This window comes from Eptesicus fuscus, chromosome 14 (genome assembly GCF_027574615.1).
Source record: "Eptesicus fuscus isolate TK198812 chromosome 14, DD_ASM_mEF_20220401, whole genome shotgun sequence".
NCBI lineage: Eukaryota > Metazoa > Chordata > Mammalia > Chiroptera > Vespertilionidae > Eptesicus > Eptesicus fuscus.
In genome coordinates this window covers 3,545,950-4,122,665 of record NC_072486.1, presented here as the reverse complement: position 1 = coordinate 4,122,665, position 576,716 = coordinate 3,545,950, and the positions used below count along the sequence as shown (strand labels likewise).

Genomic DNA, 576,716 nt, shown 5'->3' with positions numbered 1-576,716 from the left:
TGCCTGAAGCCCGCATAGTTTAGATGCTTTTCTTGCCTGGATTAATGCTTGTCCCTCTTGTGCTGCTTTTGCAGCCCTCATTACAGGATTTCATATTTCTTTATTCTCTATACCTGCAGAATGGTATACACAGAAAACAGCCTGAAGGCAGGGACTCGGGATGTGAGAGAATATATGAGTCTGACTGTCTCTTACACTGCATTCCTAGCTTCTAGGACACCATCTGAAACATAGGAAGCAATTTTAAAGGATTCTTGAATAAGTGAGTAACACCAGCTGTCTCTGTGACTTTCCCCGATTTCTACATCATTTGAGACTGGCATCTATTGATAATATATTGACAACTGATCATGCAGGTGTGGTACATTGACAAGTTAGTCAATGTCTGCTTTCTATTCTTGGTATGCAGCTTCAATAAGTGCTCAATAAGCATTTTTTCTCAATAAATATTTTTAAATGAATATGCAGTTATAATTAAGAAGACATTGAATAAGATAGTAAATCTTCACATTTTTTCTTTAAAAATATATACTTTTCTGTCAGGTAGATCTCTCTGCCTATAATATATGAACTTTCTAGAGCCTCAAAATCCTAACAGTTTTTAAATATCTTCTGACTCATTGAAGATGAAAGTGATTATTTTATTGTAATTTTCCAGGGGATTCATTTCTACCATGTATGGCGTGGCATCAGCACAGTTTCTCCATTCCAGCTGAGACCATTGAGTTATTTTCTCTATATTTCCTATCGGTTTATAACCATCCAAAAAGCAACCAGGGAATTTTATACCACAAGAGTTAAGAGTTCATAAAACAATAAACATAAAAACAATCAATGAATCTTAAAAATGAGCCTCTTGAAAATTCTTTCACAAAAGCTCTGAGAGATACCTCCAGGTACATGCAGGCACAGCTGTTAGAAAGTTCTAGTTTTCCTTGGGCATGAATTAAGCTTCAACGGCTTTAGTTCATGTGATTGAGTCAGATATGACTAAAGAGATTTGTTTTTAATTTCATATATTTTCATGACCCTGGATTAATACTATAAGTATCTAGCTTATAGGGTGGAATAAAATAATGTCCTCGATGTGGAATCACCAAGGACTTCAACAGTGGACCTATTTTTGGCATTTCTTTCCAACGACACATAACTATTTGAATGATGAAAGTACCTCCAGGTCCAGAGTCCTTTCAGTGTTCTTAGGATGGGTTACCGCTATGCTGCCACGGTAAGAGGATCAGTCAGTCTCCACCCCCAGAAGAGTAAATCCCCCTAAAAAATGATCGGGGAATAATAGGACAGGCCTTCATTGAGCTCCAGGCTCTGACTCCAATTTACTTTGAGATGATGCCTCCATTCTCTCATGCACACATTGAAGGTTAATGTTTAGCTTGGGACCTGCGTCACTTAAGACGTCAGTAGGTCATGTCTCTCTTGAGGAGAAAAGGTAGGCACCATTATATTGAATGACCTTTGTCAGCACATCAAGATCCCAAAGTTGGAAGGCTGACCATGCTTCCCAAGCAAAGGGCATGACTGAGTGGAGTTGAAAGTCCATTGGCTCTAGAACAATCCTACAGCCAAAGGCCACCACATTAGAGCCCGTTTACATGGTCGCTAGCTTGAAAATGGACCTACAAGTCCTGGATGTTACTTCGAGAGATACAGTTAAATTATCAGAACCATCAGAAGGTGAACAGAGCCTGAGATTCTATGTCAGGATTACGAAAAAGCAATCTATAAATAGCAATCAGAGAATAGGTTAGATCACCCCCAAAGCTCCTTCTAACTTAATGCCCTAGGCCAGCCCAAGTACCCAGGACACGTTCCGAAGACTCTCCACATTTACACAGAAGGCAGGCATGAGATAGACTCAACTCTGTGGCTTCAAACAAGTCCTTTACTGTCTCAGAGACTCAAAAGCAAAGTGGGACTCAGTACAGTGGAGCTCTTAATATGTATTTCACAGGGTCTGATTGCATAATGAGCACCCCATGAGTGGTAGCCTTCATTATTACTATACACTTAGCTCAGTATTGCTTGAAATACTTCAGTTATTCTCAAAACCTCTTGAATAACTAGGGGTACTTATTATCTGCTTAGTACATAAATTGTGGAGTAATCATTTCCACTAAATTTCTTGTAACCTTTGCCATTTATACGGATATGAGTTCTTTGAACAAATAAGCAAATGCTCAAAGTAACTACAGAAGGAATACCATAATCCACATCTAACCAGAGTAAACAGACATGGAGATATAAAAAGATGCGAAATAAAAATCCATTTATTTACTTTAAACTATGTATTGAAATCTGTCTATGCAAAGTGTGGCTGTTCATGTGTGAGGAGGAGAGAGGGTGCCCCCTCTGGGAGTCTGTGGTCCAGTGAGAAAGATCAGACATTGCTGAGCTAAGTGGACTAATACAAAACTTAAGAACACCATTTCTTTTCATTTTTAATGTCACAGACCCCCTTCTGCAATATGACTAAAGTCAACTGTGGAACAAGTTATAGTTTGTTTCAAGCATTTTGCTATTTAAAAGGAAAATTCTAGCAGAAGTGACCAAGTTTTTAAAGAAGAATTATGGCAAATTTGGTAAAAAGGAACCAGGGCGGAGAGTCTGAATCATGTACTACAGTCAGGCAGAATGCATAATTTTTTGGTTGAAGAGCCTTAAACAAATAACTTATATTTATTAGCTTTCAGCTCTCTCATTTTTAAAATATAAAAAATAATGAGAACACCTGGGCTTAAGGAGATCTGTAAAGTAAAGGCAGAGCGAGAACACCCTGGTAATGTAGATATTAACATACGAGGAGATGAAGGTTTAAGTACCCTCTAAGAGGTTACACAAGGGTTGAATCATGCCGAGGTCCATGAACTGTTACTACCGTTTCCATCTTGGAGATAAACAGGAAAGGCAGTGTTTGCACTTGTACTTGGCTCTCTTCACAGTTTGTTATAGCAGCTACCATCCGACCCTGGGCACAGTGTCTGCACAGAGGTTTGATCTTCACTGTGTTTATGAAGGACCAGGTCCGCTTGTTTAACATGCAGATTTGGGGATGCCCTTAACCGCCCATGTTGATTCACTGTATCTGGTGATGGACCCCGGAATCTGCGTTTTCACAGCCACTTCCCAGGCGATTCCATTGCAGGTGGCCCGTAGATCACATTTTGAGAAACATCCATCTCTAATCACGTGGCGGATTTCCACAGAAAAGCAAGACATCATTCCGTTTTATTAGAACTTATATCCACAGGGTCTCGGTCCATCAGGATACCTAGTTAAATATGGTGCATTTAGCGAAATGACCTAAATGTTTGATCTAATTCAATTGATACTTATTTGATCTGAGCCTCCAAAAAAAGAAAGTAAGACCATCACTGATCAAAGAGTATTATAATTCATACATGTTCACCTATGTTTGATATCCTTAGGGGAAATCTATTAGACTTATTTAGTATAGCCAAAAGAAACAGTGATATCTCTGCATTAGGTTAAAAAAAAAAAAGTCTGTAAATTTAATTATATGAAAAAAAAAAAGACAAAATAAAGAATTTTAAGACCATGAGATAATCTTTCCTCAAATCTTTGGAAAATCCTTTCTTTAGAAATCATAGAGGAAGATGTTCAATTGATGCTTTCATAAATCTTCTATTCTGTCTTCTCATTAAATTGACTTCAGCTGTAAATTGATCCGTTTAGCATATCCAGCCACCAACTTTATACCCGCAGGCACCTCTCACCCTCTGTCTCACCCAGAACTGATCATAAATCAATGGGCCCAAGTGATTCATGGCTTCCTTTGGGTGACTGAGCTCCTTATCGTCCCGATTGGTCTAAACATCAGAGGGCCGCGCCTTTTCTGTTTGCTTGTTTTTAATGCTGCAATGACAAAATATTTATGATATTCTTGTAACATGTAAGAAGAATATTCAGTTCAAAGGCAAAATAAGAGGCCAGACCAGGAGCTGTTCTCTTTGGATCAAAGGTTTTGAATCTCTGAGGTGTCGCCTCTGCCTTGGTGTCAGGAAACCGGGCATTTTGTTCATAAAACCTGGTTAGTGTCACTTGCACTTTGCGGGGTTTGTCGTGATCGATGCCCAGTGTGATGATGGGGATGCTGCGCTCAAAGTGCATTTCAAGGTCAGGTATAAAGTTTTTTTGGAGAAGAAAACTAGCGGTGTGTACCCATGTACCTCCGAGGTCTCAGAGACTCCTCGTTAGCAAGGAGCTCAAAGACCTCCTGCTTTCATCGGTCACCTGGTGATGGGCCGCTGGTCTGCTCGGCTGCTGCTGTTAAACATTCAAACACATTGGAGGCTTCGGATTGTACTTAGCAAAGCATACGGCTGAACCTTACATTTATTTTAAGAGGACCTGTATGTATTTTAGGAAAAATCTGAAAAAGAAGATTAATTTTTCCCCATATCAATATGTCAAGTACATCTCACCTCATTGCTAATGCTGCTTAGAGGGAGTGCACTGTCTGTACATGTGCAGAATTTATTAAGAATCATAGCAATATTGATTTAAATACAGTTAACCCAAATACAAGTAGAAATAGTTCACAATCAGTGAACAGTTAGTAGTACTAGGCACTGTGATCGGTGCTTTAGATTCAGTCTTTACAACGATGTGAGAAGAGAAGGATTGTGGCCAGGTCTTACAGGTGAGATGCAGAGTTGAGGGAATGCGCAGCAACTTGCCCAATTCAGTATGACCAGTCAGTGGCAGAGCAGGGCTCTCACTTTGTTTGCTTTATCTGGATGGCCATGATCTTCCTCACTGAGCCATTTGCTCCTTTTATTCATACTGTTTCCAGGTAACGCAACTGAGGAAAATCACAGCATTCCCAGTACTTACCCTCGCCCACTCCCTCCATCCATCCCAGCATTATGGGGTATCATAGTTATGTCACGGAAGGAGAATGGGCTTGGAAATTGGATAAGATATCCTATTCTTTGTGTAACTTTGGAGAAGACATTTACCTTTTGCAGTTCAATTCTCTCCCTCTGTGAAATGGGTATAAAATGATCTACCTCAATAGCAGACATCTGTATTGCCTTCCTCTTCCTTCAATCTGGAATGGACGAATGATGGGGGTAGGGTAGCTATGCCAAAGTAGGAGAAAGCTTATTTCCCCACCACTATATTACATGACCCATCCCCAGTCTTAAATAGCTGCCTTAGAATGATCTGGCTGAAACAGTTGAACCCGAGACATTACAATCCATTACAAAGACAGATTAATGGTAGTAATGAAGCAAAAGAAGATTCTGTGATTCTGGTTATTCAGCTATTAATTTAAGTCACTTCTTTTATTCCTGGGTATTAATTCTGTAGAAATATAATCTCCCAATCCAACCAATACCCTACATTGCTAATCCTCAGAATTTTCAAGACTTGAATATTGAACGTATTTTACCGGGAGGACTCATGGCTTAAGAAAACTTGATTGAGTATTAACAATACTAGAGGCCCGGTGCATGAATTCATGCATGGGTGGGGTCCAGCCGGCCCGCCCCGATGGCAGCCCGTTGGGCTGAGCTGGCCCCGCCCCTGATCGTGGTGTTAGGAGCCGATCAGGGGCCAGGCCAGCCAGGGGCAGGGGGCCAATCAAGGCCTGGATCAGGCCTGTTGGCTGCCGCAGTGCGTGTCATAGCCACCAGTCATTTCGGTCGTTCTGGACTTTCCAGTCATTCCAGTCACTGGGCTTTTATATATATAGATGGTTTACTACATCTTTAATTCAAAGAACATAAATATATTTTTAGTATAATCAAAGCATTAATCACCGAATTTATTCAATTATTTTGAATAGGTTAAGGAGGTTGGTCCTATCACTTCTTCATTGCACAATCTAATGGTGGGTTAACACACTATATATATACTTCTGACTTGACTTTATTCTTTTACTTTTGGTGCCAGAGTATTTCACTTTTGGAATTTTTCTTTTCTCAAATTACATGTTCGTTCCTTTGTTTATACTTAATCAATCATTAAACTGAGCTTCCCCTTACTTTTCTTTAAGAGAGAAGTAATCTTGTTTGCGTGCTATTCGTTTTACTTTCACCTAGCCTTTTAAAGATCAGCACATTTGTCATGTTTACAGTTGAATGCCAAGACCAGCTGTGAGTTAGGGAGAGATAGTGGATTCTGTAGCTTAGACAACATGGCCACTCAATGCCATTCCAGAGAGTGCTCCCGATTTGAGGGCACTGAGGGCAGTAGGTGCGGGGGGGGAAGGGGGGTGAGGGAGGATATTAATAGGAGCTCTGGATTGGGTTTGAGGTGATCTAGATCTCAGAGCTTCTCCCAATTGCCCCCCCTCCCCATGGGTTCCTGTCATATATTATTTATGGTTGCTCTTAAATTTTCAATATGCATCTTTCTGGATTGAAAGGGCACAAGCAAATACCAGAATAATGGTCTCTTTGTTATTTTTCTCTAACTTCCTCACTCCCCCTCAACCAGTCGTAATAGCCTGTCTACTGATGCTAACACTTCCTACTTTAGCATTAACAGTAAATTTAATTAACATATTGTTTACCCCCTATTCTGTTTCCTTAATAAGCATCTCAAATTACTGGACTCAAACCACCCTTGCATCACCCAATCACAACACATCCCCCAAAGAGGAGTCTTCAATTATCATTGCCTTTAGTCTTCGAGCCATTTTAAAAAACCCTGCATCCCAATGATATAAAAATGAACTGGCATGAATTGCTGGGAGTAAACTCAGCCTGCTCATTCCTCATTCATTTATGTCATTCTGTGTCCATTCATGTCCTTATACTGTCGTTTTAATTCTCTTATTCAGTTGCTTTGCTCACATTCAGAAAATATCATTTATAGAAATTCCCACTCGTAGCAAATTCTTGATTATTTATAGGTTGGCAAGTAAATATTGAAAAGAACCACGCATTCCCTTTATATTCTTAGATTGCTTTTAGTCATATCTGTGCTCACTTTTAATGAAGTTGAAGAGCGACAGGTAAAAGACGAGGGCCGTCAGTCCTTGAAGATAAAACTATGCCATTCATCTGTATGCCCCACAGAGGTATGAATGGCAACGACCAAATTCTTTCCTTCAACCACAGTGGACTGGGAGCTCCCGTGGCATGCAGAGTGCTATGCACACAGGACCCACAGTGCCTGGCACATGTTGGCTGATTGGCTCCTTCTATATATGTCTCTCCTTCTCTTTCTCTCAATTCATGTATTATTCACATAAACATAGTTTTATTTTTTTTAATTTTCTTCATTAATGTATAATTTTTCATTGAAATATAATTGACATATGTTGTATAAGTATGTCAATGATATCAAACACATTAATTTGATACATTTACATATTTGCATTATGATTAGCACTATAGCCTTAGCTAACTTTTATCACATCGCATAATTATCATTTCTTTTTTAAAAAACATATTTTATTGATTTTTTACAGAGAGGAAGGGAGAGAGATAGTTAGAAACATTGATGAGAGAGAAACATCGATCAGCTGCCTCCTGTACACCCCCTACTGGGGATGTGCCCACAACCAAGGTACATGCCCTTGACGAGAATCAAACCTGGGACCCTTGAGTCCGTAGGCCGACGCTCTATCCACTGAGCTAAACCAGTTTCGGCTATCATTTCTTAATTGTAAACTTTATATAGATGAAATTTATCATATTGTTTTTATGGATGAATTATATGGTAGATGAAGTAATTCTCAATTAAGCTATTTTATTTTATAATATATTTTTATTGATTTCAGAGAGGAAGGGAGGGGAGAGAGAGAGAGAGAGAAACAGTGATGAGAGAGAATCATTGATCAGCTGCCTCCTGCACACCCCGCTACTGGGGATGGAGCCAGTCTGATTGGGAATCAAACCATGATCTCCTGGTTCATAGGTCGGTGCTCAATCCTGAGCAACACCGACTGGACAAGCTAGTTTTCTTTAAGGACCTCATGCAGAGGGGGTAACAAGTGCAAAGGCCCTGTGGCAGGAACATGCTTGGTGTGACTGAGGAGCAGCAAGCAGCTCTCTGTAGCCTGAATGGTGAACACAGCAGAGAAAGTAGTGGAGACGGGGTTGGAAAGGTAGGCGGGGCAGGACTTAGCGGGTCCTGTAGCCCATGAAAGGAGTTTAGATTTTGTTATAAACGTAGAGAGCCACCAGAGGTTCTGGACGTAGCAGTAGCCTGATCTGATGGGTTTTATTAAAAAAAAAAAAAAGGAATCACTCTGTGGCCAGTGGGGAGAGTGCTGCGGATGGAACCAAGGAGAACAGTCCGGAGGCTCTGGCAGGGGTCTGGGTGGGACATGCCTGTGGATGGGACCAAACTGAACCTGGGATGGTTCTGAGAAGCGGCTGGACTTGGGATGTATTGTGAAGCCAGAACTTAGAATTACTGGCCGGACCGGATGTTTGATGTGAGGGAGAGGAAAGTGTTCAGGGAGCCATGTGCTGGCTAGATCTGTGTGCTCACTCAGGTGTGCGTTCCACTTCCCAAGAAAGGAAAAGCTGACTGCACGATTTTCATTTGTTTTAAAGGAACAAGATTTTATTTTGAAGAGAAAACAAAGTGGTCTTTTTGTGTCTGTAAACTCTTTTATCGTTTATTGCTTGGAAGCACATATTTAAATAAACTCAGAGACTGTTTTAACATTGTTGATGTAGGAAATAAATTACCCTTGAAGCTCAAGCATAGAGTGTATCCCATGCCTGGTAATGATTAAGAGAGAGTGCGGGAATGCACACTTCCCTGGGACAGCTGCGTTCGATGATGCTGGGGGAAATGTTTGTGGCTGACTGTATCTCATTTATTTCTCCCTTCATTTTTAGGTAGCTGTTTACGTTTTTTTAAGCTTATTTATTTAACTTATTTTTTTAAATCCTCACTCAAAGATATATATTTTTTAATTTTTAGAGAGAGGAAGGGAGAGAAAGAGAGAGAGGAAAAGGGACAGAACGAGAGAGGGAGAGGGAGAGGGAGAGAGAAAAAAGGAGAGAGAAAGGGAGAAACATCAATCTGTTGCTTCCAGTGTGCACCCCAACTGGGGTCAAACCCACAACCTGGGCATGTGCCCTGACCAGAAACCGAATCCGCAACCCTCCTGTGCACAGGATGCTCCCGCCACCTGAGCCACACCCGCTGTGCTAGATAACTGTTTGAGTTTTAGAAGAAATTTCCTGTTAAATATTTTTGTAGCCATTTTTACCGTTCCACATGGCTTCTTCTTACATCTTCCATTATTTATATATTAAAGCGGATTCTATAAATCTCTGTCCTGTTTAAATTAAACCTTTGCTCCCTTTATGTAATCATTTTATGGTTGGCCTCTTTGTAGCAATAAATTCATTTCTAAATAGCAATTTTTTAAAGTACAATTTACATTTGGAAAAAGTGTCAACAACATTTAGACTTCATACTTTACGCGGCCATTTATTTATATGCACATTGCACCTGCCAGTAGAGTTGCGAAACCAGAGGAATGTGAATAGTGAGCCAGCCTCTAAGTGCGCCAGTGCAGTTGACGGCGACAGCCACCGTGAGCTCCGCTGTAAGCCGGTGCATTGGTATTGCCATTAGGGCACTGAATTGCATAATTATGCTGTTGTCGTTGAGTGGCGACCTACAAGGCAGGTGCCCGTGATTATTGCCCAAGCCTGCTAGCAAGGTAAGCGGAAGCCTTAACTATCCCACATAAAGCAGCCACTCATTTCAGTGCTGTCGGTTTGCGTGCATTTCAGAGAATTCCTTTATATTTAACCCAAATTTCGGCTTCACGTTTCTACTTGGCCTGTGCCCCCGGAGAGGGTGGCCAGGCAGCGTTCCCAGCAGGCCCCCTTTCTGGTTTCAATGATAGCAAAGAGTTTTCTAATTCCCAGAAGCGGGTGACATTATTGACTAGAATTCTCATCCACAAAGGACTTTGAAACTCCAGTGATGTGGCCCGTGTTCCTTCTCGCGGGGAGGGTATAACCCTGGCAATCCATCACCGCGTGGCTGACGCTAATGGTCCTGCCCACACGTCACCCGCCCGGGGCTCCTTTCTCCAGCTCTATTTTTTTTTTTTTTTTTATTTACCCCTTGTCGGGAACACTCGCTCAGCCTGGGGAGAGTGTGGTGGTGGGTTGTGACTTCCCGGGTGCTGAAGCGAGAGCTGCAAGTGGACCGCTCTTGTTCCAGGGACAAACAGCTGCGGCCTGCTCCGTGGCCCTCAAAGCATGCTGACCGGAGCTAGATGTCTGATGGCTGAGGCCATCGGCCAGGGAAGGCAGATGCTGGGGACGTGGAGGCGAATACTAAAGAACGGGGAGAAAAACCCCAGGCAAGGGGGAGTGCATGCGGAAAAAGGGGGCCCTTGCTCTTTCCTGTTTAGGGACACACTGTGCCTGCCCCCTGCATGCCAGGGGCTGCAGATCAAAGGTCATAAACACGAGGACCGCTGACCAGCTGCCTGACTCCAGCCGGGCTCCGTGTCTGCTCCACAGTCGGAGCAGCATTTCCTGTTGCTGCGTTACTACACTCAACCTGATGCTCCTCGGCTTGGGGAGCTTGCAATGTCTTGATGGCATTCCATAGTGATCACACGACTGGAATCAGCAATCCGGGGTCTACACCGATCAGTTCATCTCAGTGAAGTGCAGCTCTGACTAATCCGTGGAGGCATCTAGCCCTACCCCAACGTGGGCTACACTCATGCTCTGCTCTCTCAACTTACCATCATTACATTATCTGCTTAGAGGTCAGACTACTGCGGCATGCATCCTTACGTAGGTGCTGTAAATGCCTAGCGGTTGAATGTGAATATAAAAAACAGTACATCTTCCAGCCGCTTTATTCTGTTAATAAGAAACTAATGGAAACGGTCCTGTTAGTGCTTCTCAATTGTTTAACCTTACGCGACATGCATGAGTTTATCTGTCCAGCCATGTGCGCTTTTATCGATGCCGGAGGAGTGCTGGGAATAGGTCTCAGAGTCTCTCTTATTATTATCTGCATTCTTGTTTGCATCCAGTGAGTGAGTCAGGAGGTCAGGGAACTGGGATTTGGACCTTTGAAATAGAGATGGTAGGTGATGTCACTGAAAGTTGACTATCTTTAGAGCATTTTTACCAGGAGTCAATTCTACCTCTTTCAAACCACTTTCTTTGCTCATCCATGAGAAGCAGCTCTTCATCGATTAAAGATTTATCATGAGATGCAGCAGTTCCGTCCCTCCTTCAGGCCCCACTTCCACCACGTCTGCAATCACTCCCCCCACTGAGGTCCTGACCCCTCAAAGTCACGCCTGTGCTTTACCAGCAAGCTATTTCCAAGAAAATGTGAGGGGAAATATAAAACACAAGGAAGACATTTCCATCTGACCAATAGCAGGTTCAAATAGAAGGAAAGAGGGAGGGAGGGAGGGGAATACCTACAAAAAAATTATTCTCTGCTAATGAGCACCAGGTATGACTAGAGGGATTTACCAAAGTAAAAGTTCAGATTGCAAGGATAAAAATAAAATGGCCCCCATCTATACTAATAAAAGCCTAGGTGGTCCTTGCACATGACATCGTCACAAGATGGCTGCCACAAAGATGGCCACCACAAGATGGCCACGCACACAGCAGAGGCAGGGCCCAGTGGCTGCTCCACGCAGTGAGGCCTGGGGTCCCACGGCTCTGCACAGCGCAAAGGAGGCCGGTCCTGGTGTCTCCGCCACCTCATGTGGAGGAGGTGGGTCCCAGCAGAGGAGGCAGGTCACGGCAGGGGAGGGCAGTTGTGGGTGATCAGGCCGGCAGAGGAGGGCAGTTGGGGGTGACCAGGGTGGCAGGCAGAAGCAGTTAGGGGCAATCAGGCAGGCATGCAGGCAGGCAAGCAGTTACTGACAGTCAGACATCCCCCAAGGGGTCCCAGATTGGTGAGGGTGCAGGCCAGGCTGAGGGACACCCTCCCATGCACGAATTTCGTGCACCGGGCCTCTAGTCCTAAAAGCCAGGTGCCGTCACGACCTAAACAACTGGACAGATGACCAAACACAGGCTAGGGAGCTGAGGGAGTGGGAGCTATGGGCCTGGCCACCCATGGCATGGCGGCAGGAGGGAGCTGTGGGGTATGGTCAGCCAGGGCGTGGTGGAACTCTGGGTCTAATGTGATTGGGGGTGTGGCTGACCTTCAAACTGGACCGTGACAGGAGGGAGGAGGAAGCCCCATTCCTCGCAGAATCGGCCGTTGCTCAGCTTGCTGTCAGCGGCATGCCAGCCAGGAATCCCATTCACCTGCACCCCAGACCCTCCCTGGGCAGGGCAGTTGGGGGCGATCGGACTGGCAGGGGAATGGTTAGGGGGCAATCAGGCTGGCAGGCAGAAGCAGTTAGGAGCAATCAGGCAGGTAGGCAGGTGAGTGGTTAGGAGCCAGCAGTCCCGGATTGTGAGAGAGATGTCTGACTGCTAGTTTAGGCCTGATCCCACGGGGCTTGGGCCTAAACCAGCAGAAATCTTTTGAGCATGGAATGAAATTCAGGCAGTTGGACATCCCCTGAGGGGTCCCAGATTAGAGTGGATGCAGGCTGGGCTGAGGGACACCCCCTCCCCCCCAGTGCATGAATTTTGTGCACCAGGCCTCTAGTACTGTAATAAAAGTGTTGACTGGAATGTAGTTATCTCCAGGCTCGGTTGGGGAAGGATCCATTTCTGAGCTCATGTGGTTATTGTTAAGATTCCATTCTTGCTGGGCTATTGGACTGTGGACCTCAGTTCCTTATTGGCTCTTGGCCAGGAGCTTTCCTAAGTTTCTTGCCAAGCAAACAGCAGCTTACCTCCACAAACTATGTGAGCTGGTAAGACAATAGGTTCTAACAAGACAAAGGAGATAATATTTTATAACCTGACCATGAAGTAGCATCACAACCTGTGAGGAACTAAATCTATAGCTATGTTCTACTGGTTACAAGCATGTCACTAAGTTCAGCTCATAGTCAAAAGCAGCAGATTGCAGAAGGGCATAAGTATCCAAAGGTGGGGATTGTTGCTGGAGATCGTAGTAGTCTGCCTATCACATAGGACGTAATTCTTGTTTTAGCAATTCATTGTATCAGGTACGGGAGTCACCGCTTTTGTGTGTGTTAATTCGATGGCACAAGGAACTCAAAGTGACCAGGTGGCATTCTCAGATTTTAGTTTAATGGAACCATCGTTTTATCTCTTTGTGGAATCATTATTTCCCTGGAAACTAAAATCTCTAACCAGCAGAAATCTTTTGAGCATGGAATGAAATTCAGCCAGCTTAAATACCTATTTCAGTAAGAATTGCTGCTCCTTTCATGAAAGAAGTGTAATTAACCTGCTGTCATACAGCTGTCTGGTTAGCCTGTGGAATACTGTTATACTCGGGGCTCACAGTTTGTCTCTACTGTTGGCAGGTCAGGCACTCGGCATTGATAGAGCGTGATCAACCTTGTTAAGTGGACACCCATGTGTCTATTCCAACCCTTCATTTTAGAACGTGGAACATGACCACAAGATGACTTGCGGCACCCACTGTAGAAGGGTGAGTAGGCATCTGCATTAATCACTGGCTCTCATAAGCAACCCTGATTTTTTGAAAAGTGTATCACTGTGCTATTTTGTGTCCCCAAGAATGTCTGGTAGCTCAGTGCTAGTGTCTTGTAATCCCTAAGGTGTGGGATTATTTCTTTCCCTGGAACACAAATACCCTGGGAAGTGGCTGCAAGGTCTTTTGGAAAATGCCAAATGGGTAATTTACAATAGACATGTTTGGCAGTGTAGCAATGTCCTTCCTCAAGGGGGATCAAGCCTCTTCTTCCTTTAAGGTGGTGCTCTAAGTCTGTAGACCACTCGAGTCGAGGAATTGGGCAAGGACCTCACCTCTATTGTAGCCATGCAAGTCAGGCCTCTAGTCACCGGTCCCAAAGGTTTCACTTGTACAAATCAAGTAACCTTGATATTAGTGATAGGGATATAATCATTTAGCCACAAAGATCTCTTACCTGTCAAACTATGTGACTACTACTCCATCCCTGCTACCCATTATGGTAACCATTCGCACCTTAACCCTGGCAATTAAGCGCCAGCAGCAATTAATTACATCACGTGGTTCCTGTCACGTCAATACCCCGTGATCCTTGTTGTTTTCTGGGAGTCTGTTCCACTCAAAACCTCTCCCACTGTCATTCTGGACATGCAAACAATAGACATTAAAGCATCTTGCAAGGTTGCTTGTTTGTCTGGAAGGCTGCAGCTAGAGGACCCGAGAAACACTCATTAATCATCTCATTCTGAAACACTGGTGTGAGTGAAAAATCGTGCAGATGTTCGTGAAGTTATGCATGTGAAACCTTAAAAGTGGGAGCTCATGAAGAGCTCTGAAGAAGCGCCACCGTGAATGAAGTCATCACTTCTGATTCCCAGGGCCTCCTAAGAATAAAGGCGTCTGTATGCCTTCCAAGTAATTTATGAGGTCCTGTCCTTGGCAAACTCCCACTTGAAACCATACAGGAAGAGGAGTCTATGCAACGTTTCCCGGATTTGAATGGAAACAGTGACACTTGTGTCACATTGTCAACAGACAATCCCAAGCAGCCTCTTTCTTTCCCATCCCTGACATGGCTTTTCAGCCGCCAAAACCTTTAAAAGTCTAGGCATCCTTAGAAACACTCCACAGTGGAGTGTTGAATTCAACCACCATTTTTTGAGTGCTCTGTATCAGACATTGTACTAATACACTGACCAGATTATTGTGATCTCTGAATGCATAATAATATGGCCACTCAGTGTATATCCTATATAATAAAAGGCTAATATGCAAATTGTCACCTCGACCAGGCATTCAATCAGCAGGCAGGCCAGCCAATCGCCCATGTCCCCTCCCCCTGGCCAGGCTGGCCGGACCCCACCCACCCACGAATTCATGCACGGGGCCTCTAATATATATACACATTGAGTGGCCAGATTATTATGCTTTCAGAGATCATAATAATCTGGCTACTCAGTGTATATGGGAATGCAAAGATGAATAAGTCCTATTTTTCCAAGATCTGATAGACTAGAAGGGGGAAAATATGGCAACAAAAAGCATTGTTTATTTGAAGGATACTTTGATAATGGTATAATTCAAGGTAAGAGTGAGGAATCATGAATTTTTTTTGTGAGTGAGCAAGGTAAAGGTTATTCTAAGAAAAAAAGGGCAGGATGTGAAAAGGCATTCCTTCAAAAAAGAGGAAGCATTTAGAAGGAATTCAAGGGGATTTGCATGGCTGGGAATGAGGATTTCAGAGAGACAAAGGAGAGATTAAGTTGGAAAAGCAGGCAGAGGCAATGTCAGGAGGAACATATATACAAGAGGTTTCACTGTCTTCTGTGGAAAACTGAAACCCATAAAGAGCCTTAAGCCCTGGAGACTTGGTTTATATAAAAATCACTCCTAGCCCCAGCTGGTTTGGCTCAATGGCTAGAGCGTCGGCCTATGGATTGAAGGTTTCCAGGTTTGATCCCAGTCAAGGGCACATGCCCGGGTTGAGGACTCAGTCCCCAGTGTGGGGTGTGCAGGAGGCAGCCGATCCATAATTCTCTCTCATCATTCATGTTTCTATCTCTCTCTCCCTCTCCCTTCCTCTCTGAAATCAAGAAAAAAATATATATTTTTAAAATCACTCCTAGAGCAATATAGTGGAGGAAATGGAATGGGACAAGGCCAGAGGTAGAAAGGTGCAAGTATGTTAGAGGCAATTGCCATAGTCTAGGTGCAAATCCCATAAATGCTGTGGTAATTGAAGGGGAGGAAGTGATTTCAAAAGGAGGTTCCACTTAATTTAGTGATTGATGGATGGGATCTGAAGATGTGGAGGAAGGGAGGGTCTACCTTAACCTTCCAGGTTCCGGCTTGGTTGACCAGACAAACAGGTAAAGGCCACTAGCTAAATTAGAAATTCAAACTAGTGTGTTCTATGTAAGAACTAAACTCTGGAGAAATATCTCGATCCATTTTATTACTTTGAAATAGAACTGTTTGTAAAATTATGAAATGTACAAAAATGTTCCTTATCTCCATGTTACATAAAAAGAACAGACTTTAACGATGTCAAAGTAAGAAATGTAATATATGTGCAAATTTAGATGTTCAACATGACCTTTCATGTCTGTCAATTAGAAACCCTTTTAAATAGTATGCTGAGAATGTCAGAAAATGTAGGCAAAGGTGTAAGAAATATGGAATGTAATCTGAGCCATTCCACTTTACACAAGTCAAAGCATATTATATTCTCTCTCAATCTTTCTCTCATTCTCATTCGTTCTCTCTCTTCTTCAATTTGTAAATTTTGAGCTCACAGTCTAGATCTTCATCATACAGTTTTCTTGCCACAATAACTCATATATTTCTGCTTATAAGTATACTGAGTGGATAAAATAATCACTTAATTAACAAATTAATCAAATGAAGATAACTGCACTATCTTAAAATTATTACCTTAAAATAATAATTACAGCAATAGATTAGGGTCAGGAGACCTGGGTCGTAGATTCAGTTCTGTTACTTCGGCAGGTGACCTAATTCTCTTTTAGCTTCAGTTCCATTGTCTGAATGATTGATTACTTCCACTGTAGCATTTACATGACTATATTTTAATGTGTTTACATATAGGATAAGGGTAAGGGACAGGGTAAACAATGTCTCCTAATCATTTTTGTATTCCTGACAATTAATCTGCTGTAGGCAGTTAGACAGACATGAGCAGAGCCACGTACAGAAGGTCAGCAGGTTGGAAAGCTTCAGGTGCCTAGCAGTGGACAATCAATTGCCCCCAGGGTGACCTTTCCACCCCTAGCATATCGCTGGTCTTGAGGTTAGGACGCCCTGACCTTTCCTTCGTAGAGATAACATCTAGGCCTCAGTTGTATTCAGCTCCAGGCCCAGATAAGCAACAAAACCAGCCAAGGCTGATGTCAGGTCAGCTGTATTGAATAATGACCCCTGCCCCGGTGCCTGCCCATCAATCAGTGGAGACCACAGCCCTGCAAGGACACACCTGGGAAACTGCTGAATATTCTATTGAGGTCTTTCCCTAAAACCTCCATCCTTAAAACCCTCAGGACGGAGGACCCAGTGTGCTCTCTCCCTCCAGGAAGCACGTTCTTGCCTTCCCTTCGCTCTCCATTTCCTTTTTCCTTCCCCCTTCCACTCCCCAGGCTCGGTACTGTTACCATCAGCTTCCTCACTCCCAAGCTCCGAGGGCCCTTCCTTTACCTCTCGAACGTGTTTGCTACGCCCATTTCTCCTAGGAATTACCTTTCCGACCTCTGTCATTCACCCAAGAAAGGTTCTCTGGCAGTTTGGGGCTTGCTCTGAAGTCTTTCCCAGCCAGAACCCAAGTCCCAAGGTTGCTGAACCCAGGTTTGGTCTGACCCCTCTGGTCAGACACCTGGTGCCCTTCCCGCCACCTCACAACAAACCCAGTGCCAAGCATATGGCAGATGCTGAATGAATAATAATTGGAAGATTAAATATTTGCTTAATTTTCTGGAGTGTGAAGGAAAGTTCAGGTCTGGAAAATGGGGTCAAAACAATCCCTAGACCGAAAACGGAGTTTTAAAAGAGCAATCATAAATCAGCGGTAAAGGGAGGGGCAGTTTGGAACACCCCAACGCCAGTAGAGCAAGCCAGCGCAGGACGAAAGGCAACACGAGGCTGAATCCTGAGCAAGCATGATGTGCATGTGGCCTGATTTAGATGTTCAACCAATTGTGAGAAGTGCTGGGTTTGAAAATGCAGCGTGAGACGTACCTGATTGGCGGTTCATTGCTTCTGGGTCATTCCCACGTGGTTGATGCTGGAAGTGGTGGTGATGGTTGCCGGAAGCTAATTCCAGCTTGTCAGCAGGGCTGAATCATCTGGAATGGCTGAGGGCATTTCCCCAAACCTGAAAAGGATGCATGAATGATTGCCTGTTGCCAGACAGCTGAGGGCATTTCAATCGACATGTTATTGCCTCCTGCTGGCCAAACACCTGAATAACCGTAGGCAGTTTCTCCCAAACCAACAATGCCTCTGTATACTAAACCTTAAGCCTTTGATGTGTATATCTACCTTGCCTTAGGACAATTTGTGTGAATAAAGAGCAAGGGGTCAGGAGATTCAGGAGAACTTGGTTTCTTTAGCTAAGTTTTCTCTGACTCCCCAAAATGCCTACCAAAATTATGTTTCGTCTCTGGATTCTTTAATAATTTACACGCAGTGCCTTCTCCAGATTCCTGAACCCTCTAGATGCTGGATTAAGACCCCTGGCAATGGTGTTAGTAAGTGTTGGGTAGTTAATGAATTGGATTAGGTTGTTTTTCTTTTAAAAAAATTTAATAGGAGGATTTTTATTGACTTATTTATTTTTTTATTTTTATTTTTTAAATATATTTTATTGATTTTTTACAGAGAGGCAGGGAGAGAGATAGAGAGTTAGAAACATCAATGAGAGAGAAACATCGATCAGCTGCCTCCTGCACAGCCCCCTACTGGGGATGTGCCCGCAACCAAGATACATGCCCTTGACCGGAATCGAACCTGGAACCTTTCAGTCCAAAGGCCGACGCTCTATCCACTGAGCCAAACCGGTTTCGGCGACTTATTTATTTTTTAATCTTTATTCTTGAGAGTATTACAGATGCTCCCCCCCCCCCGCCTTTTTTTGCCCCATTGTCCCCCTCCACTCAGTTCCCCCCACACCCCAGGCCGTCACCAGCCTACTGTCTGTGTCCATGGGGATTGCATATGTGCACATAAGTTCTTTTCCAATCCTGGACTCTTCAAAATCAGAACAGGCCTGTGATTAAAAGTCTGCCCAGGCTTCTACCAATGCTTCTCAGAGCAGGTCCTCAGAAGGGGGCCTGGCAGAGGCGTGAGGATCTCCCCAGCTCTGTTGGCTGAGTCCTGAGCCCGGGCAGACGAGAGGGGAAGACAGATGGGAACTCTTTTCTAATTTGCATAAAGGTGCATATGTCCTGGCCCTGATGGTACAAAAAGTACATCCAGAGAGCAGTAACAAACCGCCGGGGTGAATCCTGACTGCACGCAGTATTCCAGGTTTCTCTAAATAATGTTTTTGTTATTTACCATCTGGCAAGCTCCACAGACTAATGACGGAGAGGATAATGAGTTGTTTCCAGTAACTTCATGCATAGCCCCTACGTTGTAATTTAGCACTGAATACATTTCTTGAAGGATCCACAGAGAAATGAGAAATCATAGGTATGCATCGACCTGCTACCATGGGATATTACTCCTTGATCTTTGCAAGAAAACTTCCCCTAATTTCCATACCTTAGAGACATAATGAATAAGTGACTGATTAAAGTATTTTGTAATGAATTTATACACTTCCTGAAAAATTAGCTGGGTTAACATGTTAGATGCCGTGGAATAAGTGATGTTTTAGAGACTTTGGGGAGGGGGGTTAATTTTAAACATTGTTCTCTTGGGTTTCTCATCTGTATCTAGTTTTCTCTGTCTTCTATTTTGATTTAAAAAATAAGATGTGTTGAACCAGGCAGATAAATCAGCTTATATACATTGGCTCTCAAATGTGTAAGCCCCTTGTGATTCGGTGGTGAGTGAGATGGTAACGATGCTCTAAAACGTGTTTGTTGCATTTCTGCTCCTACTTAAAGCGGGGAGTACTTGACCCGGGAAAATCCTGCGCCACGTGGTCTACTTGGTCTGCTTCCCACTTCCTGCGGAGCGCTCTCTCTCCTGTGTCTCCTGCTTGAACTTTCCATGAGCAGAGTGGGAAGAGACGGGGTCCCTTGTTTCATGTCTGACTGCATCGTGGGACAGCTGTAATTCCCAGAAACGTACCCTGGTTTTGAACTGAAAGCCTGCCTTATTGAGGATCTGTATTCCGAAAAAAATTTGAAGCAACACTCTGAAAAAACACACACACACAAACAAATTATCATTGTCCTAGGTGAAAACAATTCTAACGGGAGTTTTGTTTCTTCCAAATATTAGTTCCAGGTCTGTCGACCCTTCGGAGCACCATCTAATTTCCTGGAAATCCACTCTTGTTTCTCTCCCTCTTGCCATTTATGTTTTGCAAAGAGCCCCTTAGAAGACTGCCCGTGTGTGAGTTCCAGCCCCACCCCTTCCCAGCTGTTGCCTCAGTTATGTAACCTTGTCCCTCAGTTTACTTATTACACGTAAAGCGTGAGTATATCTCACCGATATTTATAGAGCACCTCCCATGGACCACACAGTCTCCTAGGCGGTTGAGAAACATCAGTGAAAAAAGACAAAGTGCTTTGCTTTCATGAAAATTATGTTCAGTCTTATGATGGTTCCTGGCACAGAGGACATGCTAAATGATATCATTTATGTGTTTATATGTCTGTGTCTATTTGTGTATGAATAGTCTGACGACCACCTTAGTCAGAATATATCAGACACACTCTCACTGGTACTGAATACATCCGGGTCATCACCTTCTTGAAACGGGATGAGTGATTCTCTTAAAGGGGCACACAGTTGCTTTAGGGGCTTGGTTAGCTGTGAGGGCTGAGGTTCGCTGTGTGGTTTGTAGTGACACTGGGTGCTGTGATGTGTAAATGTGAAACCTCCTCGGTGTGCAGAGCACAGCACTAGGGAGAGGCCGAGGCCTGCTCGGTGAGGGTCCCTGTGGGGCGGTGTCCTGACTTGGCCTCTCCTCGCTGTGAGCTCTGCCCTCTATCCTGCCCGCTGCCCCAGCCCCGCTGAAGCCAATGTGCACCTGCTCTTCAGCTGGGCGTTCAAATCTCAGCAACCTGACAAGCTCGATGAAGCTGCCGTTGGTAGCTTAAGCATAGCCACGACGAGGGGATTTACACCACAGAAATTGGCCAACCCTGCACATCGACACGTGTTTGTGTTTTAGCCAGCTCACCAGCACACGGCGCCAACCCACAGATGACTCTGGGCTGACACATGTTCAACTCTACTTTCCATCTAGGATACTTGCATTTTAAGACAGGATATATTTTTTTAAGACGAAACAATTTTCAAAGCCGATAAAGAAACAAGCTATGCCGGTGAGAGAGCATTCTCCAAAACTTTCCTGAGGACGGGAATCATTTTTTTGTCGCTGATGTATCTCAGCCTCACAGAAGAAGAAGATGGTGTGGTACATGGAAGGTGTTCATACATGTTTGTGGAACAGATGGATGATTTACTAGCAATGACTCAACTGAAGCACCACGCGGATCAATCACTGAGGTCCTGCCGCCAGGAGGGGGTGCAGCTGGAATTCAGACATGGGGCAGGCTTTAAGTTTGCTTGTTTTGTTCTGCTTATCAAAACCCAAGGAGTTATTTTCCCTCTTGCAGCCATCGTAGGAGGGCCAGCGATCAAAATGAAGTTCAATCCCTTTGTGACTTCTGACCGGAGCAAGAACCGTAAAAGGCATTTCAATGCACCTTCCCACATTCGAAGGAAGATTATGTCTTCTCCTCTTTCCAAAGAGCTGAGACAGAAGTACAATGTTTGGTCCATGCCCATCCGAAAGGATGATGAAGTTCAGGTTGTTCGAGGACATTACAAAGGGCAGCAAATTGGCAAAGTAGTCCAGGTTTACAGGAAGAAATATGTCATCTACATTGAATGAGTGCAACGGGAGAAAGCTAACGGTACAACTGTTCATGTGGGCATTCACCCCAGCAAGGTGGTTATCACTAGACTAAAGCTGGACAAAGACCGCAAAAAGATCCTTGAACGTAAAGCCAAATCTCGCCAAGTAGGAAAGGAAAAGGGAAAATACAAGGAAGAAACAACTGAGAAGATGCAGGAATAAAGTAATCTTATATACAACTTTCATTAAAAACTTAAAATGAAAAAAAAAAAAAACCCAAGGAGTTAAAACAGCGGGCCTGTGATTTGTTCCCACTCCATCCAGGGTGACACTCTGGGGACAAGAAAAGAAGGCAGGTGACCCCATGCAATCTCCTGCCAAGGAGAACTTAGAACCTGCGAGGAACAGTGTTCCCCAGGGGAGAGCTAGCTACTTACTATTCCCAGGCGCGCCTCCAGGCAGGGCCGCCTCTCAGGCATGTGAAGCCTGGGAAACGTTTGCTGGGGATGGGGGTCTGGGGGCCTGTGTCTTTAAATAACTCAATTAATCATGTATTGCACAGGCAATGAAAACATGGGTATAGTGATAGGCTGCTGCCCGTTCAGAGGAGAGGACAGAGAATGGCTCTTAAGTATTTGTTTCCTGATCCGACTACACGGCGATTCTTCGTGGCGTCCAGGCAGCAGCTCTTTTTGTTCAGGTCCAAGAGCCACGCTCTTCGTGCTCTTTCTCCTCAAAAGGTCCCTTCCAGGCTGATTCTGTGCTTCCCACGCCAGACAGAGGCAGCGCTAGCAGTGTTACCGCCTCGTAGATCTTCACACCTTATTTGTGCGGAAGGGGCTTTGTGTAATGGTCTTTTTTATAGTCATTGCTTTAAAGTGTGTGCATGTTTATCCTCTTAGAATAGTAATGAAGGTTTTGGCTTTGATCCCTTCTAAATCAGGTGTCTTTATTTATTCAAAGGCAAAGGCACTTCCCCGCCCCTTTCCAGTGGGCGGGTGATTTGCATTTACATTTTAAATGTTGCTCTGGAAACGGGCAATTAGTTATCAACCAGGCCTGCCACTGTCACTTAGTGGAGAAGAAACACTGATAGTGAGTTGCTTCTTTTGTAAATTTGAGATAAGCTGTCCTCCCAAAGACAGCAAGATAAGAGGAATCGATGTACATTGTCATTTTGACGGGCTGTACCCTCCTGCTCCTTCTCACATCTGTGCACGGAGAGAAGACCATCCCTGTTTGCAGGGAAGGTGATGGAGAGAGGGAGTCTTGGGAAGGCCTGGTGGACTTGGAATCACCCTGTTCTAATGAGTGCCCTTGTCCTACAGGGGGCGCCCTGCTGACAGCTGACCCTGCCCCTGCAGTGTGAAGTCCTTGCTAACCACCTGACTGTACTTCTCAGACCCATCTGTCCTCGAGGATCCCACATGATTTCTCAGTCCAGTAAGGTACTGTGAGCGACTCTCACACGTGTGTTTTCGGGACCTGACTCCTACTTGAAAGCGACTGTTCTGTGGAGGTAGGAACACCCAGGACAGTTCATTTGCTCCCAGATGATTTGGGGAAAGGGCTGGTTCATGCTAGAAGCTGAGAGAGATGATTTTTACTTCCGATATTGAATACTTTAAGAAACGACTCGGGAATAGTAAGACAATAAATACCACCTAATTAACTACAAAAATATATCCAGAATGACCTCTGCATTGACCACTACCTCTGAAGCCCAGCTTATGGTCCAGGCCTCATGAAAGAGCTGTTACCCCGCCTCCCTTTTTATTGGAAAAGTGCGCTAACTCTGAGACTGACCGAGAACCAGGCATCACTCTCATTCCTATTTTCTTAACTCTCAACTCCCTTCTCCCCTTCCGTGTCAGGAAATACCGAGTATTTTCTACTCATCCCGACATTAAACAAATGCAGATATATTTTCACAGACTTAATCTTCAGAACCAATGTGTGAGGACCATAGAACTCACTGTTTTAGTCTTACGTCTGATGTTTTTATTCTTAAAGAAAAGTTAATTTTAATAGTTAGCAATTAAAAGCAATAAAAGCAGTACTATAATTGAAAAATGTAATTGTAAGAGAATTTAGGTAAGTCACCAATAGTATTTACATATGTAAAATAAAGGGCAGGATAGAGAGGAATTATTAGAATAATTGAGGAATTTAAAAAATTACATAATTATTTGAATGTTTTCCTAGTAAAACAGACATGTTGGTATTTTTAACTTGCAAAATACCCTCCATTTTCCACTCGAAAGTCTGCATGCAATAATATGTGATAAGATGAACTACGTGAGAGTGCCTTGCCCAGGGTCTGGAGTTTAGCAAATGCTAAATAAATGTCGATACAAGAATTCTGGCCTCTGGCTTCTGCTGGTTTGGCTAGAGATGAAATCCTAAAAATGTATGATGTGTTTGCTGCCTGATGTTTCTTTTATTCTTACTCATATGGTGCTATCGGGCAAAAATGACAAGGGTACTGAAATTCTGCGATTGTTTGCATGGCTGTTGTGGTTTATAAATAGCATGGGTTGCTGCATCATTGGCGGACCTCTGGCCTCCATGCCAGCCCTGGGTACTGCCTCTGTAGGTGGAGCTCGTCGTAATCCATTTTGCTTCCCAGGCCTGCAGGGCTGTGTTAGCGAAGTCATGGCCCGTGGAGTGTGAAGTTGTTCGGAGTCTGATGTAAGGCTAGAGAAACCCACGCCAAAGAGATTCACAAGAGCACCGAAGCTATTTTTATTATTCCACATTATTCCCTTCTCACCTGCGTTAATTCTGTTCAAGAATTAATAAAGAGGTAGCCAAGAATCAGTTTCCATAGTATTTTAGAAAATGACTAAAAGTGGTGAATTTATTGTTTATTTATTACTTCCACCAACAAACCCCACGGGATGGGTTTCAATAAGGATGCGCTTTGTGCCAAAATTTAATCCTTTAAACTACACACTTATTAAAAAGTTAAAAAGCAGCCCAAGAAAGAAACGCTCTGATTTTTCTATTTTGTTGAGATTATGCATATAAATTGATGATGGTTTCCTGGACCAGGGTTTTATTTGGCTTTAATTTTTGATAGTATAAAGAGAGAAAACAGCTCTTCCTAAATTATTTATCTTATTGTTTAACGAGAGTGAGTGCTGCTCCATGCGATGGCTCCTGAAAATCCATTAGTCTATTGTGAAATATATAATTATAGACTATTAGGAAAATAAGAAATTTTTATGACACATATGCATTTGACAGCCTGCAATTAGTTTAGACTCTCTAATTAACATATGTTTTGCTTAATGGTGAGTGATTACAGATTATCATTTAATTATGGATAATTTCAAATTCTCATCTGTCTGTTTTTTTGTGAATCTTAGCATAAAAAATTAGCATTTGTCAAGAGCAAGAAGAGTGTTTTTTCTGTTTTGTTTTCATCCAGTACCAAGAATTATTATGAAAATAGAGGTAATAAAATAGCTTTCCTTTGAGTAAATTGCTGAATATTTTTTACTATATATGTCCTGCTATCATATTTATGAACGCTGCTGTTTTTTTATGAGTTATTCATGAGTAATTTTTCACATAAAGAGATAATCAATAGCACAGAGAGCTACAGAAGCTGTTGTGGGTTGCATTAATTGAATACCATTTTTCTCCTGAGTAGTCATTCTGGACACTGGGATTTCATCAATCTACCCTAATTAGAAGAATATATTTGTATAATCAGGTTAGAGAACAAACTATACTTTTTAATGTACCTGACCATCTTTGAATAGTTCATATATATGAGTTCATCATCAAACATTTTATATATCTATATATAGAGATACACACACATATATATGTATATATATAAAATGTTTGATGAACTCATAAAAGTTTTTCTATGTGGGGTTTTGCTACATCTCATGGATAAATTTCTGTGTTTAGAAAAAGCAGGCATTCATCGGAAAAGCACAAAGCATAAGAATCCATTTCTTCCTCTACATACAAAGGAAACTGCCATCAAAGTACAAAGTAGAAGCTTTGAAATGCTCCTGATTGTTCTTTCTCTAAATCCAGCTGAGTGGGATTAATGAAATAATATTTCCAAAATCAGAATCTTTATTGAGGTTTATAAGCAAGAGAAAGATTTCTAGTAATTCCTTGCAGCAGCATCTTTCTCGGTATTCACGGTTTAATCTGCATTTTTGACACAATGCATTGCTTTAAAAAAAAACACAAATCCACACATTACAAAGTATCAGTAGGTATAAGTAGGACTGTAATTAAGTTTGGGCTGTGTAGATGTTTACTGAAAGTAACCGATGCCCTAAAGCAGATGTAAAAAGGGGGGTGGATGTAGAATGATCTGCTGTGGCTATACCCTATATAATAAAACCCTAATATGCAAATCAACCGGACAGCAGAACAACCGGTCACTATGACACACACTGACCACGAGGGAGCAGACAATCAATGCAGGAACTGCCCCCTGGTGGTGAGTGTGCTCCCACAGGGGGAGCGCCACTGAGCCAGAAGCTGGGCTCACGGCTGGCGAGCACAGCGGCGGTGGCGGGAGCCTCTCCTGCCTCTGCTGCAGGAGGGCAGTAAGGAGCAAGTGTTCCTGGACTGCAAGAGGGATATCCAACTGGGCCTAAGCCGGCATTCAGACATCCCCTGAGGGGTCCTGGACTGCGAGAGGGCACAGGCCGGACTGAGGGACGCCCCCCCCCCCCCAAGTGCACGAAATTTCTGGGCCTCTAGTTTGAAATAAAAGTGGCCTGATAAGTGTCTGCTTCTCCATCTGTTTTGATGAAATCCTAGCTGGCTAGATGAGTGGCATGTACTGAGTACCTTATTGTGGTAGGCGGGATAATGGCCCCAGAGACGTCCGCGGGCCGATCCTTCGAACCTGTGAATGTGCTACTCTGTGGGCTCAGGAGATGTGACGAAGCTTAGGTAGTTTGAGATGAGGAGCTTATCCTGGATTTTCATGGTGGGCCCAATGGAACCACGAGGGTCTTTATAAACGGAAGAGGGAGACAGAGTCAGAGGGAAATGTGACTGGGAAAGAACGGCCGAGAGACACGTGGTTGGCTTGGAAGATGCCGAGGAGCGAGAGAATGGGATTGGTTTCTAGATGCAGGAAAATAGCTTCACCCCCAGAAGCTCCAAAAAGGAAGGCAGCCCTGCCAACACCCTGATTTTCACACACTCGAGGTGCAGGTCTTGTGGCTTGTCTGTCTTCACTCAAATCTTCCTCCTCAGAGCTTGGGCTGCAATACGCAAGGTTCCTGCAGACCAGAAGCCAGGAGGATGAAGGGCGCCTCTGTTGCTTCTCTTCTCTCGGAGATCGCGGTGTTCCGTGTAAAAGCAGTGCTTCCAGATCATTCCCCAGAGTCCTGGTTGTCCGCAGGGGCTGGGCAAAACCAAACTGCTTATGTCGCTGTGATAGAAGCTTAGTCTGAAAGTGACATCAGTGCTGTATCTGAAGGAGGCGCCTTCAAAATGTGCCTGGCAATTAAGAGAGAAGAGAAAAAGAACATCATTTTATGTTTGCGTCTCTCCAAGCGCAGACGGTTTAGTAGACTAGGCATGTAGGTGAGAATGCTTCTCAGAAACGGTCTTTTGGTTTGCGTTTATAAGAGGAAGCGCTCTGAGCAGAAACAAAAGGTGAGATGGCCACTCTGGCGTTCTGCAAATTCGGGGGAGACTGACCCTCAGATTCCTGGATTGTGTCCGAGGAGCCAGCTCCTTCGTGATCTGACTTAATTCCCTGACCAGTTGAATGTGGTTTGTTTCAACGTTTCCATCACTGCTGTCAAGTTTCATCGTGTCCGCTGGGCTGTCTGCTCACATTGTGATGCTCTTTGAACTTCTCTTTATACTTTGAATCCCACGGAGTTATTATTTCTGGGGACTGGGGGGCGAGATCAATAAAATCACTGAGAAATGTAGAATATTGCTTTTTCTGTAGACCATTCCCTCCAGGGACAGCAGAATCAATCAAAATTTCTTAAAACCCTCCCCACCGTTATCTACAAACAGAAGGTGCTGAGTCGGAATAAATCTTGGGATAATGTAACTGGAACACTCTGTGATGCTGGCCTCTGCACCTTTGTCTGGAGACCTATCTTTCTCTGCCTCTTTGCCCATTTTCATTACTATTTGGGTCCAGCTGGGGCCCTCCTTCACTTGCTAGGTTTTTCCTGACCACTTCAGTGTCCACTGACCTCTGAATTCTTAAACCATTTCATGACTCGCGTGTAGTTGATCACATATTAATCCATTACATATTTTACAAATTATTTAATGTAATGCCGTGTTCTTACTCTTATCTTCACGTGTATAAAGGTAATCACAGTTCACTTGTTTGCTCGTTCATGATGGTAGTCATTAATGAGGTCTCTGATCTGTGCAGGCACTGTGCTAGGACATGGTGGACATTGGGGGAGTAAACAGATACGGTCAGTCCTCACGCATGCAGGTTGGAGCAGCAGGAGAAATACGCATCATGTAAAATAGATGCAAATGTGTAATGATAATCTGGTAAGTTCCTTGATAGCAAGGAACTTCTCTATAAACGAGTGTTGGATGAGGTCCAGTTAACTTTGAGTGGTCAGGAGCAGCTCTCCACAAAGGCTATGAAGAGTGAAACGTAGCTAGCTAGGCAAAGAGGGCAGGGAAGAACGTTCAAGGCATGAGACGCAACGTGGGATAAAACGTGGGCTGGGAAGGAACCTGAAAAAAGAAGCGAGTGGAAGGCAGGTGGCGGCCAAGCACAGCTGGCGTGAGTGAGGGGAGGGTTTGGGAAGGGAAGGCAGAGGTCAGACCTGTGAGACCTTGTAGCCACATTATGGAGTTAATTGTATCCTCGTATCTACAGAGGTTGCTTAATCACTGTGTTCTGAATGAAAATGAGCCCAGGAGGCAGAATATTACTTTAAAAAGGGGGTGGGGGGAAGAAAGCTCAATCCGCAAGAGCAAAAGGCAAAGGAAAGGATGCCATACCATCGTAGTTTTCAGACTTCCGCGTTAATCAGAATAATCTGTATGCCTTTTTAAAATGCGTATTTCTGGCCCTCAACTTGAGATCAGGTTGCATTTTCTGCATTTTTGTGACTACTCAAGTGAATCCTTCCGATGTGGGTAGATGTGACTTCATTCGGTGAAATATAGGTCTAAACAATTAATTTTTCCTTAAAAAAAAACACCCAACTACGGTAGAAATATTTTTACGGTAGAAATAAAGCTGAGTGACTACAAGAGGAATAAGTAGAAATACAGACAGCTCAGTGGATTAAAGGATTTGTTGTGGAATGGAATATGGATTAAGTCCTGACATATTAAAAATTCTGCTATTAAACTCTAAGTTACAAAAGTCCCAACTTGATTTCTCAGCATCAAGGAGTGGGTGGTAATATGTGTTCCTTTGAAGACAGTAACTGTGCCTGATAGAACGTCTCATCCTGCATAATAATTGTGACAGAGCTGGCGATTTGTTTGTAATGAGTGCATGGAGAAGCATGAATGTTTTCCTGGTACCTCTTATCTTGCTCTATTTTCTCCCCAGCTCACTTATTGCTTTCGCTTCACAGCTTGGGGAAGAGCAAGGTTCTGATACTTCTAATAACTGATGTATTACCTCTTGGGATAATTTTAATAATGTATGGAAGACAGCAATGATTAACCCAAAGCAAACAATCTTCAATCTATACCGTCCTAACACATCATAAATGCTTCTATCATATACACATATAAAAAATAATCATAATCCTATATAATAAAAGGCTAATATGCAAAATGACCAAATGGTGGAATGACCGGTCACTATGATGTGCACTGACCACCAGGAGGCAGGCACTCAAGGAAGGAGCCGGGCTCATGGCTGGCAAGCTCAGCGGTGGTGGCAGGAGCCTCTTCCCGCCTCTGCCACAGCACTAAGGATGTCCGACTGCCAGCTTAGGCCCGCTCCCCGAGGGGTCAGTCGAACATCCCCCCAAAGGATCCCGGACTGCGAGAGGGTACAGGCTGGGCTGAGGGACCCCCTCCCCCCACCCTGAGTGCATGAATTTCGTGCACTGGGCCTCTAATATAGTATAACGTGCTATTTCTTTCTAATTGGGCTGTGAGCATCTGGAGGGCAGGGACTCCACCTTACTTAACCTTCTTTTAGCTGGTGCTGAAAATTTTATGTTGAATTGGGATGAATTATAATGATGACGTAGTAAATATTTTGGCACCTGGATTAGGACAGTTTTTGAGATCAAAAAGCCTTTCACTGTTTCTCAGTTCTTACATTTACACTCTTTTTCCTCCTCCCAAGTTGCAGAGGGATCTGAGGAAACAGAAGCTGCCCACACAAGCACTCAGAGCGGGAAGGGCCATGCTCCCCAGCTCTAGGGTTAGGATTTGCGTCAGCAACAGGGTTCGATCCCAGGTGCTGGGATACCACATTTGAGTGACCTTGAGACGCATTTACTGTAACAGGTGAACTCAGAATAAAGATATGTTGATTTCTTGACAACTTGGGTCCAACAGTCATTGGACAAAGCAGTATTAGATGGAGATAACTTCCTTAGTTAGTGGATTGAAGGGCTAGTGGAAGTTCAGGGGTTATTCTCAAAACAGAGCTGGATGGTTCAAGGCACAATATGAGGAATGGATTGGGAGCTGGATCCTCTGAATCCAGAGGTGGAACCTGGTGCTGAGGGTGATGAAAATACAGTGGTGCCCAATTTATCCCTCAGGCAGGCGTCGCTTGGCCAGTGGAGATTGTTCCCATGTAAGCCGTGGGGGACAGAAGCTCGCTCAGGTGAGAACAGCTTGGTAGCAGGCAGGACGTAGAGATGGCTTGTGTCAGGACCTCAGGTTTAGAAGGGGCTGGAGAACTAGGAACGAGGCAAATTGCGGTTGAAATTATGCCAAATCAGTGTCCAGCAAAAGACTTCTGTTTAATCTTGCTTCCCTGGTATAATGATATGTGGACAGCCACCGAATGTCCATTAACAATTCACCTAAACTGCACTCAATTTGATTCTGCTATAAGGCTGACCTCCCCCATTCCGGAGCAAGCAGGAGGAGGTAGAAGCGGCATTAATCTGCTTGGTTAAGAAATGCATTGCCTTGAGAAGCCTAGTATTATTTTACAGGAAAGCTCTCTATCTCTATCTCTATCTCTATCTCTATCTCTATCTCTATCTCTATCTCTATCTCTATCTCTATCTCTATCTATCTCTATCTCTATCTCTATCTCTATCTCTATCTCTATCTCTATGCCCCTAAACTTATTCATGAAGAGCATTTCTGGTTTCTCTTTAAGAACATCTTCAACGGACGATTTTGTGTCCGCCGGTGCCCAGCTCTTCGTCAGCTTCTTTCTAAATTTAATTTTCCTGTTTCCTTTCCTTGCTCCACTGAGCCCTTCCTTAATTATCAGATTACCGTGTTCAGCATGATTCCTGGAATTGTTCGTTTTGTCAACCAGAAAGAAAACAGACCTCTGATATATGTTAGACTGTGCCTTCTCATTTAATGATCCTCCAATTAGTGTCCCAGCCAATCTCAGGGGCCACGTCTACAATAACCAGTGAGCCAACTTCCCCTCTTTCCTGTTCCCTGCTCTCTCTTCCACAACCAGCTTCGTCCATAAACTGACCAGCAGGATTTGGGCGAAACCCTGTCCTACACTATCCCGTGACTCTCAGATCATTGTGCTTAGCTCTCTATTTCGCTGTGTGTACCCCCATCTCTTTTTGTGTAGAACTCAGTGTGTGCACGTCCTGGTCTTGGCCCCTGGGAATGGCAATGCTTCATTTCATTCATTAGAGAAGTGGGTGTTACGTGCTGCTGTGCCCGGCAAAGTCCTTGGGTGGCTTTGCGGATGAGCCACCTGGAGAGCCACAGAGCGCCTGCGGCCAGAGGGCCTGCCTTTAACACAGGGCACTGCTGTTGTCATTTTGACAATCCATTAACTTTATCTTTGAACTTATATTTTGTAAGTGAAATTGGATGGGAAAATGGAGCATCCCTGTGATGTATGCCCATCTCTCTGGCCACCTCATTTGCATATAGTGTGGGCGATGCCCCATGAGCACAGGATTCTAGCATAGGCACAAGCCTGGAGGTTCAGCAAGACAAAAAGTGGGTACCAGGTAGGCATGCTACATCTGCAGCTGAGAAAGTGGGTGAGCTGACAGCCCGGGGTGCCATGCTTTCCATTTGAACCAACTTTGCTTCCAACTGAAAGGGGGACAACAGTAAGAAGTACAGACAACTGTGAACCAACAGAAAACGTACACGTTCGTCTCTGCCCCCAGGTCCTGGCAGAGAGCTCCCAAGACCCTTGAACTTTCCTAAGGGATAAGAACACTAGGAGCATCTTTGGTTCTAATACTTGGTCTTCGATCCCAGTTCCTGACACAGAGTTCCAAAGTCCCCTGCAGTTTCCTGGGTGACAAGAGTATCTTTTGTCCTGAGGGGTGTCTCTTGGGGGGCTTCCAGATAGCATCATGGAGGGGCTGGTCCCTGAAAGACCCTTCCGTGATGAGAAGCTTGGAATGTCCAGCTCCGTCCCCCGGCCTCTAGGAGCGGAGAGCGGCGGGAGGCTGGCTTCGTGGTCCATGGTGCCCGTGTTTGCAGGTGCCATCGGAGTCCCGAGAGTGGGGTTTGGAGAGCGCCCACATTCACCCGTCCCCAGGGACAGAGTCCCACATTCACCTGTCCCCGGGGACAGAGTCCCACATTCACCTGTCCCCGGGGGCAGAGTCCCACGCTCACCCGTCCCCAGGGACAGAGTCCCATGCTCACCTGTCCCCGGGGACAGAGTCCCACGCTCACCTGTCCCCGGGGGCAGAGTCCCACGCTCACCTGTCCCCGGGGGCAGAGTCCCACGCTCACCTGTCCCCGGGGGCAGAGTCCCACGCTCACCTGTCCCCGGGGGCAGAGTCCCACACTCCCCTGTCCACGGGGACAGAGTTCCTTTGTTTGGGACCCTTTAAGACTTTGTCCTAAGCATCTTTTTCATCTGAACGTTCATCTGTATACTTCATCATATTTTTAAAAAATAATAAACCAGTAAGCATTAAGTGTTTCCATGAGTTCTATGAGCCATTCTAGCAAATTATCAAACCCATAGGGGGTCATGGGGTTATATACCAGTTTATAACCAACCAGTCACAAGCGCAGGTGACAACCTGGGGCTCTCCACTGGCATCTGAAGTGGAGGTGGGGGGCCGTCTGGTGAGACTGAACCCTAACCTGAACGTTCTCTGAGAGCATCAGAATTGAGTTACGTTCCGGGACATCAGCTGGTATTGGAGAATTATTGGCATGGGGACACCAGTGTGAGCAGTGCCCTGCGTGAGAGGTGAAGGAGCGGTTTTCTGTCCAATGACCAAGGAATCATGCCATGTCCTTCCTACTTGTGTCACCTCCTTGTGTTAGCCAACCACGTGCCCAAAGGATGCCCTGGAAGGAAAGGGCAACAGGGAGAGTGTAGATCCTTCCCTTCTCGCCCCTTTACCCACCGGGGAGCTCCCAGTGGGCAGTGCTGGCGGGCTGTGTGCGTATCAGGTAATGAAATAAAAAGATTGAGTTAGTTTGTGCAGCATTCCTACTGCTCTGCTAGGAACAAGAGGTAAGCACGCACACGCTACAACTGTGAATTGTCTAATTTTGTGGATTCTGCAATTGAGATAAATGCAATCATATTTGCATTTAAAACAGGCATGTACAGTGCAAACAGGAATGGTAAAACCCATGCAAATAATGAACAATTTAATTTCTTCTTTACTTAGAATGACTTCCAGTAGCAAATTTAAAACTAGCATGAGGGATCAGGAGAAAGACGAGGCGGGAGGGAGAAAGTTGGCTTTAGCCCCTTCAGTGGCACATGGTTCTCCCTTTGTGCAGAGGGAGTCCCGAGTTTTCATTTCGCTCTGTGCCCTGCAAACCTTTCAGCCCGTCCGGCAGAACATTCTCAGGCTCACTGCTGTTGTTTCTCTCTTTATCATGGATCCCCCAAAAGTGTCTGTGGCTCCAGGGAGAGGCAGAGCAGAAGGCTTCTCTGTATAACACCCCCCCCCCCCCCTCCATGTAACTTCTATACACTGACTCCTCTGGTCCATGGTCATTGCATCTTTCATCTTCCAGAGATGGAGACTCACTGGAGGAGGCCTGTTGCATGAGTTGCTTTTTCCTTCCTTCCTTCCTTTCCCCTCTCTGTCTCTCTCTCTCATATATGTCTATGATATCCATTGGATTAAGCAATGACCAATCTGGAACTTCCTGCAGTTTTAAGAGTTAGATGACAATACAGTGAACTTAATCAATTGTGTGGTGACTGAGGATTTTAAATGACCCAAACTAGACTAGAATCAGTCAATCTGATATCTGTGAACAGAAACAGCATTAATCATTAGAAGATTAATCATTGAGGTGTTAGCATAACCCAGTAAAGCAGGAGAATTCAGATTAAGAACTTTTGTCATTTAAAGTCTCACCCCATTATCCTTTCCATGGAAGTGCCCTCAGGCTTCGGAATTAATTGTGTGTGGTTTAAGAAGATTGAAGATGGAAGGGATACACTGAGCAGAGAGCAAACTTGGCCTTGGCTATCTCAGTTTAATTAATCCCTTTATTCAGTTCACTCAGCACCTGGATCAAAAAAGTAAAATCATCTTCTGTGGAGTTGAGAAACAACTGAGTTATCAGCAATGAAGGACGTAAAGCAGAATTCCTACAAGCAGAGCTGAATGGGAAGACCTTCTAGACAAGGTTTAAAGTGACCGCCTCTTCTTCAGGTTCCCTGGGCCGGCCCTTCACCCCGGGGTGTGTGGGCATAACGTTTTCTCCCTTAGACTTACAGCGTAGGCTGGCCTTCTGAAAACCACCAGCGTCACTGAGCGTTTCCTTCTTTAACTCTGTGGGAACGTAGAAACCCTCTGGAGACCCCTGGAAAGTGTTTTTCCCCTAGCAACCCTTTTATTGTATATTGTAAACCAGGCGTCCTCAAACTACAGCCCGCGGGCCACATGCGGGTGTTTTTGCCGTTTTGTTTTTTTACTTCAAAATAAGATCTGTGCAGTGTGCATAGGAATTTGTTCATAGTTTTTTTTAAACTATAGTCCGGCCCTCCAACGGTCTGAGGGACAGTGAACTGGCCCCCTGTTTAAAAAGTTTGAGGACCCACTTGAGCCTGCATTCATTCCCTTACTCTAAGAATATTTATTGACCACCTACTATGTGCCCATCATCGTAGATGAGCAAAACCTATAGCCCGTTTCCTCTTAGAGCTCATTCTCTGGGGGAGAAACAGACAGTAATCAATCATATGATCCAAGTGAAAGGTGCTGGAAACGCCTCTAACAGCCACGGGGCGTCGGGGCTCCCTAAGGCGGGAAGATGAGTAGGTGTGTGCCCTGAGAAGGGGCAGGGGGAGGAAGGGCCTTTCAGAAAGGGAACCGCCCTGGCGAAGGCTGGGAGGGAAGGAAGGAAGACAGCCAGTACTAAGTGTGTGTGACCTGGTCAGACGCACATTGACCAAGGGTCACCCTGGGGACAGTGAGTGAGATAGATGGGGCCTAGATCCGGAAGCTCTGAGCGTCTTGGGGTTGGTGGTGAGGTCCCTGCTGTGAATGAGCCCCAGAGGTGACACAGATTGAAAAGGTGGTTCAGGCTGTCGAATAACGTACTGTATTATTTACAGGGGATTAGGTTCAGAACATGAACATAGAAATGCAAAGAAATTTAAACAACTGCAACCTTCAAGGCCGTGGGACAGACCACATTCACAGGGAAATAACTTCGCAGTCTGGTGCAGAAAGACAAACACAGCAGCTTCTCAATGTGCCACTCAGGGGCCCGTGTGTCAGACCAGGACGGGGGTGAGGAGGTTGGGAGACACCCTGTCCTAGGGACCACAGACACAGTGGCCAACAAGGATGGCGTCTCTGCCTTCAGGGAGCTCTGAGCTTAGGTGCAGGCACGTGATCCGGTCCCTACAGTGCAGTGTGACACGTCCCAGACAAGGGAGCAGGCGGGCCCAGGCCGAAGGACTCCCAGGCAGAGCACCCCCGTGGGGGCCGCGGGCCAGGTGTCACGGAGGGCAGTGTGCTGACTCTGAGCGCCGGGAGAGCCTGGGCCTTCTCCAGGTGAATGTGAGTGGAAAGCAAAGGAGGCAGAAAGACGAGAGCAGCAGGGGGTATGGGACGCTAAGGCCCCCTCAGCACCGCAGGGCAGCATGTCCCATCGCTGGGCTGGAGTGTGTAAGAAGAGGGAGGATGGCCAGGAGCACATGCACTTCCCAAGACTCGTCACCCCCGGGAGTACAGCAGGGAGCACTCTGCCCGGATGGAGCTGAGGTTCTCTTGTGGGGACAGCCTGTAGGCACGCAGGTGAACGCGCTTTCAGGTAGAGATCAAGCTTTGAAAAGGAAAGCTGTGTGGAAGAAGCGACTGGAGGCGACGTTTTAGATGCTGTGGGAGGCATTCCTGTGGAGGCGACAGGTAGATGGAGGCCGGGATGAAGTGAGGTGAAGAGTCAGGCCACCATCTGGATTAGGATCTGTTCCCGGTAGAGGGAACAGCAAGGGTGAAAGCTCAGAGGCAGGAACAGGCTTGCCATGTTTGCAGCAGAGCAAGAAGAGTGGGAAGAGGAAGGAGAAGACATGAGCATAAAAAGAGTTGGGACCCCACTGTGCAGGTCCCATCTCTGCTCCCCCTACTCCCCCATCCCCCCGCCGTGTTTGTGGGGCCAAGATGGGGAAGTTGATTTCATTCCATGCTGGAAGAGAACACACCCAGCTCTGAGTTTCCCTGAGTGCACCATTGGAAACATCTGAGATGAGAAATGTTCTTTAAAAAATAGTTTTATTATAAAATAGATTCTGAAATGCAGCCCGCCCTGCTCCCCTGTGGTGGATTCACCGTGTCTCAGCAGGGGGTTCTCCCAGGAAAACCCCAGACAGGACGCATGTGCAGATTGCTTCTTTCAAGGAGTGAGCCAAGGAAAAGGGGAGGACCTGGGGAAGGGAAGAAGGGGTGTTAAGCTTACTGTGTGTTATTGAGTTCAGAGTCAAAAACTGATACCGAGACTCTACAAGACCCCATTCGGCTACTAATGATTGGTTACTGTAGTCAAGTCATTCTTGACTTCAGGCATCTGTTTCCTTATTTAAACTCACAGCCCTCAGAATGACACTGGATTGTTTTTATTCATTTGATGTCTCATCTTCTGCACTTGGGCAGTGTTTTTTAAAGACTTAAGTGAAGGCTGTTTAACCTAATTGAGGTTTAGCTTTTTAGACTTGGGGAGGTGGGGAGTCCATTTGGTATTTGGGTCTTTCTTTTGATACTGCATGGAGTGTTATCCCTCTTGATTACACGTGAAAATCTTATCAAATACTTCCTATTTAAGATATTGATAAACATAGAACATAGAGGTTCTTTCATATTTGGGCCCTGGGGGAGAAATCTAGGTGATGGAGAATATTGCATTTCCCAATTCTGTGCACTGTGGTTAAGCACATATGAAATGAAAACAGGCAGACATCAATGTCTGCTGGGGAAACCAAAGGGCCTAAATACCAAGACAAAGCATAAAAATATATATTTTTTTTAATTCTCAAAACAAATGAGTAGTACGAATCCACAGGAGAGCAATTAGTGTGTTTTTATGAATGACCATCTGTGAGTAACAGTGGCAGACACTAAAATACTATCTAATAGTTTGAAATCTAAGAAAGCTTTTTCATTTTATATTTTCTATTAGTAAGCTTTAAAACAAAACAAAGTTTAGGAGAGTTTAAATATTATCCAGAGCTGAATACCTGCCAAACAGCCGACTCTTCCTTTAAATGTGGTTAAACTCCCTGTGAAGTGGTAGCATGCTACCCTTGACCTCCGTTTCAATGGAAGGAAGGGTTTCATTATACCCTTTTTTGACGCCTGCTGTAATTAATGCGTGCAAGTCAAAAGAACTGATTTACACTACCTGGGCTTCATAAAGAAGAGGAACTAAGTAATCATGAAATAAAAGCTTTATCTAAATACACAGTAAGACGCTCAGCAATGCTCACTCCGAGTGAATTCCTCAAAGGGAGGCATTCAGCCAGCGTTCCAGTGCCAAGCCAATGCCCTGGCAGAACGCGATGTTGTGTTTTCTATCATCAGGAGACTTCGCTGCAAAGAGCTCAATAAAACGGGAAGTGTTTGAATGAAGGCCCGGTGAAAAGAAATGCAGAAATGCAACTTCTGTTTTATAGGGACCATCTTCAAACACCCCCACACGCTTTAAAGGCATTTCAGTACCTCTGGCTTTATTTTAGAGTCTTCTCTCAACCTCACGCATAAGCATCAGGAGAAAGACTGGTTGAGCGTGTTCATTTTATGTCATCTTCTTGGGATGCTATCTAAAGCAGGTTTGTTTTATTCCCCCTCTCCCCCTGAAAATCAGTTTGTGACACCATCAATCAAGTACACTTAAAAATTCTAAAACTCTCCAGATCTCACCTCCTCCTGTATTTTAGGAATAGACCAACATCTGCCAAAGAACACCCTGAATATAAAGAAGATAAAGAAATATGGGTTGTGATTATTCAGTGAAGACAGAATGTGTAGGTTTTAAGGAAAGTCCAACAGTATTTAGTGAGCAAGTCACCATATGTAATTTCCCTTCATCTGTCTTCTGAGAACTGATAAGTCTGTAGCAATTTCAAATTCCTCCCCTTTTATTTCTGCCATCCTCATCTGGTAATCTGTGAAGGAGTCTTAAATTAGTTTTCTCTCTGAGATGATAATCTCATGTGGAATTTTCAGAAAACTTCACATTGGAAGTGCATGTGAGTTAATCCACACAGGTTGCTATGCTTGCTGCTGGGGATGATTCACACCTGATGGGAACATGATCCCCCTCTCACAGAGTGTACAGACATCATCAGGAAGTGAGAAAGAGAAGCAATTAAGCTAAAGATAAACCAGGATGCGCTAGACCCGAGGTCAGCAAACTGCGGCTCACGAGCCACAAGTGGCTCTTTGGCCCCTTGTGTGTGGCTCTTCCACAAAATACCACGGCCTGGGTGAGTCTATTTTGAAGAAGTGGCATTAGAAGTTCAAGTTTAAAAAATTTGGCTCTCAAAAGAAATTTCAATCGTTGTACTGTTGATATTTGGCTCTGCTGACTAATGAGTTTGCCGACCACTGCGCTAGACAATATAGCAGGAACATCTTGTCATTGGGAGTGAGTTGTGAGGAAGGAGGTGAATCTGAGAAGCCGCAGAAGGGAAGGGCATCTGAGCAGGTCTGAAAAGATGTGGGTGGGAAAGGCCAGCGCCAGGAGAGTCATCTGAGCAGAGGCAGAGAGAGTGGACAGCGTGCACTGGCTCCAGACAATGAAGAGGAAGCTGCATTGTCCCAGGTGCAGGATGTTGAGGGGCAGCGGTGGGAAACACAACTGGAGACACTGGCCCGGTCACATGTCAGGTGACTTGGAAGGAGAGGATGACGATGTCACCGCAGGGACAGTCCGTACAGGTTGTTCCTCAGAGGCGTGGCAGGAGCAAAGCTAGGTTCTAGGAAGGTTCCCCCGGAACCTGGAGGAGGGGGTTAATGAAGGCCAAAACTATGGCCCGGAGAACAATTAGGAAGTGAATGGAGTCACTTCAGGTGACAGCAATGAGAACGTGAGGCTGGGACAATGATGATGTAGGTAATACAATATGCATCTATTGATATTCGTGTCCTTTTACAGGCCTTACAACCAATCCTACTCTAGAAAGGGATTGAGAACCCTGAGACGGTGTGTGTGTGTATGTCTCTGTGTGTGTATATATATGTATTTTTTTATCCTAGAGGATAAACATTTTTAAAGATTTAAAATTTTTTAGATGTCTTCCTGACTCTCCTATAGATAATTTTAAAAGATCTCATTTTCCAATAGGCTATTTATATCAGAAATAGGCCAGTGTGTCTTTAAGTATTCAATACATAAATATCATAGCTCTTGATGAAAACGTAGACCTTTACAAAAAAAGTCCCATTTTTGTTCTCTCCTAGGACTGATGGTAGTATTTGAGGTGTATCTCCCAGGACTAATCATAGTATTTGAGGTATATCTCCCAGGACTGATCATAGTATTTGAGGTGTATCTCCCAGGACTGATGATAGTATTTGAGGTATATCTCCTAGGACTGATGATAGTATTTGAGGTGTATCTCCTAGGACTGATCATAGTATTTGAGGTGTATCTCCCAGGACTGATCATAGTATTTGAGGTGTATCTCCTAGGACTGATCATAGTATTTGAGGTGTATCTCCCAGGACTGATCATAGTATTTGAGGTGTATCTCCTAGGACTGATCATAGTATTTGAGGTGTATCTCCCAGGACTGATCATAGTATTTGAGGTGTATCTCCCAGGACTGATCATAGTATTTGAGGTGTATCTCCCAGGACTGATCATAGTATTTGAGGTGTATCTCCTAGGACTGCTCATAGTATTTGAGGTGTATCTCCCGGGACTGATCATAGTATTTGAGGTGTATCTCCTAGGACTGCTCATAGTATTTGAGGTGTATCTCCCGGGACTGATCATAGTATGTGAGGTGTATCTCCTAGGACTGATCATAGTATTTGAGGTATGTCTCCTAGGACTGATGGTATTATTTGAGGTGTATTTCCTAGGACTGATTGTAGTATTTGAAGTGTATTTTACACAGTACCACTCAGTGAAAATCATATGCTATTGGGAGTCCAAGAGCAGCAATTCAGTGACATTGATTGATTTGGTACAGGTTACGATGAAGAAACTCTTTCACCCAACTCAGTTGTTCTGTTAATGCTAATTTAAATGCTGATACTTACATTGTTCACAATTTAAACATGAGTGAAACGCCCCACAGTTTCATTATATAACCCAACTTTTTATTAAGGATAATAAAAGATGACTCATGCCATACGTTCTTCATTTAAATATTTGTTATGTGGATAGTCATTGAACTAAATCTATTTCTGCTGTTATAAAGTGGTAGAATCCTCAATCCTCAGAAGTTTCAATTAAAAAACTGTAAGTGGACTGTTAAGCTTTGGCTCAAGGGCACAATAACCCTCATATCAAATTAATTTAATCATCAACATAAGCTAATGGAAAATTAAATCTGATGTCTGATATGCTGTAATTCCTGCCTTAATATATCTCATGACTAAAGATTTTTTTAAGATGGTTACTTTTATATAATAAAATGTCATACTAGATACAAAAACTCTTGCTCTCTTTTGTAACTATTATTTTGGGACAGAAATGATCTCATTTCTCCTCTAATTTTTTTTTTTACTATGTCTAAAAGTAATTCTTTCTCAAATGAATAATTTGTTTTCATAGAGATACATAAGAACAAAAATAATCCAACAATTGGAAATTTAAGAAATGGATTCAAATTGTACTTTACAGTTTGCACAATATTTTTTCTTGTCACAACAACTCTACTGAACTGAACAGTGTCCTTCCCTGTCTCCTGAGTACCTGTGAATGAGACATTTGGAAATAGGGTCTTTGCAGATGTCATCACATGAAGATTAGTTCACGCTGGGTTAGAGTGAGCCCTAAATCCACTAGGGTTGGCATCTTTACAAGAAAGGGGGAACCTGACTATGGAGACAGACAGGAATAATGCCATGTGTTGGTGGAGGCAGAGACTGGAATGGCATGTAATTGCAAGACCAAGGATTGTCTGCAACCACCGGAAGTTGGGGAGAGGCAAGGGCAAATTCTCCCCTGGAACTTCAGAGAGGGCACGGGCCTGCTGACACCTTGCTTTGGGATTTCTGGGCTTCGGAACTGTGAGGGGACACATTTGTGTTCTCAGTTTGTGGTCCTTTGTAATGGCAGCTCGAGAAACCAGTACATCTCGGAAGCAGTGAATTTCACCCCAATGGGTTGATGGAGCATCTGTGGTTGCGAAGAGAACCTGGTACTGCCTGGCCCACGAGAGAGCTTTACTTTTAGTCTTTCCCACCGTTTCCTTTCAGAGCCTGAGTTCTCCTTACTTCAGCTGCCTGTGGATAGCACAGACTGTTCCCAGCAGGAGTTCCAGCCCCGTCCCCTGCTCTGTAGGGAGGACTCATGTGCTAGGTGAGATGTTAAGCAAGATTAACTTCTAAGCCTTTTCCAATTTCTGAGGTTCTAGAAAGACTCCCCGGGTCACACAGAACTCTAGAATACTACTAGGTTTTAGAGCCCCTACTGAAACCTGGGACTCTGGACCGAAACACACAGGCCGCATCCACATGGAACATACAGTGCGGAGGTGGCACTTCCCAAGAGCTGCTGGGTCATTCAGTTCATCTCGCCCCTGACCACGCCGCCCTGCTCCCAGAGGCACCGCAAGGGATTCTGGGCTACATTTCCATTTGGCTTAATGGCTTTGAAGTCATCAGTCTCTAACTAGAAATCCTCGGGTATTTAAATTCTTCTCTATTATGTAAGGAACCAGTATAAAACTTCTAATATCTGTGTAATGTGAAAAGTACAACTGCACTGGGCCAGATTCTAATTTTGGATTTGCCATAGCTGAGCGAGGGATGTCATGTCCTTACTTCGATAGCCGAATCTGCACAATAAGAGAGAAAGATCGTTCCTTACTCAGCAGACATTCACTGAGCTCACACATGTGCAGGTGCCAGGCCTGAGCCCCTCAGGGTACAAGGTGTAGAATAGAGAAGAGAAAACATGTAGATAAGTGCACAGCGACTTCCGTATCTGTGTTGTTTTGTGAGTATCATTTCCTGTCCTGACATTCTGCAATGTTTGCTAATATATGAGAAAAGCATTTCCTAAACTATGGTCCATGTTGTATTATTTCACCAGGACCATTTCAAAAAGACCTTTCTCTCCATTTATATTTCATTTCCGTAGATATTTAGATAAGAGAAGGCAGACCCTAATTCACTGACAAAGGAAGAAAACTGGTCAGTGGGACAACCAACGTTTTCAAGCTAGCACTCAAGGAAATATTTATCCAGTCCATGTATGCCTGTAGCATATTTCAAGTTGGATTTCTATCAAACGGCACGATTCTCAGACCAAAATAAAAAGAAAGAAGACTTTTTAATCATATCTATAGACTTAAGTTAGTTTACAAAATGAAAGGAGAACCTATAAGAGTTTGAGTTAATACTTCAGATTAAACTGGGCCAGATTCAGGGAGTGTGAATACTGTTTAGATGACTTCATTCCTCATAGTTTCAAGATTCCTGGCATACGAAGAGGTCGAATTCGGGGGGCTTTATGGAACTGCAGAATACTATCTGAACCAGAAATGAACACTAAGAACATATCATCTAGTTTCAGTCCCCTGATAAAATGTCTGGAGTCCAGAGTGGACTAGAGACTTGCTCATAGAAAAGTCAAGAATGGTCACAGAGAACACTGGGCGTGTCCGTGTGTATCAGGTTGAACATAAGCATCTATTTTCTGTCCATCAGCATCGTGAGAGGAATAAGGTTTTATTTTAATACTACTTTTCACACATGCCTGCATTTACCTATTGAGTGTTATATTTTTTGGTATAAAATTCATACTCTTTTATAACTTTTCCCAGCATAACAATACCACTTTTTTTTTATTCTCCAGTCGTTCTATTCAGTTGTCTCAATTACATAGTTCATGCTTCTAGTATATCTATATCTGTAATCTCAAACATGACATCTGCATTTCTCTAGCATGTTGCAAGCATATTAACCCTTTGCACTCGCTTGCTTTTTGCTCGATTCCTTTATTCTAATGCTAACCGTGTCGAGTCACACTCGACATCCGAGTGCAAAAGGTTAATAGGGCATGGGCTATGCAGTTAAACATGGGATATCTCAGATGAGAGGTTAATTTTCCTCATGCTTCTCCCAGCAGCAGTTACTACAGATGCCCAGTAGATACTTGGGAAATGTCATTCACAGATGCTACTTAAAACTTTATTTCTCCCAAAATAATGAGTTTGTCAAGAGCCAAGTAAGATACACTGCACCAATAAGTAATATACACTGCACCATTTACAAAAATGCTAACGCACTAAAAGTAACGTGGGAGGTAAGCATTTCCAGAAATGCCCCCTCTGTGCGTCAGGCAGTGGTTCAACAGCAAATACGATCCTGCCCACACCTTTACATTAATGCTCGTTGGAATCTCTATCAGGGAAAAGTCAGGTGTACAGTTTGAAAAAGCATGATCAACTCTATACCATTGTCATGTTAAAAAGGAATGTGCATTGTGTGTTGAAAAGTAATGCTCGTCTATTGGTTTCATAAGGGAAGTCACGGACAGTAAATCTTTTTGGTTTGGTAGGGATTCATAGGAAAGACTGACTTTCAACCAAGGGGGAGTGGGGCGACCTCCTAAATTGTGTATCTGAGTCTCTAAGAGTAAATGAGATGTTTTTGCTTCTTCAAAGCAAGCAGAGAAGATGGTTGAGAACCCTGCTTCTCAATGAGCACTTCCGGAGCATCAGTTAGAAAGAAAATCTGAGATGCAGTGCCCGAGTCTCTTGAATCAGCAGTGCTGTGAGCTCTCTCCTTTTCACATCCTGGTTTTGACACTACACATGTCATCTGAACAGCAGAGCGAGATTAAATCAAGATACGTTTCTCTCTCCTTTCTGTCTTTCCTTTTGCATAGAAACAACTATTGTGTATATTTCATCACTGCTTGTTGACTCTCTTCTTGCCCCACATTCTTTTCTGGCAGTTTCCCCTGCTGTAGATATGATGAAATATCACAAGAAAAATGCTGGAGATGGTTTTCTTGCCTTTTAATGGAAAAATAATCAGAAATCATACAAGAAAGTCTATCTTTTCAAGTTGGTTTGCCCTACGTGACAGACACAAAAGATTCAGGATGGCTCAAGAGCTGGTGCAATAGCTAACTGTACATTTTCCAGTCTAAGGCAACTGTGAATAAATCTAGGTTGGCATCAGCTGCAACATACTTCATAACCCAATAGCCATAATTCACATCCAGATAAAGATCTGACTATGAAAAATAGTACTCAGTGACAGGTATTAGTTGGATATGCTCAAAAGATTATTTTGTCTAAGGGTGTGTGTGTGTGTGTGTGTGTGTGTGTGTGTGTGTGTGTCTCCTGTTAAGATGGCGTATTGCCAATGAAACAAAACAATTTGGCTGAATTTTTAATTTGTCTTTCTTTGGAGTTCCCCCAAAGAACTGACTGAAACATTATAATTGTAGCTAGTCATTTCACGACTGAAATTCACATATTAAAGACAAACCAGTCAAATTGCCCTGGATCCAGAATTGCCAACTAACTTCCCAAGTTTAATATGCTAGTAAATGAAGACTATTAATTCTTTAAAAACAGTCTTCAAAATAATTACTAAATCATGTGATCATACTTAGATTGTCCAAACCAGGTGGGAAATCATTATCAAACTAGCCTTTACATTTATGTCTATAAAATGAGATAATATATTTTTTAATCATTGTGGATTATAGATTTTACACCAGTAAGAAGACATCAATAATAAAATATCTTTTCCATGCTAAATTTTTCTAGTTTAAAAGGAGAGTATAACATTGACCCTAATCACCTTGCTTATATATGGATTAGAATATAAAACGGATGGACTATTGGAATATGTCAAGCTTTGATTATAATTCACATTTTCACCCTCTCGTTCTGAGTGTCAGGCAGGTCCTTAAACTTTGTCCTGCTTGGCTCTCCTGTCCTGCCAAGGAGGCTTAATAACAACCCCCGCCCGCCGGCCGCAGTGTTATTTCCTGTCTTCCTGGGACACCTGACACCAAGCAGGTCCCTAGCGATGTCTGAGGAACATTGCACACACATGTGTGAGGTAAAGGAGGAAGGCAGTATGCAAATCGCGTCTCTCTAAGCATTTGCATCTTATTGCTTGATGTATTTCAAGTAAATTGAAGATTTCAGATCAATTCCCGTTAAGTACTTCAGTATAAATATCTGTTAACTCGAATTCATAATTTTTAATAGTCTCACTAAGCTAAAATCTACATACATGAAAAAACACCTCAGTGAATACTTGCTGATTTTTGACAAGGGACACGGCTGGGTAACCCAAACTCCTTTCAAAATATACAACCTGCCACCCCCTCACAAAGCCCTCCCATGTTCTTTCCCATCAGCCCCCTCTGCCACATCCCCGAGGCCACATCTGGTTAGTTCCCACCACAGACTGGTTCAGTGGTTCCAGACCGTCTTACACATGGGAACACAAATCCTCAGTTGTATAAGGACGCTGTCACTCGGCGTGTTTTGAGATTTATTTATGTGACATTATCAATATTTTGTTCTCTATTATTGCCGAGCAGGATTTCTTGACGTGAATATTCCAGTTTGTTTACCCACCTTCCTTTGCAAGGAGCCCTGGCCGTGTCCAGTGCCAGGCTGTCAGAGGACCCTGCCGTGAACATCCCTGGGCACGTTCCTTGGTGGGCAGAGGTTGTAATTTCTCTTGGGAAAATATCCAGGAGTGGGATTTGCTAGATCATAGAATGTATGTTTAATTTTATTAAAAACTCCAGACCTGCTCTCTCCACAGTACTTACTCCATTTGGCATTCCCCCTGGGAACATAGCGCTCCGGGCGGCCCAGGTCTGCGTCTGGCCTCGGCAGCCCTTTGGCTGTACGGGCTGTGCTCATGCCTGGCTGTGCTGTTCACTCGCAGTTCCATCATGACCTGTGATGTTCAGTATCTTTTCAGGAGCCCATGGGCTATTTGTATAGTCTTTGGGGAAATATCTGTTCAAGTCTTTTGGCCACTTCGTATGGAGTTATTTATATTGTTTAGTGAATTGTGGGAATTCAAGCTAAACAACAAACATTTAAAGGGAGAGACGTTTGATGTTGTATTTCTCACTGAAACTAGCACAGGCTTTTGCACATAGTAGGTGTTCAACATATTTGCTACTTACAGTTAATTGTAAATCTATGCCCCTTACACAGTAGGCGTGGCCTGGGGCTTGGGACTTTGAGAAGTTCTTCCTGTCAGTACTGTGTCTGCCACTTACCACCCTCTGCTCTCCACAGAGTAAGGAATTGCATGGGCTTGCTCTCCCTGGGCTGATAGAACCCTTTTGTTTTCACTTTCGTTTATCACTTCTGTTGAGGAGAGCTCGGGGAGAGAAGCAGGTTTCCTGCTGGAGCGCACTGTGCCCGGGGCTGTCATCTCAGCTGCTGAAACCTGGCGGGAGAGCTCTGTGTGTGAGTCCGCTCCCACAGCCTGGGGGGCCTGGCGGGTGAGGAATCACAGAGAAGCCTGGGGGCCCTATGGGAAGGGGTGACAGGACGAAAAGGCCTTGTTCTAAATGGGATCTGTGCATGGGCGGGGTTTCGTGACCGCTGCACTAAGCAGTGTCCCACGAGGGCGGGCACACTGCAGGGCCAGGGGTGGGGCCATAACAAACATGCGGGCATGGATGCTCATTCAGAGGTGGTGGCCTTTGAGCTAGCTTTGCCTGAGGACCAGGTGTGACATGGTGTTGGCCACACTGGTGACAGCGAGCCCGGGGCAGACCAGGCTGGCACAGAGGGCTGGCACTTAGTTACTGGGCTGGGCCCCGCTCTGCCACCGGCTGGCTCATTGGTCGGGGGAGTCACCGACTCCTTCTGAGCCTCAGTTCCTGGGGACGGGGATGGCGGTCGTGCTGGCCTGGGAACAGTGCGTGGGAAGGACTGAGAGGTTCAGGTGAGGACCGAGGTACGGAAACCACACTGTGCCTGGAGCAGCTGTCGTTGTCTTGACCTCAGCACCGACATGCCGTTGTTCATGGAGGAACACTCAAACCTGTGAAGAATGGCCGGGAAGCAGGATCTCAATGTACTGAGACAGTGCTCCGGAGAATGGCGGGTTTTCACCTTGTTTTATACTTTACCATCAAAGGAGGAGACGCAAGTGGGTCACATGAAATCCATTGGTGATAGATTAGGGAGGCGGGAGAAGGCAAAGCAGGGAAACCTCTGGGATTGGATAAAAAGTACAGTGATGGACACACGCTTCTTTTACTCAGGTGGGGGCAGGGCAGTTAACAGTCAGCAGTGAGCTCAGTGACAGTGAGGGGATCTGCGGCAGAGCAGTGCCTGTGCCCCGAGGGGTCCGTTAAAAGGAAAAAGACTTTGACGTCCCACCATTCGTTATCATAGATGCAGAAAGACAACAGGCTCAGCGAAGGGAAAGACTGACCTTTGTCAGGGAAGATACCGGCCTAGGGCATGACTACCCACCATAACTGCTTTTTAATGAAAAGGTTTTGCCCTGGCTGGTGTGGCTCAGTGGATAGAGCATCAGCCTGCAGACTGAAGGGTCCCAGGTTTGATTCTGGTCAAGGGCACATGCCTGGGTTGCGGGCTCAATCCCCAGTAGGGGGCGTGCAGGAGGCAGCTGATCAATGATTCTCTCTCTTCATTGATGTTTCTCTCTCTCCCTTTCCCTTCCTCTCTAAAATCAATAAAAAAAAAATAAAATAAATAAATGATTTTAATTTCAGACCATCCTGTGTGGTTACTTTGGTCTGTGAGTTTGCAAGGCCACCACACAGGCCTCCCCTGAGCCAGTCAGGTGAGCACGTGGCCCCTTCTCGTCCAGAACCATCTCAGGGCGGATGTGAGCACCGAGGCTCTCCCAGCAATGCAGGCAGGGCGACCACACACTTGAACCTCCTTCACTTGCCCTTAGAGAGAGATACACTGGTTCACGGAAGCCCTTCTTCCTTCTCTGGTACCCAAATCAGTTGCCATGGCCACACTTTCCCCCTCTCTTCCTCATGGCAATTTTCATTCCTCCACCTCCTCTGTCTGCCTTCCTTTTGACAAACTCAGCACTGGGAGAGCGGCACCTCTGGCCATCGGCTTGCTTTGTCAGCATTCTCCTCCCTCAGGGTCATCAGCGGGGAGTGAAAGTGTGCCTTATCAGGCCCATGCAGAGGCCACTGTCACCCTGCCCTGCTCAGGGCCCAGGGACACCCTCCACAGCCAGGAATGACTGCGGTTTGCTTGTGCCCAGAGATGAGAGAACGTGGGACAAGCACTTTGAGTGACCGAGAGGCAGGGAGATGGCGCTGGTCCAGGGGCCTCCCCTCCTGTGGCTCTCAGAGCTGGGCTTCTGAGCTGTGACGTTGCTGAGCCCAGTTCTTGTGGGTGTCTTTCCTTGAATGCTAAGGGGTTAAAACTGCACCAGCAGGTCTGCTTTTGGTTTGGCTGTTCATGAGGGCCAGCAGCCTGGACCTGCAGGTCAGAGGTCAGCAGGATTGTGTCCCTGCTGCCGCCTCAAGGGTGTGAGTGGAGAGGGAGAGGGAGGGATGTGGTGGTTGTCTGTTCATGGCTCTTCCCCACCCTGGGGTCAGTACTGGGCTGTACCCAAAACAATTTCCTTTCTGATTCATCTAGATTCACAAAGGGACTGTTTAATCCAAAGCAAAACTCTTTTAATAATCCAACTGAAAGGGATTGTGGCCATTAAAAGGGGAGGTTAATTCAACACATTTCTGCAAATTCGCAAAACTGCTAGTGCTGGTGAAATTGTGTTTTCTTTTTTTATATCTTCTAAAAATAATATGAGAATTTTTTTTCCCCAACATCTAATTATGTTCCATAGGATTGGGAGCAAGAACTCTGCTGTTTCATTTAGTGACCCAGAATTTGCTGTTATTGCGTAAGAGTGACTAAAAGAAAGAGATGTAATATCAAATGAAGAAGAAAAGAGTAAATTACATGTTAATTTAGCACTGTGCTTTAAAAAATGATTTTAGAAAGAAGAGAGAGAGTGAAACATTATCAATGTTTTGTTTTTCTACTTATTTAAGCATTCAGTGGTTGCTTCTTGAATGTGCCCTGACCTGGGATTGAACCCACAACCTTGGTGAACCAGGATGATGCTCTAACCAACTGAGCTAGATGGCCCACATTAGCACTCTAGTTTTCCCAGATTACTCTATTTTCTTGGACTATTTTTTTTTTTTTTCCTGAGTGAAATTCAGAAACACACTCTCAGAGTGGTTGGTCATTTTCCATTATTAGTTACATCATAAGTTCTTATCTCCTTTGCATTTTTAACGTAGTAACAAAAAATTTGCTTATTCACCTAGTAGATAGTCAAATTCTCACTGATTGATGAATGGCCCCAGTTGAGTTTTTAAAAGAAAAGTTTGTAACCAACCCAACCAGCTCTGAACTGAAAAGCAAACGATGGTGTGACCTTGTAAAGTGGCCTTGATGTTGCGTGTGTGAAAATTCTCCTTGGAGTTACATAATAAATTGCCAATCATTTGTTCTATTACGTACATTTGACAGAGCGACCTTGTCTTGTGTACATTGTCGGAGCTGGTGACTGAAATGTCTAGAAATAGATGAGATACTGAGACCCTAATTTAATTGAAAAGGGGGCCATCGCACCAGAATGACAGCTCAGCCCGGCTGTGGTGGCTCAGTGGATTGAGAGTCATCCCATGGACCAAGAGGTCCTGGGTTCGATTCCCGGTCAGGAATGAGAATCATTGATTGGGTGCAGGCTTGATCCCCAGTAGAGGCATGTAGGAGGAGGCAGCCAATCAATAATTCTCTCTCATCATTGATGTTTCTCTCTCTCTCTCCCTCTCCCTTCCGCTCTGAAATAAATAAAAATATATTTTTAAAAACATGATGGCTCAGCTGGCACTCTTCGATGGGCTCCTCACCTGCACCTGTGATAGTCACTGAGCCCTGGTGAGGGTGGTATTAAGTTAGATTTACAGGACCCAGAAAAAAAGCATGGCATTTGTTAAAGAAAGGGCATGAGTGTGGGAGATATGCAGGTAGCCGTAATGAATGGTCCTCTCCATCAGCCCCAGCCCCCATCCTCAGCTCCGGCTGACGGCTGCGTGGAGTGTCCCATTGGATGCTCCTCCCCACAGAGCGGGAGAGCTCATGTGGGTGCAGCTTCCTTAGCACTTGTGATTCTGACGTTTTCATTTTGGCAGTCAGTGCGCTTTCTTTATTGTTTTCTTTGCATTCCCCTCATTGCTAGTGACATGTAGCATCTTATAAGTTTATTGGTTCCTTGGTCTTCTCTTCTGTGAATTGTGGCTTCATCCACTTTCCCCATTGATTTGACCTTTTCTTATTGAATTCTAGTTCATTGATATTCTGATATCGCCAAGTGTTCTTGCAGCCTTTAAAATGCCTTCTAACTTTGTTTCTGGAGTGGGGGTGTGTGTGAATTTTTAAGTTTGGGTGTTGTCAACTTCAGCCTTTTTCCTTAACTGGTTATGCTGTTTCCTGTTGCAGAAATTCTTTACTATATCAAGGTCATAGAGAGAGTCTTCTGCAATCTCTTCTGATAATTTCAAGAACTTTTTATTCTTTGGTTGTTTTTTTTTGTTTTGTTTTGTTTTGTTTTGTTTATTTTCATTTTGGTCTTCACAATATCTGGATCTCATGTGAAAGTATCTATAATAATAAAAGCGTAATATGCTAATTAGATCAGAGAGCCAAATGACCTTCCAGATGCCATTCTGGATTTCCTTCTGTTTGAAGCTGCAGCAGCAGGGGCTGAGGCAGAGGCAGTTAGGGGTAATCAGGCAGGCATGCAGAGTGGTTAGGAGCAATCAGGCAGTCAGGCGAGTGGTTAGAGTTAATGAGGCAGGCAGGCGAGTGGTTAGGGGCGATCAGGCAGGCAGGTAGAGTGGTTAGGGGTGGTTAGGCAGGTGAGCAGTTAGGGGCATCAGGCAGGCAGAGTGGTTAGGGACAATCAGGCAGGCAGGCAGAGTGGTTAGGGGCGATCAGGCAGGCAGGCAGGTGAGTGGTTAGGAGCCAGCAGTTCCAGATTGTGAGAGAGTGCAGGTTGGGCTGAGGGACACCCCCCTCCCCGTGCACGAATTTTGTGCACCAGGACTCTAGTAGTTTTAGATAAAGATCATTTTTTTTTTCCTTATGGAAAACCCATTTACAAATGCTATTTACTAAATATCTAACATTTCTCTATAATATTTAGTTCCAGTTCTATTATATTTTCTGGGTTTCTATATATTTTGGGGTTTATTTTGATATTTATTATTATTTTATTCTAAATAAGTAATTTCTATAGCTTTAATTTATATTATTCCTCAACCTATGTACTATTTTGTAGTGTGACTTTTAGTTACATGCGTATTTTTAAATTGCTCTGATATTGACTATTTCTACTTTAATTGTCATGTGATAATAGGATATGGTCTGTACAGTTGTAGTTTTGGGGGATTTGTTGAGACTTTCTTTCAAAAGTGAGTGGTCAGCTTTTGAAAAATTTTCTTGTGCATTGAAAATTAGTTGAGTGTGCTATTGGAAACATACCTAATAGTTACTGTGTGGTAATGTGTGTCGTTCAAATGCTCTACAGCCAAATTAGCGTTACAGTGTTCAATCCATCAGTTTCTAAAAGGAAACTTACAATTTCTGCTTGGATGGTGGGTCACTGAGTCACTCCACGTGCTGCCATCAGTTTCTGCCTTCTGTGTATTGCGCAGTGATATTAGCTGCATAGAAATCAGGTTTTTTGTGTCTTCTTTGCATACAGAGTGGGACAAAAACAGGTTTACAGTTGTGAGCACCTGAAACAGTTCATGATTGTATTATTGTTTATTACTGTGTTGTTTTCCATACAAACACTGTCAGCCTGCTTTTGCCCCACCCTGTATAGTTCACCTCATGGTTATACATCGTGTGCTTCTCTTCAGGGATTTTTGTCGTTTTGTTTTCCTTTGCAAGTTGTCTGGACACAAAGTCAGTCCTACCCAGGGGTTCCCACTCCCCTCCATCTGGCCTCCTGGTTGCACATTTCTGACCTGTGAGTGTTCCCTTCTTGGCTTCCGGTCTTGGTGAATTACTTTAGTGGGGAATTCCAGTTTCTTGTGCTCGATTCTTTTTTAATCCTTGGCCCTCATGGATCATAAGCTTTTTAGTGTATCCTTAGTCCGCTGGTGGAATCTGTCCCACCATGTGTGTTTTTTTAATGATTTCAGAGAGGAAGGGAGAAGGAGAAATAGAAACATCAATGATGAGAGAGAATCATTGATTGGCTGCCTCCTGCACACCACACACTGGGAATCAAGCCTGCAACCCAGGCATGTGCCTGACCAGGAATTGAACTGTGACCTCCTGGTTCATAGGTCGACACTCAACCACTGGACCACCATGGCCCGGCCCTCTTTCAAATTGTGTCTCTTGGCCCCATGTTGCCAGAGCACCAGGCACCAAGCCCCGAGTACTGAGCACTGATCATCAAGCACCGGGCATGATCTGACTGTCAGCACGGGGTCTCCCTTCCCACAGCCCCCTCATCGTTAGGGCTGTATTTCCTGGAGCAGCTTGTAAACCATGTATCGCAGCCTCTGCTCTCCACGCTGAGTGCCCTGGTGTTTCTCAAGGAGCTCTTTTCAGTTTAAGTTCAGTATTTTAAATGTGGTTTCACTACATTTCACCTTGACTTTCTAGGTGTGTCCCAGAGGAGATGATGACTTCAAGTGAGTTAACTCTGCTCAATTCTCCACTTACACAGAAATACAAAGGACTATGCCTTTAGCCTTTGATTTTAACAGATAGCAGATGGCATACTTTTCTCATTCAACCATTAATGATTCTCCTGGTCCTAAGATAATATAAAATATGTTATATATATATATATTTATATATATATATTAATAGTAGATAAAATATTAATGCAAACATTTGATATTTGAATATTAACATTTAAACATTAATAATAAAATATTTTATTTACTTTATTGTAATAGATATGTCAATTTTTCCAAAATCTCTATGCTTTTTGCTTTTCTTCTGTAAAGTGTACATCCCCTTCAACAACATTTGATATTGTCGGTTTTTCTGTGTCTTCTCAGTACTGGAGAGCATTGCAATTTTTAATTTGGGGCAGCCTTATAAGTGGACGATGGCTATAATTGGCATCTCCCTGGCTACCTGAGGGGTTGGACATCATCTCATAGAAATCATTTTGATTTCTTCTTCTGTGATTTAGCTATTTGTATCCTTTGACCCTTCATCATTTTTTTTAAATCATTTTTTGTGGGTGATATTGAGGATGTTCTATAGCTTTTCTTTGACTAAATCTGAATTTCTTCTTTAAGCAGTTGTTTCCAACAAGCTATTCAGATATACAATTTTTGTCAAATAGATTTGTTGAGTCTAAGGCTTTAAATATATACATGTATACATGAGTGTTGTTAAGGGTCTTTTTTGGTCAGATAGCTAATTGTGTTGGCATCATTCACTTCTTTGTTGTTGTTTTTTTAATCATTCATCCTATATAATAAAAGGCTAATATGCAAATCGACCAGACAGCAGAACGACTGGTCGCTATGATACGCACTGACCACCAGGGGACAGATTTTCAATGCAGGAGCTGCCCCCTGGTGGTCAGTGCACTCCCACAGCGGGAGCACCACTCAGCCAGAAGTCGGGCTCACGGCTGGTGAGCACAGAGGCGGTGGTGGGAGCCTCTCCCACCTCCACTGTAGTGGGACATCCCCCAAGGGCTCCTGGACTGCAAGAGGGCACAGGCTGAGCTGAGGATCCTGCCCCCCCTCTCTCTGCCCCCTGAGTGTACTGGACCTCTAGTTTCTTATAAATGGGAAAGCTGCCTTTGACTAACAATACTTGGTGTTATCAAAGCATTGTTTCCCTTGAGCAGAGTTCATTTGTCATCCTTTCCCCCCCTGTACCCCTACCTCTTTTCCATCACAGAAGTCTGGACTTCAATCATACTCTTCTCTCATCTTAGACTCAGGCCCCAAACCCCAGGTCACTCAGGGTTCCCTAACTTAGACCCTCCACTTCACTAGAGCAGTGGTTCTCAACTAACACACATCAGAATCATCCAAAACTCGTCAACACAGCCATGGCTGGGCTCCACACCCAGAGTGTCTCATGGAGCAGTCTTGCCCTAGCGTCAAAGAATTAGAGTTTCTAGCAAATTCTCAATGGTGTGATGCTGATGTTGTGGGGACCCCACTTTGAGAACCATTCACTTGGAAACATGGCCCTGACCTCCCGAGTCACCTAGAGCAGTGGTCGGCAAACCGCGGCTCACGAGCCACATGCGGCTCTTTGGCCCCTTGAGTGTGGCTCTTCCACAAAATACCACGGCCTGGGCGAGTCTATTTTGAAGAAGTGGCATTAGAAGAAGTTTAAGTTTAAAAAATTCGGCTCTCAAAAGAAATTTCAATCAATTGTACTGTTGATATTTGGCTCTGTTGACTAATGAGTTTGCCGACCACTGGCTTAGAGGGCTGTTAAATGATTTGGATGCCTCAGTCCTACCCCAGGTCAATGGCATTAGCTCCTCCTCTGCAGTATGGGTTCTGGGCTTCATACTGCAGACAGCCCATCAGCTCCTTTTAGATGTGAGGGTGGGAGCGGCCTGACCATCTCAGCTTCATGGAAGATGGTTTTCTAGGTAGTACTCTGGGACAGCATTGCATGTTTCACTCCGGGTCTTCGTAGCTATTGCTTCTATGAGCAGTTCCTTAGCAGCTTCATGTGGAGGAACAGCTCATATCTTGGTCGGTCTTGCACCTGCCGTGGAATGTATAGGGCTTGCTCTGGTCTCGGCAATCAATGTGAGTCCTACTCTTTATAGCTGAGACTTGGAGGAAAACGATAATTTAAACAATAATCCAGCTGCCTGAGTAGGTGCCGTTATCACTGACTCTTTACAGAGAGGTAAATGGAGTCTCCAAGGAAGTAATATGCTCAGGACCTCACAGGCGGTATCATCCTGAGACTCAGGTCCATGCCCGGGCGGATGGCTCTGGGCGGTACTCTGAATCGTCCTGGGAAACCTGCCTCCCTGCTGGGTGAACTGGCAGATGAGCTGCCTCGCGCGTGGGTATACTAGTAAATTTACTGACTGGGTAGCAGACAGACAAGCTATAACACCACCCCCTTGGTTCTAAGCAGGGGGGTCCCCCTGGGTGGGGTCACTAAATGGGGCCAGAAAGAGACATGTGTGCTCAACATCAGCACAGATGGACTGAAGACACAGATAAGTCCTCCATGATTGCCCAGGCATGTCTCAGCATTTCTGTTCTGACGGCAATCCTCTCTAGAGTCTTAGCATAATCACACAGTTACACTTCTTACAGTGTGTTCATCACGTGGTGGTTTGCTGGGAGAGAACAGAGTTAAACCTGTGCTGTGCTGTGCAGTGCTGTGCTGTGTGGAGCGCCTCACCTTGAATGGGAGGCCAGGTTTCTAGTGGAACTCTGCAACAGCTAGCGGAGTGACCTTGAGATAAATACCTGTAACTTACTGCACCTGATTCTTTTTTTCTTCTGAAAAATTAGTCATTTGAAATAGGTGATTTAAAAAATTACTTCTAATCCTAACATTATAAAACAAAATGACATAGTTCCAGGTAGGACAAGTGAAATCTTGTAGCAACAACGAGCTGTTCCCACATCGTTATTCTCCGCTTATTTATGTCTCATTATAGTGATTTATTGTGATCGTGCAATAATTTCTCAGCTTCCCAAAGAACAATCTGTATACCTGTTTTTTTGTTGTTGTTGTTGTTTTTTGTAAAAACATTAGAACAGAAATCATTCCCAAACTAAAATAGGAGCAAGAAGGAGAGAGAGAGAGAGAATCTCTGATCTGGAGATGCTGTTCGTCAAACAGAAGAGAAAAGGAATAGTCCCCCTCACTGTCTTTCGATGTTACTGGAATGTAGTAATGCATACACAAAGCGTTTTGTGGTGCAGCTACAATTGCTCTATCTGTGTCATATATTACCAGGTCGCTGCTATTACCAGACGCATGGTTATAAAGCTCTCTTGTTTCCAGGGAGATGAACTAATGGTGACATGCTGAGGTCTCCAGGGGCAGGCAGCGTTTCTTTGTGTTTAAAATACTTTGCAAGAGATTCCCCATCCAGAGAGCACGTCTGAGCATATTCACCTGTGAATAGATCCACCTTGTAAATACAAACTTCATTATCCATTATATATTTTCATTATACCATCTATACTAATAATAGAGAAATATGCAAATTATCCATTACAGCATCATGTCACGACTGGATCAGTAGGCTGCATCCCCGCCCTCTGCTCAGGAAGCTGCAAGGCCTGGGGTAGGAGAGGATACGATAGGAGGGGATAAGAAAGGAGAGGGAGAGGAAGGAGGCCTGCATGCAGACAGGCCGAGAGGAGAAACAGAAATACAGAAAGGGAACAAGGGAAAACGCAGGAATGGAAAAGGGAAGGAAACGCGGGGCTGCACGTGGGAGGGGGTGGCAACTGAGGGGGGGAAGCAGGTGCGCCCTGCGAGGAAGAGGGCGGTGGCCCTTGGCATGGGCTGTTGGCGGGGAGGCGCCCACGGGTCTGGGACAGAGTGGTGGAGGGTCCGAGGCCTTCTGGGAGGAGGCGCTCCTGCTTCGTGGTGACAGCAGCAGCGCCTGGGCTGTATGGGCCTCGGCCACCCTTGCTGGGCCGGGCGTCCCGGGCAGGGAATGGGAACAGGATGGCGGCAGGGAGGCCGGGGAAGTGGGGGTGGTGAACACCTGGCTGGGGCTGAGCCCTGGGCTGGGGGTTAATGCCCCCCCAAATGGAAGCTTTAAGAAGGGAGGGAGGGAAGGAAGAACTTTATAAAGGAGTCAGTAGAGAGCAGAGTTAAAGAAGGAAAGAGGATGTATGAGTGAACTGTAGGAGCTATAATGAAAATCAAGTATAGTTGTGTACTGGGGACAGATTTTAAAAGTAGGAGTCAGAAAAGAAAAAAGATAAATGATAGTGAATAATTAGGCAGGTAGATAGGTAGATATTAAAACAGTGGAAGTAAGTAGAGAAGAATGTATGGGAAAGGTAGGATGAGAGAGAAAGAGGGAGGGAAGAAAAGTTTTAAAGGGGAGCCAGTAGAGTTTAAAAGGAGAATGGGAAGAAGGAAGAAATGGGGGAGGGAGCAAAGCAGGACCGAGGGAGGAAGTGAAGAAAAAATTAAGGTGGGAAGGGAGGAAAAGGGGAGGGAGGGAAGGGGTAAAGATAAAGGAAAGAAGGAATGTGGGGAGGGAGGGAGGGTGGGAGAAAGATGGGAAGAAGGATGATGGAAAAGAAGTAGGAAATAAGGAGGAAAGAAAAGTTTATAAATGATGAGTCAGTAGGAAAAAGTGTTACATAAAGGAGAGAGAAAAATTGTGTGAGAGGGAGAAGCCTATAAGGAAGTCAAATACAATTGTGTGTGAAGGGGATAAGATTAAAAAAAAAAGTTAATGGGGGCAACCAGGCCAGCAGGGGAGGGCAGTTAGCGGTGACCAGGCCAGCAGGGGAGGGAAGTTAGGGGTGACCAGGCTGGCAGGGGAGGGCAGTTAGGGGTGACCAGGCCAGCAGGGGAGGGAAGTTAGGGGTGACCAGGCCAGCAGGGGAGGGCAGTTAGGGGTGACCAGGCCAGCAGCGGAGGGCAGTTAGGGGCAACCAGGCCAGCAGGGGAGGGCAGTTAGGGGTGACCAGGCCAGCAGGGGAGGGAAGTTAGGGGTGACCAGGCTGGCAGGGGAGGGAAGTTAGGGGGATCAGGCAGGCAGGCAGGTGAACGGTTAGGAGCCAGAGGTCCCGGATTGTGAGAGGGATGTCCAACTGCCAGTTTAGGCCCGATCCTGCGAATTTCATGCACTGGGCCTCTAGTAGATATGTAATTTCCGTAATGGCTGAGCAGCTAAGGAACTTAGAGAACAATTTCAAATGCAACCGTCTCATTCTCTTTCCGAGATACACACGCGCTCAGGTAATTATGTCATGTACACTGACTTCTAACGACAGTGATTTTTTAGAAGAATTCTGCATACGTGTTTCCTGTCATGTGAAGAGCAGGGAATACATTTTGTACAATGGCAAGGGATTTTCCTCTTGAAAGTTAGGTGCTCATTTTAAAAGCCTTTTCTTTAAGGATGACCGGACACGGTAAGCAGTTTGGGGGTTATCTAGGAATTAAAACTGAGCATCACAGTAGTTAATAATCATTCCCGTTGAGTCCTCGTCGGTATTTTGGTGGTTGAAACCGTGTCTGCACCTGTGACTTCGATATTCAGTTTCATTCAACAACATTTTACAGACAAGGCCAGGCTGTCCTTCCTCGGTTGGGTCCCTGGTAACTAGACTGTGAGGCAGATGTGTATGTGCAACACATTTGTGCCCTCCGGAGCCACACCCACGAGGGACTCAGAGAGCCGGACGGGCCGAAGGAGACACTGGGCCTGGGAGCTGGCGGGGCCCTTCAGAATTGCAGATGGAGACCAGGGCCCCGTGGGGACCAGTCATTGGGTGTGGGCTGCCCCTGGGGGGAGGTGCAGACCCCGCGAGGCAGCTCCCTCTGCAGGAGGGGACTCCAAGCGAAGAGGGGTGTTTGTTTGGGATGAAGTGCTAATGCTCTGAACCAGGCATGCGGAGGAGAGCCGGCACCTCACAATGTGCTCAGCAAACCCTGGCCGCCAGTGAGGCAGCCTGAGTGTGCCCGTGGGGAGCGTCCAGTTAGCAGCCGCGCTTACGAATGAAAACGTCCTCTAAGACCCGTGTACACGGAATAGACACAGGAACTCAGCGGCTAAGTCGTCAAGTCTGTTTGATTCGAGATGTTTCTTGTAATGGGACGACTAAGAGTAAACACGCAGCCTGGCAGGGAGCATGTGGATGGGAATGATATGAATTTCCGCGGATCTCTCTACCTGTCTCTGCGGAGGGCACCGCACACTCTCTGCACCCGTGAGGGTGAGGAAGGGCTCTCTGGCGGTTTGTTTGACCTGCTGTTAAGTCTGACGAACGGAGCGGATGTGCATCTCTCCAGTCTCCAGCCCCGTCTCCCCAGTCCGTCCCACCCACACTCTGGGGCAGAACCCCCGTCTCGTGGCTGGATTCCTGCAGCAGCCTCTGACCAGTCCCCGAACCTCGCTCCTCACGGAGTCCGGTTTCTGCGCGTCAGCCTGGGTCACACTATGGGAAGGGAAGTAGGATGAACTGACCCTCTGCTTATGAGCCTGTCCCGGTTTCCGTCCCACTCAGAAGAGTCCTTAGCGTGGCCTCCAGGGCCCTACGTGACCCGACCACAGGCGCTGCCCGGCCACTGCCTGCTGTGCTTCATGCCCATGGGCTCTTCTTGCCTCGACTTCCTGCTCACGCTGTGCCTCAGGGCCTTTGCACTGGCTGCGTCCTCGGTCTGGAGCCTTCGCCAGACGCCTGCACAGCTTGCTACCCCGCTTCCTCCAGCTACTGACGCAAACGGGATTTCCGCAGGACTCTTCCTGATCATCCTACTAAAAGTTCAAGGCTTTTCCCACCCCAGCGTGCCTGGCTCTCTTCTTTCTCTCAGCGCTTGTCAATATTCAGCGAGGCACTTATTTTACTCATTTTCCTTTTTAAAAAATATGTTTTTTATTGATTTCAGAGAGAGGAAGGGAGAGGGAGAGAGAAACATCAATGATGAGAGAGAATCATCGATCAGCTGCCTCCTGCACGCCCCACACTGGGGATCCAGCCCTGACTAGGAACTGAGCCATGACCTCCTGGTTCATGGGTCAACGCTCAACTACCGAGCCACACCAGGCAGGCTTCCTCATTTTTCTTGCTTATTATCTCTCTCTCCTGCTGGAATAGACATGCCAGGGGGGACTCAGAGGTTTGTCTTTCTCACTGTTCCTCGCTGGAGTGCGGAAACGAATGCTGGTGTGTGACAGACAGTTCCCAAATGTTTGCTAGATGGCAGTGTGCCTAGAGGATGCTTTTACACCGCCGTCCCTGGTGTCATGTTGCTCAAGGTCTAACTGACGCCGGCAGGAAGAAGAAAGGCATGTCTGCGGGGCCTGCGTCTCCCGCTTCCTCCAGATAGGAAGGGTTTCAGAATAGTAACAGGCCTTCTTTAATTAGTGTTAGCTATGCTCTGGGCCTTCCCACATGAGTTGGATGGCATTCTTTTTAAAAAATATATGTATTTATTGATTTTAGAGAGAGAGGAAGGGAGAGGGAGCGAGAGAGAGAAACATTGATCGGTTGCCTCATGTACACACCCTGACTGGGGACTGAACCTACAACCTGGGCATGTGCCCCGGACTGGGAATCGAACCGGCAACCTTTCAGTGCGCAGATGATGCTCAGCCCACTGAGCCCCGGGGCAGGGCTGCCAGGCTCTCCCTCCGGAAGGAGAGGCGGCTCTGCATTCACGTGGGCTCGGCGTGCCCAACCGTGACCCCCGAGCTAACACGCTGCCCGTGGTGTCGAGAAGAAGGACCACACAAATGTCACAGTGACTACTGAGCGCCTGCATCTTTTGTGTTCTTGACCATCCCCTGATCCCGTGTAAGAGAGGATAAGAGGCTCTACGGTCAGGTTAACAGAGATTCAGTCCAGGCCAAACCCAAGTCGGCCGTGTGGGAACCGCTCTCGGAACTCGGTAGCCAGCGCACGCTTGGATGTCATGTGCAGCGTGAGTGTGGCCAGCGCTCCCACGGACGGTGTTGGGGGGGTTGCTTGAGCGTGTTCACTTGATGTCGACCTTTCATGTTGGCGGGAAAAGTTGCTTGTGGGTAACACCACGGGGCGTCCAGTGCAAAGCATGCCTCCGACGTGCGGCAGCCGTCAGTTGTGTAGACGCCGTAGGCTCTGCTGCCGATGTCAGCTCTTCCCCATCCTGCTTCTAGGACCAGCACAGCCCCAGGAAGGTTATGTCTGCCTCCTGGCAGGTCCCCTGGAGGACAAAGAGCATGGCCACGGCCGAGGGAGGTGCACGGGGGCTCTCCCTGTCCCGTGGTGTCCTTACCCGTGACCATCCGCGTCACAGCCCCCGCAGGCCTCCTGCCAGGGAGGCAGCTGTCGGGGCACCGCAGGCCTTGACCAGCCTGCGGCCTCGCACGGCAGCATCACTCTGGATGCTGTCCTACAGCCAACCAACACCGCGTGGCCGGTCTGTGCCGACGGCAGAACAGCGCGGGGCCATTGGGATGCAGGTGGGGCAGGTGGCCGAGCCCGCCGCCGTGGCTGAGTGCCCGGGGCAGAGTCGTGGTTTGTACCCTGTCCGGTCTTCTTTGACTGCAGAAATGTGACGTTTGGGGTCTCGGCAGAGATTGGATTTGGATAAGCGCAGAGGCCAGCTCAGTATTCAGATGCCCCCAAGTATTCAGTCGCATGAGAAGGCCAATAATAAGCAAGCTGTTTGGTTTTAAAGCAACGAAAGGAAATCATCCAAAGGCTCTCTGGCTTTATTAGGAGTGGGAGTTTAGTGCCCTGGGGTGGCACTGAGCTGGTGCACTGTCTGTGAGCTCGCCCTGGTCGGTGGGCGCTGCTGTGGCCTCCTCATAGCCTGTGGGCGGAGGGCGGTCCGCGCCCGAGGGGGTGGCCACATGCCCGGGCACCGGCTCCTCCAGGCCCCTAAGCCTCAGCGCCCTGCGGGCAGCCCTCGGCCAGCCAGAAGCCCAGAGGTCTGTGCTCTGTCCGGCCCTCCGAGGTGCCACCCGCTCCATGTGGGACGCCAGCCAGTCCCCAGGTGAGTGAATGGACACATCCGAGTGGGGTCCAGGCTCTCTGACCGCGCCTGGCTCGCGCGTCACCATCGGCCTGTGCTGTTTCCTGCCGTAGACCGAACCCCCTCACCAGCTCCCTAAAGCCTTCACCCCGAGCTTGGTCCACAGGGGACGGCGCCTGTACTTCCCACAGCGCACTGGGTGCCACTCCCGCTCCAGTGCTGGTCTGTGCGCCACGGGCGGGCTGGCTAAGGGGCCGTTCCTACCTTCCCCTCGGCGCCCGTCCTCTAAGCGCGCCGTGTGTGCTCAGGCCGCCACTGTTTCCAGCCGGGAGAGCCCAGGAGCACATCCGCAGCCACGTCTGTGATGGCACTGCCTAGGCCAGTTCATGTAGACGCAGCAAAGTGACAAAAGTGGGGCCATGCGCCCCGCATTCGGAGATCCACTTTGCTAGGTGTCCGGAGTGGCGGCCACGGAAGCTCCCGGCACGCAGACGCCACCGCCCCTGGACAGCATCAGGCTGGAGCGGGCTGCGGGGCTCAGGCCGGGCAGGCTGGGGAGCCACACTCCCCGCGGCCATTCCAGCCACCAGGTCAGAGGCCTCAGGGAGACAGGCAGTGCGGCGCTGAGAACAGCCAGCAGCAGTGCAGGGACCTAGAAAGGCATCGGGGGAGCGGCCGGGCCTGACCAGACCCACCCCCCCCCCGCCCCCCGGGCAGGCCTGCCAGGCAGCTGTGGTCCAGCTTCTCTGTGAGCCTCCCCCTGCCCCTTCCCGCTGCTGCAGAGCCAGCAGGAACCATGTTTCCGGAGGCTTGGGGAGACCTAGGAGATGCACACACGTCTCGTCTCACTGATGCTTTGAGGAGGTGGTTAGCAGCCGGCCGGCAGGCGCGCTCTGAGCCTCCTGGGAGCCCCGCCGCCCGAGCGCTCAGTCCAGTGACTGTCCTAGGGGACGCTCCCCAGTTCCGTGATGGAGAAGATGGACAGCAGTGCAGCTGGCGGCTTGAGCATCGCTTACATGTGACGCTGGCACAGGCTGCCCACCACTCCGCCTGTTAGCACACGGTGAAGAGCAGTGATGTCATGCTAGCTTTTTACATGAGGGGACGCACACGGATGCATCCGCGTTTCCCAGCACAACAGACACCTGCTCAGCAGTGAGGGATGTGGGGAGAGAGGAGGCAGGTGGCGGGGTGGGCAGAGACAGGGAGGAAACCATTCATGTACTCAGTCAGTGTTTACCTGGAGTCGACAAAGGTTGGTGCCGGTACAAAAGCCTAAACAAAATCAACCTGAGCCCTGCTTATCTATCTAGGGAAGGAGAGAGACCATGAAGAAGTGGAAATAGTCCAGCCGGCGTGGCTCGGTGGTTAAGCATCAACCCATGAACCAGGAGGCCACAGTTTGATTCCAGGTCAGGGCACATGCCCACGTTGCGGGCTCAATCCTCAGTGGGGGACGTGCAGGAGGCAGCTGATCAATGATGCTCTCTCATCACTGATGTTTCTATCTCTCTCTCACTCTCCCTTCCTCTCTGAAACCAATACAAATATTTTTTTTAAATAAAAATAAATAAAAAGGGACGTAGATTGGTGATTCCGCTAAAACACATGTTTGTTTTAAATCATGTAATGTAAAGGTAGCTTGCAAGCGCCTTTGAGCTGAGCCCACCGTATTTGAAGGTTTCATCAATTCTGGGATGCCATTTGGAAAAGAGAGGTCTCTGAGATCAGGATTGTTTTGTCATTGAGGACGGTGGTTTGGCATTGTGTCTTGTTTGTTTTTTTCCCAAACAGCATGAGACATTCCCAGGTTTTAAGTGTATAACATTTCTGTCCATGTGTTATTTTTAATGGATCCAACGAGAGCTTCCTTCAAAGAAATGTTCAGGCTCACACAGAGCGGGACCCCGAGGCTGGGCAAGTCGGGGTCCCTGACCGTGGGGCAGAGGCCGGGGCGTGATGAGAAGTCGGTGCCAAGCATTTTCGTATAAATCAATGCCCATCGGCTGGGGAAGCGGATGGAGGAGGCTGACAGCCACGATGGAGTGGAGCCTCTGACCACGAGCTTGTTACTCATTTCCTGTTACAAATTATTCAGCAAGGAGTCTGTTTTCAAAGCGCTTATGGGAATTAGGCGGCCGAATCCCCTGGGATGTTTTGAAATTCCACCCGCAAGGGTTTAACGCTTTCGCAGCAGCGCTGCAGTGATGGCCTGGCTGGCTGCAACCCACGTTTCAGCTTGTAGCCATGTTGTCTCTTGTATAGAACAGCTGCCCATGGCCTACTTATGCGGCAGCTCCCTGGTCCTATTGATGTAAATCTTACTGATTTCAGAGAGGAAGGGAGAGAGAGATAAATATCAATGATGAGAGAGAATCACTGATTGGCTGCCTCCTGCACGCCCCCTCCTGGGGACCAAGCCTGCAATCTGTGCATGTGCCCTGACTGGGAACCATAACCTCTGGGTTCAGAGGTCAATGCTTAACCACCGAGCCACGCGGTCGGGCTATTGATGTAAATCTTGTTCCTTTGCTAGACCCACAGAGAGCACAGCTGCCCTGAGTTCGCATGCGGTGTTCTAGAACGGTGGCCCGGAGCTTCCCTCCAGGCACCTCACCCAGGAACTCACTCTTGCCCACCAGCGGAGTCGCTGCAGCTGGCAGACCCATCTGGCTTATAGCATCACAGACAGAGGATGCATTTCGGACAAATGGACCATGTGATCCGGGCGGCAATGAACTAGAGTGGCAACCCAGAGCCGGCCATCTGCAGGGGCTCTGTGAGATGCTGCCTTCTACCTTCAAACAGCCTCACAGAACCCGCTCTCCAGGCTCGGTTCCCTTGCAGCTTTCTCAGTTTTGGAAGCGAGTATATAAGCTTCCATGCCCACATTTCTCCTTAGAGTTACATTACTAGCGACTGCGCTAAAATGAATGTTTCTCAGGGAGAATTATCTTTAGGTTCCTAGGTCCTCCCTCTTCCATACAACCTTCCACGCAGTCAAATGTTTCTGACATCCTTGGGTCGGCCATGGGGGCTCTCCTGGACTCTTACCTGAAGGGACTTGCTCTGTAGTGAGGTTTGTGAGAAAGGAAGCAAAGATATACAGGAAAAGGGACTTGTGCTTTTCACAGTGTCTGTATTTGAAGGGTGTTGTGGGAGTTGATGCAGAGAGTGTAAATAAAGTGCCTAGCACCGCACCTAAGTCCCGCTTTCAACTGACGGGAGCTCTCATGCCTGCGACATCACCGCCTTGTGTTGTGGGAAGATCACAACCCCCGTGCCATGATAAGTAAAGTTTCCTTTTAAGCACACAGCAATGTGAAAGTGCTGTTGATACATAACAACCAGTAAATTAAAAATTGCAAAGCAAAAATAATAATTTCAGCAACACATATCTAAGTGAGAAGCACGGAAGCCTTTTGGGAATTGAAAGAGAGGAATCTTTAATAAAAGAGAGATGAAACGTTCCCCAAGAATGGGTAGTAAGGGGCAGAATTTCATATTAACAATGAAGTAGGCCACTGTGGATTGTTAGTGAATTCGTATCACAATCCGTCACGTTGAGTTGCTGGTGTCTAGTTTTGCCTAGTTTCTGGATGACTTACTGTTTATCACATCATGGCTCTTTAAAGAAACCTGCAGTTGGTTAAAAAATGTCTCCATCTGGCTTCGTCGTTGGAGCCCCATTTAGTGCCAAGCCACGGACAGGATAAAGAAGTGTTTGCTGACTTCCCTGGAAATGATGAAGCGGGCGTTAGAGGAGAAGCGATAGCCACCAGGAAGACTTTTAAAACTTGCATCAAGTGCCAGCAGGAGGGAGATTTGTCCAAGAACTTTGGAAAAACTTTGGGGGACTCTGCTCAGTCGATCCTATGACCCAGCAATTCCATTCTTAGGTCCGTGTCCAACATCAATGCATACACAGGTGCTCGGAGAGACCTAAGTAAGAATATCCTTAGAGTCACTGTAACTAATAAAAAGCTGGAAACGATCTAAATGTCCATTACCAGTAGAATAGATAAGCTAACAGTGATGGATTTATACAGTAAAGAACCACAGAGCAATGGCGACATGCCCACTACAGCAATGCACAGCTGCCTGAGTGATTTTACAAACACCACATGGAGCAAAAGAATGGGGATTGAGCCTGACCGGGTGGCTCAGTGGTTCAGCATCGACCTGTGAACCAGGAGGTCACGGTTCGATTCCTGGTCAGGGCACAGGCCCTGGTTGCAGGCTCAATCCCCAGTGTGGGGCATGCAGGAGGCAGCTGACCCATGGTTTTCTCTCATCATTGATGTTTCTATCTCTCTCTCCCTCTCCTTTCCTCTCTGCAATCAACCTATATATATAAAAGCCTAAGCAACCATTATGACCCGTCAACTGAACGACCAGTGGACCAGTTGCTATGACGATGCACTGACCACCAGGGGGCAGACACTTAACGCAGGAGCTGCCCCTGGTGATCAGTGTGCTCCCACAGCCAACCTCCTGCGGTCCCTCTCCCTGGCCAGCCAGCCCCAATCGACCTGATCATCCCCAGTCACCAACCAGGCCGAAGGACCCCACCCGGGCACAAATTCGTGCATCCGGCCTCCGCGAAACACTGGTGGTCCATGAGGTCCTAAAGTTTGGCGACCGCTGCTCTAGTATAGATATAGAAGAGAAGGGCAATCTGCTTTGCTCAAAGTGCACTGCTTAAAATGTCAATCTCCCCTAAACACACCCTCCAGGATGACCCAAAAAAGTAGCCATCACAACCCTCTACATTGGACTATAAAGAGTCTAGAGTGTGTTTGCGGCATTCATTTCTAACTCCTGCGCACTAAAGCACTGGTTCTGTATTTGGATGGATCGGCCTAAAACGATGTGTTCCTCACGTCCCTAGTTTTCTCATCCATATTTTGCTTCATCTTTCTCCCTCTTTGGTGAGCATTGAAACTTCACTCCCTACTCATTGCAAAGGGTACGTGTACACTTAGGAGGTTCACACGTTATTTATAGTCTTCACCCATTATTTATCTTTGAACTCCCCTGGCAGTCCCTGCTCCTGTGACTGTGGCACCGTGCCGCGACATGCCAGGCTGAGGGACGTGCTTGAGCGTGTTCTCTCCGCCTCTGCTGTGCTCATGCCAGGGATGAGCCGTTTCAGCCTGTGCGGCCTCCGGGTGCAGACAGTGGCTCCTCCAAGGTGCCCTGTGACCCCACTGCCGCCCCCCTCTCTTCCCTCCCTCCCACACTGTCCCGGGCCCAGGGATTTGGTTCTCCTGTGGGGACCTCCATTGTGGTTGGCAGCCATGCCAACCTGAACTCATTTCCTCTACGGCAGTGGTCGGCAAACTCATTAGTCAACAGAGCCAAATATCAACAGGACAACGATTGAAATTTCTTTGGAGAGCCAAATTTTTTAAACTTAAACTTCTTCTAACACCACTCCTTCAAAATAGACTCGCCCAGGCCGTGGTATTTTATGGAAGAGCCACACTCAAGGGGCCAAAGAGCTGCATGTGGCTCGCGAGCCGCAGTTTGCCGACCACGGTTCTAACTCATTGCAGAAACCAGTGAGGTGTGTGTGTGTGTGTGTGTGTGTGTGTGTGTGTGTGTGTGTGTGTTTTAATGACAGTACTAGCTATGGAACTACTGGTGACATTTTTGACTGAACTGTTACTGTTTTTAATTGGCCAGATACAATCCCGCCCTTCTCTCTGTAAGTCAGGGTGCTGTTACGTGCCCTCAGAGCAGGCTTGACCCACTTTGAAACGTCACCTGTCTCTCAATGCTAGTAACGCTAGCTTTACTGCAAACAATTGTAGAGCAAATGATGTGATAAAGAAATGTGTCATTGTCAATCATATTCTGTAACATCTTGTTTACTTTTCTCCCTCTCTTCAAAATACTGATTTTTTTCTTTTCTAGTTGGGTTCACTAGATTTGCACCAAGAGAGAAAAAAAAAGATGTGTCCAGCGTTGGTAGTAAGGGATGAAAATCAAAATGCAATGGGGTTGTATTCTTTGGGGAGCTAGAGGTAGGAAGGAACCACAGCCACGGTTGCTATTTGCACAACTTCTTCCTGGACGTAAAGGCACAGGCACCGGCCCCTCTCCCTCCTCCCACCCATCTCATTCCACACAAGCGGCCTCCGCATCTCACACACACGGGGGTGAAAAGCCTTTCTAAGGAACATTTCCTTTGGACCAAAGGGAACAGATGGGGCCTAGAGAAGAGGGTCATGTGAAGGTGGAGGCAGAGATTGCATCATAAGCCAAGGGTCCCAGGAGCCACCTGAAGCTGGGAGACGTCGGGCGAGTCTCCCCCGGAGCCTCCAGCAGGAATGTGACCCCCTGACACCTCAATGTCTCACGCCGGGTCCCCAAAGCCACGAGAGCATTCATTTACATGGTTTTAGACACCCAAGTCTGTGGCAATTTGTTATAGCGGCTCTGAGAAACTAATACATCTATGACAGTATGTCCTCACTTAGTGTTATTTATAGACTAGAGACCCAGTGCACAACATTCGTACACTCAGGGGCGGAGGGGTTCCCCTCAGCCTGGCCTGCACCCTCTCATAGTTTGGGACCCCTGGAGGGATGTCCACCTTCCAGCTTAGGCTCGCTCCCCGGCAGGCGGACATTCCCCCAAGGGGTCCTTAGTGCTGCCGTGAACCCAGCTTCTGGCTGAGTGACGCTCCCCCGTGGGAGCACACTGACCACCAGGGGGCAGCTCCTGCTTTGAGCGTCTGTCCCCTGGTGGTCAGTGCATGTCATAGCGACTGGTCGTTCTGCCATTCGGTCAATTTGCATATTAGGGTTATATTATGTAGGATTCTGTGACTTTAAGCAAAACGATGTATTACAAAACCAATTTTACCACAGGCTCATTGGTATAAACAGGAGTTAAGTTCCCATGCATCTATGAACATCATCACGGAACGACGGTGAAAGAAATGGCTCATTCGAGGACTTGCTGTTCTCTTCCTGATTCTGCCAACGCAAACGGTAGGGTCTCTGTCCCCCCAGCTCAGGCTCCGGGCACCTCACACCCAGTCCCACGGATGCCCAGGGCAGCCTCGACTGCGCTAAGGGAATTCGCTCACGCCCCTCTCCCGTGAGCTGCACCTGTGAGCGCCCTGCACAGCATTAGAAAGCGTAGCAAAGCCTCCCAGGCATCCGCATCTCATCGTCCTGGCAATAGCTAATTATAAGTCATTGTGTCTCAAAGACTTAGAAAATTACCGTCCTGACAATAAATAAAAGGCCACAGGTTCTCGCACATCTCCTCTCGGACTCGACTTGTCAGTCATTCTTTACAAGTGAGAATGAAATATTACTCACACGCTGCCAATTGCAAAACCTCTTGAACTCTGGAAGGGCAGGGAGGAAAGAGTGAGAGAAAGGACCGGGAATAAGGGAGAAGGGTAGTGAATCGTGGCACTAAATTGTATGGGTGTAGCTACATTCTCTCTTTTTTAAAAATAATATACTCTTAAGGTCATGCATGAATACCCCTTTAACTATTAGAGTAAAGGTTATGGAAAAACTAAGTACTTAATAACAATTTATCTTCTGGATTCCATCATGTATCATATGCACATAATAATTATAGCAACAATAATGATTCCCACTCATATTTAACTTCACAGTTTACAAAGGTTTGTTAGTAAATTATGTATTTAAAGTGTCTACAGAAATGGATTTTTACAACAACTCTGTATGGTACACAGAGAAAGTGGTTATTATCCCATTTTACAGACAAGGAAACTGAGACTCAGGCTGCCCAAGTTCATAGAGCACACATCAGAACATTGACCAGAACCCAGGCCTCCTCCTCCCAGCCAGTGATCTTTAGTTTCTTCCTGCCGACTGTGGGGAAAAATGACTAAACTATATGGATCTAATCAAAGTATACGAGTAGGTGTATATATTTTTATCTATTCCTGTAGAAGGATTTGGAATTTTACACATAAGAAAAACAATTTGCAAACCTCTTTGCTTCATGGCTTGTTTCTCTGAACATCTGCTTTTTGGTACTTTTTGGCTTGATAGTGAAATCGAATGCAGGGTGGAGATACGTCATATTTAAATGTATTTGTTTCACTGTGAAAATATGGCATGCTACTACAAATAGATGTGGTTTTAGAAGAAAATGCTCATGTTGTATTGGACATAAGGTGGTGAGTTTTTTTTATGATAGGAGAGGATTAAGTAGGTTGTGGTTTTTTATGTTATCTAGGGCCTATGGGTGGAATGAGGTTGACCCAAAAGGGCAATTCATTATCGCTGGAAGGCCGAGGAAACTTCTAGGAAATAATTTTAAAATATTTATACACTAAATTCCCCTAAATCCCTAAGAATGAAGAATGATTCATGATTCGGTGCAATGAAAGACCAATGTGTTTTATGCCAGTAATTTGGCAGGTTTACTAGAATAGGATGAATATGGATACATTTTGAGGGAGGATTCAAAAAAGTCCTTTAAATTTAATGATGCATTAAGGAACTAATCATTTAGCTGAATTGATACCTGGAAAATAATCTCCATCCCATAGAAATTTGCTTCAAATGCAGACTATTTCCCAGCAAATGGCTAAAAATGTAATAGATTAAGCCTACCAGAGTCAAGTCTGTTTTCCCCTTCTGCTTGTGATGATGGTACAGTAACATTTCCAGAATAGCAGCTATTCCGAATATCCGCGGCCCTGGAGAGCTGAGGACACTTGTCTGCAGGCCACGTACACTCCGGCCGGGGGACCTGCTCAGTCCTGCGGGAATGCCCTCTCATCTCCATGTGTAAATGCACATGAGGGCAAATGCACCGCCTCCAGCACTGGGTGTGGAAACTGAAAATATCGACTGGAGAGTTAAGAAATCCAAACACTGACATCATATGGAACTCGACATCCGTGATGCCGCGGAAGGGGTTTCTGAGATGGCTCGCTGAGCAGACATGTCACGTGATGGTGGGGGGACCTGCTGAGGATCTCAGAGGGGCCAGGACTGTGAGACCATGGAGTGCAGAGGTGTGAGAGGCACCCTAGGACTGAGGTGGGGGCACCCTAGGACTGAGGTGAGGGCACCCTAGGAATGAGGTGGGGGCACCCTAGGACTGAGGTGGGGGCACCCTAGGACTGAGGTGGCGGCACCCTAGGACTGAGGTGGGGGCACCCTAGGACTGAGGTGGGGGCACCCTAGGAATGAGGTGGGGGCACCCTAGGACTGAGGTGGGGGCACCCTAGGAATGAGGTGTGAGAGGCACCCTAGGAATGAGGTGGGGGCACCCTAGGACTGAGGTGGGGGGGTACCCTAGGAATGAGATGAGGACACCCTCTGAATGCCTGGAGATCGCCAGGATAGGAAATGATCTTTCATCTTATTAATCCCAGTCGGGGCTTCCTGTGCCGTCCATGAGAAAAGACGTGTGACATGTGTGGTGAACCGTGTGCCTGTGGAGTAAGTCACAGTCATCAATGTCCGTCCCCCCAGTGAAACCTCGGCCGCTGGCAAAGGGAAACAGGCCGTGGTGATCGTGTGTTTTCCCAGGCTGCCGTGGGCCATCGGAGCTGGTTTGATAGCCATTGCGTGGCTGGCCTTTGCCAAGGAGGCGACATTTCTGAACCAAAGCCACCTGTGGCCCTGCTTCATTGTCGCTTCTGTTTGAACACAGTCGCCCCCACCCTTATCCGTGGCTTCGGTCTCCAGCAGTCAACCGTGGTCTGAAAATAGCAAGTGGAAAGTTCCAGGAACAATTCCTGTGCTGGGACTTGCACGCTGCTCCGAGCAGGGTGGGGAGCGCTCGTCGTCCCGCTCACCCCTTTGTCCAGTGTGTCCACGCGGGGGGCACTCCCGCCCCTCAGTCACTTGGTAGGCACGGAGGTGGGCAGATCCGCTGCCCTGGGATTGCAGGTCTCATTATGACCTAATAATGGCATCAAACTCGAGAGCAGCGATGCCGGCAGTGCAGACATGCCAGTGAGGAGCCGTCAAGTGCTTCCGTGAAGTGAAAAGGGAAGTGTGGGTGGGAAGAACAAGTACATTCCGGTTCCGTGCTATCTGCAGTTTCGGGCACCCACTGGGGGTCTTGATCCATCCCCCCTGAGGATAAGGGGGGCCTGCTGTAACCCGGTAGAAGAGGTAAGAGCCCTGTTGAAACCGTCTAGACCAGGGGATTCCAAGACATGTAGACATTCCTCTGACTCGTCTGCCCCGGACCACCAGCAGCCGAGGCACGGGCTGCGTGGCCACGTCCTGCCGTTGGCCACTGGCTTAACTTCCGACACAGTGCCTGGTCCGTTCACCTTGTTGGAGGCCGTGGACCCTGCCGAGAGCCTGCTGCTTCTCTCCGTGTCCCTCCAGGCAGTGCTTCTCCCCCCCATCCCCGTGAGAGTGCACCCCACACAGCGCCCGGGCAGCAGGCGCAGTGGCGGGGCTGCGGCCCTGGTGGAAGTGTGTTTGGTAGGAAAAATAACAGCTGCTCAGTACAGGTCCCGGATAGATCTGTCCGGGGGCAGAGGTCTTAACGGGGCGGGGATACTGGAAGGTGCTGGCTGTTCAAGGCCCTGGGAAGACTGGACCTCCCCCGGCCCACCCCGTGCTTCCCACGCTCCTCTCACCTCAACACGTGCTGATGCAGATGAAGAAGTGACGCACGCATCTACCCTGTGTACTCCGGTCAAGACAGTTCCCCCCTCCCCCACAGCCCCGCAGACCCGGCCACCCCTGAGGAAACGCCAGCATTGACCTCACAGTGCCCTAAGTCTGGATTTCTGTCAGTCACACAAGAAGTCCAAGACACCCAAGTCATGTCATTGCACCGAGGCGCCTTCCCAGGCAGGTTGGAGTATTCTGTCATTAGCCTCCGCTCCCCACCCTCCTCAGCCCCCAAACCCCTCTTCTTCGCCCTCTGGGATACACAGTCAGCCATGAGGAATGAGGTGCATTATACCCTTCGTGCTTAAGCTCTTCTCACACTGTCTCCTCCAAATCGTTCTCGAACTGAAATCTGGCTCTCCCCGGAGGACACTTACAGAGTCTTCCCAAGTAGAAGTGGTTATTTAAAACTAAATATAAAGCTTATTTGAGTATAAATACACTTTCTGAGATTGTCACCACCTCTTGTCACTTTGACATTATCTTCAGCTCTGTGCACCTGCAAATTGCCTAACAGAAGATACACATACCCACACGCACACGCTCTCCCCACCTCCTCCACACATACCCACACACGTATTATTTCCCTCTGCTCACGTCTCCCCTTCCAAATATATAAAGGAGCGAACAATAGGATGCTTCACAGTCCGTAGGTGCTCATTATCTAAGTGGTGTGCAGTGCGGCGAATTCTTCACTCCTTTCCTGCACGTGGCACGGGGGGAGAGTAATGCGGGCTCTTAGCTGCTTGAAGTGCTCCCTTAACCCACGGGAGCGTCATTCGTCTTGGTGGCAGCTAGGCAAGGAGCAAAGAACAATTTGTCTCCTTTTTGACTCATATTTCCACTTACATGTGGAGAGATAAAAAGCCAGAGACAGCTTGTACTAATTAGAAGGAGAAAATTTAAGGGAATATTGCTCTTGGCAGTGTTCAACATACCAAGGGCAAACGCGAGCATCCTGTAACCCTTTGCTTCTTGGTGGAGTCGGGCCCTGGGCGGGGGCACTTGGTGGAGGCATCTTTTGGGTCCTACAGCATGGAGTCAAGAGGCTGTATGTTCATGAATGGTCACTGGGAAGCCATAACATCCTGATTGTTCATTAAACGTCGTTATTAAGACTATCAGTCGCAGCCTGCAAGGTTAACACACCTGGGTCTGTTGCTCCCTTGAGGTGCCAGTTAGTTACTCTGTTGCATAAAAATTGGCTTGGACAACGAGCTTCCAGGCCTGACTCCTCCCTCCATCCCCAGCCCCTGATCCATCATGGAACTTCTCAATGTCATGACTTTTTGGACTGAGATGTGGCTCATTTGCTTGGGATGAACATGACCAATTACCTGTTTTCTTGCCTTCCCCAAAAACTACAGCTTTTTTGTCCACTCATCTCCTGATGGGCACCTGGACTGCTTCCAAGTCTTGGCTATTGTAAATAACACTGCAATAAGCATAGGGGTGCATATGTTCTTTCAAATCAGTGTTTTGGGTTTCTTCGGATATATTTCCAGAAGTGGAATCGCTGGGTCAAACAGAAGTTCCATTGTTAATTTTTTGAACTGTTCTCCACAGTGGCTGCATGAGTCTGCATTCCCACCAGCAGTGCACGAGGGTTCCTTTTCTCCACATTCTCACCAACACTTGTTGTTTGTTGATTTATTGATTATAGCCATTCTGACAGGTGTGAGGTGATATCCATTATGGTTTTAATTTGCATCTCTGACAGTTAGGGACGTTGAGCATCTTTTCATTTATCTATTAGCTATAGTCTCTATTCAGGTCCTTTGCCCATTTTTTAAATTGAACTATTTGTGTGTGTTGTTTTTTTTTGTGTGTTTTTTTATGTTGAGTTGCATAAGTTCTGTATAAACTTTGGATATTAACACCTTATCAGATGTATTTTTAAAATATATTTTATTGATTTTTTACAGAGAGAGGAAGGGAGAGGGATAGAGAGTTAGAAACATCGATGAGAGAGAAACATCAATCAGCTGCCTCATGCACACTCCCCACTGGGGATGTGACCGCAACCAAGGTACATGCCCTTGACCGGAATCGAACCTGGGACCCTTCAGTCCGCAGGCCGATGCTCTATCCACTGAGCCAAACCAGTTAGGGCCTTATCAGGTGTATTATTGGTGAATATGTTCTCCCATTCAGTAGCTTGTCTTTTCATTTTGTTGATGGTTTCCTTTGCTGTGCAAAATCTTTTTGGTTTGATATAGTCCCATTTGTTTGTTTCCCTTGCTCAAAGATTCATGTCTGAAAAGATACTGTTATGGGAAAAAAGATTTTACTCCCTATGCTTTCTGTTAGAAGTTTTATGGTTTAGAATCTAATGTTTAGGCCTTTAACCCATTTTGAGTTTATTTTTGTGTGTGGTGTAGGAAAGTGGTCTAGTTTAGTTTTTGTTGTTGTTGTTGTTGTTGTTTTTTGCATGTTTCTGTCCAATTTTCCCAACACATCTATTGAATAGATTGTCTTTACCCCATTGTATGTTCTTGCCTCATTTGTCAAATAGTAATGGACCATGAAGGTGTGGGTTTATTTCTGGGCTCTTTATTCTGTCCCATTGATCTATATGTCTGTTTTTATGCCAATGTTACGCTGTTTTGATTCCTATGGCTTTTTAGTATAGGTTGACTTCAGGTAGAAGGATTCCTCTGTGTTCTTCTTTATGAATGTTCCTGTGGCCGCTCCAGGTCTTCTGTGGTTCCATGTAACTTTTTGGAATACTTGTTCTAGTTCCATGAAATGCACCCTTGGTGTCTTGGTAGGCACTGCACTGAATCTATAGATTGCTCTGGGCAGTGTGGGATTTTAATGATGCTAATTCTCCCAGCTCGTGAACACGATATACGCTTAGAAAAGCACCTTTTGGGAATGCCAGGCTCGAGCTTTTCATGCTATGTGTAGAAGACAATTCACTGCACCTTCTTGGATCAGTTTTGCTACCTCGGTTACTTTGTGAGAGATAATTGACATTGTTTGTGCTGGGACCACTGTATGTGATGGATTAGTTCCAGAGGTTAAACTGGTTAGCTTCATATCAATCACAGAATTTCATGAGCAACCAGATTCAAATTCTATACAAAACACAAGAGATTTCCAGGAATACAGCCAGACTGAACTTTACTAAAAGAGCAAATGTATTATCTCTTTTCAGAAATCTCCAATTTTCCAAATTAATGAAAAATATGACAATCCTGTAGACTATTAGTAAAACCATTAGATATGGTCAGCATGTGTTATAATTGAAAATTTTCAGGATATGACTGTCACTAAATATTGTACTTTTGTATCAAAGCATTTGAACCTTAACATAAATATATTTAAAGCCACATTTAAAAATTAATCAAGAGTATATTTTTTCCTATAAACATTATGAATTAGTTCAAAAGGAGGCATTAAGACACACTTTAGTTATGTGCAAAGGAGTACATGGTGGGGATATATTCTAAAGGCAATTTCTTCTTGTCATCTTGAAGATTAATGAAATACTAATGGAAATAGTATTGTGCATAAAACGCTGAAAGGCAGACAGCACATCCATAGAAGTAAATACGTTTTAAGGAACCTTAAAACTTTTACGACTCGTGTTTTCCTTTGTGATCTTTTATCTAGTTGTTTATCTTCTTACATTGCATACTCTCCAATCTTTTAGTCCTCCACGTTTAGAGATCATTTAAAGACCTCGTCTCTATGACCTTCAAAACGTTAGCCATTCCCTCTCACCTAAGTGCTTTCATGTCTTGCAGCTTCTCCACACGGATCTGATGTGCTGGGCTTGCCTGGCATGGTCCTTCTGACTGAGAGGTGCCGGGGCTGAAGCATACCATCTGCCATCCATAAAAGTACAGTATTTAGTGATAGTCATATCTTGCTAGTGAAGGGAGAGGAATGACTTGAGTCTGAGCCAATGTCAACACAAGATCAAAATGCAATTGCAAAGCATAATGTGTCGCCCTAAAGTGTCCAAACAACATAGAGAGCGTAGTTTACTCATCAACAGTCCCATTATTTCAAATGGATCAATAGTACTTAACTCATTAGTAAAATTCTTACTGTGCTTCTTTTGTACTTCCATTTTGGCCACAAAACTTGAGAACATCTCACTATTCTTTTTTTCTGCAAAACTATTTACACTCAGACATCTTGGGCCTTGATGCCTCTGAATGTATCTTCAGCCGCCAACCATATTGCTCTGTCTAACCGAACCACATCACTTTAAAGATGGTCTTTACTTTCACACATCTTCTTACAGAATTTTTCAGCTGATCTCTCCTGCTCCTTTTTAAGGTTAAACATCTTTTCTTCCCTCCTTTCTCTTCCTCCCTCCCTCATTTTCCTCTCTCTCTCTTCTTTTCCTTCCTTCCTTCTTTCCTTCCTTCCTTCCTTCCTTCCTTCCTTCCTTCCTTCCTTCCTTCTTTTCTTCCTTTCCTCATGTCCCACCTCTTTCTCTCTCTCTCTCTCTCTCTCTCTCTCTCTCTCTCTCTGTCCCTCCTTTCTTTCCCTTAGCTCAGTGGTTGGCAAACCGAAGCTCGCCAGCCACAGGCAGCTCACGAGTTTGCCGCTCTATTGACTAATGAGTTTGCCGACCACTGCCTTAGCTCATCTGCATCCAGTTCATCCATCCTACGTTAGGGCTTTTTACATTAGGTGTTTTCTTCAAAACTGAATTCTCATTTACAGCATTCTTAAAACCACATACATGGGCTATCATTCCTGTGTTCAGTAAACTAGAGATAGGCAGCATAATTCTCTCCAAATTACCGGCTGTGTAATTTAGTCCATGGTGGCTAAATGATGCTAAACACTGATAGGGTTCATTTACTGAAAATTCCTTCCCTGGGAAATGATTGATTTGCCTAATTGTATCAAACAGTCACTCTGGTGAGTTGCCCATTCTCGGAGTCATGTCTATTTTAGTCATCTCGGTTCTTATTAACAGAGCAGCCATGTTATATTGGTCTATATAAGTGTGGACTTTATAAAAGTTATTTTTATAATAGCGATTAACCAGAGGAGATTTGGTAAAAGTGTACACAGTTCAGATATAGTATGTGTATACTCTGCAGATCTAATGTACAGCATGGTCACTACAGTTAATATACTGTGCTGTGAAGTTAGAGTCGCTGGGAGTGGATCTTAGGGGTTCTCTGCACACAGACACACCTGTGCCAGGCGATGAATGTGTTCACTGGCTTCATCGCGGTAGTCGTGTTGCAGTGTAGAGGAATAGCAAAGCTAATGTTGTACACGTTAAGTATGTACAGTTTTTATTTGCCAATTAACCCAATAAAGTTGGGGGAAATTCTACCAAACATCCAAGAAGCAGATCTTGTGGCTGTGCATAGAGAAGTGTGCTCAAGGGGACGGGGTAAAACATAGGATAACCCCGGATCAGGAGGCCATTGTTGAGGTGGGCATTTGTTACTCAGCAGCAGTAAAGCTGGAGTGAGCATTTGGGTAATTTGACCAAGGGCATCGAGAGAGAGAACATTCTAGAGAGTGTAGATAATTACACACAGACACACAGTGTGGACATCAGGAAAGCACAGTGGACAAAGGGTGAGTTGTCAGTTGCTAGGAATAAGTTCAGCCTCGTTCTGGACTGACCAATCAGAATGGCAGGGTTTCCCTCAGGATCAGACAGTCACAGAGACAGAATTAGCTCCAGTGACTTGGCTGTGGTCACAAGGATGAGAATGTAGACACCTCTTTAACTTGCTGGCCCCCAGATTCCTCGCATGGAATGCACACTGAATAGGAGGCGCAATCACCGGTTGACTCTAGAGATGAGAGGATTAATACTTTGTCTAAGCCACACAGCCATAGAGACGCTACTGAAGGGATATATTAGCATTTGCATTTTTATTTGGATGACTTTAATGGCCTGGAGTCTCTTGAGATCACACGTGAATATTTATCCCGCTCTTCAGAGACTGAAAGTGTCTCTATGGCCGTGTGGCTTAGACAAAGTGGCTCTGCACCGAAACTGTGACCACGCCATGTCTTTTATGTGGACAGAAGTAGAGAATGGGTGAATCATTTAGATGAAGATGATGTACAGAATCCCATTAACAGCATTGTACATCCATTAACTAGGAAACGGGGGCATGGCTGCATTCTGGGTTCATCTTGGGACAACGGGTTCAAGTCCAGGCTTCCTGTAGACACTGTGCAAACTACGTTTCTGAAGTCCGGGGTCATCCCTGTCGAACCCAAATAGAAATAACTGCTCTACCTGCCTCTCAGTAGGCTGTGTGGTTTACTTGGAAACCATAGAATTATATATTGATAGGACTTTTCCCTAAATTTAGAGTAAAATCACATTCGTGAGGGCCAACTACATGTCAGGATTTGCCCAATGTAGGCAAAGTTGCCATTACATTACAGATGAGGAAAGTAACGGAGAGAAATTTACCTAAAATCATGTTGGTAATGACTATTACTGGAATGAGAAAAGAAGTCATTTGATACGATGTCCTAGTCCCCTTCTCTTAAACCAAGAACAAATATTCACAGTGTGACTGCACTTCACTCTACTAGAAGTCGGTGTCCTCTGGGAAGGGGAGGGCACCTTAGAATGGCGTGGTTCCTGCTCTGAGCCACAGAAATCGACCCCTTTTCACCTGTTTTCATTCTGTCCTCTTAAAAAATTTTTAAAATCAGGAGTCCTTAGATTAACACAAAGGAGTGAATGAACAAGTGAATGAAGGCCCTCCTTTTTGGCTATGTGAATTCACAGAGTTATCTGCGAGCTAGCCGGTGTGCAGCTCCCATAGGGAAGGGTGGATAGACTCTCCTGTGCTTACTTTCTACAACCTCCGGAAAATACCAAACAGAGGTTAGGATTGTTGGTTGGTGTTCAGTGTTGTCTCCAAGGAAACTCCTTCCTCTCTCTCTCTCTCTCTCTCTCTCTCTCTCTCTCTCTCTCTCCCTCTCTTTTTCTGGAGCCTGAGAATTACTGTGTAGGAGTGATCCTGTGGAGGGACCTGTCAAATTGTGTTAAATATTCATTTGCTCATTTTAACATCTGGATAAAGACTGTTTTACACTTTGGAAGATACGTATCCAAAAGAAATCTGAATTGACTTGATGAACTATCTTTCTCCCAAGAAGAAAGATAAATAAACTGGGACCATATATTTTTCTCATATTGCAAACCGATAAAAAAATGCCATAAAGGGAAATCAAAGTAGTAATGGATCGGTAGAACTGCTGAGATCGTTGTAATATTTTTTCAAATACTTTAGCATAGCCATATTGATTTTCGATACATATGTATGCAGAAAGGCACAGGTGTTTACAATCTTGGTATAGTTTGTAATGAATTTTAAAGGCGTTACAAACAGCAGCAGCAACCCATGAATGATTAGCATTTCAAACCCAAGGTGGATGGAAAGTATGATGAAACAGCAAATTATACTTTTTAATAAGTGCATTGTTCTGCTGAGATGATTGTGTTCACCGACAGCCAATTCTGCAGTGATGAATTATTGTGTAAAAGCTTTTTCCCTATGATCTTTTTGCTAGGCAGTTAACAACTGCTCAGCTAACTTTTGTGTATGCATTTATCAATCTTTGCTTTAGTAAAATTCACACCAGGTTAGCTAATGAATGTTTTTGACAGTATATGTGCCCTTTCCAACTTCATTTTTATTGAAATTCTCAAAAGCAACATGATTTTTCCCAGCCATGAAGAGGTGGGCATAATTTGAGAACATGGCAAGGTTGGGGCATAATCTGGGTTTATACCTATTGCCCTTTTCAACCGGAAGCACTGACCACTTTCTACACCTCCACTGTTACCTTGTCTTCAAACAGTGGGGCATATGTCAGGGCCCCTCAAACTGTGATCGTCCCAAGGCCAAATTTCTATCTTATTTGGCACCTCTTTTATATTTAGGCCTTTAAAAAATCAAGGAAAATTCTTCTATTTCTATCTATTTTTTGACCCCTAGGTCAGTGGTCGGCAAACCGCGGCTCGCGAGCCACATGCGGCTCTTTGGCCCCTTGAGTGTGGCTCTTCCACAAAATACCACGTGCGGGCGCGCACGTACAGTGTGATTGAAACTTCGTGGCCCATGCGCAGACGTCGGTTTTCAGCTCTCAAAAGAAATTTCAATCGTTGTCCTGTTGATATTTGGCCCTGTTGACTAAAAGCTTCCGTTTGAAACTCATCAGAAGTAAAAAGGAAAGGCTTGCCCCATGCCCATGTTCCCTTTATTTTTCTCACACCTGCACTTCGGAAGCGAGGTTTACCAGCTGGCTGTTAAAATATTAACACGGAGCAAGAGGTTCCTTCTTTGATCTCCTATTAGAAACAGCTGGCGTTATCACCCCCGCGTCTCCCGGGCTAATGAGGGAGGGAGGCCGAGAGGGAACCCGGCCCGGCCACTCTCACTGCCTAGCAAAGTGGCTCCTCGCCCTCCGAGTCCTTGGCGTTTCGCTGCTCCTGGCCTGGTGTCACGGGGTGATGTTTCCAGTGACCGCCGGCATGGCTACAGGAGGCCCGGGTGCATTTTACGTTTATTTAGGGTTGTTGTTTTTTTTTTGTCTTATTTTTTTAATTGTAATTTTTTAGATTTAATTTTATTTTCCCATCCCCATTTATCCCCTCCATGCCCTCTTCTCCTTCACCCTCCGCCCTCCCCTGCCATCACTACACTGTTGTCCATGGCCATGAGTTCTCTCTTTTCTCTATTTTGCTCAATCCCTTCACCACCAGCAGCACACACACACATACACACACACACACACACACACACACACGAACTGTCCTCCTGCTCTCTACCTATGAGTCTGTCTCTGTTTTGCTTGGTAGTTCAGTGTGTTCCTTGAATTCTACATATGAGTGAAATCATGGGGTCCTTGTCTTTCCCTGACTAGCTTATGCTAGCATTTGAAAAACAAAACAGGACCTATAGACTCTGTAAATTAAACATTTTGAAGCCACCTAGCGTATCAGCAGACACTAGATGGATATGTGATTGCACTGGATGGGACCCACTCCTGACAGAAGAGAAAAGAATAATGAGAAGAGGTTTAGAGTTGTCATGTGTTGGGCTGCGTGACACAGGTCACCTGGTCCGGCGCTCACGAAACCTTGCTGGATGGTGGCCTCATCTCCAAAAGGTAGGCCTCGAGGCTCGGAGAAGGGAACCGGCTCACTGGCACCCAGCTGCTGAGGGACAGGCGGAGACTCACACCAAGATGGGTCTGCATCCTGAATCTGTGTTTTTAATCACCAAGCTCTCATTCGGAGCCAGGGCAGTCTAGATAGAAATTACGTCTGATTTATATGTTATGACAACAGACAGCACGAAGCTCTCTCTGGCACGCAGCCCTTCCTCTTTGGCAGGCACCTAAGGTCGTTTTGGGAAGTAAGTGGTGTGTAAATTTCAGATAAAATGTTTAAATGCCTCTGCTCACCTCCCAGACTCTGTAAGTGCATTCTGTGTTTTCAGAGCAGCGAGTGCCACTGGCCCAGGACGGACGAGCTGCCTGTCCTTGAGGGCCTCCGTCCGGGGGCAGATGACGGCACCTGGAGAAATCAGTCCCAGGGCGGGACACACCGGGGCCGCCATCTGCCTGTGGTTGGAACCACGGGTTACGGGTGATTTAGGGAATGGCAGGAGTGGAATGTGCGGCTGACGGTGGTTCAGGCACAGTTAAGCCCAGCCTGGTCGTGTTTGGAAGCAATCTGGGATGAGCTGCTCAAAATGAAAAAGACCATCTTTGCGGCACATGAAGAGCCGAGGAAACAAACAAAACACGCAGAAACTCTCTGAGGCGCCTTCCTTTAGCCGAGAAGTGGCTGTTTGCTTCTTCAGGAAAGGCTTGGTTTTCCACCAGGTCCAGCTGTTTCGGGGAGTACAGACGAGGCAGGTGTGGGGACGCTGCGCCCGGAATTAAGCTAACTCAGTAACGAAGATTCCCGATGAGAAGTCTCTGTCGAAAGCAAACGCCTCCCAGAGTCTCCGTGGAAGCAGCGAGCACAGCTGTGACATCACAAAGGCTTTTCTGAGGGCGATGCTGGCGGAGAGTTGAGGGTACTGGGGCCCTTTCTTAGGGTCCTTGCTGTTGCATCAGCGCTCGGCCACAGAATTCCACGAGCACCCAGTTCTGTTTTCCTGCTCGCCCTGTTCCTTCGGGCCTCGGGTTTGCAGAATGAGAAATTGAACATGACAAGCCTGCACTCGGTGGAGCTGAGTGGAAGCAGAGGCCGCGGGTTCTCAGAAGCGCATCCTTTGTCTGTCTCCGGTCGGGGCCTGGGACTGTCGTGGACGTGACCTGCAGCCGCTTCTCCGGGCAGCAGTTTGGCGTAGGCATTTGTTCCAACCGTGTGGGTGAAGCCCAGGGCACGTTAAAGGGTGACTTTGCGATATAGGACTCAGGGACTTTGAAAACTACTGACCTTTCACAGAGAATGTTCCTGATTCACAACTTTAAAAAAGTTTTTATATTTCCACCCCCGTTTACATTCAGTAGTATTTTGTATTAATTTAGGTGTACAGCATAATGGTTAGACACCATTACTTTTGACAGCAAATTAAAAGATGCATTTTTGTATTGGATTACTCCGGAAGGCATTAATAAGGCCAAATATATGTCAATAATAAAAAGTCAGATCCACAGAAGGATACTGCATAAGAAAATAATATTGTAAAAATTTTAAGTGTTAAAAAAATGTAGACTTGGCCATGAATGGACTGGCTGACCTTGTAAAGTAGTGAGCTTCCTGTCACTAGAAACGCCCTCATGGAGATTGGACAAATCTCAGTCAGAAATATCACAGCAGTGGCACCTTCAGTGTTTGGGGTGTTGAATGAGATAAACGAAAAGTTATTTTCTAGAATAATCATCATCATTTCTTGAAGGTTAACCAGGTGTCAGACACGCCACTGAATTTTTACACTCATTTTCTACATAAGAGATAAATATTTTTATCCTTAGTATGTAGATGAGGATATAAATATTTCATCTTTCAAGAATCTAAATATTTCACATGCTTAGTATGATTCATATTAACTTGCCTTATTTAAAAAAAAAAGTAAAAAGGAGGGAAAATAAATCAAAGAGAAATTAGGAAGGAACCAAGATGGCGACATAGGTATAGGCCTGTACTTGCTGCCTCCCACAACCACATTAAAAAATAATCCAAAACTATGAAGATAGTGTAAGGAGCCTCTGGGACAACTTCAAGTGTACCAACATCCGAATTATGGGGGTGCCAGAAGAAGAGAGAGAGCAAGATATTGAAAACCTATTTGAAGAAATAATGTCAGAAAACTTCCCCTACCTGGTGAAAGAAATAGACTTACAAGTCTAGGAAGCACAGAGAATCCCAAATAAGAGGAATCCAAAGAGGACCACATCAAGACACTTCATAATTAAAATGCCAAAGGCAAAAGACAAAGAGAGAATCTTAAAAGCAGCAAGAGGAAAACAGCTAGTTACCTACAAGGGAGTACCCAAACGACTGTCAGCTGATTTCTCAACAGAAACTATGCAGGCTAGAAGGGAGTGGCAAGAAATATTCAAAGTGATCAACAGCAAGAACCTACAACCAAGGTTACTCTACCCAGCAAAGCTATCATTCAGAATTGAAGGTCAGACAAAGAGCTTCACAGACAAGAAAAATCTAAAGGAGTTCATCACCACCAACCCAGTATAATATGAAATGCTGAAGGGTATTCTTTAAGAGAGGAAGAAGAAGAAAAAGATAAAGATAAAAAATTATGAACAACAAAGTGACAACAAATACATATCTATCAACAATTGTATCTAAAAATCAAATGAATAAAAAATCTGATGAACAGAATAAACTGGTGAATGGAATAGAATCAGGGGCATGGAAATGGAACAGACTGATGATTCTCTGAGGGAAGGGGGTGTGGGGGGTGCAGGAAGAGATTAGACAAAGATCTTATATGCATGTATGCATTACCTATGGACAAAGACAATAGGGTGGCGAGGGCCTGGGGTGGGGTGGGAACTGGGTGGAGGGGAGCTATGGCGGGGGGAGATAAAGAGGGACATCTGTAATAATCTCAACAATAAAGATAAAAAAAGAGAAATTAGGCAATGACTTTAAATATTCTCATTTCAAAAATGAGAATAAACATTGTTGAGAGAATTGAATTTAGTATTTTGTGGTAGCTCTTTTAAAAATATCCCCCAAGCCATTCTTATGATTTTCTATTCCAATAAAGTTGCCCTGGCCTATAGTCTTTGCTCAGACCTTCATTCCTTGTTATGAGGGTCCTTAGATTCCTACATGCTCATTAGAATAATTGACATTCCTTCTTTCTTAGACTCTGCCCTTGCCCTTGGTTATTTAAAGTTTACCTGCTCACCTCTGTACTGTGTGCAGGCCAATATGTGACACTTAAGGACTCTGTTAACCTCAAAAAAAAAAAATTGAGCCATAACATTGGCTTTGAATAAAAATGATCATCGATGTTGAGGTTATGCCTGAGGACTATCATTGATTTTACTAGTTTGTCCAGAGAATGTGAAGTGTATAAACGGTCCGGGAACTTCCTGGGGTATGTAAATATTGTGTCACATTTGCATCAGTTTTGATCCTGAACATCAATATGTATGACCAAAAGGGAGCTATATGGCATTGGAATTTTTCCTAGATCGTCTGTATCTAGCCCACAGATGTATTAAATTCACTGCATCATTTGGTGTGACGCAGTTACATTACTTATTCATATTAACGAAAATGGAAGAGACAACTTGGTAATTGATATGTTAAAGTGAGAAGCCTTCACGTTCAGGATTCTGAAAGTTACTTGCCCATCATCATTCAAAAAATCTAGTATCCACCTAGGATACTGCAGCTGGGTGGCGGTACTGATGCCCATCAGCAATACCACGTGCACACCCATGTTCGCCAGCCTCCTTGGTTAGAGGAGCCCACGTGTCTGGCTCCAGTCAGTGGCTTAGCAGGGAAATGCTGTTGTCACTCGGGGCTGAGGCAGTGAAATGCCTGTTTATGTTTTGCGCCCGCCATCCCCTGGCACAGGGGTCACGACACGTCCTCTAGTCCCACTCGCTTCAGACGTGTTAAAATGCCGATTCCGACTTGGGTCTGGGGTGGGGCCTGAGCCTTCTCTTTCCTAACCAAGTGCCTGATGGTATCAGTGATGCCGAGCTCAGTCCACGCTGTGAGCAGCAGGACTCAATGCAATGCCTTCCGGATGACAGGCCCTTTCCCGGCGTGGCCCCTGCTTGACCCCGGGGAGTGGAGTCTGACATTGGCCGGGGAGTGCGAGTGAGAAATGAGGGCGTATTGGGCAAGTAGGCGGTCAAGGGCAGGTTCTTTATTCGGAAACCGACTTTTGTGAGTTATAAGCCAATTATAGATACCCAAATAGAATATTAGAAATTTTTGATATTTCCCTATTTAAAAACATATGTCCCCTTGATGGTTTCCGCATCATTAACATTCCAATGGCTATAGTTCCATGTCAAGACGCCAGGCCAGGGAATGAGCAGCAACAGTGGAGGAAGCGCCCAGTTCTGGCCCAAGGAGATGGAGACGGGGCTGAGCGGGTCGGAACGCTCTCCAGTTCCTGCCAGAGCGACGGCAGATAAGACCCCACAGAACTGTTGTGCATCTTTAAAATGTGTGTGACTTTTGTGTCCTGCTTTGTAATATAGTTATGGTATCAATGCACATTTTAGATGTCAACAGACAGTTTAAATCGCCTCCAGATAAAACCGTCACCCCGAAAGTATGCGGTTTTCTGCTGCGCTGTTCCTGCCAGAACCTATAGGTGAGTTCCCGTTTCAGAAACACACCACTGGGATCAAGAACAGTCATTTCACATGAAATTCATGCTTCATAGTTATTTGCTCGATACTTTTTTTTATATATATAAAAAAAGAGTCTATTTCTTTGCTCCTTCCTTAAGGCCTACATCGCCTGGCTTTCTCTTCCCTTCCACGGGCCTTAGGGAATCTGTGGCAAGAACGTTCTTGTCTAGTTCCCATTGGTAACCGTGAACTTCATGGCTTTGTTGCTAATCAGGCCCCAAACCACGAGGCCAGCCGGCCGCGTCGCGATGCCCTCTGGACGCTGCCCAGGTTGCTTCTTCCTTCCTGGCAGCATCCTCACACGGAGCGAATGCAGCAGTACAGAGTGCAAATCACACCGGAGGTGTGGGATCCCGGGGCTTACGTTCAGTAAGAAGAGGGCTCTTTAACCTGGATCCTAAATCTAACTCCTCATCTATGCTAAAGGGAATAACTTCAGTCCAGCACAGGGCTCCCTCTCGGAGCCTTTGGGTTTCTCTCTCCATTCAGCCCACCCCCCTACCTGCCTCGCTCTCTGTGCCAAAACAAGAAAAAAATCATTTTACCTTTTTTCAAATCTGTTCTTTTGTCTGGCTTAATAGAAGACACTTGGATTCTCAGGTATATTTCTGCTTTCAACCTATTGCAATATCGTATGTTGTGTCGCCTCAGGAAAACTCCATTTGTCCTCACAGAGAACAAAGAGTGAAAACGTCAAGCCATGTATTACTGTTCTTATGGAAATAGACTGGAACTTGCAGACCCCTTAAAGGGTCTTGGGGGTCCATCAGGTTCCCTGGACCATCCTTTGAGAACTGCTGGAGAGTATTTAAAACAGCGCCTGTCACAGGGTACATGCAATTGTAAGAATTAGCTATTAGTGTTGCCTTTATTTCTAAATATTTTACCTTCCATCAGTTTCCATTTTCAGAGCCCCCTGCCTGTACCCATTCTCATATTTCCTTTGCCTCCTGGTGTCTCTGTTTTAGCTTCTTTCCTCAGCTCTTCTTTTCAGAATTGGAGATTTTCTTCTGAGCTATTCTCAGTGGGACATTGGTTTCCCTCTGAGCACCACATCCTTCATTTCCCCACGCTTACAAGTGTGTGTAGGAGGCCCTGGACTTCAGGCTCACCCACGGTGCCCAGACAGGCCTATCTCACACCCGGTCTTCTAACGAGGGGAGGAAACCCTGACTTACCCAGAAGTGGGTCTGGATAAGTCACCAAATGAAAGAACCGGAGAACATATTAGGAGCTAACGGACCCATATGGAGACCCCCCTGAATCGGACCCTTATGATGACAAGTACTTGGCCCCAGGTTGATAAACTTCCTCTATAGTCTGATACAGGGTCCGGCGTGGAGGAGGGGAATGGCAAAAAGGGAAAGTAGGCTAGACGAAATGGAAATGCTAATTAATTATTCATGACCTAGGATTGGGCAAAGATTTCTCAGTCATGACACTAAAGGCATGATCTATAAAATTTAAAAAATAAATTAGACTTTATAAAGGTGTTTTTTTAAAAAAAAAAAAAAAAAAACACCAAACTATTGTTCTATAAAAGATCCTATTAAGAAGAGGAAAAGAAAAAAGAATGAAAATTTCCACAGGAACTAGGAGAAAATATTTGCAAAACACACATCAGGCGAATTGTTGGCATACAGAATACATAGCAAGCTCTATAAACTCAATATTAATAAAACAAACAATCCATTTAGAACAAATAATTGAACAGACACATCACTAAAGGAGCTATATGAATGACAAATAAACATATGAAAAGATGTTCAACATTGCTTGCCTTTAGAGGAATGAAAATTAAAATCACTATCTCTACACACCTATCTGAATGGCTAAGATAAAAAATACTGATAGTATTAAGTGCTGATAATGATGCAGAAAAACCGTATGTATGTCTCATATACTGCTGGTGAGAATGCAGAGCCACTCTGGAAGAGCGTTTTTTAAAAAGTTAAACATACACTCGACATACAACATAGCACTTTCCTCCATCCCTCCCTTCCTCATTCCCTTCCTCACTTTTCCTTTCTCTCCTCTCCTCTCTTCTCCTTTCCTTTGTGATCAAGATTCATCCATTGGTTTTGGTTATTATGTCTTGGGCAAAGAATGATTAAGCAACTCTAACACATACTTAAGTTACTTTAAATAGTCACCTATTTAACATGTATCAGACAGTTGGAGGCTTCAATTATCAGAATTATTTACTCATGGGAATAAGTCAAAAAGACAAGGTTCAGAATCAGCAAAAAATTCAATGGCTTCAGCTCCATTTCTCTGTGGTCCTTTGGTATTATTCTAAGGCTTTACCACCACACACCACGGTGCTGAGAGGAAGAGAAAGAGTTGATCCAATAAACCCCCAGACCAGTGAGAAAACGTCCTTTCTAGAAGAACCCTGGAAACCTCTCCTTGGGTCTCAATGTTCTGGGATGAGTCTCATTTCCATTTCTCAACCAAAGCTTGTGTACAGGAAAACTCCAATTTACAGTCTTAAAGACTCTGTCAAGGCCCATGAGATGATCCTGACTGCCTTAGATTAATCAGAGTTACCTATGTGCTGGGGTCAACCCCCCACGCTCACAGTCACAGATGGTGGGCCGGGTTGAAACAGACGCAGAGAAGAAAACCAGTGTCAGCTGTATGACAGACTTCTTTTCTTGTGCACATTTTTTTTCTGCAGAAAGGAAAGCGAAGATGACAAAAATACTGATGCTTGTCCTTCAAGCTGACATAATATTAGTTCTACTAAAAGACAACATTTGCTTATGTCAGGCCAAGAAAAGACACATTAGACAATGAATGCGAGGCTTTCCCCCATTCGAGGACTCTGTAGAATCTACACTATTCGTGAAGGTAGCACTTAATGATTTTGACCATTGAGATGTTATCTTTAGGGTAATATATAGAACATAATTTTCTGCAGTAAGTGCAATTTTCTGGCTGAGATATCCATCTAGAATCATTATCAAATGATGATTTTGAAAAAGATTGCTTGGTAATAATAAGGCTCATGGCCAATTCATTGGTTTCTCTTTTCCTCAAGCCATAATAAATGTGCTTAGAAACATTTATACCTGGGGCCAAATTTGGCCTGGATTTTAGTTCCGGTGTAAAGGTTGACGAAAAGCTTTTACACTTTCTCTCCCCTCGGCTGAATTTATTTAGTGACCCAGGCATCCCCTGCCTTGTGATTCAATGTCAAGACCTAGATTTCCCACCGGGTAAGGTAACAAATCATACAAAAGCAGACTTGCGACAGCCAGCTGGGCGAACAAACCTGTCTTCCCTTGCAGTACCTTCCAGAAGATTAACTACCTGCCGCAGCTCTTCAGTCTGTCTGTGCTCCCCTGGATTTTGGCTAGTTTGAGGCTTTTAATTTCTGTATGTCACGGTGCCTGGAGTTTGGTGACAAAAGCCCCGCTCCCTGAAGTTCCTTGCAATACTTGTGCTCACACACAGACACCATAAACCGAGTGAGACTCCCAGCAGAAATCTCCGTGGGCTTGGGGTTGCTGCAAGGGAATCGGGGAAATGAAATGGGATCTTTCTCCTGGCGACCGTCAACAACGTCAGCATCTTCAGCATGGCCACCTCAGCTCCCCATTACCCTGGGTTCCTCACGTCATCTCCTGGTGGCCTCCTTCCCACTTGGTCGTTAACGTCTTCAGTCACTCTCTCAACTCTAAAAAGAAGGACCAGAAACCTGGTGAATAACATTATTTACGAATTCCAGTGTGATCTTCTGTGTTAGTGATCCATTCTGCCAATATTTATTGAGCACTTCTATGTGCAAGGCTCTGGGTGAGGGTTTTAAAAGATACACAAACGAGACATGAAACTTCAAAGAGCTTAGTGAGGGGTGGTTTATTTCAGACTTACAAATAAGAGGCATGCCCTGCAGGTGTGGCTCAGTGATTGAGTGTTGTCCCATGAACAAGAGATGTTCCCAAGAGATGTTCCATTCCCAGTCAGGGCACATTCCTGGGTTGCTGGCTCAATCCCCAATAGGAGGCAGTCAATCAATGTTTCTCTTCATGGATGCTTTTATCTATCCCTCTCCCTTCCTCTCTCTCTAAAATTTAAAAAAAAAAAAAGTCATGAGAAAGGAGTAAAGCACTGTGGGCCCTCAGAGGAGTGAGAGTGAGCCTGTAAATGGGAGATGATGGTATGGAAATTGATCCTATGGGGTCTGGGGTTGGTGTGGGCAGATGAGTTCTTGACCCCAAATATTTTTTTTATCTACCGTTTGATGCTTCTTGTATATTGTGCCACACAGTTATCACTCTTTAACTACAGGTTGGATCTGTACTGAACTGCTCATTAACACTTACATCGTTTCATCCTCAGGGCATACAACCAGGTAAGTGTGTTTAAGCCCGCTTTTCTATTCCTCTCTGGCTGCAAATAAAGAAAGCTTGGAATTGAGCTGCTCCAAGGTTATCCTCGGCTTTGGGAATATCTTCAGCAGGGTGGCTGCTTCCTCCTTTGTGCTCGCATAGCATTCTAGGTGTTTCTCTGTTACAGAGAGCAAAGTGCGTTACTGTCATTACTTCCTCATTAGACGGTGAGTCCTTAAAAGCAGGGACTGAAAAATGGTAGGCACTCAACAAATGTGTGTTAAATGTATGAATCCATGAGCCTAACCCACAGCTGGTTACTGGAATCATGACCTAGAACTTCATGGTAGAGAGATAAAAGGAACAGTGTCTTTCAGCAGCTCCTGGCCGATGGTGGAGAACCAACTAGGAGGGGCTTGCATTTGTGGACGAGTCAAGGGGAGAGTCTGAGCGTTCATGTTGAGTCAGCTGTCTGGTTGGTTCAGCCTTACCTTCCAGAGCAGTTATTGTCGCGAGGTTACTTTTGCTGCTTCTCCGTATTAACCCAGGACTGGGACGTATGCCTGAATTTATTGAGGCTTTTAATATTCTGTATGTCACAGTCCCAGTATATTCTGTATGCCTGGTCCCAGTATTAACACAGGACTGGGACATATGCCTGGTCCCAGAATTGTTTAACCCAGGACTGGGAAGTATGCCTGGTCCCAGTATTAACACAGGACTGGGACGTATGCCTGGTCCCTGTATTGCCTACGCAGGAACAGGGAATTAATGATATAGGAGAAGAGGGTTCATTGCTAGAGACATTTCCTTGACTAGGCGAGAGGACTTGGATCTAGTACACAGTGGACATTAGAGAATTCCTGCATATACACTTTTTTCAATTAATTTGTACTCCAGTCTGGATATAGGTTTACATTTACCTTCTCAGTCATGAATTCCATTTTCTGAAATGAAAACGTGCATTTTAATGGGTTTAAGCATAAGGACAAGCAGGAAGCTAAGTATATGGATACAAGTGCAGATAGGTTGTTATATATGACAGTGGCAGGCAGATGAAGTCTTCTTATTCCTTACATATTCTCGTTGGATGGGAGGCAGCACCATTAGTTGAGGGTGAGCATTGAGAGAAGGCTTGTGGGAGGAGAAAGGAGGAATCAGCCTTCCAGGAGGGTGAATTGGATCAATATCGTGGGAGAATAAAGGTGTGCTGTGGTTTTGAATCTCGACAGCGTTCTGATCTATGACATCTCTCCAGAGAGTAAAACTCTGTATGAAGAATGCAGAAACTGCCCTGGCCAGTTTTGCTCAGTGGAGAGAGCATTGGCCTGCAGACTGAAGGGTCCTGGGTTCGATTCCAGTCAAGGGCACGTACCTCAGTTGCAGGTCCCCCGGCCCTGATCGGGGTGCGTGTAGGAGGCAACCAATCGGTGCGTCTCACTCACATTGATGTTTCTCTTTGTCTCTCCCTCTCCCTTCCCACTCTCTCTAAAAATCCATGGAAAAAATACCCTCGGGTGAGGATTTAAAAAAGAAAAAATGCAGAAACCAGCTGCAACAATCTGAGAAAATTGGAGTTGAATTTTGTTCTCACAGAAAGGAGTGAAGCTGGAATGATCTGAGGGAAAAATATGTATGTTTGGGGCACCCCTTCTCCTCTTCGACCTTGGAGAAGTAATGTTTCACCAAAAATAGAGGATCTACATTTGGTGAGAAGACTAGAAACTAAGAGACCTGTGTTGGCCAATGTCAATGGCACCCCCCACTGTCAGCCCTCGGACTCTCTGTTTGGGGTGAACTCTCCTGTCGGGGTCCTTCGGTTCTGTCTGTTCTTCCAGCTCTCTAGTGGGTGGATTTTGATTTTTGCTGCTGGGGATTGGATATCACCCTCTTGTAAGGCTCTTAATAGGACTGAAGACTTGCCAATCTCATTTTCAAAGGCTTGTAAGGCAATGGCAAAGTTACCACCACTCCAACATAAATATCAATAAACTCAAATTATTGTGAAAACCCCAATGAATCTGTTATCATGTAAACTATTAAACATGAACTCTGCTCCTCCTGAGTTTCATGTACAGTTGTGAGTACATGAAACATAGAGTCAATAACACTATTGTAATTATCATAACCTGCATGTATTTTTCCATACAAATAACTGTACACCTACCTTTGCTCACTCCTATATTTTCCCAGGTGACTTTTATACCCTTCCAAGTCAAAGTCCGCATTCTGTAGTCTTCCTGATTGTATATAAAAACGTTCATCATGGTGTCGTGCATCTTTGAAGTTCAAAATTTGAGTAATCAGTTGCTGTTGAGACTGAAATCAGCCTATAAGGTTTGTTTTCAAGTTTGGCAAACAGAGACCTTAACCTCTTAAAGTCAGACATGATAGTCGTGGGCCAAAGCAAGCTGACCCAAAGACATCCTGTAAGCTGTACTGGGATGCGTCTCCTCCGAAACCTCTACGTTAATTAACTTACGTAACGAGGGTGGACTTGGTGGTGCTAACAGACTTCCACACGTCAGTGACATTACTCAGTAGACATTTGTTTCCTGCTCACTTGCTAGTCCTGAGAGGATGTTCAAGTTGTGTTGGCTATTTTTCAGGTGGCCATTCGGGGACCCATACATTTTCCATGGCGTGCTGCCCTTAGGGCTTTATCAGCATGAACATCCCACCGGAGACCTAAAGAGAACCTAGAGGTGCCCAGGAGAAGTTTCATGTGCCAAGCACATTCATCACTTTCAGTCATAACCTGAGTCGGCAAGAACTCAAACATGGCCATAGCTAACAGCAAAGGAACCTGGAAAATATAACTTAGAGGTATTTCTAGGAAAAAGAGAAGAATAGTTTTGTTGAAGACTCTCCCATACGAATAAAGGAAAGAGTGATTATGACAAGATAAAGACATTTGTGAAGATTTTGTTTTCAGAAGTTGGTGTTAAGACTGATTCTCAAGGTATTTCTGACTCTGAAGATATACATTTTTAAGGCAGGTTTATTCTCATGTATTTAAGGGGGAAACTGGTAGTGGAGGAGGGCAACTCTTGATGTTTGTGGCTTGACTCAGTTATGCTTGGATTTAGCAGAAAAGAGAGAATTCACAGGGTATCAAGGAATTAGGACCCAAATTGGAGACATGGTATCTGCAATTTTTTTTTATAATTAATGTATGATTGACATATTATAGTAGTTTAAAGTGTACAACATAATTGTATATATTGTGGAATGATCACCATAATCAGTCTAATTAATGTTCATCACCATAAACAGTTACAATTTTTCTTGTGATGAGACCTTTTAACATCTGCTCTCTGAAGCAATTTTCAAGTATGCAACACAGTATTAACTATAGTCACTATGTGTACATATCATCCCCATGACTTATTTATTTCCTTCATATCCCCTACCTCTGCCTCTGCCTCTCACAGCTGCCAATCTGTTCTCTGTATCTTTCAGCTCATTTTTGTTAGATACCATATATTAGTGAGATCATATAGTATTTGTCTTTCTCTTTCTGACTTATTTCACATTTCATAATTCCCTTAAGGTCCATCCATGTTGTTGAAAATGGCAATATTTCCTTGTATGGCTGAATAATATACATATCTATAGATCATATTTTCTTTATCCATCCATCTTTTAATGGACATAGTTTATACCCATGTCTTGGCTATGGCAAATAATGCTGCAACAGACATGGGGCTGCATGTATCTTTTTGAGTTAGTGTTTTCATTTTCTTAAGATAGATACCCAGAGGTGGAATTACTGGGTCATATGGTAGTTCTATTTTTAATTTTGTGGCGAGCCCCTGTACTGTTTCCGTAGAGGCTAAACCAATTTACATTCCCACCAACAGTGCACAGAGGTTCCCTTTCTTCACATCCTCGACAACGCTTATTATTCCTTGTCCTTTTTATAACAGCCGTTCTGACAGGTGTGAAGTGAACTCTCTGGTCTTGATTTGCATGACTGATGATTAGTGATGTTGAGCGCCTTTTTCATGTATCTGTTGGCCATCGGTATTATTGTTTTTTTGAGGGAAATCTACTCAGATTCTCAGCCTGTTTTTATAATTGACTGACTTGCTTACTTATTTTTGTATTGAGTTGTATGAGTCGTTGATACATTTTGGATATTAAACCCTTATCAGATATCTGATTTGAAAATGTTTTCCCATCAGCACATTGCCTTTTCATTTCATTGATGGCTCCTCTGCAGGGCAGAACCCTTTTAGTTTGACGTTGTCCCACGTTTGTATGCTTGCTCTTGTTGCCTTTGCTTTTGGTATCGAATCCAAAAAATCATGACCAAGAAAATGTCAAGAAGCTTACCTCATAAGTTTTCTTCTAGGAGTTTTATGGTTTCTGGTCTTACCTTCAAGTCTCTAATCCATTCTGAGTTCATTTGTGAGTATGGTGTCAGAGAGAGGTCCAGTTCCATTCTTTTGCTTGTGGCTGCCCCATTTTCCCAGCAGTGTTTATGGGAGAGACAGTCCTTTCCCCATTGTATGTTCTTGTCTCCATTGTTGTAAACTAACTGGCCACGTAAGTGTGGGATTACTTCTGGGCTCTCTGTTCTGTCTCATTGACCTCTGTGCCAAAGGTCACTAGCACACTGTTTTAAATATGATAGATGTATGATGTAGTTTAAAATCAGGGAGTACAATATCTCCAGCTTTGTTCTTCTTTCAGAAGATTGCTTTTGGCTAATTGGGGTCTTTTGTGGATTCATACAAATTTTAGGATTCTTTGCTCTACTCTGTAAATGAATATGTTAAAAAATTAGTTTATTTACATAGACACATTTGTGTAATTAAAATTAAGTATGTACGAAGTTTAATTCCACAGAAAGATTTTCTATATATACTAGAGGCCCGGTGCATGAAATTTGTGCATGGGGGTGGGGTGGGGAGGGGGAGGCTCCCCTCAGCCCAGCCTTCACCCTCTCCAATCTGGGACCCCTCGAGGGATGTCCTACCAGAATCGGGCCTAAATGGGCAGTCGAACATTCCTCTCACAATCCAGGACTGCTGGCTCCCAACTGCTCACCTGCCTGCCTTCCTGATTGCCCCTAACCGCTTCTGCCTGCCAGCCTGATCACCTCATAACCACTCCCCTGCCAGCCCGGTCACCCCTAACTGCCCTCCCCTACTGGCCTGGTCACCCCTAACTGCCCTCCCCTGCCAGCCTCATCACCCCTAACTGCTCTCTCCTGCAGGCCTGGTCCCCCCACCAACTGCCCTCCCCTGCAGGCCTGGTGCCCCCCAGCTGCTCTCCCCTGCAGGCCTGGGTCCCCCCCAACTGCCCTTCCCTGCCAGCCTGGTCACCCCTAACTGCCCTCCCCTGTAGGCTTGATCGCCCCAACTGCCCTCCCTTGCAGGCCTGCATCCCCCACAACTGCTCTCCCCTGCAGGCCTGCATCACCTCCAACTTCCCTCCCCTGCAGGCCTGGTCACCCCCAACTTCCCTCTCCTGCAGGCCTGGTTCCCCCCAACTGCTCTGCCCTGCAGGTCTGGGTCCCCCCCAACCGCCCTTTCCTGAAGGCCCGGTTGCCCCCAACTTCCCTCTTTTGCCGGCTTGGTAACCCCTAAATGCCCTCCCCTGCAGGCTTGATCGCCCCCAACTGCTTTCCCTTGCAGGCCTAGCTGTCCCCAACTGCCCTCCCCTGATGGCCATCTTGTGGTGGCCATCTTGTGTCCACATGGGGGCAGCCATCTTTGACCACATGGGGGCAGCCATCTTGTGTGTTGGAGTGACAGTCAATTTACATATTACTCTCTTATTAGATAGGATTGCTATAATTTTAAATCTATACTGAAAGGTCTAGTAAATGCGTGCATTCACCAGTCACCTTAAGTAAATATGCAAAGCTGGGGTGTGGCTCAGAGCATGTGGGAACATCAGCCAGTGCGAGTTAAAACTGCTGCAGAAAGTCATGCCATGCAGCAGCAAGACCAAGCACCTAGAGCGATGCCTGTGATCCCGTGCTAATCATTCCCCAAACACTGTTTACAAGTAGTGACTCTTGGATTTAAATATGTAGATGATAGTTGTAGATGTGTAATATTTATGTCAGTGAAATTACCACCATGTTTTCCCCAACCTATGGCCTATTCGCTAAAGCTTATTAAAACTAACAGTGAATTAATAACAAAAAAATAATCTGTTGACTTAATTATAAGCAAATCTTGGTTAAAATCACTTTAAAATTAACATATGACATATGGACTTGAAATTTTGTCCATTAAATCCAAAAGTCAAAAAAATGGAGGGTTTACTATATTATCTTTTAAACCTTTTACTTTTGATTTTGACCAATGTTAATACGTAAGTACTCACTGATGTTTGGTAAACAAGTTACTGTGATGACAATGAATTGTTATTAGCAACATATGCCCTTAACATGCATGTTTTTTTCTGTTGAGCCTCTGTTCTTGCATCCACATTGGAAAGATGGCTGGTCCTTGTTTGGGATTCTATTGCTGATGAAACAGGAAAGAGAGACCAGGCATTCAGAGGAGATGGAGTCAAGAGGCTTAGCTTCCATCCGCGTGAGCCTTCAATCCATAGGAGGGAAGAGGAAGAAACGCTTCATAAATACAGACTTGCATGCTGGCCATTTGCCTCCTTATCTACACAATTACAGACTCGCTTGTGCTAATACTATAACACTTAGCAGTTGGTGGTCAGCCTTATAGACATGAACACTGGAAAATCACTGGGGTGAAAAAAAATCTGACATGGTTGATCTGGAGGGATTGTTTTTCTTCCATTTCACTGGGAATGTTTTACGAAATAGTGACCAAATACTGATAAATGGGTTCCCTCATCCATGTGAACAGTCATGGGGTCACTCAGGAGTTTTCAAGTAAAAAGGGCCAATGAGAAAGGTTTGATTGTATGAAACCTTGTATGACATATTGATAGAATCAGTCCCCTCCAAGAGAGAAGACAGTCCTCCTTCGTGGACGTACAGATTAAATGACAAGCAAAGCAGTACCTGAGCAATGAGTGCTTTATTTTTACATTACAGTGTACAGCCTGTCCCACCTGGCAGTTCCTGCATGGTAGAAGCTGTCAATCACAATGTAATTCCTATCAGTATATGTATAATAGGTTTCTTCTGTTCCAGCTAAACAGCAAGTGACATCACTCAAGCCATTGCATTCACCTAGGTTCATTTGCACATTCTTCCAGCAGCAAGCACCGAAATCAAAACTCAGCAACCAACAGGATACGGATGCAGGGCAAAATCTCAAATATACTCCTGCAGACAAATGAGAATACAACTTCCATATTCCCAAAGGTCAGCGTACTTTTTTGGCATAAAACAACAGGGTATTACAATTGACCACACAATCAGGTGCCACTTAATACCATTTAATATTTTTAAACTCTCTAATCATCTTAGCACTAGAGGGTCTCCCGCAGGGCATCACTGTGTGGCGGCCCCCCATCCTGCGCTGGTGGCCCTGGGTGGCCTCCCCGTGCCTCCAGGGCAGGCAGTGGGACATCCGGGTCACAGGTCTTCGCTCTGCACCGGCAGGCGCTCCGGAGGGAGCACGGACTGCAGCCTCTGCCAGCGCCCCGGGGGCCACAGGATGTGCGTCGCATGAGCATGCAGAAGCCCCAGGGAAACCTGCATCGGGGACACAGAGAAGCAGAAAGAAATGACTTGGTCAGGGTCACCGTTCACATCTTGAAAATAGCCCTGGATCCCGCGCGGCTGCTCCAGGGACCGAGGAGGAGGAGGAGGAGGCGCAGAAAGCGCTGCCCTGGCCCTTTCCGGGGCCTGACAACATGGAAAAGGCTCCCCTCCGCCCCGCCATTGGGAGCAGGTGCTCACATGGTCTTCACTCTGCACGTGGGGAGCCTGAGTTCAGGGAGAAGCAAGAGCTGGTCTACAGTCACCCAGCTCCCAGGGTGGGCGCCGGTGCAGGGCCCGCTGTGCGCCCCCGGCCTGCAGCCCGCCCTCCTCAGCCCCGCGCATAGACCCCAAGGATAAAGCTGGGCGACCTGCTCAGAATATTCTACGGAGTTCTCAGGTTTTCAGAGAGACATGGGAACACATATATTTTGCCAAAAACATTGCCCCACCTACTGGGCGAGCAGCAAGAGTTAGATGTGAGGCAAGGTGGGAGGCCTCCTGGGAATACTGAGCAACACCACAGCCATGACCCGGAGAAAGGCAGCAAACCACAGGAGAGCCGGCCAGGTGGGAGGGGAAGCGATGGAAAGGAATCAAGTAGAGCCCGGCCGGTGTAGCTCAGTGGTTGAGTGTGGACCAGTGAACCAGGAGGTCATGGTTGGATTCCAGGTCAGGGCACATGCCCGGGTTGCCACTAGGGGGCATACAGGAGGCAGCCGATCCATGATTCTCTCTCACCATTGATATTTCCATTTCTCGCCCTCTCCCTTCCTCTCTGAAACCAATAAAAAAAATATTTTAAAAAAGTATAAAGACCCTGGTAGATGGCAAAGAACCCCCATCCGCACAGATGGACCAGAATGGAAGGGGAGGGAGCTTTTCTCGGAGGACTTAAGGCTGAGAGCTGAGAAGGAAGGAGCCCTTAAAGCAAGCATGTCAGACTCCCCTTCGGCGGATAAACGAGGCATGCTGGTGAGTGACATGCGTGTCTTAAAGGGCTCACTAGGGACACATGTGTGGTGTGGAGGAGAGCGTGGCACACCTGATTAAAGGGCCTCGGACGGGGCCTTCTACAGGTCTGCAGCAGGGCCTGCCATGCTATGGCTGCGATCAGCTATTCTAATGATCTTTAGAAGCTTATAAAACACTCATGTTTAAGCACTTATTTACTGAGCACCAGTTATAAAGCAGAGAGGACACGTCTATATTATTTTCAAATGTTTTTTTCCTATACATTTGAGCTCCATGGAGATTAACAAACATCATTTCCTTCATTGAAGTTACTTTATTGACTAGCATATTCATTCGAAAAATCACATCGCCCAGAGACTCTGGAAAGAGCTGAATGTCAGGGGAGAGACTCCAAAATGATAACCAGAAACGCCTTTTCTTTTTTAAAGAAAGCTTCACAACAACTTGGAATACAGACAGAATAAACCCCAAGGGGACCAAGAAGCCCATGGGCCCAGCAGAGAAAGTTTTCTTCGACTTGTCGCGCTGAAAATCAGACCTATGTGAAACTTGAAACGTGGCACAGAAAGTAGCTCTCTTCACCAAAATCACCAGTTACTTCCGTGTGGCTGCATTCCTTTCTCGGAGGTGTGTGCTATGTGTGTTTGTACACATACACTTTTTTCTCAGCCCAGTGGAAGTTGTTGGCTTCATGGTGAATTTACCTTTCAACATGTATCTCCTAAGAAATAAGGCTTTCCCTACATGAATACCATGTATTACATGCAAGATATTTAATATTGATGTGATATTGCTTAATATAGCCCTTGTTCAAATTTTTCCTATTGCCCCAATGTCTTCTAAGGATATTTTAGTTTTTAAATTCTTAATCAAGGATCACTGATTGTATCATCATTTTGCTTCAGTTTACATTTAGGTCATTTTGATCAGGAGCCCAGCTACCTTTTGTAATTAGTAATTAATCAGTAGGATTTTTTCCAATTATAGCTGACATATTAGTTTCAGGTGTATAACCTAGTGACGAGATATGTATATAACTTACAAAATGATCACCCTGCTAAGTCTAGTAGCCATCTGACATCATACATGGTTATTACAATATTATTGACTATATTTCCTATGCTGTATTTTACAGCCCCATCACTGTTTTTATAACTGGCAATTTGTAGTTCTTAATCCCCTTCACCTAGTCCCCAAAACTCCCTCCATCTGGTAACCATCAGTCTATTTTTTCATTTATTTTTTTAAGTTTCCACATATAAGTGAAATCATATGGTACTTAACTTTTTCTGTCTGATTTATTTCACTTAGCATTATATTCTCTAAGCCCATCCATGTTTTTACAAATGGCAAGGTTTCATTCTTTCTTATGGCTGAGTAATATACCATTGTATATATGTACACTTCTTTACCCATCTATTTGTCTGTTGATGTTGCTTCCTTATCTTGGCTTGGTTTGCTTTCCTATTTTATCTTTCTGATAGTTCATTATTGGCATATAAAAATGCAACTGGTTTCTGCATACTAATAATTGTAAATAATGCTGCAGATCACAGGAGTGCATATATATATGTTCTTGTTGACTTCAGAAAGAAAGGAAGAGGGAGAGAGAGATAGAAACATCAATGATGAGAATCATTGATTGGCTGCCTCCTGCGTGCCTGCCCCCTTCTGGGGATCGAGCCCACAACCCAGGCATGTGCCCGGACAGGAATCAAATTGTGACCTTGTGGTTCATAGGTTGATGCTCAACCACTGAGCCACACTGGCTTGGTGATATATTATCCTTTTTCATATGTTACTAGAGGCCCAGTGCATGAAATTCATGCACGGGTAGGGTTCCTAGGCCTGGCTGGCAATCAAGGCCGATTGGAACCTTCTGGCTGCCGGCCAGAGCCTTCCTTCATTTTGTGCCACCCCCTGTAGGTCAGCACACATCACAGCGAGTGATTGAACTCCCGGTTGAACTCCCAAGGGGACACTTGGCATATTAGCCTTCTATATATCTAGACTAGAGGCCCAGTGCATGAAATTTGTGCACCGGAGAGGGTCCCTTCAGCCCAGCCTGCACCCTCTCCAATCCAGGAATTCCTTGGAGGGGATCGGGCCTAAACCGGAGGTCAGACATCCCTCTCACAATCGGGACTGCTGGCTCCTAACTACTCACCTGCCTGCCTGACTGATAGCCTCTAACTGCCCCCCCTGCCAGCCTCATCACCCCTAACTGCCCCCCCATGCCAGCCTGGTCGCCCCCAACTGCCCCCTTCTGCTGGCCTGGTCACCCCTCACTTCCCCCCCTGCTGGCCTGGTTGCCCCCAACTGCCCCCCACTGCTGGCCTGGTCACCCCCAACTGCCCCCCACCCACGCAGCCTGCTCTTCAGTCGTTTGGTCGTCCCTCACTAACCCCCCTGCTGGCCTGGTTGCCCCACACAGCCTGCTGTTCAGTCATTTGGTCGTCCCTCACTAACCTCCCTGCCAGCCTGGTCGCCCCACACAGCCTGCTGTTCAGTCATCCATCTTGTTTTTCGGTCATGACGGCCCCTGGCTTTTTATATATTAGGATTGGATTCAGTTTGCTAATATTTTCATAAGGGTTTTTGTGTCTATGTTTTATAGGAATACTGACTTGTACTTTTCTTTCCTTGTGATGTCCTTGTCTAGATTTGATATCAAGTAATTCTTGCCTTTTCATATGAGTTAAATGTGCCTCCACCTCCTCCTTTCCATGTAGTGTTGTATTTAAAAATAACATCCAAGCCCAGAATTCAGTCGAGTTTACCAGCATAATTCCTGCCTCACTTCCCCACACATCCATCCCCCAGAGATGATTCCTTTCACTTATGTGTTTCAAAACCTCAGTGTGTAGCTCATTCATATTTTAAAATAGATCAATATACAAAATCAGTTTGCCTTGTAGAAATGATTTAGTGGAAGTATGAGCTATAAGAAGCAATAGGGAGCAAAAAAGTTCAAAATATTATAAAAACAACATTGCATTGAGAAAATAAAAACAAAACATAAGTCTTTGTGTGGTGAACACTACTGCTCATATAATGATAAGGTTTCAAAATAAAACTTGTACTGTATTGGAAATTGTATTGAATTGTAACAGAATTATAAATTCTAATTGTAATTCTAAATTATATAGAAAAGGATAGTTTTCTAATTCTTCCTTAACCCTAAAAATGTGTTTTTCCCTAGAAAGGTTTTAAGAGTAACTCCCTTAATTCTTAATATTCTCAATTGGTTTTAAAATTTATAAAGAAAAGAGTCAAATTAACTATATTAGCTAAATATGTATAGTGGGAAAATCACCAATTTAATGTGTTAATAACAACCTTCACATCGCTGAATAAGAAAAATCAAGCTTAAGATACTTCAGGTTGAATAATTATTACCCTTAGAAATATCACTCCTTCCTACAATTTCCAAGTTTTTCTTACAATATCATCACACCTATTAAACAATGCAATTTTTCAATGCAATGTGTAAGTGTAAGCTATTCTCAGTAATATTTATAGTTATCTTGTCCTAACTGCTTAGAGACTCTACCCTAACCAACCTGATAGGTGGGGGTTTCAGCACCACGGAGAGTTACCACTGCAACAGTGTTCCCTCAAACTGTTCCTACCTGAACTCAGGTTCCATAGTCATTAGACTATGAACTTTGACCCAGTTTGTCCAGTTTTTGTGTTGTAAATGTCAATGTCTATTCGGTTAATTTCTTTTTACTTGGATTCACTAGACTAAGAACAAATTGCCTTTTTCAAGGAAAAGATAAGAAAGGAAGACTATCAGGAAGAGTAAACTCGGAAGTCTCTTGGGGAAAAAATGAAGTACTGGTGAGACTCATCTTTAGGTTAATTAACCAGTTTGGAAGGTTATTGAGATTCTTCCCTCAGCCTGTTTGTCTAACACTGTTCCTCTGCCCTGCATTTCACACTTGGCTACTTACCACTGTTTACCCCAATTCCACAGCAAATGCCAAATCTGAGAAAACTTTCCAGTAAAGCATTTGCTTAGTAGATCAGATCTAATGTCTTCCTTTTGGAAAAAAAAAAAAAGTTACCTTATTTTGTAATCTAATGATAAGTCAGTAGTCATTTTTACATACTATCAGCTCATTACTACTGTTCCCATCAGAAATAGCCATAGAGAACTAAAGGAGATTGACTCACACACACACTTTCTGCTCCTCAGTAGCAGGAAGCACGAGGGATTCCCAGTAGAAACTAGTTTTAAAAAAACTGTAAACGTCTCCATCCCTGCTTGTCCCTCACCAAATATAATCAAGAGTTGGCTAAACACCTCCAACACCTATCAAACATTATTTTCAACAGTTGGTTGGGTTGAAGGAATGAGAGTCAAAAGGCTTCTCATAGGGTGTCAGGTGAATGGAAAGTAAATGGCTGGTAATGCCTTAGACTGAGAAAAATAACGATGGTGCTAGTTCCTGAAATTGGAAACCAAGAATAAGAAGCATTTATAAAGAAACAGGGAATGGACGGTCACAACAGATATCTGGGAAGAAGAGAGACTTGAGAGTCATAAGAACGTGAGGAATACAAGCTGAAGATTTGGGTTAGTCTGTCCAAGAGACCACTTGGAATGGAAAAGAAGGCAGAGGAGGGGATCCTACTGGCCGGCAACACAACACCAACATTTGAAAGATGAGGAGGTATCTTAGTAGACAAGAACGACTCCGTCTAAAATACAAAATATGCAGCGCGTAAGCTCTCAAAGGGCAGGCACTGTATGTATCCACAGCACCTATGGCACGACCTGGGACACAGAAGGTAAACGTTTGGGGAGTGAATGAATAAAACAGCCAAGGAGCCATGCTCTGAAAGCTAAATGCACAGAGCGTTTCAAGGGGGACGGCAGTTACGGCAGTATTGAAATGGGACGCTTGGATTTGGCGATTCCAAAGTCATTAAAAACCCTTATCAAGTTCAAGTTGCGGAGAGTGTGGGTGGTAGAACCCAAGTGGGAATGTCCTGAGGAGCAAATGACTAAGATATCGAACACGGATTTCTCTTTCAAAAAGACCAGCTGAGAAGAGCAGGAATTATTAGTAGATAAACACAGAGGAGGAAGCATTACTGAGCACTCCCAGGTTCCTGGTGAAAGGTGGTGGTTTCTATACCTCTTACCTCTATGAATAGGTAAGAAGAGAGCAAACACGGGAATGCTTCTCGGTGTGTAAGTAGGAAGTTTGAGGGCACTTCCTCCAATTTCTCTGCCTAAGTAGCAAAGTAACTACTGAGCATACTTAGCAACAAAGCCACCTTTTTTAAAGAAGGGTTAGGGTTAAAGTAGGAATTGTGAAGGTATTTGGGGCAAACCCTGGCCCCAGGCAGGGAATTTAACAGGGATCGCTGGGAAGAGCTGCCACCGTCCAATGAAGAGGAGATGTTGGGTGTGCCAATCTGCTTCCGTGGCTGGGTTTTCTCCAGTGGCATTCAGCAGTCCTGGTCTAGAAACAAGGTGAATGGCAGGTTTAACCCAAGGCTGGAGGTTGGCAGGGAAGTATGAGAGAATGGATGGAAGTTAGACTGCGTGGAGGGAGGAGGTGGTCATAGCTGAGATTTAAAAGGAAGGGGTGGGAGTAATTCAAGAGTGTGTAGGCCTGGGGGAATGAGAGGGAGGGAGTGTGGGAGCCTCAAGGCTAAGAGATTATGGTCCTGAATCCTCTCCATCCAGTGCAAGACAAGGGTCCAGAGTAAAAGTCTGACTGACCTGGATGTGGTCCCATAGAGACATCCGTCAGCTCAGGGGCTTCCATGGAAAAGCTGGAAGCAGCAGGAGGATGGGAGCAAGCGCCAGGTGTTCATACCTTGAGTTGGAATGTTGAAAATGCTACTACTTGTTGGGCACGCTGTAGGAATGAGGCCGCCTGAAGCTGTAGGCGACTAGATGGAGGGGTGGCCTAGTGCTTGGCAGGCCTTCCAGATACACCTGTCACCCATCCAGTCTACTCACTGCCTGAGCCCCAGAACACAAGGATTGGGGCAGGGGGGTGGGGGGGAGTCTGCCTCAGGAACCAGCGAGGACAAAGCCCGGGAAACCAAATGACTACGACGACAAGGCTCAGCAAGTCAGAGCTGAGAGGTTCAAGACGAAGGTGACAGCTCCGCGTCCCACACACAGGACTGGGTCTGAGAGGAGGAAGGAGGCGGCTGGGCTGGTTGCACACTGGCCTGCGTGCCTCTGACTCAGACCTGGGGTTCCATGGATGAGGCCACAGAATGCGCACACGTGCAGGTGACATCCAGAGCACATGCTTACGGCACGAGGTATCTGAAGGCAATAAAAAAATAAGGTTTTCTTCCACTAATTTATCGACTCATAACACACAACCAAGTGTCACAGGCGACGAACCAGGAATTTTGTTTTTAAATAGCTCATATCAAAGCTGTCAAGTTTTTACAAATGAAGTCACAGTGCTCTGAAAAAAAAAAAAAAATCCAGCTTCTGCCCTAACCAAAAAGTCCAGTTTGGCTCGGTGGATAGAGCGTCGCCCTGCGGACTGAAGGGTCCCAGGTTCAATTCTGGTCAAAGGGCACATGCCCAGGTTGCAGGCTCGATCTCCAGTAGGGGGCGTGCAGAAGGCAGCCAATCAATGATTCTCTCTCATCATTGATGTTTCTCTCTCTCTCTTCTCTCTCTCCCTTTCCCTTCCTATCTGAAATCAATAAAAATATCTATTTTTTAAAAATCCAGCTTCTCAAAATGCATCCTAACAGTTTTCTGCTCTGCAGTTGTACACACTAACAGGGTGGGGGGGTGCTTTTAAGTCGGGGATGTTCATGAGCATAACTTTTTTGCGTGTCAGTAAAACGGAAGGTGCTTTCTTCTGCTCGAACATCTCTGAAGGAATGATGAAAGCAGCAGGACCTCATTTGCATTGTCTAACGACCTTGGTGGGTGATGGTCTCGGAAAACAAACAGCTTTCCGTGAGAAGGAGCCGCCAGTTTGGCCAGATTACAGTAACGAGCGTCCATGGCGGGCTCCGGGCTCAGAAACACCGCGCTCTTCTCCGCACTGTAAATCACTCCCGCTCTCCTACGGCGCTCCTGCACTTCCAGCCAAAATAGCCAGTAAATCAAACCGGAGGTGAAGGCTTTTTGGCTTAAACCTATTCAATATGTTCTAGCCTCTGACAGCTGGGGAACTCCAGAGTTATTTTACATCTCAGGGTTGGAACTCTCAAAGTCACAATCTCAGATGACCGGACGCTCGCCAACTAAAATGCTGGAAACCTCATCGTGTCTGGGAAACGGGCTGCGAGGGGCCTGAGCCGACGATCAGCATCGGTGCCCGGGAAACTCACCGGACAGGCCGCGTGAGGAGCCCAGAGCAAGACACAGGGCCACAGTTTTCAGGGTTCCTCAAACTGGAGTGAAGGCGTGGCTGTTAAGGAAAGGACACAACAGAGACGTGTTCTGTTTTATTCTAGAAAGGCAGCGAAGGAGAGAGGCAGAGCCCCAGCTGGGTCTGGCAATTCTTCCAACAAAACATCTCTGTAGAGTCGCCGCTCTTGTTCGAGGCGGTGGTAACAGGACGAGATGAAAGGGGCCTGAAGGGATGAGCTGGAGCAGAAACATAAACAAGTAGCCAGCCGGCGGCTGGCCCCCACGGCGGACACTGTCACCACTGCTTGCGATTCTCTAAGTAAGAACGGCCGTGGCAGTATCATCTTACAATCACTTAAGGCCCCGGGATGATTCACTCACATGCACTAAAGCGATGTAAATTGTGCAAAATAAGATGTAATCTGGTTTCTGCTTTACTCCTAATGGCTGAGAATATGACAGCGGCCGCAGCCAGAGCACGGGGCGGGGCCAGGCCCTTCCTTCCTTACGTGAGCCGACTTGTAGTCGCTGCCCTGCAACTGCTGGAAACTCAGTATTTACGCTGAATATTAATGAAATCTTTTTTCTTTTTTTAAAAAAATTTGTATTGATTTCAGAGAGGAAGGGAGAAGGAGAGAGAGAGAGATAGAAACATCAATGACGAGAGAGAATCATGGATCGGCTGCCTCCTGCACGCCCCACACTGGGGATCGAGCTGGCAACCCGGGCATGTGCCTGGACCAGGAATTGAACCTGGGACCCCTCAGTCCACAGGCTGATGCTCCATCCACTGAGCCAAACCGGCCAGGGCTATGAAATCTTGTAAGTGCATTCTTCCTGGTTATGACTGCTTCTTCAAAATCGCCAAGAAATGTTTTTGGATGGCTGCCACCCTGTTTTTCCAGAATAGGTGAGATTCCAACGTGAATTTCACTCACAGGTTCCTAGAAACACAGACTTCTCCCCTGTGGGTCTGGGTTGGTGACAACTGTAGGACCAAGTGTTACTTTGGGGGAGCCCAACCCCCCCCCCCCTCTTGCTCTCAGCTGCCCGGCCCCATCAAGACTGAGACACAATATGTAAAAAACTGTTTGTTACACAAAATCAGCTGCAGGGAGACTTCTCCTGCTTCCCTCCAATGGGAGCACGGCCCTCCACCCTTCCTGTGTCCTGTGACATCGCTGAGAACAGTGCAGGGTGCTGGTCAGACACGCGGATTTGGGCATCAGACAGACTCCCACACAGACACCCCGCAGACAAGCTGACAGGGACAGGCACCCCCTCTCTGTGAGGATAAGCTTAGAAACATTTCACCTCCCCGAGTCTCAGGCTGTTCCGGTGGCTAATATCAGGAAAAGAGGATTTCTGGTAAATGCAAATTCTGGCTAAAAACCAGGTGTCATCGGTTACGATCGGAAATGTGTTCTCCCCCAATTCCTATGTTGAGGTGCTGACCCGGGGCCTCAGCCTGGGGCTGGATTAGGTCATAGCGTCTTTCGAGAGGCAACTGCATTGAAGGGACGCCCTTTGGGGGCCCTGCTCCAATCTGACTGCGCCCCTGTAAGAGGAGGCGATCAGGCCGGCCCAGCGACAGGGGGCTGCCCTTGCAGGGGGACCCCATGTGGGAAAGAACAAGAGACAGGCACCTGCACCCCAGGAGAAGCTGGGGCGGAAACCCCCTGCCGGCACCTGGACCTCCTCCAGCACCAGGAGCAGCACGCCCTGCGGTTCTGGCCGCCCCGGCGGAACTTGGTGCTGGCCCCTCCAGCAGCCAACACACCGTCTGTGCTGACCCGCCAGCAAAGGACCAGAAGAGGCCCCACAGCCCCACAACCCGCCCAGAGCCATCTGACGGTTTAGGGAACGGCTCAGGCGCCAGGGATGCCTGAGGCATCCGTCTGAACACCAGTCCTCCCTTTGCAGCAGAGAGTGGAGATCCTCGCTCTTGGCGAGTTCTGGGCAGCGATGAATCCCACAAGTATCGACCGCGTTGTGACCACGTGGGAAAGCTTGTGCTCACTGGTGGGGACTGTATGTGGGGCAGCGGATAAGGACAAGTGAGAAGGCATTTCAGACACCCTACAATCCAGGGAGGGAGGGAGGGAAGGAGGGAGAGAGAGAGAGAGAGAGAAGAGGAGGAGGAGGGAGGAAGGAGGGAGAGGGAGAGAGAGGAGAGAGAGAGAGGTCTACAACCACGAGATAAGGAGAAATTAAAGTGCCATAATAAAGGGGTGGCCTGGGCGTGGGAGCACAGCCGTGGCGCATGGGTTTTAACGGGGTGCACTGATGCAGACTTAGGGACACATTGGAGCCGGCACGGGAAAGATGAAGAGGATTTCAGTAGGCGAGAGAGAACCGAGCATTCCAGGATAAAGACAGGACACAAATGCTTAGGGGACTTGGGAAACAGGGGCAAGGGAACGAAGACGAGGAAGCAGAAGACGGAGAGGCTGGGGCAGCGGGGGTTTGAGCAGTGGGGTGTGGGGGGGCTAATAACAAGCAGAATGAGCAGTGGGGTAAGGGTGGGGGGGTGGCTAATAACAAGCAGAATGAGCAGTGGGGTAAGGGTGGGGGGGTGGCTAATAACAAGCAGAATGAGCAGTGGGCGCAGCAGCAGGAGCGGCATTAGCCACAGTGGAACGAGGTAGCAGCTCTGGCTCCGCAGCGCCCACTGTGCGCCAGGCGCGCCGGCAGCCTCAGCTGGCGACCTGGCTGGATCTCAGGAGCCGCGCTGGAAGAGGTGCACCTGCTGTTTCACCCCAGGAGCCAGGAGCGTGAAGGCTAAGAAGGTGCTGGAAGTCTCACAGGTAGTACGTGGTAGCGTGAGGATTCAAGCAGACCTCACTGACTCCTAACCATGTCCCTAACTCACGTGGCTGTCTTCCCTTTGACACGAGAACCAAGGAACCAAGCAGCCCCTCATCTCCACACCGTGGGACCCACTATTCTCCTGCACACAGGTGCTGTACATGGTGATCAACGAGAAAACGCATCCCCACGTCTGTCTCCAGAGTAAATGGTAAGAGTTTAAAAGGCAAACTTACATACACGTCATTGCTCCGGGCAGGGGAGGGCCTCAGCGACCAGGGGACAGACCCTGACGCAGCCAGGCTCTCCCAGGGCTCCCAGCTGGGGCGGTTTAGTTAGGAGTCCTCGGAGGATGGGGAGAGTGCGGTGCAGAGAAGTGTGTGGGCAAAGCCCGTTCGGAAGGGAAAAGCTCTCCTGCCCTGGCTCGCTGCTCAGGCCGCGCAGACCTGGATCGGCACAGCCTGGGCAGGGGAAACGCTCAGGCTGGGAGCCGGCAAGGGCGGCTCAGCTCTTCCTTAAAAGGGAGAGTCCCTTGTACCCAGGATGTTGCTGCAGTGCACTCGCTGGAACTTGCCTAACTACTATACGCTCAAAAATGCATTTAAAACATCTATATATTGTTATTGATTTCAGAGAGGAGGGGAGAGGGAGAGAGAGCTAGACACATCAATGATGAGAGAGAATCATGGATTGGCTGCCTCCTGCACGCCCCCTACTGGGGAATGAGCTTGCAACCCGGGCATGTGCCCTGACTAGGAATCGAACTGTGACCTCTTGGTTCATAGGTCGACGCTCAACCATTGAGCCATGCCAGCTGGGCGAAAATACACTTCTTTATAAGCGATAAAAAATAATGAGATGGCCCAGGCACCACAGCCTGGAACACTGGGCCACAGACGGGATGTCATGTCGGACTGCATAATGGGCGGGCTCTCAGGGTCGCCAACAGGGGTGAGCTATGCTTGTGTGGGAACAGCCCCTCCTGGCAAGGAAGACCGCGGAAGTCACTCCAGCTAATGGATGCGCTCCAGGCGATGAGATGCCATGCAGGACCCAAGTCCTTGATCCTAAGCTGGGAGGCGCCTGCCACTGGGCACGCCTGCTCACAAGCAAATGCAAATCCACGCGCGTGGGGGTGTCTGGTTTACACTGTGAGACCAGCATTTTCCCTGGCCAAAGGGAATAAGAGGCAACTGGCAGTGACTCATTCTGTGGGGTTAACTTTTTTTCCCTCTTAATGAAATTTTGCTGATTAGCAGTGGAGCAGTTCTCAAAAGTGACTGATGAAGAAAAGGAAACAGTCCCTATGTCTGGCGATAGGTTTAATAAAACTCTTTCTGTAAAAAAAAAAAAAAAAGAAAAAAAGAAAATCCCCAATTAGTATATTAAGAGACACTAATTGGAACCCTCATTGTATAGCCTCTGGTGATGGCCATGGAGATGAATGAAGGACAAAACAGAGGTGATTAGAGAGGTACTACGTAATGCTCAGCCATAATCTCCAGTGGTTCTCACCCCTCAGAACAGCTATTATGGGACAGAAAAAACAAGGGCTTTAAGGGGGAAATACTGCTTATGAAACATTTAGCAGAAACATTTGCAAATGTTTAGTAGAAAGAGCTTATGCTTAGTTTATATGGATTATAAATACTTACTAAAGGATTTATGTTAAATTTGGAGACCTTTGCCCTGGCCAGTTTGGCTCGGTGGTCGGAGCACCAGCCCGCAGACTGAAGGGTCTTGGGTTTAACTCACAGTCAAGGCCATGAACCTGGGTTGCAGGTTCAATCCCTGGCCCAGGTTGGAGTGCGTGCTGGAGGCAACAAATACATGTGTCTCACATGAAAGTTTCCCACTCTCTCCACCCCTCTCCCCTTTTCCTTCTTTCCATTCTCTCTAAAAATCAATGGAAAAATGTCCTCAGGTGAGGATTAACAACAACAACAACAAGATTTTGAGATCTTTGCCTAATATCTTTCCTAGTTATTTTCTATTCTTTATGTAATTCTTCTTACCAACACCTCCTTAAAATATTTAGAACACTTATGACATCTGAACTGATTTGTGACTGTCAAAATTTAATTCCATGTTTAAGGCATAAACATATTTTGAGATTTTACAGATTTTGAATGGTAACTGTTTGGTCTGAATTTTCAGTGTAGTTTTCCATCTGAAATAGAAATAATCGACTTAGGAATTCACACACATACTAGTACACGCATACACCTTTCTCCGTCTTCCACACACACGCACACACATTCCTACTAGGTTACGCAGGTAGAAGCCTGAAAGGAAGCCAAATGGTAGTGTTGTGCAGGCAGTTATATTAGTGATGATGTCTACTCTTCTTTAGTTTTCTGTATTTTCCAAAATCCCCAGCACCGATACATGTTCCATTTACATAATCACAACTCAATGATATTGCAAATCTGTCTCATTGAATGTTTTCTTGACAGAAAAATAGAAGTAGGTAGATTCTCAAAGTTAATAAACATTGAGAAGAGATCTATAGGTACACAGTGCAAGGCAATGGAGAGACACGTGGTCCCTGGATCGGAGGAAAGAGAGTCTGGAGAACATTCGGATAGTCAGTTTACTTCATGTGACAGGGAACATCTAAATTATAATTCAGGTAGTAATTATGCACACTGTAGCAACAATGCATTATCAAATAATGCACTGGAATCTAATATGCAGCCATCATATCTATATTACTTAGAGACAACGTTCAGTGCTAAGTTAAAGTTAAACAAAATTAGGTAAGCTGTGTACTCAACGGTTATATTAAACAACTGCCTCAAGTTCAACTTCATACCAGAGCACTTACAGCCGACTGCACTCCCAGCAAGTAATGGTTTTACTTCAAAAAGCTGCCAAGATCAAGCTATAATAGCACAGATATGTCCCCAATAGAAACTTCCCAATAGATAGGCACTACAAGGGTCACCTGGGTTAACTTTCCGAGGGCAAATTCCATCTGAAGTGATATTGCTAAAAATCCCTGTGGCCTAAAGAACTTTCTCAAAAAACATGTACAAAGGGAGTGCGCAGGTATAGATTCCCTATGCCGATCTGGGCCTTAGGAACACATCAGTGCACGCAGTACTTAAGAACCAACTGGAAGATGCTTTTGTCAATACAAAGCCAGGCCACTGCATTAGAGGAAAACTCGGGCTGTTTATTTCACTTCCATAGCGGGATCGTTCAAGGGCAAGTTCTAAAAAAATGATTCCCTGGAGCGCTGGGGCCCCTGAGAAAAACAAGAAAACCAGATGACTTTGAGAAAAGTCTGAATATCTACTGGGATATTTTTGGATTATGTTGCAAATAGAGGCAAAGAGTACATTTTAAATTATATATAAACTAGAAGCCTGGTGCACAAAATTATATATATACTAGAAGCCCGGGTTCCTCAGCCCGGCCTGCACCCTCTCACAATCCGGGACCACTGGCTCCTAACTGCTCACCTGCCTGCCGACCTGATCACCCCTAACTGCCCTCCCCTATTGGCCTGATCGCCCCTAACCATCTCTGCCTTGGCCCCCACCACTGTGGCTTTGTCTGGAAAGAAGGCAGGATGACCGGAATATGTCTGGTCGACACGGTCTAATTAGCATATTACCCTTTTATTAGTATACTAGAGGCCCAATGCATGAAATTCATGCAAGAGTAGGCCTCCCTTCCCCCAGCTTCTGGCACCGGCTTCCCTCTGGCACCTGGGACCCTGGCTTCCCTCCAGCTGCCAGCAGGCACCCGGGACCCGGGCTTCCCTCGCAGCCCTGGCTTTGTCCAGAAGGTTGTCTGGAAGGTTGTCCGGAAGGATGTCCAGTCTAATTAGCATATTATGCTTTTATCATATATATATATATATATATATATATATATATATATATATATATACATACACACACACACACACACACACACACACACACACACACCCCTAAACGACGAATGATTGGTTGACCAGTTGCTAGGACGTGCCCTGACCACCAGGGGACAGACGCTCAATGCACAGGATTGGGCTCCCTCCTGTCTGGATCGGGCCTACAGGGATCAGGCAGAAACCAGCTATCCGACATCTCCTGAGGGGTCCCGGATTGCTAGAGGGTGCAGGCCAGGTCTAGGGACCCCACCAGTGCACAGATCTGTGCACCAGGCATATATATATGCTAATTAGACCAGACGTCCTTCTGGATGTTTTTCCAGATGACCTTCTGGACAAAGCCGGGGCTGCGAGGGCCGAGGCAAGCCACCACAGCTGCGAGGGCCAAGCCCCTTGCACGAATTTTGTGCATCAAGCCTCTAATATATATATATATATATATATATATATATATGGCATTTATCTTTATATATTTTTCACTAAATGTCCTTCCTTCCTATTTTACAAGAGAAAGGAACATAAACACGAAGATCTGGAGTCCCTTCCCATGGATGTGGGGGAAAAATGGAGGCCCAGCTATCTTGACTTCCTGTGACAGAGTTTCGGGGTGCCATCCAAGCTTCCCAGGAGACTGGTCCTGAGTTTTTTTTTTTACCAAATCTGCTGCATAGGATGAAACCACCATCACATATATTTCCATATCATGGAACTTCTTCTACTTAGCATCTTTCCAACCTTCTCTCCAAGCTTACACATCCCCGTCCAATAATGATCTCTTGAACCCTGTAGGCCCGATCCAGACAGGAGGGAGCCCAATCCTTAAAAATGGGATCCAAGGGTAAAAGATATCGCCATTCAATTCATAGCGCCCAAGTAGAAAGGTAATGTAATGGCTTTTCAGTTCTTTTTCTATATCTATTTTTTAAATAACCATATTCCAGTTAATGTAATGAGGGAATGTTGGTGCCACTCTGAGATAATATCTTATTTTGGAGATGACCAGGTTTAGCTCAATTGCCTTTGTTCAGAAAGTTCAGATTTAATAACCGGTAGATGTGGAGTTTCTATCTATGAGTCGCATTTTGTAGAAATCTGCCAGCTTTCCTCAGCAGCTGTCTCCAGCCAAAGGCACACCTATTCTGGATTAAATGTCAGTCTCCTCTTTGTTCTGCCTTTGGATGGGCACAGAAATAGTCCATAGAGAAGTGAAAAGTTATTTTGGGGGTCTAGTGACATTAACTTGGATTTTCAATTTTAGAAATTCTACTTAGGATTTTTTTTAAGTGTAAACATCTGCTTACTGCTTAGTAGAAAGCTAATAATATTCAAGCTCATAAAATAATATGTTCTAAAAACTAATATGCAGAAGGAAATTTTCATGGTACCATCATATATTGCAATAAGAGCCTTTTGCTGGTCATTGAGAGACTCGGCTTCACTTCACGGTTTAATCACCCTACATATTCCTGCTTATTGCCCTATATATTCCTCCAACAAGAATATTATCTTTTTAATGTGCGTCTCAGAAAACTGTGGATACATGCTACTCTTCAGCAGCAGTGCCAAATTTTAATCTCATCATTGGGCTCTGACATGGCATCCAACCCTCCCAGGACTTAGTTTGCCTTTGATTATGGAATTTAGTACCTACTGGCAATTGTAGTGCCTGGAAAGTGAATAAGTTATCTACGTGAGTCTTCACAGGCATCGGATCTCTCTGATGCTCTAGAGTTCAGATAGACAACAGAATGCGAGGCACTGGTAGACACCCACGTCCACACAGCAACAGCCCCGGGGAGGTCCTTTCACGGTGCATTATTCCTATTTCGTAGCTCCTCAAATTCTCCTCCAGATGAAAGATACTTGCGCGTTGTATCGTAACACTCTCTGTAATTAGGTTTCATTTCTGAGAAGTCTTATCTTTTACATAAACAGCACATATTTAATCTTCTAGCTGCCATTACTGCCACAAGAATCTTGCATGTTAAGCTTGACGGCAGATTCTAAATACACCCTGTCCGTCCTCGGAGACGCAGCTCAAATACCACCACCACTGGCGGGCGTTGCTGGGCCCCCCAGGGGAGAAGGTCTCCTTCCGGGTCCCCATCCACTCTGTTCCTACCTGTGCTATGCTCAGCCCGCCTTGCAATGATCTGTTGACATTTCTGTCTCATCCACCTTATCTTCTTCCCCCGAGGCCCCAGTGACTGGCGCAGAATAGGCATGAGATAAATATTTGCTGAACGAATGAATTTAAATGTGTCTAAATTTCAGAAGGGAGGCTCATCAGATAAAGTGTCCTGACAGACAAGGAAAGACCTGGAGTGAGGTGGGTACACTAGCAGGTTTCTGTAAGTGTCCCTGAGAAGAGCAGGCTGCAGTGCATGTGCTGATTAATTCTGAATATTTTATAAGAAGAACCTTGTTTTTTTTTTGTTTGTTTGTTCATTTCTGTGTGTTGTTAATCCTCACCAGAGAATATTTTTTCCATTGATTTTTTTTTTTTAAGAGAGAGTGGAAGGGAGGGAGGGAGAGAAAGAAACATCGATGTGAGAGAGACACATCGATTGGTTACCTCCCACATGTGCCCTCTCCCCACCCACCCTGGGGCCGGGGATCGAACCTGCAACCCAGATATGTGCCCTTGACTGGGAATCAACCCCTCGACCCCTTGGTGCACAAGCCGACGCTCTAACCACTGAGAAACCGGCCGGGAAGTACCAGTTTCCAAGGACTGCTTTGGTAAACAGTCCTTTTCTTGACGAGGCTTCTTAATTTTAGGCATAGACTTCTGCGCTGCTCCTGCCCTGGTCACAGGTGTAACAGACGGAGGGATTTGCTGGTCTCCTTAAGGAAGGATACAAAGGCCCGTGCCCAACGTTTATTTTGGGGGAATATAGACAGCAATGACCTCGTGCAGCCACAGCGGCTCCAATACTCCCAAAGCAGAGAGCATATAAGTGAACGGAGTTTACGTTGTGTGAATTTGCAGCACCGAACCTCCTGGCATAGAGTCGCTTATCCCCGTTAGGTCCCCTGGTTCCCAGCCCCGCTCCTCTCCTTCCCCTGCTGTGAGGGCTCTGTCTTCAGTTCTCTCTTAAGCTTTCCAAAGGCAATCTGCTTCCGCACTTTCTAAGGAAAAAGGAAACGCAGCTTCCTCCCCACAAGAGCAGTTAACCTTCACTTTTCGTATGAAATAAGTGCAGACATCTGTGCTTTGTCATCAAAAAGGAAAACGGCTTCATTTCCCTAATTATTATCTGCTTCTCGGCCTCGGGTTAAGGATTCACTTGCCTTTGTACCACCTTGAAAATCCAGTCTCCCTTCCCCACGTCCAGGCCCGAGAAGAATCAGCGCCTCCTGTTCGCTTGGTCTGCATCTGCCTCAGAGACCGCGTCTACGCCCGGTGTCGGACCACCCTCCGCAGTACGTTTAAATCGGAAACCCTTTCCAATAAAGGAGATCCGAGTCCCATCTGTCTCCGGGAAGCGGTAAGAAGTCAGCCACGTGAACATGTTGCAGAGCCCCACAGGGTGTGGAAGCGGCTGTGCTTCCATTCCCAGCTGCCTCTGCAGGTAAATGCACTGCAGGTCGGCAGCGAAGGGCTCACCCCAACCACGAGGACGTCGGCTCTCAGCCATCGCTCTCTGCTTTCAGCCTCTAAAACAGAGGTTGTGTTGTCCCCGAACTCCCAGAGGGCAACTACCCCACCGGGAGGGAAAGGCGCCTCGAAGCGCCGGACCACTGAGAAAGGGAGAGAAAAACGTCCTGGATTTTTTTCCTCCCAACACCCCACAAAATTGGACTTTTTGGTATGTTTATCTGAAAATCTCACTGGCACTTCAATGCCTGGGAAGTCACGAGTGCGCTGGCTGCTGCACTGGCTCTGAGCAGACACTCATTCCTCATGACATGTGTGGGCCACCACAGAGACCATCGCCATCGGCACTCATGAGCATCACGTGGAGCCCAGAGCGAACCAGGGCCCACCAAGTCCCAGGGGCCAGGCCACAGTCCGAGCAGATTTCTAAGTGACGCACGTGGGCCTTCTGGTGTGGAGGAAAAGGGAGAGCCAGCATGGCAGGCCACCAGGGCGAGGACACTTGGTGACCTGAGACCATCTGCCAACAGGTCAGGGACAAGGGGTTGGTTGTGTGAGAGCAACTCTCTCCCTGGACAGCTGAGTCCAAGGCAGTCCAGCACTCAGCCCACCAAACTGTAGCCTCCTGGCCCCTGCAAACACCTCTACATGATGGTACCCCAGATGGGCCTGCTCAGCGGATTCCTGTCTGGAATGCTAGCCCTCCACCTGAGGAACCATGGGCTGGTCAATAGAGATCGTGACATCTTGAGAATGAAGGCAGTAAAAACAAACAAATAGCAGTGATTCCTCTTGACCTACCTCACAGCAGCCCTGCTGATTAAATAGAGAAAAAAGCTTTCAAATAATGAGTGACATCATTGCCATGACAGAAAACTCCTGAGCACATCACCTAGACCATGATTTATTATGAAGGTAGAATTAGGCCCACCTATACTGGTTGTGTGAAATCAGGAACAATATACTAAAGTCCTTCCTAACTATCATCAAAATTCAACATATTCTACAGGAATATCCATGATGCCATATGCATCCATCAAGTCGATTTCACATTTGTACACAAACAGGTATCCATATTCATCCGATGCTAACGCTAGGCTGGGAACTCATGACGTGAACATGGCAAATCCAATGGAACCAGTACAGCTACCTTATGAGGTAAGTAGGATTCTGCATCCAATTTTACAGATGAGGAGCCCGAGCCTTAAAGAGTCAAAATAAACAACTAGCTGTGAATTGGAAGCCACGCTGACTATAAGTCACAACCTGATGATTTCTCTCACTTATGACTCACCCACTGTCATAAAGACAACTGCCAGGTTTATGCAGCATCTCTCCAGGCTTCTGTGTGTGCCAGAGCTGAGGGCTGACAACACAGCCCTCCTGGCCAGCACGGGGTCTGTCCCCCATCCCCCTGAGCGCACTGTCCAGACCCAGGTCCTGTGGGCGGAGAATGCTTTCAATTCTTTCTCCTTTACCTTCCACTGAATCATGCAACTACGTGAGGCATCTAAAAATATTTCATTGCGACTCATTTTGTTAGCCTCCTAATGTATTTCTAAATTTTATTCCTCCTAAAAGTTGTAAAAAATAACTACATAATTTTTAATCAGAAAAAAAGATTTCTTGTGAGCATACTACTTTTTTTCAGCATTACTATGCTTCAGAGTGCTATAGCATGTACAAAATCCTTGAGCTATATAGAGCACAGGTAAACTCTAAATCGGTGTAATTGTGGGTCCTTAAAAACTACAAATCCTGCTCCCTCAATCCATGCAGGAAAAGCAGGTGCATTTTGTGGGAGCAGCTTCACGGACCGGAGTACAGGTTTGGGTACCACACAGACCTTCCTGTAATGAGCGCATCACTGGCCTCAACATCAACTACAGACCTGCCCTGGAGCCAAGGTCACCTTCATCCTGGTGCCAAGGTCTCCTTCATGGCTTCATCCTCCAATTCCTCTTTGCTTCAGAATCCCGTGTTTATCCTTCACTCTCTGAAATCCTTCTCGGCCTCCACACAAGCACCCGATCCTGCTATTTTTCCTGTAAGTAGCTTTGTCAGGTAGGGCTCAGGTCAGGCCGTGTTGGTGGAGGTGGACTAGAGAAGTCTCCTGGCAGTCTCTAAGGAAACCTTATCTGCGGAATTGAGTTAATGTCCACTTGGATTCTGGACATAAGCCCAGAAGCTAGTGGACAGCAGGGTTTTTTAGAAGTAATACAATTCCCCAAAACAGAAAGCAACAATAAACTAAAATAAAAGGCAATGTTTGCAGAGCAAGGGCAACCATAAAAATGTATTGTAATCCACCCTGTATTTAATTTTGAAAACATTTTCCCATCTCTATTAAGCAGGGCTTTTTGAAGTTTAATTTTCATCACTCTCTCTTCCTGGAACACTGTGCGTGCTCAGACCCTCTTTGAGCTGGGGCACGGCTCCATGGTAACGGAGACTCAAACATCAGCACGGGCTGGAACTCTCCCCGTGTCATCCCAGCTCAGAAAAGCAGGAGAGGGGCTGGGAAAACCCCACCCAGGGGCCCCTCCTTCCTTGGGGTGACATCCTGAGGGAGAAATCCCACCCCCATGAGGGAGTTGGGAGGGAAAAGGGAAACGAGTCAAGTGGCAGCTCAGGCTTACAATGCTAAGGAGCTGGTTCTGGGATTTCAAGGTTTGAAATGAATCCTTTATTTTAGCTCCCTGCAGAGATGAAAAATGCACTTCTTATTCATCAGTGCAGCAAAGAACTCTCTACCGCTAAGCCACATTTTCCAGCTCATACGGAAATAGGCTCATTCATGCCCTCACTCAAAATTCACTGGGTGCCCACAGCTTGTAAGCAAAGCCCGTGGTAGGCAGTGTGCGAGGCTGTGGGATTTATATAGCAGATCTCTGTGAAAAGTACTGTACAGTATATCCAGACAGTGGAGTAGTATTCAATGCGAAGGAAGAAATGAGCTCTCAAGGCATGAAAGGCATGGAGACACCTTGGATGCATATGACTACGGGCGAGAAGCCCATCTGAAAGTCTACCTATTGCACGATTCCAACTAGATGAGCTCCTGGAAAAGGCAAAACCATGGAGACAATAAAGCTCAGTGGTTACTGGGGCAGGAGGCAGAGTGCATAGGTGCATAGGCAAAGCACAGAGAATTTTTAGGGCAGTGAAAATGCTCCGTAGGATATTATAATGATGGACATGTGCATTACACATTTGTCCAAACCCATACCATGTACAGTATCAAGAGTGAACCCTGATTTAAAATATGGAATTTGGGTGGCTGTGGTGCCAATGGTGTTAATGTAGGTTCATCCCTGTTTTAAAAACATACACACACACCACACACACACACACACACACACACACAGAGACACTATTCGGGTTAGTGATGTTGGTAATGGGGGAGACTATTCATGTGTGAGGGCAGGGAGTATATGGGAAATCTCTGAACCTCCATCTCAATTTTGTTGTAAAACTAAAACTGCTTTAAAGAATAGTCTTTCAAAAAATGTGTATATACTAATAATGAATTATCAGAAAGAGAAACTAAGAAAACAATTCCATTTACAATTATGACAAAATAAAATAAGGTACCTAGGAATAAATTTAATCAAGCAGTAAAAGACCTATACTCAGAAAATTATAAGACACTGAAGAAAGAAGTTGAGAAAGATACAAATAAGTTGGAGCATATACCATGTTCGTTGATGGGAATAATTAACATTAAAATGTCCATACTACCCAAAGCAATCTATAGATTTAATGCAATTGCTATCAAGATACCAATGGTGTATTTCCAAAAACTAGAACAAATATTCCAAAATTTTATATGGAGCCACCAAAAAAAAAACACCTCAAATAGCCTCAGCAATCTTGAGAAAGAAGAACAAAGTTGGAGGTATCACACTACCTGATATCAAACTATACTATACAAGGTCATAGTAATCAAAACAGCATGGTACTGGAATAAAAACAGGCATATAGATCAATGGAGCAGAATAGAGAGCCCAGAAGTAAACCCATGTCTTTATGGTTAAATAATAGTAGACAAAGGAGGCAAGAACATAGAATGGAGTAAAGATAGGCCATTCAGTAAATGGTGTTTGGAAAATTGTACAGATATGTGCAAAAATAAAAATAAAACTAGACCACCTCCTTACACCTTACAAAAGAATAAATGCAAAATGCATGAAGTACTTAAAGACCGGGAACCATAAAAATCCTGGAAGAAAACATAGGCAGTAAAATCAGAAACATTTCTTATAGCATTTTTTTTTTAGATTTTTACTCTTTCTATGGTTGATTTGCACATCTGGAAATAGTTTTCATGATATTATTGAATACTAGAACTTATTGCAACTATGTTGGACTTATCTAGAAATAGAAAAAATTAAACATTTCCAAATAATATAGAGATGACTCAAATGAATTAATTGGTGAAACCCAAGCTAAAGATGGGCTATTTCAACTACTTTCTACTTCTTAATAAACTTACATTTGACTCCACCTCTTAAGGGGGTATTAATGTGTCAAATAGTAGTGAAACAATATAAATGTTATATAACATTAAAAAATAAAAATAAAGAGAATAGGTTTATCATTTCTTATTTGGGGATAGAATTTCATAGTGGGGGTGGGAATGGAATCACATTTTTATTTCTTAATCCCTTTTTAACTCTATATTCTCTCATGAAAACTGAGCATTTACATGTATTCTAAATCTATTTCTTCAATAAATAGACTCTCAGATCCAGAGAACATGCTAACACCTGGCCTCCTTTATCATGTATGTGCTGATGACTCTCAGGTACAGAGAACATGCTAACACCGGCCTCCTTTATCACCTATGTGCTGATGGCTCTCAGTTACAGAGAACATGCTAACACCAGCCTCCTTTACCATCTATGTGCTGATGACTCTCAGTTACAGAGAACATGCTAACACCGGCCTCCTTTATCATCTATGTGCTGATGGCTCTCAGGTACAGAGAACATGCTAACACTGGCCTCCTTTATCATGTATGTGCTGATGACTCTCAGTTACAGAGAACATGCTAACACCAGCCTCCTTTACCATCTATGTGCTGATGGCTCTCAGATGCAGAGAACATGCTAACACCAGCCTCCTTTACCATCTATGTGCTGATGGCTCTCAGATGCAGAGAACATGCTAACATCTGGCTTTCCCACCGCCTTTAAAGACGACAGAGTCATCACTAATTTGAGATTCTGATGGACGAGGAGAGGTGGTCATGGGAACGTTCGGCGATAAGCACTCAGAGGGGAGGGCATGGCCTTGGGGTTCCCGGGGTTCCTGAAGGAAGTCTTCTGGCAGTTTTCATGCTTAATTGGGCCGTGGGTCCTGTCTGCTGAGCGGGGGAAGAAGGTCCTGCTGGTTTGGCATTTAGCAGGACTTGATTAATGACTACCTGGGACCATTAATTTGAGAGTCCTTACGATGCTATCAGCATTTCCTGTCTTTCTTGTGCTAATATTTATTTTTGTAAGATGCACAACTGGCCTTTTCGTCTGTCCTAGAGCTTATTTCTTCTACGAAGCCATGTTGTTGATGAGTCAGGGACACTTGTCTAAATATAACCTCGCCTCCGCAGCAGCGGGTCACCTGGGATGGCAGAGGTTGAAAGGTTGACCAGACACACAAGCAGACCGAACCAGGAAGAGGCTCCCGCATCTGCTGCTTGCCTAGAGCACTCCAGACACAAACCAACCCGCCAACGCAGGGCAGTGCGCTCCGAGCACCCTGGACAGCGCCTGTCTCTCTGGGTCCTATAGCAGTTTCCTAAGCGCCTTGATGCCGGGGTCCAAGCTCTGCCTGCTTTTTCACTTTCTCTGCACATATTTCTAAAGTGCAACTGGATTCCCCACTCTCTTCTGCTATTTTCCTAAAGTGTTTTCTTGATTGCTGGTGCTCCTTCCCTGTTTTTGTAAACCTGCTGGACTGTGTTGCTCTTTCCTGGTTGCATCTTGCATTTCGTGCCCAGCCTCTTAAGCTCATGAACGTCCACGTTCTCTTTAGCGCTATTTTCTTTCTTTTATAAAATATATATATATAAATATATATATATATATATATTTATTGATTTTTGACAGAGAGGAAGGGCGAGGGATAGAGAGTTAGAAACATCGATAAGAGAGAAACATCGATCAACTGCCTCCTGCACGCCCCCTACTGGGGATGTGCCCGCAACCAAGGTACATGCCCTTGACCGGCATCGAACCTGGGACCCTTCAGTCCGCAGGCCGACGCTCTATCCACTGAGCCACACCGGCCAGGGCTTTAGCGCCCTTTTCCCTTCACGCAGCATCACAGGGAAGCCTTCCTGCACGGAGAGCCCTCGCCGCTCCAGCCCGCCCTCCGTTTGCTTAGACGCTTGTAAGTTAGCGTGCGGCCCATCCCTAATTACTCCGGGATTGACTGTCCAATTGATAGATGACCAAGGCCTTCTCTTTCCTCCCCGCACTGTCCGTCTTTCAGCCGCAGCATTTTCATATCTCTGCTGGATAATGCGCGGAGGTGACGAGAGGGAGAGAAAGGCACATTAATCAATTTTGATCATTTGGAGCAGCTTCCATAAAAAGATCTGATAGAAGACAAGGTTGAAATTATTGGCTCAATTGAGATTTATAAACTGTCCGTGGATGTCATTATCTGTGCTATTTCTGGTCACCATTTAGCAAGGATAATTGGAAAGAAAACAAGCAGACAAGGTGGGGGAAAAATGAGACAATTTAATTTTTAAAAATTAGAGATGTATGAAAAATAAGGAGAGAGAGAGAGCTGGGAGCGAGAGAGAAGTGAGACCACAAAATGGCTCAACTAAAGGCCGAGCGGGGGCTGCCCGGATTGGAAACAGTTGCTCTGTGTCTCCTGCTGGGGAAACAGCAAGTTGACAGACAGACAGACACGCACCGGGCTGATACGTAGCACGCCACGGACTGGAACCAACACGCTGACTTCCTGAACTGGTCCTTTTAAAAATGATCTTTTTAAAATTTTCCTAAAAATATGTTTTTATTGATTTTTAGGGAGAGAGGAAGGGAGAGGGAGAGATAGAAACACCAATGATGAGAATCCTCGATAGGCTGCCTCCTGCACAACCCCTACTGGGGATCGAGCCTGCAACCCCAGGCATGTGCTCTGACCCAGGGTCACATGAGCAACCTCTTGGTACATGAGACAATGCTCAACCCCCTGAGCCACACCGGCCGGGCTAACATCTTCTCCGTTCAAGTAGATACAGGCCACTGAAGAGGCCACGTTCCCAACGGGCTCAGACAAACAGACCCACACCCACACCCCGAGGGCACCGAGTTGGTGCTTTTCAAATCTCAGAAGGACCGAGGGAGTCCGTCTTTCTTCAGGAACTCTACAAGAAAACACTGAGGATCTGAGAAGCCCCGGGCGCTTCAGTGAGCAGCCGCTGTGTGGCGTGAAGGACTCGGGGGAGGCGGGTCCCACCCTGACGCCTGTGGGATGCTGCCCGGGTGCAGGGTCCCGCTGCCTGGTGCAGCCCTCTGCCCGCCACGTGGCCCGCGACGGAAGGGCGCTCGCTCATTAATGAGTAGACAAGCATTTCTATGCCTATATGAAGGGTGTAGGAGACAGTGGCCTGGGTGTATAGTGAGTGGAATGCATTTCCCTCGTGCACTTTTCTGAATCCGTGAACATGAACGAGGAAGCACCCTCCCGCCACCGCCGGTCCAGCTTCTTCATCGACAGCCCGGTCCCTATGTCATCTCGCACCGCCCTGCCCCGTCGGATGTTTCGATGGGTTTGGTGGCGGTAGATGTTTCTAGAGTTATTTTGGTATCTGCATACGGCAAGTGCCCCCTTTGAGCTGCCCTGCGTCTTCACGGGGTGGCCCTGAAGGTCGTACTACATGCCTATCGGGTGACAGTCACATCGGGGGGCAGAAGAGGTTACCCCGAAGGCGCTGTGCTCCCGGTGGGCACAGCGCTCCTGGCTTATCCGACCTCTAAGCGGCAGCCCACTTTAGTGTTCACACGGCCCCTCATGTGGGGACGCAGCTACTTCCTCAAACTCTGGGCTTGGCTGTCCAGTTGATAGATCACCCCGGTCTCCTCCTGCGGGAAGATCCCTCTGGCAGACTCCTCTGGATTCTCCTGTGGTGGAGTCCTCCCTCATTTCATACCCTGCCTACCAGCCCAGTCTCACCCCTGCCACTGCCCCTCCCCCAGGCTACCGGCTCTATCTTCCATTCCCACGGTGGTTTGAAATTAACGAGTCAACTAATTCCTGGCAAAGTGTTGGGCGATTAAAAAATCTAGAAGTCTTACCTTCAGTCTCACCTGCATGCAAATGAGACTTTCCTGTACCTAAACTCAGGTGTATAAACGTCATTTAGAGAAGACACCAATCCCACCCCACCCACCGATCCCTCACAGCCCAGGGTCACAGCACCCCCTGGCCCTGAGTCCCTGCTTCTCTCCTGACTTGCATTCTCTGTCCCCTCAGCTTGGAAGCTGCAGGAGACAGTGGCGCCATAGCGTGGGCTTATTACCTGTGAACGCAGCCTTTTCACTGGGAGACTACCATGCTCCCAGGGAGGCCTTTCTGTGCATGTGCCCCTGGTTAACCTTGCAAAATGCACGGATCATTATTGATGGTGATGTTATAAGAGCTCATGGATCTCGGAAGAGGCTTGTCGTTGCCTACGCCGGGTTTGACAGGAATACAGGCCAAACCGAAAAGTATGTGCCTTCTCCGCAGCAATGCACTTGACCTTGTGCAGTGAGAATCGTCCACTTATTAAATTAGCAGCTGAAGAAGTGTGCCCTGTGTTCCCCAACATTGTAGGACATCCATATCCACCCTGCCGAGGGAGAATTCTCAGCACCATGTCACGTGTTTCATTCGCATATGTAAATCGCAGCTCTGCACATTATTAGTATTTTTCAGATCATTTTAAAATGAATTAAATGCATTGTTTTCCCCACACTCTCAAATTCAAAAATGACATCAAGTGAATTACTGAATTTTAATTTTCCCTGAAGGTATTATTAATTATCGATAATATCAAATATTGACTCAATACTATCATTTCTATGATAAAGACATTTTATAATTTATTCTAAGAAAACTATGCACCGAATATATTCCTAAGATGAACTAGGAACTATATTCGTTTCCCACATTTGAATATAACTTAGGCAAGATGTAAATGGAACTTATCTGACAATACGTTATGCGTTGTCAAAAATCTTCATCCAAAATAAAACAGACCCACATAAAATATTAACAATAGCCTGCACCTGAGATGAAACTTTAAAGAGATAATTATAAGGGAAGCCAGCCTACCTAATTATACTTATTTTAATAACAAAAAGCTCATATAAAGTTTCATTATAATTATATACCTAAGGAGATCTGCTATCTAGACCTTCAACTTCTTTGAAAAATTAATAGGCAATAGAAATCAAATTCTCTTTTCTAATAAAGGAGAATAATCACTTTATTCACTTAATTTACGGCCTCACCCTTTGAATATGAAGTGGGAAGAGACTGGCCTGTTATCCCAGTTTCTTCCTAACCTCGTTGTGGGTGGAGGAGGGAGACACGGTCAGCCCTGCGGGCTCCAGGCCTGGGGCATGAGCCAGTCGTGGGCAGTGAAGGTCTCAGCCACCTTCCACCTGGCCTCACTCTGACTCCTCAGCCATCCCCAGCCTTCCAACCCCACCTGCACAGAAAGGAGCGTCTGAGACTTCCACGGACGTAGAGTTTATGACTGAAAACATATCTTAAGCCCAGGGTAGACAGGGTACACTTCCAATCCTCAAGAAGATCGTAGTTTCAAAGGCAGACCACACCCATGACCACTTTCAGTTGGGACTCACAGCTGGGGTGAAGGGGGATCAAACAGGGTCAGAGTGGAACCTGCCATGTGATTCCCGCAGTTTCAGGAGGCTTTGCCTTCGCATTTTCAGTTTGACAGCCGCCTTTTCTGACAATATGTTGTTTGCTGAAATGTGTTGTGTACTGGGGAAGGGGGACTCAGTGGAAAGTCACCTGTAGGAACTACACAACTTAAAACTTAATTGAAAGCTTAATTTTTTTTACACTGTTTGAAGGTCTTTAAGGCAATCTGACACAGTATTCTTTCTAAGACATATCTGCACGTATTCTGTCCCTTCAAGTAAGAAAAAACTGTGTAAGCAAGTGTTGTTTACATCTGTATAAACACAAAAGGTAAGCTAACAATCGGTGCTCACTATGCTCTAGGCCAGGGGTGGGGAACCTTTTTTCTGCCAAGGGCCATTTGGATATTTATAATATTATTTGCGGGCCATACAAAATTATCAACTTACAAATGAGCCTGCTATATTTGGTGTTTGGTCAAACATTTAATTAACTCACCCTAATGCCTTGGCAGGGCCCGACCAAATGATTTCCCAGGCCTTATAGGGCCCTCGGGCCGGACGTTACCACCCCTGCCCTAGGCGTGCAGGTAGAATCCCCTGGGAACCTGTCTTACCAGGACAGCACTGACTGGATCCTCTAGAAATGCTTGGTTCAGAGTTGCACTAAATCTTCCAGCTACATACAGAACTATCACCTGCCTTGGATTAAAAAAAAAAGGGGGGGGGTAGGTGGTATGTATTTGCAGGAGTGTGGGCGTCCCTGCCTCCTTGAGAATAAGGAGGTTCAAAGGACAGGAATACAGAAAGAACAGAAAATAAAGCTTCTGAAAGGACCCCACCCAGAATATAATTCAATGACTGAATTTCAGTGTGTTGGTTCAAGTCAATAATTTTTAATACTGATTACATGTTGGAATGATAGTTTGGAAGTACTGGGCCACGTAAAACATAAAAATAAATGTCATGCCCTTTAACATTATAACGAGGCTAATAGAAACTTAACTAATCTGTGAGGCTCCTGTTCGATTTCACGCAGACAGCACTACTACAGAGCGTGAACCAGTACCACCTCCCCCCGCCGCCTCTCCTGCCGTGCCCTTGCTTTCTCTTAGATTCTGATGTTCATTTCGCTCCTTCCCTCCACAAGGTCTTGGGAGGCTTTCTGCCTGGACTGTATTCTTTTTCTTCTTTTTTCTAGTTAACTCCAACCTATTCTTCATAGGCATTTGCCCCTCAAATGGGTCTCTCTCTCTCTCTCTCTCTCTCCCTCTCTCTCTCTCTCTCTCTCACATACACACACACACACACACACACACACACACACACACACACACACACACTTTCACTCATACACACACATACACACACACATTTCTCAGAATATATGTCATTTCTTCTATTAGTAAGCACTATGAAGAAGAGGTTAATACTGCTTTTATGTGATGACTTGGTCTTAAATACCTGCTGAATAAATGACCTAATACCAGAAACAAAGTGGTCATATCAGAAACAGTAAACCTACAAAACACTTGTCCATGTACCAAACAGAGTCCATTGCTAATCCAAATAAACTTTACATAACTTTCTGCACTGGAATATATCTATTTTCTACCTACTCCCACAGTGATACCCTGGAAGTGTAAAGCTAGTTACATATCTATAGGGTGTCCCAAAAAAAATGTATACACATTTTGGATAATTACAAGGGCAGTGTTTTTTAAAATACATTTCATTTTCAAAATGTAGTAGAATCTATAGACATTGTATGAATACATTTTTGGGGGACTTTGTGTGTGTATGTGTGTGTATGTGTGTGTATGTGTGTGTGTCTGTGTGTGTGTGTATACACACATATATATACACATACATACATACATATATATGCATACATACATACATATATATATATATACATACACACACACATACTAGATGCCCAGTGCACACATTCGTGCACCAGTGGGGTCCCCTGACCTGGCCTGCAAGATCGGGCCAAAACCAGCTCTCCAACATCCCCTGAGGGGCCCTGGATTGTGAGAGGGCACAGACCAGGCTGAGGGACCCCACTGGTGCACGATCGGAGCCGGGAGGGACGTGGGAGGTTGGCCAGCCATGGAGGGACCACAGGAGGGCTCCAGGGCACGTCCAGCCTGTCTGGCTCAGTCCCGATCGGCCGGAACCCAACAGCAAGCTAACCTACCAGTCGGAGTGTCTGCCCCTTGGTGGTCAGTTCACACAGTGAGCAGCCTTAGCATATCATTAGCATATTACACTTTGATAGGTTGAACAGATGACTGGGTGACAAGACACTTAGCATATTATGCTTTAATTATATAGGATACATATATACATACACACACACATACACACATATGCATATGTATTTGTATGTATGCTTGTGCTACTGCTACTTTTCATATTTTCTTGCTAAAATCTAATCATGGGGATAAAAACCTGCTTTTGGCATGGTGATAGGAGCTGCATTACTTATGAAGATACTGGAGTAAACACTGTTCTCTTTGTGGCCAGAGGAAAGAGCTCAGAGAATGCTGCTTGATTCTTTAGAACGTCTGTAAACATTCCTAAGTGGAAAGCACACAATTCCCCAACATTTTAACAAATTATTTGTTTTTCTTTGCTTGGGTAAAATTTGAGTAACCTCCCTCTACATTCCTTTTTAATGTGAACCATTACTTAACCTTGTCGTTTACTACCAAATATACATGTAGGCTGTAAGGCATTAAGTTCTCCAGACAGCTTCCCCCTGTACTGCTAGACACATAATTAGACATAGCATCCATGTCTGCCACCCCCACTAGAGTAGGCTTCTCGAGGTTCACCTGGGGTCACCAATCACAGGCATGCATATTGGTCAACACCAAGTACTCATTGCAAACCACACAGGCTTCATTCTATTGTGAAGCTCTTTTAACTCATCCATAGTCACTCTGTCCTTAGGATAAGCAAAAGCCTTTAATAATAGAAAATACAGGCAGTCCTCGGGTTACGTCGGACTCAATGTATGTCGTTTCGCGGTTACGTCACCATCTCCCATTTATTTCTAAAAAAAAAGTTCCGTCATTTCGACGTATGTACATGTGTGCTTTATGTTTTTTATTATTTATTTACCACAAGTAAAGGTGAGGAATTGTTATCTTTCTTTTAATTTTTTTCATTGTTTCACTTCATTACTGCTGGGTATGTGTCCATGTGAGTGACGTAGGTGCTTATGTAGGTGGGTTCCGACTCACAGCGAAAATCGCGTTACATCGCCGTAGGAGCGGATCTCCGACGTAACCCGAGGACCTACTGTACTGCAATAAACCTTTTTTACTCTGACCTAGGATAACACTTGCTCCACATAATTTCCAATTGTGCTGATATTTCTCTCTCTTTTTTTTAGATGTTTATGTCTAGTTTTTCTAAGATACTTCAGGTTCCTTGAACAAGATAGGCTATGGAGTGTTTCACATTCTCCACAAGGCAGCCTGGGCCTTGCCACAGAATTCCTTTTGTAGGTAACAAAATGATGAATTCACAGAAAGAATATTTAGTACAAATATTGTCATATTTTTGGATATTACCTACAAATATGTTTTTTTTAACTAACATTAGTTTTTTATATTTGCTCAAAAGTTCCAAGGTTAAAACAGCACCTTTCTAAAAATACTTATTTTAATTTAATATACCTAGAGTTACTTCTTTAATAATCTAGATCAAATATAATACACGGTTACTTGAATCTATATATACATATATATATCTTCCGATAAAAAGCATCCAATGGATTTTTCAGTTGCCCTCTGATATCTGAAGACATTTCAATGGTAGCAAAACAGTATAATTTGCAGAGTGTGATGCCTCTGGAAACATATGAGGGCTCAGATGGGACCTGTTCTATCCTTTCACAGCGAAGATGCTGTAACTAGGAAGGGCGTAAGCTGGGCTCCAGTTTGGTGGCATTGCTATCACTTCACAGGAAAATGGAGAAAAGGGAAGAGTCTGTTTCGGGGTGGGGGGGGGGTGCGCCTGCTGTAGAAGGTTGATTGGCACCCACACGGGCCCCTCCATGCTGTTCTACCAAAGGCCTCTTCTAGATGAAAGCTAAACTTACCACCAAGTCTAACCCGCAGATGACACCTGCGTGTGCTTGTGTTGCCATATGCAAACAGAAATAAAGGTCCCCCAATCGGTGGGCAGCTAATGAGACTCCCTGCGGGGATACCTGAGCACCGAGCACTGTTTTCCTGACAACTGGGACGTGATGTATCTAATTCTCAAGGACACCACCTGCTCCCACCTCCGGTGCAATGAGGAAGCTGCCAAAGGGCACGCTGGGAATTAACACGCACACTTCCTTTTAATCGGGCATTTCTCCTTAACACGGACAGCCAAGAACACAGTGTCATGAAAAATAACGCAGCCCTGTAAGTCGATATTGAATCTGGAGAGCTCGTCAAATAAAAGGAACTTTGGATATATAGCATCATATCCCACCTCGATAGCATTCTTCTCTTGCCGTGAGATTGCTTTCTTACTCTAAAGCAGGGGCGGGAGGGGAAGATGTGTAAGAAAATACAGTATTATTTGACATGACGAATCAATAAGATGGGACTTATAAGAGAGGGCAGCGGAGTGGATGTTTTTGTTTGTGGTAGTCGGCATGATAACGATGCTGTGAGCCTTCAGCGCGTCTTTCTCTGAGGCTTGGAAAGTGCTTCCCTGACATTAATTCATAACGTTTCAGTACACCCCAGGGAAGTATCAGCGTGTTATCATGTAAGCTTTCCTAACAGGTAAGAGGAATTAGCATATGCAAATCTTGCACGAATTCCTTATAGCTTTTGTCTCTTGATTTTAGTCCTCTCTGTGAGCAACTGAGCTATTCACTGAGAACCCTAGAGGGTGGGGAGGGTGTGGCCACTTGTTTTACACCTACCTGTCATCCAGGGAGTTCATCAAACGTAGATCCGCTTAGGAAGTCGTCATGTTGCTAAGGATGAATACAGCACCAGGCAGTAGGAGACACACTAAATTATTTTCCCTTTAAGTATCACTTTTTTTCCCAGAAGCCCCCAAATGTTGCCCTAATTAAAAAGTGATGTACAAGTCAAGTTTGAATCGCTTATGCTTGAAAAATAATATTGAAAAGCTCTAAGCCAAACAATAAAATAAAATAAAATAAAATAAAGAAAAAGAAAAGAAAGGCTCTGAGCCGAACCGAAAAGGTCCATCTAGGATTATGCACTCTTCTATTCAGTCGTTCACTCACAATGTTTTTCTAAATACCCCCTTGTGTGCCACTGTCTTAGAGAAATAGCCCTGACAGCTCTGGGCACAGATGGCCTGACTGGGCATCGTGAAGATGGACAGACTTGGCATCTGGTGGCAAGCCATCTGAAAACTCCACAGACTCAGACTCCTGCCCACAGAAACGTCCACCTTCAGAACACTTAGAGGGACCTCGGGAAGAAACATCACCCTAAAACCCCCAAATGAAACCACTCACACAAAGAATTAAGGACTTACATGTCTTCCTCCCGACATACACACAAAAGAAAACACGTTTGTAGGGCAGCTGCTGACCAGGGCTCAAGAGAAATGTCAACTATTGAAACATGGGAAGACGTATGGCTCAGTAGGGAGCAGCCCTTAAAACGGGCTACACCAGCTTGGTGCTCCCAGGCAGACAAAGCAGCTTCCCGAAGGCTCTTCTCCGGAAGTCAACGGCTCTTTCAGCACATGTGCCCACTCAGTTTCCTTCACATATTGTGAAAGTGAATTTTCCTCCTCTCTCCTCCAGAAGTAGAAGTGAAAACTCTTACTGTACTATCTTTAGTGATAATTATTCTGATATACGTAACAGAATACACATGTATACAATTATTCTAATATATATAGATATCTATGCCTATCTCTCTCTTTCTATTGATCTCTTTAACTCTATGCCTCTATCTATATCTATATCCATCCTTTAGACTTTTTCCTACCTTTTTTTGAGGTTTTTGGTGGCCAAGAATGAAAAATTATTTTTGTCTCCTAGTCTGGAACCAACTGAGAGATAGACAAAGAAGAAGATCAAAATGTCAGCTTTATTACTGATAAAGCTGATCAAAGAATGTGGCTTATCTGTGTAACCACAGTGAGCCCTCTAATACCTTCTAATGCCCCTTGATTGGACGAGTGACAACAACATTGGCCGCCTGCCTGCCACCTCTCAGGGGAGCTGGGCCTGAAAGCCGAGTAGAGGAGCCGAGAAGTTCTGTGGCAGGGAGGAGCCCCAGGAGTGATCTGGGCACAATCATTTCCTTCTGGTGATCTTTTTTTTCTTTTTTTTTCCTTTTTTTTTCTTCTTTATTTAAAATATATATATATATATTTATATATATATATAAATATATATATATATTTGTTTAGTGAATGATTATTTCCATTTTATCACTATTTTTTTAAATTGATTTCAGAGAGAGGAAGAAGGGAGAGGGAGGGAGAGATAGAACCATCAATAATGACAGAGAATCATCGACTGGCTGCCTCCTGTAAAGCCCACACTAGGAGTCACACACTGACCTCCTGGTTCATGGGGCGACGCTCAACCACTGAGCAACACCTGCCGGGCTGGTGACCTTTTTCTTAACATAAATAAACCGGAATAAACGTAGAGGACTCGGTGGCGACCACCACCCGTCTCCAACGCCAGTGGCCCCCCTTCGATGCTTCTGGCAGCAGCTGGGGAGCAGTCAGTTCCAGGTGGAGGTCTTTGCAAAGGCTCTCTCAGGATCCAGCATCCGGTGTTTGTCCATTGGACGCTTTCCACGTGTTTCCTACAGCGTGGACTTAAGAAATAAAGGTCTAGACTGGAGGACGTTAAAACCAGCTTTTAAAGGGGGACTTCTTTACTTGGGGCAGTTGATAAGGGCAGAATGCCAAGGACATAGAGCGAGGAGGAGGCTCCAAGATGAACTTGAGTTTCCAGCTAGAATTCGAAGTGGAAGGGGATTGCGGAATGTGAAAACAACTCCGCTCTTCAATTATTTCCATTGTGAACCCTCTGCAACTGTGAAGGAGTAGGCCAGGGGCTAGTCACATCCAAAAGAGTCCCATTCTGGCTGTGAATGGAAAACACCCAGGCCCTGTACACAGGCATGGTAGAGAGCAACTCCCAGTGCTGGCACAGGGACTGTCAAGGCCCGAAACCCTGGGAGAGAGACACGGGCTGGGTGGCATGCCCGCCGACCAGCTGGATCACTGCCTTGTCCCCTGGTGCTCACGGCTGCGTGGGATACAGGGCAGCCAGCCCATCGCTTTAGGATCCTCTTACTTGGCAGGGATGTCTCATTCTATATGGCAGCCAGGATCAGCAAATCTCCGGTGTTTCCATTAAGTCCACGGTGCCCCTGCACCTTACAATATAGATTCTTTGCTGTGCTAGTGGTGAAGTAAAGTAAAAGCAAATTTGAAATAACTCCAAGTCAATGATCTTGCCCATCTTTGAATCTAGGTAAGACTCCTTGGTCTAGCCAAGCATAGATGGAAAGTGTAAGTATGATGATTTAGAATTAAAATTAAGAGATGCTTACATTACTAAAAAATTATCTTCTGAATTTTCATGAAAATTCAGGAAGACTTGCGGTTAACTCGGTCATATGATTAAAGTAGAAATTCCTTTTAAATGTAGAAACAATTTGTGTCTGTGGCTTGGAAGATATAACACCACATTATTTAAATTATATTTTTTTCTACATTGGGCTATAGGTTCACTTCAAATTAATATCTTACAGCATCATTTTGTAATATTATTTATCAATGCACTATAAAATATTTAGATTTTTGAAGAGCTTATTATCTTTGGATACTATAAGCATCCAACAATTGAAAAATGTACAATAAAATTTTAAGATATGGCCTCCTATTCAGAATATTATTAGCATGTTCTTTGTTATGGGCCATAACAACCACTAACTATGCAGAGTTTCTTTATTCAGTAGGTATTTATGGAACACCTGCTTCCTTCACAGCACAGCACTAAGAACCACGAGAAGAAAACCAAAACACAAAGTCCGTCCCTGAGGGCCTTGTACAGAGAATGAAGTGCGAGGATGCGTAAGGAAGGCTGGTGGAGAAATGACGGGGTGCCAGGGGCACACTGCTGAGTCCTGGGCTGCAGCACAGTGCGCGGTTCTGGGCAAGTTATCTGCTCAAGGACAACGAAAAGGATGTCCTTGCCCTCAGGGAGTTCCCAGTCCAGAAAGATAGACCCAAATGCATATTACTAGTAAAGTGAATATTAGCATATTCATTGGTCAATACCACACGATGTTATAGAAATACGCACAGAATATTAGCATAATTACAGGGAAGATGGCAAGGTCAGCTCCAGAGGCGAATTGCATCTTCTGAGCTGTGGACTGACTGAGGGCCAGGCCTACCGCACACAGCACACAGTGGGAGGCCCAAGCAGCCGTCCGGGCTGTGACAGGGGCATTTGGCTGCCTTTTGCCAACAGAACCGAAGGCAGTCCCTTTGCAGCTGTGGGGCAGATGGTTTTCTTTACACCAGCCCACTGAATACCAAACGGAAACTGCAAAAGGTTTGAAAACATAACAGACAAACAGCTGAGTGCTAGCTTAAATGCTCGTTGCATCTATCAGAGACGAGCATTCAGATCTCGGGTGTTTATGTGATAGCTGAAAAGAAAAACAGCGACGTGAGAGCTGAGTGAAATGAGTTTAAAATTGTACCTCAGTATGGCTCTGTGCGGTTTTCTCCAGTAACAATATACTAATCACATCTAACAACCTCAATTATGGGTGTCATCACTCATAATCCTCTCCGTTATCCGAAGTTTAGGTTCCCGTGAACATACGCAGAATGGGGGAGGCTGAAGTCACCTCGCCCTAAAGGAGTTACTTGAAAAGCACAGACACGTCTGTCAGCCTTCCTGCCTCCTCCTGGGCGTGGCCACCAAACACACGGTCTTCTTTTTTAATAAAAATGCACAGTGAAGCTCAGGGGCCCTTTCCACCTCACAGCGTTCCTCCTACGATGGCGGGAAGATCAGACTTACAGAGAAGGCTGGTTAGTGGGTAGGACAAGAGCATACCCCTCCCAATGACTGGGGTTGGCCTGTTCATATCCTAGCACAGGCGTCCTCAAACTACGGCCTGCGGGCCACGTGCGGGTGTTTTTGCCGTTTTGTTTTTTTACTTCAAAATAAGATATGTGCAGTGTGCAGAGGAATTTGTTCATAGTTTTTTTTAAACTATAGTCCGGCCCTCCAACGGTCTGAGGGACAGTGAACTGGCCCCCTGTCTAAAAAGTTTGAGGACCCCGCGCAGGTAATAAGGGCACATGAAGTCCCCTGGAAACACTAAGATGACCACGTTCAGAACAAGTCAGGTGACATGAGCGGATGCTTCACACTCTTACGGGCACTGTGATGTCAGGAGTAACAAACACCGTCACGCACATAAACCCACACACATACCGCTTCCTAAGTACTTGGAAAGGCCCCCAAATGGCACTCTTAGTTTCCGATTGTGGACAGAATTAAGAGTAGATCATGGCTAGTACTTAGGCATGGTTTTCCTTCACTAACTTGTTCTGCGTCAGCTGCTCTCTGGGTTTTTTAAATAAACCAGCCTTTTTACTTAGCGGGAGGACAAAGGTCACAGGCTGGTGCTAGTACCACCAGGTCAGGCTAGCCTGGGGCCTGACCCCATGACTGTGTCAAGATTGGGAGTTTGGGGTTCAGATCTCACCTGACTCACAGGAGACGGGGGCTGCCGAGGATGAAAGCAGCACCCAAGGAAGTAAGTGAAGATTGAGTCCCAGAGGCCCTGGCTCCTCTTGGCTCATGTATAAAACATGGACACCGGCTGTGAAATATGGACCTTTTCAAAGCCCTGAACAGCATATGTCCACCCAACTGGTCAGCGCAGAGAACGTTTCCGTGTGAACCACAGCGACTAGCCTGTCTTCAAGCATCAGCTCCCGAGATCAGCAACCCTGCCTCCTCGATACCCCCCACACCAAGAATTACACTCACACACACACACTGTGCTGTTGGCGGGTCATTACTGAAAATCGATATCCACCCTTCCTTTCTTCGCGCGTATTGAAAAGTGAATTAACGGTAATGATTTGCCTCAAGTCCTCTGTTTACTAGAGTCTCGGTTCCGTGGGGCAGGGACCACATCTGTTTTGTTCTGTAGAATATTCCTGGCCCACGGCCCTGTGCTCGGCGTAGCCAATGGCATTCTGTTCAATGTACCTACAAAGCGATGCGTTGGAGGAGGGAAAAGAAGAGAGGAGGCCAGGGACAGAAAGAAGGAAGGGAAGGCTGGAGGAGAAAGAAAGAGCCTGAAGAAAAGGAAATACTCATTTCAAAATCGTGACATTAATCTGTAAGAGTATCGCATGAAGACGAGGCCTTTTCTTCCAGGCAACTAAGAAGAGGACACAGTTCAAAAAGAAGGAGGTTAGAGTGGCTCCATTTTGTTTTTTCTTCCCTTCCTACCCCCAATTTTATAGATAGTGATGTTTCCTTACCCATCTCTCCTTTCGGAAAAAGGCAAGTCAGGCAAATGGCAAGTTTATTTTTAGTATGTCAACACATGCGTGTCCTCGCATCGCTGGCCTTTTCAAGTGGCATCGCCTTTTCCTCACGCAGGCTGGTTTGCTTAATAAACCCTCCTGGAAGTTAAAGCATCCGGAAACCGAGTAAGAATGATGAGCCATCCCCTGGACTAAAGTGCGTTTCCCTTATGTTAACACTGTCCTCTCTTTGCAGGATTAAGCACGTGGAGGAAAAAGTCATACAAATCAAAAGACATTGAATGAGAAGCGGTGCCTGAAGAGTTTTCCTAACTTTCTCAACCGTCTTACTTTTGCACTTTATTCACTAACTGATTCTCATTTTTGAGCAAACAGTGAGATCAAACTATTTTTCCTTTTTGATTGGGCCATTTTAGCAGAAAAACTTTTTTCAGAATTACTTCGGGTCTGTATTGAATGTACTAATTCTTAATTGTTGGTAGATTTTGGATTATTTAAAAACATCGAGTTAAAACATTTTAGAAGCTAAGTGGAGGTGGGGGCGGGGTGGGGGGTGGGGGGGCGCGGTGGCAATGGGAGGCGGACGTGTCCCTGCAGGTAACTGTAGATAAGGAAGCTGACGATTTTCATTCTGCGATTTTCATTCTGCGAGGAAAGATCAAACGCTTCAAGTGAATACCCCCATATTTCCTCATTTCCATATAGACGCTGCCCTCGGCCAATGTGATATGTATTAAGTCTTTACAGAAGTACATTTTATCGCTTTTTATGAGCTTAAGATAAAAAGAACACAAAATTAAACCCAAAGGAAAGTCATTTAAGCGGGCTGCTTCCTCAGATAAAATACTTTCATCCAAACTAACTTCCTGGGCAGAAAAATGTTTCCCATACTTAATTCAGAATATGAATTATATTTATGCTTGTGAGCATAGATTAGCTAAAAGCTTCAATCCCCAATGCAACTTTTTATTTTACTTTTCATGCCCTTGGCCAAACCCAAGGCACCAAGATCACCAAGGAACAAAAGCAGACACAACAGCTTAGATATTCACTCTGAACTTCTTACACCACCTAGGATGAGGGGTTCTTTATTCCTGTTTTTCAGTAAGGCGGGCCCTAATGATTTTACTAAATAAAATGTCCCACTGCACTAACTGAGTACAGTAATACCTATTTCCCCGCCTTCTCAGCATCACTGTTTTAAACATTTGTGAATATGGTTTTAAGTGATGAAATGTTCTTTCACTGTTTTTATTTGCATGTAATTAATAAGAATTAAGATTAAACAAGTTTTCAGGGGTTTAAAAAAATGTCCCACTGCAAAAATGTCTTTTATAGCTAAAGGAACTCAGAAGAGCAAGAATGGTAACGTAAATTAAAAGGAAGAAGACAATCCAACTCCCAATTCAATAATTACAAACTGTATCTTCCAAGCAAAACTACAGCTATTCATTCCCATAATGGGCTTAAATTAAGACTGCATGTCTAGCTTTTCTTCATTTCTCTATACCATCTAACTAATATGCAACATACTCGTTTTGTTTTGTTTTGCTTCCTTTGCCACTCTTTATCCTAGTTTGTTGTTGTTTTTAGGGTCTGAGGATCCAGCCAGTGTCTGTTTCTGGCAATGCTCACCATGTTTTATTTGGCACCCCTTACTATGGGCAGACGGCAGGAATTGGTGCTCATTTTTATCATTTCGACCTAACTCCTAAAGTAGACGACACAAATCTAATAAGAATCCAAATCTACTTATCTTCAGGGTATAATACAGAATCCATGTATTTGTCCTGGTCTTTGATGAGCATCATCTATATTTATGAAATGCTCTGGGCTCTGCAGGTAAAAACATTTCCAATGAAACTCACGTGTCATGAAATGCTGCCCTGTGACGCCATCGGTGTGCAAATGCGCGAGAGGTCAATGACTATAGCCTGAGGCCCAGCATTTTAAGTTTACAAACTTACAAAACAAGAAAATCTCTTAAAGTATGAGTCTAATTTACCTAATAAGCCAGAAAATAGCATAAAATTGAAATTACATCCAGGAATAGCTTCTGGTATCTAGGTGTTTTGTTTCCCATTGAATATTGAGCAGTGTGAAAACTACTCCTGAGTAGCTATTAAATGTTATCTGAACATATATGTATAATATGAATATGTTATTTATTTGTTATCTAATACACACATACCCATAATAGTTCATGCTCACCTTGAAGTAACATACATACCGAGAAACTTCTGTCCGTTGGCAAATCATTAATAAAACACACTTCCCACTCTTGGGTGTGTTAAGACATACTAAGTATCCTATATAATAAAACCCTAATATGCAAATCGACCAAATGGTGGAACGACCGGCAGAACAACCAGTCGCTATGACACGCACTGACCACCAAGGGGCAGACCACCAGGGCTGCCTCCTGCATTGAGCGTCTGCCCCCTAAGAAGGAGGTGACCGGCGGCAGCTATCAAGGGGCGGGGCCAACCCCACAGACAGACATCCCCCTGGGGTCCTGGATTGTGAGAAGGCACAGGTCGGGCTGAGGGACCGCCCTGCCTCCTCCCCCCAACCCCGCATGCATAAATTTCATGCACCAGGTCTCTAGTCAACTATAATTGTTGTTTTCGCTTCACCTGCTCACACAGGCACAAGGCCTGGCTTTCCCAGAGTGGTGACCAGTGTCCAAGCTGATCGGTGCCAGAGGCTCAGTCTTGCTTTTCGCCAGGTGTGCGCGCTGGAGTCTCTTAACAACTCTGGGCTCCCGGCTCCTCGCCCATAAAACGGCTGCGATGATCTCCAGCATCCCCCGCCGCACTAAAACCCTGCATTTTGATGACGGCGATTATGCTGCTCCTGCCTCTGATGACGGCAGTAAAAATACCCATTACACACCGAGGCCCTAATTACGGGCCAGCGCTGTCCTGGATGCTTTATACGCCCTCGCTTAATCTCCCAACAACCTGTGTGGTGAGCTGGCTGATGATGCCTATTTCAGAAACGAGGCTCCATATCCTGCCCAGGGCCCCGAGATAAACGGCTGATAGTCACACGCGGGCAGCTGGGCGCAGAGGCCCCCGACGCCGCTGCTCCACAGTAAGTGAGCCGGCTCCACAGTGTCGCCCAGCAGAGCCCATGTCAGTGACGTTTCCTAGTGTTCCATTTCTGCTGACAGGACTCTAATCTGTCTCTAGTCGCCGTAGCTGGCACTCTTTGCTTGCATCTGCAGCGTCTTAAAGGGATTTCAGTGCGGGGAGAGGACTGGGTGGAAAAGGCGAAGGGATGAGCAGTACAAATGGGTGGCTGCAGAATAGCCCCCGAGATGTGGGTTACAGCACGGGGAGTGAGTCAATACCGTCCAGGTAACTATGGGGTCGGAGGACCACTCTGTAAAGTACACGATTTCCCAGCCACTTTGCTGCACGCCTGAAACTAATCCAGGATGCTACCGAGTGTAAACTGTAATTGAAAAATAAATTTTTAAAAATGTGATTCTCAAAGCAACCCTGTGAAGGCTATCGAGTAGCTGTTTCTCCTTTCGATTTCATTTATGAGAAAATTGAGAGCCAAGACCCAGACATTTATGCAACTTCCTGATGACAAAGTGACGCTCCGCTCAGTACCTTCTAGAACAAGAAGAGATGAAATGCCGTCACAAGGCCAGTGCTCAGAGCCGGGTCAGACCCGAGGCGCCTGGCTTCAGTTCTGCTTACACGTTCAGTGCTCTCCAATCTGCTCTCCCACCGAGCTCTCTCCTGTCTAAGGTCCTGACAAATCAGACTTAAGAGGATGAAATAGAAGTTTATCATTTTCTCCCAAACCCACCTTTTCTCCTAAATTCCTCCTTCTGATTAATGATGCCCACAATTACTAACCTACACCAGAAATCTAGAAGTCTCTTCTGCCTTTCCCTCCATCAATCCCACATCCACACTCAATCCTATGAAGTCTAGCTTCAAGATATTGCTCTGACTTATTTATCTCACTCCGATTGCTGTTGCTAAAACTCTTGAATTGTCTGCGGGACCATTAACTCGCCATCTCCATGTCAACGCCTCTGCACCCAAGGCTACAGCCTCACCAAACCACTCAGGATTCCTCATCCTTCCGCACAAGTCCATGGTTCTGTGCATGGAAATCCCCCTGCCTGCCATTCTTCTCCTGTTAGAAACACCCCATTATTCCACACAAGTCTTCTTCTAAGACCTTTTTCCTTACCTTCCCCATCTCCCAGTGAATCACTCTCATCCATGCTTGTATCGTAGTACCTTTTGTAGGGTAGTTTCAGGGTAAGAAAAATATTCCACTGGGTGGAACTTCATTTTAGGCTTTGTGCTTTGAATATGTTGTCTTTAATCCATGAAAAAAAACCATGAAATGAAAAATATAATTCCCATTTTACAGAGAAAGTTCCTAAAGCATAGAAGGTGAGACAGCCATCTAATGCAGAAGTGAGAAAAGTCAGGTTTAAAATTTATTGTTCTCCAAAACCCCAGGCTCCCCCGTTTTACTAGAGACCTTTCTCAATGATTTGTTTACACTTTATCTGCTCCATTGGCCACTGACACTCCCCCTCCTGCACGCCCCCTATTGGGGATCAAGCCCCCAACCTGGGCATGTGCCCTGACTGGAAATCGAACTGGTGACCTTGTGGTGCACAGGACCACACCCAAGCAACTGAGCCACACCAGCCAGGGTGGCCACTGAACTCATAAGAAGTACATCTTATTCAACACCGAGGCCTCAGCACCTAGCATATCGTCTAACACTCAACAAATATGTGGCGAATACATGAATGAGCCCAAATATTGTTTGACTCACTAACTAAAGTTCTGTTGTGATTAACTGCCATTTAAATGGAAATGTGAGTTTCATGACCATGACTGATGGGGAAAGAAGATTTGAACAATGTTTATGAGTTTTTAATGTAATTTTTTATTGAGTGTGTGTATTCTAATTCATTAATAAGAGACATAAAGAATAATGCTGGTATGCTTTATCTCCCAACATTATTCAAATTGGCTTTTTTTCTTTCAATAAGATGGTTGGGATAAGTTATCACATTCTGTTGGTCCAGAAAGATCCATCCATTTTTCACACAATGACCCAAGCCCTGTTTTATAGAAATACATTTGCATATACGATCTGTGTGTAAACATATTGAAATCATTTTTTGACTTTTCAAAAAGCAGGACTGGCAATCACAAGGTGATTTTTGAAGAATACAATAAAATCTGCAATGTTCTTTATTTTAAGAAGGAAAACTGTGGCATTCATTTCTTGGCCTAAACCAGCAATTTTCAACTTTTTCATCTCATGCACACATAAACCAATTACTAAAATTCTGTGGTGCACCAAGAAATATATTTTTTGCCAACCTGACAAAAAAAATAGGTGTAATTTTGATTCATTCACACTGCAAAATATATACTCCTTCCCCATATGGCTGCACTTACTTAACCACCTCTATTATTTTGTAGTTTTAGACCCCATTTCTTGTGATCCGAAAATATTAAACGAAACATTCCAGAAACAAACAATTCATAAGCTTTAAATCACATGCCACTCTGAGTAGTGTGATGAGATCTCATGCCACCCAGTCTGGAACGTGAATCATCCATTTGTCGATCGTCTCTGCACTGTATACTGCCCCCACCCACTGGCCACTGAGCAGCCATCTGAATGGTCAGATTGACTCGCACAATTGCAGTGTTTGTGTTCAGGTAACCCTCACTCTACCTGAAATAGCCCCAAAGCACAAGAGTCGTGATTCTGGGAACTCAAATATGCCAGAGAGAAGCTGTAATGTGCTTCCTTAAGTGAAAAGGCGAGTACAATACAAGATCTTTTGAGAGAGGCATACATGTAACTTTAACTACAGGATATTGTTCTAGTTGTTCCATTTTGTTATTAGTTATTGTTGTTAATCTCCCACTGTGCCTGATGTATGCATTAAACTTCATCAGAGGTGTGAATGTCTGGGAAAATCCTATATAATAAGAGAGGAATATGCTAATTATACATTACGCCCTGAGGCATAACTACCTACTGCATAATGACCAGATCACAGATCAGCAGGAGGGTGGGGCAGTGAGCTACAAGCAGGGGGCGGAGAGCTACAGGAGGGGGCAGGGCAACAAGCTATGAGGCTGGAGTGGGGGTTGGGGGGCGCGGAGGGAGTTACAGGAGGGCAGGGCAGCAGGCGGAGAGTTTCAGGAGTGCCGGGCAGTGAGCTACGATCAGTGGAGAGCTACCAGCGGTGGCCAGCTGAGGCAAGTGGCAGCAAGCTACTCACGCATGGATTTGTGCACAGGGCTACTAGAAGTAGAATATAAAGGGCTCGCGGTATGACCCATGGTTTCAGGCATCCATTACATCCAACATAACAGCTCTTTTACATCAAAATCTATTAGTCTTGAGGCCCACCCTTATTATACTTTGAATGGATCTTCACCTATGCAAGGTTTTGTAACACCACGCTCTGGTTATTTGCATTATACCAATTCAAAGTTATGTAGATATTTCAAATGTCTTATTTCATTATAAAATACTAGAGGCCCGGTGCACGAAGTTTGTGCACGGAGGGGGTTGTCCCTCAGCCCAGCCTGTATCCTCTCCAATATGGGACCCCTCAAGGGATGTCCGACTGCCCGTTTAGGCCCGATCAGGGCCTAAACGGGCAGTCGGACATCCCTCTCACAATCCAGGACTGCTGGCTCCCAACTGCTTGCCTGCCTGCCTTCCTGACTGCCCCTAACCGCTTCTGCCTGCCAGCCTGATCACCCCCTAACCACTCTGCTGCCAGCCTGTTTGCTCCCAACTTCCCTCCTCTGCCAGCCTGGTCACCCCTAACTGCCCTCTCCTGCAGAGTTGATCACCTCCAACTGCCCTCCCTTGCAGGCCTGGTCCTCTCAACTGCCCTCCCTTGCAGGCCAGGTGCCTCCCAACTGCCCTCTCCTGCTGGCCATCTTGTGGTGGCCATCCTGTGTCCACATGGGGGTAGGATCTTTGACCACATGGGGGCAGCTATATTGTGTGTTGCAGTGATGAGCAATCTGCATATTACTCTTTTATTAGATAGGATTTTAAAATCCCACTTATCTCACCACCAATGGCTTCAGAAAAGTCTACTGAGAGGCTCTGGAGTAATGGTAGAAGATGCAAGTTTTCAAAAATTCAAAATATTGCTTAAAAGCTTAATTCTATCACCGGCAATAAATACTACTAGTTGTTTTCCTTGAAGTGATAGATTCACATCATTAGTTTTTGAGACAATATCTGCCAAATATCAAAGCCTGGAAAACTAGTTTGTGATTCTTTAGGTAAAAATTGTGTTCCGTGTACAATGGTGGCTAGTTCAGTTGGCAACTCCATAACAAGGATTTTTCCTCAAGGTCACAACTGGACTCCACAGTGTAACAAAACTGATTTATACTCCCTCCCATTTCATCACACCAAGTAGGGGAAGACATTGTACCAAAAGGTTGAAATTAATAAAATTAGTGATTTGACTCCATCCTCAAGGACATTCTTAAAGGAACATGACATGTTTGTTTTTTTTCTTCTGCCTGGGTACCACGGGAAAGAAAACAATCCCTGCTCTGTTGTCATGGCGCCTTGCTGTGGGCTAAGGCACAGGAGTCTTCCCACCACTGCTTTGGCACAATCACTAAAACTCCATGGAGAGTGCCAGTGATGTCTTAGCCTTTTTCTAAAAATAGTTTTGACCTCACAGACTTCTCATGAGGGTCTTGGAGGATTCCTCAAGGGTCTGACGACCATAGTTAGAAACCTGTTGTCTATATCCTGCCCATTTCAAAGATGAGGAAACTGAGGCTCAGAGGTTAAGTAACCTACCCAAAGACCAGCAGGGCACAGCACAGCTGAAAGGCAAGCCCAGGCACTGGAAGCCCAGGCCGGGGTCTCTGAGGACCGTGCCGCGTGGCTGAGGACCTCCTCCCGTGGGTGCTGGACTGCACACAGTTCCTTGTACTGAGATGCCACACGGTCCTTGCTTTGCCCTCTGAGATGGGAATACACATTCATTCATCAAGCACTTGGTACGAAGAGCCAGGGGCTGTGCCCACGACGGGGATGCCAAAGTGAATAAGGTCTTGTCCTCACTTTCAAGGATTTCCCAATTGACTGGGGAGACGAAGGTGTGAACGCCTGCCTGTGATGCGTGACACATGCTATAATAGTTCGCTGTACAACGTATTTTGGGAGCACAGAAGTGATTAATTCTGCCCAAAGGAGGGAGGCGGAGGGGATAAGGGGCTTAGTTAGCCTGGAAGGACTAATCCACCTAATCCCAGTATTCACCCGCCAGCCCTTCACCTGCCCGAGCCCAGCCGCTCTGTGCCCTGCACACAAGCCCACGGCTTTGAATTAAATGTCTCCATTGCCCTCAAGATCATATTATGAAGATGAATATTAAACGCTAATCCCCACATTATGGGAAATGCCTTCTGAACAGATGTATTGATCCTTCTTTAAGGAGATCATCACCTTTGTGGGCATCACCTTGTACTTAATGGGGAGAGAGCTGGACAATGTTGCAAAAAGCCAAACAGCTTCTTCTAAACGACAATTAGGGACACAGGTTTAAACGAAGGAGCCTGTCACCAAGCACCCAACCAGACTTTTCCGTTATCTTTACGCTAAGCCAGAGAGAGGTCAGCAATTCTTTCCTTTTTTTTTTTTTTTTTTTTTTTCTGTAAAGAACCAGGGAGTGAATATTTTATATTCTGCAGGCCAGATAGTCTCTGACTGAACTGTTCAGCTCTGTCCTTGTGGTGAATTTCGCCACAGACAATAGTGTTGGTGCAGCCGTGTTCCAATAAAACTTTATTTACAAACCGGGCAGGGGCACATCTGCCCACAGCCCACAGTTGGCTGACTCCCGCCCTAAGCCATCTTCCTTTTGTGTCCTCATTTCACTGCCGTGGAAAGATCACCGGGCTTGGGATTAGGGCCAGTGGTCGGCAAACTCATTAGTCAACAGAGCCAAATATCAACAGTACAACGATTGAAAATTCTTTTGAGAGCCAAATTTTTAAAACTTAAACTATATAGGTACGTACATTGTTATTAACTTAATTAGGGTACTCCTAAACTGGCCTTTGCTAAAAACTCAAGGGGCCAAAGAGCCTCATGTGGCTCGCAAGCCACAGTTTGCCAACCACTGGATTAGGAGAACTGGCGCTTAACTCGACCTCGCTGATTAATAGCCAGCTGGGTGATCTTAGGCACCCTGCCTCACCACTCTGGCCCCTGTTCCTTGTATCAAATCAAGTATCCGTATTTTATAACCAATAATGGCCCTTCCTTCAACCCAAGCAATTACTGCAAAGTACCTCTGCTCCCCACCCCCACCCCCACCCACAGGCATTCCTAGTTCATTCCGTCATGGAATAAACAGAGAGACTGAGAAAAAATAAACGTGACCTTAGGACTCAGTGATAGCGAACCTCTGACACGCGTGTCAGTGCCATTTCTGATGACACGCGGCCGCTGAGGCGGCCACATGCCAAGGATGAAACATTTATGTTATTTAAACTATAAATATCACGAAATAATGTTTTTTCCTCAACGGGACACACTACCCGAGTTATGCTCAGTTTTTTGGCGAAGTTTGAAACACCGAGCTCAAAAGGTTGCCCATCACTGCCTTAGGTGATACTCAGGAACGGATATCTCAAAGGCAGAGAGGGCCGGTCTACAAAGGCAGCTCAATTCCGAGTAAACCATTAACGAGACTGTCCCCAGGAAAGCAGCCGGGCCCCTCCAAGGTCCCGGAAGTCTTAGCAGCCAGGTGTGCTTCCAGAACTGGGCGAAGAGCGAAACTCAGTCACTTAGCAGGCATAATGTTGCTTTCTTAAATGCTTGGCATCAAACAAAGCTTAGAAGGCAAATCAAATATTCCAGGTTAAATTACATTTCTGAGTGTTGGGTTTTGACCAAGGATAAATTCTCTGCCTGCTGCATCTCTGTAGTATCTTCAGTCTGTAAAGCTATAGCCGATAACAATGCTGAAGAAACAGCATCACTGATCGCTTGTATGTGTAGAGCTACTAGGAGATTATTTCTTTGTGAATTATATTTTTTGAGTTTCCTGGGGCCCTTTGAGATTGGCAAAGACAAACATTATCTTGCCAAAGAAGGAAGCAGACATTCAGAAAGATTCTTCCCTACCTAGAAGATTCTTGAGTTCAGAGCACAACTAGGGGAGGGGCTAAAGCTAAAGTCACAAAGGAGCCTGGACAAGGTTCACCAAACACTACAAGCGGACAGACACCGCCCACTGTTTTGTGGAACATCGTCTCCTTTCTGTCCCAGGAGGAACGAGAGCCGGGGGCAGTGGCTTTTACAGCTTCACTTCTTCAAAGCACCTTAAGTTTGGAAAGACTTGCCTAGCATTTGGCTTTAGCAGTTAGTGTTCAATTTATCTAGTTTTTCTGTGAAGTGCTTCAACCAAATTTAAATGCTTTATGGGCTAGCTCTTAAAGTGCGCCCGGCGACGGGGGTGGTGCTGTGTGAAAATCACCACAGCTGGGAAGAATTCTGAAAGCAAAGGGTATTCCTTTCCATTTGACCGGCCTCACACATAAAAGCATATTCCTATTAAAAACAGAGAAGCAGCTGTGAATAATTCAAGCCACTAAAACGGCATGAATGGATTAACAGTTTCATGTTACACTTGCCTTTTATCCAGACACAACTTTGAACATAGTAAATTTGGTTTTGGAGCTGAAATCCTCAAAATTCTGAGGGTTCAATATATATATGTATGTATAATTAAATTCCACTTTGAAGGATCCTGAAGGTTGTTCAGGGCAGAAGCCACGCATGTTCCTTCGGATGAGTGGGTGTGCGGGCGGCCTCCACAGTTGCCCGCAGGAAACCACACAGATTTGAGAAGCAGCGAGAGGAGCCGCGGAGCGGGTATCGGGGAGAGGGCCCTCGTCCCCCTCGGCTCCTTCTCCCTGCGGGGAGGACACCCCTGGGGGCACCTCGCCTGTTCGCCGGGTGCTCTCCCCTCATCTCCCATCTTTCACAGAATAACCCAGCCCGTGTACCACGCACACCCCAGGTTGCCTTGCACGAGAAAAAGGGGACAATTAGTGGGGTCCTTTTGTAGGAGACGGTACACTCCACTCTGTGTAGAGGAAGTTGAGGGACTCGTGGGCTGACCGTGTGCCAGAGTCTCCTGACTTTTCAGCCACGGGGAGCGCGGTGCTTCCCCCTCCCGTGGACCCTCCTTCTAGGAGCTCAAGGTCTCCTGAGGCTGAGGCTGCGGCCTAGACTGCATGCAGCACAGCTGTGCCGGCCCTACCTGGGAGCTCTCGTCTGAATCAGCCTACAAAGCAAAGGTGACCTGGGACCCCAAGGCCCTAGGAGACCCCTCGTGTTTTCCTAAAGGCCAGCGGGCATGGCTCTGCAGAGAGGATCCTGTAATTACATATAAATAACGGACTTGATAGAACATAGTTTACCATTAAGAAGCCCATCTTGTACCCAGAACAGCCTTTAAAACCTTTAAGAATTAGGATCCCACTCAGTCTCTGAGCAACTAACACCACGCGGCCTGCAGGAAGCTGCCGGGGGCCGTCATCTCCTTACAAGGAACGTGGGCCCCAGCACCTCCACTGTTTGTGTTTTTTTTTTAAAGTTAATCCTCACCCAAGGATATTTTTCCATTGATTTTTAGAGAGAGTGGAAGGGAGGGGGAGAGACAGAGAGAGAGAAATATGGATGTGAGAGACACATCGATTGGTGGCCTCCTGCACGCACCCTGAACCCTGACTGGGGCCGGGGATCCAGCCCGCACCAGGTACGTACGTCTCCTTGACCCGAATCGAACCTGCGCCCCTTCCGTCTGCAGGCGGCCGCCCTCTCCACTGAGCCGAGCTGGCTGGGCTACCTCCCCTGTTTTAATGTCAGGGCCTTCTTTCCTGTTCGGTTTTCATTCTCTCTCTTCCCCTCGCCCGCCTCTCTTCCTGACTAGTTAGTTGAACTCAAGTCCCCCTGGTCACCGAGGTCCTCCGAGGCCACCTGAGCCTCACATACGCCAGCTTTCATCGCGGCCATAACATGTTACCCAAACACAACAACTCAGAGCAAACACCCGTGAAGCATAGATCTATTACCTTACGTTCCGCAGGCCACACGGGGGGACTGGCTGCTGGCTGCCCTGCCCCGGGCTCCCCAGGACCCCAACCCAGGGGCCGTGGCCTAGGCCCTGGGGGCCGTCCACGTGGGAGCTCACTCAGGCTAGGAGCCAAGTTCAGGTCCACGCAGTGGGGGGACTCAGCCTGGTCCCTTGCCGGCGGTGGGCCAGGGGCCTTGCTCAGCTTCTAGAAGGTTTTCTGTGGCTCCTCAGCCCTTCTCCATCTTTTAGAGCCAGTGACAGGGGCGGGTCCTCCTCAGGGTGCCTCTGAGCCTCCGCCTCCGCCTCCTCCGTAAAGACGTGCGATGGTCCTGGGCCCACCTGGGACCCTCCGGCCCGGGCCCTAAGCGCGGCCAGCTGGGAGCGGCCTTCATTCTGTCCGGGAGGCCTGGCCTCGGAGCTCCTGGGGGTGTCTGAGCGGGTGACGTGGGATGGGAATCTCGGGGAGACACCTTTCGGTTTCTGGCCACCTCCCAGCGAGAACCAGATCTTGGTCTCCCAGACACACTTCCTGTGTCCCTGAAAGTACAGTGTGCATCTCGCCACGTCTCACCGAAGAGGACTGTTTATTGAGACGCCGCAAATACTAGAACAGAATGATAAGCACAGCAACAGCCAGCCTAGGAACCACGCGCTGAAGGAAGGATGACCCGGACGGACGAAAATTCTCCAAAATTCTCCAGGGAAAGAGCCTGCGGAGCCCCTCTGTGCTCGGACACGGCGCGGGGGGGCATGGCTTAGTGAGAGTTCCCGGTGCTGCTTCCCGCCAGATGGGTCTAAAGCGCCGGGGCTCGGAAACAAACGGCCTGAGACCTGCCAGAGGCCGAGTGGGAGCCCCGATCGGGCTCGGGTCCCAGCTGTAGAGACACCGCCTCCCGCTCTCCCAGCCGCGGTCCTTCGGAAAGGAGCCCGGGTTTGCCCTCGCCCTCTATCCCGGCCTAGCCACAGTTTTGCTGAATACACTCCGAGCTGCCCTGGCGGGTTGTGCTCAGTGGTTAGAGCATCAGCCCGTGGACTGAAGGGTCCTGGGTTTGATTCTCGTCAAGGGCACGTACCTGGGTTGCAGGCTCGGCGACAGCTGTGGCGGGTTGATAGCTTCTCTGTAGCTTTCCTGGGTCTGGTGGCCACCGGTCAGCCAGGACACTGTGACCCCCAAGCCCTGTGCTCTGAATCCCCCTCAGGCTCCCCAGACTGATTATATGCCATGCGGCTGCCAGTCCCCCCGGCTGGGCATGTCACAGGGTAAGACACTGGGAAGGGTAGAAAGTTGGTGTGTTTTCTTTTCCCCGCAAGTACCACCAAGCAAGTCAGACTTCTTCAGAGGGATCTGGAGCCCACAACTACTAAACAGTAAAGAACTGGGGGAGGGGGGGTTTAATTTATTCTTACCATTTAAGTCAGGGGTGGGGAACCTTTTTCCTGCAAGGGCCATCGGGATATTTATAACATTATTCGTGGGCCATACAAAAGTACCAACTTACAAATCAAACCGGCTATATTGGGTCAGGCATTTCATTAACTCACTCCTAGTGCCTTGGCAGGGCCCGACCAAATGATTTAGGGCAGTGATCGGCAAACTGCGGCTCTCGAGCCACATGCGACTCGTGAGCCGCGGTTTGCCGCTCTGTTGACTAATGAGTTTGCCGACCACTGATTTAGGGCCTTATACAGCCCGCGGGCCGGAGGTTCCCCACCCCTGGTTTAAAGGATACAACATATATGACGTGGGATGACTTTCTTTCTTTCCTCCCCGAGAAGCTGACTTCAGGTAACCAGACCAGCAGGAGAAAGGTCTAGAACAGTGGTCGGCAAACTGCCGCTCTGTTGAGTAATGAGTTTGCCGACCACTGGTCTAGCAGACTTCACTCTGCCCCTTCCATTTCCTGACCCGTCTTCCTCTGAGAACTCTACCCACAATGCCCCTGGCTGGGGTCTGAGCTTCTGTCCTCAGAAATCGCAGATTGTCAAAGGCTCTCAGAAAGCTGCCACACAGCACGTACCCCTGGCTCACCCACCTGCTCCACCCACACCCCCAGACCCTGGGACCCGGGCGCCCACACACCCGAGAATCTCACCAGGGGTGGCCGGGCCAGGACAGCCAGGCGACTGGGTTACACGTTTCAAACTCTTTCTCCTAACTGGCATCCGTGTCTTGGCTCAAAACATAGCTTTGTGCTTAACGTAATAACTGTATTTTTCCCCTGAATCTTTTTTTCTTTCTTTGTGAATTTAAGTGGGTAGAAATGAGAGGTATCGTTTTTGCGTGTATAAAACTGTATTTGATAAATGCCAAATAACAGAAGATTAGAAATCTCTCAATAATCCTGTTTGTTGTTCTCCTTGTCTGTTTTCTCTTGTTCTTCTCATTTAACAAATCTTTCTTCAGATGCGTCCCCTTAGGGGACTACCGTCCGCCCTGGTGGGTCATTGACTTTGCAGATGGGGCACATGCTGGATTGAACATTGCAATTACATTCAGACCCGGGGCAACACCCAGTTGTCCCCTCTCGCTTAGAGCTGGGGGCACCTAGGAATGACATACATAATGAATTACGGATCCTGTGGTGAGTTAATAGGGTGACAAATCTCAGTCGTGTTGAATAGCTTGGGGTGGGGAGAAGCTCTTGGTAAACACAGGACCTGGCGCATGGGGTGTCTCTGGAAGCGTTAAGGAGCGATAAGGTTGAGTTAATATCGGTCCCTGTCCACCGGCTCAATGCATAGGTTCCAGCCGGCATGTCCCAGAATTCCTCTGAGGCTACGACCTGACTTTACAGGTAGTGTTGTAATTGGGGAGAAGGGGTGCACGCAGAAGCACTCCTCCATCAATCATTAAAGAATCAACAGACTCATAGATACAGAAAACAAGACTGCCAGCTGTTCAAGGGGAGGAGGGCTAGGGCCACAAACACCACACAACACACCACAGCCCAACAACTCATGGACACAGACAACAGCATGGTGGGTGATGTGCAGAGGGCAAAGAGGTGCGGGGAGGTAGAAGAGGGTAAAGGGGGACACATGATGACGGAAGGAGGCTTGACGTAGGGTGGTGAGCACACAATACGACGTACGGATGATGTATTAGGGATTTGTAGATGTGAAACCTGTGTAATTTTATTAACCAATGTCACCCCAGTAAGTTCAATAAAAATAAAAATAAAAAAATAAAAAATCCCTTTAAAGACCTCTGTGACCCTAGTCCTTCTGTTTATGGTCCTTGTGCTTCAGGTGGCTAATGGGGTAGAATGAATTCCTGTTTTACGTTTTTTACCCATCACATTGGAAGTAGTGGAAGAGATTGATAACATCCAGTACTCCTAAGGATGCCGAGGGATGGAGGGAAGCTCTCCCTCACTGCTCGTGGCCACGCTTACTGCTAGCACTCTTCTGGGCAGTCATGAGGTAATACACCTTGTGATTCAAAGGTAAATAGCATTTGGACCAGCAATCTCCAGTTGGGGGACTTTTCCATGCATATTTCAAGGAGCCAGACATAAAGATGTATGCTCAAAGTCGTTTACTGCAGCACAAAACTGGAAACAGCCCGAATGTTCACCAGCAGAGGACTGCTTAAATAAAATACGATATAGCCACGCTACGGAATAGTATACAGCCATTGAAAAGAATGAATTAGATGGAATTCATTAGATACATTGTATGAAATGAAGCAACGCAGAATATACGTATGGTATCATTCCAGTTTAGGAGATGGATGGAAAAGGTAGAGAGGGAGGAAGAAGAGGGGGGCTGGAGGGCACAGAGAGAGGGGAAGGAGAGAAGGAGAGAGGTAAATATTGGGGAATGCACACCTCTGTCTGTGTGTGTCTATCTTGATACGAGCATAGAGAGGCAATGCTAGGCGGGGCTACACTGGCCATGTAGAGGAATGCCACGGCAGGAGAGAAGCTGTAGTTCCTAATGCTTCCCCATCTAGCTCCGTAGGGTTTTGTTTGGCACAGGGAACGCCCATGAGCTCCGCTGCCCTCTGTTGTTTAAAGCCCTAGTAACAACCTGAGGAAGACAGGGTGATGTAGACCACGTAGGGACCTCCACCTACGTGGTGAGAATAAACCACTTTTCAGTTCGATGAAGCTTCGAGGCGATTGGGTGGAATGAGAGTGAAGGACAAAGGAAGCGCTTCCTCCTGCAGGAATTCTAGCACAGTTTGCGCACAAAAATGCCTGGGAACCTGGCGACTGAGTCCTCAATTTCCACCCGTGAATTCCCATGAATAGGTTGGGGAAGACTCATGGGGACAGACCAGCAGACCTGAGAGGAACATACTGCTTCTGAGGCTAGACCAGAGGCATCTAGTTAGGCTTTCCTTAATCCCTCCCTGGGAAAACGAAACACTGCTGTTCTCCCAGGAGAAGCCTGGATACACACACTTATCGTATCACGTAGGAATAGTTGGCGTTTTTAACAGACTCGTTTGTAGCCCCTAAGTAATCGGGTTCCGTCAGTAGTTACCTGTGCCGTTAAGCATGTGTCCCTAAAAAACACCTTTGCGCATGCACGCCACATAGCTGTAGGTGTGTTTGTAACCAACATATGGGCTCTACTGCCCATCAGTATTTTGAGTTAACATTTGATGAAAATAAATAGATGTCTTATTATTTTTTCTTCATGCATCCCCAGGGGTTTGTTTGTTAAACTTCTGCATACCAGCCCACATGCTGAAACTTTCATAGAATATTTAAAAGTATCCAGTAGACACGGATTCATACATTTTAGCAATTTGGTTGGGACAAACTCCATCTGGTCAATAGCTTGATTATTAAATTACTAGAGGCCCGATGCACAAAATTCGTGCAAGAGTCGGCCTTTGCATGCCTGGCTTCATCTGGGATGTCGTCCAGACATTCTGCTGTTCGGCCGTTCGGTCAATTTGCATATTACGCTTTTATTATTATAGATAACTTAATTACTAATTATAATAAATGTGGCTGTGCTAAGCACAGAGCTTCCAACAGAAAGGCCACTATTTAACGGTGTTTGTTTAGTTCCAGGGCCCATTAGATGTGCTGGAAACGGTAGCTCTTTTACATTAACGGTTAGCTTTAGATTTTAATGCCCTGCCCGCGTGTATGCCAGATGGATCAGCATGAGCACAATGCATACTTCTCAGGACAACACTTGCTGCGAAAACAATGGGGAATCGATGCCTGGAGATGTTTGCTAGATTACCAAGTCAGGTCACTTCGCTATAGGTACTTACTTTTTTAAATCTATTTTTATTGGTTTCAGGGAGGAAGAGAGAAGGAGAGAGAGAGAGAGAAACATCAATGATGAGAGAGAATCATTGATCGGCTGCCTCCTGCACGTGCCCCACTGGGGGTGGAGCCCGCAACCTGGGCCTGTGCCCTGACCGGGAATGGAACTGGGGACCTCTTGGTTCATAGGTTGATGCTTAACCTCTGAGCCACGCCGGCCAGGCTAGATCATTCTTTTTAGACAACTAGTAAGCTAATCCAGCATCATTTAGTCTATTTAGAATTTAAACACATGTTCCCACGCGGATATTTGCATGCTTGCTTCACAGATTCAGCCTCCTGGCTGTCCTGCATCAGAACAGACTTGTCATCTGCCCTGCAGTTCAACTCGCATTCCCCCGACCTCCGTCGCTGCACCCTGGGATTAGCCAGTGTGAAATGCTGTTGCGGGAAGGCCTCGCTTAAGAAGCGGCGTTCAGGGGGAAGTGCGTTTCGGGTAGGAGCTGTGGAGCACCCGCCGGACAGCACCTGGGCTGGCAAACAAGAGGACGCTGGGCCTTTGCGGAAGTTAACTGCGAAAAGCAACGAGTCCATCACCAAGTTGGCCAAGAGCAGATGCAAGGTGGAAAGACGCGCTTCTGTCCCAGCTGCCTGGTTTCCGAAAGAGCACAAACATGATTCCGTCCTGGTTAAAACAAGACGGCCCCGTAGATCTCAGTCATAAGCACATGGGGAGCCTCGCGTGCCGTTAGCCATGCGGACACACGGACACACGGTAGGCACGCGGTGTGAAGACCGGCCCTGGGACCCGGGCCGACACCTCAGCTGTCCCTGTCCCTCTCGGCTCCCAAGGGGTTACGGTGCCAAACACACGCCGGCTCGGTCAGGCGAGACAGACTCCCCCACCATGTGCCGCGATGGGGGACGTAGATGTTTGTCTTCCTTAGCGTTTGAATCCGATGGACAGGGAGAACAGGAAGAAAATGATTATCTCAACAATTTATTTTGTGTTGATTTGGCTGGAGGAGCAAATCGTGAAGCGCTCACTGAGCACCATGAGCTGCTCTGCACCGCGGGTCCCGGCCTCTGGGCGCTGGGCCTGCCGAGCAGCTGGGGCGCCTTACCCCCTGACTCTGACAGGGGGCCTGAGTCCAGGTCCAGGGGCCACGGGAAGAGAGGCGGCTTGCGAGTGGGAGGGACCAGGTCCTCCAGGAAGGCCTGGGGCTGCCTCGCTCCACGGCCAAAGGGCAGCCCAGTCTGTCTCAGTGCGTGGCGCTGCTGTGTCTTTCCCGGTGACAGATGGGGGATGGGAGGGGGTAACACTGAGAGGCAGAGACACGAAAGAGGTGGGAAATGATCCGTTTCCAAAATGCCCACAACCTACGCAGAGAAAAGGGTGTGTGGGCACTTGCAAGCAGATGGCGGTTCCTCGAGGTGACCTTGCATACGAAGGTGTTTCTAGAAATCTCCCTCGGCTCTCCCCGATGGGGCTGGTTGGTTAGCCGTCTGCCGCAGACCAAGGCCGACAGAGCCTCACGGGAGAGACACCTAACTGCAAACCGCAGTGGCAGCCACTCAGCAGAGACGTCTGCACCCCGAAGACGGTGGGCAGGGCAGGCCGCCCGGGGGGAAAACGAGCCGTTTCAGAAGGCTTCATTAGATTTAAAACCAGCGCTCAGGAAAACTAAATTGGCTCCATCAAATCAGATTTTTAAAAATCTGAGATAACGGGCATGGTTATTATTGGATTCCTCTGCATAGCACTGAGCTGGTGAGTCTAAGGCAGCCCTGATGAGGAGGTATAACAGCAAAAAGACAACGAAGATGGTGAGCGTGAACTTCAAATAGACTTCCATTTAGTCCTACCCTCTCAGTGCAGGTTGTAAGAAGATGTTTTATAACTGCCCCCTGATGAAGTATCTTGAAGAAATCCAAAACAGATGAGCAAATCAAAACTTAGTTTTAATTTCTGAGGCCCTGAGAGAAAAGGGGTACACCCTCCTCCCCCGCCCCGGGTTCTGCCTCTCCCTCGAGACACCTGCCTTGTGAACGCAGCTCTCGTCTGGGGAGGAAACTGTTGTCAGAAACTGTGAGAGGGATTTCACCTCACGGGCAAGTGAACGATTGAGACTGACATGGTGTGTAAGCATGTGTGCCTTATATACATACAGATGTGTAATACTGTGAATAATATTGATACATGTATGTACACATATATACAGAGTGTATATATGTACACACAGATACACAGAGATATATAATATTATGATTATTGATACAGACACATATATACACAGTGTGTATGTATGTACACACATAGATACACATATAGATACATAATATTATCTGATACATATCCTATATAATAAAAGCCTAATATGCTAAGTGTCTGGTTGTCCTTTCAACCAATCAGAGCATAATATGCAAATGATATGCTAAGGCTGCTCAACTGCTCGTTGTGACATGTACTGACCACCAGGGGGGCAGACACTCAACGCAGGAGCTTCCCCCAGCACACAGGCCCCAGGCCAGCCAAGGCCCGTGCCAGCAGGGGCTCCCCGATTGCTCCGCCAGTCACCCCACAGATCGGCCCTGATCGCCGGCCAAGCCTAGGGACTCTACCCATGCACGAATTTCGTGCACTGGGCCTCTAGTGTATACATAGATAGATAGATAGATAGATAGATAGATAGATAGATAGATATACACACACAGAGAGGGACAGACAGACAAACGGAAAACACAAGGTCCCTGGCTCAGAGACAAGGATAGGTCATTGCTCTCAGCAAAAGCAGCAGCCAGAGTGCTGTCTCATCTGAGTTCCCCGCCCATGCCCGCAGGTCTACACGGTGACGGCAGATGGTACCTGCACAGTCACTGGGCGCATCACAGGGATGACGCCCCTAAATGAGGAAACTGCTCTTACATGGGCTGCAGTGATGTGCCAACCGCCCCGCAGGGGAGAGCCAGCCAGAGAGCCCAGATGGCGCTATCCGAACGGGATCTGCTCAAACCTTCTGGGGAGGAGAGGGCAGACGGTTTGATCCTCTCCCCTGCCCATCTCCAGGGGGGGCGTCTCCAAGCTTTACTACCCTGGAACATCTCCTTATGAAAACTTCTACTGTTGCCTTTGTTCAGAGGGCCTGGGCCATTTAGAAATATGGACTATTCATGGAGAAATATCTCCCAACAGAAACCTACTCTACACAGTATTGGCTGATATTTTTAAAAACAAAGATGTATTTGTTTTATTTGAAGAAAAATGAGTTTTGTTTTTATTAAATCCTGTGTATACCCTTAGTCTCTGGAGTATGTGCTCAGGGGATTTTATTCTTCCTTATATTGTCTTCCCCCTAAGCTTCTATCAAGAGTAGACATTTCTGCCTGGCCTGCATGGCTCAGCAATTGAGCCTTGACCTATGAACCAGGAGGTCATAGTTCAATTCCCAGTCAGGGTACATACCGGGGTTTCTGGCTTGATCCCCAGGAGGGGGTGTGCAGGAGACAGCCGATCAATGATTCTCTCCCATCATTGATGTTTCTATCTCTCTCTCTCTCCCTCTCCCTTCCTCTCTGTCAAATTAATTTAAAAAAAAAAAAAAGATCTTTATAAATTTTTTTTTGGTAAAGAGTAGGCATTAAGCACACAAGGTGACATGAGGGGGTCAGGACGCCGCTGGGATGCTTTTAGAACGTGCGAGCGGTTTCTGTTAAAGTAGAAATGTCAGCCCGCATTCCTACAGCTTTGGTTAGTATGTGAGATGTCAGGACCTGTAGAGACGTTGAGAGAAAAAAGCAACTCCTTGCATGTGAAGACAGCGCCTGTTCTATTATTACTGTGAAACCTAACCTTGACTATCATGTTCCTATTGATCTCTTTAGAGACACACGTTGAAAACAGGTTTCAGAAAACTCTAAAAAGACATCATTTGAGATTACAGTTGTTAAAGAGAAGATGGTGGGGATAATAATTTTTTGTAATTTTTTTCATGAAACAAATATTCAATTTAAGAGAGTTTTAAAGCAAAATAATAATGACATTTATAATGACCATTTATATAGGTTACCTGGCAAACCTGTAGTTCATTGGACTATGTACTTTAATATGAATTAGCCAAGGAAACAATAGCTTTTACACAGTAAACAATAACCACAAAAACCTATTATCAATGCTGCTTTCATAACAGGCAAAACTGCTTTCTTGCTTAAAAGTGTTGACTCGGTGTTTACTAAGAATATTAAATCAAAAGGGAAACAAAAGAACATATTTCTTATAATCATCAATAAATTAAAGAGTCCAAACTACTTAAACCTAATTGGTATTGCTCAGGTAGGCACGTATGTATTATAAATACATGCATTCTAATATTTGACAAGTATATAATACTACCATAAATTTGGGAAGAAATAACACTGCCTACTTTTCCACTGAGCACATATATTTTCCTTTTTGTAAAATTAGCCATTGTATAGTATCAGTGGGAAACAGAAAGAGTAAATTTAATATTAAATATTAAATATTAAGCCCTAAACCCACTGTGCTTTACTGAACTCTCTGGAAAGAGTCCTACGGAACAGTAACAGTGAACACCACTCTGAGTAATTTTGCAAAACCCACAGGAGGGAGCTATGCAGTCTTTTTATTATTAATATAAAACATTGGTCTTTATGAGCATTCTACATTGAGGTTCATTCTGCCAAAATAATACAAATGTGATTTTTCTTCCTCCGTCTTAATAACATTATAACTTGAAATGTACACTTACAAGATTACTGAATAGAGCGCCATTTGGCTAGGCCTGAGTCCCAAGACAAACGGTGAATCCAGCCAAATGAAATAACAACAAAAGATGAACTGAAGTGTGAACATGCTAAGACTTTGAGATTGTTATCACCTTGAAACACAGAACCAACTCACACAGACTCTGAAGAAACAACACATAAAGGTCGCTCAAAGTGGTTTTCATCCAATGATCAGACCTCAAACCGCACGCCCCGTCCTTGAAGTACAGTGGTTCGCCTGGGTCTCTAGTAAACTGGCTCCTCACTCAGGTCTGCCCCTGCCGGCCTCTCAGGTTCTGGGGGGTCAGGGCTGCCCAGGGCTTAGACTATGCCTGGCGGACAGCAAGTGTGCGGCAAGTATTTCTTCTTGAATATAGAGAAAAAGGAGTTCTATTTTTCTAAAGAATACATGTGTTCTATTCCCAAACTCATGTTAACAAGGAGTCCCACAAAGAGACAATTATACACATTTGTTACGGCCAGTTCCATCACAGTTTAAGAAGGCACAACAAGATGAGAACAGTCAAAAGCATTTGGTTTAAGCATACATGTGGGGAGTGGGGGGAGGAGGGGAAGAGATTAACCAAAGGACTTGTATGCATATATGCATATTCCGTGGACACAGACAATAGTGCACTGAAAGCCTGGGGCAGGGGGCCGGGGAGAGCTAGAAGGGATAATGGGGGGAAAGGGAACATTTGTAATAATTTCAACCATAAAGGTTGAAAAGAAAATAACAGGCAAAATTTCTAGCAGGGAAACCAGTCACCTAGAATGTGCCACCTAGAAATTAAGGCCAGACAAGGGCAGCCGTCCGTAGCCTGGTGATGGATGGTGGCAGTGACATCATTTTATCCGATACAAATTCATGAAAAGGGGAAATCAGGCTATTTTCTTATCAAAGATCAAAACTTACACAAGTGCCTTGAGCAGCTAGCAAGACCTGACACGTCGAATCAATCTTCCACTTAAGAGAAATTGATTTGGAAGAGGGAGAACGCCCACTTCAGCTTTCCTTTTGGTACAGAAAACAACAGTCGTGTTTAATGAACACTTATGTCAAGATACACTTTGGAATGTTACCAGTTAACCAACAGAGGCTGGTACCGGAGCCTTTAATTAATGAGAAGCACAAACTCCGTGGTTGAGGCTTCCTCAGTGACATGGCTCGCTGTTCATTCAACAGGAGTGGGCTTAAGAGGCAAGGGTTCCAGGGCCCACAGCTGTTGGAAGGATGACGCGTCATTAACCTTCATGAGACAAAGCCGGGGTCCTTGGCAGACGCCCCCTGACCCGTATTAAATCGCAGCGCATGGCAGGCCAGGGGCTCCGTGTCTGGGGGACACCAGGCAGCTCCCTCAACCTGGCGATGTGTCTGGAGACCTACACAGGGTCATTCTCCAGGCTTTTCGGGCAGCTCTGTGCGAGATGGGTAACACTCTCTCCAAAGATTTCCAAACGAAAACTCTCCAACTTGTTCTAACTTGAAATTTGGATTCATCCGTGACCCCAGTGCTGCAGCAAACTCCAAACTGCTTCCTGAGGAAAATCTAGCCGTGACCAGAAGAAACCTGTGGACGGACGGCCTTGTATGTGGCCTTGGATGCTGGTCTGGCTCTGTAATGTCCACAATCGAATGGAAGTCCAAGCATCTGTGTGATTCCTTGTCCATCTGCCCTAAGTCAGCATACAGGACACCTGCCGTCTACTGCCTTTCGGATAGTACGACACCGAGCTATTTGTTTAATTCCTGTAAAGCATCTGACTGACATAAAAGAAATGTGAGAGAAAGGGCCCAAGACAGTGGTTCTCAAATGCTAGACTCCTTGCATTAGAATATCAGGCACCTGTTAAAAGACCAATGCTGGGATTTCATCTCAAACTGACTCAATGAGACAGTCCAGGAACGGAGCCCAGGAATCTGTATTCTTCACAAGGACCCCATTTGATTCTTATCAATAAAATGCTCAACTTAACAACCACCAGGCGAAGGGATTCAGAATCCAGTCTGTCCTCAGGGCAGTTGAGGTCTTCTATTTCTGGGTTGCATTAACCTTCTGCAGAGGTAACCTACAGTTTCACAGATGAAATACTAGCTAGATCTGCAAGTGTTTCAATGTTAAAACATCATCTCTTATTTGGGTCGCTATCACAGCTATGTCATGTCTGCTTCTGCTTCGTCATAAAAATGTTACGAAGGGCGCGGGAGTTCATCACTCAAAGTGAGTGCTCTTTCTAAACAATAACAGGAACTCATCTTCCTAGTTATAAAACCTATGTTATTCATAACATCTTGTTTGTTTGTTTTTCCCCCTGGGGTGCCAGGAAGCTCAGACCCAAACTGATGCCATTAAGCCTTATACTAAGCATAGTTGTTCCCTCTCTTCTCTTCAATCTCTTTTTCTTTTCAATGGCATTTGTATTAATCATTTTTTGTAAGTAACAGCAACAACGAAACTCCCAAAGTTCTTTTGGAACGAGTGAAGGTCTGAAAAATCTAAAATGAAAGCTACAGTAGCTTTATAATTGTTATCCTCTTTGATTTAGAATACTCATTGGGGGATTCTACTGAGGATGGCTTCTTCCGTTTTGCCCCATATACTTCCCTGGACATAATGTGGTTGGTCTAGCCTAGTGGTCGGCAAACTCATTAGTCAACAGAGCCAAATATCAACAATACAACGATTGAAATTTCTTTTGAGAGCCAAATTTTTTAAACTTAAACTTCTTCTAACACCACTTCTTCAAAATAGACTCGCCCAGGCTGTGGTATTTTGTGGAAGAGCCACACTCAAGGGGCCAAAGAGCCGCATGTGGCTTGCGAGCCGCAGTTTGCCGACCACTGGTCTAGATTAGTCATAAGGCATCCTTAATCCCTAAGAACTCAAGAGAGAGAGAGAGAGAAAGAGATGATTACGATTTCCAGACTAAAGTTTGGGGAACATTCTAAAATAAATAAAATTCCTTGAAATAGCAGAATTAAAACTAACCATTAACCAGTAGGAAATCTACTGCCAATCTAAACTCATGGGCCAGTGCTCAGCGCTGTGTATGGAAAGCCCCTGGGACCTGCAGGGGTGGCTGGAGCCCACCTGCTGGAGGCCCTTCCCAGCTGAGAGGACTTTCAAGTTCTTTCCTCCGCTTTCCGGTCAGCTCTTTCCCAGGTCATTAGATCCACCATGTGGGGGCACGGCCAGCCCACAACAGGTAAACGACTGGCTGCCATTCTCTTTCTGCATTGTCTCTTTTCCCTTTCCCTGGAAATGACTGGTTGGCTGGATCCTTTGATTAATTTAAAAGATGGATTTTATAATTCTCTAGGCTGACATGACAATTTCATGATAAAACAGCGTGCTCATCAAAATTCTGAGGATTTCAAAGTCTCTTTAAAGTCTTCGGACGGCAAGAAGAGGATTAGCAGGAAAGCAGAGCTTTCAGAAGGCTTTTATCGGTCTTTCTGGCAGCCGATATCTTTGCCTCCCACAAAACCTAAACGCAAACATGTTAGAAATTCAAAGACGGCTCTTAGAAAACATTTCAAGGCAAAGTATGAGATGAAAATGTTTCGTCCACATACTGACTTTTGCCGATAAAAATTTGATACGTCCATATATGGTGGGGGGACAACTGGACATCCACATGTCAAAAGGTGAAGCCAGACAAATTCTTTCTACACTTTCCAAAAATTAACTAAACTTGGCTTAAAGACCTAAATGTAAAACACAAAACTATAAAAGTTCTAAAGAATAACAGGAAAAATCTACATGGCCTTGTTTACAGCAAATATAACACTAAGGCCGTGGTCCATGAAAGAAATCATTGAGACGTTGGACTTCATTAAAATTAAAACTTGAGCCCGACTGGTGTGGCTCAGTGGTTGAGCATCAACCTATGAACCAGGAGGTCCCTGTTCGATTCCTGGTCAGGGCACATACCTCAGTTACGAGTTCGATCCCCATTGGGGAGCGTTCAGGAGGCAGCTAATCGATTCTCTCTCATCATTGATGTTTCTATCTCTCTCTCTCCCTCTCCCTTTCTCTCTGAAATAAATAAAAATATTTTTTAAAGAAAATTAAAACTTGAGCTCTGTTAAAGACACTTTTAAGAGAAGAAGAAGGTAAGCCACAGATTGGGAGAAAATATCTGCAAAATACATATATTTTAAAGGACTATTATCCAAAATAGAGAAAGAACTCTTAAAGATCAACAATAAGAAAACAAAGCACCGGATTTATAAATGAGCAAATGATCTCAAAGGACACTTTCCAGTGAAGATATATAGATGGCAAATAAGCATAGGAAAAGTTGTTCCACATTATATGCCATTCGGGAATTATAAATCCAAGCAACAATGGACACACACCTATTGAAATGCCCGAGATCTAGAACACTGACACCACGCGATGCTGGAGAGGATGTGGAGCAACAGGAACTCTCGTTCGTTGTTGGTGGAAATGCAAAGGGCACAGCCACTTTGGAAGATAAGTTAGTGGTTTCTTATAAAACTAAGCATGTCCTTACCATACAATCCGACAGCCACATTCCTTGGTATTTACGGAAATGAGCTGAAAACTCGTGTCCACACAAAATCCTGCACCTGGATGTTCACAGCAGCTTCCTTTTACAACTGCCCAAACTCAGAAGAAACTGAGATGCTCTGCACGGAGTGAATGGGTCAGTTGCTGTACATCCAGACAATGGGATGTTACTCAGCGCTCAACAGAAATGACCTGTGAAGCCATAAATAGGCATGGATAATACAAGTGAAAGCAGCCAACCTTAAGAGGCTGCCTGGGGATTTCAGCTATAGAACGTTCTGGAAAAGGAATCTGTGGTGGCCAGGGACCAGTGGACAGTGAGAGATGCACAGACAGAGCACAGCTTGGGAGGACAGTGGAAATATTCTGCATGGTAACGGGGAATGCACGTTGCTATACCTTTGTCAAAACCCACAGAAGGAATGTCCGGCACCCAGAGTGAAGCCTGAGGTAAACCATTGTAACAAGCGCACCCTGAGTTGGGCCCCGCTGACGGTGGGGGAGGCTGTGTGGGTGTGGGGGGCGAGGGGCCATATAGGAGATCTCTGTACTTTCCGCTCAATTTTGCTGAAAACCTAAAACTGCTCCAAAAATAAAGCCTATTAGAAATGTTTTAAGGAGTAAATGTCATGCTAATAAAACCTTAAAAAAGGCTCCTTTGTCAGTGGTATAGTTTTGCCGTTCTAAACGTGGAATGAGCAAAGTGTCCACGTAACGAGAGACTATCCTTCATAATCACACTTATATAGAATTCTGAATTATAAATGTATTATTTGATCTTATCTACTTGGAACTTAACTGGTTGGTATATCCTTAGCCTGCAATATTAATGTTAGGCATTCATGAGCGCTATAGCAAGCAGCCAGCATGCCACATTGTTTATGCCTGCCATGGCTATCATCCCCATTTAGTCTATTCTGAATTGAGTAAGCAGAGATCAGTGTCAAGGGCCCACTGCTGGGCAGCGTTATGCTTCACTTTGTGCAATGGGCAAAGGAAACACACTGGATTGGGGCAAAAGGGAAAGATAAAAGGATTAAGCCACCTAACATAAATATCGCATTTGCCACTCCCCTCCACATTCCTGAAGTATTCCAGTCATTTGAATACGCTATGACTATTCAAATAACTAACAGTGGACAGCAAATATTGTCTCCTCTAGAGAGGCATTTGCAAATACAGTGTGTTCTCAGATTTCCTCAGACTGGTTACAAAGCAATGAATGCCACGTTGAAGGTAAGATTTTTTTATTGGCCAACTCACTGTTGACAGACAGACTCACAGAATTGAAAAATGGAAAGGGAAAGATTTCCCATTCTCTGAAAGCACGCCTGTCACTCCTGTGTGGTTAGGACCATAGAGGGATTGTGGCAGCCTGGCTGAGGTGCATGTGCCTGGGTAGGCTGAGTCATTGTCTACACAAATGGAGCAATGTGCTTTCTCCTTCCATGGGGGCCGGGCTGCATGGACACCTCCCGATGTAGACACGGAGTGAGCGCAGGCGCCTTCACTTCGAAAGCCGGTGTGTTCTCCTCCGAACATACACTGTGTGTGAGCTCACCTACTTCCTTGGCATTCCTCAAAGCCAGTTAGGGAAAAAGAACTAAGAAAATTAAAACAATATGCATAACCCATGGACACAGACAACAGGGTGGTGAAGGCCTGGGGTTAGGGGTAGGGACAGGCTAGAAGGGCTCAATGGGGAAAAAAGGGGGACATATGTAATATTTTAAACAAAAAAAAGATAAATTATTAAAAAGGAACATTAAAATAGAGGTTAACTAAATTTCCTTGTTTGTTAAAAAAAAATCAATCAAAGCAGAACTTTCAATTTGGAAAACTCAAATAGTCACACTTACATGGAATTAGTCAAATAAGATTAAGGGATAAAAGCGTGTATAATGGATCCAAGCAACTCTGCAAAAATACATATTTTCTGATTACAATAAGTTGATGAATTATTTAAAGAGTTTTTTCTGTCTCTGTCTCAAAGCCAAGAGGAAAAAGAAAGCCTGGACTCAGAAGTGGTTTTAGGCTGAGCCCTTGCAGGGCCCACTGGGGTGGGAACAGGATCTATGGAGAGAGAAGAAAGACAAGTGAGTAAAATCATCTGGGCTCATTTAGTTTCCATCCAGAGGAGGAAAGCAAGTACGTTTCTCCCGGTAAGTGCTTTTTGGTGGTTCTCATTGAGGAGCCGTATCATTTAAAAAAAATAATAGGAAAGGCTTTATATACCAAAACGCTGGCACACTTTTAGAAAGGTCATTTTCTCATGCTAATTAATTAAGAGATTGAATTTGACACACTGAACATACAATTCAAAATTTCCCAAAGCCCATGACTAACCATCGGCCAGAAAGAAGGAAGAAATCAGAAATATACATCTTTTAAATTTCTCAAGTAACTCTAACGAGTCTGACCAATTGTAAACGTATTTCTAATTTTAAAAAATAATAAAGTGGCAAGAGTAAACTAATATAATATGAAAATATAGTATTTCTTGTAATATCCAAATGCCTATAGCAGATTCAAAGGATGAGGAAAACAAGGTTATTAATTCAAATTAACAGTATTATACTACAACAGCTATGAATTATGTCTACATGACCAGCATAATTTAGTTCTAAAATATTTATCACATAAAAAGGTACATGTATTTTATGTGATAAATAAGTACATTAATGTATAACTGTAAAAATGTTTATATCTCCAGTATACCATGTGTCTTAGAGAAAATTATGAGGGTAGGAAACAATACTAGCATGTATTACATGTTCAGACATACATATATGTGCAGTTTTACATACCCACAATCTCTAGGAGGTAATAGAAATTTCTTTAGAGTGAATAGAAAAGGAAAAACTTTACATTGGATTCTTAAAAGAATTGAGCCTTACCCACAATTCCGGTGCCTGCCCGTAAAGAACTCTGTTTTCTGAACACATTAATTTATTTTAGATAATCTCTTTTCCAGCAAAGAGCAACAATTCCATTTTATAAAGGCGCTGAATAATAATGCACAATAAGGCAGCTGCCTACTTTGTCACGAGGTGACAATCTTGAACATATTCTCCTAAATTGACTAATGTCATAGTTTGCTCTGCCTCACTGCTCTTTTGCATTAAACAAGAAATGTGCATGAAAGCAGCAAGGCAACATTCAAGCTCTGAGAAAAGACAGAGGACAGAAGAGAAAAAATTAGATTTGATTTCCGCCTTTGGAACTGTGAAGGGACAGCAAAGAGTCCTAGCTCCACCCCGCTGCCCCCGGCCCCCTGAAAGAGAAGGAAAAAGTACCGGCAACCACTGACTTTGACTTTGTGCGTCTCACCTTCTATCTGCTCTTATAATTTACCTGGGCCATCGTCCCTGTCTCCCAGGCACAGTGGCAGCTTCAGGAGGGCTGGGGTGTCCTCAGCACTCGACACACACGTGTGGACCTGATACTATTCAAGAGAACATGTCTCTCCACCTTCGGGATTCCAGGTTCCAATGACTGTGACAACCTAAGGCACTGGAGACAATGTCCTGCTCTCCGTTTCATTTAAATTGTGCTGATGTTCACTCAGACTGATGATGTTCTAGAATACATGTTTCTTTGGGGGAAAATTATTTATCGGAAGCATATTTGCTGGGTCCAATCCTCTTTATCCTTGGACAATAATTTTTAAAAAGGAAATCTGATTACATTCCCTATGAAGACTGGTTCGTTTCCGTCTTTCATGAGCTCTCTTGGCTGAATGTTGCAGTATTTATCATCGGCATCATTTATATTTACCTCTATGACTATTTATGATTTCTCTTGTTTGCCAGAAGCTCCATGCCACTTCCATCTTGTTCACCACCTCGACCCCTACCCCCTGGCTTAGCATTTGATTGATGTATATAAAGTTTCATCAAATCCCCCAAAGCAGCCCAGGCCAATTTAGCATATATGAATCAGGCCCTTCATATTCCAAACTCTCAAAGGAATATACACCTCCACTCACTTGAAGGTTTATTTTGTTTTAAAACAGATCCTGAAATGCCATAGGGTTACGATAGATGCCCGCGCCTTAGCTGCTTTTGTTATGTTGCCTAATCAGCAACAATGCTCTCCCATGGGGAGTCCAATCTGTAAGCAAGACCACATTTAACTTAACAAGGTACAAGACAGATGTGAAAAGGTGGGTTGCAGAAACTGGGGGTGCATATGCAACCACTTAGAAAGGCAAGCGATGACTTAAAGAGGAAAAAGGACATAAAAAGATGTACCAGTCTCACCTATCTCCTATTTTGTGACAGAGTTACTAGATGGCCAGGGTGAGCGACCCGGCCAAAATGCCCGCACAGTGCCCCACAGGCAAAATGAAAATGTAAGAGATGGGTGACAGTCCAGTGGGGTAGACTCATAGGAAGTTAAACTCTCGTACCCAATGAGCTTTTGCTGATGAACGGATGGCTATCAGCTACAATGGGAGTTTTTCCTCGGCTCACCCTTTGCTGATATTTTCATCATAAAGGCTTGGGAACCTATTTATCCAATTTAAAATAACAGCTACTGGGTGGGCGGCAGTGGGCTTGAGGGACGCACGCTTTGGAGTCCAAAACACCTGAGTTTGAATCCCAGCTCCTCCGATGAATAATAGTATCACCTTGAACAAACTATATGAACTCCCTGGAGCTTAGTGTTCTCATATGTAAAACAGAAATCATAATAACTACCTTGCAGGTAGAAGTTACATATGAGTTACTAGTACTGCGCCGTGCACATATACAGCAAGCGCTCAGTAAGTTGTTGTTATTCTTGTAACTCAAAGCAATTAGAGGCATTGATAGATATGAAGCAGTAGTAGGTAAGCTTCCCGCACAGGGCATGACCCTGATGCATTTGGTGGCTTTTGCTGGTTACGCGGAACTAAGAACTGTTGGGAGACAACCCCCCACAGGCCTTGTGCATGACTGTGCACCTCGTGAGCCGAGGCACAGTCTGTCTTTGTTCTAGAATATCTGTGAAGGATGGCTGCATTGCAATCAGCCTTGGAAGATGAAGATGACATCTCCCCTTTAGCAAAGTAGCCTTATAAGAGAGATGCCTCCCTCAGAAGCCTTGGGCCGTCACAGGTACCCCCCACCCCTCCTTTAAAAGATTCAGGTTCTGTGAGCTCAGGGTTCCTCTCCTGCAACTCCCCACCCTGCACGCGCGGCTGTCACTTGGTGCTCTTCCCAGCATCCTGCAGGAAGGGCAGCTGAGGGAACCAGCAAACGCTGGCACTTGAGCTGCTGGTCTTGCTGTGAATAAGAAACTGCCCTTTGCCTCTGGGCCAGGGGTCTCAAATCCTCTGGCAGCAGCCATGATCCTACTGTAGGCTAATCCGTTAGCTTGCAAGGAGGGTGGAGTTTCAGACCCTGCACAGTTCTTATTTTTTAAATATATTTTTATTGATTTCAGAGAGGAAGGGAGGAGAGAGAGAGAAATATCAACAATGAGAGAGAATCATTGATTGGCAGCCTCCTGCACACCCCCTACAGGGGATGGAGCTGCAACCAGGGCATGTGCCCTGACCAGGAATCAAACCGTGACCTCCTGGTTCCTAACTCAATGCTCAACCCCTAAGCCACACCAGCTGGGCAACTCTCCACAGTTCTTGACAACAACCTCCAAATCTCAGGGGCTTGTAACATAGGCTTATTTCTCACTTTCCTTACATTTTGCTTACTTTCCATGTCAGTCCTGGGTCCCTGTGGGTCAGCCTAGCTCGGCCCCACATACCTTCTTCCAGGGATGAAAGAACAGCCCCCATCTGGGACATATCTGTTCTCCTGGCACAGGGTGAAGAGTAATGGAGAAGCCATGCCACGGCCTTCAAAGTGTCTTCTTAGTCACGACATACATCACTTTCACTTCTACTCTGTTGGTTGAAGCAAGTCACGTTGACAAGCCTGATATCCACGGGATGGGAAAATATACCCTTCTCACAGGAGTATGCTCACCCCACATAGAAAAAGGCAGGAGGCATGAGCCTCTTTTTTTTTTTTATTGATTTCTTACAGAGAGAAAGGGAGAGGGATAGAGAGCATGAAACATCGATGGGAGAGAAACATCGATCAGATGCCTCCTGCACACCCCCTACTGGGGATGTGCCCGCAACCAAGGTACATGCCCTTGACGGAAATCAAACCTGGGACGCTTCAGTCCGAAGGCTGACGCTCTATCCACTGAGCCACACCAGCCAGGGTGACATGAGCCTCTTAAAGGGAGGAGAGGGGGTAACTGAAACAGCACATTCTTCCACACACAACGCATACTCTGTAAATAATACTTATTTAGGACACGACGTACCGTAACGAGTTATGTTAGGACAAGACAAACATTGAAAAGTTAGGACAAAATAAACATTGAAAAGATCTCCATGCTTTAAAATTAATTCTAATTGTTCCATATTACATTTATGAGAGTAAAGACTATACCAAGTTCAAGAACTATTTTTTTAAACTTGACAGTAGAAATGGGCTCAATACGATGGTATGTAACCTGGGACGAATGGAGTAGAGTTGGTATGTGCAGGGAAAAATACACACAGGGACACATAAGCATGAAAAACATTTTTAAGAGGAGTAAAGAGAAAACAGGTTTCCTGCTATTAAGAGAATAAATATATGCATAATGCGAAGTTTTGACCAAACCGTCATTTAATAATCACTATAAAGATCCTGGAAGAATTCTTTAACAAGTGTGTTCAGCATCTCTCATGTTCCCTTTTGAATGTTTCTGTTGTTTTTCTCAAAACTCCTACAAGATATGGAGGGTGCATGAAGGGCTATTTATAACTTTTACCCTGGGTTGTTTTAGGCATAATTTCCCTTTAGCCATCTTTTCATCAAATAATCTCTTTGGACTTCATGACCGGTGCCTGGCCGCGTATTAGATTCTAACTTGGCATGAAATAAACATGCTTTACTTGGAGGCCAACAACCCAGTTAAAAATTATCTACTTACTCTATATGCCGAACTTCACATCTGAGGCCATCTTGTAGTGGCCATCTTGTGACCACATGGGGGCGGCCATCTTGTGCAAGGGTGTGATGGTCAATATGCATATTACCTCTTTATTATATAGGATTTGTGGTTTTGGTTCAGATTTCAGGCTTTTTGTTTTATTGTAGTGGAATAATTTCTCACTTTGGAATTCTAGGAACTATGTCAATCAACCCCATTCCACCAAGTCTCTCCACCCTTGTTTTCTCTCTGACTTCACTGCTAACCCCATCCTTTCTAATGGGCTGTGTTCCGTTCAAGGGCTATTTTCTAAATTATCTCAATGTCTAAATATCAAAATATTTCAGTCTAGATATAGTTACCTTTCAGCATGCTATTTACCTAACACAATCAAGATAAGCAGTGATTTAACTATTCTGATCCACACTTAACAGAAGTGCGCTATTTCAATAGCTGAAATTGATATATTTGAAAATAAGCTGCGACTATTTATTTCCTGCATTACTTATTACTTTAAGTGTCAAGAAAGAGTGAAAAGACAAACACTGTGTCTTAACCATCCTCTTCAACTAACACTTAAAGCAGACGTTTCTGAAATTTTCTTTTCCAAAAAGAAACGTACTTAGACTCCCTGCCTTCAGCGTTGTCCCATCCTGTCGGACTCCCCGTGTTACCCTCGATGTCATTCTTGTCAACTGCATTGCGTCAGCATCGACTCCAAGTTCTATTTCTTAATTTACAAACAATTGTTTGGTGCTCGGCCCTGGCCGGTGTGTTTTTACCTTACACATGCTGCGCTCTTGAACTTCCCAGGGGAGGGATGTTAGTAACAGATGGCGGAGCTTCTTGAGACAGAAAAGGAGACTCTGCATATCAATGAGAATCTGACAAGTGACTTAATCACAAAAGACACTCTCCTTCAAAAAACAATGAGCGAGGCAGCGCAGGTGAACCCGGAGGAAAAGTCATCTCAGATATAGGCGCTTCTGAGTGTTTCACTTTTTGATAATTAAGCAAGTTCACTGGGAAGGCAGCCTTCCATTTATAGTCTTCAGCCTGACTTCGGTTCCCTTCCAATGGGGCGAAGAAAGTAAGATTCCTGCATTTATTCCTCCAATTATTCTTTTCCAAGGAGTATGTGAGCATCAGTGCCCTGAAGTATCAGTTAAATATTAATGCAAAGAAGAATTGCTTCAAAATTCACCTCAGCATTAGGCAGGTCCAGGCGCATCTAAGTGCTGGGAGCTGTGGGTTGAAGGGATAGAGAGACAGACAGCAAAAGTGTCTCTGAGAAAGTCACCTACAGGCCTCTGTGGAGCAGAGATTTCTATGACTTTCGGACAATGTTTTAAGGACATAATTGACATGTTTTAAAAATTGTTTTCTTTTTAATAGCAAAACTGAATCCTTATCCACAAATATCTACATACTAGAGGTCTGGTGCACGAAATTAATGCACTGGGGGAGGGGAGCCGTCCCTCAGCCCAGCCTACACCCTTTCCAATCTGGGACCCCTCGGGGGATGTCCGACTGCTCTCTCACAATCCGGGACTGCTGGCTCTCAACTGCTCGCCTGCCTTCCTGCGTGCCTGATGGCCCCTAACTGCTTCTGCCTGCCAGTGTGATCACCCACTAATCACTCCCCTGCCAGCTTGATCGACACCTAACTACTCCCCTGCCAACCTGGTCACCCCCAACTGCCCTCCCCTGCTGGCCCAATCGCCCCCAACTGCCCTTCCCTGCAGGCCTGGTCGCCCCCAACTGCCCTCCCCTGCTGGCCTGGTTGCTCCTAACTACCCTCCCCTGCTGGCCTGATCACCCACAACTGCCCTCCCCTGCCAGCCATCTTGTAGTGGCCATCTTGTGACCACTTGGGGGTGGCCATCTTGTGCAAGGGTGTGATGGTCAATATGCATATTACCTCTTTATTATATAGGATTTGTGGTTTTGGTTCAGATTTCAGGCTTTTTGTTTTATTGTAGTGGAGTAATTTCTCACTGGGATAAAGAGAAGGAAAGAGGAGAACCAGTTTCAGCAAGAAACCTAAGGCACAAAGGGAAATGGAGAGAAGCACCCTGTGAGGGCCTCAGAAATGTCTGTAAGGAGCGTGAGAGATGGGAGAGGATCACAGGGGGTAGCAGTGTGAGGATGTTCAGGTCATAGGGAGAGACAGACAGAAGGAGGGCTGCTCGCGCCTCCCAGTGAAGGGTACAGGGTGCTCTCCTACTGGCATACTCCAGGAGCTCCGTGCCCTCCGGGTCCCCTAAGCCAGCTGGCATGTCATCGTTAGCATAGGCAGCTAGTGAGGGGTGACCTAAGGGAAGGGAGAAAGCCGGCCGAGCCTGGTTACGTGGGAAACGGGATTGTCAGAGACACTCCAGGGACAATTCCTCTCCTGAGGCGTGTGCAGCAGAGGCCAACATGGCAAGTGCAGAGGGAGGAGCCCAGCCTGGGCAAAGGGCAGAGGGGATGAGGACACCAGCCGGGAAAGGCAGGAAAGCGGCTGGGGAGTCTGAAAGAAAGCCTGCTCTCCCCCAAGCCCAGGGAATACAGGGAAGCTTACCAAAGACCCAGACTCTCTCCGGAGCCACGTGGGCCAGAGCACCATGGAGCCTTGGCGGGGGCACCAGAGGGTGGCATGCAGGGAGGAAGGAGGCAGGGAAGTTAAGTGACTTGTCCAAGGTCAGCCTCCATGCTGGGTGACGCAGCTCTGGGGCCTGGGGGCCCAAGTGCGGGCCTGCAGCCCGGAAGCCAGACTTCTTGCCCAGGGGAGCAGGGAGGAAGTGCAATGTGTGGTGTAAGGGGCAACCCTCTCCAGGACGAAAACCTGGCCACTAGCACTCAAGATGCTGCCTCAGGCGCCATTCCCTGACACTCCATCCTGGACAATGAGGAAGAACCTATTTCCAGAACCTCAGGACCCAGCTCCCCGCGGTGAAAGCCCCCAGCTCTCATCCCTTCCTCTCAGAGGCTGAACCGGAACTTTCTAAAACAGCAACATGCCAGTCTTAAAGAGGGCCCCATGCTGAGAAAGACAATAGCGACGTCTCAGTATTTCATTTTAGAGGGATATCTACATTTTACCAGGCCTTTCTCACACACAAAGCCCTAAACCTGAAGGAATGAATCTCAACTACAGGGCATTTCACAAGAGTGGATTGGTCTGGGGGAGATTCCACAGCAGTATTTTTTTTTTTTTTTACAAGATGTTCAAAGAAACTCAAATGAATGAAAAGAACCTCAAATTGGCATGTAGCAAAAAGATTATACTTCTATGTATGCTACTGGTTAAAGGAAACTTTATTTAAATGAGATATTTGTATTCACAGCTTCCTCAACCAGTGACTCATTCCTATGGTAACTAAGGACTGCTGTGTCAGTAGGTGAATCTGCTCAGGAGGTCAGAGCACAGACTGGGTGTCTTCAACAACCCACATCTCCTTCCTCACAGGTCTGGAGGCTGGGAGGCGGAGCCCAGGGTCAGCATGGTGGGGCTCTGGTGCGAGCTCTCCTGGCTTGCAGAGGTCTGCCTTCCCGCTGTGTCCTCAGATGGGGAGAGAGGGAGAGAGAGAGAGAGAGAGAGAGAGAGAGAGAGAGAGAGAGAGAGCACTCTGGTGTCTTTTTCTCTGATCAGGACTCTAATTCATCCATGAGGGCTCCACCCTCCTGACCTCCTCCAACCCTAATTACCTTATCAAGGCGCCACCTGCAAACACAACCACACTGGGGCCAGGGCTTCAACACAGGGGTTGTGGGAAGACACGATCCAGTCCACAGCAGTGAGAGAATCTGCCAACACATTTCTACAGTAAAATGTATGAGCAATAAAACAATGTATGTGTGTGTGGAAAGATGACAGGCGAGATATAAGAACACAATTATCGCCACCCCCAGAAAATCTCACCCTGTATTTTTGTTGTAGTGCGTTTCTGAGTATCTTCTCTCACCCCTCACCCCTAGGTCTCACTTTGGATCAGGCGGAATGGCAATGCCTCCCCCCTGGATGTGAAAGCAACCGCCCTTCCAGGTTCCTCCTGGCTTTGGCTTTGGTTTGAAGGCTTCTTTGTGTCAGTAGGGGAGCCTCCAGCTCTTACGTTTCAAAAACAAGCATGACTAACTCGCGTGCCATTCTCTGAGGCTGGCCGGCTTCTGAAACGCCTGGACTCATTACCCTCACGTGGAGCTTTCGGATGCTGACCTCTCCCCGCAGCTCACGTGCACTGCTCCGTCAAGGGCGGCCCCCCAGGAGCTCCCGGGCCTGCAGGGTCCAGAGGACAACAACCCACAGACGGAGCAACAACGCGGAGCCATAACCAAAGGCAGCCGACCTTCCAGGGGACACGGGCTCAACCTGGACAGGTCCTGTCTGCAGTCCTTATTTTGAATAGAAGGTTCTCGCGAGTTCAAAAGAACATGTGCAGCCAACTTTACCATTCAGACAAGCATGAGGTGTTGGATGAGCAAGACGAAATGAAGCCGAGGGAAGAAACACCTGGTGGATGTTATTTTGGGGAAGAACTTCTTTGTTTTTCTTATTCCCCCAGCCCGTTTGTCTTGCTTGAAACAAAAGAAGCATGAAATTTGCAGACTCAGTCATGACAGCCCTCGGAGCTAAGTGGGATCAAGATAACCCTGAGCTAGTGCGTCCACAAGAACCAAAGTCAACCACCCCCAGTCTACCCAGTAGCCCCGTACGTAAGGAGTCACAACTCTGAGAATCAAATCTGGGCCCAGGGGCTGGGGGTTCCAATCCCAGGGCCATTATTGCATATTGTATTCCAAGCAACTCTAAACAAGACAAGCATTAAACCTTGGGCTTTGGGCAAAGAGGACAGACACAAAGATTTCTAAGACATTTCCTTTAGGAAATCTCCAACAGCAGCTTGTAGGAGCTGGCAGAGGGCAGCCCCGCCCTCTCACACAGTCAGGCAGCCACCAGCGTCACATGGACCACTGCCATGCGCAGGGCACCCCACCAGGCTCTGTGCTTGGTGCTTCTCACACTACAGCTCTCCTGAGTCGGCCCGCCTATCTCCATTACTCTTCCTACAGTCGAATCAATTTCTTGTTCCGGAAAAGAGCCGAGTTTGAACAGTTCCCAAACTGAATGCAAAGACAAACTTCTGAAACAGAACCAAAATTTCCAGAAAGGAAAAAAACACACATAGTAAAGGAGACTCCTATTGTTTTAATATTCTCTTAAATATTGAAGAGAAATATATTGGAAAAGGAAGCTCAAATTTTTCTAAGATAAGACTATTTCCTCTCCAGGAAATGCACATTTGCCATTTTTGCAATTTAAATTGTTTCTTCGGTTTTTACTTGCTCACACGTGAGCTGCTTAAGTAAGTAACAAACACTGGAATTTCTGCTCCCAGAGTTCAGGAGCATCATCTGAAGAGACGCAAATGTCTGTGGGGCCTTTAAAACGTCTAATGAGAGAAAGTACATATTTAAATAACATGCTCTCTTATTTCTCCCATTCAATTTCCTAATTTAAAGTCTAATTCTGTAAAATCAAATAATTTGTAAATCATCTGAAACTAATTACATTTTTCAAAATGCCACCAAAAATAGAAGAGGCAAGGTATGCGCCATTGTCATAAAAATGAGAACATTTAATCCCTAGAAGGAAATGTGTCTGAATTTCCACTTTATCTACATAAACAACAATTTTTTAAAAATTCAAGCATTCACAACATTATGGAACTCTGCTAAAATTGAGAGCAGATAACACAACAAGCCTGTGTTTACGAAGGCGCGGCCTGACCTTGAGCGAGAGATGGCATTGGTTAGACAGTGAATACTTGCTGAAGCTCAGCTTCTCAAAACGCACACAGGTCCTGCTCCTCGGGCCTCTAGGAGGCCGGGAGCCTCTAGTTTTAACACGCACTGAGGTGACTTTGATGCGCACTAAATTTTGACAAACATTGCTCTGTGGTTTCAGGCCTGGATAATTAGGGTCTGTGGAGAGTCTGACCGTGGTGACCCGAGATCCAGGGACACATGGTGGGAGGTCCCTGAAGGCCCAGGTGAGTCAGAGAAGACTCTGCAGCAGGTTTTACATTCTCAGAGCAACAGAAAGCCCCTCGAGTGTTGCATGCAGGAAGGGGAACTGGTTTGAGGGTAGGAGGACCCCGCTGCTATCTAAGAAGATTAGGAAGGAAGGCCTGCAGGCCAGGTGGGCAGCTATGGGAGAGCGATCTGAGGAGGACCTGAATTAGGGAGGCAGCCGTGGGGTGGAAGGCGGTGATAAGCTCGGGATGTATGACTGCGGCAGAGCTTACAGGCCTTGATGTTGCACCGAAGAGACGGGGGTGATGAGGGGTGAGACACCAAGGTGCCTCCTAACTTTTTGGCTTGCGGAGCTAGATAGACGGCCACGCCACCTACTAAAATGGGGGGAATCTGAGAAAATAAAGTGGGGGTGGAAGGAAGGAATAGAGAGTGTCATCTCAGATTTGCTGTTGAACATCGGGTGTGATAGGACCTGGAGAGAAGACCTGAGCAGCAAGGCATAGAAACATCATGGGAAGATGGGGGCCAGTTTCCTCAGGGAGAGCTTTAAATAGAAAGGAAGGCCCGGATGGAGCTGGGGGTACTGGTACACGGACCCAGAGGTCTGGCTGGGAAGGGAAAATGCAAATGAGGCCCCAGAAGATAGCTGGTGGTGTGTGTGGCTCAGAGGCGAAGGGCAGAGAATTCTCCAGGGCTTTAGAGGGGCAGTGGTCCAGCTCAGGGGGTACTGCTGGGAGGCGCACTCAGGTGGGTCCTTGGAAGAGCCCAGTGGTGCTGGCAACACAAACGTCACCCTGACAAACCCTGAGCCAAGCGAGCGAGTCATGTGTTCAAAGCCCAGGCCTCTCATGAGCTGCGAGAGAAAGCGGTGGAACAAGGACAGACCGGCCAGAAGGAGGAAGAAGAGCGGGCACCTCATGGGACAGTTTCAGAGCCTGAGGACCTTTCCTCCTCAGAGAGCGACAGTGAGCACACGGCCACGTACAGAACGACCAGCGCAGACTTTTTTAAGACCACAGCCTACTATCCGGCGCACACTGAATCCATCTAAACTCGGATCTGAGACTATCAGCATGGGATAGCCATGGCATTCCTCCTCATTCCAGGGACATCGGGAGATTTTTTTAAAAAAAAGGACTTATAATTCGTTATTTAACAAGAAGAGCCAAGCAAAGTCTATGAACACCCAGCTCCGGTGATGCTGCTCAGAGGAGTACTCAGCACCCCTCCTCTCCCCAGAGCAAAACCGCCAGAAAGCTGAGGGTGCACCCAGCCTCCCCTTGGAGAAGCAGCCGGGTCCCCCTTTGTCATTTAAATTGCGCCGCACTGGAATTTGCATAGGTTGTCAGCACGGAGCAGAATCTCCAAGCCACATAAACCTAAGGCTTCCTCTGAAAATGGAATGCATTAGTTTTTCCAGCACTGCCTCCCCTCGGAAACCAAGCAATGCACCGCTCTTTTCCGGGTGAGTCACGCTGGAAAATGTCCAGTGGACTTACCCGCGTAGAGGTGGCGGCTCATGAAACAGGCCATGCCAGCTGTGGAGGGAAGGGAGCCTTCCTGCCTCCCACCTTCCCCTTGGCCCTGGCTTCTGCTAAGTTACCCCAAGGCCAGGGCTGATGGCGGAGCCCAGGAAGCTATGGCCACCATAGCGCCCCCCACTGACAATGATGGACAGTGCCAGGATGGGCCCCTGCTGTGAGCAGGCCCTCACAGTCCTCTCTGCCCTAGGTCTTGTGCATCCTGGTTCAGCATTGGCCTAACTGACCCTCTGCACTGATAGCCAGGGGTCAGATTCCCCTCTCCTCTGGGGGTCAGATTCCCCTCTCCTCTGGGGGTCAGATTCCCCTCCCCTCTGGGGGTCAGATTCCCCTCTCCTCTGGGGGTCAGATTCCCCTCTCCTCTGGGGGTCAGATTCCCCTCCCCTCTGGGGGTCAGATTCCCCTCCCCTCTGGCTCACACTGTGACACCATGGCCTTGGGCGTCCCCTCAGCTCAGAAGGCCTTGGGGTGGGGGAGACGGGCATTGGCTCAGGCTGGGGCTGGAAGACACTCCTTTAGCTCTCATGGTTCAAGGCACTCTCCAAGCACTAGTCACCACTGCCTTCAGGGACAAGTGAGGGGACTGTGATACTTTGGGGAGCCACTACCACACAGACAATTCCTCTGCCTGCCAGCTGATTCTACTGTTCCATTAGTATTCCTTTCTATGGTGATGCTGAGTGGAGGAGAAAGATTCCTGCTACATTTATAAAGAGTTAAAAGTAACATTTGCAAGAGATCTCCCTCCTCCTCCTCCTCCCCATTCCTTTCCCTCTCCCCTCCCCCTCCCCCTCCCTCTCCCTCTATTGTTAGACTCCCTCCTTTAGAGGAGGGGGGAGGAAAGGAATTTGAGAGCAGGAGAGATCTACACTCCTGAGCTGCAGGTAGGGGCTACTACTGTGCCTAAGAGTACAGAATGCATGCTGAGCTTGGGAGACACTATAATGGACTCTAGGCCCAGTTTACTCTGAATCCAGCAGGAAGAAAATCTAGAGTATGTTTTGCATCTGCAAATGAGTCTGCTCTGCATGATTCGTGATGCTTTCGGTTGGTTTATTTTTAAACTGGACTGGAGCTATAGGAAAGCCCATCTGAACAGAGAGGCTAATCAAAGGGTGGTGGTGATAGTCCCCATGGCCTTTCAGGAATTAAAAACAGAGAGTGTGAAAAATAACGTTCTAAAAAGGGCCATCTTCCTGAACGTAAGGGACCAGGATATATCAATTAGGGTAATGCCCCTATTATACTCAGGCACATCCTATTTAAACCCTTCCCATGAAAGGATACCTTACATAATATTTAAAAAAATATTAACTTTCCTTTAGTGATACAAATAAAAGGTATTGTGGATAATGAACTCCAAAAGAACTAGGAGTGAGACACTGAGAGGGATCGTGAGGGTGGAAAGGCATGTAATATGATTTCACGTTTCATAATTTGTTATATGAAACCTCCCACGGCAGCAGAGAGCCTTCCTTGCAATCAACTAGTAGTTTTACCTCGAGGGGAAAATCGTTCAGCTAAAGCATGATAGTTTTATTCCCCCCAAATTAAAAACAGAGAAGTATTATGTGACCATCATAAAATCAAATAAGAACTAACTCTGGAAAGTTTATTTAAGATCTTATAAAGTACTAGAGGCCCAGTGCACAGATTCGTGCACCAGTGGGGCCCCTTGGCCTGGTCTGCCGAAAACCAGCTCTCCGACATCCCCCGAGGGGTCCTGGGTTTCAAGAGGGCGGTTCTAGGGTGACACACCCCTGAATTAGGCTCCCTCCTCTCTGGTTCTGGATGTGTCACCTGAGAACCACAGCTGCCAAGTCACCACGGCTCAGCAGCTCCTGCGTTGAGCATCTGCCCCCTGGTGGTCATTGTGTGTCATAGCTACCGGTCGAATGGTCACTTAGGCTTATATATATGTAGATACTTTTGTGACTCAACAGTAATGTTATTTGAAAAGATACGGCAATTTAACTAACAATGTCCATCTGGGCAAAAAAGGGAAGTGCCCTTTGCAGTGGCCTTGCCCACTTTTACTATTGGTTTTCAGACAGTGCAGGGTAAGGCACTACATCTGGAAACGAACACCCAGGGAAACCCTGCCTTCAGACTTAAAGAATTCACTCGTTGAATGGCACTGCCATCCCCTATTCAGTACATACATTTTCTTTGCTTAAAAGACTGAGCAAACACCTATGCTGGGTTTTTTTTGGGGGGGAGGGAAGGGAGTTGCTTTGTTTTTATTTGCTTTCTTAATGTCAGAAGAAACACACAATTAAGTTTATTTTAAAAGCCTTTGGACCAAATATTTTAAGATTAGAATTTTCCTTGACTACAGTCAACATAATTCCATAGCGACTTGACATTTATAATCTTATTTTTTTGAAGTGAAACTTAGTCTATACGAACAGCCTACGTGTAATCGTGGCTCATTGGAGAGGACTGTTTCATTGCCTGCCACTTCCCAGCGAATAGGAGGCAGGTGGAGGGCAAAGCCCTGGCAGGAAACAGGCAAACGCATCGCAACAAGGGAGGGGTCAGTAGCTTCAACACAGTCTGGTTGAAGGTCTTCAACTCTAAATGAAATCAGTGGAGGTCTCAGTAAAACTTCAGCCTCGTGTGCTTTTTAGTATAAAGTAGATTCTAGTTCATAATTGGTATCTTGATTAAAATCGGGTTTCTTGATCAAAAAACTCCGCCCAATATTCCACAACTTGATGAAGCTTTATAATCTCCCCTTTCCTTCTACTGATCCGATCCTAATTTCAGTGCACCGTGCCATACACTTGTTCGAATACAGTAATTGTATTGAGAGGGGGCATTCGTCATGTAAGCCGAAATTAGGGTGCACATTCTACCTCAGTCCACCAGTATAACTTACCATTTCTTTTCTCTTTAAACAAATATTTTCATTCAAAAATATATCACATGGACTTCCATACTAAATAACAATTTTAAATAACAACAACAATGAAAAAGACAAATGTTAAGCCTGCTTTTCTATCAGCCAGTTTAATCATCGACAGACTGACTTCCCCATCGCACGCTTCCCTCTCATTTACCTCTACATTCTAGGAATCACCTTTATCCTGAGCAGGTGAGAACGTCGGACAAGGAGCAGAGGGGGCCTGTGATTGGCTGGGGAGCACATCAACTGGCAGGGATGCTAAGTGTGAGGCAACGGAAATCCGATGGACTGATTCCGGCCAGAAGTTCTAATGAGCCATGAGCAAGGCGGTTACCCACCCCCCCTCCCCTCCCCTGAGGTCAGCACAGCAGGCTGCAGCCTTAGGGGGCAACACACTTCCAACCGGGAGCCAAGGGTGCCAGCTCAGGATCCGCAAGCACTCTGCCAACTACAGAAGCGCGGAGCGTCCCTGTGTCACCTCCACCTTTCCGTCGTTCACATAAAAATGATCCCCAGAGTGTCATTAATATCGCATGGTCACCGTCGATACCATCATGCTCCATTTGAAGTTTGGTCACTGAGTGGGGGAGCGTGAAGGCAGGGCAGGATTTCGGCTGGGGGACTTCTCTGGCAGGTACGGCGAGTTAGTGCCAGGCAGCCGAACCTCACACACATCCAACCAATGGCTGCTTCCTGAGGGCCCTCCCATCAGTCCACTTCTTCATATTTTCATTGCTGTCATCTTAGCCCAGGGACTAGTCATCTCCCACCTGAACCAATACTACCACCGAGTAATTGCCTTCTCCCCGGTAGCCAGTTGGCAATCTCATCTTTCGTTCATCATTTCCCCGGATCAGCCCTGCTGCCATGCCCCTTCTCATTCCCCTCCTGCCCAAACGTGTGAGCAGCTTTCCGGTGCCTCTGAAGCCCGCATGCTCGCAGGTCAGGAGACCAAATGAATGAGGCGCGATACTGACCCTACACAAACGACCACATGGAAACGGAACTCGCACCCTGTAGGCAGACGTATTTTTATAATATGTGTAACAAGATGTAATTCTTGAAGAACTTAATTGTTTTATTTAAATAATTTTGATAGAACTTTTATGTTCACGAGTAGTCATTTTATTTTGCCTTTAGATTTTAAAAGATACTTTTAATACTTTACAAAAAATGTTAGAAAATTTTGAAAAAAATTTACTCTGTAATTTTTCACATTTGTTTTCATTCCCATTTCCTTTTTATTAATGAAGGATATTTTTATTCTTGACATTACTACAGATGTCCCCCATTTACCGCTCTGGCCATAACCACGTTGTTGTCTGTGTCCATGGGGCATGCATATATGTTCTGGGACTATTCTCATTTATATTTTGATAAACATATATTCTGATTTTTCTATGCTCCAAATGCAATTAAGTATTATTTTAATCCTTTATATAATTATTATAAATAGAATGCAAATTATATGGAAATATAATAACAACATAGTGATTTTGCGGAAATGGAGGCCAGAAAATGTTTATGAATAAGCATATAATAATTCATGAATTATATCTGCTTTTATTAGATTACTCTGGCAAACAACACAGGCCTGCCAGCAGAATATCCAGACTTAGTGATGGTAATTAAATTCAGTCATATTGATATGTTTGCTGGTTTTATCGTATAAATGTATGTTATCCCATTAAGGGAAAGGGACATACTTCATCTGGCAGTCTGTTAACCTGATGTAGCTATTAAATATTTAGACATGTGTTATGTCGACCCCGTGCCCAGGCCCCACAAACACTAGGAGAAGACCTACTGTGAGTAATGGGTAGCTGCTGATGCAACTTTTAATACTTTTGCTTATGTAGTTATTTAAAATATTCTACTATATTCCAGGCATGAAAGGCATAAAGCATAATATAATGAATGCCTGTGCACTCATCACGCTGCTTAAGATACAAGAGAGTACCAGGACGCTGGTGGCCCACTCGCCTCTCCCCAATCACACTTGATCCCCTCACTTCCAGAAGTAATCACTACGCTGAATTTTCTTAGTGCTATTTTGAAAGGCAAATTCTATAAAAGTATATTTTCTAAGTTGTTGATGATGTCTAGACATGCTTGATTATTGCATACGACAGTCCTATACTACTAGTACACTCAGAGAACTGCTTTAATATTTCTGCAGATTCTTCTTGGGTTTTCTAAGAAGAAATAACATACTTGAGAGAGAGAAAACCAGATTGGAATCTCTCTTTTCAATCTCTACATCTTTTCTTCTCCTTTCGTGCCTTAACCTGCACTGGCAATGCCTTTTCAGCACAGCCCTGAATGGAAGTGGTAGAAGTGTCTTGTGTCTGATTTAAAAAAATATATATTCTTTAACGTATTTTTATTGTTGATAGTATTACAGATATCTCCCATTTTATGATTTTATTGATTTCAGAGAGAGAAAAATAGAAGTGTCAATGATGACACCGGGCATGTGCCCCAACTGGGTATGGAACCGTGACCTCCTCATTCATAGGTCAATGCTCAACCACTGTGCCACACTGGCAGGGCTGGTGCCTGATACGAAAGGGAAGGCTCCTATCATTCCTTCATTAAACGTGATTGGTGCTGCAGGCTGATGATGCTGTTTGAGGAAGTGGCCTGAGGAGATCAGAGTTGTTTTCAGAAACATTCTTAGTGACCACAAACCCACGAGGGTCTCACGTGTAAACAGTATCCACAACTGTGGTCAGTCTGATCCATTACGGGCCCTCAGATGACTCCATTGAAGGAGAAACACTCGCCTAAGTCACTAACAATCAAACTGACTTTAAATTCTCCTTAAGTCATTTTGGCAAATACAATAAGATACGGACACAAAAGCAAAGCCATTGTTAAGATTACTTGATAAGCTTTAGGAAAATTAAAAATTTCCAAAGACAGTTATCTCCACCAAGCTTAGTCAAAAGCCAAAGTCACTTACGTAGTTTGGTGTCTGCATATTAAGAAAAGTGAGGAGCAACTACCCAGCAAATGTTTTATAAGTAGATGTCCACTTAAACGAGGCAATTCGATCTCAAACCTCGAATCCCAGTAAATTCAGGGGCAGGCTCTCCTGCTGGTATTGTCTAGGCAAAGCCAGTCTCCCTCCTCTTTCTAACCCCTCGTATGGTCCATTTCATTTTTCTATGTAGTCACCAATTATGTCTTACCAATAATAAGGCTTTTTCTATCTCACTCTTAAAGTAATTCTCAGATCTTATCAATTATAAGTTAATAACACTGCCTATGTTGGGCTAGATCTTGGCCCCTGACCCACTGTCAGTAAAGATACATTTCTGAGAAATGAACATGCTTACTTCTGTAATTAAACAGCCCAAAGGAATGGCGTCTGCCATCGCGATGAAGCGCAACGACAGTGCTGTGACATGTCTCCTCTCGGGAAAGGAAACCATGTGGAAAATGACTTCTACACGAGCAGAATGATGGAGACACGGACGAGATCTGATGTGCTGGAAACGGAAGCTGAGCCTGTCTCTGATCTTGGCGGGGGTGGGGGTGGTCACTGTTGACGTCGCTACCCCTCCTGGCACTCTCACCCCCTGCTCTCTTCTTGAGACCATGTGCTCTCGTGTCGTGATGACTGATGTCCTGACGGAGAGTAGCAAATCCAACTAAAATCAAGGCCGACTCTCAGGGACGCTGTGTTTTTTGTCGCAGTCCGGGCAAGTCTTCGTTTTGAATATTGCTCCGGAGACAGGGCTCTTTCTGAGAATGACCTGTGTGCTTTGGATATTTTCCTTAGGATGGCATTCCTTGCCTTGGCTTCGGCCTTTGTACGAAGTGCAGGCCTTTGTCTGTACGAGCCGAGTGAGAACCATACCTACATGAAATACGTGAGGTTTCCAGCTCTGTTTAAGGGAACCGTGAGAAACGCCCAGAAAACACCACAGTGAGGTTGTATGACTTTAAGATCCCTAGGCCTGTTGTTACCATCCATTGTATATGAAATATAGGTTATTTTAGTTCCTAACAAAAATGTTTGAATGAACACAAGCATGTTCTGCAGAAAACCTGACCAATTCAAGAAAATATGACCAATTTAAGCCTAAGCATCATTTTTCAAAGGAAGTGTGACTAGAACACTTTATTCGGATCCTGTCAACATAGTCTAATGACCTTTCTCTTTCTTTGAAAAGGGCTGATTTTAAATAAAAGTTACTCTAGCTGCTCGCGAGAATTTATACAAGGAAAATGCTACACTTCAAAGATAAATAAGAGGAAATGTCAATTCATTCTCCGCGTCCACAGGACCACCCGGTGCTGTACCAGCAAAGCGTTGCCAAGGCAGCTGGCGCCCACTGACCAGCCCAGGCACAAGCCACTCCACTCAGCACAGGCAGCCCCCGCGGGGTGGACACAGCAGGAGCTTTTACCGAGCAGTTGTTATCTTCACCCATTTCAGAGACTCTGCTTCCCCAAGCCCTTCTGGGGGACTCCAGAGTTCCTTCGTGTGGTGTTTAGTACCCGATGCCCACTCCTCTGAGAGCTCTGCGGCACCCCCACACGGAGAAGGCACGCTGGGTTGTAGCTGGCCGGGGATCTGTCCTCCTCGCAGGTAGGGGTTATACTTCAGCCTCAGGCCTACTGACCCTCTTACTTGCTCTGCCTGGGCACCACGGCGTGTCTGGGTAGTGACGAGAGGATTGGGACGAGCAGGGGTTCAGGGCACTCCTTGTTGTCCACGACTTGAACCTCTGAATCTTTTCCACATCTCCCAAAACTCCAGCCCAACCCCTCCCTTTGTCATGTGGCCTCAAAACTTAATTTTTAAAAATATCAAAACTTCCCTTTCCTTCCTCTTGCTTTCAACTACTTGCATCTCCAAGAACACTGTTTTGTTAGCCACATACTGAATTTCTTTTTTTTTACCCAAAATGTATAAAGTTGGAAAAAAGTTAAAACAGGCATGATGAGATAGCAAAGCTCCTGAAGAGTTCATTTCCCACGTGTATGACCTAACCCAGCAACCTCTCTCTAGTTAACGCAGTCCTCGTCTCTCCTATCCCTCCCAACCATCCGAATCCAGGCCAAAATCAATGTGGAAAAACAATAAATGCAAAAAAAAAGTCTTGAAGACATAAATGAAAGGCTTGTATTGTATACAAAGAAAAAAAATCAACTTTTCCTCTCCCTCACTTTTTCACTAGTCGTTTTAAGAAGTAAAAGCTAGCTGAATCTCACTAGGTTCACATGGAATACTACGGTAATTTAATCTTTACTCCAATGTTTTCTCACAGATCCTCACTTTCAGACCATCAGCTCATTTCATTATAAATAATCTTTCTGAGACCCATGTAGTCTAAAAATATCATCTCTTGGGCATATTTGCTTTAGGAAAACATCCCAGGGGGCTACTATTTTAATAATTAGGTGTCCACAAAATAAGTGATCAGACCTTTTCCAAGTGACTCGGAACTCAGAAGAATTCCTCTTTAGTGTGACCTGCAGTTCCCATGCTCAGAGGGAGGTAGTACATCAGGCATAGCTTCTGCACACAAATTGTTCAGCTCTGCTTCATGCTTCCCGAGCACAAATCGTTCACAAGGTGACACTGTGATCACAAACCTAAGAATCAAATGCTTTCACACATTTGGAAAGATCATCTTTGCCTTGAAATATTTAAGGCAAATTAGTTTTTTGCCTTGTGTTTTTTGTTTTGTTTTTCCCTAATGTCCTTTGGTCAGTGAAGTTAAAATATTTATTTCAGATACTAAATAACTAGAATTTCTATGAAAACATATATATATTCCTTACAACAAATCAGTAGACCCCAAATGATGAAAATATCTCAGTGGCTTGTGACTTAAAACTAGATAAAAATGACAGGAAAACACCAAAGACAGAAAATGCACCAGCTAAATGGAGGCTGTGGAGAGTCCCATTTGTGTTTTTACCAAAAGGAATTAATATCTATGAAAACATTTCAAACGTTAAGTACTGGAATGGGTATTTATAATAAATGGGAGGAAGAACTATGCACGCCTTTTTAATTGAAGCAGAGGTAGCTCACTGGAAATAATTAAAAGTAACTATTTGAAAATCCACAGCTATGCATGTACACACACAAACAGAAAATATGCTTTTTATGCGCTTTCAATTGAAAGTGAGCAGAAGATGCGTGAGTATTTATTATAAGCAGTTGCTCTGGATGCTGGCAAAGAACAACAGCGTGGCTACAGTGGGAAATGTCTCTGTGTCCTCTACAGGAAGCAGCGATGGGGAAGAGGAAGAACCTAATCTGCTTCACAGAGCAAAGGAATTCCCAAAAGAAGTGCTTATCCGACATTCCAAGCAACCATCACCCTCCATATCAGAATCATCACGCATCTCTAATATATAATCCAGTAAATGCAAGTGGCAATAGCCTTGGGAAACACTTCCAGACAATTACAATTTTAAGGAAAACTTACAAAAGCTATTTTTCACACTAAGAATCTAAGCTCAAGCCATTACGATAGAAAATTTCTATTATGAGAAGGAAGATAGGGCATTTTCTATCACTGTGTGATGAAAATGTATATATATATATTCAAGAGGCTTAGAACCAAGATATTCCATAAAGATATACTCATAATGGAAACATTTCCTATCCAGTCACACACACACACACACACACACACACACACACACACACACACACACACCTGTGCTCATTTATCAATTGTCTATGTAAGACGGATTCAGCGAGGAGAAAACTTTTCCTTTTTGACATGAGCACATGTAAACCCATGCTAATTGAGTGACCGGTGAGGTCCGTAACCAGAATGGCATGACTTTCTGTTTCATTGTAACATATCATCTGTGATCCTAAGCGTGCCTACCAGTTTCCCTCCAGAATGGCATCCCAACAAGTTAGATGGAGAGGAGTCAGGACTTACTCTGTTGCAATGTTGTCTATTCCTATAACTCCATATTGCTCTTTTAAATTCACATCCCACTGTTCATCTTTTACTTGTAAAACTGTTAAATCCCATTGAGGGCTTACACATCATGGCAATAAGCCAATCAGAAATGCAAATTCAAATCTTAAGAAATAAATGGGAAATAACACACGAGGACAAAACCATACAGAATGAGACATTATTTTTCTTATTCTTCTTTAGACAAGAACTAAGTCTACTGCCGCATGGAGAAAGTCAGTCCCACGGTGACTGCCAGAGGGCAACGGTGTCAAATGCACTGGGTAGATTCCATGATAAAGGACATGCCCGCTGTGTGTGGATGCGCTGCTGAAGTTACTCGGGAGGAAAAGGAAGGGTGAAGGCTTCGATCAGCCTCCACAAAGTCAAGATCAGCATCCGGGAGGCCATCCCGGCTACCTCTAGAGAGGCGGCTTACACCCAGGAAAGGGGCATTTCCTCCTCTCAAGGCCAGGAAAGGATGGGCCACCTAGAAAAGTTTCTGACCGTCCACGTACAATCTCCAAGGGTGTTCTCCATAAACCAAAAAACATAAACCGAAAGCTACTGGGAAAACTGAATAATTCTCAAGTCTGTCTGCACTTTAAAATTCAAGATTATTTTAGATTTTTAGAATTAGAAAACTTTAGTTTTTATTTTTTAGAATTATAAGAACTTTAAAATAATTAACAAATTATTCAGATAAGCATTGGTTTCATCAAAAATGCAATAAGAATTCTCTGTACTCAAACATCACCGATTAGCTTTAAATCGGGATTGTGGGGCTTTACTTCACTTCGCCCCCCTCCCCTGTCCTCTTAAAACTTGCTGGGAGCATCAGTATTAATATTGTTAATTATTTTTTCCTAGGCATAAATGCTGTTGAAACACAGAACATGAGAGCTCATGATTAAAGTAAAATTATGTACTTATAACTCATCAAACACAAATAGGTTAATACATATGTAACAAATGTTTTCTTTAAGCCTCGAAAAGTTTCTTCATCTAATTTTGACCAAGAAAAAAAAAAGCTAGTTAAATGAATGAAAATTGATAGCTTATCCAACCCATAAACCAAAAGACACTCTGTAAATACATATCCATTAAAACGAAAGAAAAGAATCACTCAATTTCAAAGTCATTTTGTGTCTCAGACTCATATTACTGGCTCAAGTTGTAATTAACAAGTACATTTCCTTTAAAAGCGTGACATAAGCCAAGTGGAAGTGAAGTGCTACAAGCAACATGGTTGTCAATGGTTAGCATACGGTAGCTTTTGTTGTAATAAACAATGAGATTGTCCTTCACACATGGTTCTCGCCTTCTTTTTTTCTAAGATGCGAGTGACAGGAAATGTACACGCCTGATACACGCTCCTGGGTAAACTCATAGCTCAATGGCTCAAAAAACCACCCAGGAAGAGCAAGCAGCACCATGGACGGATACTCTGAGGCTGACATGCAACTGAGCTCAATGCTTTTCTCTCCCAACAAGAAGGCACGTGAAATACAACTCACTACGAGTAATGTTGTCTAAACAATATTGCATGGGCTAACTTATTAATAAACAAAAAACAAAACCATCTCTAACTCTTGTCACACAACCTACAACCAACAACCAAACAATAGTTTTTAACACTCCATTTCAGAGTCGCTGAAAATGAAAACCAATTAAAACCTGAACTAAAGTTGACTAACATTTTAGTGTAGACTTGGTCCAAACCTGATACGTGAAATTGGATTTAATCTTGTTGAGGAGAGAGAAGTAAAACTGCTTTTAGGTGATTTATTTTCACTTTCAAGTTGTTACTGGGTTTGTTCACAGCAATCACTTTTATACCACAGGTGGCCTACGTTTCCAATCTGCCTGTCCCATCTTTGGTATAAGATACAAAGAGCCAATTATATTTGTGAAATAATGACTATCTCAGAAGTTTGTATTGTCTGTGCAACTAGAAGGAAGCAGTAGTCGTCTCCTGAAGATATTCCACTTACCTATAGTTCTGATCCAAGTGCATCTCTATGATCATACTTACAGCCAAAGGTGATTCAAGGTGACGGCGATGTGATCCCTCACAATATGCAAATAGATGGTCATAATTACACCACCAACTGTCAGTTTAGACAACACTCTGGGGACACACTCTTTTGCAAACCTATCTGAAGGTGTTCAATACTAACTTACACATAAATATTAAGTATAGATACGACTCACTTTAGGAAAACCTTCTGGGTGAAAATCCAATTTTTTAAGCAAATATAGGTAACCAGAAATCAGGTGCAATTCCCTGATTCCCTGATTTCTGTAACTAACAGGTTCTTTGCCTTACATAATGATTTATTGTAGTGGTTTATAAGTAGAGAATCTCTGTACATGTTCAAATTGAAAAAAATATATATATAGTTTGATTAAATATGCAGTATATACACTGAGTGGCCAGATTATTATGATCTCCTGAACGCATAATAATCTGGCCACTCAGTATTTGTATCTCAAGTCGGTACCAAAAGTTCTCTAGACTTTTGCTGGAGTTCAACCACCTATTTGCCCTGAGCTTTCTATCAGCCAGTGCAAAGGGGAAAACGGATCAGGTACACGATTTATAGTATCTTTGATAGCAAATAAATGAGGTACTCAAGAGAAGTTCACTGAGTGGTAAGATTATTATGCATTCAGAGATCATAATAATCTGGCCATTCAGTGTATAATATCCATTTAGTCACATATTTTATGTACTATAAGCATGGCATAAGGAACATCTGCATTTCTGCAATATTTTTTAATTTCTGCATTTCTGCTATAATTTGATGCTGACAGCATGTTACTTACCAATGTGACTTCCATGATGCCTGCATTTCTAAGGAATGGTGTAGAAAATGGGTGCCTACGGGTCTTTAACACATTCTATCAAGTTAAACACTAACTGAAAACATAAGCTACAAAGCGTTTCTGGGGGAAATAAAGACCCTCCCCACTGGGATCAGCCAATCAGCTGGAAGCATCTTTTCATGCTTCATGGAAGCGTCTGCGTTCTCCTCTATGCAACACACACACACACACACACACACACACACACACACAGACACACACATCATGGCTTCAATGACCCGTCTCGGTTACTCAAAAGGAAATGATCGAACACCAACAGCTCCACTGGGAGGTTCATGACCAGTCTTGGCTGGATTCCTTGAGCGAACAGTCTGACACACCTTTGCTCCGACCTTTGACACCCAATGACGACAGCAACAAGGCGACTTACCGGCCCGAAAGAATTGCTGTCGAAACTGTGTCCATGATGATCGCCTTCAACCCAGATGTGACCACGAGGCACCTTGACATAGCGGTTTTTGTGTCCCATGGTTCTAGGAAGAAACAGCACAGCCAATGAGGTTAGAACGGAAAAGAGAGCAAACAGCTAGGCAAACCAAATTAGGAAGGCAAAAATTCTGTTACAAAGATACAACAGATCGTTATGGGCTGACCTCGATGCTACACCAAAACTTCCATGTTGAGTAACTCGTGGTTAGAATTCTGAACCCCATCCACACCATCCCCCCCCCCCCCACTTCTGTAGGTAGGAACTCGGTAAAATGCACTGCCCTGCCCAGTGTGACTCAGCTGGTTGAGTGTCATCCCATGCACCAAGGGGTCACTGGTTCGTTTCCAGGTCAAGGCACATGCCTAGGTGTGGGTTCAGTCTCCCCGGTTGGGGTGCGTGAAGAGGCAGCCAATTGATGTTTTTCTCTCACATCGATGTTTCTCTCTCTCTCTCCTCTTCCTTTCTCTCTCTAAAAAAATCAATAAAACATGTATTTTTAAAAATACACTAGCACCAAATGTTTTGCTACTTAATTTACCCTAAATATGAATAGTCTAAATATGTTTTTATGAAATTCAATAAGCCCTAAAAATACTCATCTATTTTTCCCTAACTTTTGCTTTTAAGTCAATATTCAACTGTTGGTCAGTGGTAATCTTTTTTTTTTTTTAAGTCAAAAAAACTTCCCAAACCACCTAACAGCACTTTTCATGACTTCTTAATTCTCTAAAATTCCGGATATATAAGCAAGAAAAAACCTCGGTGAGCTCGTTAGACACGAACTATTGATGTCAGTTGACAATTTCTTGTCAGCACTATTTCAGTTCATATGTTACCCTTGAAAATGAGAAAAGGTTTAACCATTTTGAAGACAGTTTACAAATCAGTGGCCAGGGACACACACTTAGAGCTGTAGGCGGTTCCTCGCGGTGACCAGGCCTTGAAATAAGTACAGGCTCAGGCCCAGTGTCTGTGGCAACGGAGGAGGTGGCAACCACTTTTTCTTACATTGCCTAACTTTTTCAAATGTATTCATTAAGCTAAAACATTCATGTCCTCTGACCTAGTTACTCTCCTGGTAGAGATCCAAACAAATAATCAGAAATATAAACAAGTATTTATCCTGAGGGTGTATAACACAGGCCTTTTAGAGCAAGCGTAGATCTTTCTAAATTCCCAACCACACAAGATTGGCTAAATCAATTATAATATCAACAGTTCAATTAAAGGGACAGCATTAGAATAACATATTATCCCAATTAGATAATAAATTCTCTAGGGGGCAGAGACCGTTAGCTGTTCCTATTTTTATTCCCCAAGGCCTTTGGGAAATGCCTTGTCTAAAGAAGCTGTTCGATAACTGTTGGTTGGATAACTGAAGGCATGAATGTCGCCCCAGAGTCTATAGAGTTAAGCCCAGAAGCAGCCTTGCCCACGGTTCTTGGAGGTGGAGTCCCTATCAGACGTGTTTGTCAGCAAGTTGTATACGTGCAGAAGAATGCATGAAAAGAAAAAAACAAAACATCAATTGGTGCTACAGAAATTGAAACTATTCATTACTTAGAATGGTTTTTAATTTTCCAGATAATTTCAATGTTGAATTACTTTGCTCTCGGTCAGTAAATTATTCATGTGAGGAAGCGATGTGGTGGCCATTACAAGCCCACAGTAAGCTAATGAGTGCTTTTTACTTTTAATTACTACTGGGGAGGAGAGTTTCAGCTTTTAAAGTCAAGCCAAAACAAGTTGCCCTCATCTTAGCATCAGATACTCTGGAATGTAAGTGTTCAACTGAAATCAGCCACTTAGTTCCTGACATCCCTACTGCTGGCTCACGGGATTGCCGCTGAGAACGAATATCCCACATCAAGGACGAATGACAGTGAAGAGGTCCTTCCTTCACTTAATTGTGGGCAGGGCACACGCTCCCTGAAGTCCGAGCATTTGTTCACCGCATTAAGACAGCGACACTGGATACATACTCATAAAGTAAACAGTTTCCCATTTTGTCTCTTGGAATAATCACGCAAGCCGAATATGAAATAAAACCGGCATAAAATCATTTCTGCACTGAAATGGGAGGTTTTAGTCAAACATATACCAGAAAAAAACACACACACAACAATATAAAACTCAGATTCAGTTTCAAGGCCACAGAGACCAAGTGACAGCATCATAAAATGACCCCTGGCAGCTACGCATTTCCTTGCACTCACCGCATCACCTAGAAGGTCTAAGTGCGCCCCTCGTCCCATCCTTTCCCGGCCCCTGACAAGGCTTCGCGTTTCCTCATTGCGTCTACTAACACTTCACTTACTGCTTTATTTGCTTATTGCCCATCTCTCCCCACTAGAATGCAAACCTTGGAGTTTTGGCTTTCTTGTATCACCTGAGCCTAGAACAAAACATGGGGTCAGGTGCTCAACAAACACTTGTTAAGTAAACGAACAAATGAATGAATAAGTGAAAAATATGATCACAGAGGCAGAATAATATGGTGGAAATATCATAGAGTCTAGAAACATTAACCAGCTTTAACGTTGATACTGTTCCTCATAAGTAATCCTGTGCAAGTTACTTCCTTTTGACTTTACTGTGCCAGTTTTCACAATGGGATGGATAGGACAGATCCTGACTCACCGGGCTGAGATGAAGGGTAGCAGTTAGGAGAGAACGTAACGCAGAGGTTGCTCTAGACCAGTGGTCGGCAAACTCATTGGTCAACAGAGCCAAATATCAACAGGACAACGATTGAAATTTCTCTTGAGAGCCAAATTTTTTAAACTTCAACTTCTTCTAACGCCACTTCTTCAAAATAGACTCGCCCAGGCCGTGGTATTTTGTGGAAGAGCCACACTCAAGGGGCCAAAGAGCCGCATGTGGCTCGCGAGCCGCAGTTTGCTGACCACGGCTCTAGAGCATCGTCTCTGCAGTCTGCCGCTTAGTGCTTTCCAGTTTGCGTGACCTTGGGCCAGTCGATGAGAGGCTCAGCATGACTGTCCTCCTTTGCAGGACAGGGCACCTGCCAGCACCGAACTGAAAAAGCTGCTCTCTGGAGACAGTGGCACGGGTTAAGCCCTTGATGAATGGATTCTCTTAGCATCGGGACTGCCTCTGAAGCACGCCACACAGCTCTGATGGATGGTGAGCGCCCAATACGGGGGAGTTACTGTTGCTATTGTCTTCCTTTGTCCACTATCTCCTTTCATTTCATAATCCAGAATGTGTGCCAGCCTCCACCATCTATCAGCATCCGCCTCCCAAGACGCGCTGAGCTCTGCGTCAGTGATAGCTTCCCCCACCGTTGAGCTGAGACTGCTCCTAGTGGCACAATGAATCCTGTTTTTCTTTTCTTCCTATGCCCTCTGGGACACTCTAGAACTGTCTGCTCGTGCATGTAAAGATGCAGAGTAGAGGGTGAATGCACAATCGACCTGCTTAGGTTTGCACCTGCTAACCGCTCCCACGTCTGCGTGCTGCCAAGGTAGACAGTGGTTTACCCGCGTCCCAGACAGGTGTGGAAGGACTGTGTGAGCCCTCCGACCCTGGTGACATCCGCGCCATAGACACAGTGCATAGTCTGTTCCCCCGGGCTTCAATCTGACTTTTCAAAAGAGAACCCGAAGCAGCTTTACAAAATCTAATGATAAAATATTGAGCTGGTTTCTTCTAGGATGGCCAAGGAAATGTAACGCTCCTAATAGAACTCCTCCAGAGGAGGAATTTTAAATAGCTGCGCTCCCGAATTCACATAAAAGGAAGACAAGATAATCTTTTTGGGTGATTTAACACTTAAGTGAGGCATCAGCCTTCAAGGTTGTGTATATCTATGGCCTGCAAATAATTTTGGTTTTGACAGTCAAAAATGAGTTCCGTATGGCACTCTAACTACCTGTCTACAAAAAGGCATTTTTAGCACCAGCGTTACCAAGACAAGTTACCGAGGTCTTACAAAGGGAATGAAGAATGTTTGCCCAAATTTGATCCGACCTTGAAAACAATGGTTGTTCTTTAAGTCTTTGACTTCCTTGAGTGTCATCAGTTGAATACAAAATTATCTATGGAATCTTTGATACAACCAAAGGAACAAATTCATACTCAAAGAATTTCCCAAATACATACATATGCAGGTATATTCACACACACACACACACACACACACACACACACACACACGCGCGCGCGCGCACGCGCCTTTAAAAAATATGTTTTTTCTTCTATTTTTATAGTTTTAGAATTTTTGTTAATATGGTAAGAAAGTACAAGTTTCCTTCTTTCTCTCTTTCTTTTTGCACATGGTTATCCAATTTTTCAGCACTATTTTTTGTTTTAAAAAAAATGGTACTTTCTTAATTGAATTACCTTGAACTATGACTAAGTTATGTCTCCTGAAAAGGTATGTTGGAGCCTGATCCCCAGTATGATGGTATTTAGAGATGAGGATTTGGGAGATAATGAGGTATAGACTAGGTCCTAAGGGTGAGGCCCTCATGATGAGATTAGTACCCAGCATGTGAGTACTTATACCAATAACACAAAGGAAGCAGGGAAGTGGTTGAAAATATTTTTTCTATGTTTTTTTGAACTTATCTAGTGAAGAGTGGAGATATTTAATATCTTTACTTTGTTCGGTATGCACTGACACCATTTTAAGAGTAGTAGAAATGTAATCTATAATGTCCTAGCCAGTAGAAAATTAAAAAATCTCAGTTAACACAAAAGAATTAAAAAAACACACACATAAAAGGGGTAATGCAGGATCAATAGAAAGTACAAAATAAGATGCCATTGAAATATATCAGTAATCATAATAAAAGTAAATGGACTAATCTAGATAAGAGAAAAAATAATTCTCCAATTCTCCAATTCTCCAAGCTTTATGCTGCTTATAAGAAAGATACATAAACAAAAGGACACAGAGAATTTGATAATAACAATAACACAACTAAACAGGGAAATAACAGTTATATTAATACCAGACAAAATGAGAGCAGGTCTCTGAAACGAGATCGAAGTTTTACAGGATCTGATCATGAAACACAATCGATGGCTATTTTATCCTATGGAAGGATTTGAAGCAGGGAAGTGACCTAAATTTTGTTTCATAAAACCCATGGTCAGAGTCAGCATTGTAAAAACTCCAAATGCTCAATATATTCATTCTCTCTCCTGACTCTCAACGCTGCCAACTGTATGTTTGCTTAGTTACTAAATGCTGAAGTATGGAGACTCAATACTTCTTTCCTTGTAGCTTGTATTGAGTTAAAAATAAAAATGTATGCAATTAATAGATGGTGAATCCAAACAAATTCAGTAACAATTTCTAGGAAGTTGAATCACCCATAGCTACCTATAAGTAATTGTTTCTCAGGATCACAGTTGAAAAGAATATGATTCCTCTTTGCACAGAAAACACTGAGGCGAAAGCATTTAGGTGAAGCCTCCTAGTGAGCCAGAGGCGGGGCACCCATGATAGAAACCAGATCCCGTAATTTCCTTTCATTGTGCCATAGATCAGGACTACTTGAGTTTCCAAAGAATAGTCTTAACATCTTTTCACTAGAAAAAAAAAATGAAATGTCATTTTTTAAATAGACTGCAGGCTGTTGCTAGGTGATCAGAGCAAATCTATTTAGCTCATTTAAATTAAATGTTAGATTTATACATATTCACAATAAAGTTCAGAATTAATTTTATAAATTTAATATGAATGCTCTTAGTACAGCTTTGTTTTTTAGTGATGCATATTCCTGATGTATTTCTTTTCCTAAAATACAGTTATACAATTAGAAGCTTAAATGTGACAATATTCCTGAACGTATAGAATGTTTTATCCTGCTAAACATACATATTAAAAATACCTTCGGCTGCCCATGAAAATCACTGCAATGACAGCAAGAATTTGAGACAGAGGACATTTAGCAATCATTGGGTTCCATCCATGCGGGAGCAGGCATGTATATAACATGTACTTGGTCTGTTGCGTATCACAGCAGTGGGTGGCAGTTTATGCTGCCTTATGTTGTGTGTCATGGTTAGTGAATGAGGAGAAGCTGATGAATTCTGTGACAGTAGAAATGCTGGTATTTCTTTCTTGATATAAATAAACAACTATTGAATGACGACTCTATGAAACAGTATAAATGCTGTGGGTGAGAGCACAGGAAAGAATAAGATGCTGTAACAAGTTGGAAGTATCTGCAAGGAAATAACGGGTGAGTGGAGGAATAAATGATGAGTGTCACACTTTGCTAACTGCATAGGTGTTCTAAGGATCACACTAATTTAGACTGGAAGAGTCAGGAAAGGCATTATGAAGAGTTGAGGCAAGTTATGAAGAACAGGTAACAGGGAAGTGGTAAAGAAGGCAGCATGGAATTCAAATCCCATTTCACTTAAAGAAAAAAATATGTCTTTCTCCTTAGTGCATGAGTTCCTTGAGATGTGTAACCATAAACTAAGGGACATACTTTATGAGTCACTCTGTAATGAAGCCATCCAGTCATGATAACTGTACAGAAAAATTAAATATATTTACATTATTTCATTCTAAAGGCATTATTATTGATTTTTCTCTCTCTCTCTCTCTTTTTTTTTTTTTTTTTGGTCTTTGGTATTGCTTAAAAAGACTTTCCTCAATCCTGATCTATACATGTAGCTCCCAGATTCTTTTGTTATTATTTAAAATACTGCCTTTTTTTTTTTAATGAGTTGCAGAATTATGTGCCGTTCCCTTGGTTTACATTTGGTGGTTCAGGGAACGGTACTGATCAAAGAATTTGTTCAATGTTGGTTCCAGGAGGATGCCCATTAACAATCATTTCTGTTTAAGTTATGCTACTAAAATGTCTTCACAGACAGATTTCCAAAAAAAATCTAGTAGTCATTCCACAGACCAGGAAGGTGTGGGGAGGCGAACTTTCACTTTTACCCTTGAGAGGTTTCCATCTGGGCCTGAGAAATGACACGGATCAGTCAGAGAAAAAAAGTACAGCAGGTCCTTAAATAATTTTTAATTCACATTGTTTTGTTATAAAAATTAATGAGATGCTCTAGGAACTTAACACTGGCTTATAACAATTAGCCCATGGTAAAATTGATTTTGTCATCCATTAGTTTGCGTTAAGTTTTAGAATCCATCCATGGTGATAAATGAGGACTTAATGTATATAAATTTATATAAGTTTTATGTGACATGGGAGCCCTCATCAGAAATGAAGGACCCCCCCCAAAAAAAAAAAAATAAAGAAATAAAGACCCAAAGACAAGGCAGAACCTACATGTTGTATAGTAGGTCGAACAAACAGAAGCAATTATGGAGAAGTACTAGTAACTGAGTATCATGTGGGGGCTAAAGGAAGATAAAAATCACATTAGAAGGTCTGCTTGTATAGAATATTCTTGGTCTCAACTTCGTGTTCTTGGTGACAAGAATATTACTTTGTTTTTAGAACAGAGAGGAACTTCATCTTTCACATGAGAACTTCATCTCCTGTCTTTCCAGCCCCTTATGCCCAGGTGAAATATTTTGGGGTGGTCTATTCACTCTCCTTCAAAGGTAATGCAAAAACAAAAACAGAAAACACACACAAAAACAACAACAAGAAGAACATAAAATCACATAAAGAGGACAATAACAAAACATATTCTCAACTTGGCAGGACATTGCTCCCCATCTGTGATTGAAATTAAGAGAGGAAGTCGGAAGAGTAGGGGTGCCTGCTGATGGGCCCAGGCTGTTGGGTCCTTCCTGACATAATTCAAGAAGATTCGGACGACACCCTCCCCCTGAAAAATCAGTGTTTTCCTGGATTCATTGTAATGACAGAACTTAAGGCACCATCCTGCCTGGTCATCAGAATGAAACTCCTTATCCTCTTTTGGGTAGAATGTTCTGGAAATCTGCCTTTGTATGATTTAATGTTTTTAGGCCTTCTAGGACACAAAGACAACTCTTTCATCAAGGCATATGAACTGACTATTTGCCTTCTTTTCTTCTGTTCTTTATGAAAGCCTGCAATTTTCTTTTTTGAGAATTTGTTTCTCTATTAACTACTCATTATCACCTACAACGGCTATAAAACTCTTTGATCTTCCAAGTGTAGCATGATGCAGTCTCTTTTGAACATAACTTTTCATTTCGTATTTTTAATTGCTGTTTTTTAAGTTTTAATTACCTACCAATAACATTTCTATATAGAACTACATCACAAGAACCAATTAGAATTTGTTAAATGTGCACTGGAATCCTGCGTTTTACATGATCACTATTGCAAAATAGTAGAATCACCTATTTAACGTCAGCAGGGATTAGTTTAATCATCAATCAGTTAGTTTTCCAACTGAATATTCCTTATTTTGTCTTTCACAGTTTCCTTCAAACAGCATTACAGGAGAGAATATGCTTTCTTAAGAGTTACTATGCTAGACTGCACATTTGGCAACTATCAGTTATTTTTCATAAAACGTCGACATGAATAAAATAGGTTTTATGTGGTAACAAACAAAGGATCTTGCTAATTCAAGCCCAGTTGCTTCAGAGTTCAGGAACTGGCATCATGGACCCATATTAGAATGTCTAGAATAACAGCATCCTAATGTAGACAGGTGAGTGGATTGCTTCAAAGTCATAAATGGGATTTCCCTTCCCTCTCCACAGAACGACGCCACGGTGGCAGGGTCCTTGCCTAAGACTGATCTGGGCTACAAAGCATGAAGGAGGCGATGGGTCAGACTGCCTGGAGGCCAGGTCCCTTTGCTGTCAGCATAAAGTTGACTTAGAGCTTCCCAGGATACGTTATTTCATGATTGTCTTTGAATATTTGCTATCAGTGACCTGAGCCTCCGGCATGTAGAGAGCAATTCTCTCTGGTTCCAGGAAAGGCAAGCCTGGCTTTCCTCTTATGGAGGAGAAAATTCAGGTGAGGTGCAATTCAGGTACAGAGCACAGAAAGTCGCTCTCCATGTGGCCACTTCACTTTGGGATGATGCTTCTTTCTGAGACCTAATCGTATTCGGTGCACCCCTCTGTTTTGGGGGCTCGCTACAGAAGCACCCCCAGGGAAGCGACGCCTTAGAGTGGTTCGGCTTTTCAGCGCCAGCACATCCTGGTTACAGGGCTACTTGCCAGTGAACGTGAGTCCAGGAGAACAACGTGTTCCCGTTTAAGCACCAGAACCACGCAATTAGCATAATCTCTGTGCCTTCTGATTGGATATCCATCTCATTCTAATAAAAGCACTCCTGTTTCACTCTTATCAAAAACCATCCCACTTAGAAAATAAATGCTCATAATTACATTCTCTTCAGGATCACAAATTACCTCCTTGATTAGATGAAATAGGCTTACCATGGAAACCTGGACGTCCACCTACACCTACTTCGCTCTCTACTGTCTCGGTTGTTTTATATTCAGTGACCTGCCTTGCGGTTGCATATGTATTACTAACCACCTTCTCTCCTACAAATGGTCGGTTTGACCACAATCCCTAAAAAACAAAAAAAACAAAAACCACGTTTTTGGAGCTGATCATCCCCAAGTCAAAATTCTGTGTGGTCCCCTTGTCCTCTGGGTTCCAGCTGAGGCACCATGATAGTCTTCAGGTCATGGTCAAGTTTGTGATTGTCCTAGAGATTTATTTTGGATAGGATACTAGGATTATAGAAGTTTATGACTTATCCTTATAATTATACTTGAGAAAACTGTCCTCTAAAATCTTCCTCATGCTAGCAAATACAATGTGAAAAGGAGGAGTAGATACCCTCATCATTTCCTCTAAACTTTTAATTCATTTTTTTTCTCTGTGCAGTTGTTTCTAACAGACATTTAGAGGAATATGTGGACAGTCTTGGGAGTTCTGGGGGAAATTGCAGAGTGGGTGATATCTAACACTAGAAGATGTATTGAAGTTGGTAAAAAGAAAAGTAGGAAAAGGCATTTCAGGCAAAAGGAAAGGAAGTTCAAAGGCAGAAAATGAGAGACCAGGAAGCACCTCATAGGTTAAAATCAGAAGAACCCTGGTACTGGGGTCTGGCTAGTTGTTGACGTGATGAGCGATATGGTACCAAATTTCAAAGAGATTAGAAATCCTCTCATCCCACACAATCCAGATTACCATTAATTTTTTTTTAAATTGGCAAGGCATGGAATTATACCAAAAAGATCACCATTCATTTCTTAATCATATCGCTGTATGATAAAACATAATGCACCATTAATTCACCGCTCTTCTGAGATTTGAAGCCATTCTCTTTGGGTATAAATCCACGGATTGAAGTTCTGCCTACACCATACTCACACTACACTGCTCATAACCCCCAGTGTGGGTCTCTTTACATCGGAGTGAAAACGTAAAGATATTCGTGACAAAATAGGAGTCCAGACTCGTTCTAGGCTTTGCCGGCTCTTCCGCAGGCTTTCACAGTTGTCTCACCACGTCTGACAGCCCTTTAAAAGGAAAAACGCTTTACTTGTTAGTTTTTCAAAACAGTTGACTGTTTCTCTTACTCACGCTCCCCCGATCTGTCCACTATTCAGTTAAATTGGATGTGTACGATAAGAGGTACGGGAAGCCCAAATGTGGGTGGGAATAACCACAACTCACTTTTTCAGGCATGCCTTCCGGCCGGGGGAACAAACGTGCATAGACTCAGCAGAAGGCCACCTTGAGTGAGGGGGTATTCTAGGTCCCAGGCCTCAGACAGAGGTTTTGCAGACGGAACGGAGAGAGTGAGTGACTCCAGCTAGTCAAGGAGAAGGACCCGCGTTCGAGTGCGCCTGTTGTGTTCGGTGTGGCAGAATGGTAAGCCAGGAGAGCCAGGCTGCTGGACCCTGAGATTGGACCAGGGATCTGATCCGGATGAGCGCTGAGCTGGGCTCCGACATCAGGAGCTCATGGGGAGGGGCGGTCTGAGCGGGACCCAGAACAGGGAGCCTGGAGCCGGTGTGCCTGGGTTTGAGAGCTGCAGCCTCACTTACTAGACTTGACCTTGGGCCACTTACTTAACCTGTAGTGATTCAGTTCCCACAAGAGTAAAATAAAAATTCCTTATTCATGGGGTGACTTTTGGGATGAGTTAACATTGTAAAATATGTGCTTAGAACAGTGTCTGGTCAAAAGGCTCAATTAATGTCAACTTTATTATTATAAAGCCAACTTTATAATAATAATGTCAGCTTTATTACTAAGCCATAATCATGACTTAACGTATGTAAAGTCCTTTGAACAGGCCTGGCATGTAATAAAACCTCTGTACTGATTTGTTGTTGTTATGAGCCATTTAAAGGTTTTAATGAGGAGCAGTCAGATTTGCATTTTGGAAGGAACCAGGACAGCAGTGAGAGAGAGGGGTTGGGAGTGGGAGTGGGTAGGGCTAAGCCTGACTGTTCAAACAGTACCTCAGGAGTGTACAAACAAAGGGATTCACACGTGCATATTTTAATAAGTGCAGGGCTCAGACATCCCCAGGGTGACAGGGAGAGGTCAAGATCAAGACCCTCATATGCACTAGAACTAGGTAGTGCTTGCTGCCTGCCCAGGTGTAGCTCATGGATGAGAAGAAGGAATGGAAGGCTTTTACCGTGAATGCTTTATTCTTTTTTTTTCACTTTCCCCCCATCCTAAAGAAATTCTTCTTCTTTTAAATAATTGAACTTATTGGGGTGACTTTGGTTAATAAAACTTTATAGGTTTCAGGTGCACAATTCTACAGCACATCCTCTGTATAGTGTACTGTGTGTTCGCCGCCCCAAGTCAAGTCTTCTTCTACCAGATGCTTTTTTCTACACAGCTACACTCCAGTATTACATGCCCTTTCGATTATCGGTAAACTCAGGAAAGTAGTAAGAAAGTCACAGCAGATATGTCTAGGAAATCCACAAAACCAGCTATTAAAGGAGAAAAAGCTGTATCTTTACAAACACTACCTCCGCCTCCAGCCACCTCAACATCCAGGGCATCCCGGCCCCTTCCTTATTAAGCCATCAAACTTCTCTCTCCCTTCCAAATTAAGTATCGTTTTGGATCACTAACCCATGCAGGCGCTGTTTGAAGGTCCAGGCTTGAGAAGTCCTGTGGGAGAATTCTTTGAACATCTTTCCTATAATATGAAACTTGTTGGATAACTGACTTCGTGTCCACTCCACTGAGAAAACCCTGCACAACGGAGTCGAGGGGGGAAACCATGATGCTCCTTCCATTGAAACGTAAAAGGCTTTGAGGTTTTAGGCATTTCTGCATAGAATATTCCCTGGAATTGGGCAAGTATTGATACTTAAGATGTATGTTGATATTGTAACTCTTCAGAATCCAGCAGTAGAAGAGACCCAAACACTTATTCCGGACACACCTCAAATAAAACATCTACAATTCCACATATTTTAATGCCTTTTACTATTGAAGACCACTCGTAAACGTGAGTGATTAGCAATTAAAATTAGAATACACACACCGCCACAGAAAAGGAAATTACTCAACCAGGGATGTCATGCTTTCTCACCACTGTTTACCTAAGCCATCTTGTATGCTAAAGAGTTGAAATCTAAAAGACAGAAGTTATAAAAATGCATCAATTCAAATTCAGCTTTAAGAGTAAAATTAAAAGCACATTACAAAATGCAAATCGAAAGGCATTAATTTATGCCGACACCGCCTCTCCCTCGAGGGTTTCTAAAGCACTTGGCAAACTCCACTTCAGCAGCCACGCTCTGGTTCCAATTATGTGGAAATTATTCTATCTTCGTGGACTTGAAAACAGAAGAATCAAGAATAAATCACTTGTCCCCGTTCAAACAGTACACCAGGAGCTGTACACACAAAGGGATTCACACGTGCAAATGCTGAAGACTCCTAAGAAACCACGTGTGCTTCATGGGACTGAAAGGGAGTTTGCAGACTTCTCTGGAGGCGGGGTGTCCAACGTCTACCATTGAGCGGGACTCATGCTTTCACCTCCCCATCTTGACAACAACATCCCTATTGTCTGCTCTGGCAACACAAACAAAACATTTTCTCTAGTTCTACCCACACTTATCAGGGAAGAAAGAGGCAACTCTGACTGCTATCTACTTCCACCTGTCTCATCCTTCAATTTCTACTTAAGAGTTACCAGAAAGTGCATGTATTTATTTCAGGCAAGGGATGGAGCTGTAAATATGTATCCAAACAATTTCCTCTCCTGAAATCGCAGTAAATGCATCGAGAACGTTCTCCTCCTGGAGGTAGAAGGGTTCCTGGAAGAAGAAGGTTGGGTGGTACAGGCAATATTAAACACACTGGCTGGGGATCCACTTCCCAAAGCGTAGGTATAGCCTTGACCCCTTGACCAGTATACTCCTTTCCAGGATCCCATTAAAATGCAAGGAAGAAACAAATATTAAAAAAATCAAACCAAAGGCAAAAACTCGCACATAGTAAATGAAAGAGGGCCGAGTCATTCATCCCTCCTGCTTTCTTTAAACAGGCAATTTGGCCGCACCTATTACATCTCCAAATGCGTGAATGTTTGGGCCCAGAAAATGTGAAGGTCTACCCAGCAGAGGCAACTGCAAACTGCACAAGGACACAGCGCGAGCGTGATCTCAGCAACATCCTCTCTAACCGCCAACAAAGGGTAAACCACGTGGCCAACAAGAACAGAATGGCTGAAAGTGATCATGCAGAGTTCAACTGTTGCCTGCTGGGCACAGAGTACAAACAATGGGCGAGACTTCCGGTATGATGTTCATGATGGATCTGGCTCTAAAAACAACAATAAAATACACGGAGGTACATGCGTTTATACGTCTATGAGGATTACACATTCTAGAAGGAGACACATTCAAATGTTCAGATTGTTCACCTCATGGGAACGGGATAATGGGACACTTTTTCGCAGAGTGAAACTCTTAGCTTTATTTTATACAATTCGGTAGTTGGGGTTTGTCAATGTCATGTAGAAATGAGAAAACAAACAAAAAGGTTGAGTAAAAAGCCAAAGACTTTCTGGGAAGAGGCTGCTATTTGCTCCTGGATTGATGCTCGAGGCCTACAACCCCTCTAAGGCTGAGGTGGGCACCTCTGCGACGGCCCTAATGTCCCGGACATCCAGGCCGGTCCTTCCCAAGCCACACCACGAGAACCTGTTACCTGCATCCAGTCAGTCACTACGTGTCCTAGTGTGCCACACAGACAGGAGGACAGACATGGCTAGAGAGACAATGAATGGGCAGTGGCGGAGGACATTCTGGACATTTACATTCCATGGTAAAGACCTATCAGAGAGGAAGCGTCCAAAAGAACCGTGAGCACCGTACAGTTGGAAAGCTGTCATCTTTCATGATCTGTTGTCAAAGAAACTCCGAAGTCTGCCCTAAGGTTGTGAGGATATGTCTAGTCTTCCTCACAGTCAGAGAAGAAGGAAGTAAGAGGAGATGTCTCGCTTCTGCCCAGGAAGGTCCTGTTAGATGAATAACCACTGGGCATTGCACAGCAGGTGAGAGGCTACGCATATACCCTGTCCTTTAGGTTAAGATACACCAACGAGATTCAGTGAGCACCGAAGGGCCAAGAACAAACCCTATACCCAGTGGGTTAGCAAATACCAAGCACAGCTACGTGTCACCTTCCTCAAAACGCCACAAAGCTCATTTGCATCAATGAAAACACGATGTGTGAGAAGAAAGCATATCTCTGCATGGGACTTTAAAAAAGTGTAAAAGTTTAATAATACACTGGAGGCTCTTTAGTAGTGAAAGTCCTACCACCTCCTAAAGGAGTCCTAACATATAGGCTGAGTAGTGAATGAAAAACACTCGTAAGGCATTTCTTAGCCTGAGGTTAATGGTTTAACATGGCCAATACTTGTGAAGTTCTGTCACCTAGGGAAAAAAAAGTTTGTTAGAAGGCTAACATCATATACAATGTCTCTAGCACTCTACTGCCTTTAGGTATATGTTGGTACAAGTCAATCAACTGTAAAAAAACAATTAAAATCAGAATTAGAAATCAGCCCAGCTGTCCTAAGGTTTGGTCACGTCGCAGTGACTATGGTGACACTGGTGGGTGAAGTGAAGTTTTTAGAGCAGAGGGTACCTCTCCTTTTTTTATTTTTTTAATGTTTTTATTGATTTTTAGAGAGAGAGGGAGGCAGTGGCATAGAGAGATAGAAACATTGATGAGAGAGAAACATCGATCAGCTGCCTCCTGCCCGCTTCTGACTAGGGATCAAGCCCACAACCCAGGCATGTGCCCCAACCCAGAATCAAACTGGTGACCTCTTGGTTCATGGGTCAATGCTCAACCACTGGGTCAATGCTCAACCACTAGGGTGCCCCTCTTGCCATGCTTGGGCAGCAATCAAGTTTTTATAGTCGTTTTCTCATTTAACCTTCCAAAGAACCTCATGAAGGTAACATCATTAGCTGGAGGAAGAAACTGAGAACTAGAATTCAGACCCAAGACAGTCTGATTCCAGTCCATTCTCCTCAACTGAACAATACGAGAGAAAAGGGAAGAGGGAGAGGTAAACCAATACTCCTTTACTTGCATCTGCATTTACATGTGTCACTGGAAGGAGGGGAGAGGAAGACAGAGGGCAAGATGGGGGGTATCACTCATCCTACTGCATCCTCAAACACTTATGAACCATGTTAACTGATTGCATATTTTAAAAAACAAATGACAGAAGAAAACGGTTGTCTAGTGAAAGAAAATGTTTAAATCACGAAGAAATAACAAGAAATAAATAAAAATATACATTTATGAGCAAAAGAAACAGCTTTGAGAATATAAACAAAATCATATCAGACTTAGAAAGCCAGGAAACATAGCAAGAAAGTACTGGTACGAGGTGGCTCCCGGAGTGAGGCTGCCCTTGTTGCTGTTTAAATAACAGTCAGCCCTTCCCTGCAACATCCTAACTCACTCCTCCCACTGCGCTGATGAGCATCCGTCTGACCTCTGACCTCAGGCCGAGGGAATATTCTAGTGCTCTAGGTGTGACTCTCTCCCTCAGGCGTTTCTCTCCTTTTCTTCTCGTTGTTGTTCTGTAAAGTTTGATAATGTAGCCTAAGAGAATGTAGTATAAATTAAGTGTCTCAAAACACAGATGATGAAGTTATCACCAATAGTTATAAACTTGTATTCTCTGCATGATATTTAGGAAAGTGAAGGCTTTCTGCCCTGAGTGCTTTGCATGTAGACTTAGAATTAGGAGAAGGAAATGTTTATGACCTCTGATAGCTATCCTCAGGCATAAAACGATGAAATTGTTGTGCCTTCCACCATAATCCTCCCATCTAAGATGTGTGCTAGGAGGGGTTCTTACTGTTACATACCCTCTTCCTAGGATTCTTCCATAATAAGCCACTCCTCTTTTCATTAAAAAAAGAATCTCTCTGATAAGGTTCACAAAACCATGAAATAAATGTTTATCGATGTAGTGACTCAGCTTGTCATTATTATCAATTAGCATTTTATCAAATCGTTACAACTACTCAATATGCCAACCGAAGGCAGTGCTTCATCATTCCCAGAGACACATGCAAACCCCAGGAGATAATTGAGCAGATTAGAGTGAACAACAATAACATCCAGGTCACCCCTCAGACCCTTCAAACAGCGGCAGCCACAGTGCATACTAAACGCCCTGACCACGAACAAGGTGTGTTGATGAAGCCAAAATGAGTTCAGGCCCTTCCCGGGATGACCCCTGTCCATCTGCTGACTTTTGCACAACCTCCTTTCAAACGTAACTTTTATTTCCCTACTTTCAGTAGAGTGTGCAAAAGCGCAGATGGATTACTGGTCATTAATTTCTGATTGATTTGCCCTATCACCAAAATGAGCCATGAGAGACAGACACTGGCCGGGATAGAAAACTGTGGCGAAGGTATACTAGTATGCCCACCTAAACTATCCAGGTACCAGGATTTCCATCTTAGAAATCACAGATGGAGAAGATTTGACTTTGTTTTGGGTGGTGGGCACACGGTGCAATAGACAGATCTGGTAACACAGAAACCCACACCTGAAACCTGTATGTTCATGTTGACCAATGTCACCGCAATAAATTTTAAAAAATAAATAAATCACAGATGGAACTTAGAAGGAGCAGAATCAGCGGATATACAGAGCCCGTGCTACCCAAGGCTGTTCTCAGTGAGACATCACATGTACATTTAATTAATTCTGGGGAGCAGAGAGGGCCCACTGGCTGGCACCCTCCAGTGGCAAGCGCTTCAGGGAAGTGTCTACCTCATGGCTTGCTCATGACTTGTTCTCACTTGAACTCTGCGCAAGACAATAAATCAAAAGCTCTTACGAAAAAGGTTTAGCATACACACATCCCCCGCCCCCCAACAATCAAATTCAATGATTCCTTGAAAAAAAAAAATCTACAAATAACTATTGTAAACTAAGGCAGTAAGAAAATCACACAAATTTAGCTTCCTGCCTGGACGAGGGGCGGGGGTGGGGTGGCGGGGAACCCCAGTTAGGGACTTGTTGGGATGTGCCAGGTGCTGTGGAATATGAGGCTGCCATCTTGCTCTGAAGTGTAGCACCAACAAACAGTATGGCTTCCCTCTAAATTCCATCCGGATGTCATGGTTCTCTCATTGTCTAGATCTTTTATGTGTAACAAGACAGAGGCTGAAAACTGGTGGAATGTGATCAATTTTCTGACTCGCCCCACTGCACGCCATAGTCAACAATCAGAGTTTCACCGAAAGCCAAATCTCCTCGGGGAAGAAGCCAGACTGGGGCAGTTGCTATGGTGACCATGCCCCTGGCTAGGCCCCAGGCACTAACATGCCCCACCAGCAATCCTCTCTTTTGAATAGCAGTTCTTTGACTATAAAATAAGGAAAAGAACACATAAAAGGTGAGTCATTTATGGGTCACCCATCAACTTTTAGTGATAAACAACGACAAGGGCGATTCTTGATTTTTTCAAGAATAAGTAATTCTTGTACTATTAGGGCAAACTTCTCTCTTGACCAGAAATACAGGAAAAGTAATTTCCTGCTGAAAAGCACTGTTTTGAGAATTAATTAAAATCAAGCATTTGACAGAGTCTCTTACCCGGCAAATTACCTTTCTAGATGAAAACAAAATGCGTGCATCAGGTGCTACCAGTATTACACAGAAAAACAAACAAGCAGAGGTGAACTCTTATGAGAAAAAGATACTAGAAAGTGGACTTATAAAATGTGAACTCTTAGATATCATGGATTTTACCTGAAAACAAAATTTACTATGATTTTACTTGTCAGGGAGATTCTAGCCTTTTAATAATAGGACTTCTGAAAATACTTCACTAAGCCTACTCTATTTAAGCATTACTTCTTCAGGAAGCAAAGTCTATCAGATAAACTTTTCCCATAAGTATTAGGTCACAGCTCACGATTGGTTAATAACTGAAATGTGTTGTCAATACATTGCTAATTTAGCTAAACTGTGACTCCAAGATCTCCTTTTTTAATTAGAACATGACTTCCTGTCACCGTGACTTGAGGGTACGTACTTAAGCATCCCTTTGAGATTGCCTGAAGCTGATTTCCCAGAGCCTTGGTTAATGAGAGCGCTATCCCAGCGGACCACACATTACTTCCCAGCGTAGCCTTGTTTCTACTGATTGACAGCCGAGGCCCAGATTCACTCCTGCCCAGCGAGTCCTCCATGGCTGTTCAGGGAAATCAGGAGCCGACCCTCCTCAATGGCTTTAAGGTAGCATTCATCTCGCCGTGTCCCTCAGTGCCACGGCGACCTAATTGAGCCTAATGAGTGACAAAGTAACAGCTCACAGGACTACTTAAACGTCCCTCTTCTAGCTAAAACTCGGCAAAACTAAGTGGGCGGCCAGCCGTTATCAGCACGAAGCCAGGTGTTGGCCCAGGAGGAGGTGGGCTGCTGCTTCCCCTCCCCTGTCTGTCTTCCATCCACTCTGCAGAATGGAGAAGAGGTTTCTGGTGAGGATGTTGGTGGTTCTGCAGGCAGGTACAATCGTGTGAACAGGGACTAGGATTTACTTTTATGTCTCCCCTACTGTCTTACACTCAATAGTCATCCTCAGGGAACAGACCTCCAGGAGGGTGGGCGGCCGGTCGAGAAGAGGCCTGTACCGATGCACAGGGCCCCAACGTGCTCCCTGGGCTGCAGGCACAGGACTTAGCATAGGTTTCTGTCACTGTGGGAGACCGGACTGGCGGGTCTTATTCTCAATAGCGGAAAATCTGATAATGTAAGTCAACAGCACTTCAAGGACGGGATTCTCCAGTTGGAGAAAATTCACGGCTCGTGGCTGACTGTTTCCCTTCTTACCACATCTACTAGTAAGTCTTACAATTCTTCCTCCAAGCAGAACTGGTGTGCAGCTGACTAACGACTTTGGAGAAATGTTGTTCATGCCTCTGACCCTACTCTGCCCTTCCTGACACATCATTCAAGGAAAGGTTAAGTGTATTTTCTGTAAGAGAAACAAAACAAAAGGAACAACTGGAAAATTGTATGGACATCTAACCATCCATGGCTATGCATGGTAATGAAGGAAAAGAAGACAGAAGGTGGCCGGGGAGAGGTGGTCTTTGAAAGCTTGGATTGCTGGGTAAACATTCAAATCATGGCACAAGATGTGGGGGGAAAGGGCTAAAAAGGGAAGGCAAAGGGAGACTAGCTTCTGTCCTCTATACAGGGCCCTCCAAGGGGTACACCATGCTATGTGTAGTAGGTTGAGTAGCTGGTCTTAATGAGCTAACTCTAAGTTCAAGGGCATGACTTCTCACAATGACGTCCCTCTTTCTAGGCACAGAGTATCTGGGGATCTGTCTCTGAAAATGAAAACAACGCCCCCAAAGTGTCTCCTCTTCGGGCCCTCCCCAGCCACGCACTTTTTAAAAAAATATATACTTTATTGATTTTTTACAGAGAGGAAGGGAGAGGGATAGAGAGTTAGAAACATCGATGAAAGAGAAACATCGATCAGCCGCCTCCTGCACACCCCCTACTGGGGATGTGCCCGCAACCAAGGTACTTGCCCTTGACCGGAATCGAACCTGGGACCCTTCAGTCCACAGGCCGACGCTCTATCCACTGAGCCAAACCGGTTAGGGCGAGCCACGCACTTTTGAGTAGATGCTGCACTCCATTTCCATGGCGGCCTCTGACATCCTGTCTGAGGCAGAACAATCCTTGACAGGCATTCCGCAGCTCTTTGTAATTGCCTGTTCTTTTAGGTAGCAGCAGGAAAAACAATGCAGCAATCATTAAGTGTGGCTTCTTAAGTGGAAGAACACTAAAAAGCTGGCGAACCTGGCTTCCTATTAAGTACGCCGTGCAATTATCTTTTACTCATTCATCTCACAGCCTCTGTCCTGTATCACTTAGCCACAGAGGGAAGAACAGAGTGCCCTGCTGCACACGGATTGCTAAGTGTGTAAGTGATTGAATGATCCTGTTCCAGGTCCATGAGAGAGAAATACCAATGAAGACAATACAAAGAAGGCAAAGATAGGATGACGTAATCAACTATTACTACCCTCCTAGGAAACCATGATTTAAGAACAGGCAGTATAAGAATGAGGTTCATTAACGCCCACACTTGACCTTACTCATTCTATTCACACTCCTTTCCCTTTTTTAAGTCACGTAAGATTTAAACATCTGCAAAGAAATATTAATGATGAAAATCGATTGCTCTCATTATTTTAGGTCCAAGGATGAGGGCTCAACAGTAGCAAATGGACACTCGCTAAAAGGCACTGAAACTCGAAAACAACCAGTTTTAAGCTCATAGGTATTCATCCTCTCTCTGTAAACAATGCCCTGTGTTTATTTCTCTCTGAAGTTGGTGACTATATGGGGAGGAACACTATTTATTTTGTCTAAGAACTAAACACCGAGCCCTGGCCTGGCTCAGTGGTTGAGTGTCTACCTGTGAACCAGGAGGTCATGGTTCATTCCAGGTCAGGGCACATGCCCGGGTTGCAGGCTGGATCCCCAGTGTGCTGTGTGCAGGAGGCAGCTGATCAATGATTCTCTCTCATCATTGATATTTCTATCTCTTCCTCTCATCCTCTCTGAAATCAATAAAAATATTAAAAAAAAAAAAAAGAACTAAACACAAAACTAGTGTAAAAACCTAAAGACCTTCCCCAAACCAGCAAACATTAGTCTTATTCCTGTTTCTTGTCAAGGAATAGAACCTGATCTCTTTGATGCCCAAGTCTTTTACAAATATTTTATCATGAAATAGAATATTCATGGAGGGTTGGCTGAAGGGTGTACACAGTCCATTAATTTTTCTACAGTCTTTAAGTTTTTGCCCAGATTCCTTTTAATCCATAAGAGGCTTGTATATTTGGAATAAAGCTTTAGCAAGTTGTAGAATTTTTTGGTTTTCTTTTTCCCTGAAATACTCTTTGTTTTTTATTAATCCTCACTGGAAGATATTTTTCCATTGATTTTTTTAGAGAGAGTGGAAGGGAGAGGGAGAGACAGAGGGAGACAGAGAAACATGGATGTGAGAGAGATACACCGATTGGTTGCCTCCCGCATGCATCCCCACCAGGGCCGGGAGCCTGCCACAAGCCGGTGTGTGCCCTTACCTGAAATCAAACCCTGGACCCTTCAGTCCGCAGGCTGATGCTCTATCCCCTGAGCCAAACTGGCTAGGGCCCTGAAATATACTTTGGTGCTAGCACACAGAAATGCTATAGTAAACACCCCTATGGATTTTATCATTGCGCTTTGTGTGCATGTGTTGGCTCGGCCACCATCTTTTCTATCACACACAGTGTCCTTTTATGAGACCCCTGAACAAAATTTTATTCACTTGTTATCCCCAAGAAAACCTGTCCAGGGGACAGTGTAGATCTTTGAAGTGACTGTGGTCGTTTTAAAACGTCTGCAAGTTCTTGGACTCACCCTTTCTTTGAATACACCTCTGTTTCCCTTACTTGTCCCTACCCCAGTGCATTGTGGGCCGGCAGACCTGGTAACTGTGCCCTTGGCCCCGCTGATTGGTCCTGTGCCCAAGTCAGGCCACAGCGTGTAGGCATCCAGCCACAGACTCCTGCCGCTCCCGCCACCTGCCTGCAGTTCCACCCCCTTTCAACACTACCGTTTGGACTTGTGGACGCCTGATTGAGATCGCCAGCCCAGCTCTGCCGCTATGATGTTGACTGTAAAAGAAACGGCAGCAGATTCCCCCTCACATGGGGCAGAAGCACAGTTACTCGGCCCATCAATGGCAAGTCAGAAAAAAGAGAAACAAAAATGATGCTTCAGTCTCTACCGTCCCATAGGCGGAGTCCCATGACTTAGTGCAGCGGTTCATGCCTCACAGGCTTCCAAGTTTTGTGGATTTCTCAGCAAGTCTACACATGCAGATGCCATCTCCTACAATACTTTCCTCTTTTGTTCTCTCACTAGAGGCCTGGTGCATGACATTCGTGCACCGGAGGGGTGGGGTCCCTCAGCCTGGCCTGCAGGAATGGGCCTGGCCTAAACCCGCAGTTGGGCATCACCCAAGGGGTCCTTACCGCTGATGCAGAGGCGGGAGTGGCTCCTGCCTTTGCCAGCTGTGAGCCCGGTTTTTGGCTGAGCGTTGCTCCTCCTCTGGGAGCGCACTGACCACCAGGGGGCAGCTCCTGCATTGAGTGCCTGTCCCCTGGTGGTCAGTGTGCATCATAGCCACCAGTCATTCAGCTGTTTGGTCAATTTGCATATTAGCCTTCTATTATATAGGATGCTGGAGTCAATACAAAAAAAAGGACACAACCTTGGGAACTTTTACATGTGTCTTATGCTTCTGTGGATCTCTGCAATGGTTGGCATTTCATGCTCACAGGATTTAAAGTCTACTGACATTGCTCTCATCACTGAAATTAACAAAACATGGAAACCTGGGAGGCATGTACAGGATTAACACTAAGATATTTACAGGCCAGCACTTAGTGGTGCCATTATTTGCAAAAATAAGGCCCCTTTTAATCATGGCATCAATAGAAACTCCTCCTTTGCCATGGATGGATCCACCTGTGGTCACATGATATTACCTACGGGTAATGCTCCATTCTCAATCAGTAGATGGCTTCCCGGTTTATAGAGCACTTGAGCATTAATCATATAGCATGACGTCGCTTTCTACTGAGACTGTTTCCTACAAGTGCACAGTATTATTTGCAGAAATATGCTTCACTGAGCCTGCACTGAATTGTTCACGCAACACCTGTACATCCAGATTGACTTTTTGAACCTAACTCTGCATAATTCAGCCAGCTACTCTGCATCCTCTGCCTAAGCAGGCGCATGACTTGTAAGAATCTGTGGAGCTAAATAACTACCCATGACTGTCTCAAAATGATTAAATAACAAAAAGTTTTTGCATTAGCAAATGAGGAATGAGTCACTTACTTTCCGATTCCTCAACCATCAAGAAGTGACAGGGAAGGCGCCATTTACAGATTGGAATGTCATAAAACGATTGGATGGCAAATTTCTCCTAGTTCCCAACAGTAAGACAATGGCCAGAAAGGGAGGTGGCAGATGGGGAAGATAAATGCGATTACGTACACTCCTCTGTCACGAGGAAAAGGCGTCAGCGTCTCGGTGGTAGACTCAGTCTTAGCTCAGGAGAAGTAGTCCGTTCTGCAGCTAATGAGCACACTGCTCTCAATCATTTCTTCACGCTTAGGTCTCCAGAGTGTAAACCAGAAACTCCCTTAGTCAATGCATAGCTTTGAAGTGCTTCGACCCAGCTTCATTCTTGTGCTGAAACCTTCACTTCCTTTCCTCTGGAACAGCTCCATCACCAACCAGGTTGCTGCGCTGTCTCCCGACTCTTTCACCTTTTCCCACCAAGGTCACCCTCCTTCCCTTGCAGCGTGGTCTTGGGTAGCAGTAGACCTTTTGTTACCACCTTACCCCCAACTTGAGCTGCTCCAAGGACTGATGTGTACCCGGACACTCTTGTTATATGCTATACTCCTGCCAGTAAATGACAACCATAATAGGAAGGAGGAGAGGAGGAGAGGAGGAGAGATAGAGGAGGAGGAGGGGAGCAAATTCCTACCGAATTCTTACCATATGTCAAATTTTCCTCATATATTTGTTCCCAAAACCATATGAATAGGTTATATTATTATTCCCATTTTACAGAGGAGGCCAGTGAGGTTTGGAAGATAAGAAATTTGCCCATGGTCACAGCAAGTGGCACAGTAAGGGCTTAAACTATGATATAAAACCCAATGCACTTAGTCACCACACTAATAATTTGAATTACTAGTAAAGTTTGAATTCATAAGAGAAGATCAGAATTACTATCACATCACCATAACCATAATGAAGTAAGTAATCATATCAAGCTGGGTGATAAATTTAGCCCCACGGTTTCCACAAAGCTTAGTTATCTAATATTTTTATTTAGTTATTTAATATGACTGTGTTTTCTATCTTCTATTCTATCTTCATGAAGAGCAACAGCTAGGCTTATACAAGTTAAAATCTCTTCTTTAGTGCCAAGCACAATGCGATTCATAAAAATGATCAATATATAATGGTTGAATCAATTATAAATCGTGTGATCTGAAAATACCCCCTTAGGGCCTTAAATGGTACTTAAAATCTAAAATCGAATGCATGTAAAATGAAATTGTTCTGGAGAGTAAGAGACAGGAGTGAGAAATAACAGGCCATGGAAGGGCTGGGTAGGGGCTGAGAGGTGGGGTGCTGTGCTCAGGGAGAGTTCAGATCTCCAAGCGGTTGATGGAAGTAGAGCATCAGGACTAGGATGGGAGCCCCGGGTCATAGGTGCATACACTTTAGTTCATTCTGTGTTTTACAGGAATGTTCCAACTGTTTCCATGGGGACAAAAAAAGCATTAGGGATTTCCCTGGCCTGAACCACAGGAAAAATACAAGAATGTAGTTAACCCCTAAGAAAGGATGTCACTGGCAGCGTACAAATAGCCCTTTGTGATTGAGCTCAGTGTTCAAGTTATTCATACCGCACCCTCATGGATCCTTCTCCCACCTACCTTGCTTGCCCCTACATGGTGTTCACCCTTCTCATTAAACGCACCTACCTACCATGGACATGGCTGTTCAGACCAGAGCCCAAGGAGCCACTTTCAAGTCCTCTCTTGCCCTCAGCCTTTATATCTAATTCTCAGCAAGTCTTCTGACAGAGTCTTCTAAACATGCAGACTCCATCTCCTATAGTATCATTCCTTCTTACTCTCTCGAACTGGTGGAAGTCACCATCATCCCTTGTCTAGGTTGTCATGCCCCACCCCCACTATGCAGCTTCCTGCTTTGCTTCTCATCCCCTCGTGTTAAATGGTCACCAGACTCGTGATCATGTAAGCATATTAATAAGATCTCATTACTCTCTCGCTTTAAACATTCTAGTGACTTCCTATGTCACTCAAAATACAATCAGAGCTCTGCCATGGCCCACAGACCTGACGTGCCCCAACCCTACCTCCTCCTCTGGCCTGGTCTTTCACTACTTCCACTTCATATTCTGCAGAGGACCCCTCTTTCCCTTCCTTGTGCATTCAAAGCTCATGAGCACCTTCAGGTCTTGCCCTTCCCTCCACCTGGAATTCATCGTCCCTGTATTGTCACAGGTCTACTCCTTTCTATTAATCAGGTCTGGGCCACCTTCCCTGGATGCCCAAACCCGAAAACACTCCTCTACTGAGCCCAGACGATAAATATCCCACATCTTCTTCTATTTTCTTCCTAGCACCTAGCAATGTCACTTATTTACTTGTGTGCCATCTGTCTTTATGTCTGATTTCTGACCCTCACCTCCTTACACCACAGTTGCATACAGACTTATGAGAGTAGGAACTCTGACCAGTTTATCCAAATTTCCCAGGGCAATACCAGTTACATAGTAAAGCTCAGTAACTATTTCCAGAATAAATGAATGCATGGCATGAAAAGTCTTGTGCTTAAATTGAGCCCTTTCTGAAAATGCTGCTTAGGAATTTACTTTCTGAGTGCGTTGATTGAATGGTCTTGTACAGTCTCAAATGATATTTGAAAAAATATTTTATATTTTTGCCTTAGCAAAAAAGGGAGGATAGGTCACCTACATTTTCCTTAAACCCACACTTTTAAGACTGTGGTCCTCCCCATGGGACTCCAACCTCAGGATTATAATGTGAGGACAAAAGAGATAATTGAAAGAACAGTGCAAAAAAATTCATGTTGCCTGCCTGGAGAACGCGATAGAATTTTCTAGCATGATGTATTACTATCCACACCCTCAGTAATAACCTGTGAAACATTATTTCAGAATACTCCATCAGGGAAGCGCTCTCGCTTCAGCTTTGCCACGGGGTTTCTAAGATTGCTGTTACTGTGCTTACTTGGAACATAATCACAAATAGGAAGGTGTGGGAGCGACAGCTGTATTAACTTGATCGTGTACAGTTAAGGATTCCACACACTCACAAGAGCTGCTCCTTCATTCTCATCCTGTGCTGCACCGGGCAATGGGCGTGGAGGAAGGCCCTGATGGAGATACACCTGCTGGGAACCGGAAAGAAGCTGAGCAGTCAGGTGCCCACAGCTGGAGGAGGGTAATGCGATATCGATCAAACAACGGGTTCCCTGGCCCACCAGGTGGAACAGAGATAAAATATCTAGAAGTGCCCCCCGCAGATAACCCAAGGAAAGGTGTGGGTACAGCCACGAGGAGTGACTTAGTAATTCCCACCTGCTTTAAAGACACTCCCACCTACTCCCCTCTGCTCCCCAGTGCATTTATTTGCATACACAGGAGAGAATTTGGTTGCATTAAGCCTTCTTGTGAAGAGAGAAGTTACTTAGTGCTTTTTTTTTAAGAAAAAAAAAGTGTTTTTATTAATTTCAGAGAGGAAGAGAGAGGTAGAGAGATAGACACATCAACGATGAGAGAGAATCATTGACTGGCTGACTCCTGCATGCCCCCCACTGGGGATGGAGCCCACAACCCGGGCATGTGCCCTGACCACGAATTGAGCCATGACCTCCTGGTTTATAGGTCGATGCTCAACCACTGAGCCACCGTGGCTGGGCTACATGATGCTTTTATAAAACGTATGTGCTCTTTTAGCACAGGACTTGGAAGATTTTGTAAAAATCTCCTGTCTCGCTCCACAATTTTCATCTTTGATGCTGAAAGTCCCGACTGTATAATGTTGGTTCAAGAGAGGTTTCCAGCCTTTCTCTCATCTCACTCCACAGCTAAGGCCCTTGGAACTGGCCTATTGATAAGGTTAGCACTGGCCCCAGAGGCTCTTTGTCCTTAGGGAGAAAGTACAGATTCTCCCTCTTCAGCTTCTGTTCCGAAGTAAGGATGTACACAAGCACAAGGGACACGGACAGTACGGACTGGCCGGTATGATGAAGGTCCGGGCGGTGAGTGTTATAAGAGGAGTGTGCCCAGGGCTCTTGGTCACCCCGTCTGCAGCGTGTGGGCAAACAGAGTCACAAACTAGGGGACTCCAGCTGACATAACCCAGAGGTCATGCCTTTGCTCATGTTTGACCATTTTCTGACTTCCAAGATGGAAATATCATACGGCTCCACTGCATAGCCACTGTTTCCATGCATCTAGGTTAGCACACCTTTGAAATGCCTCTTTCCAGGCCCCTTGGAAGTGTAACCACCCTCAAGAGAGCAAGTAATCTTGTTAATTATCCTGCAATCCAATCCCCACCTTGCTTTCTCCCACCTCCATGTAATCACCCTTAGTTCCCTCCTTAGATTCAAATGCAAAAAAAAAAAAGAAAAAAGAAAAAAGAAAGAAAGAAAGAAAAGAAACTGTGAAACTGTCATTCTCCAGCCCATTTGAGATCTTGCTTCCTGGCAACATCATCATTTTGTCTCAAATAAATTCTAATACAAAATTCTCTACAGGTTTGGAGGTTTCTTACATCGACACAAGAAATCCACATACACCAAGCATTTGAATTTAAAAAGGCTTATTGAACAATTTGGGAGTCATATGGAATGGCCACCTGTCATCTGAGCCACCCTCTTTAGCCCCTGTGTGCCCCTGGCCCTTCCCCTCTCCCTTTTCTGCCCCTCATGCCCTCCCTCCCAGACCCCACTTCCTGTTTGCCTCCTCCCCTTGTGCATGTCAGTGCTGCGCTTCTTAACTTCTCATCTCCCGACTTCCATGCCATCCTCTTTCAGGCAGAGGTAAAACAATCTAATGGAATTTCCTCTTCTTAAATACAGTCCTGGTTATCAAAGCCCAAGTCAGCATTCATGACATACCAACCTACCAACCTTGGTCCGCACTGTGCTGGGTGCTAGCTGAGAGGGGAGGGCATGAAACAATGGCCCCCAAATACTTCCTGGCTAAGGAATCCAGTGTAGTTGGGTCGGCAGATGTTTCATAATAAAAACAATACGGTTAAAGGGTAGTGTGACGGCGTTGTCTGAGACAGGCTGACTTGAAAATAATAACACGGATCTTTTCTAAAAATACCCTTCCCATAAACACTTTCCTTTAAACGAAACAACAAGAAATCCAAACAGTCCCCCCACAACTAATTCATATGTGTATGCCAATTATGGCTTGCACATTTCAACAAGGTAAGCATCGATGGAGTTTTGATTAAAAAGAAAATTGATTTTTTTTTTCTAATGGCCACCTAAGGAGAAGAATATCCTAAAATGTAATATGCAGCTCTCCCAGAAGATGAGATAGCCCAGAGTAAGACAGAATGGATGGAGATCTGCACTTTAGATCATTTTATATGCAAATCAGCTTCCTGGAATCTATCAGAAAGTCTCCCCACATCACTAAAGTCAAGCTTCCAGTACAGCCGATTCGGAAACTGACACAGAGGTCACCAGACCACCTCACTCACCAACATACAAACGACAGGCAGGGGTTCTTTCATTTGCTCCTGAAGAGCAAAGCTGGAAGCAAAACTGCTGAATCCTAGAGACAGAAGACAGTCTAAAGCAGTGGTTTCAGCCTGGTCCGCAGATGAGAGCCACCTGGGGAGCTTGGAAGTGTGGGATAGGGAGAGGGCATCTCCGTCAATGCATATTCAATTGGTCTTGCTTGGGACACAGCCTCTTTTTTTGTTTGTTGAAAGTGTCCCAGGTAAGCTTTTAAAAATTGTCCAGTTCTGGGCTCCATTCCTCAGTGTTTCCATTTCAGTTGATTTGAGGTCATTTCCAGGATTCTGTGCTTTTAACAGTGTCCCAAGAGCTTCTGTGTTTGGTCCGGTTTTAAACATCACTGATCTAATGCAAAACTGCAGGAAGAAGTCAAGTGGTTCCAAAACCATGAAGCTAGTGTGTGAGGGTCAAAAAAATAGTGAATTGAGACTCCTCGTGCTCTGGGGCCTCCTGGTTTCCTGGGCCACCTGGAATGCAATGTTGCCAACACTAAGAAGCAGTCAGCAAACCTCTTCTGGAACCTTCAGCCCAAAAAAGGTACCTGACTTCTACTCTGTCCCCATTGAAGGGAAGACAAAGATATCTTCCCCTAGAAAAGCATGCCCACAATATGCAGCCATGCGAGCAGGCATTAGGGTGCAAGACAGTGGTTTAGTGGAAATAAAACGTGGCCATCTCACCATACTCACTAGGTCGACAACAGGAAGATCTGGCCAGCGGGTAGAAAAGCTGCCATGGGACTCCCAGCACCCAAGGGCAGCAACAGAGATCTCACACAGGAAGACCAAGGAGAACGCCCGCAGACACGCAGCAGGGGAGGACGCCCTGCTGGATTCGGAGGGAAGGCCACCGCGACCCTGATCTCATGGATCCAGGCGGGCCATACAAGGGGCACAAATTCTAAGTCCATCACTGGCCCAAGTCTCCTTTAAGGGAGCTCTCATTTCAGAAATATCACAGTGGAAGAACCATTTACAACATTAAAAAATAACATATTTATGTAATAACATGGACAAAGAGAAATAACATGTCATATATACTAGTACTTAATTGGTGGCTATTTCTTAGAGGTCTCAAAGTTATAGAATCTCAGAAGTAAAGAAGGTCTTTAGAGATCTCGTTCAACCACCCATCCACCCAATGAAACAAAGGACAACGGGACAGATTTCCAATGAGTAGCCTTTGATGCAGCGTGAGCAAGGGCGCGGAGGGCAGAGGTTGAGCTCATTAGCTAGCTACATAAGTAAACCAGGGCAATTCCCCCAGCCCCTCGGGTCTCAGTTGCTCCATGTCTGACACCCGTGAGCCGAACTCGACCTCTAAAGTTATACGCATATTACCCTACACTCCATTCGTCATGAAGCAAAGACCACAAGCATCGTTAGAAGTGCCAGCCAACTCAGCAGCTTCCTGTGGGAGCCCAACATCTGGACCAACCCACCTGACACCCAGGAAATGCCTTGGGTGTCATGAGAAAGAAAAACCACGGCATTATATTCAGAAAACCAGACAGCTCCGGAGATAAAGATACAGACACTTAGGAAGTCTTGATGGTGAATATGTGTGTGAGTGGCGTCTGCACCGTGAGCACCTCGCCTGCTGACAGCGGCTGCAGGAAGGACGGCGGCCTGATAGAGTGCTCAGGGGACCAGTCATCACGGTCTCCATCCATCAGCAAGACAGAGGAGACCCCTACCGTGGAGACTCACGTTCTGCATAGCCAGTGATCCTACTGTCTTTAACGTGGAAACCAGGACCTACTTAAAGGCCCCTTTTCGGTGGAATGCATCTCTCAGAAGAGAGCTTTGGGCGTTTCTCATCTCCAGCATAAAGGAAACACTTCATCTTACCCAGTGTCCTACTGGGAGACACAGCCCATTCTCAGGGATACTCTATGATGACATATCGTGGCTGCACAATCCATCAGCCGAAGCCTCATGAGACAACGTGGCCGCACAGTCTTTGCTGTTCAGCATAATCTGCTTCTGAGTCTCCATTTATGTGCAGCTCCTGTGACTGTCTGCGAAAACCACGGGTGGTCTCACACGGCTCCTGGTTCTCTGCTGGTCTCCTGAACGAACAGCGCGGTGACCCTTTGGCTTAACACAAGCAAAAGAGATCTTTCCAGTTATGGTTGAGTAACGGGTGAACTTTTTACAATGACATGAGTGCATTAAAGCAGGGAGTTGATGCTTCATGTATGGGTTACAGCTCTATTTGGAGAAGGAAGCGGGATTCTGATTCCTGAGTGAGGAACCAGAGGTTGAAACTTGTGAATCATTTCACTAAGTCACAATTTGATTCTATTGACTGCATCTGTGCTCAGCAGGCTTAATTCAAACATCTTTCTGCTTTTAAAGTTCTCCCTCCAGGTCTTCCCCACGGAGAAGGTAAGATCCAGATCTTTAAATCTTTCTGTCGCAGAGCCCGTGCACAAAGGAACACGAAGGAAAATCAAGGGCGCATTCAATAATTGGACGCAAGTTGCTTAGGGTCCCAGTGTGGCAACAAAGTCTAATTTATTGGGGTTGTATTCCTCCTCCTTCACAGGATTATGAGTACATAATGATGAGTGCATCTTTGTTAAAACAGCATAGCTATCTTTCAGTAATGTTTTTTAAATCCTAACTTGGTTAAAAGACTTAAGAACAAGCTCAAAAATGCCACAACTGAACGTGAAGTGTGCTTCTCAGTCTGGTTTTGTGTACACAATCACCTGGTAATCAAATACTTTATTTAAAAAAACCCACAGTGGGTGGCTTTAGATTATGTTTGAGGCTTATATAACACATTCTATTTCCAAAGTACAAATTCACCATTTATCTTCATTCCTGAGTTACATTTCCTTCAAGAGCTAAGTTTCTCCCAACACATATTAACGTAATGTGGCAAGATCTCACAACTTTCCAATTGACTGGGAATCCTTTACATTCAAATGCTGGTCTTAGCTTGCAGAATAACCCATAAAACAACAACAACAGAAACCATGCAATAGCAGTGTCAAGATTTACAACCAATACACTGGAAGTGTTTTAAAAATTAATATTAAGCTGCGATGTTTGGCTTAATTAGCTTTCTTCTTCATTTGCAAAGCATGTATCTGTCTGTTTTTATGAGCTTAGTCTCCAGTCCCCTCTCCTACAAACCTGTTTAATTAAAGTTCAACAGCTCTGTACACTTTAGAGACACCAGCATGATTTTCCTCCCTTGAAATACATAATCCTTTCTTAGAATATGATCCTTCCGAATATACATTTAAAAGGCAATGGATGAGAAGTGATCTACCAGCAGAGGAACACTGACGGCCCAGGGCGTCCGCCGCTTGTATCCCGTTGGGAGACAAGAAAGCAATCCCCAAACCGGGAGCCTAAGACGCGCACGGGGCTCGGGCAGATTTATTTTCTCTGAAAATAAAATGACAGCCACGTAAAAGAACCAACAGGAAACAGAAAATCAAATAAATAGGCAGGAGGCTAGAAAACACTATAGAAGCACAGGACGGAGTGGGCTCTGCACGACTTCTGGGTGCCACTGCACACACCCAGCTCCCAAGGCGTGTGAGTGATCAGGGACACCAGCTATTTTGTTCAATGTTCCCACTTCATCCTCACCCATGGAAATAGCTACTCGTTAAATAATTACACGTCTATCTATATCAAAAAAGCCTAAGCCACCGTTAGGACTGAACGACCGGTCGACCGGTCACTATGATGCGCACTGATCACCAGGGGACAGATGCTCAACACAGGAGCTGTCCCTGGTGGTCAGGGTGCTCCCACAGCTAACCGCCCGCCTGCCGCAGTTGTGGTGCAGCGGCGAGGGAAAGAAGAGGGGAGGAGGCGGGGAACTGCACAATGGCAGGACACCGGCATCAGTATCTGTTCCTTCTGTGCCCCGCCCGGTGACTGTCGCCTCCTCTCCCAACCCTGCCAGGGCCTTCAGGTTCTGGGCTGGGACGGGGAACTGGGGTGGGTGGTGGTGGACACGGCCCCTTTCCCAGGTGGTGGACACGGCCCCTTGTCCTGTGCTCACTCTCTCCTAGTAGTTACCTCAGGGAGGGGGACAGCTTTTCATGTTCATCTTCCCTTGCCCCCTCCTGGCTGCACCCGTGCACACGCACAGCACTCACTGTGGGCTGGAGACACATTGTTCCAGGTTTCAGACTCCTCCATGTTTTCCTATGTCTGCTGTTTCCTCCTGGGCGGGGCAGGCGCTCCTTCATGCCCACCCCTTCAGCACCACCTGTCCTTCCCCTGGGCCTGGGGGATCAGTCAGGGCGTCTTCTCGGCATCCCCAGAGCTTTCGTGACCCTCCAGGTGCTGGTGGCCAACCTCCCATGCCCTGTTCCTCTCCCCGGGCCTGCAGGCCCTGATTGGCCCAGCCCTGATTGGCCCTGCTTGCCGGCCAGGCCTACAGACCCCACCTGTGCACGAATTTGTGCACCAGGCCTCTATTATGTATATAAGTTAGATAGAGAGATAGATACCATAAATATCCAAAATGATGACAAGAACTAAAGGGCAAATAGATGTAATGAATCCTCCCATAGGATTCATTTTTTACATGTAGGATTGAATCCTCCCATAGGATTCAACTTTTACATGTAGGATTTTAAAAATAATAATACAAAATCCATTCGGGCGTCAGCTAATGCATTTAATTTTGTGCTATCCCGACTCCACAGCTTTCTCCCCAACAAACAGACCTGACCATTGTGCAGGGACGTATCATGTGTATTTCTAGGCCCTTCCAATAATCAATTCCTGGAAAGAGAGTCACTAAGTTAACCCCTCGCCCCCACCGTTGTGCTCTGTTTGTGTGCTGAATATGCACATCGATGCAAGAGCCAAAATCAACTCACTTTTTCACCGGAAGAGCTCTAGAAGAGACTTTGCTAACGTGTATTTTTGTAGAAAATATGTGCTTCCTATCCCTGAGGGAGGGTTGCACATGCCCATTGCTGTCAGTCTTGGCCATCTGCCTTGTCTTGGCCAACGCCAGGTGAGGGGACATTATATGTGCTCCTTCCAAATCAAAGCTTTAAGGCCCACCCATGGTCCCACCAGGCTTGCTCCCCTTCTGCCCTGTGGCTATTACTCCCCCGTCAGCCCGAGGCCCGAGGGGGAAGGGATGGAGTGGAGGCTCCTGCAACCCCTGCACACCCACAGCAGAGTGGGGAGCACACCTCCAGGAGGTGTGGGGGCAGTTTGTTATCAGAGAAGGAGTGAGCCTGGCTGACTGAGGCAGGGCCATTGCAACTGTTCTGCAATAAACAGGCGATTCTCAGCCCGTTGCTGCGCAGGGACAGCCCAGCAGCATCTTTCTGCCGAGAGAGAGCAAAGGAAGCAGATGGCGAGGCTTGTGTTCCTCACCCCTGGCTTTCCTGAACCCTCAGCAACGGGCAGCACTGCCGCTCAGCCAGCTGGAGAGTGTGCGCTTTTTAAGACAAGGAGTCGGGGTTGATCCAATTGGTCTGAGTTGGACTATTTCCAGAACAAACAGAATCATTTCCCAGAGTGGTGTTCGGGAACGAAGTTTTATAAATATTGCACGGAGCTCTCTGCCGTCCTCACCTTGGACAGATCCGCGCTGAGCAATGCGTAGATCCACGAGGGGCTGCGCTAGGTCTGGGCTCCAGAAAGGAGCGCTGCCCTTGAGCCCGGACCCCAGAGAGGCTGCACCAGGGGCTCTGCACAGCCGGGCACCTGGAGGGTCACGAAAGCTCTGGGGATGCCAAGAAGATGCCCTGACTGATCCCCCAGGCCCAGGGGAAGGACAGGCGGTGCTGAAGGGGTGGGGATGAAGGAGCGCCTGCCCCGCCCGGGAGGAAACAGCAGACATAGGAAAGCATGGAGGAGTCTGAAACCTGGAACATTGTGTCTCCAGCCCACAGTGAGTGCTGTGCGCGTGCATGGGTGCAGCCAGGACGGGGCAAGGGAAGATGAACATGGAAAGCTGCCCCCTCCCCGAGGTAACTACTAGGAGAGAGTGAGCACAGGACAGCAGGAGCCCAGAGGGGCTAACCCCAGCCATAGGAGGTTTGAATCTTTGGTTCACACACACACATTTGTGTGCATGTGTATGTATATATCCATACATATAATACGCGTCTGTGTATAGTGTGTGTGTGTGTGTGTGTGTGTGTGTGTGTGTGTGTGTAAGAGAGAGAAAGGAAGAAGAGGAGGAGGAGGAGGAGGAGGGGAGAGGAGGAGGAAGAAGGGAAGGAGGGGAGGGAGGAGGAGAAAGAGAGGAAGTGGGGAAGTGGAGGAGGGAGAGGAGAAGGAGGAGGGGGAATAACGGGCGGGGAGGGGGGACAGAGGGGAAGCCAGATATTCTTTCCTGAGGGTAAAACCCTACAATACTAAAGGGAATATAGTGGGAAATCTCCCTCACACTCCTGACCCTCAAGCCCTCTCACTCCCTCTCTAAGGGCACAGGACACCCCCTTACTCCTTACTCAGCACTTCTACCAGCTCAGATGGCAGAGTGTGGGAGAGAAGGCCTAGAAATGACTGGGGTGGGACAGGTGGTGGGTGGCCACGATCTGAGAGCAGGCTCCTATACAAGGGTGTGTGTATATGTGTGTGTGTGGGTGTGTGTGTTTGCGCGTGCGTGCACATCCACCCTTTTCCTCTGTGTTGCTCCCGAGTGTTGATTCTATGAACGCACCACCTGTCCTTAACTACACTGAGCACCTTAGAGGGTTCTGGTCTGGCTGCTGCACACAATGCTGCCAGGAGCCCCTAACCCCGGCATTCCTCCCAGCAGGTACATTCCCGGAAACGGAGCGCTGAGTGGGAGCCAGCCAAGCACAAGCACAGGGAACAGGACTGAAGGAAGCGCCTCCGGTGCCGGCCCCCTGAGGGGCACAGGCACACACAGCCAGGACCCAGCAGCTCCCTGTGGCCCAGGGACCCGGTGCCCCTGAGGGTGAGGCGCCCGCAGAGTGATGTTCTCTACGAGTCCTCCCTGGCTCAGTGCAGTGGCATTTTCATCCAGCTGCTGGGAATGTGGAAAGCGAAACTTTCCTGTAAGTTTCATTATCACATTCTCCTTGATTTCCTCCACTTTATTGCTAAGGATGTCGCAAGTTTTAATTTTGAAAGAAAGCATTCGTTTTGGGAAGTCCTGTGAGATTCTCAGAGCTCAGGAACATTATCAAATCAGGAGTCATTCCAATTTCCACCACGCGGAAAGCATTTTCCTGATTTTAATGATAGTTGGGTTAGATTTACAATCAGGTTTGATTTACATAATCCCCCAAAGACAGCCCCAGAAATCCATTACAGGTCACCTTACTTTCCCATACAGATGCTAAACCCGAATCCACTCCTTCATTTCCTCGTCCATTATCCAATTCCAGACTTTTGTGAAACTGACTGCTTATGAGGCTTTCATCTCAAATAGAAAATCTTTCAGCTGGGTTTTCTCTCCTGCGAACCTCCATTCCACTATGTATTACTTGCTCCTCTTCGTGTTATAGGAAAAGATTAAACAGTCATTTACGCTCTGATGTATGTAAAACTGAAATCCAGACTCCAGAAGTGTTCCCGGGAAATATCGACGCACCCAGAGGGGCACCCGGAGGGCCCCTGTTACCTCTGCCGCTCCGGCTCCGGCTGCACAGCACAGCCCTCATCTCACAGCTCAGGGGCAGAATTTATCTGTGTAATAAGCAGAGCCATCTCCTCGGTTCCCAGGTGTCCAGTTGCAGAAGCCTGAAGCTAATGACCTGCTGCTACTCACCACACCCCAAGTACACAACTTCCATCCCACAAAACACAACCTCCACACCCCAATACACAGCTTCCATCCCACAAAACACAACCTCCACACCCCAATACACAGCTTCCATCCCACAAAACACAACCTCCACACCCCAATACACAGCTTCCGTTACACAAAACACAACCTCCACACCCCAAGTACACAACTTCCATCCCACAAAACACAACCTCCACACCCCAATACACAACTTCCATCCCACAAAACACAACCTCCACACCCCAATACACAGCTTCCATCCCACAAAACACAACCTCCACACCCCAATACACAGCTTCCATTACACAAAACACAACCTCCACACCCCAAGTACACAACTTCCATCCCACAAAACACAACCTCCACACCCCAATACACAGCTTCCATCCCACAAAACACAACCTCCACACCCCAATACACAGCTTCCATCCCACAAAACACAACCTCCACACCCCAATACACAGCTTCCATCCCACAAAACACAACCTCCACACCCCAATACACAGCTTCCGTTACACAAAACACAACCTCCACACCCCAATACACAGCTTCCATCACACAAAACACAACCTCCACACCCCAATACACAACCTCCATCACACAGTTTCCTCTTTTGAAAGAAAGTAACAACTGTCAGCCCTTACTAATGAAAAATATTAATTATTTCATTCAAATTCTCATCTGAATCACAACTACAAGGATGATCAATCTCAGAATCTTATTAGTTCTGCTAGCATAAACCATTTAGAAGCTCATTGTGCAGGGAGAAAACACTAGGATGACAGGGGTGTTTTTTTTAATGAACAATTTACAATGAATATTGTTGTCAACAAACATTTTCCAATGTTGCAAAACTGCAAACACAGACTTCAGTGTCAAAATCAACCTTTTAAATATGGGAATAATTGCTGCGGGTGCCTAAGATACTAATATGTACATAGGTATCTGTCAGAATAGGTTAGATTACATTTGAATACTTTCCATGACAAAAGGAAGTGAGCAACTAAATTACTTTAGGAAAATACATATCCCCTATAGACTATTAGCTCCTTCTTCTCTGTACTACTGGTCTGGTCCAACACAAGCAGAGGGAGCTACAAAAATTCAGCCACAAGATAACTGGCGGTCTGATGCCTGGTTGCTAAGCGGAGCTCAAGTAGCATGGGGTGGCATTCTGAGTTTCCCCAAGTGCAGGGCTATTCCTTTTGCATTAAGGAGAAACCATCGGGGCATAAATATTTGTTTATGGAATTTATTCTGCTCTTCATGGGCATTGCGGGGGCTCCCCGGTGCGCACGTGCCGCAGAGGTAATAGCTCTTCCCCGTCTGCTCAAGACGAATGTCTTCACTGTCCACAGGCCCCCACGTGGCTTCTAGCTGCTCAGCCAAGATCTCACTTAGGGCAACAGCTCGGTACTGCCCTCCCCGCTGCCCTCTGCTTCAGCCGCCACATCAGCAGAGAGTCCTCGGCGCTGAGGCTACGTCTTCTCTTCCCTGTAAACTGCTGGCCCGGAGGAGAAGTGAGTTTTGTAGTTCCGACTCCCAAGTTAAGGGAAGAAAAGTAGGTAACATAGACCGAGGACTGGCAAACCGTGGGCCGTGAGCCAAATATAGTATGAACACTGACCTGTGTTTTCTAAATAAAGTTGGATGGGAACATGCATTTACCAGCTGCTTTCATCTGACCTGAGTACTCTTGACGGAGACAGAGCGACCCGCAAAGCCATGCTGTGTGTTATCAGCTGCCGCAGGCCACAGAGGGACCAGCATCAGAAAGCACCACGCGAGGAGCATCTCGCTTCGGGTAAGTGTGCGGGAGGAAGCAGCCAGGACCCCAAAGACACGACAAGACACGGGGGCCCGCCTGGGGGCACACGCATGCAGGTTTTAAGAGAGAATAAGCAAAGAGCTTCCATGCACATATGCATAACCCATGGACACAGGCAACAGTGCGGTGAAGGCCGGGGAGGGGGCGGGAACTGGGCAGAGGGGCCAGTGGGGGGAAAATGGGAGACATCTGTGATACTCTCGATAATAAAGTTTAAAATTTTTTAAATAAAAACATTAAGTAAAAAGTGTTTTCCTCCCAACTTTAGGGTTCATAAAATATGACCTATGTCTTAACTGAGCAGTATAACCAAATTGTTTCAACGAGAACCAAAACAATCGATACTCTAAAGCGGGCAAGGCATCCTGCTAAGCGCTCGGCTGGCTCTGTGCTAACCACGGTATATCCATTATTTCACGTAGGAAATTAGCACTACACTAGACGTTGATGGTGTGCTAAAGTTTACAAGCGATGGTACATATATTATTTTTTTTCTAAGTTTGTCTTTAAAAGAACCCTGACAATAGAGAAATTGGAAAAGAAAAAAAAACTCAGCACTCAACAACTTGCCAAGATCGCACAGCGTGTGAAGACCAGAGCAGAGACCGGACCTCCGATCACCTTGCTCCCAGGGTAACACTCGATCATGCCCTTTTCCTTCGCCATCTGAAAACAGCCATCCAACAAATTTATACAACTCTAAAAGCATCCACAGCTAATTACATCAATGCTTTAAACACACCTGCTCCCTGCAAGAAATTCTCACTCCAAACATTTTAAAAGAGAAACTGTGGTCAATTTTAAGTTTAAACAAGGTCACCTGAAATCGCACAGAAATAGAAGCGCTATCTGCTCCTTAATTATTTAGTAATTATTCAGGTTAGAAAGATTCTTGAATCTTCCTAACATGCTTTTTGAGTTTAGTTAAAACGGTATTTTAAGACAACCTTTTCAGCTTCCTACCGCGATAATTATACTTATGTCTTTTCAAAATATTTGACAGATGTGCATGACTGTGAGCAGGGAAAAAAAATCAAAATCAATATTTAGTTCCAAGGAGCATCGAAAGTTAGCATTTCTCATACTTTTACTTGGAGTTCACAACTTCAGTAAGTCATGTGACTCAGACATGTGATGAAGGCAGCAGCCAAAAATACCACGACACCAGCCGCCCCACGCGTGGCGCGCCTGCTGGGAATGGACCCCAGGAGCTCAGCACGTGGTCTGCCGGGGCTGTGGCTCACACTGAACTTAAGAGTTTAGCCCCAAAGCCAGCCAGGAAGACAGAAAAGGAGCTTCATCGAAGTTACAAACAATACTGCCTTTCATTTACTTATTTTTTTAAAATGTTCCTATTGATTTCAGAGATAGGAAGGGAGAGGGAGAGGAAGAGAGAGAGAGAAACATCAATGATGAGAGAGAATCATCAATCTGCTGCCTCCTACTGGAAATCGAGCCTGCAACCCATGCATGTGCCCTGACCAGGAATCAAAGCGTAACCTCCTGGTTCATGGGTCAAGGCTCAAGCACTGAGCCACGCCGGTGGGACAGAATGACCCTTTTTGGAGAGAAGCAAGGAGGCGTGGACCAGAGAGCCCTGCTGGGCCCCCCCACAGAGTGTTTTCCTAATGAAGCTAAGCCAATGGCTTTCCTACCTGAAGCGCCCCAGTTGTTTCGGCCCATGGACTGCCTAGAGAGGACATGAGGGTTCTAACACTTCCTTGCAGATATAGTGAGTTTAACATGAAAACATTACAGACCGGGGACATGGTTTTAACATTCCTTCTCACGCTCCTGCCTTTCGTTTCCTGTAGATGGTTCTGTCTGGGTATCCTCGCCACCCGACAGTGCCTCCCTGTACCTTTGTGCATGTTTCTTTGGGGCTGTTACTGTTTCGGTACTAACTAAGCAATCCTGGACGGGCCATATTTCCAAACCCCTGCCTAGTGGACCAGTTAGCAATACCTGCATGACTTCCACATTGGGAAACATCAGTCCTTACAGCTACATCTCAAGTATGTGGTACTTTTTTCTTTGTGGAATATTCAAAGAAAAAACTGCCATTCGGTAAATCTGTTTCAATCCTCTCGGTCTCCTATGATGACACACCCGTTAGAAGGGCCCCTCAGTGGCACCCTGGGGCCCTCTCCTTTTCACGTCAGATGCCAGGACTGTGTGATTGTCCACACGGAGCCACGCTGTCCTGGTTAAGGGGAGGCTGTGGATTTTCTTCTCATCTCAAATGTCAACCCGGAAGTTCTCCCCACCGCAACCCTCCCCCCGCTCAGGTGGACCAGATGTTTCTCTACCTGAGCCCCAGGCGCTGCTGGCTCACCCACCGTGGCTGTGCTGTTCCATTAATTGGTCACCTTTCCTGTTTCTCCACCGGACTGTAAGCTTCAAAGACAAGAACTATCTACAGCTTGCCATGCGTATAATCCCGGACCCAGCACAGTGGCCTAGTACATAGTACACACTCAATAAATAATGATTACATCACGGGAACGACTAATAATGCTATCTGATATTTACTGAAAACATACTTATAGGCTAGGCACTATGCTAACCAAATTATACCCGTTACCTCGTGGAACTCTCAAGAAAACTCTGTGGAGCACGTGCTATTATAATTTCCATTTTCCAAGTGAGGAAAACTAGGCTGAGAGGATGAAGTAATGTGGTAAAGTGACATTCCACGTGGCAGAGCTGGGATCCGCATCAGGGCAGTCTGGATTCATGGTCGGTGCTCATGACCTGACGACCACACCGCATGAGTGAGTGATGATGTGCATGAATGGATAAATATGGAAGAGTCGTGTATCTAAAGGGGAATCCCATTCATTAGACAGGTAGACTGAGGTAGAAACTGAAACAAAAGAAACCGCTGCTGGGGGGTGAGGGTGGGGGGGCGCGGGAGACGCACACTAACAGGCCTCACCATTATTGGAAAGAGCAGTTCCATCTACATGGCCCGGTGGCCCCAGCACCGGCCGCATCTCCGAGTGACCGCGCGTCTCTGTGGGGGCAGAGCCTCTGGAAACCTCCCCACATCACCCCTTTCTTATAGGAATAATTTGGACTTTAAAAAACAGAGATTAACATTTATTTCTGCATATAAATTTAGGGTGACTATCTCTCTGATGTTTAGTAAGAAATACCTATTGCTAAGACAGACCGTTTTTATTAGCAATTCCATTTTTATTCACTGCTATGGCAGTAGTAATGACCTGTGACTACATAAAAGAAGTATTTCCAAAAAGGCCTGGGTTCCCTGCCCATCTGTAATTATTTAGTAAGAAATAACGATCGTTCTTTAGCAAGGAGAAGCTAAGGATGCCCAGACGATATTAATCATTTCTCTGATCGACAGCACAGGGCAATGGGTGCTTTTTCACAACAGCCTCTCAGTTCGTGTAACTCTGACTGTGGGACCCGCTCCGGGCGCTTTGTGCCACTGCCCCAGCCCTTACTAATGACAGCACGGCCAGGCCTCACATACTCAGCAGGACGGCGCCATGCAACGTGCCTCGGAAAAACGCAGGGTTCGGACTAAACCAGGCTGAAGGGCCTCGGGGGTTCCTGCCAACCTCCCCCAAGTTCCCGCCGGCCAAGGCCAGCGCGTGACCATCCACAGGTCCTCTGGAGCCATCACCGCCTGGCGCCCATCGGCGTCCATGGTCTAGAACGTTCTCTGCACCAATCTTTTTCAAGGCCCTGGACACACATTTGCATGCTGTCTCCCCTCTAGGGCAGCATACACTCCTAGCTCCTGCCCTGCCCGAACGCCTCCCGTCAGTCACGGTCTCCAAACGCGGCCCCAGACACCCCAGGCTCTGGACTCGCAGCCACTGCAGCGGCCGTGGCAGAGGCTACTCAACAAGCATCGCCTTAGTCATATTGGGAAAACTCAATTTGGCTCTGTTTTTCTTCACATAAAGCTTCATCATCTGCCGGAACATAATGTGATCCAAATATCTGTGATTGGCTAATATTGATTTCTGTATCTTCAATAGCACATTTAAAACCAACAGCTTTAAAAGGTTTAATTTCTAGTGATTCAATGGATTGTTTTCTGCTAATACAAGGAAGTGATTTTTAATAAATTACGGTGTTTGACATTTTATAAGATAGTCGCTAGACTTGAAGGACCCTCACTTAACCCGTCCCCACGGAGAGGAGCCGCCTGATGCTCTGCCTGAGCCCCTGGCAATGTCCACACCGGTGAGGGGAGGTCCTTCCCGCAAGACGATGCCTGTGCTCCCCCGAACAGGAGGCCACGGGAAGAGATTTATAAAGGGGGTCACGTTTCCCTGGTGGGTGACCCTTCGCAGCAGGCTGACCTGGCCGTCCCAGGTCTGTGGACCGTTCAGATCAGCCCTCTCCGCCCCCAAACGTGTCCTCTTTTGGGCGATGTATTACGGGGTTCCCCTGCAAAGGCGATCCCCTGTCTTCACTAAGGTCGCCAAGGACACGGGAGCCCAGAGTGAGAGGGGGCAGGGCCTGGCCTTCTGTCTGACCGCCTGGCACACCCATGAGGCAGAAATGCAGGCGGCCCAGCCACAAGTACCGACGCCTCCGAAATGCCCATGGCACGCCTCTCACATTGAGGGAGCATGTGGGACTGTGTCTGCTTTCCTACAACAGTGCTTCTCTACAGGAGTCATGACGGATTTATAAGAAAAGAGCAAATAACCATGAAAAATATTTTGGTGGAACTAATGCGTCCGTGTAAATATCTCTTTCATTGGCTTTTTTCTTTCTTTTTTTTTTTTTTTTTCTTTTCTTTCTCCAATCTTTATTCTGGCTAACGTTTTTTTAAATTGCATGTATTGGGATGCATTGGTTATTGCTGTGGGTGCTATAGATAAGCACACACAGGTGGGCTCTGCTCCCAAACCCACCGACGATCATTTCAGTGAGGCTCCCTCGCCTGTGCAGTCACCAACACAGACGCTTAGGACGCGGCTTTTTGAAGACAGGATCACAACACTTTCCGAATAGGGTTTCCTGAGCGTTCGGACGCCCACACTGTGACACCGTGTACACCTGGCTACACTTTATTTAAAGTAAGAACCAAATGCGATGTGTCACCCCACATCAACTTCCTTGTTGAACTCTCAAACGTTGCTCTGCATTTAGCAGCATGTAGAAGAAATAAGACCTTACTACACATCGTCACCGCACCTGATGGAGAGCTATCTGCTAAAGCTCCTTTTTTGTGAGTGATTCAGAACTTGTTTCCTATTTTTTCCCGTGTCCTCCCTATCTCCACTATAACAAAAGCTCCCCCTTAGTCTCTGTGTTTGCTTCTAAAATAATAAAATGTTCTTAAATGTTTCTAAAATGAACCTTGACATCATCATCTAAAACAATCATGATGATTTTAATATCTTAACAACAATGATCTCATAATCATTTTAGAAAACACGGCTAATGTTAGTTTCATGACTGTGTATTTCTCCCATGCCTCCCGGTTAAAGGATAGTAATATGACCAGTACGTTTGTGTCTGTCTTACATCCCGAAATGGTTGAATGGGCCACCTCATCTGGAATGTCTCCAAAGCTTTGGTCTTCTTTGACATGTACTTCCCATGTAATGTGGTTTCACACTCCACAAAAATGTAGCTATTTATAACGTTAACTCAGACCAATAGTTTTAAGTACTTACTTTATAATATCTCCTTCAAGGGCAATCACTCTCTTGATGATCTTCTGTCCTGGGTTTTTAGGGGACCTAAAATAAGATAAGGTTATACAATCAGTTATGGCTCTGCTGTTTTAAGAACAACAAGAAGAAATTCGACCACGACATAGGCTACGTTAAAGGCATTACAGAATCCTGAATCATGAATCCATGACCTTGATCCTACTTAGGTCCCAAGTGAGACTGAGTGACTGTCTAAGTGATTCTCTGGAGGGGAAATCATGCTGAAATTTCACCAAAATTAAAAGAAAAGAGGGATAAAGCATTTCATTACGAAAGCTAAGTTTCTGAAGGAAAGGGGACTCATGCATAAAAAAATATGATCAGACATTTCTGTATTTAAATTTCTTCATTCCATTTAAAATTAACAGAGGAGTCTGATTTAAATCCTCAAGAAAACACGGAGGATGGGAGGTATTTTTCGAGAAAAATAAGGAATTAGGAAATTCTCTTAAACTATATTTAGGTTTAGGCACTTAAAGATTATGTCATTCAGAGTGCTAAAACAAGGCTACTGACAGTTCAAAGAAATGGCTAGGTTCTGATATGCTTAACACAGACATCATTTATTCAAGCTGTGACCAATAGCTTATGGTAAATAATTACTTGAAGTAACAGCCTTTATCGAAATGAACACCCCTCCCTCTTTTCCTGCCTCCTTCCCTCTCTCCCCTCCCCTTCACTCTGTCTATGGTCTCTCTCATTCTGGGGGAAGCTGTGCCCAGCAGCCCTTCCCAGGGGCATAAGTGAGGTCTGCCAACGAAGGGACTGGGAGGTACCTCCCTCAGCCCCAGTCAAATCCTCAGGGTGCAGCTCTGGCTATAGCCTCACTGCCACCTGATGAGAGACCCTGAGCCAGGCACCCCACCCGCTCCGCTGGGTCTTGCTTTCTGATCCTGAGAAAATGTGTGAGCCCCATAGGCGTGGCTCCGTGGTTGAGTGTCGACCTATGAACCAGGAAGTCAGGGTTTGATTCCCGGTCCTGGCACATGCCCGGGTTGCAGGCTTGATCCCTAGTAGGGGGCATACAGGAGGCAACCAATCAATGATTCTCTCTCATCACTGATGTTTCTATCTCTCTCTCTCTCTCCCTCTCCCTTCCTCTCTGAAATCAATAAAAATTTATTTAAAAATATTTATAATATGTGAGATAAGGTTTGTTTTAAGCTGCTAGAGGTTGGCGGGATCATTTGTTACATGGCAATGGGTAACCCAATCTTAATACCGCCCATTTCCTACCGATAAGACTTAAGGACTCTTGACTGAATGGGCCTGTTTCATGTAAATGATCATTTAATATGCATTTGAAAATCAGGCATAGATAAAAATATTTTCAGCCCAGCCAGTGTGGCTCTGTGGTTGAGCATCTGCCCATGAACCAAGAAGTTGCCAGTGGTTCGATTCCTGGTCAGGGCACATGCATGGGTTTCAGGCTTGATCCCCAGTGTGGGACGTGGAGGAGGCAGCTCATCAATGTTTCTATCTCTCTGTCCCTCTCCCTTCATGTCACTAAAAAAAAAAAAATCAATAAAAACATATTTTTAAAAATATTTTCAGTTCAAGTATCATTTGAATTGAATTAAATATTTTTTTTTCAAAAACTAAAAAGATTAAATATATTCAAACTGTAATACTTCCTCAAAAGAAACAGGAAGTGTCAATAAGAGTAATGTTTTACGTTATATCTTTCGGAGAAAATGAAGTCGCCTCAACCATTTGCATCGACTTGTGACGATTAGTCTCACAATTTGTCACTACATTTATTTTTCACTTTAAAAGCAAATTTGATCAGAGTGTTGGACTGAACTATCCTCTTCACTAAATTGACTACACATCATATTCCTATACATTTAACGTCACTTATGTACAGCTAGAGTGAGGGCACACCCAGGATGATAGAATTCATCTCCTCTGAACTGGGCTATTTTTAGAAAGTTCCCCTCTCCTGTGTCTCTGTAGATAACCAGAAACCTGGGATATTCAACCTCAGTGATCACCAAAAAAAATCATATGAAAACAATGGAGTACCATTTTCCTATTATATTGACAAAGAAATAATAATAATACAGTTTGTTGTTGAGGGTTTAGGGATGTGGCTAATATGAATATAAAGTGTGTGGTGCCTAAATGCCTTTCTGTAAATATGTCAAGATTTTATATTCTTCTTAACATAACAATTACACTTTTTGAAATTTATCCAAATGAAATGATTATGAACTTATACATAATTTCACCTACTTGGATGTCATCTGTTTTAAAAAAATAAAATAATTCAACAAGAATAGCTTGGTTAACTAAATTATAGTCCATCCACATAATATTTCCAAGTCATTAAAAATGATGTTATAAAAAATGTTAATGATGTGGAAAAATCAACCGAATATATAGATGGAAAAATGCAAGTGAGATTATATGATTTGTACCACGACTTCACCTCTGTCATTAGAGAGAATGTACGTGCAGTTGCACTGGGAAAAATCAGGAAGGTTCTAGAACAAAAGGAAGGGGGGGTCTTAGAAGGGGCTGCCTGCGTTTGGATTCAGTCCTGGGAAGCCCCTTAGCGGGTGACAACTGTTGGTGTCATGTGACATTACCTGAGAAGAAACCTCCCAGGGAGGGGTGAGATCTGAACTAATGACCAAGTTCCCCCACCGAATGCTAGCGCCATATTGATGTTCATGAAACCACAGGAAAAGCAAGCCTTATTGGCATAAAACAATATTCTATGCCAACAGTCTTTAAGCTTTTGAGATACTTGAAAACTAGTTTAGATTTCTAAATAAATTTATATTTTAAGATCACAAAGAAGCAAAATAGAATATGCAAAGTGAGCTATCTATATAATTAAAGTCTTATGAATTACTACTTAGATATATCTATAAATTTTAATGTAATATTAAACTCGAATCTAATCAAATGATTCAAAATGAAAAGACGCTATTACTAACATTAATCCCATTACTGCTCAAAAATCGGTATTTTAATCATTAGGCTGCTGGATGCGGTACTTTGAAATCCGTAGAAGTGACATGGAAATTGTTGCAGATTTACATTGGGAAAGTCCCGGCCACTTGCAGATCTCCCAGGACATGAAGAATAACAAGTGAAGGATTTCGCCTTACTATAGGGACATAGCGTACCCCTGCCCGGTAATACCAACATTAGCATTTCCATTTATCATCTTAGTGTTTCCGGAGTGAGCATTGTTTCGCAGTATTTATTTCTGGAGCCTGAGCTTTAACTGTTCTGTTTCCTGCCTGTGATTTAATTAGGCGCGAGCTCTAGGAGGCTTGGAGAGAGGCCTGGGGTGGCCTCCGCACGGCAGGACTCCGTTTGATTTGGCAGAATTTGTCTCAAACGAGCATGGTTGTGGGGAGGGAACAGTCCAGCATAGGTGTAAGATTTATGATACTTAATGTTCTTTTTAAAAAATATATTTTTATTGATCTGAGAGGAAGGGAGAGGGAGAGAGATGCAAACATCAACAATGAGAGAGAATCATGGACCAGCTGCCTCCTGCACGCCCTCTATGGGGGACCGAGCCCAAAACCCAGGCACGTGTCTGACCTGGAATTGAACTGTGATCTCCTGTTTCATAGGTAGACTCTCAACCGCTGAGCCACACCAGCCAGGCAGTATTCTCCTTAAATTTCACTCCCTTCCTTGATGGAAATGTTGCCATTTTTACCCTGTGACAGGCCCAATAGTCATGTCTTTGATCTCACCCATCTCTCTAGGTGAAATTCCACATGGAAACCACAATTTCTCTAAAGTGCTCCATCTCCACTGAACACTGACAGTGGAGGTTAGAAGTGCAATACTGCTCTAACCCATTGAGCTGACTAGATTGGAAAGCACAGAACCTGCGTTTTGCGGGAGAGTTCTTAGGCCCAACAACTACACACAATTGGCTCCTTGAAAATGTCAACTTGATGCCCTCAATAGTTGACCGAATAGTCTTTGAACATTCTCTTCAGAAAAACACACACAAAAAAACCATGAGGCTGGGTGTGCCACGCCAGCACAGCCAAGGGTGACCCTGAGAGGGGGCGGCTGAAAGTCTTAAGAAAAGACAGACAAGAGAATGAAGGCTGGGTCTCGGTGGGACGCCGCTTCCTGAGAGACAGCGCCAGCGCCCACAAGCCGTGTCTTTATTTTATAGCTGATGCCACGAGGCACAGTGAGGGTGTGGTCAAGATGTTTACAACATTCTCGCGGGCTTCAATCCCACTCAACTACATGCACCTGATCAAGCCTACATTCCTCAGGCACGTGGGGCCACGTGTTTGGACCATAGGGTCAAGCTGACAGCTATAGCTGTTGGCTATGATTGTGCTGGGAGGGCCCTGCCCTCCAAGCTGGGACTTGCACGTGGCCACGAGAGGCCTGTGCCCTCTCATCAGTCCCAGGCTTGGACCTGTCCAAACGCTGTAGCCGCGCCCCACAGCTGGGGATTTGCAATCCACCTGCCACAGCTCCCCTGTGAGAGCGGCGTGTCGCCTGCTCAGCTTGAGCGCCACGTCCATAGCGCAGCGGCTAAGTCATCGGAAACCTTTCCCACGCTTTTCATCCTCTGCCGTTCATACTGCAACACATGCTGCCATGATCGTTGATCAACGCTTTCAACTAAAAACACGAAGAAGAAATGACATGTCTGACTCCTGTTCTCCAAGGGACCCGCCTATCTCTAGGTCTCCCCACAGGCCCTTCCTCCCCCAGTTCATGGCATCACCGCGGGGCGCGGACACTACGTCTGGTGAGCGAGAAGGGCTCGCAGTTAGGCAGGGTTGGGATGAACGCCTTCTAGTGAAAGGAGATGAGTTGAGAATGGCCAAGCGAACGGGGGAGGAGCCAAAAAGAATGATGAGGTCGGCAGGGGACTTGGGGGGCAGCAGCAGGAAGATGGGGGGACTGTGCCCAGGGACTGACAGAAGTTACCTGAGTCGGGTAAAGCAAGCCACAGAGGGACAGAGCCCGGCCTAGAGGGAGGCGCCATGGATTCACCAGGAGCGCAGAACCGGGGGCTCCGCCTGGAGACCAGCCCCTCACAGGTGCTGAATGTGAGTTCTGCTGGTCCCTCAGAGCCTGAGGCAGAGAAAGCTGGGGATGCCGCTGTACCTCACACCCCTGGGGCTGCCCTTTCCCTGTTAGGTTGTCCGGGGAAAGTCTTATTCTTCGCAGGAAGATTCCGAGGCCAACTATTCCCAGCCACAGGGTTAGCGAACCCCAGAGAAACCCCCCCTCAGGTCCCAGCCTGTCTCCACCTGGGCGCAGCCTCTCCCCAGGCTGAGCCTGACCTGCCTGTGTGCAGCTGGCTGGACAGTCTGCAGTAGCTGTAAGGCATAGTCAGGTATGTCTTTTCCATAAAACGTTAGTGTGGTGAGGGTCCCGTGTGCCTGGCCATGTCGCCTTCCTATCATCATTCCTAGTACACACACTTTTTCTTCGCCCTTACAATTTCATTCCAAGTCATCAGGAACCCACTGAAGGAGGCACATGGCATCTGCCCATGTGGGTCGCCCCTCACGGGAAGTCACCCTGATGCTGGTGGGAAGACGGTGATGAGTGAGAAGGCGCCTGGGTCACGAGCACCCCTCTTCTCACTCTGCACGCACCCTGAGGGATGCTAATCTCCGCAGCCCTTAGGCCAGGCTCGGTCCATTTCACCGGCTGAGAAGCCACCGAGGCTCAAAGGTGATCAAGGGCTTTCCGCATGCCCAGAGCAGCAGGGAGAGATCACGGAGCCAAAAGGAGAGTGAACCCGCATCCTTGTGCGCACGAAACCTCACCGGGGAGGGGGTCTCCGTAAGGTCCCCCTGCCGCAGCGCAATAGCGGCTCCCAGACACAGGTCTCACCATGCGAATCCGCAGACACCTCAGCAACGCTGAGCGGAACCAAGGAGCGCCAGCTCCCACGGCCTCACATGCCGTGGCTACATGCACAAAGGAGGAGGCTTTGAGGGCAATAAAAGCAGAGTCTAAGAAACATGCTGGCCCGGCCGCTCTTCCCGGGAAAGGTGGAAACCTCCGTTTCATCTCCCTGCAGCACCCCAGCTTGGCCAAGAGACGGGCACAGACCTCTGTGACACCGAAGATCTCCGTGTAAGATATGCTGTCACACTGGAGTTTAGGGCGGCTCTATGGGCAATGGGGTGATGTTTGCATTAGCCAGGCCCAGAGATGTGTTGAGTTATACAACATTATTCAACTGGGTGTTGGATTTTTAAAGAACCTAAGCCTAATTCCCTAAAATAAAACGCCTTTCTTTGAAAAGATATAATCACTGAAATACATCTCACAAACATCCTCTGATATGGCTTCATTTAAAACCTGTAGCCCAGCCTGGCTGGCATGGCTCAGTGGTTGAGCACTGACCTATGAACCAGGAGGACATGTTTCAATTTCCAGTCCGGGCACATACCTGGGTTGTGGGCTCGATCCCTAGTGGGGTGCATGTAGGAGGCAGCCGATCAATGATTCTCTCTCATTATTGATGTTTCTATCTCCATCTCCCTTCCTCTCTGAAATCAATAAAAATATATTTAAAAACCTGTAGTCCCAGAGCCTTGCTGAGGCAGACCCTGTCCCTTCCACCTTTCCTCACTTCTTGCCACAGCCATCTGCTTGCCTGGCCAGGTCCAGCACAATGCCCATTCCCCCAGGCTGGCCACTGGCACACGGACGCCCCTGTCCAATTCTCTATAGCGCAATCCAAGACCTATCCCTTGTCTTTCCCAATTCTTCTGTCCAAAAATTTTCTCCAAGACCACCCTCTGTATATTTTGGACACTCGTGCTTCTCAGATACCATCTTTCAATGAGAACAGATGCCTTTTTTGCTTTTGGCCCTCTGTTTTCAACACAGTCATTTCCCGCTACATTGTTTTGTGTTAGACAAAGGAGGAAAACTTCCTGGACATCCCATCTTTTACAATTACAATCCCCTAAGTGCTTATAATTGCAGGCTTTAGAGATTTAACTGCAATGTTCAGAGGAGTCCTCTGAGCAAGAAGTAGCTAATTCAAGTATTTCTGGAAAAGTCATACCTCCTTTTGATGAACATTTAATACTCAAAAGTCTATCTACTCATAGCTACGCTAATCTAATCAGATAATCAATATCCTACTGTAGAATTATTGCAAAAGGAAAGGCAAGGACACGGAGCACAGAACAGAAAGTAAGGGGAATGACCACTCTTGAATCTCTTCAAGCACCTTTCAAACTACACCAGTACCCTTCTAAATTAAAAGCACGTTTTAATTAGTTCCCCACAATCCATTCCAATCACTGCCAAGGCAAAGACTCAGCTGTTTGGGATGCAGACTGTATCACTGCTGTGGCCGTGTGTACTTGACCTCCTCCTGTTAACAAAGACACTCAATTAATTATTTGCTGTTTTGAATGGCTATTTCATTTCACCTCCGCCTTCCTTTAAGTGCTGAAAGGCTCAACCACTTGATTACCTTAACCTTAGCTCTGGAGAATGCCGAGTTCCTCAGTGCCACCTACATAACCATCTGGATCCAGAAAGCTAGTTTCCAGGGCCTTATGCTGGAGTCAGCTGACGCGGCCCATTGACCCGGTGCCCTGGCACCTTCCAGGAGAGCCTCTTCATTTCCGGCGGCAGCTTCGGTGCCCAGTGGTCCCTTGAGGATGCAGACACACGTGAGCACAGCTACAGCGACACGCTGGCTTCATTGGAAATCTTACCAAATGCAAAAAAGTAAAGCTTTCAGTGTGAACTGCAGGTACGTAAATGAATAGTGCATTGGTTTTTTCCTATGGAGCTTCGGTGTTTCCTACCTCCTTTTTTTAGTTTCATTAAGCCTGGTTGTACAGAGTCATATTTAAACCTAGAACACCAAACCGGAACAAGAAAATAACTTTGAGGTCAAAGTGAAAATGGGATTTGAAGGTACGATGGAAGCAGTGAAGGTCTGGTTGTGAAAAGCTAGCCACAAAGCCGAAAGGTAGCGTCTGGAATGCATTGTGAATCTTCTTACTTCTCTTGAATTCCTACAGCATTGATATCACGTGACATTTTAGACGCTCCCATCTGCCTCCTGTGGGAAGTTTATTTATAGACTATTCCTGTCTCCACAAGGAGACATACATGTGAGAGCAGTGAGTGTCTTAACCTTCTCATTGCACCCAGTCCTGTTTCAGTCACTGGTGCTTAAACAACTAACGGGTATTGAATGATCATTAGATCATGAGAAACATACCAATATATCGCAAGGTAGCTCATATAAGAAGCATCACAGGTACTTGTCCTTCTGTGTACAGTCTATTGCACTTAGCGTGATGTCCTCAAGGTTATCCCACGTTGTTGCATGTGTCTGAGTTCCATTCCTTAATTCTCTTTTTCATGACTGATATTAAGTCATTGTTTCACGAATATCCAAAATGATGCATCAGCCTGGTAGCAATTGCTCGGTATAATTTCTTAGACTCTAATTTAAAAACATCAATTGAAACTTTGAAAAAACACATAACTTCTCAGTTCTTTCCACGCAAACGTCCTTGAAAACAAACACAACCAGAAATCCAAAGCCTTAGAGAAGCTCTGCATGAGCCCCTGGAGAGCTGACCAATGAGACATCTGTTCATTTTTCAGTCTCATATGCATTGTTTCAGTGTTTTCTCCTTAGCATCACAGCTATGCCATTTATTAGTACATTTTCTAGGCGTGTATTCTGAGTATTTTAAAATGCTCACACTAATTTAATTGGGGCATTTTAAACATTTTAAAAGAGTGAAATATTGGGTATATTTTACAATAATAAAGGAATGCCGTAGACAAATGAATATTTTCCCCAAAGCACAAATCAGGTTGTTAGAACTGAAACCAGCACTGGGGGTATCAGATTCTCCATTTATTACTCAGAAACTGTATTATAATTTCTCACGGTGGCCATTATTATTTGCAGTGGGATTTCAGTTTAAAAACCAATATATAAAATGTGTAAGTAACACCAAAGAGAAATTAATGGTAGCAGCCTAGAAGTATTTTTATTCTTTCTAAAAAGTTGTTCATCCATGGTAAATTTTGATACGAGATAAACAAATCTCACTATTGTCAACAGAAACACATCCTATTTAAAATAAGATTATCGTCAACACTAAATATTCAATATATTCATGTGAGAAAGAAGAAAATTAGTTAATTCCAGTTTGAATAGATTAACATTTGATACAAAGTCCACATAGAACACTCCTGACTCTTTGATGTCAAAATTCCTTGATAGATCTAAGAAATATATCAAAAACACAAAGCCCTCTGTTAAAAAAAGAAAAATCCAAAATTTTGCTAAATCCAAGACATTTTCTTTTAACATTTGTGTGACTTTGCAAAAAATAATTAGAAATACATAAATATGATTTTTAAATGATAATTTTTAATAGCAATTTAAATTAATAATTAGTAAAAAGATCCATAGAGGAATTTAAGGAAGTTTGCTGCTATTTATAATTTTTTAAATTAAATGTATGGGGGTGACATTGGTTAATTGAATTAGTATATGGGCTTCGAGTGTACAAACCTATGATACATCATCTGTATATTCCATGGTGTGTTTACCATCCAAAGTCAAATCTCCTCCCACTACTATTGATGTTTTGAAGGTCAATACTTGGCATTACACTTAGAGATGGTCATGAGTTGAGTCAACCATTTGGTCTGAGCTTCATAAGAGGCACAGACATAGGTACAATATGAATATCCATATCCATCCGCAGAGCATATGCTAATTTCTCCGCGGCGCATGGACCACACTGTCTGCTTGTCTCCAAAGACTTCCCTAGTGCTTTGGGCTTCTTACTATTTGTGTTTTGTTTTGTTTTGTTTTTCTTTTTCAAAATCACCCTTGTTCCCATCATCCAGAAATAAATCCTAGGAACATTTTGGTAATTACCTTTTCTTCTTTTTAAAAATCTCTACACATACTTATTTTTTTAAAAATGAAATAGTATACAATGTATTCTAATCTGCTTTTCTCAAAATTTAATAGTTTGTTAAAGCAAGTTTTTCTCCAGTTCTTAACTCCTCCAAGAATGAGAAGTTGCAGGTAAACTAACACAAACTACAAGTGAAAGATTTGTGATTATCTCATTAATTCTATCAATACTGGTGGTCAATGAGATACTAACCCAAATTAGGGCTTTGAGGGAATTGAATTATTGGGTTTGGCAGCAGTCACACTGTTAAAATTATGTGGGTAATTAACAATTCTTGCCTACAGTTAGGTCTATATTTGGCAAATCAAACCAATTGGTCATGCTTCATACACCACTGGGGAAAACCTTGCTAGGCTTACTATTAAGACTGGGGCTGCCAAAATCGACAATTATAACTACTCTCCCGGGGCACCACAAAATGTTTACAGTAAACACTAAGGGTTGTCTTACCACCTTTCCACTAACTTTTTGCCCCGAATCCGGTCCTCTGCCGCTTCGGCCGCCTCCCTTGTGTCTGCTCGGGGGAGACAGGCACCACCCAGAAAGCATCTGCCACTCTCATGTAGGGGCATCACAACCACTGTGCTCACTGTCTGGAGTAAAAGCACCTTCCCTTAACCGTTGTTCTCTTGTTTCTTGGAAAAAGAAACGGGGAACTGAGTAAATACAGAGGAATTAATTAAAGAACAGGTGGTGGGGCACTTAAAGTTAAACACACATGACAAGATCTTTTCCAAAGACTTTTTTTTTCCAAGAACTTGTATGCATACATGCATAACCCATGGACACAGACAATGGGGTGGTGAAGGCCTGGGGCAGGAGGGTGGGGGTGGGCTACAGGAGGTCAGTGGGGGAGGGAGGAGACACATGTAATACTTTCAACAATATTTTTTTTTGAAAAATCAGAGGCATTTTTAAGGCCCCCGTGAGGACTGGTCATGGATCACTGTGCACACTTGTTAATACCTGCATCTGACTTCTGGTTCTACAGAAAACCTGAGCCAACACGGTGGCTCTCCCTGCGTATTTGCCACGGTTTTGAAAACATCACAGATCCATTTGAGCTACTTCCTCCAAAAGCTAGACCCCAGGGCGTCACCGAGGCAAAGGAACAAAACGGAATCAGGTACACATCTCCACGAAGAAGCCACGGATGGGGAACTCCCTATCTGGTTGACATGCTAGCCTAGCCCTCACTGGATCACGAGTTACTCAAAGTCAAGTACTTTTAGCTGAGTTCTGACTGCATGCGCGCTTATGTAAGGGGGAGGGAGACTCAGAACATCACAATTTGCACCTCAGTCGGCCGCCTCAGTAGATAATCCTGGGACTGCATAGACATGAAGACCTAGCCACTCTCTGATCCCTGGAGGGGGTCCCCAGGGTCAAAACTGAAGCAAATTTGTGGGCTCCATGAAGGAGCTAACACGTCGGGGTCCACGAACTATGGAAAAAGGGCTGCTGTGACTGGGCAGATCTGCTCTGTGAACACTAATGTGCACTTGAAAAGACATGATGTAGGATTTTTGCAATTTAAGTCTCTTGTGGAAATGGTAGTTTTTCTCACCAAATTTGCAAAGTCATATAATAGAACCAGTAACTATGATCCCGTAATCCCCCAAAATAAATATCCATAGGTTAAAAGTCATTAACTATAACCTCATACCATCCTCCCCTCTCCATTTAGGACTATATCTTTAAAGTCATTCTTATCATCATTAAACATCACACATTCATAATTTTTATTCTGTTTAGAAGCATGCAATTATCAGTCAATAAATCCGCGTTGAAGTGAAAACATCTGATGAATTCCACATGAATAATTTTGTTTTATTTTAAAATATAAATAAATTGACCAATTCTGCCATCACAGAAGTTTTTGGCAGTTATTCCACCTGAAACAAACAAACAAACAAAACAACTAAATACTGAGAAGAACTTGAGGAAGCAAATTACTTGACCCTGGATTTCAAGGAAGTCGAAGAGCCTCATTGTCAAGATAAACACACATCAACAAATCTTTGACCTCCTTTCTAAAAAGAATGGTTGATACCATCTTTTTAATTGAGTTTACTGGGTGACATTGGTTATGCTAAGCGAAATAAGCCACTCAGAGAAAAACAAGTACCATTGACTTCACTCCCATGTAGAATCCAATGGACAAAATAAACTGACAAACAAAATAGAAACAGACTCATAGAGAACAGACTGACAGCTGTCAGAGTGGAGGGGGGCTGCAGGGCTGGGGGAAAGAGGTGAAGAGATTAAGAAAAAAAAAAAAAACTCCTAGCAGTATGGTTGATACAGTCTTAATGCTGTGAATTTGGCAGATTGATAATAAACACGACTTCTTTTGCAGTAAACTTAAAAATCTTCTCAAAGTTGATTTCAGAAATTGCTGCCTCCACATACTTTTCCCTTTCCCATCTTCATTTAGAAATTTAATTACCAGAATCTAGAGGTGCAACACCTCCCCCAAAGTCACGTAAGAAAGGCTGTGGATAGCGACCACTGTGATCTCGCTTAGTCCTCCAGGCATAATTAACATTCATTGGATTCTACCTGTTTTGCTCCAATTGTATGAAGGACCAGAGGCGAAATTCAAAGTGTTTAAGGAGGGTTATGATGAAGCCCTGACCCGCCAGCAGAGAGGCAGGCTGTCAAGCCACCGAGGATAGGAGTGGATACTGGTTGAGCGTCGTCCTCCTAAGGACCCAGGTCTGGGCACATCCAGGCAGCACCAAGGGGACAATGGGGAAGTGCTATTCCTCCCTGTCGTTTAGTTCGTCACCACAAGGTCAGTATTTAAACTTTGTAGTGTTTTTCTTTGCTTTACTGATTAAGGTGTTACATATGTGTCCTTGTCCCTCCTTTTCCTCCCACCCCTTCATGCCCTCACCCCCTGGTGTCTGTGTCCATTGGTTATGCTATATGAATGCATACAGTTGATCTTTCTCCCTTACCCCCATCCTCCCCTACCTTCGGTTGATCTCTCCCCCTTACCCCCACCCTCCCCTACCTTCCCTCTGAGGTTTGACTGTCTGACCGATGCTCCTGTATCTCTGGATCTGTTTTTGTTCATCAGTTCATGTTGTTCGTTATAATTCACAAATGAGTGAGATCATGTGATATTTATCTTTCTCTGACTGGCTTATTTCGCTTAGCATAATGCTCTCCAGGTCCATCCATGCTGTTGCAAATCGCAGGAGTCTCTTCCTTTCTATAGCAGCGTAGTATTCCATTGTGTAGATGTACCACAGTGTTTTAATCCACTCATCTGCTGATGGGCACTTAGGCTGTTTCCAAATCTTAGCTATTGTAAATGGTGCTACTATGAACACAGGGGTGCATATATCCTTTCTGATTGGTGTTTCTAGTTTCTTGGGATATAGTCCTAGAAGTGGGATCACTGGTCAAATGGGAGTTCCATTTTTAGTTTTTTGAGGAAACTCCATACTGTTCTCCACAGTGGCTGCATCAGTCTGCATTCCCACCAGCAGTGCACGAGGGTTCCTTTTTCTCCGCATCCTCACCAGCACTTGTCGTTTGATTTGTTGATGATAGCCATTCTGACAGGTGTGAGATGGTACCTCATTGTCGTTTTGATTTGCATCTCTCGGATGATTAGTGACCTTGAGCATGTTTTCATATGTCTCTTGGCCTTCCTTATGTCCTCTTTTGTAGTGTTTTTAAAAATATATTTTTGTTGATTCCAGAGAGAGAGGGAGATAGAAACATCAATGATAAGAGAGACCATTGATAGGCTGCTTCCTGCACACCCCACACTGGGATTGAGCCAGTAACTTGGGCATGTTGAGCGTCCATGCTCCTAAGGACTCAGGACTGGGAATCGAACTGTGACCTCCTGGTTCATAGGTAGATGTTCAACCACTGAGCCACACCGGTTCGGCTACACATCTCTCTGAAATAGCGAAAAAACCCTTAGCCCAAATGGCAATAGCAGAGTAAGAAAAATACACATCAAACCAGCATCAAAAATATCCCTTTTCAAGATGACTCCATCACTCTTATATCTACCTCTAGTACATGGGCAGGTAACGAGCTCAACTGGACATTAGAGAGATCAGAGGCATTGGGGTCAGACCGAACTGGCTTGGATTTTTGCCTTAAAAAGCTTCCTTTTCTCTGCTACTTCCCCTATAGAAGCCTTTATTACCCTGAGGCTGGATGATCGCATACACCTACCCAACCTCCCTGAGGCCGGGGCCTTTCTGCACTTGGCCACCCTGCTGTCCAGACTGGAACTTCATTTCCTCTGGAAAACCTTTGTCGGTCTCCAGTCATGTGACATACAGAAAGCTAGACCCATGAGACTGGACCCGACTGTCCTGGGTGCTTCACTCCTGACAACGGCACATTCCGGACAAGAACGAACCCATTCAGACGTGCCACCTTTTTAACAGCACATCTTTATGCGCTTTCTTGTTTCTCTCTTGGAAAAGAAAAGCTTGTACTTTTCATGCAAAAAGATGAAAATGCATGTGTTATAATTAAAAGTAAATTTCATGAGTGACAGTGGATTGGCACAAATCCGATGACCTGTTTACATAATACTGGTATTTCAAACCACATCATTTAGGATGGTCCATGCAGAGTCCACAAAAGATTAATGAATGATAATGCTCCGCGCATCGCATTATGTAAATGTTAAGGCCCCAACAAAGCCGCTCAGGGGTCGAGAGAGGCCAGGCCATTTCCATCGCAGGAGCTTCTCAGCATATTAACAGCAGAGCAGGGCCAACACCCGACTCCTCAGAGTGCGGCCTGTTCTAAATGTTTATGTGTAACAGGTCAACATATTCCACACTGAAAATCGCAATACAACCTCATTGTGCTATTCACAACATAATTCAGGTTTGCCCTCATCACACTGAATATTCTATAACTGACTAAAGGCAGCATTGGCCCGGCTGGTGTGGTGTGGCTCAGTGGTTGAGCGTCAACCCATGAACCAAGAGGTCACAGTTCCATTCCTAGTCTGGGCACATGCCCAGGTTGCAGGAGGGGGGGGGGGGGGGGGGGCGGACGTGCAGGAAGGAGCCAATTGATGTTTCTCTCTTATTGATGTCTCCATCTCTCTCTCCCTTTCCCTTCCTTTCTCTCTAAAAATCAATAAAAACATATTTAAAAAAATAAAAAGGTGGCATGGTCCGGTAACAGAAGCAAAGCTGGAAGTTTTCTGAGGAGCATGTTTTTTAATCTTGTCGGTGTGTCCCTGTCACTGTAGGATCACATTCCAACTTCTCGAGTCGGCCTTTGCGAGTGGAAGCCCAGGTCTGCAGGGTCCTCCTGACCCTCCTGGGATGGGCCCTGTTCCTTCCCCCAGACACAGACCGAAGGACTAACCCTGCTCAGTTTTTGAAGGGCACTCAGCTCCCAGCGTCTGCTGGTGGCACAGGGAATACACGGCTCCAACAGTAACCAGCACAACGGCTTCCTGTCACCTACCGACAGGGATGTCTGCACACACCTGCTAGCGAACGTGCCTTCCGCAGCAGCGCCCTCCCTGTCCCCTTCGGGCTCGCCTGCTGCGCTGGCCGGCCGGTCAGTTCCAGCTTCGGGGCACGCTGACCTCCACTTTGCTCTTCACTCTGCTGCCTTCCTGTCATCCTATCCATCGGCCAAGCCTTCATTCCTCATCCTCTCTTTGATGAAACAGTCACTGTGGCTGAGCTCTCTCAGCCCTAGCCGGTTTTGCTCAGTGGATAGAGCATTGGCCTGTGGACTGAAGGGTCCCAGGTTCGATTCTGGTCAAGGGCACACAACTCAGTTGCAGGCCTGATCCCCAGGAGGGGTCATGCAGGAGGCAGCTGATCAGTGATTCTCTCTCATCATTGATGTTTCTATCTCTCTCCCGTCCTCTCTGAAATCAATACAAATATATTTTAAAAAATAAAAGACTTTGATCATACTTCATGTATTTTTCATTACATAAATTACACTATATGATACAATTATATGTGAATTTATTTTACTTCCCCAAGAGATTGTACGTCTACTGAGGGCATGGAGGGCTGTCTTCTCCTCTGCATTACCTGTGTCCCCTGGCGTCATGTATGAGACGTGGTAAACATTACCATGGTAAACATTACCTGTGTCCCCTGGCATCATGTATGAGACATGGTAAACATTAGGTAAACATATATTCATTAGACATTACAGTAGCCACAGATTTTAGCAACATGCCTACTGAAATGAATATTGTCAGTGGTTTCAGTAACTTAAATATCCAGCTGTCTATCATTGCTGAGTTATTAAAGAACATGCATAATGATTATTCATTGGCTACCCAGGTCAAGCATCCCAGGCATAAAATATGAAGTCCATAAATATTAAGCAGAGAAGTATAATGAGAATTCATCAATAATGTGATCAGTCCTCAAAAGTGAGATAAATCATAATCACAATCTAGTTTAATTTTCCAAACAGAATTAAAGCCATATTTGAAATTCAAATAAAGATGTATCTTCTTTTTTTTTTTTTAACTTCACTGAGTTTCTTAATGTCTTGGCAAAAGCTTCATAATATACAGGCGATTCATTAGTAGCTTAATCAGATCACTCAAGCATTTGTTCACAGGGAAAGTTCACCCAAATGGATCAAAACGCTTAGCCAATATCTATATCACTCTAATTAAGAATATATTCAGAAATACCGCCATATTTAATGCTTATTCAGATTGCCACCTTCTTGGCAAATAAATTCATGTTGTTCTTGTAGGCCACTCGTCTCAGCCCCTGCAGTTAAAATAACGTGGCTGGAATCCAACTCCTAATCACTTAGGAGGGAAAAAGATCATTTCTTTCACGAGAATTCACTGCATCAAAGGAGATACATAATATAGAAAAGAATATGTACACTGACCGAGTCTCAACCTGACCTTGTATAAAAACAAAGTGAATATTTATTTTAAAGTCACAGGGAGAGCAATGCAACTGCTTGAGAAAGAAGTAGTGTTACAGCATCATATCCAAAAACTTGGAGAGAAAAGACCAGGTTTCCCTAAGACTCTCCTGCCGTCTACCCTTTCATCCTATGCCTGGTCCTTGCAGTTCACACAATGGACAGGGACGTGCCATTTCAGTGGCTGAAATGAGCAGGAAAAGGAGACATCACCCATCCTCACAGCTCCCGCCTCTCCCTCCCCTGTGTCCATCCCTCCACAAAAACCAGTCTTGTAAGCCTTCAAGGATTTCCCCAGGAGGGGTCCCCTGGGCGTGTCCCCTCACCCTTGTTTCCTCTAGAAATTCCACCCTGGTGGGTGCTCCTCTCCTTCACAGAAATCGTATCAACGTTAACGAAGACCCATGCCTTTTCTTTTAGTTCCTTTTGTAGCTCTTCTTGCTCTTCCCCAGTGAACACTCCTCCCCAAAGTTGGCTGTTTTCTCTCCTGGCCTTGGCATTGTCATGCCTTCAAATATTAGATCCATTAAAGTGACACCAAGATCTGAAATCTTCCCCTTCCTCTTCTGAAGGTCTCCTCACTCCCCACCCAGCTGTCTGACATTCTCGTGATCACAGCCACCTGGACGTTGAGTAGACAACTCAGACTAAAATAGTCAAAAGACAAGTACACATTCCTCTCCTCTCCCGCTCTGCCCCGAGCCACAAAAAAGCAAAGGAAACCACCACCAACAACAACGCTCCGGCTTTCCTGTTTCTCTCACTGAGACGTTCTCCTTGTAGGCACACGCTGGACACCCAGCATCCTGCCTTTGTGCTGTCCCTCTCGGCCCACCAGGGCCGTCTGCCGCCTCCCCAGGGACTCTCCTGTCTGTCCGGGCTCTGCCCTTGTCATGCCCCAAATCATAGGAAGCTCTCACTGGCCCTTTCTGGAATAAAAAGAAAAGGTCTCTCTTTGCCCACATCCCCTCCATCGCTAATGCCTGCCTCACGCTTCTATGCTGGGGAATGGCCCTGAGGGGTCACTCATTCCTTAAATCGTAACTATTATCCTTTAATCAAGTCATCAATTTTATAGACAAATCACATGCCCGGCTTTCTACTGATGAACCCCGTCCATCTCCGCTCAGGGCCAGGTCGGTCTCCTGCGCTCTCTTCACTGGCACACGCCACAGGAGCCAGCCGACCTTTAACCTGTCCGCGGGGTTCTTCCCCCCTTCCCCCTGGAGCCTAAAAGTAAAACGAGGGAAGCTGTCCCCAACTGCCCTCTCTCACACCTCCTTTTAGCAATAGAAACAACTGGCCCCAGCTAAACTACCTTCCTAGCCCCCTTGCCGCGGAGTGTGACCACATGACCACATTTTGGACCACGGGGGAGGAGCAGGAGCCTCATGTAGAGCTCCCAGACTGTGCTTTTATTTTTTTAACTTGATTTTTATTGTTGGCACTATTACAGATGTCCCCTTTCTCCCCCTTGCCCACCTCCACCCAACTCCTCCTTCCCTCTGGCCCTCACCTCACTGTCGTCTGTGTCCATGGTTATGCATTTATGTTCTTTGGCTAATCCCTTCACCTTCTTTCATCCAGTCCCTGCCCCTCTCCCCTCTGATAGCTGTCAGGTGTTCCATGTGTCCATACCTCTATTTTGTTCATTAGATTCCACCTATATGTGAGATCATAAGGTGTTTCTCCTTCTCTGACTGGCTTCTTTCACTTAGCATCATAATCTCCAGGTCCATCCATGCTGTCGCAAAAGGAAAAAGTCCCTCCTTTATTACAGCCACCTTTAAAAGGAAGAAGTGGGCCCCCCTGCCCCTCCCTCACTTTCCATCTTTGACCACACTGATGCCAGAAGCATCCCAGGAGCTAGGGACCAACGAGGAGTCTGGTTCCTGAACAACCTCTTGGCGCAGAGCCCTGCCCACCCCCTTTCCCAGGCCACCTGTAACTGGGATGTCTGTATGAGGGAAATACATTTCTACCTTGCCTTGTCTGAGCCTTTGGAATTTCTGTTTCTGTTCAAGTAGCCAATACAACAGGTTATCCCATAAAAAGACATAGTCTCGCCAACACCTGTCCCACTTGTGAGCAGCGATGACATGCGTGGCTCATAGACACTGTGGACCAGGAGTTCAGGAGTAACACTCCTGAGAAGTGCCAGGAGAAAGGGTTAATCGGTATTACACAGAAAGAAACATGGTGCAAACCATGGAGGGACATATTTTCAGTGTGGCTTTAATAAGAAAATAAATCTTCCCAGCAAAAGGCCCACAGCCACAGCGCATTCACGGTGGATAGGAAATTAGAGAGCAACAAGCACCCCATTTCTATTAGGAAGCAAGGGGGTATTTGGGAAAGCACAGGAGAGAGAAGTGATACCAGCAGGAATGTCAATCACCGGCTCACTCCAGGACTTAGACCTTGGAAATGAGGTCCAGGAACAGACGCTGCAATGTCGGCGCAGACCGGCCTGGAGTCGAGCATCATGAGGTCCCTTGAAGAGGAGACATGGAGGGACACAGGGAAGGAATTAGAACAGATCGTACAGGTGCTAGATTGGGTGATAATTTCCACAATAAGGAAAAATCGTGAGTGAATGGCTGAACCCATGGAGCCAGCTTTATCATTATCTAACTAGAGGCCCGGTGCACAAAATTTGTGCGGGGGGGGGGGGGGGGGTAAGGGGTGTTGCTCAGCCCTACCTGTACCCTCTTGCAATCTTGAACCCCTCAGGGGATATCCGACTGCTGGTTTAGGCCTGATCCCTGCCTAAACCGGCAGTCAGACATCCCTCTCACAATCCAGGACTGCTGGCTCTTAACCATTTGCCTGCCTGCCTGCCTGCCTGATCGCCCCTAACCACTTTGCATGCCTGCCTGATCACCCTAACCACTCTGCCTGCCTGTCTGATCACCCCAAACTGCTTGCCTGCCTGCCTGATTGCCCCTAACCACTTCTGCCTCAGCCCCTGCTGCTGCAACTTCATCCGGAAGGACATCCGGAATGACGTCCGGAAGGTCGTTTGGCTGTCTGGTCTAATTGGCATATTAGGCTTTTATTATTATAGATGACTGGTCATATCTGTGTGTGTGATGAAGAGCAGTTGGGAAAAAACTATTTTTCCCAGATGCTGTTCAGCAAAAGGCCAAAAAAAAAAAGGATCAGGAACAGAGTGGAATTACTCTATTTCTTGCCCAAGACAAGCAGGTGCACTGTTCTTGTTGAGTTTGGTCCAATGACAAGGAGATTCCAACATCCTTAAACAGTCCTTGACATGGACATGTTAGGTGCATAGATTTTATATTTTAATTCTTCCTGGTTCAAGTGTCTAAGCATCGGTGACCCCACGAGGGACCCTGGGTAAAGGGAAGCCAGGCTGAAATATGCTACACACCCCTGGTTTCTGCTGGTCTTTGTATCCTTCGCCAAATGAATCACAAGCTGTGTGGGTGTTTCCTACCTATCTATAACCCACCAGAAATATTATAACCGTAAAGAGATATAACGCTATAGGTTAGGTCATTTCCCACAAATCCTCTCTCAGCACTTATACAATCCTGAAGGAAGAATTCCTTCCAGACAGAATCCATACAGGATGCCTCAGGTGCTGTAATTTAAAAGCATGGGCTCCCATGTCAGGCAGACCTGGGCTCAGACTCCAAGCCAGGTGTGTGACTGTGGGCAACCTATAAAACGTCTCCAAACGTCGGGTTATTATACTGCAACATTAAGACCAAATACCAACACAGACAAGCATAGGATTGGATCTCTGACACATGCTAGACATCAAGATACTGTAGGAGGGTGTTAGAGGGCACCTGGAACATCAGGGAAGGCTTCCCTGAAGAGGTGATATCACAGCTAAGACCTGAAGGAGAAAAGGCTTAACCAGGGATCAGCAAAGGGGGTTCTAGGCAGAGAGATGGTCTGTGGTGGAAAAGGACGCAGCACATTTAGGAGCTAGAAGAGGGCAGTAACAGCTGGAGCACAGAAGGTGAGGGGGCTCAGTGGATAACACAGCCGGAGTGTGCACAGGTGTCAGCCAACACAGGGCGGCATGAGCCATCGTCCAATCAAGGGTGTGAAGTAGCGGGTGACATGCACATAGTAAGTACTCAACACACATTAGCTTTACCACCACTGCAGGGAAATGGCCCTGCCTCCCCATCACTGACTCTGGTCCCTCCTTCCACAATGGCATCTTTAAGAACCTCCTTTTCTGCGTGGGCTAAAGCACACAGGTCTCTCTCTTACTTGTAAATCTTTAGATACCTGTAGATCCCCATGCAGCTGTAAAAAATAACACAGGGAGTCGCTGTGGGCCCTTCATTCCGTGACCCCAATGGAAAGCTCTTGCATAACTAGAGTACCACGTCCCAGCCCCAGGACCACACTCACAGAATCCACTAACCTGATTGAGATTTCACTATGCCTGCATGCACTTGTGTGTGTGTGTGTGTGTGTGTGTGTGTGTGTGTGTGTGTGTGCTGGCGGGTATATTGAGTTCTATGTCATTTGACCTTATGTGTACATTCATGTGACTGTCACCATAGTTAAGATACAGAACAGCTTGATCACAAGAGCCCTCATGCTACCCTCTATTTCTGTTTTATTTTTTTGTTAATCCTCACCCGAGGTTATTTTTCCATTGATTTCCAGAGAGAGTGGAAGGGAAGGCAGGAAAGACAGAGAGAGAAATATGGATGTGAGACAGACAATCAGTTGCCTCCCACACACATCCTGACTGGGGTCAGGGATTGAGCCTGCAACCAAGGGCAACCAAGGTACGTGCCCTTGACCAGAATCAAACCCGGGACCCTTTAGTCCACAGGCCAACGCTCTATCCACTGAGCCAAACCGGCGAGGGCTCATGCTACCCTTTAACAGCCACCCACCACTCTCCCTCCTACCCTCACATCTCCATAAATCTGGCCACCCCTAATCCGTTCTCCATCTCTATAATTTAGCAGTTTCAGAAATGCGATATAATGGGATCATAACCGATTATTCCTTTTTATTATTCTTTTTTTTACTCAGCATAATCCCTTTAAGGTCCATCCAATTTGTTGCATGCTTCGGTAGTGCATCCCTTTGTCCAGCTAAGTAGCATATATTCTAGATGCAGAACCTTCACCAGACAGGTGGTTTTGCCGAAATTTGCTCTAAGCCTTAGCTTGTCTCCATAGCGATTATGAGTGGCAGTGAGCATGCAGAAGCAGGGAATTAGAACGTGATGCGTGTGTGACACTCTCGGAACTTGCAAAGTCCTTCACATGCAGGCCCCTGTGGGGCAGACACTGCTTTCTGGCGTGCTCTAGAGAAGGGAGAGGGCAGCTCTGTGGCCAAGCTCGCCTACTCAGCAATACATACTCCGCTCTTTCAAATTCCATGTGTTTAAATTGTTTCTCATGAAAGTTGTGTTACTTCCAACATGGCATCGCTCACATCCCCTTGAAGGGAATGCTCGGCTCAGCGGGGACTGTCACTGGGAGTGCCTAAGTGGGGCCACGTCCTGAAGGCGGAGCTGGACCCCTCGCCTAACGGGGGTCAGGGATCCCACAACGAGTTTTGCAAATGACAGGAAGTGGAAGCTGATGGTTTCCTAAGGCAGCTGGCACAGTGTGACTTTGCAGGACCTGAACGGCCAAGGCAGGCAGGAAGCCCACGGATTCCGGGGGCGAGGATAAGGATGGCACCTCTCCATGGGAAGGGCGGGAGGAGCTTACAGCATCTTTAATCCACCCCAAGATTCCGTGGTGGATGAAGAGGAATCTTCGGAGTTCTTAAATATCTGAAAATGTCTTCAGCCTCCCATTACAGAAGAGAAGGCAAACACCACTTCCAACTGAAAAGGAGATTTTTCCCTTGAAAACTCTGAAAACAGCGCTCCGCCTGCTGGTATCCAGTCTGCGCCCCAGAAGTCAGATCTGAATCTGCTCCAGGTTCTTGTCTGAGGCATCGTGTCCTCCTCTTCAAACTTTCATGAGCTCACGCTTATCCTTGGAGTTCCAAAAAGTCAGTGTCTTGGGGTGGATTATTGTATGGGAGCACTCCAATGACACAGCTCCTTCTTCATGTCTTCTACTTTCTCATTCAATCCTTATTTTTTTATTTTCCATACCGTTCTTGAGATTCTGATATTGTCCTTCATGGCATCTATGCCTTATAGGTTTATTTTTGACACTTTTTGTCTGTCTTCTTCCTCTATTTTCCCTGTGATTTCTAATGTGATTGATTTGATTTTGACAATGATATTTTTATTCTCTAAGAGGGCTCTGTAGTTCTCTAGCGCCCCCCCCTTTTTTTATGAGAGATAGAAATATCAATGAGAGAGAATCACTGATCAGCTGCCTCCTGCACAACCCCTATTGGAGATCGAGCCTGCAACCCAGGCATGTGCCCTGACTGGGAATTGAACCGGTGACCTCTTGGTGCATGGGCCTACACTCCACCAACTGAGCCACTAGGGCTGGGCTCTCATGCCTCCTGTATCACAGGATCCCTAAGTCTTACTTTGTGGATACAATGTGCTCTCAGATCTGTCTGCATGTGTCAGATGAATAAAAAATAAGACCCTCATGTTCCCTGAATTGTCATCTGGGATGAGCTCTCTCCTTTTTTAGCTGATCTTGTACTTCCTATCGTTGTGTTGGGAGAAAGAAGTTGTTGATGCCGGTTTCACTGCTGCGGGATAAGAAGGGCTTTTCCCCCAGTGGCAGTTCTGACGGGGACATTTGTATGGTGCAGGGAGTCGCGGGGGGGAAGGACTCCAAGGCAAATGGTTAAACTTGGGAACTTGTAGGTCAAGGCAGAAGAGCAGGGAGCCATCCCTCTGGCAAGTTTAATGAACCTTTGCATCTGACTCAGTAGGAGGAGCCTAACTGACTTAGCTCTGCAGTGTCTTCACAGGAGAATCTGCTTCATTCCTGTGCCACTGCTTTAACGGTAAACCGATCACTGGCTAAAGACTGTTCTGACAACAGAAACTGGGGAGGAGGCTGGAGGGACTCTCAACGAATCCCCGTTGGTAGCTGCTTCCCACCAACACCCCGCTAGGAACCTTGCTGACTATCAGCCCAGAATTCCCCTCCCTGGTTAAAGGCTTATCCCTTTAAAAGGTTGCATGAGGGATGGAAAGCAAGCGCAATATCCCCAGTTGACTGCCTCTAACTAATCTTTTACATTTAGTCTCAACTCAGCCATGATAACAGCTCTTGCCTTTACAGGTGCAAATTTCAAGGGGTCACTGGGAGACGATAAAACACAAAGGCAATGAGGTGATAATGTATTTGGCTGAAAGTGGCTATCTTTTTAAAATACCTTGGATTACAAACCATTTACCATCTACCAGTTAGTAAGTACTCATTAAAAAACAGATAGGTGACCCCTGTGGCACGCTCAAAATACGGACCTTCTCGCCAACATCCTGACACCCTCCTGCTTGTTTTGCAAATGCTCAAAAAAGATCACAAAAGAGCTAAAAAGGCTGAAGTTCGTGGCAAGTGCACTGAACAAGAACTGCTCAGAGACGCTTGGCGTAGACAATGACATTCATTGGCCAATCATTCACTGGCCAATGTCACAGCTGGGGGTAACGCGTGGACCTGGCAGGATCAATAAAACACGAGTGAACCTCTCTCTGCCGTAGAATCTGAGTGGAAGGGCTCCAGTGAACAGGGGTTTTGCAAAAACACCATTTTTTAGTCTCTGACGCAGGTGCCCAAACACCTGGTGGTTGTTATGGTGCGAAACATTATTTTGTTCCTGTAAAATGAAATAATGTAATGTGTAATTATTTCAAACATCTTTTTAAGCCAATCTTCTGTGAGGGCCCCAAAATAATTAAAATCCACTGAAGCATAACTTCAACTTACATACTTTTCATACCTTAGATTATTGTATTCAATCAAGTATGAAAGTGCAATAAAATACAAAACTATTCAATAAATACAGTATGTCCTTAAATAATGCTTTGACAGGCTAGTTTTAGAGATATTAAAGAAAACTTGAAAGGGCAGGTTAAAATCGGCTGCTTTTATATCAAAAAGGAGATCTCTTTTCATTATAACTAAGTATTTGAATAATGACTATTATGAACTTTGGAAGGTAGTTAATTATATCTCACATGACTCAAAGAAAAATTTATTAGAATCTCACAATTAATAATTTGTCAGAATTGTTCATTACTAAAACGATACATATGCTAATTGAGTGTCAGTCTAAGTTCAAATATGAACAGTTAACAGTGAGCATTAGTGGCGAACTAAGTTAAAACTGTAATTCCCAAGTTATAATGTGCTAAGACTAATTTTTTTAAAAGTTTGTGTGTTTTTTTTAATTGATTTCAGAGAGGAAGAGAGAGAGATAGAAACATCAATGATGAGAATCATTGATCATCTGTCTCCTGCACACCCCCTACTGGGGATGGAGCCCAGCAACCCCACATGTGCCTTGACCAGGAATCAACCATGACCTCCTGGTTCATAGGTCGACTCTCAACCACTTAGCCACGCTGGCCAGGCCATGGGCTGAGACTCTTTTCCCACAAAGTCACTGAGGAAAATAGGCATGTAATCTATGTTCATGTTAGTAGGACAGAAGTAAACAGTTAGAGGCAGAAAACTAGAGCTAACAGCTACCAAATGAACCACACCCAAATGCCTCAGACAGGCCAGTACAATGGAGACAGGGAGTCAAGGAATTACAGTGGAACAGAGCAAACTGACATTGAACTTCAGAGCCCACGGATACATAAAACACCCACAAAACCATGAGTAGCTATTGTGTTTTCTCCTTTATTCGGCCAAACTAACCAAGCTTCCTGCTACCATAAGAGTCAAGTACAGGGAATACAAAGGAAGACACCCTGTGAGGTCCCAGCAGAATTCTGAAAGCACATTTAACAAGCTCAGTGCAGGGTAAGATATAAGGTATAGGCCCAAGTTAGCCCAAAGGGACAGTTCTTCTCAGAGCCAGAGGGAGGGCCGAGTCTGGTGGTATCCAGTCAAAGGCATCAGCACCCCAGAAGGAGGTGCTGCCTGATGAGGCTGCTCAGAAACGAGAAGCAAGGAGAAATGCCAGGGAGCCGCCAAATCGCCGATTTCTGATCACCTGCTCAGCCTAACTTTTCTTAGCTGTGACTGGAGATGAGGCGAACACATGTCCTCTCCTCTCTTGCGTAGAGACCTGTGTGATACATTCGTTCCGGGAGAGTATATTCCTTACATATTCACTCTCTTATTTGACCAGAATATCAAAATATTGCTTAGATAAGGCCAGAAGGCATACCAAAATCATTTGCTTTTATAAACTTCAAAGTACCGTGCAAATAAAAATTTAAATGTCGGTGTTCTTCATTTTGTAAACCTCAGATTTACAGTTAAGTACAAATAACCAAATAAACACCAGGTTTGGTAGAATAAGGAAAAGATGTTGGCAGAATTCGATGTCAATCTTTGCAGATCAGGTTCTCTTCCCCCTGATCCCATTGACCACACCTCTCATTTTATAATTGGAAATTCTACTGAAAACAGATTGTCAGGAAAATGTATATTTAAGAAATAGAGAGACAGCACTTTGTATTTTCTCACTAGCACATACATCTTAGAAAGAAAGTGATGAGTCGCTGTCAGACGTCATGGATTCTTTGAGTGGAAGGCCAAGAGACAGAGAGAGACGTGCGGCCAGGACAGCTCCCTGGAGACTGGGCTCTGGGGGCCGACGGCCTAGGTCTCCAGGCTCAGAGTTACCACGTAATACCTCGGTGATTGTGCAAGCTGTCTAAGCTTCTGTAAAACAGGAAGTGATTTCCCGAGCTCACAGGGCTGCCAGGAGGCTAAAATAATTCTCCTAAAGCACTTACTCAGGCCAGGCTGTCCACGGAGTCCAGATCAGATCATTGTTAGTGAATGTGATGGCTATTACGGTCTCTGCTTCCTCTCCCACCTCCTGGAGAAAGGCGTGTTCTAAGATCTCCCGAGAAACAAACCCTGACCCCCCACAGCCAAAGCAGTACCTTGGCCCATGACATCTGAGCACAGCCACCCGAGACGCAGAGCATTGCTGGTCCTGCGGGAGCCTGTGCTTCCGGCCCTCTGCTCCCTGACCCCTGACCCCTGCGCCCGGGCACGGTTCTCCTCCCAGTTTATGCTACAGCGGCGGTGTGTTTCCTTACCTCCTCGCAACAAATCCATTAATAAAACAACTGGGCATTTGGGAATACAAATAAAGTTGGATTTTGAAAATCTCAGGGTACATGTGCAGAGAAAAACAGAAATATCCTCACTTATCAAATCAAAGGGATTAAATCAGGGCGGCTCAATCGAATTCACAGTTCCGGCGGCAATAAGATCCAGTCTATGGCACAGCGACTAGTCACGAACGACTCGGGAGCCCACCCTCAGGCGGGCACTTCTGTCATCAGAAGGCTTGGGGTGTGTGGATTCAGTAGTTCCAGATTCAGAGAACGTGGGCCAATAGTCCTGTCATGTGACCGTCCCCGCCGTGTTTCAGTTTCCTGCTTTCCAGGCTGGTGGTTATACTGGGAGCCCCACCTGTGTTATTGTATGTAGGCCGACCCAGAATGGCTGGCAGACATGCACCCGGTCAAAATCACCCCATCATTACGCTCCCTCACCTGTGGGCTGAGAAAGGAAACCCGACGCGCAGTTTCTCATTAGCAATATCACCTCTCCTACCGTTTCAGACGCAGCTCATGGAAATCAATGAGTTGTTTGTTTTGACTCAAATGTAAAGCGAAGTGAGACCCACATCACACAGAGAGAACAAACACAGGCACACAGAAGCACGCCGTCCTGAGATGTAGTTTGGGAACCTACTCAAAGCCAGCATATGCATCACCTATCCTATATAATGAAAGGCTAATATGCAAATTGTCCCCTCCGTGCCCACCGGGCTGTACGCTGTGCCAGGTGGGCACCAGGGTCAGACCGGTGGGCGAGGGAGCACGGCCAGGGTGAAGGGAGCGTCCTTGGATTTGGAGGTGACATTGAAGGAATGGGGTGGCTGACCAAAGGTCAGGTGTGAGGGAGAGGGCACTGAGGAGCGGTGTCCACATTCCTGGTTTAGTAAAGGCGTAAACAGGAAGCCATTCCCACAGAACAAGAAACGGGGAGAAGGAAGAACAAGCTCGGGGTGGAGGGCACTCATCCCTCCAAACTACCCCTCTCACATCCCCACTCACATACACGCCCTCTGCCAACAAGTGGGGGAAACTCACTTCGGTAGAAAGCAGCAGCATTAGCCTCTGTAACTGGGGCATTATTATAGGGTTAAATCTCCATCAGGCACATCTTTTATCTAAGGTTAGCGTACATCTCAACAGATGAAACCTAACGAGGCCTGCTTACGTCTTTTCCTTTTAAATCAACCCGTCAGGTTTACTTCCCTGAATAGTCTGCGAGGAGGGGGATGGGTGACGCCAGGAAAACCAGAGGCACTTCCTGCGTTTCTGAGTCAGACATTCACGGCCAGTCTTCATTATGGTGCTGGCACTTACCTCTCAGGACTGTCGCCACGCGCACAGTCAGATATAAATGTAAGTGGCATTTTAAGTGTAAATATCAATGACCCCTGGGTTCATCTTGGTTTGAATTGTTGACCTTTGTCAGTTCTTCTAATCAAAAGTTGACTCTGCGTGTGCATTTGTGAAAGGCTGAATATGACACCAAAAGCACAGGCAACAAGAACAAAGACAGACACATGGCATCCCATCAAACTTCAAAACCTGTGCAGCAAGCACCCAAGCCACAGAGAGAAAAAAGGCAACCTACGGCAACTCATGTACCTGATAAGTGGCTAATATCTAGCATTTTAAGAGAAGTCCTACAACTCAACAACAACAATAATCAAATTTTAAAATGAGCAAAGGACCTGAATGGACATTTCACCGATGACTGTATACAAATGGCCGACAAGTATGTGAACAGATGCTCAATATCACTGAGCATCTGAGAAATGCAAATCTAAGCCATGATGCGCTGCCACCTCACACCTGCTACGGTGGCTACAATAAACACAAAGAGAAAACAGCAAGTGTTGTGGAGAACGTGGAGAAACTGGAACCCTATGCACTATGGGTGCGAGTGTAAGATGGTGCAATTGCTATGAAAACAGTATAGAGGCCCCTCAAAAATTAAAAATAGAATTACTACATGATCCAGTTGATCCCACTTCTGGGTCTAAATCCAAAATCATTGACAGCAGGGTCTTGAATAGATATTTACACCCATGTTCATAGCAGCACTACTCACTTAAGCAACCCACATGTTCATTGACAGGTGAGTGGATACACAAAATGTGGTACATACATACTAGGTGTACCAGATAATAATGCGGATTTTTTTCAATAGATGGAGTTACACATATGTTGCTATATATGCAATTTGATATGTATGCTATTTTGTTGTATTGACAGCAAGCTTCAAAACTTCATATGTCAAATTTTCTGAAGGTGTTAACATCATAGATATTTGTACGCTTAAAAATGTCAAATTTCTTGCCCCAAAAAAAAGATCATTTGTGGGAAGTTTTAATTCATTACTTTATTTTGAAGAAAAGTGCTGCTGAAAGTTATACTTGAGGAAGCTTATGGTGAACATGCTCCATCTCAAGATACTTGTGAACGCTGGTTTAAATGCCTTAAAAGTGATGATTTCGATGTGAAAGACAAAGAACGTCCAGGTCAACCGAAAAAGTGTGAAGACCAACAATTACAAGCATTATTGGATGAAGATGCGTGTCAAACTCAAAAACAACTTGCAGAAAGATGAAACGTTGCTCAGCAAACAATTTCCAATCGTTTACTAGTAAAATGAAATATTAGCGTCAAAAAGGAAGGAGATCCTGTCACAGCTACAGCATGGATGAACCCTGAGGACATTATGTTAAGAGGAATAAGGCAGGCACAAAGAGACAAACTGCGTATGATTCCAACTGTAACGGGTGCCTGAAGTAGTCAAAATTCATAGACACAAAGTAGAACAGTGTCAAGAGAGGCTGGGGGAGGGGCAAAGGGGAGCTGCTGTTTAAGGGGCACGGAGTTTCGGTTTTGCAAGATGAAAAGTTCTGGAGATGGTTTCACACGATGTGAATATACTTAACACTGATCAACCTCTACACTTAAAATGGTTAGCCACATACTGTATGGCTCTATTTCTGTGGAGTGTCCAGACCAGGCAAAGCTATAGAGACAGAAAGTAGGTTACTAGCTGCTCGGGGCCGAGGAGTTTGGAGGTAAATTAAAGTGATAGCTACGGGGCACAGGGTTTCTTTGGGGGAGGGGTGGTGATGAAATGTTCTGGAGTGAAATATCAGTGCTGGTTGTACAACTCTACGGATACATTTAAAAACGTTGAACTGTACCATTTTTAAGAAAGGCTTTTCGATGTTTAGTGATTGACACCCTTGTGCTCTCTGGCATGGCCCCTCTTTGCTGTCACACATGGTTAAGCAATCCCACACTATTCAGCACCCCCTTCAAACCCTAAGAAATATTGTGAAGTAGTGCTTTCAGATGTCTTAATAATTATTTCCTCTGAGCCACTGCCTTCAACTCCCTGGGAATTCTAAGGCAACAAACTCGAATGCAGCACGAATAACTCAAAACAATGGAAAATGCCAGAGAATTTCAAGGACAAAATATGAAATTCCCTTGCCTGAGATTCAGTACATGTTGCAAACACAACCCTTACAGATCAGTCAGCTTGAATAAGATGTTTGACATCTTACCCCAACATCTAAAATTAAAACTTCAATTTGCACTAAAAGCCTCATGATTCATCTAGGTTAAACTCAGGTAAGAATGGAGTATGAAGAAGATTCCTTACAAGAATGCTTATTTGTCTTCTTTTACCCCTCAAATGGAAACTCAAGCTCAGTGATTTGTAAGCATCTTGCAATAATAGAAGCGATTTGAGGATATATTATGTTTACACCTTAATGACGTTTTGAGCAGAAAAATAAAGTAGAAATTTCACTGAGAGGATGGCAATCACTTCATCTCAATAGACATTTCATTATAATTATAATCAATAGGACTTCAAATTGCATTTTCTAAACAGACTTGCTTATTGTTAACTCTACTGCTAGTACTTATTTTCCACTAACCTCAAAAGTCCAGATAACAAAACACCGCTTACTTTTAACAGAAAGTGTTATGTGGGTGAGTGGAAAGAGGGTTGGTTATATCACAATCTTGTATCGATAAGCCCAAAGAGCACAGATCAGTGAGCAAAACAAACAAACAACAACAACAACAACAACAAAAAAAAAAACAGGAGGCTTCACCACCCCACTCCTGGTTTTGTCTTAGATCTTCTTCCTTTTATTGGCCTTTCTTTAAACTCCCGTTACGTTGGGTACAATCCCTTCTTTACCCGTCACAGGGACAGGTGGAGGTCTCTCTGGCTTTACCTTCAGTGCTGTGCTCATGTTCTCTCCCCCCCGGGGGACCCAACTCATCCCCTCCCCGTGGGTGCTGCACCCAGGCTCAGGCAGGTTCAGCCCAGCCCCCTGGAGGGTGGATAGACAGAGCAGGAGCCACCAGAACAGGCCCTACAGACACAAGGTCAGAGAAGACACCCAGGGCAGAGAGAGAGGCTCCTGGCTCTCCAAACCCATGTCAGCCTGACGCACAAAGACTGGTTTGTCCAAAGCAACCAACCACCCAACAATATCTTCTGGACAGACTGCTAGTCTCCTTGGAGAATGAAGACTGGGTGTCTGTCGTGCGTTTAGACTCTAATGTGGAACCTCGGTCACACGAAGCTACCGCTGTCCTTCGACTGTCTGCATTTGCTTTTCGGTTCTTCAATTTTAAGGCAGCATCATTATCCTACTATTCTTTGAGCTCTCATTTGCATAAGTAGGGAAATCTGATAGTTGCCTACAAGCACATTATTCGGAAAGACTGCAAGACCGTTTTTGTGGCTGCAGAGCAGGCCTGGGTTCATGACAAGCACCACGCAGCGCAGCGCCGGGGTGGGGGGGGGGTGTTCCCAGGGTTAACGGGACACAGTGTTAGCAGCTCCGAGGAACCGGCGTGGACACCGGCTGCAAACGCCCAGGCGATGCACAGAGGGTTCTAGAACACGGTCCTTCACTGAAGGCAGGAAGCGTGTGCCAGGAGGGCCCTGGAGTGCAGGGTGGTTTCTAAAGCAAAGAAACGCTTCCTCTTGTTCAAACGAGGAATTTGAGTCCAGGCTGCTCCAGGGTTAAGACCTAAAACCGGGGAAGCATCCCAATGTGACCAACACTCACACAGCACTTTCTAGGCCAGCCACTGCTCTGCGCCCACTGCTTAACCCTCAACAGCCCCAGTAGTCCCCAAACAGGCACCACCACTCTCCCATTCCACATTAGGGGAAACTGAGGCTCAGAGGGCTGAGTCCACACAGCCAGTCAATGGAGGCCCCGAAATTCGAATCGCATGGTTTGGCTTCAGAGTCCACAATTTCTTAACCAATAAAAAATAGCATATACAGCCCTAACTGGTTTGGCTCAGTGGATGGAGCGTCGGCCTGTGGACTGAAAGGTCCCATGTTCGATTCTGGTCAAGGGCATGTACCTTGGTTGCGGGCACATCCCCAGTGGGAGGTGTGCAGGAGGCGGCTGATGGATGTTTATCTCTCATCGATGTTTCTATCTCTCTATCCCTCTCCCTTCCTCTCTGTAAAAATAATCAATAAAATATATTTAATAAAAAATAGCGTGTACAAAGGGGGTGGGAGTGATGGGAGGCATCATAGACGCAGTCTTCCCAACAAACACACATGGTCCCTTCAGACGAGGGTCCACTGCTCGGTGACCAAGCTCAGACCAGCGGGTGAGCACTCCCAGGTGGCAGTGCCCACTGGCGGCTGGTTGCCTGGTGCCTGGACGCTGCGCAGGTGGCCCTGCCCTCTGGGATCGGAGACCCCAGCCCCTGTGTTCTGAGCACCCCAGTCAGGTGTGCACATTCGCTGAGCATGCAGGATGGGGGTGAGGGTAAAGACACCCGCACGGTAGGTAGGAGGCCGGGCAGCGCAGCGCGGGGGCCGGGGCAGGGGGAGGGCACCGTGGGCACGAGCTCCTCTGCGGCCTTTGCTGCGGCTCCTTCCTCCGCCCAACCCCATGGCCAACCCCCCTTACCTACCCCCTCCCCCCGTGCTGAGAGGATTCGGGGCTGCAGTACAAGGGCCAGAGGAGAGCCAAGTCAGGAATCAGAGAGCCAAATCAGGAACCAGGTCTGCTGGCCCAAGGGAGGCATCTGGGAATGGGGGGGGGGGGGGGGGGCGGGAAGCAGCAAGGGAGCCCCCACCTTCTTTTAAAAAAACCAATGAGTCAAACTGAAGGAGAAAAGGGTCTCGTCTCCTCTCCCTCGCTCCGGGTGGGGCCCTCCTCGGTCTCCCTTTGAAAATGACCTTGAAAATGACCTTGGGGAGAAAAGGCAGTTGAAGGGGGGCCTGAGGAAAGGCAGGAGAGGGAGACCCTGTGGGAGGGGGAGACCCTGCGGGAGGGGGAGACCCTGCGGGAGGGGGAGACCTGGAATCATTCCAGGAATAACCCCTGGAGGCAAGGGACACGCTGAAAGGAAACAGTGATCTTCCTGCCCCGCGTTCCTGATTCACGCCACCTGCGTGGGGACACGGCCACACACCGCCGTGGGAGCCCGAATGCCACCTCCCCAGGCAGCCTTCCCGGTCACGGCGTCACGGGAACGACCGCACAGGTTATCCCGAGGGCGCGAAGCCGTCACCTGTGCGGTCTCTCCACATATTCAACACGCCCTCCTCGCAGGCCCGCCAGGGGCCTGGGGCTCCGTCTGGACCCCTGAGGTTCAGTGATGAGCAGAACAGACGCGGATCCCAGACCCAGGGGGTTACCTTCTGCATCGTCCGCTGCCAACTGAGCTAGAGATTGTCCCCGGAGGGTCCACTGTGAGAGCGCTCCCTGGACATACACTGGAACAGCCACCCTTCATGTTGCTTATACTCTTGAGTTCTCATCTGGCCTAGCACAGTATCTTGCATAGAGCAGGCAATGCTTTTAAAAATAAAAAAATCAGTTCAACCTTTTGGAATCAATAAGAGTCTATATTTCTATATCATATTGGAACACGCAACCTTTGATGGACTTTCGGGAGAAAATTTCACCTTTGTGTTTGACATAGATTCTCAGAGCTTACCACATATTCCAGACACACACAAAATGTAAACATACTAGTATATGCTTGGGCAGAGAAACGGCAAGATTTCACTTCTATTCCCAACATATGAAAGGTCATGTGACAACAATTTTAAAACAATGTTATGAAGCATCTATTTCCTAAAGGTGTGTTTACTAGAAGAAGTTAAGGAAGTAATTTTAACATGGTATCTGACATCATTCAAATTATTTTCGAAGCAATCTAAAACGATATGTCAGGAGGTAGTTCTTAAATTCCTGCTCGTTTTGAGAAATATGACAACCTGTACTCACTAAAACAGATCAAGTTCTTTCTCATCCGACTTTAATCTCCAAAACACTCCGGTGCTCTGACGGAAACCACGACATAATTAATAACTCTACAGAATTAAAGTCACTAATAAATCACTTAGTAGGGACCGCACTGTTGAGACGTTGATTGTGAGTCCGCTACACACTGTTAGTTACACCAGGAAACCACAAAGAAACACTCAGGGGAGAGGTCGGCCGCTTCCTCAGGGGACAGGAAGCTCTTCCCACAACCTCACCCATCTTCCTTCCTTCTCTTCTCCCCCTTCTCACTGCCTTTTCTCTTTTATTTAGCAAATATTGGTTTGTTCAGAAGGCTCAGAAAATTCCACCTGAAAGCAAGCAGGGTATACATAATCAAGATTCTTCACAATTTGATTGTTTGCTCACCCTAATCAATCAACAGCATTTCTTAAACCTGTGCTGGGTTGTATGCTGCCCTCCTCCCAAATGAACTGAAACTGGTGGCCCAGCCAACAAACCCGGCCTGAAGACAGAGCCACTTTCCGGGTCCCGTATTCTACCTAGCTTGGTGGGCTGAGCCTTACCAATTCCTACATGGGCTGCGGTGAAAGGGATGGAGAGAGGCTGGGCATAGCAGACATGCACCTCTCAAGCCCCATAATTTCAGGACCAGAATGGCATCCTTAGAATGAGTGTCCCATCAACCTAACAAAGGAACAACACCATGCTTAAAGCTTGGTTCATGTTGCCATCATTTTCTTTCTTTTAAAAAAAATTTTTTTAAATTTATTTCAGGAAAGGAGAGGGAGAGAGATAGAAACATCAGTGATGAGAGAGAATCATCCATCAGCTGCCTCCTGCATGCTCCCCACTGGGGATCGAGCCCACAACCCAGGCATGTGCCCTGCCTGGGAATCGAACCGTGACTTCCTGGTTATTAGGACGCTCACTGTCACGAGTCAATCTGTAAACTGTTTTTCAACCTGGGGTATGGAGAGGAATAGGTTCCCCGGAGACAGCGGAGGGGCGAGACTTTTACACTCTACCCGGAGGTTCTGAGACACCGCACTCCTTACACATTGTAGGGATTAGCTGCTGCTGATGGGAACGTGTAATGTCCCTGGGAGTGTTGGGGAGAGAAGGAGAAAGAGAGGGAGAGGAACGCTGATGTGCCCTCCATGAACACCTCGGCTCTCCTCAAGGATGGTCTGCGGATCCTATCGCTCCAGGACTGGAGACAGAAGCAGAGGGGTCACCCACTCATGTCAGCTCATCCAATCAGTCACCAAATCGGCTGATACTTTCCCTGACCCCCTGTAACAGAGCTGAGGTGGCCTTAACAAAAACCATCCTGGAACCCTGATCACAAATAAATTTCATTCCTTTTTAATGCTTTTGTTGAAACTGGGAAATTGTTGTGAAATTGAATGAGAGAGACAGCAAATGCCCAAAGTAAATGCAACTCATTTCTGAGTATGAACCAGACACCAGACGCCCTGGCCCTTGCCGCTGTGTGCCAACCGGTCACGCCCTCCCTGGGAGGCTCACAGGTGAGGCAGCAGAGGGACTGTGACCGGCTCCGGGGTCTCCGAGACCCTGCGAAGGCGCTGCTCTGGGCAGGAGGACGCGACGTGTGGAGCAGGGCCTGATGACACGCCGTTTGTTATCTTCAGATGTCACGGTGTACCGCCACCAACACTAAAAAAATATGCTAACTGATTAGCATTGAATTATTAGTACTTCCATGTTGACCTGATTTCCTGAAGTGCTAAAACTAGAGCTAAAATAATGTTTCATCTGTTAAACACAGGGCCAAGAATACAATCAAAGGAGACCTGTTGGCAGCGACAATACATTTAGCAAGGAAGATGCATGTTGTTCACAGGAGAAGCCATCTTATTTCATGAAGGGACTGTTCTTTTTAAAAATAAGTGTAATGATTTTAATAATCCTGCTGAGCCTGTATTCATACCCACAAGAGACCAGAAAGATAGGAGGGTGAGGGAGGAAGGTTCTGCCACAGAATCAGACCAACCAGCAAGAACACAATACCCGACCATCTGGGGGTGAGAAAAGAAACATAAATAAAAATCAAGTATCATAATTCAGTCACCTAGATTATTTCGGTATTAAGTTGTAAGTCAGTATAATAGCCAAAACCACGATCCTAAAAACATAAAGATTATTCCCAACGCTATCTACTTATGGGTCACAGAGCAGAATGATTTCCATCGAAAACAAGTTGTGCTTAAACTCTTAACATAGAGAAGGAAAATATTCAGAACTGTGCAGCTCCTGAAAGTGGGAAATAGCTAAATTTGTATGTAGCTTTCATCCAACAATGCCGTCTGGTTGCAGATCTAAGGCTTCCTGAGGGCAATGAGGCCCCAGCTTACTATCCCACCCCCAGCATCCAGCCCCGGGCTTCAGCCGAGGCGGGCATATTTACTGAAGGAATAGATGAATGGATAGATAAACGTGGACAGATTGCTTGACTGTGGAATGAATAGTAAATCTCATTTTAACTAATTTAGTATTAATTTTTATTTTTTATCATTGCTTGCTCCAGAATAGATTTGGGAATTCAGGTATCTTTTCCTTAGGTCTCTTAGAGTTGAAACATTTCATGATTTGTAATCCTATATAATAAAAGCCTAATATGCAAATCAACCGACCAGCAGAACAACCTGTTGCTATGATGCGCATGACCACCAGGGGGCAGACGCTCAATGCAGGTGCTGTCCCCAGCCTGCAGGCCCCAGGCCAGCTAAGGCGGGTGCCAGCAGGGGCCCCCTGATCACCCTTCTGGTCGCCCCACAGATTGGCCCTGATCGCCAGCCAGGCCTAGGGACCCTACGTGTGCACAAATTTTGTGCACTAAGTCTCTAGTAGGCATATAAATTCCCAGAGTATTTCACACAGAACTAAATGTCCTTGCCAACCAGATAGGTCTTTTGGCTAATATTTAAAAAAAAAAAAAAAAAAACACCACAAAGGAGGCAAAAACAGACAAACTATTTGGGTGCCATTAGTACCAAAGTCTCAAATAGCACATTTTAAAAAAAAAAGTGAAATTCACCAAAACCGGTTTGGCTCAGTGGATAGAGCATCGGCCTGCGGACTGAAAGGTCCCAGGTTCAATTCCGGTCAAGGGCATGTATATTGGTTGCGGGCACATCCCCGGTAGGGGGTGTGCAGGAGGCAGCTGGTCGATGTTTCTCTCTCATCGATGTTTCTAACTCTCTATCCCTCTCCCTTCCTCTCTGTAAAAAATCAATAAAATATACTTTAAAAAAAATAAAAAATAAAAAAAGTGAAATTCAATAAAACAAAGCCTATCACAGCCAGAACAATTGAACAATTTTACTTTCATTCTACCCGACGCCAATGATCTGAATGCTTATCCCAAGCAGCTAGAAGTTAATATCTTTCTGCTCCTGCAACACCTGGCGGCTCTGTCTCAGATGGCGTGTCACAGAAAAATCTCACCATTTACCGCTGAAAACAAAGCTCCCCCCCTCCCCCGCCCCCTCCGCCCAGGTCCCCTCACTGCCCAGGAGAGTGATGTTGACATCGGATCACGCAGCTGGCCCTCAGATGCCATTATGAATGTACAACAGAGGGGAAAGCTCACGACTGAGATTAGTTTACTGGGCTTCTCTGGGCCTCTCTCTGGGCCAATTACTGAAGACTTTGCATTTACATATAAATAGCTCCAAATTCCAACACAAATGTACTTGAAGACACTGAATCAAGTAGGTCAGAAAAAGCACGGATTAGGTGCATTTCAATTTAATTTAAAGGTGTTTACCACAAGCATGTATTCAAGTAAATAAAAGAAACAGAATCCATTTTTCTCACAGAAAGCAGCACCGTTTAAATATATTTCAATATTTATTCCCACACTGCCCTTCAACCCTTCAGTCAAGGTTCTTAGTCTTTCTGCTGAAAGAAAAAGAAAGGATCGTGCGGTTATGCAGGCCTGTGCTCTGATGGCTGGGAGATGTAATACGGTTTTTATTTTCTCTTAGGTTTTGTCCGTCTACCTCAGAGATGCTCATGAGCTTGCTGGTGGCTCATGAAAGAGGTCATGAGAGGAGGCGCACTTGTCTGGCACGACTTGCTTTTCTCTTTGTGTGTGAGCTGGTTGGGGTTCCCGTCCCTTCATGCTCCCTCCCACCGGAAGCCGCTGTGGGGTGAGTACATCTTCATTAGCAGTCTCCAGCCACTGGCTCCCCACGGATTCTCCAGCCACTGGCTCCCCACGGATTCTCCAGCCACTGGCTCCCCACGGATCAGCCACTCCACGCACTGGTCTAATGCAGCGATGTTCAACCCGTGTGCTGCAGGAGTTTTTAAAACACGCGATACCTGGCTACTTAGGCAGGGGCCCTGACCTCTTGTCCCTTCGATTGCTAAATTAAAAAATGACAGCGGCCAACACAACAATAGCTGTCCCGTGTGAATGAGTCAAAATTATTATACCTTTTTTCTGTGTCAGATCGGCCAAAAATACATTTTTGGGTGTGCCACAGCATTTTAATGATTAGTTTATGTGTGCCAAAAGACGCAAAAGGTTGACAATGGCTGGTGTCTTGTATAAAATCCACTTGGACTCCCGCCACAGCTCACATCTGGAATGGATGGGCGGCAGAAACAAAGCTGGGGGCAGCCAACGATGACCCTGGAGGCGGCCAGTCTGTGCTGAGCGCTGAGCTTTCTGAACTCACGTGTGGGTCTACACAGATGTACGGGGAAAAGGAGGCTACTTCTGCTGGCTGCCCTCGCAGTGAGATAATATTGGTGGTGTTTGTAGTTTATAAAGTATGTCAGAATCATTTGTTTTGCTCTGTGTAAGTATCTAAACATATTTCGTTCACTGAATTTCACAGATCAAGTGCCACAAGCTGACAAGGCTAACACAGAATGTCTTCTCCTAGTAACAGTGTGTGGAGAGGGGCCGGGGGGGAGGACAGCAACAAAAATCCGGAGCATGGCTCCGGCCCATGTGGCTCAGTGGTTGAGCATTGACCTATGAACCAGGCAGTCACAGGTTCAATTCCAGGTCAGAGCACATGCCCGGTTTGCAGACTTGATCCCCAGTAGGGGGTATGCAGGAGGCAGCCCATCACTGATTCTCTCTCATCATTGATGTTTCTATCACTCCCTCTCCTTTCCTCTCTGAAATCAATAAAAAAAACAACTTTGGGGTATGTGCAATAGGAGCCAAACTGGCAACCATAAAGGGGAGGAGCCCAGTCTGGGAAAAGAATCAGATTGGATCAGGGCACGGAACCCTGAAGGTCCAGGAAAGGGATTGGTTGGGGGGAGGGCCCAGCACAAGCCTGGGAAAACCCAGGAGGCAGGTTGGACAGTTTGAATGACAGCCAGCTTGCTCCCCAGGGCGTGTTATTTTCCTCCACCCATAGTATCAATAAGTCTTGCCACTCTGCTTAAACTTCTCCCACGCCTGCGCCCTTTGAAATTCCTTTCTCACAACACGGCAAGAACCCATTTTCACCAGCAACACAGGCACAATTGAAGCGTTTGCTGAAATGACACCATGGTAAGTTCCATCTTCCAGTGATAGCCCGCAGGCAGGTTGGAGCGTCGCCCCTGTGTGGGGAGGCTAATGCTGTTTCTCTGTGGCTTACACAGTTCTCAGACACAAACTTTGATATATGTACAGGAAGGACCCAAAAATTGAAAATTCTCATTTCATACTTCATGGGGCAGAAATTCAGAATAGGAAAAAATCTAAGTTCACAGACTAAAGCTGTATTATTATTTTTTTTTTATTTTTAATCACAAAAGCCTGACAACTTAGACAGACTAGGGGAAAATTATCCTACATAATAAAAGGCCAGCCACCATAAGCGGAACGACCAGAGACCAGAACCACCACGGCCCCTCGCCAGGCTGGCCCCACCCCCAAGCAAGTGGTTAGGGATGATCAGTTAGGCAGGCAAGTGGTTAGGGGCGATCAGGTAGGCAGGCAAGTGGTTAGGGGCGATCAGGTAGGCAGACATCCCCTTGCAGGGCTGGCCCCTCCCCCCCAGCAAAGAAAGAGGGAGGCCCAGGCCACCAGCTTCAACTCTGTGGCAGGTGTGCGGCCGCCAGCAATCACCCCGTAGAGGGAGGCCCAAGCTAGCCAAGCTATTGTACCCCATACCCGTCGCCTGCAGAGGGAGGCCACTGGTGGCAGGGGCAGGGGGGCAGGGGGGCAGCGCTGCACAGATGGCAAGCAGTGGCAGTGGCGGGGGTGGGGCCAGCTGCCTGCAGCCAGGGGAAGGAAAGCCTTGATAGGCCCTGATCTCAGGCCAGGCCTACGGACCCTACCCGAGGGATCCTGGATTGTGAGAGGGTGCGGGCTGGCCTGAGGGACCCCCCCCCCCCCCGAGAGCACAAATTTTTGTGCACCGGGCCTCTAGTTTTTTAATAATAAAAGGCAAAAGTAAAATGAAGCAGATACTTGTCTATTGGGTTTGAATATATGGAGCCAAATAAGTCATGTGCATTGCAGAGAATTCATTTCTTATAACTTAAAGATTCATATGCTTAAAACTTAAAAAATCTCTAAAACAAACAGCAGACATAAATTTAAAAAAGAAGATTAGTACAACTGTTAACCAGCCCCTGCTATTTTGTTTCTTTTACAGACGTCTGAACCTTTAAGGGTAAAACTAGTCTTTATGAATGTTTGCAAATGAGTCACCAAGTTCAGCATTGAAAATGAGACTTTTCTGTAACCTTAGCCAAAGCTCAGTACCATGGATTTCCACTGTCAAGTCCCGTAGCCATAACCTTGGCAGCTCCGCCATGAGCTTTCCCATCAGACCCACTCCTGCCGAAGGAGCGGTCAGCGATAAACCACAAATACTTAGCCTGCCACGTGCCTTCTTCCTTGTCCCCTACCACGGTCTCCCCCTCCCCCTCTCTCTACAAATCATACAAATGAGATTCTGCAGTCAGCACAGGGAATTCACTGTCTGCCATTATTGCAGAATATACTTAATATTCATCTTCTTTCTAAACACAGATGATAGCAAAAGGCTGTGATGAAATTTTCATGCCATGGAAAAACTATGTAATTATTTGTAATGAATATGGGACAACTGTCTGTGAAACCGCTTACTAAATATACCATCCAAAGGAGAGTCTGGAGAAAAAATAATGAACTCTGTTGTATTTCAATGCGGGCCTCATGATGTGAGAGTTTGTTTCTATAATAAGTGCTGGACATACGAAGCCTATAGTTACTATTCCATGGTTTTCCTTGCTCTCTCTCTCTCTCTTCTCTTATTATCACAATGTTTGCTAAGGAAAAGGCTATGTATGCACTCGGATGTCGAGTGTGACTCGACACGGTTAGCATTAGAATAAAGGAATGGAGAAAAAAGCAAGCGAGTGCAAAGGGTTAAAAAAGGGTCACCGACATAAACTTGCCATTTAAAATGATTGGGTTTGAAACAGGAAACAAAAAGTCATGAGCAGGCCCTGACCGGCTTGGCTCAGTGGATAGAATGTAGGCCTGCGGACTGAAGGGTCCCAGGTTCGATTCCAGTCAAGGGCATGTGCCTTGGTTGCGGGCACATCCCCAGTGGGGAGTGTGCAGGAGGCAGCTGAATCGATGTTTCTCTCTCATTGATGTTTCTGACTTTCTGTCCCTCTCCCTGCCTCTCTATAAAAAAAAATCAATAAAATATTTTTTAAAAAAAAGTCATGAGCAGCACTGTAAAAACTAAGCTGTAAAATAAAATCCTCAAATGTCACTGGAATCTGAAACTTCCTCTTAAGAACGTCTGAGAGGCACCTGAGGGACTAGGATCCTTAGTGCATCAATTAAAACTATTTAATCTTTATCGGGAGTAACGACTACTCATTAGCATTCAAAGGCAATGCTTAAATAAATTTCTAAAGTGTTTCATGTAGTAAGCTGTAGTAAACAGCTTCTATTAAAGTCTTCTGAAAAATCACAGTTTCAAAGCTGTTGAAGAAACCGCTCAGATGGAGTTATTTTAAAGATAGTGAATGTGATTCGTCTGAGTAGTCCAGTGGCTCAGATGTCACTCATTACACGAGCTTCCCACGGATTGACAACTCACGGACATTGATCAGTTTCCGAAAACCCGTGCAGAACCTGGTGCAGGAACACAGCTTAACAACTTCCGGGCCAGTTCTGGACACATCCAGGGCCACTCAGGCCAAGACGTGTGCTCCCCGCTCCCTGCTCCCCGGGGCCAGCTGAGGTGGGAGCAGACCTGGTCTCCCCACTTCCAATGCCATCCTGAGAGGTGGGGCCTCTGAGGAGGTGCCCTCTCTGTTTTAGAGGTGAACTGTGAAGAGGTCAAGTGACATTTGGATCAAACTACCACAAGGCTGAGGAGATGGAGCTGCCGGTCTGTCGCCGGGGCTCTGGCCAGTGTTTTGTCCTGAGAACCAAAGGATGTAAGTGAAGTCCCCCCACCTCAGCAGAGAAGGAACCCCCACCCCCATTTCCCCATCGGTACCTGGAGTCCGCTGGTCATGGCCACACGCCTTGGGACTCTTTTGCCACGAATCCAAACACAGATATAAAGTTGAGACTAATGTGTTAGAAGGAAATAAAAAGGCTGCTATATTTATAAAATCAGGTGTTTGAATTTGTTACTCCTCACTTCCCACACCGGCTATACTTTTAGCCACTTGGATCCAGAAAGACATTTCTGGAACAACTTGCGTGACCCCGGTATTTCTGATCTTTAAGAAAATAGTTGTTAGTCAGAGAAGAAGAGCTTTGAAAAACACCGACAGCATGCGAGTGACTTCTGGCAAGATCCCAGGTCCTGTTTCACGGGCCCCGGGGCAGAGGCCCGAAAGGCAGTCACTCTGTGGCCCAGTGAGGAACCCCCGTCAGAACCCCACAGTCCGGCCCGCCAGCGTCATTCCACCTCCACAGGCGAAGGGCAGTGACGGGGAGGCACGGAGCGTGGGAGGAAACCCACTGTAACTGATCACTGAAAGGAACTTCGAACGTGAGGCAATTACTTAAAAAAAAAAAAAAGAAATCAGCCCCCTCTACAATTTCCCCCTCACCCAACGTGAAGAAAAGAAGTGGACAGAAACTGTACGTGCGCTGAATGCTCACAGGCTCTTATTTTTCGGTCTATTCATTTGGTGGAATACATGACATTGTTTGACATCACCTTTGCATTCCTGAGTAAAACCTCCTCGGTCCATAACATATCATCTTTTTTATACATTGATGGATTTGATTTGCTAAAATTTTGTTGAAGACTGTTTACGGCTGTGTTTACGAAGGACGCCGTCTTGGTTTTTTCTTATGACTTCCTTTCCATCTCCAGACCTGCGCTACAGGAAGTGTTTTTAAAAAATTCTTCAGGAGAAGGGAAAAGGACACTGGATGGAAATGCAGATCAATATACGGAATGAAGAACGCCAGGAATGAAAATCCTCGCAGAGACGGACAAGTGGATGCTAACATTTATACAGACGCACAAAGGACGTAGAGTAGTCAAAACACTTTTGAAAAGGACAAAGTTGAACAACTTACACTACTTGGCTTTAGGATTTACTGAAGTCCTGCATCGAAAGGGCATCAGCTTCTCCTAGCCTACGAAACAGGGGTGGGGGAGCCCTTGCCGGTGTGGCTCAATGGGCTGAGCATCGTCTAGTGTACCAACAGGTCGCTGGTTCAATTCCAGGTCAGGGCACATACGCAGGCTGCAGGCTCAATCCCCAGTTGGGGTGCATGCGGATTGATGTTTCTGTCTCACATGTCTGTCTGTCTGTCTTGCTTTCTCTCTCTCTCAAAAAAAATCAACAAAAATATATATTAAAAAATGGGTAGTTTAACTAGAACTACTACGAGGACCTCGTCCTCCATCTGCTGCACACTTAGACCAATAATCCTGGCAGGTGCCTAAATGGAAAAGACCAGAAGGGGAATGAAAAGCTGTCATCATTTAATCCTGTTCACATCTTCCCACATAAACAACTGAAGTGGGAAAGCTAAATAAAAATTTCTGAAGAATAGAAGATAACACACAACCCTAAGGGAAAATATGGAGCAATGTGAATCAGTAGGCGGCCACTAGAGCTGGGGTTGCTGAGCTACAATGAGTCCTTGAACCAAAGAGTTGGCGATGAACAGTGACTGCTTCTACCGGTATGACAGACTACAAGCGAAAAGTCAAACACATGTGTGATTGTGTAACCATTTTTCTTGTCTCAGCTTAACTGTATACATATATGCTGACATATATAAATCCTAGCAGTCATATTTAATAAGCATGGACATAGCTATGGCTGGACACTCAATTTATTGAATACTCCTCTAATCGGTGATGGGCAAGCTGCAGAAGTAGTGGATACCATCATGTAACATAAGGAATCACCAGGTTGTCTTTTTTTTTTTTCCTTGAGAAGCCCTTCTTAACTGTCTCTACTCCTGAGCATAGTACTTCCTCTCCTACATGGAGTCACCTGACACTGATTGGGCGGGTCATTCCACATGTGTATTATCTTACACCATTCAGGCTTGATATTGGGCAAGTTATCTCTCTGGACCTCAGTTTCCTCACCTGTTAAATGGGAATAACAGTACTTACTTCAGAGGTTATTGTGAGGATTAGGTGGCTAATGGATGCAAAGGGCTTAACGCAGAGCCTAGCACATAAGAAGTTCTAGAACTTTCTGTCATTATTGTTACTACTACTTTTCACTATTATTTGCTCATATTATTCCCTCTTTTGTACCAATGTAAGTCAAGAAATATAGAATTTTAGAGCTACAGAAACCTTAAGGCTAACACAAGAAAAAAAAACACTCCAGATCTAGTTCACTGGTGCTTATAATGCTACTAGAGGCCCAGTGCATGAATTTGTGCACCAGTGGGGATCTCTCAGCCTTGCCTGCGGGATCAGGCCAAAACTGGCTCTCCGACATCCCCCGAGGGGTCCTGGATTGCAAGAGGGCGCATGCCAGGCCAAGGAACCCCACTAGTGCATGATTGGGGCTGGGGAGGGACACGGGAGGTTGGCCAGCTGGGGAGGAACTGTGGGAGGGCTCCAGGGCATGTCCAGCCCGTCTAGCTCAGTCCCTATCAGCCAGACCCCAGCAGCAATCTAACCTACCAGTCAGAGCATCTGCCCCCTGGTGGTCAGTGCATGTCATAGCAACTGGTCAACAGGTCGACTGTCTGCCCCCTGTGGTCAGTGCACATCAGAGCGAGTGGTTGAGTGGCCTTAGCATATCATTAGCATATTACGCTTTGATTGGCTGAACGGATGACCGGACATTTAGCATATTAGGCTTTTATTATATAGGATTTCCTTTAAGCTGAAGATTAACAATTTTCCAGAAACTTCCCCATGATGCACAAACCAGACCCCTAAAGACAGTGAGAAAACACCATGAATGAAACCCTGGTGCCAGCGGTACGAAAAGCAGGTGGGCTTACAGGTGAGCCCAGGTTAGTCACCTTCCCTTTGGTGGCCCCGGCTTACCACTTCTGGAAGAGCAGTGCACTTGAGGGTTGCCAGGGCCCTGCTGACTTGAATATTCTGAGCCAACAGATGCCTCAGTGCTCTCGGGGTGTTCACAGGACAGTGGCATCTGGCTTTCTGACACCTCAGAGTTTCTTTCAGGCACGGAACTAGATCATCAGCACCAGGACGCCCCAGGGGGCTCTTCATTCCCCTTTGCCTTCCCCTCCGTCGCGCTCTGCCCCACTGGAAATTAAATGATTAGCCAAACACTGTCCAGTGGGGGAATAAAGGATTCGTGAAGTCACCAGCACTTCCGGAGGCAGTCCGGAATGTTGTTGATGTCACGCTTATCTTTTATTAATACCACTGCTTGATTAAAAAGCTGCCCAGGTCTATCACGCCAAAGGGTATATCTCAGGGTATTGTCCCCACAGAAAAGGGTATTATTATTATTCAGGGTATTTTACAAACCAGGTAATTTTAGACCTCCTATAGTTTTGGAGAGATGAATAAGGGGCTTAACATATTCAGAAATTGGTACAACATTTTCCTAATGCATCCATTAAGATTATAAACTTCTCCCTAATGTGGTAAGAAATCACCACGTTTGCAAGTAAAAGGAAACATTTCCTTTTATTAACGTTTTCAAGTGATGTAATGGGCTGCACCAGAGTAAATATGCGAGGCAACTGAATGTCCAGCCCAATACCAAGCAATCAGGGCCGCTGAGCAAACCTCCGGCTCTTCACCAGCAGCCCTACGGGCTCCTCAGACTGAGAAGGAACTGTTTCACAGAGCGACACGCAAAAACCAGTTAGCATTCTGTCACCAGAAGGCTGTTGTGCTGTGAGCTGATTTCCTTCACCAAGTCAGGAGGTGCTGCCTTATTTGAGAGGCTGAGATGACCTCAAACTCCTGTATCTAGAATGGAGCGTGCCTCTTAAGAATCCCGTGTTCATGCCCGGCCAGTGTTTCTCCATGGTTAGAGCTTTGGCCTGCCAACGGAAGGGTTGTGGGTTCGATTCCCGGTCAAGGTCATGCACCTGGGTTGCACTCTATTTTACGAAGAAGTAAAAACATTGCCTTGATGTGGCCACATACCTAATATCCGTGCCTAAAAAACCTACCCATCTCTGGAAAACTCTCTCCCATAGGCAGGTATGAGATTGCTAAAGCATCGACCATATCGCAGCTAGCAAATGGCGCAGTGAAGAACCCTGATTTGAAATTAAAGCATTTTCCTCATCGCCAGTGGTAGGTGTAACACCGTATCCTAGATTAAGGGAAGAGCTTGTATCCATCCAAAAAAACTTACAGAACTTAAAAGGCAAAGAGAATGGGGATCCAAAGATTCTTACTTTTACAAAACCTAATATAATTACTCAGAATTCCTGGGTGGCAAAATTGAAAGATAAGCAATCAGTTAGGGGAGAGGCATTCAGAAGAGCCATAGAAAAAGAGTTCTCGCACAGCATTGCTGGGTTAGTTACTGCTGAGTCTCCCCTCCTCAGGAACTAGCGATAAGGTAAAGGGGAGAGAGGAGGGAGTAGGAGGGGGGGAGTGAGAGCCATTTTCTTTCCAACCCGCTAAAGCCGCCTGCTGGGTGGAGGCAGCAGGGTGGGCGCCCCTGATCGCTGAGGAATGGTTTCCCGCCTCCTCATGTGTGTTGCTGGCGACCATCCCACGCCAGCAGCACGTGAGCCCGACTCTGCAACCCGGGCTGGCCTGGGAAAGGCATGGCCACCACACTGGATGGCCACTCCCTAAAGCGATTTATTTGAAAGGAATTTGATATTCAACTAAATTCCTCCCATAGTTCCGCGAGTTACCCGAGTGAATAACAGTCTCTCACGGGTCGGGAAACGCCAGGATCTGAGGAGGGATGACAACGGTGACTTTGAAAACTTCATTCAAACAGCCTGAGGTTTCCCTCTGACTCAAGCCAGCAGCCCACCTCAGGCACTCCCTCCCCGCGATGAATGAATGTGTCCCTCCAAACAACTGCACGGAAGACGGCGTTTATCCGCATGCGTCTGACACTGGATTCTCCTTCCTGGAATAGCCTCTCGTCTAAAACGCTCCCTTACTTAACCCACGAGTGCCCCACGTGTCAGGGCATCTTCTTTAAGAGCGACACGTCAACAAGGCTGAGAAGACGTTAGCTAGGGTAATAAAGTCCGGGATGGCACATCAAGTTTTAGTTACATCAAAACATATCACACACTAAGTCTGATGCCGTTACGGGGCTCAAATGTCGCTCTGAAGGGAACAGGGAAACCACTCCGGTGAGGGGGCCACTGGGTGACGAGTGGCCCGTGTCATCTGCAACCCGCTGCTCTGAGCTGTGACTCCGGTTCGGCGGCGGTAAATCTCCCAGGAGGTAATCCTGCTTCGGGATTAGCGGCTAATTCCCAGGGCCCTGCGCCGCTGAGGAAACTCGGATGACTGTGTTTTCCTGGGCTCATCAGGTTCTGCTGCCCCTGATTGATGAAGAGTGCCTGCCAGGTCAAAATCTGCTAAAGCTAAACTCAGCCGGGGTGTGGCCAAAAGAATAAGTTTATAGAAAAAAGAAAAAGAAGCAGCCTTGACATCCACTGAATCGTTTCCAAAATGAGTAAGAAGTGTGTTTAAGCCCTGGCCAGTTTGGCTCAGTGGATGGAGCAGCGGCCTGCGGACTGAAAGGTCCCAGGTTCGATTCCGGTCAAGGGCATGTACCTTGGTTGCGGGCACATCCCCAGTAGGGGTGTGTGCAGGAGGCAGCTGATCGATGTTTCTCTCTCATCGATGTTTCTGGCTCTCTCTCCCTCTCCCTTCCTCTCTGTAAGAAATCAATAAAATATATTAAAAAAAAAAAAAAAAGAAGTGTGTTTCAGTAGAAAGTGTGAGCATGTACCTGTGCTCCTGTAACCTGTGCCTTGTGCCCGGTGTTCTGTCTCCTTCTCCGTAAACACCCACCTCTGGCACAGGCAGCGACGGCTCCTAACCACCCCACCCCGCAGCCTCCCCGTGGGCCTTCCCGTACCCCCTGGCACCTGGGAAGGCCAGCTCTGCTGAAACGCTGTCTTCCCCGGCTCCTAAGACTCCCTTTTTCCCAGAACCTTCCACGTGCGCCTGACATTGCTGGTGGCTTTGGTTCACCAGCCACTGAGTGTCCCAGCCCCGGGCCCTCTGCCTGAGACCACCCTTTCCTCCTCCTACTCCCACTCCCTGAGGGTAGCCTCCCTGATCTCACGGCCTGGACCACCGCCTCTCTGAATGCTGATCAGCTCCGGCCCAGGCTTCTGCCCTGAGCTTTAGACCCATGCACCCCGCTGGGCGCAGGCCCCTGCGGCCTCACACCGGTTCCAGAGGCTGAGCCAGGCCAGGGCAGGCAGCGGGCAGAGTGCGGGCTCTGAGGCCGAATGCCTGGCTTTGAATCCAGGTCCACTCACTGTACACACTTGAGCAAGTCAGTTTCCTTCTCTCAAAACAGACACGAAGAATGACGATCTACGTCATGGGGCTGCTACGAGGGTGAAAGGAGCTTAGAATGGGGCCTGGCACAGAAGTGCTAAATAAAGTGTTTGTTAAATAAGCTAAGAAACACGCTAGGACCCTTAAACTACCCCTTGCACTTGCCCTGCGTACTCCTGCTCTTGTAAAGCCACAGGCCCTGATCACTCACCCGGCCCTCACATACAACCTTTAACCAGTCCGTCTCCTGTACGGGCCAGCCCACTGGCTCTCTCCAAGGCCAGGCATTGGAATGAGCTCAGCAGGAAGCTCCCTGCTGGCGGCCACAGGGAGGGAGGCAGGCCAGGTAGGAGCTGCAGCTGCTCAATTCCCCGCCTCGGGTCTCCGTGAGGACCACGGACAGGGTGTGGCCAGCCCGCTTAGCAGATGGCTAACATCGAAACTGGGAATTCGGGATTTTAAAGACGCATACAAATCTGAACTTTCCTCCACTGCCTCCAGGCCACGACAATGTGTCTCTCCCGTCCCATGGCCTTCCGGAGACAGGAAACACGGCATGGAAGCGGGAGATGGCCATGCCTTCTGAACGGACGGGGAACCTGTCTCGTTCACCACACTCTAGCACCTAGCAGAGGACCTGACATAAGCTGTTACAGAAAACCGAAGAACAACAAAGCAATACTTAGAGAGATGGAGTTACATTTATTACACACAGGTCCAAAGGAAAATGTCTCTCAAATTCTGGGCCCCAACATGCAGGAATTTTCCCTATTTATATGTTTTCACCTTCTTTGTCTCCCAAATATGGGGTGTTTCTGGCTGCAAGTTCTTAAAAGAGTCCGTATGTGCTGGGGCCTTGAGACCTCAACCAGAGGCCTGGCCTGGCGCAAGCACTGATAACCTTGTCTGGGGAAGGTTTAATGGCCTCTCTGAAGTGGGAGTAGTCTTAGCCAGCAAGAATTTACAGAAGCCAAATAGCAGGGTTAAAATTTCAAACAGCAGTTTTTATAAAAGATGGATGCTTCAATGCTAATAACCCAAGTGCAGTCCATATTTCTTGAATAAATAAAACAATTCAAAAGGAAACAAGGCCTTCCACTGACCTACTTGCCTGAGAAACACATGTACCAGGCTGCTGCCTCCACCTCACCATTCCATACACATTCCTGTCATTCTTCACAGTAACTGCTGACTTCCCAACCTGGGGGAAGAGCCAAGGGCATTCTAGTATTTCCTCCTTTAACTTTCAAATTATGAAATAAAAAACAAATAGTCCTAGCCTGGCTGGCATGGCTGAGTGGTTGAGCATCGACCTATGAACCAGGAGGTCACGGTTCGATTCCTGGTCAGGGCACAAGCCCAGGTTTCGGGCTCTCCATCCCCAGTGTGGGGCATGCAGGAGGCAGCCGATCAATGATTCTCTCTCATCACTGATGTTTCTATCTCTCTCTGCCTCTCCCCTCCTCTCTGAAATCAATAAAAATATTTTTTTCTTTATTTAAAAAAATATATATTTTATTGATTTTTTTACAGAGAGGAAGGGAGAGGGATAGAGAGCTAGAAACATCCATGAGAGAGAAACATTGATCAGCTGCCCCCGGCACACACCCTACTGGGGATGTGCCCGCAACCAAGGTACATGCCATTGACTGGAATCGAACCTGGGACCCTTCAGTCCACAGGCTGACGCTCTATCCACTGAGCCAAACCAGTCAGGGCTAAATATATGTATTTTTTAAAATACTTCTATAAGGTCCTTTCTTAAAGGTCTCTTGTGAATTAAACACATTCAACAAGTTGATTTTTTTTTAAATATATTTTATTGGTTTGTGTTTTTTTTTTACAGAGAGGAAGGGAGAGGGATAGAGTTAGAAACATCGATCAGCTGCCTCCTGCACACCCCCGATTGCGGATGTGCCCGCAACCAAGGTACGTGCCCTTGACCGGAATCAGAACCTGGGACCCTTGAGTCCGCAGGCCGACGCTCTATCCACTGAGCAACACCGGTCAGGGCAACAAGTTGATTTTTTAAAAGCAGCAAGAAATTGGTAAAAACTTTAACATGGCACAGAAATGTGGAATTAGAATTAACTCCCCAAGCAGCCTGGGATTTCATGGTTCCTTAAGGGTGCTCCCTTCTTGCCTCTCCTCCTCCTCCCAACACTAACATCTTAACCGTTTATTTATAAAGTACCCAAAAGTGCCTGTAGGAAAATCCATAAGCATCAAAGGAGATGCAAATTTGACATCTGCCACTTCAGTCTTGCAGAATTTTCTATTCTCTATGTTAGCTAAATTTGCGATTTTTCTTTAGGTGGGAACTCATTCCCTTGTAAGTGCTACGGGTTAAAATTAGCTATTTTTAAAAAGAGAGAACAAAGAGAACAGAACAAAGTTGTGTTTCAATGCTGGAAAATGCCGGCATTGTTGTGTGACCTAGATAGAGCAGTCTTTGTAATCCAAAACAGAAATAATTATACCTGTGGCCTCATGACTTCTCTGCAGAGGTGCAATGGAGAAGTGTTAGTTCCTGTGTACCAGACAAGACCGCAGCCCAGGGTACAATGCTTTTAATTAGAAGGCATGAGACAAAAGAACAGTGGTGGACAGGAATGTTAAATGGAGATCATCGCTCTACATTCAACCAGAAGAGAATGACTAATTATTTAGCTGTTTTGTCAGGAGGGGATTTGAGAGAGATGTATAAGGAAGTTCATAATCCAAGAAGCACTGAACCTGTGATAAAAATTACAAAACGCTGAGGCATCCACCAGGTTAGTGATTGCATTTCAGTATCAATCAAAAGCTAGGACGTCAAGCAAGGGTTCCTTGAGCCCTTCTCAGCCCTACTCACTGTTTCCTAGATGCTTCGGATCTGTTGGAAATCTCCTCACCATGACCATTAAAAGCAGCATTACCATCTCGCCTCACACAGTATGGCATGCGGAGAAGGGAGAAAATTGAGCCAACGCAGACCTGACCTACAGGGACTTGGAATCTAATAGCAAGCACAGGCTGTAACTTTGGGTATCTTCATTCCCAAACCAGACCAACTGCCCATCAATCTATTCATGTGGTACTTCTTAACTATTTAAAATTCCTCCATGAGTGACAAAGCAACAACAAATTCGGATAGATAACATAATGGCTAAACAGAATGCTTGAGAAACAAACACCCAACAATTGATCAAATCTGATACTTTTTTATACCATCAACAATTAAATTTAATGTGTGTGTTAAGTGAAATAATGAATGACAATGATTTTAAAGGTCTCTCTCTCTCTCATTCTCACTCTCCCTTTCTCGTACAGTCATATAATCCAGTTTTATTTTCCTCAGAACATTTCTAAGTGAGATGACCTCATTCACTTCCTTGGCTATTTGAGGTCTACCTCCCCAACGGAAATGTATGTTTCATGAGGAGAGAACCCCTCAGCCCCATAAAATAGAGTCAAAGCTCAACACAATGAAGACTGGGGATCCTTGGATCAAGAGAAACTTCTCCACAATAAATAACAGACTTCCCCTCCCCCTAAAATATAAGCCAACGTTGACATAAGAGGACAGGATTCAGTGAAATCAGCCATCTAGGAGAGGCGAATGCCAACGAACGCATGTGTTTCTGGCCTCCAGCTCTCTGTGGTCTTTCATAACCGATGAGTAGATCTTAAGAGGATCTAGAAAAATCTCTAAGCTGTATATTGTCCATAAACGTCTGCTCTTCTGAGACAACATTTCCAAGGAGCAGCAATGAGCTTGAGAATCTGCTTGTTGCCAAGGCAGGAACAGCAGCCGCTGGGCAGCCAGGTCACAGGGAGGCCCTGCCCCAGCGCAAATCCCCAGACAGCCACCGTCACTCCTTCCCAGCTGAGCGCGGGGACTGACCAGGATGCATCTTAGAAGATAAGTTGGGGGAGATTTTCAGCCAAGATGACACTGGTTTCACGCTCTGAGGCTGTGCCTCTGTGAGAAACTCACAGCACGAAAAAAAAAAATATTAGAAAGGAAATTTTTTAAGAAATGGCTGTGTTAAAAAAAAAAATAAAGCAACATCTCAGCATAACCCTCCTAACCCTGCCGCCCACACAAACGTCTCCATTGCCAAAAAGAACCAGCGATGGGGACGGGGCCCTGCGGGTTGTCCACAGCGGCTGCAGGCGCAGAAGGCCCGCCGTCGGGGAGCTGAGGCCGGGTCGGCCGGCCTCCGGGTCCACCGCGGGGAAGGCAGCCAGGAGTGCACACACCGCAGCACCCGGGAGACTCACTGGAGGCAAATGAAACGCACTAGATGGTTGGCAAACCGGGGGGTGGCCGGCAGAATAACGGCCTCCAAAGACTTCCGCCTCATCCCTGGAGCCTGTGAACATGTTCGGTGACATGCTAAAGCAGAATCACGTGATTTTTAGGTGAACAGGAAGCTGGATCACAGTTTAATTTCCCAGAGTCACTGAACAACTCCAGTTCTTGCTGCCTCTCAGCACCCTATTGCAAGTCATTTCTTGCTCAATGCCCCAAACTTGGATTAGGAATTAGAAGAATCTTACAGGGTCCTATTTTATTTTAGTGATAAAACTAAGTCCGTGTAGACCGGAGACAACGAACAAAGGATGAAATGACGACAAGGATAATGATTTACATTCCAGGATGTTCACCGCTTGCCACGCCCGGGGCTGGGATCTTGATCCATTGCCTGCATGTATTGAGCACTGCGTACTAGCATCGGGTCCAGTGCTTTGCATGTATCCTGAGCTAATGCTCTCATATGAGATAAATATTATGTCCAAGATAAGGAAACTCAGGCTCACAGAGGTTAAAGCAGCGGGTCCAGGTCCTCAGGCTTGTCAGATACGAAGTGACAGAGGGCCATTCGTTACACGTTACCGTTTGCCACCGCTGAGCTAGACGCCTGCTGTTATCTCTGCGGGGGACGACTCTTCTTAGCCTTCTGGAACTGATTTACATATCGCTTCTCTGTGGAGCGGTTCCTGACCGCCATCAGCCGCCGGTCCGGTCACCTCCTCTCTCTGCTTTCCCACCGACGTACAATTTGCGCCTTCATTATGGCACCTAACACATTAGGCCCGTGGTCGGCCAACTGCGGCTCGCGAGCCACATGCGGCTCTTGGGCCCCTTGAGTGTGGCTCTTCCACAAAATACCACGGCCTGGGCGAGTCTATTTTGAAGAAGTGGCGTTAGAAGAAGTTTAAGTTTAAAAAATGTGGCTCTCAAAAGAAATTTCGATCGTCATACTGTTGATATTTGGCTCTGTTGACTGATGAGTTTGCCGACCACTGTACTAGCCCTTACTATTGACAGGTGCTTTTGGGAGGTCTGCACCACCACCACCGTCAGTATATTTGCTGAAGAAATCAATAAGCAAAATGACATTTTAAAACATACACAGCGATGCAGTCTACACGGCCAAGACGCTGCAATTATTAAAGCCCGATCTCTGAGGAATAATATGCTTGTGTTTCATAATGACTATGCAAATCCACTTGTATTCAACAGCAGGATATTAGGGAAGAGTGACCAGATGTACATTTACTTGAACAGTCACTATTTCCTGAGCATCGTGTCTTCTGCAAGGCACTATTCTAAAGTACCATAAGGGACACAAAGATGGTCCCTCTCCTCATAGGAGATTCTGAAATACCCAAAGACTATATACATCAGTTTGAAATCTAAGAAAAAAATGCCTATAAAGTGGACCCAGAGTTGTTACATTGGCATGTTCCCTACCACGAGCAGAGACCAACTTAAATATACACCATTATGTCTGATAGTCAAATATCTCCAGGGCATCTTTTAAAATCACAACACTAAAGAAACTGCTGTATTTAAAAACTTACCACATTCATTTTTATAATATGTCTAAAATGTGATGGAATAGTATGACTTCAGTACATAGTAAAGTGACTTTTTAGTTCCTATAAAATTTTTGATAACCCAATCACTCTTAGTAAGAAGTTGATCATTACCTTGGAGTATCCATTCCCTTTGATCCACCTAAAGTCTATATTACTTGGGGGTTTTTCTCTGTAAAATAGCATCTAACAACAGGGTATAAAATTGGGTCTTTGTCTCAGTTCATCTGAAGCCCCAAAATGTTGAAAAAAAAGTCCTCCAAGTGTTTCCAAAATAAAGTACTGCCAAAACAAATTCTGAAGCACAAGAAAACGCTAGCCCTCTTTTGCAGGACTGCAATGAAAGCAGTCAAAAACAAACAAACAAAAACAGTGTTGCAGTTGAACATCCAATTCAAGGATGTAAAGGGATAAAAGCAAAAATTAGAAAGACGAGGCCCATATGGGAAATTTATTGCTGTGCTGTGACTCCCACCCTTTTCCAGGAGGGAAAGGTGCGGATTAAAAGCGTCACTGGAATATGCCTTTTGGGAGCACAATGGACACTGTGGTCTGGCATCCCACCTGGAAATCTAAGAAACATAACTTCTCTCTCCTTGGTTAGAGGTTTGAATTTTGAGTTTCCTCTGGACCAAGTGTGAGGAAGGTTGATAGCGTTGGGGAGGAAAAAATTTTACTCTGCCCTTCTAGGTTCTTTTGGCTGGTCTAATAAATACATCGAGATGAGATGGGTTAACAAGAGAAAATAACCAAATGTAATTACATATGTACATGTGGGAACCACACATACACGAGGGAGTCAGAGACTCCACATACAAGGGAGGTTCAGAGATAGAAAGATAAGATGAGGCATATATGGCATCCTGAACCAAGGAATAAGATAAGAGCCACCAGGCCTCAAAGGGAAGGAGGGTAATTTGCAGGGTGATAAGAAGAGCAGATGTTCAGTAATTAGATGTTTGCCCTGCCACATAGAGAGGTCATAAAATGTTGTTCCTGGTGATAACTCTTACTATAGGCAACATCCCCAGCTTAAGTTCTTTCCGGGAGCGGTAAAAGTTTCTCTCGAGCCCACGGGGTCTCGGTTGCCTTCTGCTCTAAATCCTTCACAGGCTAAAGTGATACATCTTAGGGGGGCCTGATCTGAACCCCTTCAAGAGGACAGGGAGGGGCACTTCTCCAATTCTGAGGTCTATTTTATTCTAATCATGCTATGAAAGCAAAACCGATTATGCTCCAACCGTTCCGCTTCTAGGGATGAAGCAGATCCTAAGCAATCACCATGCCCTTGCTGGGTACCCCTGGATTGCTCATTCACACAAACCGCTTTCAGTTCCTCAGAGGCTTTTCCCACACAGAAACTGATGCTTCGGAGGCAGTCAAGACCCCTGCATGTTTGGAAGCCAAGCTGACCATATTCCCAGTTATTAGTCTGCCTGGTGAAACTTTGGGATAAATTAAATTAACCTCTCATGCTCAGCTCTCCCATCTCCAAAACAGGGATAATAAGGCCTAATTAAAGGGTTGCTGTGACTAATACTGAAAACAAGCAAGGTGAAGTGTCCGCACGATACCAAATGGTGCTGAAAATACTATCCCACCCTCTTTCACCTCCTTCCTGTTGGCGCCTCCTCTCTCTTGGGAAAGTCAATGTCAGATAGCCTGGTTTAAGGTGAAAACCCATTTCCACCCTGTGCCTGGCAGACTTTCAGTCTTCTCAAAGTGACTTCACCACACGTGTGAACTTCCTGCTGTGGATTTCAGTAGCTTCAGCTCCGTTTGACAGATGACTCGATGTGGAGCCTCATTACTGCCCACCTACCAATGCAAGTCTGGGAAATAGATGTTTTTGGTTCAACCAACCACCTTTGTGCCAAATATGAACTATATCCTTTCAAAAGTATATTAGATTTTTCAGCCCTGAAAACACCCATCAGTGGTAGCCATGGGATATCAGTAGAAGACATCAGAACCGGTTAACTGAAAAGCATGGCATACGTTCGGGTTGCCTGAGTGACCGGGCCTCTCCTCTGGACAACCTGAGCGAGAGCTGAGTGAGCTGATTCCAGGAAAAGAAATTAACAAATGCAAACGCTGACTTCAGAGTTATTGGAAAACAATGGGAACCAGAAGAAAAATACTCAGCATTCTACAAAGGGAAGATGGGGACTGTTTTTTTGTGTGTGTTTGTTTGTTTTTTAGTGGTTTAAGCATTTTTATGCGTCTTCACTCCAAACACAAAGGCAGAGCGGCTAGCATGTGACTCTGTTTTGTCAGCATTTTTCCTAAAATCATGCTTGTTTTTCTAAGTCACTAAGTTACTTTGTTCTAAGATTTCCCGGGGAAGGGCCTGAGAAATCCTCCAGGGAACTTTCCCGAGCAAAGAGGTCCAGCAAATGGAACGCAGGACAAAGAAACCCTTAGGTTCGGAAGGCTCACGTCTGCTCTTATTTTCATCAGAAAACTTGTCTAAAGCGCTCTGAATCCCTACGGAAAAGTGTCTCTATGAATGAAAGGCTGCCTAATGTCAGTATATAAATACTCAGGGGAAAACACAAATCATTTTCAAAGAGAAATTAGATGTATAGGAATCATTACTCGGAGGAGAATCGGCGAAGTGGTGAGATTACAATGAAAGGAAAAGAAAAAATAACTCACTAGGAAAAGCAGGTCGGTGCACTAAGCTTTTCAAACCCACCATCCACTTTGTGCAAATGTATTTTTAATATTGTACTTACAAAGGATTCTACATGATGGTTTCAATATGTAAGCATTTAAAGACTCATCTATACAGAGATCTCAGCTGTGTGTTTTTTTAATCTATGTCAGTGGTCGGCGAACTCATTAGTCAACAGAGCCAAATATCAACAGTATGACGATCGAAATTTCTTTTGAGAGCCACATTTTTTAAACTTAAACTTCTTCTAACGCCACTTCTTCAAAATAGACTCGTCCAGGCCGTGGTATTTTGTGGAAGTGCCACACTCAAGGGGCCAAAGAGCCACATGTGGCTTGCGAGCCGCAGTTTGCCGACCACGGGTCTATGTCTTAGATTTTGTAATCATTCTGTTGTTTTGCCTTTTCTCAGTTCCTGGAGGGTGGGGCATCTTCGCTTACAGCCACAGCAGCTAACTGGCCAGCATGCTCCCCTGAGTCCCACTGCCCCTTCTCTGCACTTCTCAGGGCCTCGACCTGGTCCACAGACCGGTGCTTCCCCCGGGGACAGGTGATGGATCACGGAAGAGGCATTTGCCACCTGCCTCTACCACCGCCAGAAGCTTGAGGGACTTGCACTGCTCAGAGCCACTCATCCTCAGAGAAGAAAAGGGTGGGTCCAAGCCAGCTTTAAACTAATCATCTGCTTACCTGTCATTCTCACTCATTACAACCCAACACGGGAGCCTGTCTCCCCGAAGAGAAATGAAAGAATTCAGGAAATAACAGCAGGAAAGGGATCCCTTGGGAGTTCATTTTGAAGCGGGTTTAACAGTATGTACCATCCCTAGGAATCCACATAAGTGGGCCTGAGTAAGTCAAGCTTGTCCGTGAAACGACATCAGTCAGTGGCACCAGGACCTTAAATCTCATCCATGTGACCTTGGGACCCTGGACACGGGGTTTACCCTTCAGCCAGAACTCTCGGCAGCCAGCTGCTCAGTCAGTATGACCTGGACCTCTCAACCGGAGGAAATGTGCCTCTGAACCTTCAACAGTGGAGAGAACACAAGCAAATAATCACTGTTAAAACGTCCTTCCTTAATGCGAAACACGTGGCCATTGCAAGACATTCTTATCCAGGAGAGTGCATGCAGATACACACACTCACTCATGCACATGCGTGCACCCTATGTGTGCACATGGTACTTATTCTGAGTAAAATATTATTCACACTTTGTTTGGCAGGCTCTTCAGCAGATCCATCACCCTCACAATATCGAGGCCCAAGGTAAGTGACGTTCCCATTTCTGCAAGAGGCAGAATTGGACCAACTGAAAATTATAACGCCTAGGATGGCCCTAAACACACGATGTCTCCCTTAATGCCCCCACGAAGCCAGAGAAACGTGGGCACGGGGGGGTGGGGGGGGGCGAGGGGGGAGCCACCGCCTGTCTCACCGAAGCTGTCGCCTCAGGTGGTCTCCAGTTACGAGTTTCAATAGAGACAATGAATAAACTGGATCTAAAAAAAAAATGACACTTTGACTCTACAAAGTCATACTGAGTTGGCAGCCTTACTTCTGACAAGCCCTGGCCAGCCACTTGAAATGTTCAGACCTCAGCTCTAACAGGCAAACGGGTCTTGTGAAAACGAGATGAGACGAAGAAGCGCTTTTCGTGTGCAGAGGACACAGTCTGTTCCCGTTAAATGTGAACTCGGCTGGAGCCACAGGTAACAGCGAGCTGGCGCCCTTGGTTCTCTGTGTTTTTAAATCAAGTTCCCGGTATCTCGGCAGCCAGGCCTCCCAGGGCGGAGGGATGAGAGGATCCAGGGCCATCTGCCGCTCTCCAGTCGGGAGCCTGGCGAGCCCCTGCATCCATCGCATGCCGCCCCCCGCGGACAGCTGTCCCCTCGCTGCCACCTTCCCTGCCCTTCCGAGAAACCCTCCAGTCCCAGGAAAACCCTCACCTTCCCCACGTGACCCGCAGGAACTGCGTGAGCCCCACGGCCAAACCCTGCTTCGAAGCCCAATGAGAGCCTCCAAATGGAACTCCGCAATGAAGTCAGCAGCTCGCGTCTCCCACGAAGCTGGAGCCACACGCGGAGGTGGGAGGGCACGTGCTGCGTGAAGCCTTTGAGTGGAGGCGTCCACATACAAAGATCACGAGAGACGGAGCCCTCTGTGCGTGTCCCAGGGCCTGAGGCATCTCTCTCGCCGCAGCCCACCCAGCAGTCCCGGGCCTGGGCCTTAGAGCCGGGTGCTCCATCGCTCAGACCCCGCGCCCTGCAGGCCGGCTGGAGAAGGCGCCCTGGCCCTGGCCCCTGCCCTCCCGAGGTCTAGAACGGAAGCTGGAACCAAAGGGCTGCTCTCGGTGACAGCTCTGGAGGGGAGCTCACCCATCTGCACAGACACCTGCCATGGGTGCCGCGGCGACCAAGGGCAGGAGAGCTGCAGCTTGGGCTCCTCTGGGCAGGGCCCCGGGCAGCTGCCCCGGCGCTTGGCTCTGGCTCCTGCTGGCGACTCCCGCGTCTGCAGGTGCAGCCCTCCCCGCGCCAGGAGAGCGCGGGCCTTTGAGGGTGCGCACATGTGAATACACCGTTCGTGCTGCAGCAGACGGCAAGCGGTTTAAGATCGAATGCCTAATTGCGAAAGCAAGAGCCGCTCCTGCCAGAACCAGGCCGGTGCGGGCAGCCAAGGCCGGCTCATGCCAGGAGCTCAGGGGAGCGCTGCCCCCGGCCCTGCCGCGGCCAGAACACGGCGTGTGCCTCGGGCCGGGGCTGCGCCGATTTATTTCTGTAAACAGCGATGCCATCAAGCCAAGGACGCCAAAAAAGCACATTTTTTAAAAATAAATATTCATTGGCGATCAAGACGAACCTGACCTTTATGCTCACGCTATTGCCGACAACTCCGAAAGACAATGGAAGCGAGTCGTTCATCTTAACTGCCTTTGCAGGCAGCGGCCACGCTCGGGTTTAAAAATACCCTGGGTGTTGCATTCCTGCAGCTTTTACGGAAGAAATCACATCATTTTTTCTCGTGTAACTTATTATTTTCTGACCTTTCAGGGAAATCTGATAACATGAATCTATAAAATAAAATAATACTCAACCATTCCACTCCTCCCCCGGCTGGTATGGCTCAGTGGTTGAAAGTCAACTCATGAACCAGGAGGTCACGGTTGGATTCCGGTCAGGGGCACATGCCCGGGTTGTGGGCTCGATCCCCAGTAGGGAACATTCAGGAGGCAGCCGATCCATGATTCTCTCTCATCATTGATGTTTCTAGCTCTCCCTCTCCCTTCTCTCTGAAATCAATACAAATATATTAAACAAACAAAAAAAAACAAACAAAACTACCTCCACATACACCTCAGATCCACAGGCGCCTCCCATGCCACCTCCACCCCCAGGCCCTCCCATCCTCGCTCCATCAGACTTGGAAGACGCCTTTCGGGTTCCAGTTTGCTCCTGGTCCGGTGCCGTCCACAGTCCACGTGGACTCCCCGCGTTTGAAAAGTGTACGCGGGATGGTTTCCGTTCTGTGCGTGAAGGCCTGTTAGTGATTTCCTGTGACCCCTCATTAGAGTCTGTGTTCCCTTCACCGCCCTCCACTCCCGTGCGCTCTGGCCTCATGAATATCCTTCCACTTACTCTTCACATGGAGCTCTTTCAGGAAACACTGTCCCTCCTCGGGGACCGTTCTCTCAACACCACACACCGCCTCAGCGCGGGCTCCGCACCAGCCTCAGCATCTCCCTTTGACATGACCTCCACCCCATGCAGTGGGTCTCTCACGCGCACCCTTTCCTCTCCTTAAAGCATTGTCTGTAACTTAGAGCGAGTCCTCTTTTTTGTTTACGTGTAAGTGTACATGTGTGTGCACGCGCGCGCCTCTGTGCGCGTGTGGTTTTATTTTTGTGTGTCTCCCATAGTAGGCCATAAATTAATCCCATGAGGGCAGGAGCCATATCTCTATGGGGGTAAAGTGAGCTCTCAAAACTACTTATTTAATGGACACATAAATAAGTAAATGAATGAGGTTTTAAAATATGAAAATCATTAACTGAAAAAGCAAAGGAGAAGTCACAGGAACATGTGCTGGTTTTGGAGGAAAAGAAAGATTGAAGAGCGTGCTTGGGGAGACAACATTTTAATAGACAAGGCTCCCTGTACCGCAGGAGGGAGGTGCCTTCCACATGGGTTATTTCCTTTGGTTTTTGAAGTCATTCTTAAGGAAAATGGGCCAATAGCTAACTTTGGCCCAACCAGATTCCTCTCCATTCTTTTCCACTGTGTAGCAAAGAACCTAACCTTGCCCGGAATGAGGTCTGGCCTTTGCCCTCAGCTTCCGGGAAGTATTCTCTATGCCCTTGAAATGTTTGGCATGTCTTTGACCGCCTGGGAGCCTTGGGTTATGATGCATAGTCTAACTGTATGATTTAGGGTAGGGGCTGGCCCTGCCAGAAAAACCAATCATGTGACTTACAGTAGGGACTTCAGGTCACAAAGTCTCAGTCAACCTGGACTGAGATCAACACATAGGCAATCCATCAACCAGTCAATCAATCCATCAACCCTGCCTAGGTCATCAAGTCCCGGCACAAAGTCAATGCCAAGGCTCAGGTGAGCTTCCCTGGTGGGCAATGCCACATGGATATGGCCGCACGCTGATCCCAGGAAAAGAACGTGCTGGCCTGACCCCACAGGACAGGATGAGAGAACCTTCACATTTGGTGCTTTCCTGGGCCCTGCCCTATGCGTCTCTTCCATTAGTCATTCTTAATCCGTATCCTTTTCCTACACTAAACCGTAACCGTGAGCATAACAGCGTTCAGTCACTTATGTGAGTCGGGCCAGCAAATTATCAAACCCGAGGGGGGCTCTGAGAACCCCCTGTCGGGAGCCCTGCAGACAGGAAAGCACTGGGTCATTCTGCAGATGAGAAAACAGGCTCAGAGGGTAACTGTGACTTGCTAAAGCCACACAGTGAGGGTAAAAGTGAGATTGAACTCAGGCATGGCTAGTGGCAGAGCATATGTTCTTTCCATTGCTACAGGCAGGAGAAAAATTGACAAAGAAGGAAGGGCAAGAGAAATTGTCATGGCCAGGGACTTGCACGGTAATGGTCTCTAATGGAAGGGTTTCAGCAAGAGATTGGGGGGCGGGGGTGAAAGACAGAACATCCTTCAGACTGCCCGACTGCTCCGTAACCCCTGAATTAAACCAATATGACGCCACAACATTTTAGTGTGAAGTAATCCTATCTAATGAAGAGGGAATATGCTAATTGACTGTCCCGCCCTCAAAGATGGTGGCACCAACAGCCAATAAGGAGGGAATATGCTAATTGACTGCCACACCCTCAAAGATGGCAGCGCCCAGTCCCCTCATCCCCCCAGCCACCCAGGGCCGGCCCGAGGTGCAGGCAAGCCTCAGATGGCAGCTGCCCAGCCACCCAGGGCCACCCAAGGCTCAGGTAACCAGGGCCAGCCAAGGCTTGCGCTGCCAGCAGTGGCAGCAGCAGAGGTGTGATGGGGGTATCACCTTCCCCTGATCACCAGGTCACCTCCTGCCCCTGAGGGCTCCCGGACTGTGAGAGGGGGCAGGCCAGGCTGAGGGACCACCCCCCCCTCCAGTGCATGAATTTTCATGCACCGGGCCTCTAGTAAATAAATAAATGCATAAAATCATGTACCCATTATTCAGGTCAGTCCATTGGGGTGAAGAAACCAGTGGATCAATGTCAGTCTACATACCGACCTACATACACACACACACACGCATACAAAGAGACCAGAGAGAGCGCAGGGTAAGAAGGAAAGTGTGTGGGAGCACAGATGGCTCCTCTGATTTCATGTTTCGCTAATAATCTTGCAAGTATGTTTGTGACTAACGGGCAGCATTCTTCATTGTGGAAAAGGAACATTTCACAGTAAACTTTGGCAGAGAGAAATGTATTCTGTATGAAATAATTTTTCACACTTCCAAGCTGATTTAAATTAATATGCAAAAAGCCCTAAGAAAAAGAGTGATTGATCTTCAGATTTTCATGAAATCAATATGAGCCTTAATTTTTCATTTTATGGATATTTTGGAAAACAGCACTGCCTTCTAATTCGGGAAGAGTGTAAAAAATTGGACAGAAGGCACAAGGTATAGGCTCTAAAATTTAGCAAAGATTCTGTAGTTAAACAAAAAAAAATATGTCTGAGGAAAAACATCAATAAATTATTATTTTTCAAAGTTAGTGTTGGTTTTATGTTAAAAATAGCACATATTTCAACTTTAGGCAATAGAGAGAAAAAACTTAGTGCTGTCCAAAGCAATTAAAAATTCCCTTTAGTTTCCAACTAAAATGTAATCTAGAGAATAGCAATGTTGAAAGATACCCTGTCTATTCTCCGAGTTTTAAACTCCCCAGAACAAGCCAGGAGGTCATTCTAATTTTGGAAAAGGCATCTCAGAAGTCTAACTCAACTCCCTCTGGCTCTTTTGTTCACTGAATTAATGGACTGATCAGCCATCTGTCTGCCAGTCACAAGAAGAGAGGGATTCCTTGAGAGAGTGGCTTTATACTCAGCACCCCGGCGGGTGCTCAGCTAAGAGGAGAGGCTGGGCATGAGGATGCGCTCTAGAGTAGATGCCCTTACCAAGAGTCAGGGGGGCCACTCAGCAAGGGATTCCTTTTGCGTTCTATGCAAATAACCCCACTATTCTTCTTCTTTGATCGCCTCTTCTTTGAATGGAGGAAACTGAACTAGATCTGGGAAGGCAAGTAGATTCCTTCCTTTGCACCAACTCCCGTTCCCTGGTGATGAGGGCTGGGCACAGGCAAGAGGGCGGCTTTGTGCTCCGTAGGAAAGAGCACGTTGATCGATTAGCAATGTCTGAATGGGCAGGCTGCGGTGGACGAGATGTTTATTGGGTAGATGACTGTCACCTGTCCTTTGAACTCAAACATTTGGTATAATTAGGAATAATAAGGAGCTAATCTGTAACGATAGACTATAAAGAGCACTGGACCTGAGGTTTTCATGTAAAAAATTAGAAAGTTAACGTGGACAATATCTAGCATCTCTTAAAACTAGAACATCCCATGTGTGCAGGTAGAATATTTTTCAATGTGTCTGAATGGTACTGGGAAGTTAATAGCTGCAATGGACCCTGATGATTATACTGATTACACACAGCCTTTGGATTCTAGACACGCTGACCTACACAGCAGTGACCCCCGGGGACGCGGTGCTGTGCTTCTCACTGATCCTCACCCAGGAAATGCTGAGGGCCCAGATGCCCACGGGGGATGGGACCATCTGGAACTGGTCTCCTTCCTGGAGAGACAGGGAAGGTGGAGAGATGGCCGCGCCATCTCAGGCTCTATCGATCCAGAATGTGCTCTGAACCAGTTTCCAGGACCAAAGGTTCTCCCACTGCTTGCAAATATGTCGTGGGACGAGTCACATTTCAGTCCTGGTCCAGCCACGCTGACGCCCACACCTGGGATCCCGCCACCCGCCCTTCCCCACAGAGAGGTCACGTGTAACCGAGCAGAGGCGATAAAGACATCGTCTCCAGAACCTCACAGCACGGACTTATAAGTGGAAAGGAAGACAGTTTTTAGCAAAAGTGGCTCACATGTTTGTCAGAAATATAGGACTTGATGTAAAGCCACAGTGAGAGAAACACCTGCCAACGTGTCAAAACCAAAGAAGCTTTTTTTGTTTTTGTTTATTTTTGGTTTGGTTAATAGAATTATATAGGTCTCAGGAGTACAATTCTATACTTCATCATCTCACCACCCCAAGTCAAAGAATCTTTGAATAATGAAAAGAAAGCCTTAAGTTCTGTTGGAAGAAATACTGAGTGCCACAAAATTCTGAAGGGTTGTGAATAATGTTGCATGATAATGTGAATAATAATGTGAATAATAATAATATGAATAATAATAATGTGAATAATGTTGCATAATAATGTGAATAATAATAATGTGAATAATATTAATGTGAATAATAATAATAATGTGAAAAATAATTCCTCACAGGAATGTCAGCAACTCCAGGTGCTACAAAACAACCCACCCAAGCTTCAAGGAGCGCACCCCAGCTGCACCCCTGATAAGGTCTTGGCAAGTAGCGAGCCGTATTCAGTTGATGAAGAACAGGGAAGTAATTACATATGGAGATAACGGCTAGAGAGAGATTTTATTTTTTGGGTTAAGTAACAATGATATCTGTCTAGAAAGTAACTAGTGGTGGGAGAATTTTTGATCAAGAAAATAAGGACGATTGGTAAGAACTTAGCCAGGTGAAGCTGTTTTAGCAAATTAGACTTTACCAGGCTGCCAAATTGAGTCCCAGCAGGAAAATCCTAATTGAGTGCAAAGTGATTCCCTGTTGAGTTTGGACTACCGATGCACTGGACAGTGCTCAAAGGCTCTGCCCCACCCGGCCTACCGCGCCGGAGGCGCCTTGGACAGCGGTGATAGCACGTGAAGTTTTCACTGAACCCAGTGAACCTGGAGTAGAACAAACCTACATTTCCTGACCACATATAGAGACATAGCTTCAAATTTCATTTACGTAAGTAAGAGGATTTCTTGTTAGATATTTTTCTTGACACTACTGTGAATTCAAGTCTCTTGACTTAAATTTCAATCAGAAAAAAAAGCAGGACCTTAAAAATATATGTGCTCTGTAGTTTTTAAGTAATGTGATGTTATGTATTACTAAAAGTTTATAACAGATAAAGAACCCTTACAAGTCAACAACAGCAAAAAACCTACTTCCAAGAACAGGCAAAGGACTTGAATATATAGATTCTCTCCAAGGAAGATACACAAATGGTCCACAAGCACATGGAAAGATGTCTACTATAGTTAGACATTAAAGAAATGCAAATTAAAACTGTAAGATGCTGACTCATACCCACTGGAATTGTGAGAATAAAAAATAAGGAAAATAATAAGTGTTGACAAGGGTGTAGAGAACCGAAACCCCCATCTACAGCTGGTGGGGATGTAAACTAGTGCAACCACAGAAAACAGTTTGGGGATTCCTCAAAGGGTTAAACATAGAATGATCATAGAACCCAGCAATTCCACTCCTAGGTATACAACCCCCAACACTGAAAATAGATTTTCAAACCAATACTTGTCCATGAATGTCCACAGCAGCATTATTCACAACAGCCCAAAGCTGAAAAGAGCTTACATGTCCATAAGTGGATAGATGGATAAGAAAAATGTAGTGTCTCCCTAAATGGAATATTATCCAGTCATTAAAAAAAAAAAAGAATAAGCATGGATATAGGCTGCAATATGGACGAATATAGAAAACATTTTGCCAAGTGAAAAAAAACCCAGACACAACATATCACATATTACACGATTCCATTCATATGAAATACCCTGAAGAGGTGAGGCCACGGAGACAGAAAGCGACTGGCCGTTGCCAGGAGCTGCAGGGAAGGGAGGACGAGGGCTGGCTGCGGCTGGGCCCAGGGCTCTCCCTAGGGGAGCGGAAACGTCTGATGGCAGGTGACACAGGGGGAGCTGCACACACTGTGAATGTCCTCGATGCCACTGGATTGTGCACTGAACACTTCCAAATGATTAGCTTCGTGCTTTCTGTGAATTTCAGTTCTTTTTCTTTTTTGTAAGTTTATAGCAGACTTCTCAAAACCATGTTGATTATAAGTGCCCATAAAAAAAAAATGGCGGGGTCATGACAAATGAGAGGAAGATTATTCTAAAAGGAGAACTGTCCACTGCCAAATCTCGGGCAATGCAATAACCACAATGAACAGTGATGGTAAGAGCTAACAGCTCACTGTGGGGAAAAGGAATCCATTTGTCCTGCTGGTACCAAACACAAAGAGAGAAGAGAGATCTATGCCTCACGGCAGGATGCCAACTAATAGCCGTACAAGAAATGACGGCGTTACAAATAGCCATTTTGCAACATCACAATAGTACTTGATTCGGGCTAGAATCATCTCTGGATGCTAAAACTACTGTATAAAAGTTGATGAAAATAGAATATTTACACAACATATATGAATGAGGAATAGTGAATGCTACGGTAAAGAAACCACCTTTGCTAAGGGAGCGAGGCTGATGTCGCTAAACCTGTAGCAAGCTGACAGCAGGTGCCTCCTGATACGGTGTACCTCCACTGCGTTCTTTTCAGAATCTAAAACGCCATCCACTCGTAAGGAAACATTACCAGGGCCCCCATGAGGGACAGGCTACAGAATGCAAGAAACGTCAGTGTCACGACAGACGAAGAGAGTCAGAAGACACACGACCAGCAAAGGCAACGCGTGGCCCCGGGTTATTAGTTAGGACAAAGCAATGGCTGTAAACAATATTACCAGAACCACCGGTGACGTTTAAGCATGGACTACATGGTAGGCAATAGCACTGAACTGAAGTTAAAAATCCTGAACGTGATCACTGTATTGTGATGATGTCAAAGGAAAACAGCTTAAAAAGGACGCAGGGCTACCGGGTCTTCATAGCTGCCACTTACTTTCAAGTGGGTCAACAATAACGATAGCAATAAAAGTGCTAATAATATGTGCACATGCATACATATGTACATATACAGTCACCTACATACCACGTACATATATGTGAGGAGGAGCAGAGATAAACACCCCAAAATATGCTTCTTTGGGATACTGGTGATTTTACGCTGGTCATTTCTAAGAAATGAAAGACTCGGGGGAAACCATTGACTTTCCCCTCACCGCCTAAACGATGCAGGTGGAGGGCCTGCTGCCGAGAGGAGCTCTCGTCCGAGGCAGCCTCCGTGTGACATGAACCCGGAGGGACGGACAGAGAGGGTCCTCACAAGGCCACTCTGGTCCAGCTCCTCTCCGTCTCCCATCGCGAAAGACGGCCCAGCAGACAATCACTCACGGGACATTGGCGTCCCCACCCCCTCTGAAGTCCCCAATCACAGCCCCTCCTCCCGGCTAAAGACGGCATATAAGCCTTCCCTGTGGGGCGCCTGCTCAGGTCTTCAGGTCTCATATTCTCACGGACCCCCATCTGTACCTACATAATAAACTCAGTCATTTTATCCTGCTAATCTCTTACGTTCATTGCATTACTCGTTCAGCTGGAAGAAGGTAGAAGGGTAGAAGGAAAAGAGAGAGAACACCAACGTGTAATGAATTGTGGAGAGCATTTAGGAATTTATTTGCACAGTTTGCAATATTTCTACAAGTTTGGATTCACCTCCCCCCCACACCCCTGCCAAAAAAAAAAAAGAATTAAAACCGACATTTTTTAAAATTGTGCTTCTGAGAGAGATCCGTTTGTTTTTGTTCAAGCCCGTGTGCTGGTACGGATCTGAGATTGTTCTCAGCTGCATTCGCTCTTGATTGCCATTTTCCTGTTAAAAACATGGCAAACAGAAAGGAGAAACCCCGCTTGCTTCTCAGGTCTGATTGCTTGTCGGTGCAAGACGATTCCCTGTAGCATCGCTTTTACCGCTATTTCGGGTCCCCAGTTAGTAGTCTCAGATGTGTGGGATCCCACCACCTCCTCTGCAGGGTGTCTTCTGCCTACTGCCTTTTGCTCAAATAGAGGGCTCCCTCCCGGAAGTGTTTCCTTGGTTGTGTTACCAGTTTTGAACTTGTCACTCAGGAAGGTAAGTATTTATTTGTAATGGTCTGTACACCAACTTACTTTAACTATTAACCTTTTGGTTTCTTTGTAGGGAAATTAAAAAATCAATCAATTTATTGATTTTTTTAGAGACAGAGGAAGGGAGAGAGAGAAACATCGATGATGAGAGAGAATCATGGATCAGCTGCCTCCTGCACGCCCCCTACTGGGGATGGAGCCCACAACCCAGGCATGTGCCCTGCCCGGGAATTGAACCCCGACCGGGAATTGAACCATGACCTCATGGCTCAGTGGTTGAGTGGTTTACAGGTGGACCAGGCAGGAGCTGCTTTCTTTGCTGTGGGCTGGCAGGAGCTAGAAGGAACGTTCTGGAAACAGTGCTTCCACACGGGATGCTCCCTGAAGAGCACGGAGCGCCGGCCTGCGGTGCGGCATTCTGTAGGCAATTGTGGCAGCTCGGAGGCTGCGGAGTCTGAGGTCTGCGTGTGGCCGTGGCTTTGTCACCCGCACGGAGACAGCCGGTTCCTCTTGGGCACCCAGCACGAGGAAGCGATCCCCGATTACCAGGGAACCCGAGCTCATCGCCCCGGCTATGGCGCCCCTCCGCAGACCCCGAGCGCCCGTGGCAGGAGCAGGCCAGGCAGAGCGATGTGCTGGAGGCACCACCGTCACGGGGACACGGGAAGTACATGCACCTTCTGCCTCGGGCGCGGTGCGGGGTGCGCTGGGAACGTTTGTTTGCCCTCCTTCCTTTCTCGGCTCCACGATGCCGTCCTCGGTCTGAGCACCAGGCTTCCAATGAGACAGCTATTCAGCTGTGTGCACACAGATGAGCCGTTTCCCTAGCAATGGGGACTGGGAGAGCCTGGGGGGGCCAGCCAGCCCGCCACGCCCCACCCTGCAGCTCACACAAGGCTCGCGGCAAGCATCCACCCCTCCCTCGCTGGGGGAACCCCCAAAGCCCCAGTGTGCATTGCATCATTGCGCTAAAACGTCCCCTTGACCAAGGTTAGGGGTGCAGGAAGCGCTCTTCATGGTGAGGGTTAACTCACTCATGTCTGCACCCGGTCCCTGGACCAGAAAGGAAGAAGGGGTTTCACCGGAGACACGGTCTGCTCTCGTGGGAATGTACCCGCCCGCACCCCCTGCCTTCAGCACCTGAGCTCGTCTTACTCCTTTCCTGTCTCTGCCTGGAGACCCTGGATTTCCCCGTTTTCTACGGAGCAATCATCTTGGATACAGCTTTGAAATTCTTTTGTTAGGAAAGTCTGTGCATTCTGGCTTTTTATAGTCTCCAACATATAAAAAATAAAATAGCAAAGTAGCTTTATGCGTAGCGCTGCTGAAGTTTTATGTGTGTTATCTAGTTAGACATTTGCTTCTTTATTTTCGGGACAACGCAGCACCGGAGAGACGTCTCTGACAGGGCCATGCATGTCACTCATCTTCACTACCGACTCCAAAAGGCAGGCCAGTACAGGCAACGGACCAACACCAACGCGAGAGTCCAAAAAGACCGTCTGCGCTGAGCTGATGCGTGCCTTTGAGGATCAGAGTTGGCGGACACCTCCCACGAGGCTGAAACCATCCCGTCGGAAGGCGGGAGTATGGGCCCCGATCTTGAGGTGAGAAGAGCGAGGTGCAGCTGAATCCCTGCTCTCGCTCCCCTGGGGGGGGTGTCTGGGAGGCTGGTTACTGATCAGCCAGCACGGGAAGCGAAGCCATGTTCATGAGCAGACACGAAGAGGAGAGGGGGGTCCCGTGGACATGCGAAGGATGGAAATGTGGTTTTGAGGGTGTTGACATTGGGGCCTGCCCTACTTCTGTGATGGCACCGCTAGCCACCTCTCTGAACCTCAGTCTCCTCTTCTGAGCAAAGGGGGACATGCCTCCTGCCTCACAGAACTGGGGGGACAAACCCGGGTGCATGGCGTGCCTGCCACACTGCCCGCACTCAGCACTCACACGTGCTGGGGGTTATTACCCGGGGACTGTGTCACTTCAGCACGCGTGACTTCTGCATTTGCCTAGCGATAGGTATTCAGATTCCGATCGGTTCCACGGTATCTTGCGGCTCTCGCTCAAGGAAAACCATCTGCGTTTTCCTGAAGAACAGCGACAGTCAACTCAACGGCGGAGATAACAGCACCCACTCGCTTCCAGCAGCACCTGCGGGCCCTCAGGGACAGGCCGCTGTGAGCGCTTTTCCCCAGGACCCGGGATGGGCTCCTCGTCGGGGCTCCCACGGGGACAGGCCTCTCCGTGCGGACAAGAGCGGCACCAGCCACGGCTGTGGCTACCGTCTCCGAAGCATCGCCTTGACCTCACTGACAGGAGTCCACAGGCCCCAGCTGTGGATGGGAAGACTCGGTGCTGCTGTCCTTACATGGGCTGTGATGTTGCCCATCGACCCTCTAGTCCAAGTTCACTCATCCACTGAGGCAGTCACACATCCCGGTGAGGTATTCTGCGTTACGGGCCTAGGGACAGAGCCCCAATCCCAGCCTCTCTCGGCAGGGGAGAGGCCTCCTACAACAGAAAACAGGTCCGTCAATGCCACCGACGGGCAACGCGTGAGTCCCAGCAAGCAAAGCCTGCGCACGTCTCCGTGCGCGTTGGACGTGGTTTTAGCGTTCTCTGTGCTGCTCAGAACGCCTGTCCCCGCCCAGCCCCCGGAGTCAGGAACCAGCTGGTGGAGCGGCTGAATCCCAGGAGAGTCGGGCCCAAATGAAGCATCCAGAGTGATAATGAATGGAGCAGTAACCCTCAAAACTAAATCTGCATTGAGTCCCTAGCATGTGCCCAGAATTACTTCTACCTAACCACCTAGTCAACTCATTCCCCAAGACAGTCCGAAGACCACAGATCTGAGGACCCTACCAGAATGGAGGAGGACGCCAAGACGGAGTGAAGATCATTTTAAGACTGGAAGCTGAAAATTTGGCAGTGGCATCAGGGCGGGTCATAACCACGAGAATGCCCGTCTGTCCTGCCACCCTCGCTAGGTGTAGTGAGTGGCTGACCACCCCTCCCCGCGCTAAGGAGGGACTCGATCAACGGCCGGTCACCAAAGACCAGGCAGAGAACCTCAGCGTCAAGGAAGGACGACAAGAGACGAGGGTGGTAACAGCACCTTTGCTCTCCACCCAGCGAAGTCAAGCAAAAGCGACATCAGATATTCGTGAGAAGTCAGACGGCCCTGGAGCTGCCGGATGGTGCACGGTAAACAGGAGCCTCGGTATTCTACCGACAAGGAAAGGGAGCTTCCCTCGCTCAGCATCGCGGCCTCGGTCCTTTGCTCAGACACAAACCGTGCCTTTCGTTAGCCCACCTTTCCCAAGGAGCCCACGCGGAGGCAGAAGGAAGCAACGGAACCACATGCCCACAGACTGCGCACAGAGGCCGCCCAGGGACAGTCAGCTCAGGGCTTCACCTCCTCAGCGCTCCACGTGTCAAACCCGCCGCAACACAGACTCTGTCGCTAACACGGAGCGAGCATCACCCTAGCAAGTGCCCACTGTCCATGCCTTTACAACAGCCTTTTACTTTTAGCACCCCTTCTTGCTGGCTACATTGAATCGGTTGGCTCAGTCATCAATCAAGGCTTTCTTTTATTTTACAAATGAATATTGAGTGCTTTGTGCCGTAAGAAAAAGAAAAAGAAAAAATCCTGGGTTCTGTAAGCAGACAGGACTGGGTTCGAGGTTTCACCCCATTATTTAATAGTTTGGGGGAAGGAACCTAACTTCTCTGAGCCAGTGTTTCTACACAGTCACGTAGGGATCAAAACAGTTATCTTATAAAGATGTTGTGAGGAGCAAATAACTTCTAAAACATACACCATACACAGTTAGTACCCAACAAATGTTGTTTTCTCCATGTTGTCATGTGCTATGGAGCTTAAAGATGGATAAGAAATAGCCCAGCTGGTGTGGCTCAGTGGTTGAGTGTTGACCTATGAACCAAAAGGTTACCGGTTCGATTCCCGGTCAGCGCACATGCCTGGGTTGCGGCCTCGACCCCCAGTAGGGGGTATGTGGAAGGCAGCCGATCGATAATTCTCTCTCATCATTGATGTTTCTATCTCTCTCTCCCTCCCCTTTCCTCTCTCTCTAAAATCAATAAAAACATATTTTTAAAAAAAGAAATAGATTCCCACCAGGGGAATCTTATAAGCTAAAAAGGTAAATAATTCAAATTATAAAAATAAGTACAATGCACTTAGAAATGATTTGTGATAGAAAAGATAAAGAATGATCTTTTGGGTCAAGTGAGAGATAACCTCTTGTTAGAGGGTCAGAGGCCGTTCCTTGGGGGAAGGAGCTACTGAACTAAAGGAACTTCCGAGGGTGGGCAGACAGGCGAGAGGCGGGGCTTGGTGCAGAAGGAAGGAAGGGCCTTCCCAACCACAGGAAGGCTGGCCCCATGAGGGCGACGAGATGGCGATGACGACAGCGGCGATGGTCATACCAGTGACGTCAGCACTCGTTCCCGCTTACTACGTCCCAGACCCGTGTCTAAGCTTGCGCACAGTCGCGGCTTTCATCCCCATAGCAATCCTGGGAGGAGGCTGAGTCCCCGAGACGCCACGTTCTTGCTCAGGGTCCCAGAGCCAGGAGGGTAAGGCATTCAAACCCAGGCAGTCTGTCCGTGGAACCCATACTCCCGCCCGCGACCCAGACCCCTTCTCTAACAACAGCACACACTGCCCCGGGTTCCACCCTGTAACAACCGCCTTCACAAGTGAGTAACGTCAACCCTGAGTCGATGAATGCATGCTTATCGGACCCCTTTCTTTTCCTCTCTGATAATGAAGGCAGAACTCTTTCCACATCGTGTAAAGACGTGACTGTTCACTTATGCTTTAACATTATTTCGTTTAACATTTCAAACACTGTAATTAGAACTGAACTCATTCAGGAAACCTGCCGACACTGGCTACTGGGCAGCTGGCGGGGACATCCAGGTGTTACAGCGCATTTCCAAAGGTGATCTTCTCTCAAGTTTCAGTAGATGCTAAAGGAAAACACTCGAGAAAGTAAGAAAACGGCGGGGGCGGGGGGGGGGGGGGGAGAACAGAAGAGAAAGCAGAGATCTATCAGCTACCCGGGAGGTGAGGGGGTGATAGGTGGGGAGAGTCGTGGAGGACGTGGGATCTTGTGCCTGCTCCCTCCATCAGCTGTGCGCTTAGGTCTCCTGACCTTTTAGGACTCGGGACACTAGGGTTTTAAGATTCTGTGGTTTTAGTTTGATGACCATTTGCAACTGTGCAAATTCAAAGGCCCTGAAATCCGCACTCAGTCACAACGTAATGTCTTCATTTGGTACTTCGTTAGGCTGTGGTAACTCAGAGAGCTTTTAACGAACCTTTTTGGAGAGTCACTTTTCCTATTTCCAGTAACTGACAGACCTGAGGGATCGGTGAGAATCACCTGAAACTAAGCCGCAGAAGCTCTTGTAGCCAAACAAGGAAACCATCACCAAAGAACGAAGTTCTCACCCAAAACCGGTTCTTTCCTCTCTCACACAGCAACCTCACTTCCAACGGCCCGTGATATTTAATGTACAAAAATGAATATGAAGTCCTTTGAATTTATCATATAGATGTCTATACCACAAAGACAATTTCAAGAAAAGCAGTCGCATCCCCATATGCCAAAAAGGTAGCCCTTTAGGTTTAGATAAAACAACTTCCTACGATATGGCAGAAGGGAGCATTTAAAATATTCAACTCTCACTAAGTGAAAACTTAGATATTTTATTTCATTTCTGAAAGAGACTGAAATTTTTAAAATTAGGTATGATTGTTGGTTTCATTTATAAGCCAAGAAGGTAGTTTACTCATCTCTCTGTTTGATTATCACCATTTACCTTCATTACGGGAGCGCATTATCACTGCTTTGATTCCTGGTTTGCCAATTACACAGTCAACACCAATCAACCAAAATGAACTACTTAAGGACCCAATGGCAGGAAACGAAAACTTTTTTTTCAAATAATTATCACAGTTTCTATATAATTATTTCATACGTGGAAATAAAATCCTGTGAGTGGTGAAATGATTTGAAATATGCAAGAAGTGGAAGCTGGAAAGAGTAAACATGGGGGGAGTGGTGATGATGATGATGATTTCTATCCCCACAAGGACACTGAACTATATGTGGACACTCCATGACCACATGCCAGCATCCAGCCACGGACCCCTCACATTTACGGAGTAAAACCTCCAGTGTCAAGTAAACAGTAAAAGCTTACACTAACAGTCTGGAATAAGTATTATTAGATTAATCAAGACACTACTTTTGTCTTGAATTTATTTCTATGCCAAAGTTTAGGAACTATTTGAACACGTTTTCAATAAGGAAAATATAAAGCATTTGGGAACTTTTAAAAGAAAACCACAGAGCAAAAAATATTTAGTTGTTAGAAACAAAACTATGTTTTTTTAAAAAAAAAAAATCCTGGTATTATGACACTCTACCTGCAAGCTACTGGTCTATGTCATTTCAATAAACCCCTGAGGAGCAATTAGATGGCAAAGCTCTCCCCCCGCCCCCCCCCCCCCCCCAACAAAATCTAATATGAACATGTCACTCCTTTTTACTCCACTAGAGGGCAGTCTCTCAAAACTAAGGCTGGCTCCTGTATTTAGCCTATGTTTGACCTGTTGATAAATTAATCCTATGTTCCGTTCTTCTCAATAACATGTTTCTCTACTATACTAATTACTAATTGAGGTTGTAAAACATGCATTTTTTAAAAAAATTGCTGTGTATTTACTCACAGGTGTTCTTTCAGAAATATACACGGCTATGCTTTTCTGGGTTTCTTTTCCCAATTTCTGATAACTCAAAAAATGTTTTAGCTATGTAGTGTACATTGTATATTTTCCAGGAAAATATACATCAGAGTCAATACGTCTAAGAATGAAGAATAATTGCTTTCTTGAGTGTTTAATATGTTACAGTTGAAACACTGCCCCAGAATAGTAAAACATACGCCCCAAACACACACACACACACACACACACACCACCACCACCACCACCACCACCACCACCAACAACAACAACACATGCACCCACGCGTATGCGGCTGGCAGATTACTTGCACCCCATAAGGAGAAGTGAGTGAATGTAATTGGAAATACATATTTTTCAAAACACCCCCTTCATATGCCAATGCTTGTGAATTATAGAGAGAAGCAACGGATATGTGCTTTATTTTTAAAAATCTGGTCAATCCAGATAAGAAATGCCATTGCTTCAAAAAAAAAATGTTACTGAACAGCAAGCAATATGCGGAATTAAGTAGGACCTATAGAGACGCAGATGCCACTCTCAGGGTTGCAGGCTGCCCTTGCTACATGATGCGCCCTGGTGAGCTCTGAGGGGCCCCCCGCCCCCCCAACCCCGCCCCACCCCCGCCCCAGTGTTCTTAACATTTGGGAAATTCTCCTAAGGAGTGCGCCCTGCTATTTTCGGGGAGAAAACAGTTTCTCTGAAAGCCTGATAACCTAAAATAAAATGGGGAAACTTGTCCAAAAAATTCCTCCCCCTCAAAAAAAGGGAGGGGGAAGAGGATGGAAAGGAGGGAGGTGGGAGGGAGGGAGTGCTCAGGCAGGGAGGCAGGGAGGGAGGGGACGATCCTGGGGAAAATGTGCAAACCTGTTTCATTTATTTGTACCCCAAGCAGCGGAGGCGCAGGACAGACAGGCCGCTCCAGCCAACCAGACGGGCGCAGCTGCGCGCGCTCCCTCCCGGCCGCCCGAGCGATTGGCTCCTCCCGGAGCGGAGCGCGCCCGGCTCTTAAGCGGCGCGGAGCGGGCGGCGCCGGGCAGAGTGACCGCCGCTGGGCTGCGCGGGGCGCCGCTGACCGCCATGGGGACGCGGGGCCGGGCGCTGCCCGCCCTGGATGGCGAGCCCCGGCCTGCGCGCTGAGGGCGCCGCCGCGCCGGGAGGGGCCCGAGCCGCCGCCGCCGCCCTCCCCCTCGGAGCCCGCGGAGCCGGAGGCGCGCACAGCTCCAGCCCATGCCCGTGGACACGCCGCTCCACACGCTCCGCTCCACACACCGCCATGTGATTCCCGCGGCGGCGGGAGGCGCGGAGAGCACACGCGGGGCCGCGGAGGGGCTGCGCGGGCCGGGACCGCGGGGCCGGGTAAGTTCCCACGCGCCTCCCGTGGAGACGCGCGCGGCCGGCTTGCGGGCTTTGCGGGGGCCTGGGCAGCGCCGTTCCCTTCTGCTCGGATGTTTTCTTCCGGTCTGGATTCCGAGAGCCTTTCCCCCCCTTTCCCTCCGACTTTTGGGAAGAAATGGAGATGCAGACGCCCTGGGCGGGCTCCGCGCCTGCCGGGCCCGGTGCGGGCTGCTCCTGCGCGCGTTTCCCAGCCGATCGCCCATCGGAGGGTGCCCGCGGGGGCGAAGGCAGCGCTGGGGGAGCGGGAGGCAGAGGGAGAGAGAAGGGAGCGGGGACAGGGGGGGCGGGGAGCCGGCCGGGTTCTCCCCTCTTCTTCGCGTTCTTTGCGATGAAAAGCAGGGCGCACACCATCCTGTGGTTTGCCACCCATCCCCCCAGCGGGGCATGTTCCTCGCTTTCGCCCGGGGATGCGGACCGAGGCAGACGCCGCTCCAAGTCCGGGCTGGCACCGGGAGCCGAGCGGGGCGGAGCACACCGGGACTGCCGCCTGCCTGCCGGGCTGCCCCTTGGGGACCCGGGGAAAGGGCTCCCGGTGGCAGGCCCCTCGCTGGGGAGGGAGCGGAGCTGCGGGGCTTGCTGGTGCGGCCGGAAGCACCGGCGCCGGGAAAGGGTCCCGGAGCGAGAGTTCCGTGCTCTCCTCCCTCCAGGAGCAGCCCCGCAGGGCGGCCGGGGTGCCCGCGCCATCGCGGAGGCTGGGGAGCTGCAGGCGCCCGGTCCCTCTGCCGGGACCGCGCTGGCGCCCAGTCCCCGCTCACGGCCTCGTTTGTAACAATATGTCCTTGTTCCGGCCTCGGGCTCCAGGGAAGGCAGGCTGAGCGACAGGAGCAGAGCCTCCCCGATTCGGGGGGAAGGGGGTGATCCTGAAGAAACGAGGAGGGAGGAAGTGGGGACGGGAAGTGTCCCCCTGGCGCCCAGGGGCCCTGGTCCTGCGGCTGGCACTGCTCCTCCTCCGGAGCCTCAGGGGCAGATGGACAGACTGACCCCCGGGAACTGGGAGCATCCGTGCAGCCTGGTCCCCGGGGCTCCGTGGGCCAATGGTGCTCCCAGGCTCCTAACGGGAATCCGCTCTCAGACCGAGCAGGCCGATCGCGGGTGCCCACCGCCCCCTGACGGCCCCGCGGACACGCAGCCCTGGCCGCCCCTCCTCCGGCCGCTCACCCCCAGTGCATCAGGTCGGCTTCTTTCAAACCGCAGGCGATTTTTTTTTTCCTGCAACTGTGCTTTCAGAGTTGTCATCGGCTCCCCGGTTTCTGAGATGAGCCCCCAAAACCAACAGAGAATCACCAGCCACTTAGGTCCTGCCACGTTCCCGTAAATGTGTCAAAAAAAAAAAAAAAAAAAAAAACCGACCGGGGTACAATAGGCGATGTGAGAAGCCAATTAAATCCGGTGACCTTTGTTAAGGCAGCGGCTCAGCAGGCCTGACAGGGTGCCCGCGGCTTCCGTGGCCCGCGTCTCCCGAGCCGAATGAGCAAGTTTAAGGAGAGGGCTCCTGTCTCGGTGACAGATGAACATGAAGGCGCTGAGCGGGGCGGGCTCGCTCTGCCTCACATGCACACACACACACACACACACACGCACACACATACACACACACGCCGTCCGCAGGAGACACGGGAGGACGCACTGCCTGTGGCCAGAGGGGGCCGTGGCCCTGGCTGTGCTGCTGGCCCAGAGCAGCTGCCCCGGAGACAGGCCCCTCCCGGCGGGGCAGACTGGTGCAGACGGCACTGCAGCACTGATGGGCATGTCTCCGACCTTCTTGGGGGAACTTTTCCTCCCAAACACACACACTCTGAACCCCTGCCCGGCCCACTATGAACTGGCAGTCGACCCCCACACACACACACCCCACCCCACTCCACCCCCGAACAGCAGACTCGTGCCCTAACCCAGGTAAAAGCCACATCCACAGCCTGTGGATTCCAGAGGTCGGTGGTGTGTCCGCTGGGGTCTGAGAAACACGCTGGGTCCAGGCCCTCGGGCTGTCACCTGGCGGCGCCCCTGAGCCGGGGGATCTGATCAGCACCCGCCCAGGCCAGGAGACAGACAGGGGAGCATGCCCTGAGTCCACCCCCTGCCGCTGGCTCCCCCATAAATAAGAGCTTTCAGCGAGACAAGCCTAAAGGGCCATCTCTTCGGGAGCCCCTTGTCACAGGCAGCATGCTGAGCTGGAAGAGGATGAGCGGGCGGGATCTTTTCTTTGGTCGCGGCGGTTGCTGTTCATGGCTTCACAGACGGTGTGATCAGCTTTCTAGGCCAGCAGTGTAGGGATGTATGGGAAAGGGGATCGAACTAGGATTCACCAACCGTATTTTATTCTTTCTTCGGTCTGTTTTACACCTCCTGCTCCCCCTCCCCCTCCTTGAACCACAGATGAGTTTGATGTTTAACTTTCCCTCGCCCTCACCCTACATTTTTTTCTGGCGTGAAATTCCTGTGTGAAGTGGCATTGTGGTATGTATTGCAAACTAATTAAGTTGATCAGAAAGGCTTCATACTGAGCTAGAAAGTAACTCCTCTGTACGCTAAACATCATGACTGGATCGGCAGCCCCTGAGGGTGGTCAGAGGTGAGGTGTGTGTTGGGGAATGTGAGGGAGATCATGCACGGAAGCGCACCGCCCGGGAGAAATGGGTCCCTCCCTCCAGCCGGGGGAAGGATGCCCCCGGAGAATCCCTGAAACTATGAGCGCTCCAGCCGATCTGGGGACGTGCTGGGCGGGCCTGCGGCCCCACAGTGCTCCCGGGAGGCCTGGTCCTGAGGTGCAGCCACCGGTGCAGCCACCGGGGTCTCCTGGGACTAAAAAGAGCAGATGTCGGTGCGGCAAGGCGCTGGAGCGGCTGTGAGCGCTGTCACAGGTGAAGCTCCCACACTGGCCGTACAGGGAGGCGGGGCAGCACCGCCTGCGGCCACGGGGGCGGGGGGGGGGGCCAGGGAGCCCCTCCCGCCTCCCTCTGGTAAAGTGAGGCCTGCTGGGACCTCCAGGAAGTAGAGCAGGATCGAAGTCACCCCTTTACCGCAAGGTACAGGGAAATCAAGTTCTAATACAGAGCAAGTAGGTGGTGCCAGAGGGCAGGAGAAGTCCCAGGCGGATCGCCCTGTTCTCTGGAACCTGGTGGGAGGGTCGAGGTCTCAGCAGGCGCCACGGAGAGGCCTCCCATACAGAGTCAGCAAAGGGCGCACCCGGCTCATCTGGAATCTCGGGAGCAGCGTGGCACCCGCCAAGCCATCCGCTCTCTTTGCATAAAGTTCGTATGTAACCGTGTGCTGTGGTGTTCGTGTAGCTTTAGGCCGTGATGAAGGAGGGCTGTATTTTTAAAGCTGCAATTCATAAAAGCACTTTACACAGCTTCGGCGTAGGGAGTGATGAAGGGGAAGGTGTTTTCATTGGATGACGGGATGTTTGTGTTGAAGGGGGCCTTGAGTGGACAGTCCGATAGCCCATTTCACAGGTGAAGAAACCGAGGCCCAAGGCTTTACCATCCTTGCCCCAAAGCACACAGCTTCATCCTGGAGGCCTGGGCAGGACGCTTTGGAGTGCACCCCACTGAAACTCTGCCTGGTCTGTTTTTCAGATAGTTTGTTTGTTTGTTTAAAGATGGGGGAAGCTCATAGATATGTACCAAAATAAAATAAAATAAATAAAATAGGAAATGTCTTTCCAGATAATCAAGTATCTAACAGCGAAATCAGACATTCAACTCTAGAGGCAATTATGACTTGCTGAGTATATAACATCCAAATCCCACACACCCGTAATTCACCTTTTGGACATATTCTGTGATGAGTCATGAACATGAGGGCTTTGTCCTGTTACTAAAACACCTTAGGAATAATGCTGCTGTCATTCACCCACAGAGAGCCAGCTACTGACCACCCACTGCAAGTCTGCCCGGGGGTGCTGACGACCCCCCTACACACACACACCCCCTTGTTGACGAGGGAGGGTTCCCTGTGATGTTTGAAGGCGCTCACCGTGCCCCCTTCATAAGCAAGGTCTTCCTCAGGACCCCCTCACACCTCCAGGCGGACCTCCTGGGGAAGGCATCCCCCTCTCCCTCTCTCTGGCCCCCACCCCACCCTGCCTTTTCGCCTCCAAACGTGGGGGGGACAGCCTTTGTGGGCACCTCCTTAATTTCTCAGCCCTACTTTTTCTCCTTGGCAAATGTCTCTCCATTTCTAAGTGTGCTCCCCACATTTTGCCTAAGATGATAGTAATTAACTGACGCAAAAAAACTTGGGGGAAGGAAAGAAGGGTACAAAAATTAACAGCGTAATTGTGAATGCTCCTTTGGAGCTGTACCCTTCTGTGCGTGATATATCCTCACCCGAGGATGTTTTTCCCCATTGATTTCTAGAGAGTGTGGGAGGGAGGGAGGAAAGGAGGGAGGAGGGAGAGAGAGAGAAACATCAATGTGAGAGAGAGAGAGAGCGATTGGTTGCCTCCTGCACGTGCTCCTACTGGGAGCCTGCAACCAAGGTACATGCCCTCGCCCAGGAATCGAACCCCCTGACCCTCCTGTCCATGGGTGGTGCTCTAACCACTGAGCCCACCCGGCCAGGGCGTGGGACCATGTCATTTACATAGACTTTTTCAACAATGACATTTGCTTCTCACCACCTTTGTGTGGAGCCTGGAGGAGGAGGCCCAGGAGGTCAGAGGGCAGCCATGTGGCCATGAGGTCCCCGGCTCCCATGGGGCCCGGCGCTGACCATGGTCCTGCCTGGTTCTTGGGGTGCCTGTGAGGGAAGATTCAGTCCCTTTTTCCCCGAGCTCCCGGCACTTCCTTCGCGCCACACACGCTCCCTGTGGGTAGGTTCCCACAAGAAAAACCCGCACTTCTTAATTTAACCCCCGGCGAAGGACGGGCCCGCGTCAGACCTGACAGACACAGCCCGTCTATTCTCGGAGAGAATGACTGCGTGTTCCCCCGCCTCCTCGCCCATCTGTTTGTCTGACAGCATTCGCACTCCGGTAAACAGATTCTTGGCAGAGGTCCCCCGAAAGATGGGAGGATGGGTTGAGGCCACGCCCCGGGCACGCTCCTCCGGCGGCCGGAGCTGCTGAGCGAGGTCCCCGGCGTCACCTGACGTCCCGCCCGGAGATGCAGTGCCGCCTGAAGGCCCTTTCTCTGGCACCTCCTTCCTGGTGTGTTTGTCTTGGGGAGAGAAGGCCACACAGAGACCTCAGATGCCAGGGAATCTCTCCCCATTTCCCTGAGAGCCCTTGCTTGGGGAGACCTCTGTCTTTCCAGAGTCTGTTGTCCTCGGACTAAATGAGAATCTCTCGGACACATGTCCTTCGGGCTGTCACGTCAAGCTTTACTCCCGGCAGGTGAGGCCTCACGGATACCGGCCACTCTGTTCAGGCAGAAGGGTGAACACCACCATTTGTTCCAGGTCTGCATTTAAAGGCCTGGACTCCCTCCCCCTCAATGACCCAGTGAACCACTGGTTAAAGGCTTAGCATCAACAAGCAGCATTTTCTGTATATGCCAGAGGCCTGAAACCCTGGGATTCAATTCCCCGAGGAGTAGCGGGAGGGGAGATGACTCCTGACCTCACAAAGCAGCAGCTCCAGGGGCCGAGCCTGCTCATGGGCCAGGGCCACCAATGGCCTTCATTCAGGAAGACTCGGGGCCCAGCACACTTAGCAACGACATCAATGATGGTGGGTATTTGAACTGCGGGAGGTACTGAGAGAGGCCTCATGTTCGTTGTGGTAGAGAGGACTGATGTGTGCTTATGAGAAATGTTCTTGAACTAATTACAAAGTTAATACGATGACTATAAAGAAACAAAAGGCAAACATTCTAGCAGACTCATCCCGCTGGTGTCAACCTGGCTGCATGCTCTCTCTCAGTCTCATAACTCAAGGCGTGTAGGTGACGTTGTCAGTTAATTCACAGTTTACTTTTGCTAAGAAAAAAGTAAATAAAACCTCAAAAAATGTTAGAAACAGACATGCACTTTCAGAGACACCGTTCCTCTGGGCCTTTATGTCATCAGGGGAGTCTCCTCCTCTCTGCTGACACCCGGACATCCTGGTCTTCTCACTGTTCATTTCATTCCGTTCTCATCAAAACCGGTCCCTCAGAAACGCCAAACACTCCGCACATTCTACCAAGGGCACATGGGCCCACAGCGGGCGGTACAGAACGTTTCATGATTGTCGGGGTGATTTCCATGTACCTCTCGACAGACCACATCCTGATTCTCCCAAGGCCAGGGGCCATCGGCCTCACCCGCCCAGGGCGAGGGCACTGAGAGCAGGACAACGAGGGGAATTAAGGACTGAGCTGGGTCACGATGCCGGGTCACCTAAGAGAAAGCACAATCCGATGGGAAGGGACCAGCATGGCTCTCGCCATGAAAAATGAGTGTGTTCTGAGCACTTCTGGAACCCGGAAGCTCTTGTCCTGCGAAGTCCTGAATGAGAACCACGTAAAACGAGCGTAAGACGAGCGTAGACTGTCTTCACCCGGCACGCCATCGCCGTGTGTGAGCGGCCGGGCCTCCGCCTGGGAAACTCGGAACGTCTGTTTGCTCCTCTAACTGGGCTTTACCGCCCCGGCGTCCTTTACACAAACACCGCAGCTGCTCAGGAGTCAGAGGTGGTGCTCGGCTGACTGTAAAGTCAGGGAGGCATTTGCCAAACCGCCATTTCCGGTTCTGAGCAAGCAAATCCCATGTAAATATCAAAGCCTCGCCTTTCATTTACATTCTAACCTGGGCCACAGTGCCTGCTGTCGGACCACGGGTCACAGGGATGAAGGATGAAGTGCACATGCCTGATCCTGGACCACAGGTCACAGGGATGAAGGATGAAATGCACATGCCTGATCCTGGACCACGGGTCACAGGGATGAAGGATGAAATGCACATGCCTGATCCTGGACCACGGGTCACAGGGATGAAGGATGAAGTGCACATGTCTGATCCTGGACCACGGGTCACAGGGATGAAGGATGAAGTGCACATGCCTGATCCTGGACCACAGGTCACAGGGATGAAGGATGAAATGCACATGCCTGATCCTGGACCACGGGTCACAGGGATGAAGGATGAAATGCACATGCCTGATCCTGGACCACGGGGTCACAAGGATGAAGATGAAATGCACATGCCTGATCCTGGATCACGGGTCACAGGGATGAAGAATGAAATGCACATGCCTGATCCTGGACCACGGGGTCACAGGGATGAAGGATGAAATGCACATGCCTGATCCTGGACCACGGGGTCACAGGGATGAAGGATGAAATGTTGATGCCATGCACCACTGTCAGCAGAGACCTTAAGGGTTCAGATCACGTGACCTCTCGTAGACCGCCCTTCACCGGCCGAGGGAATGAGCATAACATCAGCCGGTTCCACCTTACACGCGAGCATTTTCTGTGCCGAACCGTGTGCTAAGCACGCCCCGTGCATTTTCTCATCGGCTCCTCACGGGGAGCATATGAAGTACGGAATATTCTTACCCTCCTTGACAAGAGAGGCAAACCGGGCTCAGAGGAGAAAAGCAACCTATCTCAACTAGTCCCAGGCAGCGGAGGAGGGGGAACCTGGGCAGATGGCTCTTAGGAAGAAGCCTTTGTACGGGGTGGCACTGCTTCTTGTGGGTGCTGCCCACCTGGCCAGTCCACGCTGCCTTCCGGGAGCCACGTTCTCCATCAAAATGCAGCCCCCCCACTCATCACTCGTGCCACACACTGTGCTCATCTCCTCCCGGGACCCCGTCTCTTTGTAGGCTCCCTGTGTCTCTTCCTTTCTAGTTGTTTCCAAGAGAAGAGAGATGACTGACTTATGAGCGCACAACAGCACAAGGAAAAACGCAAGGGGCAGCTCGTAGGCCTCGTTTCCTTACCTGAGACCTTCAGTCCCCCCCGGGCGCACTTCCCCGCCGTGGACTCTTTCTTTCCTCGTGCATGCTCCTTTAAACAAGGAAGCTACAGAGCGCCTGGGTATTTCCTGCTCGTAGGATCATTAAGTTTCAAGAAAATCCATCAACCCTGCTGAGTATTAATAAGCTCCTGGCTCAGCAACCTCCGATGATGGAGCTGTAATCCCTGCTCCCACTGACCGTGCTGAGCGGACTCAGACTTGCACAGAAGGTCCCTCCCCGGCTGGGTGCAGACCTCAGCGTCCCTCCCCGGGCGACCCCCTCCAACAGCTCTCAGGAGGCCCTCCCCACGGCCTGTCCTGCATGCCAAGCGCTCAGTGTCTAAGATGAAGGCCGAGATGTCACTGAGCACCTTCCCATCGTTAGGAGCGGGATTAGAGAGTGGGGATCCATATACATTCTCTTTTCAGATTGAAGGCGGTGGTTGTTTTTTTAAATGGTAAATCATTAGGCAACTGAAAAGTGAAATTCAAGTTGAAGGTGATTAAAAGTTAAAGTGTCTGTGCTAACTCAACACATGTACGGAATAAAGAAGAATACATATAATTTTAAGTTAAACTTTTAGATTGTTTCTTTCTTGCTGCTTCTTACATTCACTTACAACAAGGAGGAGGAGGAGGAAGGAGGAGGAGGAGGAGGAGGAGGAGGAGTTGTTCCTGACCAACAGTTATGCATCACAGCCTGGACCCTGGTTAAGCGCTCACACACCTCACGCCACCTAACATCGCAGCTCCCTGAGGGAAGGGAGACGGAATGGGAGCATCTGCCCAACTCGCCCTGTGGCAGATCCTGACCTGAACCCGGAACGTCTGACTCCAAAGCCCATTCGGCTGAAACCATGCCACTGCGCCTCCCACATCACGTATTTCTTAGAATTAGCACAACACGTCTCTCCTTGGGGGAGCATTTAACTTTTTAGGCAGAAACATCCAGCAACAGGCTCTTTCTACGGTTATAAGCGCCTCAAGCCAAGACTTTCCGGTAATAATTCACCAGACTCTGCAGGGTTACCACACGGTGCACCCCGATTGCGGTTCATGCATAATACAGTGACCACTTCACAGGATTCAGTTAATCTACAGTAAAATGATGAGTCGCGGACCTGCTACTTAAACGTTCTCATTCAACTGTGAAGATTCAGAGGTTCAGTATGTAGAAAAGTGATCGTGGTTGAACTCCAGACAGGCTTACGACATCTCAGATCCTTATTGCTTCTGAGGGAACAGAAATCAGGGCTGAAGTAAGAGAAGTTTCTCTACCATAAATATCTTATGGTGTTGAACATGTACAAAAAAATGTCTCAGCCCTATCCGTCACCCCTGAATGCTGCTCACCATATTTGGGAAATATGTGAAACTCATTGACATTTCCTCTGTTTTATATACCGAGGGAAGCGGGTGAATACCTGTAAGTTCAAATCTGCCCCAGCCCTCCCGGCCTCTATTTCCTCCCCCACTCCTAGCCTCAACCGCACTGAGGCACAGAGTTTCCCTTCGGACATAAATATTTTTAATTATAAACCAATATCCTACTCCGAACTTCAAAGAGATTTCTATAAATGTTTGAAAGGAAAGATTATCTAAAACAATACACCATTCAGTTAGATATACCATATCATAGATATACCCACCATTTAGATATACCACACCGTGATTATTTAACCAGTAACCATAGGTACTTCCATAATCAATGAAAAGACACTTGAAATACTGAGAGGAGTGATGTATGTATAACACAGCAAATAGAACTAAATATACCTGTATCTGTATATCTATCTATTTATCATCTGTCTGTCTGTCTTAATTTTCTCATCTTAACGGGTGCCATTCTACCAAGATTTTTTTAAAAATTATTTTATTTATTTTTCTTAGAGAGGAAGGGAGAGGGAGAGAAAGATAGAAACATCAATGATGAGAGAGACTCATTGATTGGCTGCCTCCGGTATGCCCCCTACTGGGGATCGAGCCCACAACCCAGACATGTGCCCTTGGCCAGAATCGAACCTGGGACCCTTCAGTCCGCAGGCTGACGCTCTATCCATTGAGCCAAACCAGCTAGGGCTCTACCAAGATTTTTGAAGGCACTATGTCCCAAAAGTTTTACTAAACATATCCATTGTCTAAAATATATATATATACACATATACACATACACATACATATACATACACACATACATATACACACACATATACACATACATATACACACACACATATATACTAGTACATACATATATTAAACATTTAAAAATGTTTATTAAGCTGTATCTACATCATATTCGCTTGGGTGACACCTAAGACTCCCTGGTAATTTTTGGCACAAAGTTTCCGACCTAGTGGTTAAAAATTCCAAGTCCTTCTTCCTTGTCCGCCATCAGCCGTTTGGTTCTGGCTTTAGTAAACATTGTGTGTTTGTGATAAACAACTGCTTGAATGTGTGCAGTCAGTGTACTGAGTTGTGTTTGCCCCAAAAGAAGATTGGGACCGGGGCGTGGCTGAGTGAGTGAGGGATCTGGCTGAGACACCCGCGTGGATGCTGAAGCGGCTGTTTGTGAGGCTGTGGTCAGGGGGCCCCGTCCCTGTCCCCGTCTACAGAGGCCCACCTTCCACACTGGTTTCCTGGCTCTCAGGTGATGTCTTCAGGGCAGCAGACGAGGTACCCTTAGGAGGAATGTCCACCAGAAACTAACAAAACCCCTTCCCCCCACGTGTTCACAAACCCCTATTTTCACATTTCACCCCACATTCCCTGGACTGTTGTGAGGAGTCGGAACGGGAGACCAGAGCCGTGAAACGGAGAGGTTTCCAGACATCCAGTCACGCACACAAAAGTGACCTCCCTTCTTCAACGCGTGATTGGAACCAGAAACCGGGTGATTCCATACCTGCCAGCGGTTATTTCGCAGCACACTGACCGCGCTGCGAGAGCTTCAGCAGACGGGACCGTGTGCCCCTGTCCAAGCCTTCCTGCTCCTCAGCCCCATTGTGACCAAAGGCTCCAAACTCCGCTCCCGGAGAAGCGCGGCGCGGCCTCTCTGCCAAGGGCCCGGGTTGGTAGGGCCTCCTCGCTGCTGAGGCCTGGCCGAGGCCCGGGCAGAGCGTCCCGGCTGTTCAGATGGCCCTTAGCCTGGCATGTTGTCGGCAGCAGCATGTTGCTTCTGCTGGGCACCAAGCATGTGAATTTCTCGAAACGGGGGTTTTGAATGTGTGCCCTACAGTAACTGTTGCTGAAGAGTTGTTTTGTCTCACTTTTAGATCAGACAAATGAAAGAGAGAGAGAAACAGAGAGAGAGAGGGGGGGGAGACAGGAAGTATTGCATGGAAACCTACAAATTGAAAAACGACCACTGCCCTGGCCCGTGAGGCTCCGTCTGTTGGGTGTCGTCCCGTGCACTGGAGGGTTGCTGGTTTCATTCCCGGTCAGGACACATGCCTGGTTATGGATTCTATCCCTGGTCGAGGTGCATGCAGGAGGCAGCCAATCAATGCTTCTCTCATATTGATGTTTCCCCCGCCCTCTCTCTCTGAAATCCATAAAACCTTATTTTGAAAAAATGACCACCGTACCAAAAGCGAGTTTCATATGTATCCAAAAGAGGACCAGAGTGATCCAGTTCTTGTGCTCTCACTGGAAGTGGATGCTCCTGTTCGGACACTCCACCCGGATCGAAAAGGCTCGAGGCCACTCTGCCCCAATCCTCTTTGCTGGGCACCTAGGAAGCTTTCGAACGAACACAAAACAATTACAACGTTTGACATTATAAATCTCACTGCATACTTATTTTATTAAAACCTTGTTGTAAGTTTTTCCCAGAAGAATGCACAGTATAGACTAATAAGCACGCAAGGCCCTGGGATGCTAAAATAAAAATTCAAAATTGCTGACTCTGACATGATCTTCTTTAGGGCCTTAGAGGGCCCATTTATCATACTGCCGCACAGGAGGGCACTCATTTTTCTCTCCTTGGAAAAATCCTTCTCGGGAGAAGCAATGCCGAATGTTTCGATGACATTTTGCCAATCTCGGCAAGCCCTTGTGTCCCCCAAACGTCACCATCGCTCAAGAAGACAACCACCCTAGCCCATCGTCTCCAAAGACGGATCCCAGCCTGCTTGTAGATGTGCAGATAACAAATGGATGGCGATCGCTCTATCTCGTCCAGTGCCAGCTTCACACAAGTACGCATGCACACCTGCATCCACACCCCACAAAAATGCTGGACTTTGTAAAAACACTTGCCGGCTGTGAATAGTTAAGTTTATAAATATTTCAGTGACGTCTAGCCACACCAACTTGTACCTGGTTTCCAATTGTTTTTCTTCTTCTAAGACATGCCATAAAGTGAGAAGACAAATACTAGAGTGCATTTTAAGTTATTTTCATAGAAATAACCAGAAAATAATCTATCGGTCCAGTAGAACTCTACAAACACCTGTGGAAGTCAGAGTGAAATACCCTGCGAGTGGCTCCGTTCCGCTCTGCCCTTTCTCCTCTCCTCACGTCGGCACCTCCCAACTAAGTTTAAGGCTCCACAAAGTCTAGTAAGTGGTCAGCATGTCATGACTGTTACTAATTGGATAGCGATGAACAATGAGCGGGCACTTTCTACAATTCCAGCGAAATCTTGAGAACATTCCCTTTTTGTATTAAGAGCTGGAAATGCCTTGCTTTGTTCTCACGGCTGGTGTCCCTCTGAGGATGCTCATCACCCGCCTGGTAATAGATGAGGAATCGATGGCGGAGGAGGACAGAGAACCAGGTCCATGACTGGTCCCGACCACGAGGCTGCCTCTCCGAACACCACGCAGAGCGTGCCAGAGGGCAGGAGGAGATGAAGCGCTGGCCTTGGCCCCTTAACAACCCCTGGGTTAAGTGGAGCCGAGTGGGGGCAGGGGAGGGGGTCATCCTGTAACACGGGTTTGGGGGAAAGACTACATTTTCATTTCGGTCCCCGAGCATCACACGCACCACCCTGACCTGGGTTTGGGCCTACGATCAGGCAGCCTCCTTGAAAGCCACGTTTGCCAGAGAATGTCTCTGATGGTTGACAGATACCCCCTCCTTCCTGCACACACACCTCTCCATTGCTCACAGCTTGAGCACGTTTTGCACAATTGGAAACGATAAAACTCCAGGAAGAGAAGAGACAGAAGTCCTGCGGTTCTATCTCCCCGCCCCGCACCCCGGGCCCTGCTTTCCCACAAACGTGTGGGTCTCGGGCCGCCGGCAGCGTTTCCCTAGACCAGTGGTCGGCAAACTCATCAGTCAGCAGAGCCAAATATCAACAGTACAACGATAGAAATTTCTTTTGAGAGCCAAATTTTTTAAACTTAAACTTCTAACGCCACTTCTTCAAAATAGACTCGCCCAGGCCGTGAGTTTTGTGGAAGAGCCACACTCAAGGGGCCAAAGAGCCGCATGTGGCTCGCGAGCCGCGGTTTGCCGACCACGGATCTAAACCATGAGGCGCCGCCTTTGCTCATCTGCTTTAGATCCGCCACGCGCCGCCCTCTGTTCTAGAAGCGTCCTCACGCCTGTTGCTGTGCTCCGAGCTTATGGACTGTGCGTGTCCGTGCCGTCCGCGTGGTAACGGGCACCATCCCTTCCACGGGTGGGTGCTGACAGCCCTTCAAGGGGGGCGGGGACGTCACCGCGGGGCCCCTCCGTCTGGTCGCCAGCGCTGGCTTCAAGTAGCGCTAAGGGGCAGGAGCGTCTCATCACTCCCCCCTCCCTAGACTTGGTGGATTTTTAAGGTTTTGAAGCAAATGCTGAAGAAATACGTTTAAATGGAGGGAAGGAGGGGGCTGAGTGGGGAGAGGAATGAGGAGGACTTGCCACGGGCCGGGAGGAGGCCTGGATGAGCTGTACCACTTGTCCAATGAAAAGTGTGCACTCCGGCCCCAGCCGGTTCCGAGAGCGTGGGCCCTAGGGACCGAAGCATCCCGGGTTCGATTCCGGTCAAGGGCATGAACCCCGGTTGCAGGCTCGATCCCCAGCCTTGGTCTGGGCGTGTGCGGGAGGGCAACCAACCCATGTCTCTCTCACTTCGGTGTTTCTGTCTCTCTGTCTCTCCCCCACCCGTCCACTCTCTCTAAAAACCACTGGAAAACATCCTCGGGTGAGGAGTAACAAAACAAAACAAAACAAAACAAAACGCCTGCCCAGCACCACCTGGGAGCCGGGCAGATCTCCTCGGCGGGGGAGGTCCTGACTTCGGGGCCAGGGAGGGCGGAGAGCAGGCGGAGGGACCAGACGAGAGTCTCAGTCCCGGAGGAAGAGGCAGGAGGAAAGAGGACGTGCAGGTTGGGCAGGTGTAGAGGCGAGTGGGGTACACACCGTGGGCCCCCTGGCGGGCACGCAGGGAGAAGCATGACCTTGGACGTCCAGGGCTCCCGGACCGAGCGCCTTCTCCTTCCACAGCAAAGGAGCCGTGGAGACAGAAACTCGTCTCCGTAGATTGGAAGCAGGTACTGAAAGTGCCTTCAGCAATTACTTTGGTTCCCTTCCCCGAGAGGAACCAGAGAAACCCGGTCCCCGTGCTGAGAAATGGCACAGCGGGCGGCCAGGAACCTTGCTTTTTGCAACAACAGCCTTCTGAGCCCGACAGCTGGTCCTCCCCGTTCACCTCGGGTGTAAAGTCAGGTGCTGCGGCCGCGGACTGCAGCCCTAGTCCAGGCCAGCCAGCGGGAAGGAGCGAGGAGAACAAAATACCTCAAAAGTACACAAATTGGCCAAATGAAACCGCATGTGTTACCATCTCCTACGACAACAGAAATTTACCGCCTGACAATTTACATCTGGTTTGCACCCTGATTCGGCAAATCACAAAAATGGGTTGCTGTGGCAACGGCCACGTGCTGTTTCGCTTGCTGGGGGAAGCCAGAAAAACGCCCTCAAAGTTCCTCCTAAGACACACGTTCTGTTACTGTGTTCCTCCCCACCCCGAGATAACAAATCTCCTGACAGTAGGTATTTTTTTTCTTAGCTTTAAAAACGGGTTCTCGCTCTCTCATTTGCATTTTTATTATGTATATTACCTATTTATGCAAATGGATAGAAAAATCCATGGAAATAGAAAAGAGATGGATACAGATTGCCTGAGTCACGTGAGTGCGTTGGGGCTCTTGTCTTTTATGGCGTCCCCCTTTTTATCATCGACAGCTCTTTCAGCCAATTCCGCTGCACCGCTGTATGTGTCCCGCCCATGAGGGATACTCCCAGGAGTTCACTGAGAGCTCAACTCTTTCTCAAAAAAATATTTTTATTGATTCAGAGAGGAAGGGAGATGGGGGTGGGAGAGAGGGAGAGAGAGATAGAGAGAGAGAGAGAGATTAATGATGAGGAAAAAATTTATTGATTGGCTGCCTCCTGCACACTCCCTGCTGGGGATGGAGCCCGCAACCCAGACCATGTGCCCGGACCTGGAATCAAACCGTGACCTCCTGGTTCATAGGTCAATGGAAAGCCCAACCCTTAGAGCATCAGCGAGGGCCAGCTCATCTTCCTGGGCTGGAAACAGGAGCCAGGTGCAAACGGGGACCGTGCATTTCCTTGGAAGCATGTTCTTAATCTCTCAGCAACACCCAGCACGAGCTGCTCACCAGGAGGCTGTGCGGGCGCTGGAGCGCATCTTGCTACCAACATCTGTGCACCAGGAGCCAGCAAATGCACACGTCCACGCTGAATAAAACGGGGAGAATGTTCGTCTCCTACCGACTTACTTCCCGCCCTGGACTTAAAAGAAGGGAGGCCAGTGTGTAGGACATGTAAGGCCCTGAGAACGGAACCGTGTCAGCTCGAGTCATTGTCCTCCTTGTTCGACGGCCAGCGTGACAGCTCCTTAGACTCCCCAGACGCTGGTCTGATGGGGAGGTCCCCTCTTCTTGCAAGAGCTCCATTATCGGCCCCTGACACAACAGAAGTCTCTGTGCTCCAGAAGTTCAGAAGCTCTCTGAGAAAAACAGCCCGCTTAGAAAACACGCATCAGACATGTCTTCCCACCGCCACCTGCAAACCTTCCTGGCTGTCACCGCCCCATGCCTGAGTTAGGGGCGCACTACCTAGAGGCAGGGACTCAGCCTAGGAGAGACCTGGTGAGGCGGGGCTGCTAAAAGATACCGGGGATTTACAACGTACGTAATAAGAGAACAGGAACTGGAGTCAGTGTGTGAAAACACTGTGTACTCAGGATGCAAACAGAGGTGGCCCTGCAGACTTCGGAGGGACAAGCATCCGACCACACGCGCTATTCGTCTGCTGCGGCTCCATCCTTGAATCACACTAAAGAAACGGAATGAACGTCAAATAGATTTCCCCCCACTTTTCCTTGGGCAGCAGTAGAGAACAATCAATTTAAAAATAATTGGAGAAATTTGTGTTTTGCTCAGAAGGAAAAATGAAAACATTCATTCAACAGGCCCACATAGAATCATTTGCTTAATGGCAGTTCTAATATGTTATGCATTTATTCAATCTACTTCTTACTACATTGAAATGCAAAAACAATCACTCTGGGTGTGAATCCTAGGAAACAATCAAAGTTTCTATTAAACCAGAGAAGACACAGTTAAGCTGCAGTGTGACTTGCAGATGCTCATGAATAGACAGTACTTAGAGTTTCTCTCTCTAGAAAGTTTCCTCCTGACCCCTCCTTCCTTCCCTCCCATCACTCTCCCTCCTTCCTACCCCCACCCCCCATATCTTCCTTCTTTTCTTCTTGGACTCAGAGTAAGGAGAGTGTCTTCTTAAAAATTCTAATGACGCAGACACGTAAAACGGTCCTGTGTTACAGTGCCAGCCCTCCAGCAGGTAGAAACTTCCTTTCCACATCTGTTATAGAGAGTTTCCATTCCACTGAGCAGTCCCAGGGGAACATGGGCGGTCTCCACATTCTAGGTCTTTTGTCATACACACACACACACACACACACACACACACACACTTCTCAGTTTGCTAATTTTGTATTATCATTCAATATTCCACTCATATAAACTGTTGTCAGGACCTCAGCACCCATTGGCAAAACCAAGGTCATGACATCTGAGTGTCTTGTATAGTAAGTACGTTATCATGATATTTGGGGAACTTATAATTAAAAACATGTAGTTGGTATTTTGTTAACTACCCAGGACTAATGTAGCTAGGCATTAGAGACACAGCAATGGACACAACTGAAACTGCCTTAATAAGCTACTCTTCTATGGGGGTGGTGAGAGAAGCAACACAAAAAAGTAAGTAACTAATGGCTGGTGGTCCTGAATGCTGTGTAAGGAAAACAGCACAGGACAGTGACTGACGGTGGTACAAGATGATCTACAAACCAGGTACCACCACGCAGGAAAGTCAAAAGCCAAATTAAAGAACAAATGTCTGAAATAACTTCAATACAACTTAATATGTTCGTTGCCATCGCTGTGATGAGCCATTAACTTTAATGTCTTAATTACGTTTTTAAAAGAAGTGATTTAATTTTATTGTGCAAAAAGACTATTCAGCATTGTGTATACTTATGAAGTAAGACATTGGCTTGGGCCTGCAGGTCCTTTGAGAACAACCAATAAAGAGGGCAGTTAAGTGCCTACGTCGCTAAGGAAGCTCCACGTAGCACAGCCTCACAGAAAGGTCACTGAGGACGGGGTCAGAGGTCTGGAATGCATCCTTCAGGAAATTCAAGCTTGCCATGGAGGTTTTGTTGTTACTTAAAACATCTTTCTAATAGCCCCGGGGATGTTGTTTCAGGCAGACTGTCAGGGGATCTCACAGAGCATGAAGGAAAGCTACACTTTCCAAATAACAATGGGCAAACAATTCTGTGCTCAATATAAGGAGCTAAACGCCCTGACCAAACCTGAGCCATCGCCTCCTCCCTCATGGGAACAGAAAAGTGTCACCCGTCCCCGGCAGATGGCGGGCACGCCCTCACCCAGGGCACACCCGAAATGTGTCCCTGCAATGGAATCTTCCGTTCTTGGGCCCCAGGAGCTCATTTCATTTCGATTCCCTTCAAAACGCGGTTTATCGTCATGAGCCTCAGTGAAAATAGAAAGCGGATCTTCATGCTGCTCTGTAAAATAGCATGAACACCGCTATTTCATTATGTGCAGAACAGGAACGGAACTGCCGCTGAGACCCTGAAGCCTGGTTCTTGTCAGAGGGAGACTCTCTGACGGGTAAACCTGCGTTTTCTGTAATAATCCTGGAGCTAAGACCTCCTTGGTTTTCTGTTGGCTTCACCGGACTCCTGTCCGTAGCCTTCCCCGTCTTCTTGATACACCAGTGGCTTTCTGTTCCCCAAACTGAGCCCATCCCGCAGGACAACTGTGATGGGGAGCGTGATGGGAGTCGTTTGCTGCCATGCTTCTCCCGCCGCTCTCTCCTACGAAAACCATCCCTCCTGAGATTGGCATGGAAGCACTTACTGTGGCAGCCAACACAGAACCAACTGTTTGGGGGTGGTCGGTACCTGTGCCTAAGGGGCCCTCCCGTGTGTAAGACCTCGGGGAGCCCCGTGCTGGCAGGAGCAGACAGCACACTGCAGCACCCTGTGCCTGGGTGGGCTCTATCGGGATCGCCTCTTTCTCACTCCACCGGGGAGCTGGGCCAGCACCGGAGGCTTCAAAGGCTTAGCTTGGGGTTCTTGGCTGCCTTCCAGTGAAGGAGAACATGACTTAAAATTGCTGGGACTGGCTGGGTAATTACCCCACCGGCTTTCATCTGAAACGTGAGACGCGCTTGTCCAACCTGTTGGACCGCAAGGCACCAGACGGGTGTTTCCCCTGTCGCCCAAACAGGGAGTTGGCTAGAGCCACTCTCCCCACGGAGCTGGACGTGAAGAGAAAAGGATGGAGTCGCTTGCAAACCAGACCACAGCCCTCGCTCCCAATACACAGGAGCTGGTCGACAGGAATGAGCTTCTAGAAATCCAAAGTGCCACGGGAAAGAGGAAAGCACGTTTCAGGAAGACTCTTCGTCTTCACCGGTGTGGTATTTTCAAATACAAATCGATGCATAAGTAAATCAGTTACCCAAAACATCTACCAAGAGAAATAAAAATGGGAACAAAATAGGAAACTTTAGTAGGTGAGTTTAGTCAATCACATGGAGAATTTTCTGAGCCGAACGAAAGGATCTGAGTACACACACGCACATGCACACATTTTGCCAAGAGAATATTTTTTTCTATAAAACAAGTAAATTGTCCCCTGACATACAAATAAAAAAAATCCCCAAATTCTCAATACATAATCTGTAGACTTCTTCTGATCCTAATAAAAGTAGTGCCCCTATCTAAAGCCATAGTTTGCCACACATGTAAAACAGGTGAATAAACATGATTAACCCTGAAAGTACCATGAAATCTCTGGGTAAATTCTGTCCGTAACACTGTACTACATTTGCACAGGGCAGTAGACTGAAGCAATGGGCCTTATGGAACCTTTGGACCTTACAAAAGTTATGTAATTATTGAGCCCAAAGGGACCTGTCCTTCTAAAAGTGAAGCCACCAAAGGCGACAGGTCTCCTAACCCCTGCCCTGCATTCTTGTGCAACTCCTGCTGCGGGCGTGCGGGCAACCACCCAGAGGGAGACCTCTGTTCCTAACACGGAGCCGGCGTCCCTCCTTCCGCCTCCCAGTTTGGAAAGTAAGATGATTACACTTCAGTCCCAGATGAGCGACTGTTAAGAATAATGCGTAAATGAGTGATCCCCCTCCCCACCCACCACATGCCTATACGTGGCTCCACAGAAAAGCTACATAACAAGGAAATGGTAGAAAGGAAGCTAAAAAGGCCAATCAGGTGATCAAACCCCGCCGGCTCGCAGGCCTCGCTGGATGAAACCCCGGTCGGCTACACTGTAAGTCAGAGTCCCCAGGACACGGCGCTTCTCCTGGAATGAACGCGAGCAGGGAGATGGGTTCTGCCTTAGAAAGAGCGTTTGTCCTGCTGATCGTGTACAAAACCCGTCCTCACATATAATGCTGTGAGTGACGTGTTCCGCTGAGCAAACGCGATAATTAAAGATAAATACAAATCAGAATTCTTTCCATAAGGAGAAGTGACTACCACAGCAAGCTGGTCATTGACGAGACCACAGGAACCACAGCCCAACAGGGATCACTGCCGAGACTGGATCCCATGCCGCAAGCTCTGAGAACATGACTTAAAAGAGGATATTTTGCACCTTATAAAGAGGATCTCTGTGCGGCACCTGACCCTTCCCGGACGTGGCCGCTATGGCCAGCTGCCTTCCACACGCCTGCGGCTTGGGGGCCACGTTGGAAATGATCTTTTAAAGAAACAGCCCTGATCCTGTTTTACTGCAGCCCCATGGCTCTCCCTACGTAGCACCAGACTCCAATCTGAAAACGGCAGAGGAAAAATGAGCAAAAGTCCAGGACTCCCTAAAAAATCTGTCCCAATCGTATTTTAAGAATCAGGAGAAAAAAGTATTATGCTTTTTAAGTGACTCTAGTTTCTCTAAAAGAAAGTCATTGTGCCCTAGCTGGTTTGGCTCAGTGGATAGCGTGTCGGCCTGTGGACTGAAGCGTCCTGGGTTCAATTCCGATCAAGGGCATATGCTCAGGTTGCAGGTTTGATCCCCAGTAGGGGGTGTGCAGGAGGCAGCCAATCAACGATTCTCTCTCATCACTGATGCTATATCTCTCCCTCTCCCTTCCTCTCTGAAATCAGTAATATAGTCATATATATAAAGAAAGTCATTGCAAGAACTGCCTTTTAATCTCAGGGAGCCAGCTGAGCTTAGTTTCATGAGGGTGGAAATAGCAACCCGTTAAACTCTTCTCTAATGATCGCTGTGTTCAAATATCAGGCCTTGAACATGACAAGGACACAAAATAATATCAAAGCTTCCCTCTTTTTGTGTTTTTACCCGTGGCATTCCTGGCATCACGCTAAGAGAGACTCTTCGCCAGTTTGAGGATCTCAAACTATCTGATCCGAGCATCTGAGAATGTCAGAACCTAAGGCAATCGTTCTCACAGATGGTGTCCATTAAATCCATGGGCACATGTTACATGCATGCATGTTGGTGCATCCATGCTGCATGACAACAAACCTAACTTTGCTCTAATAAACAGACTTCTCTATGATGGTGATGCTGTAAGAAATCACTATGGGATTTTCTAGAACATTCACAGTCCATTTGGAAACAACACTTAAATTTTACCCAAACCCCAGGTGCTGTGGGGACCTAAGACTGAGAACAACGTGATTTATGGGAATCGCAGCAAACGCAGGCCTAGAAAACAGGCTTCGTTTCCATGCCGCCTTCCCCACCTCCTCTGCCCTCTAACTCTCGGAGTGAGACTCCTCCCTCAGAGAAGGAGACGACACACAACAGCTGCCCGGGCTGGTGGGGGAAACTCATTTCTGAAAAGATCTAAGACGAGCGACGCTGTGTTAACCAACACGTGAGAGGAAGTAGAGCTTAGTGGTAGGCGATAGACTGAGACATAGTGAATGTTTAATTTGAGCAACAATTGATTTGAATAGGCAGTGTCTAACCAGCAGTTAGGAGGCTCCCCTGTGAGGGGGTGTGGGGGACTTTTATAGAGAAAGTGTAGAAGCAAAGAAAGGGATTGTTGGCAGCTGTAGTGTAAAGCCCAGTTGGCTGTTTGGGACGAGTTGTCCTTCGGTTTTTGTTTCTGGCACCTTGAGCCATTCCCAGGCTTAGGTTTGGGGTCGCCTCTGACAGCAGAGCCACCTCAGTGCAAGGGTCTCCTTGTTTAATTAATTTAACAGTGGTTAAGTCTGGGCTTTCGAGGTATGACGAAGGGATGCGAACCCACATCTGAGGATCAGTGAACTGGCAAGCCAACCTCTTGGGCTGCATCTATAATAACAGTGTCTGCAGCAAGAGCTGGCGTGAGGATGGCCTGGGAGAATTCATGTAGGCCTGAGCCCGGTGGCACATAGGACATGCTTGCTGTTGATGTATTATCAGCGGCTCCTACCACACCCATCCTCTTCCAGAGCATTTCTTCTTGTCTGCCCCATCCCCTAGGCAGCTAGCGTGTAACGATCCTTCCACACCCTGAAGGAGAGAGGTCATTTGATTTCGGTCAAGACCAAGGAAAATAGACCCAACCTTGGCAGCCTAGAGACCGAGATGATGCTGGGAAATTTGCTTTAGAAAGAATGCCTGAGGCTTCTCCAACTTTTCAACACTCCTCCAGAATGAACCAGGGAGCCACTGAGCATGAGTCATTTGACCTCCGAGGGCCTCCATTACCTCATTTCTAAGAGGCCGTGGGAGCAGATGGATGGTCCAGAGACTGGGGACTAGGGAACCCCTTCAGGATCAGATGCTGTCGGCAGGTGAACTAACCAGAAAAGCTTTTCTTTCCTGTGTTTGACTTACTGTGAATCTCGGTTGAGACTGCATGTGAACACACGGTTTCACAGTGGAAATGAGGTTGAGAACCCTTGGATCTGTATGCCATTCCAGCTAACAATTTCTATGACATCAAAAATATGCCGGTTTTCTGTTATACCAAATTTATTCGGGTGGTTCAAATTTGAATATTTTCAAAAATCCACAGTTTTCAGTTTAGCAAAAAAATGTCATAATGGATATATTGTTCAAGTACCAGTATTAATAATTTCTGACAACTCATTTCTGCTTCATTTATTTAATCAAGGGACCTACTCTAGGCAATTTACATCCCCAGTGGTTAGTTTGCCTTCATTTGATGACTAAAGTAACCCTCTTCTTCATTTACTACTGTGCAGATATAAACATAAAATGAAATAGGAAAACACAGTTAATTAATCTGAGAGCATTTAAAAGCCCCATAATGACTAAAATTCAGAGATCTTAATGTGTTAATGACATAGGACTAGAGTACTAAATATAAATACAAAGGCTAAAATAGGGGGAAGTCCGTTTACCCACAGGTGTTTTATTTACACATTTTTAAAAACCTTTCTTGTTTGTAGAGTAGTGTGATATTCAGAATGTAAAGAAACCTTAGTTATCATATAACCACATTTTAAAGTTTAATGTTCATTAACCTGATGCACAGAAGTGTGAGGCGTCCTGCCCACAATGACAGAACCATCTGGTAAACCTGGTCCATGTCTCATAACGAAAAGCAAATTGTCTCCCCCTTTCTCACATGTCTGTTAACTGATGAATATATTAAGACAGCATTCATTAAACTATTCTATAGAGTTACCATTATCCACTTCCTGAAAGTTGACATACAAATTCAAACAATTAATTAGTTTAGAAAAACTGAAAAATAGATAGTTCTAGGGGGGAAAAATAGCTTTCTCTAGGAATCATTTAGTGTAACTCAATACCTTTGGGATGTGGGGCCTTCAACTAGAATTGAAGAAAGACTGAGTCTTACAATACAGGAACATGAGGCCAGATAATGGGAGAATAGAATGTAAGCTCTTTATACAAACAAACTTAGCTGGCAATTTGCTGTAGAAGAAGAAAACAACTGGGTTTTAATGTAGCCATGGCAACTTCCCGTCTTCACCAGTTTTTTCACTTAAGTCAAGTATCAAATGTTTCTCTTCTTCACACTCCGTGGTCTTTATAATGCACATAATGAGGTCCAGGGAAGAAGCCACGCTTTGTTCTTAAGCTTTGGCATTGTAAAATGGCATCTGAGACACGGTGGATTTTACATCTTCTGGCCTACGTGTTCTCCCGGCACACTGCAGTTGGTTTTTATATGCATCATAAAAGAACACAGAATCCTCTGGACGCACTAGGATTCCCTCCTGTGCACCTCCACAGAGCGGTGCCATACCGTTCTCTTATTGTAAGGCAGCTCGACTGCGCCTCAGACTCTGCTGTTTACTCCTCCCATAACTGAGAGCTTGGTGAGTAGACAGCTCACCGTATTCACTGCTGCCTTTCCAGGGCCTACAACAGTGTTTGCCAAAAGTAGGGGTCCAATCAATGTTTCGTAAACGATGAAAAAACAAAGGAAGCTAAAGAAGGAAGATGTTTTTCTCAAAAAAAAAGCCTTAGTCCTAAGTTCCCACTTCTCCAGAAACAATTTCTGTATTTAGATTAAAGAAATCACAAGTTACAACAGGTGTTCACAGTATTAAAGACATCACAAGCCCTGGTGAGGTGACGTGGTTGGAGCGTCATCCCACACACCAAAAGGTGGTGGGTTCCATCCCTGGTCAGGCACATGCCTAGGTTGCAGGTTTGATTCCCGGTTCAGCATGTAGGGGAGGCAATTGATCCTCACATTAATATCTATCTCTCAAATCAACAAACATATCCTCCCATGAGGATTAAATTATACATATATATGTATGTATATATGTGTGTGTATATGTATATACACATACATATATATACATACATACATATATATATATAAATATATATATCCTGTATAATAAAAGCCTAATATGAAAACAGACCAAATGACAATGAGCGGTGGAACAACTGGTTGCTATGATCTGCACTGACCACAAGGGGACAGACACTCAATGTAGGAGCTGCCCCCAGCCTGCAGGCCCCAGGCCAGCCAAGGTGGGTGCCAGCAGGGGGCCCCCCTGATCGCCCTGCTGGTCACCCCACAGATCAGCCCTGATCACCGGCCAGGCCTAGGGAACCTACCTGTGCATGAATTTTGTGCACCAGTCCTCTAGTATATACATATTATATATATATATATATATATATATGTATGTATATATATATGTATGTATATGTGTGTGTGTGTGTATATATATATATATATATATATATATATATATATATATATGCTTAAAGTCACTTTCTTTTAATGGCCTAAACTGGCCAGGCTGCTGGCCAGACTATAATTCTACATGTACTATACTTATAATTTAAAACAGAGAAAACATTTCTGGTCTTTGACTCTCCCTCAGGCAAAATCTACATGGGGGAGCCAATAAGAAAAATCAAAGATACTGTGAAAAACACTCATAAAGCACAAAAGGACACATGCATTAGGAAAATTACACATCTTAAAATGCTTTTTAATTAAAAAAAAAAGTCTTCTGAATCAACCCACAAAAAAAGCGCCTCAATTAAGGGCCAATTTCTAATCTTTCAATTTTTAAAAAATCTTCTGAACTAAGGTTAGAAATGAAGCACAGTGAGGGATGCAGTGGGCCCGAGGCAAATGTCTGCTGAGAGGCTGATGGAAGAATAAATGGACGACAGACGAGGAGCCTAAGAAGCGCTGGTTCTGAACTTTTGTGTGTCACTCACTCCAACCCTTTAAGAGCCTTTACAGAATACACTTCATTGAGATGTCAGTTTTCATTCCTGGTGGCATTTCATTAACATCATCTCCTGAACTTGAATAATATTCAAGTATAACTTATTTTGCTTTAATATAGGAAGGATTCTGTTGCCTTTAAAACTAAAAGGAGGTTAACACACACACACACACACACACACACACACACACCTTCTAAAATAGTTTTACATAAAAAAGAAACCACTGAAAAGAACAGGAGTTAGTTATGAGTTGGGTCCTAGCTCCTAAGAGTATGACCACATTTATGAATACTCACCCTCAAAACAGGGAATCGTTTAAAGATGTATCCACTGTTGGTAACATTTACTTGTGTATGATTTGTTTACGATATTTTAAGGGAGAAAAGCAATATATATTTACCCACAAGTTACCTACTTTACATCCGCCCATTCAACCATCCACCCAAATATAATATTTATGGAAGGCCTACTATGCTCCAGAGCTGTCCTGTGCTAAGCTCCAGACCACTTTCCCAAGCGAGAGTTCTAGAACCTTTAAAATGCGGGTTGAAATACTGACTTTTTTGAAGCACAATTTTCCTACTCTTATTTTAGAAGAAGAAGGAAAAAAACAGCAAATGGATGGAGTATGGGAAATTCTACAAATATATCCATAATTACGTAATTCAAGTTTTCTAAGCTGGAAAACATTTTTCAAAGAGTTCATTATTATTTTCCAGTGTATTCAAAGAGGGGAATGTGGGAGAGGTGAAGTTGGAGGAGAGAGAGAATAAAAGTGAGAGGGCTGAGGGCATTAAAATCCCCCACAGGTAAAAATGAGCTAGCTGGTCAGTTTATTTTTAATGACATAGCTATTTTTATGTTTAAACAACGTCGTATAGATGTCTATAGACACAAATTGGAGTCTGTCCTTCTAAAATGAATGCCACCGTTGTCATTGTTATTCTGCCCAAACCCCTCGGTGGCCACACAGAAGCCACCCTCTCGTGGGGAGCGAGGCGGCCCCTGAGGGACCGCTCGGCTTGTGAGGGTGCCTGTCACGTGAACCCGGTCGGGTGGGCAGGTGACACGGTGCAGCGCCACTGTGAGAGCCCCACGTTTTAACCATCAGGCAATAAGAAAAAATTCTGTGAAAGTCTGAGGCACATCTTCCCTCTTTTTTATGTGCTTCTTACTGTTAATGGCTTAAGAAGAAAAAGTCATCTTCATCACTATTCCATATGTTGTCATTCAGCACGAATTGCAGAAAGACACATTGGTGGTTACCATCCAGCACACACTGGTTTAATGAGCTGTGCACTGGAGGGAGTGGGCGAGGCGCTAATCAACCAGGCAAATGCACTAACATAATCAAATCACAAGAGAGGTGAACACAGCCCCTAATAATAAAAATCTCATCCTCGAGTAAGGGACTAAGAATCTAATAACTGCATGTCTATTGAGGTAATAATCTAATAACCTATGTCTAATCATGTTATGTCCAGTAAGAGAAAATGAGAAATACAAACACATGATTACCACACGGAGGAGGGGTGGGCAAGAATGAAAGCTTCCGGCACAGGGGCCCCGAGGCTCCTGGGACAGCACGCTCTCCCCATCGGCAGACAGGCCAGGCTCTCGTTTCTGATGACTCTGACGGTTGAGAACTCTAATCTGACGTCCCGGCCTCCGATTCTATATTCAAGAGCAAACTGCACATTCATCGTTTGCATTTCCAAGTACATCTTTTTTAATGGCGCAAAAGCATTGACCAGCAGATTCGGGTACTTGTATTCTCTTGACCTTCATCTCTCTCTCTCTCTCTCTCTCTCTCTCTCTCTCTCTCTCTGCGATGCATGGACGATGTGGTTTTGCCCCTTGTGAGTTTGGTCAGTGGGGAACACACGCTAGCCGCTGTGAGTAGACGGATAAAACTGATTTTCTGAACGGGAAAAGCTGAAGACCAGGGAAATGCCAGCCCTGCGGAGAAGGAAAATCACTACACTATTTGGTGGTAAAGTTATTTCATCGTCTCTCCACATGCCTGTGCGACGTGGGTGACTGGAAAGAGCTACAGCCCTACACCATCCTTTACAAACCACGTGACTCAGGCACACGGGTCTCAGCACTCTGACCTACATACAACATGGGAACCCGAGCACCTCCCACTCACCAGGTCAACATCCATGTAAAGTAAACGATGAATAAGAACGGGCTTTGAACCCCATAAAGCACGTAAGGTATTAGGCACTAGCCTGCAAGCCGCCATGCCAAATAGCCCATCAGCGAGAGCCTCGTCGTCAGCTCCAAAGACCGAGAGGAATCGGTGTGACGGGGAAGACAGGCCCGGCGCCCATGCCCTGCGGGGCCGCCCGCGCCGGCCATGTCTTCCCGCCGATCTGGGGGAGTGAAACTTGAGTTTGCTCACCACTGAGAGAACTCTCCCGATCTCCAAAAGCTTCCAGCATCCATCTCCTGCACGTGTGCTTGTTTCTGGCATCTGGCTACGTGACTGATGCAATGAGGTCAGAAGAGAGTTTCCAACTCGACAGATGCACATTTCAGAAAACACTCAGGAGAATAACTTCAGAATGAAAAGCAGCGCTGTTCACACCACACACACACACACACACACACACACACACACACACGTGTTTCATTGTTAGCATCTCTAACGCGCTGTTTGACACAGCCGGGGATTCTGGGCCAAGAGCGTTTAGCGAACCCCTTCGTTGGCGAAGTCAGGCTTGCTCGGCGCTCCCCGGAGCCATCCCCGGGAACTCGCCCTGTGCTCCCACATCAGCCCCGACACAGAACTGTGACCGTGTGGTCCCCGGGTTCCCCCTGCACACGGAGCACCGGCGGAGGGAAGAGCGCATGTCCAGGTCGGCTTCTGGTTTTTTAATTGACTTCAAAGAGGAAGGAAGGAGGAGGGGGGAGATAGAAACATAATGATGACAGAGAATCATTGATCGGCTGCCTCCTGCAAGTCCCCTCCTAGGGTTCGATGCCGTGACCAGTAATCGAACCATGACCTCCTGGTTCCTAGGCCGATGCTCAACCACGGAGCCATGCCGGCTGGGCTGTCAGCTTTTTGTCCTCCAGTTACCAACGCAATAGCTGGGCCTCAGAAGGTGCTCCTTAAATGCCGACTGAATAAATGAAGGAATAGACTACTACAGCTCTACTATTAGAGAGACTTTTCTTTAAAGTCTAAAGCCTCGCCCACTCCCTCCAGTGCACAGCTCATTAAACCCATGTGTGCTGGATGGTGACCACCAATGTGTCTTCCTGTAATTCATTCCTATATTATCCTCGAACTTCAACCTTTGGATTTCAGTATACAGGTAACACGTTCTGGACAAGTAGTACATTTAGGCAAGTTAAAGCGACTAAACATTGAAATTAGGAAATGAGACAGATCAAATTGCCTAAATTATGTGAGAAAGATGAATATATACATCTCTCCCTATTCCTCTCTCTCTAGAATCAATGAAAAACATATCCTCAGGTGAGGCAAAAAAAAGAAAAAAGTTATCAAGAAGTACTAATTGGTGTTACAGAATAGTCGCAGGGTGTAAGGTACAGATAACACAGTCTCTAGTATTGTGATAACTATGGACAGTGTCAGGTGGGTAACTCTGTAAAGTGTATGACTGTCCAACCACGACGCTGTACAGCTGAAACGCATACAAAGCAGTGTTGAATGTCAACTGTAATTGAAAAGTAAAATTTGAAGTAACAGATTAGGAGTAACAGCTGAAAGTTCATTCAAGAAATGATAGATGAGCAAACCGATGAAGGAAAAAGGAAAAGCAAAGACACTTTTTATTTCAAAATAACTTAGTACTGCTCTGAACTGCAGGATAAAATCACATCTCTTAAAATGACGGAGAAGAGGAAAATTAGGTGTGATTCTGAATTGCAAATGGTTTAAAATCTTAAAAAACAAGGGAATTATTTTTTTACTAAAGAAAGAAGTCTCTCTCTCCATAGAGACCACATCTCCAAATATATTTGTCTCTGTCCCTGAAGGCCCTGTCTTATCTGTGAGTCAGTCAAAGATGCATCAGGAACATCACTGTTGGGCAGAGATGGAAGAAAGAACGGTATTCACAGTCTGATACCTCGGCAGACCCTGAGTGCAGGTCACATAGCTCCGCCCACAAAGATTGGTCCAGCCCCGCCCAGCCGGCCATTCCCTGGCAGGCAGGGCGTGGTAGCAGTGCCCTGATGGAGTGTACATATAAGAGTAGTGATGCCGAAACCGGTTTGGCTCAGTTGATAGAGTGTCGGCCTGCAGACTGAAAGGTCCCAGGTTCGATTCCGGTCAAGGGCATGTACCTTGGTTGCGGGCACATCCCCAGTCGGGGGTGTGCAAGAGGCAGCTGATCGATGTTTCTCTCTCATCGATGTTTCTAACTCTCTATCCCTCTCTCTTCCTCTCTGTGAAAAATCAATAAAAATATATTTTAAAAAAAAAGAGTAGTGAGCTACCTTGAAATGCAGCCCATGTCAAAACTTCCACTTGGTTTTGTATTGCTTATTTTTATGTGATAAAGACATCGGTGTCCATTTAAAAGAAGGAATATCTAAGGGCCTGTTTTATTGCTTGTAATAAAGTTACTTTTCTCCCTGTCAACGACTAATGGAATATAAGTTATTTTCAGGGGAAGATGAAACAGCCAAACATTAATCTGAATTTCACTTAAAAATGAAAATCTACAGATACGTCTACGGCAAGTTAGACCTCATCACTCCCAAATACTGCAGAATTCCAAGTCCCTTTATGCAAAGGAGGCTGGAGAGAGGGGAGAATGACAGGGGAAGTCCTGCCAATTGCTAGGCCTTCCGGCTCCTTGTACAGCCGTCTCCTGGGAACCTGAGGGCCACGGGCTAATGCATTTGCTTGTAACTAAACAGTATCATTTCTCTAGAACCTTTAAATTTTGTCTCTGTAAGAGAGGGGGGGGAACCATCTCCACTGACAGATTTCCTTTTGTTCCCATTCACTAATCGTCAAAGAGAAGGAAGGACAAATACAATAAACACAATTACAAGGTATAAGCAAATAAAATATAGAAATATTATGGAAGCATGTCTGCTATGCTTAATGCAGTTTCAGCCTTCTCAAGATCCCACTTCTCGGCCTGGGCGGTGTCAGGGCCAATCACTATCAAGGCTAACGTCACCGAAACATATTGAATTAACTGTCAACTCGAAGGACGTCACAGATGAGATCACTGTAATTGCTTAATGGATATTAATTATGGGTATTATTTTCCTTTGGACTAATTCTTTCTCTTCTCCTTTTTATTTTATTTTGTTACAATTAGCATCACGCTGCTGTTCCTGCAAGGACTGGACCGAAATGGGATTGGAACCCTGCCCTCCGAAATAAACGAATGGCTCCATTTCCTGTGACCATCTCTTCCTGCTCCCTCTTCAGAACGTGCCTCAGCATCCTATCCGAGAGGCGCCTGCCGCTTCCTCTCCCGCAACATGTGTGACGTTTCTGGACCGTGCGGCTGCGGCACCGGCACCTCGCCCCGGGGAGAAAGACCCTGCAGCTCCACGGCGCCCCTCGTTTGACACATGACCCACCCTCCTCCTCCGGCAGCTCCCGCCGAACCCACCCGCAGTGACGGTGGAATCCGCCAGGGCCCGTGACATCTCCGCAGAGGAAGCTAAGATGAAGGACATGCCACTCGGGATGCACGTGCTGGTTGGCCTGGCAATCACGACGCTCGTGCACGCCGGGGAGAAGAAAGCGGATTGCCCACCGTCGTGCACATGTGAGGTCAGGCCGTGGTTTACGCCCCGATCCACGTACATGGACGCGTGGACCGTGGACTGTAACGACGTGGGCCTCTCCCACTTCCCAGCCAGGCTGCCTGCCGACACGCAGGTCCTGCTCCTGCAGACGAACAACATCGCCGACATCGAACACTCCACAGACTTTCCGGTGAACCTCACTGGCCTGGACCTGTCGCAGAACAACTTATCTTCCGTCGACAACATCAGCGTCAGAGAGATGCGCCGGCTCCTGTCTGTGTACCTGGAGGAAAACAAGCTCACGGCGCTGCCCGAGAGGTGTCTGTCGGGGCTGAGCAACCTCCAGGAGCTCTACGTCAACCATAACTCGCTGTCTGTCATCTCGCCGGGAGCCTTCATCGGCCTCCACAACCTCCTCCGGCTGCATCTCAATTCAAACAGGTTGCAGACCATCGACAGGAAGTGGTTTGACGCCCTCCCCAACCTGGAGATTCTGATGATTGGGGAGAATCCAATCATCAGAATCAAGGACATGAACTTCGAGCCGCTGGTCAATCTTCGCAGCCTGGTGATAGCGGGCGTCAACCTCACGGAGATACCCGACGACGCCTTGGTTGGGCTTGAAAACTTAGAGAGCGTCTCTTTCTACGACAACAGGCTGCGGAAGGTGCCCCGTGCGGCTCTGCAGAAAGTGGCCAACCTCAAGTTCTTGGATCTCAATAAAAACCCCATCCGCAGGATACGCAGGGGGGACTTCAGCAACATGCTCCACCTGAAGGAGCTGGGGATGAACAACATGCCCGAGCTGGTTTCCATCGACGGCCTGGCCGTGGATAACTTGCCGGATCTACGGAAGATAGAGGCGACCAACAACCCCCGGCTGTCCTACATCCACCCCCACGCGTTCTTCAGGCTCCCCCGGCTGGAGTCGCTCATGCTCAACAGCAACGCCCTCAGCGCCCTGTACCAGGGCACCGTGGAGGCCCTGCCCAGCCTCAAGGAGATCAGCATCCACAGCAACCCCATCCGGTGCGACTGCGTCATCCGCTGGATCAACATGAACAAGACCAGCATCCGGTTCATGGAGCCCGAGTCGCTCTTCTGCGTGGACCCGCCCGAATTCCAAGGCCAGAACGTCCGGCAGGTGCACTTCCGGGAGATGATGGAAATCTGCCTCCCCCTCATCGCGCCCGAGAGCTTCCCTTCCAACCTGGACCTAGAAGCCGGGAGCTGCGTGTCCTTACACTGCAGAGCCACGGCCGAGCCGCAGCCCGAGATCTCCTGGATAACACCTTCCGGCCAAAAGCTCGGGCCTCACACTCTGACGGACAGGTTCTACGTGCACTCTGAGGGCACCCTGGACATAAGAGGCATCGTCCCTGCAGACGGGGGCGTATATACGTGCATGGCAACGAATCTGGTGGGCGCCGACTTGAAGTCCGTCATGATCCAAGTGGATGGTTCGTTCCCCCAAGATAACAACGGGTCCTTGAACATTCAAGTCGAAGACGTCCGGGCCAATTCCGTTCTGGTGTCTTGGAAAGCGAGTTCCAAGATTCTCAGGTCCAGCGTGACGTGGACCACCTTCATCAAGACAGACACGTCCCGTGCCGCCCACAGTGCTCGCCTACCGTCCAACGTCAGGGTGTACAACCTGACTCGCCTGAACCCCTCCACCGAGTATACCGTTTGTATCGACAGCCCCACCATCGACCAGAAAACCAGGAAACAGTGTGTTAATGTCACCACGAAAGGGTTGGACCCCGCTGGGGAAGCAGACGGAAGGAGTCACAGCCCCACCTTCGTGGCCGGCCTCGCGGGCTTCCTGGGGATTATCGGTGTGCTGTGTCTCTTCAGCTGCCTCCCGCGAAACATGATCGGAGAAGCTGGACGTGGCCACGCGAGGAACTACTTGCAGAAGCCGACCTTCGCGTTCAGTGAGCTTTACCCGCCTCTCATCGACCTCTGGGAAGCGGGCAACGAGAAAAGGGCGGCGCTGGAAGTGAAGGCCACTGCCATAGGGGTGCCGACAAATATATCCTGAAAACCACCAACCAGACCTACTTCGGGGGAGCTCCAGGCTGCTGGCCTGCTTGGGAATGAAAAGGCAGAGGAACAGGACTTCCTGGGAGGAAGGTCCAGCTGCACCAAGGCTGCTCCGGCCAGTGGGAACATGTACCAGTCCAGCATCTTCATCCACCGGCTTCAGAGGTACCGTGGCAACCAAATAAACGAAGTCCATTTTCTAGAACTTTCATGTAACTTTTCTGTCTGGACTACAGTGGACAAAAAAAAACAAAACGTTTCTGTATTTTTTTTAAGTATATAAGAGTAGCTGAACTGAGCAATACCTCCTACTGTGTTGTATCACACCTATTAGCCACGAGTTTTTGCCGTGACCAGATACACTTGAATTGACACGTGGTGTAATGAAATGGACGAACTCTGTAGAGTAGACACCGTGAATATGTGGGCCTCTTTTATAAGGAAAAAAAAAATACATTTTGGATTAAAATCAATTGCTTTTGTCTTGTTTTTGTTTCTAAATAAAGAATAATTTCTGGGAAATGTCATCTGACCAGATATCATTGAAATGACCACATGTTAGAAAAGTGTTTTTATCTATAATGAAATCTGAAGGGCTGAGCGTAAGACACGCTTACTGGGTTCTGGTGCTACCTTTTTATAATGCACAAAACTGGATTTGAGGAGGCACTTTATCAACATTGAAAGGCAACCATAACATTGTATTCAACCTTTTAACTAGTGACATAAAGAAATCCCCTATTAACTGAAAGATTTTCTTTTCTTTTTTTTTTTTTTTCTTTTTTTTTTTTTTTTTAAATATATTTTATTGATTTTTTACAGAGAGGAAGAGAGAGGGATAGAGAGTTAGAAACATCGATGAGAGAGAAACATCGATCAGCTGCCTCTTGCACACCCCCTACTGGGGATGTGCCCGCAACCAAGGTACATGCCCTTGACCGGAATCGAACCTGGGACCCTTGAGTCCGCAGGCTGACGCTCTATCCACTGAGCCAAACCGGTTTCGGCAGATTTTCTTTTCTTAACAAGAAACTTTTGTAGTGGGTTTAATTATTAATTTCACATAATGTAAATCAATATCTGAGGATCTGAAGGTCTTATTTTAATAATTACTAGCAACTCAACTTTAAGATGCTTGCTTTGCAGAAAACTTTGCCAAATTTCGGCAGGACTTACAATCTAGGTGTTATCTCCAAATCTCTCTGTGATTCTGAGTACCTAGTGCACTTCACTGCAATAACAAGCAAAAAAATCTAACATTCTGCTGTGTGGCAAACATCACAATGAAACAACATGTTCTACATAATCCCCAAAGAAGGGCGTTTAGACACGTGCACAGCAACAAACCTTATAGGTGCTGACAAAGTCTGTTACGATCAAAGTAGATGTTTTTTCCCCCCAGAATAACAATGAAATTTAGAATTTTAGCAGACTAGGCTTTTCCAAGACTAAGATTGTAGACTTTTCCTTTAAAATCTATGGAGTTAATAGAAGTTTATAGGCTCAATTTTAGGAAATTCTCTCTTTTACTTGCTTCAACCCAAAATGAAATGGCATGAATCAGATAATACCAGAGTTCAACAGAAATTTAAGAGGACAGTTTTCTTAATGAAATAACAAGCTTCCCAGACAAATTTAGAGGTAAAAAAAAAAAATCAAGTGCAGTTCCCTATGACTATATTTAAGCACCAGAAAAACACAACTTAAAAAAAATTGAAAATCATTGAATGGAAGTGCCAAGAACACAACTAATTATTTAAGAGTCTTATATAGAAAACGCATGGGTTTTACTGGGGAAAAAACAGCCAAGATCTTTTAGGGTTTTAGTCATATTTCCAAACAAAAAACCATCGTCCTGCAAAATAAAAGTGTCTGTGTACAAAGGAAATATCCTGGAACAATAAAAAACACCTGAGATAATGAGCTATACTTATTATAGGCAAATCACTTGTCTCTACAAAGCCACCAGGTTCCCACGTTAATTGCTGCTGTGCCTGTTCGTAATCAAATGTTTGACTTTTCTTCCAGTAGCTTCCTGCGTGGCGTCAACATGCCACTGTCGAGGAAACGTTTCCAGTCCTGCAGGCACATCCATTCATTGGTTAACACTAGGCATTCACCTTTGTGGTAGCCCTGACAGTTTCTAATTAAACCCTAGCTGTTTTTCACTACGTAGAAAGTAATTGGCGTGAACTCTTTAAAATGAAAGGACAGACTGTGTTAATTTAACCCGAGGAAAATATGAGACTTGCTCATTCCATGTGTTTCCCAAACATAAATTGTACAACCTGATGTATCGCTATCACACAGCGGCTGACATTAGAATTTATCAGCAAGACACGCTCATACATCATGAGATGTTTCAGCACCACGGACAGGGCTTTTTAGAGCCAGGCTATTTGTCAAAATATAGGAGCTGAAATATGACCTATTAGGATGCAGGGATTGCATAGGTCAGCAAGAAGTTTCTCGGGGATCTCGTATGCGTCCTTTAAACCTATCTGCATAACGAACGATAACAAACTTAGCATAAAGCTGAGATTCCATTACAAGCTGCATCTTCTTAGAAAAACTGTAACAAACAAGTGCACTGAATAGACACCGAATACTGATCATTGGCATGAAGTATTTCATTACAGCCAAATAAATACAGATGCTCAAAGCAGAACATGATGTATTTATTAGATTAAAATTTAATCTAAACTGCCAGTAAGAGAGAAAAGACATTTGTTTCAATAACAAGAATGGCATTTCATACTTCCTATGTTACCCTCTAAATCTCACATAAAATCAGCTAAGAACTGGTTAAAGTACTCAAAGCACAGAACTTACAATTTAGTGATACCATGTGGATGTACCAGCAAACTTTACCTATAACAAAACTCTAAAGGTTAGACCCACATGAATGCCAAATGATCCCCTCATCTTGTCTGGAAGAAAACATTTTTTTTCTCACAAAAAAAAAATTAAGAAATTACATATTTTCTAATTTACACTACAAAACAAAATTCAGATTTTCTGAAACTAAGACTAAAAATGCATTAAAACAATATGGAGGGCAGCAATGCCAAGCAATAATATGCTACCAATCACATGCAGATCGTTTTGAACAGAAAAAAATAAAAAGAAGTGCATGTATGAAACATAGATCAGTTTTTGATACTGATTTCAGTTCTTAAATTTTTATTTAAATAAAAAGTGTTAAGTGGAACCACACATCAGCAAGCTTAAGCTTACAATTATAATTCCTTACTCTGCTCATTGAACTATCTTGTTTCCATTCAACAAATATTTACTGTACGGCTGTTAGTCACTGGAAAAAAAGGAAGAGGACAGTCACACTTTTCACCATTATGGGGCTTATATTTTACCGAATGACATTCTGGTTGTATATCACTATTTTCACAAATATGTCTTAACTATGTTACTTAATGGAGTCCCAGCTTCAAGCCATACTTTCAAAGAATCATAAAACTCAGACAATCATGGATTTTTTTTTTTCTTGGTCTAAAATGTTTTACTTATCACAACATGCTGATATAGGAACTTAATTCAAATTTATTATTGAAATTGATTATTTAATCTGCACTACATATAGAAACTAGCCAAATACCATCCTCACACTGCTTAAATCAAGAAGCATGTCTACTTGCCATAAACTATTTTTAGACAGAGAAACATGGGTAGCTATATGTTTCCCCTACTTTAAACACAGAGAGGTTGATCACCCAAGAAATACAAGTTAAATTCAAGAAGGTAATCTAGCATTGACAAAATGTTAACATATTTTACAAAGAGAACCAATTTACTTTATCAATTCTTATAAGATCTTCCAACAACTATGAAGAAAATCCTTAAAATCCCATAGATTAGCCTTATACATGAAAAATCAGAAGTGATATGTCAGTAAACCATAAAGCAAACAATAAAAACAACTAAGAGTTAAAAGTATATGTTGCTATAGGGAAAATTCCAATAACATGTCCCCACAGCCATTACAAATATCAGGGGAAAAAAATCTCATTGTTTATGTCCCCATTAAGGCAACTCGGGCTTCATCCTAATGTTGATATTCGAGGACATGGGAAATAATGAAGAGGGATTATAGTGCGATGACATTTAACCCAGTCTCTCTCACTTTCTCCTCTTTTTTTTTTTTTTTTTGACTCCCCAAAACAAATTATAACAAGTAATTAAAAGATTGTTTTTGGTTTTAAGAAAATGGTTGTCATAGATATATTTACTATATTGAATATCCCAAATGGTCATTTGGGGACACATCTAAACAGAACAACTACAATGATATTCGCATTTAGTTCTACAACCCCCACTTCTATTATACCATTTCACCCTAAGGCATTGCTAACTAGGTCCTTGCATGGGGGCTTATCAGTATTGTACCGGAGAGAAAGGTCATGCCTAGAATCAAAATACTACAAGCAGTATCATGGAGTTCTGGAAAAAGAAAGAAAAGGCTCCTTGCAACACAATTGTGGCTGCTGTTGTGTGTTCCTTTGAAAAGTGAGGACTTGGTGCACAGTTAAGCTGACCTCCAACGTGCTTTATTTTATACACTGAAGCTGGAGAAAAATAAAAACACTATTTGTAGACAGGAATAAAATGACAAAAGCAGAGTTAGTTCTAGTAGCCATAATCCATATAGCCAACCCTTAGAATAAAGTATTAAAAGACACTATGGCTAAGCACCTCTCAGAGGGTAGAAAACTTGCTCAAAATTACAAAACCAGATTTTCAGATAAACTCCTTATAAATTTCTAAGCCAGAACGTCCATTGGTAGATCGCATGGTTTTCAGCTGGGAATGTGTCCTGGAGTTTCATTTAAGGAAAGGGACAGGGGATGACTGTAGTTTGCTAGGGCTGCTAGAAGAAGGTACCGCATAGCCTTCCTCCCACGCGGCTGTGTCTCCATGCCCAGATCTCCCTCCCCTTCTTCTAATTAAAGACACCATTCATTGGACTAATGCCATTGTGGCCTCATCTTAATTTGATTACATCTGCGAAGACCCTCTTTCAAAATGAGGCCACCTTCACAGGATTTGGGTTAGAACCTGACTATGTCTTTCTGGGGACACAACTCAACCTTTTGCCAGCAGAGAGAGAGGAATAAATCTAGGGCGCAAAAGACAGTCTGGTCAGGTTGGAACGCAGCAAAGTTGCAGTGGCTCAATGCAGCTTCTCAAGGCAACAGTCTGTGGAAGGCAGGGCGTGACAGTGCCTCCCGCTCCGTTCTCTGGCAGCGTGTACAGTGGTTTGACAAAGATGCAAACAAAAAAAATTAAAATCAATTCCCAAGAAGGATGCATGCTAGAGCAAATGTATACTAAGCATCATGCTAGAAGAGCCATTTAGATGCCTTGAAAAGATGTTTCCTTTTGTTTGAAGTAAAGAAGTTTTTAAATCGGTGTTTACTTACTGCCAATGATTCATTTCACCATTTCCTAATCATGGCACACACAAAAAAATGATCAGCCAGAATTATAATCTTCCATCATGCAAAATAAGACTTACCCAAAACACTGCCAAAATGCTTCATACACTTAGGAAGATCCATTTTCCCATTTCACACTTTCAGGCCGCATTTCTCAACGTAAGAAAAGGCACATGTAATCAAGCTTGATAAGCCAAGAAGCCGAGCAAATGAGAGCAAGAAAAATGATTCGATTTGAGGGGTGAAGATATTAAATTACCACCTCAGTGCTTTGAATGCGAAGAGCAAAGTCAAAAGCAGTTCGGTTTCTCAAAAACCAAGTAGCATTCCAACGGCTTTCCCAGAGAAGGACAGAAATCAGTGTGGAGCTTTGGGGAGACCTTTCACATGACTGAGCTAAGAAACTAGACTTTAAAAATCGCACGGGGGAATACAGACGCATTCCTGCACCTCTGCAGAAAGGTACTCAGTGCAAAACGCTGCCCGTCTATTGTTTCCCACAGATTTGCTGGGAGTGGATGCGGCCGGAGCCTGGAGCGACCGGAGGCCTTTGTTCTAGCGGCGGAATCAAGAGCCTCCGCCTCAGGCTCTCCTCTGCTGTTGTCCGCTCAGCACCAGCTCAACCAGGGCCACCGTGTCACCAAGACAATGACCAAAGGCGCTGGCCCTGTCCAGTGGCCGGGCATCCGGCCGGCGGGGACTCTCGGGGCCTTACAGGAACCCCGGGGGCCACAGGGCCACAGGTGGGCAAAAGTAGGCCTGCAGTTGTGAGTCCACGAAACACCGTTTATTCTGGTATTATTATTCATTAATTGTTGTATTACTTATTTGTATTATGTAAACCCACCTTTGCCCACCCCATATAATTCAATGCCTCTTATAGAACAGCTCAACCCATCTTAAATTTTTTCAAACATTTCCTTATTGTTGAAAATATTACAGATGCCCCCCCCCACCACCACCACCACTACCTCCTCCACCCCATTCCCACCCCCTCCCCAGGCCTTCACTGTCCTATTGTCTGTGTCTATGGGTTATGCATACGTGCATACACGTTCTGTGGTTAATCTAATAGCCACCCACAAATACACAAGGACGCTGTTTGTTCCAAGTAGGTGTAACTTATAGATAAAACCCTGCCAAACTACTTACAATAAATTAGTGTAGTCCAGTGGGAATAAGTGGGACATAGCTTAAAAAAAAAAAAAGATTAGAGGTAACATTCTACTGGCATACACTCCCCCTGTTTTTTAATTCATTTGAAGTCATACTCAGTTCTTACACACCGAAAAGTATAATTAGTGGCTTTGCCAATGACGAATGCCAGAAAATAGGTGATCAGCTTAGCATTTGTGCGCCTTCCAATAATATAACTTCCTTGTAAAACCCTTTTAAGGCAAATGAGAACCACCTGTGCTAGGAAGGAAACATGTTAAAATATTAAAACTTAGGGTAGCCCGGCCAGCATGGCTCAGTGGTTGAGCATCAACCTATGAACCAGGAGATCAAGATTCAATTCCAATCAGGGCACATGCCTGGGTTGCAGGCTCGATCCCCAGTGTGGGGTGTGCAGGAGGCAAGCCGATCAATGATTCTCTCATCATTGATGTTTCTACCTCTCCCTCTTCCCTTCCTCTCTGAGATCAATCAAAATGTATATGTTTTAAAAATTATGCTGCCTTAAATATCACAAAGACAGCAGAAAATACCAGACTGCTAAATGTTTTTTAGTGAACATGATTTTTAAAAATGATCTCCATTGATCCCTTTATTTTAAATTCTGTTTGGCTTTTGTGAGAATAAGTGAGCAAACAAATACACATGATGTCCACTGGATGGCTAGTGTTTCACCAACAGAAGGGATAAGCCTTGCGCTTTTGTCTTTGCCCTATTTGCGCTGTACAGTGCAGAACATTTTTTGGAACTGAGCTAATGAAAGACTAAATTAGGACACAATTTTAGTGCTCTGGGAATCTCCATGGCACCATTACCCAGAGGCCAAAATCCTAAGTGATTCTAATAAACTAGAACAATGGCCAGAGGCAGGGCCAGCTTGCTCTCTCTTTGTCCAGTGGTATTTACCAAGAAATTAAAACGTTCGGAGCTTCCCGGTACACCAGCACAAAGATGGGCCAGATAGCCGCCCTGCCTGCGCCAGGTTGGAGAGTTATCTATGGCAGAAAAACTCCGCGAAGGAGAAAGAGATAAGGAAGGAGGGAGCAATTAGGCAGCTTCCAGGCGTGTTCTGTGAAAACGCCAGATAACGGTAATTAACCTGAGCCGGATGCGCAGGTGAGTCATCTCTATCGCGAAAGCTGTTCCTCTTGACACCGAGGACATAAAACAGTGCCTGTTCTCTGTGTAAAAACAGCAATAAATCTCCGTTTTCTAAAACAGAAGAAACAAACACCATTTTTCTTCTAATTGAAAGTCCTATTTTGCGCTAGAAAAAGAGAACACTTGTTAAGGTGTATTCCACCTGCGAAAATCTGGTTCACCTCACAGACCTCACAGTTTCCCAGCTAGAGGAAAACCTGGGAGGATCTGTTCTCGGACAAGATTGCCTTATACCGTTGGCGTCGCGACGTCTTCAAAAACTGAAACTCTAATTTCATTTCTATAGCCATTTTGGTGCTTTCTACGGTCTCATGTCCTGAGCCCAGGTTACGATTCCAATTCAACGTCCTACTTATGTTATTTTCTTGAGCGCAATGAACAGGAGTGGGGGGAGGGGGGTAAGAGCAGAAAAGAAAGAGGAGAGACACAGATAGAGCAAGTTAGTCCCCCAAAAAGTGAGATACAAGAGACTAAAAGGCAAGGGAAGAACAAAGAAACAGACAACAGCGGGAGCTGGGACCAGGGACAGAGGGACAGAGCCTTCTGTCCATGTGAAGTGCCTGCTTATTTGCCCTCGTTAAATGTTGGCTCGTGTCTGTTAGCACCTGCTCCCTCTACTGCCCTTTAAAGGACTGGCTGGCAAAGGCACACAGCACATGAAGTGGCACTGACCTGGCTAATGGGGACCTTTCGGACAGGATCGTGTGTTCCTGAGCCCGGGTGAGTCCAGACTGGATGCGATTGGCTTGCACACTCAATCTGCAGGGTTCTGATCTGCATGCAATCCAAAGCAACAGCTACGTGCCTTTCAAAGGCACTATACTCCACGGAGCACCCTATAGTTACTGTTCAACAAACTTAATACAGATCTGGAGCACAAATGAAGAGAAGCGAAGAAATATAATTGGGCAGGGGTTCATTAAGTCAACAGGCCAAGCACTTGACCAGATGGCTTGGGGCAATTCTGGAAATATCTGAATTCTCACAAATGTCATGGGGTATGAGAATTGAAAACATGTCCATCTGCCTAAAGGAACTCCTGCTCCCCACTCATCCTACTGATAACTCCATGCTGTCCTCCAAGCTATCAAGGCTGGTTGGCTTCTTGGGAAGAAAAATTGCCTATTCTTCTCCTGTAAGGGTAATTCTCAGGCCACTTGGGTCAATGGCTGAGAGACAAAGTAGAGCAAAAATTAATACTGTTGAGAGAGCTGCTAGAGATAGTCTCTTCTTATCTACTATGCTTACACGAGAGGAAGATACCTGGATGATGAAACAGTGTAAGAATCATGGAATAGCATGCCTTTAATTGAAAAACACAAGACTAGTTGGTGGTAGGATAGGACTAGCACTCAGATCTTCTGACTATTAATTCAATGATCTCTACACTCAGCACCCAAAAATTCTGGCCTGGTCAGTGCTGGGAGAAAGCAAAAGAGAGACAACTAACAGTAACTCAGCTATTTTTTTCTGGTGTTAACATCACATTCCATACCTACACTACTAATACTTATGTTACAGTCTTAGATATGATTTACTTACTAGAATTAACACTATGGAATTTAGTTCCCTCACACCCCTCCACATTTTTCCTCCCAATTGTTCCTCAAATATAATTTTACCACAACTTTTTGTTAAATCAACATTCACATAGACATTATTATGATTAATTATAGCAGAACCACATGTATACTATGACTATCATTGCATTTTGTTTCCTGTACAATATCACTGCCTTATTCTTTTTTTACTTTCCTAATTTTTCTATGTTCCTAAAACAATTCATGCCCAGATTCTCTACACAACTAAAATGATGTGCTAACATCTCTGGGTTAATACATTATGCTTCCCCGCTCTCTTTATCACTGTGGGATGAGGTTTTCTTTTTGTTCCTTATTGGTATTTTAGTGACATTTCAAGGAGAGAAGATAAACGCATTTGTTCAGTCAACCATATTGAACAAGGAGCGAGAGATTGATGCTTAATATCTGTGTGCACTATTGAAACATTACCAGATGTTAACAAATGCCAAAAGTCATAAAACACAGAGAATCATCACAAGGAGTAGGTGTGGAAGAATTTGTCCATTACAAATGGGTTCTGATTGTTGAGAAAAATAACCTCAACAAATAATCCAGAGTTTTCATCTTTTTTTTCCCTCCCAAATAAAGGGCGTGGATTTTAGTTTAATATAAATCTACCTCATCATCTCTAAAATTTAGATTAATGTTTCTTAAACTTCAATGTGCATGTGAGTCATCTGGGGAGCCTGTTAAACCAGAGATTATGATGAAGTCTTCAATTTCTAACAAGCCCCCGGACGGTACCATGATTCTGGCCTAAGAACTACACTTTGAGTAGTAAGGCTTCAGAAAATTTTGTTTAACCTTGGGATAAGCAGGATGGAAACTAGGGGAAACTACCCTTGGCACATACCTTAAATTTTCCAGTCCATGATTATGGGCACAAGTTCCTTGCTAGAGGAAGCAAAATACTGCCCGAAGGAGAAGGAACAGGAATTGCAGGTTAGTACTCTACAAACAATCATGGTCAGCGAGAGAATAGTCACGCTTGCCAGCTCCTCTGTACCAAATCAGCGGTCAATAAAAAGGTCACAGAGATGGAGGGATTGAACAAAAAAGAGAAGGAACTCATGGGCAGGGACAACAGTGTGGTGACTAAAAGGGGAGGTGGGGTAGGAAGGTATGAGGAGGATAAACGGTGATGGAAATAAAATAAACAAACAACAACAAAAAAATTAAAATAAAATAAAATACCAGCATTTGAAACCATAATGAATGAATGAATGGAACGAAGTATTAGGGAGCTGCTCCACATGTATGCTCCAATGCTTCCATCTGACACCAATCCCAGCTAGCATTTTGCAATATTTCAATTCTGATGCTGACCACTGGCCATTAGCACAGACCCCACAAGTTAAGAGCTCAGCACCCCTCCCCCAAGACCACACTCGCTTCAGAAGCCCTCAGAAGAGGAGGCACCAACCAAGTCACCTGCATCTCTGACCAAATAGCGACAAATAGGGGGCTTCTGATTACCACCATCCCGTTTGTCCTTCTCTAGAATGACTCACAGAACTCAGGAAAGTGCTCTACTTGCCATGACAGTTGTAGGATAAAAAATACAAACCACCCACCCACATGAAGAGACGCATGTGGCCAGCGAGGTCTCCAGGGATTGCAAACAGCGCTTCCCTTCCCTTTCCCCATCACGCCAGCACGTGCTCACCAGCCAGGAAGCCCCACGGAGCTCCAGTGCCCAGAGTTTCCGTGGGATTTGGGTCCCGGGATTGAATTCACTCTCCACCCGCCAACCCTCCTCGGAGGTCCAGCTCTTCCGTGACTCAAACACCCGACACGCTGAGCACATGGTTGTTCATTCCAGCTGCACCAGCCTGCACCCTGATGCTATCCAGGGGCCCACCAATCACTTTACGGACAGACTCAGGTGTGACCCAAGAAGCTCGGGAATAAAAGACACTCCGACCCATACTTGTGGAGACAAATTCCTTACAATCCAAAACAGACTGCATCTATTCTATTGGGTCAATTTCACTGCTTTCTCTATTACCTGAATTAAAAAAATAAATACATTCTTATTGGCATGAGTCACGGGAGAAGGTAAGGTGATCAAATACATAAAATAAAGAAAACTGAAGTGTAGGCTGGCTTCTAACTAACTGCCAAAATACATGTCACACATCCCTGCATCTCACCGAGTCTTAATTTTCTCTCTGGGAGCAGAAAGGGATTGGATTGGATGATCTCCCTCGAGCTTTCTGACTTTAATATTTGATAATTCTATGGCTTTTTAAAATCTGCTTATTCATTTTCCTAATCAGGGGGTGATTTTGTCAGTGGTCAAAAGGACCACTCCCTGGATTGGTCAGAATGAGAGCTTCCTCAAACATGCCTGGGGTGTGTGTAGTGTAAACACCACACTAGTCACACCAAATGATAAGAACAGGGGGAGAGGTGCGGCCATGATTACCAATCTGTCCTGAGCAAGCTACACATGAACTCAATCTATTAATTAATTATGCAGAGTTAGAAACACATTGACTGTCATTTTCTAGGATTTTACTGCAGACATTATAGGTTTGGAGTCAAATCCAAATTCCATACCCATCTGTGTATCCAGGAAAGCAAAGCAATACACGAATATTTAACCTACCATAAATTAAGAACACAAAATAGGACAGAGCCCTCTCAGCTTTATTATCCGCTCTCTTTCATCTGTCTTTCTCATCCCAGCTCTATTAATTGTCATTTGAACAGCCAATAGCTTGTTATTTGAACTAAGAAGCTGGTGTATTATCTCTAATATCAGACGCGTGGCCAAGCTGTCTGCGTGACTCCCCTAAACGCGGTCATTTCACACACATGCTGAAGGAATTACAAAAGGCACAACAAGCGGGGTTCATCTGGTACTTTTCTTTCCTCTACAGGACAGGCAGGTCACTGTAATGAACATCCATTGTGAGTTTGAAAGGATTCAGCTAGAAAATAATTCACATAACACAGAGGTTCGCAATGTCATTAACGGGTACTGAGAAACTGGGCCAGCCAGCGAGAGCAAAACCACAGAGGTCGCGTGTGTTAATGAGAAAAGAGCGTTGATTAGCTTGCGATTTAAAATATAAAGTGCTTCCCCCTCAATGGCTGAAAATGGAGCCGTATCCTGCACCTGAGGACAGGAGAAGGCGGTGCCCTCAATTAGGTGAACAACTGTCACCGCCCCAAAGCTTTTGTTGACAGTGAAAGGCATGGCTCGGCTTTTATTTGTAGATTGTGACATCTTTGTTGTTATGGGCAGAAAGCAGAACATCACTCACCCCACACTGATGCTGACAATGGAGAACTATGCACCTTTCTTTCTTTCTTTTTTTTTTTAAGTTTAAGAGACGTATATCTTTTCTAAGTACAATTAATTACCCGGTAGCCAAAACGCCTTGTAAATTGGTACTTGGAGCCTGGGATGCCATTTCCACTTAGAACAGGGGCGGGGAACGCCCGGCCCTCGGGCCGTTTAAGGCCCGAGAAGCCACTTGGTCGGGCCCTGCCACGGCCTTAGGGGTGAGCTCATGAAATGTTTGACCAAAGGGAGCGGCTGGTTTTAAGGTGGCCTCCGAAGGATGTTATAAATAGCCAAGGGGCCCTTGGCAGAGGAAGGGGTCCCCACCCCTGCCTCAGAGCACCCTGTGGGAGCTCAGCAGGAGAGATGATGTGTCTGGGACGCTAGGAAATGACTCCGGGAAAACATGGTGCGGAAGATGCACGTGAAAGAATCAAAACGTCCTTCGTGAAATGTGACCGCGAAGTTAAGCTCTCCGTCTTCACATCCGTGAGTTACAGGTGATGTTCAGTAACTTGCACCAGAATGAGCAAGGGGACATGTCAGATGGATGTCTGTGTCACCTACAAGCACGTCTGTGACGAAGCAGCGACCCCGTATGTTCAAGGCTCCTTTGCTTTGGGGGATGTTCCGGCACAAACGACTGAGCAACTTTTCTCTTCGAACCACCCGAACTCCCCCGGCGGGTCTCACGCTCCGTGAGCCACACACGTCAGCTCAGCGGGAATCCGGGTAATGTCAGAACCTTACTTCACTTCTCACTGCTGTTGGAGTTTCGGGGCTACTTTGCTGCATTTAACTCTGCCACACCTGCCCTTCGTACGTGGCGACCGTCAGAAAACTTGCAATCTCGTCCATGACATGAAAACCAAACAAAACACTACAGTGATCTCTCTTCGGGGTGACATGTCACAGGAAAGCGTGAGAAAGGCCTTGATATAACCCCCCAGAGACACATGCTGTCTGCTCTGAACTTCCAAATGAGGACTTCCATTGTCTCCTCCAGTAGCCCCTTAACTGCCCGGTCCCCTCCCGAACCGTGGGTGCTATAGTCACCCATCCAGGGCCCTCCTCTGACCCCATGGCCAGCTCCCTCCACACCCGGACCCTTTCCACCACAGGCAAATGAACTTCCTGGCATCCAGAGAACATTACCGCCCCCACCAGTTTGGCTCAGTGGATAGAGTGTCGGCCTGCAAACCAGAGTGTCCTGGCTTTCAGTCAAGGGCACAGACCTTGGTTGCAGGCTCCTCCCCAGCCCGGGCCCTGGTCAGGGCATGTGCAGGAGGCAACCAATCGATGTGCTTCCCTCACATCGATATTTCTCTCTGTCTTTCCCTCTCTCTTCCACTTTCTCTACAATCAATGGGTGAGGATTAAAAAAATAATAATAGTAATTTTTTAAAAGACTACATTACCTGCCGTGACCATTAAGATCATGTAACAAAGCACACATCTTGATGCGACACACCTGGGCCATGCCTCCAACTGAGTCCTTGGCACTGACGGGGACAGCCGTGGCTGTAACTGGCTGTGCCCCCGAGCTGGCTGTGCATTTCGAGCACGAAACACGGCCAACGGAGGAGGAGCAAGGTTGGAATGGTGTCGGTGCCTTGTTTCTCCACCGAGCACTCTAAGTACTCACTTGCACTCTTGAAGAAGACATTGGACCTATATAAGTATGTGCGTGTGTCCACAGAGAGACGGAGGTACATGCTCATTTCATGGCAGAAATGCAAGCCTTGTTCCCCTCCTTTCTCAGACAAATAATCATATTTGCTTCAATGACTCCACTAATCTCTCTTGAGCTCAGTGTTCCCCGTGGTCTCCTGGCCGATGGCTCGGGGTTACCCGCTCTTCTGCACGGCCTCCCCATGAGCAGCTGTGCATTTCATTAGCCACCGTCCATGCCTGAGGCCTGGGGGCGCATGAGCACGGATGGCATTGACTCCTGAGGAAAACTGACTCCCCACCTGGGAGCTGCCCTGTGCCTGAGCCAGGGCCAAGGTGCGAGAGGAAACTGCCTGGGGGAATCCTGAGCAAGCCGGCGGCCTGGCCTGGCCTGCAAGTGACTTGAGTGTTATTCCCTGTGAGATGCCAGGGCCACCAGCCACAGCACCTTGGCAGGGGAGACTCGGCCCGCATTTGTTGGACTCAGTAACGGACAGAGAGATGGCCTCAGTTCTGTGATACCCACCTGGGATGATCCAGCTGATAGTTTCATTCTTTTCCCTCGAGATCTTTACAATGTCTAGAAACATCTAACCACCCACTTGCATGGATTATAGAGCACACAGAAAATCTCTGGCCTTACAGAGATTTAATCAGTAACACCCAACATGGGAGAGACTTTGTATAGAACAACTGACTTGGTTTCTTCAACAAAGAAATCATAATGAATAAGAGAGAAAAGGAGAGAGAGAGAGAGAGAGAGAGAGAGAGAGAGAGAGAGAGAGAGAGAGAGAGAGAGAGAGAGAGAAACGTTGATCTGCTGCTTCCCACACAGGCTGACCGGGAATCGAACCAGCAACCTCTCGGTGCATGGGACGATGCTGCAATTAAATGAGCCACCAGGCCAGGAGCCTTTGTAACTGCTTGAGCTGCTAAAAGATGTCTTAATTTGCAATGTATGCCTGGCCTCTCGCTAAGGACAGAAATTAGCCAGTCTGTGCACAGACTCAGCTTTACCGAGAGCTACTGTAAAGTCGGAGCCATGTCTTTCTCTCCACTGCACCTTCTTAGAACCATGAAAGAGACTGTGAAAATGCAAATAAAAATGCTTCAAGTTTTGCCCTGGCGGGTGTGGCTCCGTTGGTAGGGTGTGGTCCCATGCACCAAAAGGTTGCTGATCTGATTCCCAGGTTGTGGGCTCAACCCCCAGTAGGGGACGTGCAGGAGGCAGCTGATCGATGTAGCGCTCTCCATCGGTGTTTATCTTTCTCTCTCCTTCTCCCTCTCCCTCCAAAAACCAACAAAAATATTTTTTTAAATGCTTAAACTTTTAACACACATATATCCAGTACTTTTAAGGAGATCTATATATTTTTCTTTCTGGTACTTGCACAATAAGCACCCCAATTTACAAGTCTGGGACACTATAGAAATCCATTTTCTGCCCTGGCTGTTTTGGCTTTGTGGATTGAGCGTCGGCCTGCAGACCTAAGGGTCCCGAGTTCGATTCCGGTCAAGGGCACATGCCCAGTTTGGGAACTTGACCCCCAGTGGGGGGCGTGCGTGAGGCGGCCAGTTGATGATTCTCTCTCATTGATGTTTCTCTTTCCCTCTCCCTCTCCCTTCCTCTCTGAAATCAATAAAAAGGTATTTTTTTAAATCAGTTTTTCATTGAATGACTGCTTCTATCCATTCAGCATGAATTACTGCCTTGTGAGTACCTTTCCTCCCCACTGCACAGCCCCCTGTATCCGATCTAGTTAGGCGGAGCAGAAACCAAAGCACACTTCCCAACACTCATTCGCGTGCTTTGAACTGGAAACTGCCTTGCAGACCGTCTTCCTGTTCCATCAGATCACTCCCCGGTCGGACTCCTGCTAACGAGGCCGCGTGTACCCCTGCTCTTGCTTTCTGTGGGAAAGGAAAGGTTCCCACTCATTTCTCAGGACAATGACGCATTCATTACCTAATCTTGTTTCTCCGCCTATTAAAAGTGAAATCCATTGGCCCTGTTGTGCCACGCTATTATATTCAATAGTCGGCTTGAAAAGTATTAAAAATGAAATGAACGCTTCTCTGAAATACCTTTCATGGAGGTTTCTAAGGCCCGACTGCCTCATCCTTTCTGACTTGTCCTGCACTGACTGGCCAGCCACTTATGTCTCACTTAGATTTTTAAAGTCCCGTGAGAAACGTACTTCATGGGAGGTGGCTATTACATGCATGATGATCCACCATGTACATGTTGTTTAGGAAAAATTATAAGCATCACATCAGCCAAGAGCATATTATTTTTAAAACACGATAAAAAAAAACAAAAATCAAGAAAGCCCACACTTCAACATGGAAAAACAAAATGGTTTTTGCCACTGATGTTGGTAGACCTGACTTTTGGACGAATTCCAGTGCGGGTGGGCAATACAGGCTACAGTATCTACACTGAGTGGCCACTCAGTATATATATTAGAGGCCCGGTGCATGAATTCGTGCATGGGTGGGATCCGGCCAGCCTGGCCAGGGGGAGGGGCCATGGGTGGTTGGCCGGCCTGCCTGCTGGTCAAACTCCTGGTCGAGGGGACAGTTTGCATATTAGCCTTTTATTATATAGGATATACATTGAGTGGCCAGATTATTGTGCGTTCAGAGATCATAATAATCTGGCCACTCAGTGTACACACAGGGATTTTAATTGGAATGTAGAGCCTCGGTGCTCTGAGCCTTAATTGCTGTGAACTAGGGATTATGGGTAAACTCCTCAGTAGCAATTCCAGCTCACATTCACACGGGAGACTGCTGGGACAGGAAGCCACTGAGTCAGTCATTCTGAAAAGTCTGCCGGGGGAGGGGCACATTCAGAGCTGGAGGGCAAGAACGCTGCCCCCCCCCCCCCCCCCCCGCCCACCAGGACAGCGCGGCCTTTCTGCTTCTGGCTGGTTTTGAGAGTGTCTGTGTAACACTTCCTCACGCGCAGCACAGCCCTCACCCTGCGTCCTGCCTGTGGGGATGGCGACACCGGCCCTGGGGGACCAGGGAGGCTGAGACGCTGGATCTTACGTTGGGCTCTGGCTGGCTCTCCAGGGGGGATAAGAGCCCCAGACCTGCTGGCCCGCTGGGAACACAGGAGCTGAGGACTATCCTGTCTCACAGGCATGGTGTTCAGACCTGTTCCTCGAAGGCTTTATCCTTCTGGGACGTCCTGGGACTTTGCTAAGTAAATGGACGTTTGTAATGAGCCACCTGCGCTCTCTCCGACCACCCCTGGGCCAAGGGAAAAGCCTTGCACTCGGATCCTGTCTCTGTCTGCCTCCATGTACATAACCGTGTACAGGTTCATGTCCAGGATCATCCGTGGGCACCATTCTCTTGTGTATCGCCTACAAAGGGGACAACAAAGCCTGGTGACAATTTCCTGGGGTGCAGCCATCATTAATTGACCTGGAAGACAAACACACATAGACTGGCTGTTCGCTATTAATCTTTTTGTTTGTTTTCATGTAAATAAGATGCTGATCTTTGTACCCTCCGAGGACCTGGCACACAGCGGGGAAAGACTAAGTCCTAGAGGGCAGGGCAGGCATGTGCTTTATGAACAATGAGGAGGGAGCTTTAAGAGACTCCCAGAAACTGGACTGGAATCTTGCTCTCACCGGGAAGGCCTGAGGCCCCCTAGCTGCCAGGGATGGAAATGGAAGTCCAGAGTCCACACACCAGGCTGTGGCCTCTGTCTTCTGAAATCACACTGACCGTGATTTACTCCGACTGTAGAAGTAGCTCAGATCCCTTCTCAACAACATTTGAAAACCATTTATAATAATTCCAAACAAGAAAACGATTAAGCACACTCCTGTGGCCTAGAGAGAACATAGCCAATATTAAGACTAAATCATTAAGATGTATTTGGGGCAGTTTTTCTCACATAAAACTGACAACATACAGGATATATTTATGGCTACCTTTTCATTTCACTTAGCGTTACACTGTACCTATAACTTTTTAAAGTGGATGTTGTTTCCAGCTTCTTGCCATTTAGAAATAAATGCAATATAAACATTATTTACAGAAACCTTTGTACACATCTTTGACTATTTCTATAAAATGAATGTATAGGTGTCAATGTTAGCCTTGATGAGATCCCTAAACACCTGTCCAGGAAAACTGCAAGCATTAGACTTCCCAAAGAGAGAGCATTTCACCTTAAAAAGAGAAGCCCATTTGCAATAAAGTTTAGAAGACAAAATCATCTTATCAAATTTTGCACATATAGGATATTCTAATTTTTTTTAAAAAATGTTTTCACCCAGCCAGTGTGGCTCAGTCACTCCATGAACCAGGAGGTCACGGTTCAATTCCCAGTCAGGGCACATGACTAGGTTGCAGGCTCGATCCCCAGTGTGGGATATGCAGGAGGCAGCCCATCAATGATTCTCATCATTGATGTTTCTATCTCCCTCTCTCTTCCTCTCTGAAATCAATAAATATATATATTTAAAAATAATATTACTGCATTTTTTCACATCAAAGAAAACACATTCCATTATTTTCAACTCTTTAAAGTAGTCTAATGATGGATCGATAAATAGATACACACACACTCTCTCTCCACACAACGTTGCATACAAAATAACCCAACACCAATGACAGACAGCCCACACACAATGCATGAGGGATTTTTAATTGTGCAACATAATCCATTTAGTCCATTAAGACTAAACACTATTCGCCTCACACAGGGAGTAGGGGCGATTAAGCTTGGAGGTAGTTATGTGCTGTTACAATTGCTGAGTATAATTTTAGAATGAAACACTGTTATAAAATGCAAATTTAACTTCCATCCAAAATGCTAATTTTTCACACGGCACTGCCTGCAGTTATTTAGGGCCCTGCCATATTCCCGGGTGCTGTCCAACATGCTAGGATACTGTGTCCAAACAGGTGAGAAGCCATACTGTACCCATCTTCCCCAAGATCCACTCACACATATGCCATCGGGCAATGGATAACAGACAGGACTGTGTATTCCAGTTTCCTAGAATTTTCAAACTAAAGAACAAAGACGTTTCTCTAGAGGAGATTGTAAGCTTCCACTTCACACTCGTCAGCCCAGGGACAAGACAAAACCTCATCTGAAATCAGAGACGGGTCTAACCTTTCTCCACCAGATGTTTTATAGATCCACCTAAGTGCATTCCTGTCGATAAAATGAGCATGACCGAGATTAAACTGAGACTATAATCTTCTTTAATAAGTGTATGCTAAATATCTAGATACTCACTCCTCTGAGTCTCATAAATGCACTTTTAGAAATTCTAAATGTGGTCACATATTATGCATTAGCAGTTGGAAGTAAAAACAAAACAAAACTCATTTTACAAATCATTTCCTAAAGCAGGAAATAAGGCCTCTTTCTTTGTTAACCTGGGTGAGTTTTGACCCCCAGGAGACTCAACTACTCAGCTGAGAAATCAAGGCAACTTCCAGAGCCGGAACGTGGATGGGACGCTGACCGGTGGACTGGCCAGGAGGGAAAGGCCACCGAGAATGAGCCGTTGGCTCTGCAGCGTCCCAGGCGGCCACGGCAGGGGCCACGGCCCAGGAGCTGCAGGCGCATCAAGGCGGGGCCTGTGGCTGGAAGGAAGGCTGAGGCGAGGGGGGAGCCGTGAGACGGGAGTTTCCCGGACACAGGTAAGAGCTGAGGCCTGCGGTCACTTTCAGAGACACCGACAGCTCGGGGAGTGACAGGTTAAGTTACAGGTACCTGCAGACAGAGAGGCAGAGAATGCAGACAGCCCCAGCGATGACACCGCTCCGAACCCGCCCTGCTGCTGGCATGGCGACCCACCAAGGTCTGAGGCCCCGCTGCGCCCAGGTATCATGTTGCCCGCGGCGGTTTCCTGGAACTTGGGAAGATTCTTAAAACCGGCATGTGATACACCATCCTAGGATACGAAAGGACAGGGATTTTGCCCTATAATCAGGCTGTTCTGAATGGCTTCGGTTGCCAAGAAAGCAAGAGAAGTTTCCAGGATGTGTTTGACTACATTTCATGGGCCCATGTTTGCCTCTGGAATTGGTGTAAAAATGCAAAAGGTATCTAAGTGTAAAGAAATGAGTGCAATCAACCTTTTACATGAACACTTCGACAACCCTTTTCTGAAAAGAAAGGTATGCCTTTAACACACACACACACACACAACACACACACACACACACACACACAAGACCATATGGCTCACGTTGATTTTAAATCACTGTGTGTCACATTTTCCCGGGAGGCATGTTCACTACTGTCCCTCCCAGAAATGACCGGGAACGCACGAGGCCACGGCGTCTGCGGGCTGCTCCCCCGGAGGGCTGTGCGGACGGAGGCCTTCCTTCTGCTTTAGGAAGTGACTTGGGAATCCCCGATCCCCAGGGAAGTGATATTTGAGTCGCCTCGTGTTATAAATAGCACAGCAAGTATTTAAATATTTGTCTTTAAAACCTGGAGAGGCAGCAAGAACCGCAAAGGCACAACCTGGGAGCGCAAGTCACTGCAGGCTCTCTGGCCTCCACGTCCGGGGCTCCCGCTGCGCTGCCTCAGAAGGGAACACGGTCAGTCTAACCAGGGGTCCTCAAACTTCTTAAACAGGGGGCCAGCTCACTGTCCCTCAGACCGTTGGAGGGCCGGACTATAGTTTAAAAAAAAACTATGAACAAATTCCTATGCACACTGCTAAGGCGGCTGCTAAGCAGGACAGTCAGCGGCGGCAAAAACACCCGGCGGGCCGGATAAATGTCCTCGGCGGGCCGCATGTGGCCCGCGGGCCGTAGTTTGAGGACCCCTGGTCTAACCTTTATGGGGAACACACCGCACTGGCTTCCGCTGTTTAAAGGCTATGGTCCTCGTGTTTATAATCATAAAAAACCTGGGGAAAAGGCTCAAATCCTGACGGCAGCGTACCAGCGTCCTGAGCAGGCCCCAGTTTGCTGAGGACCTGTCTTAAGATGCTCCTTAGACAGGGAGGAACATGGGCAAGTTTTCTCTTCCATCACAATCCCGCTGCTTCAAAAAACATCAAGCAACTTTTACTAAAAGCGGATAGAAATGTAACTTAAACAATATGAACTCAAGAATTAAGAAGATTAAGGGCCAAGTAAGAAAGTAAGGTGAGGGGTGGGACATCTGTGATTCGAAGGAAAGAATGAGTGGGATGTTGTGGGCTTAATGGAACCAGGGCCCAGGCACTGGGTCATTTCTCTGCCTTAACAGACACCAGGGCTAATGTCAATCAGAAGTAACGCACGCCCACCATCCACGCCCAGGAGAATTTCTTCGGCGAGGTGAACACAACTGTTGTTGAGACCATATTTTGAAGACAAAGAAATCATACACATCACGTGCCCAGGGGTATAAAATGTAAGGAGATTTTATAAGATGAGGAGTCCACCAGCGGAGTCCCCTCTACTCCAAGTTCTTTGCAGAAAGGAGAGAGGAATCTTAGCAGCTCTGGTTATAACTGACTAGTAGCCCTGCGCACGAATCCGTGCACCAGTAGCTCTCTGTGGGGTCTGGCCGCTCCGGGCCCACTGCCCAGAGGCTCTCTGCGGCCCAGAGGCCCATCCACGCCCTGGCCTGGCCAGAGGCCCATCCGCGGCCAGACATGAAATGCTTGCCTTGTCGCCGCGGCGATGAAGCAAGCATTTCACCGGCCGATCATGCTGCCCGCTCTCAGCAACCGCCCCCCCCCCCACCCAGGACTGGGGGACTCTGGCAGGGCTGAGAGGACTGGGCGCCACCATCTTGTGGCTATGGGCGCTGCCATCTTTGTGACGGAGTGATGGTTAATTTGCATATTACCCTTTTATTAGATAGGATACTGGACTCCATGTTGAACTTAATCCACAAGGATGCCATCTCTCCTCTCTGTCCCTATTGCATCCACATGGAGTCGTACATGGTATAGTGGGAAAGTATTTTTCAAAGGCAACATGCCATTATATTCATTAGAATCAGCCTGAAAACAAACGACCAAATGGCAGGACACACGGGGTGAAATGTGGGAAGAGCCCCCTCAGTGATTGCCCATGTGCATAAAGGAGCTCCTGCTTTCTGTACGGCGAGGCAGGAAGGTGCCTGCTGGGGACCTGTCACGCACCAGATGCTACACACAGAGGAACAGCGCACGCAGCCAGTAGGAATCCCAGCAAAGCATCACTGGGAGCTCAGGTCATAAAAGCCGCAGGAGACGGAGGTCGCCCGCAGGAGTGTGTTCTCTGCAAGCATTCCCCGGGACGCCGGAGCAGTGAGACTTTTAATACCCTCAGTCTTCTTCAGATGGAACTCGCGAGGTGATGGTGTCTCAGAGCGCAGCCTCTCTTTAGACAACATAAGTGCTCATCTGTCAAACATTGCATTTTCCTGATTAATTTTTTACAAAACGATTTTGGAAAACGTTTCCAAATCAACTTCCTACATGAATAACATTTTAAGAATCAACAACATATGAAAATTAGTATCTGATGCAAAGAGGAAAATCAAGAATAAAAAGATTCTATAACTAATTGAGAAGCATAAGGATTACATAAGGTAAGTTTTATATTCTACTTTTTTAGTTTATATTGACTTAATTTTTATATTCTATTCAATCATGTTATAGTTAATTCATAGTCAATAAGGATAGTACATTATCCTATATAATAAAACCCTAATATGCAAATTGACTGAACGGTGGAACAACTGGTTGCTATGATGTGCACTGACCACCAGGGGGCAGACGCTTGATGCAGGAGCTGCCCCCTGGTGGTCAGTGCACTCCCAAAGGGGGAGCACCGCTCAGCCAGAGCCAGGCTCATGGCTGGCGAGTTCAGTGGCAGTGGTGGGAGCCTCTCCTGCCTCCACTGCAGGTGGGTGGTAAGGAGTGAGAGGTCCCGGACTGCGAGAGGGATGACTGATGGACATCACCCATGGGGTCCCAGACTGTGAGAGGGCACAGGCCAGGCTGAAGGACTCCCCCCACCCCCCACCCCAAGTGCATGAATTTCGTGCACCGGGCCTCTAGTAAAATGTGAATAAAATAATCCCCTCATTTAATAGGCCAAGAGTCTTATACCCACATAAATTAACTTGCCAAAGGCCCTACTGCTCACCCCTAGGCCCTAAGCTGCTTGGTGACACTGACGTTGTGTTCATTTCCATCTGGGTCCTATATTGAGATAGTGTCCGCCCGGCATCTAGTAGGATCAACAAGCAATTCGCCCTAACTGCCTTACTCTTCAGCTACTTAACCACAGAAAGAACAGTAGGATCACCATTGCCACCCACCCACAAGCAAAACCCCAAACAAAATTTCAGCTGGAAAACGGCAGAGGTGTGACTGTTTCCCTCGTCCACATGATCCCTCTGCTGCGACACCCCCGCGCCCTGGCTGGCATGCGCATGGCATCGTTTCCCCCTGGGGATGCGGGAGACAGCCCATCTATTTCCCAAGAGAAGTAGCACTTCACTCACCCAGCAGTTTGATGAAATGACGAAAGAGCAGCATCGCATGGGAACTAAGAGCTTGGACTCTGGCGAGTTTCGCGTGTGGCTCCGGCCGGGCCTTACCACCGAGGTGACTAGTTACAGAACTTCTCTTTGCCCCAGTTCCCTCATCTGCGGAAGGTCAGTACACACATCTCGTGGCTGTCACAGGAGCATCTGAGCTACCACCTGCACAGGCCGGGGGACACACCTGCCAGGTAACTCTACAGAAGCACGTGGAAAGCAAGACCTGCAACACACATGCTCTCGGGGCACAGGGCTCGGAAGATGAATGCTCTCCCACAACAATTAAAGGAGGACCGAGGGCAAGTGCTCCCTGGGAGCAAACGCTGCTGTGGCAAGGAGGACGCTGAGGTAATCCAATCACTGATCACTGGCCCCATTCGGGCCTCTCACCCATCCAGTTACACTCAGCTGATGCGCCACCCCGCCGACTCCCTGGGGATGCTGAGAATGCTAGGTCTGTGTCTGCATAATAGACCGAAATCACGGCACAGGGAGCGTGGGATCTGCTCAGAACCACCACGGTGCTTTGGGGAGCTATGCACCCCTCCTTTCCTCATGGTGGGTAAGTAGTGAGCTGGAATCTCTGTCCCCTGGCATGTTTCTCATATTACCAGGAGAACAAGCCGGGAGTGGAGAGTAACCCAGAGTAAACGGGATCAAGAAGAGCCGAAGGTTTATTAATCGCGGAGCATCGCTATTGTGGAATTGCAGATCACACGTGGAGCAAGGAGCTTAGAAGATGGTGATAACATCTAAGAGAACCACAAGGAATAATCAGCCTTTCTCTGTGATGACCTTCTCATCGCCAAAGCTTCAAACGATTCTAAAAATATCTACCTTGTGGTGATGCTAAATAGACGAAGGTAACAATCTTAACCATCTCTTAAAGCGAATCCTAAAAACCAACACTTCGCATAAATATGAGCCTTCCCTGGGCATCCACGTGTGTGGACCTCCACCCTTCATTTCTCCCTACCTGCCTCAGAGAAAGGGAAACCGCACACGCACACGCACACGCACACGCACACGCACACGCACACGCACACACACACACTCATGTGAGAAGATTGTTTTAAAATCTCGGGATCCAGCCTAAGTCTCATTACAGGAATGTGATGATCAACAGTGACCTGGCTGTGAGCATACACACTTATAAGAATCCTGTCTCACAACTTAACAACCTGCCGACTCAGTCCTTGCACATAACCTCATTGATCCTTACCAAGGGGACAGGCAGGTGGGTAGCACAGACTGGAAAATTGAGGCAGACCGGGGTTTAATGACTTCCTCCGGGAGAGTGACAAAACCTTGTCTTCTCACTCCCGATCCAATGCATGTCCCCATGGGTACACACAGCTGTAATTAGAGCCATCATCTATATGTTTGTCTTATGTTTTATTTTTAAAGCTCCTACCTCACCCATCGCAGAAACACAGAGCTGGTTTCCAAGTTCACGAAACTTGTAAGAAACAGACAGCCTAAATCTGTTGGCTATCGTTTGCTTATTTTTAAATTTCACTATTACATTCTCCCTGCCCCAGAAAATTCTATTACCATATGAAAATCTATTAACCAGCCTGCTATTGACTCTAGTAAAACAATTATTGGGGGGAAAAGACAATGTAGCCCCATAAAACATGTGACTGTCAACAAATGCAATTCATTCCTGGCACAGATGCACACATGCAAATTGCTGAGCAAGAAGCTGAAAGATATTTTGAAATCAATGCATATGCAGTAAATGGCTGCTGAGAAATACAAAGGCAGGGAAGGTATGCATATTGAAAGCTTAGTATTGAAATAATTCCTCTAAGTGGGCTAGACTTTCCAATAAAAAATAAAAAGCCTACAAATCACGGCTAGATAACACTCCTGGTGAAATACGAGGCATACAGTAGCCACGTAATTGTTTCTTATTGCCATAAAGATCCTTTACATTTTATGAAAGCAAAGACTCAGCTCTGTTAGACTGAAAACAGGTATTTAAGAATGTATCAGAAATAAGTAAAACTCAAAACAAACTACTGCCTTCATGTCTCACAGCTCCCTAGAAATTGCTTGCCTCCATGTCTGGCTCACTCAGTATGAGAACCAGCAGAAGGTCAAGGGCAATTTGTACTGAAGCGCCAACGCCTTCCCCATCCTGACTCAGCCCATCCCAACCAAGACCTTTCCTCACCACCGGGGAGGAGCCAGCGGAGCCAGGCGATCCCCATCTGGTGGCTCAGGGGGAGCTGAGGTAACACTGGAATGCCTGGCTTCTGACACAAAAATAAAATCAAATAAAGTAAATTAAATAAATAAATAAATAAAATAAATAAAATAAAGCCTGCGTTTGAAGCCACCACTCATCATTAAGAGATTAAAAATGTTACCTTAACAAGCAATAGGATCAGAAACATTCCTACTTTTGAATTTTAAAACTTAAACTTAAAATCCAATGTTCATTCAGAAGAGATCATGCACACACACCCCATCCCCCCATGTGCCAGGGTGTGTGTGCATTTGCCTGGGTCTTCTCTTCCTTTCACTGTGAAAGTGGGGTCACACTGACAATCAGACGAGATAAGGGGTCACCTAATACCATGAGTGGGACATTAGCGGAGTAATCTGATTCCTTTCCACTTACCATTTCCAATGAGCGAGGGATATCTACACTCACACGAGAACCTCTTTCCCGTGAATCACAGAACCACATTATGAAATTGTGCTGAAATGAAATGGACTAATTATTTTCAACTCAATTATACACACCTATTGATAATGCCTCTAATTTTCTTTCTTCATTTTGGCTGCTTTATACAGAATATGTGCCTCACTTACAAATTAAAGAAAAATATTTAACACATTGTATATTAGCTTCCTCTGTTTCCAGGATAGAAAAATGCTATGCTGTAAAGTTAAATCCAGCACATTAAAATAACGTATATTATGGTGCTTGGCGGATGCTATTTGAAAAGAGAAAAGCATATTTTGCTTTTACCACCACCACACAGTATCCCATTAGCTCCATGCTATCTATTATACCATTGTGACTGTATTATCTTAGCATTATTATCACTATATGTAGACCTATTTAAATATAATTAGGAGTATACATTACCTAATGCCCTTATTACCATATTACTTTTATTGCTAGTAGACAATTTGCACATATGTTTAAGACCCACATAATAAGATCGGCTTAGGGTCGCAGAGCCCAGTTTCCCCGTCTGAGGTCGGCTGGAGAATAATAAATAAAGCAGTATCTTCCTGGGTTTTCCAAAGTAAGGATGGATAATATTTCCCCTGCACACGTTCTATGCTTCAAATGACTATTTCTCTACCAGTGTCCCCCTTTTCACTATTCTGATGTTTTCTTATTTATTTATTTACAAGAGGCCCGTTGCACGAAGATTCGTGCAAGAATAGGCCTTCCTTCCCCTGCCTTCGCTCCCTGCTGCTGGGGAGCCTGCAGTCCTTGCTCCCGGCCAGAGCACTGTTCCTGTAGCTCCCTCTGCCCCCCTCCCTCCCTCTCATAGCAGGCATCCCGCCCAGCTGCTCTGTGCCTGCATATGCAAATTAACCCGCCATCTTTGTCAGGTTAATTTGCATACTCACTCCTGATTGGCTGTGGGCATAGCAGAGGTATGGTCAATTTACATGTTTGTCTATTTTTAGGTAAGATGCTACAGGAATGTAAGCTCTGTGGAGACCTTGCCTGTCTGTTCATCATTACCTAAATACTGCCTAAGACAGTAAGTGTCAATGACTAGATGTGATCAATGCATGGATCCTGTGTTTAAACACCCCGAAAGGTTGGCATGGTGATGGTTTGAAAAGGAGATAGAGAGGAGCTAACACCCCCAGCTTCACCCCCAGGCTAAGGCTCCACATCCGCAGCTTCTACTGGACAGCACAGCAGTGAGTCCAAACCCAAAGGAAGGCTCTGTTGCCCTCAAACTTGCTGTTGAACTTGACAGTTTTGAATGTGGCTCCTGGGAGGAACGCAAAGGTTTTCTAAAACTCGAAACAGATGGCCAGCTTGACCCAATCTAGCTTGTATGCCACAAACAATAACAAAACATGGCTCAGGTCTTCCAATAGCGTGCTGAAAGCAAACCTGAGAGGCAAGAACACCGAGGATTCCTTATTGTGCCTTACACATTTCCGATCACTTCTTATAGCTAAAACCAATAGCTATCAATGTGGTAGCTAGCTCATCTGTCGCTTTAGACATGCTCAAACATTGCTTACATAGAGAACAGGTCATGAATAAAATTATTTGGATTCAAAAGCTTTAAGAATGGCCCGGCCAGCATGGATCAGTGGTTGAGTGTAGACCTAGGAACCAGGAGGTCATGGTTCGATTCCTGGTCAGGGCACATGCCCGGGTTGTGGGCTTGATCCCCAGTGTGGGGTGTGTAGGAGGCAGCAGTCAATATTTCTCTCATCATTGATGTTTCTGTCTCCCTCTCTGTCTTCCTTCCTCTCTGAAATCGATAAAAAATATATTTTTAAATAAGCTTTAAGAATACATATTTCAATAGGCCCAGCCATTCCATATTCAATAAAAGAAATAAGCGGAAAAACAAACCAGAAGATATTTTAAGCTTCCCTCCTGTAAGTGGCAGAAAAGGAAATGAGTGTGGAATTGCTATGTTAAATGCAGAATCTTACTCTTTCCCTTCAAGTCCCATCCTCAGTACGGCCAATCCTATTTACTACCCATCACTTTTAACTCAACTGTTCAGTGTGCCCAACGGAACTCTGGGATGGAAGAATCCCCCACTGCCGGGCGATAATGGCACTAATGACCCTGAACCCTCTGTTTCCAGTTCCACCAGCCCCAAGTAGTAGCACTCTGGGGTCCTGTGGGATCTGAGGAAGGAGCAGCTGCTCCAAGGTCTTGGCAGGAATCAGGGGCAGAGGAGCCCGGCTCCTGCCCCGCCCAGCCCCCCAACCTTGAGGAGTCCAGCCCCCCAACCTCGGGGACGCATTCCAGTCAAAGGAGTCTTGACTTCACAACAGAGTGGATCAGTTTATTTATCAAGTGAACAAGAAAAAAGGAAGCTAATAAGTGTGAAAAATGAGAACTAGGAAAGAAAGCATAAAGCATCCCCAGGGATGAAAGATGGGGCTAAGGAAATAAAAAGCAAATCATGTTCCTGGGAGAGAAGCGGGCAGAGGTGGAGGGTGGAGGTGAGTGGTGTGCATCAGGGCAGCCATGATTTTAAGATCGGATCCCTTGCAAATAAGAAAGATAAAGGCTGACCCTACAGATATGCCCAATGGTCGTACAAGCAGGCACATGAGAAGGAAAATAAGAAAGCTCAGGCTTATTCTCAAGGGTTTAGATTCTCCCAGGGATTATCCTATATAATAAAAGCCTAATATGCTAAGTGTCTGGTTGTCAGGTCATCTGTTCAACCAATCAAAGCATAATATGCTAATGATATGCTAAGGCCGCTCAACTGCTCGCTATGATGTGCACTGACTACCCGAGGGCAGACAGTCAACCAGTCACTCTGGCCTGCACTGACCACCAGGGAGCAGATGCTCCGACCAGTAGGTGAGCTTGCTGCTGAAGTCCAGCTGATAGGGACTGGGCGAGATGGGCTGGACACACCCTGGAGCCCTCCCGCGGTCCCTCCCCAGCTGGCCAACCTCCCGCACCCCTTCCTGGCCCTGATTGTGCACTAGTGGGGTCCCTCAGCCTGGCCTGTACCCTCTCGCAATCTGGGACCCCTTGGGGGATGTCAGAGACCTGGTTTCGGCCCGATCCCACAGGCCAAGTAGAGAGACCCCACTGGTGCACGAATTCATGCACCGGGCCTCTAGTAGAAACTGAAAGGTGGTCCTTGGCAATTCCCTAAGCACATCAACCCTCCACTGCACTGTGACATGAATGCCAAACCTTTCAGGCACCGACTGGCAGTTTTTTCCTAGATTGGTGCCTTGTTAGGGCACATCAACTTCTATATTAACAATTATTTACACATAAATGTACAGTACCATTTCTATTAAATGCTATGACCTATTAAGTTTTTAAAAGTGCATCTTAAATGTTTATTTCGTGGCTACATCTAAACCACAAAAATGAAGAAAGCCATTCTGTTCTACTTAACCCCATGCTGCCTGCAGACCGATGATGTGATATTTCGAATAAGTGATAATGTATAAACACGGAGTTTTTACAAAATGTTTGTTAAAATCACGCCAAGAGAACAGCTCCATGCTGGAAGGGAGGCCAGCCATTCCGACGGGGGCTAATGTGAGCCTTCGGGAGGAATGTGAGTCAGCGACTCAAATTTAGCTCTGACTACAAAACAAAAACACGCTGGAAATTCCATAAAGATCAAACTCATTAAAGTACTTAATTGCCTCTGAGTAATTATGGAAATTGGCAAGCTCAGTAAGGAAACAAGTCTTTTCAAAAAGAGTTTATATTTGAGACCGTAGCTTCCTCCACTGCATTTCATGGGGAGCCGCTCTTATCATTTCAGGTCTGATACTGTTGAGTGTCCAGGGACTTATGAAGGTCAAAGACCACATGGCCTGTCTGGCGTGGCTGAGTGGTTGAGCATCAACCCATGAACCAGGAGGTCACAGTTCCATTCCCTGTCAGGGCACATGCCCGGGTTGTGGGCTCCATCCCTAGTGGGGGTTAGGGGGAGGGGGCATGCAGGAGGCAGCTGATCAATGTTTCTTTCTCACGGATGTTTCTGTCCTTCTCTCCCTCCCCACTTCCTCTCTCTGAAATCATGTGTTTTTTTAAAAAAACATATTTTTTTAAAAAAAGAAATGTGAAATCCATGGTTTAAAAAAAAGACCATAGGCATCCGAGGCTGGACCGGGACAGGGCAGCGCTGCACCCTCGGGCTCACAGCCGGCCGCTGGGTGCGCGAGCCCGGACAGCGAGGCTGCGCCGCCCTCTCGTTAGCGTGGCCTCTCGTGCGCCAGGATTTGGTTGTTGCTGCTAAAAGGGACCTTCCTTCCATCCATCGGGCATCTTTGCAGATCGCATTGGCCCTGTGACCTCGAAAGGGCAGAAGGCCTGGACCAAGAAACAAGAGATCCTGGGAAATACTGACCTTGAAACAAGACGGGGCTTGAGGAGCGCAGGGAAGAACGTGGACCCTGGAGGCGGATGGAGAAGGGCTTTGCAAAGCCCAGTTCTGCCACGTGCGAGGCGGCGTGTCTGGGAGGACGGGAGGGAGTGGCTGCCTCCGCTCGGTCGCCATCTCTGAATTTATAAAATGGCAGCAAGAGCGCCTCCTTTGCACGGGTGTCCCAACAACAGGGGGCATATACGGTGTGTGGCTCATTTGTGAAAATAGGAAGTGCCCGGCAATGGTAGTTACTCTGCTTTATATCCGATGAACTGCATTCGTCCCACGCTATGGTTCACCGCGTGCTCCGGGCGTGTGAGGAGCCACGGGAAGCCAAGTGCACTCCAGGGTCCTCTGGAGGGACATCAGGGTTCTGCCTTAGGAATCAAAAGGTAACCGAGGGCCAAGAGAGCAAATGGAGTCCATAAGAAACGCTCTGCCGCGTTCTCTAATCCTCCCTCAAAGTCATCTGCACTGCCAATCTCCACATAACAGTCTCAGAGGTACTACTATTTATAAAAATTATATTGTGCAGAATAAATTACACTTCGTGGTCCATCATACCGAGGTATTGACAATTTGAAGTCAGTGAGATCATGAAAGATATTCGATGTCTCCACGCTCTGTTAAACAAGGACATACCCTGTTCATCTGTGAGCACTGAAAACACTCCCCTCCAGCCCTAGCTGGTTTGGCTCAGTGGGTAGAGCACTGGCCTGCGGTCTGTAGGGTCCCGGGTTCGATTTTGGTCAAGTGTATCATGCCTGGGTTGTGGGCTCCATCCCCAGTTGGGGGCGTGCAGGAGGCGGCCGATCGATGATTCTCTCCCATCATGGATGTTTCTATCTCTCTCTCCCTCTCCCTTCCTCTCTGAAATCAATAAAAATATATTATAAATAAACAAGCAAACAAACAAATAAAATTCCTTTAAAAAAAATAAGAAAACACTCCCCTTGAGAGAGTGTTTGGAGGTTCTAGCCGGGGAGCTCAGCGACTCCTACCGTAACCTTGACCCAAGAAGGTCCTCTCCTCTTCCACACGGCGCACGGCTTCGGGAGGGACGCAGGTGGAGGGGCGAGGGAGGCAGGGGACACCCGCTCGCCAGCCAGATCAGCCGCGTCAACCCTGCCGATCACTGGGGTGACAGGTGTCACAGCCCTTGGCTTCTCCTGCTGCTGAGCTGCTGGCCTCGCTGTGGCTACAGAGACCACCGGGAGCACCTGGAGCAGAGAGGATCAGGGAGGCAGCTCCCCAACCCTCCCTACCTCCCATCCCCCCACCCACGCTGTAGGGCTGGCAAAAGAACACCCCGCGGGAAGATTGCCGAGCGAATGGAACCCCAAGAGCAGTGTCACTTCCGGGGTTCCCTCAAGCAAACCCCCCAACACTGCCACCCACTGGCTACACCAACATTCAAAACTATGCAGAGATGCGAAAATGTGTGTGTGTGTGTGTGTGTGTGTGTGTGTGCGCAGGTGTGTGTAAGCCATGGGATCTGAACTTAGGAGTACCCAGCGAGCTCACGGAAAACCATAGTAACTGTACCCCACCACCCACCCCAGAGTTCCCCAAGACAACACCGGTGTGAGATATGGGGAGAAGCTGTGATCAGGAGCACATAGAAGCGTGCTGGCCGTGGTCTCTCGGGACCCGGAGCTGAGGGGGCCACTCAGAAAACAAGAGGAACCTCCCGCTGTCCCCCGGCCTCCCCCAACCCAGGCCCTGGAGTCCAGTCCTGGAAATCAGAGGCCTCACTCAAACACACAAGCAGCTGGGGGCAAAGGCGCCCCGGAATCTGTCTCGAAAGCAGAAACGTGGCCTCCTAACTACTGAGTACCGTCCCTGCTTCCACGGACCCCGTTTCTTCACGAAAAGTGTGACCTGCGGCAGGTGCTGCCAGGGAGGGGTCAGCTCCCGTGAGGATGGGCCACGCACCCCGCACCGCGCCGAGTCCCGCAGAGCCCCCGGTCCTTCCCGGCCTCGGATCTGTCCTCAGGCCCTCCTGGGGCTCTCGCCTCCCTGGTGACCCAGGTGCGGAAAGTAATCCAAACCCAAGATGCACCGCCCCGTTCACCCGACCTCGAGCCCGGGGCACGGGGCGCTGAGCGCGAGAGCCTCCGGCGCACGTTCCACGCGGGGACGGCTCCAAGCGGCTCCTCCGGTCTCCAGCCAGCTCAGCTAACGGTGATTTGTGTTAAATCCTCACCCAAGATGAGGGTGTGTTTTTTTAATTTGATTTTTAGAGAGAGGAGAAGGGAGAGGGAGAGCGAGAGACATGGACAGGTCGCCTCCCGTATACACCCTGGCTGGCATTGAACCAGTGACTGCTGGGTGCATGGGGCGGTGCAACCACCTGAGCCGCCCGGCCAGGGCTAAAGGTTCCTTTTTCTTTACCTCCAAGCCACCCCAGGATGGGGCGGGGGCTGGGTTAGACGAGAAGGCACACTCCACCCCGTAAGAGAAAAGGGTGCCCGTCCTCATGTAATTTTGCTCTCGTGGCTCAGTTCTAACATATGTGTGCGAGTATGAACGGTTTTGTTCACCAGACAAACCTCGGCGAGCCACTGCTGTGTGTGTTCATAAGGTCCTTGTAGCCGGATTTCCAGTGCAGATTAAAGCGACCAGTTGTCGCTGTATGAAATAATAACTATGCACACACTGTCTGTGGCGTACATTGCAGAGCCTCGTCCTACCCCATTTTTCCACTAAATTGAATGTCTGGCCGACGCTAGGCGCTCTGGTCGCGGGCCTGGCAGGGGCTCGCTTTATCATCTCCTTTATGTCCAGGGCAGCGGGATGGTTATTATTTTTATTCCTCCAAGCTTTCTAACGACTTGCTCTATTTTTCATGTTCAAGGTAAACAATGACATCGGAGGGAAGAAACAAGGTTTTCTCTGATTGTACCAGTCCTTCAGGCCTCGGTTTAAAATTAAATCCAGCCTTACGATTTGGCCAAATTTGGGTTATAGAGCGCCTTCATTCATCATCAACTGTACGGCTGGTCTCGCCAAAAGTGAAAATTATTTTTGTTTTCCACAAAGTGTGTGAAATACATAACACACACACAGGCCGGGGAAATATTTCACTCTTTGATGCACCCACAGAACAGAGAGAAAGGCAGGGTAGGAGTCGTGGCTGAGAGGCTGGGCCCTGGAGTCACACTCCACTCCGTGTGACTGAAAGGTCCCGGTCCTTACAGCACACCTGTCCCTAACGATGTGGGGCCTGGGCAGGTGACACGCTCCGTGGCCTTGGTTCCCTCTAACGGTCTGGCTCCAGGAGCCGCCTCGCCACGCCGATGGCAACGCTTTCAACCAGGAGCCTGAGAAGTTTTAAAACGGCATCTGCCTATCGAGTCGGGCCCTGACCTCTTTTCCCTTCGATTGTCAAATAAAAACATGACCGCAGCCAACACAACGATGGCGGTCCGGTGTGAACGCCCTGGCCTGAACCATACACATACAGGTCACATGGCAGACTTGCATCTTAGTGGTCACGTCACATAATAAGGTTGAGTCTGACTGGTTAAGTCCTGGTACCAGTCGTCCCACTTAACCAAGTCGGGATGCCCGTGAGCATCTAACAGAGTCCGACACCCCCATCATGCCGGTCCTGCTTAGAGCCGGCTTTGAAGAACACAGAGGATGCACAGACGTGACAGAGAAGGTGAGAAGGAGAGTCCCCGGGGCATGAGGGATGGCCTGGCCCCCCAGTTTTCAGCTTCAGGCAGTTAAATGACTTCATACAATCTACAGCGCGCTATTTTTCATTCTGAATTTTTAAAATATTCTTGGCAATGTTCCTACCCCGAACTGCAGGTGAGAAAACCAAGGCGAAAACAGATGAGCCGTTCTTCTCGGCCTCGGGAGCCAGGGCCGCCCCATCACTGCAGACAGAATGCACATCTGCCAGCAGGATTCTTCCAGAAAGACACTGAGCTCTATGACTGGGTAAAATGCGGCCGCTTAAACACACACCCATACACACACACACTCCACATACACACACACCACATACACACACATACACACACACCACATACACACACACAAACACACATACCACATACACACACTCCACACACACACACACACACCACATACACACACACACTCCACATACACACACACCACAAACACACACACACTCCAAATATCTGTTTCCAAAAATTATTGGTTTCTTGTCTGGCGGTATGGCTCAGTGGTTGAGCGTCAACCTACGAACCAGGAGGTCACGGTTCGATTCCCAGTCAGGGCACATGCCCGGGTTTCGGGCTTGATCCCCAGATTGGGGCATGCAGGAGACAGCCGATCAATGATTCTTTCATCATTGAAATTTCTATCTCTCTCTCCCTCTCCCTTCCTCTCTGAAATCAATAAGAATATATTAATTTAAAATAAATAAATAAATAAAATACTGATTTCATAAAATTTCTCCCTTTCATGTCAGTCCATTTTTAACTCAATACACGAGAGGCCCAATGACTTATGAAGCCATGGCTGTCTTTCTTTCTCTCTGGCACTGAGTTCTACCTGGCCTGCTCGGCTGGCACAAGGGCCCACAGCATCCTCTGGACCTCCAACCTGGGGCCGGCTCCGGCAGTCCCTGTGCCACGGGGAGCCCCTTTAGGGCGGGCACCAGACCTTGGCAGCTCTCCAGGGTCTCACGGCTAGAACCTGGCCTTGTGGCTGTGCACTCAACATTTAATGAACTGAGTACTGTCCATCTCCGTGCAGCATGCTTTCCTAATTTCCATCTACCTCTGATAACCATCACCCCGTTGGCTCACTCGTATGTCTCCTGTTTTGAGCACAGCCTCGGGGAAGGGCCCCAGAGATTCCGGCAGCAGCAATCCCTCCTCTGGGCCACCGCCTACCTTTCCAGCATTAGCTACTTCACACGGTAAGTGTTTGCTTTCAGCACTCCCTCCCTCTTCACAGGTATGAGCTCCATCAACGCAAGAATCTTCCCTCACTTATCACTATCCCCATGCCCAGCACAAGGCCTGATACACCGCAGAACTCAATACATGTTTGCACATGACGGTGCTTATCTCTTCACACCCCAAAACACATATGTAGCCAAAAAATGTTAATCGGTATTTGTTTCTAAATAAAAAAGTAACACCTGAAACACAAACATTGCCTTTGTGAAATGTCTTTTATGAATTATTCGCACCTTATGTTACAAATCACAAAATCTCTTACGCAGACTGCACCTGCCTAGCTCCAGGCAGGATCAACTTCTGTGACCGTATTTCACGTGCAGACGCCGAATTTCCAAGTTATTTTGCTGATAATGACACTTACTTTATCAAGAACTTGCAGTAAAGCCAAGTTTAACTTATTTTCAGAGGTGGCATTCCATACACAGAAATGTATTGTTTATATTTTTGTAGGTATAACAAGCTTTGAATGATGCATTTTAGTGAACTGTTGAGAAAGAACACACTATTTTATAATCCCTCAGGACCGCCAGTGTTTGCTATGGCATTTAATATGTCAGTTGTTAAAGATGCAATCAGCAACTTCCACGGTCAAGTGTATGAAAGGGGCATCCAGAAATAGACAGCTGGCTTCCGTTTATACGTACACAGAATTACAAAGATCTTACGACATCTGTTGGATTAACACCATTTAGTTTAATTTAACGTAATAAAACCAGTAATAACCTAAAACCGCCCAACACCTATGGAAGGTGGCACAAGACGCCAGAAACACTTTTTTCATCGCTCAGTTCTGTTCTGCGTGACGCCAGTTTCCATGATCTCAGGGCACACCTTGCCAGCCGCTCTGAGGACGAACTCATAGAGGCCTCCGGTTGCGAGCGTGAGGGTGACCCGCTGGAGGAAGGCGAGAGCCGCCCGGGGGAGGAGGCAGTGCGCCCTGAAGCAAGAGGCAGATCCAGGGTGAAGTTTCAATGCATCACTCCCTCTACCAACTGCCACCTGACTTTCAGGTGGTTTAAGATTGTTATTCTGAGGTGTGTGTGTGGCGGGGGGGGGGGGGGGTCCTAAGAGGAGGTGACAGAAGAAGATCTGACGCTGGGTGGTGGGCACATGGTCCTATGTACAGATTTTGTAAACTAGTAATCCACACATGTAACCTATATGTTCCTGTGGAATAATGTCACCCCAATAAAATTTAAAGGAATGGGGGAAAAAGAAGAAAAGATTGTTATTCTGAATGGATTTTATATTTACAAACAGACACACACAGTATTTCACTGAGAGTCTAATAGGGGGCCAGGCCTTTCTTCGGGGTGCTTTATGCACCTCGTCGCCTTCATTTTCATGCCAACCACCTAGAACAGTGGTCGGCAAACCGCAGCTCGCGAGCCACATGCGGCTCTTTGGCCCCTTGAGTGTGGCTCTTCCACAAAATACCACGGCCTGGGCGAGTCTATTTTGAAGAAGTGGCGTTAGAAGAAGTTTAAGTTTAAAAATGTGGCTCTCAAAAGAAATTTCAATCGTTGTACTGTTGATATTTGGCTCTGCTGACTAGTGAGTTTGCCGACCACTGTCCTAGAAGAACATTTCCACAAGTGTGTGGGGTCTCAAAACCGCTGTGCCTTCCAGAACATTACGGATTCAACGCTTAGCAGCGATCAGAAAAGTATGAAATAAAATGAAACGAACACACTCCAAAAAAAGCTTACCCGAGGTCTCTCCAAACCCATCAATTCCTTTGGCAATATGAATAGAAAGCTGCAAGGTGCGATCAAATGTCATTTTCTAAGTCAAGTTTAATTCTGGCCTGGCAAGAACTAAATAATCAAGATAAGCATTCTTTTAGGATGAACTACAAGGTGACCTTGTTCACCTAAAACACAGGATGCTCTACGGCAGTAACTTTCCCACGGCACCAGGCAGACAGCATGCCTCGCTCTTCACTCCAGAATCAAACCACGAAAGCAAGCTAGAGGCTTTAAACTGAAACATGGGGTGTTCTCCCTCAAGCTTTCCTACAATTCCTGTAAATCCGAAGATTACGAGTGTTCATTCAGAAGACGTTGTGGAGGATGCCAAGGGAATCGTCTACTATTCTTTGTTTTCTAAGTAAATGGGTACTTTCCTAAAAAGCGTTTCTGTTTTCAAAGTAATTCATGTTTATTGGGGGTGGGGGGCGGGCAGAGAAAGCGGCAGAAAGAAAAATCACAGAACTACGGAGAAACAGAAAATGAACACGAAAATCCAAGTCCTTCTCCTTTTTCCTAGTTTCTTTCCCCAAAAGGAACCACTGCTAGCGGCTGCTTGGAAATCTGTGCACATCTCTGTGTATTTCCGTTTGTTATTTCTGCAGCCATAAAGTTTTCTCTTTACAGAAATGCACCCACACTATTTGAGTTCTGCGGTTTACTTTTTTGGACTTAAAAACCCATGTTAGGCACCTCTCTTGCCCAGCGCAGATGAAACCCGCCCCCGGCTCTCAGGCCGGTGCATGCTCTGGCGACGGGGACGCCCCACTGACCTGCCTGGGAGGCCGACCGGCCTGCTCCGTCCCGTGCTCCCAGCGAGCTGCCCTGCTCCCCGGGTCTCTGGCGCTCGCACAGAGCCGGGACGCCCTTACACGGCCGGCGGAATCCGGGGGGACTGAGGGCGCACAGCAGCCGCACGGACCCCGCACAATCAGCTGCACATGCACCCGGCACTTACAGGAAGGCCGCGCTCCCAGCCGGCAGTCACTCAGCTGATGGGGAAATCCCCACACATCTTTAAAAGGTAAACGAAGATAAAAACATAAAGTTGGGCTTCAGGGCACCAAAGCGGACCGGGCGGTGAGTTGAAAATGAGGACAGACACTGTTATATGTGAACCCCGATTCCCGGAAACCTCCGGGAGGCGCCGGCGGGGAGGACGGGCCCTCGCCGTGTTGCTTATTGGCGTGTGGGGTGGTTTCAGGAAAGGGACAGGAACGAGCCCGCTTTCCCTCGGGCTCCGAGCACCCGGAGCCCGCCTTATTTCCGGAAGCCACCAAAGGGCCACGCGCAGGGCCCCAGGCGCTCCCCTGTGCGCATCAGACACGCAGGGCCTCGGGGGAGCGCTCTGCTTCTAGGGCCAAGGGGCCCGGGCAGCCGGCGACTCTGCACCAGCTTCCCTTCTGCACCCTGAACACACGCCTGCAAATGCAACCGACGGCAGTCACCCGGGAAATGGGCGTGGGAGACGCAAGGTAGAACCGAACGTGGAAGACGTAAAAGTTAACATCACTAAAAGAAGCGGAGCCTCAAGAGAGTAATTTTCAGGCGTTAAGTGTGTTGCCGCCCCCGAGAGAGAGAAAGGCCGATGGCGATGTCGGGAAGTCACCGTCCTGTGGCGACGTTACTCCGTGGCCGGACCCGAGTGACTGGACCTGAGTGACGCTGTAGCCGGACCTGAGAGAGAATGTCACAGGCCGGCAGGATGATGTCACACACCGATTAGCAGAAGCGTCCGCTGTGCCTTCCGCTATTGTTCTGTTTCTTGAAGGAACGGAGAGGAGTAATTTACTATTGCCATTAGCCTGATCTGGCTGCTTTATCATCAGGAGATGCAAACTGGGCTGAAATAAAAATTCTAATCTTCAATCATGAACGGCTGTCCGGTGGGGACCCTGTAAAACCACCAACCCCATTTCGGGAGGTATCTTATCTCCCATAAAAACGTGTTGCGAGACATAAAGTGTCACTGGTTTACCTCTCAATGATCCGGCCCCTTCAGGAAACGGGGTGTAGTTTTAATAAAACAGGACTCATAAGTTTTTATTACATTTATAATGAATGCTTTCCGGTTTTATAGGCTCTCTGAAGGAGCAATTTAGTTTCTCTATTAAAACATGGCTTTACGTCCTTCACAACTCTCAGGTTTCAATTTTATGTTGTCGCCACCATCCTAAATATAAATGAAGATACTGAAGTTTTAATAAAGGGATAGAGTTATTTTTTACCGACATGTATGGGATGCGACTCTAGAAAGTTACAGAGAGAAGTACAGAAGATTAGACTCCCTTTCTAGTCTCATTCCCTCTACAGCCTTCCCATCATACAAACCTCTGAAAACCAATTAATGGTGATATCAGGGCCTATAACCTATTTAGGTGCTAATAAAGAAGGATTCTCGATATTGCCTTTTCAGAGTAAAGTATAATAAAAACCCTTTTAAACTGACTTACTGGTGCAGTGGAGAGGATAACCCTCTCACTTATCTGGTGGATATTTAATCAGTCTCTTTATTACATCCAGCACATCCACTAAGATCTTCAGACATGCTGGCTTCCTTTTCACCATCACGGTCTGATCCAAGCCCAGCAGCGGGGGGACCACTCCAGGTGAACTAAAGGTAGACAGAGGAAATTGTGTTTATGTGCCCAACTGACGGGCCTCCTAGATACTGCGTCCTAGCTGAGGAGCTGATACTGCAGTAGTGACGGAGGTGTTTGTCTGCCCACGGAAAGCTCACTATCTGCTGGAGAAAAGAGACAGACATATAAACCGCTGTAACGCTTTGTGGATGGGTAAAGTAGATATCTACGGTTTGGTTGATTTTAGAGAGAGGAGGGGAGAGGGAGGGAGGAGGATGGAAGGGAGGGGAGGAAAGAGAGATCAATGTGTAGCTTCAGTTATTTATGCCTTCCTTGGTTGCTTCTTGCATGTGCCTGGTTGGAGACTGAACTCGCAACCTTGGTGTATTGGGATGACACTCTAACAACTGAGCAACCGGCGAGGGCCAAGACCTATACTCACAACAGCCAACTCCGAGCAGAGGAGCCCACACCTGTGACTGCTAAGCAAGCTGAGCACCTCGTCCCAATCCACATGGCAGTTCTTGTTCACCCCGCTCAGCATGGACCTCCAGGGGAATGCAGTGCTAAGCAGACAACAAAAGAACGCTTCCCTGTGGCTTTTCAGACTAGGTCTTCCATGAGGCAAATTCAGGTCCCAGCGTGGGGTCCTGATGCTCACCCTAGCTTGTAGAGATATTTGGGAACAATTCTCATCGGTTCTTCTAAGAAACTCATGTGAAATTCTAGCATCACACACCTATGCTTGAAGGGTCCAAGACATCTTCTAAATGCAAACAATTCATTAAAGGGATATGCAGAGCAGGCCTGCATCCTACAACCACATAATGAAAATCAATGTGTTGTCCCCAACCGGCATTTATCATGTCAAAGCCACAGGCAATTGCCTCAATGGCAGGAATTCAATCTTTATGCAATTTTTTTTGAGAATTACACTCTCCGGTCCATGAGAAAACTAGATCCTAATCTCAAAGCACATCTTTCAAGTGATAGCTGCTTTACTAAAACGTCTCAAACGCTGTGATAAGCTCATCACTCCCAGGATAAAGCAGAATTGTCACCGAGAAACAACCAGAAGCCAGATGAAGGTTTTCCAGTTCCTTCCATATCAAGTGATTAACTTCCATGATCCCCATCATTGGCTGAAAAAGTCGATGCAATTTAAGTCCATTAATGGAACTTAAATTTTTCTCTTTAATTGAAAATATGTTTTTATTCATTTCAGAGAGGAAGGGAGAGGGGGGAGAGAGAGAGAGAAACATCAATGATGAGAGAGAATCATCGATGGGCAGCCTCCTGCATGCCCCACACTGGGGATTGAGCCAGCAGCCTGGGCATGTGCTGGGCATGCTCAGAACATGGGTCAACGCTCAACCACTGAGCCACACTGCCCAGGCGTAACTTAAATTTTTCTAGGAAAGGGAACTATTCGCCGACATGCTGGCCCCTACGTTCACCTTGCTAACAATTCTCTGAGGACAAGTTTCAAGAATCATAACTGCGCTTGTCCTGCGCTCCGAGCTGCCTGTCACGAAGAATTCCCTGTGAGAGAAGCGCCCTCCTTTCTCCCTCGCAGTCTCATCGCTTAAATTCGTCTCCTCCAGATACACCCAACGGGGCAGAGATGAGCGTCTCACAGTGAGCTTCACTCGCCAGCCCCGCCAGCAACTCAATTGCCTCCACTTTGTTCTACGTGGCTGCGCCCTGATGATGGACAGTTGAGAGGCTGAACTCGCAGAGACAGGCTGAACGCCAAACAATAGTATCAAAGGAAAACATTATCCGAGCAAGGAGGGAGTTTGGGGAAATGGAGTACTTCTCTTTAGGAATGGGATCAAGGGACAGGAAGCGATTTCACTCTCTGAGCTGGTTGACCCAATACCGATTGATTAGTAGAGTAGAAACGCAGATGAGAGTGTGTGGGAGGCTGTGGATTCATACACAGGTGGCGTCCTGAAATCCATTTTGGAAAACAGGTGATAGAAGCAAGCAAGCAGACAAATGAAGAATCCACAGGTGCCCCCGTATGGGGGGAGCAAGCATAGCATAGCCCTGAGGGGTGTCTCCTGTCCAGCCCGCAAACACTGATGGTCATGGGGGAGTCACCTGTCCCTTTGCAAAAATGCCATCTGTTCCCTAGAAAACCAGAAATAAACGTTAAAACCTCCAAAACTAGGACTATTCAGATAGACGCCAGGAAAAGGAAACGGTTCGTGCTGAAAGGGACATTTTATTGAGATGAACTAATTCTGGAAACAAATGTTCCCATGAAAAGAATGACTCGTCATCTCACTAAGCACGGCACAGGTTTGGTTTGGGTTGGTTGGTTGGTTGGTTGGTGCCATTTTTTAAGGGCATTTCCAGCCGTTTCCTCTCCATCCATCAGTATCCTGACCTGTGCACTTGCTCGTGGGTTTTTCTCTAGCTCTGCCCCTTCTAGCCCATCACAGTGCTGCGATATTATTTTCGTTTTCTAGAAGAAAGTTGTGGACCCAAAAATATTACACCCGCTAATACCCTTTCTGAAAAATAAACCAAAGATCATAACCAAAATTTATTTCTTTGGTGGCAGAGTTAACATTTCTTTGTTGTTTCACTTCCCGTGTAGCTATATTGATGTTGATATAAAATGAAATTGTACCTTAACCTTCTCGTTACAGTGATGGTCAAATTGATCACCATTCACTGGAATCTCAAAGAGCAGCACTGAACAACTGACAGACTCCTTCCTCACAGTCTCATGTCAGGGTTTCCAGAGGCAAATGCTAAAATGAGGACTCACGTGCAAATAACTTATTTAAAAAGTAAGAAGCCCAGTCGGTGTGACTCAGTGGTTGAGCGTCAACCTATGACCCAGGAGGTCACGGTTCGATTCCCTGTCAGGGCACATGCCCGGGTTGCAGGTTCAGTCCCCAGGAGGGGGTGTGCAGGAGGCAGCTGATCGATGATTCTCTCTCATCCTTGATGTTTCTCTCTGTCTCTCTCCCTGCCCCTTCCTCTTTGGAATCAATAAAAATAAGTATTTTTAAAAATTGATTTTGCTATTCTCCACACCCTTGCATATTAGATGCAAGTTTCCCTTTCAGCTCATCTCACAAACACTTGGTATGGTTGGATGGTCCGTTAGAATCGGTCCAAACACGGTATTCCCCGAGGGGGACTGCACAGCTTTGGGGTTACTGCTGAGCGAGCATCCGTGGGCCTGCGCCTCGTGGCTCTCCCTCTGGGAAATACTTGTCTGTGTCCTTCTATTTTTCTGCCTGTCTTTGCAGCGTTTTGCAGTTGCTGTAGATGCAGGGGAGCCCTCTCGGGTTCCAGAGAGCCGGCGCTGGGCAGGGAGGGAGGTGGGGGAGACCCCGTCTCTGCCTTCTCGTCCTGTTGCTGATGTGTTCTCTTGCACACACATGTTCGTTCTCAGGCGGCAGTGCCGTTTTGGGGTGTCTGTGTTTTGTCGGACAGGCAATATGTTTCTTGCTTAAGGGAGGTCCTTCTTGCCCTCCGTTTTAAAGGCAAGTCTTTCTCTGTGTTGCGTTTCACGTCGAGGGCTGGTGGGTCAGCAGCTGCGTTTTGTGCCTGGGGTCAGCCAGGAATTGACGTTTCCCCATCCTCCTGCCGCGAGGGAAACGCCACCTCCACGTGGGCCAGTGTCGGTGTCCCTGCGGGCAGGTGTCCCTGTCCCGCTCTCTGTCCTGGGCGTCCACTGGCCAGTCTGCCCCAACGCCATGCCGTTTCCATAGGGACCGTCTCCAGGTCGGGCAGGAGAAATCTTCCTACGTCGCATTATTTTTTCAAAAGTATCACTGTCGGCGAGGCAAAAAGGCAGCCACATTAGATGAGATGGTTTTGCTGTTTCATAAGAGAAAGCATCCTCTGAGGGCTTCGTAAAAATATCTAAGCAGGAATAGATACTTCATTTGAATAACTTCATACCATCACTAGGGCTAATTTTTGCGTTGAGCTAGCTCTATTTTTTCTTTCTTTTAATTATGCAGTGGGAAAAACCACAGCTCCCACGAGTGGAGAATGACTTAGAACTCTCTGTGACAGTGTAGGGCCCCGGCCTCGCTCCCCGAGTTCTGGCCCGTGAGGTCCTGGAACGGCCTGGGATCCACGCGGCGGACGTGGCCAGGGGTCCTCGGATCCCACCTTCAGAAACGGCCTGAAACCAAGAGCAACCGTGACCTTGTTGAGATGGGTCCGTGTCCCAGGCTTTCCAGAGAGGCTTTTACCATTCTCTCAGGAGTCTGGCATTAACGCACAGTAACAGAAATGTCTGTGGAAACATCACTGGGGAGAGTAAACAGCTACATACCTACACGGAATCATTAAAACACACCAGTGGTTCATGCAATGACTCCATGGTGCGGTCTTCCCCACGCCAGCCTCAGGCCTGCGCTTCCTTAAGGATTTGCATCGCTTCCTTGACCCCTTCATTCATTCCAGTGGCTCGGCACGGATGGCCCTTTAACCGTGTAGATATCCTGGTTGTGGGCGTATTTGTAATTTCAACCTGGAAGGCCCCCCCCCCCCCCTAAGCTGGCTGGCTGGTTTAATATGCATTATCTCGCCTGAGGGGAGCCAGGCCACTGATTTCCAGGATCCATTGCTCTTCTGCAATAACTGGCTTTAGCCGGGGGCCCAGATCTCAGAACCGCTCATGGGAAGGTCATTTCTGCCACCGGGGACATTGCTGAGTGCCTCTGACACACATCGCTCTGGCCTGCGCCTGGCCAGCCTGAAATAATGAATCAGAAAAACCTTTAATAGCTGATCGAATGCAAAACTTGCAGCTTTGAAACGAGGTCAGCTGGTTCTGTTCCAACAGCAGACACTTTCTCAACTCCTGCTGGGCTCCTGAGCACTTTTTAGGTCTCGCCGAACGTCTGAGCCTCGGACATGTCTGCAGTTTCTTTCGAGACTGTGCGGGGGAACGTTGCCTGCGTGCTGCCCGGGACTTATGGGTGCGGCTCTCTTTAACTTTGTCATGGAAACAACTGACACAACTTCTGAAAATGGGCTGAAAGCCGACCCCTTTGTTTTATTCAGTGCAGCAAAGAGAACACATAAAAGTATGGGTACGCACATCCTTGATTTACAGATCTTCCGGGAGGAGGACATTTCTTATAAGAAAAGTGACATCTATGAGGACTGACGAGCTTAAGAGGGTGTGCACAGGAATGCGTGGACCGTAGACACTGGGGTGCCAGCCGTGGTCCTCGCCTGTGCCGGGTCACTTCAGAGCAGGAGAGAGACTTGGACCCCAGTTTGGATCCTTTGCTCATATTTTGGGATTCCGTTAGCAGCCCATACATGCTAGGCTAAGTTTCCCATAGCCAAAGCATGAAGAGGTGAATTCTTGTTATTGTGTCTATGATTCAAGTTTTCTGCTCACCACAGAGTCTTTTGAATTGTATTGCTTATCTATATATATACAAGGCTAATATGCTAAGTGTCTGACCGTACCACAAGTTGCTATGACATGCACTGACCACCAGGGGCAAACGCTCAACGCAGGAGCTGCCAAGCTGCAGTGACTTGGCAGTGGCGGTTCTCAGATGACACACCCCGAAATCAGAGAGGAGGGAGCCAGATTCTACCTTCGGCCGTGGGTTATGTTGTGGCTGGGGCACTGTCAGCCCTGAATCTGGTTTACTGCACACTTGCGTTTGCGTTCCACACCCTATATAACAGCAACTTTGCAGAGTGCCCTCGCACTCCAGGACCCCTCGGGGAATGTCAGAGAGCCGGTTTTGGCCCAAACCCCGCAGGCCAGGCTGAGAGACCCCACCTGCCGGAGGGACCCCGCTCACTCTGCAGATGCCCTTCGAGCTGCGGCACTGCCTCAGGAGCGGGCAGCCGGGAAGGGACCACGGGAGGTTGGCTCCAGGGCATGTCCGCCCATCTGGCCCAGTCCCACCCCCTGGCCACCTTCTAATTAATTTCCTTTCAATGTGCACTGGGTCACTCATTAAAGTATAAAAAGGCAACCACATTCTCTGTAGCTCCTTCTTTGGAAAAGACAAGGAAAGAAAACGAAAAAGGTTGTTGCCTCTGACATGCTGACCCCTCTTGCCCCAACCTGGAGAGCTATTGAAAACCTCCAATGCATGCAGAGATCCGAATATTCCAGAAGTGGGATTTAATGTTACATCACAAAGATGATTCCTAGGCTATGCAGGGAAGGCTGGTAGTTATTTCGTCTCTAATAGTTCTCCCGCCTTGTGTTAGAATTTCACTCCGAGTGATCATTCTTCCGCATCATGATTTGAAGTGAAGGGTTCCTACAATTACTGGGATTTGCTTCTGATCCGCATAGAGCTGGTCTTGTGGTTTGGAAACCAAAGGGAGGAGGAGGATTTCGTTACAGCTTTCATTCCAATCAGTGGACACTGGGGAGCTGCCTACTCCGTATCCATCTCCCATGGTTCCTGTTCTAATAGCACCCCAACTGCCTGCACTTACCTGCCCGCCTGGAGGTGCAATGTTTCCTGAGAAGCTGAGTCCCGTCCTAGTGCCAGGAGGCATTTGATCTGTCCCAGGGGACACCAGCTGCCTCACCTGACCGTGTCCTAGGAAAAGGGTCGGTGACCCCTTTTGAGCCAGATGCTGGGGTTAATGCTCCTGGTGCCTCTCTGGAAAGGTCTTTGTTGTTCGGCCTGTAGAGCTTCCACATCTGATTCTCTTTCTCTCTGGCCTGGCTACTGGCCGCATCCCAATCCTAACAGGACAAGTAGCTTTAAGATAAAGACTCAGCCCTGGCTGAATTGGCTCAGTGGACAGAGCATCGGCCTACAGACTAAGGGATCCCGGGTCCGATTCCTAGTCAGGTCACATGCCCATGTTGTGGGCTCAGTCCCCAGTGGGGGACATGCAGGAGGCAGCCAATCAACGATTCTCTCATCATTGATGTTTCTATCTCTCTCCCTTTCTCTTCCTCTCCCTTCTATCATATCATCCTATATAATAAAGAGGTAATATGCAAATAGACCATCATGCCCTCACAAGATGGCTGCCTATGACCAGACTGTCAGGGGGGTTAGTGAGGGACGACCAAATGACTGAACAGCAGGCTGCATGAGGCAACCAGGCCGGCGGGGGCCGGGGGGCCATTAGGGGCAACCAGGACAGCAGAGGGAGGCAGTTGGGGGTGACCAGGCAGGCGAGTGGTTAGGAGCCAGCAGTCCAGGATTATGAAAGGGATGTCCAACTGCTGGTTTAGGCCCAATCCCCAGGATTGGGCCTAAACCGACAGTCAGACATCCCCTAAGGGGTCCCGGATTGGAGAGGGTGGAGCTGGGTGCCCCCCCCCATGCATGAATTTCATGTACCAGGCCTCTAGTGTCTATATATATATATATGATAATGATTCACTGTGGGTCTCAGAGTAGAGAAACCAGGAACATTGTAACTTCACTGGGGTGTGGGGTTCGGGTTGGGGGGAATTTATAGACAGGGAATCCTGGATATGCATGTACCTCTGCATTTTTAAAAGAAATTTACAAAGGGAACATTAACATGTACCATTTGAGGTTTTGATTCAAATATCTGTAGGAACCACGTCATGTGCCCACCTTTGATAAATTGTCCTTTCTTCTCTTCCCTTGCCCTACAAGACTTGATTTCCACACTGAAATAGTTCAGAATGCGCATGTGGCTGACTGGAGACAAGTCCTAACACTGAGCCTTCTGAACTTGAAAGACTTGGTGCCTGAAACGATGTTCTTTTGATCATATAGTCACTTTTCTAATATTTGTCTTTTCTTAGTGCCTCATCTGGTGGACTCTGACTTCTCATCTTTTGCCCAAAAGAAATCTTAAGAAACCATTTAGTTGCAAATTCTAATTTGTTAGAAGTGATAGCCCCCAAATTAGATTTCAAAGCAAATCTAAAATGTGGACTATACTTTGAAGCTCTCTTTTCCCAGGGAAGAAAGAGAATATAGCATATTAATCCTTCCATGTTCTCCTGCTTGCTCAACATTTTAAAACAATTCTCTTGAAATGAGAATACCTCAGAGAATGTCTGCTCCGGACCTTATGGAAGGAATATAAGATGGCAAAATTGGTCATGTGTGACTTCATGAGTCTAGTGCCGGAGGAAAGAATGATGGAAAGGTGTCTGGAGTGACTCAGAGGTGAATTGGAATTTTCCAAGAGAGAGGATAGACACATTGGAGAAAAAGAAAGACCGTCAGGGGGGGGAGACGTTATTTTAGCCACATATGGTGACGGAAAAGGACTTTAAGGAGGATGAATTTAAAGAGGACAACAGAAAGGACATTACAGTCATCAAGATGGGAAATGATTAAGGGACGGGAGAAAATTTCAGCTGAGAGGGAAGATTCAGAAGAAAGCCTGGTTGACAAGTTGTTGAGCACGTTTACAGATAAAAATGTAGACGCAATAAAGGGTGACGCCAACACGTGTGTGTGAGCGCCAAGGTCAGGTGTGCAGTAGGAAGAACGGAAGTAGAGTTTGAACAGAGAAGTTTCTGAAAGAAGGAGAAAAGTAATGTTTTGTTGAAGTTTCCTTCTGAGGCTTCCCTGAGATTGACATATTTTTAAAAAATATGTTTGTATTGATTTTGAGAGAGAGAGGAAGGGAGAAGGAGAGAGAGATAGAAACATTGATGCGAGAGAAATATCTGTGGGAATATCACCAATTGGCTGCCTCCCACGCGCGCGCGCACACACACACACACACACACACACACACACACTGGGGATTGAGCCTACAACCCAGGCATGTGTCCCCTGGTTCATGGATGGATGCTCACACACTGGGCCACAATGGCCAGGTGACAACGTTTTTGTTGTTTTTTTATAGGGTGATCTCATGCTTTCTGTACCTAACTTTCTTCTACTGTTGAGGCCTTGAACTTGGACCTCTTTTCCTTAGATGTTAACATGGTACTAGACCCTCTTTAAATGTTGAACGACACGCAGGGTGGAACAGGGCTCACTGGCAGGCAGCGGGGGGGCCTCCAGGCCGGTGTGAGGGGCCTAGAGACAAAGCTCCCCTGGCTTGTTTTTCTCCACCTGACCCAGCCCCTTGGGTCCACCTGCCAGGCCTCGCACCTATTTCTCGGTGGGCTCTTGATGTTACACCTGTGCATACCATAAAGCTAAGTGAAGAGTGGCCATTTTGCAGTTCAAATACTGCTCTATGTTGTTGCTAGAGTAACCGGGTAGATACGCTCGTTAGAGGCTCATTTAATACAATGATTCCTCTAAAGCATTATTTATCGTGATGTCCTCTAAAAATCGATGTGCTCTTCCAGGCTGATGGGACGAGGCCTCATGTTCTTATAGGAGGGCATCATGTCCTGATAAAGGTGATAACTACTTATCTAGCTAAGCAATCTTTCTGATTGAAGGTAGCTAAATGTTTGGCATTGACGCTAAGAAATACCTCTAGGCTCTATTGGTGTATGAATAAATTGGAAATGAATATTATTTTTACCACTTTTATTAACTGAGACTACATATTAATTTTGAATGTAATTAGTGATTGCTTACTCTCTGAAAATTACTCTAGAATTTCTGAAGAAATGAATAAATTGTGCCTTTCAAGGTTCTCCTTGCTCTATTTCCATAAGCGCTATTAGTTCTAAACTACAGACGGGGTGCCACCCCCATGGCAGTAAAGTAGTGAACGTTTAAAGCATTTCTGCGTAAATGGCTTCAAAGGATAATTAGATGATTATACTGGTACTTGGTTTGAGATAGCTAATTTTAAAAAATCTACTGCTCCCACGTCTAATTGTTACATACTAGAGGCCAGGTGCACGAAATGCATGCACGGGAGAAGGAGGGCCTGCGCCCTCTCACTATCCAGGACCCCTCGGGTAGGGTCCCTAGGCCTGGCCAGCGATCAGGGCCTATCAGGGCTTTCCTTCCCCTGGCTGCTGGCAGCTGGCCCTCCCGACTTCGCTGCCACTGCTTGCCATCTGTGTGGCACTGTCCCTCCCTGCCCCGCCACCAGTTGCCTCCCTCTGCGGGCGACAGGCATGGGGTGCAATCGCTTGGCTGGCTTGGGCCTCCCTCTGCGGGGCGATGGATCGCGGAGTCCCCCCATCGAGCGCCCCACAGAGGGTGGCCTGGGTTTCACTCTGCAGGACAATCGTAGGGCCCCCCCCCCGCCACCCCGCAACTAATCTCATCACACCGCCTTGGCTGGCCTGGCGCCAGTGCATGTCATAGTGTGGTCGTCCAGAAGGTCATCCAGAAGGCTGTTCTGCTGTTCGGTCGTTCGCTCGATTTGCATATTATGCTTTTATTATTATCGATTAATGCTAACATATTAGCAACATATTAGCCACCATGAAACTTCAGTTGCAGCCAACCCCATTGGGGGGGGGGGGGGAAAGGTGACTATATTAATATTTCATATCAAGGCCCCAAGGGTGGCACCAGACCAACCTTCCCATTTCCTCCTCTGTGTTCCTTGCCCCGCCTCCCACACCTGCTTACCCCAAACCACCTACACTATTCCATCAACCTGATCTGCCTACACTGTGCTTCATGCACCTGATCTACCTACACTATTCCATCCACCTGATCCGCCTACACTGGGTTCCATGCACCTGATCCACCTACACTGTGTTCATCCACCTGATCCACCTACACTGTGTTCATCCACCTGATCCGCCTACACTGTGTTCATCCACCTGATCCGCCTACACTGTGTTCATCCACCTGATCCGCCTACACTGTGTTCATCCACCTGATCCACCTACACTGTGTTCATCCACCTGATCCACCTACACTGTGTTCCATACACCTGATCCGCCTACACTGTGTTCATCCACCTGATCCGCCTACACTGTGTTCACCCACCTGATCCACCTACACTGTGTTCATCCACCTGATCCGCCTACACTGTGTTCATCCACCTGATCCACCTACACTGTGTTCATCCAACCACCTACACTGTGTTCATCCACCTGATCCGCCTACACTGTGTTCATCCACCTGATCCGCCTACACTGTGTTCATCCACCTGATCCGCCTACACTGTGTTCATCCACCTGATCCTCCTACACTGTGTTCATCCACCTGATCCGCCAACACTGGGTTCCATCCACCTGATCCGCCTACACTGTGTTCATCCACCTGATCCGCCTACACTGTGTTCATCCACCTGATCCGCCTACACTGTGTTCATCCACCTGATCCTCCTACACTGTGTTCATCCACCTGATCCACCTACACTGTGTTCCATACACCTGATCCGCCTACACTGTGTTCATCCACCTGATCCGCCTACACTGTGTTCATCCACCTGATCCGCCTACACTGTGTTCATCCACCTGATCCGCCTACACTGTGTTCATCCACCTGATCCGCCTACACTGTGTTCATCCACCTGATCCACCTACACTGTGTTCATCCACCTGATCCGCCTACACTGTGTTCCATCCACCTGATCCGCCAACACTGGGTTCCATCCACCTGATCCGCCTACACTGTGTTCCATCCACCTGATCTGCCTACACTGTGTTCATCCACCTGATCCGCCTACACTGTGTTCCATCCACCTGATCCGCCTACACTGTGTTCATCCACCTGATCCGCCTACACTGTGTTCATCTACCTGATCCGCCTACACTGTGTCCATCCACCTGATCCGCCTACACTGTGTCCATCCACCTGATCCACCTACACTGTGTTCATCCACCTGATCCGCCTACACTGTGTTCATCCACCTGATCCGCCTACACTGTGTTCATCTACCTGATCCACCTACACTGTGTTCATCCACCTTATCCGCCTACACTGTGTTCATCCACCTGATCCACCTACACTGTGTTCATCCACCTGATGCGCCTACACTGTGTTCATACACCTGATCCACCTACACTGTGTTCATACACCTGATCCACCTACACTGTGTTCATCCACCTGATCCACCTACACTGTGTTCCATCCACCTGATCCACCTACACTGTGTTCATCCACCTGATCCACCTACACTGTGTTCCATCCACCTGATCCACCTACACTGTGTTCATCCACCTGATCCACCTACACTGTGTTCATCCACCTGATCCACCTACACTGTGTTCATCCACCTGATCCACCTACACTGTGTTCATCCACCTGATCCACCTACACTGTGTCCATCCACCTGATCCGCCTACACTGTGTTCATCCACCTGATCCACCTACACTGTGTTCATCCACCTGATCCGCCTACACTGTGTTCATCCACCTGATCCACCTACACTGTGTTCATCCACCTGATCCACCTACACTGTGTTCATCCACCTGATCCACCTACACTGTGTTCATCCACCTGATCCGCCTACACTGTGTTCATCCACCTGACCCACCTACACTGTGTCCATCCACCTGATCCGCCTACACTGTGTTCATCCACCTGATCCGCCTACACTGTGTCCATCCACCTGATCCGCCTACACTGTGTCCATCCACCTGACCCGCCTACACTGTGCCCACCCATCCGGCTGTCTGTGTGCTTTCTTTGTCTTAAAGCCCCTCTTCTGACACCAGGACGATCATTTTCTCCCTCCTCTCCGCCCTCTGTGAGCGCCTGGGAGAAGGCCTTTGTAGTTAGACTTCTTAGCTCTGACGAACATCTCATAACCTGCCAGTGCCAATGTCGTGCTCTGGGTCGGGGCATAATTAAATGAATATCATTGTGGTCGTTCAGTCACAAAATAACATAATGTAAAGGGGTTATTAATTACACACTTACTGTGGTTTTGGAATTCCGGTCAATAATGAGCTGATATAGGGAGAAATCTTTCTTGCCTTCACCATTCTCATTACTTGGACTATTTAAAAAATATCAAATAAACCACATCGATGAAAATTGTACTTTTCGTGAGTGATTAATCACCTGAAGGAATCCTGATGACATGCTGACACGTGGGAGATGGTCTAAATGAATGTCCTGCTGTGGAACTTTCAAACCAAAGCCGAGTGGTACAAGCGACATACAAAAGCGTTGCCCTGGACTCTGTGTGAGACCACTGTTCCTCACTGAAGAAGACAAAGGAGCAAGTGGGGGCCAGTCATGGTTTGTGTGGCGGGGGTCCTGGGCTGCAGCAGGGGGAAGGCAGCGTGGTGGGTGATGAGTGCCGTGCCCACGAGCTATGATAAGGCTGGGTCAACCAGCGGTCCCTCTCGGAATACCAGAGAATAAAAAACTAGTTTTGAGAACAAACCAAAGGCTGATGGGATAAAAGAAATCTTTATGGACTCAACGCAAAGAGGCAGAGGGGGCAGGAGGGAGGGTTAGGGTCTGGCTGGCAGACGTGACCCCTTTGACCTTTCGTGTCCGGTGACATTCAGCGGGACTGTTTCCCCGAGGAGCTGGGGAGCTGGTGGGGCGACAGTCCCCCCAGAGGACTCTAAGAGAGGCAGTGACCGTGCCCTGGAAACACAGAGGCAGCCTGTTCAGCACACATACTTTGACGGGCAGCTCTCACATGATGAGCGAGGCCCTGATGTATGATATGTATGTACCGTATGTGATGTGTGTGGGGGAGGGGATTCAGTCTCGGCAGTATGCAGTCCCGTCTCACATCCCAGTCCACCCGCCAGATAAAGATGCAAGCAACCCCTCCCGCAGTCATGGCTACAGCCATCGATGCGTTTTTATAGCTGGGACAGAAGCCTGGACTGTGTCCATTTGGGCTTTTGATATTTGCCGGTTTTTGAGGCGAAGCTTTCAAGTTGTTTGCTTCTTTTGGACAGGACATTGTGCAGAAACCCGAAAACGAGAGTGATCAAAGCAAGGAGCATCGGGTGCCGTTCAGGCTGGGTTCCTCGGTGAGGCTCTGGCGTGTCCGCAAGGGCGAGCCGCAAGTGCCACGCGCTGCTGGTGTGGCCACCAAGACATGGGGCGGGCGCTGTCCACCGGGCAAATTCAGGCTGCTGTCTATTTCCCCCAGCGAAGCCTCTAGGCCTTCTGCCCTTCAGACTCCTAGAGAGCACTTAATACATGACCTGATGATTGCTTGTTTCTATTGCCTTTTTCTGTCGGATAGGACCTGTTCACAGAGGAGGACCTGGCTCCAACTCCTGGCTTTTCCTGCCCTGCGCTGTGCCCATACAGAGTGCTGCTCAGAAGACCGCCTGGGTAGAGAATACCTGGCCCCCCAGTCTCCCTGCCAATACCTGCTGAACCGTGTCCTCGCGTTTAGTTTCCCGCTGTCTGTTCACCCTGGCCCTTTGTGTTTCCATGGAGATAAGTCAGGGGCACTGTTAGAAGGCAGTGGTAGCTGGGGAGGGCCTCGGAATGGGAACCTACAGAAAACTGAATCTAGATGGCTGGTTTCTGTCCCTTTTTTCGTATTTTTAAATTAAAATTTTTATTGTGGTAAAATGTGTAACATAGAGATGATGATGTTAGGTCCGTGTTTTAGATGTCCCAGGACCATATGAGTTCTCGTCTACAAAACAGTTCATTAAGCAAGCTACTACATTTCCAGATTCCTTTAGCTTCGGACCTGTGATAAGGACTATCATCTCATACTGTAATTTTATTTCTATGAGAAAATAGCGCCAGTTTATATCAGTTCTGATCTAATGCTTCTTTGTCTTTCACTTTTCTTAGAGGGCGCCTAGCCATTGGCTCCGAAAGGCTGGGGTCTGAGCTCTTGCTCTGTGACCTTGGGTAGGTTGGTTAACTTCTCTGAGCCCATTTCTGTATCTTTCAAATGGGGATTGGAAACCATGCCCCACAGCTGTTACGAAGACTGAATGGGTTATTATGTGAACGTATTCTACATGATACCTGCGTGTAGGTGGTGGTGAAGAAGGGGTGTGTGTGTGTGTATGTGTGTGTTTGAGTTGTTATTTGTAATCTGAATAGAAAAATACAGAATTATAATGTTCATGGGAAGAGAGAGCTGATAGATCCTGTAATATAAGATACAGCTGCTTTATGTTTATATGCTAATATACATAATATACATCAGCATTATTGAATACTTAGTACGCATGGAAATTGCACAGAACATTACAGTTTAGTCGGAGGTTTTTATTTCACTTGTGCTGTGATGCAAAGGGGACTGCATGCTCTGGGGTTATTAGGGACTAAGCTCGGATTTCTGCGGCATGCCGAGCGTTGGTATTGGAATGTACTGGAACAGAAGGGGATGGTGAACGGCAAGGGAAAGGCAGGCGCCGCTCCAGATACAGGTGCACCAGTGAGCACGTGGCCCTGGGAAGCATTTGCAAAAGTGCTCGTGGCAGGATTTGTCTCCGTCCTGAGAAATTCCTGGACAGGGCACAGTAATTCCTCATCCACTAGAGAAACGATATTATCTCAGCGTAATATTTTAACATGCAGATCCTGTGAGAGGTGAGAGATGACAACTGTAAAGTGAGATGGATCTCCTCTGAGGGTGGACGGAGATGGTTAGACTTTCCGAGCCTGAGGGATCAGTGACCTGCTCCACTCTGCGGCTCCATGGTGCATAGGTCGCTTGTATTATTATTTTTTTTAATACTTTATTGATTTCAGAGCGGAAGGGAGAGGGAGAGAGAGATAGAAACATCCATGATGAGAGAGAATCACTGATCAGCTGCATCCTGCATGCCTCACACTGGGAATCGAGCCCGCAACCAGGCATGTGCCCTGACCAGGAATCGAACCGTGACCTCCTGGTTCATAGGTCGAGGCTCAACCACTGAGCCACGCCAGCTCGACAATCACTTGTATTATTAAAGCAACCACTGTAAACGTATTGCTTACAAAGTTAGGAAGATCAACAAGATGACAAACTAATTTTATTCTTCCTTTTATGATAGTTTTGATGATAGAGTAAATATATTCATAAAAGTGTTGACAATTTCAAAGACCCTTTTTCTAATTACACTTCATATTTCATCTTAAAAGAAAACAAATGTGGAATTCAAATGAGAAGTCTGGCATACCAATCAGACCACAAGGCACGACAGAATGGTCACAATGCCACTTTTTAAAGATAAAATATCTAGCCTAACACAGTCCTTAAGAAAGGCAAATGAAGAAAGAGTTAGGAAATATTTATATAGTTTGATCCCTTAAGTTCAACTCACAATAATATTCTATTGGCTTCTTCGTTCCTTGGGTTTAAAACAATGAAAGGATTAATTAAGGTGCAAGTTATTACCTTTAATCAGTAAACACAACCTCCTGAACCAGTTCATCGGATTAGTCAGCTAGTCATATGCTGAAATTGTGGCAGTGACAGGAAAGAGGAAGTGCAAATTCCGTGTCAGGAAGAGAATAAAGCGGATCTTAACACCAGGCACTGCGGGCCCGCGTGTGTAAGATGATGAAGGACCCCAGCCGGCTGGGGACCAGCGTGAGGCGACCCTCAGGCCCCTGCAGCTGGCGTGGTGAGAAGACAGGGGACCGCCCTGTGGGGGACATGAGGGTCTGTCTGACCCCAATTTCCCGGGCAGGGCCGCTCTGTGGCCGGAGCTAACTTAGGCCAGGGGGTCGGACAGCTGATCTTGTACGCTGTCCATCAGATTTGGCTTTTTTCATTACAGTCAGTCCTACTCATGGAGCGAGTGGAAACCGGTGAAAAGAATAAAGTAACCAAGCAACGAAGGATTTCGAGTGGCCTTGAGGGACACAACCCTGTCACCACCACACCTGGGACCACCAGGCGGAGTCCGGGAGGAGTGAGTGTGACAGCGATGCACCTGGGTCTGCTGTAATAATAAATATGACGGCCAAGTGGGATATGGTTTTAGACAATGAAATGCCAAGGGAATTACACAAGTCACGAGTGAAAAATCTGCTGCGTCCAGCAGCTCGCTTAGGGCTCCCCCGTCCCCCGAACCCCCACCCCGCGTGCGCACACAGCGAGGCCCACAGGTGAGCGCGTCTCGCCCCCGTCAGCAGTTTAGAGCAGCGATGCTGTGAAGCCCAGAAAACTTCATCTCCCGCATTTTCAGCTGCTTATTTTTCTCCTGCCAAGTCCCATCAATTTGGCAAGTCGCTGAGAGCCGTAATCACTAGAGAAAATGTAGGACAAAAAAGAGAGAGAGAGAGAGAGAGAGCCAAATCAACTGATTTTGTTTCAATGGTCCATTTAACCCGCACAATGAGGAAGCTTGAGTGCTCCCACTAAATGTAATTAAGTGGCATTTTGTAATTTTTGCTTAAAAGAAAAAGAGGTCTCGTCCAGAATGAAAAACAACTCGTGTCTTTAAGAACGAGCGGCAAAAATAGTTGCTCAAGTAATTCGCAATAATGAATGTTTTGACTCTGACCGTGAATAGATTTCCTCATTAGCACAATCAAAATTCAATTCGAACAGAGCTTCCGACGCGGCTCTTTAAAAAACAAAGGACGTCGATACCATAGAATGCTTCCTTAAGGACAGCAGGCCCCGCCGTCCCAGTGCTCCGCGTCGGAAATCAATGTCGCACCGGCCTGATGAATGGCTGCCTGCCAGCCACACTTAAGCCGCCTGAAACTCATCACGGCTTTAAAATCTATGCTCCTAGCGGGAGTGATTCAATAACCTGACTTATTTAAGCTGGCGATTTCATTCAGACCTAGGACCTAACCGCGGCGCGGAAAGCCTTCGGCACACGAGGGGCGCGGCGGCCCTGTTGGGGTTACACACGTTCACGGCACAGCGACTGTTAAAGGGGGAACCACCGTCGCGATGAGGGACAGACCACACCTGTTGTCTGCACGCCTCCAGCCCCTGGGCGCGAGGTCTAGGCCAGGCAAACGGACAAGCGGGAGGACCGGCTGCGGGAAATGACTCTTCCTCCGACGGTGATTAAAAGGGAAAGCTGCAGTGTGTTGTATCTGTGACAGTCGCACGTGTCATGTCAGGGACAGTCCGTGTTCTGGGAACAGATGTGTATCGCGGTCCAGCCTGTGAGAAAGGCTAGTACTCGTGGGTCCGGGCCACAGCCCTGATTTATGTGGGTGGTCAGTCCAATGACCTTTGCTAATTTCTCTCTGAAGCGTGATTGTGCGACGTCGAAAAAATGAATCGCTGCCATCCTCACGCGTTGCCCCTCAGCCTCTGCCACAAGGAACTGCTTATCAGCGTCGTGTGAGAGGTCAGACCTACTCGGACCGCACGTCTCGGGCCGTGTGGGTGCTACAAACACTATGCTGCTATGAGCGTCTTCCTTGAAACACCTCGAGGCAACGGTATCTTATGTTCTTACGCCTGAATTAGGCAAATATTTAATTTACGTTTGCATCATACTTCCTAAAGACTTTGAATACTAAATACTACCAACAAGAGCATATCTAACCAGCCCTGGCCAGTGTGGCTCAGTTGGTTGGGCATCATCCCGTGTACTGAAAGGTTGCCGGTTCGATTCCCAGTCAGGGCACCTACCCAGGTTGTGGGCTCCAGCCTCAGTAAGGGGTGGAGGTGTGCAGGAGACAGCCAATAGATGTTTCTCTCTCGCCCTGTCTCCCTCTCAAAAAAAAAATCAAAAATACACACACACATACACACACACACACACACACACACACACACACACACGAGGCCCAGTGCATGAATTTGTGCACTGGTCAGGTCCGGCTGGCCCGCCCCAGTTGGGACCGATCAGGCTGGGCTGGCTGGGGGGAAGAGCCACAGGCAGTTGGCCAGTTGGCCCTGCCCCCTGGTCAAACTGTCAAACTCCCGGTCAAACTCCCAGTCAAGGGGACAATTTGCATATTAGCCTTTTATTATACAGGATATTTTTAAAAGAGTGTATCTATATCAGACAGCTGTTAATACACGCCAAGTCACTACGGGTGTGCCTCATTGGAAGAAATAAACAGGAAATCTAAGTTACGAGCAGATCTTTACAAAGAAAAGTAGTCCCTTTAAAAACACATTCACTGCTGTTTTCTGTCACGTATCAAACTGAAAACCTGATTTGTTCTGTATCAACGTTACTCCTACACGGGACAGGGAGGAGTCGGCAGGATGAAACGCCAGAGAGACCCATGCAAATTCTGGCTCTATGACCCGCCAGCTGTGTGACTTGAGGTAAGTCATTCACAGTTCCAAGTGTTAGATTTCTAATGTGGGAAAATGGACATCATATTTACCTCCAGTGAAATACCATGGGTAGAGTGTCTAGCAATATATATATATATATGTTAATTTATATTATATATATATTTATATATTTTATATATATTTATAAATTCACACCAGCCTAGCCTATGTGTGTGAAATGACTTGCTGGTACAGTGCATTTATGAACCAGAGAGGCGAAGAGCTACTTGTGATGGCGTTCACCATTAAGTGCGCCGGGGCCAGCCAGGCGTGTGCCATGCCTGAACTTCTCTCTTTAAACGTAAGAATAGAGGAACACTTCACGTGTGTATTTTCCACCAGGGAGGAAAACGCCAGAGTCTCTGCCTCCAGATGATTTATGCAACCAAATAACTTGGAACAAAATAAACATACTGTAATGGGGACAAACAACGCTGTAAAAGCAATGGAAGGAGGCGCCTGCAGGCTCTGCTGAGGGACTGGAAGCCTCCGGCACAAACATGTTAACTTTTAACCCCTCCCAACATTATACACGAAAAATATGATTAGCTGGCCCACCCGTGCACTATGCCCTGAACCGAACCACAAAACAGGTTTCTTTCCAGACCCTGGGGAGTTACTCACTGAGCGCCGGGCCTCACAGAGCCCCTCCTTACCGGGGCCAACATGGAAAGGGTAACTGGACAACAGCATCGGGGTTCCCTTACCCTGAACCTTGCTGCGTGCGCTTTAGGGAGACAGGCAGCAGGAGAGCAGCGGGGCCAGGTGACCCCGCAGGTGTGCGGTGAATCGCACTCTTGGGGAGGCTGCGCGGCTCACAGTGGAGGGTACCCGCCAGGGGAGAGCCCAGCGCCTCCGGGGTTCTTTATGCCAGCGCTCGAACCCGAGCCCAGCCGTTTGTCTGGGGAACCGCAGTCATTCTGGTTCAACTGCACCAGGAACGAGTGTGGAGCAGAGAGCCAAGGGCCATCCCTGGCTGCCGTCCATCCTTCACCACCAGCTGGGCCAGGGCCAGGGAGGGCGGGCAGGGCACCGGGACGTGCTCAGGTCCAGAGCGGCCTCCTGGACGCGCCCCACTGCACTGCACCTGTGCGCCGTTCCGCTCCCCCAAACGAGCCGCTGCCCCCCCCCCCCCCCATCTTCCCCTGCAGGCTGTGTGCCTGGCCCAGCCCAGGCGCCCTGGGGACCACTCACTGCCCTCCCGGCTCAACCCCGGGAGGCCCGGGCACTCCACCGCCTCCGCTGACTGCAGAGGGCGGACGGAGGGGCCGCGGGCAGGGACGAGCTAACATGAGCCCCACAAGAGAGAGAGGTCCATTTGTAAACAGCCCTCAACGAATGAAGTTTGGACTCTTCTAAGGACTCAGTTCACAACTACTGTCTGGCCTCTGATGACTATTTCTTCGTTTTATTCACTACGCTGTGTTTTATTGGGAGAGAAACAGGAGACCTTTTTCTATCATGTAACAAACTTCTCTTCGTGCACTTTTCTTGGGACTTGTACGTCCAAAGGTGGAACAGACTGTTCCTAAAAGAACCGCCTTATTCTTCTTTGCCCCAAGAAAGGCGAGGCTGTCTTCTCAAGAAACAGTAGCGGTTTTCAAAGCGTGGCGTGATGTCGCCTTGTTCAGTCGTTCAGCTGTTCCTGGAATACTGTTATTCCGAATGCGGGATATCTGTTAACGTGTTGAACGGTGAAACATGTATGCGGCTTCAAGTGCTCGCTACCGCTGGTAATCCTGCCCCTAAACCTCCGACAGGATTAAGGGCGGAGACGGAACGGAAGCGCGGGGACAGGAGCGCACAGCGCACCGGTGCACCCCCTGGTCCCAGTGGCCGTTCCTTCACGAATTAGCAGTTCCCACGGCGACGGAGCGGACAGCCCTCCAGGCAGCGGCCGTCCTGTATGACGGGGGGGTTCTCGCTCTAGTCGAGTCCCATTTCCACGTGGAGAGATGGAGAAGCCTCCGTCCAGACAGCCCGCTTCCTGATGCCAAATCTTCACCATCTGCCTCCGGGAACACGAACCTAGCCATCTGGGGGACGCTCCCTCCTCACGGAACATTCTCGCATCCGTGAAAACTGGGACACGGAGGGAAAGGACAAAACAGAACCTGCTCTGACAGGAGAGAAGGCGCATTTCTCAGACTCTAACCAACCATCGCTTTTTTAAAATGTTATCTTTATTGCTGGAAGTACACAAGGTTTAATAAATGCATTCGGCAAAGTACAGGCTACACATTTACCAGCCAGAAATCGAGGGCATGTTTGTACACCATTAATGAACTCTCAGAAAGAGAATCTAAAGACACAATCCCCTTTGCCATTGCAACAACCACCAAAAATAAAAGGTATCCTGTAATAAACTTAGCCAAGGAGGAAACAGGCCGCTCAGAAAACTACAGGGCGCTGACGAAAGAGAGGGAGGTACAAAGAGGCGGAAGCATACACCGGGTTCCTGGACGGGGAGGATTAGCAATGGAAATTCCACAGCACCCAAAGCACTCTACAGATTCAGTGCAATCCCCATTAGATACCAACAGCACATGTCACACCCCACAAATGCACACGGAACCACCCATCCCTTCTAAAAGTCGGTCATGCAAGAGCGCGGACAGGAACATTCCTCTCTGTCCTAAAGCCACATGCACACGCCTTCCGCTGGGAGGGAATCCAAAGGAAGCGAAGGTTTAGTCCCTTGGTGGTGCATGTAAGAACGATAGGCAGGTCAGAAGTCACATCAAAATGTGTGTGTGCGCGCGCGTGTGTGTGTGTGTGTGTGTGTGTGTGTGCGGGCGTGTGTGTGCAAGTGCGCACACGCGAATGCTCATCAATGCTTGTGTGCGGGGCTGCTTATGAGCCATATGCCAATGGAACACAGTTCTCGATTGGGCAGCATAATCTCAGCCCTGCACACAGATTCCCGACACACAGGTAGCATGACAGGTGAACAAGCACCCTACATATTGCCGGCAGCACGGTTGAAATACGTAGTTGTCACGTGATCGGAGAAGATAAGGGTGAGTGGGCATTGCCGCCGGGAAAGGGGAGAGCGCCAGGATGTACTGGGGCGGCAGGCAGGAGAGGAACGAGAGACCAGCCCCTGGTGAATGACAAACACGTGGTTCCAATGCGACATCATGTTGGAAGCCAGCACTAAATGGGCTTTTTGAGCGTTGGGATTAAAATTCTATTTTTGAGAGCCCATGCAGAGTCTATCTGAGATTAGTAGCTGGCAGAATATGCAGATGATGATCCAGAGACGCCGTCTGGTATTGTCTCAGATGCATGGACTTTTTGCTCCAAGTCCTGAACCTCAGAAAATGGAGCTCCCTATTGAGTATTATTCTAAAACCTTAAAGTCTTGCCGGAAGCTACATTTAAGAAGTTGCTAGCTTCCAAGATTGACAATGACATTATTTAAAAGAACAAAGACCTCGCTTGTGTCTATATAAAATGCTTTCTTTAGGAGGCAAAATGATAGGATGAAAGCTACAAAACTTTCACAGGTTTTCCTAATAGTGCCGAGGCTGCTTCTAATTCCTGCAAATGTCTCCGATTTCATCGTAAGGAGAAAACACGGTAAGAAAGAGGATGTGGAAGACAAAGGATTCATTGTAATCCAATCAATGGATAAAGATCTCACCTAGAGTCTTCATGAGTGTGGCGAGGGGAGAAGCCTGCTACCCCTCAGCTAAATCCAAACATTTCCCAAAATGTAGGCTATCCCAAGTTCAATGCTATGAGAGAATTAGGACCCCAAGAGAACTTAGCAATTGCTCACTCGATACTCCCAGGTGGAGAGAGCAGGTGCAGGGCACAGGGCAGGATGGAGCCTGCCAGTCTCAGGGAGCCACAGCCAGCTGGGTGGGCAGGTCCCAGGAGAGGGGGTGTGAGGAGGGAGGGTTGTGGGGAGGAGGGTACCACGTGTGGGCCAGATGCACAAGGGCGAGAGCACTCCAGGCACGGAGAGTGCAGGCTCAGAGGTGAGGAAGCCAGCTGGGCTTTCATTGGCTGTGGGGACGGCCAGAAATGAAAGCCCCTGGGAGAAAGGCAAGGCCAAGGTCATGAAGGTCTGAGGGGAATCCCGGCAGAGCTTTCATCAGCCGTGTCCAAAGTCCGTGTTTCAGAGAAATCCTAAAACTAACTGGGGTCCACGTTTGTCACCGAAGAATCACAAAGTATGCATCGATGTGCGTGAGGGCTCCCCAAGCCTGCTGCAAACAGCTTTAGCTAAAGTCAGAGAACACGCCGAGCGCAGACACTGTCCTCTGGTCATTATTCCCCACGCTCTAACGAAACACTAAAATTTTGGGGAGAAAATATTGTCTATCTACTAGAGGCCCAGTGCATGAAATTCATGCACAGGTAGCATCCCTAGGCCTGGCCGGTGATCAGGGCAGATCGGGGCCTTCCAGCTGCCGGCCAGGGCCTTCCTTCATTCTGTGCCGCCCTCTGGTGGTCAGCGCATGTCATAGCAAGCGATCGAACTCCTGGTCTCCTGGTTGAATTCCCGAGGGGACACTTTGCATATTAGCCTTTTCTATATGTAGATAGGCTGCTTCTGACCAGAAAATCCCTCCCACACGCTAGCTGTAACTATTCGATCATTCAAAGCCGCGGTTACCAAGGCCTGTTTCTAGAAACAAATGCTTTTGATTTTCTCCTGTTTTTCAGATATTCAATAGCTGTAACGTTCTTGTCATTTAAAACAATAAACCATGCGAAATGAAACAAACGCATTGAAATCTATACAGTACGTAGCATGTACTTTCTTTGGAAAAGAAGAATTGTTTTCATTTGAAACAAAAGATTTAGTCGCTTGATTTAGAAAATATCCTAGGAAGCTCACAGAGCAAACCTTCTGCTCTTCTTCCTTCTATTAAAGTACCAGGCGTAGTTTCTTGAATCTGAAAACGTGCATTTACCAAAGTTACAGTCGCAGATGTAAACATCAAACTTTGTTTTCCCTTTAAACCAAGCAGATGGAAGATGCCACATCTGAAACGGAGGCGCGTGCGAACTGCAATCCACTTTATAAACTGGAAAAAGACGGTTTGAATCTACCATTCGGTATTTCCTAAACATGCCACTTCCATGACGGCAGCACTGAGACGGGGAAAGGAACACAGAGACACTCCTAACCCTCAGGCCCTCGGGACGCATCGGGGTGCACTGCACGGGGCGGTGAACAATCTCTTCTCCTACCTCCGTTTGGAGACCAGCTCCGAACGGATCCGACACATCCAGGGCACCCCCTCGGAAGGCGGGGAAGGCGGTAACTGAGCTCCATCCACGCGGGCAAAGGGGCGGCCTCGCTCCAGAGGACACCGGCGTCTCGTTCCCACCGCAGACGCTCTCTGTGTGTCCGGGCTCACAGAGCCCCGCTGCCGAGAGCGAGTGTGTTTCTCAAACTGAGTGAAAGCGGAGTGTCTCCGCATCACAGGAGAAGCGTGCGCTCCAGGCCCCTAAGGGGATGCGTGTTGGCTCTAGCATCGCCCACTGCTCCGCCCTGAATCGCCACGATGTGTTATCATCCCCGCGAATCCACGCCCCCCGAGAAAGAAGTGTCCCCAACACCCCAGGTGTCTCAAAGCCAGGGAACAAGGCGAGCAGCGTCGGGTACTTTGCTAAGAACCCTCTGGGTAAACCGCTAACAACCGACCTCTTTCTAAATAGGAGAGGAGCCCATCATGTCTACGTCATCCTCTTAAAGGGCCCGTCACTTCCAAAGCAGACTCTTGTTCTCCACACCAACACCAGGACGCGCGCTCCCTTTGAGGTGTTGATTACACGACGGTCGTCCTCCAACCCACCCAGAAAGCCGCACACCGCGTTCCCGGCTTCTCTAGAGGGAGAAGGCACCGGAGACCTCGCTGGGGTGCCAGGTTTGGGGGAGCTCCTAACCCCAGGGGGCCCTGCCTCTCCTGCCCCAGAGGAGTAATAGGAGAGTCCAGCTTCTACGTCACGGGGCGGATCTTCAGTCACTTTGTTCCCACTGGAAATCAATCCGGAGCCCGTGGCTCTGCAGGACGGCCTGATCCAGGTCACCCGTCACTAAATTAAACGATTTTCCGCTTCCCCTGCATCTCATTAACCGCGCGGCGAGTTTCAGTGAGCCCGCGCCTTCCCTCGCCGCCACCCAGCTGGTGGGTGTTTACAGCAACCTAATTTGGCCCGTAAGGATTCGGGCGGCGTTGGTTTGATATTACACGGAAGCATTAATTTTTCATATAATTGCATTCTTTCGCCCAACAAAGGCTAGTTCGGTGGGGATTTTACTCGAGTGATTCTTCAATTAGTGCACGAGGCGAGTTCTTCTCAGACTTTGCACCTTCTCCCTGCCCTGCTGACTCACTTCTCTGTAAATTAAAAACTCATTATGGGCTTATTTAAACCAGCTTATTTGCTTAAACAGCACGGTGAATGAGCACGCTGGAACAAAATAAACGGCCTCTGCATCTTTAAAACGCCTCTTTCCCAAAGAACATTTGATTCAATAATTACACGAGCCGTGTTTGCCCAGCACAGTGATGTGTGCTTGCTAAACCCCACAACTCTGCCTGAAGGCCGATGAAGAAACCCCTGGAACATCAATGGAAGAATGATCACGAGGACTTGTTCCTCTCTGCTTCCTTCTACCCCAAGTTTGCCCGAAGCAGGTATTTGGAGGAATAAATTCAAAATCAACGAACATCATCCCTCGAATGTGGGCTGATCACCAAGAAGTATACACGCTTGAGAAGAAAAAAGGGAACCGGTTGAGAACAGGAAGGTGGGAGGTAAAATGTAAACCCTGTCCTCGGAACAGCAGGAGGCGCCTCAGTGACTCTCAGCGCCGGCCGTGTCGCTCACTCGTGTCTGTGTACCTTCCCCAAGATGACCCGGTGACAGGCGTCTCCTTCGAGTCCCGCCGTCATGGAGAAGAGTGGATGTCCAAAGTCCACTTCCCACTGCTTACCTTGAGGGTCACGATCAGATACTTGAGGAAACAACGTCCTTCGTTACCTAAACTGTAATCTGAACTTGACCGTATTGACGCTGAGCTCCGCTGGCCCTGGCCAGCTCCCTGCAGAGCAGAGGACGCTATGGGGCGGGGCATTTCTGGACTCGACCTAAACAGACTGTGTTCGCTGAGGAAGCAAAGAGGATGGATGCGTGGCGGCGGCAGCGCTAAGGGCCTGTGATGGTCTCTGTGCGTCAGGGCCTTTGCATAGCAATATGCCCCCGTACCGTGTACGTGTATTTCCGCAGACGTTTTGATCATAATAGTCTGCATGACTTTTAAAAGTGTGTAAGAATCCTATGTGAAATAGAAGAGGAGGGCACTGTTTTCCTAAAGGACTATGCAACTGAAAAAGGTATTACAAATTACAGGAATGTAAATTATATTTTTTTAAAAAAACACAACATGGCAATATAGTTTCCCCTGGGTATCAGTTTAATAAAAACACGCCGGGCTAAATTAATAAATCAGTAGATAAACCAGAATCTCAAAATCATTATTCTTATTCTTCTTGATTTCAGTGTAAACACACATGGGAATTAAAGAACAGTGGTGTCGGAAATGATAAATTTAGAAATTTAGAATCAAGAGGAAAATTCTAGAAGCCAAGAGCTGTGAATCTCAGTGGAAAACATGTCCTTCTCTAGTTAGCACTTGAGTCACAGTATAATGTAACAAGATCATGGGTCAAAAAATTCCCATTAACTTCTTAAAGTTGGCCTATTTAATAACATGACAAGGATTTAATTATGATGAATTTCTCCAGAGCCTTCGAGTCTGGGATAAGGATGAGTGAGTCTCCTCCTCAAAGTTCCCTTCTCCAAGCTCAGCGCTTTGGAGGAAATACACTGGATAATATTCCCCGGGCGCTCACAGCCCCAGCACCCACACTGCTTCCCCCGGGACCTGACCCCAGCAGGGACCTCCCCCTGGGACCTGACCCCAGCAGGGACCTCCCCCCGGGACCTGACCCCAGCAGGGACCTCCCCCTGGGACCTGACCCCAGCAGGGACCTCCCCCTGGGACCTGACCCCAGCAGGGACCTCCCCCCGGGACCTGACCCCAGCAGGGACCTCCCCCTGGGACCTGACCCCAGCAGGGACCTCCCCCTGGGACCTGACCCCAGCAGGGACCTCCCCCTGGGACCTGACCCCAGCAGGGACCTCCCCCCGGGACCTGACCCCAGCAGGGACCTCCCCCCGGGACCTGACCCCAGCAGGGACCGCCCCCCGGGACCTGACCCCAGCAGGGAGCGCCCCCTGGGACCTGACCCCAGCAGGGACCTCCCCCCGGGACCTGACCCCAGCAGGGACCTCCCCCCGGGACCTGACCCCAGCAGGGACCTCCCCCTGGGACCTGACCCCAGCAGGGACCTCCCCCTGGGACCTGACCCCAGCAGGGACACTCTGCGCGGACTGCTGTGCGAGCCCTTTAAGGAGAGATTCCTCTGGGTCTTGGGTGACCCATCCAAACGTTTTTTCAAAGCTGGTACCTATGGAAATACCCTTTAGTTTTGGGCTAGGGCTTCCGTCATGCACCATGTTTTAAGGGCCTGCTAGGAACCAAATTGCCAGATGTCTTGGCGATACCAAGTGAAGTCAGGAAGCTTGCCGTCTCCCGAATCTGACCTCCACCGAGGACGAGGCTGAGTGGTGCATGAAGCTCTGGCACAGGCGGGCACAGGCAGGCACACGCAGGCACAGGCGGGCACACACAGGCACAGGCGGGCACACGCAGGCACAGGCGGGCACACACAGGCACAGGCGGGCACAGGTGGGCACAAGCGGGCACACGCAGGCACAGGCGGGCACACGCAGGCACAGGCGGGCACAGGCGGGCACACGCAGGCACAGGCGGGCACACGCAGGCACAGGCAGGCACACGCAGGCACACGCAGGCACAGGCGGGCACACGCAGGCACACGCAGGCACAGGCGGGCACACGCAGGCACAGGCGGGCACAGGCGGGCACAGGCGGGCACACGCAGGCACAGGCGGGCACACGCAGGCACAGGCAGGCACAGGCGGGCACAGGCGGGCACAGGCGGGCACAGGCAGGCACACGCAGGCACAGGCGGGCACACGCAGGCACAGGCGGGCACACGCAGGCACAGGCGGGCACACGCAGGCACAGGCGGGCACAGGAGGGCACAGGCGGGCACACACAGGCACAGGCGGGCACACGCAGGCACAGGCGGGCACACGCAGGCACACGCAGGCACCGGTTGCTACGGGAGAAGAACCCTCCATCCAGACCAAAGGGAACAAGGCGAAGCATCGCGGAAGGAGCTCCCGGTTCAGAGGGCTCGCGTGGGCGTTTTCAGCAGAAAAACCCCGGAACCAAATGAGGGGAAAGGCACACAAATGCATGCGGCCAACGGGGAGGCTGCCCTGCACCCCGATGCCGAGGACACGGGGCGTGGAGGCACCTCTCCCTCCCCAGACTCTTCCCTAAGGAGCAGCAGCCGAGGTCCTGGCCCCCGTGGGTCAGGGCGCGTCTCTGCGCCCACAGCTGCGCATCGTGGTTCTAGAACAACGTCCAGTCCTTAGCCCCCCGAGGCTTTCGGGCAATCAGCGAACAGGTGAGCTGCTTCAAGCGCGTGTTTCCAGATCTCCGGGAACAGTGATTAACGTGACGAGCCCCGGGAGCTGGGGGGCAACTTACACTAACCAGGGAGACGGACCACCTTTCTAAAAGGCGGCTCAGCTGCACAGAACACAGTTCAAGGCAGGTTCATCCCCACCTGGCCCAGCCGCCAGCCAGCTGCCCACGTACATCCACGCAGTACATTCTCCCCCCAGGTGCCCCCGAACGGAGACGGGGCTGCATTACCGAACCTTCTTCCACTGGAAATGGACTTTATTAAATGCTCTTCTCCCACACCTGGCTGCACTCGCGTGAGCAGTATATTGAACCCAGATGGAAATCCTGGTTCCCAGTGAAAGCCATAAGTGCCATTCCATTTGACTCGAGGAGCCCTACGGAGCGGCGACACTGTGCCCAGAGTGGTGCTGATGCAGACAGAGGACCAAAGAGCACGTCCTACCTTCCAGGAGAGAACTGGGGAGGAGATGGGCTGGGGGGGGGGGGCGGAAACATGGAGAGGGACATCGCTGGAGACGGACTGTGACGGGGGGCCAGGGTTCTCACTGGCAAGAGAGCCTTCTGAAAAGAAGAGACGAGGAGCCGAGATGGAGAAGGGGACCAGCCGGTGGCCTGCCCAACCAGGAGGGAGGCTGCGGGTAGAGGGGGTGTGGTTACATCACAAAGGACTTGTATGTCCTGGGGGAAGGCTGTGGTCAGGGAGGAGTCCCCAAAGGTTTCTTGAAAATTAGGCTGGAGACAGAATAATGGAGAGGAAGGGGACAGAGAGAGAGAGAGAAGAAGGTAGATGAGAGAGAGAGAGAGAGAGAGAGAGAGAGAGAGAGAGAGAGAGAGAGAGAGAGAATCTGTGGTTAAGAAGAGGCTCAGCTTTCTGTTCCTATTCAGAGAAACAGAGAGGGAAGTAGAGGCTTTGTAGACATGACTGGATAAACGCTGCCTGCCCAGGACAAAGACCCGTCTTCTGTACAATCCATCAGCCGCTCCCACACACCCGGCCCCATCAACACGCTTCCAACTGAAACACACTTGGCCCTGACTTTACTGGTTTAGTTTACTGTCCGTCTTCCTCGACGTGAAGGCTCAGGAGGGAGGGACTCGGAGTTGTTTTGTTCCCACTGTATCTCTATGCAGGGACCTAAATACAAGCTGAATGAAAGAAGACATGGATGGAGGCAAAAAGGCCTGAAATCCAGTGGTGTCATTAACAAGAGCCAGGGGGAATCACGGGGTCAGGGGTCTCCTTTCTGAGTCACGAGGCTGCAGAGGGTCAGAGGGAGCATCGGGGCGGAGTCAGGGGACCTGGTTCCCCCCGGGCTCTGGCACCAGCCACGTCTGCCAGTGCACAGGTCATTCCTGTCCCATCAGCTGCCTGTCCCTCCTCTGGAACACCGGGCCTAACTGACCTCAGTAGGCCTGCGGTAGGATGAGGCTAAGTCTCAACTTAACGGGCCGAGGGCTGGGGCTCCCTGCCAGATGTGTTGAGCCGCCACGGCCTTGGCGTACCACTGCCCTTGCGTACAGGAGGCCAAGACCACTTACCCAGAAGCACCCCTCACTGCCACAGACATCATCCCTTTTCCAGAGATGCCTACAGACAGCCGCTTCCCAGTTCTTGACTCAAACTCAGCGTGAGCGAGGTCACAGCCTCGCCCAGAGGAGAAAGCAGAGTCCCCGCCTGGGTCCTTGGTCTGTCGCTCTGCCCTGCTTTCCAACGTTCCAGAGAGCTCGCTTCCCCGAAGGCCCCCCTCGCCTGATGCAGTGCCCTGACCAGAGGTTTTCATGATGAGTGTGGTCTATGGACCCAATTACAAATGGATTTCCTTCCAACCCCCAGAACTTCCCTAGTGATAACACGCCATCTATACTAATAAAAGGGTAATATGCTAATTAGACCGGGAGACCTTCCAGATGTCCTTCCGGACAAAGCCATGGTGGCAGGGCCAAGGCAGAGGCAGTTAGCGGCGATCCGGCGATCAGGCCAGCGGGGTGCGGGGGGACAGTTGAGGGCGAGCAGGCTGGCGGAGGGAGGGGGCAGAGGGGTTGAACAGGCCGGCGGCAGGGGGGGGCAGTTGGGGGCAAGCAGGCCGGCAGGGGGGAGCAGTTGGGGGCGAGCAGGCCAGCAGGCAGAGTGGTTAGAGGCGATCAGGCAGGCAGGTAGGTGAGCAGTTAGGAGCCAGCTGTCCCGGATTACGAGAGGGATGTCCCAGATTGAAGAGGGTGCAGGTCGGGCTACCCCACACACACACACGAATTTCATGCACCAGGCCACTAGTGTTTCTATAAGCTTTGCTAAGGCCTCACCCCGTTTTGGGGCTGATAACTCTTCCTCTTTTTACATACAAACGCGCCATCACAATAGGTAGGGCCCTACCGGATGGCTATTTTCTTAGGCCCCGAAAAGAAGCCTCGTGGTTTTGAATGAGAGGGATGTTAAGCCGTTTGTATGGTTATAAAAAAAACTGTGACGTCCTTTGGAAACGGGAAGCTATTGAGATACATTCAAGGCCATGATTTCAACAAGGTCTAGCTTGTTGCTATTTGACATTCGCATCCCATTGGCCGGCTCAGGGCTCCTGGGGGTGGGGGGCGGGGTCTCCGAGGTCACGGAATGAACAGCCACTCGGAGCCCTAAGAGCCCAGAAGCTCAGATGTCCTTCTTGCAATTCTCACTGATTTACAGGGCAACTTCTTAGCAAGAGCCTCTTGACCTTGAACTATCTCGTCGACCCAATCTTTAACAGATGTAATAAGGGAAATGTATTTTTTTCCCTTCCCAAGCTTTCCGATTAGATTACATGTGGGTTTTTTTTTCTATATACTATTTTCCCGAGATGATATTACTTATCACCGAGGTGTTGACTGGGTTAATTAAAATATAATTCCAAGATAGACCACAAATTGAAATGCTAAGCAATGATCATTCCCCCATGTCTACGAGTTCATGAGCCACTGTGTAAATACAGTCTCGGCTCACTCTTCATATCATTCGGGAGCATCTCCAGAGATACTCGGGGTTCTATCATATTTAGCACAACCACCCCAGGGGTTTTAACGGGCACTAATGATTAATAATAAGCCCATCTTTACAAAACAGAGGAAGCAGTCATTTACACATTCGCTTTAGCATTAGAAGGTCTCGGCCCCCCATTTTCTCCCTCATCAATGATGTTTTCTCAGAGATGTATTCCTGTATGTGACAAGTTCTCTCCCCACCCCAGCGAGCCTCTCAAAAAGCGGAGGTCCCTGGAAGATACAGGCTATTCGGATGCAATCCGTCACACGCCGCGCAGCCCCCGGCAGGCGCTGGGGAGCAGGCAGAGCTGGAAAGGGAGGCGGCGGACGCCTAAGACTCTCCGACAAATTCCCCTATTTCACGGTCTTGCCCAGAGCAGGCTTCCAGTAATAGGTTAGCTTTGCGGAGGGAGCAATGGAGAAACACACAGGCAAGAAAGTAAACTTGCTGGTTTCAAAAATGCAGCCTGGACAACGAAATGCAGAGAATGGACACCAGCCCGAGGGTAGAGACCTGAACAAAACCTCACATCTCTGTCCGGATGTGGTCGCCGGCCCGGTTCCTGGGAGGCATCTGCAAATCTTGTCAGTTCTTGGTTGTTTTTGGAGCAGGTGGGACAAGGCCCAGTTCCCGGGGAGGCAGCAACACCGGGATCCCAGGGGCGAGGGGGCCCCGGGCTCCGAGCCTCAGCATCGGGACGGGGCCGGTCTGTCTGCAACCCGACTGGTGTCTGAGTTCACAGACCCAGCCGCCATCTGGTTACGGAGCAGCAGCGTGTGGGGGACGAGGGAGGCCCCCTGTAAAATTCATATCAACAGCAGCATCTGCCTTTGTCTGATTCAACTCCTTACACAACAAATATCCATCTTTCTCAGGTTTCTGTGTTATTATGTGGTCTCCTCCTGCTCTAAGAGCACCTAAATAAGCATTAAGAAATGCAATGTGTGCAGGAAAGACATTCCTAGGGGACGACTAAACAAATGGCAAGGTTTTTCAGCTACACGCCGTACATATCACCTTGAAACACATGCCGGCGTGCCGAATCCAGGTGCCAAATACAAGAGCGAGTGCGGTCTGAGAGATGGGGAGGCCTCTCTCTGCAGAGACAGTGTCACCTGCTTCGCCTTAGGTTGAAGAATAAAAAGACATTTACTGACCGTGATGCTGCAGCTCAGCGTAAGTTACACAGCGGATACAGCATCTCCTTTCTGTGCACGGGACGGCAAGTGCAAATACGTTATTACAGCTTAATAAACAATAACCTATGTTCACATCAGGAAGGACGAGGTAACAATTTGTGGAATCATCTGATCAAAATGGAACTGTGAGTCTCCATCCAGCTAAGCCCCACCGCCTCGTCTGGAACAAGACGTGTGGCATCCAGGCACACGGCACAGACACGCCTCCCCCAAAGCTGTGCCCGCCGGGCGCCGTCACTTAGAAACCTTCCTGCAGCTCCCCCGCCGGGGGCTCCCTCACCGTCTCTCGGGGCGCGGCCACCCTTCCCTGCTGCTCCCCACCCACCCGCCCCCTGGCGCTGGGTCCGTCCATTCTGCTTCCCCCAGCGAATCCTAGTCTGCCTTCCGCACCCTCCCCCTCTGTCTCCCTCCCTCTTCTTCCCCTCTGTATGCATCTCCCCCTGAAAGCCACCAATTATTTTTCTAGTGCCTGCCATGTAGCTCCCCATTAAATGGGACAAGAGGAAGCCAGCTTACCTTTTTCTCAAAAACAAACAAATAAATAAAAAAACTACTTCACGCAAAAAAAACCATGCCGAGCGAATGTACCACAACACAGACCCCATCCCGTGACGGTATCGGTGCCGGCTGCCGTTCGATCCGCACACACCAGGGCTTCCGGGGAGAGACCTCGCCCACAGACCTGCTTCTCGTCCTTCCACGAGGCGCAGGATCACTCCCGAGCCGAGCGACAGGCCCGAAGAGGCCAAATGCATCCCTCGCATTGCGTTTAACAAGGTGAATTCTTTTCAGGCAGAGGTAGGCCACCAATGATCTCCTCTATTCATCCGAGTCCACGATAAAGGGGAACATTCTCTTTTAGAAAACATGAATCACCAGAGAAGAAACCGGATGCTATTACGGGAGCAAATTCGCCGTCCAAAGCCCCTTGAGGAGGCTCACCGAATTGTACCCACCCTTCGGAGAGCAGCTTCCGAGGGGAAGCGTTTCATGGAAGTCACTTCTCCGTGATGCCCGTACCATTTCAGTACCTTCCAGACTGCACGTGTGACCCGCAAAGAACTCCATCTAATGACAACGCGAGTATTTCTCTCCTTATTATCTCACTCAGAGCGTTTCCCCTCCACCCTCTGAAAGGATGTGACAATTGGATTTCGCTTACTCTATGCATTAAAGAAAAAGAAAAGGCATCTCCTTACCCCTTACCTGACATGAACGATTTAAACATTCTTAATGCACAGTTTCAGGACCTCAACCTCCTGATACGATGTCACATTCCCCACGGACACGCCCGGCTGGTGGAATAGCCCACCTCGGGATAACCACGCTCAAGGTCAGGCTGCTCGTGAAGTGACATAAGACCAGTGCACGTAAGCCTGAGGCCTGCTTGTTCGCCTCCACCTGCCTTCCCCGGCCGCACCCAGCTTCCTCCCGCACCAGGACCACGCGGAAGGCTATTCCTGCGGATTGCTGGGCCCGCGCCGAGTGTGTGACGCCGTGCGCCTGCGTTGGGGCTGAGAACCTGCGTGTCTCAGGCCCCGGGTGTTACGGCCGCTGCTGGTCTGGGGACCACACTTTGAAAACTGTCCCCAGTACTAGCACCACACAGATGCCGTCCACCACCGCGAACCTCCATCTCCCCGTCAGACCCAGGCACCCACTGCCAATTTGGGTGCCTCGGGGGTCCTGAGTGTGAAACACCCTACACTGCACCTCCACCCAAGACCTGTCTCAGGAGAACACGGCACCGCCAGCCAGCAAGTGGTTCACGCGCAAAGCTCAGTCGCTTTCACTCTCCCTCTCTCTCTGGCCAAAGCTGCCTGTTCTATTCCTACACACCTTCCCAGCTTACCCACTCGTCTCCACCACCCTCCTGACCTACACCCGCGGCTTCTCTCGCCTGGAACGCAGCTGTAGCCTCCTAACCAGACACCCCGTTTCTACCTGAGCCCCTTTCAGCCTGTTTCCACAGCGCAGACAGAGCAATCATTTGCAAACGTAAACCTGGCGGGGTTAAAACTCTCCTAAAATTCCAAACGTGGTTCCCCCTGGAGTCGGAAAGCGCGCACGGACGGGCTGGTACCCACGCCGCTGCTCCTCTCCCCTTCTGCTGGGAGTTTTCCCGTTACCATCCTGAGAACCAGCAGCCACGGCCAGCGGGGTGTGCCACATCACACTCTATCCCGCAGCAGCCACGCTATGGCCACCTCCTCTCCGGTATGTAAGACCCGTGTTTTAACTGGGTGACATGCCCTGTGCTCCTCTCTCCTCCACGGCCCCTGGCTGTGGCGAGGGACAAGGCGGGGTCTCCTAAAGCAGGCACCTTGTCACTGCGCCAAACTGCAACCTGCCTAGAGCCACGCGGCCCTTAAACTGCAGAGCATTTCCCTTATCTTTTAACTTCGCTTGCTTTGCCGACCCAGTGCAATTGGACAAATGATAACGGGATTGTGTCTCCTCGCCCTCTCATCTACCAGGAAAGATCTCCTATGTCCGCTCCTCCTCCTGGTAGGAGCGATGCTCAAAGCAGCGACGCTTCACACGGGACGCGGCCCATTAAGGCTCCGGGTCTGAGCTGCTGCGTTTACGCCACAAGAAGGCAAGAGACGTTTGTGTCTTAGAAACGCAAGAAACTCTGGGACACGGCAACGCGCCGAATATATTAGCTTATTGTGACTATTCTAGAAAAAGCTTTGTAACGGGATAAGAGCACACGGAGTGGGAAGCCCCGCCGCCAATCTGATCTGACAGCCTCGGCCCCGCTCACGACCCAGACGCCGGGACGATGCCCGTGGGCTCGGGACCCACGGGAGGGGCCGCGGAGGACAGGGGAGCAGCCGAGGGGATGAAGCCCAAATGGTCCTGGACTCGCTCACCTTGGTTTCCTCATGTCCTCAGGCGCCGCTGTTAGCCGGAGAACAAAAGCAGAGGAAGCCGGAGGCAGAGGGAGTCCGGAGCTCACGCCAGGGCCCAGGCAAAGGCGCATTTTCTACGATGCGGGTGCAGGCACCGCAGCGAGGCATCAGCTCCCTGTGCTGGCCAGGCACACAGAGTCAGGACCCGGGCGGGGAGGACCGGAGAGGTTGGCCAGGAAGGCTGAGGTCACAGGAAGCTTGGAAGACAAGTCCAGATTCTGGGAGGCTGCCCGGCCGGCGGGGCTCAGGCTGGGAACGCGCGTGTTTGCTGCGAGGTGGTGGCGGAGCAGAGGCGCGCACACGGGAGAGACCACACACCCTCCAGGCCTGGGGACGGGCGGACACGATGCAGCCGGAGGGACGTCCTTCCCGTCCACCTCGTCATCCTCCACAGACAAGTGCTTTTCCTGGGAAATCCTGGCGATCCGAGTGTCCCGTTACACCCGGCATGCCGGACCTGTAATTGCCTTATTAAATATCATGGAAACTTTTTAAAAAGAGCTTACAGGAGCTGTTTATCTGGGCTCCAAGCCTGTTACTTTACTTAAAACCACCCTCCCCCCTAAACCCTACCTAAACCCTACATAAGGAAAGGTTTGGGGTTTTCTAGATAAAAAGAAGCAATGGAGAGGCACAACAGAGCGAATCAATCAGCAGACAGCTTCGGGGGCGGGGGAGGAAGACAGAGGGAGAAAAACAGGGAGTCCTTCCCAGGTGACGGTGGCCAGAGCCGCCCACTGCGCCCCAACGCCCTCTCTCCCACCCCCCAAAGCGCAGGGCCTCCCTGGGCCTTGACCCTGAGCCCCTCAGGCAGCGCCGACGTGGCTCTACCGAACGGAACTCGTTAAACCGACAACAGGACTGTCCGCCATCCAGTCTTGGTTTTGTCCAGTTTATGGAGCTAAGAAAGGAGGGACCTTAAAAAGGCCTGTTTATCTTTAAGCAAAGGACAAAGCAACTGTTCTCTTCCTCCCAGCCTCAATCCCACTCCCAGAATCCTTGGCGGCCTACACCCCAAATGAAACTTATTGTAAAAAAAGAGGGAAGTCTTGACTGGAGGGAGCTCCCCAGCCTCCGGGGAGAGTTGCACAATCCCCCGCCCCCCACCCCTCACCCACCCCGCACCCCCACCCTTCTCCGCTGCACGGCGGGTGCCTGAGCGCCTGCTTGCTTGTCCCCTCGCAGGGAAGCAAGAGCAGCCGCGGGCGGGTCCTGGCTCCTGAACTGCCCTTTCATGGTGAAAACCAGCAAAGCAGCGTGTTGGAGAGCACCCATCGGAAGTCAGTTCTCCTGGGCACCCTCCCGGCCTCGGTGCTGCGAGCTCCCTGAGCTCCAAGGCGGTAAGGAAGCCCCGGGTCCGCCTGCCCCTCCCGGCCCGTTCTTCAGATGTTCATCCCAGGGCACCGGCTCGCACCCTGTGATATATTCTGTCGGACTCCCCTGGGCTCTCTCCAAAGGCCACAGGAGAAAGTCACGGCCAGGCTGCGGGCGAAGCCGAGAGCTAACTGCGGGGCAGCCTGGTCCCTCCGGCTCCTGCACTCTCACCTGCGGGGAGTCTCCCGCACGCCCCCACCGAGCGGTGCGCTGATCACAGTCCCCAGGTCCCCCAGGCGGGGCTGCCAGAGCTGAAAGGAAACCCTTCTTGTTGCTGCTGTTTGTCAGAGCCCTGGATCCCAGCGTGGATGAGGGACGCTGACACAGAGACAGTCCAAAACAGACGTGTACACACGTCAGCAGCTGATGGCTCAATTCTGAAAATGAAATGCATTTTAATAAACACTGCCTTTATAATTACTCCGAGTGTGGGTATACAGTTTGGGGTCTTATATCTATGCCATCAATCTTTTCCCTTTTTTGTTGATATTGGCAGAGTCGAGGCACGACGCTGCGAGAGAAACAGAAGGAAGGCACACGCCTTGTGCGGACACAGGGAGGGACCCTCGGGACCTGGTCGCAGGCTCACACAGATGCCTCAGCATTTCCCAGCGTTGGCACTGAAACCGGCAAGGATCGAGCCAAACGAAATGGCCGACACGTGGAATAACGCGCACAGAGGCAAGCGACGTGAGTGCGAGCGGCAGTTTCTGTAAATACAATTCCCAGCCGGCATCACTGTGCAAAGAACGTAGCCAAGAAAACTTTACAAAAGGAACGCTTCACTTTCACACGTAACTTTTCGCAGCCGGTATTTCCGAGGGAAGATTAGCCTGGGTCCTCTGACCCCCGGTAAATGCTACTCAGCAACGAATGGGCTTTTCCATCAGTGAAAGACACCGAATGCTTAGCCCGTGAAATCGTTACGGAAATGTAACCGGCTCACACGGCTGCCCTTACGGCCTGGGACAGCTGTTCAACACACGCTCTTCTCTCCACACAGGAAGGTCCAGGCCGCATCGGACGGTGCTGGCAGCATACTGCTACCGTGAGGCTCTGTCCTGCCCGAGACGAAGAGGCTTTGGAGGTGTGACCTGAAGTTGTGGTTCGTGTCACCACCTGCTCCTACAGATTTCCACCTACAATGACAGAGCACCCATAACTCTGTCAGGGGGTTATCTTCACCCAACGTGGCACTTACCTGTGTGTATTGACAGCTCCCTTACCGGAGGTCACCGATTCAACATCGTGAAAAATAAAGAACAGATAGGAGAACCAAAGAAGGAGATGAAAGAGAGGCCGAGCGGCAAGATACATGCCGTAACGCCTGGTGACCGCATCGATGCTGCAGCCCTCGGCCTGCCCCTCGGCCCGCGGACGCAGAGGTGACACACGCGGAACCAGGTAAGGGTACAGGTGGGCCCACCACAAAAGTTAGGCTGAGTGAGCTGGAGAGGAGCCCCAGGACTCCCGGAGAATATTCTGAAAATGATATCGTATAAAATAGGAGCTTAGAAGCAAGGGAAAAGGGGAAAAATCCTATTATGTCATTATTCATAAGAAGGCGAAATGAAGAAACAGGAGCTCTCCCACCATGCTAGTGAAAACATAAAGGCATGCTTCCTTTCTGCAGTGTGCATACACTCAGGGAAATACACACATGTGCGCCTTAACACCCACAGGTGCTTCTCCACATGGCCACCCGGAGTCACGTATGACAGACAACGTGGCATCAGTGTTATTCATGCCATTAACCCTAAGTAACAGTCACTAGGGCTGGACAATGAAATGTGGCACATGAACAAAAATGAACTCCAAGTGGGTCTCAGACCTCAAGGTAAAGCCTACAGCTATGAAATATCTGAGAGTCAATGTTCATGACTGCTAAGTAGGCAAGGGTTTGTTAGAAAGGATGTAATAAAGCACTAAAATAAAAGAAAAATATGGACTCATTGAAATTCACTGAAATTAAAACATCTGCTCCTCGAAAGAAATCGCGTTGTTAAAAAAAAAAAAAAGATGGAAAAGGCCAGTCACACAACAGAAGGAAAGATTGACAACACATAGATGTGACAAAGGATTGGGATCCAAAAATGAGTAACTCATCGCTCTGCACGACAAATCAACCTCGTTGAAGTGGGCAAAAAAGTAACCTGAGCAGACAGTTCACAAAGAAGATGTGAGCGTGACCAATACGTCCTTGGAAAGAAGCTCAGCATCCTCACTTACCAGGAAAATAAGAACTAAAACCACAGTGGGATACAGCGCACGCCATGGGAGTGGCTCGGGTTAGCGCGGACACCACCACACGGGCCCAGACCTTCCCGAGTCCCATCCGCACCCCTCAGCGGACGGCAAGCGCGGGCAGAGATGCTGAGCAGCGCCAGCAGGGAAGGAAACACACTAAAACCACAGCGAGGTGTGATGACATGACTAGCAGAGTGGCTACCACAGAAACCCGTGGCCACGCCGCATGCTGACACGGACGTGGAGAAACGGGATGAATCACGCGTTGCTGGGCGGGGGGAGGGGTGTAAATGGAACAAGCACTCTGAAAGTAAAAACAAACAACTTCACATGCGTTACCGGGCGGTTAGCTGAGGGAAAGGAAACTCCTATCTGCACAAAGGCGTGCACCCCGGAGTTCACAGTCATCTTTCCAAGAGGCAAAAATGGAAACACTCTGAACGTCTCTCCACGGGCAAATGGTTGCCCTGACTGAGCCATGTCCCTATCACTCAGCACAGAAAGGGAAAGGTCTCCTGAGACTGGCACCCAGCACACCCAGCACACCGACGCATACACAGGGCTGCATTTTCAAAAAGAGCCAGTTTCAAGAGGTTATATGCTCCATGAGTCTGTTTATATTATACTAGAGGCCCGGTGCACAAACTTGTGCTGGGGGAAGGGGACGGCCGCAGCCGGCCAGGGGGAGGGGCCACGGGCAGGGTCCTTATCCGCCTTGTTCATTATTGTAAGCCCAGCACTTAGAATAGTGCTTGGCACATAGCAGAGCCTTAATTAGTGTTTGCTAATAAATAAATGCAGGAAGTCTAGCATGAATAACCACAACTGTAGTAATAACACACACAATTATTACCTAGATGGAGCACTCTCTTAAGAAACCTCTACACACACACACACACACACACACACACACACACACACACACACACGCCCCTGCAGTCCTGACAGGAACTGGAGAGGGTGTCATCACTTACTCCCTTTGTCAATGAGGAAACGGGGGCACTGGCTGGCTACACCCCCAGCCGAGCTCAGGCGTCTCACTAAACGGCAGAGCAGGAAATCGGGCCAGGCGGTCGCCATGCTTAGTCATCACGCGGAGAAAGGAGTGAAATAAAGAACTTTCTCTCCTTTTCTGTCCGGCCTCTCCGATGGGGAATGTGATGGGTGCCAAGGTCCTTGGTACTCAGCACCTGTATTGGATTACGTCTAGCTTCAGTCCCATTGAAAACTATTGCTATGGCAGAAAGAGGTAGGACATAGGACAGATTTTAAGGAGGATTTTCTCAATATGACTCATGTGCAGGGTGATGACTGGGGCTACAACATTCCTAACTTTACACTCAACTCCAGTGACCTACACCCCAATACAGCACTCCACATTTGCTTCTCAAACTCAACTGTATTCCACCAGCCTGAAGGCAGCGCATCATCCTGCCTTCTTTATCTCCGCCACTGAAATTGTAGAAAGCAAAACATGGCCTTTATAAAGATCATTTGGAAATTTGGAACTGCACAGACATCTAAGACAGCTTGTTAAAACCCACTGCATTTCTAAACCCACTGCATTTCTAAGTGTAGAGCTTCCACTTGTGATTGCCTTGTCCTGCCGCACTAAGAGTGCCCCTTTTTGCCTGCTCTAAGGAGACTATACAAATTGGACAAATTAAAACATTTACTGTTTACAAATCATTTCATCAATATGTCAACTAGCGAGTTCTAGCAACTCTTGAAGTATGAATAGGTTCTCAGTCCTTCCTTCAAGAGAAAATCACTTAAAAATCAAAGCAATGAAGCTTTGGCTGAATAAATTAGAAAGCTCAGCCTTATGAAGCAAAATTTCTATGCACTTACACACACTCACTGTCTAGAAGCAGCCAATCTCCATGATGGACGTCTCAACACGTCTCCTCATCCCCAGGAAAGGGCTTGGGATTCCAGGTCTATGGCCACAACTAAGCAAGGTTAGGGTATCCTGCATTGTATTCTGTGAATCTACCTCAATTTGGGAAAGAAATCATTTATGGGTGATTCTCTTGTTTTTTGTTTTGTTTTGTAACTACCCCTGATCCACTTGTCAGAAATAAGAATAGCAAACAAGACAATGTTTCAGAACGGAGTAGACAGCTTTGAACATTAAGCTTCCCGAAGACATGGAATTCTCCATCTCTATGAACATCTTCAAAAGGGAAACACAAAAATCAATCTCAGCCCCTTTACGTGCACTCGCTTCTGGGATTTCATAAATGCTTTTTGGAGACACCTCATCACTTCCTGGGCAATGAAGGAAAAAGGTGTGATGGAAGGAAAGGAGCTGAGGGAACAGCTAGTAGAACCACCGCCCACCCCAAAAAGAGACCTTTAGTCTGAAAAGAGAAAATTCCTCTCTTGGACACTAACATTCAGCTGTAGAGGCAAAGGGCACCCACAAAAGCTAATCTCCTACATTAATGGGAAGTTTATTGCATCAGAGAGAAAATGGACTCCCATATAACACCACCTGCACACACTAGAAGGAAGTGAAGAGACTGATCATTCACCAACGAAGAAGGGCCTTTGGGCAACCCTGCTGCCTAAAAGGATTTAGGGGTCCGAGCTGGTCTGATTATGATCGTGCACTAAGCTAGTGGGAGGCTGAAGATACTGTTCACAGAGCGACGCTCCCCTGAAACACTGGCATTGCCGCTGCGGCCACGTGATGAGAAGTCAGTGTCCCCGGGAGACGCGCACTCGCGTTCTTGCAGGAGAGGGTCCCGCACACCCAGGAGCAGCCACCTCCAAAGCGGAAAGTCACCAGCGGTGGCCCAGAGGACAGCAGTCAGCAGCTCGCCCCGCGTGGAAGTGAAGCGCACACCCAAAGAACACACATTTTTAGTGTTTTTGTAACATTTGCTTATTTTGCTGAGAGCCTATCATAAATGTTATTGTTTTTTTTTTAATTCTTATTTTAATAGATTTACCATTACTCTCAAGTCAGTGAGTCCTGTGTTTTAGTCCAATTTTTTCTCACTTAGACCTGAAGTTCATGCAAAACATGTTCATATACGCGGCATTCCAGTTCTGTCTCACAGCCGGTCAAATATAGGCGGTCCCAGAGTAATACCCCTGTGCCAAAACTACACATGCTATAGATAATATGCAAACCTTACTTTCATATGAAAGCGCAATGTATACCATATACAGTATTTGCTAATTAATTCAGAAAACGATTTCAAGTCTCTAAGCTTCCCGTGTGTTTAATCACACCCATGATTTACACGGCTCATCTTCATTCTTGGACGGGATTCTCATTCTCACTTATAACCGCTTCCTGTATGTTCTCACCACGTTTCTAACTTCCTTGGAAAACCCGGAGCGGCACACCTCCTACTGGTAACGCAGCTCCTGGCAGTGCTTCTGGCTGTTGGATTTAAGTCTGGGAATAAGACAAAAATGGGATCATCCTGCCAGATAAAAAGCAGCACAATCAACCAAAATCAGGCCTACTATACAGAGGATCCAGAATAAAGACAGAGACTGCAAGTGAGCATTTTAGGCAACACTACATTGTAGGAAACGGAGATGCAGGATCCGTTGTTCACAAAGATGCACAATTGCACCGATGAGCTCCAGTCGGTCTGTTAAGTTCTGTCTCTGTTCCCGCACCTCCGTTCCTTCTCTTTCCGACGCCAAGTGTGCTCGCTGTCTACACATCACAGGCTCACATCAGCGACTGCGAGGAAGGAGCTCCACACCAAGACGCAGACGCACAACCTAGACACAGCCCAGGGTCCCATCCACAGAGGTGCTGTGACAACATGACGCCACCTGAAGACATCACAGTGTATCTCATGAAAATCCGCACGAGGAAGTCTCATTTCATACAAGTGCAAACGGAAATGGCAGTGAGTCTTATTGGTGGTGTCAGAGTGGAGGGGAGGGAGGAGGAGGCAGGCCGTAAGGACCATGCAGTTATGGAAAATCACTGAACCTTTCCATCACAGTGTTATGCTTTGAGTCAGCATTTCCATGCGTATGTGAAGAGCCACGATCTTTCCCAGGCAGAAAAATAGTATAAAATTGATAACACGAGTGAACTCCTGCCATCTTAAAACAGCTGACTTTTTTTTTGTTTTTGGACAATTTTACTTTAAATGGTATCATCATATAAAAGAATGAAATTTACATGGAATGAATGAAGAAAGGTACCTCTGTGACAAATGTTGAAATATAGCATTTTATGAAAAAAGTCTCAGGAGAAATTTTGGGGAGAAAAGGATAGAGTCTTCAATAACAATTTACTGTGGCCTGAATCCGTAAGAATATCCTTTAGTTTTGCAAATTGCCTCCAATTTGCTGAGAACCACTGGTGTTTGCCAGCTTAAAATAAGCAAAGATTACACATGTACCATGTGCCATCTCAAATAAGGAACAAGAGGGGGGGGGGGGATAAGTACAATATGGTATTTAAACAGCTGTGTGAAGACACTGGTTGAACCAAGATTCATGTTTCAGCTGCGCTTGCTATGTTTCATTTTGCTAAATATAAACTAATGCGTCGTAAAATTAACCACTGATTTGTAGACGGAAGCAGAGACCCCCCACCTGCAAATAATCCAATAAACACAATCATTTTTCAAACGCCAGTGAAACTGTCATAATTTGGGGCTGAAATTGTGGACAAGAAAGAAAAACTGCAGAAAGGATTTTGTTGCCATAGTGGGTGGGTGGCACGCAACTGCTTTGCTTGCTTGCAGCTTTATTGGAGCGAGCTGACAGATGAACAGCAGATAATACATTTGTAAAGACTCGAGTAAGAATTCTACAGCAGGCAATTAGTGAAGGTTATTGCAGAAACTCAATCTTCTAGAAATAAACAAAAATTTTAAATGTTACGCAGTTAAATGAGCTTGAACCAGTTAACAAAATCAAAGAAAGCAGAGTGGATGTTCAAAATAATTTTACACCCACAGGTCCTCAAGGCGCCATGTAGTCTATTAGAAAAGGTCGTTTGCTACGCGGTATCTCCCTGACCAAGAATTGCTACTTATTCACAAAAACTCCCTCAGTCTCCTCTTCCCATTTTTGTTAGAAGATTTTCTATCCCCATAAATTAAATAAAACACGTAGTACCAGGTGTACCAGTTAATAATGCGGATTTTTTTCAATAGATGGAGTTACACATATGTTGATATATATACGATTTGATATGCATGCTACTTTGTTGTATTGACAGCACGCTTCAAAACTTCATGTGTCAAATTTGCTGAAGGTGTTAACATCATAGATATTTTTATGCTTAAAAATGTCGAATTTCGTGCCCAAAAAAAGAGCATTTGCAGGAAGTTTTAATTCATAACTTTATTTTGAAGAAAAAGTTATCGTATACTTCAGGAAGCTTATGGTGAACACGCTCCATCTCAAGATAATGTGAACGCTGGTTTAAACGCTTTAAAAGTGATGATTTCGATGTGAAAGGCAAAGAACATCCAGGTCAACCGAAAAAGTTTGAAGACCAGCAATTACAAGCATTATTGGATGAAGATGCATGTCAAACTCAAAAGCAACTTGCAGAAAGATTAAACGTTGCTCAGCAAACAATTTCCGATCATTTACAAGCAATGGGAAAGATTTTAAAGGATGGAAAATGGGTGCCACATCAACTGAACAAAAGACAAAGGGAAAACGGAAAAGTCACCACTAAAATGTTGCTTCAACTGCATGAAAGAAAGTCTTATTTGCATCGAATTGTGACTGTCGATGAAAAGTGGATTTATTCTGAGAATCCCAAATGCACAGAATCATGGGTTGATCCAGGTCAACCATCAACATCGACTGCAAGGCCAAATCACTTCGGAAAGAAGACCATGCTCTGCGTTTGGTGGGATCAGGAAGGTGTGGTGTATTATGAGCTTCTAAAACCAGGTGAAACCATTAATACTGATCGCTACCGACAACAAATAATCAATTTGAACCACGCTTTTATCATAAAATGACCAGAATGTGCCAGAAAACACAGCAACGTAATTTTGCTTCATGATGACACACCATCACACACTTCAAAACCAGTTAAAGACACATTAAAAGATCTTGCCTGGGAAGTATTAACCCACCCACTGTATTCACCAGACCTTGCTCCTTCAGATGACCACTTGTTCTGATCGATGGCACACACACATTCTGAGCAGCACTTCAAAACATACGAAGAAGTGGAAAATGGAGTCTCTGAATGGTTTGCCTCAAAACAAGAAAAGTTCTATTGGGACGGTATCCACAAATGACCTGAAAGATGGGGAAATGTGTAGCTAGCGATGGACATTACTTTGAATAAAGTGCTTTTGATGTTTCTCTTGAAATTATTGCATTTTCTTTGATTACAAAATCCACCATTATTAACCGGTACACGTAGTAATATAGGCCCCTAAGCAAATATATTTAAAAGGCAATAAATGCCCACCTTCGGGGCCACTGTGAGAGAGAAGTCTACTCAGAGCAGGGGTTCTGTAAGTGGGGTGCACATACTCCTCATCTTCCGAAGAGTTCAGTAGAGATTTCAGTGCGGGCGGCCATGTGTTTCGGTGGAAAAGGCGCCACATGCTTATTCCCACTGACATCTGTTTAAGTTTCCCTTCATGGGGAGAGAGGAGGTGGGCAAAGAGGGGGGGTGGGTGACATCTGTAAGAGTGTCAACAATAAAGAAATAATAATAATCAACATCCACAAAAAAGGAATGAAGACAATAAATGACAGCAGTGTTAGCCGCACCCGTGACCAGTGGCAAACACAGGGACTTGGGAATGTTGCTGTACTCACACTAACTCCAAGATTACGGCACTCAATAGTGACACGTGTTACTATACTGACAGCTTTAAGGTACTGCAATTAGTATGATTCCATTTCACTGACTTCTTTGATCATCCTAGCCAGTGGTCGGCAAACTCATTAGTCAACAGAGCCAAATATCAACAGTACAACGACGGACATTTCTTTTGAGAGCCAAATTTTTTAAACTTAAACTTCTTCTAACGCCACTTCTTTAAAATAGACTCGCCCAGGCCGTGGTATTTTGTGGAAGAGCCACACTCAAGGGGCCAAAGAGCCGCATGTGGCTCGCGAGCCGCGGTTTGCCAACAACGGTGCTAGGCGGTCAGTTCTGGGCACTTGACAGCATTGTGTAACTGGATCCACAGACTTCACGAGACTACAAAAGGAGTCCCTGGCACCGAAAACTCTGAGGTACGGCTGACTTTTTAATCCAGCTGGTAAGGGAGAGGAAGGGTGGGGAGACAAGACATTCTGGAGCTTAATGTATTTTCCATTCGCATCTTGTTTAGTTTTGCTTTCTTTTTTAATCCTGGTAGAACAATTATCCTAGCTGAATGCAATCAAATAAATATTGCTTTAAGCACTAACACACAGACCTTCTTCACCCATCCATTACTGCTTCTAAGAAATGTTCTTTGCTTTTAAAAAAAAAGTTTATCCCTCCCCAGCCAGTGTTGCTCAGTGGTTAAGCATTGAACTATGAACCAGGAGGTCACAGTTTGATTCCCGGTCAGGGCATAGGCCAGGGTTGCAGGATCGATCCCCCAGTGTAGGGCATGCAGGAGGCAGCCGATCAATGATTATGCCTCATCCTTGACATTTCTATCTCTCTCTCTCCCTCTCCCTTCCTCTCTGAAATCAATAAAAATATTTAAAAATAAGTAAATAAAATGTTTATTCCTACTTACCATTTCAAAAAATACCTTCGCCATGTACTAGACCAGTGATGGGCAACCTTTTGAGCTTGGTGTGTCAAACTTCGCCAAAAAACTGAGCATAACTCGGGTAGTGTGTCACTTTGAGGAAAAAACTAACTCCAAGACTCTAGTCGCAAATGTTTCATCCTCAGGAGCAGCAAATGTTTCATCCTCAGCATGCGGCCGCGTGTCATCAGAAATGGCTACGCGTGTCAGTGCTGACACGCGTGTCATAGGTTCGCCATCACTGTAGACTGCGGTAGACAGATCTTGCACAGCCTGACAGTTGAGTAGCCTGCTTTCTCTGCCCAGGCGAATGTCAACATACCCTAGTCATCCTGGCTAATCGCTATGGGGGTGGGGCAGGGGGTGAGCAGAGGATTTGCAAAATCAGTAGCTTATCCTGAGTGCCAGAGACCAGGAGGGCAGGCTCTGGTAAAAAGATCACATCTGGAACAGTGGTGGCAATGGGAATCGCAACTCGATTAAATTTGTAATAATACATCGTCGTTTCCAAGGCCCATTCTCCTTGTGCACAAGTCAAAGTGTTGAGTAAAATGAGAATGTGATTAAAAAAAAAAAAAGCCCCACTTTTGGACCTCAAGTCCTTGCTGGTGGCTCCTGAGATGCCCGTTCTCATGCGCTGCGCCATCCCCTTAGCTTCTGACTTAACATTCTTCTGCAAGGCGAGCCTTCAGGAGCTGGGACACCAGTCACCAGGTGGAGCCTCAGCCAGTGAGATGCCCTCAGGCTAGGGAAGGAGGGAGGGACGGAGGGAGAGAGGAAGGGGGGTGGGGGGGCGGGGAGGGGCCTCCATCCTCTGATCACCAGAGACTCATTTCCACCAAGAACAATGGTCGTGGTTTGTATCTCCCAAGTGACTGTCATCGGCTCAGGGCCACGTCTAGGAACACCCAGGAGAGCTGAGAGCTTCCCTTTCCGCCGGGTAAACAACTGAGGTCCCACCAGGAGAACGTGGAGACTGTTGAGTATTTGTAGCAACAGCGATGGCTTCCCCTCAAGGGGACCCAGCTCGCCCTCGTCACTGAAGGGCTCTGGGCTTGTGACCGGGCTCCGTAGACACACAGTGACAGGCCAGGATGCTCCGTGATGGAGAATGAAATCGGGTTCCTGCCTTAATGACCGTCTAACCACCACCACTGATGACAACCACACGATTCTGACCATCACTCTAGCTCTTCTGCCCCTAACAGTAACTGTACCACCTTGCCCCTGGCAGTTACACCTAGACCCTGAGCCTCCAGGGCCCCATGAAGCCACTGACACCGGAGGGCCCATTTCAGCAGCGTCACCTTACACCACCTCCCAGGGCATCAGAACACAGTCGTCCCAGAATTTTCCAGAATAGCAGCACCCCTTTCACCAGCACGTGTGTCAGCGAGGGAAGTATTCGTGGGTCACGAGCTACATCCACTCCAACACTCCATCTCCAGAGATCTTCTCCCGGCAAGGCTGAGGCAGCCCAGGGGCCTCGAGCTGGGGGGCAGGGAATTAACCTCCTCAGACACGGGAGCGGGGCTGGTTCCATGATAAAGCACAGGGGCAGGGACGAGCAAATGAGGCATAGAGAAAAGCGAGCTTCGAAGTCCTTCGATGCATCCGAGTTCACATCGTGCATTCACTGCAATTCTCGGGAGCCCATGTCTACCCACTCAATCCTTGCCTTTCACGTAAACAAGCTTACGAGGCTCTGACTTCCACTTAAGCTGTGCTTCTTCCTCTCAGGGTCAGAGCTGGGGTCTCTTTTTCAGCTCCATCAGCGCTCCCACAATAAGGGACGGGCACCCGGGGGCCATCTGAGGGCTCAGTCTCCCTGGCCACCCTGGAGCTGGGACTTCACAGCCCTCAACTCATCACTTCCTCCCTCAAATCTTCTCCGCAGTCAAAAGCGTCCAACCCACCCGAGAGCCCGAATGGTCATTATTCTCCACATAATAGTCCATCACAGCTTCCCCTTGATTTCCCAGAGCTTCCATGTTTGTCAACACTGCCTTTTCCATAGGAAGGCAGGTCGAGTAGGTAACTGAGCTGCCGGCCAGCCAGGGCCATGTTCCACGGGCAGCGAGAGACCACTGTGCCGTTGCAGTCAGTTCAGATAACCCATCCTGATTCTTGCCTCCGAAATCCGTTTCCAGAAGGGGGTTGGGGGGAGGTAGGGGACGGTAAAGGGGGTGATGCGTAGTGATGGAGGGAGACGTGACTTGGGGTGGTGAACACACAATACCATATACAGATGATGTACTAGAGAACTGTACACCTGACACCTCCATGGCTCTGTCTTTGTCATCATTATCTTAAACTGAGTCCCCACATTGTCACAACAAAAGGAGAGAACAACCCTCCCCCGCCAGCTAAGGCAGGCTTCCCCTTTCCCCTAAGGCAGGCTTCCCCTTTCGGGACTCCATGTGCGCGAATCACCTGTAACCATGTCACAGGCAGCGAAGTGTGGAGGGGGCTCATTTTCCTCCCTCCCAGCCGCTGGGGACCGGGCAGCAATCCCCAGCGTGACCCGCTATTCATGGCGAAGACCATCACTGAAGTCCGCATGCTCACAGACACCGACTGCCCATCCACGCAGCGTGCGCATGTTACACACCTTGCAGGCCCCCGGCGTGCTCCACATGTTCCCTCCCGAGCAGTGAGATGCTCACAACGCGGCAAAGCCAGGCAGGACTCATGTGCCGGGTGAGGCGGTGGGAACGGCCTCGGGTAGGACAGTCTGGAGAGAATGTGATCCGAGAACCAGCAGAATTCTCCTAATGCGTCAGTTTTACATATTGGATTGTCCGAGGAACGGCCCCCAAGAACAATCCCGTAATCCGTTCCAACAGGGGAAAATTCGTTCCACAGGGAATGGAGCATTTCAGGAAAGGGATGGTGACGGTGTGACCCCATTTAAAGCCTGACGTTTTCTAGAACACTCAAATAGCCCCCAGGGCAAAGGAGGGGACAGATGAAAGGGAGGCCAGCTCACTGCTGAAGATGCCCTTCGGGGCGCACTCACGGGAAGTAGCCACAGCCTGGTGGGGAAGAAGGAAGGTTACTATTTCAGGTGCAGCATTCTGGAGGAGGTGAAAACAGTGACTTTACCTGAAAATTGCTTCTATTTTTCTCTTCTCTCCGTCTTTTGAACCCTAGCGCTATTAAACAAAACCCTCCCCCACCCCTGGTTGACTGTTCATTTCTATGCATAAAGGTATCTTTCAACAAATACCCTCATCGTCACATCCTCCTCCCTCCTGGGAGCTACTCGGAAAGGGGAGGAGTCACTGATCCCAGCCCCAAGTCCCGCGGGGCTCCCACAGCAGCAGGCCGCCTCTGGCCTGCATCCCGCCGGAAATGGAACACCTGGTCAGGCTGTCATTCCAGGGCAGCCGCCAATTCTCTACACAAATCTGAACAGGTCCCCAAAGTGCCTTCCCACGTGGCCCCCCTCGCTCAGTCAGCGGCGTCGCCGTCCATCCACCCCCGCACTCACATCGGAAGCTTGGGAGTCATCCCTGCCTCTTCCCTCTCACCCCACCGTCAGTCAGTCCAAATGCCTCTTAGATGTTGAGTCTGTGCATTTCTCTCCAACCGGCTGCCTTGGCATTAACCGACGCTTTTCTAACCCAGGTTATTTAATCCGGTCCCCAACTGGGTTCTCTGCCTCTGGCTCTATGACCCAAAATACAGCCAGAGTCATCTTCCTCAGACCTCGAAGTGGCTCCCCACCACACTCAGATCAAGTTCAAACTCCTTCCCACAGCTTACAAGGTCCGTTATGATCTGACTGTTTACTCCTCAACCTGATCTCTTACTTTTCAGACCCAAGGATGCCAAAAGGTTAGGAGTAACGCCATTGGCCATCTTCGGTCAGCACCCAGTCCCTCCTCCCCTCATTTCTCAGCGCTAAATTCCGTTGTACTTCTCCAGGAGGCATGTGGGCCAGGTGACCCTCCAGGGACTCCCAGGCCACCCGTGGTTACAGTTATCACACCACACCGCATGGTGCTGCTTGCTTTTTCCTCTTCCTCCCTCCATCCCTGACTGTGAAATCCTTCAAGTGGAAGCAACCTTCTTCGTATGTCTTTCCTGGTGCCTGGGACGTGTCCTTGACACATGAGACCTGCAATAAAATGTTTGCTGGATAAGACAATGCATGAAGAAATGTGGGGATGGGATGCTAAGCAAATCTGCTCTTCCTTCAAGAAGAAGTGGCCTCCAAAATGGAGATGAACTATGATAAGCCACTTTCCAGGCCTGTGCTACCAACAACAACAGCTGAGAGTCCATCGGAAGTTCCAGGATACGCCTCGTGGTCCAGGAGAGTTGAATGATGGAGAGGCACGCTGCGTTAGACCCAACTTGCCCTGTGTGCCTCCCCTGGTACCAAACCAGCGCCTGTCCTTCCACACAGAGAGGCTGCGTCCACACCCAACTGGCTCAGTGTCAGCCGACTGCCAACTCTGCTGAAAGAGAGGCATTGCCATCGGAACGCTGCCTCCTGTGCATGATGGGATCCTCCGTGCTGACTAAACAGTGACAGTGACTGCAAAGAGTACATTTCCCAGCCTGGGGAGCTCACACTGCTCACAGCTCAGATTTGAGGAAATGTACTCCATGTCCTTAATTAAACACAAATATCCTCAGCTGGGAAAACAAACGGTACGTCCTTAAATTATTTATCTTTGACGTTGAGCTTCTAAGGTGTTCACAACACATCCTGAGAGTGATAAAAACGCTGTGAACCAGAATCACAGCCCTGAACCCACAGCCTGGAGCTGCTCCGGAAACACGCCCCAAACCTCTCCGTTCAGAAGGCCCCGAATGTGGTCTCCACCTAAGTGTCCTCTCACCAGACTCACTTTGCCACGGCCAGGAAGGAGGAGGCCCAGTATGAACAGTGGTTTATCTCATTAAAAAGGTGTGACACCAGGTGGTGCTTCAGTATAGAAAGTTATGGTGCGCCTTTCAAAGGCTCTGCAAACACTTCTACAATTTTACTTCCGTCTTTGCCTTGGCGAGGGCCTGACTGACCTTAAAATAACTGAAGTCGTGCTGACTCAGACCCTGAAGCCCGCAGCGCCTCTGTGAAACCCCCAGCATGACAGCACCCAGAGCACGGCCAGCAGCGCGCCTCGGTCCCCGCCGAGCTCTGTCCCTCACGGTGGAGCCTGGGTGTTTCTGCAAGAGGAAGCCATGGCGGACGTCCCCGGAGGAACAGAAGGTAATGACTTCCCACGTGCAGTTCTGCCTGCGCAATTCATCCTATATCTACTGAGCAATTAGTAATCTGCACTGAGTGGCCAGATGATGATGCTCTCTGAACGCATAATAATCTGGCCACTCAGTGTATATCCTATATAATAAAAGGCTAATATGCAAATTGTCCCCTCGACCAGGAGTTCGACCAGCAGGCAGGCTGGCCAATTGCCCATGTCCCCTCCCCCTGGCCAGGCTGGCTGGACCCCACCCATGCACGAATTCATGCACCGGGCCTCTAAATATATATATTTTAGAGGCCCGGTGCATGAATATATATACTGAGTGGCCAGATTATTATGCATTCAGAGATCACAATAATCTGGCCACTCAGTGTATAAGGATAGAAGAGTTGACTTTGGGTGGCGTACACACAATGCAACATACAGGTGATGTACCACAGAACTGTACACTTAAAACCTATGTAATTTCATTAACCAATGTCTCCCCAATAAACTGAATTACAGATAAATAAATAAATAAGCCGGTTCTTGGAAATAGTCAACAAAACAGACAACCTAGTTTTTTAAAGGGGAGTGGGGAGGAAGGTGAACAGAAAGCCCCAAAGCATAATAATAGGACATGACAAGTGAGAAATAAGCATCAAATGAGAGACGGGTGAAATAAAGACTAAGTCAAAAGAAAAGTCTACTGTGCGGGCAAGCAAACTTGAAGACACGGATGACATAACATGTCTCATTTGGCAAAACTGACCGCAATGGAGAGAATGCCACTGAGGAAATGCCTAGAAAAAGAGGTAAAACCAATTCGTCACCAACAGACCGTAATTCAGAAAAGGCTCTTTAAGTCAAGTTGAGGCATGCCCAGTTCAAAGCAAGCCCCTGACTATTCTCCACAGCAGCAGCAGGATCCAAATAACAAAACGCACTTAAGGTCGTTTGTAATTAATTTTCACTTTCAATGTAATTTTCCTAAATGGGAAATTTCAATTCAAAAAAGAAAAAATAACTTTCAAGAGTTAAAAATAAATATTCAGTATCAACGACCATCTATAGCTCACTATTAACTAACTTATTTTTATTTTTTAAAAAGGCAACAAAAGGCAGATGAACTGAAACTCAACATGCCAAACCATGAATGACACGCCCGGGATGCTTCGGGGGATGGAGCGGAGCCACTGCTCCGTGTTCGTTTGCTTCACACTCCGCTATTTTTTGTTATCAACTATGACAAGGATACGTTTGTCACATCCATAAAAACATGAGCTGAAATTAACATGCAAATTATGGTGCCTGTGTGGGATGCCATTTCATTAATTTCAATTCACTGACATAATTGTGTTCTCCAAATTTATGAATTTTGCAAACGCTATCCCAAAGAGAATACAGTATTTGGTGAATATTCTTTTACTAGCATGATATCCAACAATACTTGAATCCACAGAAAATAGATAATCTGAGATTTTAGTCACAAAATAATGCATATGCACTTGTATATATTCTGTGAGATGATTTTGACAGCTTTTTTAAACAAATATATAAATTTTGACCCTGGCTGGTAGCTCTGTTGGTTGGAGTGTCATTCCAATACACCAAGGTTGTGGGCTCGATTCCCTGTCAGGACACACACAGGAATCAACCCATGAACACATAAATGAGTGGGACAATAAATCAATGTTTCTCTGTGTGTGTGTGTGTGTGTGTGTGTGTGTGTGTCTCCCGCCCTTCCTCCCTCCCTCCCTTCAGTCCCTCTCCATTCTTCTCATTCTAAAAATGAGTAATTTTTTTAATGTTTACTTTTAAAATAACACCTGTCAATGCTAGAACCTTTTGAGGATAAAAAGTATATACAAAGGGACCATTTAAAAAATCTGTTATCTTTAAATTATAAGCAAAAAGTGGTAATATTTTTACATATTGTGTTTCAATATTCTCGTACGGAATAGAAACTTTCTCTAAAAGATACAAACGCGGCATCCCTTAGCTACAATTAGAGACGTGACCAAAGCGCTGTCCTTTCAGTGACTGTTACATAAGCGACAGCCTTCCATAGCTACTTACAGACCAACGGGCACCTGCACGTGAGGTTCACAAGCATGGACACCTGGGCTTGTCGACGTTAACCCTCTGTACACCTTGTATGAAAGCGGACATCTGCGAAACCCAAGTCAGAAAACAGAACGAGGGTACAGAAAAGTGTACCTACAGAGGCGCTGATTCTTAAACGTAAGAGCAAACGGCTTCTAAATAGAATGGCTCGTTGACCTGCCGCCCCTGCGTCTTCGCCCACCTGGGATGACGGTGAGGCAGCTCGCGGTGTGGGTCTGCGGGGCGCAGTGAAGAAGCGACGCCTGTGACTTCGGGGCGTGCCCTGCCGCTCCCCTCGCTGTGATCTGCGCGGCACCGCAAGGTTCTGCCGACCCTGCTCGCTTATCCCCACCTCTTTACACCCAGGAGGTAAAGCAAATCTTTGGTGGCATCTGCCACAGAGCAAATAGACCAGGGGTCCTCAATCTTTTTAAACAGGGGCCAGTTCACTGTCCCTCAGACCATTGGAGGGCCGGACTATAGTTTAAAAAAAACTATGAACAAATTCCTATGCACACTGCACATATCTTATTTTGAAGTAAAAAAAACAAAACGGCAAAAACACCCGCATGTGTCCCGCGGGCCGTGGTTTGAGGACGCCTGAAATAGACAATCTATCAGTAAGCAAAAGCTAAGCAAATGTGGGGAAACTAGCTCACAATGCAGTTTCTAAATAAAAGAAAACAATTTTTAACCTTTTTCACAGCAAAGTCAAAAGCTGGAAAGCAATCTTATGGTACCTTAGTACTTTCCTTCATCTTTCTTGTTCAAAGTATTGCAGGTGTCCCTTCTTCCCCTTGAACCCCTCCACTCGGCACCACCCCACACCCAGGCCCTCCAGGCAGTCTGTGCCCGTGGGTTAAGCATCTCTGCACACAAGCTCTTTGACTGGTCTCTCCGCACCCCCACCCCACCTTCCCTCTGAGACTCCTCAGTCTGTTCCATGGGTCTGTGTCTCCGGATCTATTTTGTTCATCAGTTTAGTTTGTTCATTAGGTTCCACGTGTGAGTGAGATCGTGTGACACGTGTCTTTCTCTGTCTGGTTTATTCCGCTACCTGATCATTTCAATGCTCTCATCAGATCCTCCCTGTCACCAAGATGCGTGCCGAGGCGGAAGGAGAGAGCCACCCGGTGCTTGAGGTCAGAAACGGAGGCAGGAAAACATGACCCCATGACGTGGATATGACCCGTCTGATTTCTTTATATAGAAAGACCCTGACTTCAGTATGGCAGCGGGGTTTGAAGGACATAATATCACCTGATTGGGGAGGGGTGGAGAATACAGTAGGTGTATAATCTACACTAATAAAAGAGAAACATGCAAATTGACCATCACTCTGCTACACCCACCAGCCAATCAGGAGCGAGTATGCAAATAAACCCAACAAAGATGGCAGCAGCCACAGAGCTGGAGGCTTGGGTTGCCCCCAGTGATGGAGGAAGCCAAGCTTCCCACCCGCCCTGGCTGGCCCTGGCCTCCACTCAAGGTTACAAAGTTTCAATTATAGAAGATAAATAAATCCCAGATACCTGCTTCAAGCTGGCCCTAGCCTCCACTCAAGGAGGCACTGAAAAAAAAGAAAAAAGAAAAAAGGAGGGTCTGGGAGCTTGGGTCGCTGGGGGTGTGGCCAGCCTGCAAACAGCCCCCTCACCCAGGCTGGCCACACCCCCATGGCCTGATCCCTGTAAACGGGCAGTCGAACATCCCTCGAGGAGTTCCAGGTTGGAGAGGGTGCAGGCTGGGCTGAGGGACACCCCCCCCCCCATACACGAATTTCATGCACCGGGCTCTAGTATATGGAATAAATATGAGAACTCAATATCTAAATAAGTATGGAGAAGCCAGGGTCCACGCCTGCTTTTCTCTTTTCATCGGGAGCTGAGATGTAGCCGACCCCTGCAGCAGGCCCTCCGACCTCCCGGGCATCACAGAGCCACGAAACACAGCGGGCCGGCGCTCTGAGGGCAGAGGCTCCCCAGAGGAGCGCCATGAGCTCTCTCGCAGAGGATGCTCCGCCCGCTCTTAGGAGTTAGCTTGGAAATGGTCAGTGCAATCGGTTCTTTTCAGCTCAGCTACAGATGACAAAGGGTCTCAAAAAACGCTTCACAAACGGATACAATCCAGGAAAAGTAACCAACACTCCGGTTGCAATTAGGACGCGTTGCCATGGAATCCGGGCAGTGGAGACGAACAGGAGCCCATGGGAGAGCATCAGAAATGCGTGTCCGTGGCTGTCCGCTTCCCCAGGAAGAACGCAACAGCCCCTTCTCGCTCCCAACTGCTACCCCGATGATCGCAGACGCCACCGCCCTAAGAGCAGCACGAAGTTTGGAGGACACAGGAAGTTGGCCGTGAGGGAAACACGGCTTTCGGTTTTCACAAGCCCCCACGGGGGAGGCTTAGGTTTCCTTCTGGAAACCCCAGGTGGGGCCGCTGCGCGGGCTGAGCGGGCATCGGCCGCTGGCGTGCCCCCCGCTGAAGGGCAGGGAAGATGGGTGGCCTGGGGAGTGACGTGGGTAATTGCTTGTCTCTAACCAGCGGAGTAATTGCTCCAGCAATGGCCCGGGTGGCATGGCACAGGAAACTTGGACGTGCCCTTGGACGTAATAAACTCACACAGCTGCGTCAGGTAATCTTCCCCCCAAGACGCCAGCCCGTGACGCAGCCCCTTAAAGAGGACAGCGCCCCTTCATTGCTGGGCCTCGTGAAGCCCATCGGGGACGTTCAACATTAATAACGGGGAACCAGAAGGCCACTGAGTTGTCCATGAGCAAGGCCTCACAATCCCCTTTTTTCTAATCTGTTGAGACCGTGTGTCTGATAAAGCCTTCGGTGTATACATTTATTAACTTAAAATTTCTCATATTTTGGAGAGCTCTCAGGCAGCTTCAAGATCTGAGTTTCACAATAAGCCCCATCAGGAGCCGTTCATGTTGCTACAGGACGTGGGGTGACCTCCGCGGACAGAGATCTGGATCGCCAACGCGGTGGCAAACCTCAAAGTCACACACAACCTGGGAAAAGCAAAGGAATAGAACACACAAAACCTCCCCGACTCGGGGCCTCCAGGCAACGGAAGGACAGAAACAGCTCGGCTGCCAGTGACTTGTAAGCAAAAGAACAAGCACGGGGTCCCCGCAAGGCTGCCTGGTGGCCCTGCCCCGGGCTTCCGGGGAGACCAGGAGCCGGAAGGGAAAAACTCCCAGAGGCAGAGGAGGCGGGTGAACGGGGCAGAGAGGCGGGCAGAGCGGGATCTGAAGCCGCTGCTAGGAGAGCGAGTCTGTCCTTAGGAGGTGGCTGCTGACAAGTCACCAGTAAGAGTTCTGAGAACGGGAGGGACAGGACCAGGCAGCCTCAGACAGGCCTCACGTTGGAGGGAGACGAGAGTTCAAGCAAGAGGTGCCCTCGGGAACATCCCCCGAGGTGAAGAAGCTGGGGGGGAGGGGGGGGGGGCTTTAGAATCCCGCACGACAACAGAAAACCCAACACTCAGGGGCACGCGGCGCCCTGAGCCATGCTGTCCGGTACAGAAACACCACACGTTGCCTACAAGGACAGGAGAGGGTGATCTTGAAGTAGGAATGTCATAACCACCCCCAACTCACTGAGATCCCCCAAAACAAACAAAATGACGACTGTGGGAAGAACTGGGAAAATGAGAGCCCAAACAATTTAAAGATGGAAAGGCCGTCTCCCGCTCCACACAAAACGGAAGAAAACTGTGGCGGAACACTCCGCGCTGAATCCAACATCCACAGCCCAGCATCTCGCCGACGAAACGGAGATTCAAAACTCAAGCCCTAAACACAAACCCAGGGCATAAGCATGCATGTCACTGTGTATTACACTCACCCGGACACGGAAAATGAGCCCTCCTCTCCGATGCGCCTGGAGCCCCACAGAACTGCTCGGACATTAGCTCGCAAGGAAAAGAACAGTCAATTCTATCAACTAGAAGCATTATCCGCAACTGATCACAATGAAGTAAAACCAGGGATTATTGAAGCCGCTTTGTGAAAGGCTTGTATTGCACCTGGAAATTTCAAAAACCTTTTACAAACTACTCTTGGGTGAAAGGGTAAATACAAACGAAAACTCAAAATTGCTTTTAAAAATAATAATGCAAACATCACACATCAAAGGTTTTTAAGCCCTGATCCAAGGGAAATCCATGGCCTTCAACACTCCTATCAATGAAATAGAAAGAATAAAAATATGTGAATTAAAGTCCCGGCTCACGGGTGTGCGGAATAATGAACATTAATTTGTGCAGCGCGAGGTGTCCTGCGTGCACGCCGACGGAGCGCAGGTGAGGGAAGTTCTCACTTTGATGGTGCGCCATGTGCATTTGAGAGGAAGGTTTGTTTTATGTTTTCCAGGTGTGGTTTAATATACAGTTATAATATATTCGCGTTAAAATCGTAACTAATACAAAAGGATCCGTGTTTGGCAAGGAATTGAAAATGTCATGGTAGTGGGTGTTTTTAAAAATCAAGGAATCGTACAAACTAATTACTAAATAGTTCATTTAACTTAGTGACATAACATGGATGTACCAGTCTTTTGAAAGTATTTGAAGATAGAAAACAAATATTTAGGAATAGCCAAAAACGTAATTAGTGTAATCACCCCCTACTGATTGATTTTTTTCTATTTCCCATGGGTTCCAGCACATGCTTGGCACTAACTAAAGGCATTAAATAAATTGTTTGGAAAGATGGATGGGCGGATGGATGATGGAAGGATGGATGGGCGGATAAATGAACAGATGGATGGGAATAAATCAACATTCAGCAGAAAGAACCAAGTCTGATCTCAAAGTCCGGAGTTTCTTTGTTCCACGGTGATAGGAGAAATGGCCGAACCAAGTGCCAAGCACAGGGGGCAGATGTCCGCTCTCTTTCAACAACCCCAGCAGGAGTGGAAGCAGCCAGGGCAGCGACCACCACTCGCTGAAAACCTGCCGAGTGAGAGTGACGGCGTCTCTACGGTTCGCCAGGGACACACGGAAACAAAAAGGCTGCCTGGACCCATCAAAGGTACGCTGCAACCCGGGCCGCTAAGCGGCAGGCGGCTGAGAAGAGGACACGGCGAGAGGAAGGAAGAGCCAGGGGCAGAAGCACAGGGAGCCCCGTGGGGGAGGCAGCGCCTGGGCTGCATCGAGAGAAGGGTCCCCAGTCAAGAGCGAGGCGGCAGAGAGCATGCCGCGGGCAGAGTCTGCAGGAAATACTAAGAGGACAGACGAAGAGCAAACGGTTGAAGGAGCCAAATGCTCTCCTTGCTTCTTAGCCCATTCTTGTTTTGCTGGGAACGCAAATATTTTAGATTAAATGTAAAACTAAACTTCCACCGTCCACCCACCCTCAGCGTTCTAGCTACAGTAGACTGCCGTCTGGCATTAACAGCAAGCAGGGACTCTGAGGATTCAGTTCCTTTGGTAGAAAGAGTTCATGCTTCACCCTGGCAGGGTTAGCTCAGTGGTTAGCCTGTTGGCCCGAGCACCGAAAGGTTGCAGGTTCGATTCCTGGTCAAGGGCGCGGTACCTGGGTTGCAGGTTGGATCTCCGCCCAGGTTGGGGCTCGTGTGGGAGGCAACCAATGCATGTGTCTCTCTCACATTGATGTTTCTCTCTCTCTCCTCCTCTCTCTCTTCCCTTTCCCCCGCCCGCTTCCACTCTCCCTAAAAATCAATGGGGGGAAAAATATCCTCGGATGAGGATTAACAACAACAACAAAAAGTTAATGCATCTAACGTGATCCATCTAACCTGAAGCTAATGAGCAGAGTACATCATACGTACACCTACCAGGAAAAGTTCACTGAACAGAACTTCCGTTGTCTGTGATAACTCAGCCGTCCTCAGAACCTTCCAGCACCCTTGCTGGAAAAGAAGCGCTGCTGGTATGTGCTGAGCACCACTGCATACCGGATACTGTAGCGGATGCTCTGGGCACCATTGCCCTCAGGACTGCAGACACGCTCTTATGAAGCAGGATGACTCTCGTTTCATAGACAAGGAAACCCAGACACTTAACATTCGTACTAACGCGAGAAGGAGCAGCAGGTCTGATTCCACCTTCTTGTCCCTTTGCTACAAGATTGTGTGTGTGTGTGTGTGTGTGTGTATGTGTGTGTGTGTGTGTGAGAGAGAGAGAGAGAGAAAGAGAGAGAGAGAGAAAGAGAGAGAGAGAGAGAGAGAGAGAGAGAGAGAGAGAGAGAGAGAGAGAAAGAGAGAGGAGAGAGGAGAGAGAGAGGTCTGTAGCTGGCAGCAAGCTTTCCCCCAAAGACATCCGATCAATGAGATATTCACCCTGAGGCTCGGAGATACTGTTCCAGATGTCAACGGCTACCTTTCTCCCTTAATCAACAGCACACGCAGGTGAGTTCCTCTGGATTTTATTTGTACAAACGATTCTTTCTTCAAACTAAATTACTGTGAAAACACTTACCACGAAGGAAATTGCTAACAGAATCATTATCTACCTCAGTACAATCTAATGCCATTACCTCCAGGAAACAGCCACCGAATTACATCATAGAAATATCAGTTGAAAAGGTCACCGCATGCCAGCACGGATCATCTTGAGAAGTCTCCTGGGACGGCATTCATCAGCAGTGACGATGCTCAGAGCACCCAGCGCAGCCCGTGACTCAACAGACGCCCTGTGCCCTGGCTCTCAGCGCCCTCAGGAAGCTCTGAAAGCCTGGGGGGGGGGGGCGGGGGGGGCGGAACTGCTCTCTCTCCAAAACAGTTCTCTCTGCCTGCAGGGAAAAAGACAGAAAACCAGAGAGGCCGCCGAGGCGATGCTGTATCCATACACATCTAATCACCTACATTCATGTTTTAGTACAGAGAACACACACCCAGAAAGTAGGTCTAGTAGGACCAGCTTAGTTCCACACACGCATTTAACAGACAGGAACGCAAAGATCCAGAGATGTAAAAGGTTTACTAAATCACAGAAATAGTGTGCGCAAGACCCAGAGGAGAGTGGGGTGACCTATCCCACGGCTCTCAGCTGCGCGAAAGCCACCCCAGGCAACTGAGCAGGAGACGAAGACATGAACACCAGTGACATGTTCACGCCCCTGTCTCCGTCAACTCCACCTTCTCTCTGGACCTGCGCCTGCACAGCAAAAGCTGAGTGATTCCCCTTCTGTGACACCTCCAAATACTTTGCAAACACTCACGCTTCAGGCAATTGAGCCTGACCAGTGTTTAAAAGTCCCTAGTAAAGAAGGGTGCCTATGTTTTAAAACACATGGTGAGACCTGCATATACACCCCAAAGTGCTAACGTGGCATCACAGAGCGATTACAAACTGCCGAAGAGAGCTCAAACCAGTGCTGACCACTGTACTGTCTTTGTGTACATGGACCACTGCAGGCACGGTTCACGGTCTATAACACGTGACACATCACCAAGGCGCGAGTCAACGGAATGAAAGAAGGGAAAACTGGTATGTGGAATGAACAAACATCTGAAATTTTTCCTTTTATTTCAAATCCAAGAGGATTTTTGTAGTATCCGTGGGGCAAGAACAATCATCGCTACTGAGCATAAAGTACAACGATGGTAATTTAAACATAGACCCTGGACACTCAATTTTTTTAAGTTTCAAATTATTTTTGTTCATCTAACAAAAATATTCATTGTGAGCCTATTAGCATAGGACACTGTGGGAGGCACCTGCCACTTGTAGCCTAGTGACGAGAAACGGAAGCTGCAGCAAACAGAGTGAATGCATGAATCCATCATAATGTACACCACAACCAGTGGTCGGAAAAAATATGCGCGCACACACACACACACACACACACACACAGAGGGGTAACAACTTTAAGTAATAACTATTTCATTGTGCTCCGAAGTAACCCTTGCCCAAGGTTAACGCTCTGGCATAAATCTTCAGAAATTGGTCTTGATAACATGTAAAAATATTAAAGCATTTGCTTAAAATCACAGAGAATAACGCTGGGACCAAAAAAGGCAGGTCTTTAAAAACAGAAAAATAGTTCAGTATTTTTAAAATAACTGTAAATAATCAAAATATTTAAAAAGATGGTGTTAAAATAGAAACTTGATACTGGTTTGTAGAGGAGAAAGAATTTGTGTCTGGAGGAAGGTTAGATTCGAGGTACAAGAACCTTCCAGGATTTCATTTTAAGGAGAGGAATTATTAATTAGAAATTTTGAAAATATATTAAAATGTTTTATATCTTAAATGTTTATTATACATACGCACCATTAAAAAGAACAAAGGTCATATACAATCTTATATCCCTAATAGACAGACATTTGAATTTCTCTCTATTATCTTACAGGTCTTAAAAGTGCTATTCTAGTCACACAAGTGTAATTATAACAGAGATAAAATTTTATGTTGCTTTGTTCCTGAGGATTATGTCTACAAGCATTTTAAATATGTTGATTTTACCGTCGTTATTGCTATGTTAGTGAGACTTTTTGTATGAGTAAACACATACTCCTTAAGTAGAAAAAGATATACAACTCTCTCAGTTACATATTGGTTTTAAATTTAACATCCTTCTAGTATAAAAGATGTTTTTAAAAAACTGAGCAAACTAAAAAACACAGTTATGCACACACTAAAATCAAATTGCCGAACATTTCCAAGAGCAGAATAAAATGGCAATGAAACTCGCTGAGGCCCTGTTTATGCCTCTCCCTGGTGGTTTCAAATTGTCTTCCATCGGTTAAACCCAACCAAGTGGAAAACCCTTGCAATTGCCTATTATACACACTGGGCATTCGTAGATGATCAACAAATAAGTATTTATGGAGGGGTCATGCCTCCTTCCAATCCATTCTCCACACCGCCGTCACCGTGGCCTTCCTAAAATGACAATTTCATCAAGTCGTGCCCCTTCTGAAAATCACAAATGGCTCCTCTTCTACCCCAGGACCACATCCAAGCTCCTTAAAATGACTTTGGAGTCCGCTCGCCCTGGCTGCTCACGCAGCCTCCCTTCTCCCCGCTCCATCTGATCGATGCTGAATTGTGTTTGAGTCCACACCACACTCAGTTCCTGAGCACTAACTGTTGGGGGAGTGGGGGGGGGGGGGGCACGAGTTAGGTGAAAAATTGATTATGCATTTTCCATCATGACATCTAACATTCTTAGGTTAGATGGCCAAGCATCACATTGTAAGAAATGCTAGTACAACACGAACTGACGAGGAAATCATCATCCTAACTTTTCCACCACCGTCTTGTATGGATTTTGATGTAAAACTAAAAGGCTTCCTGACAGTGGCTTTTGGCCGATGCACTGCTGCCTCTGCTCTGGGGGAATGTCTGCATGGACCCCGGACGTCAAATGCACGAGGGAGTGGCTCTTTCTCTTACACTCGCTGTAGATAACCCCCAATTCAGAAAGATAACCAGCAAAGGGAGCAATTCATCACCAAGATCACGGTGTCACCAGTGCTGCTTCCATTCTGATGCACCAAAAAATAATAAAAATAAAAACTCTATTCTTTCTGACAGATGTATATTTCAAATGGGCATTACAGATAAAATAGGCTAAATGAACCTCTATGGTAAACTAGAGGCCCGGTGCACGACATTTGTGCACTGGGGGGGGGGACCTCAGCCAGGCCCCTATGCCCTTCAGCAGTGGGACATCCATCCTTAGCGTTGCTGTGGAGACGGGAGAGGCTCCCGCCACCGCCACTGCACTCACCAGCCTTCAGCCCGGCTTGTGGCTGAGCGGTGCTCCCCTGTGGGAGTGCACTGACCACCAGGGGACAGCTCCTGCGTTGAGCATCTGCCCCCTGGTGGTCAGTGCACGTCATAGTGACCGGTCATTCCATCATTCGGTCGATTTGCATATTACCTGCCAGAAACTGATCATTGTCAACAACCTTCATTGCTCTGAAAGGTCAGAGCTAGTTCGCTCACTGCTGAGTGGAGACATTGTTAGCTGAAGCAGCCTCCACCTCTGTTTGTCTTATGTAAATTTCTGTTATTGGAGTTTCCTGCCCAAGGGCTATGGGTGTATCCCACAGTCTCAATAAAAGGGATAGCCAGGCCAGAGCAGCAGGTAGTCCTCCCACTAGAGGTGGGCTCCCGCCTGGCCCCCAATATTCCCAAATTAATACTTTTCCAGTCTCTTTTCATTTGTGTGTGGCCTTCTCCAGAACCAGAACCCTGAACCGGAACCCTGAACCACGCGGGACGTGAAAGGGGCTCCCACAATTACCCTTTTATTCTGTAGGATGAGGCTGCAGAAAGAAAGGCGCCCACTCGCTGTTCTTCATCCTTATCTAATTATTCCATCACTGTGTTAGACGTTAGCCCGCGTTTTTGAGTGAGCAAATGCAGACACGCCCATCTCAATCCCATCCGTGCCGCACCCTGTAGCCACGCACCACACCTCAGACTTCCGGCCTATGTGTTCCCCGACAGCGGCCCGCTGTGCGCACTGCACCTCGAGGTGGCCCGTTTGGTTTATTCGCACAAAACCGAATCTGCCAGGCTGGCATTCCTCAGGGGAGCGGTGTTCACCTGCTTCAGGGTGGCACTTGGCTGAGTCCCTCCTTGGTCTGCTTCAGTTTCAGTAGCATCTCATGTCGCTCTGTTTCTCATCAGGCGACACGTCTAACACCGAGACTCCTGAGTAGAAGGCAGATGGGCAGTCCCTCGGCGGGATGCTGGAATCCTGGGCACATGATTTGGCCCACACATTTCCATCAAGGCCCCTCCCCCGTCCCCTTCTTCTCCTGAAGACATCTGAAATGTCAAAAGCAGCCGCCCACACGGGGTCCTCGGGCAGGACCTGGGGGTAAGAGGGCACAGGTGGACGGGTGGCTGGAGTGGTGAGGACGGGGACTATTTAGGGAGGGTGCGAAGTTAATTAAGGATAGAGCCTTAGATTTATGAGCCACGGAGATATGGGGCTAGACTACCTCTGATACAAAAAATAAATATGTCTGATAAAACTCTAAATTCTCATTTATAAATATGAACGCAAAAATTCCCAATAAAATCTTTACAACCGATTGCATGAGGAAAAATATCCCCTCGTGACAAAATAGGATTTGTCACTGGAATCCAAGATGGGCAAATGTAAGGATATCCACTTATGATATACCTGTTAACAGATAAATACCAAAACATACCCATTGCTATCTCTATCGATACCTAATACCAAAGGCTAAAGGACTTAAAATCTAATAACCTCTACTTTGAGATAAACACTTAGTAATGAAAGAAAGGAAGGAAGGGAGGGGGGAGAGAGGGAGGGAGGGAGGAAGGAAGGAGGGGAGGGAGGGAGGGAGGGGGAGGGAGGGAGGGAGGGAGGGGGGAGGGAGGGAGGAAAAGCCCACTGAGAACTGAGGAACACCTCTTTTCATTCCCTACGAGGAGGAGCCGAGAGCAAACACTCATTTAGTGGCAGAGCAGGCGGCTCCCATGAAGTCGGGAGGAGGGGGGTGCGTGTCTGATGCGAAGGACGAAGGAGAAAGGAGAAGTGTGAGGTCCTGCGCATGCCTACCCAGAAAGGCCAATACAACCTCCTGCAAAGGCGGTAGAATGAACGAGAGCAGTCAGAAATGTGGCCAGAATCACGATCAGCATTAGTCACTTCCCCGTACACGGAAATAATCGACTGCAACCTTTATTGGGAAAAGAAACCCTTTGAGGGGTCGCAATAAAATTCTATGGAACAAGTAGGAATAAATCCAACAAGAAATGTGCAAAGTTTATATGAAGAAAACTACAAAATTTTACAATGCCTTATTTGATACCGAGTCCAGCATGTTTGCATTTTTTAAAATATGTTCTTTTTATTGATGTCAGAGAGGAAGGGAGAGGGAGAGATAGAAACATCAACGATGAGAGAGCATCACGGATCGGCTGCCTCCTGCACGCCCCACACTGGGGATCAAGCCTGCAACTCAGGCGTGTGCCCTGACGGGGAATTGAACTGTGACCTCCTGGTTCACAGGCTGAGGCTCAACCACCGAGCCACACCGGCTGGGCCGCGTGTTTGCTTCTGAATGTGGAATTGAGATTCTGCAGGAGAGTTCGCATGTAAGCAATACTGCTTAAGATTAAACGAGGTAACTTTCTAGAGGAGCTGGGTTAAAAATCCTGGTTTCAAACAGAAGGAGAGCGAGAGGGACATTTTCCAGGCACTTTGCCTGTAGGAGTTTAAAGCGTGTTGTAAAAACCAGGTGGCCACCGACGGGCCCGGGGCCTCGCGATCTGACCCGCAAACTCACGCCCGCCCTGCGGCTGACCACCAGCCCGCAGGCGGGTGTGAACAGACTGGCCCATCGTGCTAGTTAAAGTTTTTTCGCTAAATACTCACATCTGTGTTTTTTCTACTCGATAACTGGCAAGTTACAAAGGCCATGTAACATCTTTTTTTTAAGTACCATGCAGCAACCATCCCTTGGAGGCAGCAACTTTCGATGGTGCTTAAACAATGAATTTTCCCCCAACAATAACAGTTTTCTTTAAATTCATTTACAAAACCTCGCCACACAGCGGGAGGCATCATTTCCTGGTGAGCAACTATAAAGCAGCATCAACCACCCTCCAATGGCCCCGGAGGAAGTCAGGCGTGGCGGATGGAGAGGAGCATAAACGCAGTGAGAAGCAGGCCCATTTCCATGGCCCCCAACCATGTTGAACGGCCCCATTAAAAACCCTCCGCGTCCCCTTCGCCGCTGGCCTGTGCTTTTACAACTCGGAACAGTGTCAACTGAATTACCTTGTCTTACCCGCATGTTGCACTTGATTTTTCAATCTACATGACTGGTAACATTCCCCAGCTCTAGACATGATGTCTACATATTTTTATTAAACAAATTAATGCAATTGACTCGGTGAAGCGGATTTTCAGGAGGTGAGCGGTGCGCTGGGGAAAGAGCGCTCCCTTAGCCTTCAGCACAGGAGCCACCAGGAGGAGTGGACAGACGGCCAGGCGCTGGCGGCCCTCTGTCTGTCTGTGCCTTCCGCCGCCTGCCCCGCCCTCGCCTTCCCGCGAACTAGGAAGCGGGAGGTGCAGGGGGTGCCGGCCAGGGTTGGGGCTGCTGCTGCGTGACTCGGACACCACCACCCCAGCCACCACCCCCCTGATCTCAGGGCCACTAGCCCCGAGCTTCTCCCCGTCGGGCCACCCGGTCCTCGGGACACCCCACCTCACCTCCCGGCGCCCACTCTCCACCTGGCTGTCACCCACTCCCCTTGCAGGTTCAAGGGCAAAACCACTTGGCTTGTTTTCACTTCCCGGAATGAAGGGCTTGCTGGTGGACCCCAGGAGGTCCAGACGGGGCCTCCTCCCCCGGCCAGCCTGGGCCTCGCCTCCCCTGCACCACAGCTTCAGAGGCACCGCCACCCCCTCTGCTCCCGGGCCCTCAGAGACCAGGCACCACCCCAAGGTACAGGGAAGGTACTCGCTCCGCCAATGACTCAGGCAACTCCCGAGCATGAATGAAAGCTCCTCCTCGCCTACAAACCACACAGCATCTCCTTCCACAGCGGCAGGCAGAGGAGAGACACGTGAGCGATTCTGACCCCCCCCCCCCGCCCCCGGGAACATCACCGAGCCGGAAACCAGCTCGGTTCCCTCCCGAACACAATACCCTTGGTTCCCACGCGCCCAGGCTCCGAGTTAGACACCAAAAGCATCTACCCCGGGCAGCCACGTGGCAACGATCCGGCCTGACATGTTCCCACGCACATACGGTCCCCCTGGGGCAGTGGTCGGCAAACTCATCAGTCAACAGAGCCAAATGTCAGCAGGACAACGACTGAAATTTCTTCTGAGAGCCAAATTTTTTAAACTTAAACTTCTTCTAACGCCACTTCTTCAAAATAGACTCGCCCAGGCCGTGGTATTTTGTGGAAGAGCCACACTCAAGGGGCCAAAGAGCCGCATGTGGCTCGCGAGCCTCGGTTTGCCGACCACGGCCCTAGAGGGCTCACTCGGCCAATTTGCTGCTGACACCCGCATCCCCACCCCTCCCCCTGGAGAATGAAGGAGGGCTGAAACTTCTCCACTGCACACTGCGGTGAAGTCTGCCTGCACTGGGGGGGGGGGGGGAGGAGTGGGGGGGGTGGGAGGGGGGGGGGGGGGGGGGGAAGGGGGGTACCCTCAGTCCTAGCTGCTGCCTCCTGCTCCTGTGGGAGCCCCGGGGGGAGCTGGGAACTGGAAGAAAGTGAACGCGCTTCGAAAAGATGAAGATTCCGCTGCAGAAGGACGCAAATCACGTCGCTATGGCGAGGAGCAGGTGCTGTGATTTAATTCCCCAGCGGCCATCGCTGTCAGCTTTGACTTCCTTGCACTTCAGCCCTTTCTCTGTGTGCACCGATCGGCCCCCACCCCGTGCCAGCAGCATTCTTTAGGGCAGGCCCCTCGAGCAAGCTTGAACGCCAAGCTGGTGAGCTAGCGGTCACTCCCCGCACATCCTGACAGCGAGACTTTGGCACAAGATCTTGCCAAGCAGATGGCATCAGAGTTACCACAGTGAGGTGGAGGCGGGGACGGGCCCTTTTGTAAAATATATTTTTATTGCCCGGCAGGCGTGGCTCAGTGGTTGAGCATCAACCTGTGAATCAGGAGGTCATGATTCAAATCCTGGTCGAGGCGCATGCCTGGGTGGTGGGCTCCATCCCCAGTGGGGGGCCAAGCAGGAGGCAGCCAATCGATGTTTCTCTCTCTCCCTCCCCCTTCTTCTCTGTCTCAAAATCAATAAAAATATTGATTCAGAGAGGAAGAGAGGGAGAGAGAGATAGAAACATCAACGATGAGAATCATCCATCAGCTGCCTCCTGCACGTCTCCTTCCATGGATGGGGATCGAACCTGCAACCAGGGCTTGTGGCCTGACCTGGAATCAAACCAGGGACCACTGGATACGTGGAACCAGCTGAGCCACGCCTGCCAGGATGGCTGTGCTGCTTTTACCTGCACCATCAGCCAAGAGGGAGCTGATGTTTCTGCAGCACAGATTGTAACGTCCAGTCCCTACTCTGATGAACGCCAAAGCCAGAGCCAGGCATCCACACACGGGTGTGAAGGTGGCAGAGAGGACACCGTCCTGGAGTCATCGCTCGTGAGGAGCCTCCTAACCCTCCAGGCCCCGACGAGGCCCACGCTGTCCTCTCCCATGGCCACTCTCGCGAGGAGCAGCTCCTTCTCCCAACAGAAGCATGCTCGCCGGACGCAGCAGGAGCCACAGTTCCACCGAAGCCGAGCTGTTGTACGTTTTCCCTCTGATCACCAGCGAGTGCTAACTCTCACTGATAGACAGCCCAGCAAGCATTTACCGCATGATGAACAGGAGGGTACAAAGGAAAGAGGAAGAGGCTGGAAAGAACTGAATAAGATGAAAGCAATCTAGATGATTTTAAAAGATTTAGGGGACAAATATTTCCCTGAGGTTCAGAATTCTTCCGTATCATCACAACCACTTCAGCAAATAATAACATGTTTGAATTCCTTTTCTGCGGAGATTCCTGAATGAGGAAAACAGTGGCCCGCACTCTGCACCCCAGTGAGGCAGGCATCCTGCTATACCCCATCGTGTCACGGAGATGTTTCCAGGTTAGGGTTATGATTTTGTCATAAGCGTAATTACACTCCTAAAAGTTAAGGGGAAAGTCTTCATAATACATGAAGCTAAAATCAAGTGCAGACAGCAAAACAAGGCGGAGACAAGCCGCGCCCGCCTTGCATTGCGCGCTATGCAAACCAGGGAGGCGGAACGAGGCTGGTTCTCATGGCCTGAACCTCTCTGGTTCTGGAAGGTCTCCCCGTCCCAAGGTCATGTCTGTGTGAGGGCAGACTGTCTTCAGGCACTTCAACCAAAGCAACTACGGCAGCAGGCAGAAGGCGGAGGCAGTGGGAGCCTCCGCAGCTGTGTCTAGGAAGCCAGACGTTAAAGAGACACAAGAACGCACGACCGCACCACCCTTCTTACTAAACACTTTGGTTTGGGAAATATTTTTTTCACACGCAAAAACAATACTTATATACAATGGGTGTATTCTTAAATGAAGTAATAAATATGTTGTTTTAATTTTCCCAATTTTAATTTCTAAATAGGCTAACTTTTGATAAAACTAACCCTCATAAACAAAACCTCTCTGGGGTCCTCAATTTTTAAGAGTTTCAATAAACTATAAACTAATTAGCAAAATCCTATAATACTGCCAGGATTCCTTTAGCAAGCCATGAGCTGAATTAAAATGTACCTAGCTCTCTACAAGTATAAAGTGGCAGGCAGCCTTCCGAACGGCCGGGGGAGAGAGAACTTGGTATTGGACACGTGGGTTTAAAGATCAGTTTCGCAACGTATGAGCCGTGTGGGTCCCTATCATTCTCACACCAATAGGACACACTCAACTGTTGGCCTAGCAAAACAAAAATTACTGCATGTCGCCAGCATTCTCCAACATTTAATTACCCAAGATGACACAGAGTGATTTTTATATAATTATATACATGAACTAATTCAGTTTATCTGGGGGTATATTTCAAAGCCAACTCACTATTCAGTTATGTATGCTACTAGAGACCCGGTGCACGGATTCGAGCACGGGTGGTGTCCCTCAGCCTGGCCTGTGCCCTCTTGCAATCCGGGACCCCTCAGGGGATGTAGCAGTGCCAGAGCAGCAGGTGGCTGGGGAGGAGCCTGAGCTGGGGCCAGGCGCCCTGACGCCGCTCATCCTGGCCCCGCTGACCTGCCACCGCTGCTGCCTGCCCGGTAGCACTGCCACAGAGGCGGGTGAGGCTCCCGCCACCGCAGCTGCGCTCGCCAGCCATGAGCCCGGCTTCTGGCTGAGCAGCGCTCCCACTGTGGGAGCGCACTGACCACCAGGGGGCAGCTCCTGCATTGAGCATCTGCCCCCTGGTGGTCAGTATGAGTCATAGCAACTGGTTGACCAGTCATTCTGGTCGTTCCTGTTAAATGGTCGCTGCGGCTTTTATATATATAGATAGTAGCCACTGCAGCATAAGTGGGTATGGCTGAAGCCATCACAAAGTGTGCCCTGAAGGATGTGTCTTGTTTTATGGAGTCTCCACAAAACACTTGTTCACCTGCCTGCACCAACGCCGAGTTCTCCGGAGCACCTTGGCGTTGCCTAGGTTACCCCTACTTTCAGCGAAGGCCTGGTCCTCTGAGAGTGCAGCTGGGACACTCGTCTGAGGGCAGAAAATCAATGACATCATAGCCTGCCTGTCAGGCACCCGGAGCCCAGAAACTTCCTCTCTGATACTAACAGCACAATAAGCTCCCCGAGCATGGTCTCGATGCCCTTTGTCAGCTAAACGTTAGAAAAAGTCTCATTGAGGAAGGTTAGGGTCTGAGAAGGTTACTCCGAAACTAGAGCCTTCGATTGCTTTCCCTCCCATAATCCCAAGAGAATTCTCGAAAATTCTACAATCACACTTTTTCAGTTGACATCTGAAATTTTTCATCGCAAGTTTAAATGGTTGCAAAGGACATCACTTCCATATGTTGTAAACATTCTCGTTCTGAAAAAACTGTCACCTCCCTCCTTACAGGGAACCAAAGGAATGTAAATCCACAGCTAGCTGACAGACACCATCACCCATTTCTAAACCTTCATTATTTAAGAGTAAGACCTTTTACCTGGTTCACGTTTTTTGTGTGAACTCATTTATATTCACGTCCCCACAGAATTTTACCTTAATGTAACATATTTTTATTCCTGAACGTTTTTATTGATTACCCCATCATATTTCTCTACACTAAAACTATTTATTTTCAAAACTTGCACCTGGTCGTTGAAATTGTTTTAGTTCCTAAGACTGTACAATTCAAACTAAAAATATATATATTAGAAATGTATTTCTTAATGAAATGGATGAAGCCAGTATTTTTTTTTTTTTTCAAAGGCCTCTGAATATGACTTACTGCTACTACAAGACAAGGTTCCACATCCATTATTCTATTCCTCATTTTCTTTTTATGAAAGGTCTGAAACTGTTTACCTAAATACATGGATGAGAAGGGAAAGAGTCTTGTTATAGCTGATAACTCAATGTCATCTTCCTACACATTTCTTGAAAACAAAGAATTGGAAGCCATCTGAGTTATGAAAAGATTTGTTGCCTAGTACTCAGGTCAGTCATGGTTTCAAAGGCGATACTGCTGTCTCTGAATGACCCTCTGCTTACGGCAGGCCTATTCCCAGCCTGGGGGAGGCGCCAGGAGATCCAGAATGAGGGGGCCTATCTGCCTTCCCTCTGCAACGTGCGAGGAGAGCGATTGTGAAAGCGGAGAGAAAAGCAAAGCCTGGCCAGCTCGCTCAGTGGTGCGAGCACGAGCCCTCGGACTGAGGGTCCTCAGTCCGATTCCCCGTCAAGGGCAGGTACCTCGGTTCCGGTTTGTTCCCCAACCGGGGCAATTATGGAAAGCAACCAATCAATGTGTTTCTCTCTCTCTCTCTCTCTCTCTCTCTCTCTCTCTCTCTCTCTCTCTCCCTCTCTCTCTCTCTCTCCCCGCCCCCCTCACTTTCTCTAGAAATCAATGGAAAAAATATCCTCAGGTGAGGATTAAAAAAGAACAGAAAAAGCTGCTTGAGAGGGGATTGCTTGGGTGGACCAATTTCAGGAAAGCGTGTGGAAACTGAGGACTTACAAGTTGATTGCTTCAAAATCAATCGTGTATTCTGCAAAGCAATCCTGTACCAATTTGACGACCTCGGGTTGAAGGGACACTTCGTCCTTTCACAGTTCTTAGTATCGTAAACTCTATTTTCCTCTCTAGTCTCATCTCTCTGTCTGTGTACACACACACACACACACACACACACACACTCACACACACACACACACTCACACACACACACTCACACACACACACTCACACTCACACACACTCACACTCACACACACACACTCACACACACACACTCACACACACACACACACACACTCACACACTCACACACACACTCACACACACACACTCACACACACACTCACACTCACACACACACACACACTCACACACACACACACATTCACACACACACACACACACACACACACTCACACAACGGGGCAATGTTTATTTTCTTTGTGTCCCCACAGAACGTATAATTTTATATTCAAATAATGTCTTCCTAAATAGACAATAAAATTAACGGCATAAAGCAGGTGATGAATACAGAATCAGACTGAACAAAATAAAATTTAACTCTTAACCATGAAAACTGTAACAGCTCTTACATCGGGCATACTTGCCTCTCCTGTGCTCTTACACTTCTGCGGTTTTATGTCCTCGGATAGTTCTCATGTTTGTTTGTTTTTTAATATCTACCTCGATTCCTCTTCTGCAAACAGGCAGAGTGTAGGTACATATACAGAACACGGCTATGCAACTTTGGTGAAAGAACATAGTTTCTTTTTATACATATACGAGGGGCCCAGTGCACAGATTCGTGCACCTTGAAAGGAACTGTGGGCCAGGAGGCTGTGGTGGGCACAGGGAGGCCCACCTTCCGCGCCCCCACCGGGCCCCTCCCACTGCGGTCCCTGGTCCCGTCTGCCAGCAGCCCCACACCTGCCGCCATCGCTCCCACACGCTGACAGAGCCGGCCCCACTCATACCAGCTGACAGCATGGAGTGACTGGACCGGCACCGGCTATGGGTGTGAGCGGGGCCGGCACTGGCAGCAGGTGCGAGCACCAGGCGGGACCACGGCGCGTGGGAGCAAAGAATCTTCAGTAACCACCAGAGGCTCACCCCAATGACAGCGACCGGTGCCCCGCCTTGGTCTGGCGCCCCCGCTCACCTGCTCCACCATCCCACCGCGGCCAACGCCCGCCATATTCCGCACACGCCCCCTGGTGGTCAGCGCACGTCATAGTGACCAGTTGTTCGGTTGTTCTGGTTGTTCCGCCATTTGCTCTATTTGCATATTAGCCTTTTATTTATTTTTTTTATGACAATATATTTTTTTATTGAGGTATTATATGTGTACATATCTTACCATTGCCCCCCTCACCCCACACACATACATGCCCTCACCCCCCAGAGTTTTGCATCCATTGTTTATGCTTATATGCATGCATACAAGTCCTTCGTTTGATTTCATAACTCCCCCACCTCTCCCTAACTTTCCCCCTGTAATTTGAAAGTCTGTTTGATGCTTTACTGTCTCTGTATCTATCTTTTTGTTCATCACTTTATAATGTTCTTTACTATTCATAAATGAGTGAGATCATGTGGTATTTTTCTTTCATTGACTGGCTTATTTCACTTAGCATAATGTTCTCCAATTCCATCCAGGTTGCTGCAAATGATGAGAATTCCTTCTTTTTTATGGCAGCATAGTATTCCATTGTGTAGATGTACCACAGTTTTCTGATCCAGTCATCTGCTGACGGGCACCTAGGCTGTTTCCAAATCTTAGCTATGGTGAATTGTGCTGCTATGAACATAGTGGTGCATATATCCTTTCTGATTGGTGTTTCTAGTTTCTTCGGATATATTCCCAGGAGTGGGATTACTGGGTCAAATGGGAGTTCCATTTTCAGTTTTTTGAGGAAACTCCATACTGTTCTCCACAGTGGCTGCACCAGTCTGCATTCCCACCAGCAGTGCACGAGGGTTCCTTTTTCTCCGCATCCTCGCCAACACTTGTCGTTTGTTGATTTGTTGATGATAGCCATTCTGACAGGTGTGAGATGGTACCTCATTGTTGTTTTGATTTGCATCTCTCGGAGAGGACTAGTGGCCTGGTGCACAAATTCATGCACATGGAAAGGATATTAATTAGAAGAAATATTTTAATATCGCTATTCGCCCTTTCTCTATAATCAAAGTGTCAACCAAATTCATGATTGACAATGAGAGATCAAAACATGTGTGCAATTGGTACCAGCAGGAGCTTTATATGTATCGCACATGCACGAGTCAACTTAGCCTTTTATAGATATAGAATAAACCTGCTTAATTAGACCTGCTTTCTGATGTAGCTAAACTGTTTCCAGCCCAGTGAAGCACCCCAAACTCCCTTTCAGGTAATTGTCAGCAACACAGCAGTAAATATCAACACGAAGCAGATTATTACTGTAGATCACGCAGGGAGGACAAAGGGTAAAATATTTAACTGCAGCCGTGTTTGACTGTATTCCACACAGTGAGTAAACCTTTAGTCATTTTCAAGGTCCACCATTTCTTACTTCTTTTCAGTTGGGTCAAGTTTCCAAGCTTTCTAAATCTCTGTTTTCAGGCTAATGAAAAGAAAATAGGATTCCACCAATTCTATCTACCTACTCCAGGACTTCTGTGAGGATCAAATGAGATGAGGCATAGGAAAACGCTTCACAAATATTTGGTTACAGTATAAAATGTTTCCACCTGACTATAAAGCAAGTCGTGTTCCTGGGCTGAAGAAACTGCAAGGAGGCTAGTTGCTAGGGAGAGGAAGCCGGGTGTTGCTACGTGATGTCATTACCTGGTCGGACACTTAGCATATAAGCCTTTTATATATATAGATATTTTTATTGATTTCAGAGAGGAAGGGAAAGGGAGAGAGAGATAGAAACATCCATGATGAGAGAGAGAATCATTGATCAGCTGCCTCTTGCACGCACCCTAGGTTAACGAGCCCGCAAACCCAGCACGTACCCTGACCAGGAATCGAATGGTGACCTCCTGGTTCACAGGTCGACGCTCAACCATGGCACCATACCAGCCGGGCTCAGCCACAGTTTCTTTATATCAATGAAATCCTAATTACAAGGTCATGTGAGCTCAGTGGTATCAAGTTATGGATGCATGTGGAGTATTTTGTATCAACTATAAGCATTTACTACATAGTGATTATTTATTTTTATTAAAATAACATCCAAGATAGCAAAAATTCGAGTGGTTAGAGCTTTAACCCATCAGGAAATGCCTAAAGAAGTAGGGTGAACATGAAATGAGGAGGTCCTAGCCGGTCGGCTCTGAGCCTGTATGTTAATTCGGTATAACCTTCACTTCCTGGGGGGCCTTTGCAAGTCCTGTCTCGTAGCTTCCGCAGGTGAAGAACAGCCAGGGCTCATCTGAACTCGCGCGGCTTCTGAAACACAACCTGGCGTCGTGCATGTCTTATTGACTGAAAATCTTTCCGCGTTATCCTCTCCACAAGCCGCGTCCCCGTGCCCTATTTCACCTGCTGCGACAGGTGCCATCACTAATCCCGCACCGGGCGTGTCCGCCCACACAGCCCCGCTGCGGAGGCCCGACATCAGGAGACGCAGGGCGGCCGTTCCCACAGCCCCAGCCCGGACTAGAGACAAGGCGGAGAGACTGAAAGCGTCACGGGGAGTGACGGGAGGCAGAGAAACTCAATAAATAACCCGTTTGCTGGAGGAGGAAGGGAGGACTCCCTCAGCCACGGGTCCGCACCCACAATCCATCAGTGAGAATAGTGGCCAGCCCGCCCCCGCGTGCCGGGTTCCCACGCCACGCCTCGCCAGGAAGAACCACGGCCCCCGGAGACACGGCGATGCCAGGCTGGGCAAAGGGGTGGGAGATGAGCCGGGGACCTCGTCACCCCAGAAAGGAAGGCGGCGCGGTGAGAAGGCACGGCACCGGGCTCAGAGCCGGCAGTGATGGGGAACAGGACACCAAGGCAGCTAGAAGGAAGGGGGCAGGGGCGGCGCAGGGGCAGGGGCTGGAGCTGGAGAAGCAGAGTCGCTGAAGGGGCCGTCACCGTGCAGCGACCACAGTACACCTGGTGCCGGCGGAAAGGTCAGCCGCTGCTGAAGCCAGAGGAGCAGGCTCAGCAGGCACACACCGCACCGGGCCTCCCGATGCCTCCCCAGGGCCTGCGCACCTGGAACCACTGGGGAGGGTGGACAGCACCGGGGCCAGGGGCAGGGAGTGCTCCCGGGTGAGCCAGGGGTCTCCATCTCCAACACCAGCGGACCCCACACTTCAAAATGCCGAGCGTGCTGTCCCGGGAAGGAGACTCCGTTTGATACAGAGGCTCCGGGGCCGTGTGACCACGGAGGGCGGATGAAGTGGCCACTGTCACCCTGCGGCCGCCCGGCATCCAGCCCCGCTCTCCATCACCCCGACTCCCTCCGGGGAATGTCCCCCTCCACGGGCGGCCCTGGTGCAGGCATACACCCAAAGGCACGCTCTCCGACTCTGGACACCAGAGCCGTCCCCTGCAGGCTGCTTCCAGAAACCTCCTGCTCGCTCCCGCTCCAGGCTGGAGAGCACAGGAGCCAGGCCCAGTCCGTCAGACACAGGCCCCGGGAGGCCACGCACGAGCTGAAGACTGGTTAGACGTGACTCACGTCAGCGGCAGGGCCTGGCCATGTTTGTTCCATGTTCCCGTGACCTGCGGACCTGCATGCTTCTTCTCTGTTCCAAGCACACCTCTGCCGGCCCCTCCCATCGCGGTGCCCCTCCCATCCCCCCAGTCCCTTTCATCCTACCCCCCAAATCCCCCCCATTCCCAGACACCTCTCATAAATTCCCTTCTTGCTTTTCAGCCAGAGCCTGTTTTCTTTCCCAGCAACAGCAACAACACAGGTGACAGCTGTATGGGAGGAAATATCTATAATAATAAAAGCGCAATATGCTAATTAGACCAGACAGCCGAACGGCCTTCCAGACGACCTTCCAGACAAAGCCGGGGCTGCGAGGGCCGAGGCAAGCCGCCATGACTGCGAGGGCCGAGCCCCTTGAACGAATTTCATAAGGGGTAGCCTGGTATCCTTGCTTTTAGCATTTCTTCCATGACTTTCCCTTCTCCATTGGTTTGATGTCACGGAGATCACGCAGGTGGAGAACTGAAGCGCGGAGATGCGTGCGGCTCCCACAGCTGCGTTCGGCCTGAAGGCAGCTCAGGCCGCTGCTCCATCTTCCTCCTCCCTCACCTCTAAGGAGGCGGCTCACACCGCGAGGTCTCTTGCACTCCTAACATATCATGTCGTGTAGACAGGCAATTCTTAATGACTATACCAGTAACCTGCACCTTCTTTCAAAAAATGAACACACGGATGATTGTTGAATTGAGTATTCCCGTTCTCCTTCAATAATGTTGTTCATACAAATCAGATTGCATGGTAGTTTCTAGCGTGACAGATAAACAGAAATCAAATCCCTTCAGATCAGGGGTCCTCAAACTACGGCCCGCGGGCCACATGCGGCCCGCCGAGGACATTTATCCGGCCCGCCGGGTGTTTTTGCCGCCGCTGCCTGTCCTGCTTAGCAGCCGACTTAGCAGTGTGCATAGGAATTTGTTCATAGTTTTTTTTAAACTATAGTCCGGCCCTCCAACGGTCTGAGGGACAGTGAGCTGGCCCCCTGTTTGAAAAGTTTGAGGACCCCTGCTTCATCCGTTTCCCTCAGAAAGTGACATACTGTCTCAGAAGATTTATCCCCAAGAAAAAGTTTAAAATTTACTATCCAGTAAATGCCATTATATTTATAAGATCCGCAGGAAAGCAATGCATCTTCTATAGATTTCTACATTTTCTGATATCACATTTTCCTGAAATGTGCTTTTCTTCATGTTTTTGAATGTGGTATCAATACCAGCCTTACATACAAGTTTCAAGTCCAAGAGAACAAATCGTTTCTTTTAAAACTCATCGATGAGTTTGGCAGACATGACTTGCTAAAACTGCATGCAGTGGATTGGTGCACTCACCCCGGAATATGCCCACAGCAACATGAGGGGTCAATTTTCCTAGGAGACCTGAAGTTACTAGTGGGGACGCCAGCCAACATTCTTCCAACCGGCATTACCCATCCCTTGGCGAGAATCTAAATAGCCGTCAGGAGGTCATGTCAGGAGGTCAGAAGGCGTTTTAATATTGAAACCAAGACAGCCACAGAAGACTTCTCTGAATTAATTAAAAACGAAAAAGCAGCCCTGGCCGGGTTGCCTCAGTGAATAGAGTGTCAGCCTGCGGACTGAAGGGTCCTGGGTTCGATTCTGGTTAAGGGCACGTACCTAGGTTGCAGGCTTGATCCCTGGCCCTGGTCAGGGTGTGTGCGGGAGGCAACCAATCAATGTGTCTCTCTCACATTGATGTTTCTCTCTGTCTCTCCCCCTCCCTTCCACTCTCTCTAAAAAAACCAATGGAAAAATATCCTTGGGTGAGGATTAACAACAACAAAACAAAAAAGCAAAGCCATCCTCAAAAGGCGATTCAAACCAAGGCGATTAATAACCATGAAATCAGATCTCCAAGAAGAGCGGTTCAACATGCACATGGACCAAGCCCTCACCGTATGCAAAATGCTATGAAAATGAATAAATAAAATGCTATGAGATGCTGTCCCTCTTGAAAGGCCTATAGCCTTGGACCTGAGCTTGTGCACACTGTGTGTCACTCCCTCTCCACACAGGAAGTGCCCTCCACCATGTCAGTCACTATGCTAAGTTCTGGGGTAGCAGGGAGGAATAAGAATTGGTTCCCGGCTGTAGGGCGCACAGAGTCATGAAACCAACTCAAGATAATATGGTACATGCTGGAAAAGAGATGGAACCTAGACTATCCACCAAAGAAGCAATGACTTCTGTTTGGGGGCAGAGAATAAGCTATAGAGAAGAGGCGACATATTAAAACATTATAAAAATACTAGAGGCCCGGGGGCGGGGGGTGCCCCTCAGCCCAGCTTGCACCCTCTCCAATCTGGAACCCCTGTGGGATCGGGCCTAAACCAGCAGTCAGCCATCCCTCTTACAATCTGGGACCGCGGGCTCCTAACCACTGCCTGCCTGCCTACCTGATCGCCCCTAACTGCCTCTGCCTGCCTGCCTGATCGCCCCCTAACTGCTCCCCTGCTGGCCCAATCGCCCCCAAATGCCCTCCCCTGCTGGCCTGACTGCCCCCAACTGCCCTCCCCTGCCGGCCTGATCGCCCCCTAACTGCTTGCTCCCCCACACCAGCCTGATCTCACCCCTAACTGCTTGCTCCCCCATGCTGGCCTGATCTTGCCCCTAACTGCTTGCTCCCCTGCCGGCCTGATCGCTCCTAACCATCTCTGCCGTGGCTCCTGCCACCGTGGCTTTGTCCAGAAGGAAGTTGGATGTCTGGAAGATGTCTGGTCAACCTGATCTAATTAGCATGTTACCCTTTTATTAGTATAGATTAAAAATATGAATACTAAAACTCGTATCTAGAACGTCACAGCCAGTCATGCCTGAGTTGAAACCCTGTTGGCCATGTGACTGGGGGCCAGCTGCTGGGACCCTGGCATTGTGCCCTGGTCCTGCCACTCACTGTTGTCACGTTAGGCCTCAACTTCCTAATCTGTCAGGACCCACAGTCAGGCTTTCGGCTCTTCCGTGGCCCCTCCGGTTCTGGCGCAGGTCTGTGTTTTACATCAAATTACACAAACCCCCATCTCTGCTGGGTGCCTTCATTTAGCAAGCACTTCTAGCTGACCTGCTCTGTGCCGGGCACTGTTCTGGGCACACGGGATGTATGAGTGAACAAAACAGGCCACGATCTCCTGGAAATTACACCACAAACATTTACTGAAAAGCTTTTAGAAGGCTTTGTTGTCTCCTTGTTCAGCATGTTGCCCGGTGAGGCTCACCGTGTAGTTAGAAGAGTGAGCACCGAGGAATCTGAAATCACCGTGAACGCTGACACACACACACACAGGGGAACTGCGGCGAAGTGTAGACACTCTGCGCTCCATTCACATTGACTCGGTGCACCAGGAGCACCTGACCGAAAAGGGCAGGGTGCTCATGAGCTCCCCAACACCAGCCCAGGCCCTCAGAGCCAGCCTGTCTTCCTCCTGGAAACCACTGCGGTTCCCTGAGAGCTAGAATATAACCAAGCTTTATTTAAAGGTAAGTAAAACCAGCCCTGACCGGTTTGGCTCAGTGGATAGAGCGTCGGCCTGTAGACTGAAAGGTCCCAGGTTCAATTCCGGTCAAGGGCATGTACCTTGGTTGCAGGCACATCTCCAGTGGGGGGTGTGCAGGAGGCAGCTGACGGATGTTTCTCTCTCATCGATGTTTCTAACTCTCTATCCCTCTCCCTTCCTCTCTGTAAAAAATCACTAAAATATATATTTTTTAAATAAAGATAAGTAAAACCTTTCTGTGGGAAGCAAATACAAACACTGACAGGAACTATGCCTGTGAGCTCTGGGACGTCTCTGCAACAGCTCTGTGGGCCTCTTTTAATTTCTATAACAGCTTTTCATCCCAAATACGCATTTATTTCCAAGCCAATAATAACTTTCAAAAAGTAATTGCTTTTCAAATTATTACCAAGAAGGTTTCCATTGTTCACAACATAGTTTTCAGAATCAAACACCTATAATCATTTTAATGAGCATGTTTTCTATCTTTATCGTTTATTTTAGAGCTCTAAAAAATTCATAGTCATTCTTTTGGAAGTGTTAAAAAAAAAAAGGTGTAAACATTCATTGTATTTTCCTAAATGAGCTGAAAATATATGTCCCCAACGAAAACTTGCACGCAAATGTTTATACCGATGGTATTCAGAATCGCCAAAACTTAGAAGCAACTACGAGTAAGATGCCCTTCAGCAGGTGATGGATAGATAACCTGTGGTCCATCCAGACAGTGGAATGCTGTTCAGCACTAAGAAGAAATGAGCTCTGAGGCCATGGAAAGACGTGGAGGAACCCTAAATGCAGATGACGAAGGGGAAAGGCTGCCTGCTGTTCGCGTCCAGCCAAGTGACCTTCTGGGAAAGGCAAACTATGGCGACAGGGAACGCTCAGTAGTTGACAGGGATCCAAGAGGTGGAGGATGAGCCGGCGGAGCACAGGGGATGTTTAGGGCAGTGTTGCTCAGTGGTTAGAGCATCGACCCACAATCCGGAGGGTTGGATTCCCAGTCAAGAGCACGTACCTGGGGTGCAGGTTCGCTCCCCGGGCCCCGGTCAGGGTGCGTGCGGGAGGTAACCAATCAACGTGTGTCTCTCTCACATCAATGTCTCTTTCCCTTTCTCGCCCTCTCTTCCTCTCTCCCTCCCTCCATTTCACTGTCTCTAAACATCAATGAAAAAAATATATCCTTGGGTGAGTATTAAAAATAATAATCATCGGACAAACTTTGTGTATGGGGAGGGGGGACGATATATGGGAGTTCTCTGTTCTTCTGCTCAGTTTTTCTGTAAACCTAAAATTGCTCTAAAAATATAGTCTATTAATTTAAAAATAAGTAAAGGTGTAAACAGACAGCCCATGAGCTTTCACATGATCACGGCGAGGATGGCAGGACTCACTGGTCTTACACGAATGAAACAACACGGAAGGAATGCCACGAGCAGCCAGAATTTCTCCCGGGCTCACCTCCTGTTTCCAGGTCACGAGACACAAACGCACAGAAACCCAGACGTGCAGGTTGAACAGCAAAGCCGGGTCAGAGTGACAAGTGTTGGTTTCATCTGGGTTTCAGTGATTGGGGAACGGCGCCTAAAGTGATCCCATGCTCAGTCCAGAGGATTAAGTGACTTACCCCAAAGTATATTTAAAAGGGACATAAATGATGCGGGAGGGCGGGGGGAAGACTCTAGAGCAGTGAGCAGTGGTTCTCAACCTTTCTAATGCCACGACCCTTTAATACAGTTCCTCATGTTGGGGTGACCCCCAACCATAAAATTATTTTCGTTGCTACGTCATAACTGTCATTTTGCTACTGTTATGAATCGTAATGTAAATATCTGTGTTTTCCGATGGTCTTAGGCGACCCTGCTAGCAGTTCTCTCTGAGACCCACAGGTTGAGAACCGCTGCTGTAGAGCCTCCCACGAGTGGGTGGTTGTTGAGTGAACGTTTCGTAAATTTAACTTAAAATGTAAATCAGGGAAAGGAAAACTAACATATTTTCTATGAAAAGGAAAAATAATGGGAGATGGTCAAAGAAGTTACCATCGGGAGGCCGGGGCGTCGGGGGTGGCGTAAGGAAGGACGGGCTGGGGTTGGAGAACCGGGTGAGATGATGCTTGTAAATTACCCTTGGTACTCGGCAAGCAGTAAAAATATTAAATGGAGAAACGCACTAAGGAGAGAAAACTGCCTTCCAGGCCTCCGAGGAAGGGGGAGCAGAAGAGGCAATGCCCCCGGACCCTGGCTCCGGGGTAGAGATCACACCATGTCGGCTCCTGACCATTTTCCTCACGAGCTTTGCTAATGCTCTCAGCCCCACGGCAGACGGACTGCCCAGCGCATTCAGGGGCAGACGGACTGCCCAGCGCATTCAGGGGCAGACGGACTGCCCAGCGCATTCAGGGGCAGACGGACTGCCCAGCGCATTCAGGGGCAGACGGACTGCCCGGGGCAGACGGACTGCCCAGCACATTCAGGGGCAGACGGACTGCCCAGCGCATTCAGGGGCAGACGGACTGCCCAGTGCATTCAGGGGCAGACGGACTGCCCAGCGCATTTGGGAACGGAAGGAAGTGCCCCCAGGCTGGAGCATGAGGCTGGGAGGAACTTTAATGGCAGAAGAGAAAAACAAGCGAAGATTGCATTCCACATATTTTGTGCCAAATGGACTTCTGTGCGGAGTAAGGTACCTGCCCCCAGGCATGGACAGAAACCTGGGGAAGTGCATCAGCCAGTGACATGAACCCATTTGCAAGTTAAGGAACTCACCCAAGACAGGAATGGCTGTGCTTTAAAAAACAACTGGTTTGTCACCGGCCCCTGTGGCACATGCCCTGCTTGCTGGCTTGATGCCCAGTAGGGGGCGTGCAGGAGGCAGCCAATCAATGATGTTCCTCTCATTGATTTTTCTAGCTCTCTATCCCCACCCCCTTCCTCTCTCTAAAAATCAATAAAAATGTATTTTTTAAAGAAAAACACTTTTAATCAAATCAAAGTTAAAAAATGTTTTATTTTTCCAACCTTTCCATCACCACTCATCCCCCGCCATACCCTGTTGTCCATGTCCATGAGTTCTCTCTTTCATTTTCTTTTCGGCTGAATCCCTGCACCACCACCCCCAACCCGCCCCCTGCACCCCCAAACTGTCACCCCAAACTGTGAGTCTGTCTCTCCTTTGCTGGGTAGTTCGGTGTGTTTAATCATGAAGGAGAGTACGGCGCACCCCTCTCTCTGATGCGAGGCTTGCTCCCACGCTTCAGCCTTCAGTGAGGACCCCCTCCTGAGAGCACATCCATGGGGCCTGCAGGTCCCGTGAGGAGAGCTGGCCTCCGCCCACGCCCACCCCAGGTCTCCCACATGTGCTCACATGCTCCAGCGAGCGTGACGGTCCCAGGAGCCCATCAATGAACGTTGGAAAATGCAAATTGGTAACCTGGTGACCACACATTAGCATGAATCAAGTGAATGCTCCCGTAACAAATTCACCTCTGACCTCTGCAACCTTTCCGGTATTGATCATTCTGACGTTGGTGAGTTCCTGGACCAGGCTGACCGCAGTAAGACAATGAAGGGGGGGGGGGAATGACACCCCAGGAGAATGGCCGACAAAAAGCTGTAGAACTCAGTGGCAGGAGCGGTCTCGGGGGACAGAAATCCAGCGTTAGAAAACAAAGTGCCAGGACTTCATTCTACAAGATGACCGGCCCGCCATCGTGCCCTTAGACGGAACCTTCCCCGCCCCTGGCGCACAAGCCTGGCCCCCGGCTCCCGCCTCTCTCACTATAACCAAGGCCACAAAGCCCCCCACGGCTCCCGCCAAGCGAGAACCTGAGGACAGCCCAGCCCTGACAGCCCAACAGGTAAAGACGCAAGTAAAACGGCTTTGATCATAAATCAAAAGCTGACGGGGACGGAACACGCGGCTGGCCCTTTAAGAGGACCCTCCCCCAGCCTGACCGCCCAGGGAGCAAACAGGTGTGGGTCATGGTGCAGAGTTAGCTGAAGCCGTCATATTGTTCATAAACTGCTCACCCACCATCGGAGGGAAACTGGCTTCTGTTTTCAGAGAAAAGAAACGGTGAGACCTTCACAGCAGACACGCAGAGATGATATGGCACCCACCCAGAAGCCTGGCCGTTTCGCCCACGCTTAAAGTCCTCCCGGGTCTGCCTCCTTCCGAGCAGGGGTCACGCAGCAGAGGGCACGGCGCAGAGCTGGGGCCGGCTCCCCTCCCCAGGAGGTGCCGAGCAAGGATTCTTAGCTACGGGGTGAGCTCAGCAGGGCTCCCAGGATGGAGACCACAGACCCCAGGAAGTCGGTGTGGAGGGCTGCTAGAGAGCACAGACGGATCCCATGACAAAAGCTACAGAAGAAAAGCATCAAACAAAATAACCGTCAGGAGGGGTAGGGAGGTCTCGCATTCCGCTGGCCTGAGGTGCCGTTTCCCGGCTGGGCACTCATCCGGCTCATTCATGAAATCGAGGGCGAAGCCTGGAACCCTGCCATTTCCCCAAACAGCCCGGCTGATCCTGATGCAGATGGAAAGCGCGTACGATCCTGGCTAACCAACAGGCCTTTGCGGACCTGCGGATGGATTCCCTACATTTGGTGACAGTGACATTGGATGAACTCTGAGGTCCCTTTGAATGTACTTCCCATGAGCTGATGGAGGCAGGCCAAACAAAACCACTCCAGCAGCAGCAGCGAGAGGGATGCAATAAACTCTAGAACATGCATGAACACGGGTGCATGGGAGCGTCATGCTTAAGAAACCAGGCTCTGGGTTTACAGCGGCCCATGCTCCACTCCTACACCCCCGACCCGCTCAGGGACCTGGAGGAAAGTACTTACTTCTCCGAGCCCTGTTTTTACGGGTGCCATGCGAGGCTCACAGAGAAAGGGGGAGGAGGAAGAATGAAGATGCATAATGGGAAGGAAACATGGACACATCTGACATGTGTTAGCTCAAAGCACAAATTGTGAACATTAAAAACAATCATCATCTTACTGCTTTAAAATATACCTATGTCCAATCAGCAGAGAGAACATACTCAACATCATTAGCCACCAGGGAAATGCCAATCAAAACCACAATGAGATGCCACCTTCGCCCCCTCCCGGGACGGTCGGAGAGCGGAGAGGCGGACACTCGCCTCCCGACGCTGCTGGGGAGAGTGCGCGCTGGCGCAGCCACGTCTGGAAACCGGCTGGCATTTCCTCAAAGGCTTCCCTCCAAGGGTCACCTAGGATCCAGCAGTTTCACTCCCAGCCATACACGCAGGCAGCCACTCAAACAAAAACGTGTGCCTGGACGTCCAGAGCAGCGTTAGCCACAACAGCCAACGGCGGAAGCAATCCGCGTGTCCACCAACTGACGGGCAGATGAATGTGGTAGATACGGCACGGAGCAGCGTTCAGCCACCGGAAGGAATAAAGTGCTGATACATGCCAGACCATGATAAAACTGGAAAACTTCTGTGCTAAGCGAAGAAACACCAGTCACACGGGACCACATGTTGTATAAACGCATTTATATGAAATATTCGGAATAGTGGTTACCAGGCTTTGGCGGCGGGGGGTGGGCAGTTGTGGGTGATGGCTAAGGGTTTCTCTTTGGGGTAATAAAAATGTTTTAAAACTGATTGTGCTCATAAATGTACAACTCTGAATATACTAAGCCACAGAATTATAGACTTCAGATGGGTGACTATCGGTTAAATCTCAATAAAGCTACTTTTAAATATCTATACTAATAAAAGGGTAATATGCTAATTAGACTAGATAGACCGGATGTCTTCTGGATGTCCTTCCAGACAAAGCCACGTGGTGGGGGCAGAGGCGGATAGGGGCGATCAGGCAGGCCGGCAGAGTGGTTAGGGGCAAGCAGGCAGGCAGGCAGGTGAGCAGTTAGGAGCCAGTGGTCCCAGATTGTGAGAGGGATGTCCAACTGCCGGTGGGATCGGGCCTAAACCGGCAGTCAGACATCCCCCGAGGGGTCCCGGATTGGAGAGGGTGCAGGCCGGGCTGAGGGACCCCTCCCGTGCACGAATTTCATGCACTGGCCTCTAGTATACATAATAAGAAGGAGATCATCCCTTGTAGCGGAACTCTGCGAGGCTCTCTGTGCCCGCACCCTTTCATTTGTGAACAGTCTGGAAGGGCTGTCACATACCCCACCCTTGTCCCCAAACCCCACCCTTGCCACAGAGACAGCTAGCTTCTCTTCCGGGCTTCCTGAGGCCAACTTATTCAACTGTGTTTTCAATTCTGTGTGTACCCACCTATCCAATCAACCCTCCCTTTCTTGCTTAGGTGATGTCTTCGTTTCGGTTGCTTGCAATCACAAAATTCTACTTGACATACACTCGAAACTGTTCCAGTCCTTTCTCTAGGAGTAACTTGGCAATCTGCTATAAATTCTAACCCATCTTTCTATGCATATACAGTTATATATCCACATATACAAATATGCCTTAATAGCATAATACTATATGATATGACTACACCATGAGTTGTTGTTTCATTTATCCGTTTCTCTTTTAAAATCAAGGGGAGTAGGGAGCATCCATCAAAAATATGTCAGGTTAAACATACAACAACCATTTCATGGTTGAAAAAAATTTTTTTACTTACCTTATATGGGAAGTCGAAAAATAATTTCTCATTAATTTTTGTTTACAATTTAGTTTTGCAGATAGTGTAGAACAATTATGTCAGAAAATAAGCAAAATTTCATGACAATCATCTCATACCTTGAAGCCATGCAAATTCAACTCGATGTTATTAAATGTGTTTCAATGTGCTGATTACATTGGCCTTAAGGTGTCTACAAAAAGTGTACAGCTTGGCTTACTTATCCAGTTAGTCAACAGTTTGCAATTGTCACAAATGCAAAAGTAGATAAACAAAATTTTCAGAAAATTAAATATATTTAGGACAAAAAGTCTATGACTTTTATTATAATAATAAAGTCTACAGTTTTTGGTACTTACTAAGCCTTGTTTACCTCAGTTATTTCTCAAAACAATCCTATGAGCCCTAGCTGGTTTGGCTCAGCAGATAGAGTGTCAGCCTGCGGACTGAAAAGGTCCCAGGTTCGATTCCAGTCAAGGGCATAGGCCCAGGTTGTGGGCTCGATCCCCATAGAGGGTGTGCAGGAGGCAGCCGATCAATGATTCTCTCATCATTGATGTTTCTATCTCTCTCTCCCTCTCCTTTCCTCTCTGAAATCAATAAAAAATATATATAAAAAAAAAAACCAAACAATCCTTTGAGGGAGGTTCTTGAAACTATGACTTTAAGGACAAGGACATATAAGGAAACTCGTTTCAACATAGGCTGATTGATATAAACAAGAGTAAAGTTCTGATCACAAAAACATCACCAAACTTCTACAGAAAGACCCCAGACACTTCCAATAGTAGACATAAAATCAACGTACGCTGTGCATGCTTTTGAGAAAGGTGAGTAAAAAACAGCACGTTAAGTATTTCCCCATCGCTTATCCAGTTCAGGGTCGCTGGTAGCCAGAGCGCACCCTGGCTTCTCAGGACGCCCTTCCATCAAGGGGCCACGCACACCCACACCCACGCCGACTGGGACAGTGGGGACACGCCAATGCACCTCCCGTGCACGTCTTACAGACACCGATCCCCGGAGAAAACCCACAGACGTGAGAACGTGCAAACTCCCCCAGGCAGTGGCCTCGGCTGGGAATCAATTTCTTTTTTCTCATCAACCTTAGAACGAAACTACGCTGAGCGAAACGAAGTCATCCCGGGACCTCCCGTAGTTCTAACTGGCAAAGCGGAGCTCTGAGGTCAGGCCTTTCTATCCCTCAGGCTCCCTCCTTCACCAGCAGCCTCTGTGGTGTCGTAGCCATGAGTGTCATGGCCGGCTGAAAAACTGAAGAGTTTTTTATCATATCCAATTGCATTTAAGCAAAATAGAACCAGATGGATCGGTGGAACAGACTGGCAGATGGCAGGGGGGAGGAGGAGAAGGGGACTGGATGAAGGAAGGTGAAGGGATTAGCCAGAGAACATATGCGATAGCCCATGGACACAGGCGACAGTGAGGTGGGGGCCAGAGGGAGGGGGGTGGCTGGTGGAGGTGGGCCCAGGCGGAAAAAGGGGGTCATCTGTAATAGTGTCAACAATTAAAAAGAGAGGAAAAAAATCTATAGTTACAAAAATCCTGCCAGCAACAAATCAATTTTCTGAATCAGCGCCAAGAGTTAGTAAGCCCGAGTTCTTTCTGTCTTGGCACAGGAGGAGCCACCGTGTCCGGCCCGTTAGCGCTCTGAGAAAGGTGAAATCAATTCATTCCAGACGCCCGCTTGGCAGGCCTGGGGCCTTCACAGACGCAAAGAACGGGTTAGGGCGGACTCCTAGTGGTGTGGTGATCTGCATCCGAAGCAGGTACAGGCTGCCGCAGGATGAAAAGTCACATAAAACACACTGTAATTACAACAGACATGGTTACACAGCTCTTCCCATGCTCGTGCGTGGCTAAATAAGATGATACTCATCGAAGGGCCAATGAGGCTGTTCTGAGTCGTATTTACTGGAAGGCTGAGACGGTGGAAGACGAGCCGTTGAGTAACTCAACAACAAGGCGTGACGTGTGTCCACAGTGAGACACGGCCAGAGGGAGAACGGAAACACCGCTGACCGCTACTCATGAAGCTCACAGAAAAGATCCCGATTAGAGGAGAGAAAGGCCACGTTCAGTGTGAGCTTCCCGCTGCGAGTGACGGGCAGAGGGAATTTACATTCCTGCCGGCACGTACCTAATGGGAGAATAAGAATTACACAGCCATCTCCCAGGGTTAGTTGTTCTGGGTATTTACGTACAAATCGCCTGTTCCACTGCCAGGCAGGCTGCCGCCCACGGGGTGGAATGAAACGGTGACGTTTCACGGAGCCAGGTGACGGCCCGCTCACCGTGCGAGCGCCGCGGACAGGACCGGCGCTGCGAGGGCCTGCAGGGCCAGGCATCGTCTCACGTGAGAATGACAACATCAACAGCAAAAACAATGGGGCCAGACGGCTTTCACCTTCAAGGACAGAACATTCCAGAAATGTCAAGATGGCACAGATTCGCAGTCTCTAAGTAACAACACTGTTTCGCACAGAATCGAGAACTACTGGCCATCGGATAAACAGGGACGCCCGCGAAGATTCAGAAAGGAAAGCAGCGAGTCGGTTCCAGCCTGGAATTGTTAGGTGAATAACATTCACGAACAACTTCCTGAATGACGGTTTGGTTAGATTTTTTTGAACATGGATAACAAAACTTAGGACTCATACATCCACATAAGTTTAGGTAAAAAACAAAATCCATATCTACACTGCCACTGTTCTCTCCAGAGAATTCAGTATTGTGAATTCTCTAACCCAGTGGTCGGCAAACTCATTAGTCAACAGAGCCAAATACCAACAGTACAACGATTGAAATTTCTTTTGAGAGCCACATTTTTTAAACTGAAACTTCTTGTAATGCCACTTCTTCAAAATAGACTCGCCCAGGCCGTGGTGTTTTGTGGAAGAGCCACACTCAAGGGGCCAAAGAGCCGCATGTGGCTCGCGAGCTGCAGTTTGCCAACCACGGCTCTAAACAAACAGCAAAGATGAATTAGGAGAAGGCAGTAAAAACTGCTCTGTCAAAAACTTTTCTGGCCCGGCCGGCGTGGCTCAGGGGTTGAGCGCCAACCTATGAACCAGGAGGTCACAGTTCAATTCCAGGTCAGGGCACATGCCCGGGTTGCGGGCTCGATCCCTAGTAGGGGGCGTGCAGGAGGCAGCCAGTCAATGATTTTCTCTCATCATTGATGTTTCTCTCTCTCTCTCCCTCTCTCTCTAAAATCAATAAAAATAACATTTTTTTTTAAAAAAATTTTTTCTTTGTTTACTCAACATAAACTAGCATGAAATAATTAAATCATTGCTAATTTACTTGTCAAGGAAAAAATGATCCTTTATTATTGCACCTAAGTAATCCGAAAGCACTTCCCAGGAATGTGTCTTCTTGTTACCACTTACCCAGCGGCATATTTATTAGTTGTCCTATTAAGGCCTTGCCAGGGGAGTTTTGAAACATTTATAAAGAAACATCTCCTACATTGGAAATGAGATTGCACTTAATCTCTCCGAAGAATCTGAAAGAGCATATTAGATATTGATTGGCTGCTGAACAGGCCCCGGCCAGATAAGGGTCTCTGTCAAAGTGAGAGCCACCTGGTCCTGAGGTCCCCGCCACACAGACCAGCAGCCCTGGGTACGTAGGAACCGCGGAGCTGGTCACCGGAGCGAAAGGGAGAGGACTCCTCGTTTCCATTTAAAATGTAGCTGCTGCTTATGGTTTCGCGTCCTGAGCGAGCTCAGCGCGTTAAAAAGCAGCAGACGGATAATCAATGCCTCCACGCCGGCCACTCCCCAGGCTCTCTTCACTGTGCGCACCAGCGCTCTGCAACATGGAAAACACCCAATTAGGCCTTCCTGGGCCAATTTAGCTTGTTCAGCTATTGAATATTTTGGCAATAAATATATTCACGCTCTTGAGTGTGTGAGGGAAACATTAGCCCTTTAATTAGCAGTAAAACTGGTCTAGAAACGAGCCATCTGGCTTGTCGCGGGCGCGCTCCGAGGCGGCGGCATGTCATCAGAAACGTTGGAAAGAGCCAGGCAGAAGCCGCTCACCGCCGGGAACACGCTTCACTCCGCTCGGCTTCGCAAACAGGAACAGAACCTGTTTCTCTGAAGTTCTGGGGTTGGTTCTAAGTCAGTGGTCGGCAAACCGCGGCTCGCGAGCCACATGTGGCTCTTTGGTCCCCTTGAGTGTGGCTCTTCCACAAAATACCACGGCCTGGGCGAGTCTATGTTGAAGAAGTGGCGTTAGAAGAAGTTTAAGTGTAAAAAATGTGGCTCTCAAAAGAAATTTCAATCGTTGTGCTGTTGGTAGTTGGCTCTGTGGACTAAGGAGTTTGCCGACCACTGCGCTAACCTATTATTTCCCAGATTTAATCCCTGAGAAGACCTAAAAGCAATGCTATCCCAAGACACTCAGGTCTTCCTTCTGGATGTCATTCTCCACGAAGAAGAACAGAGTCCGCAGCAATGGGAAGGCTGGGGCAGGGGAGCATGAGCTGAGGCCAGACCATCCTTCCCCGTGACGGACGAGAACACAGCACCGCCTCCCTGTGATTCTGCTCAGAATACGCCGTGGGAACCCAGGGTGCGGAAGCGTCAGGTACCCTCAAACAGAGACGCCGAGTTTGGCCGCACCCTTCAAAAATATCCGGATGGTGGCAGACGAGGCGAGAGCGGGAGCGGGTCCAGGCTGAAGGCCACACAGGCAGGATAGGAGAGCGCGGGCCTGGGTGTGGGCCTGGGCCTGGTCCCCGCAGCACCATTGTGGGGGCCACTGGCTGGTTGTGAATGGGTCTGTGCCTTAGACGGTCATATGTCATCAAGAAGAGTTTCCTATTTGCAAGGTTATAGGGAGGTTATGTGGGAAAGCGTCCTTATTTTCAGGAAATACTAACAGAGTAAAGTAGCACTAAGGCATCGTGTCCACGCCTTTCATTGTCAACCCTTCCCCCCACCAAAATCTTCAAAATAATAATAAGGTGTGAGAGTAAAGGGACAGGGAGGAGAGAGAGAACAAAAAACACAACGAGGCGCTTGCAATACGATGTTGATAACGGGAATCGTTGTAAAATAAAAAGTTCTTTTAAAAGAACTGGTTGGTCATAAATGTTCCCATACCATGAAGAGAAATCTTAACTTTCTATGAAGGGCCTCCATCTGCTATGAATTTTTTTAAAAAGGTCTCCTGTGGCTAGAGAATATATAGCCCTCGTAATTCTAAGACCACTCAAACAAATGAGACGTTAAAAGGGATTTTATCATGAATACAGCTTAAAAAAATGTGAACTGTTAATTCTCACAAAACACCTGGCTGATTAAAAGGGAAATATCCTGGGAACTCTAACTATCCTATATAATAAAAGCCTAATATGCAAATTGACCGAACAGCAGAACGACCGGTCACTATGACGCGCACTGACCACCAGCGGGGGGCAGACACTCAATGCAGGAGCTGCCCCCAGCCTGCAGGCCCCAGGCCAGCCAAGGCGAGTGCCAGGGGGTGGGGGGTGCGGATCACCCCACTGGTCGCCCCAGAGATCACCCCTGATCTCCGGCCAGGCCTAGAGACCCTACCTGTGCATGAATTTCATGCACCAGGCCTCTAGTAATAAGGATAAAAAGGCAGGGATTTCTGCTATTCATGGAGAAAGAAGACCCGGTGGACAGAGACGCATCACCCACATCCTGCTTCAGGGTCAGGCTTCTCACTGCCCTCGTGTGGGGAGTGTGGCCAGCAGCCTCCAGCCCAGCCAGCAGCTGCCTCCGCTGCAGAGAGGAGCCAGCCTGCCTGGGCCTGCCGCCCCTGGGGACCTCGCTGACCACAAGGCTGCCTCCATGGGAGGGCGGGAGAGAGGCGGGGCCGTGTCTCCGTGGAAACTCGCCCCAAGCCCTCCTGTGGTGAAGCAGCTTTATGTCTGAGCAGGGCTGATAATGTCGTCTTGGGAGCTGGTGAGGTCTGTTTCTGGCTCGCGAGACAGCTGTAACTTGGGGTGAATTCTGCCTCTAACCCTCATCCGTGGACCCCCTCGTGCCGGTGAAGGAGAACTGCACCTTCCCCTTGTCCTGTTAGCCTCATAGAAAAGATAATCATTGTTTAAACAACAAATTCCCCTCTCACGGCCCATTAGCTCCTGCTGCCTGCCCTGCAGTGGAAATGAAATATAAGCAAACAATTTCCATGGCGATAGATAACGACCTAGCAAATGTGGATTTCTGATTTAGCACAGAACAGAACAAGAGGAGAATACGGGACGCAGTGGGAACCAATCTCAACTTCTGCGCACCTTTAGTGTCACATCTGAAAACAAAGAACACGCAGACAAAAGCATGCTCACAGAACGATGAGCAGTGACGTCTAATTAAAGGTAAACCAGATCTCATCATCAATGTATAATATCGGCCCTCACCTTTCCTACCAAAATACATTCAACCATCCTAGGAAAAATTTACTTACCGACTAGAGGTGCCTTACACCTTTAGTTTGAAAGTCTGTTATCTACTATATTATCAGTTTCCATCTCTAGTATCTCTCAGGATGTTCATTCGAACTAATGATTAAAAATACGGCTTATGGTTTCTCTGTGAACAAAAGACTCTTGAAGGACGGCCCGATCTCTAGGAACATGGGAACAGAGAGCCTGGCGGGCCCTGAGCATCGGAGACGCAGCAGCAGGGCCACCCGTCTGACACCCAGGGGCCCACGCTCCGTCCCGTCAATCACCCAACGCTGAGTTGGACGTGCACCAAAGATGGCTGTTTTGCGCCCACGCTCATTCCCAGTTGTCCTTGTTGCTATGATTGTGTAATTTAATTGTTCACAAGCTGATGAAATGTAAATACAAAAAGGGAAGGATTGTGGTATCTAAAAAAATAAGGACCATGTATTACGAAGGTCTGGAAAGATGAATGGCTGATAGGCATGTATTACCAGGCACATAAAGAATGCCAATTAGGACCCTCCTCGCCCCAAAATGAAAACTTTGGAGAACTCTGATGCGTTTTTAATGCTTTTTGGAACTCTTTTTTTTTCCTCCCCATTTAGGAAAAACCAATTAACTTACAACAGTTCATGGAAAACTCAAGCACTTAGTGAGAAAGGTAGAAAGTCCATAAACTCCACTTCTGATCCATTTGAAAAAATTTTAAATTTGAAGAGGACATCACTTCATTTTGAAGTCCCGGAATCCTGGTGGATGTGGCTCAGTGATTGAGTGTCGATCTATGAACCAGGAGGTCACAGCTCAGTCCCCAGTATAGGGCGTGCAGGAGGCAGCAATCAATGATTCTCTCTCATCATTGATGTTTCTATCTCTCTCTCTTCCTCTCCCTTACTCTCTGAAATCAATAAAAATATATATTTTTTTAAAATTGAAAATAAAAAATAAAGTCCCTGCATCTAAATAAAACTCATTCTAAACTTTCATATTTGACAAAGACAGTAATATCAAATAGCATCCCACAATCCCCTAAAGGAATGATGTCAATTGGTATTTCTTAAATTAATTCAGTGACCTACAGTAATGTGAGTCCTTTCTACACAACGTCTGTCAGTAGGCAATGCAGAAATTTCAGAATCACTTCTGTTACCTCAACTCCAAGGAGCAACAGAAAAACATATATCTACAGTAGCTCCTTAAAAACATGTATCTACAGTAGCTCCTCACCTTGCATCCGTGGCTCCTGACAGTATCAGAAAGATGAAAATCATTCCAGGTGCAGCTTGCTAGAACTACCATTCTACAAATTAAATACAAGCTGAACCGAGATTTCTGGCAGTGTCTCCGCAGACGTCTTTCCGAGCCAGGACGCTAAGGGCTGTGACATTCCGCTCACTGGCTTAGTGAGTCCATGCCTACGCAGCTCACTCTTCACCTACTTGGCTGGAGGGGTGCAACTGGTGAGACTGTGAAGGCCTCGGGCCTGGGAACGCTCTAGAGGACTTAACTGTGATGTCTACACTTAGCATGAGTGAACACTACGGGATGCAATGCTACCTTCATGAAGATATAACCCGAAAAGGGACAAAAATGATACTTGGCTAAGTGATTCTTGAATTATCTAATATATAATGATGATGATAACTACTGTTCACTGAGTTTGCTAGCGGTCAAGAACTGTTCAAAGAGTTTCACATGAATTAATCCATTTAATTTCAACCCTAACCCCCCCCGCCCCAAAAGGACCTAATTCCTCCTTATTTCCGAGCTGAGACCATGGAGATGCAGGGAAATTAACACGCTCAAGATCATAGAGGTCAACAGGCTAAGGAAATAATAAGTACCTCAGAAACCATCCTACCTGACATGCTCAATAACAGCATTTTCCTCTCTACCAGCAAGAACAAAAGGTACCGTGTGTGTAAATACGGCAAGTTGACCATAACTAGCATGTTTCAGATGGCCTAATGACACTTACCATTACCTCTGCTCGTCATTGAATTCAGTCACAAATGTATGTTCTTTCTAAGACAGTTTGGTCAGTAGCTGGTGAGACTTAATTATTGTAAACAAACACAGAGAATCCCATGATGTAATCTACTGAGTCAGTGTGCGCACAGAGCTACGAAAATATCACTGTGGGCTCTGTAAACAGAGCTTTCCTCCGCAGGCGTCATGCATACACAAGCACAAACATGCTGTCACGCGCGCTCGATGACAAAGCTTGTCTAGAGCCGCAGTGTCACAAACCTGAAGGCATATCGCTGCTCCTGTGGCTGAGCAGCACAATGGGGGGACAAGATGAGGGGACGGTGTGTTTGACCTTTTTCGTATTAAAGTTTGGTATCACTTTCACACGGCAGTAAAGCAATAAAAATGGAAAACTTTGGAACAACAGCTTCTGTTATCTTCCAGTAAAACCCTCTTAACCTCAGAGACAGCTCTGGGTAAGGGAGCTGGTCAATGAACCACCTTGTACATAGTTAATATTTTTTAAAAATAAACTAAGGTACCTCGTATAAATGATCAGCAAGACCCCACTGTTTGACAACCATGTGTTTTGGAGTCTGGTAAAGGCCACCCCCGGACCGAGGAGGGGACAGGAAGCGGAGCGAACACCACACTCCCCTTCAGCACCGCCGCGGCGGAGACGGAAAGTCCGCGTCAGCACTCCGTCTAATGACGGATCGATGCAGAGCGAGGATAAAAACGGGGCTGGAATATGGGCCATTTATAACTCAGAGTAAGTGTTCCTAAGTGCTGACAAGCTCCTGTCAGCTAAATTGCTTTTATGTAGAAACATTTTTGCCTAAACGTTTCCACTGGTACTTTCATTAGGAGACCTGGTAATTAGTTTAGGTTCCAAACTAATAATTAAGCCGCACTTCCTTGTGATGGCTATCCAAGCTGGTCGTGCGCACACTTGAGGCATCTACTTAAAGCTGAAGGAACCATTCCGTAACAGAACGCGAATCCCTGCCCTTCATTCTCTCAGAGTGGAATGTCTGCCTAGGAGCAATGCCTCAATAACAAATGTACGGTTCAGTGTGGATGATCAGCCCACAGCTGGGAATGTGCAGATCTACAGAGCCAGGCACATGAAACAGTCCCCCTGGGTAACATGTAACCATGAGTAACGGTCATACTTCAACATGCACTGTGGTGAGAAGCATTCCAACAGCATGGGCTCATCCGAGTCCCCGTCCATTCTTAAAAGCACCTGTACGTGTTGTCAATGAGATGAATGAAATCACCAACTTACACACAAAAAAAAGAAAAGCAGAGACCTAAAGGATATCTTAACCTCTGTGAAAATCTGTCATTTTTTGTAAGATACTATTGTAATTTAACACTGATGTCATCTTTTGGTCTCTACAGAAAACTATTCTTTGAAATCCCTAAAAACAAAAACACACAGGAACATAAAGCTTTCTTGTAAGAGTAACCAGATCCAATACTCATGCTTAAACCAACGACATTCACTATAATGAATTAAAGTAGTAAACATAACTAGCTGGACACAAAGTGCCCTCCCCCAAAAGGCTGAAATATATCAAAACCAACTAAGAGACATCACATGTCAGCCCTTGAAAAAGAAGGCTCAGCCGAAACCGGTTTGGCTCAGTGGATAGAGCGTCGGCCTGCGGACTGAAAGGTCCCAGGTTCGATTCCGGTCAAGGGCATGTACATTGGTTGCAGGCACATCCCCGGTGGGGGGTGTGCAGGAGGCAGCTAGTCGATGTATCTCTCTCATTGTTGTTTCTAGCTCTCTATCCCTCTCCCTTCCTCTCTGTGGAAAATCAATAAAATATATTTTTAAAAAAAGAGAGAAAAAGAAAAAAAAAGAGAGAGAGAGAGAGAAAGAAGGCTCAGTAAGTTTTCAAGTGCTAAACCCACTCAGAATAGTTTCTTTAACTGCAATGAAACCAAACTAGAAATTGATTTCTAAACGAGAAGAGGCGCTCTCGCCAGTGTGGCTCCATTGGTTGGGTGCTGTCCTGTGCTTTGAAAGGTTGCCGGTCCCATCCCCAGGCGGGCACATGCCTGGAGTGTGGGCTCCATCCCTGGTAGGGGGCGGGGCGTACGGGAGGCAGCCAACTGATACTTTGCTCTCTCGTTGATGTTTCTCTCTGTCTCTCTCCCTCTCTTAAAAGAAAATCAATTAAAAAGAGGAAAGGAGAGACACCCTAAAATATTTGAAAATCAAGCAATATATCCTAAATAAGCAGTAGAGAAAAGAAAGAAATCACAAAGGCGATTTTAAAATATCTTTCTTTTTTCACTTTGAAAAGTTCGGTTCAGTTTATTATACTGTCAAGTAGATTTACAACGAACGCACTTATCAATGTGCTGACAGAGGCCAAAATTTAAGAGGGCTATTTTCCTCCAATAAAGCTAAGTTTTCATGATCTTTCCTACAAGATGTTAAAGCCGCACAGGCAGAGAAATGTACCTGAAGTCCCATTCCCCACGCACGCCCTGCTCCCTGCGGCTCAGCCTGCTGCCGATGGGATGTGACGGGGACGATGCTTTAATCTCTGGAAACTTCTCTTGAGTACAGTTTGACAAGGGTTTTCTTCATATGGTCTTCTTTACCCAAAGCATGTGGGAAAACCAGCCCCCATATCAATGACAACCATGTTCCCTGGAAGGTGACCTTGAATCAGAGAGGAACCTTGTCTCCTGTTCACAGGACGGTTTGACCACCCGCTGCCTAACGTTTGGACAATGGAAAACAATAACAAAAGCTAAAAAGTGGCCAGTAGATGAAACTCTTCTGAAAAATAGAAGAACTTCTTGAATGAACATTGAAACAATGTATCAGCATTGGTGGGGGAAGCTAATCGTTCTCAGAGCAGCGCCTCACAGAATATGCTACATCTTAAGAGTCCCGTGGGGAGTTTTTAAATACCCCACTGCCCCCTCACACACACACACATCAATTTAAACTGCTAAACCACAGTGTGTAGGGTTGGGACACAGGCAATACTATTTTTTTTTTAAGAGTCTTATTTTCAACTTGCAACCAGATTTGGGAGCCACTGACTTAGGAGAAGATTTTTATCTTTAAAAAACAAATTTCTACCTTAAAATAGAAGAAAAGCAAGTTAAAATCCAAGTACATAGAAAACAGGAGATGATAAAAAAAAAAATAAGAGTAAATGATCAAAAAAAATAGAAAACAGACAAAAACCTGCCTTTTTAAAAATATTTTTAAACGATAAACCTCTACTTAAAATGATGAAGGAAATAGAAAAGACAGAAATTATAAATACCAGAAATAAAAGAGAAGATATTCTATAGATGTTTGGGCATTAAAACAATAACAAGGGAATAGTATGAACAACTCTATACCAATATCCTAGATGACTTAGAGTAAATTACACACAAATTACAAAACTGTCTCACAAAGAAAATAAAAGCCCTTCATCAACCGCCGAAACGGATTTTCTACCCACAAGTCCTCTCAGGAAGAGCAGTCGAAAACCAGATGCTTCTGGTAGATGCTTCTCTGGTACAGTCTATCAAAAATTCCAGAAGCAGCCCTAACTGGTTTGGCTCAGTGGATAGAGCATCGGCCTGCGAACTAAAAAGTCCCAGGTTCGATTCCGGCCAAGGGCATGTACCTTGGTTGCGGGCACATACCCAGTAGGAGGTGTGCAGGAAGCAGCTGATCGATGTTTCTCTCTCACCGATGTTTCTAACTCTCTATCCCCCTCTCCCTTCCTCTCTGTAAAAAATCAACAAAATATATCTTTAAAAAAAAAATTCCAGAAGCAATGAGACAAATCCTACACCAGCTTGTTTAGAAAAGAGAGAAAGAAAGAAAGAATATTTCCCAGCTTATTTTACGAAGCCACCCAAAGCAGACAGACATTACAGAAAGAGAAATGACACAGGACACATCATGCGTCTAGACATAAGCATCTTGGCCAACATGTTGCCAAAGCAAATCCACACCAGATGAGAAAGGATAACACATCGGGACAGGAACGGCTTGTCCGGGAATGCAAGATCGTGTTCACACTTTAAAATCCAATCTGCGCAACTCACCATATTGATGGATTTAAAAACAAAGCCATGTGACCGTCTTGATAGCTGCAGGAAAGCAAGTGACAGTATTCAACACTCACTCCCGATTTAAAGAACAAACAGACAACTCTCAGCAAAGGAGGAACAGGAAGTGTCCCAGTCATCACCATCGTGCCCATCGGCTCCCGGTCAGGACACCTGCCTGGGTTGCAGGCTCCATCTCCGTGTGGGACGTGCAGAAGGCAGCCAATCTGTGATTCTCTCTCATTGTTGATGTTTCTATCGCTCCCTCTTCATTCCCCTCCAAAACCAATACAAATATCTTACCTATAGACAAACATGTAAACTGACCGTACCTCCGCTACGCCACCAGCCAATCAGGAGTGATATGCAAATTAACCCAACAAAGATGGCGGTTAATTTGCATACTCAGCCACCAAGTGATGGGGGCATGGGATGCAGGTATTCTGCCCCACCCCCGGTCTCCCAGGGCCTCTGGGCAGTGTGGGAAGGCGGGGCGGAAAGAGGAGGCTCCCGAGGCGGAAAGAGGCGGCTCCTGGGGCGGAAAGAGGCAGCTCTGGGGCCTGAGCAGAAAGGGGCTGGGCCAGCAGCCAGGGAAAAGAAAGCCCATTCTAGCACGAATCTTCGTGCATTGGGCTTCTAGTATATATATATATATATATATATATATATATATATATATATATATATGTATATTTTTTGGCCCTGGTGCAGTGCCGTCATAGCAAAACCCTAAAGGGGCCTCAGAGAATGAGATCAGACACCGGCTAGCAAGCAGATGGGGCGTCAATCACGTCGCCCCAAGACACCGGATGCTGCCAACAACCCAGGAGCATGAAGAGAAGCGGGGAGACCACAGCCCGGCTGGGCAGCTAGTTCGGGCCTGTGAGGCGTGAGCACAGAGCCCGCCAGGCCAAGCCCAGCAGCATCACGTCTGACCCACGCCAACGGCGAGATAATTAATTGATGTTGTTCGAAGCCACCGAGTCTGTGGTCATTTGTCACCGAGCCGCGGAAGACGAACGGCGCCCGGTGCCTTCACGCTGACGAGCCGCCCGAGTCAACAAATTGCGCTAAAGGAAGTCACTGGAGGGTTTTGTTTATTCTGAAAAATGAACTGAGCTTCGTAGTCATAAAAATGTAAATTGCTTTATTTTGCATATAACTGCTATTTGACATTTTGAAAAGCCAAATGACAAATAGCACCTATGACACAGCCGTGGCCCATTTTTTAAAAAGGCACAAACTAGTACAAAACCCATCAGATCTGGTCTTGTGTTTTTTCTTAAGGAGGATTCCCCGCAAAAGCGCTACTCAGGATTTTTGAAAGTGACCATCTGAAAACAAGCAAACAACCATACAGGTGCCGGTCCCCAAAAAGTGCAGAGAGACAACAAAATGTTCAAAATCTGCAAGTAAAAGACGTCCTAGGTCCTGGGTTTCTGAATAGAGATTTTATATAATCCTCAAAAGCGGAGTCAATGTTCATGCTTTTCCATGTGGAAATCTCTAGACAGTGGTCGGCAAACTCATTAGCCACCAGAGCCAAATACCAACAGCACAACGATTGAAATTTCTTTGGAGAGCCAAATTTTTAAACTTAAACTTCTAACGCCGCTTCTTCAAAATAGACTCGCCCAGGCCGTGGTATTTTGTGGAAGAACCACACTCAAGGGGCCAAAGAGCCGCATGTGGCTCGCGAGCTGCAGTTTGCCGACCCCGGCTCTAGGAGACAAAAAAGTGAGGCCCCGCCGAGCGCCGCAGATGCAACACCAAGAGCCCGCGCACGGGGTGGACAGAGTCTAAATCCCTGGGAGGCGGCGATGGCCAAGGCCGCGTGCTCGTGGACCCGGGGAGGAGACTGAAAGCCTCGGGCCTGAAGGGTTCGATGCCTTTGCCTGGAGTGACAGGTGATCAGAGGGGCATTTGATTTTTCTGTTGTTTCCTCTCCTCCGATCAAACGATCGTTTTTAAATGTATGGTAGCCGTCTCATCGTTACCAAACTTGCTTTTCCTCCCAGCCCCTCACTGGCTTCACCGGGCTACCTCTAGAGCCTGTGTCGTGGACGACTTACGTCTAAAGTAACTAAACTGCATAAAACTAAAGACCCGTTCTCAGAGGCACGAACCTCACGTCCCGTCTCCCGAGCCCCTGCTGCCTGGCGGCCACACGCAGGCCCTTCAGGGAGCTGCAAGGGGCCTAGGGCAGTGGTCGGCAAACTCATTAGTCAACAGAGCCAAATATCAACAGTACAACGATTGAAATTTCTTTGAGAGCCAAATTTTTTAAACTTAAACTTCTTCTAACGCCACTTCTTCAAAACAGACTCGCACAGGCCCTGGTATTTTGTGGAAGAGCCACACTCAAGGGGCCAAAGAGCCGCATGTGGCTCGCGAGCCGCAGTTTGCCGACCACGGGCCTAGTGTGTTCTCACGATTATGTCTCTCCATAAAAGTGGCACCAAGGCAGGTGTTTTAACCGTAAAAACCTTTCCCTCTCTACTGTGACACCCCCTCCAGCACCCCTCCTCTCAGGTCAGACGGTGCGGGTCCCCGGGGGCCACGTGGGGGCCAGCAGAGAGGAGGGTGAGCTGGCTCCTAGGATCCCATCTTTTCCCGCCGCCCCAGCTCTCCTGGGACAGGAAGGAGGTCCCCGGGGACATGGGTGCCGTGGCGACCAGACTGGAGGGGTGAGGTCGGTGGCGGGACGCCAAGTCTGAATGCCTGCGCTGGAAGCTAGTGTGGGGGACACCCTGACCACCGTGAGGTGTGACAGCACAAGCCGGCAATTCCGTTCCCGTTCAGTGCCTCGCCGAGTGAGAAGGTTCCCTGCGAGGAATCCAGTCCGCAGCACTTAGTGTTGGAAACGCACCCTACACTCCCTCCCCGTGGGTGGGTTTCCCGTGGAAGGGGGCGTCTGTCTCGGGAGCCCCGTGTGCAGAGCGCGGACCTGCAGCGGCGACCAGCGCGCGCCTGGGGGGAGACGCGTGTGCGGGCCCTCGCCCTCGATCACGGGGAGGAGGTGGTAGGAGCCGGGCCGCAGGCGAGATGAACTCATCTGTCCGGTGTCTCCGCTGCAAACCATCGGATAAAGGCGTTGTCATAGAGACGGATCCAGGGCTGCACGTCTGTCCACGCAGGAAAGCGTAGTTACAGAGTGTGACGGCAGTGCTGAAGGCTCTGTGTCTCAGTTTTGTGGTGACTACGTCACTGGCCATCTTCTTGGGGATCTGTAAGCTGTCGTGGTTTCTGTTTTCCTTCTAAATAAGGATCGAATGTTGCGCATAAATTGGTATTTGTGTTTTTCCTGAAGGAGGATTCCCCGCAACCAGGTCTAGGTTTCGGGTCTCCAACAAAAACCTTGACCTTCCCTCGACGCTAGGAAATTACGTCCTGGTTAACATGTATGTTTACCAATTAACCGTCTCTACATGTTTGTTTCTTCACCCCATACAATCACCCATTTATATCATGGTTACAGGACCCAGGGCTGAAGGGGTTAATGTGAAATCCATCCCTGCAGCTAGTGGAGGGTCTCATCTGCCCTCTCCCCAACGCTCAGCACAAAAACGCTCCCCTCTCTCCACGCTGCTCCGAGGGGCGCCCCCTGGTCAGGAGGCTGCACTGGGTGCCGCTGGCTGTGCTGGAACGCCTGTGGAGCTCTGACCACGATCACGGTGATGGTCAGTCACTCCGCCACGGCTGCTCTCTGAGTCCAAAATATAGGGAACCCAAGGCGGGCCTGACGATACCAATCTGTTTAAGAAAATAAAGCGCAAACAAGTTCCGTCATCCGGTTCCATGGAGAGGACCTTCTAAATGACACCAGCATTTCCTAACACCTTTGTGTATTTTGAAAATGCACTTACGATATAAACATTAAAAAAATGCCCAAAGCTAAATGCCACTTCTGCGTATATTCCCTTAAGGCCCTTTTTATTTATATCTCATCGCATCCCCTTTACCCTTCGTTAAGGCACACTTCAACTAACCTAATGTGTCATTATTATATTGCAAAGATAGTCTCAGCCTGAAATTACATCAGGGAAATGGTAAATCACATTCCTGAAAGCCACAGCCATAGGTGGGAATCCAATGGAACCGAGTTTCACAGAAACGACCAACGAAAGCTTTCAATGGGCTGCATTTATACAACGGCCTGGGCGGGCGCATGGACTCTGCTGGTGCTCCCTGTGGCTGCAGAATAACGTGGTTCTAATATGTAAGCCATATCCTGGCAGCCAAAACAAAAACATTTCAATCGAATAAGAAAGTTAAAAGTCGCGTTAAAGAAAATGAAAGAACTACATTTAAACTTGGAATATTCCAGTGGCTGACCCTGATTGATAGACTTACTACAGTTAAAAACAAACAAAAATCATCTTAACTAAGAGGACTGGAAGTAAAGAGATAACTGACCATCCTTACCCCCGCCCCCCAAAAAAAACCCACAAAAACACGCTGTTCTATGCCTAGAGAGCAGGAACAGAAGGGATTCGTGTGGGGAGCGGGAGGGGGAGCCACTGAGTCACCTCCTGGTGGGAACGGGCTTTCAGTTTGCGATGGAAAGTTCGGAGAACGGACAGTGGTGATGGCTGCACAGCAGTGAGGATGCGCTTCACGCCCCTGACCGTGCCCTTGAACATGGGGAGAATGATGCATTCCGCGTTATGCGCATTTCGCCACAATGAACCTTTCCCAGGTGCATTTGCGGGCAGGTACTCACCTCTCACTACGCGCCAGGCCTTGCACATGCACTTCCCAACCTGCACCTCCGGACAGTCCTCTCAGGGGGTGCCCCGCTGTGATGCCCAAGTCAGAGGTGCAGGAAGATGAAGTCACACCCCTAGTTCCCGGCTGGGCTGGGTTTGCCTCCAGGCAGGGGGACCCCAAATCCTTTCTAAATACTGCTCATTTAGGTACCAGTCTCCCTTCGAGAGAACTGATGCTTTTTCATTTAATAAAATGCTCTATCCGAACCTCCGAGTCATAAACTTGGTGTAGATTAATACAAATTTAAACAAATCCGGATTCAAACTTGTTCCAGAATCTACATACCCTTCTGATGACATAAAGGGAAATAAATCTGACACCCCACGTCACAGAGCGGTCCCCGGAGGCCCCTCAGCTCCAAGACAGTTCATGCCACCACCTCCGTGTGCCCACCATGGGTCAGGCAGGGGCAGGGGGAGGGAGTTGTAATTCAGTCCCTAAAGAACCTCTTTGCAAAGCACAGATTCCTTTCTTCCAGCAGATATTCTGTGACGTCTCGGTGCAGAGCCCAGCACAGCACATGTGGGATTACAGTATAAATGAATGCCTTTCGGTGTCATCCATACTTTGCAAGGACACACGGAAACTCGGTTCAGATTAGCATTTGTATTGTTCTGATGTTTAGAGTGCACTGCAGTATAATTGTTCTAAAGTAATGACACTGAATTTTCTTTTTTCTGAGATTCACCCTAAATTGAAAAGTACTTCATTACAAATAATGAAAACTAAGTCCTTAAGCCGGCGATTCAGTCACAGGCACTACAATGGAGGAGAGAAAGCCGCTCTCCTGGCGGCTCTGTGCGCCACGTCTCTACCACCACCCACGTGGAGAGACCGCGTCAGCAAGTCCACACTTCTCTGGCCAAGAACAGTCCCCTTTCTAACAAATAAGAGCGATCTGTGCAAGTCCAAGCACAAGCAAAACTGTTTTAAAGCAAAAGTCAGATATTTACATTACGATTCATAACAGTAGCAAAATTACAGTTATGAAGTAGCAACAAAAATAATGTTATGGTTGGGGGTCACCACCACATGAGGAACTGTATTAAAGGGTCGCGGCATTAGAAAGGTTGAGAACCACTGCTCTGAAAGCACAAAGCACGGACCTCACAGGACGGCCTAGCGGTACGCAGCCGTAGGTATGTTAAACACTTCACATCTTCTTAGGGCTGTGGATGGCCCCGGGTCCTTTAATGAGCACTCTGTCCCTCTAGAGATCTGAAGGAAATCCCAGTCCTGTGGCCTTACTTCTGGACATCTCACCTGCAACAGGCCACCATCACAGCTGACGCACACGCTTAATGTGAGGACTGGAGCAGATGCTTTACAGAGGAAAAGCCGCAGGCTAGTGTGCAGTAGAGAGCGTCGCTGGTGATAAAATACCTCCCCGTGCACACGCTCAGCCGCGCTGTTGAACCTGGGAGTTAGCGTGGGCCAGAACTCATCGGGCCTTCTTTCAGTTGCCAAGTCCTCCCTCTCGGACGCCTCGCATCACGGACCACCCCAACGCCATGATCCGTCTCCCTCGGCTCCCTCTTCAGACCCAAACTCCCTCCTTCGCTCCTCACCCACGCCGAGCGCTCCTCACGGAGTTCACGGGCAAAGGCCCGGGAATCCTTTCACCACTTCTCCGCGGGTGGCTGGGAACAGACATACCCCTGGACCTGCACCTCCCTAACCCTCCAACAAATTTCCAGCGACGGCGTCGGGCCCCAGGCCCACAAGCGAGACCCTTTATGATTTGCTTCAAGCCATTTTCTACAGGGACCTGCAAATGACCCCTCGGCGGAAGGAGGGGTTTCCTTCCGAGGGTCTCTGGAAAGGTCGGGGAGCAAAGGCACCTTTAGGGGAGGTCTGAAGACTGAACACCGCGTTGTAGCAGACGATGAAGACTATGCAGAGATTCCAGGGAAAACAGATTTCTAAGGAAAAAGGCAGTTGACTATAAACCCTGATTTCATTTATGAGGACACATGATAACGTCTGTTATGTAACACAAGGCTACATGATCACTTTGCGACACAAAGAAGTGAGATTCTGAAGCAATAACTTTGTGATGCAATGAAGTGATCCCGGTCAATAAATCCTCAACAGCAAGGGCCCAGCGGGCGTGGCTCAGTGGCTGAGGGCCGACCTATGAGCCAGGAGATCAGGGGCAGATTCCCAGTCAGGGCACAAGCCAGGGTTGCAGGCTCAATCCCAGGGAGGGGCGTGCAGGAGGCAGCCGATCAATGCTCCTCTCTCATCATTGATGTTTCTCTCTCCCTCCCCCCTTCCTCTCTGACATCAATAAACATGTATCTTAAAAAACAAATAACTCCTCAGCAGAAAGAGACGTTTCTGTGGAGGGAGTCCGGCCAGACGGTAAATTTCAGAGCAACCTGGCAAAGGAATCTTTCCTGTCGATCAGCTTAGGCATCTCCAGGTTATGTTTCCACTAAGCTGAACAAGGAGTCTTCACATTTACTATGAAGTCCAGAATCGTGTCCAGCACAGCATGCAGATTCAAAACAGTTAGCTCTCCCTCACAGCCGCCCGGGCAAACACAGGCCTGCGGCCCAGGTCCACCGGCAAGGCCAGCACGCTGACGTTTTCTCCCCGGGAAACACGGTGAATTTAAGTTGCAGGTGTGAGTCCTGTTTTGCTGGAATGTTCGCTGTACTCACTGAACCCCGAAGGCCAGGTGCACTGACGCTCCTCCTCCGTCTGCAAGGACCTGCCCTTGAAACCAGCGTGGCCCGGGAGCATCTCCCACACTCATGCCTGGCTGGTGACATCACCACACACACACACACACACACACACACACACACGCCTGGCTGGTGACGTCACCACATGCACTCCCATCTAATGACGTCACCACACACACACACGCCTGGCTGGTGACGTCACCACACGCACTCCCGTCTAATGATGTCACCACACACACGCCTGGCTGGTGACATCACCGCACATGCACTCCCGGCTGGTGACATCCTCGCACACGCACTCCCGGCTGGTGACGTCCCGCAGGCAGACGGCACATCTGAATCTCCGGGTTGCGCTTCTTCTTTGCAATATTCTAAGAGCGCGCTCTCCTTTGTTGTTCCCTGGCCCCGTATTTCAGTCTTAGAGAAAACGATGGGGCAATTAGGGCCTTACTCCGCAAATCAGTGAGTCCGCCCTCCCTGTCTACATAAATAATGGGTGCTTGGTTTCTTCCCTAAACGAGAAAGACAACAAGCAGGAGGAAAAGAAGTACCGAGAATGCCCAGAGAAATAGCTGTTTCGACCGTGCTTTTAAGTAACGAGGACGAGGGGAAAAACAGTGTGACATAAAAATAACTGAATGTGTAAAACGCTGAGGTGAATCCCTGGAGTCTTGGAAACCCTTTGCAAAATGATCCACACGGTAAAATAGAGAAACCCATCATTTCTAAAAGGAAGGAGAAGCGTTTTGGGTAAAAGGAGCAAAATCTACACTAAAAACTTCGTTAAAAATGCTTCGATAGAGTATCTTTATCAAGACCTGGCCTGTCAGGAGCCAAGAGTTGGTCAAAGGATTAACTCTGACCTTACTTCAGTAAGTTACTGAAACTAGGCCCACTTCCTCTTGCCTGAGGACAAAGCATTCCTTCTGTAGCCACCCTTCAACCGCCACACCCTTTATCTATAGTCAGACTTTAGCCGATTATCTAAGGGTCAGCCCCCACCCCTCTAGAAACCACATTTAAGGAACACTGTAAGAATAAAATTTCGAGGCTTGATCAGAATCCCTTTGTCTTGCCTCCATTCTTTGCGTCCCTTGTCTGTCTCTCATTCTCTTAGGTGCGCCGCCTCGGTACCCCCGTTAGAAGACCCCGCTGGCCGGGGCAATGGCCAGTTGCCCAACCATTTCCCTTTTACCCAAGAAAACCCTCGTTGTTGACCGCGCGCTTTATTTTGAAGCCAGAGCGTCCCCACGGCTCCAGGAAGGCTTTCCAAGCACAAAAACGACAACCCACGCCACAGTGAACGACACCAGCCCCACACCCGTCAGCGCCCCAGTCTGTCCTGCAACCACGGGCTCATGCCACGCCCGGCGGGGCCGCTCCGTGGGTGCCACGGCTCGCGCTCCTTCCCACCGGGGCAGAAGGTAGCGTGGTTCCTGGTTCACATGAAAAGCCATGAAAAGGGGAATAACGCCGGTGATGTGAAAACAGGATCTGATCAAACGTGACTCTTCCTCCTCTCCTTCCCCTGACGTAACAGCTGTAGGCGCTCGGGAGCTGGGCTTGTCCGTGACCTCAGGAGGGCGATGAGCCCACAGGAGCGATGGCGGGGGAGGCCTGCGGGGTGGTGCACACGTGACTGTGTGTGTGTAGGGGGGGGAGGAAGGGGAGGCATCCAGCCCAACACTTGTCTCTGAAGAGGGGTTACGAGCTTCCTAACGGCTCCAGGCCCTGGAAGAAGGCTGTAAAGGGCTTTACACGGTTCATCCGACGGCAGCGCAGTGCTCAGAGTCTTCTCCGCCCTGCGAGGCCGGCTGAGAATTTCCAGAAAACAGAAAGACGGACTCAGACCCGGGCACCCGTTAACCACGGAGCTCTTAGCTACCCGGACGAGATGGGAAATTTCATTTTTTAAGTGAAATTAAAAGCCTAAGTGGGCACAGTTCTCAAGACTTTTGGTGAGACGGGAGCTGAGACGCAGAAGTCCTGCGACCACATCAGCACCTGCAGTGCCTGTGCAGGCCAAGGCCGGCCGCGGCCTGAGCGCCCACGGCCTGGAGGTGCCTGCAGAAGCCAGGACCCTGTCTCTCAGAGCGCGCACATACATACACACAGGCACACACACTCACACACCCACCCTCATACATACACACACACACACGCACACACACACCGTCACACACACTCACACGTGCACACACACACAGGGCCATGCCTCCTTCTCATCTCCAGAAACAGCAGCCTATTCTCCTATTTTTCATTTTTTTAAATATATTTTTATTGGTTTCAGAGAGGAAGGGAGAGGGATAGAGAGAGAGAAACATCACTGACGAGAGAGAATCATGGATCGGCTGCCTCCTGCACACCCCACACTGGGGATCCAGCCCGTGACCCGGGCCTGTGCCCTGACCGGGAATCGAACTGTGACCCCCTGGTTCATAGGTAGACGCTCAACCACTGAGCCACACGGGCCAGACAGCCTGCTCTTTAAAGTCCACTTGGCCGTGTCTCACCTACCATCCACAGGCGGCCCGACTGCAGGGAGCTGGGTGGGCAGCCTGAACAGCCGACTTTCCACCCGTGGACGGGGAAGCTCCCGGATCACAGAAGGCGCGGGGCAGGGTGCCTGTGCTGAGAACAGCGGTGGTATCTACCCAGCACCTCACCGAGCCCTGAAAGTCAGCTAACCGCCAATAAATCAACACAGCATCCCCGATTTCCCACTCGTCACGCGCGATCCTCCCACGGGAGCCCAGAAGGCCGCCCCGGGTGAACAGATTCACATGGAACTGCACTCCGGCCCGGGGAGGCCGCCTGCTCTGAGCGCGGAGACGCCCGGCTGAGCGGCGCCTGCAGAGGCAGCAGAGCGTCCGAGAAGGAGCTTTCCCCGGGCACCCTCGGAGGGCACCCCTCGGAGCGCCTCACAACACCCTTCACGGTGGCAAATGACGTCATAAGCTTCTCCCCTGGCCATGTCAGCTCACACGCGGAGAGACACGCAACCCAGGAACCAGGATCTCAGCGGGGAGGGCAACCAGGCCGAAGGGAGGACGCCGGCCCGAAGCCAGTCAGAGGGCGGCCCTGGCTCGGACACCGCCAGGCGGACGTGAGTCCCGGGCAGGACGGGTCACGATGCAGTTGCCTCTGAAGCTGCTGCAGCCACACCCGGCAAACAGGGGTCACATTCTGTTCCCCAGCCGCTATCGCCTAAGTAACAAAGCCACGCGTGAGACCCTGCTCCGAACATTATCATTGATAAAACAAGTGAAATTGGAGACGACATCAGGGTATTAGAGATGAATAACAAGGTGGAGAAGGTGAGTTGATATTTTCACAGTTTCTGCAATATGGCCTCCTGAATAAGCTAAATGACTTGTGAAATCTACTGCTGCTTTATCTAAATATACACACTAAACTGGTACTCTTCTTTCCTGGTAGAAAAAAATGGTTTTAAAAAGCACTTGAACTTATAAAATTTTAAGGAAAGCTGAAGATATCATCAAGCATGCCTTTCAGCTGGTCCAGGTGTTTTTTTTTTAAGTCTGGGTTAGGCCCTGGCCAGGTAGCGTAGGTGGATAGAGTGTCATCCGCTAGGCCAAGGTTGAGGGTTTGATCTCATGGCACATGCAAGAATCAACCAATGAATGCAGAGATAAGTGGAACAACAAATCGCTGATTCTCTCCCTTCCTCTCTCTATAAAGTCAATTTTTAAAAATCTGGGTTTCTAACAGATCTATAATTCTGAGAGTATCTAATGCCAGTCTATGAAAGAGATAGTCATAGATAAAATTCTTGTACTTTGTACCAAAACTTCCCTAATGTACCAGGTATTCCAAATGCAAGCCAAAATCCTTATTAAGCAAGCCAAGTGAAATTAATCACTCAGAAAAGCACTGAGATAAATATTTTAAACTATTTATTTAAGACATAATAATGTTTCCTTTCGGAGATGTAACCAAGTGTTGTCCTGGTTGCTGGTGCACAGACTAAAAGCTTTAGCAGCTCATGAATACTTTCATCATTGCCTCTTCTACTTCAGCCAGTAAACAAAGGACAGACACTATTAAATTGAAATATACCGGGCCCTTTTGTATCCTGAGGACAAAAGATCTCCATCTCAGTAATAGCTGTTCCACATGCAACATTTCCACTCTCCAGGGCCTGGATTTGCTAGCACTTTTGTTAGATAACAAAATCCAGAGAAAGAGAGGAAATGCAACTCTTGGTAGGACAACATACATCATTGAACCAATGCACTTTGGACCTTCTCAAGATCCCGCTGGTCAACAGAAAAGGAAACTGTGCCCTCACAGGCAAGCCCTCTTGCTCCCTGTGTCTTGGGCTTCTCCGACATAATAAAGTATTTTACTTCTGAGTCTTGTTGATCTATCAACTCTCTGTAAGCAAAGACCATGCTACACTAACATCCATCCATAACAGGTGACCAACAAAGCAAAGTGCAGAATGCAGACCCCAAAGGTTCTTTGCGATCTGTTTAACCTTCATTTCCATAATTTCTCAAGTCTGATCTTCGGGTGGGCAGGTCCATTCAATGTAGTAAAACAAATCAGAGGGCGAGAGGTCCCTACAAGCGTGGTGGTAGAATGAATGGAAGGCCCTAAGCAAAAGAAACAACTGGCCGCAGCGGAAGGTCAGCGGAAGAACCATCTGCCTTTGCGTTCAAGACGTAAACTGGCGGAGGATCACAAAGACAAAAAAGATGAGAAGAGAAATCAGACCAGTTAAGTCTTAAAATTATGCTTTGATAAATATGTCCTTCCAGTTTTTTTAAAGAGCTGCCCATCAAACTTTGCCCGAACTCTATAAAAACTCTAGTTCTAACCTTTAGAGAAAATCATAGAGGTATAGTTTCTCCTTCAGAAGTGATTTTTGGTCCTTTTGTTTTTCAGTTAGAGCCTTCACAGAATACCCTCTATAAAAAAAGGGTAATATGCAAATTGACCGAATGGCAGAATGACCGATCACTATGATGCACACTGACCACCAGGGGGCAGACGCTCAACACAGGAGCTGTTCTCTGGTGGTCAGTGTGCTCCCACAGGGGGAGCGCCGCTCAGCCAGAAGCCGGGCTCACGGCTGGCAAGCACAGCTGCCATGGTGGGAGCCTCTCCCAACTCCACGGCAGCAGGCACAGCGGGCCAGGATGAGCGTAAGCGGCGCCTGGCCCCAATTTGGACTCCTCCCTGGCCGCCTGCCACTTGGTGCACTGCTACATCCCCCGAGGGGTCCCGGACTGCAAGAGAAATGTCCGATTACCAGCGGGGATCGGGCCTAGGCCAGCAGTTGGACATCCCCTGAGGGGTCCTGGACTGCGAGAGGGCGCAGGCTGGGCTGAGGAACACCCCCGGACACACTGCATGAATTTCGTGTACCAGGCCTCTAATCTAATTACAATTTGAAATAAAATCAAAATGTTCCTAATTTTTATTTAAAAATATGTATGCTCTTTGGGCAACAAAGGAATTAGTACTTAGAAGTTCACATTTGGACAGTCTATATTAAGACTCAAAAATACAGAGAAAAAGCTGTAAGCCACATGTCTGTCTCAAAATGACTTATAACAGTAAAATTCCAGAAATAACTAAAAATTATTAAAATAAGGATGATTACATAAATCGTGGCATACCCACTGGATCTTCTATTTTGAAGCCAATCAAAATGATGGACATAAAACCCAAGTGGCCACAGGGAATTGCTTTAGTTAAAAAAAAAAAAAAAATAGATAATAAGCTGGAAGGAATCCATTCCCTATAAAAAGAACAGTTTTAATTAACCAAACAACATAAGAACACAAAAGCAAAATCGCTCATCATGATATTTCATAAAGAAACTAGAAAAGCTAAACTAAATAAAGATGCATTTTTAACGAAGACAGATCTGAGCTATTTTCCAAATCCTTTCTTCTTACGCTTAGAAATACATGCCACTGATTACTGGGAAAAAAAATTCTCATTGTGTAAAAATCCAAATAAAGTCACTCCAATTATTTAAAATCCTAGCTATTATACTTAGAATCTTGTCACTGAATTAAATTAAAAGAATTTAACATTAAGTCACTGCACAAAACTACACTTACTCTTTTTATAAAAATCAGCCAAAATAGATCTTTAAAGAAATCCAGAGTAAGAACCAAGAACTGGGTCAGACTCAGTTTCCTTAGCAATTAAAGTATAAAACTAAGAGTCTGGAAAGATGCTTTTAAAAGCAATTTTAATTGTGCCACTTATCAAAGATTTTATTTTTTAATCAGCATGTCTTTTTATTTTATTATTTCTTCCTACCACCTAGTCTAAAGCAACCATTATCACATCTCACTGTTTTAATTATCTAGCGCTTACTTTTATCTGATATATCCTATTTTATTTGGTTTCTATTGTCTCTCCGGCCCACGGGCAGTGGACTCCCAGGGTAAAGGCGTGTTTTCTCTCTCATTGCCCCGGAGTTGCTGCACACGGCTGTGTCGGGGTTACACAGGTGAAGAACCCACCCGCACCTAGGACTCGTCGTCACGCATGTCAGAGACATGCTGGCCCTCTTCGCCCTGTGCTGCTGCAACCCCTCTCTGCGTGCGAGCGCCGGGCTCTGCACGCGGTGAGTTCTTCATCACAGGAAGGCGCAAACCGCAGAGAATGGGCCCTTCTGGGGAGCCACTGGCAGACCGTGCGCCACAAATCGGCGCCCCCCCCCCCCACCCACACACACACACACACACACACAAAACCCTGGAGCACTTTTCACCAGGAAGCGATGGGTAAAAACCTGTTTAGATTTTTTCCTTTTCAAAGTGGGGTTCAATGATGGGAAATAGCTTCAGAGAGAGATTGGAGAACGTCATCATTTGCAGGTGACCGGGTTTCCAGGCCTTCTGAGGACTGGCTGCGACCCCTGTGATGACCCGCTGCTCCCATGAGCACTTTCATCGAGGCCACGGCGGACAGAAGCACCCGGACACCCGCGCTCAGAGCAGGACGGCCCCCGCGCATCGCGGCCTCCAGGAGCGGCCGTGCCGGGCGCAGGCCCAGGGCTGGCTGCGCCCCGTGTGTCGCCGGCTCCGCTGATGGCCACGGCCAAGGACATGAAGCCGGTGAGAACAGACAAGGACTGGGTGCAGCTTCTAAAGCACACCACCCCCACCCCACCCCACCACCCCACACCACCCCACCCCACCCCACCCCACACCACCCCACACCACCCCTACCCCACCCCACCCCACCCCACCCCACCCCACACCACCCCACCCCACCCCACCCCACCCCACACCACACCACAGCCTCCTAAAACCATACGCTGGGGTCCTTTGTAAATAACAGGAGGACAAGTGGCCTGACATTCCGTCTCCCCCTGGGGCTGACGGCTGCCGGCCGGCGAGGCCTGTGAACGGAGAGCCGGACTGAGCTGGCTGGACCTGGTCATGACGACACTTAACACTAGAGCAGACGAAAGCCTCCGTGGGGAGGACAAGGTCACAGCGGGACCCAGGCCCCCACCACCATCTGAGCCGTCCCAGTGTCGCATCTGCTTTGAAATCACAGAGGCTTTTTCACTTCACCCTGCGGCATAGCTCATTGTCCTGAGACAGGAAAACGTGGGGCACAAAACACAAACAAACAAACACAACTGCTCCAGCGAGGGCGATCCCCCGGGTGAGAAAACCCCCTACGCCTCTCCTCCTTCCTACCAATTTATCCCCCACTTCCCTGAAGGAAGATGAAAAAACGGGCACAGACACAGATAAGCACTAACGTACACGCATTAGTTTAAGTGCTTTAGCCTCCAGAGGAGCAGATCCACTGGAGGGCCCGGTGGATGATACAGAAGCAGGAGGGCCCTGACCGGTGTGGCTCAGTGGGTAGAGCGTCGGCCTGCGGACTCGAGGGTCCCGGGTTCGATTCCGGTCAAGGGCATGTACCTTGGTTGCGGGCACATCCCCAGGAGGGGGTGTGCTGGAGGCAGCTGATCGATGTTTCTCTCTCATCGATGTTTCTAACTCTCTATCCCTCTCCCTTCCTCTCTGTAAAAAGTCAATAAAATATATTTTAAAAGAAGAAGAAGAAGAAAAAGAAGAAGAAGAAGAAGAAGAAGAAGAAGAAGGAGGGCGAAGACTGAGATGAGGAAAACCGTAAAGCACAAATGGAGAGTGGGCATTCGAGTGCATTCTCCGAGACGCCGGAGCATCTGCAGGTGCAGTTCAGAGCTCAAATTAGATGATTCTTCCTGTGGCGGGCCGAGAGGGTGGAGGTTGGAAAATGGGAGTAACTGAAGAGAGGGAGAGAATAAGGGAACAAAGTCGGAAAGGAAGGAGAGAGGAGACAAGGAAAACGGATGGGGTATTAAAGGAGGAAAACCGAGCCCCGGCCCGTGCGGCTCAGTTGGCTGGACATCAGCCCATGCACCAAAAGGCAGCTGGTCTGATCCCCAGTCCAAGCATATGCCTGGGTTGCCGGCTCCTGCCCCAGTAGGAGGTGTGCAGGAGGCAACCCAGTGGATGTTTCACTCTCTCCCTCTCCCTCTCCCTCACCCTCTCTCTAAAAATCAATAAAAATATTTTTTAAAAAGAAAGTCTATCGAACAGACCAGTACATGAAGGATTGAATAAAGCATCATCAGTGATGGACACATCAGACTATTTTTTAAAATGCCTGAATGCAGCTTCGTCTATAAAGAAATCCTACATATTCTCTCACCAGCAGCATAAGAAATCAGTAAGCACTTTAGTAAAAGCAAGGTTTAAACAGAAGATAGGAGGAAATATGAAACTAATGGTATCTTTCCGTGCACACTTCAAACAATCTGGTCGCTAAGGAGCCGTGGGACTGAGGGAGGGAGATACCACTCCGAGGTCTCACACTAGTAAGTGACCCATGGGGTAGTTTAGACGTATCTCTTTTTAGCAATATTTATCTATTAATCGAGATGCAAGTTTATGGTCTAATTCTGAACCTTATTGTACGGATCTTATCATCAATAATTTTGCATAATCTACAATATATATATATATGTATATATATATATATATATATATATATATATAATATATATAGATTATATCTCCTATATGATAAAAGGCTAATATGCAAATGGACCGAACGGTGGAACAATCGGTCGCTATGATGCACACTGACCACCGGGGGCAGATGCTCAACAGAGGAGCTGCACCCTGGTGGTCAGTGCGCTCCCACAGGGGGAGCTCCGCTCAGCCAGAAGCCGGGCTCAGGGCTGGTGAGCGCAGCAGTGGTGGCGGGAGCCTCTCCCACCTCCGTGGCAGTGCTAAGCCGGCAGAGAGACATCCTCCAAGGGCTCCCGGACTGCAAGAGGGTGCAGGCCAGGCTGAGGGACCCCCCCCAAGTGCACGAATTTCGTACACTGGGCCTCTAGTATGTTTGTGTGTATACAAACACACACACACACACACACACACACACATCGGCTTTAGTAAGGCAATTTAGGATGCATTTTGCATATGTGAAACTGAAAACCAGGAGCTAACTATTTATTTTAACGAGCTGTCAAGATATGTACAGTTTTGCCAAAGTAGCATTCTTTATACTGGTTTTCTGAAAAGAAGATAAAACTTAGAATTCCCTCAACAAACCAGCGGTACATAAAATTGTCATAAAATTGCTATGCAGCATGAGGCTCAGATGCTGCCCAAATCCTCCAAAAGTAAGAGTTATTTCCACAAAATTATCCCTGGTTTTGAACTCAGATAATTTGCTGTCCATTTCCCTACAACATATATTATTTTCTATCGGTGAATAGAGAAGGAAAAAATTACAGCCCAGGTTTTTATTATTAAACTTCATTGCCATCTTGAAAAATACCCAACTGTTGACTTCCTGTTTCTCTGCCACTAATCTCTCGGGGTGGGGTGGAGGGGGGGGGTGGGGGGGGGGTGGGGGGGGCCCCCACCCCAAGTCTCTGGAGTTCCAAGGGAAGAGAAAGAAATCCGAACAGCAGGTGGCTACCACTCTTCCATTCGAAGCCAGGGTATGACTCTGTTGACTACAGCAAGAGGCCACCCTCTCGTCTTCTGTAGCACTTACAGAACACCACGTCATTCTCACATTCACTGCACTGTGTATCTGTCCCTTCCTAGTAGAAAGAAGGTAAGCTTGACAAGGGCAGAGACCTGCACGGTTGTGTCCACTGACCCACCCCAAGGACCTAGAAGAGTGCCTGGCCCATAGTTAAGGGCTCAGAAACATCCTGAATGAATGAACTCCTACTGTGCCTGGCCAGCTTAAGAAGCCATCTATTTCAAAGTGCACCTGAATTTAAAATATGCACTTATGAACCATAAACTACCCTCATTATAAATGCAGAAAAACAGAACATGTAGTAAGTGGCAAATAGCTTACGATCAGAAACCCCATCACTAGGGTTTGCTGAGGTATTTGCAGCTGGGATAACCCTTCTAGACTGTGAGGACCGTATGGATGTCAAAACCAGCAGCCAAGATCCCAGTGAAGCCACATAATCCTTCGGAGGGAAAAATAAAAGGCGGGGTCCTGAGGGAACCACGGTTATCCGATCTCTTGTTGACGGAAAGAGCGTTTTTTATCTTTATTGTTGAAAGTATTACATATGGACCCGTCCTAGCCCACCCCGCCCCCTGCCCCAGGCCTTCACCGCCCTGTTGTCTGTGTCCCCGTTACACGCATCTCTGCACACAAGTTCCTGGGTTGACCTCATCCCACCCTCCCCGCCTTCCCTCTGAGGTTCCTCAGTGGGTTCCATGCTTCTGTGTCTCTGGGTCTATTTTGTCCATCAGTTCATTTTGTTCATCAGGTTCCACAGAGGAGTGAGATCCTGTCATACTGTCTTTCTCCGAGTGGCTGTCTGGTCTCTACAGAAAGCCAGGAGGCTGTGAGGCAGCAGGGCTGGCTACAGCCATAAATAAAAAGAGCCACCCGCCTCCCTCCTAAGGCGACCATCGCCCTCCTCCCCTCGGCTGCACCGCCCACAGGCTTCTCCCATTTCCAGTCCAGCCTCCGCGGCCTGTGAAACGGCTGGCGGGACAGTAACCACCTCGGCCAATAGATCGGCGGGCTTTTCGCTCAGGGATGGTTTCTCCAAGCAGATGCTCTCTCCCCGGAGACACCGGAGACAAGGGTCTCTCCGGAAGACTCGGGCACCTGGGTCCGAATTAAAGACCTAATCCTCTGAACACTCACCCCTGATCCCCATCAGGCTTCCTCTACATGTTATTCCTCCCTGTTGGGGCTTTCACAATACGGTCAACAAGTGTTAATGGTCTCTGTGTCGCTGGGCTCTGCAGGGTTGCCTAGAATACGAGCCAATACGTGTTGATGGAACTTGACCTTGAACGTTCTCCCAACAGCCTTGATTCTCATAAGTAACCTATGAAGTAAGTGCAGCCGCCACTGTTCCCATTCCACACCTGACGAACCTTCAGCGTGGAGAGTTTAGGACCTTGCCCAAAGTCACACAGTTCGTAAGTGGCATTGTCAAAATTGAATCCCCGGCCCGTGACTCTGGGTCCGACACATTTCTTGCAATCACAGGCTAATGTCCCATGCCCCGGAGCTTGCCTTCCCTTCCTCTTCCCTCCCGTGACAAATGGCACTTGTCCCCAAAAGCTGGCTTGCTCGGTGACGGCGCCCACGGCCACAATAAGTTAATCGTTGTTAATGTGGTAACTCCCTGCCTGGCTGCACTTGCATTTTAGCACGAATATTGTAAAATTAGGGAGGGCAGCGACCCCGTAAATGCACAGCACTGACCGCCAGCCCGCTTCCAGGGCGGCCCGAACACTTAGTTCTCCTGGGCCTCAAGGTCTGCAGGTGCAAAAGCGAGCTCAAGTGTGGATGAGCCGAGGTCTTTCCTCCTTAAAAACCTGCTATTCTACATCCTCACCGACCACACCAATCAGACCTCTTGCTAAATTTTACTTCTTAATATTTAGTATTCCGTGTGTGTGTGTGTGTGTGTGTGTGTGTGTGTGTGTGTTGAAAGAAAAAGAGGAAATTATAGGAACCTAGCTGTCCAGACCACAGTGGGAGAAGAATGCAAAGGCATAAACAGAAATGTGACTATATCCCCGCCGCACGGCCTGATGAAGAAGGCGCTGAGGCTGAAGGAGAAGCACACGGACATAACCGCCACAGCAGCCGCCAGGGGAACCGGGGGCTGTTCTGTTTGACCAGCTTGTAACACACGTGTTCTTTGTAGGTGGCAAAACCACACTTTTCTCCTTACAGGTGCCCTAGTTCAGTGGTCGGCAAACCGCGGCTCGCGAGCCACATGCGGCTCTTGGGCCCCTTGAGGGTTCTAACGCCACTTCTTCAACATAGACTCGCCCAGGCCGAAAACCGACTTCTGCGCATGGGCCACGACGTTTCAATTGCACTGTACGTGCGCCCCCGCACGTGGTATTTTGTGGAAGAGCCACACTCAAGGGGCCCAAGAGCCGCATGTGGCTCGCAAGCCGCGGTTTGCCGACCACGGCCCTAGTTCTTCCCACAAAGTTACTGGAAAGTCCCCAGATGCCACTGGTCTGTGCCTCCCAGCAAACCTCTGACGTTCTCCGTGACGTATGGAAAAGGCTCAGCACTCCTTCAGACCCTCCAGGAGGCGGCACAGACATCAGGGAGTTCTAAACAGAGCCAGGCTACCCAGGGGCTTTGTCTAAAAGACCGGACTTAAATTTCCCATGCTTTTTCTTTTGCAGCTTTCAGGCCACTTAACTGTTTCAATCTCCGAGATATACGTTGTTTTTTCAATAAGTGATAAATAAAATGTGGATTTTTGACTATTTGGTTGGCATAAAGCTTTGAAGGAGCAAATTTTCCTTGTATATTTTCTTTGCATGAGTAAATGTCTATTAAAATGTAAATTACTTCCACTTAATCTTTCAAATTAAAAGTTGTTTCAAAAAAATTTTGATCCGTTTTTATAGTTATTATAATTACCATCAATAACATCCATGAGATACTTTCTATTTTAACAAATGAGAAACCTATGACGGCACTATGTTTTTACGAAAAAAGAAAACCTACCTTAAGTAACCAATAAAATTATTTCCCCAATCTCTTCTCCTCTGCCTCTCTGCTGTATTTCCTCTAAAAAAATCCCTTCCTCCATGAGTCAGTATGGTGGTTGCCAAAGGAAAGGGGGCAAAAGTTAGTGTTTGATTCTATGCACTTTTTCAATTATTTTGTACTAGAGGCCCAGTGCACGAAGAGATTCGTGCAATAAGCCTTCCTTCCCTTGGCTTCCAGCACCAGTTTTCCTCTGGCACCCAGGACCCAGGCCTTTGCTCTGGTTAGAGTCTGCCTTCTTCGTCTTCGCTGCAGGCTCCAGCCAGAGTCTGCCTCCTTCTTCTTCGCTGCAGACTCCAGCCAGAGTCTGCTGTCTCTGGGCGGCCACCATCTTTGTCCTTCTAATTTGCATATTCCCTCCTGATTGGCTGATGGGCATAGCAGAGTGATGGTCAATTTGCATGTTTCTCTTTTATTAATGTAGATTACTTAACATATCAACATAAGCCTTTGCTCGTGTTACCTTAAACTCTGCACAGGCCTTACTCTGACAGAGCATCCCATCCGGTGAACATTTTACAATTTATGTTTTGCCCGAGTGCTGAGCAGTTGCTTTCATTTTTTTTTTCCATTACAAGTAATTCTATAAGAAACATGTCAGGCATAACATTTTCCCAGTATTTAAGATTCTTTACTTGGAATATATCCCTCAGAATTAAACTACTCTGTATCAAAAACAATCATCAAAATCAAAAGGCAATGAGATGCCTGGAATCCGTGACAAAGTAATAGCGGGTAGGGAGTGAGACGGGAGGAGTTACAGATGAAAAGAGGGTGTCTGTGTTTCCATGTTCAAACAACACTAAAAAGCAGACTGCATCGCAGAAAAAATGCATACACGTCTTCGTTCTCGCAGATGAAAGTTCCCTAAGGCCCCTGATGCACATTGCCAAACTGCTCCCCGAAAGAGCTGTAATCCTTCCCTCGTATAGCTGTAGGGTCTATGGTGGAGGCTGTTTCCCAAGCCCCCTCGCTTTGAAGTCTTTGTGTGTACGTTGACTTTGGTGCAGCTCCTAACCTGCGGCAAATGCTTTCTGCGGAGCGTCCCTGAGTTCTCACTTTATTCTGGACGCTGGCAATTGCTCCTACGACGCTCTGTTGTTCCGCAGGCAAACAAGTTCCACTCAGAGCAACAGCTGGAAAACAGTGTTCTGCCACAGGGGCGGGATCAGACTGCTGTTTGCAAGGCAAAACGATGCTCAGCATAACAATCCTGTCCAGCCAAGACTGGAAGTGGGCATTGCAGTCACCTTCAGGGACTGCACAACATGCCCGCAGCCTGTGTACTGAAACGGAAGCAGGTGGAGTTGGCATTACGCTGTTGGCATTTTTGTTTTATTTTATTATTTTATTTTGTTAATCCTCACCTGAGGATATTTTTCCATTGATTTTTAGAGAGAGTGGAAGGGAGAGGGAGAGACAGAGAGGAACATCGATGTGAGCGAGACACATTGATTGGCTGCCTCCTGCACCACGCACCATGACCAGGGCCTGGGAACCTGCAACAGAGGTATGAGCCCTTGACCAGAATCGAACCTGGGACCCTTCAGTCCACAGGCCCACACTCTATCCGCTGAGCCAAACCAGCCAGGGCCACTGTTGAATTCGTAAAAGTGGGCTACAGAAATGTCTACATGACATAATTCCATTTTGCATATTTCGTACACGCATGTGCACACAAAACACAGGAAAACACCTTGGAAGTGTATGTCCCAATAAAAACAGAGAGTGTCTTCTCGGGAGGTTGATATTACAAGTGATTTTTTTATAGACATCTTTATCTTTATTTACATGCTTTCATTTTAACGATATACATTGTAAGTGTATCATTTTTTAAAAAATTACCAACTAAAGCAACTCTCAAAATCATCCATTTTTGAGCAATTGATTTTGTACACATGTCCCTTTCCAGCTCAATCAGATCACGTCCCCCACCGTGACACACCGACTTCACAGTCACCCAACAGCTGGATAGACAGCATGACCAGCACTCAAATCACATGCCTCTGCTCCTCAAGTTTCCAAATAGAGTTTCCCACGCCCGCCCGGAGAAGCCGTGCGGGACACGCTTCACACCCACTCCTGCCTCCTCCGCTCGCTGGGCTGTGAGCTGAGCCCTCTACACACTAACGGTGGGCACAGACATGATGGTACACAAGTCATGGGCTGCCCTGCAGACACACATCAAACTGCGGACTTCACTGTACCATGGTATTACTTACTCCACACGGACGTGCTCAGCACAGAACCTGCCACAGGACGTGCGCCCAGAGCATGCGCTGCTGCTATGAATCTCCCTCGACGGTTTTCCTTGACCGGCGCGTTAAACCCATCTCGCCTCAATCCTCTTATGTGGCCCCGCCTCCCAACCCAGTGGATGCAAGGGATCTGAACAACGGCCAGCGTGTGACTCCTGCTCCCTAAGCTACCGAGCGCTGAAAAGGCCAGCGGGACCCGTGCGCCCGCTCTCCCTGGTGCCCTGACCCCCACTGGCAGCGCATGTCAAATCCTCAGGGTTTTTATTTCCTTACAACTCATTTGTGATGGCTCTGCTGTCAGGCAAGATTCTGGTTTCCATCAATCCCCTCCTTGCGCTCCTGATCATGGGAGCCCCGCACGCCGGGCGCTGCCCACACGGTCCCGGCTCCTAACGGCTCCCACCCGGCTCCTGCAGCCAGACCAGCAGCCCTGCGCTGCCCTTCATTCCGAAACAAGTGCGTCTGCTGTCACTGACCTGTCGGGGAAGAGGCGGGGGAGCCCAGATGTGGCCGGAAAAGGACAGGAAACGCATGAGATTTAGCACCGTTTTAGGAAAAGGTAAGAAGCCGGGAAAAGAAACGCTCCTTGATCTTTGCAAGCCACAAGCCTTCTCTTTAAGTTAAAAAGAAACCAACAACTTTATTCTAAAAATGTGCCTACTGGGCTTGCCAGCACCTGTCAGCTACAATAACTATAACGAACAGGAAGGGACCGTTGTCACAGTATAGAATGGCTTTAATAAGTAATTAAAATGTATTATTTTCTTTTACATGACACAAATCTGGAAACCTCTCCCCACCCAGTCCTGGGTGCGTGGGTACAGACTTAGATGTACTATACTCATGTGTGGATATGTGCACTTATCAGTCAATACCTCAGAAATGCCTCATCTGGATCCGCAGCAAGGTTCAACTCAGAAATGAGCGTACCAGCTGTGAGCTGAGAGGAGGCCCAGTAGAGCCGGAGGGGGAGGGGGGCGGGTGTAGCTTCTATGAACCAGGAGGTCGAGGTTCAATTCCGGGTCAGGGCGCATGCCTGGGTTGCGGGCTCCATCCCCAGTAGAAGCAGCCGAAACCGGTTTGGCTCAGTGGATAGAGCATCGGCCTGCGGACTCAAGGGTCCCAGGTTCGATTCCGGTCAAGGGCATGTACCTTGGTTGCGGGCACATCCCCAGAAGGGGGTGTGCAGGAGGCAGCTGATCGATGTTTCTCTCTCATCGATATTTCTAACTCTCTGTCCCTCTCTCTTCCTCTTTGTAAAAAAATCAATAAAATATATTTAAAAAAAAGAAGAAGAAGAAAAGAAGAAGAAGAAGAAGAAGAAGAAGAAGAAGCATAGGAGTGGCAGAGTTGATCATCATAGACTCGGGCTGACTGCCTGGTTGATTGACAGAGAAGCCAGGCGGTCGGGAACCCTGCTCTGGGGTGCGAAGGCCATGGTCTGAACCCTCCCTCCCTCCTGCATTTACTGGGTGACCTTGGGCAACTGACCTCACCTCTGTGTGCCTCAGTTTCCTCCTAATACAATAACAGTTCTTGCCCCACACAATTACTGGGGAAATTAAAGGAAGTAATATATACAAAGCATTAAGGACCACTCCCAGTACAGAGTAAGCTTTCAAAAGCTTTTCGTTCTAAAATTTCCAATTGTGTATGTGCCCCAGAACTATATACAGTTCTACCGAAGATGTTATTCATCTTAAAGGGAATATTTTGTTGCAACTAAATATTTTGACTTTTCCCCTCCTACTTCGATGAGCCGCGCCGCTCACACACACTTCTGCGCAATGCAGCTGGTTTTGGAGAATAAATTTTCAATGGCGACCGAGGCTTACGCCGAAAACAAAGGCTGGATCCAGAGTTCGCGTCCGGACTCGCTTGAAATTTCGGAGATGGGAGGTTAATTACCGTTTTAAATGTGATGGTTGGTTGTCACCTTGTTTTCTCTTTGAGAAAAGGGCAAAACTCCCTTACTGATGCAAAAAATATTCCTGTCGGCAATTTTCTCATTGCCGTCTATGACCTCTGGTTTTCTAGCAAATCAAGCAATTAGATGTCAAACCCACACTTGGGAGATCGAAGCAAAACTCCCACCCTCGGCCCAGGTAGTGTTTCTCCACGGTCCCCAGAAGTGACACCCTCCAGTTCATGTCTATCCTTCCCCCAGCACCTCGAGGCTGCGTCCGGGAGCCCACTGCCCGCTGAGGAGGGTGAAGAAACAGGTTGCATACAGAGAACTAACAACACCTCGTCCAGCTGAGAGACGCTCGAAAAATCCAGAGGCCAGGAGACCACCAACTGTACAAATATTGAGAAACAGGTAACCATCACAGCCATTCTTTCTCCGCCCAACGGGACCCGCTGGCTGCGGAGTTCCCTTCTGGCTCCCTCAGTGCTACCCCGGGGGACCTGCCGCTTTCCCGTAAACCCAGCCGCGCTGCCCCCCTTAGCCGAGACCCTCTCCGCACGTTCCCAGTACAGAAGGCGTGTCGGGAGAAGAAGCCCACGCCAGGCGTTGCGTGTTAACACTTGCTACTCAGGAACTGAACCGCCTGGACGGGGATCCTGCTACGGAGAAACCACGAGAGCTGCCTGGGGACCCCGCTGTGGGGGCGCTGAGCAGCCACACACCCGCCCCCTGACGGGCACAGGAGAGCTGGCCCCGCCCACACCCGAGGCCAGGTTTTCTCTCTAACCATCGAGAGGCCTCGCACGTCATCGCTAAATAATGTGAGGTCTTCTGGCTCTGAGAGGGGAGGGAAGGGCAGGAAGGACAGCCTAGAGCTGACAGACCGGCGGTCTGGGCCTGGCGCGTCTCGGTGCGGGGAAGGCAGCCTTCCTGACACCAGCGTGTTTCTGCTCTGTTGGCACCTGCCAGCCCCGCGCCGGGACGATCTGAATCCTCTCTCCCCCTCCCACCCCCGAGCCATCTACCCCCCACCTCCTGCCTGCCTCCACCCCCTTGGGTGAGGGGACTTGGTCATCCTGGCTCTTGCATTCGGTGAACCGGTCATTTTTGCTGATTTTCTGTGAAGCACGCACACTGGACGTGGGAGGCGGGGAGCGGCTCGGTGGCTCCTGGCCACGCCCTGTAGAGCCAGCCCTGCCCTGTTTCCTGGGACTCGGGGAAGGGGCGGGAGGAAGAGCTCACCCCAGGCCTGCTGGTTCGAGGAGTGATGGTCCTTCCCCTGGGACATTGCAAGTCCCCGGCGGCAGGGGGCACCGATGCTGGGCAGGCATCCCCGCGACACAGAGGGCTCGGGGACCTGGACTGCGAGCCTGCAGGTCTGACGTGTCCTGTCGGCCACGGCCGGGGCTGGGTGTCTCCGTGCCTGGGGTGTCCAAGGCACACTGGGCGCTGGAACTAGGAACTGAAGGGGAAAGTTATTCCACCCATTAAACCTGGGAGCAGCTGAACCTGCCGACTTCTGTGCTGAGAACCATGGAGAACGTTCGTTCAATCAATCAATGAGTGTTATTTCATTTTATTATTTTTTAATATATTTGTATTGATTTCAGAGAGGGAGGGAGAGGGAGAGAGAGCGAGAAACATCCATGATGAGAGAGAATCATCCATCAGCTGCCTCCCGCAAGCCCCCTACTGGGGATCAAGTCCACAACCCGGGCAGGTGCCCTGACCGGGAATCGAACCGTGACCTCCTGGTTCATAGGTGGACACTCAACCCCTGAGCCACGCCGGCAGGGCATCAATTACGTTTGTGTTAATGTGTTAGGGTAGCAATAGAACATCGTGGTCAGTGATTAAAAAATGCCAAAGTTTCCAATACTACCTGAAGATGAATAATAAGATGAACGTTTACAAACTTATCAAACATTTGAAAAACAATGATTGTAGTTAACTTCTTGACTAATTAATTAACGTGTATTCTTTTCTCTTACATGACACAAATCTGAAAACCTCCCCCGCCCAGTCCTGCGTGTGTGGGTGCAGGGCAAGGCTCTGGGGAACCCCACCTCCCCCAGCCCATCACTCACTAATGGGCGGAGCGACCGTGGGCAGGTCGGGTTTATTACTCTGTGGGCCCGTTTTGGAATTTGCAGAATAGACTTGTTGATCTCTGCGGTCTCTCTTATTTAAAAAATTGCATAAAGCAGTTTCAGGAATAAAGATGGGATATTTAGGGCGCTGGATGTAAGAACCAATCCCTCAGAACACCAGAAGAATACGGTGCCTACTTTTAAAGCTGCAGTCCAACGGATTGAAGACTTTGTAAGAAGAGTAGCCAGATTGTAGGACGGATGTGGAGACTGAACACCAGGGCTTTTTGGTCAAAGGCATCAGATGAGTCTATGTGTGCTTTCTAAGTTCGTCTTTTGTTGACATCAGTGGAAACTGGGAAACTAAAAGTGGCCAGGTGGATGTTTTACAAGAGGATGGAGAAAACCCTTTCCCATGTGTCTAAAAGGATTCAATGGAGACCCTCGTTTCCTGGCTCCTGGGGATGGATCCTAATTCGCTCCAGGAGTTGTTTTCAGACTCTGACAGATACTCTGATCCTGGTTGTGCCTGCTCTTTTGCCAATGAACCTTTTGTGAGGTTCATTCCCACCCGTTACCACGCTGCCCACGCGCTCTGATGCAAATGGTGCCCGATTCCACCCTGCTTCCTAGTTTAGGTCCTGGAAGCGGGGGGAAGTCTCAACACGGAACTCCTGCATGACCTGACCGGATCCAAGGTCGGTACTTACATCCCCATTACACACACACGCACACACACACACACACGCACACACTCACACACACACACACACACACACACACTCAAACACACACACACTCACACACAAACACACACACACGCACACACGCACACACAAACACACACACACACTCACACACCAAACACACACACACACACACACACACTCACACACCAAACACACACACACACTCACACACACACATGCGCACCACACACACTCACACACGCGTGCACGCACACACACACACACGTTGCTGGGACGTGTCTGTGGCTGATGAGGACGGGGATGGCGCTGACACGACAGCCGCCAAACCTGATGGGTGCTTTGAGCTCGGGAAACATGTCTCTCCGAGGAGGGGCAGGAAGACTTCTTCGGGGTGACTGTCTATTTCCATCGGCGAGAAGCCGCGGGACCCGCATTGGGAAAGGTTACTGGTTGCATAACCCAGCGGCAGGCAGACGCGCACTCAGAGTCACACCGACTCTCACTGAGGGCGCCGCACGCGTGGGCCTCACCGACGGGAAGCTGTGCGGACGCGGGGATGGCTGGCGGGGAGGCCGGCGGCGTCTGACTTGGCTGCACTGGTCTTTGTTAGTGTGTGTGGGTGTGTGTGGGTGTGTGGTGTGTCTGTGTGTGTGTGTGGGTGTGTGTGTGGGTGTGTGGTGTGTGTGTGGTGGTGTGTGTGGGTGTTTGGTGTGTGTGTGGTGTGTGTGTGTATGTGTGTGTGGGGGTGTGGTGTGTGTGTGTGTGTGTGTGGTGTGTGTGGTGTGTGTGTGGTGTGTGTGTGTGGTATGTGTGGGTGTGTGGTGTGTGTGTGTGTGTGTGTGGGTGTGTGGTGTGTGTGTGTGGTATGTGTGGGTGTGTGGTGTGTGTGGTGTGTGTGTGGGTGTGTGGTGTGTGGGTGTGGTATGTGGGTGTGTGGTGTGTGTGTGGTGTGTGTGTGGGTGTTTGTGGGTGTGTGGTGTGTGTGTGTGTGTGTGTGGGGGTGTGGTGTGTGTGTGTGGTATGTGTGGGTGTGTGGTGTGTGTGTGGTGTGTGTGTGGTGTGTGTGGGTGTGTGGTGTGTGTGTGTGTGTGTGTGGTGTGTGTGGTGTGTGTGGTGTGTGTGTGTGGTATGTGTGTGTGTGGTGTGTGTGTGGTGTGTGTGTGTGGTATGTGTGGGTGTGTGGTGTGTGTGTGGGGTGTGTGTGGTGTGTGTGGGGGTGGTGGTGGTGTGTGTGGGTGTGGGTGTGGTGTGTGTGTGGTGTGTGTGTGTGAGTGTGTGGTATGTGTGTGTGTGTGGGGGGGTGTGGTGTGTGGGTGGGGGGGGTGTGGTGTGTGTGTGTGGGGGGGGTAGTATGTGTGTGGGGGGGTGTGGGTGTGTGGTGTGTGTGGTGTGTGTGTTGTGTGTGTGTGGTGTGTGTGTGGTGTGTGTGTGTGTGTGTGTGTGTGTGTGTGTGGTGTGTGTGTGTGTGTGTGTGTGTGTGTGTGTGTGTGTGTATGTGTGTGTGGGGGGGTGTGGTGTGTGTGTGGGTGGGTGTGGGTGTGTGTGGGGGGGGGTGTGGTGTGTGTGGGGGGGGGGTGGTATGTGTGTGGGGGGGTGTGGTGTGTGTGTGGGGGGGTGGTATGTGTGTGAGGGGGTGTGGTGTGTGTGTGGGGGGTTGGTATGTGTGTGGGGGGGGTGTGGGTGTGTGGTGTGTGTGGTGTGTGTGTGTGTGGTGTGTGGTGTGTGTGAGTGTGTGGTATGTGTGGGGGGGGAGGGGGTGTGTGTGTGGGGGTGTGTGTGTGGGGTGTGTGTGTGGGGGGGGTGTGGTGTGTGGGTGGGGGGGGGTGTGGTGTGTGTGTGGGGGGGGTAGTATGTGTGTGGGGGGGGTGTGGGTGTGTGGTGTGTGTGGTGTGTGTGTGTGTGGTGTGTGGTGTGTGTGAGTGTGTGGTATGTGTGGGGGGGGGAGGGGGTGTGTGTGTGGGGGTGTGTGTGTGGGGTGTGTGTGTGGGGGGGGGGGTGTGGTGTGTGGGTGGGGGGGGGTGTGGTGTGTGTGGGGGGGGGTAGTATGTGTGTGGGGGGGTGTGGGTGTGTGGTGTGTGTGGTGTGTGTGTGGTGTGTGTGTGGTGTGTGTGTGGTGTGTGTGTGGTGTGTGTGTGTGTGGTGTGTGGTGTGTGTGGTGTGTGTGTGGTGTGTGGTGTGTGTGTGTGAGTGTGTGGTATGTGTGTGTGGGGGGGGTGTGGTGTGTGTGTGGGGGGGTGTGGTGTGTGTGTGGGGGGGTGTGGTGTGTGTGTGGGGGGGTGGTATGTGTGTGGGGGGGTGTGGTGTGTGTGTGGGGGGGTGGTATGTGTGTGGGGGGGTGTGGTGTGTGTGGGGGGGGGTGGTGTGTGTGTGTGGGGGGTGTGGGTGTGTGGTGGGTGTGGTGTGTGTGTGTGTGTGTGTGGTGTGTGTGTGGTGGGTGTGGTGTGTGTGGGTGTGTGGTGTGTGTGAGTGTGTGGTATGTGTGGGGGGGGGAGGGGGTGTGTGTGTGGGGGTGTGTGTGTGGGGTGTGGTGTGTGTATGTGTGGTGTGTATGAGTGTGTGGTATGTGTGTGGGTGTGGGTGTGTGTGTGAGTGTGTGGTATGTGTGTGTGTGGGGGGGGTGGGTGTGTGTGTGGGGGGTGTGTACACAAAGTAACCCAGGCGCTGAGCAGAGCATACAACCCTGCCTGCACGGAGAGCCTCAACCCCTCCTTATGCCCCTCCATCTAGCCGCCTCCACCTTGGTTTTCGGTGAAAGCCACGTTTACTGCAGCGGTTCCGTTAGAGATTTCCTCTGCCGTTTAAAGGGCCAGCATTTTTAATGACGCGGTTATTCTCTTCATTAGCATCTGGTTACAAAGGTGCATGAGCCCTCCTACTGCGAGTATGAATTTGCAGTCTGAAAGGTTTTCGAGAATTGCACGTATAATATTATGGGAGAAATGCTGTACCTCCACAGACTCTGAATACACACATGATGTCCCAAGATAATTTAAAATATAAATTGTCGTAATATCTTGTTTCCAAAGATTACTTACATACCAGTGAAATGTGTTCTTTATATTAATTTGTATTTTATACATTTTATATTTAGCCATAAATTCAATATTTAGTCATGCATGCCTGGATTAGTCACACATCTCTTAGACAGGATATGCTAATGCAGCACTGACAATTCTCTAAGTTAAAACCAGGCTGATGTATTTTGTAAAAAACGCAAATAGTGTTTTTTGACATGAATTAAATTTATATATGAACACTAATCAAACCAATGTCCATCTTTTCAAATGAAGCAGTCCCTAAAATATGTAAACATATAAAGACATGTTTAGAAAGCACTTTTGCTCAAAAAACTTGATACTTTAAATGGTATCTTTTTTAAAATATATTTTTATTGATCTCAGAGAGAAGGGGAGAAGGAGAGGGAGAGAGAATCATCAATGATGAGAGAGAATCATCGATCAGCTGCCTCCCACATGCCCCACACTGGGGATCAAGCCTGCAACCTGGGCATGTGCCCTGACCGGGAATCGAACCGTGACCTTCCAGTTCATAGGTCGACGCTCAACCACTGAGCCACGCTGGCCAGGCTAAACAGTACCTTTTATAGTATTACATCATGCTAAAGAGTGTTGAAAGCAACACTCACTACTTAATTATTTGTTGTTAAATAATATAACGCCCATCACTAAGCATTCTTCTAAGTAGCTCCTGCTAGCAACCAGCATTATGAAGGAAAATCTGTTATTCGTACAAGACAGATATAGCACATAATTAACTCATTAGAATACAGTTCAACCAAAGTAGCTCGTTTATCACATCAACATCAATTGGAATGTACTGTTCTTGAAATTAATTTATATAATAAATACCCATCGCTTTACTGTTTGCATAGAAGAGCAGGCTCATTTTTTCTTCCCCTCCGCAGTCCATGAGAAGCCAGGGTAATTTTAGGAGCCCAGCAACCCTGAACTTCAAGGAGCCATTTTCCCCCCAATCACCTGTTCAAATCCACTGGCTTAGAGACAGTCAGCAGGTTTCTAGTGGAAAAAACAATGACCACTGTCTGCGGACAGCGTGACCTCTTTCACTTGGCGGGCGTCCTCTCCGTCACCGGCTAAGTGAGGCTGTGACCCTGCCCAGCCAAAGGCAGGAGAATCCTGCGCTGGGGCGGGCTGCCCAGCCGGGAGAGGACACTGGGAGGGCGCAAACCAGTGCCCTGCCGGGCAAGCGGGGCTCCCGCCTGCTCCGGAGGGGAGGTGCGTGCTGCTGCAAGCGCTCGGGGACACCAGGGGCTTCTAGGCCCCATCCGGGGGTGCCTGCCATCCAGATTGCCCCTCAAACGTGTTCATTCCATGAGCCCCTGCCAGGCCCAGTGCGCACACTCCCTCATGAATCCTGGCCCAGAGACTTCGTGTCCCACAGGCACCAGCCGGAGGGAGTGTGAACAAGGCGATGCCGGTTTGGCTTTCCCGGACAATTCTCAATATCGCCCGCCGAGAACCGGCCTCCCAGTGAGACTCAGAAACGTGAAAGGGAAGCTGCACCTCGCGGGGGGACTGGACTGTCATTAAAATCAATGACAAGAACGGCTCCATTAACTGCTGCCCCAGTGCACCTGCCCCTGTGCACCTGCCCCCGTGCACCTGCCCCAGTGCACCAACCCCAGTGCACCTGCCCCCGTGCACCTGCCCCGTGCACCTGCCCCCGTGCACCTGCCCCAGTGCACCTGCCCCAGTGCACCTGCCCCCGTGCACCTGCCCCCGTGCACCTGCCCCAGTGCACCTGCCCCGGTGCACCTGCCCCCGTGCACCTGCCCCCATGCACCTGCCCCAGTGCACCAGCCCCAGTGCACCTGCCCCCGTGCACCTGCCCCAGTGCACCTGCCCCCGTGCACCTGCCCCAGTGCACCAGCCCCCGTGCACCTGCCCCAGTGCACCTGCCCCCGTGCACCTGCCCCCGTGCACCTGCCCCAGTGCACCAACCCCAGTGCACCTGCCCCCGTGCACCTGCCCCAGTGCACCAACCCCAGTGCACCTGCCCCCATGCACCTGCCCCCGTGCACCTGCCCCCGTGCACCTGCCCCAGTGCACCTGCCCCAGTGCACCTGCCCCAGTGCACCTGCCCCCGTGCACCTGCCCCCGTGCACCTGCCCCCGTGCACCTGCCCCAGTGCACCTGCCCCCGTGCACCTGCCCCCGTGCACCTGCCCCAGTGCACCAACCCGCATCGCAGGGAATCACACTAAACCATTTTACGAGTGGTTGAAACCAGAAGAAATAAGGCAGGTTCTGTCACAGTCTTCTTGGTGAGAATTCACTTTTAAAACAAACAGAAAAATCTCAACTCTCACCTGCCCAGCATGTGCGGGGCCAGGTCTGATACCCCTGTGCGGGCCCAGGTCTGATACCCCCGTGCGGGCCCAGGTCTGATACCCCCGTGCGGGCCCAGGTCTGATACCCCCGTGCGGGCCCAGGTCTGATACCCCCGTGCGGGCCCAGGTCTGATACCCCCGTGCGGGGCCAGGTCTGATACCCCCGTGCGGGGCCAGGTCTGATACCCCTGTGCGGGGCCAGGTCTGATATCCCCGTGCGGGGCCAGGTCTGATATCCCCGTGCGGGGCCAGGTCTGATAGCCCCGTGCGGGGCCAGGTCTGGTACCCCTGTGCGGGGCCAGGTCTGATACCCCCCGTGCGGGCCCAGGTCTGATACCCCCGTGCGGGCCCAGGTCTGATACCCCCGTGCGGGCCCAGGTCTGATACCCCCGTGCGGGCCCAGGTCTGATACCCCCGTGCGGGCCCAGGTCTGATACCCCCGTGCGGGCCCAGGTCTGGTACCCCTGTGCGGGGCCAGGTCTGATACCCCCGTGCGGGGCCAGGTCTGGTACCCCTGTGCGGGGCCAGGTCTGATACCCCTGTGCGGGGCCAGGTCTGGTACCCCTGTGCGGGGCCAGGTCTGATACCCCCGTGCGGGGCCAGGTCTGATATCCCCGTGCGGGGCCAGGTCTGATATCCCCGTGCGGGGCCAGGTCTGATACCCCCGTGCGGGGCCAGGTCTGATACCCCCGTGCGGGGCCAGGTCTGATACCCCCGTGCGGGGCCAGGTCTGATACCCCCGTGCGGGGCCAGGTCTGATACCCCTGTGCGGGCCCAGGTCTGATACCCCCGTGCGGGGCCAGGTCTGATACCCCCGTGCGGGGCCAGGTCTGATACCCCCGTGCGGGCCCAGGTCTGGTACCCCCTGTGCGGGCCCAGGTCTGATACCCCCGTGCGGGGCCTGGTCTGATACCCCCGTGCGGGGCCCAGGTCTGATACCCCTGTGCGGGGCCAGGTCTGATACCCCCGTGCGGGGCCAGGTCTGATACCCCCGTGCGGGGCCAGGTCTGATACCCCTGTGCGGGGCCAGGTCTGGTACCCCTGTGCGGGGCCAGGTCTGATACCCCTGTGCCGATCACGCACACGTTCACTCCTTTCCTTCCCAGGACGGAGTGAAATGATGCTCCTGACCAGCTGTCCTCCTTTCACAGGGAAACAGCGCCACCTTTTGGTCCCGGGCAAAAGCCTCCAGCCTGCCAGCCTCCGAAACCCTTTTTTCAGTTAAATCACTCATAGACGTGCCACTGAATTTCACGCCACAATGGTCCTATTCTAGAAAGATCTTGTCCCTACACAAATGAATGAAACAGGAGCATCAGAGGTTGCTTCCAAGACGCAAACTTTTTAAATAACTCAAACTGACACCAAGCATATGCACTCTAAGTCTCCAATATAACAACTTCCAACCCACACTTCTTGAAACGCATTTTACCAAATCCCAGCAGGTCAACCCAGGGTCACATTTTAAATGAAAAAGAAAAGCCCTTTGAAGGGCACGGCCACATTTCAAAATGGCCTTTTAGACGCATCCCATTTCACATGCGCCCACCGCTCTGAGAGCTGCCGACACGGTCTCCGCGGCAGGTCCCCGGCGAAAGGAGCCGTCGCTGAGGAGCGCACGGCCTGTTCTGGGCTACTTACACCAACGACACGATGTCCCCGCGGCGGACCTCCAGGTTCCTCACTTTCCAGTGGTTCAGAAGCACCACGTCGGACGACTGGCTCCCTCCGGGGTTCAACGAGGGCTGAGAGACAGGGAGAGAGACACAGCCATCATGTGAGCGTCCCCATCCCCGTGGTTCCTGCACGTCTTAGCTCTGCGCAGGGCAGGGAAACATCTCTAGCCCTGGCCAGTTTGGCTCAGTGGATAGAGCGTCGGCCTGCGGAATCAAGGGTCCCGGGTTCGATTCCGGTCAAGGGCATGTACCTTGGTTGCGGGCACATCCCCAGTACGGGGTGTGCAGGAGGCAGCTGATCGATGTTTCTCTCTCATCGATGTTTCTAACTCTCTATCCCTCTCCCTTCCTCTCTGTAAAAAATCAATAAAATATATTTTTTAAAGAAAAAAGAAAAGGAAACATCCCTAGCACAGCTGCTTTGGGCACAGTGCTGTTCTAACACAGCTGGGAACGATGCGTTTCCAGAAGGCTCGTCGGGATTGTTCACGGGGGAACCAGCAGGAGAACACCCTCCCACAGGGACTGGAAAGGGGGGTGTGGGAGTTCAAATGTCTCCTGGACGCCAGGAGAGAGGCGTGGGAAGCCTGCAGGAGGCCGGGGGGCGTGAGGAGGAAGCCGGTCCACCCCGGAGGGAAGATCCAGGTCGGAGCTGGGCCACAGCGGCAGCAGCACTGCTGCTCCCGGGAGAGGCGTGACCTCAGACGGCCCAAAGCCGCCCACGGGGACACGGGGCGGGAGCAGACACAGACACGCCAGGGAGCTTCCCGCCAGGGACTCCTGGGGCCTCTCAGCCGTCATGAGGGGGAGCATCCACTTCTGGGGGGGGAAGGTGCCAAACCTCAACCGAGGCGCTCCCTTCGCCGACGGTGGCAGCGGGAGAGGGTGACACACCCAGAGCACCAGGACGGACCCAGGAAGACAGTGGGTGCCAGGCCACGGCCAGGCCCCGGGCAGAGTGCCCGTCTCTGTCCTGACAGAGTCCCGGGATCAGCGGCAGAGTTTCTACAAAGCAGATGTGGACACCACTAGAAATTCGGGGTGTGGGGGGAGGGGATCATCATCACCTCGTGTCTGACTCCCGGGTTTTCCGTGTCCACACCTACCAGCTACCCTGGGAAAGCTCAAGCATCCCCACAGCTTCTGCGACTCCCGTACGGACGCCCCTAAGCATCTCCGTCTTCAGGTTTAATCCCCTGCTAATCGTTTCACTCGACCACGAGAAATAACATTCAATGCGGCAATTCCAATGTTCCTGCCTGGCCAGTGTGGCTCAGTGGCTGAGCATCGACCTAGAAACCAGGAGGTGACAGCTCAATGCCCCCCCCCCCCCGGGTTGCAGGCTCAATCCCTAGTAGGGGGCGTGCAGGAGGCAGCTAATCAATGATTCTCTCTCATCTCTGATCTTTCTCTCTCTCTCCCTGTCTCTCTGAAATCAATAAAAATATATTTTAAAAATAAAATTTCCCATTTCCTACCAAAAAATAAAAGGTTTCTGCCTTATTTTTTCACATTTTTACCATCTTCCCAGTCAACCAGCTGAAAATCTTGGTTACTATTTTTACTTCATAGCCAACGAGTCACAAAGCTAAAAAGTTGTCTTTTATTCATAACTTCTTTCACAAAACAATAATGACCTCTACTACCTACACACCGATATTTCCTGTTCTCTGCTAATGTGGGTTTTTTAAATTCTGTCTATAAGCAACTGTATTAATTTCCCATCCACTATGCTGATTTCACAACCTAGTAAGTTGCAGTCCAGAGTGCTAAAACCATCGTTTTAGATGACTCTTCTTCAACCATTGTTCAACCACTGTCCTATGAGGGTTGCTTTCTTGCCCCGGAATTCTAGCTTCAGTTCATTCATCTCTGTCTTTTAGATTCTTTTCCTAGAAAACCTCATCAATATTCTCAATTGCAAATACCACCCATGTCCCAGTGGCTCACCAGTCAGCACCTAGAAGACATGTTGGATCTTATAAAGGAAACCTCGGAGTTGTCTCTTGCCCTTCCTCTCCTCCACAAGGTGAACTGAACCCCGCCCCCCCCATCCGTACCCCCTAGCAAGGCCAGCGACAGTCCCTAAAACCTGCTCGTGGGAATCCGCCTACACATGGCTCCTTCACTCAACTGGCAGCTTCCCACGGGCAGAAATCACGTTTTACCGTTTCTGTCCGCCCAGGAGAGGGGCTGGGAAACAGTCCTGCTAAACTGTGAAGTTTGAAGGAGAAAAGATTCTTGAAAAGCACCTTAAATAAGCTGGTCTGTCAGCACCGTACGTGATGCAAACAACGTGTGTGTCCCTTTCAATGAAAACACATTCAGGAGACATCTCGTCAGAAATCTTTGGTTTCGCATCAAAGTGGGCCGCTTCAGGACGGAATGAAGCCGAGCTGGGCTCTCTTACTGTCCATGATGAAATAACATGAATCACCACAGAATGTCCTCTTTACTGCTCACTGACGAATATCAACAAGTGAGTACAACTAACACGTATCATGAAGGAAGCTTTCTTGAATTGGAAAACTAGTCTACATAAACCTACAGTTCTTTGCACTTCAATGAAGCAATTCAGAAAGAAAAAACACTTCATTTCCTGAGTTTCCTAAGCCAATTTTTGAGAAGAGGCTGTGCTAACTGCAAAATGAATTAAGAAGAATTAAGGCAGAATTAAGAAGACATCGTTTGCATGGTGCCGTTTTAGAGAAATGAGTAAACCGTGTTATTACTTGGAAATTGTATATCTCGCTTCCCCGTGTGGGAATGGCAGTTTATGCTTCAAACAGAGCAAGCAATCTCCTCCAATCAAAGACGTGACAAACCAGCCATCCACAGCGACGAGCAGCCACGCTGGGGACCCATGCAGCCCAGAGCCCTTCCTTTCCGGTGGTGTTGTCAAGGCCTTACTCCCTAGGTTCCCAGAGACGACATCAAAACCACAACCGCTGACATAATAAAGTCTGCAAGTTACGAAGCTCAGAGAGCACTGAACCTCGGAGTTCCTATCTGTATTTCAAGATGCAAGACTGAGCTGCATGCTCCTGCTCGTGGTCAAGGCGATTCCCAGGAGTGATTGGAAAAAGACAAGATCACGGGCATTACCAACAAAGAGCCAGCCCAGGCTGGCAGCTGCTCTGCCCTCCTCTCTCCATGACTCCGTCCTCGAAATCTGCTCCTCCGCATCCGCCGTGCAGCACTCAGGGCAGAAACCTAACGCCGAGCCCGGCCACGTGGCTCAGGGGTTGAGCATCAACCTCTGAACCAGGAGGTCAGGGTTCGATTCCCGGTCAGAGCACCTGCCTGGGTTGCAGGCTCAATCCCCAGTAAGGGGCGTGCAGGAGGCAGCCGATCAATGATTCTCTCTCATCGTGGATGTTTCTATCTCTCTATCCCTCGCTCTTCCTCTCTGAAATCAATAACAATATATTTTAATAAATAAATAAAAATTTTAAAAATCCAACTTCTGATCTTCAGTTGATAAGAAAATTATTTTCGTTTTCTTCCTTTTGGGGGGGAAATTTTAAGTTATATAAAAAGGAGGTGATGATATGCTTTGCTCTGACCTAGTATTATATTGTTCACGCTAAGAAAGTCAGGAGACTTCAACAGATATTAATAAGTTATGCTAAAGCTAGAAATAGATCTGAAGCCTGCTTCTGAAACCGTGCAGACAGAAGCAGGGCTTCATGCTCTCTCCAATCCCAGACTTTGCAAAGCGTCTTATTCTTCCTACAAAGTAACATTATTGCTGGGGTACCCTAAATTCTCAGCTGTGTCTAAGTTTAAATCATTCGGCAGTCTGGGGGGGAATTTATGTCTTGGTTTAGAAAAATAAAACTCCCCTAGAGAATTAAACCGAGACATAATAGATGCTTTATCTTGTAAGATTTAGCCCAGCCATCAATCAGTAAGTGATACTATTCTACTAGTTCTGATTTTCTATAAATTTCGTATTAACGTTTTCTCTTATTCATTTTTTAATTAAAAAGTTCATAGCCACCCTAGCCGGTGTTGCTCAGTGGATAGCGCATCGGCCTGCGGACTGAAAGGTCCCTGGTTCAATTCCAGTCAAGGGCACATGCCCGGGTTGAGGGCTGGATCCCCAGTGGGGGGTGTGGAGGAGGCAGCTGATCAATGATTCTCTCTCATCACTGATGTTTCTGTATCTCTTTCCCTTTCCCTTCCTCTCTCTGAAATCAATTTTATATATATATATATATATATATATATATATATATATATATATATATATATATATATATGTGTGTGTGTGTGTATATATATATATACATATATATATATGTGTATATATATATATATATACACATATATACATATATACATACACACACACACACACACACACACACACACACACTGAGTGGCCAGATTATTATGATCTCTGAACGCATAATAATCTGGTCACTCAGTGTATATCCTATATAATAAAAGGCTAATATGCAAATTGTCCCCTCAACCAGGAGTTAGACCAGCAGGCAGGCTGGCCAACCACCCATGTCCCCTCCCCCTGGCCAGGCTGGCCGGACCCCACCCATGCACGAATTCATGCACCAGGCCTCTAATACACACACACACACACACACACACACACACACACACACATATACGTATATGTATATATGTATGTGTATACGTATATGTATATATGTATGTGTATATGTATATGTATATATGTGTATATGTATATGTATATGTATATGTATATGTATATGTATATATGTGTATACGTATATGTATATATGTATGTGTATACGTATATGTATATATGTATGTGTATATATATATTTAAAGGTCACAGCCCACAATTGGCTACCCATCGTCTACTGACATGAGCTGGTTTGAACTGCACTCCTTTGGGAGCTATTCTTCCAAGTGTCTCACACATAAAGAGCACCCGCCATGCCCAGATACAATCCACGATGTTTCACTTAAATCGTGTGCTTTTCAGCGAGCTGGTTGCCAAGGGCTGCCGTGGGGAACCGAGAGTAGCCCTCAGCCTCCTTTTGAAGAGCCATAATCTCAGAGAAATGCTTGCGAGTGGCCAGGAAAAGGGGGGGGGGGGTGCTATTGGTTACAGAGTAAGAGGAGAAACTGAAACAGTACTTCTGTTTCAAACTTCACCCCTTTCAAACAAAGGGCAGTTTTAAGAAGTGTATCCTCTGATTATAGAAACAATCTCATTATCAGATGCCACGCTTCTGAAGGCTCGCGATAAAATGGTCTAAAACACCATCTCCCTCCCTTGCTGTTCTGGGTCTCCGCTGTGGGCGTGAGAAGTATTAACCCCGGGGAGCACGCTCAGATGGACGGCAGCCGCCCCCAAGTCTGCACGCAGCTCTAAGCTGGCAGCGGAGCATCCCTCCGTAAACGGTGCTCATTACCCTGACCCCTTCGCCCCTGACCCCTCACAATGACCACCCATCTGATTCAAAACTTCTTCAACCTCGCGAGGTGATTAAAACCCAGAGTCACGCACCCATGACACTGGAGTGCTAGGAGGAGAAATTCAAACCACAGAGCCCTGTGGGAAATTATGCTTATGAAGTCCCAGGTACATTGGGCACGTCAAGAATAAGTGTGGAAGAATGGGCTCCTCGCACCTGCTCCGGCTCCCGGGGCTCCCCACGGAGCACCTGGCCTCCCCGTCAGGTTCCCATTAGGAGCGCGTCTTCAGCTCTGTCCTGGCCGGGTCACCCCCACCGACCAGACAGCCTGGGCCGCCGCCTGCCCCCCTGGGGAGCCCGGGCAGGGCCCACCGGAGCTGGAACAGAGATACGGACTCCACACGTCCAGCTGAAAGGACAGCGGGGAGCAAGGATCCCCCCACCCAGGCAGCCCTGAAGCTGTGAAAACTCATTCCCACTCTCACCCACTCACCCCTTCGTCCCGGGAAACCACTGAACGCCAGCTCCTGCGGGCGCTGCGCTTCCCAACGGGACTCTTCACCCTTGAAAACCCAAACGGGGATCTAACCACATCTTCCTCGGAGGGTGAAGAGCTTTTCTTAAGAAATGAGCTTTGCTCAGCGGTGAAGACCCGGGGGAGGGGGTGGGTAGAGGCTGGGAGAGGGGAGTGAGAGGGGTAAGGGGAGACATCTGTAATGCCATCAACAATTAAAAACACACAGAAAGCAAACCTGGAGGGAGCGGAATGTGAGGCCAAACACAGCTCTAACAGGTCACGCCCGGCGTGTCCCACCTGCTGCACCTTACGGCGTTAGCTCTGTGTTAATACTTTCATTTATTACAACTTTATTGTGTGTTTTTAATAAATAATGACTTTAACACAGTCGCAGTACAATCATCAGACTCAACAGTGTTGACAAGAATTCACAATAAAGCCCACGTTCCCTCTTTAAAAAATAAAATAAAATAATAGACTTTGTTCTAATCTCATCCCCTTAGTTACAGACTTACGGTTTTCTTCCTCCTTTTGACATTTCTGCATGAAATTTTATTCACATAAAAATAAGTTGTATTTTTAGATATTAAATTCCTTAATTTTTCTTTGAAAAGCAAGCCTTTCAAGCTATGTTAATAAAGGTTTTCAATGGACCTCTACCCTATTAATTTAAATTGAAAGTACAGTGAGTCGCTAATTTTTCATCCTCCTAATCTTTAATTGTATTTCCTGTGTACTGTGGAGTTTTGCGGCCACTCTCATGTGTTGCTGTACAAATAAAAACCCGTATAAACTATTTAAAAGGTAATTTGCCTAAATGTCTCTAAAGCCTTTAAAATGGGCTGTCCTTAGAGCTGGAAATGTCCTATTTAGAAAGTTATCCTAAGGAAATAATAAAAAAAAAATGTGCAAAGATGTTCATCATATAACATTTATAACAAATAGTTGAGCCAACCTAAATAGCAATAATAGGAAACAGATTAAATTAGCCATGGTTAAGCCATGTGATCTATGGGTAGTAAAAGCCATTCTAAAGAACAAAATACACTGATGAACAAAATAGACCCAGAGACACAGAAGCATGGAACAGACTGTCAACCCTCAGAGGGAAGGCGGGGGTGGTGGGTGGTGAGAAGAAATTAACCAAAGAAGTTGTATGCATATATGCATAACCCATGGGCACAGACAGAGGGTGGGGAGGGCCTGGGCAGGGGCAGGCTGGAGAAGGGTCAATGCGGGGAAAAGGAGGACATATGTAATGCTTTCAACAATAAGGATTTAAAAACACATTTTCGGGAGAAAACCACCTTGCAGAACATATTTAATGATATGTGGATATGTTTCTCAAAATAAATTAGGTTAAAATGTGATCAGTAAAAAAAATAATTGCTGCCCTGACCGGTTTGGCTCAGTGGATAGAGCGTCAGCCTGTGGACTGAAGGGTCCCAGGTTCGATTCTGGTCAAGGGCATGTACCTTGGTTGTGGGCACATCCCCAGTAGGAGGGTGTGCAGGAGGCAGCTGATCGATGTTTCTCTCTCATCAATGTTTCTAACTCTCTATCCCACTCCCTTCCTCTCTGTAAAAAAAATCAATAAAAAATATATTTTAAAAAAAATTTTTAAATTGCTGTGATCCAATTTGGAGAAGGAAGAGGCTAAAGGAGGGAGGAATATTGTGCAGGAAAGGATGAGAAGAATTGATAATGGTTTCAAAATGCAAACTTTGACGTCGAAAACCTTGGCTTAAATCTGTAGAGTCGTCAACAAATTAATGCTTCGGCTCCGCTTCTTCATCTGAGACGTGGCTCAGTAACAGCACCCTCACTGAAGCATCATCTTATATAAAAACTGCTGCTGCTTGCTTAAATAATAAGGAAAATAAGACTGCTCCCACCCCAGAGAGGCCATGGACTGTGCCCCAGACAGAGATGTCAGTGCTGACACCAGGCCAGGCCTGGAGATAAGGTCTCATGGCCCCTTCCCAGCACACAGGCCTTCTTTCCCAGAAGGCCCGGAAGTCTCATTCCAAATTTGGGAGACAGAAGAGCTAGGAAAAGTATAAATAGAAAAGGTTTCCTCCATGGGGGGGGGGGGGGGGGGGGGCCAGAATTTGAAAGGCACATTTTTCTCTGGCCCTGCCCTTAATGAAATGTAACTCCCTTCCTCTAAGCATGGCTTGGTTTTTTTCCGGTCTTCTGTAACATCACCACAGGACTGTGGGACAGTAAGTTATTATCTCTAAAGGGAATATTGTTCTATGATATCTGGAACTCAGGGATCATTCAATACTTTTTATTCGAACTACATTATAATATCTTTAAGATAACTAATTCTGGAAGGTGATCAAGATTGTTTTTATTCTGTGTATTTTTCTAGATTTTCCAATCAATACACAATGCTTCAGAGTAAAGAGAAAGCACTTGTTTTTTGTTTGTTTGTTTAAGGGGGAAGCATCTTACTTTTAGATCCGTTATGACAAATGTATTCCAGTCCGCCTTCTTCTTGGGCAAGGTCTTTCGTGGCTAAGCAGCCCTTTAATTGAGATCGCGAGACTGGGAGGCCAAACCCTACACACGCCCTGGCTCAGTGCGACGGCTGAGGAGCACTGCCTGAGGAGCACTGCCTGAGGAGCACTGCCTGAGGAGCACTGCCTGAGGAGCACTGCCGTTAGACACGGGCGTGGTGCTTTCTTGCTAACAAAACAGATAGTGAAATCGCTGTTCAAGTTAATCGTTCAAATTAATCATGGCCAGAAACAGATCCTGTATGATCATGACATGTAAAAGTTATATAGATAAGCATTTATAACTAAGAACAAGACAGACCGCTGTTTGCAGTACAAGCTGCGTGGATGCATGTATACACTGTCAAAGCCTAAACTTCCTCATCAAACCGAACAGGGCTTTCTGTCCCCGGGGAGTCCTTCCCCACGGCCCAGAGGAAACCACCCTTCTCTCTGAGGTGTCCTCCTGACCAAAGAGAAGTTCATGGGGAGCCTGGCCCACGTGGCCTATGAACCAGGAGGTCAAGGTTCGATTCCGGTCAGGGCCCATGCCCGGGTTGTGGGCTCAATCCCCAGTAGGGGGCGTGCAGGAGGCAGCCGATCCATGATTCTCTCTCGTCGTTGATGTTTCTATTTCTCTCTCCTTCTCCCTTCCTCTCTGAAATCAATTTTAAAAATGTATTTTTTATAAAGTTCATGGTGAGATGTGTAGCAACAGAAAGGAAGTGGTTCGTCAAGTAAAAAAGGCTTTTAGGAGGCCGTACAGATGGTTTCTCCAGATGTGCATAACGCAACGAGGCCACATTCCCCAACCCCGCCATCACTGACGTCACCCGTGCAATGTCTGTGGACCACGCTGTGGAGATGAGACCTGGGTTTCTGACCTGTTAGCTCCTCGTTATTGACTTGGATGCTGCATCACATGGAAGAAAAAAACAGCCCCGTTGTAGCAATGCCAATATGTATCAATAGAAATGGTGCCCAGGGGACCCCGAAGGGCATGAATCGAAGCTATCGGAATTCAAGGGCTCAACTGTGTAGGGCAGTGATGGCGAACCTATGACACGCGTGTCAGCACTGACACGCGTAGCCATTTCTGATGACACGCGGCCGCATGCCGAGGATGAAACACTTGCTGCTCCTGAGGATGAAACGTTTGCGACTAGAGTCTTGGAGTTAGTTTTTTCCTCAAAGTGACACACTACCCGGGTTATGCTCAGTTTTTTGGCGAAGTTTGACACACCAAGCTCAAAAGGTTGCCCATCACTGGTAGGGAAAGCACTGTGGCGGATGCAAGAGACAACTCCACAGATCCTTCTATTCCTTGCCCACTGCTACAAAACAGACTCACGCAGCACTCACGCCCCACCCAACGCAAACGCCGTCCGTGCATTGCTCCGGATTCTGCAGCGCAGCTGCGCTTCGCTGGGCGGTTGGCTAGCCAGCGACTCCCGTCTGAGGTCACGGGGCGGCCGCAGTCCCAGGGGCATTGCAGTTATCACTCACCCACGGTCTCGGCATCACATAAGCCGTTGCTCTAAATACAAAACCGTCTATTTGAACCCTCTATTAACGACAGGCTGCGCAGTGACATAAAACAGGCAACCCCCCAGCGGGCAAACGCCGGCGGGGAGACTTTGAGCCAAAGGTAACGAGGGAGGAGAGCACTGGGGGAGCCAACGAACACGTCCGCATTGCTCGCAGCGGCCTGCCAAGTCGGCCCAGCCCCCGGACGGGACGGGGCCCGAGCCCAGCATCCGAGGCGGGAGGGGCGGGCCAACCTGTGCGCCTGGCGCCTCGGAAGTCCAAACCCGGCAGGTAGCATCGCCCTCCCCGGTTCCGCGTGAAATTCTGGCGCGTAAAACACAGTACGTCTCTTTTCTTGGGAGTCTATTTGCATTGAGCGCCTCAGAATTGAAAATAACAGTTACGGTCTATAATAACTGTTGAATATTAAGCCCACGGGAGGATTCAAATTTTTAACAGAATACAATAAATACACGTGACAGAGAGAGAGCACGCGCGTCTCTGTGTTTGCTTTCTTGACAGCACATTTCATTTCAAACTCGGCGGGAAGTGAGAATGGCTAGAGCCAGTGGGGAGCCTCAGAGTTTATTGCAAAGCGGTTCCTCTGGGTCACGGGCAGGCCGCGGGAAGGCCAGGCGGTGGGGAACCGATGGGTGTGCTGTGGATGAACCAAGACCGGGTGCTGAGGAAACCCTGACTCCCCTCCCGTCTCTAGTTCCCTTGCACACGCTGCAGGCCTTTCCGTGAGGCCGGGGCAGAGGCGGGCTGTGCGGCGTGTCTCACCGAGGCCCCCTGGCTGTGCCCAGGGAGGGGCAGGCGCTGCGCTGTACAGGCCGCTGCAGCAACGCGGGCCCGTGCTTCCCGCGAGCCCCCTCCTGACCGTGAAGTCGGCGGTGGTGATGGCCGAGGTCCGAGGGACCCTGCTGCGGGCACCCACTCAAATCAAGTCCCAAGGCCGGGCGAGTCCGAAAGCCATCCCCGCGCCTGGCCACTGACGGCCTCCCCCACACCCCTTCTCGCTGGAGCTCCCACGGTGCGCTACCCTCTCCATTTCCTGAGTTAACCTCGGGCTGCGCAACCTGGCGCTTCTGTTAAAAAAGGAAAGGCCCGCACAGTGGCCGGTCAGCAGCCAGTGGGACCGTCAGGAGGCTGAGGGGAGGGAGGGCGTGTGGACAGTCATTAACTGTGGTCATGCGGCTCTTTGGCCCCTTGAGTGTGGCTCTTCCACAAAATACCACGGCCTGGGCGAGTCTATTTTGAAGAAGTGGTGTTAGAAGAAGTTGAAGTTTAAAAAATTTGGCTCTCAAAAGAAATTTCAATCGTTGTCCTGTTGGTATTTGGCTCTGTGACTAATGAGTTTGCCGACCCCTGGTCATTAACCAGCAGCTCCTGCCGCGGCCCTGGGAGCCCCACATGGCCCAGGCCATCGCTCGTCCAACCCAGGGGGCCTGCCCCCGCTGCTGTGTTTCAGAAAAGCGAAGGTTTTATCCGTTCCTACTTCCCACTGAATGACACCTTAAAACACCTTGTTTTCATGTCTGACCTCCCTTCAAGGAGCTGCGACGACCCACACTCGGTCGTCTAGCAGACACCGCATGAACCGTAAGCCGATCCTGGAACCTGAGCTACAGAAGGACCATCGCGGGAGGCGGAGGCCGCGGGTGGCTGCGGGCGGGACCTCGCGGGGCTCCCCACAGACGGGCCGCAGACCTGTCACCGGCCACGGGAGGCCCCGCAGGGGGGACCCTCCACCGCGGCCCTCCCCGTCCCGTCTCCTCCTCACCGGGGCTCTGGGCCTCTCCTGCAACCCCTCCCGGTGTCACCTCCAGCACCAACTCATCTGGTCTCTCCTTTCCTCTCCGTCTCCGCGGACCTTGTCCCGGCTTCTTGCTGTCCTGCCCCCCCTCCCTTCACACTGCAAACCGGGAGAGAAGACGCCCGGGCTCCTGCCCCCAGGGCGGAGCAGACCAACCAGCCCCCACCCTGCGGGAAGGGCAGGCCTCCACGCGACAGGGGCGACACCTGCCCTGCGGTGCACGGGGCTTCCAGAGACCTCCACGCCCTGCCAGCTCGTCTAGTACTCGCATCCTTAGATAAATGTGAGGCCAGGGCTTTTTCCCCACATTCTGCGGAACCCCGAGTCTAAAGCACATTCCGCTCATCAAAGCTGCGCAGCAGAAAGATGTCCCCAAGCATGCTGCATTCATCACTAACCACCCCTCACCCCTGCAATTTCCCCTCCTATTCTCCCCACCATGCTGCATTCATCACTAACCACCCCTCACCCCTGCAATTTCCCCTCCTATTCTCCCCACCATGCTGCATTCATCACTAACCACCCCTCACCCCTGCAATTTCTCCTATTCCCCCCACCATGCTGCATTCATCACTAACCACCCCTCACCCCTGCAATTTCCCCTCCTATTCCCCTCACCATGCTGCATTCATCACTAACCACCCCTCACCCCTGCAATTTCCCCTCCTACTTCCCCCACCATGCTGCATTCATCACTAACCACCCCTCACCCCTGCAATTTCCCCTCCTAATTCCCCCACCATGCTGCATTCATCACTAACCACCCCTCACCCCTGCAATTTCCCCTCCTATTCCCCCCACCATGCTGCATTCATCACTAACCACCCCTCACCCCTGCAATTTCCCCTCCTAGTTCCCCCACCATGCTGCATTCATCACTAACCACCCCTCACCCCTGCAATTTCTCCTCCTAGTCCCCCCACCATGCTGCATTCATCACTAACCACACCTCACCCCTGCAATTTCTCCTCCTACTTCCCCCACCATGCTGCATTCATCACTAACCACCCCTCACCCTGCAATTTCCCCTCCTATCCTCCCCACCATGCTGCATTCATCACTAACCACCCCTCACCCCTGCAATTTCTCCTCCTAGTCCCCCCACCATGCTGCATTCATCACTAACCACACCTCACCCCTGCAATTTCTCCTCCTACTTCCCCCACCATGCTGCATTCATCACTAACCACCCCTCACCCCTGCAATTTCCCCTCCTACTTCCCCCCACCATGCTGCATTCATCACTAACCACCCCTCACCCTGCAATTTCCCCTCCTACTTCCCCCCACCATGCTGCATTCATCACTAACCACCCCTCACCCTGCAATTTCCCCTCCTACTTCCCCCCACCATGCTGCATTCATCACTAACCACACCTCACCCCTGCAATTTCTCCTCCTACTTCCCCCACCATGCTGCATTCATCACTAACCACCCCTCACCCTGCAATTTCCCCTCCTATTCCCCCCACCATGCTGCATTCATCACTAACCACCCCTCACCCCTGCAATTTCCCCTCCTACTTCCCCCACCATGCTGCATTCATCACTAACCACCCCTCACCCCTGCAATTTCCCCTCCTACTTCCCCCACCATGCTGCATTCATCACTCACCACACCTCACCCCTGCAATTTCCCCTCCTATTCCCCCCACCTTGCTGCATTCATCACTAACCACACCTCACCCCTGCAATTTCTCCTCCTACTTCCCCCACCATGCTGCATTCATCACTAACCACCCCTCACCCCTGCAATTTCCCCTCCTATTCCCCCACCATGCTGCATTCATCACTAACCACCCCTCACCCCTGCAATTTCTCCTCCTACTTCCCCCACCATGCTGCATTCATCACTAACCACCCCTCACCCCTGCAATTTCCCCTCCTACTTCCCCCACCATGCTGCATTCATCACTAACCACACCTCACCCCTGCAATTTCCCCTCCTATTCCCCCCACCATGCTGCATTCATCACTAACCACACCTCACCCCTGCAATTTCTCCTCCTACTTCCCCCCCATGCTGCATTCATCACTAACCACCCCTCACCCCTGCAATTTCTCCTCCTACTTCCCCCACCATGCTGCATTCATCACTAACCACCCCTCACCCCTGCAATTTCCCCTCCTATTCCCCTCACCATGCTGCATTCATCACTAACCACCCCTCACCCCTGCAATTTCCCCTCCTATTCCCCCCACCATGCTGCATTCATCACTAACCACCCCTCACCCCTGCAATTTCCCCTCCTACTTCCCCCCACCATGCTGCATTCATCACTAACCACCCCTCACCCCTGCAATTTCCCCTCCTATTCCCCCCACCATGCTGCATTCATCACTAACCACCCCTCACCCCTGCAATTTCCCCTCCTACTTCCCCCACCATGCTGCATTCATCACTAACCACCCCTCACCCCTGCAATTTCCCCTCCTACTTCCCCCCACCATGCTGCATTCATCACTAACCACCCCTCACCCTGCAATTTCCCCTCCTACTTCCCCCCACCATGCTGCATTCATCACTAACCACCCCTCACCCCTGCAATTTCCCCTCCTATTCCCCCCACCATGCTGCATTCATCACTAACCACCCCTCACCCCTGCAATTTCCCCTCCTACTTCCCCCACCATGCTGCATTCATCACTAACCACCCCTCACCCCTGCAATTTCCCCTCCTACTTCCCCCACCATGCTGCATTCATCACTAACCACCCCTCACCCCTGCAATTTCCCCTCCTACTTCCCCCCACCATGCTGCATTCATCACTAACCACCCCTCACCCCTGCAATTTCCCCTCCTACTTCCCCCCACCATGCTGCATTCATCACTAACCACCCCTCACCCTGCAATTTCCCCTCCTATTCCCCCCACCATGCTGCATTCATCACTAACCACCCCTCACCCCTGCAATTTCCCCTCCTACTTCCCCCACCATGCTGCATTCATCACTAACCACCCCTCACCCCTGCAATTTCCCCTCCTACTTCCCCCCACCATGCTGCATTCATCACTAACCACCCCTCACCCCTGCAATTTCCCCTCCTACTTCCCCCCACCATGCTGCATTCATCACTAACCACCCCTCACCCTGCAATTTCCCCTCCTACTTCCCCCCACCATGCTGCATTCATCACTAACCACCCCTCACCCCTGCAATTTCCCCTCCTATTCCCCCCACCATGCTGCATTCATCACTAACCACCCCTCACCCCTGCAATTTCCCCTCCTACTTCCCCCACCATGCTGCATTCATCACTAACCACCCCTCACCCCTGCAATCTCCCCTCCTACTTCCCCCACCATGCTGCATTCATCACTCACCACACCTCACCCCTGCAATTTCCCCTCCTATTCCCCCCACCTTGCTGCATTCATCACTAACCACACCTCACCCCTGCAATTTCTCCTCCTACTTCCCCCACCATGCTGCATTCATCACTAACCACCCCTCACCCTGCAATTTCCCCTCCTATTCCCCCCACCATGCTGCATTCATCACTAACCACCCCTCACCCCTGCAATTTCCCCTCCTACTTCCCCCACCATGCTGCATTCATCACTAACCACCCCTCACCCCTGCAATTTCCCCTCCTACTTCCCCCACCATGCTGCATTCATCACTCACCACACCTCACCCCTGCAATTTCCCCTCCTATTCCCCCCACCTTGCTGCATTCATCACTAACCACACCTCACCCCTGCAATTTCTCCTCCTACTTCCCCCACCATGCTGCATTCATCACTAACCACCCCTCACCCCTGCAATTTCCCCTCCTATTCCCCCACCATGCTGCATTCATCACTAACCACCCCTCACCCCTGCAATTTCTCCTCCTACTTCCCCCACCATGCTGCATTCATCACTAACCACCCCTCACCCCTGCAATTTCCCCTCCTACTCCCCCCACCATGCTGCATTCATCACTAACCACATCTCACCCCTGCAATTTCCCCTCCTATTCCCCCCACCATGCTGCATTCATCACTAACCACACCTCACCCTGCAATTTCCCCTCCTACTTCCCCCACCATGCTGCATTCATCACTAACCACCCCTCACCCCTGCAATTTCTCCTCCTACTTCCCCCACCATGCTGCATTCATCACTAACCACCCCTCACCCCTGCAATTTCCCCTCCTATTCCCCTCACCATGCTGCATTCATCACTAACCACCCCTCACCCTGCAATTTCCCCTCCTATTCCCCCCACCATGCTGCATTCATCACTAACCACCCCTCACCCCTGCAATTTCCCCTCCTATTCCCCCCACCATGCTGCATTCATCACTAACCCCCCCTCACCCCTGCAATTTCCCCTCCTATTCTCCCCACCATGCTGCATTCATCACTAACCACCCCTCACCCCTGCAATTTCTCCTCCTATTCCCCCCACCATGCTGCATTCATCACTAACCACCCCTCACCCCTGCAATTTCTCCTCCTATTCCCCCCACCATGCTGCATTCATCACTAACCACCCCTCACCCCTGCAATTTCCCCTCCTATTCCCCCCACCATGCTGCATTCATCACTAACCACCCCTCACCCCTGCAATTTCCCCTCCTATTCCCCCACCATGCTGCATTCATCACTAACCACCCCTCACCCCTGCAATTTCCCCTCCTATTCCCCCCACCATGCTGCATTCATCACTAACCACCCCTCACCCTGCAATTTCCCCTCCTACTTCCCCCACCATGCTGCATTCATCACTAACCACCCCTCACCCCTGCAATTTCCCCTCCTATTCCCCCCACCATGCTGCATTCATCACTAACCACCCCTCACCCCTGCAATTTCCCCTCCTACTTCCCCCACCATGCTGCATTCATCACTAACCACCCCTCACCCCTGCAATTTCCCCTCCTACTTCCCCCACCATGCTGCATTCATCACTAACCACACCTCACCCCTGCAATTTCCCCTCCTATTCCCCCCACCATGCTGCATTCATCACTAACCACACCTCACCCCTGCAATTTCTCCTCCTACTTCCCCCACCATGCTGCATTCATCACTAACCACCCCTCACCCTGCAATTTCCCCTCCTATTCCCCCCACCATGCTGCATTCATCACTAACCACCCCTCACCCCTGCAATTTCCCCTCCTACTTCCCCCACCATGCTGCATTCATCACTAACCACCCCTCACCCCTGCAATTTCCCCTCCTACTTCCCCCACCATGCTGCATTCATCACTCACCACACCTCACCCCTGCAATTTCCCCTCCTATTCCCCCCACCTTGCTGCATTCATCACTAACCACACCTCACCCCTGCAATTTCTCCTCCTACTTCCCCCACCATGCTGCATTCATCACTAACCACCCCTCACCCCTGCAATTTCCCCTCCTACTTCCCCCACCATGCTGCATTCATCACTAACCACCCCTCACCCCTGCAATTTCTCCTCCTACTTCCCCCACCATGCTGCATTCATCACTAACCACCCCTCACCCCTGCAATTTCCCCTCCTACTTCCCCCACCATGCTGCATTCATCACTAACCACACCTCACCCCTGCAATTTCCCCTCCTATTCCCCCCACCATGCTGCATTCATCACTAACCACACCTCACCCCTGCAATTTCTCCTCCTATTACCCCCACCATGCTGCATTCATCACTAACCACCCCTCACCCCTGCAATTTCTCCTCCTACTTCCCCCACCATGCTGCATTCATCACTAACCACCCCTCACCCCTGCAATTTCCCCTCCTATTCCCCTCACCATGCTGCATTCATCACTAACCACCCCTCACCCTGCAATTTCCCCTCCTATTCCCCTCACCATGCTGCATTCATCACTAACCACCCCTCACCCCTGCAATTTCCCCTCCTATTCCCCCCACCATGCTGCATTCATCACTAACCACCCCTCACCCCTGCAATTTCCCCTCCTATTCCCCCACCATGCTGCATTCATCACTAACCACCCCTCACCCCTGCAATTTCCCCTCCTATTCCCCCCACCATGCTGCATTCATCACTAACCACCCCTCACCCCTGCAATTTCCCCTCCTACTTCCCCCCACCATGCTGCATTCATCACTAACCACCCCTCACCCCTGCAATTTCTCCTCCTATTCCCCCCACCATGCTGCATTCATCACTAACCACCCCTCACCCCTGCAATTTCCCCTCCTATTCACCCCACCATGCTGCATTCATCACTAACCACCCCTCACCCTGCAATTTCCCCTCCTATTCTCCCCACCATGCTGCATTCATCACTAACCACCCCTCACCCCTGCAATTTCCCCTCCTACTTCCCCCACCATGCTGCATTCATCACTAACCACCCCTCACCCCTGCAATTTCCCCTCCTATTCTCCCCACCATGCTGCATTCATCACTAACCACCCCTCACCCCTGCAATTTCCCCTCCTATTCTCCCCACCATGCTGCATTCATCACTAACCACACCTCACCCCTGCAATTTCCCCTCCTATTCTCCCCACCATGCTGCATTCATCACTAACCACACCTGTATTGGCCCAGCCGGAATGGCTCAGTGGTTGAGCATTGACCTATGAACCAGTGGGTAATACAGCTCAACAGAGTGACCGACTCTGACCCAAACCCAGCCTGCATTTGCACAAATAATTTGGTCATAAAAAGATATGTAAGTATAGATTCAGATATAAATAACTGAAATGGCCGAGACCGGTTTGGCTCAGTGGATAGAGCGTCAGCCTGCGGACTCCAGGGTCCCAGGTTCGATTCCGGTCAAGGGCATGTACCTTGGTTTCAGGCACATCCCCAGTAGGGGGTGTGCAAGAGGCAGCTGATCGATGTTTCTCTCTCATCGATGTTTCTAGCTCTCTATCCCTCTCTCTTCCTCTCTGTAAAAAATCAATAAAAAATATTTAAATAAATAAATAAATAAATAAATAAATAAATAAATAACTGAAATGGCTTAAAATCCCAAGCCAGATCCACAAAATACGACGTCATTCAGTAAAATTTCTCTAGACTCTCCATTTACGCCCTGGCCAGGTGCTCAGTTGGATGGAGCATCCTCCTCCTGTGCACCAACAGGTGGTGGGTTTGATTCCCAGTCATGGCACATACCTAGGAGAGACCTAGGTTTTTCTCTCTCTCTCTCTCTCTCTCTCTCTCTCTTTCTCCTCTCTCTCTCTCTCTCCCAAATCAATAAACTATCCAGGGGGGAGGATTAAAAAAAACTTATTTAGAATCTCCATTTACAATTCCTAAAGAGATATACAGATAGGTAGACAGATACAGATAACAATCCGGTAATTATTTCTCTTCGCCTCTCCTCTGATTGTGACTTGAGTTGGAAAACCTAATTTAAAAAATCAGGGAAGTTAACCTTCACTTCAAGGTCTTTCTAACGCCTCTCCGACCCCAGCACAGAAGTGACACGGAGAAACCATGTCCCCGGTGCGTGAGAAAGAGTGACGCGTGTGCTGTGAGAAGGAAGGCGTATTCACGGTCACCTGCATGGATGCTCCCTCCACTCGCGCCACGCAGGCCACCCGGTCGAGGAAGGTCACGGCCACCGGCACCGCCACGAAGAAGCCTTTACAGAAGGCCTTGAAGTACCGTCTCGCCCAGCCTTGCGCCGGCGCCATACCTGCCAACACAGAGAAAAACAAGCATGAAACGACGTATCCAACAAACATCAAAAGCGGCGAAAAAGAAAGACGCAAAACACAGCCCCAGAAAAAATAAGAGTTTAAGGAGAAGCCACCTCATCTCCACATATTTCACACACGTCCCCGTAACCACTGGAATAAACGTGACTTAAAATCCCAGAGGGGAGCGCATTCCCTCTGGGTAACTCTTTTCAGTAGCTCAAGTCCACTTGGTAACTTCGGTGGGAAATGTTTCCTCACAAGCAATAGGTAGGGGGAAGAAAGCATTCCAAAAGCAAACCCGTTCCTGTGGCTGAGGATTCCGATGAGATGCTGCTCATACCCTCACCTGTTCTCTTCCACCTAATAGAAGTTTCAATGAGACACTTCAGTGGCTGCCCAGCCTCCCTTGCAGCTATGTGCAACCGTGTGACTAGGTTTGATGAATGGTGTATGAGCAGAAGTGACATACTCCCACAATGCACCCTTACAAGGAGCGTGCCCTCCCTTTACTGTTGCTCATTTCATGACACCTGTGATAACGAAGTGGTGACAGGAGCAGGAGTGGCCTTCTCAAGTTCAAGATGGCAGCCCAGCGGGCATGGCTCAGTGGGTTGAGTATCGACCTTGAACCAGGAGGTCACGGTTCGATTCCTGGTCAGGGTACCTGCCCAGGTTGCAGGCTCAATCCCCAGTAGAGGTCAGGCAGGAGGCAGCCAATCAATGATTCTCTCTCATCATTGATGGTTCTATCTCTCTCTCCCTCTCCCTTCCTCTCTGAAATCAATAAAAATATATTTTTTAAAAATACATATGGCAGAGCCACAGAATAAAGGGAGCAGCCCCCTGGTGGTCAGTGCACTCCCTCAGGGGAAGCTCAACTCAGCCACAAGCCAGGCTGACTGTCCTGCCTCCTCGGCAGTGCTAAGGATGTCTGACTGCGGCTTAGGCCCGCTCCCTGTGGGGAAAGGGTCTAGGCCATAAGTCGGACATCCCCTGAGGGCTCCTGGGTTGCCAGAGGGATGTCTGACTGCCAGCTTAGGCCCAATCCCCCGGGGAGCAGGCCTAAGCTAGCAGGTGGACATCCCCTGAGGGATTCCGGACTGCAAGAGGGCACAGGCCGGGCTGAGAAACCCTCCCCACCCCCGCCGAGTGCACGAATTTTCGTGCACCGGGCCTCTAGTGTACATATAAAAGTATGTAAAACAGAATATCACTTGTATTACTGTTTTAGTCCTTCAATAAACACCTGATGTCACTTGTATAGTTATTCAAGTTTAGAGAGAGACGGGGGAAAAGCAGGCTTATCGAACGGCTAAGAGCGGTGGAGTCCGGATGCTGGGAATTCCGGATGCAGAGGGAGACTACTTTCTTCTTTGAACTTGTTGGTTTCTGACATTTAAAGAGGAAGGAGAGGTCACCCTAGGAAGTCCCGCTGGTTTAGAGATGCCATGGGTGAGGCCAGCCTCCTTCCCAACCCACCTCCTCAGCGCGCTCTCTCCCCAAATCTCAGCAGAACCAAGCCCCCTGGGCAGGGTTTCCCCACTCGTGCCGAGATCAGTCTATTTCACCGATGTGTTACGTGGCCATCGCAGGCCAGGCCGGACACGGCCTGCTTCTGACAGCTTCCTGAGGTCTGAACTTAGACATCCTAACTTTTCTGCTCACCCACAGAAAGCACTCTCCTTCACGCAGGAGAAAAGCGCTGACCGCTCACATTTCAGCGAACCTGAGGGCGTGCGTCCCGGTCTCAGGGAGTCAGCGCACTGGCTTTGACCACGCGAGCCTGGTCTTGCTTAAATGTAAACCCAAGTGTGTTCACCGATCGGGTCCAAGAGGCTCAGACAACTGGAGGATTTAGACTCAAAACAAAATAAATAGGACGGGACAGATGCAAATTGGAAGACAGGTTTCTGTCCACCTGTGATTCTTAGAACAAAAGCAGCAACGTGCCGAAACCGGTTTGGCTCAGTGGATAGAGCGTCGGCCTGCGGACTCAAGGGTCCCAGGTTCGATTCCGGTCAAGGGCATGTACCTTAGTTGCGGGCATATCCCCAGTAGGGGGTGTGCAAGAGGCAGCTGATCGATGTTTCTCTCTCATCGTTGTTTCTAACTCTCTATCCCTCTCTCTTCCTCTCTGTAAAAAATCAATAAAATATATTTAAAAAAAAAAAAAAAAAAGCAGCAACGTGACAGAATGAAAGGACCAGATGAGTCTCCCTGCGGCTCCCAGGGCCCTGCATGCCCGGACCTTCGTTAATAGCTGGGGACACCAGCAGATCCACACTGGGGATGCGTTCCCGTAGGACCGTGGTCAGCAAACCGCGGCTCACGAGCCACGTGCGGCTCTTTGGCCCCTTGAGTGTGGCTCTTCCACAAAATACCACGGCCTGGGCGAGTCTATTTTGAAGAAGTGGCGTTAGAAGAAGTTTAAGTTTAAAAAATTTGGCTCTCAAAAGAAATTTCAATCGTTGTGCTGTTGATATTTGGCTCTGTTGACTAATGAGTTTGCCGACCACTGCCGTGGGAGAATGCCACGGCGTCCCTGCTAGGAGGCAGCATGCACAACTGCGGAACAAATTTTTCAAAAATTAACCTAAGCTGCATAAATGCAGATTCCCAGAACTCTGAGCCTCCCTTCTTCCCCATGTGCTCTCCCCTCCACGCCGCCTCTCCCTGCGGTCACGGTGACCCCAGCACACAGCCCAGCGATGGCGGCCGGGGCCCGAGGTGGCCCAGATCCAGCTGCCTGTCTGATCGGCTCACTCGGGGCCTCAGTTTCCTCTTCCGTAACCTCATCCATAAACAGAAAGGCGCTGGCTCCCATTCCTCAGGTCCTTCTGTGCCCAGCATCCTGCATTTCTATCCATTTCCTATCGTTTCTGCTTGCTGCGTGCGGACACTGAAACGGAGAAAAGCCCCCCGGCTGCGAATAGACACAAAGTCGCCTTGTAGGTTTGAGATGTTAAGTTTCAAAAAAAGAAAAGACTTGGCTTTAATTTTTTTAAATGTATTTTTATTGATTTCAGAGAGAAAGGGAGAGGGAGAGAGAGATAGAAACACCAATGATGAGAGAGAATCGTTGATAGGCTGCCTCCTGCAGGCCCCCCACTGGGGATGGAGCCCACAACCCGGGCCTGTGCCCCTGACCGGGAATCAAACCCTGACCTCCTGGTTCATAGGTCGACGTGCAACCACTGAGCCACACCGGCCGGGCAAGACTTTGCTTTTAGGAAACAACTCGTTTAAAAGGGAAACAGAGGCTGGCACTGCGCAGGTGACACACAGGAGCGTGTTAAACACGGAGGGCGAGGCTGCTGCCCCTTCACACCGCGTGTCCCCGATCCCGCTGCGGCCCAGGGCACCCCGGCTCCCACACCCAAGTCCGGGCCAGTGGCTTCCTGCTGAGCCTTTCTCCAAGAACGGGGGTGGGGGGGTGGGGGTTCTGGTCTGAAGGTGAGGTTCTGCCCAATCCAAGGGCAAAAACAAAAGCGACCGTGCACGCAGGTGGCCGCCACTTTGAGGGGCTCAGCGTCCCCCGCGCAGTCCCCCCCGGCCTGCCTGGGGAAGGACACCTGTCCCCCATGAGAACAAAGCACTTTCAAGCTGCTAACTGTCCCCGAATCCTGAGGAAGCACACACGGATGGAGGCCTGAACACACACCTCCCCGTCACGGCACGCCAACGAGGGGGTGGGAGGCCTGCGCGTCCCCGTTCTGCTCACGCGAATGCACGTCCTCCGCCATCACGCGGCCCGATAGTTACTGGGATGGTCTGGTCCTTTCCGCGCGCTGTCCGTGTTGGAAGCAACCACACTAGAAAGCACCTGCCACCCGCCTCGTCCTCGTCCGAGAGCATTTCCTCTGGTCAGTGACCGTGGCGCTGGAGCCACTCTGGCGAGAGGGGACCCCATCACCAGCGGCCTCATCCTCCTCGCAGCCACCTCCAGCTGCAAACTGAGAAAACTGCGCTGAAGCAGGAGGCCCCCTGGCTCGTCGCTGAACCCCTGAAACGGAGCTGTTTGTAAATGAGCTTTCAGATGGCGAGAGAGCCCGGCCGCCCCTCGGCGTGCCCCCGACAGCGAGCTTCCCGGCGATGGCGGCCTCCACCTGCCCCGGGAGGCCCTGCCCCTCCTCCCGCCACCTGCTCGGGATGGGCCGCGCAGGAGTCCATCCGAAACTGGACTCCCACGTGCCTCGTGTCCTTCCCTAGCGACATGGAACCCTTCATGAGCCACTACTCCCGTGAAGCATCCTGAACAAGAGCCGCAGCACCCGGGGGCCTTCCGAGCGGGGCGCAGGCCACCCACCCTGTGAAGGACCCTCTCCTCGTCTCCAACAGACACCCTGGGCCTGACTGACAGCCACGGTCCCACCTCAGATCTCAGCCTTACCAAGCCATCCGCAGACTCCGCTAAAAGAGTTTATCATAAAGATTAGCAGACAGGAAACAGCTCTCTGTAGAATGAGAAAAACCCTGGCAAGCGGTCCCCATTAGCCAGCAGAGGACGTGGCTTTCTGCTGTAGTAACCACGGAACCTGGATCTCCGCATTATTTCCAATTTAACGCAAAAGCATAAGTGCCGTCATTAAGTGCAATTTAAGGGGACCGTGGACTTGACGCCAACAATGCAGCAACTGAAATTCGTGTCAATGAAACCACCAGGTACTTATCTGCAACCTAAACACAGCAATTAGGGGACTTTGGATCATTTCACCATAAAGCTGTTTCTTCCTGAGGCAATCATATCTTCAACTGGCAAGAGATCATATTTCCAGTATCAGAACACTTACTGACTAGCTAAAAAATTAACATGAAAATAAAAATACCGCGTTATGTAGCATTTACGCTGTGTGTGACATTGGCTTTTAAAAAAAATTAAAAGAGCCCTAACCGGTTTGGCTCAGTGGCTAGAGCGTCAGCCTGAGGACTGAAAGGTCCCAGGTTCGATTCCGGTCAAGGGCATATACCCTGGTTGCGGGCACATCCCCAGTAGGAGGTGTGCAGGAGGAAGCCGATCGATGTTTCTAACTCTCTATCCCTCTCCCTTCCTCTCTGTAAAAAATCAATAAAATATATATTTTTAAAAAAATAAATAAATAAAAATTAAAAGAAGCTGTGAAAAAGCATCCTTCTCAAAAGAAAAAACTCAAAACCATGCAAAAGTCAAAACTAAGAAGTAAGAGTGACACAGGGAAACAAAAAGATGGCAACACCGAGATCCTAACACAAGAGGAAAGTGGGCGCCAGGCAACAACAGGAATGCTGGGAAAACACCCCTGGAGAGGCCACGTGGTCCGCCCCCCAGGCTCATCATCCAGCATCCCAGGGATCAGCCCCGCCTCTCACCGACCTCCCGTCTGGCCAACTGTCTAACATGCTTCTACCTGTTTCTTAATTCCTTTCCACAGCAACCCTATTCCCCCTGTCTGTACAAGGGCCTCCTTCGGCCTCCGCAGTCAGTGGACTAGGCATTGTATTTTAATGACGAAGTTGAATGTTTCATTATTAGAATTCCTCGTTTTCCTGCAAGGCTATGGCTTCACTGTGTAAAAATAGCGCCAGCAAACAGTTCAGTCTTGTTCCCCTCTGACACTGTAACAGCTAAGGAAAACGTTGCTTCGTTGCCGTTATTTCCAATGGAAAGATCATTAAGTATTTTGACCCAAAAACAGAGATGGATGTAAGCAAGTTACAGTATTATATAAGGCTTAAGGTAACAACGTTATCCTTGAATTACATAACTTTTATTAACTAGATTTTACCACAGGTCATTTCAGGAATTCTGAATATTATAGCTGTAGCCTACCTCCTCGGCCTGAATAGGCAATGTTTTTAGATTTATTTTTATTGTAGACAGTATTACAGATGTCCCCCTGCACCCAGCCCCCACCCTACCCCAGGCCTTCACCGCACTATTGTCTGTGTCCATGGGTTATGCATATCCTATATAATAAAAGGCTAATATGCAAATCGACCAAACAGCAGAACGACAGGTCACTATGACGTGCACTGGCCACCAGGGGGCAGATGTTCAACGCAGGGGCTGGCCCCTGGTGGTCAGTACACTCCCACAAAGGGAGCGCCGCTCAGCCAGAAGCCTGACTCACAGCTGGGGAGCAGGCCTAAGCTGTCAGTTGGACATCCCCCAAGGGCTCCCGGACTGCGAGAGGGCTGAGGGACACCCCCACACACACACACAGTGCACGAATTTTGTGCACTGGGCCTCTAGTATGCATATAAGTTCTTTGATTAATCTCTTCCCACTCCTCAACCCCCTCCCTCTGGGATCTATCGGTCTGTTCCATGCATCCATATCTCTGGACCTATAATAAATGTTTAAAGAACGTGATTTCAAGGTCTCATGAAAAACCTATCCTGACCCCTACTCTTCATGCCTCAAATGTGTTGCTTCCTTTCCCAGACTACAAATGCCTGTAGGTGAATCAGTATAAGACACCAACTCAAATTTAAGTCAAGAGAGCAAGAGCCAAAACATGGCTTTTCCCTTGATCAGGGTTGGGGGAAAGAAATAGGAGGGTTTCTCAAAATAAGCAAGGCCACCAGACGCTAAGGGGCAAAGCAGGAAAGACAGGGTCACAGAAAGGCGGGCCTGGGAAACGCAACGTGACCGGCACACAGGCCAGCCGGGGACTGTTACTGTTCACAGGACAATGAATGTAAACCTTAGAAACCGGCTCCCCGGGCACGGACGCACACCACGGCCTGGTTAAGTAGTGTGTCACAAACGGGGCCTGTCCACACCACGCTGGGAAGTTCTGGAAGGCTGCCCACAGCCCACCCATGGCAGCTGGTGTCCACCGGGAGCTCAGACCGCAGCAGGCAGGCTCCGCCCTGGATGAAGACGCAAGCCATCGCCTGGCCAGTGTGGCTCAGTGGTTGAGCGGTGACCCATGAACCAGGAGGACCTGGTTCCATTCCCAGTCAGGACACAAGCCCGGGGTTGTGGGCTCGATCCCCAGCAGGGGGCGTGCAGGAGGCAGCCAATCAATGATTCTCTCTCATCATTGATGTCTGTCTGTCTGTCTCTCTCTCCTCTCTCTTTCTCTCTGAAATCAATAAAAGCATTTTTTTAAGCCAGAGAAGAAGACACACCCAGTGGAAAGGGAAAGTAACGATGACTGAGACTGTGGAATGTGCCTCTAGACCCTCCCACTGGTAAGTGCCCACGCACACAGCACACGCACTTGAAACGCCAGGCTGGCCACGTTTCACCAGGCTGGCCACGTACAGTGTGTTTTTAAACAGCAGGCAGCGCAGAGGTCAGAGTACGAAGAGGCTCCTGGCAGGGGCTAGGGCAGATGGGACTCCGGACCTGGGGCACAGAAGGCCGGGGACCCCTGGGGCGCGGAGTGTTATTTGGGTGCTCCCCCACATGAAGGCCTCGTTTTGACCTTGCCTCCTTGCTGGGACATTAGGAGAGTCTGTTTAAGATGCCTGAGAAATTTCACCAACTTGGGGCGACGTATCTGCCAATCAAAGCACTTAAAATTACTCATGGAAGTATGAAATAGGGGGGAAATATTTAATGCTATAAGCAGGCGTCAGCAATGAAACACAGTGAGCCCTACCATAACTCCAAAGCAGTCTCAGAGGCCGGGGCGATAAAGCGACTTCGAACGCCCCCAGATTATTACTATTGCTGTGTGTACCTATGGTTAGCTATTTGACCAGTAAGAGCCAACAGCCGCCGTCCAATCCGGTGGAGCACAGCATGATGGGACATTCCACCAGTTGGGCGTGGCTCTCTGTGAATCGATGTGTAGAAGCTGTGCCATTCCTGTGTAGAAGCTGTGATACTCCTGTGTAGAAGCTGTGATATGCCGGGTAGAAGCTGTGCTATTCCTGTGTAGAAGCTGTGCCATTCCTGTGTAGAAGCTGTGATACTCCTGTGTAGAAGCTGTGATATTCGTGCAAAGTGGACATGCACATGAATGAAACAAAAGGGAGCTGTGTGGTTTAAAAATATCCCTTGAGCCCTAGCCGGTGTGGCTCAGTGGATAGAGCGTCGGCCTGCGGACTGAAGGGTCCCGGGTTCGATTCCGGTCAAGGGCATGTACGTTGGTTGCGGGCACATCCTCAGTAGAAGGTGTGCAGGAGGCAGCTGATTGATGTTTCTCTCACATCGATGCTTCTAGCTCTCTATCCCTCTCCCTTCCTCTCTGTAAAAAATCAATAAACTATATTTAAAAAATAAAAATATCCCTTGCAGGACCCCTTCCCAATGAGGAGCCCGTCCCCATCTCCTTAAGGGCAAGCAAAGTGAGTGAGGCCGCAAGCGGGTGGTCTCCCCCCGCTCTCTCTGGGACCTACTCCTAGGCAGGCCTGCACCCGCCATGGGGACAGGGGGCCCTAGCAGAGCCCCGCCCCGCCCCTCCATGGCCAGCAGCACCGGGGCCAGCGGGTGAGGGAGGCCCACAGCCGTGCCTCCCGCCTGGATTAAGCCTTCAGAGGGCTGGGCCTGGGTTGAAGTCTGAAGTTCAACCACAAGAGAGACGCTGAGCCCGACTGTGGCCTGAGCTGCTCCTGAATGTCTGACGTGGACACGGAGAGGGGGCATGTTTAACTGACGTGGACACGGAGAGGGGGCATGTTTAACTGACGTGGACACGGAGAGGGGGCATGTTTAACTGACGTGGACACGGAGAGGGGGCATGTTTAACTGACGTGGACACGGAGAGGGGGCATGTTTAACTGACGTGGACACGGAGAGGGGGCATGTTTAACTGACGTGGACACGGAGAGGGGGCATGTTTAACTGACGTGGACACGGAGAGGGAGCATGTTTAACTGGACACGGAGAGGGGGCATGTTTAACTGACGTGGACACGGAGAGGGGGCATGTTTAACTGACGTGGACACGGAGAGGGGGCATGTTTAACTGCCGTGGACACGGAGAGGGAGCATGAGAGGGAGCATGTTTAACTGACGTGGACACGGAGAGGGGGCATGTTTAACTGACGTGGACACGGAGAGGGGGCATGTTTAACTGCCATGGACACGGAGAGGGGGCATGTTTAACTGACGTGGACACGGAGAGGGGGCATGTTTAACTGCCGTGGACACGGAGAGGGAGCATGTTTAACTGCCGTGGACACGGAGAGGGGGCATGTTTAACTGACGTGGACACGGAGAGGGGGCATGTTTAACTGACGTGGACACGGAGAGGGGGCATGTTTAACTGACGTGGACACGGAGAGGGGGCATGTTTAACTGACGTGGACACGGAGAGGGGGCATGTTTAACTGCCGTGGACACGGAGAGGGGGCATGTTTAACTGACGTGGACACGGAGAGGGGGCATGTTTAACTGACGTGGACACGGAGAGGGGGCATGTTTAACTGCCGTGGACACGGAGAGGGGGCATGTTTAACTGACGTGGACACGGAGATGGGGCATGTTTAACTGACGTGGACACGGAGAGGGGGCATGTTTAACTGACGTGGACACGGAGAGGGGGCATGTTTAACTGACGTGGACACGGAGAGGGGGCATGTTTAACTGACGTGGACACGGAGAGGGGGCATGTTTAACTGACGTGGACACGGAGCGGGGCATGTTTAACTGACGTGGACACGGAGAGGGGGCATGTTTAACTGCCGTGGACACGGAGAGGGGGCATGTTTAACTGACGTGGACACGGAGATGGGGCATGTTTAACTGACGTGGACACGGAGAGGGAGCATGTTTAACTGACGTGGACACGGAGAGGGGGCATGTTTAACTGCCGTGGACACGGAGAGGGGGCATGTTTAACTGACGTGGACACGGAGAGGGGGCATGTTTAACTGACGTGGACACGGAGAGGGGGCATGTTTAACTGACGTGGACACGGAGAGGGGGCATGTTTAACTGACGTGGACACGGAGAGGGGGCATGTTTAACTGACGTGGACACGGAGAGGGGGCATGTTTAACTGACGTGGACACGGAGAGGGGGCATGTTTAACTGACGTGGACACGGAGCGGGGCATGTTTAACTGACGTGGACACGGAGAGGGGGCATGTTTAACTGCCGTGGACACGGAGAGGGGGCATGTTTAACTGACGTGGACACGGAGATGGGGCATGTTTAACTGACGTGGACACGGAGAGGGAGCATGTTTAACTGACGTGGACACGGAGAGGGGGCATGTTTAACTGCCGTGGACACGGAGAGGGGGCATGTTTAACTGACGTGGACACGGAGAGGGGGCATGTTTAACTGACGTGGACACGGAGAGGGGGCATGTTTAACTGACGTGGACACGGAGAGGGGGCATGTTTAACTGACGTGGACACGGAGAGGGGGCATGTTTAACTGACGTGGACACGGAGAGGGGGCATGTTTAACTGACGTGGACACGGAGAGGGGGCATGTTTAACTGACGTGGACACGGAGAGGGGGCATGTTTAACTGACGTGGACACGGAGAGGGGGCATGTTTAACTGACGTGGACACGGAGAGGGGGCATGTTTAACTGACGTGGACACGGAGCGGGGCATGTTTAACTGACGTGGACACGGAGAGGGGGCATGTTTAACTGACGTGGACACGGAGAGGAGGCATGTTTAACTGACGTGGACACGGAGAGGGGGCATGTTTAACTGACGTGGACACGGAGAGGGGGCATGTTTAACTGACGTGGACACGGAGAGGGAGCATGTTTAACTGACGTGGACACGGAGAGGGGGCATGTTTAACTGACGTGGACACGGAGAGGGGGCATGTTTAAACCGCTGAGTGCGGGGCAGCGAACTCTGCAGAAACAGCTAACGAAACAGTAAACCCAGAGAAGATCCAAAGACACGAAGGTGCTTACAAAGATATTGGGGGGGGGGGGGGCAGAGATAACAAAGGGTTTTGAAATAACCAGCCACAATTTAAAGGGGGGAAATCATCCCAGAAAGGTAACTTCCGCGTAATTCAAAGATAAATATAAAATTAAAACTATAAAAGGAGCCCAGTCGGCGTGGCTCAGTGGTTGAGCGCCAACCCATGAACCAGGAGGTCACGGTTCGATGCTAATCCTAGAGAGAGGTCAGGTGCGGAAGAGAATGAACCAAAATGACGACGGCTGTATTTCCTGGCTGCCAAAGGATTTCTCCTTTATCCTACACTTCTCCATATTATGTCAATTCTCAATGCTGGCTATATATTATCTTCACCTCCTAAAGCAAATTAGCATCAGCTTTGGTCTGCTACGACAGACATTTCTTAAATGCAAATTAGCTCAGCCCAAGCTGGTCTGCTCAGTGGTTAGAGCATTGGCACGCAGACTGAAGGGTCATGGGTTCGATTCCCAGGGCACATTCCTCTGGTTGCAGGCTCCATCCCCAGCCCAGATCAGGGTGTGTTCGGGAGTCAACCAATCTAGGTGTCTCTCTCACACTGATGTTCCTCCCTCTCTCCATCTCTCTCCCCCTCCTCCCTCCCTTCCACTCTCTCTCAAAAAACAATGGGAAAATGTCCTCGGGTGAGGATTAAAATAAATATATAAATAATAAATTAATAAATAAACAAGCAAACATAAATAAATAAAATTTTAAATTAGCTCATAGGCAGGACAATGATGTCCGTTGTGCTGGCTCATATGTTATTTTTGCCAGCACATAAAGGTTTTTTGTTTTGTTTTTTAAAATATATTTTTATTGATTTCAGAGAAAAAGGGAGAGGGGGAGAGAGATAGAAACATCAATGATGAGAGAGAATCATCGATCAGCTGCCTCCTACATGCCCCACACTGGGGATCGAGCCCACAACCTGGACATGTGCCCTGACTGGGAATCAAACCGTGACTTCCTGGTTCATAGGTCAAGACTCAACCACTGAGCCACACCAGCTGGGCTAAAGGCTTCGATACCATCAAGAGCAAGTTTTCTCAGACTTAAAGGGAAAGTCTCATTTAGTGGCTTCAAGACTTCCACCACCTCCGTAAGTTACCTGAGGAGGCTCGTGCAGATGGAGACACGCACACTATTTTTCTGTGTAAAATAAAATTGGTAAGTCAGCACCTGGGATCAGATTTTTTAACTTTGATGAAATTAGTCTTTGTTAGAAGTGGATGACTTCAGTGGACCCCCAAATGGAAGGAGGAACGTCAGGATTGAGGGCCGCCTAAAGCCATGATGCTGGGTGTCAGTTCCCCTGGTTTCAAATCATCTGTTCCGAACCCTGCTTTCCCCATAAGCCTGTCACGGTTAGGCCACGCCCTCGCAGGATTGAAGGTTTTTCCAGCGAGGCAGCCAGGGATTAACAGAGCAACGCCGATGCCAGCCTGTGTGAAATGCCAAGACAGAGAGAAACATCCCATGAGTCGAAAAGGAAAAGGAAAAGGAAAAGGAAAAGAAACATTAAACTTTATTTTAGTGCCACAACAGTTTCTAATGGAAGACGGGAAAGACAGGACCAAACGATCTCATTATCCTGATGCATCCCACACATTCTCATTACATATCATCCACGCAAAGACACGGCCTTGCCTGCTACACGCTCACACGCTAAACAAGACAGAGAATTCAGCAGGCATCCACGGCGGTGGATGGAGCAGGGGCTCATCCAATCAGCTCCCTGTGTGCGTGTGCGTGCACATGTGTGTGTGCGCACGTGTGTGCGTGTGTGTGCGTGTGTGTGTGTGTGTGTGTGTCACAATCAGAAAGGATGTTTATTATTTCTTTCACATAGAAGAGCGCTGGGAGTGGGCAGTTATACTAACCCTCCATTGTCCACCATGGCAATTCACCTGTCATCTTTCTTTAAAAAAAAAAAGCCATACTTTATTGCGGTATAACTGACATACGAAAAGCAAGCTGTACTTAACGTATACAAGTTGAGTTTGGAGATCAGCGTACACTTGAGCCCATCACCACAATCTGTTCCATAAACATACCCAGCACCTCCCCAAGCTGGCCCCATTAACTGTGGAACACAGTATTCATCGGCTGGGCTGCGGTGGGGGGGTAGGGAGAGCAATGAGGGAACCCGTTCTGTTTCGGGTACACTGGAGGCCTGAGCAAATGCGGAGAGGTGGTGGCTGGGGGCCGGGTGTAAAGGGAGAGACACATACACAGAGGGGGTTGAGGAAGAACCTTCTGGAAACCTAGACGCAGAGACACCCCCGAGGTGGGACTCTGGTCGCTGGGCTCCTCAGGGGGGTTTGCTCTGGGCGGGCACAGGAGGTCCCGGAGGAGCCGGGCCATCGGGTGCTGCCGCCGAGCGGAGACGTGCGGGGAGGAGGAGCGTCCACGGACGGGGCCAGCCGGGCGGCGCTCCTGTGGCCGAACACGGGGATCTGACCACCTAAGGTCACCGTCAGCCATGACCCTAAGCCGCCAAAACCGCCGCTGGGCGGACTGCTCTCAGAAAAGAGACCTCATCAAAGAGCTGGGGGTCCCGCTTCCAAGGGTACATTAGCCTGTGGTCACTTTAATCTGGTGTAATAGCCTGAAAGTATCTTCCGACGGGTGTTTAATAAAATGCAAAATAGCATTTTTAAAAAGTGTCTGTGAGGGTCCTTCTCAGGTGGACGCGGAAATGGAGATCCCGGGGTGCAGGAACAAAAGGCTTTCAGTGCCTCACCTACCTCCTGCTCTGGGCAGGTAAAGCCCCCGCCCGCCCTGACGATCACAGCTGCACGTCCCATGGGGGCGTGAACTTGGGAATCCGTCCTAAAATGCAGAGTGTGTGCCTCCCAACGATTTAAGACACACGATGTTCTGTCAATGACCCTCAGTCCTGTGGTCAGTGGTCGCACCCCTGTGGGTTGCTAGGAAACAGCTGATGCTGACATTAGCTGAGCAGAGGATGCCGGGAGACGCAGAGCAATGACAACCAGAAACAGAGGCCCAAGCCGGCGCCTCTTCCTGGGGGTTATTCCTCTAGGGTCAGTGCTCTCGCCCTGGGCACCCGGGCCCCTGGCCGCGGGCAGACCCACCGGAGACCCTCACGGGCGCTGGGCAGGGAGCACCGGCCTGGGAGTCGCTCTCCCCGGGGGCAGGGCTAAGCGGCCGGAACAGGCCCATCAGGAAAGCAGAGGTCAGAGGGAGGCCGTCGGATGTCACGGTGGAAAGAGACCCGCAGGCGCCCGGCTCCCGGCCTCCTGCCCTGGAGAACGGCTCCATCACCCGCACGGATGTCAGCCCGGGCGCCCTCTCCCGGAAAACACCACGCGCCACCTCCCGGGGCTGCCCACCTGCAGCGACTCCCCTTTCTACGCGACTGTCCGGCTCCTCACACTTAGCCACACGGCTCCTTGAAGAGGTCCCCGTGTCGCCACGGCGACTGCACCCAGCCGGGCGGTTTCCAGAGTCCGCCCTGCTCTCACTGGTCCCCAAGCCTTCTTCTGCCCTCCCCTCCGTCTCCATCACGCTTCCCACCTGTCCTTGTCTTAGCCAACTCTTTTCTTTAATACATTTCTATTGATCTCAGAGAGGAAGGGAGAGGGAGAGAGACACATCAATGATGAGACCCATCGGTGGGCTGCCTCCTGCACGCCCCGCACTGGGGATGGAGCCCGAAACCCGGGCACGTGCCCTGACCAGGAATTGAACCCTAACCTCCTGGTTCATCAACCACTGAGCCGCACCAGCCGGGCTGGCCAACTCTTACCATCCGTCAGGTTTGCTGAGCTGTCACTCCACCAGGTGAGTCCGAATGAGATGCCCCCGGGGGGTCCCCCACCCCCTCCGCCCCCTGGCGTAGCGCTCCTCTCACTGGCCCTCACCCGCACCTCCAGGCGCTGCGCCTTCTCCGGCGAGGCCCGCCGCGCTGCTCACCGCCCCGAAGGAGTCAATGGTCCACAGTCTGACTGAAGCAATGACTCAATCCCTTCCCATCGCCACTAAAGAGGATGTTTCATTTTGGCAAGCTAACCCCAAAAGCTCCTGTGCGTGTAAACCAGCCGTGTCACACTCGGAACGTGGCGGACGTGGTGGAGGCGTGGACGGAGGGGAAGGCCCGGCCCAGCCACGTGCCACAGGCCGTGCTGTGTGAGCGCACGTGTGCGCGGGGCCTGCGTCTCCCGCTGTCCCCGGCTCCCATCGATGCTGTACTTACAGGAGCAGACACGGGGAAGAAAGTGGCCTGGAAACTGTGTGCACAGCGACTAGCAAGCACTCGATGGGGCGCTTTCATCGGAAAGCAGAGCACAGCCTCGGCCTCGGGCAGAGAGAACAGGAACCGGGGGTTTCCATCACCCCCTCCACTACGAGGCACTGGACTTCTCTCTTTTTCCAGGTAACAGCTTGCTTTTAGGAAGCGTTTACCTGTTTTCCCTAGCGCAGCCGTGTGTTGTCTTTCAGTCTGTGCTCTGGGGCCCTGAGCAGCTCCGGGGCCAGAGGAGCTGCCGCCAGCGGGCAGAGCTCGGAGCCCGGCCCCTGCCTCCATCGGCGCCGCGCGGCTGTCCTGTCCCCGTTTCTGTTTCCGATCGTCGCATTGCAAAGGAGATTTTCCTGGAGGAAGGCTTCCCTCCGCCAAACTAAGAAGAAAGTGACAAAGGAAAGGCTGAAACCACGGCCTCAGGGAGCCCCTGTGGCCGGAGGCCCACGCTGTCCAGGCGGAGCCCCGACGCCTTGCCGGTTCTTGTTCAGCTGAAGCTCAGGGCCGCCAGGCTCCCGCCCTCCGGGAGCTAAATAACAAATGCCACCTGAGCGCAGAGACGCCAGGCAGAGAGCATCCTGGGCTTTGGGGAGGATGGCTATTTCTGGGGCAGCTGTACTTACCTCGCCATGTTTAATGGCTTTATTTATGCGCCAATCTTCACGTTAATGATTCACAACACGGAATACCCAAATACTGTCACCGCACCACAGAGAAGCCCCCCACCAGCCAGCTGCTGCTGGTTTCTGTGCTGTGAGCGGAGATCCCGTCTCACTTCAATCATTTCCCAGTAAAAACACCATCGGTGGGAAACCACCAAACTCCCATTAAACTAGGAACGTCAGCTATTTGCCAATAAAGACACAAAAGGGGAATGAGGTGGCTGAAACCGGGGGGCGGGGGGAATCCACCCACAGCCAGGAGACTAGTAGTGAGAATGGCTGTGCTGGGGCGCACGGGGGAGTGATGAGCAGAAACGGGGACCCCCCCCCCCGCAGACACCTGCAGCCGGCCGCCGCACAGAACAGCACTGCAGACGGGCCCCCAAGGCAAGGCGGCGGACACCCGCAGGCCCCCAGCTCTACGAAGTCATACGTCAGGTGAGCCTGACTCGTCTAGAGCTGAACATACAATGTGGAACCTCCTTTCTCGAACTTAACCCATTCCGGAAGGCTGTTCAAAAACTGAAGCACTTTTTCCCGTTAGAAATCTGTAAATTGAATTAATCCGTTCCAGACCCCAAAACGATTCCCTGTTCTAACCTTTCTTATACACAGTGCATGTCTATTGTACCGTTTGATCCATAAATACGTTAAAAAAAAAAGAAACGTACAGTAAAAAATGGAAATTTAACAATAATTATAAGCAGCAAGAAAATAAAAATAAAAAATATGTACAGCACCATTTCCTGAGACGTTAGCAGTGGCAAAGGGCTGAGATTCGTGCCTTCTCTCCTTCGTCTGTCACCAGAGACACGTGTGGCTGGCCCCACGGCGTCAGCCTGAAAGGGCCGTCAGGTTGAGAAGCGAACTGTCCGAGGTGGGAGACGTATAAGAAATGGGGTTCCCCTGTAATTATGCGTGAGCTCTACGGAGGTGAGCGTCAGCAGCCTAACCATCCCCTCTGACCCGCAGCGCCCACTGGCACCTCCGAGCTCCCAGGCGTGGACCAGCCACAGCCTCCTCTGCTCCCCGTGTTGTCCCTTATCTTTCCCCCAAACCAGTGCGGCCTCCGAAGGAAGAACCCGCCTCCCTCCTCCCTACGGGCCTGAGTGCTGCTGAGCATCCACGACGCTAACCCAATAGGTTTGACTGGTGGTTTAATTTGACCGGCACAGGCCGCTCACATCGCACCCACGTACAGTGCTGACAGAGAGAGAGTTTGGTTTCATGGTGTCAAGATTCCATTCCATTAAATGCCAGTCAAGAGCAGGGCAGGCCAGCCCTAGCCAGTTTGGCTCAGTGGATAGAGCATCGGCCTGCAGACTGAAAGGGTCCCAGGTTCGATTCCGGCCAAGGGTACATGCCCGGGTTGTGGGCTCGATCCCCAGTAGAGGGTGTGCAAGAGGCAGCCAATCAATGATTCTCTCTCATCATTAATGTTTCTATCTCTCCCTTCCTCTCCTTTCCTCTCTGAAATCAATAAAAATGTAAAAAAAAAAAAAAAGAGCAGGGCAGGCCCTCCGAGAGCCACTCCCAAAGAACCATCTCCCCTGCTCCAGGCCACACCTCTTCCCAAGCTCAGTGTGAAATCAGAAAACTGGGATTCAAATCCTGGCTCTGCCCATGGCGAGGCAACTAACTTCTATTTGCGTAGACTACCTACCTCTCTGGTCTTAGCTCCGACCACCTATGACTCTATGAGCTAACTTCAGGCCTTTACCTTTTATATCAGAAATCCAGGGAATGGCCCCTTCCTCCCAGGACTCACCATCCATCAACAGCATTGCACCTGTGCTCCTAGCCATCTCTGCCCACGGCCGCAAGGTCAGCCTACTCGGGAAATAGGGTTCCCTCCCGGCGACGACACTGCTACAGTCCTAGGCTGACCTTGACTTCAGACCTGTGCGCACTTCACACACACACACACACACACACACACACACACACGCCGAGGGGCTGGGTGGATAGCACAGGTCACACGCACTTTGGAAACCTTGTTCTACCCTCCTGTTTCCAGCATCCAGGATCAGCACCCCGCCTGCCGATCGGCACCAGGAATAACACAGGAAACTAAATTATTTTCCTACTGGTTAGCAAATAGGTGTGTATTTTTTTTTTTCAACTTAATCAACAGCTCGGTGGCCCTGAGAATAATCCCCTGGTCTTTTCAATTTTGTAAGGAACGTATTTCTTTTATTGTCTCCTCAACATCGAGTGATATTAGATAGAAAACACCGCAACGGTAGTTACAGTAAATGGCTTAGAAAGAAAATCCGGGAACAGTTTTGATAGATGTTAGGGAATACATGAGCCAGATAAAAATATATGAGCCATACGGAGATTCAAAGCCACTTAAATTAATAGCTATCAGCTCTGAATAATGAAGTTCTTCAGAACCTAAGGCAGCTTTGTTCTGCAAAGAGACTAGGCCACCTCCCAGAGACCTTTCCCGGGCCGAGCCGTTCGTTACCCAGCTCGTTAAAGAGAAAGGCGGCAATGTCGCCTCTTCCCGCACGTCCGGCAGAAAGAAGCACCACGAAAGCACAAGTAACAGGTCAGTCTGGACGTGAGCCGCGCGGGGCAGGGTCCTGCAGGGAATACTGAAAACGTCACTCCGCCTTGGCCAGAATTACACCTCCGTTTTGCCGCAATAGGGGTGTAAACTTCAGTACAAATAGTTAAGTCACATTGGATTTTTTGACTAACAGTACAGTGAGATTTTCATTATTTTTTTATAAAGATAGACTGATGGGCCACTCCCAAAATCAGTCAAAGAAGTACTCTTCCACAAATTACCGAATCGATAAACTCTGAAGGAAGCAGGATTGGGAGAAGAGAGAAAACGCAGGGAGCCCAGCAAAGCCGCCGAGTGAGGCCCCTCGCCCAGCACAGACCCTCAGTGAGGCCGCGCACCTGTCTGTGCTCTGATGTAGCGGGGAAGTCTGGGTACTGTGTCCGCAGGGTTTTGTAGTAAAGATACTGTGCTCCACGGACGGGGAAAAACCTTTAAAAACATGGTCTCCATGGCAGGAAGGCGGGTAGAACTGGGCTTCGTTATAACAGAGAAGCAAAGCCAGCTGAGAACGTGGCGGGGGGAGGGAGGGAGGTGGGCACGGCGCCCACACAAACTAAGGGGCGCTGCCTTTTTACGGGGGCAGGAGTGTGCGTGGAACCCGAAGAACAAAAGGGCACCATCTGCTTGGTAAGCGGCCAACACGGGACCAGAGGAGCCCGAGGGGCTGGCACCCTGTTAGACATGAGCAGGGCGGGGGGGGGGGGGGGGGGGGGCAGGCACAGAAACTCCCCAGGCGGAAAGGCCGCCGCCTAGCGAGGGGCAACTCGGGGAAAACAAGAACCTCGCCCCCCCCCCCCCCCCCCCCGGTGACCTTTCCTCCCCAGCATGTCACTGGCCGTGCGGTTTGGACCCCTGATCCTTCACGTCGATGGTCATGTGATTTAGAACCCCTGACCGCTTCCTTCCTGAAGAGAGCATCTGGCCGAGGCTGCATTTCAGCTCCAGGCCCAGAAAAGCAGCAAAGCCAGACCCGTGAGGCCTCGGCTGCCCCAACACCAGCCGCACTGGATGATGACCCCCTGCCCGGCACCAACCTATCAGTGGACACCCCGACCCTGAAAGAGCGCCCCTGAACGCTGATGAAGGTTCTAGTGAGGCTCCCTGAGACCTCCCTAAGCTCGCCACCTGCGAGAGAGAGAGAAATACGCTCAGGACAAAGGGCCCGGCGCACACGCTCCCTCCAGGGAGCACGGCCCTGCCACTCCCCTGCAGGCAGGTACCCCCAGCCTCTAAGGAACCCCATGAGACTCCAGCCAGGGGAGCAATGGGCAGCAACAGCTCCTCCCGGGCTCACCCCCTGAACCTGTCTCCACGGCCCCCTTTTCTCTGGCTTCCTCTTCCCTTAGGCCAGAGGTCGGCAAACTCATTAGTCACCAGAGCCAAATATCAACAGTACAACAACTGAAATTTCTTTTGAGAGCCAAATTTTTTAAGCTTAAACTTCTTCTAACGCCACTTCTTCAACATAGACTCGCCCAGGCCGTGGTATTTTGTGGAAGAGCCACACTCAAGGGGCCAGAGAGCCGCATGTGGCTCTCGAGCCGAGGTTTGCCGACCACTGCCTTAGGCCATCCCCACCTCCAACCCCTTTTCCTTAAATAAATTCCGTTTTTCCTTATTCGCAGTGTGACATGGCTGTGTAGCCTGCCCGTGCACCGCTGGCTCTAACCTTTCACCCCCCCAAACAAGACAAGAGTGAGACAGCGTCAAGTAGGAAAAAGACAGCCCCCCGCCCCCAAGCCTCTCTCTTATTCGGAACAAAGATGCTTGCACCGAGTTCAGGAATGTGCACCCAGACACACACACACACACACACACACACACACACACACACAGATTACTCTTCTTAAAACATATGAGTCCCCAGTCAAAAATCCTTCCATTTTCCCCGCCCTATTCATAGACCGCTAAGTCTGATATTTAGGTCATTCACAATCTAACCTCAATTCATATGTCCCACAGCCCCTTACTGTAGCCAAACAGTGTCTCATTGGTCCTGAACTTGGGAACACAAGGGCCTCCGCTCTATCTTCGTTCCAGCGACACCTGATGCTTTGAATGTTCTTCCCTTTCTTCCGAGGTCAGTTCCAGGTGACCTCTGTGCTCTCTCCCGACCACTCAAAATCACACTGATTCAAGGGCTGTTTAGTGAGAGGCCAGTGCAGGGCACAACGGGAGACAAAAAAGGAACCCTAATGGATGTGGTGCTATGGGAGGTCCGGGCGAGGAATTCAACCTGGAATGAACCGTGGCCTCTACACCTTTCAGCTGTCCCTCGACAGTGAGGAGATGTGACCCAGGCTTGTTTTTCTTGTTGTTTCGTTTTTTAATGAAACAAAGGTCAAGGGAAGTCAGAACTCACTGTCTATAAGTCAGTCTGATTGGAGTAGAGAGAGCTAAGGCTAGAGTAAGAAAAGAGAAAAATGCTGGAGAGGTGACTAGGGCCAGTGAAACGGGGTCTTTTAGGCCAATTTCAGCAAGTTTCCACCTTAACCTGAGGGCAATTGTAAGCCACAACCACGTGAAGCAAGGGAGTGATCGAGTGCCTGGAGAACGGGACAAAGTTCACCGACTACAATCCAGAGCTGAGCCAGCCCTGAAGTGTCCAGACTTGAAACTGATTCGAATACAAATACACTTTTGCTTCCCCGATGGGCCAGGTTGGACAGCTGGGGGCAGAAAGCTGCAGGAAGATGGATGGGAATAGGTCAGGTGCCCTCCACTCTGCCTACGGGCTTAGAGCGAGGATCAGCTCCAGTCAACTTGAACTGCCCAGACCACCGAGGATCGGAATGAATGCGAGAAGGCTGATGCTGAGAGACCAGAGCTGACTGGGCTGTTTCCATTAACATAAACCCAAGACGGAGAAGCACGGCCTCCCCTGGGCTGAACCTGTGCCACTCACCCAACAACTTCAGTCTCCATCGCACGGAGAACAGAGCCTTGCTGCTTTTTTATCCTCCTTCCAAGACCTGGGGTTCAGTGTCCAGGAAGGTCCCCTGAAATGTAAGCTTCGTGAATTTCCCCACCGAGAGCCTGGCCAGGTGGGCGGCGGGAGCCCCCCTGCAAGGAGGGGAGGCGGCCTGTGTCCTCGCCCAGTTCAGTGCTCGACGCCGGCCGGCGGGCCTTCTGTGCGGTTGCTATGAAGACACATTGTTCCAAACACACACATTCCGAAAGTTCCACTGCACGCTTCTCTGGAACGGGTGGTGTGTGATTCTCGCCAGCCTCAAGAGCCTGTCAGGTAACACCTTCCAGGACGCATGCCGACCGTTTCTTGTTCGGGGTGACAATTCCCCTGTGACTCCCCATGGCTACCTTCGGGGCTCATGGTGGGACAGCCATTCTCACATCTCTTGCCACAGGATAGGCCATCTTTCTGTCCTTGGCAACAGCGTGTATTTTGAAGGTAACAGAAGAAAGTAGCTACAAAAAGTCGAGACTGCAACAGACTAAAGGTGCCAACGGTACTGAACAAAAGGACTGTTACACTTATATTTCGAACAAAGCACTGTCGGGAAGTCTCAAACTCGAAAATGTAAAGCATTCTACCACAGGCGTGCGTCAGTATGTCGCTGGCCGCTCCTTTACACTAGAGGGACATTGGGATTGGAACTAGAAGGGTATTTGATACACCACCTGCCTCAGGGTTTCAACAAGAGGATTCTTTTCTCTTCCCCCAGGATCCTTCTACCTAACCCTACCCTGCCCTATGACCCCCGCCCTCTACCCGCCGCCCCGCCGCCCCGAGGCCGTCAGGAGAGCTGTGGGATCCAGGCTTTGCTCCCCATGCACAGGCCATCACGTGTCTCCGTGCAGACCTGGCCCTGTCATCCATGCTCTGGAAGGAGGACTGGAATGTCAAGCTGACCACGAGGTAATACATGTGCCTGGGAGCCACCCCCACAGGCAGAGTACCTCCAGGCGTACACCCTCCACACGGAGACGCGGGCGGCTAAATCAATGACACGTTCGCAGACAGACAGGAGTCGTTTATTTCTCAGACACACACAGCTAACTAACCTCCTCAGCAGGACAACAGGTCCTCGCATAACATTTCGTTCAATGTTGTTTCGTTATGACGTTGGTGAGATGCCGCATATCAAATAGTCTTTCATAAAATTGGTTTCGTTTTACGTCGTTCGACTCAGTTCCAGAAACCTGCCAACGGTGGTGAGTGAGGACTTCCTGTGTTGCCTTCTTAACCCCAAATCATTACTTCCCTTAATTACTTGTCTACACACAAAAAAAATTTTAAATTTTAAAAATTTTTGAGTTGAAGACAGTAACCAAGTATGACTCACTAACCAGATAATTCCTTACATTTCTTTGCAATGGGTTAAACTAACAGGATTCTTACAAACAGCTCATACTGTCCTCAAACAGAACCTATGAAGTACATACCTCCGTTCTCCCAGAAAGAGAATGAAGTTCAGCCCTAGCCAGTCTGGCTCAGTGGACAGAGCGTCAGCCCGTGGACTGAGGGGCCCAGATTCGATTCAGGCGAGAGCCACAAACCTCGGTGTCAGGCTGGATCCCCGAGGCCCGGGTCGGGGTGCGTGCAGGAGGCAACCAATCGATGTGTCTCTCCCACATCGATGTTTCTCTGTCTTGCCCTCTCTCTTCCACTCGCTCTTAAAATCAATGGAAAAATATCTTCAGATGAGGATTAACAAAAAAGGGAGAGAGAATGGAGTTCAGAGACCTAAGCCCATATTCATGCAGCTGACCGCAGAGCCAGGGCTGAAATAAAAATCTTCAGGACGCCATTCCACTCCTTCTCACTCCCATGACCTCTTTAATGTCTGGAAAGTTCTCTTTAATGCCTATGTTTTAAATTGTTAAAATAAAGGTTTAATGCAATGTATGGCGTGTTAACATCACGGTCATATACGCCAGACATGCCCCAAACTACTCATCTTCTACCTGCTGTCGTACCACGTCTACCGACCACAGTCCTTCCCCACTGTGAGGGACAGTGAGGCCCGGAAAAACACAGGCCACTTAGTTCCTAAAGGGCTCTGAACGCCCTTACAGAGTTACAGCTCTTTTCTAAACAAAACTAATTCCTTGGCATTTGAATCTGACACTAATAAAACTCTCATTGAACTAATAAGCTCTTGGGAAAGAATCAAAAGAACCTGCTATTCCAGGAAATCTGAAAATTAAGGGGGAAAGGCTACATACTATGTGATTCTAACCATATGACCTCCTGGGAAAGACGGAAGTATGGAGACCGGAAAAGGGGGAGTGGCTGCCAGGGGCTGGTGAGGGACGGAAGGGGCATGAATGGGCAGAGCACAGAGGACTGGGGGGCAGTGGAACGCTTCTATAACGATGGGCACACGTCATCATACATTGCCCAAGCTCACGGAATGTACACACGTACACCGCCAAGGGCGAACCCCGATGCAAAGACAACCTCTGGGTGATGATGTGTCAGTATCGGCTCATCGGCTGTAACCAACGTGCCATTCTGGTGGTGATGATGATGGGGGAGGCTGTGCGTGGCGGGAGAGGGGGTGCATATGGGAAATCTCTACCTTCCCCTCCATTTCGCCATGAACCTAAAACTGCTCTAAAAAATAAAGTCTATTAGAAAATGAGGGTAAGTTACCTGTGGGACCCCACTCTCCTACCGCTGACCGCCTCAGGGCGCGCGTTCCCTGCGCCGGGCAGCGCGCTCTTGGCCATCAACCCCAAGCGCCGGGCAGCGCGGCGTTCCATGCTGCTCGCGATGCCTGCTCTGCCCCGAGCCCCACTCATCCTCCACCAGGACCTCACAGACCAAGTCCAAAGACGGGAGGAACCAGGCACAGACAGCAGGCGGAGAACCCGGAGCGAGGCCAGGGCGAGGCAGAACCCCTAACGGGAGACGCCCGCGGGGGAGCACGCAGGAGAGCAGAGAGGAAGGAAGACCCCAAAGAGGAAAATCTCATGAAACTCAAGTCCCCGAAAACACGAAACACGGTGCTGCAAGCATTCCCTTCTCTGCAATGTGCCTTCGCTGCGCGTTCCCAACGGCCTGTCACGTGTTTGCACCGTGTCCTCCGCTCCCAGCACGGTTCTTCCGAGGCGGACCGCGAACGCTGCGGCCGTTCCCACCACAGAGACGAAGAGCGGGTGTCCACGGGCCTTTACGAGGGCCGCGCCCGCGGAATCACCTTGTGGGTGAAACGGCAAAGATGACATTTTTGGTGGTTTATTGCATGAGAGAAAAGTGGGTCCTTTCTCCTGGGCACCGAGTCCAGGACCTGCCAGGAGCCGGGAAACCTAGCAGAGCTCCCCGAGACCTGAGACCGTCCCCGGGAGCGGCTGCGGGGGGCGGGCCTACTCTGGCCACACTGACCACAGGCCGGGCACCTGGAGAACCATCAGGCCCCGGACAGCGCCCCGAGAGTCTGGCTTAAGTGCTCTGATGTGCGTAGTCGCCCATGGATAAGCCAGTGGTGATAAACCCACAGGAAGTTCACACCACGGAGAGAGGCTGCGGTCTCTCCATACGTGAGCCCCCACCACCCCACAGCCACGACTTCTGACAGGCCCTCCCCACCCCCGTCACGCCCGATGCCAAGCACTGCATTTTTAAAAATATATTTTTATTGATTTCCGAGAGGAAGGGAGAGGGAGAGGGAGAGAGAGAGAGAAACATCAATGATGACAAAGAATCACTGATCGGCTGCCTCCTGCGCGCCCCCTACTGGGGATTGAGCCCACAACCCAGGCATGTGCACCCGACTGGAACTGAACCCGGGACCCTTCCGTCCACAGGCCACCGCTCTATCCACTGAGCCACACCAGCCGGGGCTGCATTTCTCACTGGGCCCACTTCTCGAAAGTCTGCCGTTGGCCGGGAAGGTCGAGCTGACTGTCCTCCCAGACTCTCGGCCACGCCCTCGGCATCCCCACCCCCTCCTGGTCTGGCCTCCAGCTGCGGTGTTCCCTGCGACTCACACTCAACCCTTTCTCTCCTCCCTACGCGGCCTGAGCACGCCCATGCTCCCCAGCCTCCAGCTCCGCCCCAGACGCAGGCTCCACGCAGAGAGCTCTCCCCCTGCCCCCTCTCCTGGGGAGCAGCAGGACCCCACAGCCAACGCCTCCTAGACTCCCAAAATGTGCCCCAGCCGGCGCTCACCGCCTGCCCTCAGACCGGCTCCCTCTCCTCCTTCCCTCTCGCTGACCAGGAACCTGGAGCCACTCTCCGGCCCGTCCTCTCCCGTTCCTCTCCCGTTCACTCACAGAGACCACCAAGCCTCCCTCCCCCTGAGCATCTCTCCTGACCCTCCTCCCGCTGAGCAGCCCACTGCCCGCTCCTCGTCCGAGCTCTCTCCCTCCGGTCATCCAGATGAGCACACGTCCTCAGCTCTGGCCCGCAGTCCTGCCACCCCTCCCCGCCCCCCCGCCCCCGCCATCCACCCAGCACTGTCAGGGACCCTGCCCGTCCCCACAACCCTTCAGTGGTCACTCGGCCCGGAGGGAGAGCGGGCCCTGACTTAGCTGTCCCTCTCCTCTCGCTCCTGACTTTGCCCTTCACACTCTGACTGGCCTGCAGAGTCCCAGAACCTACTGCTCTGAGAAAGCCACACAACGCCCCACGATGTGAGCTCCTTGCCAGCCTGCCCTCCTACTCAGCCTCCAGACTCAGCACACAGTCAGCCACTGCTCAAGCCCCCCCGGCCCGGTCCCCCTCCCCCGGCATCTCCGTGGGGATCAAGAGCTCCTGCGAGCCTTCCTGTGCACGTCTCTCCATCGTGGCAAACCGCACGGCAGACTCCAGTGTCTGTAGAGATGTGTGGGGCGCGGCTACCGCGTTTGGACAGGTCCAAGCCTGGGACTGATGAGAGGGCACAGGCCTCTCATGGCCACGTGCAAGTCCCAGCCTGGAGGGCAGAGCCTCCCAGCACAATCATAGCCACAGCTGTAGCTGTCAGCTTGACCCTATGGTCCGAACACGTGGCCCCACGTGCCTGAGTGAAGTGGGCTTGATAGGGTTCAGGTGCATGTAGTTGAGTGGGACTGAAGCCCACGAGAATGTTGTAAACATCTTGACCAGCCCTTACTGTGCCTCATGGAAATCTGGCTGTAAAATAAAGACACGGCTTGTAGTCCGTGGCGATGTCTCTCCACGAGAGAAGCAGCGTCCCACCGAGCCCCAGCTTTCATTCTCTGGTCTGTGTTTTCTAAGCCTTTCAGCCGCCCCCTCTCAGGGTCACCCTTGGCCGTGCCGGTGCGGCACAGAGATGTCTATTGTCCTACTAGCCCAGTGGTCGGCAAACTCCTTAGTCAGCAGAGCCAAATATCAACAGTACAATGACTGACATTTCTTTGGAGAGGCAAATTTTTTAAACTTAAACTTCTTCTAACGCCACTTCTTCAAAATAGACTCACCCAGGCCGTGGTATTTTGTGGAAGAGCCACACTCAAGGGGCCAAAGAGCCGCATGTGGCTCGCGAGCCGCAGTTTGCCGACCATGGTACTAGACTATAAACTCCTTGACCAAGGACAGTGATTTTTCATCTTCGTATCTAGTTCAATGCACAGAGCATACAGTGTAAAAAAAGAAAAGCCGAAACCGGTTTGGCTCAGTGGATAGAGCATCGGCCTGCAGACTCAAGGGTCCCAGATTTGATTCCGGTCAATGGCATGTACCTTGGTTGCAGGCACATCCCTGGTAGGGGGTGTGCAGGGGGCAGCTGGTCAATGTTTCTCTCTCATCAATGTTTCTAACTCTCTATCCCTCTCCCTTCCTCTCTGTAAAAAAATAAATAAAGTATATTAAATTAAAAAAAAAAAAAGAAGAAACTAAACCCCGGCCGGCGTGGCTCAGTGGTTGAGTGTCGAACTATGAACCAGGAGGTGACGGTTCGAGTCCCGGTCAGGGCACATGCCCGGGTTGTGGGCTCCATCCCCAGGAGGGGCTTCTCTCTCTCCCTCTCCCTTCCTCTCTGCAATCAATAAAAACATAGCTTTTTTTTAATTAAAGAGGAATGAATGAACTATAGGACAATGAAAGGGCACAAAGACAGCTGCTGGGCTTTGAGTAGAGGAAATCCAGATCCTAAGGAAGTACACTAGGTCCCACCCATAAAAAAAAAAAAAAAAAGAAAAGAAACGCGGGGTTGTTCAGGTGGCATTGGAGTGATAAGAGAAAAAGCTGATGATCGGACTGAGCAGGCAGTCCGGAGGTCAGAGTCTGCGCAGAGCAGCTGACTAAAGGCCAGAGATAAAGGGGTTCTTTCTAAGAGGGAAGTAATTCATCGACCTCCGTCCGCCCATGGACTGAGCAAGAGACCGGCACCTTCCCCTCAGCTCACACTCCTGCCCTTTGCCATCGCTTCCTGCCCCATACCCCTTCCCGGCCTCACAACCAAATACCAGGTTCCACGGGGAATTCCCCTTCTTGGCACCACCTGTCCTGGCCGGGGGGGGGGGGGGGGGGGTGTCTGGGATGTAAGAGAGACGGGGAGTCTTTGTTCTGGTAGCAAGGACCTAGAGGCAGGAAAACTAAACGAGTCTTCAGAGTCTTGACCGGGGACTTACTCTGTACCCAACAGCGTGCGACTTTACAGGCGCTCAACCTACAGCGACCGGGAGGAGTGACCCCCTTCTACGGATGAGGAGTGTGTGTCCAGGACCACACGGCTGGCCGTGACACAGCCTGTCCCCGAGCCCGGGAAGGCAGCCCCCAGAGCCCCGCGACAGCCCTGACATCGCACCGGAGGGGGACGCGGTCCTGCCACTCCCGGCTGGAACTCAGAACGCACGCTTCTCCGCCACCTGTGGTAACTGTCGGCGAGTCTACAGCAGGCGTCCTCAAACCACGGCCCGCGGGCCACAGAAACGAACGGGCCCGCGGCTGTCTGCACACACTCCTGTAGCTATGCTCACTGCTGTCCTGACAGACGGGTGTTTTTGCCGTTTTGTTTTTTCACTTCAAAATAAGGTATGTGCAGTGTGCATAGGAATTTGTTCATGGTCTTTTTAAACTATCGTCCGGCCCTCCAACGGTCTGAGGGACAGTGAACTGGCCCCCTGTTTAAAAAGTTTGAGGACCCCTGATCTACAGGGCCACCCGCAGGATGCGCCCGCAGTGAGTGAACGGGGCTGTGGGCCCGACCATTTGTTACTTGGCTCCTACGTAACTACCCCATCAGCATTACAACCAAAATGAACTTAAACGTAAGTTTTTGGATCACAAAGGGTCCTTAAATGAGGCTTTCCTTTAAGAATATTTTTCTTACACACACACACACACACACACAAAAAAAAAAAAAAAAAAAAAAAAAAAAAAAAACATCACCCAGGATAGAAACGGTCCCGCCTTGTGAGAACGGCGCTGGCTGACCCCGTGGGACGCGCTGGCCTGTGGCCCGCTCACGGGGGCTGTCGGTGGACTAAAACGCCATCCTCAGCCCCGCAGACGGAACTGATGATGCAGGTGCCACGCACCATGCCTGCCGGCTGCCAGGCCTGCAATCCACTGACAGCACGTCCTCCTCAGCCACGCGATCCCGGGGGCCTGCTGTGAAGTCAGCCTGTGGGCCTGCCTTCCTTGGCTCGGAGAGCAGCATCAGACACGCTAACTGCACGGCTGAGCTGCATTATTCAGCCCACCGCCGGGCAAAGTCATGACGGCTTGGACACGAAGCGCCAGCATTTCTATGTAAAGCCCACTCGCCACAGACCTTCCTGAAACTAAAGGAAATCCCGGCTTTCCGACTCGGCGCGGTGCAGCGGGCTGTCTCCTCGCTGGGGAGCAGGCAGAGCTCCTTACACACAGGACAGCAGCCCTTCCCCTGGTCTCCCAGCCCCACCTTAGCTGTCCCTCTCCTCTCCCTCCGGTGTGCGGGCAGGGCTGGGATCGAGTCATGTGATGGGGGAGTGTGAGCCGCATCAGGCTCAGGCCTCGTCAGGGAAATTCCAGGATCAGCTGTAACAGGCGATCACTGTGAAAATGCAAGACCCCTGGAGGCTGAGCACCCTCAGGAAAGGTAAGTACTAGACCGTTTTCCACAACCACAAGAGAAGTCCCAAGAATGTGATGGGTGACCGGAGAGAGACACAGGGCAGGAAACGAACGGGCCGTGGCTGTCTGTACACACGCCTGGGAACTATGCTCACTGCTGTCATGACAGACGAGCCGTCAAGGAGCAGAGAGTGTTACCGGGCCCAAAGGGCAGAGCTAACAAAGCCAGAGCCAGGAGCCAAGCCTGCCTCTAGCAGACGGTCTGCAGCCCCAGCCGGTTGGCTCAGTGGTTGGAGCGTCGGCCGAGGACTGAAGGGTCCCGGGTTCCATGCTGGTCAAGGGCACGGACTTCGGCTGCAGGCTCGATTCCGGCCCCTGGGTGCTGGTGGGAGAATGTGGGAGGCAACCAATCCATGAGTCTCTCTCACATAGATGTCTCTCTCTCTCTCTCTCTCTGTGTGTGTGTGTGTGTGTGTGTGTGTGTGTGTGTCTCCTCCCTTCCACCTTCTCTAAAAACCAATGGGAAAAAATATCCTTGGGGGAGGATTAACAAAAATAAATAAAGGCCTGTATGTAAAAGGCATGCTACTTCGACTTGAGGATTTGGGGTGAAACAGGAATGGTGGTAAACAGCCAGAAATGCGGAGACAAAAGGCAGAAATTCAGAATCTTGTCCAATAGAAATACATAATTATGAAATTAAAAGCCGAAGAAATCAACCCACACGCTGACAGCGGCATTGTGGGAGGCAGTTCCGAGGAGACTCGCTTCCTACCTTTTATATCCTCGCAAGATTCTGTCACTTTTTTAAACCTTTGTGACCAGAAAGACTCCTTTAACGCTTGGAAGAAAAAATGAGGGCCACGTACGGAAGCCCACGAGAGTGGACGCCCTCCGTGCATCGTCCCTGCTCTCGCCAGGCCGCCTCACCTCTCACCCGTGAGGCAGAACCCAGAACGTACCCCGTCTATGACGATACGGGCCCACGCACGGACCCACAGGAACTGCCCACTGCCCCCTGCAGGACGCCGCTGGGCCAGGGGCCTGAGCGCTCCTGACGGACGGCCCAGGGAGGCCGGGAGAGCCGCACAGCCCGCCCGGCAGGCCGGCCGAACCGGGACCGGAGGCTTGTGGTTAACACGGAGCCGTTCCGAAAACCCACGGAGAACTGGCCAAGGCTCCACCCCAAGAGCCACCTCCGCCCGCATCCCACCATCCCGCTCCTCGGCCGATAACGAATCTCTGTGGAATCCTTGAGTGAACCCGCCGTCAATTGAACAGCCATTTCTGGGTTTTCAGAAAGTCCGTGCTGTGGTCACCGGCCACGTGACGCAGACAAGCAAGAAGGCAGGCGCAGGCCAGGCGGCCCCGTGGGGATGCCACGGAGGCAGTCCCCGATGTCCCGTGTGGGCGTCTCCGTGTGGGTGTGTCCCGTGTGGGTCTGTCCCGTGTGGGTGTCTCCGTGTGGATGTATCCCGTGTGGGCGTCTCCGTGTGGGTGTGTCCCGTGTGGATGTCTCCCGTGTGGGTGTGTCCCGTGTGGGTATGTCCCGTGTGGGCGTCTCCGTGTGGGTGTGTCCCGTGTGGGTGTCTCCGTGTGGGTGTCACCGTGTATGTCCCGTGTGGGCGTCTCCGTGTGGGTATGTCCCGTGTGGGTGTCTCCGTGTGGGTATGTCCCGTGTGGGTGTCTCCATGTGGGTATGTCCCGTGTGGGTATGTCCCGTGTGGGTATGTCCCGTGTGGGTGTCTCTGTGGGGGTATGTCCCGTGTGGGTGTCTCCGTGGGGGTATGTCCCGTGTGGGTATGTCCCGTGTGGGTGTCTCCGTGGGGGTATGTCCCGTGTGGGTATGTCCCATGTGGGTGTCACTGTGTGGGTATGTCCCGTGTGGGTGTCACCGTGGGGGTGTGTCCCGTGTGGGTATGTCCCGTGTGGGTATGTCCCGTGGGGGTATGTCCCGTGGGGGTATGTCCCCGTGGGGGTATGTGTGGGTGTCTCCGTGTGGGTGTCTCCGTGTGGGTGTCTCCGTGTGGGTATGTCCCGTGTGGGTATGTCCCGTGGGGGTATGTCCCGTGTGGGTGTCTCCGTGGGGGTATGTCCCGTGTGGGTATGTCCCGTGTGGGTGTGTCCCGTGTGGGTATGTCCCCCGTGTGGGTTTCCCATTCATTCGTGCCAGTGGCTCACGGAACGTTAACTAACTCAAACCCCTGGCTTATTTGGGACCGAGGGGTGCCGGGGGGCTCCCACCCTCCGGGAGAGGCTGGGTTCCACGTCACCCACAGGAGAGGCGTGGGCAGTGAGGTGCTGGGAGTGATGGGAAAGTCCCGGAAAAGGGCCGAGGGAGGGGACCCCGCTGAACATCACAGGAACCCCAGGACTTGCATGTGCTGTTGGGCAGCCTTCCAGAAGGAGAGAATGCGGTGAGGGTCTCCCGGCACAGGCCCCTCGGTGAGCTGGGGAGCAGATCCCCGAGGAAACCCAGCCGTGCCACGCTGCCATTCACGCTGTGCTTTGGGGTGTGCTTTGGGGTGTGAAGGGTGTGCACAGGGGTCCCCTTCTAAAATGCAAAGATCCCTTGGAGGGGCCCATTCGTCACCAGGGGGAACGCTGGCCCTTTAATAACCAAACCCCCGAGGTGCGAGGCCCCCGCTCCGCAGGAGGGAAGGGTCAGGGCCAGCCGCCAGCCGCCCGCACTGGGACCCTGGAGAACCTCCGGGCCGGCAGGGGGGGCCGGGTCCGGTGAGCACGTGGACGTGGGCCCCCGGGTCCCGGGGAGGGGGGCTGGGGGTCCAGACCCTGTGCCCTGCTGTCCGGGGCGCCCTAGCTCCCTCCAGCCCTGCTCGTTCCTTACTTACCCTTTCTCCCGCTCTTCCTCGGCGAGAAGGGGTAAGTGGCTATTTTGTGCCCAATTTGGCCAAAACCCTAAAAGTAAACATGACAGACAGACACGTGTTTTAAAATCCTGAGGGTCCGGCCTGAGGAACTCCCACCCCGGCCCCACAGCGCGCCCTCCCGGCCTGGACTGGGGGCGCAGTTGTCCCCCTAGGGGCTCGGGGTCGCCGGGGAAGCAGGCGGCAGGGGCGGCCTCCGACCGGCACGCGCACGCTCACACGCTCCCTCCCGAGCCCGCCCGCCAGCAGCCCGCCGCCCCCCGCCCGGCCCGGCCGCCGCCCGGGGAGGGTCCTGGGTCCTGGGAACCCGGGCGGCGGCGGCGGCGGCGCCAAGACCCCCCGCACCAGTTTCAAGGCCCCCCACCCGCCGGCGGCGCCCGCCCTCCGCACCCGCAGCGCAGCTCGGCCCCGGGGAAGGCCCGCGCGGCCCCGCCCTCCGCCGGCGGCAAGCCCCGCCCCCGCCCCCCGGCGCGCGGCGGCAGCACGAGGCCCCGCCCCTGCCGGGTGGCAGCCAAAACCCGGGCGGGATTTACGACGGATCACGACGACGGGTCGTTCAGCAAGCGGCTGCCCTGCACTGAGTCTGAACTCGGCGCGGCATTCCAGGCCCAGAGGGCGGCGTGCAGCGGAAGGCCGCGGAGCCCTGGTTTCAGGGGGTGACACCGGGCCCCCCGGCTGCTCTGTGCACGCGGCAGTGGCCGAGCTCTCCTCCCCCGCCCCCGCCGTCCATGCACACAGCCGGCAGACCATGCACACAGCCGGCAGGACCTGCACAAGCCGACAGGACCTGCACACAGCCGGCAGCCCATGCACACAGCCGGCAGGACCTGCACACAGCCGGCAGGACCTGCACACAGCCGGCAGCCCATGCACACAGCCGGCAGCCCATGCACACAGCCGGCAGTCCATGCTCACAGCCGGCAGGACCTGCACACAGCCGGCAGGACCTGCACACAGCCGGCAGCCCATGCACACAGCCGGCAGTCCATGCACACAGCCGGCAGCCCATGCACACAGCCGGCAGGACCTGCACACAGCCGGCAGCCCATGCACACAGCCGGCAGGACCTGCACACAGCCGGCAGGACCTGCGCGTGGCTGGAGAAACTAAATCGCCTTCCTGACCCCTGGTCCTCAGACGGTCCACTCTTCGCCGGGTGGTCCCACCCACGGGGCAGGTGGAGCCGAGAACCACCAAACTCACAGAAAATACTTCTCTCTCTAACCCCTTCCCCATTGTCTCCCTCAGGATGTCTGCCTTGTCCCTCTGGATTCGGACAGGTCACTCTGCGGTTTTCACATCGTTTCATGGAGAGTGAGTATGGCACTTGGCTCCCAGAGACGGTAAATCAAAAGGTTTAAGAACCGACACAGACTTCAGGAGCTGATACACACACCCCCTCGGAGTCTCGGGGACCGAGCCCGAAGGGAGTAGGTGCCACATCCGAAGTTTTCCTCGTTTGTCACTGAAATAATGAGTGTAGGGTGAGCTCTCCCTGGCAAGTCCTTGAGGGCTCCGCTCCAGCTGCCCTTAGCGGAGAGGCCCTGCTTCACACTGGACGGGGCTCTGCGGGCGCTGTGACCCCGAATCGAGACAGGGAGCTACTGGCTGTGGGTAGCTAAGTGTCTGGAAGGTGTCAGGATAAGCAATAAGACGGGCATGTGTGAATTTTATTAGAGTGTAAAGTAAATAAATATAAGACAAGAGTTGCTAATTCAGACCCAACTTTTTCACTACAATTCATCAAACGCACTTAAAAAGAAGCTGTGGTCATTGAAAAGGTTATATACACTGAGTGCCCAGATTATGATGATCTCTGAACGCAGAATAATCTGGCCACTCAGTGTGTATCCTATATAATAAAAGGTTAATATGCAAATTGTCCCCTCGACCAGGAGTTCGACCAGCAGGCAGGCCGGTCAACCGCCCATGTCCCCTCCCCTTGGCCAGGCTGGCCGGACCCCACCCATGCACGAATTCATGCACCGGGCCTCTAATATATATATACATATACATACACATACACACACACACACACACACACTGAGTGGCCAGATTATTCTGCATTCAGAGATCATAATAATCTGGCCACTCAGTGTACTGTACGATTCTAACCATCTGACCTACTGGAAAAGGTGAAACAATAGAGACAGGACGATCTATGCTTGCCAAGGGCTAGGGGGGCAGAGGGATGGATAGACCGGATGACACTCATCTGTCAGTGAGGCTCAGTTGTAACAAATGGACCACTTGGGTGCAGGGATGTTGAGGGTGGGGGAGGCTGTGCAAGTGTGGGGTCAGGGGACACATGGGAACTCTACTTTCTGCTCAGTCTTGCGGAGTACTTAAACCTGCCTTAAAACAGTCTATTTAAAAAAAGTCTTTGTGGTAAAGCCTCAGAACACCTCGTTCTCTTCAAATCCATCAATTAAATTCTAAACCAAATATTGGGCGTTGTGTGTGGGGTTGAGATATGGGGTGTCTCCTTGTATCAGAGCAGCCTCCACGGGCGCCACTGTCCTCAGGAAGAACGTGAACCGTGGTTTCCTCAGGCACCAAGTTCAATGACTTTAATTAGGCGTCATATCTGACAAAGTCTATGAATGCATTTCCATCCAAGTCTGTTCCTATCCATGCGTGCTTACAACCAGTAAGCAAAGCGTGCAAGACACCACAGAGGCCTTCCATCTGTTAGGTCTCAAGTTCTCTTTACAGTCTTAAAAATTACTGAGGATTTTTAAATATATATTTTATTGATTTTTTTTTACAGAGAGGAAGGGAGAAGAAGAGGGATAGAGAGTTAGAAACATCGATGAGAGAGAAACATCAATCAGCTGCCTCCTGCACACCCCCTCACTGGGGATGTGCCCGCAACCAAGGTACATGCCCTTGACCGGAATCGAACCTGGGACCCTTCAGTCCACAGGTCGACACTCTATCCACTGAGCCAAACCGGTTAGGGCAAAAATTATTGAGGACTTAAAGAGATTTTGTTTGTGTGGGATGTATATGTAAATATTTATTAAAAATTAAAACAAAAAATGTTAAATTTGTGTTTAATTCATTTTTAAAATTATAAACCCATCACATGGGGATTTGGAAACACCATAAAAATGTGAATGTGTTGGCTGATTGCCTCATTAACTAAGTCTCTTTTTTTTCTTTCTCA

At 47.8% G+C, this 576,716-nt stretch overlaps 2 protein-coding genes and 1 pseudogene across 3 annotated transcripts; 2 read left to right on the top strand and 1 right to left on the bottom strand.

Moving 5' to 3' along the window:
• The first annotated feature begins 21,354 nt into the window (after positions 1 to 21,354).
• Positions 21,355 to 21,870, top strand: LOC129151418 (60S ribosomal protein L26-like; annotated as a pseudogene).
• Positions 21,871 to 97,894: 76,024 nt separating this feature from the next.
• Positions 97,895 to 573,981, bottom strand: IMMP2L (inner mitochondrial membrane peptidase subunit 2). Of its 2 annotated transcripts, XM_054726449.1 has the most exons (7): positions 573,938 to 573,981; positions 573,512 to 573,578; positions 541,223 to 541,359; positions 521,947 to 522,050; positions 236,186 to 236,251; positions 191,970 to 192,072; positions 97,895 to 98,527 (listed from the first exon to the last, which is right to left on the bottom strand). In XM_054726449.1, exons 3-7 carry the CDS (start codon positions 541,355 to 541,357, stop codon positions 98,408 to 98,410), a joined length of 528 nt encoding a protein of 175 aa, XP_054582424.1. In that variant the 5' UTR covers positions 541,358 to 541,359; positions 573,512 to 573,578; positions 573,938 to 573,981; the 3' UTR covers positions 97,895 to 98,407. The 2 variants fall into 2 exon arrangements, with proteins under 2 accessions (XP_054582424.1, XP_028010246.1); XM_028154445.2 differs by lacking the exons at positions 573,512 to 573,578; positions 573,938 to 573,981 and adding an exon at positions 562,599 to 562,818.
• Positions 344,473 to 347,286, top strand: LRRN3 (leucine rich repeat neuronal 3). The gene has a single exon (XM_008147199.3). It carries the CDS (start codon positions 344,687 to 344,689, stop codon positions 346,811 to 346,813), a length of 2,127 nt encoding a protein of 708 aa, XP_008145421.2. The 5' UTR covers positions 344,473 to 344,686; the 3' UTR covers positions 346,814 to 347,286.
• Positions 573,982 to 576,716: the final 2,735 nt, after the last annotated feature.

Coding starts and splice junctions, on each gene's coding strand:
- LRRN3 (XM_008147199.3), top strand. CDS start 344,687: ATGAAGGACATGCCACTCGGGATGCACGTGCTGGTTGGCCTGGCAATC.
- IMMP2L (XM_054726449.1), bottom strand. CDS start 541,357: ATGGCGCCGGCGCAAGGCTGGGCGAGACGGTACTTCAAGGCCTTCTGT. Junction 192,073..236,185: donor CTTGAAGGAGATATTATAAA/GTAAGTACTTAA, acceptor GTTTCTTCCTAG/AACCATGGGACACAAAAACC. Junction 98,528..191,969: donor ACAGCAATTCTTTCGGGCCG/GTAAGTCGCCTT, acceptor TCCCCGATGCAG/GTTTCCCTGGGGCTTCTGCA.